We start from the raw sequence: 576,716 nt of genomic DNA on the forward strand, positions 1-576,716 counted from the left end.
GCTCTTCAGTCCGGAACCGCGCTGCTGCTACGGTCGCAGGTTCGAATCCTGCCTCGGCCATGGTTGTGTGTGATGTCCTTAGGTTAGTAGGTGTAAGTAGTTCTAAGTTCTAGGGGACTGATGACCTCAGATGTTAAGTGTCATAGTGCTCAGAGCCATTGGAACCATTTTGTTAAGACCCATAGTGCTCAGAGCCATTTGAAGCATTTGAAACAAACAGTTACTGCCTTTGATAACTTAGCCTACGCACCTGGGTTTGGTTGTGTTTATGTGTAACAGTATGACCCAAAGGCTACCGTATCAATGAGAGTACTTGTTGCCCATAGTGACTTTCTGTATAGAAGCTATTCGAGCCTTCTGGCAGCATATTGCGTGACTAGTTACGATTAACAACAATGTCTGTTGTTTGAGAATGGGTGTGAGAGATCGAAACGGCTAACCACTGCAACAAAAACTGCACATTCATGCAAGTGAGACGGACAAAATAAAGAAAAGGTATCAAATTTCCTTAATACTCTCGTTGTCGCAAAGACCGTGATTAACTGCCGGTCTCCTACACCGTGTGACCGGGATCTCTGCACAGCCTTGACTACAACACGTTCACCTATTGGTGAGGAACTGAGCACAACAACTACCAGTTCGACAGCTGTAACTACGACAATACTGAGAAAGGACTACCGTCAGACAGAAGCTTAAGGGAAGACCGCTGTAAGCCACAGGAGAGGGAATAACTTACACCAGGGGACACGTGCGAATCTTTCGCACTTTTGTAGTTGTAAACAATGACAGTATTTGCAATAAGTGTAGTCATTGGCATAAGGATAGTTGTGGGAATGGAAACATCTTGAAAATCGAACCGAACGACGTAAAATAATAGTCATAAATTTATGATACATATTTCTATACACGTTTCCATGTACATAACCCAGAACAAAGTTCAGTTGCAGCGGAGTCACAGTAGCAATAACTAAAAAGTAATTCAAGGCGACCATGACATATGTTTGTTGTTTCGGGAAGTATATTCATTCTGAAACGTCAGGATGTACGACGTGCAGAGGTAATGAACTACCGCAGTGGTCACGGTTAGTATCTTTGATAGTACTGCATAGAAATACCGAGTTAACAAGTACTTAAAAAAGAATAAAATCTGTATTAGTAGTAAAGATAGTCTTATTCGTAATTAATAAGTTAGCTTTGTAAAATATAGGCATAAAGCTGGGCATACATGATGTCCACATGAGTATGAAACTCAAATGTCTCTTTTATATTAAAATTTTCCACAAATAATAAATCTTAGCGTGAAATGGGTATGCAATGTCAGAATCCGGTTGAAAAACCTTTTTAGGGATACCTCAATCATCACTGTGTGATTATTGTGTGTTGAGAAAAAAAAATTAAGTAATATATATGATGATCACTGTTGTGTTTTAACTGAATTCACCCTATGAGAGGATCCACAGCCCCAAGAGCTGGTGGTGTGAGACTTGCACGAGGTGTTCTACGCACATGTGGAAACGAGACGGTATTAAGCCGCTGCTGTAAGGGCGAAATGCAAAAATACGAATCGTGGCGTTGTCCACCACTAAAGCCAATACAAGTAGACGCCCCCCTTAAATGGACGCTGTCTTGAAGAGCGAACAGGATGGAGGTGGTGTGTTGCTGTGAGTGATGACATACATGATTAGTGCGTAGTTCTTCGGTTTTGTATTAATCTTTTGTACGTACATTCTTTGCAAATACGTAAACGAAGCACTCACCAGAATATCAGCTATTCATAATAGCAGCTATACCACTATGTATAAGCGAATCCGTCACATACGGTATGGCGTTAACCAAATTTCCTATAGGTGAAGAAGTACAACAGGAAACAATTCATAGTAAGTAATGTGAGCAGCGTAGGGTACCTTCAATCGAGCAGATATTTTCGTAACAGCCACAGGCCGGAAATACGCCATCGTAGAATTACAACTATAGAACGTCAACCAGTCAACGATTCGGAAACAGAAGTTAGTCTTTAAAGAAAGGATCTGTCCGTGTCCAGCATGCGGCCTTATACGAGTTAGCTGCTCATGTGCTACCCTGTGGTGGTTGTACAACACAGCAATCGTTACCGTGTGCTACACAGCCTTACTAAAAGTAGGAAATTCGAGCATTTGCCATAAAAATGCTTTTCTATGTTACCATTGTCTAAGTTCATCTTACGTACAGTACTTATTAAAATAAAAGTTTGTAGATATTCTCTGTACATTAGCAAATTTCAAAAAATACGTCACCGTTAGGTCTCATTAATAACACCAACAAATTTTACAGAGCCACAGCTCTCATTTTTAATGAAATGTTGGCATTATGGTAATTTTTTCGTTGTTGGTTCAACAGTTTTACTACAGGCACGTGACATCACAAAAATTGGACTCAAACGTCACCACTAATGGACAAAAATTTCAAGTCGATCTACTCGGGTGGTTCAGCTGAAATCCATTTCTTCACACAATTTAGTTAGTAACTTTGCTGATGAGCGAAAGCATTGTTACCATTCTCTTAACAGGGTGTTGCTCCAAATTTAGAACGAACTCCACGTGATACAGATTAGACAAGTCCTTGGTAGATTTCCAGAACTATGTCTATGCAAAGGTCTTGCTACACCTGTAATTCACGAGAATTAGGTCAATGGACCACATGCGTTTCATCGGGTTCCAAATCAAGTGAATTTTACTGCCCAGACATGATTTATATATTTATGCTTCTTGAAGAGACCATTATTTTTGCCGAAGACATCGGTGGCATATAGACTGTCCGCAATAATGTTCACGTAGCCGACAGATTACTACCATCTTTACTACCGCAGATCTCACAGAACCCAGGCTGACAGTACCCCATAACGTAACACTGCCGCCGCCAGGAAGCGTCCAGCATGGTGTCCATGATCTGAGCAACTGATCGCCATGATGACGGCTTATCCAGATGCAACTATCCACCTGAAACTACGAGAAACGTCATTAACTAGTCCAGACGATATGTTGTTATTGATCTACAGTATGATCCAACTCCGATGATCCCGTGGATCCAGTACGGCTTTTCCTTTTCAGGCCCAGGATCCAAGTGCCTGTTTTTCCTTGTAGTTTATGTGACCTGATTTTTTTGCTGGTTTCACAGTTTACAGACCCCTAGTTTCTTGGTGGGGCTACCACCCCATAGCCTGGTCACTTGCCAGGTTTTCTCTTAGGGACTTACCCATTAGATACACTACTGGCCATTAAAATTGCTATACCACGAAGATGACGTGCTACAGACGCGACATTTAACCGACAGGAATAAGATGCTGTGATATTCAAACGATTAAGTTTTCAAAACATTCACACAAGGTTGGCGCCGGTGGCGACACCTACAACGTGCTGATATGAGGAAAGTTTCCAACCGAATTCTCATACACAAACAGCAGTTGACCGGCGTTGCCTGGTGAAACGTTGTTGTGATGCCTCGTGTAAGGAGTAGAAATGCGTATCATCCCGTTTCCGACTTTGATAAAGGTCTGATTGTTGCTTATCGCGATTGCGGTTTAAGTATCGCGACATTGCTGCTCACGTTGATCGAGATCCAATGACTGTTAGCAGAATATGGAATCGGTGGGTTCAGGGGGGTAATACGGAACGCCGTGCTGGATACCAACGGGCTGTATCACTAGTAGTCGAGATGACAGGCATCTTATCCGCATGACTGTAACGGATCGTGCAGCCACGTCTCGATCCCTGAGTCGACAGATGGGGAGGTTTGCAAGACAACAACCATCTGCACGAACAGTTCAACGACGTTTGCAGCAGCCTGTACTATCAGCTCGGAGACCATGGCTGCGGTTACCCTTGGCGTTGCATCACAGATAGGAGCGCCTGCGCTGTTGTACTCAACGACGAACCTGGGTCCACGAATGGCAGAACGTCATTTTTCGGATGAATCCAGGTTCTGTTTACAACATCATGATGGTCGCATCCGTGTTTAGCGACATCGCGGTGAACGCACATTGGAAGCGTGTATTCGTCATCGCCATACTGCCCCGGCGTGATGGTATGGGGTGCCACTGGTTACACGTCACGGTCACCTCTTGTTCGCATTGACGGCACTTTCAACAGTGAACGTTACATTTCAGACGTGTTACGACCAGTGGCTCTACCCTTCATTTGATCCCTGCGGAACCCTACATTTCTGCAGGATAATGCACGACCGCATGTTGCAGGTCCAGTACGGGCCTTTCTGGATACAGAAAATGTTCGACTGCTACCCTGGCCAGTACATTCCCCAGATCTCTCACCAATTGAAAACGTCTGGTCAATGGTGGTCGAACAACTGGCTCGTCGCAATACGCCAGTCACTACACTTGATGAACTGTGGTATCGTGTTGAAGCTGCATGGGCATCTGTACCTGTACACATCATCCAAGCTCTGTTTGACTCAATGCCTAGGCGTATCAAGACCGTTATTACGGCGAGAGGTGGTTGTTCTGGGTACTGATTTCTCATGATCTATGCAACCAAATTGAGTGAAAATGTAAACACATGTCAGTTCTAGTATAATATATTTGTCCAATGAGTACCCGTTTATCATCTGCATTTCTTTGTGGTGTATCAATTTAAATGGTCAGTAGTGTAGAATGTCTTCACCTCGACTACAGAACGCTATCTATCGCTCCTGAGTGAAACCTATGTGCGTCATCGTTATCATACTTACAAAGGCTCTTCCGCTGGCGACAATATGGGACTATGCCTGCTACTATACAGAGAGGACAAAGGAAGGATGGTGTTGCATACAGGACGTGTGAGGTACACTTTATCTGGATCCTCTGTGGAGACCTGACTGGCTTGGGAGACCCTGCGAGCAGTTACACCACAGCCGATTTACACGTCCATTTCATTGAAACACACAAACCAATTCGTCAACACGAACAGTTTTTCGTTAATGCGCTGCCTCCTGAAGCGGTTCCCTTGCACATTAACATAGTAACAGACGACCTTGTCGTTTCAGATGGGCCCACGAAGGGTTCGTCAGCTGTGGAGGCCCCTGTTGAACAATGTGCGCTAGACGGTGTGCCTGCTCCAGCATTATACAATGTCCTCAGATCTGCGAGGGACCGACGCCTACCCTGCTTTCCAGAGGGTAATGAGCCGTGGACGTCTTGCCAACTACTCGTCGTTTCACCTTTCTTCAGTCACTTTCCACAGGAGACACGACAGTAGGAATCGAAGAGCCGACTGCCTTCGGCTTTTTCGAGATACTCGTTCCGTCACACCGGACCTTTAGAATCTGATGCTTCACACTTATACCACGGGATTTAGCAACTTTCGACTTGTATAGTAGGTAGAATGATTGTCTATTCGTACCTGCTCCGCTTGTGTGTCAAAGCCTACCGCATGCTTTAACCACTATTGAGTCTATTTGATTATTCCATTTACTATCGGTACGATGTGTTAAACCTAGGTAAATAGGTGAATGAACTGACTCGAATTCTTGATTTCAAATATTGTATTCACTAAATATTTTCTGTTTGTGTTAGCACAGTATCCGCTGATGTTGGTAACATCACAGAGAGATGTTACCCTACTGTCTTCACAGTTGGCAATGTAATTCCAGGTTTCGGTTAGACGCCGGTGGTGGTCGGACAGGATCTGGCAGACCAAGTGGTACATGCCTGCTGAGCTATGCCTCCAGCAGCTGTGTTCCACTAGCTCACGGTGCCACAGCAATATAGGACGGCCGGTAGTAACCAGACACCCAACTCGCATTTCGAGCCTCTTCGCTACATGAACGTATACACACCCCGCCTAGTCGCGGCTTTAACTCGATCATTAATGTTTTAGTACAGAGGGCCTCTTCCTTATGAGACGCCCTGCTAAACTCGCAGGACAGGACAGGTAGTTGGAATTGTGGAAAGAGGCCAAAATAAGCGGCTGTCGGTTACACTCGGACATACAACGTTTTATTTGATCAGACATTACAAGAGCCAAGAGAAATTAAAAAAAAAACACACAGCTTTAGTTGTGGAACTTAATTAGCGGCTGAATGCACCGTACAATCTGGTGTCTTAAGGGCAAACCAATTAAATTTAAAAACGGCTGAAAGCCAATAACTTAAAGCTCAACCAAAATCAGAAATTTAAAGGAAAGCCCTTACCTTAAAACAGTTCCTTAATTGGGCTGAACGCCCAAACCATCTGACACCTTAAGGGTAAAACATCCTTAATCTAAAATTAGCTAGAAGCCATAGAAGTACTAACAATAAGAACAAACAAGAGAAGGCAGTACACCCAAGGGCGCTCAGAAGTAGTTCCAAGGGTCGGCCTGGAATTCAAACACTGAAGCTTGCTTAGGTGACACAGGCAGTCGGCCCAACCATTGTCGATCCGACGACAACCCAACCGCCAGACAATCAGTGGACCCACTGACAATATAACCTCCGCTTCAATCGACCAGCACATAACAGGGAGTTCAATGGAACAACGTCGAACCCATTGGCGTCCACAACCAATTATACATTGAGCTGTCAAACAACGCTCCGTGCTGGACAGCAACAACACGATGAGGAAAATACACTGCCTGAATTTACGTCAACGGCCAGGGCAGGTAACTGGAACGTTAACGGCCACAAGGCAGAAGATTCCGCTGATGCACTTCAATTCAAATAAGCAAGTGCAGTTAAATTTCACCGGAGGGTGGCTAAAATTTGCCAACTTGAAAACACACGTTGTTGCTCGCGGGAGTATACCAACAGCCAACAACGAACTCCAAACGACACAGTGTGAACAGTCGTGACTTGCCGGTAGATTAAGTCAAAACTCAACTTTCATGTCCAGGATCTGTGAGCCACCAACCTCGCAGCAATGGGAAAAGCACCACACACTCCGACGCCGCATAGAGGCTGCCAGTGGGCCCGGCCAATCTACGCACTGCGGAGATTTCCTCGCTGCTCCACGCCAACCGACCAACTACCGCACGCAGCCCAGCTGGAAACTATAATCGCCAGGCCGAAGATAGTCCAAGGTGCGAATAACGACACACACCGCTGCTGCCACCCATGGAAAGAGAGGAAAACAGCATAATCGCGATAATCGCGGGAGGCTAAAAACAGAATAGCAACCAACGTTTAATCCAGCGCGTAGCATGAGCCAGCCACGGCTAACCTTCTTGACAGTCAGAGCTGGGCTCTATATTGTCAAATCGTTGGTATATTTTAAATACCGTGAGACCATCTCAACTTTAGAGAGAGACTTTTCGTTATGAAAACTACACTAACGCAAAAAAAGATCGCAACTCACAAAAGTAATTGATGTCGAATAGTGAAATTTGGTGAATATATTTGTCTAGGTAACATATTTAAGTGACTAATGTTAAAAAATCACAAGTAAACGTTAGCATCAGACAAGCCATTACAAATGTTGGATGGTAATACACTAATAACAGGTGTAACTGCAAATTTTTTAATGCAAACGTAAACGTGCATGCATTGTGTTGTTCAGATGACAAATGTCAGTTTGTGGAATCGAGTACTACACCTGTTGCCCTTGGTCGGTAAACGGAGGGACGGTTGATGCTGTCTGTGGATGAGGCTGGAGTTTTCCATTGATGTTCCATATGTTCTAGATTGGTGACGGATCTGATGACCGAACAGGCCAAGGAAAGATGTCGACACTCTGTAGCGTATGTTGGGTTACAACAGCGGCATGTGCGCGACCGTTATCCTGTTGAAAACACCCCCTGGAATGCTCTTCATTTATGGCAGCAAAATAGGTCGATTCACCAGATTGACGTACAGTCTTACAGTCAGGCTGCGTGGGACAACCATCAGTCTCCTAATGTCTTACGAAAACTCCCCCTAGAACGTAACTACAGGTTTAGTCCCAGTGTGTCTAGAACGCAGACAGCTTGTCTGCAGGTCTTTAACTGGCCTCTTTCTAACGAACACACGGTGATCACTGGCACCGAGGCAGGTCCAACTTTCATCAGAAAACAGATCAGACCTCCACCTCTTCCCTTAAATGAGCCCTCGCTAGACACCACCGAAGTCGGAAACGGCGGTGGTTTAAGGTAAATGGAATTCACGCTACAGGGCGTTTTGGGTCGGAGCTGTCCTTTAAGTAAAAGATTTGTAGCACTTCGATTTGTTACTGTGGTGCCAACTGTTGCTCAAATTGCTGTTGCAGATGCAGCACGATGCGCCAGAGCCAATACCCTGAACAGGATAGTTGTTCAAATGGTTCAAATGGCTCTGAGCACTATGGGACTTAACATCTGAGGTCATCAGTCCCCTAGAACTTAGATCTACTTAAACCTAACTAACCTAAGGACATCACACACATCCATGCCCGAGGCAGCATTCGAACCAGCGAACGTAGCGGTCGCGCGGTTCTAGACTGACGCGCCTAGAACCGCTCGGCCACACCGGCCGGCCCGATGGTTGTCCCTCTCGGTAGTTCCACGTGGCTGTCCGGAGCCCAGCCTTCGTTCGACCGTACATTGTCGTGACCACCGCTGCTATCACTCATGTACATTGGCTATATTCCTCTGAGCTGAGTGAGCTGTTGATAATGGCGTCTATCTCACCTTAAAGGCCTTCTTGATAACTCACCACATACTGTCTCAAATGTAACTAACGTTCACGACGGTTACAACATGTATTTAAAGCAAATCTCATTTGCATCCTGCTCGGGATGTTCTTTTACCCGGTGAACGCGTAGTTATCGATAAAGTATTGAATGTCAAATACCGCTACCAGCGCCACTCTAACGCGACTAGCGGGACAGTTATATATTGATCGTCTTTCAGAAGTGGAAACATGCATTCCTACTTTCGTTTATGTCGCACAACTCATTCTTGGTGTTGCGATTTTAGTTTCTTTTCGGCAGTGCGTTAAAAGCATCTCGCATTGAAGTCCGCGCTAAGTTTGGAGCTTATGAAAACCGTCTTCAGTCTTGCAAATTTTGCGCTCTTTCAAAACGGACAGTCATGTTTCTTAGCATGTGGAATAGCTTCCTCATCTGTTTCGGATATGTATGCCAACTACGCTAACCACTGGACAAGTAGGTGTAAATGAAACGCATCTACCTCAGGAACAGCACAGTGCTAGTAAGGGCTGAGTAATGCCTCTGGATTCGGAGAGCAGGCCAGCAGCTGACCTTAATTTCCGGTCCGGTGCCGAAACCACAGCGGCAGTCTAAGCGGTCGCGTGTCGGCTGCCGGGTGTAGCTGCAGCCATGAAGTTTCGTCGTTGTCGCTTGCAGGTAGGAAACGCAGGAGCCTCAGAAGAACGTCTGCAGTAGTAATTGGGGGCCATGGCTTTACTTAATTTCAGTAGCAGGTATTTCAAGTAATCCGATTTAACTCCGCAAGGTTGACAGTGAGCTGTGTGGACAAAATATGGTGACTGCAATATAAAATACTTAATTTCATTATTTCTTTTCAACTCATGTCATTCCAGCTCTTTAAAAAGGAAGCACAAATACATTGGCGTAGAAAATATGTGGACAAAAGTAAATTTCGCATGATGTGTCACTCCGAAGTAACGTAATTCGATGAGGCCCACAGAAATGTCACTTTCATTGAAACTGACATTAGAAACACAGTCCAAGGGTGCACATTCCTCTTTATAGGTCCAAGAACGATGTGTTTCACCCGGATTGGGCATCATCAGGTTATCTGGAAATACAATGAAAAATGGACGTAATAAATCTACTGGTGTGGTCCTATCCTGAGCTATTACACTCAAAAGTGCAAATTAAATACATAAACACACTGAAGACCCAAAACTGGTACACCTGCCAAATACCGTTTAGGGCCCCCGCAAGCACGCAGAAGCGCGGCAACACGACACCGTGAATCCTGCATGGCTCTCCATAAATCCGGAAGAGTACGAGGGGGTGGAGATCTCATCTGATCATCACGTTGCAAGGCATCCCAGATATGTTTCATTTGTGGGGCGTTTGGTGGCCATCGGAGGTGTTTAAACTCCGAACAGTATTCTTGGAACTACTGAACCAGTCTGTAGCAATTCTGGGCTTGGGTCACGCCGCATTGTCCTGCTACAATTGCCCACGTCCGTTGGAGCGCACAATGGACATGAGCGGATGCAGGGGATGAGATAGGATGCTTACGTACGTGTCACCTGTCCGAGTCATATGTAGACGTAGCATGGATCCCATATCACTGCAAGTGCACACGCCCCACAACATTACAGAGCCTCCACCAGCTTGAACAGCCCCTGCTGACATTCAGCGGCAGTGGTTTCATGAGGTTGTCTCCATACCCGTACACAATTGCTACAATTTGAAACGAGGCCTGTCGACCAGGCAACTTGTTTCCAACCATCAACATTCCAATGTCGGTGTTGACAGGCGAGGCGTAAAGCTTTGTGTCGTGCAGCCATCAAGGGTACACGAGTGGGCCTTCGGCTCCGAAAGCCATTATCTATTATGTTTCGTTGAATGGTTCGCACGCCGACACTTGTTGGTTGCCTAGCACTGAAATCTGCAGCAATTTGGGAAGCGTAGCACTTCTGTTACGTTGAACGATTCTCTTCGCTCGTCGTTGGTCCCACTCTTGCAGGATCTTTTTCCGGCCGCAGCGATGTCGGAAGTTTGATGTTTTACCGGATTTCTGATCATCATGGTACTCTCGTGAAATGGTCGCACGGGGTCCCCACTTCATCACTACCTTGGAGATGCTGTGTCCCGTCGCTCTTGTATCAACTAGAACACCACGTTCAAACTCACATCAATCTTGATAATCTGCCGTTGTAGCAGCTGTTTCCGATCTAAAATCTGCGCCGGAGACTATGTAAGTAGGCTGTTTAGGTTTTTATATTGGTAACGCCACGTAGCGCTCTGTATGAAAATCACTGGCTGTGCTGTACGCAGTCTGTGGCTAGTTTGCATTGTTGTCTGCCGTTGTAGTGTTGGGCAGCTGGATGTGGAACAGCGCGTAGCGTTGCGCAGTTGGAAGTGGGCCGCCAGCAGTAGTGGATGTGGGGAGAGAAAAGGCGGATTTTTGAGAGCGGATGATCTGGGCTTGTGTCCATCACAAACAGTACATTTGTAAGAATGGATGTCATGAACTGGTATATATATTACGACTTTTGGACACTATTAAGGTAAATACATTGTTTCTTCATTATCAAAATCTTTCATTTGCTAACTATGCCTATCAGTAGTTAGTGCTTTCAGTAGTTAGAATCTTTTATTTAGCTGGCAGTATTGGCGCTCGCTGTATTGCAGTAGTTCGAGTAACGAAGATTTTTGTGAGGTAAGTCATTCATGAAAGGTATAGGTTAATGTTAGTCAGGGCCATTCTTTTGTAGGGATTATTGAAAGTCAGATTGCGTTGCGCTAAAAAATATTCTGTGTCAGTTTAGTGACGATCAGAATAAGTAAAGAGAGAAATGTCTGAGTACGTTCAGTTTTGATCAGCTGTTTGAAAATCAAATAATGTAAGAGGTTTATCAGCACAGTAATTCATTAATTTTTCTAAGAACTTGTCCTCTCGTATAGGCGTTACCAACCGGAGCGCAGTATTCGGCCTGTTTAGTATGTCTGTATTTGAATGTGCATTTCTATGCCAGTTTTTCTGGCGCTGGTATGTAGACATAAAATACAGGACATGAAAGATAGGAAAGCATGTAAAAACTATTATAAGTACTGATGATGATGAAGTTTGGTTTGTGGGACGCTCAAATGCGCGGTTATCACCGCCCGTACAAATTCTCAACATTTGCTCAGTCCAATCTCGCCACTTTCATGAATGATAATGAAAGGATAAGGACAACACAAACACCAAGTCATCTCGAAGCATGTGAAAATCGATGACCCCGTCGGGAATCGAACACGAGACCCGTGCTCGGGAAGCGAGAACGCGACCGCGAGACCACGAGCTGCAGACTATTGTAAGTATTGCCAGAAACATTTCGTGAAATACGCCTTAAATACCCAGTGGAAGATACCGTTAGGAATGATTAAAACCACCAAGAATAAACCTACAGCGGAACATTTAAAAAAACGTAACCATTGGTTTACCCCATGCGACGTGGATGATCAATAACAGCAGCGTAGATTACTACGCTCATGAACTATAAGCTTGGCTCCGGAACAAAGTGTCAGTGGTCGATCCCTGCTCACAAATTGCGCGAGGTATGTGAAAAAAGTAATGAGACCGAAAACTTAGCAGTAAGTCTGGAAAAGCTGTGTTGTTCTGATTGTGTGTGCCGGTGTGTTCATCTCTTCCAAATGATCAGCCCATGACGTGAGCTTCGGAAGCGCCTTCACTGAAGCTGTGTTTTCGTTGTTTGTTACGAAAATGTAACAGCTTAATTCCCTGCATTGTTATGCAGTCAAGTTTTCTGTTAAACTTGGGATATCCTTTAGTGTGACCTTTGAAAGTAGAAACAGTCCTACGGGAAACATTCTTTATCAAGAGCTCATGTTTCTCGCTGGCACAAGAAATGTTGAAGATGAACCTCACTCGTGGAGGTCTTGATTTTCAGAAATCGACGAAAACGTTGATCGTGTGCATGCTCTCGTGATATGAGACCGAAGATTAATAATAAGGTTAATGGGTGGCCTGCTAGACACTTTTACCGCGCGTGTGCGAAAATGGTACTGAAAATCTGAACACCTCACAACTGAGCAGGACAATCGAAGAAGTTGACGCTCTTGAGACGACTCTCAATGGCCACGAAAAATTCAGTCATGTAATAACAGGTGATGAATCCAGGATATTTTTAGGACGATCCGGACAGAACATGGTCAAGTGAAGAGTGACAGAGTGACACATTCAGACACCACCTCGACCGAAGGAGCTCGCATAAGCAAATCGAAGACTAAAACAACGCTGTCTTTTTTGACAATACAGGTGTCGTGCATAAGAAATTTGTTCCTGCAGGACAAACTGTCAACCAAGTATTTCACAAATATATACTTGAAAGGCTCAGCAGCGAGACTGGACATTGCAGGAAAATGGATGATGCTGCATCATGACAACGCCAAATGTCTCACGGCTACTTCCATCACGGAATTTTTGACCTCGAATGTTGTTCGACAGCCCTCTAGAGAAAATCCAAAATAATGTGACGAACATGGTAAAGTACTACCAGTTTAAACGTTTCAGCGCTGCTACGAAGAGTTGAGAAAACAACTTCATCGTTGCATAGCTGCCGAAGGGTTATTACTTTGAAAGGGACTGTATTGTTTGAAATGAATAAAATCTCTGATAGATAAAAAAACAGTGTCACTACTTTTCACCTACACCATGTGTAGAGAGTACCGATAGGATCACAAGCGACTGATAAAGCTAGTAACGATAACCGGCAGTAGGTGGCACGAGATGGATGTACGAAGCCATTGACGAAAAATCATTACCGCAGGGAGTTAGAAATTCTCATGGACGAGCTAAGAAAACCTTAAATAGGAAATAAGTTGTAAAAGTATTATTACAAAATCCTCTAGAATACCAGAGGCGTGGATTTCATGTATGCCAACATAGTACACATAAACAGAAAATATTTAGAAATAGCAAGAAGAAAGACTGTAAGTATACTGAAGTCACGACGATTTGTGGTAGTCCCCTGGACATTTCAAAACACGGGAAATGGTTCTTAAAAGGGTGTGTGGTCACCAGGGCCCGCAGTGTATGCTCTCCAACGTGCTCCCATGCTCGCCACAACATTGATAAGAAGCTCTTGCAGCAGGACACGCCATTCCTCCACCAGCGCGGTCGACACATCTTGTCTGGTCGTTGGTGCATGTGCACGTGCAGCAGTAATTCTTCTAAACGCTTCCGAAACGTGCTCGATGGAATTTAAATCGGTGGAACGGACGGGCCCTTCCATTAGCCGAATATTCTCTCGTTTCGAGATTATCCATCTGCGCCGTTCGAAGCGGTCGCTTATTGTCGTCCATAAAAATGAAGTCAGAGCTGAATGCATCCATGAAAAGATACACACGTGGAAGGAATACAGCGTCACAACATCGTTGACCGGTGATTTACCGTGTTCAAAGACTGAGTACAGAACGCATATGAAACATTATGCCTCCCAGCTAAATAACACCTACAGATACACCAATCAAACGGTCATGTTCGACGATGATCCAGGGTGCACTGTGTACCTTAATAGGTATAGTTCACTGTGCAACATGGCTGTTTTCGTTTCCAAGTGTTTTGCACAATTGACTATTTTAACACTTACGTCACAAAAATGTGAGTTTAGGCTTTAGCTAGGAGCCAGCATATACCGCAATTGTAACATTCCATAGTTGTCGACTATTTACGATCGTTTCTTCAGTTCTTTGTGTATGAAAGTTGTCCACCGACCACCTTTCGGTATAGATTTTTCTGATACATTTTAACGCCCATATTTCAGAATATTGTGAGATCCGACGGTAAAAATCACAGGAACAGTGACGTGAAAATGATTTATGCCCTCTACCAATTATTTCTACTCAGAAATAAACCGCTAGATTCTATTTACTTTGTGGCTATTCATGCTTCATTACATTGCCAAAGTCTCACTACCCATGTGTTGCTTACCTCAATGCAGTGATTCCCTCAAGCAGATACAAAATTGGCAATAACGCAGACGAGACCTGAAGCGGATGAAGAGCGAGTCGAGGGGGTAACCTTGTTACGTATATTTGGTCCCACGCCACGGGGCACGAGTGCCGATCTTGCAGGCTCTGTCACAAGCTTTCGTCTGCAACGGAGGAACGCCAAAAGATATCATACGGTCCAGCAACTTGCAACTGTATTAGTGACATAGGCACGAATGGCCACACTATACCATACCCTATCATATCAACGTCCGTTGTGTACTAGTAAGGGCCAACATCATAGGCCGATGCCAGTGAGTTATGTTATACTAAGGAGAAACTCAGGAGCGCTGAAGTTAATGTAAAAGAGGGTTCGTTAATATTTACACTTGTCAACATTCTGTCACTCGTATCATCTGATGTAGATGAACAATGATTCAGCTAAAGAATAATGCAATCACCCCATCCCCAGGAACAGGCTGGATCTATACACGTCAGTACCAGCTAATAATAACACCTCCATGTGGGAGGTACGTGGGTAAGACTTACGTTGTGGCCACAGGGGCGCATATGGGGCATTCATCCTAATAGGCTTCAGATTTTCCCCTCTGAAAACATGTTACTGCAGTGTACTCGTAATTATTAGGCAAGTCATGGCGAAGATTGGGGAATCTCTGCCTACAACATAACGGAAGAAGAGTGTCCAAGGCAGTAGAAGATATTTTCGCAAATGTCAGTGTTCTAATATTGTACGAGATGAACATTTGAATGAGATTGTCTTTAAAGAACTAACCATTTGAAGTTTAAGGTAATTTGCTTAGTGACTGTGACAAATATACCTCCACTTTGGTAATGGAAGTGTAACACTTTTTACCAAACATTTAGACTGGAAGAACAGGAATAATGTCGTGAATCAGAATGTAACAGATAGTAGGTGATAATCAGTGGACTTTAGGCACATCCTTGGCGCATGTTGGATGGTCTTTGGGGTAAATAGTTAGGGAGGTGTAAAGTTAAAATTTTTCCTGCAAAAGTTCTTTCATTCATAATTATTTGTGCTCTTTGTGTGTCGTCATTTTCTAGTTTTAACTACTTAGTAATTTTGAAATGCATTTACAAAAGAACAATAGAAATAAAATTAGGAAACGGGTTCTTATAACACGGAAGCCAGATAGTTTAAGAACAGTAATCATTACACCATAAATATTAATGTGCGTTTACAGTTAACACCATTGTTTTTACTATCGATAGTGCTTGTCAAACAACCAAATGTGCGGGTTTTTAAATTTTTCGTAAGTATTGGTAGTACAACATCGGTGGAAACAAGACAGCAGAGAACTTCAAAAGAGGTTAACCAGATAACTGAACTTTTAAAAAACGGGCTATATCACGTTCTCTATGATGCGTAACCGTCCGTGGAGTCCACTGGTAGCTGATCTACGACGTTAATTCTTATGTGGATCCTCCTTCCATTGTTGAGTTAGCACAGGGTAGAAAGTTTAAAAACATTGGCATTTTACATTGTGGAACTCGAGCTTTAAATCTTCCTCTTGCAAAGACCTGGAACACAAAAAGCGTATTACATCGAATCGTAAAGAATAGCTTTCCATCAGAAAATGTAATTTTTCACACTGTAGATATTCAGATGTCTGTAACTTTCGAGTAAATGGTCCACAAATAACAGCTGTGTCTTATGGCTATTATAGAACATGTGATTTGTATTTCTAATCTGCATTGCCTGTGTATTCTGAAGAATTTATGTCCTTATCGCCACCAAAGACATCAGAGATGAAGCACAGACTCCTGTTCACCTATTGGATTTGATAGAAAAGGAACAAAAACTGTGGAACATGATCGGACTCTTATGTTTGTAGTAGTAGTAGTAGTAGTAGTAGTAGTAAGTAGTAGTAGTAAAGAAGGGGACGGTGATCAAACAAATGCATACGTGAAACCGAACATTGGAAACAATAAAAGCGAGATGTTATAGGTCGGAATAACACCTACTGAGAGTGTCTCTCGTAAGTGTACTCTTATTCCTTATCCACGACGATTTCCGGATTCGCTTAGCTACTTAACGCCTTCGGATCTATCACATACAGATAAAAGGCATGATAAGTATGATATTGCCTAATCAGTTCAGTATATAGGTATGGTGAAATAATAAGGTCGATACGATACCAAAAGCATCCAGACAGCAGCCACTTAGCTTTAGGGGTTTTACAATACGAAAAACTGAAAATAAAAAGTAAAAATCAATGATGTACATTAACTGCATGAAAAAAAGTTTCTGAAAGTAGTGAATTATCGAATACATGTCGAAAATTCATATGTAATAGACATGTCCTGATAAAATTTTTAGGATGACTTCCTGATGTCTAGTAAAAGGAAAGTTAACTTTAAAAGAACGAGCAACAGATTTCCGAAATGGTTCTTGATTGAACTCCAAAAAACCATGGATTCGATGTGCTTAACTAACTAGCAACAGAGGATGTCTATGAAGTGAGAAACGAACTCAAAATACGTAAAATAATTCACGCCAAACTGCAACTGCTTACCCATATCGGTGTCATAAGCAATAAAAAATGAGGTATTTCTGTTCATAGCACTTACGTGTAGGGGAAATGTATCACCAAAATCAGCGAGAAGCTTTCTTCAAATAATCAAGGCAGAGTTTTGTACACGAAATTTCACCAACATTAAAGTTCGATATAAAACCAATGAAGCCATAGAAAAATTCGCAAACATGTGTCAAAGTATGCTGAATTATGCCCGTCCGGTTAGCCGTGCGGTCTAACGCACTGCTTTGCGGGCGAGAAGGCGCGCCGGTCCCCGGCACGAATCCGCCCGGCGGGCTAGTGTCGATGTCCGGTGTGCTCTCCAGTCAGTGGGTGGTTTTTAGGCGGTTTTCCATCTGCCTCGGCGAATCCGGGCTTGTGGGGTTGTGTACCACTGAGGCTACGGCGGCGACGGCGCCTCTCCGTCGTTTATAGCTCCTCAGTTCAAATACAATACAATACAATGATGTATTATATTACTTGCGCATAGCACAGACGGTGTACAGTTTTCATAATCTCTTTGAGGAAAGCGTCGACAGTGACAATAAAACTGAGTTTGATAAACTGCCCAACGGAAAACAGAATATCGACCAGTTCATGAATGTTATTCAGTCTCAAAGTGCTGTTCCCTCGTCATACTATAGCTGTCCTGAAATTTTCTTCCTTCACTTTAAGTAACCAGACAAACTGCTGAACAGAAAAATCGGGTTGCCGATGACTAGCTTTACTAACCACTACATACACTGAAAGCCGCAGTTACAAACATGTTTCACTTTACGTACCACTGTGTGAATTGCAGGTCACTCACACGAGTCAAAGATTCTACAATCAACTGAAGATGTATCATCCGTGATTCAGCAATGAAAAATCATGTCTTGAAGCTGTACTTCGAGCACAGAGCCCTCTCGGCCAAACACGTTTGCTTGACGCTCAGCTTCGACAGGACCACGTGGACAAAGAGATACTTCCCTTGATCGCCCCCTTACAGTTGTTAACATGGTACTGCCTTAGCCGTTTTTTAAAGTTCATACGTTTGTCTTTTATATTTTTGACTTACACATTACTAAACTACGGCCTTCAGGACTGCTGATGACAACGTTGCATGCATGCGTCGCATTGGTGTACTTCGGTATTAAGTGATTTTTCAGGAGCCGGTACGTCGGCTGAACAAGCTTCTGATATTGTGTATCTTTGTCGGCTAAGTTATTTTTTTATTTAACTCATCTTACCTGATTAGGAACCTTTTTACAGCAAATGGTTACCTAATAGTTAACAATTGTAACATAACAAACTGCAGTAAAATGTCTATAGCGAGAATGTGAGTAGATAATACTATGAACTCATGAACTGAATAATTGCAGTATTTCGGCTACTGCTGCTGCTGCCATTTGTAGTGATGACGATGATAAATAATGATGATGATGATGATACAAATAATAATGAAAATAATGGCAGTAGTAGCAATAATGACATCGGCAGGCATAAAAAGAATTAATAGGTGTACGAAATGTGTGTTTTCCGACATGAAGATTTCTAAGGAAAGAAAATTTGAGAAGACTGCACCAGCTAGGACTACTTGGAAATAGATATAGTTGGAAAGGGGATTTACAGACGAGTGCTTACAGAGAGAGTGGTAATCATTGATGTTGCCGGCCGGAGTGGCCGTGCGGTTCTAGGCGCTACAGTCTGGAACCGAGCGACCGCTACGGTCGCAGGTTCGAATCCTGCCTCGGGCATGGATGTGTGTGATGTCCTTAGGTTAGTTAGTTTTATTTAGTTCTAAGTTCTAGGTGACTGATGACCTCAGAAGTTAAGTCGCATAGTGCTGAGAGCCATTTGAACCATTGATGTTGATTCAGTATATGCATCATTAACAGTCTTCTGAAGCTGGAGGTGATTTTCAGTTCTCTAATATAATAGGGCAGACCACTGCAGGATTGGGTTCCTTCTACTGAGAACACTGAGGTAGCGGCTGAACCATGCTCCTATGGGAATGGGTTTCTCCGCCATATTGTAAACACAAGTCCGTTAAGGTAATGGACAGACCTGAGGAACAGTGAAGTTCGTAAGCCAGTGGGGAAGACAGACGGTACGGAAATCTCTGCGCTTGTCTGCATGCAGCCAGTATAGCTCTGCGTATGATGGTGAAATATGAACAGAAAGCCAAACCTCATAGATTTAACGAACACAGGTAATCGCAACCTTTTGCAGACGCCGTAAGCTATCCTCGGAAATACCATGCATAATAGCATCGCTGTAATAAAATAACTAAAAGTATTAGTATTTGAACAAGTTTCTTTTTCAGGTAGAGTTTCCTTACAGTTTCGCAGGGCATGGTGAGACGCTGTGCTCTAACTCAGTGGAAGTAAGTTCTCAGTCCAATTGAGATTTTAGTCTCTTATTACAGGTACACCTAGACTCTTCGCACTGGGATACTGCCTGATGTTTGTCCAATTTAGGGTTAAAGGTGATTGGGTGTCCCGATATTTCGCGGTAATTGGCTTAGAATGAACAACCAGTAACGTTTGGTATTGTGAGATAGCAAAACACCTACACCCGCTCTTATGACTTATTTCATTTTCTTGCAACCAGTTTTGGCGCTTCAATGCGCCATTTTCAAGCCTGTATGCGCCGAAACTGGTAGCAACAAAATGAACGAAATCGAAGGACGGCTGTAAATGTCATTTCCTCACAATAGTAAACGGCCGTCATCCCAAAGACCTCCTGCCAAAAGGATGGCCGCACAAAAACAGTAACGTATGCGTTTCGATGGGTTGTGTTTTAACCCTACATCCTTCGCCTATTTTTATAGGGCACAGTTCAATACTGAGGCCCGCAACACCTGTCGTCACGTTTATTGGTTGTACCCTTCGGTACAACTGGAGTCATCAGCGTTCACCTGGTCTTTGTGGTGTTTGTTGTAGGACAAAACTGATGACATATCATTGACATAAGTGAAAAGAATATAGAGGCTGATACGGAACACTTGGGGACGCCTCCTACAATTTACATCTATGATGACTTTATGGCAGGGTTTCGCAAAATGTGTCGCGCGGAACGCTGATGTTCCGAGGGAAGTGAATAAGTGCTATAGAAACACTATAAACAACATGGCGTTTTTTCGTTCGACGTATTGATGACACTAATTACTTTTTAAAAACATTGTTTCGATTTGTGTTATGATATAAAATTGAAGTATTGAATGAATCAAGCGAGCTTTGCTTGTTCCTTAAAATTTTAGTAATCATCAAAGTAAACAAGGAGTCTTGTCAAAATAGCACAAATTTCAAACTGTTCCATCCGATAAATACTTTGGGAATACCTGTCTTACGGTATGGGGTATGACCTGTTTCTGATGAGACTTCGGTTATGACCGAAACTATTGCAAAATTCAAATGGCTCTGAGCACTATGGGACTTAACATCTATGGTCATCAGTCCCCTAGAACTTAGAACTACTTAAACCTAACTAACCTAAGGACAGCACACGACACCCAGTCATCCCGAGGCAGAGAAAATCCCTGACCCCGCCGGGAATCCAACCCGGGAACCCGGGCGTGGGAAGCGAGAACGCTACCGCACGACCACGAGCTGCGGACGAAACTATTGCACTGCGCGTTGCAAGAAATTCAGGTTTCTAAGTTTATCAAGTGAAATGCCGAAGCGGACAGTGTCAAAAGCGTTTCTGAAATCTAAGACATACATGTTAGTCGCCTGTTTTACATTCATGGGTAGCTTCAGGTAACTGTTGCCATTATGAAGGCAGTTCATATGTTGCTAGGTTTACGAATCTCTCCCATTGGGATTCGTCTAGTAAGCAGTTTTCAGTTACTTGGTTTGTTACTGGCCGTGGACTTGTTATTGCAAGAGCTTGGATAGTGTTGGAAGAAAGCAAATAGGTCTCTAATCAGAGGGTGCTGCATCAACGTCCTTTCTAGATTGTGGCTTATGTAGTCCCTGTTACCAGGCCTCAGAGAAAACACTTGTGGTTAAGGAGTGTTTTGATAGAATTGTTCGTGGTTATAGTGGCTATGTTCAGTATATTATCGGCTACTTTAAAATCTCTCGACAATTATTTTCCACCCCAAAGTCCCTTTTCAATCCTATGAACTTTCATGCTTACTTCCACATGTGCTCACTTATCTTTTGTCCATAGGAGAACCCTGTGAGAGCACAATACGTATATTTCAAGTTGACTGACTTCAACAGAATTAATACTCCCATAAATTGTCTTTAACAGATACGATATTTTCCTATTTCATGTACATTTTTCAGGAAATTAAGGCGAGTACAACATGCAGAGTACTTTAGCACACATCCTGCAGCGACGAACGTCATAGTGCATGACAGAAAATGGTCAAATTGCTCTGAGCACTATGGGACTTAACATCTGAGGTCATCAGTCCACTAGAACGTAGAACTACTTAAACCTAACCAACCTAAGGACACGACACACATCCATGCCCGAGGCAGGATTCGAACCTGCGACTGTTGCGGTCGTGCGGTTCCAGACTGAAGAGCCTAGAACCGCTCGACCACAGTGGCCGGCCTGCATGGCACAGGTACAACTGCGTAGCATGTATCTCTCCTAGAAAAAAAGGCACCAACTCACACAGATACGTTATATTAGGACAGCTGAAGATCGAGTTAGCGTTTCGTCCTCATTTATGTCAAATGCCCTTCTATATGTCCGTTCCGCTATGAACGTCTGCTTACTACCCTATGTTTCGTTAGCAGCAGATGATCGCGTCGTTTAGAAATAAAAACAATTTCGGGGCATTAATACAGTAGTCGTACCACACTTCTGTCTCGATGCTAACAACAAATACGGTATTGTGCAGTTTTAATGGCATTTAACAGACAATATCGTCGCATACGTAATGAGATGGGTTGCGCCGTGACGTCGTTCACTCTTGGTAGGATCAGCTGCACAGTTGAGTTTTTGCCTTTGATAGAATACTAGTATAAAAATATATTCTACATTACCGAAATACAAACTATGTTTGCCTTTCTTTCTACGCAAAATTGAACTTTTTTTGTCGCTCATGATTTTTCCTTAGTAAATGTTTCGTTCTTAAAACTGTAGTTTTGTTATCTATATATATCACACATAGAGAACTACGCTTTCAAATATCTACGCAGTGTGTATTTCTCAGATCTATCGCGCATTACTTGAAAAGCTTGAGCTTTCATACTGATCTATTAAAATTGTATTTTGTGGAACATAGCTATGCGAAATGTAAAGCATCTTCATTGCAAAGAATGTGTGTGGAAATTAATAGCCACTTTTCAAATTTTAATAATAATAGCGCAGCAGTCACTGTGTTTTAATGCAAATGAACGAGAAATTTTGTGGTGTTTTACTAGATTACGTTGTGATCTCTTAATATTAAACGAAGTGTCCCTAAAAGTATGAGAAAAAAATTTCCGCACAGCTAAGCTCCTTCATTGAGAATTCCGGATGTTGTTCGAGCCATTTTATCTGAATATGGATCGTTACTGCAGAAATTAATTCTCAAAGAGACGACGTCTGATAGACTAGCCTCGACCGTGAATCTGTCCAAAATTCTGGCACATAGCGCATGTGCTATTCACAAGGTTATAACATGAACCATCACGCACACCTGCTATACTGTACTTTTAGAGTGTGCTTACATCAGGTACTCCGTAGGTATTCCCTGAAATCTATGTTAGGATTCAGCATTAGAGAGTATAATCGTTTATAACGCCAGTAATCGAAATTTGCGTTTTCAATTAGGAGCGTTCAGAACAAAAGAACGTGGCACATGGAGCAGAGCGTTCGATACAGCTGTCAGATCAGTGAAGCGGCATTCCACGCCCTTTGTGGCTTCACATAGCTTTTCCACTGTGCAGGTTCTGGGCGGAGCGGTGATGTATCTGGTTTGTTTCACCACGGGGTCGGGATGGGGTTGTGCGCAACTAAATTTTTGGTGCTTTCTTTGAAATTTTCGGATCGTTCACTGTGTTCAGTACAGCGCTAACACGTTTTTCCGGAAGGTATCGACGTATATCAGTTCCTTTTCATCTATAAACGTTGTCCTCTACCCAATTACTTCACATTAAGATCGCAAGATAGCCAAAACAGTTCCAAATTGAATCTCACTTACACATGATTAAGTCAAACAAAATGTCCCCTGCTCAACAAGCATTCCGTATGGTTACATTAGCTTTTTGATAAGCAATCGTCTGTAGCATATTACTACTAGTCAGAAGATTGTTTTCTTTCTTTACTATTATTCATGATAAAAATATTCACAGGGACGGTATTGACTCTGAAGTATAATTAAAACTGTAATTTTTTTGTTATGATTGTAGATAAACTAGTACAGCGAGATAATGCATATTTCAATTGATGGTACTTAGGAAAACTTAAGTGGGGTAGTTTACAGAATGTTTTACCGCTGAAGCCACTTGACGACGTAGGGCGCACAGGAAGAACAGAGAGTAGGTACATGGCTCTATGAAACAACGCGAATATCATTGTTATCTGTGATTTTTTGCCGTATACCAAATCACATCACTCCGTTCTAGTTTGCTATCATTTATTTTTTTGTCATTTGGTTACAGAATCTTAACGGCAATCATGCAACATTTTTATCGGTTTGCAGCTTAGTTTACTTTAGTTTCGTTGTTTCCATGTCCCGTGGATCCTAATAGCAGTAATATAGATTGCTTCAATTAGTTTGCGATTATAACGCATTTATGAAATACAAAAAATGGCAACATAATGACCATCCGCAGCTTTTGTAATCGTGGTAATAATGACAAGGAAGTTCAAACTTTGGCGTCTCTAATTAGGACTACGTTTTTTTTTATATAATTTCTTCTGCGTGAAGTTGTTCTTGCCACATAAAGAGATGTAGCGAAAATGAGTACATTCCGCCATCTGATGGTACTTGTCTCAGAAGCGGAAAACGTTGCAGGAACCAAAAATTTCCCGGGAGATCTCTCTTCTTCATAGTGCCAACGGTCTACTGGGAGGGTGGATGAGTAGGTAAAAAGAAGTGTACTCTCTTACCGTTCTTGTGTGAAACCCCTCCTAAAGGCGGATGATCCTGCAAAAGTCCCTTCATAGGGTACGAAAAGAAAGGGTAAACCACCGTATTAAAGGTCCATGTGGTATCTCTAGACCTCCTGGGCTGTGCTCTCAGGTGAAGTTGTTCCTGAGGAAAGGAATTCCTGAACAGGCCCACAGTTGGACGTCTTGGTGATAACATACCCAGGAGAAGTATGCACTGAACTAAATGAAGGTAAGACCAGGAACAATGAAACATCTTTATTGAGGTCTAAGAAAGTTTCGGTTGAAAGAAGGAGAATTTGAATCTGTAAAATACAAGAAAATTTACAAAGGATCGGGAGCTTAATAAAATGGAGTTGGAGTTATATACAATATACGTCTAGACAAGAACATAGTGAGAGTTATTTCAGTGTTAGTGACAGTGTTATCAGAGGAACTAAACATTAACCCTTAGCGCACATTGATTATTCAGCTTTATATACCAACATCAGATGCAAACGAAGATCAAGAGGGAAAAAATATATGAGCGGATTGAGGAAGTCACCGAAGATAATGGTGTAGGTCAAATATTAACTATAACGGTGGGAGACTGGAATAGTATAGTGGGAAATACAGAAGAAACAATGTAGATGAAAGCTATGGACTGAGAAAGACCAATCATAGAGGAGGAAGACTGATGGCCTTCTGTAAATTTTATCTCTGGATGAAAGCGGTTTAAGCACCATCAACGAATATTAAACACACAGAAACCTGAAGGTGATGGTGCTAGACCTCTAACAGATTTCGTTATAGTCAGAGATTCAAAACCAGCATTAAAATAGCAAAATGCTATTCCTGGTGCTAACACTGATACAGATCATAATTTATTGGTGGCAGATATTACAAGATAGAATTATTTTTAGGGAAAGACAACAGATATGGAAATTAAACATTCAAAAATTGAAGAATGAGAACGTTAAGAAAAAGTTGAGTCGCTAAGTCGAAAATAAATTGGAACATGAAAGCAGAAGTTCAAAAGTGACTGTAAAGTAGAATACCATTGGAAATTCAGTGTTGAAGGTTCAGAAATAGAAATTGGAGAGGTGAACAAAACAAGAATTTAGTAAGGGTGGATAACGGGAAGTGAGTCGATTGAAATGGATGAGCGCTGGAAATGGAAAAACGACAGTTCAGAAAAAAGCGAAAGATAATATAGAAAACTGGACAATGAACTGGGAAAGGTAACTGAACAGATTACAGAGGACTAAGTGAAGTCATAGAAGAATTGGGAACGAAAAAACATCGGAAGAAAAGCACGAAACAGAAAAAGCTTAACAAGAAGAGAAGTAAAGAAAATATGAAATAAGCAAGTAAGGAATGTTAAATAAGCATGGGAAAAAGACAGTGTGTATAGAAGTGGAGAAGGAAGTTTGTGGAGTTATACAGTGGACAGACTGGTAGCACTATACTGAGTTTGGAAGATGAAGGGCAAAGAAAGGAAGGACGACATGTTGTTAAGATACTGAAACAATAGTTGGAAGAAACCATTCTGGACTTCTAGGTAAAGAAAGCACTGGGTTGTGACACAATACCACCTGAGGCACTGAATTTCGTAGGCCCAAATTCAATAGCCAGATTGACTGAAGTAGTAAACAGACGTTGTGACAGAGTTAATGGCTCAAGATCTACTCAAAACTGTTATGGTACATTTACTTAAAAAGTGCAACGCAAAAGAGACCAAAGACTATAGGAAAATAATTTCGTCAGTATTGTTAGAAATGCAATAACAAGAAACATACTAAGGACAACTGTAAAGAAAATCGGGGAAGATACCGAGGAAGGGCAGTTCAGGTTCAGAAAGGGTGAAGGAATTAGAGACGCTACAGGTTGAATAAGGGTGATTGGTGAACGCAAGATTGAAATGAAGAAGGATGTGTGTATTTATTTTATCCACTGGAAGAAAGCTTATGGCAGAGTCATCTGGAGTTCACCGCTGAGAATTTTGAAATATGTGGGTACAGAACAGCAAGACTGAAGGTTAATAAAGAAGATGTATACAATGTGAAAAGTGAGACAGTGGGGAATGAGGAGACGGAAGAGGTGCGCACTGGAAGGGGTGTAAGGCAAGGGTGCTTACTGTCACCGAAGCTATTCTACATATATAGCAAATAATTGATAGGTGATCCCATTGGGGAAGCAAGAGGCATTGTAATTGGACGGGAAAGGATAAATAGTAAAAATATGCGGATTATCAAGAAGAGCTGGCTCATTCAGTAGAGGAGCACCGAAGAAGCTGAAGAGTACTTCAGAGTAGAGGATCAAATGGTATGGATGAAGAAAGTGATGAAAATAAGCAAGAAGGGAACTCCAGTTATATATGCCTAGACTGGAGAGAGATAGAACACGCAAACTCCTTTCTGTGCCTCGGAAGTTTAATAACATGAAAAGGAAAATGTGCAGGAGAGATAAGGAGGAGGATATCTACGAGAGAGAGAGAGAGAGAGAGAGAGAGAGAGAGAGAGAGAGAGAGAGAGAGAGCGTATGAAAGTTGAAGCAGTCACTAATATATGGAAGAATTCCGATGAGGGGGAGAAAAGGATTTGCTGAATGTTATGCCTGGACTGTAGTGTTATATAGCAGTGAATGATGGACAATTAAAAAGGAAGAAGCAAGAGATTTAGAAAGTTCTGAAATATCTCTATGGAGAAAAATGGTTAAGTCGCAGTGGACTGACAGACTTAAAAATGATGAACTAACGAAGAAAATAAGGAAAGAAAGAAAGTTGCTTAAGTGATAAGAGGAAGTTTGCCTGGGACGTATACTAGGCAGGAATTGTCTACAAAGAATTATAGACGAAAATATGGAAGGAATGGGAGGAAGAAGTAGGAAGAGAATTGTAATGATGGATGACATTACAGGAGGATGAACACACAAACAGAGGAAGTAGGATGCTCAAAACACGACACGATCGAGAGCCTCCAATGGCCACATGCACTAAAGAAGTAGTAGTAGTAGTAGAAAAAAAAGAAGAATACTTATCACATAAGTATTTTGCCATTGATGGTGTGATCCAATACTAACAAATTTAACACTTGGCAGAACAACAATATTTTATCTTTTCATGGCCCAGTTACTGAGCGCACAGCACTGTAATAAAGTTTCATCTGTCGTAGGACCTGATGAAAGGATCTACTTTTTCTTGCATGCATTCATTCGAAATATAAACTGAAATGAGCGACGAAATGAATGCGTCCAATTTAACATTTAACTGTCTACACTTACGAAAAAGTAAAATAATTGTACAAGACGCTCCTAAAGGAATTTCACATAATATGTGATCATACAGACTTAAAAAGAAGAGAAAAAGTAGGTAAAAACTACAAACAAGAAGATTGTTCACGAACGACGTCAGAAAAGTGTATTACTTAACTATACCTGAGAAAACGAGCCACAGATTCAGCTTCTGCAAATATACAGGAGAATGAAAAAGAAAAATGAGAAGACAAACTTGAGGACGTTTCAGACAACGGTCTGTTTCGCTTTAGGAAAGGCAGTTCTGACGTTGTGCTTTATCATGAAACAGAGAGTTAAAAAAATAAAGACACGTTCATTGGATCTGTTGACTTAGACAGTTCAACACTTTAATTTGGTGCTAGATGACGTAAACTCTTAGAAAAATGGGATAAACCACGGGTGAATGAGGGTTAACATAAAATCTGTGCAACTGCCAAGATGGAAAAATACTTCTTGAGAACCAAAAAGAGGTGTTGTGGTTAAAAACGCTGCAAGACAGGATCGCAGTATTTCTGTCCCACTGTCTAACCTGTAAATAAAAAACGTAATGATGGAAATAACAAATAGGTTCAGAAACAAAATTCAGATTCAGGGACGAAGAATATCAATGATGAGATTAGCTGATAACATTTCTATCTTCAATGAATACTAGGCAGTGTTGTTGGAGATGTTGAGTGCAAGGAACGATCTACTGAGCACCGTAGCTTGCGTGGACTGTTGGAAAATGAAGAAAGAAGAAAGTGGTGAGAATCAGAAGAAAAGCTGTTTGCGACAAACGATAGAGTGGCGTTCAGTAAGCAATGCAACACTTTTTTGTCTGCAGAAAGGTTGGTTTTATCCAGGATTTCAACACCGCAGCTATTGGTCACCATTCTTTTGGCTACAAAACCCCATTTTTCAACAATCTCCGTTCAATGCGATGCTCTTAAGCCACCTGACTAGCAGGGCCTGCAACCCTGCATGGTACCACTCTACTGCTCAACGTCGGACCCAACGTCTTGCTGCATCGATAATTTCCCCAGCACTGTCACGATCAGTCTCGCAACGAAGAAGCAATTCCGCGCAGGCGGTTCGTCGTTGCTCTTTATGGTCTTCTGTCAGGCGGTGAGGAATACAAAATGGCACATAACTTTGACGACTCCAACTGGTGGAAGAGCGTGTCCACACTGCCACCAAAGACGTCCAGTTTTGCGCCGAGGTTTTTCACTGTGATCTGTCGATCAAATCGAATGAGTGTGTTCGCTCATTCTACCATTGCAGGAATAACAGCTGTGTGCGGTCAGCCGGCCTGCACGCGTGGGGTCGAACAGTTCTGCGCCACCTTGTTGAAATGGGGACAGACTCACCATGCGGCCAGGTCTCCGTAGGCATTCTGAAAGCGACTATGAATATCTGTGACACACTTGTTTTCGCCAAAAGAAACTCAATGCCAGCTCTCTGCTTGGAACGTATCTCCATTACAGAGACCATTTTGAAGGTTACGTATAGCGCCGACACATACTGGGACTTCATAAGACTACAAGGGCTGAAGCAGGAATATTCCACGATGACCCAAAACAAATTCCGCATTTCTTAAAGAAAATAGCCCAAAAATAAATAGTGGCATTACTTACTGAACGCGCCATGTAATATCAAAATTGGGGATCTCGAAGTGAAGAAATATTGCTTTCTTGGAGGTAGAACAACACACGACCGACGTAGAAAGTAGGGCATGAAAATAGACCAGAAGAAGCAAAAAAGACGTTCTTGATCAAGAACTATACTAGTACTCAATCTCTATCTGTATCTATCTCTCTCTCTCTCTCTGACACACACACACACACACACACACACACACACACACATATATATATATATATATATATATATATATATATTCACACGTGCTTACAAGCTAACACTACGAAAATTTGGCCAGTTACAATTCGTAACTAGTACTATTGACGGTGACAGGAATACGTTTATTGTCACAAAGAGAGTTCAACATCAAGTACTTCCCGTATGACGCGTTTCTACTTAAGAATAGCACAGATGCCATCGTTCAGGAGCACGAAGAATTTTTACTAATATTCAATTTGCCTGAAAGCCAGACAAACAAAAGCAGGAGTATGGCAGTCTTTAAGTATATCTCTCGCTGATGTCATATCTCACAGAGTATGAGAGTAATTTCTTACGACTATGGCTGTCTACTCCTACATTCATATTTCTTAATATGTATCTGGCCAACTCGTTTATGTGCTGCTTAGGCGGTTTTTCCCTGTGCTTTGTAGCCCTTCCGGTAGAGAATACGCATGGTCTGACCATATTTATTCCCTGCATTAACGAGCTTACTGGCCCCCTGCCCCTCTATCACCCACGGCCCGCATCCACTCCTTTTCACATATTTGCCAGTGTAGATAAATTCAGACTTTCTTGTGGTTTCTCGTAGTGTTCTTACAACCTTACTGAATCTTCCCAGTGAGGATAAGCAAAGTGAGATCCACTCCTGCAACAGCAGAGTGATCTTCACGGCTGCTGTTGGCTGGCCTGTTCGACTTGTTTCGAAGGTTGCTTTCGCCCAATGAGAACTTTCCCGTCCTACAGCTCCTCGACCCATTGGCTATAAGACGCTACCCTGTTAAAATAAAGGGATCCTCAGGGCTAGGGCCATGGCCACTGGCTGGCGTCTTGGTAAGCATTATTGTGATCGTGACGTCGATGTGGTAGGCATGTATGTTCTTGAGAACATGCTTTGCCACATTATGTGTGTCGGTTAGTAAGGACAGACGCTTTCCTTTAGTTAGGAACCTGCTTCCTTTATTTCGTTAAGCGTTCACGAGTGTTTTTCATTTCAAGTTGTTGAGCTTTTTTGGAGTAATTCTTAGGAATAAAGTCTGTATTTGATTTCTCCCTTTGTTCATATCAATATAGATCACGTGTCATCAACGCTGTTGCTTGTTTATTTGAGAATTACCTAGTGTTTATTCAAAAGAGAGCAGCATGTTATGTCCGCCACCAAAAGTCACAATGTCGACAGGAAGCATCAGGCGTCCTCCAGCGTTCCTTATTAGGTCCTATACTCTTTTCATTGTATGTCAAGGATGTTTCACCAGTGTCATCCTACTGCAAATACCGTATGTACACTGATGACCTCCATTTGTATTTAAGAGCAAAACCAATAAATTTGAAGACAGCTATCAAGATTCTCAACTTCAACACGCAAGCACTATCGGCTCAAGACCTTGGGTTAAAAATGAACCCATTCGATACCCAAGCAGTGTTGGTTGGTAATTCTATGCTCATCATCCCGAAATGGGACAAATATCAACTTAAAGTGCTGTATCAAAACGCCTTCAACCGTATAAATTTCCAGTTCCCATTTTATTGAAGCAACCAGGTCCAGTCCAATATTACCCTATCTTCAGGCCTCCTGACCGAGAAGAAGGAAGAATCACAACTTTGGCCCAGTCAAAACAGGGGCCAACATTCAGTGACTGGTATCCGTAGATTTCTTCCTAATACAGCGATTACCTGTCCACTGTCAAACAAAAATTCCATCATTAGACATTTCTCTAACAGACGTCAAGTTATCGCTGTGTTAAGAAGAAATTCTAAGGATACCAGTCACTGAATGCAGGCGCCGGTTTTGACTGGACCAACGTTAGGGTCTTCCTGCAAGGGTCAGGGGGCCTAGAGATGGCGTAATCTAGTTCTGAGACTGGTTGCTCCTCGGATAAAATGACAAGTGGAAATTTAGGGGGTTGAAGGTGTTTTGATCGATATTTTCTGTTTAACTGACGAGGTTCCGCAACCATCTGTGTAAAGATGGACTTACAGAGACGTCAGCTTCTCTCCCTCAGCTAGTGCAGTATTAATAATAGATGAATACCTAAACTGGTCTGAGCATGTAACAGGAATGTGCAAGAAGGTATCAGGATCTCTCCATGCCCTACAGAAATATAAAAATGTAACCCCTCTTGACCATAAAAAGAAACTTGTACAAGCAATTATACTTCCAACTGCTGAGTACAATGATGTTATCCTGCAAAGTTTTTCCCAGAAAGGTCATGGCGCCTGGAACTAGTCATGAATACCTGTGTTCCCTCTATCTGTAACGTTCGACTCTTTGACCATATTACATCATCATAAGCACAGTTCTCCTGCCTGCATGCAAACAAGCGGAGAGATTTCCATACCCTAGGTCTCCTCAACTGTTTCATCAACGTTCACTATGCCTCATACCTATCCTCGACCTTAATGCTCTGTCTGAACATGGCAGAAACATCCTTTCCTGTAAGAGAAAAATCCTTTCTGTCCCACTCCATCGTTCAGCTATTTTCTCTAAGTCATTCTCAGTAGCAGGATCCAGATTCTGGAATAATCTCCAACATCGTATTACAGAACTGAAAACGTCTGCAGCTTCAGAAGACATATACACTCAATCAACAGTAATGATGACCACTGTCCCTTCATCCACTCGTTACCGTTGTATATTATTCTTTCTTACCAGACGTTCCTCAAGTACTGTCATTATTAACTTTATTAGCACAAAGTACTGCTTACCAATATTGTCACTATAGACACTCAAATTATCTTACTTCTATCCGTCGCAATAATATAGTTATTTGTTAGGTAACGACGACGTAAGGAAGGTACTACGTGGGTGTGAAATCCTGATCGGATGTAAGAGAGCGTCTGATCGTCCTAATCCCATCAGGTTAATTAAATAAATTTATAAATAAACACTTTGCTTTGCTCGTTTAAAGAGCGTGACGATGCTGGTATTAATTAATGCCTCACCAAATTAAGTAGAAATGCTTTGACTTGACGAAAGCCCGTTTGTAGCATTACCTTTTGCTCTGGTGTGATTAAGCGGTGTTGAAAGACGTTTTAATCCTTTCTGTTACGATGTATCTGTTTCAATAAATATGCAGTCCTTTATTCCTCAGAATAAAACACCAGATTTCAAATCAGTTCCTAATCAGACTTTTGTCATGGGGCAGTTGCACCTTATTAAGGGGGTTTAAGGATTGCCAATGTTAATATTACAGCCTTGACAGAGCTTGTAATTTATTCCACGCTGACGACATTGTCCGCATGACGGCTAAGAATAAAGCGAGAGATACATTAATTATTTGCTTCTCCATTTCTACAGCCCACAGCGAACATCAGATTCCATGCTATATGGCAGCTTGTGTTACTACTCCTTCATCGCAATAAGCAGTCCTCCTCGGCTATTTGCTTCAAGCAGAGCGAGTTCATTTGGACAGGAGTAGTTGTATATTATTCCCGTTGCTGCCAAGATTTTAATAAAATACTCTAGTAGGTCTAGTAACCTTTACAGGGTGTGGTAGATAAGTAATGAGACTGGCCGCCGCGCGGCGCCCCAGTCGCTCGCAGGGCGGTCTCCACCTGTACGTCACGTGGTGGGGGATCTGAGCTAACAATAGAACCGGTTCGCAGTCGCGTCGGAGCTCTGGTGCAGTGAGGGTCGAGCTTCGCGTATTACGTTGTTCGTGTGCCCGTGACACTTGTGAAAACGCTGAAGATGGATCGCTCGATAGAACAGCAGTATGCAATCAAATTTTGCTTTCGCTTGGGCAAAACTGCTTCGGAAACTTTTGCTATGATTACGGAGGCCTACAAAGAAGACTCCCTATCAAGAGCTGAAGTGTTCCGGTGGTTTAATGAATTTAAAAACGGGAGGGAATCCGTTGAAGACATGGAACGATCTGGACGCCCTTCAACGAGTCGTGTGGATGAAACGGTGGCCAAAGTGAAAGAACTCCTGGACTCCGACCGTCGTTTAAGTCTCAAAATGATCGCCGATGAGGTCTCCGTGAATAAATTTATGGTTCACCAAATTGTTACGCAAGATTTGATGATGAGGAAAGTTTGCCCAAAATTGGTTCCCCGAGTGCTCACCGCCGAACAAAAGCAACAACGAGTGGACGTTTGCCGTGAGATGTTGAATGATTTGGAAAATAATCCACACTTTTTAGACAACGTAGTAACAGGCGACAAATCGTGGACATTCCAGTACGACCCGGAGACAAAAGCCCAGAGCTCGGAGTGGCACACACCGGCATCCCCGCGGCCGAAGAAAGCAAGAATGTCAAAGTCCCGCATCAAGACAATGCTGATTGTGTTTTTCGACAAGCGGGGGTTAATTCACAAAGAGTTTGTCCCTCAGGGGAAGACTGTCAATGCCGAATTCTACAAAGAAGTCCTTCAGCGATTGCACAGAGCCGTCAAACGGAAGCGACAGGACCTTGCTGAACCCTGGCGTCTCCACCACGACAACGCTCCGGCGCACACAGCGTTCCTCGTGACCTCCTACTTGACCCGAATTGGAGTTGAAGTTTTGCCACAGCCACCATACAGCCCTGACTTGAGTCCTCCTGATTTCTTCCTATTTCCGAAGGTCAAAAGATGCCTGAAGGGTCATCGTTTCGACGATATTCCGAACATCCAACGTGCTGTCACGAAGGCACTAACTGGGATAACTCAAACGGACTACAGTAGGGCCTATGAAGCTTGGAAAACGCGCTGGCAACGTTGTGTCGACGCCCAAGGCGAGTACTTTGAAGAATATTAACGTTTTGTACAAATTGGATCAATAAATTTGTTTTTCTAGACTGAGTCTCATTACTTATCTACCACACCCTGTACAACTTGCTACAACTTAACTTGAGAAAAGAAGACGGTATGAATGATATTTGCAGATAAAAATAATTTTCTCGTACATTTTAAAATTGTCGATATAACTCATCGAGGGCTCTCATTCACTAATATTTTTGAGGACATATTTTCTCTAGTAATAAGATATTTTCGTGATGAATGTTCGTGAAGTAATAACACGTTAACGGAGTTATTTTAAACAGTTAATTCACTATTAATGGAATCAAACCCTTTCACTTACATTCGATTACTTGTAATGTGACAAACACTGCTTCATCTGCAATAGAACAATCACGCTGAAGTGTGATGTAATCCATATGAGACAACATGACCCACGGAAATAAGCACATACCAGGTTTTATCAACCTGTTCAATAACGCAGTACCCAGCAAGGAGTATTATGTGAAGTGATCCACCAGCACTGATGTATTCGAATACCTTCATGTGTAAGAGTAGATAAATAGGGGTTATGTACGATGCTTCACCTCAGACTTGCGTCCCAAGTGTTTGGGTAACGTAAGATGCTGTTGATGTGCTGGTGTCATAGAACTGGAGTACAGAGAAGAGTACATAATTTTAACAATTACTAGAATGTATATTTAGTTTCACCATATATTTAAAAGAAATCCACGTATGCTGATAGGCTTTAACAAAATTAAGCAGAATATATTACAGTATCTTGGGTGTTTCCTCTGGAATCTAGTACAAGCAGACGAAGATAAATCGCTGTTTGGAAATTGTAAATATCGGTCCTTGTCTGCTAGAAGCGTTTACACGACCCGAAGAAAATGTACAAACCATTTTTTTTTCTCAGAAGACCGAAAATTGGTATTCAAAGGAGATGTTCAAAATGTCGACCGTCAGCTTCAATACGAGCCTCGTCTTTGCCTTATGAAGACCGTTGCACTTGCTCTAGCATTTCGTTGGGTATTTCATCGCAGGATGCAGACCTTAGTCGTTTTATATCGTCTGAGGTGGTCTCCTATGTCGTTTCGAACAGTGTCTTTGGCTTTGTCCGCAGATATAAAATCTGATGGTGTCAAATCTGGTGAAGACTCAAGCTCAGGTATCGCTCCCCTTTGTCCTCTCCACCCAAAATGAATCAGGCGGTGAAGACAAGCTACTGTATGCAGGTCACTATGCGTTGGGCAGCCACCACGACTAACAAAAGCTTCTCCGACTCTGCTCTGTAAGATCTAGTTATCATGTAGTATCGAAATTAACTGATATTTTATAAATTTAGCTTACGAGCCAACGTTATTGCTATCCGTAATTTAGGCAATTAGTGATAATCTCCGTGCCATCGGTCTAGTACACGCGAAAGTCAGCAGGTAAATAGAATTGTATCTTAGACTTTTATAGCTGCTGTGTACCTATGAAACAGCCGCCTCACTTTTTTGGAAGAAAAAATATCGGCGGTTCAAAAATAGCAGGTTGAGCAGTGTGTTCCTCGCCGATCTAATTGACCACGCCCACAAATGGTAGTAGCCCCCAACACCTGTAACCGTTAACGGCTTTCTCTCTCTCTCTCTCTCTCTCTCTCTCTCTCTCTCTCTCTCTCCCACCCCGTGTGCCTGTGTTGTGGGGGGGGGGGGCGGACAGGCGCCTGCTTGATAAGTAATATCTTATTACGTCATAAAATTTAAATCTCCAAGATTAATCGATGTAGGAACTCTTGCTTGGAACCGAAATAACAATATAATTGAAATGTTTTGAGCCAAATGCATCATTTACATTGCCTTCAAGTTATGTACTTCTTGTAAGTAGATACTTCATGTTCTGTGCATAGTTAATGGGAAAATATTGTCTTGGGTGTTCATTTGTTGTTCACATTAACTGTCTGTCCCTTTATTCCTACTGCATTTAACGTTCGTTCCCAACAGTACGACAAAAATTTTTCGCCCTTCGGAAATAACAATCTACATCGATACTCTGCAAATCACATTTAAGTGCCTGGCAGGGGGTTCATCGGACCATTTTCACAATTCTCTATTATTCCTATCTCTTACAGCGTGCGGAAAGAATGAACATCTATATCTTTCCGTAGGAGCTCTGATTTCCCTTATTTTATCGTGGTGATCGTTTCTCCCTATGTAGGTCGGTGCCAAAAAAATATTTTCTCGTTCGGAGAAGAAAGTTGGTGATTGGAATTTCGTGAGAAGATTACGTCGCAACGAAAAACGCTTTTCTTTTAATGATATCCAGCCCAAATACTGTATCATTTGTGTGGCACTCTCTCCCATTTCGCAATAATTCAAAACGTGCTGCCCTTCTCTGAACATTTTCATCCGACAATGCTATCTGGTAAGGACCCCACACCACGCTGCAGTATTCTAAAAAAGGACGCATGAGCGTAGTGTAGGCAGTCTCCTAGTAGGTCTTTTACATTTTCAAAGTGTCCTGCCAATAAAACGCAGTCTTTGGTTAGCCTTCCCCCACAACATTTTCTATGTGATCCTTCAATTTAAATTGTTCGTCATTGCAATACCTAGGTATTTAGTTGAATTTACGGCTTTTAGATTAGACTGATTTATCGTGTAACCGAAGTATAACGAGTTCCTTTTAGCACTCACGTGGATGACCTCACACACTCCGTTATTTAGGGTCAACCATACGCATTTCCACCAGTTTTATGCATTTTCAGTCTGTGGGGAATTAAGTTTACAATCGTTTCTGATTACTACGTCTGATGATACATCTTATGGCAACACAATGTGTACCGTGTCGTAAATGCAATTTAGTATTTCGTAGTGAATGTCTCGCAAAATATTCTTGGTTGCTGGTTCAGAGGTTAAATAGAAAAAGTCCAAACGAAATTCTCTGTCTGACGATAGCAGTTGTTGTTGTTGTTGTGGTCTTCAGTCCTGAGACTGGTTTGATGCAGCTCTCCATGTTACTCTATCCTGTGCAAGCTTCTTCATCTCCCAGTACCTACTGCAACCTACATCCTTCTGAATCTGCTTAGTGTATTGATCTCTTGGTTTCCCTCTACGATTTTTACCCTCCACGCTGCCCTCCAATGCTAAATTTGTGACCCCTTGATGCCTTAAAACATGTCCTACCAACCGATCCCTTCTTCTAGTCAAGTTGTGCCACAAACTTCTCTTCTCCCCAATCCTATTCAATACCTCCTCATTAGTTACGTGATCTACCCACCTTATCTTCAGCATTCTTCTGTAGCACCACATTTCGAAAGCTTCTATTCTCTTCTTGTCCAAACTGGTTATCGTCCATGTTTCACTTCCATACATGGCTACACTCCATACAAATATTTTCAGAAACGACTTCCTGACAAATCAATACTCGATGTTAACAAATTTCTCTTCTTCAGAAACGATTTCCTTGCCATTGCCAGTCTACATTTTATATCCTCTCTACTTCGACCATCATCAGTTATTTTACTCCCTAAATAGCAAAACTCCTTTACTACTTTAAGTGTCTCATTTCCTAATCTAATCCCCTCAGCATCACCTGATTTAATTTGACTACATTCCATTATCCTCGTTTTGCTTTTGTTGATATTCATCTTATATCCTCCTTTCAAGACACTGTCCATTCCGTTCAACTGCTCTTCCAAGTCCTTTGCTGTCTCTGACAGAATTACAATGTCATCGGCGAACCTCAAAGTATTTACTTCTTCTCCATGAATTTTAATACCTACTCCGAATTTTTCTTTTGTTTCCTTTACTGCTTGCTCAATATACAGATTGAATAACATCGGGGAGAGGCTACAACCCTGTCTCACTCCTTTCCCAACCACTGCTTCCCTTTCATGCCCCTCGACTCTTATAACTGCCATCTGGTTTCTGTACAAATTGTAAATAGCCTTTCGCTCCCTGTATTTTACCCCTGCCACCTCCAGAATTTGAAAGAGAGTATTCCAGTTAACGTTGTCAAAAGCTTTCTCTAAGTCTACAAATGCTAGAAATGTAGGTTTGCCTTTTCTTAATCCTTCTTCTAAGATAAGTCGTAAGGTTAGTATTACCTCTCGTGTTCCAACATTTCTACGGAATCCAAACTGATCTTCCCCGAGGTCCGCTTCTACCAGTTTTTCCATTCGTCTGTAAAGAATTTGCGTTAGTATTTTGCAGCTGTGACTTATTAAACTGATAGTCGGTAATTTTCACATCTGTCAACACCTGCCTTCTTTGGGATTGGAATTATTATATTCTTCTTGAAGTCTGTGGGTATTTCGCCTGTCTCATACATCTTGCTCACCAGATGGTAGAGTTTTGTCATGACTGGCTCTCCCAAGGCCATCAGTAGTTCTAATGGAATGTTGTCTACTCCTGGGGCCTTGTTTCGACTCAGGTCTTTCAGTGCTCTGTCAAACTCTTCACGCAGTATCTTATCTCCCATTTCATCTTCATCTACATCCTCTTCCATTTCCATAATATTGTCCTCAAGTACATCACCCTTGTATAAACCCTCTATATACTCCTTCCACCTTTCTGCCTTCCCTTCTTTGCTTAGAACTGGGTTGCCATCTGAGCTCTTGATATTCATACAAGTGGTTCTCTTCTCTCCAAAGGTCTCTTTAATTTTCCTGTAGGCAGTATCTATCTTACCCCTAGTGAGACAAGCCTCTACATCCTTACATTTGTCCTCTAGCCATCCCTGCTTAGCCATTTTGCACTTTCTGTCGATCTCATTTTTGAGACGTTTGTATTCCCTTTTGCCTGCTTCATTTACTGCATTTTTGTATTTTCTCCTTTCATCAATTAAATTCAATATTTCTTCTGTTACCCAAGGATTTCTATTAGCCCTCGTCTTTTTACCTACTTGATCCTCTGCTGCCTTCACTATTTCATTCCTGAAAGCTACCCATTCTTCTTCTACTGTATTTCTATCCGCCATTCCTGTCAATTGTTCCCTTACGCTCTCGCTGAAACTTTGTACAACCTCTGGTTTAGTCAGTTTATCCAGGTCCCATCTCCTTAAATTCCCACCTTTTTGCAGTTTCTTCAGTTTCAATCTGCAGTTCATAACCAATAGATTGTGGTCAGAATCCACATCTGCCCCTGGAAATGTCTTACAATTTAAAACCTGGTTCCTAAATCTCTGTCTTACCATTATATAATCTATCTGATACCTATTAGTATCTCCAGGATTCTTCCAGGTATACAACCTTCTTTTATGATTCTTGAACCAAGTGTTAGCTATGATTAAGTTATGCTCTGTGCAAAATTCTACAAGGCGGCTTCCTCTTTCATTTCTTCCCCCCAATCCATATTCACCTACTACGTTTCCTTCTCTCCCTTTTCCTACTGACGAATTCCAGTCACCCATGACTATTAAATTTTCGTCTCCCTTCACTACCTGAATAATTTCTTTTATCTCGTCATGCATTTCATCAATTTCTTCATCATCTGCAGAGCTAGTTGGCATATAAACTTGTACTACTGTAGTAGGCATGGGCTTTGTGTCTATCTTGGCCACAATAATGCGTTCACTATGCTGTTTGTAGTAGATAACCCGCACTCCTATTTTTTTATTCATTATTAAACCTACTCCTGCATTACCCCTATTTGATTTTGTATTTATAACCCTGTAATCACCTGACCAAAAGTCTTGTTCCTCCTGCCACCGAACTTCACTAATTCCCACTATATCTAACTTTAACCTATCCATTTCCCTTTTTAAATTTTCTAACCTACCTGCCCGATTAAGGGATCTGACATTCCACGCTCCGATCCGTAGATTGCCAGTTTTCTTTCTCCTGATAACGACGTCCTCTTGAGTAGTCCCCGCCCGGAGATCCGAATGGGGGACTATTTTACCTCCGGAATATTTTACCCAAGAGGACGCCATCATCATTTAATCATACAGTAAAGCTGCATGTAAAGCTGCATGTCCTCGGGAAAAATTACGGCTGTAGTTTCCCCTTGCTTTCAGCCGTTCGCAGTACCTGCACAGCAAGGCCGTTTTGGTTAATGTTACAAGGCCAGATCAGTCAATCATCCAGACTGTTGCCCCTGCAACTACTGAAAAGGCTGCTGCCCCTCTTCAGGAACCACATGTTTGTCTGGCCTCTCAACAGATACCCCTCCGTTGTGGTTGCACCTACGGTACGGCCATCTGTATCGCTGAGGCACGCAAGCCTCCCCACCAACGGCAAGGTCCATGGTTCATGGAGGAGTCAATATAATTTCGTACTTATTTACACAAGCGGTGAGTATGTAAAAGGTCAGAGTTGTATTCTCTGTAGTAGGTAGAACAGCCACCAGAACACATTAACGTTGTTCCTGTTTAGTGTGGTTACGTTGCGTGATACGGTACCTAAGGGGCGTGAACATTGTCAGATGCTGAATGACAATTGTGAAGGACACGGAAATGCCGCATACCAATGTGAGTCAGCGTTGTCAGCAGATGTGTTTGAAAAGGAACTAATTTTTTGGGTGGTGGGGCGGAGGGGAGGGGGGGGGGGGGGAGCGGTTCCGTTCGGCCGTCTGGTCTAATCATACAGTATCACGATTGTGGGGCATTCGGATGTCACAGTGTGTGTATGTTAGGCTACATGGGCACTTGAGGCATTCGTCGTCAAATTTCCCGTCGCAAACGTCCCACAACCAGAAGGAAGGCCCGCCGGTTTCTCTACGAAACACATAGTAACCGCTTCACATCTGCGCCGGTCATCCGAGAGGAAGAGCTCTCATACCTCCAATGTTTTGGAAGGGCACAGCGGCGTTAGACCTGGTGTCATCGGGTTTAACTTCAGGTCACAGCTGGTAGTGACTGAGGGCGCTATGAGACCACAGCAGTACCTCACGGACATCCTGAGTTGCTACGTGTGACCATTCATGCGGCAGTATCGTGACGCCATTTCTCATCAAATGATGTTCGTCCCCACATGGAACGAGCCTCTGTTAACTGTCAGCGTGATGTTGAGTTACTCACGTGGCCAACAAGATGCCCAGACCTTTCCCTGATACAACACGTTTCACAACAGCTTCTACATAAACGCCATCCCAGTGTCAGTATTCAATATGTCAAGGACCACTTACGATAGATTTAGACCACCTTCCTTCTGGGGAGCATATAACGGCTTGATTACACCCATTCCAACCGAATCATTGCCTACATCCAAGCCAGAGGGGGTACTATGTCAGAATGATAAGTGATTTGTTACTACGAAGTTCTTTTAAATGTGAGTCGCGTTTGTAATCACTGAAATAACATCACAGCCCCTCTCAACCCGTGAAGTTTCATTTAGTTTCCTCGTTCCGTTCTGGACGCTTCTATTTTTTGTTGGCAGTGAGGTAACAACTCAGTCATAAGTGTAGCGGGAAAATTTCTATCGTACGTTGGAAGCAAAGCGTGTGCGAACGATCAACAAGATTTTATAACCAATATGATAAACAAGTAAACAAAAAGTGAGAGATATTCCAAGTAGAATGAGACATATAGAGATATTATACAAATAGATATACATGGGATAAAGCACTAGTGTGTGGAATAAAGAAACAGAAAGCCACACTTGGATCCATCATGAATAAATCACGCGTACCAAAAACTCGAGTTCCAAGGAAACAGATTTTTGAAAGTTTATTAAGCTGATTAATTTATTCAAATGGTTCAAATGGGTGTTAAATCGTAAGTGACCAAACTGCTGAGGTCATCGGTTCCTATACTTGCAGACTACTTTAACTTAAACTAAGCTATGCTATGAACAACATACACACCCATGCCCGAGGGAGGACTAGAAGCTTCGGCGGGGAGGGCTGCGCATTCCGTGACATGGTGCCTCAAACCACGCGGCAATTAATTTATTCACTTTATTCAGTTTAGTGTAAGATCGGGAAAGTATCGCGAAGCCACCACGGCCAATAACGGAGAGTAAACACCAGACGTAAGGAAAGATGGTAGGTCGTGAAATATTAAATAAAGTATGTGTCAGACTGCATATAAAAAAGTTTCGGTATTCTATGCCCAGTTGTTCCATTGTAACGGTTTATTTGTTTTGTTTTGTTTTGTTTTGTAAGCTTATCTCCTATACTAAACTTACGTGTGTGTATGTACTGAAATGTGGACGTCCTTTTAACCGAACAATGCAAGTCGTGTGTAACGTGAACGCTTTCTGATGCAAAGGGCCGCCAAATCTCTCTAAAATTGTGTAAATGTATTCCAGTTAACCTTCACAAAAAATAATGAGATAGCCTTAATTTAATACTAAAGAAGATGTCCGGTGAAATATTGTATAATGCAGTCGATTAAACAGTTCTATAATGTGTGGCGTGTCAAGAAGTGTCTTGCAGTTGCAACGAACAGAACTAGTAGAATAAAATCCTGCATACAATTACAAATTGAACTTTGCAAAAATAAATATCCTGAAAGCTTCTGTTAATAAGCCCTGCAAATTTACATATTCAAACTGACTGAGTATAAATACGAACATGGAATGACAGACGCAAACGTGTAACACTGCATTGCAGTAGTAAGGATGTGTGACGAAATAAATGCGATCTAAACTAAACGTTAACTAAACTGACCTTGATGATAATTTTAAAAAGAAATGCTTGACTGTAAATTGTTTTATTGTGTCCTGCCAGCGATGTTCAATTGGTCCTAACAAAACTTCAGTAACTTACCTTGTGGCAAAGGAAAACTCTGTACTGCTCGAAATTAAAGAATGGTAAACCAGCTAAAGAAAACTTTGCCGCACTGCACTGGAAGCAAAACAAAGTATGCTAAACACATCGTACTTTAAGCTTGAGGAACTGTGTTCCGGGAAGTGAAATTCGGTGAGACAAGACCACAAAACTTTAGGAAGGAGACGTTGAAAGAAACTGAGCGTAATGAATGATACAGAAACGTCTGGCATTTAAAAACTGCATTGTGGAACTCACTTTTACCTGTTACAACAGTTTTTACAGAATTCTCTCCTTATTAAAAATGTAACTCTGCCATGTAATTCGTTAATAAGTAATAAAGGAGCAGTGGCTCTACTGGGTGTAGCAAATAAAAATGACCCAGAGAACGGAGTTTCATGGTGCAAAGAAACACAGCAGAGGAAAGGAAATGGAGTATCAATGTGGCTATATGAGGTGTCGAAAGTATCCACAATTCATCGCTTCGCACTTTTTGGCTCAGGTCAGCAAGTTACTGATGACGGATCGGCGTTGGACTGCTGGTGTTGCTGCAGTTTCATCCTCGATGTTCTGGTGAAGTTCTTGTAGATATGAGGGTCGTTGCGATGCACCTTAGATTTGAGGGCTCGCCACGCAAAGTAATCGCACACTGACAGAACAGGCGATGTGGGTGGCCAGCTGGGGCCTCTCTCAGACTGAACTCTGCTAACAACTACATCAGGCGTGAAGACTGTTTACATGTGCTCCACGGTTCAACCGGTTGTATGGGCAGATGCTCCATCCTGCTGGAAGTAACTACAGTTGTTTTCCTCCTCCGTTATTGCTGCCACAAATGGTCCGGGCCACTTTTATTTGCCCCACCCTGTGTAACTTCGCATCCAAATCCTGTGAGTGGAGAAGTTGGCTTAATCTCGTCTCGACAATCGAACTAATCGACGTGGGTCAGCAAAGAAATATCGCACGGAAAATTTATTCTTCTTAAACTTATGAATTACGTACGCGTGATAAAGGCACCGACATCATTACCTTAATCTCCTTTTGGAGGTAAAATCAAACCTTATAAACCGTATTTTTAAAAAAAGCAACATCCTCTTCATTTTCATTTTTGTTTTCTGATAGTTATTCCCAGATCCTCAGCAGCGTGACCAGCATCAGACTGACTCAGTATCATAGAATGCTACACAGGCAACGGCAATGCTACTGAGTGTAACATATCACATTACTTGTACTCAGACCACTTGGCCTAACATATCGATTGTTATGGACTTCTCTCTACAAAAGATATTCAGCGTACAAGTATGAAGTATGGCTCATGGAATAGAGAGAGATCTCGAATCACTCATTGATCATCAAAAGTAAGCTAGAAACCTTACACCTAGAAGTTTCCTTTCTTTTATAGATTCATTACACTCTGGCAAAAATTTGTTGATATTAAATATGTCAATTACTTGGTTGAGAGTGGACTTTATAACGACACCCCCCCATACAGCTGATTGTTAGAGATGGCTATGAGACAAGGACATATGATTTGCAATATGATTATCTGAAGTAAATCTGCGGGTGTAGATGTAAAACTATGCACCATACCGGACTCCGACTTTGGAAAATGGATTTTTCTGGCAATGCAGTTCCTGTGTCTCCAGGCATGACTGACGATTTGCCCTCACAGATTCACATCCGCCAGTATATCTGTCATTCTGGGGCCAATCTCCTAGGCCGCAGCTAAGCCACTTTTTCTGCATTATCCTTCCTTTCAATTGTGTTTATTCCTTAAGGATTTTTCATTAAAAATGTAATCTTCGTCCAGACTAAGCTTGAGACTGAGTTATATACAGAATTCAATTTAAAGAAATTAAATGCAGTCCAAGATCAATCATGAACAGTAGAGAAAGGATTAAATTACGTTCAAACTCGGCAGTATATAGGAATATGCAGCTAAGTCTACAATTATAAATTGACAACACTTTGTTATAATTTTTCACATACAATACACTACTGGCCATTAAAATTGCTACACCACGAAGATGACGTGCTACAGACGCGAAATTAAACTGACAGGAAGATGATGATGTTATATGCAAATGATAAGCTTTTCAGAATATTCTACACAATGTTGGCGCCGGTGGCGACAACTAAAACGTGCTGACATGAGGAAAGTTTATAACCGATTTCTCCTACACAAACAACAGTTGACCGGCGTTGCCTGGTGAAACGTTGTTGTGAGGCGTCGTGTAAGGAAGAGAAATGCGTACCATCACGTTTCCGACTTTGGTAAAGGTCGGATTGTAGCCTATCGCGATTGGGATTTATCGTATCGCGACATTGCTGTTCTCATTGGTCGAGATACAATGACTGTTAGCAGAATATGGAATCGGTGGGTTCAGGAGGGTAATACGGAACGCCATGCTGGATCCATACGGCCTCGTATCACTAGCAGTCGAGATGACAGGCATCTTATCGGGACGGCTGTAATGGATCGTGCAGCCACGTCTCGATCCCTGAGTCAACAGATCGGGACGTTTGCAAGACAACCACCATCAGCACGAACATTTGGACGACGTTTGCAGCAGCATGTACTGTGAGCTCAGAGACCATGGCTGCGGTTACCCAGGACGCGTCATGAGACAGGAACGCCTGCTATGGTGTGCTCAACGACGAACCTGGGTGCACGAATGGCAAAACGTCATTTTTTGTGATGAATACAGGTTCTGTTTACAGCATCATGAAGGTAGCATCCGTGTTTGGCGACATTGCGGTGAACGCACATCGGAAGCGTGCATTCGTCATCGCCATACTGGGGTATCACCGTTCGTGATGGTATGGGGTGCCACTGGTTACACGTCTCGGTCACCTATTGTTCGTTTTGACGGCACTTTGAACAGTGGACGTTACATTTCAGATGTGTTACGTTCCGTGGCTCTGCCCTTCACTCGATCCCTGCGAAACCCTTCTTTCAGCAGGATAATGCACCACCGTGTGTTGCAGGTCCTGCACGGGCCTTTCTGGATAGAGAAATTGTTTGCCTGCTACCCTGGCCAACACCTTCTCCAGATCTCTCACCAATTGAATACGTCTGGTCAATGGTGGCCGAGCAACTGGCTCGTCACAATACGCCCGTCACTACTCTTGATGAACTGTGGTATCGTGTTGAAGCTGCATTGGCAGCTGTACCTGTACAGCGCCATCCAAGATCTGTTTGACTCAATGGCCAGGCGTATCAAGGCCGTTATTACGGTCAGAGGTGGTTGTTATGGGTACCGATTTCTCAGGAGCTATGCACCCAAATTGTGTGAAAATGTAATCACATGGCAGTTCTAGTATGATATATTTGTCCAATGAATACCCGTTTATCATATGCATTTCTTCTTGCTGTAGCAATTTTGATGGCCTGTAGTGTAACCAAAGTAGTAGCAGTAGCCAAAAACATTGTTAATTACAAACGATGAAACAAACAGGCACAACACGCCTCCAGGCCAGACATTACGCCAACAGTGGCCGCCTACCATCTCATGATCACTGTGATTACAGATTTCTATAGAAACCTTATAAAACAAGGAGGGAACATGCATGTCACAATAAACATCAGGATCTTACAAGCCCACAACCTGTCACCACCTTGGGACTGTACAGCACAATGGCAATAACGACAATTAATATAATGGCTCTGAGCACTATGCGACTTAACTTCTGAGGTCATCAGTCGCCTAGAACTTAGAACTAATTAAACCTAACTAACCTAAGGACATCACACACATCCATGCCCGAGGCAGGATTCGAACCTGCGACCGTAGCGGTCACGCGGTTCCAGACTGAAGCGCCTTTAACCGCACGGCCACACCGGCCGGCTGACAATTAATAAAATATTTCAATAAATAAGAAGATTTTGAAGCCCAACTTTACATAAATCTTACATGACGTCAGTAAATGGCATCGTAAAACTATTCAACAGTTACTTTACGTGAAAGAAGGCAATACACTCTAGAAATAGTCATCGAATAATCTAATGGGCTACTCAATGCAAATTTAAGGGTGTTAGACAAGAACGTGTTTCAACAAATTCAGCCCGCTTCAGGTGGCTCAATAAAATGGAAATCACACAAAAGATTTCGAAGGAACTTAAATACACACTTGAGAATAAGAAACCTATTTTTTTAAAGCGACCAGCACCCGACATACCAAATTCACGTAAGGCTATTAAGCCTAGTACTGTTAGGAGCAGGGAAAAATAAATTCAACAATTACAGCACAGGAAATCAACAAATCTTCTGCAGACCCTCAGATGCCCATCCACGTCATGCCTAAGCAAAACGCTGTTCTGTTCAACCGCATAGAAAAACATTACATCAGTGAACAACTCCTTTCCAATGTGACAGCAACTCAGAAGCGTTAGCAGTAATCGTATTCTACTTCGGCGAGCCTCCAAAATGTTGCTTCCCAGTACGATCACAACAGCCAACTCAGTCCACTGCAAGGAGGAACTTCATTTAGGCAGGGCAGCGTCTCTGCCATTTAAGTCTTTTCACGTAGGTCTGTCCATGTAAGCCCGTACAGGACGGCTTAATAACACGTCAAACATTGCTAGGTTTCCGCTAGTGTCTACCGTTCAGTAGGTAGCAGCACTTCACGCTAAATGTAATGTTCCTGGTTTGAGTCAGCTTCGGCACACCGTTTTAAGAGGACAGCAATTTTCAAAAGAACGGACGCTCCACTACAAAGCGAAAAGTTCGTCCGAGAACGTTAGAGTTGTGCATGACTATCTATATGGTTTCTTACGCCATAGCGCGTCTATAAATATTCAGCCGCTTTTCAGATCAGACACAGTGCTATAGTAGCGGAAATCAGTATACAGGCATGGATATTTATAGGACAGTTAACATCATGGGTCGGAATAGTTGTGTACAGCGTACATGCTATAGTATGGGACCCAGTATGCCAACAAATGAAGTCAAACTGTACCTTTTTTGACGAACGTAGTACAAGACGTGAACGACTTATGTGGTAGAAGGTGGATGGTGATGACGATGTTTGGTTTGTGGAGCGCTCAATTGCGGGGTCACCAGTGCTCGCACGAAGTCCCAATTATTACTCAGTCCAATTTCTCTACACAGTCCAATCGAGCAATTGCCACGGATGATGATGATGATGATGATGATGATGATATAATGATGGCAGCTCAAACACCCTGTACTCGGGAGGAGAAAATTCCCAATACGACCTGGAACCGAACCCAGTGGAAGGTGGAAGTCGCTATAAAGGCCGTTGGCTTTGTGAGATGTTAGTGTGTGCGTAAGTGTTTTTACTGTAGATAGGAAACAGACACCATTAGTGACAGTGCATGTCTTGTACGTAAACCATGATTATGACAAAGCCACACAGAAAAGAGTAATGACGTCATGAAAAATAAAAACCGGTACGTACAAGGAAATGGGACTATTAATCGTCAAATCGACTGGGGTTGAACCGCTCATGTACAAAGATCGATAATTTCGTTTGATTAAGTCCACAATATGGATAGAATGGGAAATATTGGCGTAGCAAAAAATTATGTGAGGGATCGAAACAGCTACTTTTGCTCTAAGCAAAGGCAATAAACATTTATTGTTTTTAACTTCCTGCTGATTTACAGTTGCCAGTAAATACCAGATGTATACGACCAATTTTCTCATGTCCAAAAAAATGTTCAGATGTGTGTGAAATCTTATGGGACTTAACTGCTAAGGTCATCAGTCTCTAAGTTTACACACTACTTAACCTAAATTATCCTAAGGACAAACACACACATCAATGCCCGAGAGATGACTCGAACCTCCGCCGGGACCAGCCACACAGTCCATAACTGCAACCCCCCAGACTGCTCGGAATTTTCTCATATGGAAGACATCTTGCGTTCAGGAAACGACTACGGAAACCTGCTCGAACACCCAAATATAAACGGGTTGAATTGGAAGACATATGTCATAGAGGTAAGAATGTGATAACGTGGTCTTTGGCAAACAGAAGTTTAATTTAGGTGGGTTGGATAGATTTCAATATCACTTGCATGATCTGAAAACAGACCAACAGATAAGAATGAGCAGAAATTCTGTGGGGAAGTACTATGACTTGGGCAGGCTTCTGCACTAAAGGTAAATAACACATTGCTTGGCTGAACACTAGAATGAACTCTTATGTGTATAGTGCGATGGTAGAGACAGAACCGATTTGAGTGTGTGAGGACGTAGAACTAGTGTCGCAGAATAATAAAGAGTTGGAAACGTAGAAAATTGTCAAAGTTTCGTTGCCTATGCCGAGAGCCAGAGGCAGTAGGTTAGCCAAGAGCTAAGAGGATGGCACATATATCGGAATGTGTCGTCACGCAGGGGCAATGGCCTGGTTACACACAACACACGAGAGAGAATTGCTTAGCACGCGGGTTTGTGTTAGACGGAGACTTTCGTACAGTGCAAGACAGAGGTATAGCGCCAGCTGTACTGCATTTCACAACTTCGCGTAAGTCTGCCTAACAACACGTAACTCTGTCGCAAGAACACCTAAGGGGCGAGTATGACAGATTACTCAGCAGTATAAGTGGAACGAAGGCGTTCATTACAAACGAGCATGACGTGAGGACGTCGCTCGTGCTTCCTTTAAATACGCCAGCCTTGATAGCAACAAGACAGTCGCACTTAGACTTGCAGTTAGATGTGTACTGGGTCACTGCTTATCGCTTAGCTCGGCGATCGAGATGTTAATCTTTATTAAGGAGATGTTGCAGTAATGGCAGCCCATCCAGCAGCAGACGTGAGGGGACAGTACCAGCTCTGGTCCTCTCTGCTGCCGCTGTCAATTATCAACCCAGGATTAGCAGACATCGCGGCAGACTCGCTCGCCGCCAATACTGACCACATCAGTGAGCCGTCGTCGAGATCGAGCGGGGCCTAGGCCCTGTGTCACAACCGGGTGAGCCGACGACGCTGGGGGACTGCAACCCGTTCCGCCCGTCCACCGCGGACGAGCCACCAGGAGGAGCAGGGAATAAGACCGGGAGGGATAGAGTACACTCCGCACTACGAGAACGCTTCTGGTGCCGAGAGCGTCAGGGACTCCAACCCGGAGCCTCCACGCGCAGCAGCCTGCTGTCCGCCGGGAGCCGGCCGGCTATCCGGGCGCCGCCAGCCACACACGGCCTCAGTAAGGGCATTCCTCCGCTACGTCACAGCACGCGGCGCTGCGCTACAAGACTGGTGCGGCCCAGAGCTGGTGTCATCGCTAAGAGTCAGCGATGACTAGGGGAAGGTCGTTGATTTAACCAAGCCACACTGTACTCGGCAGGAATGAAGGTGCTATGAATTAATAATATTTCTTTGGCGTTTCTGACGCTTCTACAGCCATTTCCTAGAATACCGCTCGGCCATCCAGTCCACCGTAGGCGACCGGGACCACTGGGGCGCCTACAGAACACTTAAGTCTAATGTTTCAACAGGGTAATGCATATATGCATGTTTCTGTTACATCCAAAACAGGTTTCAACTTACCGATTTATTGCCTTGGCTTGCTTGTAGCCCAAATTTGAACCCTGTTGAAAACTTTTGGTAAATACTTGCTAGGCATATTTATCGGAATGCAACATAGTTTGAGGACACTTCTGAGCTGGAAAGAGCGATACCGCAGGAGTGGGCGACGATTTCACTGTAAAAACTACGAATACTAATAAAATCAACGTCGAAGAGGATTTTTATGGTAATCAGGGAGGATCGAGGTTGCGCAAAGTACTAACAGTATAGCAACATAACAGGACAGTGAGCGCTTTTATACCAGTTTCCGTCCTCTAAGTGCAAAAACCTGATTTTGTTACACGTGTTATGAAAGAGACAATGTAATTCTGTCAGGATTGCTTATATCTTGTACGTATCTACTATTTTCATAATAAATTCGATACATATAGGCTTCAGACATCGCAGTATTACTTTCGGAGGACCCCTGCATTTATACTGAGATACTCAAGCGTAGTAGTAGTAGTTCTAGGCGGGACATGTAAGACCTGAGGAACTGTTTGGTTGCCACGTAATGTGAGAGTCACGTAGCGTGCCGCCTGGAGAGTCCCATTACTGGTCCACGTGCATGGAGGCCGGCAGCACGTGATATCGGATGGTGCCGCCCCCACCTCCGCCTCCGTCACCGGCGCCTCCGTCAAAGCCGCCTCCCTAGGGAGCAGACCGCGGCTCACAGAGCGGGTCTCTGCGGAGTGGTGGGTACCCAGCATGCTGATGAGGCCTACCTGTCAACAATGATACGCACTGTCCCACTATGTGAAGAGCGCAATGTGACAGGCGCATCTATTCTTCTCCGTCATCCCCTGCAGCTCTTCCAATACGTACAGTACGTGTGTGTTTCTGATGAGCCGTAGTTCTGTGCTAGTTTCGGTCATTCCGCTGTTTCTTCCTTCGTCAGTTCATTCTGCTTACAATTTTTCTTATTGACGGGAAGAGACTCCTATCTGACACAGTGCGAGTAATACATCCGCCTCAGAAGGTAAAGCTATCTATCGAAGACAAAAGTTTTTAATTCTACGTGAAATACCCGTGGTTTCCTTCAGTGATGCCGATACAGGGGTGGCTCAGTCAGCGAGGTGAAAGCAGTTGTCTTCACCTATTAGAGCTAGTGCTTCGTTTCTCACGACGCCGACCTCAGTTCAACGATAACAGGCAGGACAGCCTAAATACCAGTTCCCAGCGAAACAAAACCATTTCTGAACCACTGCTTAACAGAGCCAGCTTCTTAGAAATATTTTGTCAGGAACTCGGCTTTGAAACGTCCTTGCTCATCATATCAAATTCAATACCTTTCAATATTTAGTGGTTTAGCTATCTCTTTCATATACTAGTCTACAGACGGTATATAATTGAAACAAAAATACGCAATGAGAATAATAATATTCTGTATTGTTTTTCGGTATGTGTTGCTACATGTCCGATTTAAGAGAGGGCTGTAGGTCCTAATATCTTAATGCTAAATAAACAATGAATAAAATAGGAAAATTATCTGATGCTCTAATAACGATATTTGTCACTGGAACAGCGCCCTTAAAATTTAGAAACTACTCCTTGCAATAAGAGATACCCTTGTACAAATAAGACACAAGTCGCAGAATGAGCCAAAGGTCAAAATATGTACATTCCGACACAGATTAACAGTATGTCAGTGTAGACTCACTCTGCGTGCACAATGAAAAGGTTTCAGATTTTCATTCGGGTGACAGTGTTAAAATTTCAAAATAGCGAAGTTATTTCAACACAGGTACCAACTGGAAATTCGTCTCCCCTTTCTCAAAACTGGTTTTTAACTGCTACATAATTTTGGATGGCCATAGGAAGTGTGATTATGATGCTTACACGCTGTGTGAATGAAAAGATATGAAACCTGAATATCAAATGTTAGCTCCTATAATTCCCTCACCTAGATTGTGGACAGTTCACGATGTGCAGTAATACTAACAATCATCCCGATAAATACAGTATTTCTTGCTAACACTCCATCTGGAAATGCTTTGAGCTGTAGCAATGTCTAAAGCTAGGTACAAATGTTCGAGTTTCTCTCTCCCAGAGAGCTTTCCCGTATAATATGTACTCTATAAACAGTGCCGAGAGTCAGCTCACCGGTAGTGTCTGAGAGTGGGACAAGACCTGAGATAGCCACGCTCTACGAGATTAGACATCTCGTGTAGACGGTGACTTCCATCTCTCCAGAGCCGCTGGCCATAGCTATAATTTAGCACCATAGTCGGGAGAGCTGAGTTAACTCTGCTGAGAGACCATATTGAGTCCGGGATCTGCGCCGTATTTCGCAGTCTTGGTAACACATTTTGAGGTACTCATGTATACATTAAACGAAAGTACTCACGAAACTGCGTGCTGCGTGGCCATTGCACGGTTCTAAGGGAAAATATCGTCTGCTTTACCTGCTGCACGAACGGGGCCAACAGCCATTTTTCGAAAGTTCTAGACTTTTAACAATGCAATGCAGCAAGTAACTCATAAAAACGTTGTAGATGTATTATATGGAACTGATAAATGAAAGAAAATTTCCCCCGAGGAGACTCGATCCTACGTTAATAATAACGAAGGGTAGCCATGTTATCCACTGCGTCACAAAAACGCTGGTTTATACGAGGGAAGATCAGCGGTATGGGATGTACGCTTATTGTTCTACGGGATCTGAGATTGGAAGCAAAGTTTATTGCATGTAATGGCAACAGGCATTACCACCTCCACAGTTTAAGGAGTGAGGCAAAGTAGTTTTATTAGATTAATTAACATAGTGAAGCACGTTTGAAATAAAACGCTATGAGTCATGGAAAACTGCTATTTAACTTCTAGTACTACAGCAGTATCTAAAGTTTGTGACGTGGTATTTATGGACTATATTATTTTTTGCTGGAGAGGAGTCCTTCGGGTATTTATGAGAGGTTTCTTCAGTCAATATGTAACGTCCTTCGGAAATTTAGGAGTGGTTTCTTCACTCAATATACACTACTGGCCATTAAAATTTCTACACCGAGAAGAAATGCAGATGATAAACGGGTATTCATTGGACAAATATATTATACTAGAACTGGCATGTGATTACATTTTCACACAATTTGGGTGCATAGATCCTGAGAAATCAGTACCCATAACAACCACCTCTGACCGTAATAACGGCCTTGATACGCCTGCGAATTGAGTCAATCGGAGCTTCGATGGCTTGTGCAGCTTCAACACTATACCACAGTTCAACAAGTGTAGTGACTGGCGTATTGTGACGAGCCAGTTGCTCGGCCACCATTGACCAGACGTTTTCAACTGGTGAGGGATCTGGAGAACGTGCTGCCCTGGCCAGCAGTCGAACATTTTCTGCATCCAGAAAGGCCCGTACAGGACCTGCTACACACGGTCATACATTATCCTGCTGAAATGTAGGGTTTCACAGGGATCGAACTAAGGGTAGAGACACTGGTCGTAACACAACTGAAATGTAACGTCCACAGTTCAAAGTGCCGTCAATGAGGACAGGAGGTGACCGAGACGTGTAACCAATGGCACCCCATACCATCACGCCGGGTGATACGCCAGTAAACGAGTACCAAATTGTGTAGGAGGAAAGAACTCTCAGATGTATACCAGCAATAAGAGCTCTTCCACAAGCTCCTAGTTATTTAAGGTATGTAACACGGCCAATTCCGGTTGAGTCTTGATATTTATAGATTTGGCCGGAGTCAGGAACACTTCTGAATGTTCACTAAAACTTTTTTTTGAAAATTCTTCTACAGTCATCATTGATAACAAAGTCGCCTTTGTAGTGCACATAAAGCAGCAGGTACTGCGTCTGCTATTTTTCCAGTTTTTTATTTTCGGGGACTGAAATCTTAACAACTGGAAGTGGTTCTACTAGAAATTAATTTCCCTTTAATTAGATGTTTTTTTGAATTTGTCTTATGTCTGTAAAACATTCAGTGAATTTCAATCAGTTCGATGAGATAATACTGTTTATTTAGATAATCATTTATAACCCATTAGCTTTATATCCACGACTTCGTCCATGTACCTGGGAGTAAGGTGGCTCCCAGCATTCTGAGACAATTATCCCTGAACGAGATCATCTAGAAAGAAATACCCCCAACAGAGTTTAATGTCTAACTAAATTTGACAGTGGAAAAAATAATAAGATGCAGTTATCCACAAACGAGCAGGAAGAATCGTCATTCCAAATGGACAGTAACAAAAACACTTTTGGTATAAAATACAATCCAGCCACAGCCCAGGACAATCCAAATTCAGCAATGATGTCACGGTTTACTAATGTAATTCCCATGGGCAGCCACAGGACTTACACGGTGTAAATTTCAAGAAAAAAAAACCACTGAGGATGCCGCAATTGTGGTGAAACACGTCTGATTAGGAGGAGGAGGAGACTAGTGTTTAACGTCCCGTCGACAACGAGGTCATTAGAGACGGAGTGCAAGCTCGGGTGAGGGAAGGATGGGGAAGGAAATCGGCCGTGCCCTGTCAAAGAACCATCCCGGCATTTGCCTGAAGCGATTTAGGGAAATCACGGAAAACCTAAATCAGGATGGCCGGAGACGGGATTGAACCGTCGTCCTCCCGAATGCAGGTCCAGTGTGCTAACCACTGCGTCTGATTAGTAGAACAAAACAATTGTATGCTTGCAGAAAGGCGGACTCATCCTTAATTCGTTATTACTGATTAAAAAAGATTTGAACGCTCCAATTTTCTAAAACTACCGAAAACACGCAACATTTTCTTAACGTTCAACAAATGAAACTCTCTTATTTTGTAAGTGTGGCCTTAAATCAAGAAATAATGGAAGTTAATGAGATGGTTGGTATTGCTCAGTTTCAACAATCTTTTTTTATATTCGGTTTGGTCTCGGCTAGCGCACTTCGTAAATCGTGTTCGAAGTGCGAACGGTTCTTGATTTTCATTGCCACCATAGTCGAAAACGCACTTTCGCGCCTAAAAAATGTGACGAATGTCTCAAAATTGTTAATGCTTTATTCTGATAATAATGGATACTCGTCATTCAGCTTTCTCCAAGATGTTGGCTGTTCTCTTTTAGAGAAATCTGATTTTAGTGTGTTATTTTTATGTAATCCAAGAAATTGTGCTTTGGTTGAATTTCACTGTATGAAATTATTCCTTCATTCCAAATCAGAAGCATTTATTCGTCGATTCTCCAGTTCAGGAAAAAGGTTACTGATAGGATTTATTACTGATTCTAAGTGCTGACTTATTTCACTTCTGAATGAGCATTTTTCACTCTTGGTATGTTCAAATCCACATCCAGCCATCTCGATTTAGATTTTCCATGATTTCCCTAAGTCGCTTCAGGCAAATGCTTGGCACAGTCGACTTCCTTCCCCATTCTTCCCTACTCCAATGGGACTGATGTCTTAGCAGTTTGGCCCCCAACCCAACCCAGCCATCCACCCAACCAACCAACCAACCAGCCAACTACGTTTGACTTCGAGCGTTAGTGTAAATTCTGGGAACACCGAAATGCCGAACTTCAGCCCAGTGTTGATAAAGTTCCAGCCTCCAAAGAAGAGTGACAACTTTATCTTCAGCCGTTAAAATATTCACAGTATTTGCTTACAAGCTGAGGTTAAGCATATTGATTTCTACAAAGAAACACACAGTGTATGTCACTTTGGAAATAAATGTATTATCTGTTAGAGGCTGAATGTTGCATTTGAAGCCATTTCTTTCATCAATCTGTGGAAACCTGAGCGAACACCCAACATGGAAGGTGCTCCGTCAGAACGTAACACCCACCAACTTCGACCATTGCAAATTATTCTCTTCAGCTAAATTCATTACTGATCGGAAAACATCATCGTTGCGTACAGTAGTGTCCAGCTTTCTTCTTTTAAGCCATTATCGTTTTTCCAGTGAACATAGACGAGCAGCTGGGATAGAGATGCAACGTCGGTCGATTAATGTAACTGCAGTGAAAAAAAAAATCACTTGATCTTATTTCGTTGAGTGGTGTGTCCTAGATATTCAAACTCGTATCCTCGGTACGACTTCTGAGAGTGTTGTTAGAAAGGTATCTCTTTCTTACCTTTTGTACTTGTTACTCTCTCAGGACTAACTTCACTGCTTCTAGTAAGCAATGCTGGATGAGATCCTCTCCTTTTATATGAGGTTTCTTGGTTTCAGTGAATCAAAGGGTGATTCGGTATGAAGCTTTAAGACCAGCTTCTATCGACTGAAAAGAAAAGCGTGATGGTGTGTAAGCTTTTCAGTGCAGCTTCTTTGCGTTTGAAGAATTCAATTTCTTTTCCAGCAACATCTTTCACAGTGGTCCTTTAATTTTCTGGGTTTCATACTCTCTGCTGCTAGCACTTTACTGCACGGAACAAACTGGGACGTTTCGTTACCTTAATCAGCTATCATGGTAAAACCTAAATGCAGAAAAGCTTCTTGTAAGGTCCTTCCTTTCAGATGGCATTAATCCTGGAAGAAGGAAAAATTGTCTAAAGTGCAGGCACTTAAGAGAGAGAGAGAGAAGCTCACTACAATTCAGTTTTTGAAGAAAGGGTCACGAGATTGTAGCATTAATAGTAGAAAACATAGCGCTATGATATTGATGACTTCCGGTTTACGAATATTTGCAACTGAGTTAGCTTAATTTATACTTTGTGATTAACGTTTAGCCTTAATTTATTATGAAGCACATTTAGCTGCCTGAAGTATACGCATTTACGTACCGGTCATGCCATTTATTCAGCTGCACTAGGACTTGAATGGGTGTCAGCATTACTTTTGCTGTACTTTGTTCACTGTAACTTCAATACGAATTTTAACATTGCTGTAAGTAAGTCACGTAAAGCTTCATCAATCGGAAGACTGTTTTCAACACCAGTGTTTTACTACGCGTGGTCCTACTGGAGGTGGTATGTCTTCCTCCGACTTTTGGACTGACTTACGCGGCCTGTTAAAATGGAAACTGTCTGAAGCGGATTCTGATCCACGGTGTAACTCGGCATTTTTCACATCAACAAACATTCTTAGAGGGAAAGAAGTAGTAAGTGAGAGAAAAATCCAACGGTTGACCAGGGATCGAATTCGAGACTTTTAGACTCATAGTTTACCACTAAATAAGCTCTCTAGATTAGCTGTTAAAGGTAAGACAAGTTCTAGTCAAAATAGCAGCAACATGTTGACTTCTGAGTAAGAGAGAATAAAAACGTGCTCTGCGATAGTCGTAAGCCTAGTACGCTATGAGACGCAAAGCTGCGACTCATTGTCTCATGGCTGCTTCTTGACGGCAATTCATATGAGTTCATGGCATTGCATCTCCAATCCGGTACTAACAAGACAATACTTCCAGGCACTTTGAATTCTAACCGAAATGCGAGTCTCACACTCAACACTCCAGAAGATTGCCAAAGGGGACGTGAGTCAGAGACAAGCAACATGTGAATATCGCACTGTGCCGCCATGCAGTGTACGGTCTGAGAAGTTACAGTATACCACACATTGCATAAATGGCTTAATGTTCGCAGGTGTAGGTGACTGTTTATATTCGCATTGCAGCAATGTGTTCTCATAGACTATGGAGTGTACCTTACCGCTCTTTGTAGAGAAAGCAGCCATGTTGGGATCCTGTTGTTGTCTTCAGTCTTGAGACTGGTTTGATGCAGCTCTCCATGCTACTCTATCTTGTGCAAGCTTCTTTATCTCCCATACTTACTGCAACCTACATCCTTCTGAATCTGCTTAATGTATTCATCTCTTGGTCTCCCTCTACCATTTTTGCCCTCCACGCTGCCCTCCAATGCTACATTTGTGATCCCTTGATACATCAGAACATGTCCTACCAACCGGTCCCTTCTTCTTGTCAAGTTGTGCCACAAACTCCTCTTCTCCCAAATTCTAATCAATACCTCCTCATTAGTTACGTGATCTACCCATCTAATCTTCAGCATTCTTCTGTAGCACCACATTTCAAAAGCTTCTATTCTCTTCTTGTCCAAACTATTTATCGTCCACGTTTCACTTCCATACATGGCTACACTCCACACAAATACTTTCAGAAACGACTTCCTGACACTTAAATCTATACTCGATGTTAACAAATTTCTCTTCTTCAAAAACGCTTTCCTTGTCACTGCCAGTCTGCATTATATATCCTCTCTACTTCGACCATCATCAGTTATTTTGCTCCCCAAATAGCAAAACTCATTTTCTACTGTAAACGTCCCATTACCTAATCTAATTCCTTCAGCATCACCCGATTTAATTCGACTACATTCCATTATCCTCGTTTTGTTTTTGTTGATGTTCATCTTACATCCTTCCAAGACACTATCCATTCCGCTGAACTTCTCTTCCAGGTCCTTTGCTTTCTCTGACAACAACAATGTCATCGGTGAACCTCAAAGTTTTTATTTCTTCTCCATGGATTTTAAATCCTACTCAGAACTTTTTTTTGTTTCCTTTACTGCTTGCTCAATATACAGACTGCATAACATCGGGGATAGGCTACAACCCTGTCTCACTCCCTTTCCAACCACTGCTTCCCTGTCATACCCTTTGCCTCTTATAACTGCCATCTGGTTTGTGTACAAATTGTAAATAGCCTTTCGCTCCCTGTATTTTACCCATGCCACCTTTAGAATTTGAAAGAGTATTTCAGTCAACATTGCCAAAAGCTTTCTCTAAGTCTACAAATGCTAGAAACGTAGGTTTGCATTTCCTTAATGTATTTTCTATGATAAGTCGTAGGGTCAGTATTGCCTGACGTGTTCCAACATTTCTACGGAATCCAAACTGATCTTCCCCGAGGTCGGCTTCTACCAGTTTTTCCATTCGTCTGTAAAGAATTCCTGTAAGTATTTTACAGTTGTGACTTATTAAACTGATAGTTCGGTAATTTTCACCTCTGTCAACACCTGCTTTCTTTGGGATTGGAATTATTATATTTTTCTTGAAGTCTGAGGATATTTCGCCTGTCTCGTACATCTTGCTCACCAGATGGTAGAGTTTTGTCAGGACTGGCTCTCCCAATTCCGTCAGTAGTTCCCATGGAATGTTGTCTACTCCCAGGGCCTTGTTTCGACTCAGGTCTTTCAGTGCTCTGTCAAACTCTTCACGCAGTATCGTATCTCCCATTTCATTTTCATCTACATCCTCTTCAATTTCCATAATATTGTCCTCAGTTACATCGCCCTTGTATAGACCCTCTATATACTCCTTCCACCTTTCTGCTTTCCCTTCTTTGCTTAGAACTGGGTTTCTATCAGAGCTCTTGATATTCATACAAGTGGTTCCTGTTTCCCCAAAGGTCTCTTCAGTTTTCCTGTAGGCAGAATCTATCTTACCCCTAGTGAGATAAGCCTCTACATCCTTACATTTCTCCTCTAGCCATTTTGCACTTCCTGTCAATCTCATTTTTGAGACGTCTGTATTCCGTTTTGCTTTCTTCATTTATTGCATTTTTATATTTTCTCCTTTCATCAATTAAATTCAATATCTCTTCTGTTACCCAAGGATTTCTACTAGCCCTCGTCTTTTTACCTACTTGATCCTCTGCTGCCTTCACTATTTCATTCCTGAAAGCTACCCATTCTTCTTCTACTGTATTTCTATCCCCCATTCCTGTCAATTGTTCCCTTACGCTCCCGCTGAAACTTTGTACAACCTCTGGTTTAGTCAGTTTGTCCAGGTCCCATCTCCTTAAATTCCACCTTTTTGCAGTTTCTTCAGTTTTAATCTACAGTTCATAAACGATAGATTGTGGTCAGAGTCCACATCTGCCCCTGGAAATGTCTTACAATTTAAAACCTGGTTCCTAAATCTCTGTCTTACCATTATATAATCTATCTGATACCTTTTAGTATCTCCAGCGTTCTTCCCTGTATACAACCTTCTTTTATGATTCTTGAACCAAGTGTTAGCTATGATTAAGTTATGCTCTGTTCAAAATTCTACCAGACGGCTTCCTCTTTCATTTCTTAGCCCCAATCCATATTCACCTACTACGTTTCCTTCTCTCCCATTTCCTACTACCGAATTCCAGTCACCCATGACTATTAAATTTTCGTCTACCTTCACTACCTGAATAATTTCATTTATCTCATCATACATTTCATCAATTTCTTCATCATCTGCTGACCAAGTTGGCATATGAACTTATACTACTGTAGCAGGTATGGGCTTCGTGTCTACCTTGGCCACAATTATGCGTTCACTATGCTGTTTGTAGTAGCTTATCCGCACTCCTATTTTTTTATTCATTATTAAACATACTCCTGCATTTCCCCTATTTGATTTTGTATTTATAACCCTGTATTCACCTGACCAAAAGTCTTGTTCCTCCTGCCACCGAACTTCACTAATTCCCACTATATCTAACTTCAACCTATCCATTTCCCTTTCTAAATTTTCTAACCTACCTGCCCGATTAAGGGATCTGACATTCCACGCTCCGATCCGTAGAACGCCAGATTTCCTTCTCCTGATAACGACGTCCTCTTGAGTAGTCCCCGCCCGGAGATCCGAATGGGGGACTATTTTACCTCCGGAATATTTTACCCAAGAGGACGCCATCATCATTTAACAATACAGTAAAGCTGCATGCCCTCGGGAAAAATTACGGCTGTACTTTCCCCTTGCTTTCAGCCGTTCGCAGTACCAGCATAGCAATGCCGTTTTGGTTAGTGTTACAAGGCCAGATCAGTCAATCATCCTAACTGTTGCCCCTACAACTACTGAAAATGCTGCTGCCCCTCTTCAGGAACCACACGTTTGTCTGGCCTCTCAACAGATACCCCTCCGTTGTGGTTGCACCTACGTTACGGCCATCTGTATCGCTGAGGCACGCAAGGCTCCCCACCAACGGCAAGGTCCATGGTTCATGGGGGTAGGGTTCCTAAGGACATAAATATCACACAGAAACAAAACTAAATGAGGCTGGCAGAGGGTCAGCAATGATGTCGCATGTGAACCGATGAAGCAGAACAATGTGCATACCTCGATGACAATATTTTGGATATCTTGAGTAGGTAGATGAAACTGATAAACGAATCTGCCGTTGCCAAAAAGTTTGCTTGATATTGCAGTTGGGTAATCTGTGTCCATTTTTCGTGATTTATCTACAACAGATATTAAATCTTTAAACGACATTCGATACAGAAATTCTAACTTTCAGCCTTACTAACAAGTAGTTAAATTACAATATTATTTCCACCGTACAGTCCTACCCTTTTACACTGGTGTTAACCAGTAACAACAGCTCTTTTTCAGATGACGGTACATCACAATAAAATCGGCACTTGCAATCGTAGCTTGCTCCAGCTGCGAGACTGCTGCGCCCAACTTGAACCACTTTGCACTGCGCGTGCAGCTCCGCCGAAACTGACTAAGCATGAACCCTCACGTATTTTTTTTGACGTACTGACGACATGCGGAAAGTGTTGAATGTGGATGGCTCAGTGTTCGCGTGCCACAACGTATTCAGATTACTTTACTAGGACGCTTAGAAATTATATTATAAATAAGCATTTAGATACGTTAGCTACTTTCGTGTAGCATGAATACATGACGAAGTGCAACAACAGAAAAGTAGCAACTTTTCTTATAAATGTTGGTGGATCCTTGAGGTTCTTGAAGCAATACACACACGTGGGTAGAACGTCCTGGATGCCTAAAAAATAGAGGATGGAATGGGATTCTTAAATTACTTGCGGATGACTACAAGGCTTTCGAAAGGCTTCTAGAGAGGTTGGGGGACGCATTTCGAAACGGAGACATTTTCAAACGTCCAATCTTTGCCTTCCTCGGATCAGCTGTCGCATTTTGCACTCACAGTTCACTGCATATTCTTCAGACAAAAGGAAGTGAGTTAATTTCGAAGAATCGTAATAAATATGACCAACAATGAAAACGTTGCCGTTTCATCATCAGACTGCATTACGAGACAGATACGAAAGAATCAAATATTTTCACGTAATAGTTTCCCTGCAGTTGTCTGACCAACGACTGCATAGCGAAAAAACATGCGAATCCTGAATCTGTCATTTTTAATTTTTTATGCAATAAGTAAATCGTTTTCCGAAAGAAACCTACTTCACCGAGTAATGCAGCTTTTGTTCTTTTACACAAAGAATGTTTTAAGCGGCGCCGTATATGAGTTAACTTTCGGCTTTCTGCTTTTCTTGAATCAAATCTACATATGTACACGATTCTTTACGTGGAAGGGCGAAAAGGTCTCCACAAAAAATTGCGACAATGAAAATAAACCGTGAATCATTGTGTACTGTGATTTACAGGAGCAGTGCTTTCACCTTTGTTATATATGTGTGTCTAGGTGAGGCGTGTTCAGGAGGTAGCAATGCGTGTACAAGCGTTGTGATAAAATGCGGAGTGTAGACAGAGGTATGTAGCGCAAAGTGTGCTCTTTCTTTTGAAGCAAGACCGGATATTAACTTTGCTGTAGCTTTAATCACAAGCGAAGCCATTCTCCACACTCTGATGATAGTGAATACTTCCTCCTTTTATGTTAATGGAAATATTAAGACAAAATACGTCTCATGGACTTCAATAAGCATTTTTTTGCCCTGTATTTCTGCCACTCACAATCTTCTACTCGCGATTATTTAGTTACGTGACTGAATCATAATCTAACCCTTCTTGCTCTTACCCTTCAGTGGTAATCCAAGTTGGTGACCACTGGGCTTTTTTTTTTTTTTTTTTATCTACTGACTGGTTTGATGCGGCTCGCCACGAATTCCTTTCCTGTGCTAACCTCTTCATCTCAGAATAGCACTTGCAACCTACGTCCTCAATTATTTGCTTGACGTATTCCTATCTCTGTCTTCCTCTACAGTTTTTGCCCTCTACAGCTCCCTCTAGTACCATGGAAATCATTCCCTCATGTCTTAGCAGATGTTCAATCATCCTGTCCCTTCTCCTTATCAGTGTTTTCCACATATTCCTTTCCTCTCCGATTCTGCGTTGAACCTCCTCATTCCTTACTTTATCAGTGCACCTAATTTTCAACATTCGTCTGTAGCACCACATCTCAAATGCTTCGATTCTCTTCTGTTCCGGTATCCCACAGCCCATGTTTCACTACCATACAATGCTGTACTCCAGACGTACATCCTCAGAAATTTCTTCCTCAAATTAAGGCCGGTATTTGATATTAGTAGACTTCTCTTGGCCAGATATGCCTTTTTTGCCATAGCGAGTCTGCTTTTGATGTCCTCCTTGCTCCGTCCGTCATTGGTTATTTTACTGCCTAGGTAGCAGAATTCCTTAACTTCATTGACTTCGTGACCATCAATCCTGATGTTAAGTTTCTCGCTGTTCTCATTTCTACTACTTCTAATTACCTTCGTCTTTCTCCGATTTACTCTCAAACCATACTGTGTACTCATTAGACTGTTCATTCCGTTCAGCAGATCATTTAATTCTTCTTCACTTTCACTCAGGATAACAGTGTCATCAGTGAATCGTATCATTGATATCCTTTCACCTTGTATTTTAATTCCACTCCTGAACCTTTCTTTTATTTCCATCATTGCTTCCTCGATGTACAGATTGAAGAGTAGGAGCGAAAGGCTACAGCCTTGTCTTACAACCTTCTTAATACGAGCACTTCGTTCTTGATCGTCCACTCTTATTATTCCCTCTTTGTTGTTGTACATATTGTATATGACCCGTCTCTCCCTATAGCTAACCCCTACTTTTTTCAGAATCTCGAACAGCTTGCAACATTTTAAATTGTCGAACGCTTTTTCCAGGTCGACAAATCCTATGAAAGTGTCTTGACCGTAAGTCCTCCAAAGCTCCTTTAAATTCCGATTCTAATACTGGATCCCCTATCTCTTCTAAATCGACTCCTGTTTCTTCTTGTATCACATCAGACAAATCTTCACCCTCATAGAGGCTTTCAATGGATTCTTTCCACCTATCTGCTCTCTCCTCTGCATTTAACAGTGGAATTCCCGTTGCACTCTTAATGTTACCACCGTTGCTTTTAATGTCACCAAAGGTTGTTTTGACTTTCTTGTATGCTGAGTCTGTCCTTCCGACAATCATATCTTTTTCGATGTCTTCACATTTCTCCTGCAGTCATTTCGTCTTAGCTTCCCTGCACTTCCTATTTATTTCATTCCTCAGCGACTTGTATTTCTTTATTCCTGATTTTCCCGGAACATGTTTGTACTTCCTCCTTTCATCAATCAACTGAAGTATTTCTTCTGTTATCCATGGTTTCTTCGCAGCTACCTTCTTTGTACCTATGTTTTCCTTCCCAGCTTCTGTGATGGCCCTTTTTAGAGATGTCCATTCCTCTTCAACTGTACCGCCTACTGCGCTATTCCTTATTGCTGTATCTATAGCGTTAGAGAACTTCAAACGTATCTCGTCATTCCTTAGTACTTCCGTATCCCACTTCTTTGCGTATTGATTCTTCCTGACTAATGTCTTGAACTTCAGCCTACTCTTCATCACTACTATATTGTGATCTGAGTCTATATCTGCTTCTGGGTACGCCTTACAGTCCAGTATCTGATTTCGGAATCTCTGTCTGACGATGATGTAATCTAATTGAAATCTTCCCGTATATCCCGGCCTTTTCCAAGTATACCTCCTCCTCTTGTGATTCTTGAACAGGGCATTCGCTATTATTAGCTGAAACTTGTTACAGAACTCAATTAGTCTTTCCCCTCTTTCATTCCTTGTCCCAAGCCCATATTCTCCTGTAACCTTTTCTTCTACTCCTTCCCCTAGAACTGCATTCCAGTCGCCCTTGACTATTAGATTTTCGTCCCCCTTTACATATTGCATTACCCTTTCAATATCCTCATACACTTTCTCTATCTGTTCATCATCAGCTTGCGACGTCGGCATGTATACCTGAACTATCGTTGTCGGTGTTGTTCTGGGCTAAAGAAATCATTTCGATATTTTGTGCCCGAGAGGGGGTAGCAAGTGTTTTATTAGGCATGCTAGATTTTGATGGTGAATAGTTCATATTATAAGTTTTGTATGATAAACGTACCATGTCTCGAGATCTATTATTCTTCGCATTAAGTGCAAAGATTTAAAATAATGAAACCGTGAATATTAACGTTTTTGGGATTATTTTAATCGTAATTCGGGCGTAAGTGAATAATTGTAAACAATATGGAAGATTACACTTTTCATCTATAGTTGTTACATTAATTTCTCCCAGCGAAGTTGGTTACGAAATTTCGGGTAACCATACCTTGCACTCATCATATGGGATCCATTCCTCTTTCTTCAAAGATCTAAAATGGTAATGTTTGATGTTGCAGAAACCACAAGAAACGAACTCCGTCCGAGCAGGCCTTGAAGCCCCAAGGCAATCGACCGGCCACTGTGTCATCCTCGGCCCTTGTAAGTCGCCGGATGCGGATATGGAGGGTCAGGTGGTCAGCACACCGCTCTTCTGGCCGTTGTCGGTTTTCGTGACCGGTACCGCTACTCCTCAGTCAAGAAGCTCCTCAACTGGCCTCTCAAGGGTTGAGTGCAACCCGCTAGCCAAGAGCACTGAACAGACCTGGTGGGTCACCCATCCAGGTGCTAGCCAAGCCCGACAGCGCTTAGCTTTGGTTATCTGCCGGGTACCAGTAGTCCTACTGCGGCAATGGCGTTGGCGTGCATAAACCGTAAGGTACGTTTTATTCCTCAGACTCATTTTAAGGTGATGATGAAGATCAATGTTCTTACCGATTTAAAGATTTCTCTTGAACACGAAACGCATTTCTGTAATCCTTGTGGACCATCTCCAATGGAGTTTTCAAGATGAAATTATCTCTTTTCTCTTGTAAGATGGAGGTGAGTTAGAGAAGCCAAATGCAAGGTTAATGTTTCTCACTCCTCGAACGTGTGGTACTGGTAGTTTTCGTTAGGATTGAAAAATTAGAAAAAACTATGGCCATGACGTTACTGAGCTCGGACTTTTTAAATTTGTTGGAGGATTAAAATGAGCTGCAGTGACTGGGTTTTTCCTGTTTCTGGGGTAACAGAGCAGGCTACCTCATTCAGGATTATCGACGAAGAAAGGAATGTGTGTGACGGTATTTTGTTGGGACTGGAAAAGCCCATTCCCATGCACTCAAATTCTCGTGCAGTATATGCTACGCTAGCTACACGCCTCCAGGCGGCTGAGTGATTACGGTCTGGATTAAAAGTATTTGGAAAAAGCTTCTTTGCGCGACTTGTCTAGCAATGGTCTTGTAATACGACCTGAGTAGTATAATATTTTCTCATTTCTGCTGCCATAGGACCTTGATTCAGAAATCCCCGCCCTTTTCTGCGTCACACATGCTGCATACATCTCATCCTCCCTTCCCTCTGCACATCTCCTCTTCCACCCTCTAACAGCCATCCCCTCCTCTTCCACACCACCTGAATTTCTGGTTCAACCTGCCCAACATATCGGTCCTGCAGGTGCCATCAGCGTTTTTCATCACTATCCTCATTCCTACCGAACACTGAAAAAAATTAGTTGACGCATTGTCATCCAGTTCTGAGCTGCGTTTGAAATTCCTAATCTTCGCTCACTGCGAAGTCAGTTCAGAATCAATTCTAAAACTTGCACCGAACAGATCGACGGACGAGAAAAAATCTACTGAAAACGTTCACACCATACTACGTCTGTAGTAGTCAGCTCTCACAGCCAGAGGAGGAGGAGGAGGAGGCGGCGGCGGCGTTGTCAGTGCAACAGCCGGGCAGCGCTGGCCCAGGTAAGTAGAGTGAAAGGTGGTCTGGGTGCGACGGTTGAAAAAGAAACAATTGCTGCTACACTGAACGAAATAAAAAAAGGGCTATTCTAAATTTAGGGAAACTACGTTACGGACATGACACAATAACACCCAATACACTACAAAAATAGTGGGAATGAGACGAACTCATCGAAATTTCAAAGGCAGTTCTACAGTAAGTATTAAGGAACATACAACTGTTTTTTCATTAAGAATAATACGCTGGAAAATACAAATTAATAATGATCAAGCCTTTTGAGAAATACGAAATAAATATCATACGAGGCATCAAATGAACGCTGAACACATCAGCGAACACCACAATAGCCTGCACATAAAATCCAATATGTATATCAAAATTACAGAGATTTGATAAAATATAGACGACTCGTTTTATAAAGGCAGCATGGATCACCTACTTTCTCACCCATCATCCCTGATATTATGTACCTAACCATTAGATATGCATCATACGCTTTATATGTGTGTACCGAAATACAAACTACTCTCACATGTGGTCATAAGATAGGCCGAAGTGCTTTAATGATATGCAGAATATGAATACGTAATACAGAAGACAATGAAGTTAGTAACGCGAACTGACCCGAAAATATAAGGTCACACACGACACATGTGCATAAATGCAGGGCAACAGAAGGAAGAATGGGTCTGCATATCGAAATATAGTGTGTAGCATTAAAAGTTTCATGAAAGCAACATATTACTTTGAATGTGCGTTAGCTTTCTGCGCCTAGTGCTCAGCTATGCTATGGGACAGTCTTCCTTGTCGTTATAGAATAAATTGAGAACTCTAAAAATAGCTAACTAGCTGAAACACCATTTTATGAAAAGCTAAGCTGTCGGATTAGTTACGATAGCAATTATCTGAAGTAGAGGAACCGTATATCGGCGACCAGCATCACATGTGGCCTTACCGTACTCAGTCCCTTATAGTTAAGTAGCATGTATACAGATTCTACTGCTTGATATTTAATACTCAGGGCCTACTCTGTAGCTGAAAGTCGTTTGCTGAGGTGACTGAGTTAGCAGATTTGACTTCTATAACAAGAGTAGACAGCAACTCAGGAACATAGGACATTTAAGTAATTCAAGTACAAAAGATAATGCGTTTCTGGGAAATCAATTCACAAGACATCATTTCAGCAAGGGTTGTATTATTACACTATAACAACTGAAACACTTAAAACATCGCAGGGACAATATAACTTACACTTTTCCTTCCAAAGCAAGACAATCTCATCGTTAGAGGCCGGATTACACGCATCATAAAAACAGTTAAATCTGCAAGCAAATATGCATGAAAACGCTTAAAAATGCATAAAAGTGTCGAAATATGCAATATCAAATAATAAAAGAACATCTTTATTACTGTGTGTATTATATCTCGAAGTCGAACATATGCATATCAATTACGAAGAAGAGCGCCGGTCTCGCGAAAAATCGGACATTTAGAACGCTGATATTTTCTAAATACTTTCTGGTAAAGGTTAGGGAGAGGGTCTTGCTGGGATTACTGCCTAAAAATTTGCACAATGGGGACGCTTACCGTGTTTGGAGAATTGTTCCTTCTTTGCTATTGTTGTCGGTAACAAGCGGATGCGATAAGAGTGAGTCGCAGCAAAACAATCGGCATGTACAGGACCATCTTCGATACGTACAGTACGCAGAGGGCACGCTCAAAAACTCCGTAATATTTTATTTCAAAACCAACATAAAATCATAAATTTTTGTGAATAGCATTAACTTTTAATTAATACTGTTGGACCAAAGCATCATTTACAATTTGTTTTACTTTTCTCTACTGTTGTAAACGTAAACCACGAAGTGCTGTTCCTAATGTTCGGTAGTAAGATTGTGGCTTTGATCACGCAAAACATTTTTATAAGCAGAAAAGGACAGTTCTACATCAACTAAGAAAACTAGGCAGTATTTGAATTTGATTGCTATGTTGGCACGTGTTGTTTCTCGTCAAGTTCACCCGTCCCATTAATAAAACTAACAATTTGGCACAACGGTTCAAACAACGCCTGGCTTATTGTTTAAAATGTTTTCAAAATCTTCAGTTTTTTTAATACCTCCGGCAATGAGGAGTTCACTAGAATAATTTTATTCAGTAACTGAATAGATTCATTCAACGCCAAACCTTGAGGTTCAAGCTTTTTAATACTTTCAGTTATATGGGAAAAACAAGTGCCAATCATACCAATGTCTTTTTTAATACCGCAATCATTAAAAGCTTCCTTACAGTGGCCAGCTGCAAAATCCTCTGCACTATAGAAGTCGTTTACTACCCGTCTGCCGGCCGAAGTGGCCGCGCGGTTCTGGCGCTGCAGTCTGGAACCGCGAGACCGCTACGGTCGCAGGTTCGAATCCTGCCTCGGGCATGGATGTGTGTGATGTCCTTAGGTTAGTTAGGTTTAACTAGTTCTAAGTTCTAGGGGACTAATGACCTCAGCAGTTGAGTCCCATAGTGCTCAGAGCCATTTGAACCATTTTTTTACTACCCGTCTAATTGCCTCGACATGCTAACTGTAAAACAACACTGCTTCGACCCACGTACCCCAACGAGTTACCACTGGTTCGGGAGGTAAAGGCACATTTGGAAGTTTTTCTTTGTGAGTCTTGATGCGAGCAGGAGCCTTTAGAAACACTTTATTTGAGGATGAAATTAGTTTATTTACATTCACAAACGTGGAACGTACTTCTTCAGCAAGGCGATGTACTCCATGAGCAAAGCACGTCACATGAATCAAATTGGGATGAAATATTCGGAGGGCTTTTCCTGCTTTGATCATATAGGAAGCAACATCTGAAATAAAAACAAACAACCTTTCATCTGCAGAAGGTTCTGGATATAATTTTCTAATACCCTCAATCACAAATATGTTGATCAAGTTCTTTGCAGGCCGGTAAATAGGAAGAAGGAGGTTCTTCTTTGAAAGCACCAACAATTAAATTTGCAATGTAAAGGCCACAAGTGTCTGCAGTTTCGTCAACTAAAATCCAGATAACGCTGTCGAGTTCATTGCGTATTTCTTCCAGAATATTTACTTAAATTGTTGGTATGTAATTTTTACGCAATGTTGATTCATCCGGTATATTTTGATTTAAGCAATATTTGCGCAGGAAACCTTTGAGGATAGGGTTTGTACATTTGCGAAAAGGAATATTTCTTGCAATGAATGCTTCACGTAGATCCATGTTAAACTGACGTTTTTGGTTACCTTTGGACAAATCCCTCCTACTTCAACTTGATGTTGTCAGAAGTTGTTGTCGTTGTCCTTCCTTCTGCGTTCCTGCGATATGAAGGCTTTTCTTGACATGGTCGTCTAATTGAAACTTGTTTTGCACAAAACGTTTTCCTCGCTAACTCGACAATATAAAACAATGCCGTCATATGTAAATTTCCAGGATGGTCAGCTATCCACGAAGCGACGTTTCTTTTTTCGGGCGGTAAGGCGGACAGCACGTTACGCACTACACGTCGTAAACACGTTCAACTGTGTACAAGTAAATAGAAAGCTAAACAAACTATGGACGTGCGACTAATAGCTTCCTGACTTTAATTGTTGTCGACGTCTTCGATATGACAGCGGAGGAGATTAACGGGGGGTGTGGCGCAGGGGCATTGACTGTCTGCCTGTGCCTGTTCTTCATCTGTAATGATTTCGCTAGGCAGTGGCCTCTCGTTTAGCGATTGCATGTAGTTATAGATCGCGGATAATGTGTGGGACATCAAAACTAGATCGAGCAAGAGACCGCCCGTCAAAATTTTTAAAAGATTGTAAACATAGAGCGAAAATATGCATCGTCACGATTTTTTAGTTATAATATGCAATAACCGGTGTAAAGGAGCCAAATATGCAAATGCATATAATCCGGTCGCTATACAGCGTAATACGTAATGCAGAATCACCAACACAGAAAGTAATCGTACACTTTAATGTTGTCTGTTATACTTTCATATTTGCCAGATTCCACAGATTCAGATCATTATGCGTAGTTTCCTTCCATGCACCTTTTGCTGTTTTCTCTGAACCAGCTAACTGCCTTTCGCTGCGGTGTCTCCTATGGAAGTTTATCTTCTAATGATCTTTGGAAGGAGTACGGCCTGAGCAAATGAGAGGCCATGGCACGCAGAGGCTAAGCCTGCTTCTGCAAATATTCAGGGAGAACAAGGTCTGTTTTTCCTTTTATTCTGTATGAGGCCTTGGTAGTGTGAAGTAGTCTTATTCTTACTCTGTGAAACGGTCTGCTATTCAAAGTGGCAGCATTTAAAAACAGTGAGGAAGACAGAGGACCAGAAAGTAAAAACGTTTTCCATAAATAGAAGTGCGACGAGCCGTGTTCTGGGGTTTCTCAGGCTCAGAGAGTCATTCCAACAGCATACTGGCATTCACGGCTACTATTCAATGGAGCAGTTTCCGTTCTATTTATGAGCTGCGTTTAGTTTTGAAGCAAGTTTAGCTAGTCAGTATTTCATTCTCCACATAGGTTTTGTATCTTCCGAGCTTTTCAGCCCAACATACTATAAAAACTGGCCTTTTTCTATGCTGAGTACAACATTGAGGTCGCTTTAATTCGTTTGACAAATGTAAAACTTACGTATTCTAGAAGCGCAATAATAATTATGAAATCAACGGAAAATTCACATCTGTATTTCAAACTGATCCCTTGTTTAATTTTAACTAAATGAATTATTGATTTCGCTAGATAGTACAAGTGATTGACCATGAAGACTGTGACAGGGGTAGCTAAAAAACTTGTGTATATTTTCGTGCCTAATTCAACTGCTATTTCAATCAGCACCCCTTCTATACTAGCAAATATTCAGAAACAAGCCGCTCTCTATACTGGTAAATAGCCTAGAAATCTTCGAGAGAACAGCTGAATCGATATTTCGATCACGTTTTGCATTTCTGTGGTATTACCAGGTCACGGCAATGAAGCATCACAACTTTGTACATGAATGCACGACGAATTTGTGTTCATACGTTGCTAATCAGATGAAAACTAAATGTTTTTAAGGGTATTCAACTTGGGTCCAATAAAGGGAGAGTTAACCAGTAGGCAATTTTTGGTTACTGGTGTTTAAAAAAAATGTTACGTTGCACTATTCCAGTACATGTGTCTGCAGAACCATAACTGATGATGTTTAGACGACGTAAAGTAATTCACTTGAGCCTTATTCGCCTTAAAAGGAGGGGCAACTTTTATGATCAGATATATTTTATACCTTTAATCCGAGAACTGGAAGCAAGGAAGGATAGGAATTTTGCTTACACTTAATGTAGTAACCTCTTGTTTTTGAATTGAGATGTCGCATAGTGATAGTAAAAATTTTTAATTTGTTCTAACATCATGGGCGTACCTGCAAATAGCCTATGTTTTGAATGATGGTCATTGTTGAAATATGTAACACGGATTCAGTAGTGTGTGACGCCACGCAGAGTAATTTAGGCGAGCAGGAACGATGACTCGGTCTTTAGTTTATTGTCCGTAGGCTGTCGTAGTTAGTTTCCGTCTTTTGCGAGTGGTATTGAATAGGCGGATGTGCTTAGACAATTTAGGTGCGATGCAATCGCTTTAATGGGATGCTTCAAGTAGTCGTTGGGCTTAGAATATTTGATGGTGGTTTTCGTTCACCGAGTTTTAGAGCTCACACGAAATTTACCTGTGTACCAGAGGCAGCTGACAACTTTGTTTTTCCGTAGTTAATATTGAAACTTGTATGTGATTGACTTGTACTTGTTTTCGCAATGGTTATTTAGGACAATGCACTTGCGTTTTATGTCACGAGCAACTGTGTGAAACTGTGCTGTCCGGCTTTGTGTGTTTACTTACCAATTTCGTGATTAATTGCCTTTTAAACAAACTTCGGACGTACGTGTTCCGTTGAAACTGCCCTGCTGCACTACATTATCATCGTTATTTTCATTGAATCCGTAGCTATGTAAGGATATACATTCGAAAATGAATGAATTATTTACAACTAACATTTATTGGACTTAAACGACAGTTATCGAGTCTCGACAACATTATTAATCTCACGAGATTCATACATGCAGTTTACAAATTTATAAATTATGCCGATAAACTGCCAACCACACTATAATTATTTAAAGATCAGATCTTTAATAAGCGACTAGGCTTTAAAACGCTGGTGTACACTCGATCCCTGCAGAATTGAAGGGAGCCAAATTAACAATCTAAATCATACATTTTCCACACTAAAAGTAGATTTTAAAACTGGTAGTAGAGTCTAACCACGACAGTGACCTATTTTCTTGCTGGGAAAAAGTGTCGTGTTAGGGACAACAGAAACACTTGGCCTCATTTTGACTAGTCGCCAGATGATGGTTGAAGTGATCGCTGTATCAAGCAGATATCTACAGATACCAGTATTTGAAAGCTGGCTATTTTGACGGGAACTGAGTTTGGAGTCTCCGTACACGTCGGCCAGGCGGCCTGAAGATGGCGTAGTACAACTGGTAGCCAAACAAATTATGTTTGGAAATTGAACGGCAGAAAGGTGTTTGATTTGACATCCTGTTACTCTACAAATTATGCACAGTGAAGACTAATCGAGTTTTCACATGATCTTTATTTCATTCCGTGAAATTTCATGTGGCAAAATTCAACAAGCACTTACTAGTCTAACGTAAAAATCCGCGTGTTATTAACCATTATTCTCACTTCTTTTAACCAACACTTAACTGCTCAGCATGTTTTACATCTCACAAAGACACACAGTATTTATTGAATACCATCAACAGCTTCTCTGCTTCTATGGTCCCTCGACAACTGGCCTGCGCTGATCCTCTCATTGATGATTTGATACCATAGACCGAGGAGCTAGGGGATTGTGGAGCTGCTGATCACTAAGGTTCCCCTGGGGTTCCGTTTATGATTTTCCCAAGAACGTAAAATAGGATGAATTAGCGAGCAAGTGAAGGTGTAAGAGGGGCCTGACTGTACATTTAACCGGGAAGTTTGCAGACGTTCATGTGAACAAGACTGTTGTCACTTCCGAAGACCGGAGGGTCCAAACTATTCGCATAATGAAGTTCTAGAATAAGGGGCAACTCTTACATACGGAAGGATGTTAACTGACTGGGACTTCTTTTCTCTTTATGAATACTGTTCTTACGTCGTCTTAGATGAGTGCAACTTACACACTCGGCGCCTTGCATCATTTGAAAACGGGCAAAATCGGAAGCATCGGATCACACTACGCGCATCCAGTCAAGTAATGTCCAGTTACTGCGTTGGTTGGCACTTCGAGCAGACATTTTACGAGGTATCCAACTGTAAACAATTGCTTGAAGGTCCCCCCCCCCCCCCTTATTATGTTATTTCGGGAAATTATTGAGATGTAGCTGCATTCACTGAGAGCTGCAAACCTAAGAGGTTTGAAGCTTATTTTCATCGATAATGGATAATATCTGTTTTTGATCCCTGTCGGCTGGCATTCTTTTATGAAAACCGTTATCGTTGCGATATGTTCACTTATCCTTGTAGGTATGATGGACAGTCCACGTTGTAGCAACAACAAACATGGGAACTTCATTGACGGTTTGTTCACGGGAACTTTAGCTCTGTTTACCAATCTGCCATATCTCCACGATGACCTGTGATGCAGCGTTGGTTCCATAAAACCGACTGGCACATTCATACCACTTACACTGCTTACTTCAGAGGAGTAAGGTCGTATGTCTGCCTGGTGTCAGATGGACATCATCCACATCACACCAAACGAACAAGAAATATCTGCATCAACCTAAAAAAATCCCAACACCAAGCAATGATTGTGCGAGATAATCGGAAGTTGGTAGGGATACTTTTACATCTGGAAGATTACATCTATTCAGATTTTGCACCAGTCGCATAAGAGTGGGGCTAATAGCGCCACTATGAGAAGGCAAATACGGTATGCTTTGAATAAGCGCTGTAACGATCGTGACCGTTAGTTACCTCTGAGACTGAACAATAAGTTGGTGTTACTCAAGAATTCCTTTAAGGCTACAAAGATGCCAGCTTACTGTTTGAAGGAGGTCGTGTAATAGGGCTACGACAACCTCCATGTTCCTTACGCGATACTGCAGAACGACTTGGCAGACTGTAGCAACAATATGAGAATGCGGGCAGTGGTGGTCACTGGAAGGTACTTTCGCAAGAAAACCGGGTTCCGGAAGGCCTCGTGGCAATATCGATAGCCAACACCATCGTGTTCGGTATTGCTCTGACCCATTGTACTGCGTCTGCAGCGGAAATTTGAGCAGCAATTGGCACCAGTGACACAACAAACTGTCACAGATCAGTTACTTCAAGGACAGCTCCGAGCCTGACGCCCTGCAGTGTGAATTCCACTGACCCCAAACCATCGCAGTTTGCGGTTTCACGGGTGTCGATTGAGAATTCATTGGAAGGCAGGTTGTAGTTCTGTCATTTTCTATTGGTGGTTGGTTATGCTGTAGCGCCAGTGATTGCCGTGTGTTTGCTAGGGGACCTATTGAGAGCCTGCGATCAACCTGTCTGCGTGTCACACACACAGGATCTAGACCTTGCCTTATGGGCTGGTAAACGATTTCATATCACAGCAGGAGCTGTCTCGTAGCTATCCACCTGCCTCATCACAAATATTTACGTCAGCCTGGTGGCTCGACCTGTTGCGCTGCCATTCATTAACACATTGCACTGGATGGCTGGTGGGAAGAGTCTTCCAACTGGATAACGCTCGCCCACGCACCGCTGGTGTAACCCAACGCGCTGTACACACTGTCGACATACTGCCTTGCCCGCTCGGTCACCAGATCTGTCTCCAGTCGAGAACGTATGGAACATCATCCGGACGACAACTCTGGCCTCGTCAACGACAAGCATTAACCGTCCCTTCATTGACAGACCTAGAGCAACAGGAGTGGAGCCCCACCCCACAAACTGACATCCAGCACCTGTACGACACGATGCATGCACGTTTGCAAGCTTTCATTCTACTCTCCAGCACTTGTAGCTGTTATTAATGCAAAACAATTTCACATTGCAATTGTTTTCCTCACGCTTACATTAACCTGTGACCCTGTAACGTTCAAAAATGGTTCAAATGGCTCTGAGAACTATGGGACTCAACATCTGAGGTCATCAGTCCCCTAGAACAGAAAACAAACGTCCGGAAGTTTCAGAGTAGATTATGTTCTACAAGAATATCCTACAATGGGTCCTTACACCCCACCGCCACCATCGATTATTTGTCACATATCGTCCAGCACAAGTACATTTCATCCTTTATTCTAGGCATGCGTATTACTTTTTCACTTCTTATATTTTAATATTTCATCTACAATTAATAAACGAACAGCGAAAAAAGAATGGCTCTGAGCACTATAGGCTTAACTGCTGAGGTCATCAGTCCCCTAGAACTTAGAACCACTTAAACCTAACTAACCTAAGGACATCACACACATCCGTGCCCGAGGCAGGATTCGAACCTGCGACCGTAGCAGTCACGCGGTTCCGGACTGAAGTGCCTAGAACCGCACGGCCACCTGTAACGTTAATCGCTTAAATATGTCACCTACACGAACGTATTTCCAAAATTTCTTACTCTGCATTAATTATTTCTTGGTATTGAGATTTTTTTTTTTTTCGTCATTGTATGTTGTCCAGTGGGAATAGCTGTCTGCTGGCGGGCAAGGTCCAATCTGTTATACTGCTCAAGGATGTGAGGGCTGGAAGCAGGGCCTCTTTAACAGGTGCGGAAATTTTCCGAACAAGCGGAGTAGAAATAATTATTAACGCAGCCATGCTGGGAGGGAGTCTGCGAGGAAATGCAGGAAACTCGTGAATTAATTAGCGCTCTATGGCCCCGGCGTCGCACGACGCAGTCCTCTGCACTGCGGAGCAACATCACACGACCGCAGGGCAGCACGCGTTTCGCGCGCCACACGACTGCTCCACAACGAAAGTTTCGTTACTCAGCAACAAGAAAAGTGGGGAGCGGCTTGCTGTCACTCCGAAGGCCCACATACATGTTTCTGGTCCGCTCGGCACTATATCCCACGTATCCACCAACTAAAACACACATGCAACGTTCTGGTTCTGAATACTTTGTTATCGTCTGTCCACCTAATCTTTAATAACTTAAGGTATAATCCGGGTCTCTCTTCCATGAGTCGCCACGCAAATTTTGTAGGGTTTCGACACACATCTGCTCTTTCTTTTCTATACTGAGTAGCTGGGATCAAACCCACTAAATTGCTGCTCGTCACATCTTTCATGCGATTTAGTGTCCGTTCGACACAGCGCTCCCAAATTAATCTAGTTCGATATTCGTTTCACCGATACCTATCAACAGAGCCAGTAAATAGAAGAACAAACACAAATCCAGGAGCAACTCCGTGGCGCCCCATGCTCGTCGGTAGCTGGCAATGCAGGCCAGGCAGTGTTATTGCAGTTCATAGAGCATTACTGTTCCTGTTAATACTTAGCGGTACAACAAATATCGCACTGGACTGATGTGGGGCCGCTGTATCCAAAGGAAACCTAGAATTCCGTTTTAAAAATCATTTTCATTGTAATGGAAAACAAAGCGACGTTTCCCGTCAACACTGTGCGTTGCATGAAAGGCGCGACGAGCACTACCTGTTGGGGCAGGCTCCATGTCCACATGCGAAAATGAAATTGCAAACGTCTGCTGCAGAAGCAGAGAAGATGAGCCTGACTACTCTTGGGAGAGAGACCCTGTACATTGTACTAATTACACAAGTAGATGCACATGTACCTGCGACCCTAAGTCGAGAGCCAGCATTCATTTCCCCGAGATCACTGAGAGAAGGACTCATTTAACTTTGAGTAAATTAGTCAAAATATAGGCAGTAATCTGGGATGAGAAAGTAACGAATAATTTACTGGAACCCTTAGTGCCAATACACAACTTCCGTCGGAACGAACACATGAGTGCACCCTGACTGCCATAAATAGATATATTTTCTATTGTAAACGTGGCTATCAGTAACGCAGCAGTGCAGCTTAGTTGACTGATGTATCTTTAAGGTACTTGTATCCACTGACATAAGGTAAGACATTCCTTGTCTGGTAGGGAGACACCTACCGTTCCAATGAAATTATACTTGTGTAACTTAACGTAAGACTACTATTTTATCTGGCGACTAATCGTCTTTATATGTCTTGCGTGGTACGTGTGGTAAAATCAAATTTCTTGCCACCATTCGCCAATGTTATATAAGGGCTCGTTTCATCTTTCTCAGCAGTTTATAAATGGATGGCGCAATTCAAAAGTTTCTGAATAGCAGCGCGAAAGACTCCCCAAAACTGTAACTGCGTATGAAAAGATAAAGTGCTCGATATTTAAGTTCCTCCTAGAAATCATCACAACGTTAGAATGGTTCAAATGGCTCTGAGCACTATGGGACTTAACTTCTGACGTCATCAGTCCACTAGAACTTAGAACCACTTAAACCTAACTAACCTAAGGACGTGACACACATCCATGCCTGAGGCAGGATTCGAACCTGTTACCGTAGCGGTCGCGCGATTCCAGACTGTAGCGCCGAGAACCGCTCGGCCACCTCGGCCGGCACGTCAGAATGGAAGATAACGAATAAGTATCCGCGTTACTCATTTGACTAAGGTTGGAAGCTCCTCTCGATTTTCTTCCGTGTTTGCCGTTTAAAACTGGGTTGTTTTGAAAATCAGCCTTATACAAAGACAATTTATTTTTTTTTATTTACCCAGTCGTGTTTCGACACCTGTGTGTCATCACCTGTGGGTCAAATTTTTTCCTTAAAATTACAACGCTAAATAAAGTGCATTATTATACACCGGTTTTTATGCTCTTTTTCGCTTTTTGAACAGTATGTCATCTGCAAACCCTTTGTTGTCCTGTTGAGTATCTGGTTGGTGTCTCGATCAGTGGCTGTTCAGTGTACTTTTTTCACACAATTTGTGCTCACTGGTTCACTTCACATGCACTTATACAATATGTGGCGAAACGTGACCTGAGCAGACACCTCTGCTTACTGTATGACTAAATCGCAGGTGCCGTGTGTGTGCTCCGATACCTCTGACGTTAGGTGGAGATAAACAGCAAGACCTGTTCGACACGTGTGCGTACCCCTTTGGGGTAGTGTGTGTGTGTGTGTGTGTGTGTGTGTGTGTGTGTGTGTGTGTGTGTGTGCGTGTGTGAGAGAGAGAGAGAGAGAGAGAGAGAGAGAGAGAGAGAGAGAGAGATAATTAACCTGTCAACGCATTCTAACAAATGTATTCTCGGCGCAAACTCCACAGTGGTTTGCAGAGTGTAGATAAAGCACTCAGTCACGAACTTCAACAAAATTTAGACATCTCACATGGAGGTCATAGGGGACGCTTTCTTAACATTTTGGAAGAAGTTGAAATATACACCCACAAAAAGAAAGATCCTGATTTAATCCTCAACGAGCAAAGAGAGTTCAATCATAACGCCTATTTTAGTATTTATGACCACTTACTGAGATGATGACTGTTGCGTACAGAAGTCCAAGCCGAAGGATGAGAGATGGTGCACGGTGAATAAGCTGGAAGATGCGTGCAGCGCCTAACGTCGTTGTCGGGGCCCTCCTGCCCTCATACCCACGGCGATGGACATCAGACGACTGAACGGCTCGCGGCACAACACCGAAATAAAGGGAACCACGGAAGCAGACCATGGAGGTAAACAAGTCTACGCCAGCGCCATGGATATAGAAATCGCCCTTTCTTTCCGATCATATAAAAACGATAATTTTATTGTGTATTTTAATTTTGGCGAGTACAGATTTTAACCTTGACAACTAGAGATTTTAATTAAGTATTTTTACAAATAAAAGTAAATTAGAAAAATCTACTCAATGCAGTATGTGCATATGTAACAAATGTACCAGATGCCACCTGTCGGTAATAGTTTTATAATTAATATAAATGACGTGCATTCTGCTAACCAATTTAATGTGACGCAGCATGCGAAGGTTGCTGTGTGTGGAAGGGTTACTCCTATAACAGAAATGGCAGGTACGTTCTGGTACATTTGATATTGATCGGATAGGATGAAAAAGGTTTGCATTTCTGAAATAGTGAATTAGTATTATTGTCGTTTCAGATCTGAAGATGATTCTAGAGGAACTCAAACCGGTAATGTGAATGAACATTTCTGCAATCAAGATGGATTATAAGTAACATTCTGTAACGAGTTATTGCGGTATCCCATCAGACATTCTGCATCTACATATACGTGATTATTTTGCTATTCACAATAAAATGCCTGGCAGAGGGTTCAATGAACCACGTTCATGATTTTTCTCTACCGTTCCACTCTCGAACGGCACGCGGGAGAAACGAGCACTTAAATTTTTCCGTGTGATCCCTGATTTACTTTATCGTGATGATCGTTTATCTATATGTAGGTGGGTGCCAACAGGATTTTTTCGCAATCGGAGGAGAAAATTGGTGATTGAAGTTTCATGAGAAGATCCCGTCGCACCGGAAATCGCCTTTGTTTTAATGATTGCCACTCCAGTTCACGCATCATGTCTGTGACACTATCTCCCCTACTTGGCGATAATGCAAAACGAGCTGCTAATCTTTATACTTTTTCGATGTCATCCGTCAGTCCCACCTAATGCGGATCCACACCGCACAGCAGTACTCCAGAATAGGGCGGACAAGCGTAGTGTAAGCAGTCTCTTTGGTAGATCTGTTGTACCTTCTAAGTGTTCTGCCAATGAATCACAGTCTTTGGTTTGCTCTACCCACAATATTATCTATGTGATCGTTCCAATTTAGGTTATTTGTAATTGTTATCTCGAAGTACTTAGCTGAATTTACAGCCCTTAGTTTTGTGTGGCTTACCGCGTAATCTAAATTTAGCTGATTTCTTTTAGTACTCATGTGAATAACTTCACACTTTTCTTTATTCATGACCAATTGCCACTTTTCGCAACATACAAATATCTTATCTGAATCATTTTGCAAGTTGTTTTGATCTTCTAATGACTATAGAAGACGGTAAATGACAGCATCATCTGCAAACAATCTAAGACGGCTGCTCAGATTGTCTCCTATGTCGTTATGTCTCTTTCTGCAAACTGTTTCGTATGTTTGTACCTTTCCTGGTGTTTGCGGGAACAGCTGCAGTATCGTCAAGCAGTTTTCCATTTAAGCCCTCTCCGCTGCTGCTTACTTGTTAAAGCCGTTACCATTAAGTGAAGGAGGCAAATGTCACGTCCTCGCTGCTAATACTAAATGGGCCGAAGGTGCCTGAAGTATCAGTCGCCGTAGGAATCTGGACAGTTAGGCGTAAGATTAGTTGACACAAATGCACTCAAAATATCTATAATTTACTCAACTTGTGCAAAAGAACTGGTACACTGTTGACAACTTGTCGCAGCCGTAGATACATATATTACAAAAAGTTTTGCATCACTTCGGTGCCGAGAGTTCCGGAACCTGTGCAGAAAATTAGAATAGAGACCATCGTAAATATCATTTCCACCCTTCTTTATTGCTCGTGAAAACCACACATTGCATGTTGTACCACCATACAGCAAGAGCTTCAGGGATAGAGGTCCTAATTGCAGTACACAACGGTACATTCAATACCCAGTAGCACTTCCTGTTGCACTGATGCATCCTGTATTCGTCATGGCATACTATCCACAAGTTCATCAAGGCACTGTAGGTCCGGATTGTCCCACTCCTCAACGGCGATTCGGCGTAGATCCCTCAGACTGGTTCGTGGGTCACGTCGTCCATAAACAGCCCTTTTCGATCCATCCCAGGCATGTTCGATAGGGTTCATGACTGGAGAACATGCTGGCCACTCTAGTCGAGCGATATCTTTGTCCTCAAAGAAGTCATTCATAAGATGTGTCCGATGGGATTTCGAATTGTGTCCATGAAGACGAATGTCGCCAATGTGCTGCCGATAGGGTTGCACTATTGATCAGAGAACGGCATTCACGTATCGTACAGCCGTTACGGCGCCTTCCATGGGCACCAGTTGCGTACTTGGGCCCTACATAATGTGACCCCACCCCAAAATAGCAGGGAACCTCCACCTTGCTGCACTCCCTAGACAGTGTGTCTAAGGCGTTCAGCAGGACCAGGTTGCATCCAAACATCTCTGACGATTGTCTGGTTGAAGGCACATGTGGCCCTCATCGGTGAAGAGAATGTGATGCCAATCCTGACTGGTCCATTCGGCATGTTGTTGGGCCTATCTGCACTGCGCTGCATGGTGTCGTGGTTGCAAAGGTGGACCTCGCCGTTGACGTCGGGAGAGAAGTCGCGCTTCATGCAACCTGTTGCGCACAGTTTGAATCGTAACACGACGTTCTGTGGCTGCACGAAAAGTATTATTCAACATTTTGGCGTTGCTGTCAGGGTTCTTCCGATCCGTATGTAGCGGTCATTCACTACAGTAGTAGCCCTTGGGCAACCTGAGTGAGACATGTCATCGACAGTTCCTGTCTCCCTGTATCTCCTCAATGTCCGAACAACATCGCTAGATACGTCGCTTGTTGAGAGCCCTTCCTGGCACAAAGTAACAATGCGGACGCGATCAAACTGCGGTATTGACCGTATAGGCATGGTTGAACTAGAGAAAAGACGAGCCGTGTACCTCCTTCCTAGTGGAATGACTGGAACTGATCTACTGTCGGACCCCCTCCGTCTAATAGACGCTGCTCATGCATGGTTGTTTACATCTTTGGGCGTGTTTAGTGACATTTCTAAATAGTCAAAGGGACTGTATCTGTGATACATTATCCATAGCCAACGTCAATCTTCCCGAGTTCTGGGAACCGGGGTGATGCAAAACCTTTTTCATTTGTGTAATTGTAAGCAACGGAACGGCACGGCCGTGCATCTGTGTGCACTGAATGTTTTCCGGTAGACCTGGTTAGGTATCAACAACTCGGTATAAAGTTGTCAAGTTGGGAACTACAGCAGAGGTGATCTTGTGCCAGAAGACTGTTTAAGTTCCCGCTGCTTTTAACACCACCATGGCGGTATTTATTGGTGGACGGCGTGGAGGTTCTTCATTGGTGGCGATGTTCAAAGCGCCACTCGCGTGGCCGACAGAAATATTCGAAGCACCGGCTCCGGCAGTATCGATAAGCTACGACACTACAGAAACGGAAATGTCGCTCGTTAATAAATCATAGTGATGAACAGGCTTATTTACGAAATACAGAAATTATTGTACTAACATTCTTAGATTTGCTTACAGACCCCTAAATGCCTCTTAATGCTAGAACACCTGCTATCAACACAGGTGTCTATGGAAACTTCTCGAAACTGTGATTAGATGGAATAGAGTTAAAATTAAAATAAAAAATGGTTCAAATGGCTCTGAGCACTATGGGACTTAACATCTGAGGTCTTCAGTCGCCTAGACCATAGAACTACTTAAACCTAACTAACTTAAGGACATCACAAACATCCATGCCCGAGGCAGGATTCGAACCTGCGAGCATAGCGGTGGCGCCGTTCAGGACTGAAGCGCCTAGAGCCGCTCGGCCACACCGGCCGGCCAATGTAAAACTGACGACATGACACCCACAACAACCAATATTTTACTTAAGACAATGTAGTTCTACATTTTACTTGATCATGTCTTCAAATTACTTATCATCGACTGAAAGACATATTTTCAGTAATGGCGTAGTTAGGGCGTCATGACAGACGGCGGTGGCTATTGTTATGCCAGTGAGGATTTCAGCTGTTCAGTATTGTATGTTATGTAAACTTAAACTACTGGTGTTGTTAAATGTTGCTTTGTCGGTGAAGAGCACACTTTGGAAAGACGTCGTGTCGTATGACAGGCACTACAGGGCAAACCGATAAAATTCTGCATCACGTTCGAAATCATGACCTCCGAGTGCCTGATGATGAGGACGGGTCCACATCCTGCCAAAGTTGTTAGGTTGTTTGGAGTTCGCTACGGAAGTTTCGGTGGGAAGACCTTACACATTCTCCACACAGTGCCTCTCTCTCCACAGCGGATTTCCGTATCATTCGAGAGCTGAAGACACACACTCGTCGCCATCGGTCTGCTTCTGACAAGGAGTTACACGTCTGGGTACAATCATGGTTCTGTAGGAATCTGCAAACGTTTATCCATGAAGCCACTGACCGCCTTGTTTCAGAGTAGGGTAAATGTTTTAACAGTTATGGGGATTAGTTTTAAAGTAATAAACACATAACTTACTTTTCGAACACCTTCCTCGTTACCATTTGATTGCCCCTTATACCACAGACGAAGGACCGTTAAACGTCATAAAGCTCTTCGGACAGTAACTGTGTACTTACGGAAAGATAGGAAGCAAGTGCTGAAGTAATGTTAGGCTTTTTCTCTTCTTCATGCTAGTGTAGCGGGCGAACCATGACTCTTATGTTTGAAGTTTTCAGAGATTAACATTATGAATTACGCGAAATCTTACGTTGCTCGCCCCTGTATCCCATTTCCTACTTCTCAATTTTACAAGGGGTGATCAAAAAGTTTCAGTTCGGAGGCAGTACGGTCCAGAATCGCTATGCTAATCAGGCAAAATCGCCCTGACCTTTGAGCAATCACCTCACCGAAGCACCAGGCTGTGGATACGTGTTTGGTGAAACACCATGTCCAACAGGCTAAGGAATTTATTAACTGCTTGCTTCACTTTCTCGTCCGGCAGGAATAGTCCATCATTCAGGACATTTTGTGTGGGACCCATGGTCTGATAATCGCATGGGAGAGAGATCAGGGCTATAGGATTGGTGCTTCGGTGTCTCCCACTAGTGGTACTTCTGCGTTACGACAGCTGCGAAGCGGGAACGGGCATTATCAAAAAGAAGTGGCACCCCGTGTCGCATGCCCCACATACATTCTTCTTCCGATATTATGTCTACCGTTGTTTGCCCTTCGACACCCAATATAAGAATAATAGCACTTGATACTCTTTGGACGCATTTGGTAATAATGTCGCCATAGTTAATGTTTCTGCATTTACCGTACGCACGTAGGTAAGACACGAATGACATACTGAATCCTTGCCTACATGTTGGTGCTTATACAGCCCCATCGGATTCGTGTTACGCTGCACCAACAGCCTCAAACTGAACCTTTTTGATCGCCCAATTTTGTTGATAGAGAAAGCTGTATTTTCTTACAACACAAACCGAATTACTGATCAGGTGTGATAACTAAAAAAAGGGGGCAAAGTTATTGTTACAGTATTAGGAGAGAAAAATAGGGGAAGACGGGGGAGTTGGCACGCCTAAAGCAGTTGATTTGTTAATCACAAGGTCCTGTTTTTTACAACCATGGAGTTGAATGGGTCGGCGGGAGGAATTGACAACCCATAAAAGCGTCACTGGTGTAATTACGTGCTAATTGTTTGGTTAGAATCAATTATAAGAACATGCCCTTAATTTCGTTTATTCATTTTCGTCCATGTGTCCATAATTCAGCATTAGGTAAATATAAATTTGGATGATTAATTTTTATGTAATAGTTTACCAGTCCTAATTTTAGGAACACTACATTTTACACGAACATGACGGGAAAAAAATCTCAACTAGGGTGAAGCAACGCACAGTCAGATCTTTTATTGTCTGCTCTATGTAGTTTATTTAATAATATAACTTTGATTAGCGTGCTATGTGGTTCATATCAGACAATTTAAAAGTAAAACATATCACTATAAATTATGAAAATAAAGCGTTGAGTCCAGTGCAGAAATGGTTCTATCAAAAGCTAAGATTTCACAGTTTGCGTAAATATATATCATGAAAATAACTATGAGAATAGTCATATCCCTAGACTATGACTGGTTCTAATTCTAGCAGGACACGCCTGTGCACCAAATTTCTCCGTATTTTTAAATTCAACACGCACTGTAAAAACTTATTTCCAATCAGCGTACACACCACCGAGTTGCTGTCATCACACAAGTTGATCAAACCCGCATCTGATTCGAATTCCGATTCAGATGCGGAATTTAGAAGCTTTGCCTTTCAATTTTGTTTTCTCTTAGGAGGAAATGCTTTCTTTGTAATTTTTGTTGGATCCGAGCTTTGCATTTTCTTTGACCTTCGGTTGCTTTTCTGTTATTTTTAACACTTTTTGCATTGGGTGACTGAAAATTGTGGAATGACGATCTTATCTGTTTGTTCTGTTGTTTTTGTTGTTACCATGTTTGCAATTAAATTAATGAGTAAGGAAAATAATATTGCCTATCACAATTGTAATAAAAAAAATTTTTATTATTGTGGTGCCACATGACATGCCCAGCCACGGTATAACATTTTGCCCCAGAATGTGTTAATTGTCTACATAAGTTTCTAAAAGCAAGTATCGGATTCCGTTTATTAGATACTCTTCCTCAGGATGTGCAAACAAATGGAAATGACTCCTATTGTACATGCATTAAATTAAAAATTACACATTATATCTTACTTCTTAAAACATGTGTCATTTCGTTGTACTAACTCACTGGCAACTGATGGCTTCTTCACTTGCCAAGTGAATTGTATTAACAACTGCTACGGTGCAGCACCATTCAGGCGCTAACTGATTTATAAAATAACAAAATAATAGGTGTCACTTATTCCCTGTCTTGTGAAATTCCTCAACCGTCCCCTGTTCTTGGTCACCCAATTCGGCAAAATAGCTAGCGTCTGATGTGTCAGTCCTCATCTGCATCATGTTTCGCATTCGCTATTAAATACAGTCAAAATAATAACATTTACATTCGAACTATATGAATACTTTGAGGAGATTTACGAAATAACTACAATGCGAAGAATTTCCAGCGTTAAAACTCAACCACATACTTTTGCTACTCATAATTTTGTGGACAGATTCCATGCCGCAATTTAAGCCTGAGAACGTTTAACAAGAAGGCACAAAATCACAGTCATTTCCGTTTCTCGATCCATCAACGCAGTGTAGCAGCACTATTTGGAAGTAGTCTCTTGCATATACTGTGTAGTGACTTTGCAATCGTTCACCACGCATCGCGTGCGGGGCTGTGACGACGAGACGGAGTAGCAGAAACAGCAGACTGCTGTCAGGCGCACAATAGGTCGCCCTGTGAAAGGAGTGGAGGGAGATTTCACCGATACTGCTCTGCAGGCTTATCGTTCCATTTATACATCTCTTTCTACAAGGAATTGCGGCCAAAACAGGACAATGACGGGCTAGGGCCGTGGTGTGTGTTTTGGCCATGCAGAGAAATCGATTCGCTGCGAGGGAGCTATTGGTGAAAAATATTAAACAGACGCTGGAGGAATGTGCTAGATAACAGATTCGGCTGCCTAAGTGCTAAGCGAGTAGCAGTTCGCTTTATGAAAACATTGTGATATCTGTGTAATGGGTGACGACCAGACATTACTAAGATGGTGATCTTTTTCATTCTGTTTTTGCATATTGCTTCCTAACATGCCGCTTAAACTCGTTTGGGGCGAGGTGTTGAAAAGATAAAAAAAAATTTATACTACTGTAAGTAGGCTGTTTAGGTTTTTATGTTGGTAACGCTATGTAGCGCTCTCTATGAGAATCACTGACTGTGCTGTATGCTGTCTGTGCCTGGTTTGCATTGTTGGAATTGGCTATTGTAGTGTTGGGCTGTTAAAAGCGCGTAGCGTTGCGCAGTTGGAGGTGAGCCGCCAGCAGTGGTGGATGTGGGGAGTGAGATGGCGGAGTTTTGAGCGCGGATGATCTGGACGTGTGTCCATCAGAGAGAGTAAATTTGTAAGACTGGATGTCATGAACTGATATATATATATATATATATATATATATATATATATATATATATATATATATATATATATATATATATAATGGTTTTTGAACACTATTGAGGTAAATACATTGTTTGTTCTCTATCAAAATCTTTCATTTGCTAAGTATGTCTATCAGTCGTTAGTGCCTTCAGTAATTAGAATCTTTTATTTAGCTGGCAGTAGTGGCGTTCGCAGTATTGCAGTAGTTCCAGTAACGAAGATTTTTGTGAGGCAAGTGATTCATGAAAGGTATAGGTTATTGTTAGTCAGGGCCATTCTTTTGTGGGTATGTTTGAAAGTCAAATTGCGTTGCGCTAAAAATATGGTGTTAGTTGAGTGTTGATCAGAATAGTTAAAGAGAGAAATGTCTGAGTACGTTCAGTTCTGCTCAGCTGTTTGAAAATTAAATAACGTAGAGGTTTATCAGCAAAGTAATTCATTAATTTTCCTAAGGGGATGTTTCACTACAAACACCTGTTTTTTGTTTTGTTCCAGCCTCTTTTAGGTGTATCATTAAATAACATAATACAAGTCATTGTAAGGCATGTACTTCCTCCAAAAGTAGATTAAGATCCTATATTTTGTAGACTTTCACGTATTTATTTGTTCACACTAACCTGTTCCTCTCTGATTTATGCCGTATGCGCGAAATGTATTTTATGGCGTACGTAATTAATTAATATTTGATCAGCAATATCAGAGAAGATGAATTCGCGTAATTTCTAGCGACAAAGATGGCCACTGCTATCATTGCGGATACTCTGACAAATTGTCTTCATATGGTCAGCCACAGGACGCACATTGCTGTTTTGTTACTTTCTTCTATGTAAGTATATAGGAGAGAATAGTCAGCAGTTTTTATAAGAATGCCCCATTAATGAAAACGCAATTACTTGTGCACTCTGTGATACGAAACAAACTTAACACTAGCTGCTTGGCTGTTGAAAACTGGGACAATTGCACTTTCTCTCCAAGTGCAACCTCTCAGATATAGTTCTGCACGAAAGAATCTGGGTAGAAACAATGAAGTTCTACTCTTGTCCTTGATTTTAATTTCGGTTAAGGTAAGAAATGGTGTAAGCAAATGGAATGTATTTTATCTCATTTTTATCATTTTAGAGAAATTGAGCAGCTATTAATGGTATGGTGTTACGAAATTTCCTTGTCATTCTCGGTACATAAATAATTTCAAGTCAATTGCACTTCAAGCTTTAGATGATACAATGCATGCTCGTCATTGACGAAAGTCCTAAGTCAGTTTATAAGTGATTTACAAGGCTATTTACGATTCGTTATCAGCAGCCTTCAAAAGCTAAGGTAATTTCTGCTCGGTCAGCGGTGACATAGGTACCTCAATCCAACGGTTCACAATGTTTAGTGCAAATGCTACTAATTTAATGATTCGAGATTATAATTAGAGATCGTTGGAACTAAATCGCAACAAAGCGTAAGAATTTTCTCGTCGGACCTATTTCTCGCAGTGCCTTCAAAGCGGTCCACTAGACCTCCGTTAGAGAAACAGAGGCGGAAGAAGCCATCTGCTTGGTAAAAGGAATGGAACGAAACACGTCATGTAGCAGCCAAGAGAGCTTGATAGACTATTGGAGATACACTTAAGAAAAGTAGGCTCACACCAGTGTCAGCCCTATAAATCAGAAGAATATGAGCCAATCTGAGGAAGACTGGTTGCGTTTGGCTGATAATAACCTGCTGTCTGGGGATTCCTACTTCGAACCACCAATACACGAGTACGCGCACAGTCCCGTCATCGGATATGCCTACACAGCGTTAACCCTATGATCCGTGGAACGCATTTTTAAAACCACAGGTTTGCGACTTCTGCGGCTTACACGTTTCCGAACGTCACATTTTAGCGAAGTTGTTTTTGTATTTCGAACATCAATTAGTGCATTTATTAGTGATCTATCCTTTGTATCAGCTGATACTGGTACGATGTTCGGGCGTGTAGTAAAATTTTCTAAGCTGTCATCGAACTAGTATAAACTGTTACGGTTTAGAATTTTTTAATTCTTTGCACGCTCTTCTAGTCGACGATCCAGGTGTGTGTGTGTGTGTGTGTGTGTGTGTGTGTGTGTGTGTGTGTGTGAAAATACGATCAAATGGAAACTAATGCTCTTCAAAGAGAACTCTAGGTATAAACAGTGACAACTTGTGAAGTGAACTGTTGTGAAAGCCTTTCTTACCAAGTAACGCAAAAAAATGTTTGGGTAACAAGGTCCTAGCACGAGCATCGCACCTCTCAGACAGTAATTACGGAGGCACCATGCAGAGCAACACAATCACCCCAGTGAAACTGATGGTGTACGCGTTCACTATTATCGTTTTGACTTCTGACTCAGAAACGATACGAGTTGCAGTTGATCATAGCCGATCAGTCATTGCTGACCCTTCTTACTTATGCTATGATAATACGACTTTTGAAGAACACTCACAAGCACTAGATAGAGCTTATTTCAGCGTAAGCACGTGTACGGCATAGAAATCAGCAATGTTTTTAATCTGACATTGATTAAGTATCTGGTTGCAGAAGTGAAAGACTTAATAGCTATATGCGTCCTGTCTAATATTTCAGTGTGATAGCTCCTTACATTAGGGGCACAACTGACAGATATTTTAGATCAAGTAACTTAGAACCATTAAGTTTTACAAAATAACGGCAATTAAAGCATGTGATACTTCATATATGATGGAAGTAAACCAAAATATTGAACCCAAAAGACATAAAACATAAATGTGACATAATACGAGAGCATCCGCAGAACAAAAGTTAATTCTCTCTAAGAGACCATGTTTAAAGTGTGTTACCAGCTTTTTCTACCTGGTGAGGTACGTATTACAACGCTATGAATTGTGAATGTCCCAACAAAAACACATTTAATGCAGCGAGGAGTGGTGCATTTAATGGCTATGTCCTTTACCTATTATATAATGTTTGAAATGAATGTAATTCTTCTGAGAATATTATTCTCACCACACTAGAATCTTAGGAGAAGACTCATGGTCAGTTTTTGGTGTGAAGGTCATTCACACCTTGTGACATTATGATCAGGAATTTTAACTGGGCCTCCATGTTCTGAAATAATGGGTGATGAATATATTCGTCTACAACAAGCGTTGTTTACCTATTGCACCAGCATGAGAGATGAGCATAAACAGTGTTGTCTGGATATACCCTGGAAATACGTACATGAGATATGATTCCCACAAACGACACTTTATGGCCAATAAACAAAATTAAGCTGTCTATAAAATATTTAAACCTGAACAGTCTTCCTTATCATGGCGTATATAAAAGTTACCATACATCCGAAATGTTCATGAGATTTCCGTGCGCCATTCTTTAGGTACACCAATATCCCTCAACGTAGTTACATACTGTCTTTTGCGAAAGGAAATATTTAAATTCTCCGAGCTGTGCTGATCCGCAGATACGATTTTTGTACTACAGTGTGTCGTTCCCTCTGTTTATTGTAGATTTTCAAACCGCCAAATTTACCATGAGCTACTGAGGACAGCAAGCGGCAGAACTAAAACCTAAAATATGGCGAATCACCACGTGTGACTAACATTTTAGTTTTATTAAGGAACAACGAATAATAAAAAAATTTGCTAATATAAGTTATAAACCGAATAAATTCTTAAATGACTTTGAACCTATTTACAGAAAACCTTTTACGGGGAGAAGTTATAAGCGTAGTGGCTGAACGATGGTCCCTCCATAGAAGAACAAAACACATACCATGTAATCCTAATTATGGATGCTTTCGTTACTTCGTGGTAGAACAGTTCCATATTTAAGATGGAATAATAAATACACTCTTTCTGTTCTACTTAGTTTCGTTTATTTGAAACTAGTTCGAAAAAACAAAAGTCAGTAGAACAAAAACAGCGTACTTCTTATTCAGCATTAAACGTAGTGTGTAATCATTTCTAAATTTTATTGGATTTTTCCCGTAAGCGATTGTCATTACTGTTCAATGAACGGACATAGAATACCTGTGCATACGATACCATCTTAACACTTGTGATGGATACTCTGTTCACCCTCGTTTGCTGCTGTCACACTGACTTTTTCTTTAAAGGATTATTTTGCTGAAATAGGATAAATTCGTAATACACAACTTATTTTAAGCAACTGGTGCAAATTTTTTCTGTACGTAAGTGTTAGTTATGTCTGAGTAAAATGATTGTTCTCGAATGTTGGTTGGCTGTGTTTTACATTTACTGCAAAGCCCATCCTTTACCTGATACTTACTATGTACTTGTAAATGTTCAAAAATGGATCAATAATTGCATTAAATATAAAATATTATCATGTACACGATTATAAGAAAGAGAAAATTGAAGAATTAAAATCCAAGCGAGACATTATAGATAAACGTATGATAAGGTAAATCTGACATCAAGCCAAAGGTTGGTATAAACACCATACTGCTTTGACTTGCGATTGGATAGGTCTGTGGTGTGTGTCCTTCCCTCCCACGGATTTCTGAGTTGAATTAAGTGGCCCGCTGTAGACTGACCTACACATTAACGTAGACTTATCAGATGGATGGTGTGGTAGTAGCACACTCAATGACAGATGACTCAAGCGACTGGTGAGGGGAAAAACATCGACGAACGAAAACTAGACCATTGAATTTGTAGGCTCTTACCCACAGAGCCATAAAGCCACAGAAGTATGTGTTGTTAATCCCTGCAAATTATATAGTATTGGGGCGCCATCAACGATATTTGTGTAGGATAGAGCCATTTCACAAAGCTATCGTATTATATATTAGAACAAACACCTGTTAATACAGTCAAGCGTAGTGCAAATTGTGAGAGAGGCAGTGAATCAGATGTGGTTAGAGGTAGAGGGAGGGAAGAGAGAGGGGGGACTAGATAGAGGACTGTGAGGAGAGTGACATGGATTTTGGGAGGAGAGTGGCGAGCGTCAGGGAGAGGGTAGAGTGGTGTGGGTTGGGGGCAGGGCCAGAGGCTCTTGTCGGGGAGGGGGGAGGTGTTTGACGCGACGGATCATGGAGAGGAGGGGAAGTTGGGTGCATGGGGAGGGGAGGGAAACTTTGGTGAGGGGAGAGGGGGCCAGGAGGCAGGGGAAAGAAGGAAGAGCGGCCTAGAGGTGAGGTGGGGGAGAGGGAGGGAGGGAGGGTGGCAGGAGGGAGGGGGATGGAGGGAGGGAGGGGGATGGAGGGAGGGAGGGGGATGGAGGGAGGGAGGGGGAGGGAGGGAGGGAGGGAGGGAGGGGGAGGGAGGGAGGGGGAGGGAGGGAGGGAGGGGGAGGGAGGGAGGGAGGGGGAGGGAGGGAGGGGGAGACAGGGGAGGGGTGGGAGAGTGAGGTAGAGAGAGGGGAGGGGTAGGGTAGAGGGAGGGAGAAAGAGGGGCTGGGGTAGGGAAGAGGGAGGGTGAAAGAGTAGTAGCGGACAGGGAGGGGTAAGGAGATGCAGATGATACAGTAAGCTTCAACTTTCGTTAGAAATAAAAATTAGTGAGACTAGTTGATTATTGTCTTATGTATTGAGGAGAATACCATCCCTTTATTTCCTACGTTCTTTAATGCATTGAACATGATTGGTAAAAATGATCTTAAGCATGGGTGCATATACTTTTTGTGCTCGGTTAACACTGTCTTATCAACCAAAATATTAAACGCTATATTTTGTTTCAAAAATTGTAAATGGCATTCCATTGACCCTGAACCACCGCCAGTTACAGCTTCAGTGGTGTTAAGAGAGAGGTCAGTGGAGGACCAGATTGCGTTTTATTATATTTTCTGACGAAAGCCGGTTCTGTCTCAGTTCTAGTTGTGGCCTTATGTTGGTTAGGAGGAGACCAACTGGGGACCTAAACATGGAGTTATGGTCTGCAGTGCCATTTTGTATGACAACATCAACGCTCTCGTGGTTATCCTACAAACTGTGACTCCAAATTTGTACGTTAATCTCATGACTCCACCATTTGTGCTGCCATTCATGAACAGCATACTGTTTTGGGGGGGGGGGGGTTCCAACAGTATAAGGCTCGTCCGTATACACCTAATTTAACTCAACATGCAGTATAGAGTGTTGACATGTTGCCTTGGCCTGCTCGCTTACCAGGTCTGTCTCCAATTGAGCACAGATTGGACATCGTCGGACATAAGTTCCTGGATCATAACCAACCAGCAACCTGTATTGACCAACCCGACACAATACCAGCACATGTGCATGGTTGCATTCAACATTATGATGGTTAAACCGCGTTCTGACATTCCAGAATTTCACACGCATTTTGTATTTGCAACGGCTTATCTCGCGCGTACATTAACCTGTGATCTTGCCATGTTAATCACTTAAATACGTTTCTAAAACAACTGTATTTCCGAAATTTTATTATTAGAAGTTAATTTTTGGTGTTGCTATTTACTGCATCAGTGTACTCGTATATTAGATTATATTTACCGTGATCAGTATTTCGTAAGACTGTTAGCAGTAATTACATTTGTTTATAAATACAAGCATTAACACTCGACAGAATGCGGTGGAAGTTGCACCTTGTGAAATTAATATATGATAATTGTCGTCCTCACGTAGCCAACAATTAATATCTCTCTCTCTCTCTCTCTCTCTCCCCCCCCCCCCCCCCCCCGTACCACGCGTGAACAGTAAAGTTGAGACATATGTGCTTAACTATCTCACGAAAATACCTTCTCTGAGTTTTAGGTAGTTTCCGCAATAGATCACAAATTGCCTTTTTATTTACTTCACATCAATATACGAACTGATTGAGAGAACAACGTAACAGTAACAGTGTGACAGCTACTAAAGCAATATAGAGCCTACACATTATTATTATTATTATTATTATTATTATTATTATTATTATTACAAGTCGGTGATCAGACACAAATAACTGCCAGCCTCAAGTATATCAATCTCTGCCAGTTCGGAAGTGCGGAGTCCAGAAACCAAGCGATGTACAAACATTAGGCTTCATTGTAGTGCACAAACTTTCATATGGTTGATCTAAAACGGGGTTGCATGTAAGACTGAACCAGGTGTCCCTATGGAGAGGAGTGGCGCTGGGAAAGTATGTTGTTAGCTTTCTTGTCTGAGATGGAATGGCAGGTAGCGCACGCGACGAACTGCAAATTGATTCATGGTTCTATAACAAAAGGTTCTTAGAAGTAAGCAATACCAGTTGCTAAATTGACTCATTCGTTCATGGTTTAATGAAACATTCACAGAAACTAAACATTTTTCTATCGTAATTTTAAGGATAAAGCATTTGAAAAAAAAAAAAAGATTTTTCATTCTTAAGTTTAGTTATGCGCTAATGTTGACCATGGCGGTGGAAGTTGGGGAGGGAGGGAGGAGGGGGGAAGCGGGGTAGTAGCTAATACCTGATGGTGGACGAGGGTTAGGGTCTCAGACACGTTGAGGATTACTAATCTGTGACGCTGAGTGATACGTTATGCATTGTCTTGCCAAGAAGATCAGCTAACTTGTCGGTGCACCGCTATTTAATTTTTGGTTATGCAATGATGAAACACGTTTACTTCACTCTCCATCCAATACTGATCAGAGTCATCACAATAGGCTTGTCTCAACCTTCCTCTTCTTGTCTTGGCATCGAACTATTGAGACTGGGTCGCCCCTGTACTGCGGCGACCCCCTCCGTGAATGTGCAAAGGGGAGGCGGTTGACCGGCTTCGTGGTGCAGGTCGTGACCGCGGCGAACACCACTCCGCATTCACGTCTCGCACGCGTCCAGAGGGAAAGTTCACAGGTCATCGCCACGGTGACGCGCGGCGCTCTGGAATGGGCGTGCCGTGACGTAGCTGTCATCAGGCAATGAGCGCGCGCACTCAGCACTCGCCACGCCGCCTTCTTTCCTATGTCTCCTACGACCTCTTAGGGCCATTAAGAGAACACTACGATGTTCAACTCAAGTAGCGTGGAGGACGCATTCACTGACTACAAGGCACTGGTACTTGCGGGCCCATTAGGGTTCTAACGATTTACGTACATGAAGGGAGGGAGGCAGTTTCCTGCTCAAACTGCAATATCTCATCATCCTATCAAGATATTGAATCCTTCCATTTCTATTTCCTGTAGCTCAGATCAATTAATTGCTTGCATGGATAATTAGTGAAAACTGGTTGAAATTGCGTTTAATGTTTGCAATGAGGTTTTGCAATTCATTCATGCCTAACAACAACATGGAAACTACAGCAAAAGACCAATACGAAATGTTTCAAAATATGTCTACAAATGGTGAAAGAGTTGTTTCTTCATTTCAAATGTCAAGTGCGATCATAACACTGACAACCCTATTAGAAGATTAATTCTGGCTTGTTTACACTATTACCACTCTTATTTCACTCATTCATTCAATTAGCATCCAAAACACCACCATGAAATACAACACAAATCGGTAATGATACAATTTTAGTCAAACCTTTAAGTGGATGTAATCCCTAAAATCAATAGGTTAAAAAATACAAATGCTTTATAACAAATTTGATACAGTTCCCTCAGTAAGGTGTGCAAAATCCAATAAGGAACTATAGGAGTGACGACTATATAGGGACTACTATAAAATGTGCGAGAGCATCTACTTCTAAATCGAAAGTGAAATTCATCTGTACCTACCTGGTATCTTAAGTGATGAAACAGCTACGAACATCCATATTAACACCTAGTGTTCTTGAGCCATACCACATTTTTGCTACAAATCCAAAAAGAGGCTGGCTTTGAGCTCGGGACCTAGGACTTTTAGATTAGTAGCTAAAGGGTTAGTCCTGGATCGCGGGGACTCTCTCATAGAATTATTGTGACGCAAGCCAGGGGAAATAGATGGTTTGGTCCGATGTCTTGCTTATAGGTGCACCGTGGAATGGTGTGGAAAAACAGTCAAAAGCAAATAATCCCTTAATTGCTTTTGAGGAACAATGACAGACGGAGGAGGAGTTCATTTGTCTGTGCGAGAATATCCACATAAACCTGATATTTGTCGTGCTGGGTAACAGTCTATGACGTCAAATTCCTTCCAATTAAATTCGTTATGCCATCGGCACGTGATATAAAAACGTGTACCAAGCCTCATCGGCCCAAGACGCCCACTAAAATACTTGTAGCCTAAGTTATCCTGTTCCTGTGTTGTTTCAAGCCAAGTGTCTAATAACATGGAACTCCAAGGGGTACTCATCTTATACAGCTGTTCATGACTTTAATACTCACCAAAAAGAGTTCTTATAAATATTCTTTTGTCAACGATTACAACGCACACTATTGTACAGCCAACACACACCATATCACTACTATCCCTTGAAAGATTCATTTAATCTCTCTCTCATGATTTATCTTTCTCCATATTCTGAACCAGCGGTTTTACGTTCTCCGAGAGGTAGGTGAAGTATCAGAGCATTAAGGCTTCCTTTTTCTTTTACTTAACGAAACAGTAAAAAGTTTAGAAAGTAAGTATTCTCAAACCTTAGTTTTTATCAACCAACATTTCTCCTTTATGGAGTAACTGGTGAATTTACTACTTTATAATGCTGTCGTCTTGCATTGCATCCCTCCCCTGGACAACATATTTCTGAAGGAAAATCAGTATAGTATATCTATCCTACCTTTCTTAATCATTTACTCTCTCCACAGACCACATTATTTGCTGCTGTAGAATTGTTGGTTTCAACTCACCAAATGAAATTAAACTCTTCCACCCTGCCTCATTCGCAACACCGTTTACTGTCTGAAATTATGGAACTCATTTCACAAAACTTAGATAGTGAAAACTGTTCTATTAGTCAGATACGGATGATGTTAAGTACCCGTCACTATATCCCAAGCTTCACTAAAATACAAACAACCCTCCGTACAAGGCTTTTTTCTGTAAGATCTTCCCCTGGGTTAGCAATTACCATAATCGAGAACACCTAAAGAACAACAAATTATGATATATGCTTCCAACGCGAGATTCATAATTGCTGACACACTCACCCATGATGGAAGACCATTACAATTATTCGCTTAACTATAGATAATGGAAAGAGTTGTATCACTGCACAACTTATGTTACGATTCGACGCTTCCCGCACACGGAACCCACGTTAGAAAAATGTGATGAATTATTGATCTCACGTGGAGTGCCTTACCTCGCACCACACTAGCATTTTCTATGAAGACACAGTTACACTGTTAACCAATCTATTCTTATCTGTTCGTAAACCTTACCTCTCCACTACTAGAACTTAAGTAAGTCATGTTCCTTAGAGTCACAGGCTGCAGATATTTGCTGAGAGGCTGTCAGAAGTTTCTCTTTTGTGCTTTCTTTGTGCTGCAGAAGTTGCTCTAACTTCTAAACTACTTCCGTACCCTGCAGCTTAGTGGCCTCGTCAGTTATAGCCGACTTCTGCCCGCGTTTCTCCTGTGTCCAGCACTCTTCGTCAGTTCCTCAGATGACGTTTGGCGTCATTAAGAGTTGTTCTGCGTATTGAAGTTTATCTGCCACTGCATCATAGCTTCTTCTTACAGCGGACCATACTATACTGATTATAATTTCTTACGAGAGCTACGTACTGCTTGGATCATATACTGTTGGTATAGCCGCTCTGTCTAGGGCGCCTTGTGAAGGTTCTTGCGGCTTCCCCCCGTCGGAGGTTGGAGTCCTCCCTCGGGAATGGAAGTGTGTGTTGTTCTTAGCCTAAATTAAATTTAGATTAAGTATTGAGTAAGCTTAGGGACCGATAAACTCAGCAGTTTGGTCCCGTAGGACTTATCACAAGTTTCAAGTTTATAACGTTATTGTAATAGCATACAGTATTTCTATTTCTGACTTCTGCCACTCAGTTTCCTTTTTAATTCTGTCCAACTTTTCTTCTATCCAGCTCATGCAGTTTTGTTTTGGGCCTTGGTAACATATCACACGTATTAATACTGTTGCTAATTTCGTTTTACATTTGAGTTAGACTGAATACATTGCAGTCTAATTTTAGTAGGCGAGTACAGAGGGATATACTAACTATCGGAGGAATCAAATGCAAGGAAGGTGCCATTTTTCAACGCAGAAAACACAGGAGTTGTGTAGAAAGAAATACCCTGGGCGTGGTGTGCGGGTAGAGCGAGGTCGTCTTCCAAGAGACGCGAACTGACTTGTAACATTTTAGGAAGAGGAAATGGTGTTCAGTATGGAAGACGTAGGGGATCCAGCATTGAAGTTTGACAAAACTGAACAGGACTTGGGACTAAGTAAAGCTAAAGTGATGGATATAATTCTTTCGCCATTTCTAAAAACATAGGAGTGTAAATAGAACGATTATCCGAGTTACCATGTAAAATGTGTGCAATTGGAGATATACCAATGATGCAGTCTCGAAGATAGTGAGTAGAGATAAGTGTAAGAACTAATACAGAATCTCACTTTTTTTTTATATGTAGGGCAACCACAGCCGAAATAAACAAGGACGCTGCGACTGTCAGAATCCTTATTGGAGAACACGACCGGTTTCACAAATTAAATTTGCATCTTCAGCTGCTTCAAGCCAGTAGAACAGCGGTTAGTTGGCTCTGGCAACAGCAGCGCTTCCTCCCAGGCGGTCTACAATGGAGGTTCGGGATGGCCTTAGCCCCCAATACATTCTGTCATAAAGGCTCACACATTCGTGAATCAGAAATTTTAAATACCTAGATATACATGTTGGGAATGGCTGTATCCGGTTCAAATAGAACCTTTAACCTGAAGATACAAGTTTAATTTTCGAAACCTTCCGTGTTCTCCAGTAAAGAATTCTGAAGAATTCTAACAGTCGCACCGGCCTTGTTCATTCAAATCATACCACACAGTCAGCTTGGCAGCTTATGCATTCGAATGCAGACCATAATAATTTATAGAAACATAGGTACAAATGGCTGCTATGTAAAAGGACTTCAGTTGTTCTTTAGGAAAGGTCATGTCACCAGATAAGCACTTCTGACGCATTTCACAAACTACGCAATCCTTACGGTAATGCAAGGAACTTTTATTGATGTAAAATGTTTAAGATATTCGGATAACACATATATGCTATACGGAAATATGGGTAATAATCGACACGAACAATAACCAATAGTGACTAACAAGAATACAGGGCCTAGGGACAACAGCTCTAAAGAAGAGGGGAATACGACAGCGGGGCGATCTTTCTCCTCTATTAATCAATGAATGAATAAAAGAAAGATTCAAAAATGATGTCAAAATTTTTTAAGAAAGTATGTAAATGATAAGATTGCTATCCTTTGCCAACGTGAGGAAGCATTAAACGACTTGTTGAATCGTCTACTGAACATAGAATATACGTTTAGAGTAAAGCAAAGAAATGACAAGCTATTTCAAAAGCAGAAATGGGATTGTGGAGGAACTTCGCATCAAAACTGGGAAACATATACGTAGAGGAGTGACTGAATACTATGGGAGTAAAGTATCGGATGAAACGAGGATAGTACGCATACCAAGAGAGTGCTCCTCGAGAAACATTGTTGCTATTATGAAACAGAGGTTCTCTGACATTTCTTTTAGTAATTGTTCAAATGGTTCAAATGGCTCTGAGCACTATGGGCCTCAACGTCTGAGGTCATCAGTCCTCTAGAACTTAGAACTATTTAACCTAACTAACCTAAGGACATCACACACATCCATGCCCGAGGCAGGATTCGAACCTGCTACCATAGTGGTCACGCGGTTCAAGACTGTAGCGCCTAGAACCGCTTGCCCACACCGGCCGGCTTAGTAAGTGTGATCTGTATCTGAAACACAGGACTGTGAAAGAAATCGCCTGTGGGAAAACGAGAAAAATAACGAAGGAATTGATATATGACACTAGAAGAGGATCCTGAAAACAAGGCGGAGCGCTAAGGTAAGAAGTGAAGAGGCTCTTCAGAGTATGAACGAGGAAAGGAATGCGTATAGAACAGTATCAACTAAAAGTGATGTAACTCTCACGATAGTACATCTACATCTACATCTATACTCCGCGAGCCACCTTACGGTGTGTGGCGGAGGGTACTTATTGTACCACTATCTGATCCCCCTTCCCTGTTCCATTCACGAATTGTGCGTGGGAAGAACGACTGCTTGTAAGTCTCCGTATTTGCTCTAATTTCTCGGATCTTTTCGTTGTGATCATTACGCGAGATATATGTGGGCGGTAGTAATATGTTGCCCATCTCTTCCCGGAATGTGCTCTCTCGTAATTTCGATAATAAACCTCTCCGTATTGCGTAACGCCTTTCTTGAAGTGTCCGCCACTGGAGCTTGTTCAGCATCTCCGTAACGCTCTCGCGCTGACTAAATGTCCCCATGACGAATCGCGCTGCTTTTCGCTGGATCATGTCTATCTCTTCTATTAATCCAACCTGGTAAGGGTCCCATACTGATGAGCAATACTCAAGAATCGGACGAACAAGCGTTTTGTAAGCTACTTCTTTCGTCGATGAGTCACATTTTCTTAGAATTCTTCCTATGAATCTCAACCTGGCGCCTGCTTTTCCCACTATTTGTTTTATGTGATCATTCCACTTCAGATCGCTCCGGATAGTAACTCCTAAGTATTTTACGGTCGTTACCGCTTCCAATGATTTACCACCTATGGCATAATCGTACTGGAATGGATTTCTGCCCCTATGTATGCGCATTATATTACATTTATCTACGTTTAGGGAAAGCTGCCAGCTGTCGCACCATTCATTAATCCTCTGCAGGTCTTCCTGGAGTACGTACGAGTCTTCTGATGTTGCTACTTTCTTGTAGACAACCGTGTCATCTGCAAATAGCCTCACGGAGCTACCGATGTTGTCAACTAAGTCATTTATGTATATTGTAAACAATAAAGGTCCTATCACGCTTCCTTGCGGTACTCCCGAAATTACCTCTACATCTGCAGATTTTGAACCGTTAAGAATGACATGTTGTGTTCTTTCTTCTAGGAAATCCTGAATCCAATCACAAACCTGGTCCGATATTCCGTAAGCACGTATTTTTTTCACTAAACGTAAGTGCGGAACCGTATCAAATGCCTTCCTGAAGTCCAGGAATACGGCATCAATCTGCTCGCCAGTGTCTACGGCACTGTGAATTTCTTGGGCAAATAGGGCGAGCTGGGTTTCACATGATCTCTGTTTGCGGAATCCATGTTGGTTATGATGAAGGAGCGAAAAAGTGAAGCGGAGTACAGTCGTTGGAATGTAGCCGCAGAGTAATTGAGAGCGTACGGTATACTCGTATATGCATAAGTGAGATGAAGAGAGAAGAGAAAGCCAGAGATATAGTGATAACAGAAGCAAATTGCATTAAACCAGCCCGGAAGGTGATGAGACAATAAAAAGGGTGTTCTGCTTATTTCTTGAAATTACCTATTTCGAGGAATAAGTATTTTCAGTTTCGTACTTGCCAACAATTTTTGTTGTCTTATTTCTCTGGTGCAGAAGCGAACGCCGGAGAACGTGAATATTTTACTCCGTAACTGACTATGACCTCTTATGTAACGTCATAGTATATGTGATGTCCAAATGTGAATAAATTTTGTCTTCTTTTTTAGGTTTTTAGTTCATGGATGGTGGGTCTCAAGAGTTACGCCTTGGAGTATTTCGTTAATATTCAACGCGTTTCAGAATCTATAAACAGGAACGTGAACTATGAAAACATAATATGAAAACAATGATGATGTAGCATGAAGTAAATACGTCTCAGGAACATCAACTGTGTATGATTAATATGGAAACAGTAATAATTTCAACAACAACAATAATAATATTTTACTACAAGAATAACTTAACTTTAGAAACTGTAATTGTCACCTTTCAGTGGTGGTGTTCCATGCATTCGTCTTGAGTAATTTCGAACATGCACGAAATCTGAAATTAGAGTAGCTCCATTGGGCAGAGATTCCCTCAACATCAACATCGTTCCTCAGTCCTGTTTTCATTTAATAATCGTAAATGCTGCTGCTGATCAGTTTTAGTACAGTAACTATTTTCCAGGCACTTCACTACTGCCTTATGTACTCCAGTTTCTGTAGGAGAGTCTTCAGGGCCACCTATTTACTAGTATATGCTAAATGTACGTTCAATTTTCAAATAAAAAATGGCTCTGAGCACTATGGGACTTGACATCTGAGGTCATCAGTCCCCTAGAACTTAGAAATACTTAGAACTACTTAAACCTAACTAACCTAAGGACATCGTACACAACCATGCCTGAGGCAGGGTTCGAACCTGCGATTGAAGCGGTCGCGCAGTTCCAGACTGAAGCGCCTAGAACCGCTCGGCGACACCGGCCGGCTTAAAATAAAATCCATGGAATATAAGAAATACAGGTTAATATAGTTCATAGTAAGTCTTTTCTCACATAGAAAAAGCACACATTTTGTGTAGAAGAACGTAGAACCTGTATTTATCTCTGACGAGTGTAGTCTTCGTTGTTCATCACTGTCGGAAATTACGAACGCATATTTAGTGCCGTATGTATATCATGGACTGTGAAATTAGCAAACCCGAAGGTCACAACCGCACCAACCACGCCCGATGCGCGTGTGTTTGCCGCTGAAGTTGCCAGTTTGTTGATTCTGCGCCATCGGCGGGATTAGAACGGCAGGATTCTATTGACAGACTCATGCCCTCCGGCCTGAACTTACCAGAGCAAGCAACCAGCCACACACTATGTTTACTCTCTAACTGAATCAATTATTTGGACCGTGCGTTGGGCGGTCCATCTGAATGATGTGGGGCAGCGGTCAAGTTGTGCAAGCCTAGTCCTAATGGCGACCGCTCCTGATAGGGACTGTGTGGTTTTATTTGGCTTCACTACCTCTTTTCAAAAACTCTAATGTCTCTGTGCCAAGAAAATATCCTTACCCTTAAATATAAGGTCGCTGATTTCTGCGAATCTCTTGTGACAAGGTTGATGAATGTATACCTCACAAAATATAGATAACTGTATCACTTCTCCCACTTTTTATTCAACCAGGCATATTACTGTATTTGCTCTCTTGAGTGTAGGGATTTAAATTCCACTCCGTCCGCTCGTATTCTTAATTTTCATGATTTCCTAAATCCTGTAGATTCACTTCCCAGCACAAAATCTAACTGGAGGTAAAATTTAATTTAGCGCAATAAGCAGGAGATGATAACGTCCTAAGCACTATGACACGAGGTACGTATTGCGACACTCAGCAGTAACTAAATTTCACAAAAGTTTCAGCATTCGACGTATTACAGACCTCGAAAACATATTTGTTGTTTTGACGTCCAAAAATGTGGGAACTGCAGCAACCACCATACTGTCTTAACGAATGGAAGGAAGAATGGGTGACTAATGACTGACAGAAATGTTACGAAGGTAGTTTTCAAACTACAAGTCAGATTTTTCTATAAATTTGACCTCTGCAATGATTTTCTTTGACCGAGTAACACTTTCCATCATAAATTAACGGATATAAAATACTGCAAAGGGCATAGCATATGATTTGTTCACCATTTCATACCCCGTCTAACATTTTTCAAATTTCGCCACAGTCCACATCCGTCGACAAAAGTAGTGTTTGAGGTGCGAAAGGATTTGCTTATTATTTCTATGACTTTGTCCGATGTTAAACTACAGCTTCTACTGTAGCTAACTCGAAAACTTAATTCAAACGTTATAAAATCATTTCCAATTTACTGGGAATGAACTGTGATAAAGAAACCACTGTTCCTCCTGGAGACAGTTTTAGTTAGTCTTAAAGTACTCTTGTGTGTAACCTCGATGTGGGTATAGAACATTGGCATTTGATGTGCCTGGCTGCGGACGTGTTTTTAAGGTAGCAGGAGTTGAAGATTGCAACACTGCTGCGTCCGGCTTATTGTTCCAATGATTTTGTAAGAAGACAATAGAGACACTTGCTCCTAGAGAAGATACAAGGAAAAATACAGAATCAAAACCATAAAAAGTCAAAATTACGCACGACATTTTTGAAACAAACTAGTAGCTGGTGAGGGCAATTAAACTAAAAAGTAATTAAATATTACAAAAAGAAAGAATTTTTCCTTGAATGCGTTTATACTTTAGATGACATAATTTTCTTTAACTCTGACTTCAATAGAGAAATATCTCTGCAACGTAACAATACATTGAGTATTACGCAAGTGCTCAAAAACAGCTCTTCAAGGTATTCCACGAGGTACTTCCATTTTGTGTATCCTCTTCTGCACCAATTTGTGTTAACTTTTTATTTTGGATCCAGGTAAAAATCGATCTTCTTCTTCTGCTTCTTCTTCTTCTTCTTCTTCTTCCCTGATTTTCCACCGCAGCATAAATTTTGATATTCTTGTTCCTTCAGTCTTCTTATCTCTCCATACCATTGTAATCTCCTTCGGTCTGTCATATCATACATTCCTTCTTCCACTCGCATTTCCTCCATCAGTGCGGTGTTCCTTACACGGTCTTCCCATGAGATTCTGGTAGATCTTTTCCGGAACTTCTCTGGTTAGTCGCCCAGGTCTCGGCTCCATACAGGACTATGCTCTCAAATATCATTTGAATATGAGTCTATTTGTTCTATTCATCATATTCATGTTACGTAAGACTGAATCTGGCATGCCAATGACCTAGATTCTATCACTCAAACCTTTTATTGATTTGTAAATATTAGTTTCCTCATTTTTCTAAAATGAAATTCAGATAGCAAAACTAAAGACCTTTTTGTATTTTCCCTTTATTTACAGTTAAATGAGATTCTATGTTTTTCACTATCTGTAAATCACAGTTTTCATATTCCATTACTGGCTGATTACATATGATCATATTTTGGAATCATTCCCATCTTGTGCTATTATAACTTGGTCATCAGAATATAGTGAATGATGCTGATACACTTTGCAATCTATAGCCCCATTCTCTCACTTTGCTCTTTCTGCTGCATATACACTGGTGTCCAGAATTAAAGCTACAAACGGAAATTTTTCGAGGTTCACTTATTTTGCCACAGGAGAGTATAAACTGACAATAGTAATGTACAAAAACCTTAAAGAATACATAACGTAAACAACTGCAACATGCATAACGGTAGACAAAAATGTTGTTCGTTTTTTTTTTTTTAGAATTTGACGCATTTGTACACACATTCCGACAACTGGTTAGTTTGTTCAGTATGAGGTGTTACCGCCCATGGCTGCAATACGCCTGGCAATGACGGGGCATTTTATGAATGATGTCATAGTGGTTGATGGATGCTGAGGTGTTTCAACTCGTCTCCCTAGTGCATTCCAGACTTGTTCTATGGGATTCAGTTCAGAAGAGCGAGCAGACCACGCCATCCATGCAATATCTTCCGTCTGCAAGAAAACGTCAGCCACTTGTGCTCTTTGAGATCGAGCATTATCGTCCATCAATACGACGTTGAACCCCCAGCACCTAGCAACAATCGCACATGAGGTTGCAAGACCTCGTAACGATACCTGACGGAAGTGCAACCTGGCCAGTTCACCCGTACAGTTTCAAGAAGAAGTGTTCGAGAGTTCCTCCTCTGAAGACGCGTCAGAGGTACAAGTGAGGCAGGTCTCCGACAGTAAAGGCAGCTCTACCACGATACAAAGCGTCCAGTGAATGCTGCGATGTCAGATGCCAGTAGCCGTGCAGTACTAAAGCGAGTACCGCCGTGCCCTAACAGTCAAGTAACGGTCCTCTCTTTCTGATGTCACCCGTGGTCGTCCCTGCTCTGGTCTTCGGGATACAGTCTCGGTCTCTAGAAGCTGTCGCCACACCCTAGGAACAACAGAACGATTCACATTAAGCCATCGGGCCGCATCAGTTAGTGACTGTCCTGCTTCCATTCTTCCTACGCCGTCCACCGCAGAGAACGTTTAAGGTGTCTTCTCCGTGCCATGCTGCACCGTCTGTGCCTATGTACAAAGCGATTGTGGGTATAGGACTAACCAGTAACCACTACCCCGTTTGACAGGTGACATGTAATCTTTGGCGTCGTAGTCCGTTGCCCGGTATGTCATGTTCCGTACAGAACATTATCCTACGGACATCTGGTTACAAAATAAAATGGTTCAAATGGCTCTGAGCACTATGGGACTTAACTTCTGATGTCATCAGTCCCCTAGAACTTAGAACTACTTAAACCTAACTGACCTAAGGACATCACAAACATCCATACCCGAGGCAGGATTCGAACCCATGACCGTAGCGGTCACGCAGTTTGAGACTTAACCGCCTAGAACCGCTCGGCCACATCGGCCGGCCATAGAGCAACGATTGGAACCTTTATTCCGGCACTGTAACGTGAAAGTCTGCATCACCGACGCCGAGAGAAGGAAATAATTTCTTGTGAAGAGAGTAACAAAGATATCACAGTTAAATAGTGGTTGCGAAAAATACGCATGCTGTGGTCTGAGAAAGATCTGCCACTAATGGCCGGCCGGAGTGGCCGTGCGGTTCTAGGCGCTACAGTCTGGAACCGAGCGACCGCTCCGGTCGCAGGTTCGAATCCTGCCTCGGGCATGGATGTGTGTGATGTCCTTAGGTTAGTTAGGTTTAATTAGTTCTAAGTTCTAGGGGACTGATGACCTCAGAAGTTAAGTCACATAGTGCTCAGAGCCATTTTGCCACTAATGTCGCGGTCTGTGATATCTTCCAATTGTGTTTATCTACCATCCCACTCCCCCCCTTCCATCAAGCTGCGTGCCAGGCATACAAACACGCAACAGAACCAACACAGCATAGGCTTCTCAGGTTGACTGTTGCACATTACTTAGTAGTTTCGCATTTATCTGCTATTTGTGCATGTGTTTCTGTGTTGAATAGCCGAAGTTTATTCTGTACAGCACCGCTGTCACCAAAAGTTTAAGTGATTCTGGACGATACCTTGATATCAGACATACACTATGTGATCAAAAGTATCCGGACACCTCGCTGAAAATGACATACAAGTTCGTTGCGCCCTCCATCGGTAATGTTGGAATTCAATATCGCGTTGGTCCACTCTCACAGGTATACATTCAATCAGGTGCTGGAGAGTTTCTTGGTTAATGGCAGCCCATTCTTCACAGAATACTGCACTGAGGAGAGGTATCGATGTCCGTCGGTGAGGTCTGGCACATAGTCGGCGTTCCAAAATATGCCAAAGGTGTTTCGTAGGACTCAGGTTAGAAGTACGTGCAGGCCAGTCCATTACAGGGATGTTATTGTCGTGTAACCACTCCACCACAGCTAGTGCATTATGAACAGGTGCTCGAGCATGTTGAACAATGCGATCACCATCCCCGAATTGCTCTTCAACAGTGGGAAGCAATAAGGTGCATAAAACATCAATGTAGACCTGTGCTGTGATTATGCCACGCGAAACAAGGTGTGCAAGACCCCTCCATGAAAAACACGACCACACCGTAACACTACCGCCTCCGAATTTTACTGTTGACACTATACACGCTGGCAGATGTTCGCCGGGCATTCGCCATACCTACACCCTGCCATCGGATCGCGACATTGTGTACCGTGATTCGTCACTCCACGCAACGGTTTTCCACTGTTCAATCGTCCAATGTTTATGCTGCTTACACGAAGCGAGGTGTCGTTTTGCATTTACAGGCGTGATGTGTGGCTTATGAGCAGGCGCTCGACCATGAAATCCCAGTTCTCTCACCTCCCACCTAACTGTCATAGCACTTGCAGTGTGTTACGCTCCGTTTTGAAATTCTTGTGTGATGGTCTGGATACATGTCTGCCTATTAGATTTACGACCGTCTTCAACTGTCTGCTGTCTCTGTCAGTCAACAGACGAGGTAGGCCTGTACGCTTTTGTGCTGTACGTGTCCCTTCACGTTTCCACCTCACTATCACATCGGAAATAATGGACCTAAGGAGGTTTAGGAGCGTGGAAATCTCGCGTAAAGACGTATGACACAAATGACACCCGATCACTTGACCACGTCCGAAGTCGGTGACTTCCGCGGAGCGCCCCATTCTGATCTCTCGTGATGTCTAATGACGACTGAAGTCGCTGATATCGAGTAAATGGCAGTAGGTTTCAGCACAATGCACCTAATACGACAAACTTACGTTTAGGTCTTGTCCTGATACTTTTGATCACATAGTGTATGTTTGCATCACCACCACTCCTAAGATAAATTAATTTTGCTCATTTTTCATACAATACATAGTTAGAAAGAGTGGAGGGCGCGCTTCGTTAAGGATGGATTGGAACCTTTCCATTCAGATTTCATGTCACGCCGCTTCGTGAACTGTCTGATAAAATTCTGTAACAGTTACTATGTTTAGCAGTATTCCTTTGTTGATGCTGGATGATCATACAAAAGCCTGCGTTCCTATTATTTAGTTTTCGTTACTGTATTTCATTCCTCATTTTAACTTTAACCCTTTTTATTGCTGACTCGTTTATTTTTACACTCATGTGGAGCTGATCAAGTTACGAAGCCGTTGGAGTACATATATTACGATTTCTATTTCAGCACTAGATTCATTACAAAATGGTATGTAGTAGTCCCACTCCAAATCCTTCCTGAATTTTGTTACATCCCGCCTTGTAGCTTTACTGCTGTCCTACACGCAAGTGTATGTAGTTTCAGAAGCATTTATTACCATCTAAGTTTGTCATTTTCATTCAGCTTCTTCTAGTTGACTGTCAATCGAACGGTTTGCTAGCTCGTAAGCTCAGAAAGCAGTACATGATAGATAATGTCTTTTAGGCTACGAAGGGCTACAGATTATAACACTGCAGGAAAAATGGGGAAAAAGCTTGAAGTAAAGACCCCTGAGGCATTATATGGCAGCATGAAGTCAGGGAAATAGGAGAGGTTGTCGAATCTTGGACAGTTTTTTAGACTTTCCTCTCTAGCCTCTACAATTTTAAAACATTTTATTCTTTTTTTAAGGGATAGCATTCGATTTCTGTGTACTTCAGTTTTTTCTTAAATTACTAAAATTACCACGGAAAATTAAGTTTCTACGAATTGTGACAAAAATATTCCATGGTGCAATACGCTAACCTAAGAATAAATATTTTACGGAAATTTCGAACCGTTTCAATCAATAAAATTCCGTGAACACTGTTTACTAGTGTATGTATTTCATTATTAATCTACAACACATCAATGATCAGTAACTGAAAGACATATAATCAAAAAGAAATACCAAGTTAAATATATTTTTGAAGAGACGCCAAAGGTAACTAAAGCTATTATCAATTTTCATTACAGGTAAAATTGTTAAGATGTTAAAGAGACTCACATCATTTGCAATTTTACATGTTCCACATCACAAGACTTCCTTCCGTTTCAAGGTACAGAATCGTGAACGACCGACACATTATAGCTCAAGGGTCCGCATTTTATGTAACTAGTTTTAAATGTATATGGGATATTACTTAGCATAAAGTTGTGCAACTGAAGAGTTAACAGTATCTTACAAATAGCTTTAATGTACTACACAACACCTATATATAGAACTCAAAATATTTACAAATACAGTGCAACAACTTGAAGGCCCACAACAACAAATACAGTACGAAATGTTGGAGACTTCTAGTGGCGATGTCTCGTGCTCTTTGCTTCGTATGAGCGTAGGATCGGTCACTAGACTAAAGCGCCGACCATGAAGTAACATATATTCCTAGGTACATTCCTCCGTATACAATACTCTCTCATACTTATCGCCATTTCCTACAGGAAACTGTATCTGTACGTAGCTTTGCAGGAAACTCGAAAAAGTCACAATTTTACATGAAATTCAGTTAAGAGTATTGTAATTGAAGTATTAAAAATGATATTTTATTTCTACTTCATTACAAAGCCTGTTAATTTTTGCCATTAACTCTGGTAGATGAAGTACTTTTCAGATGCCCTCTCACCAACTGTATAAAGCTTCAGTAAGGCTGGAGCGCTCTTTTACTGAATAATTATTTTCTCTTAATAGCGAAATTCCGCATGCAATCTGCGGCATTTATAAATGGGCTTTCACTGTAGCGAGCAAATGAGCCAAGCCCTCATGAGAGCTGTTTCATCGATACTCTCTCGAAAAGCCGTAATATGTCTCCCAGGCCCGCCCATCAAAGTTAACTAGCCTCGGACGACCGCTGCTTCCCACACCCCTTTTCAGTTGTAAATGTATCCCCAGATCAATTCGTATTCCGATGCTGAATGCTGCTGAACTGAAGCGTGATACCGTTTCGCTTCAGCGACATTGAACTGACACTGCAACATGCATTTTACACGTTAGCTTCAGCTACGAAGAAAAATCTATTAAGTTCCGGGATTCGTATTTCATCCAAGCAGCTTATTTCTTCGCTAGCATTTTTTATAGTGGTTTACGTGCTGCAAACTACTGATGATTGGCGTAAATAAGTTTTCAGATATCAATGAAATGCTGCGAAGGGCAGTCACTCAGGTGTTTTGATTGTAAAGAAAGGTGTTTTGATTTTTCTATAGCAGAGCAGTGCAGTACGAAGCTCCGTTTCAAATTGCATTTCAGCATTTAACGTAAGCCATTGTGTCATTTATTTTAAATTGAATACGGCGTGTAGTTTCTATGTGGAGGTTACAAAGTGTGACTGTTGTCTTGTAATTATAAGAATCAGAAGCCATGTTTCAAGACTGAGATGTGGGCAGTGTCACCCGCTATAAGCAACCACATTCATTCCCACGTTTTCCTACTACATTCCTATAAAGTTTCGGCTATTTTGAGCGTGCTTCACATGGAAGAACGTCAAAAATAGAATTACTAAGCAATGATTCTCATTGTGAATGCTATATAATAAAAGGAAAGTTACAAAGAATTGTCAAAAGCATTTAATGAGGCAAAAACCACCCGGCACATTGTATTAAATCTTGTTGTTTCCCTGAACACAGTTTCAAAAGAACTTAAGAACTGTCACCACTTTTGGCATATGAACGTGAATACGTCGCTGGTCAACAAATGTTTCAATACGGAGGAAGGATTTAACGGTTCGAAAGTTTTAGTTTCAACTTGGTGGCTTTCCAGTAGCAGCTGAAGAGTAATTTGCCTAATCCAAATTATAAAATGATAAAGTCTTGACGAAAGTGGGGGAGGCTCTGTCTGAAGAGACATTTTAGTATTTGAGAGCCAGAAAACATCTAATGACTCGAATCCAAGGGTTCATAAAGAACATTGTGAATGCATATAATTGCATCCTATAAACTGAAATGGAGAAAGTTAATTATAGAGGGGTCAGAATTTATAACGTGGACAAGACAACTGTCAATAGTACAGCTTAAAACTGCAAGTGTTAGCCTTCGGTTAAAAAGCTAATACACACTCCTGGAAATTGAAATAAGAACACCGTGAATTCATTGTCTCAGGAAGGGGAAACTTTATTGACACATTCCTGGGGTCAGATACATCACATGATCACACTGACAGAACCACAGGCACATAGACACAGGCAACAGAGCATGCACAATGTCGGCACTAGTACAGTGTATAACCACCTTTCGCAGCAATGCAGGCTGCTATTCTCCCATGGAGACGATCGTAGAGATGCTGGATGTAGTCCTGTGGAACGGCTTCCCATGCCATTTCCACCTGGCGCCTCAGTTGTACCAGCGTTCGTGCTGGACGTGCAGACCGCGTGAGACGACGCTTCATCCAGTCCCAAACATGCTCAATGGGGGCAGATGCGGAGATCTTGCTGGCCAGGGTAGTTGACTTACACCTTCTAGAGCACGTTGGGTGGCACGGGATACATGCGGACGTGCATTGTCCTGTTGGAACAGCAAGTTCCCTTGCCGGTCTAGGAATGGTAGAACGATGGGTTCGATGACGGTTTGGATGTACCGTGCACTATTCAGTGTCCCCTCGACGATCACCAGTGGTGTACGGCCAGTGTAGGAGATCGCTCCCCACACCATGATGCCGGCTGTTGGCCCTGTGTGCCTCGGTCGTATGCAGTCCTGATTGTGGCGCTCACCTGCACGGCGCCAAATACGCATACGACCATCATTGGCACCAAGGCAGAAGCGACTCTCATCGCTGAAGACGACACGTCTCCATTCGTCCCTCCATTCACGCCTGTCGCGACACCACTGGAGGCGGGCTGCACGATGTTGGGGCGTGAGCGGAAGACGGCCTAACGGTGTGCGGGACCGTAGCCCAGCTTCATGGAGACGGTTGCGAATGGTCCTCGCCGATACCCCAGGAGCAACAGTGTCCCTAATTTGCTGGGAAGTGGCGGTGCGGTCCCCTACGGCACTGCGTAGGATCCTACGGTCTTGGCGTGCATCCGTGCGTCGCTGCGGTCCGGTCCCAGGTCGACGGGCACGTGCACCTTCCGCCGGCCACTGGCGACAACATCGATGTACTGTGGAGACCTCACGCCCCACGTGTTGAGCAATTCGGCGGTACGTCCACCCGGCCTCCCGCATGCCCACTATACGCCCTCGCTCAAAGTCCGTCAACTGCACATACGGTTCACGTCCACGCTGTCGCGGCATGCTACCAGTGTTAAAGACTGCGATGGAGCTCCGTATGCCACGGCAAACTGGCTGACACTGACGGCGGCGGTGCACAAATGCTGCGCAGCTAGCGCCATTCGACGGCCAACACCGCGGTTCCTGGTGTGTCCGCTGTGCCGTGCGTGTGATCATTGCTTGTACAGCCCTCTCGCAGTGTCCGGAGCAAGTATGGTGGGTCTGACACACCGGTGTCAATGTGTTCTTTTTTCCATTTCCAGGAGTGTAGAACCTTTTTTGCTGAACATGGAGTTACCGTCATTGTCACTTCATGCGTATCAGCAGCTGGACAACATATCCTGCCACTGATCGTATTTTCACAAGGTAGATGATAGGAATAACTATTCTATGGTGCTTATGGACCTGGTTCCAACTGGAAACACCGCTCGTTTAATGGCCCACGTTTAACCAGTTGATTTGTGCTCTTCATTTATAACGCAACACTTCGTAGTATCTCAGTACACACTATTTTCAGTGACTAAATGTTTGTCAGTACTGGAAAATTGGCTTCCAAATCATCCAAAGTAGCAAGGAAGCTTGAGATTGTTTCCATTTCAACAAGGGCATGTATCAGGACAAGAACGGAACATTGTATTGAAATTTGACCTCTTAACCAACACTGACTTTCTGAGCAGTGAACAGGATCACAGGAGAATCACCATCCTATCTGTCATGACAAGACGAAATTACAATCATCTGTCCATAACTGTGGGTCCTGTGATTGCTATGCGAGATGGCTGATCGCAACTACCAATTCACTTTATTACAAGAATGATGATAAAATTAATTTTATTCAATGCATTGTCGTTGGCATGTGCTGAATATTTAAATGTCTTTGAACAATAAAGCGTCACCTCATGCAAACAAGTGCAAACTCTTCTTCTCGTGAGATACAAATTCAACATTTACAAAATTACAGCTCCATATGAGACTTGAATAGCGCTGGTGTCCTAACTAAATACCAGTTGCTACAGACACATAAGCTAAGTTCAATGAGGATACTTGTTTCCCGCTGTATACTTTACTGTATACAAGCCGTTCGTACCTTTTAGCGCCATGTATGAATAATTACGGTTAATAGCGAGGCATATCTATAAGCATATGAGGTTCTGTAATATGGAAATACATACTGTTTGTACACGTTAGTGTGAGACATGTAGTTCGTAATTTTAAGTGTTTTGAGAAATGGCGTGTCGGGTCGAAACCAGTGATCACTACAGCTGAATTTTACATCACTGCAACTGAGACGGACGAAATAAATTATCCAATTTCCTCAGTACTCAACACTTGTGGACCTACCATCCCATAGCAACATGCCTCGAAAAAGCAACTAACCTTATGATGTTGACAGCTTCATCGGAGGTCACTAACTTGGGCACAGGGAGTCCGTGCTCGGCTCTATACCAACATATGTGCCATGGTACTACGGTGATGAGACAGAGGGCCTCCCAACCGTCGTTGCGGATTGCAGCGAGACACGTTAATATCTGTGGAACCGATGATAGTTGGCAATTGTAGTGTGGCACTGCAGTCTCTGGACGATACCACACTACGAAGAACGAATCCCTGATCGAACAACAGTGGATAATACTGATTTAATACACCTCTCCTACAGCGTATGCCTATTAGTACTACTTTCCCACAGCCAGCACTAGAGGCAATGAATCTCATCTAATGACTGGCTCACCACAAAATAACATGGATTCGGAAGCAGAAGCAGAGAAATCGTTCTAAGATGGAGTTTCCTGAGGGGGCGAAGGACAGAACCAAACGAAAACTGCTGCTGGGATAGACACAGATGGAAATATCATAGTGCTAAACAACTTCAAGTATTGCGGTCATGTAACTCCTGTAGAAGTAGTAGTTCTTAGAAAAAACGAGTCTTGTAACAGAATATCAGAGTTATCTAGGAGACTGTATTCTCGCCGTGGCAACAGAATCAGATTCCGACAAGCAGTTGTCGACAGTCATCCATGAGGTGAACTGTTACCAAACATTGCCACAAGCGAGATACGTATTAAATATAATGACAGTTATTTTATGTCATTAAGTCTGTGCATCCACGCCTGAGAGAAGGCAGATACTCCGAAATTCTTATGCGGATCAGTTATTTCGGATTTTTCTGGTCGTCAAAGTCAGTCTTACAGTAGCTGTGTAAATAAAGTGCTTTTTGAACAACTCGAATTTAACAATTTGCTTCAAATTTTCCTTCAGTAGAAGGAGTACTCTTTGTAAGATATAAATGTAACTCAATTCATTTCATTATTTTTATCTTGTTTTCATTAATCGCTATGATACTGTGATTACAGAATATTTACTGGTCAATGGGACACCAAATTCTGCACAGTGTGAGAACTGCGCGGAATTTTTGAAAGTCCATCAGATTTCTCAATGCGTTTCGCGTGCAGGTTTAGAGCATTAAGTAAGATTACATTTTAATTCTGTGCCACACAGATAAGAAATGAAGGAAAATTAGTGTGTCTAGCTCACATTATTTCTACATACATCTAAAAAAAAGGTTTCCATCACCACAGTTCCCAGAACTACTGAAGATAGACGTTGACTGTGGATATTATATCAGAGACACAGTCATTTTGATTGGTCAGAGATGTCATTAAACACGCCCAAAGGCGTAAACAACCATGCATGAGCAGCGCCTTTTAGACGGAGGAGGTCCAACAGCCGATCAGTTACGGTCATTCCACCAGGAAGGAGGTACGCGGGTCCTATTGTCTGTAGTTCAACTATGACTACACGGTCAATACCGCGGTTCAATCGCGTCCGCATTGTTACTTCCCGCCAGGAAGGGCTCTCAACAAGGGAAGTGTCAACGCGTCTCGGAGTGAACTAAAACAATGTTGTTCGAACATGAAAAAGATACAGAGTGTCAGGAACTGTAGTTGGCATGCCTCGCTCAGGCCTCCCAAGGGTCACTACTTCAGTGGATGACCGCTACCTACGGATTATGGCTCGGAGGAACCCTGACAGCAACGCCACTCTGTTGAATAGTGCTTTTCGTGTTGCCACAGAACATCGTGTTACGACTCAAACTGTGCGCAGTAAGCTGCATAATGGCGCAACTTCACTCTCGACGTCCATGGCGAGGTCCATCTTTGCAATCACGACACCATGCAGCGTGGTACAAATGGGCCCCACAACATGCCGAATGGACCGTTCAGGATTGCCATCAGGTTCTCTTCACCCATGTGTGTCGCATATGCCTTCAACCAGACAATCGTGGGAGACGTGTTTGGAGGTAACCCGGTCAGGCTAAACGCCTTAGACACACCGCCCACGAGTGCTGTTTTGTGGTGGCGTTATGTGGGGACGACGTACGCCATCGGTGGTCATGGAAGGCGCCATAACGGCTGTACGATACGTGAATACCATTCTCCGACCGTTAGTGCAACCATATCGGCAGCATATTGGCGAGGCATTCGTCTTCAAGGACGAAGATTCGCGTCCCCATCGTGCACATCTTGTGAATGACATCCTTCAGGAAAACGACATCGCTCGACTAGAGTGGCCAGCATGGTTCAAATGGCTCTGAGCACTATGGGACTTAACAGCTGTGGTCATCAGTCCCCTAGAACTTAGAACTACTTAAACCTAACTAACCTAATGACATCACACACATCCATGCCCGAGGCACGATTCGAACCTGCGACCGTAGCAGCCGCGCGGCTCCGGACTGAGCGCCTAGAACCGCTAGACCACCGAGGCCGGCTGGCCAGCATGTTCTCCAGACATGAACCTTACCGAACATCCCTTGGATAGATCGAAACGGGCTTTTTACGGACGACTGGAGTATGTGGCTCTCTGTTCCAGTTATCTGTACAGGTTCTGGAACTCTCGGAACCGAGGTGATGCAAATCCTTCCCCTAAACATTCGTTGAAAGACGCAGAGTTATTGACCAGAACGTCTCTTAAATTTTATTGTTTGGGTAACCCGAAAGACAGCCATGAAATGAAAAATTTCTTCCAATGCATTGCACATTAGCTCAATTATCATCCACGTTATAGTCCAGCAAGTACGAAGCCGATGGGTCACATATCTAAAATCGTACCTATTATTTCGTTTGAGTAGCCTCATACCTCTAAATTCTTTTGACTGGCATCTCACCTTATCTGGTGGGAACACAAACTCGCGGAAAGTAGTCAAATTATTGAACACAACACTTTTATACAGTCTTGAACATTTTAAAATTAATTGATCCACCTACCACACCTAAGTTTCTCTGGAATTACTTCAAGTGTGCATCCTCATGCAAATCTATTGTAGAGAGTGTTCAAAAACGTGCGTTTTTCGCACTCCTTACATATTTTTTAGAATATTTACTCCTGCAGAGATGTCTTTACCACTGTGAAACTGGCAGATTCTTGCCCTCTTGGTCCTTAATCTTCTGCACATAAAAAGACAATGACACTTGAAAAAGTCAGGAGCGATGTTACTTGTTTTTCTCTCTTTCTTTCTTTCTTTCTTTCCTTTTCTCTCTCAAGTAGCCATAATGAAGTCCATTCTCCGTCCAGACCGCTTAACTTGAAATCATTGTTCGTTTAAAGTCTTTGTATGGGCGAAAGTAGCCTTTTTGATCATTTTCGCAAGTACCAGTATTAACCGTTGAAATCTTAGCTCTCTTGCATGTTTGGTGACGCAAAGAGATCTCTCTGTCTAAATTTCGGCAAGTTACTAGCCATTGTCCTGGATTTGGACTATTTGTTAAGACAGCATGTAGTTCACACGGCAATTTTGCGTGGCCTCATTGGCCAGAATTGTGAGTGCCGCTTTCCGCTTCCATAAAGGCGCGGGAGGAAGACGTTTCAAACCCGCGTCCGGCTATCCTGATTTAGGTTTTCCGTGAATTCCCCAAATCGTCTCAGGCTGATGTTGATGTATTTCCTTTGAAAGGGCACGGCTTGTTTCCTTCCCCGTCCTTATCTAAACCGATGACACCGATGACCTCGCTGTTTGGTTCCCTCCACCAAATCGACCAACGAACAAATGCGCATCACCACGTTGAACGAGGGAGGTAGACAGACCTCGGTAAAGGTAATGGGTTCTTGCCGTCGATGGGTAATATGGGTTCCCCTTGGATACAGATTGTGACCAAGTCACAATTCGTGTATTAAGTCAGGAATACCGTAAACTGAAAAACTTCGGCGCTTTCTAGTTCTCGTATCATTTACTACCTATTTTTTTCATCCTTTTGTGTGTGTAATTCTTTGATTGTTCAGTTGTGTTCGACTCAGCACCCGGGCTTTGTTCGTTAGTTAGGCACTTCTTAAGCACTTTAAGTAAATTCAACCGCTTTTCATGAATTCGTTTCGTATCATTCAGTATTTCACTAGTGAAGTGAATACCTTTGGAACAGTTAATTTTTCGCGGGGTGTGATCTTTTTGCTTTGTTACGATTTTAAGATCACGTGTCGAGTGCTTGGTTTCAGTATTGTTTGATAGAACAATAATTAATTATATGTGGTTGAGAAACCCATCAGCTCCAATATAGTAAGCTACAGATTGTGTGATGGGTGCTACAGCAATTAACGTACGGAAAATTTGATTTGATTTATTACTCATTTACAGACCTGTTGCGTTACATTTTATAACAGGTCATTCATTTTAATGCTTCTCATTTAGATTACGAAACATATTCTATGTCACACACAGGAATTATATTTTTATTGGAAAAGAATGGTTCAAATGGCTCTGAGCACTATGGGACTTATCATCCATGGTTATCAGTCCCCTAAAACTACTTAAACCTAACTAACCTAAGGACAGAATACAACATCCAGTCATCACGAGGCAGATAAAATTCCTGACCCCGCCGGGAATTGAACCCGGGAACCCGGGCGTGGGAAGCGAGTGCGCTACCGCACGACCACGAGCTGCGGACTCCTCTTATTGCAGGTATCATGTCACTGTTGTACTGCGTTGGCAACAGTGAAAAAGGATTCTGGAGATCCACGTTCCCCACGTGTACAAGTAGCACTCTGGCTGCGGCATATAAGATCGGTGGTGACAATCACTTGCGAGTTACAAAGTGGTGCCCGAAGTGTTGGTAGTACAATGACTGAGCGTACGGAGTTAATATGATTTGGGTACAATGGCCGTAGAACTTGTCGTAAGTCACACTTTTCCGCAACCAGTGGTAAGCAACGCTTGATATGGTGTATAGTGTGTCAAAAAATATGGTTCAAATGGCTCTGAGCAGTATCGGATCTAACAGCTGAGGTCATCAGTCCTCTAGAACTTAGAACTACTTAAGCCTGACTAACCTAATTAACCTCAGGACATCACACATATCCATGCCCGAGGTAGGATTCGAATCTGCGACCGTAGCAGTCACGCGGATTCGGACTGAAGCGCCTAGAACCGCTCAGCCACATCGGCCGGCGCCATTCAACTAGTTTGCGCTTCTCGGTGATGTCCTGTCCGGTAATCTCGATTGCCTTTTCCAATCTCCCCCTCCTCAGCCAGTACATTGCAGCTCAAAACCGATGGTTATGTCGATAGGGAAGGTTCCAAGCAACACGCAGAGTGGTTCCACTGACGTGGAGTTTCTCTGTCCTTGCCGAACGATGTTCCGATTCGTCACCAGACATACTCGGTGGGCCCCTGCACTGGCTGCAAAACATACCACAGACTCAAGGAGTGCACAATGGTAAGTTCTCAGTGTGTTGAATGGTACCCTGAAGTGTGATGAGTCTGGAGAACTTGTGTTTCATCTTGGCAGCCGTGTCAGTCATTGTTCTGGTGTGTTCGTCAAAGGGCAGTCGTTTGTTGTTGAGTTTCACACCAAGATACCGTGTTTTCCGTTGTCTGCGTATGTTAATGTTGCGTTGTTTTATGGTTGGATTACTTTGTAGTGTTCCTTTGAGTACAAAAATTGTTTTGTAGAGCCATCTGGTATTTATTATGTTTCCACCTCTGGATGTTGCTTGTGAGTATCTGTGTAGACCGGTGAAGGAGTTGCGGCGTTGAGTCCGCGGAGACCATCACCAAAAGCTCATCCGCGCATGCTATCGCCCCGTTCGCACTGTTATCCCCACCCAGTTGTAGTAGTAGTAGTAGTAGTTGAAATGCGATATCCCAAAAGACGGGACCACAGATTGATCCTCACGCGCAATTTTGGAGATTCTTTTAATCATTATATGCTTTCCCGCGCGCCATTCAACGAGCCCATTTCTACTGCAGTCCGAGAGGCTATCGTAGAGGGACTTACGTACCTGCATTGCTCTGAGTCTTGCAAACACTGCGGGCCAACGGAGATTATTCAAAAATGGTTCAAATGGCTCTGAGCACTATGGGACTCAACTGCTGAGGCCATTAGTCCCCTAGAACTTAGAACTAGTTAAACCTAACTAACCTAAGGACATCACAAACATCCATGCCCGAGGCAGGATTCGAACCTGCGACCGTAGCGGTCGTGCGGTTCCAGACTGCAGCGCCTTTAACCGCACGGCCACTTCGGCCGGCCAACGGAGATTATTAAAGGCGCCCGAAATGTCTATAAGAATAGCAACTGTGTATTTGTTTTCTTTGTTATTAACTGTGGTTAGTACCTTATATACTGCGACATGTATAGAGTTTCCCGCTATGAAACGGAACTTATGTGGACTAGGGCGAAGGAGCTCCCTGCCGGTTCACGGTCTAGCATATACTGATCTAGCATATAGGTCTATATATTTTTGTATATGAAGGTTCCTTGACCTCTGAGTTTTTAATTAAGACGGCATTTGCTGTTTTCCGGACTACAGGTACCCGCCCCAACCGCTCCGTTGAGCAGAAACGTCAGGTAAGGAACAATCTGTGGATCGATAATTTTCGGTGTGTCTAAATCGATACCATCAGGCCCAAGGGCGCTTTTGTTCTTTAATTTGGCGATAGCAAGCGACATCTCCTCACAAGGAAAGGGATTAATGGCGGTACCATTTTCATAGTAAGAGTATAGATCTGTTCATCCGACTGTTGCTCGTCATCGGGGAAGAGTTTGTTTAGCAGGAATTTCGCAGAAATTCTCTATCGCTCTGTTATGGTACAGTCATCTCAGTGTTTCTAGGACTAGAGGAGTCTTCAAAAGCTCCGTCTGTATTTTGCAGGGTTCCCCCAAAACGTTGGTTTGGAGCTGTTTCTGCACGCTTGTGTTCCAATGTTGTTCTCGTGTTTTGTGTAACTCTTTGTAGCGTTGTTTTGCTTCCCTGAACTGTTTTGAGTCTTGTAGCTCTTTGTACCATTTCAGTTCGTTTCTTGCTTCTTTGCGCAGTCTTGTAAGTCATATTGCCCATGATATGTTTATCTTTCGTCCTGTGTCAGTGGTCGGAATTGCAGCGCTGTGTGCTTTTTGTAGTACGTCAGTCAAAATATGTACTTCATAATCCACGGACCGCTCAACTGCGCGTAGAGGAAAAGCCTCATCCATCTGCCTTAGTTTCGCCCAAACGGAAGGGTTCCACTTGTTTTTCTTCTTTCGCTATAGTGAATTATTTCCTGGTACATCTAACTTCAGTGGCGTCTGCATGTTAATCCTCCGCATTTGCTTACAACCACTTACGTGACTTTGTCGTTGTGACGGTCAGGCTCTGTCATTCACCCATTTTTCCCACTCAGTCCTTATACAGAGTCTCGACTGCTTAAGTAAGTGTCAATGCAGATATAAGGTTAAATTGTGGTTAACTGAACATGTCCCGTTTGGAATAAATACTGAGGTTGGCTGTAATAAACTTATGGTGAAAATTCCTTCTTTCAACGTCATACAATCCCAATAAAGCCATAGACGAAACGCGTGAAATTGCGAAGAACCTGTCATAGCCACCATCAAATTAACAAATAATTTCATAAAAATAGCATTTTGTTTCCGTACCTTCGTCACGGATCTGGCATTTCGTTGTGCCACTGTTTTGCTAAATTAAACCTAGAGGTTGGGTCGTTACCACGTAAGAACAGACTCACAGAATCTGTCGTAGTTAAATTCCAAAATGATTATGGCATGGTCATCAGGCAAATGTTAGTAGCGTAGAAGAAACCAGGAAATATTCATGGGCAATTTTGTTTTACCTCTCTTCAACCGGCGATAAATCCATTGATGGCCTGTGTCGTCAAGGAAATGATCCATGGTGCAGATACAACAAAGCACAGCAAAATGTGTGAAATTTATTGTCAAACAAACTATAACTTTTGTCATAGTGGCCTTGAAATAAACTTTCAAAGATTTTTCTGACGTATGACTAACGAAGAAATATCTTCATGGCAGCACCCGGAATCTTAACGTAATATGGGCCAGAATTACCAAGACAGTGTGTGTCAATTAGTACACTTCATTTTAGTGTCTTTGATGGAGTGGAAACGTTGAGTGAAGGAAATATTGCAACGTGTGTAGTTCAGAAAAGACTGCTACAAACTGTTGGCCGTTGCACAGTGAAACAAATGTCAAATTTAAATAAAGGTTAGGGTATCACAGCACGCTATAAGAGAAATTGAAACTAGGGCAAGACAACGCAACTTGCAGGAAAGAGGACACTGCAAAATGACATGGAAGAGGATGCAGACAACTTTCCTTGAAGCTGGAATAGACTGAGTACTTTAATAGTTTTTTCTTAGAAGTTTTATTTTTGAAGAATAAAGTGTACTTTTTCCTAGCTTCAACTTGTCGGAATTCCAGGATACACTAATCTGAGAACTGTGCATACTTCAACACGGGGATTTACCCATTTTGTATCAAAGAAGCTGGAGCCTCACGTACATAGGCAAATGTAGACAGTTTCTTATTTTGGGTATCACTTTCTACCACAATAATTGCTATCTTTAAAGTAATTAATATTTTTTGAAACCCTTCAGTTGAAGTGGTGAGAAATGTGTAGCCTATAAGCTATATTTTGTATGAATTCTTATTGTCAATAGTTTCTGATAAATGGTACCTCTCATATACGAATAAACTTTACATTATTTAAGATAGGTATTATCATCCTGCGCAAATCCCTTTTAAAGTTATTAATGAAATAGGATGTTTACAGTAAGTTTGAAAACGTATAACAAGGAATTGACATTAGTCCACATCCATAAATGTGTAACAAGTAAGCGGATACGTTCCGGGAGGGAGGGGGAGGGGAGAGAGTAAGGGAGGGAGGGAGAGAGTGAGTGAGTGAGTGAGTGAGTGAGGGAGAGAGGGAGTGGGAGGGAGAGAGGGAGTGGGAGGGAGAGAGGGAGTGGGAGGGAGATGGGAGGAAAAAAAGGAAAAAATCAGTTCAAGGTTAAAGCTGGGAAACGTGAACAGAAGTTCGTTCATCAGCAAAGCGTTTGGCGTAGCACTGGTCAATAAACAATTTCGTTCTGTGTTACAAATTACGGCCTACGCAGCATTTCCACAAATTTCCGTTACCAGTTATTGCTTTGAAATTCGTGTACAGTCCATCACAAAAGCCCATATAACGTCGCAAAAACGGGTCTCTGGTTCTAAAAGTTCACACAAATCAAATTGCCTCTTTCTCCAACACGCCACAAACTGCATGTAATCTTATGCTAGTTTACAACTGTACTTGACATGGTAACCAGTGCACTTGTTTTTAGTAATGATCTTAAATTATTCTGTATACATAATGTTTGAGGCATACGTGGGACGTGATTTTCCGAATTTATCACATTATGTCTCTAATTTAATTTACTTTCACTTCTTTTTCACTACCGGAGCATCGAAAACAAGCGACGATTTTCTGGATGGTTTTTGTTTGGATAATGAAGCACCAGACCAGTTGAATATAAACATGCGCGGGCAAAGGTGGTACTTGCCTTCTCTTCGGCACTTTCATATGGAATTCAGTGCTCGTAGTGTATCCAACTGTAACGTGTTTAACAGGTACAGGAAACAAAAGCTACGTCTCCAACAATTACTTTATCCTACAGTTCCAATACATCCTATGTCAAGGAAGGTATTTTTTTATTATTTGTTTTGTTTATTTATCCCATTGTAACCAGTTACCTATAAGTAATTCTTACATAGATCCTTAGACAAATTATGCAACATAAGTGAGCATTATTAACTCCTACACAATGCTACCTGCTAACACCAGAACAATTTTTGGTATTAATAACGGTAATAATTAGAAAAAAAGGGGAAACTATTTCCATTATAAATTACTTCTAATACCAAATCTGACAATGTCTACTCTTCGACGGTATTGCCGAGGTTTCCATTACTGGTATTTAACTCGCGACGGGAAGACCTAGCGGTAGAGAGGCGTTGCCAGCGCTGATGTTCTCATACCGACAAGGCTTTCAGGTAACTGTCCATCTCTCTTACAATGGGCGACACTCCAGTTATTATTAGTGTTATTAGTGTTCAGTTTCATTTTTTGTTCTCTGAAATATTCGGCTAATATTGACGAAGGAGCGAAACCTACGTATCTGGCGCACAGTTTTGGCGTAAACATTTTTCTGGGTGTGTAACGGTGGTGGACGCTGCATAAATGTAGAGGAAAACAAACAGGGGGAAAAATTTTAAAAAATATTTTCACACAACTAATTTGTAGACAATAATAGCGTTACAGAGGGCTCAAACTAATGACTGTGTACTAAAGATGTCTCTGAAAATATATGTAAAATACCAAATTTTAGAGCTTGCTGATTTCACAGTGCTCCAGGTTAAACTATGTTCTTTAGTTACTTTTAGTGTTGTATACAACATAACTTATAAATCAATCATCTATAAAAATGAAAGTCATCGCTTAAGAGCTACATTGTGGCTCAAATATGATGACGGACGATGAGGCTAAACTCATAATGAGCTGTATTGTGAGGAAAGCTGGTATCCCAGAGAGAAGTGTTTCAAACCCCCTTCTCAAAAATGCCGCGCGGGGTTAGCCGAGCGGTCAAAGGCGCTGCAGTCATGGACTGTGCTGCTGGTCCCGGCAGAAGTACGAGTCCTCCCTCGGGCATGGGTGTGTGTGTTTGTCCTTAGGATAATTTAGGTTAAGTAGTGTGTAAGATTAGGGACTGATGACCTTAGCAGTTAAGTCCCATAAGATTTCACACACATTTTCTTCTTAACAATTTAGATTAAATATCGTACTGAATTTGCTTCAGTAAGTCAATGCCAAGTAGCGCTAAGATCCCTCACGTCCTGTTTGAAAACATATTTGAGATGGAAATTTTTATTAGCACGTAATTACCTATTCTGAAGGAAAGTTACACCTTGTTTCATTATTTGTCCTTTGTTTCAGTGGTATGTTCTTTTCAAAGTAGTTGTCGTATATCTCTCAACACAACTGTCAATTATTTATGAAACTACACTCCTGGAAATGAAAAAAAGAACACATTGACACCAGTGTGTCAGACCCACCATACTTGCTCCGGACACTGCGAGAGGGCTGTACAAGCAATGATCACACGCACGGCACAGCGGACACACCAGGAACCGCGGTGTTGGCCGTCGAATGGCGCTAGCTGCGCAGCATTTGTGCACCGCCGCCGTCAGTGTCAGCCAGTTTGCCGTGGCATACGGAGCTCCATCGCAGTCTTTAACACTGGTAGCATGCCGCGACGGCGTGGACGTGTACCGTATGTGCAGTTGACGAACTTTGAGCGAGGGCGTATAGTGGGCATGCGGGAGGCCGGGTGGACGTACCGCCGAATTGCTCAACACGTGGGGCGTGAGGTCTCCACAGTACATCGATGTTGTCGCCAGTGGTCGGCGGAAGGTGCACGTGCCCGTCGACCTGGGACCGGACCGCAGCGACGCACGGATGCACGCCAAGACCGTAGGATCCTACGCAGTGCCGTAGGGGACCGCACCGCCACTTCCCAGCAAATTAGGGATACTGTTGCTCCTGGGGTATCGGCGAGGACCATTCGCAACCGTCTCCATGAAGCTGGGCTACGGTCCCGCACACCGTTAGGCCGTCTTCCGCTCACGCCCCAACATCGTGCAGCCCGCCTCCAGTGGTGTCGCGACAGGCGTGAATGGAGGGACGAATGGAGACGTGTCGTCTTCAGCGATGAGAGTCGCTTCTGCCTTGGTGCCAATGATGGTCGTATGCGTGTTTGGCGCCGTGCAGGTGAGCGCCACAATCAGGACTGCATACGACCGAGGCACACAGGGCCAACACCCGGCATAATGGTGTGGGGAGCGATCTCCTACACTGGCCGTACACCACTGGTGATCGTCGAGGGGACACTGAATAGTGCACGGTACATCCAAACCGTCATCGAACCCATCGTTCTACCATTCCTAGACCGGCAAGGGAACTTGCTGTTCCAACAGGACAATGCACTTCCGCATGTATCCCGTGCCATCCAACGTGCTCTAGAAGGTGTAAGTCAACTACCCTGGCCAGCAAGATCTCCGGATCTGTCCCCCATTGAGCATGTTTGGGACTGGATGAAGCGTCGTCTCACGCGGTCTGCACGTCCAGCACGAACGCTGGTCCAACTGAGGCGCCAGGTGGAAATGGCATGGCAAGCCGTTCCACAGGGCTACATCCAGCATCTCTACGATCGTCTCCATGGGAGAATAGCTGCCTGCATTGCTGCGAAAGGTGGATATACACTGTACTAGTGCCGACATTGTGCATGCTCTGTTGCCTGTGTCTATGTGCCTGTGGTTCTGTCAGTGTGATCATGTGCTGTATCTGACCCCAGGAATGTGTCAATAAAGTTTCCCCTTCCTGGGACAATGAATTCACGGTGTTCTTATTTCAATTTCCAGGAGTTTATGAGGAACATGATTTAACTAAGTCTCAGCAAGGAAAAAAGAGCAGCAGATGCTCTGTAAATTATTAATGACGGTTAGCATTAGCTTCAAGATCCAGAAGTTTAGTAACTGACAGATACAGAATCAAGAATTACGAATGGTAGAAGAGTGAAGAATAGATTACTATCTAACTTTTCTAATATTGTTAGAATACAGGAGACCAATATGTGGACCTTGACAATAGTAGTAGTAGTAGTAGTAGTAGTAGTAGTAGCTTTATTCATCTGTAGATCTACTTTTACAAAGATACAGGACATGTCAAAATATTTAATTGGACCAATTTAAAATAAGCTAATTCGTATACACATACATTCACAGACTTCTAGTTAGTTACAATCATTAGCTTTACTCCTGGTATACAATAATGTTTTTACAAACAACTTATTTAATAATGTAATGTCCCACTGTTCGTTTCGTAACACTTCACTCTACACACACACACACACACACACACACACACACACACACACACACACACACACACACGTGACCTCTGGGCCATTTTCTGTACCGCAATTTCCCATTTGTTATCCTGAAAAACTGAGTCAGCATCCCACCATAATGAGTGAGATGTTAGGCTCAGATAGAGGGAAAGATGTTAGTATAGCTCTATGCATAGCTGGGGGGGGGGAGGGATATTTCAAGAAAGGGAAAATGAAGGGAAAAGAACGTAAGTGAAGGTGTTATGTGGAATGCTGGCTGTTTTGTAACCATTACTAATGTTATTTATTTGAGTAAAATTTTTTTATCAAACCCCTCCTCTGTTTTATCGAACTAATCCTTCAATGTATAAAATGCATTGCATAAGAGGTACTTTTTATCCGCCTTTTTAAATAAGTGTATTTTTGCTATTTCCTTAATCTCTTTCGGTAATTTATTGTACGGTTTTATTCCTTGGTAGAGTTTCTTGGTAAATGTAAGCTGAGTCTAGCTCTTGTTGCATGGTTATGGACAGAGCTGTTTGAGCAGTAATTACTTATGTTATTTTTGATGTGTACAACTGACTGGTAAATGTATTCACATGGAGCAGTTAAAATCCCCAGTGTTTAGAACAGACCTTTACAATGAGCTCGACTAGTATTTTTGTTTATTACTCTTATGGCTCTTTTCTGGAGTATGAAATGAGGTGTGTTGGGTAGAAGTGTGAAGTATACCCCGTACATTTAAAATTTGTTAACCACATTAGAAGTAGTTACAGTTGTAAGGGCATAGTATGAAGCCTACCGTAAAGTTACTTTGCTTGCAGATAAGCACGTCCTCAAACAAATAAATCCTATGAGGTATGTGTTATTTCCTACCGTAACACCATGTCCTCTCAAAAGCCGCAAACCAAGTTCGATCCAGTAGTTCCCTCAATTTTTTTTATATTTCGCACAGAATTTGTAACTGACAACATTTGGGAGTAAGATATTTGTTCACATAATATTTTCGAGAATTTGTTCAAAATTGTTGCCGAAAATAGTTTCTTGTAACAGACTTCGGCTTCCAACGAAGTCGGAAGAAGATCAGAGGTCACGCAGTCTCCAGCAGCGCAGGTGGGTGATGACAGCAAAGTAGGAAGCTACTAAAAGAAATCCTTGGCCGAGGAAACAATATTAACAGCTGTATGCTATTTACAAAACACGAACGTATTTCAAACAATTACAGAAGGTGCAGAACGAAGTGAATGCTGCTATTGAATTACTAAACGTCATTAAGACAATTACGGAAGTTGCAGAAGGAAGTGACGAGAAAATATTTACCACTAAGTCCTTTTATGAAAGGAAGCAGCTGCTTAACAAGAACTTCTCCAGAGGAAGTAATCACTGTAGAAAATTTAATATTTTGTTGAGGTACAGTGTAAAAGCTGAACTCCCTTAGAGGCAGAAATTTACCCATCAGTAAAATAACTATAATTAAAATTCATTTTGAGCAGAACAATTAATTTTGTAATAGCGACAATTTTATGGAAAGGATAGCTTTCTGATCGCCGCAAACAGGAGTTGCAGACGGACACGAGGAAAATACTGTTACGTATAAACTTTCTGCCAGGCCCTTCTTCAGAAAGGAGAAACCCACACACATTCACGAAAGGAAGGTACACCTCCCCCTCTCCTACACACACACACACACACACACACACACACACACACACACACACACACAGTGAATGCCACAGATGGCGTGTGTGCGTGTGTGCATGTGTGTGTGTGTTGTGGTTAACTGCAACTCACTGTTTTAGCTCTACGGTGAGTAGCAGTCTATCCTTTTCATCATAGTGTTGATATTCCAACCTGGACTTCGAATTTTGAAACAGCCTTTAATTTTTTTTTTTTGTGTTTGATTTTACTTCACAGAGTGCTTCCCAACAAAACAGAATTGTGTGTTTTGTAGATCCGAATAATAAGCAAATAATTCGAAAGTTATCTGTATTCTGCCCAACCATATACTTACGACACTAGAAATTAATTTTGCTTTTTAATCATGACTACTGCTTGTAATATCACTCAGTGAGATTCCACCACTGATTGGTTATGATCTCAGCATCTGAGTTGACTCATGTATTTGTGATTGGTTTGAATGAACGACAGTCTGTGTGTGCATAAAGTTCACGCAGTGTAAACACAGACAATGCTTTAATACAGAATTGGCTATCGTACACTTATTGGATTTACTCTTCTTTCTGTGCTTAGAAGGGTTGTTGACTTTTGTCAAAATTAAGTCTATCTCTCAGCAGAAGCATATGATTCAGTTTACCTGTACAAAGACGAGAGTTTGTTGGAGGAGCAGCTTGTCTGACTACCGTACAGGGAATATTGAAGTCGTTTAGCAAGGAATAATCGACGTTGTAGATTGTACGAGACAGTTAACTCTAAATCTCTTTCAGACCTTGTAGTTGTGTAGTTTCCTTATCGTTTTTTCTATTCCTGTTTTGTTCTTTCTGAAGGCAGTTGTGGCGTTGCATTCTGCCGCAACAATGTTAGGATTTTACTACAGATTTCTCAAAGGAGCGACATTACTTTAATATTCTCTAAATGATGCAGTGCAATATAAGTACGAGTAGGAAAGTCATGATATGGAGGCAGCCTTCAGTAGATAATTTTATTCTGGCCCATCGTAATTTTTGTTGTACCAGGCCGTTGCGTATGTTACCGATAGTCATCAAACAAACATTAACCAGTGCGTCCAGCGCTATTTTCGCTGTGGAATATGGCGTACAGCTGGAGAATGATCGGCTTAATTATCTCAGTGGGCTCTGGACTTTAATAGTAAAACAATGAAAGGAAGAACATCTACAGTAACCGATCTATCGTGTCCCACAAAGTGCTGGCAGCGTCGCCGCCTTTTTCCCTGATAAGCGTGAATGGAATAAATGACTATGAGAAAAGGTGATGGCTTAAATCAGTGATGGAGCTGATACAATAGGCAGATTAAAACAGCTTATATCCACTAAATATTTAAGAACTAGTGAATTTACATCTGCTCAGCTGGAGGTCGCAAGAACAATAGATTATTTCACAGGCAGATTACAAATGAATAGAACACGTTGGCTTTTTCGGAGGCCTTACATTCACCGTCTACACAATTTATGGATGTATCGACGTATCAGATTATCTGTCGATTGAACCAATATTGTCTGTAGCTAAATAGCTTCATTTTCTTATAAATTAAATATTTTCAGTTCTTAAATATTATCATATAATTAATTAACTGATTAGAAACTAAAGAAGAGAAAGAAATAATAAGTAATGCTACACTGGGAATGAATGAAATATATAGTAATTTGACAGAAATCGGAGCATCATGTGAACTAGTAAAGAATTTTATTGGTAGCTAGGCCTTGTTAAATCAAAAGATGAAGTTTTCAATGACAACCATGGTCGTCATCGTCGTCATATCATTTTGTTACCGTTTCCTCCCAGTTACGTGCAGGACCCGGGGGGGGGGGGGGGGGCATCGCAAACACTTATTATAATCAATTTGCACTACTGAATTTAGGCAGGTATTTATCCTCTCTTCAACTTTTGTTGCAATACCACACTACTGACCATTAAAATTGCTACACCAAGAAGAAATGCAGATGATCAACGGGTATTCATTGGACATAAATATTATACTAGGGCTGATATGTGATGACATTTTCACGCAATTTGGGTGCATAGATCCTGAGAAATCAGTACCCAGAAAAGCCACCTCTGGCCGTAATAATGGCTTTGATACGCTTGGGCATTGAGTGAAACAGAGGTTGGATGGCGTGTACAGGTACAGCTGCCCATGCAGCTTCAACACGATACCACAGTTCATCAAGAGTAATTACTGGCGTATTGTGACAAGCCAGTTGCTCGGCCACCAATGACCAGGCATTTTCAATTAGTGAGAGATCTGCAGAATGTGCTGGCCACGGCAGCAGTCGAACATTTTCTGTATCCAGAAAGGCCCGTACAGGACCTGCAACAAGCGGTCGTGCATTATCCACCTGAAATGTAGGGTTTCGCAGGGACCGAATGAAGCGTAGAGCCACGGGTCGTAACACATCTGAAATGTAACGTCCACTGTTCAAAGTGCCGTCAAAGCGAACAATAGGTGACCGAGACGTGTAACCAGTGGCACCCCATACCATCACGAAGGGTGATACCACAGTACGGCGATGACGAATGCACGCTTCAGATCTGCGTTCAACGCAATGTCGCCAAACACGGATGCTACCATCATGATGCTGCAAACAGAACCTGGATTCATCCCAAAAAATGACGTTTTGCCATTCGTGCACCCAGATTCGTCGTTCAACACACCATAGCAGGCGCTCCTGTCTCATGACGCGTCAAGGGTAACCGTAGCCATGGTCTCCGAGCTCACAGTACATGCTGCTGCAAACGTCGTCCAACTGTTCGTGCAAATGGTGGTTGTCTTGCAAACGTCCCTATCTGTTGACTCAGGGATCGAGACGTGGCTGCACGATCCGTTACAGCCGTCCCGATAAGATGCCTGTCATCTCCACTGCTAGTGATACGAGGCCGTTGAGATCCAGCACGGCGTTCCGTATTACCCTCCTGAACCCACCGATTCCATATTCTGCTAACAGTCATTGGATCTCGACCAACGCGAGCAGCAATGTCGCGATACGATAAACCGCAATCGCGATAGGCTACAATCCGACCTTTATCGAAGTCGGAAACGTGATGGTTCGCCTTTTTCTTCCCGACACGAGGCATCACAACAACGTTTCACCAGGCAACGCCGGTCAACTGCTGTTTGTGAATGAGAAGTCGGTTGGAAACTCTCCTCACGTCAGCACGTTGTAGGTGTCGCCACCGGCGCCAACCTTGCGTGAATGCTCTGAAAAGCTAATCATTTGCATATCAGAGCATCTTCTTCCTGTCAGTTAAATTTCGCGTCTGTAGCACGTCATCTTCATGGTGTAGCAATTTTAATGGCCAGTAGTTTATACCTCTGTGTTCATCTTCTATCGCATATCTTCCTTAATCTCACATCCTATATCACGCAGGATCTCTCAGTTCGTGAAACAACATTTGCTGTAGCTAATGAAAACGGGCACACAGTTGGATGAATCCATTGTCGACCATGCGTAATGCCAGAGCTCCTCTCGGATTCTAACAGCAAGCACATGTACACAGTACATCACAACGCTTTATACGGTTTGGAGTACAGGAACCACACACAACGTTATTAGATCTGCTAATAGCAATAAATAGATCACAGAGGCTAATAAATGGTGGGAGAAATGGTATTTAATACTCAAACGTTAGAGAACGATCTTGTTATACGAACCACATTTCATGTCAATATATGTGGTTAGCAAAACACAGGGTTGTAAAAAGCACGTGGTGTGATGTCCCTACGTTGTAAGAGCCCGTCGACTTACTAAACCTCCTGAAGTGTGTGTGTGTGTCTAGATAGCGCGCCTGTAGAAGAGACAGATAAGAGACTATAGAATGACTGGCCTGCTTTTCCATCCGAGATTTACAGAAATTAAGAAAATCTGTCCCTGAACTGTCTTACTAAATCGTCGCGTATGATTTCCTCCAACCAACTTTGCGGTGAAGCTCTCTTGGTGATGCCCCTTGCGCAAACTGAGTTCAGTTCTGCACCTAATAAATCTAAGTGACGACGCGGGCAGCTGTATTATTTGAATACGTTTTTGGGGGCCATTACCATTATAAGAGGTGTGCGCTGTCTGCGATATGAGAATCGCTGACCAGAGAGCAGTGTTGACTGCAGTACGAACTGTGTAACTGTAGCAGTTAGTTGTTGCTAGTCGCTAGTCTGAGGTTGTCTGCTCTGGAGTCTGCTCCTGTCTGGAGTCCGGAGCCTGAGTATTATTGTATAAGGTAAAAAGCAGCCTCGCGCATATCTAGTAATGTATCTGAACTGTCATCCAAATGTTTTAAAAAATGTCCTAATAATAATTTTTGTAACATAAAGTAATTTTTTTTGAAAAGCATTCATTTAAAAAAAATCAGTTGCTTCCTTTTACAAATCACAAATATATAGGCCAGCATTGCACGGAACTGTGCCGAAAAAAATGTTAAGTAAGAGCAGATATATTCGGCATTTTTATTGAGATAAGAAATTTGTTTTTTTTTTTTTTATTCAGAATGATCTTACAGGGCCATGACGCAGCACTGCTGTCGTCCAAAATTTACCAGGTTACTGAATTTATTTTCTTTATTATTACGAGGTTTAGGAATTTTTCTGTTTCGAGCTTACATTACATGAGAAAAGAATTTTGTCGGTACATTAAATGGTAAATGCATTTCTGCACGGAGACTATGAATGGGAACCAATTTTGTTTTGAGGTCGCACAAAAATTAGAATCATTAACAAAATATTTATTTAAATAAACAAATTTTGTGTGGAGGTTAAATGTGAATGAATTTCTGTAGAGAGGTTGCACTAAATAAGAATCGCATTCATATTAATATTTATTATTATTATTTATACTATTTTGTGGGGAGGTTACACTTGGCGACAACCGGTCAGGATCGTATTTCTTTGTGAATCTCTGAGAAGTAGTCATATATCTGCTCTTATTTACTTAAATGTAGTTTGCATCTGCCGCAACGCATTTACTAATTTGTCACTCTTTCTTTCACAGATCATCGGCAATTTATTGCTCTTTGTTGTAATTGTGTTTGTTCCATTTTTGCTTTGTCTTTGTTTCATTTTTGCGCTTAATTTTGATTTGTGAAAAATGCCGCGAAATACAGTTAACAGTACATCGCGATGTGCAATGAGTGAGATAGCCAACTCGATTAATTTGACCGATATTACTTGCGACACTCAATGTAATGATGACAATCCTCCATTTACAGACAATCTGTGCGTACCGACCACTAGTAATGATTTTGATCCTAATGATGAACAAATAAATTCAATTGTGTCCTCTGTTAATTTAACGACAATTGATGACGTGGCACGTTGCATTACAATGAACACTGCCCAGTTTGACACACCCGGTTTGCAAAATTTACGTAACGAACAGATAAATTTTTCTAACGAAAATGAACAGTGTAATCAGAATACGTCAGATTTATTTGATTCCGGTGTAGTGACCAACAGTGCACATCCGATTAGCAAACATTTTCAATAATCACAGAATAACCAAATGGTTACAAAAAGCGTGACACATGCAGATACACCATCACACAGCACAGAGAATAGAGTCGGTAACTTTGACTTGGATCAAGTTGTAGCATTATTGCAACAATTCAATGAAAAACAAGACAACAATTATAAACAAATTAATGAAAGTCTTAAACAGTCGAAAAAAGAACAAAACAATCACAAACCACTTAGTGAAAATCTCAAACAACAAATTAATGAAATTAATGAAAAACTAGACAACAATTCCAAACAATTGAATGAAAAACAAGACAGGTCGATCGAACAAATTAATGATAACGTTAAACAAATTAATGAACAGATTGCAGCCGTTGCCGTGCAATGTCATGATACTAAAGAACAATTACGTGAGGAGATTAATGTTTGTGCTAGGAATAGTAGCGAAGAAATTAGATCTTTGGCTCAAGAATTAAATAATACGCAAGCAGCTACAACCAAATTACTTAGAGACGAAATTAATGCAGTCGCTAAACAATGTTCTGAAAACGCAACACAGTTACGCGACGAGTTTAAATTAATGTCAGCAGAACTTCCACGTACACTGGATGCAAAAGCAGACGTGAAATTTGACAAACAGAACAGCCAAATTGACGAACGTTTTAATCACCACCTAGAAAACAGTGAACAGAATGAAGTAAAGCGACAAGTCATGGAAACAATTACTGCACAGAGACAGGAAGATAAGCGAAAATTGTTTACGAAAGCAAAAACATACGTAGACAACAGTATTGCTACAGTATCAGACGAAATTAATACTATCAAACAGTTGAACACCAAATTGCATGATGAAAACAGACACACACACAGTGGACTTTCAGACAGTGACGGACAGACTTGAACAATTAGAACTAATACAGGATCCCGATGCCATCAAAGCAGACGTTAAAAAATTGAACGAAACCACACGTAAAATACAAAAACAAATTAATGCTTGCGATAATAAAAACGATGATAAGGTAAAAATACTGACTGAAAAATATGATGAATTGGCCAGTCGTATTGATGTTATCGAAACTAATAATGACACCAAATCAGACGATACGTCACCTGTTTCGTTTAATCAAACACCCGAATTCCAAAATTTACAGCAGACAATGTGTGAGATAGGTTCATCCAATAATACATTACGTAGAAAACTGTCAATTTTACAGCAAGAAGTGACAGAGATGAAAAATGTTTCAGCCTCTAACACATCACAGCATACGCCACTTTGCGAACGTTTGTCAGACTCACACAGCCAGTATAATTTAGGTAATTTACAGAGAGTACGTGAGTTAGATTCCGAACAGTCACAGACAAATAGATTCTCATACAATCCTGAACCTGTTCAGACTTACAGAGACGATAATTTTGATTACAAGCATTTTCTATCCGTGAGAAAATTTACAGTATTTAAAAATAACAGAACACAGATTCACCCGTTGGACTGGATACAACAATTTAGCTTTGCTTTTCCATCGGCTTGGCCCGTAACACATAAACTTGAATTTATTTGCAGTTTTTTGGAAGGCGAACCGGCAACTCGTATCAGACCGATCGCGAGACAATGCTATTCGGTAGAAGAATTTCAGAATGCTTTACTGTCAGCGTATTGGTCGAAGACGACACAACGCGGAATCAAGGATCAATTAATCAGTTTACTGAATTGTGAGAACTCAAATTTTTCCACTGTCGCGCAATTTTTTGAACACATGGTCCAACAAAACCAGTACTTAAGTAAACCATACAGTGAATCTGCACTTATTCAATTATGTATTTCTAAATTACCACGATCATTAAGAGTATCACTTTTAACAGGTCAGCAGAAAGAAAATATTTCGGCGTTCAGAGATCTGTTACAGCTTTTGGAAGTTCAGCAATCAGATTATTCCTTCATAAACAAAAATTTTTCATATAATAACCAAGGTCAACAAGCATACAGCAATTACGATCAGCCACGCTATTTCAATAGCAAAGGTAATAGACGCTTCAGGAACGACAACCACCAGAACTTTAATAAGACAAAATTTTAATTATCAGTATCGTCAAAGTTATCAGGAACAGGAACCACGTTTTGGTAACAATAGACGCTTTTCACCGCAACAGCGTCAAAACCAGCCGGTTAGCATACCTAACCAACAATGTAATGTACGAGGTCAACCAAGCTTTAATGTTTCACCGCCTACACATATAGCGTCAGCTCCAACAAATAGTAACGCACAGCAACAAGGAAATAACTATGTACAGAAAACACACCATTTCAACTCATATCGCAATGCACCGTATAGAAATGACTATCATGACAGATGTAAAAGTAATGAGCACAATTTTCAGCGTACATTTAATAACAATCGGTCTTATCAGCAACAAAATCATCCGAAAAACATATTATCATGAATGAACCAGACAGCAGATATCATCCCGAACGTAATACGTCAGGAAGAAATAACAGAACAGTACAAATAGTTGAAATGCCACAGCATCCTCCCGAAATTAATAGCACGTCAGATAGAATTTGACTAGATACAGTACAGGTTGCATCTTCCAGCAACGCAAGCAATGCTTTTGACATGCAGAATCTTGTTCACGAAAATGTTATTACTTTTGACGACATCCGAGACACTCTTTTGCAGGAAAGACCAGTTATTCAAAAAACCTTTTCACACCCTGTCATTGAAGTAAAGATTGGATCATCAAAATTTTCAGCAGTAATCGATTCTGGATCACCTATGTCAGTTATAAATGAGGAAACTTTCAACGAATGTAATAAAGAGAATACCTATCCTACGTTACCACTAGGGAAAACTAAAGTAAAAGGAGCAGTATCTGGTAAAGGAGTAGATGTAAAATTACAGACACATTTATCATTTTGTATTGCAGGTCATACATTTCACTCAAATTTTTGGATTGATCCCTTACTGACGACAGACGTTATTTTAGGTACGAATTTTCTGATACAACACGACGCAACTATTCACTTTCAAAACTCCTATTTAATGTTAAAGGATGAAAATGTACAACTGGCTTTAGAATTTCAGCACTCTTTATCTGCAGAAGAACAAACAATTAATCGTACAGAGGTCATTTCCGCATCTTGTGACAGACTGTCATTCCACATTGTTCACAAATACGTACGTACATAACTATAATACTCCACGCGAAGCCGACTATGACGTTATGCAAATGATTTCTGATAAAGTTAAACAGAGCAGTGCAAATACAGACGACGAACGCACGCAACTACGCAAAATTCTTTTACTGCAAGCTCCCGTTTTTGACAGCGTTCCTGGTACTATGTCCAGTTTTATGTATGAATTTCAAGTTAAACAGCACGACACATTTAAAGCCAAACATTATCCCATTCCGTATATTCACAGAAAACAAGTTAAGAAATAATTGCAAGCTATGCTTCACCAAGGAATTATTGAACCGGCAGTTAGTCCGTACATAAACCCGCTCCATATTGTTAAGAAAAAGGATGGTTCACTTCGCCTCGTACTTGATTCGCGTCACATCAATGACATTATTATTAATGAAACAGATCGCCGTCAAACACTAGAAGAACTTCTACAGAAATTTCATAGTACTGCTATTTATTCCACATTAGATTTGAAATCGGGATTTTGGCAAATTCAACTCCATCCGAACTGCAGAAAATACACGGCTTTTCTCTGTTTTGGTGACTTATCAATTTTGTAAATTACCGTTCGGTTTAACTATTTCTTCAGCAGCATTTATTCGCGGTTTGAATACTATACTCCCGACAGAACTTAAAGACAGAAACACAACGTACGTAGACGACATTCTTATTGCGGAAGCTAACTGGTCTGAACACAATCTGATTCTTGAACAACTGTTACGAACTCTTCGTGCACAAGGACTCACAGTTAATCTCAGTAAATCGCACTTTGGCAAAACTTCTATAAAATTTCTTGGACATTTAATTTCATCAGAAGGCATTGCCCCTGACCCGGAAAAACTTCAAGCTTTACGTGACATTACTATTCCTACGACGAAGAAACAACTACGCAGCTTTTTGGGTTTAATTAACTTTTTCGTAAATTTATTCATTACTCTGCTTTAGACACCCCTAGATTATGTCAATTGACGGGTAAAAACACTATTTGGTCCTGGGATAGCCAAGCACATTCTGAATTTATGAACCTGAAAGAAGCTTTGTTGATTGCACCGCTTTTATCACATCCAGATCTTACTAGAAATTTTTCCATTGCCACCGACAGTTCTAACACCGCTTTAGGCGTACACATTTTTCAGGAAATTGAAGAAGATGGCACTATAGTAATTAAAAACATCGCCTTTGCGAGTCGCATTCTGTCACCTGCTGAACGCAATTATTCTGTTACGGAACTTGAAACATTATGTGTTTTATGGGCATTTACGAGATTTTGGCATTTTCTTTATGGAAGACACACTACCGTTTACACAGATCATAGAGCTATACAGCATTTTTCTTTCCGCTAAATTCACACACGACAGATTAAGCAGATGGAAACTTTATTTACAGGAATTTAATTTTACAATTGTTCACATTCCCGGCACACACAATATTGTAGCAGACGCATTATCCCGTTCTCTTAGCATCAATCAGCAAGACATCGCAACCAACTTCTGCCAAGCAAATTTTAGCATCATGTATATTCAACAAGTCGCATTTGAAAATTTCATTTCGTCGTCATTACGAGACATAGCACAGGAGCAGAGCAAAGACAACGTGTGGAAAGAAATTAAACACCTTTGGCAAGGTAGGAATAATGTTACCGTCAGAAACCATTACACTGTACGCAATAATATTCTTTTTCGACGCTCTCACCCTGACAGCAACAATTGGTTACTATGTATTCCTGACGAGCTTGTTAACAAATTAATTTGGTATACTCATTTAAGTTACGCACATTATGGAGCCAGAAAATGTTTTCTTATACTGAGACAGAACTGTTATTTTACCAACATGGAGAAACGTATTCGACAAGTTTTAGCGTCATGTAAAATCTGCCAGAAAGCTAAGTCAGACACGACTTCACATATTCCTCCGTTACATCCCATTGTACCTGTTCAATTGAGACACATGGCCGCTGTAGACATTATTGGTCCGATTCCCAGAACTAATAGAGGTTTTTGCTACATCTTTGTCGCTGTTGAACTCACTTAAAAATTAGTTACCCTCACTCCGTTACGCAAAGCTACTGCTGAAACTGTTTCGAAAGCATTTGTAAAACATTTTCTATTCCATGTAGGGAATGTATTGTAAGTAATTTCCGACAATGGATCACAGTTTCGATCTGCTATATGGACACGTATGTTACGAGCTAGAAACATTTCTCCGATCTATATATCCAGGTACCATGCTTCTTCGAACCCTTGTGAACATTTAATGAAAGAAATTAGTAAACTGTGTAGAATACACTGCCATAAAAAACATATTGATTGCGACACACACACACACACACACACACACACACACACACACACACACACACTCATTCCAGGATGTAATTAATTCCATACCAAATGAATCTACTATGCTATCTCCGACTGTTATACTGAAAAATGTCGAACCACCTAACAAAATTAAAGAATTAGTGACCTTTCCTATATCTCGTCGACTACGACACCCTGAAATAATTGACATTGCGGTGAACAACATCAAACGTGCCGCAGAGCGCCGGAGAAGACAGCAAAAACAAGTTTGTACACGCCGTGACTTTCACATTGGACAGAAGATATTAGTACGTACACACTATTTATCCAACAGAGGAAAGAATAGGTGTAGTAAATTTGAGCTTCTATACGCAGGTCCATATCGAATTCGCAGCTTTCCTCACCCCAATGTAGTACACGTCGAAACTTTGAGAACCAGAAAAAGTAAAGGCAATCACCATGTCTCCAATATTAAACCCTTTATTAAATGAATATACTGTATGATTTATCACACTGTAATGCCATTTCCTACTTACTGATGATTAACGTATTTTACATTTTTTTGCTGCTACATTGTGATATTCTGTGTACATTTTTGCACCTGCACTCTATGTTTTTGACATATTACGTTTTCTGTCATGCTATGCTGTATGCTCAATTATATCACTGGAAACCAGTTTTTATTTAATGGGTATATGATTTAAATGCAAGACAATCATTTTTCATCATTTTCAGAAAGCAATAACGTGTGAAAGAAATAAATTAAACAAACCACAGTGGATTACTATGAAATGGGAATTTCACCTTCAGAATGAACGAAAGAAGATGCAATACCTCGTCACGAAGAATAAATGGATCAGAATTAAGAAGCATTGACAAGAATATACTATACACATCGTATGATAGCGGTCTTAACTAATTTTTTTCTTTCAGAATACGAGGCGATTGATGCAGGCTGTCAGACAGAACTACACATCTTAGTTTTAGTGATGAAATATGCTAGAAATAAGAAACTCTATACTATGAATAGTTGTATGAGGTAAATGGTAACATGAATAATGAATAATGAAGTGTCTTTTTGCAGATGATAATGAATGGTGATGAATAGTGATGAAGAATATGGTAATATGAATAATGAAGTTTTTCTTTGCAGGTAATGATAATGATGAAGAATATGGTGATATGAATAATTAAGTTTTTATTTACAGGTGATGATAGTGATAAATTTTATATGGCCACTAAACGCACCACTTTGTAGATGAGGATAATGATGTCGTTTATATATTTACTGTTAGTTAATAAATGCTATGTAGTTATTTAAGTATTTGTTGCAGTTCGTTTTGACAGTATGTCTTATGTCGCATGGTATAATGACTGAAGGTTTTGGAAAGGACACCTAGAGAACATATATATTGAATACACATTTCATTACCTGTTAATTCGAAGATCACTACTTTTCAGCATAATATGCGTTTCTTCTTTCAGCTTAATTATCCATTTTGTATTTTTTCCAGGAGAAGCTATTCATGAAATTAATGTGCTATAAGCAGTTAATTATTAAACTTTTTCTAGTACTTGCATTTTTTTACCCACTTGTGTGTGTCATTCATGAATGTGATCATATATACTCTTCTTGTTTCATAACCTTGCTACAGCTGACTCATGACGAATGACGTTACCTATCCTCATTTGCAGCAATAAGTCAAAAGCAAATATTGTTATCCCCCAGCAATTAATTATCGATCCCAACGCAATGCATTGATAACACAAAAAAAAAAATGTATTACCAGTCCCAAATAATGCTACCAGTTTAAGAGAGTTCTGAGTAATACTATATGCTGTTTTCTAATCACAGACCTTGAGTAATAGTTACAGCGTGTTACATTTTAAATATGTCATATGTCACTTGAATGATGAGTTCTGAGTAATAGTGAATGATATTTGTAATAATGCATACATGCTCTACACTCATTAGCTTCCGTTGGAATGATGACTTCTGATGATTTGTAAGTGGCCCATGAGTGCCAATAATTATTTTAAATATGTCGTATGTCACTTGAATGATGAAAAATGTTTTGTAATTTCAATACTTGCTGTACGTTTAGTAACTGGCCAATGAATGCCACTGTTTCTTATATTTGTATTATGTCACTTACATGCTATATAAATGAATACCAGAAGCTTGATGCTACACTCTTTAGCTCCTGTTTTGAAGGATGACTTCTGATGGTTTGTAACTGGCCAATGATTGCCAATGATTACTATAACTAGCTGAATTATGTTAATAGTATGCCATTAATTAACTCTTGTTTTGAATGATCACTTTTGAATAATGCATAAAATGGTTTGTAACTGGCCAATGAGTGCCAATGCTCACTATAATCAAATGACTTATGAACATTATTCTGTAATACTTCATACATAGGCCTAGTACAGAAATGTTCCGTAACTAGGCAATGAGTGCCACCAATTACTCAAATCAGTTGTTAGACTAGTGTAATTCTCAATGATGACTGGCATAAGACTTAATGTCCTTCACCTTCTGACCTAATTACCAGAAATTACTGCAATATCCGTTTGTCCTGTCTATCCTCATGATCATGGAGCACTATATTTGGTTTTTGAACTAATTCTACGTTGGTGTACCTTACAAGAACGTGGTGTTGACACGACATGCTGTCCATCACCTTGAGCGATGGAGATGTTATTGTGGTCCCACTGTTTGGTGTACCTAATGTACTACTAAAATGATAACATTGAATATTAATACAACATTTCAGTGTCTTGGCTACACTGATCAATACTTCAGGGAAGAGAACTTCAGATTGTCTCACTTGGTGTTGTGCGTCTGTAGAAGGATATGGACTTTCGGTGCCGCTGCGTGCAACCTACTGTGCTACAACCATGATGCAATCCTTCCTTTTCCTATCCTAGTTCTTGTAAAATGGTAAAAAAATACTACAGTGCGTATGCACTTTATGTCATTTGCTAATATGATTTGTACTCATTGCGTATACATTTTGTCATTGCCTGATATGTTCTGTACTACAGTGCGTGTACACTTTATGTCATTTGTTAATTTGTACTCATTGCGTATACATTTTGTGATTTCTTGATATGTTCTGTACTCAGTGCATGTGCACTATACTTTATTTCATGTTCTGCACTTATATATATATGTATATATTCTGCGACTGTAAACTTAGTTAATTAAGAAAAATTTGTTGCTCATGGCAAGTCCAATTGACTCACCATCGCTGCCAAATTTTTGCCCCCCCCCCCCCCCCCCCCAGTGGAGGGTTATTTAAGAGGTATGTGCTGCCTGCGATATGAGAATCGCTGACCAGAGAGCAGTGTTGACTTCAGTACGAACTGTGTAACTGTAGCAGTTACTTGTTGCTAGTCGCTAGTCTGAGGTTGTCTGGTCTGGAGTCTGCTCCGGTCTGGAGTCCGGAGCCTGAGTATTATTGTATAAGGTAAAAAGCAGCCTCGCGCATATCTAGTAATGTATCTGAACTGTCATCCAAATGTTTTAAAAAAATGTCCTAATAATAATTTTTTGTAATATAAAGTGATTTTTTTAAAAAGCATTCATTTAAAAAAAATCAGTTGCTTCCTTTTACAAATCACAAATGTATAGGCCAGCATTGCACGGAGCTGTGCCGAAAAGAATGTTAAGTAAGAGCAGATATATTCGCCGTTTTTATTGAGGTAAGAATTTTTTTGTTTTTTTATTCAGAATGATCTTACAGGGCCAAGACGCAGCACTGCTGTCGTCCAAAATTTACCAGGTTACTGAATTTATTTTCTTTATTATTACGAGGTTTAGGAATTTTTCTGTTTCGAGCTTACATTACATGAGAAAAAAATTTTGGCGGTACATTAAATGGTAAATGCATTTCTGCACGGAGACTGTAAACGGGAACCAATTTTGTTTTGAGGTCGCACAAAAATTAGAATCATTAACCAAATATTTATTTAAATAAACACATTTTGTGTGGAGGTTAAATGTTAATGAATTTCTGTAGAGAGGTTACACTAAATAAGAATCACATTCATATTAATATTTATGATTATTATTATTTATACTATTTTGTGGGGATGTTATACCATTTATTTATTTTCGAAAACGGTTCAAGTTGATAGTAATGATACATTTCATTAATTAGGCTAAAAATTGGCACTTTTCGAGAGCATTCTCTTATGGCAGAAACTAGTTCGGAAAGCACCCTATCGGCGACTGGCGAACGTGGGATGCAGTGGAGATCTCGTACTTAGAACTGTGAAACATCGAAGCTCTTCGTGCAGCTTCGTTAGCTTAAACATTATTCATTTGCTTACTGAAACGAGTGATTTCTTGAGTAGTAATAATGGTGTAGAAAGTGCTTAGGGCCGGTATACTTCTAATGCTTGTAGTGGAAAACGTGGCTTTCATCATTAAAAATTTATTAAATAAACCAAAACCACTCCTTTCGGGCCGGAATGGCTGCGATTTACAATGCAGCGCCTATCTTACAACTAGCTACTGCGCCTCACCCACAGACCACTGGGACCACCAGATAGCTCTGCGGTTTCTTCATCTGACCTCAGAACTGAAATCTTGCGTCCTGGTACAGATATCTGAAGATATGACACAAGATGTAAAGCTGTAAAACAAGGCAAAGTAAGTATTTCGTACAGTATAACCTTTACACTATTGTAATGTTCAGGGTAGTAGTGACTTCTATCAGTGACGCTGATTCATATAGGCCTACATGAAGTCGTTCTTGGCGTAGCCGGTAATCGCTACTAAGACCTAAATTTTCTAATTGTGTAATAGTACAACATGTTGTACATGACCACATGTGAAGCAGTATACTGGAAGTGTGGTCTACGCTGTTGAAGGAATGTGTTTTAGTCAATTTTTCCTAGTGTTTCTGTGAACACTTACCATTTTTCTTTATTCATTTGTGTTTACTGGGGATGGATTGTTTGGAGAGGAGACCACACACCGAGGTCATCGGTCTCATCGGATTAGGGAAGGACGGGGAAGCAAGTCGGCCGTGCCCTTTCAAAGGAACCATCCCGGTATTTGCCTGGAGCGATTTAGGAAAATCACGGAAAACCTAAATCGGGATGGCCGGACGAGGGATTGAACCGCCGTCCTCAGAATGCTAGCCGCTGCGCCACCTCGCTCAGTCTCTGTTTACTGGTAGTAAACGTACTACAGTGGTCTAAGGGAAGTCAGGACGAAACATTTACTCAAGATACGTATGGTCTAACAAGCCGGGAAACAACCTAAAATCGGTCAAAAAAGGCACTTTAGCCGGCTTTGGTGAACAATAGTTAGTTAACCTCTGCTATGAATGTAACGAAAGGGAAAGACCTTTGAACAAGTTATGCGAAACCTAATTAAGTTTCCAATTCGATCTAACTTAGCTGTTACAAGCACAGTTGTCTCGTAGTCGTAGTAAAAAGCCTGAGAAATAATAGAATATAACTGTTCACTATACATAGTTACAATTGCCAAGTTTGAGGGGTATAGTTTACACACACACCAATGTTACATTTTTTTTAAGTGCAAGAAAAAGGTTTTTTTAATATTGAATCACGATTGTAACCAATATCTCGTCCGGCGCGCGTGAACTATAGCTTAGACAGCTTTTGCAGGCCCGCGAAGCTACAGATCAATATCCCTGATATCTGTTTCTTGCAGAGCCCTCGAAAATATTCTCAATTCGGATATATTAAATTTTCTTGAGAACAAGTAGCTTGTGTTCACGAATCGGCATAGTTTTAGAAAACTATTCGTTCAAAACTCAGCTTGGAAAGCATTTGACATGGTGCCTGACTGCAGACTGGTCACAGGTACGAGCACATGGGTTCCTAGACATGTGATTGGCTCGACGTCTTCTTAAGTAATGGAACCCAGTATGTTGCTCTCGACGGCGAATGTTCATCAGAGACAGGGGTATCGTTAGAATTGCCCCAGTGAAGTGTGAAAGGATCACTATGATTTTGTATGCATATAAATGATATGACGGAGTGATGGAAAGCAATCAGTGCTTGTTTGCTGATCATGTTGTGGTATGCAAGTTGTGTGGCTGTAGGAGGATACAAGATGTCTTAGAAATATTTCTCTTGGTGTGATGAATGGCGGCTAGTACTAAACGTAGAAAAATGTAAGTTAATGCTGATGGGTACGAAAAACAAACGCTTCATGTTCGGATACACCATTAGTTGTGTCCTGCGTGATAATCACGTAGTTTAAATATCTGAGCGCAACGTTGCAAAACTATATTAAGAGGAACCACCGTATCAGGAATGTGGTAGGGAAGGCGATTGGTCGAAGTTTCTTTATTAGGAGTATTTCAGGGAAATGTGGTTCATGCGTAAAGGAGGCTGCATATAAGACGCAAACGCGACCTATTCTTGACTATTACTCGAGTGTTTGGAATTCCTACGAGGTCGAATTAAAGAAAGACATCGGACTAATTCAGAGGGAGGCTACTGGAGCTGTCACCGGTAAGTTCGAACAACACGTAAGTGTTACGGAGACGATTTGGAAATTCAAGTGAAAAATGCCTGGAGGGACGGTGACGTCCTTTTCGAGGAGCAATACTGAAAAAATTTAGAAAATCGGCATTTGAAACTCACTACAGAACGATCCTACTGCCACCAACATACATTTCGCTGAAGGACCACAAAGATACGAGACACTAGGGCTCATACGGAAGCATACAGGTAGTCCTTTTCCCTCGCGCTATTGGCGAGTGGAACAGAAAAGGAAATTTCAATGAAATGTAAACCCTTAGCAGCTTACAGGCGTTGACATACGTCAAGGGGGAAAGATGAAAATGTGTGCCGCTCCCGGGACTCGAACCCGGGATGTCCTGCTTACAAGACAGACGCTCTATCCATTTTTTTTTTTAATTGATCTCATTTTGTCCACTAACGATCGTTGTATTTGTTCGGGGCGGACGTCTCATGACGCTCGTTCCAGTTCAACGTTGATCTTTTCACTCAGTTTTTTATTACAGAGGGCACCTAACCCTCTGACCGAACACGCTGAGCTACCATGCCGGCGATCCATCTGAGCCACCGAGGACACAGAGGATAGTGCGACTGCAGGGACTTACCTCTGACACGCTTCCTGCGAAACCCACATTCTCAACGTATTGTCCTGCACTACATTCGTAGTGCCCCTGCCCATTATACTCATTACTCGCGGCACGTTGCCGATTCCCGTAAGAGTTCGGGCACTGTTTGTGCATCTGCACAGAAGAAAAAGGTGATCAAGTGGCCGGTGGGCCGTAACTATTTATATACTAAGATGGTATTTATTCTTTCGGACATGTTCGAAAGAACAGATACCATCTTATAAATAGAAAAGGAAATGCCTACAAGTGGTACGGGGTACCCTCCGACACGCATCGTATGGTATGTTGCGAAGTTTGCATGTAGATAAGAATTTGAGGTGGTTTCCCGGAGTGAAAGAATATTACTGACAAACAAGCACTCCTTTCGATTCCTATTTTTAGTGACATATATGAATTACATTCATGTGCCGAAAAGCAGTACGAAAAAGCCTGTCGTCTGCAGATTTGGCAATTTCCTCTTCTTACACCTGCCTTGCGGACCTGTTTTAACAAGTAACTTGCACAGATTTTAATTTGGGACACGGTCGAAACCGCAGTAATATAGTCGATATTGTGCAGTTATTATTCATCTTTCTTGAATTTACAGTCAGCCAATGTTTCAGTACCCTTTTATATAGCTTTCGCTTGCTGTCGACTTCTGGTTAGTTTTAATATCAGTCCCTGTCACATAACCCTTTATTGATATTACGCACAAAACTGCATGTAATAGCCATCTTGAGAGCTGTGTGGTATTGCAGAAATGAAAGACGCCTGACTGCGCGTTGAGGTCGAGTGTTATGAACTTAGCAAGTGAAATTATTGCCAGTTGCAGACTCAGCCACTTAGGAGCGGTACTGCTTCCTCAGAAGCTGCACGACATAACTGCTGCAATTTATCACTGCCTGAGGTCAATCCCGCCTTGACTTCCCAGTTCCTTCCGACTGCTGCGCATTAACTTCTCGGAGCACGCGGGGAACATGTCTGCTCTACAGCCTGCGAGTTCAATGCTGCTTAAACTGATGACCGGACTTCTGAGGTTGTGCCGCCTCCACTGTTGTGGAAAAGCTGCGTACAGTATATTCGCACTGTAGGGCCAGAGAGCGTTAGCACTTTCACTCAGTATAGTGGTTATCGTTCCGACAGCCGTTTTTCTGTTACACCGGTAGTTTTCGTTTCCGGTTTACGCTCACACAAAACCGCTAAAAAGAACCGTTTTTGGAATTTACTGGTTTTCTGTTTTTTTAATGCTACAAGTTGCAGTTATAAAAATAGACTTCGAACAAAGACAGGAAAGTTCTAACAAAAGAGAAGAAGTTTGAGGTTGAGGCAGCGGCAGAAAGCTCATTGTCGCCAGCGAAGACTGCAAATGTGAACGGGATAGGCGTGACGACACAGAGAGCGAAAAGTCACAAGTTGTGACTTCCCTACGTTACCACTTTTGAATGCTATCAGTGTTTCACCCCGAAGCAACCGAAAAATTAAGTATTTAACTAATATCCCACGTTTATAGCCCACCAGTAAAATCATAGGTATATCAGTCAGTCACCAGGAACATACTGCATGTTTTCTCTTTGTATGACGTCGGACGTTTGTTGGGCCTTCTAACGTCTTTTATCTTTTAAGGCAAATGAAACATTTTACTTCACTGCTACCGCACGTCGTAAAGTACTTCCACAAACAAAGCTCGGAACCATTTTGTAACATCACTAATGCCCGAAGCGGACAACGAGATACTGCCGTATAGATCGATGGGAAGCGGCGACGGAGGGGGGAGGGGGGGGGGGCAAGTCGCGCACACTGCATCAGCACGTGTACCTTCAAATAGGAAACAGGCCGCGCCACACAGCAACAGGTAATTACTGACTCTGCAATGCTGTACCTACTCTTACGTGTCATTTCCTAGCGTCTAGCTGCGGGCGTTGATATTAAAATAAGGCTGGCCACTTTCCTGGTTTCTATATCAATTTTACGAATAAACATTACTCGTTTATTAAAAAAGCTTTATCTAAAAATTTTAGCTTTTGTAGTAAGAAAATCTGATAAGCCGGTTTTCTACCTGCCTATTTCTAAAACGTGAGACAAAACTGAATGTAGCGTAGAACAAAGCAATACCGGAAAATATCGGTTATTCAGAACTAGAATACCTGTTTCTGATTTAACCGATTGGTTTTTCCCATGTGTAGGTCATGGTAGTGTGGACAAGAGGCCACGAATAAATTACGTTGTGTCTTATAGCTTATAACCTCCCCCTTCCTAATTGGGCTACTGGATTGCGGTATAACTGGCCGTGATCGCATTTGCCTTATTAAATTTTATAGTGAGTAAGGCTATCGTTAGCGAAAGAAAATAACACCGGTTAGTTGGAGGAATGTGTACAACAGACTGTTTTGACGGAAGAAAGTATTCTAAACTTAAGTTAAATACTGATGATAATTTTGAAATGGGTGGAATATAGTACAATTGCTCAAGATCCGGCCGTGATCGCATATGCCTTATTAAATTTTATAGTGAGTAAGGCTATCGTTAGCGAAAGAAAGTAACACCGGTTAGTTGGAGGAATGTATACAACAGACTGTTTTGACGGAAGAAAGTATTCTAAACTTAAGCTAAATACTGATGATAATTTTGAAATGGGTGGAATATAGTACAATCGCTCAAGATCCGCACAGAGGGGAAAAGGGTACACAACGTAATGTTTACTACAAAAATTACTGATAATACAACGAAACCACTGATTGGCTAAAACAGCCCGCCAAGGCAATGAATCTCCAGAATCTTAAGGAAGGTAATGGCAAAGAAATTTAAGCAATAATCACTGGCGTGGTAACAGAAGGTTGTCACGCTTTTCCACAGCACGACAGTTCACGAGAAAATAAATGAATCATACAGCATTGAGTTTGAAGTTACTGATTCTGAAATACTACATTTTGAAAGCCAACTTAAATGGAAACTACTGATTTTTGTGTGTGTGTGTGTGTGTGTGTGTGTGTGTGTGTGTGTGTGTGTGTGTGTGTGTGTGTGGAGGGGGGGGGGGGGTAGGGCGCTCAACTGCGGAATCATCAGAGCCCTTACACTTACTGAAACGAATGTGGAGATGAACTAAAATTATTGTACACGCATGCACTCGAAATAACCACACAGCCACTATCTCACATGCACTAAAACCAGTTACGAGGTAAGATATCTAATCAAGAAAATAAAACACAGAAAAAATACACAAACGAGCTAAAAGCACAGGTAAACGTGACTTGATGACCTCTCACAAAAAAGTGAGTGTGCCAGCCACCATGTTGCCCCATTAAAAACATCTCCCTCAAATCTTGTTAAAAATGTTGGCCAATTCACAAAATAAACTCGAACCACATTAGTTTGATCACTACACAAAATAGACTGCACATCCGCCGGAAAATCCGCCACACACATCTGGTTGGCAAATAAACTGCAGTCCAATAAAATGTGGCGCACCGTGGTCTATACGCCACAACCTCAACGCACTGTAGGGTCCTCTCGTCTAAGTAAGAATCCATGCGTCGTAGGGCTGTGGTCTCTGCGAAAGCGAGTACGGAGGACCTCGTCCCGTCGACGTGGCTGCAGAGAAGTACTCCACGTCCGAGTTGTGGGCTGTTATATCTCAACAGCGAGCTGAAACCGAGGAGAAGGACAGACACCGAAATACCTGAAGTGGGGACACGCCTCCGTGGCTGCTCGATTCCCCCGTTCGTTCCCAGCAATTCTCATGGGCCGTGGTAGCAGCAGAAAGTCACCTCCTTCCCCAGTCGTTGCAGTTGAAAGAGGGTAGGATCCTGGATTTTCTGGGTTACTTTATCTGCTATGTCGAAACGTGCGAGAGCGTGAAGGGCGCTCGGAAAATCTGAAGAGACGAGAAATCTAACGTTGGGAGAACGTCCTATCTGCTCCAGTGCCCGTAAGATCGCACATAATTCTGCGTCGAAGATAGTAAATTCTGCCAGCAATCTAACCTTAAGGGTACGGTCCGGGAGGAGGACAAAGCAACTAGCGAAGTCCCCTGCTTAGACCCATGCGTCAAAACAGCTACATGACTGTGATACTCAGATAAAATGTCAGAAAATATCACTTTAAAAACGAATGCAGGAGTGCTATCTCTCCTGTACTGCACCAAATCTAAAATCACTCTGTGCCTCGCCAGTAACCTGGGTGGCAGACGGTTAAAACCCTGGATTTGGGGTCGTACTTGCTCTACAACGAGTGACTCCTGCACACGGGTCCCAAATGGCATCGTGGCTCGTGGACGCTTGGCAAAAAGGCAATCAAGAGGAGGACGAGTAACACTATGGTGTGCGAGTCAATTTGGAGCTGCGAGGAACTTACACGCCTAACTCACCATGAGGAGCTGGCGCGGAGTGGTAAGTGGCTGTTCCCCCCACCTCAGCACAGAGGCTGGGTACGGGATCTGTGCGATAAGCACCTGTGGGCAGCTGAATTCCCTCATGGTGGTCAGCACCAATGATCTTCAAGTAAGAGGGCCTCGATGACCCATACACCGTGCACTCATAGTCCAGCCGCAAATGCATGAAAGCTCAATAAAACTGGAGGAGATGCGCCCTGTCCGCTTCCAAAGACCTGTGGCTAAGGCATTCGATGTTCAGTGCCTTCAGGGTTCTGGTATTCAGGTCTCGCAGGTGTGGCAACCACGACAATCTGCAGTATAAAATGAGGCCTAGAAACTGAACTGTGTGTCTAAAATGTATAATGGTGTCCCCCATATTCAAGGAAGGCAACTTAAAGTGAATACGAGAACGATTAAAATGAAAAAAACTAAAAACCCGTCTTTGCAGCGCGCTTCTATAACCTCTGCACTGTAAGTTGCAACTGACGACTCGCCGTTGCAGCACTGGGGGAGGGAAACAGGAAACAGCAAAATCGTCCATAAATAAGGAACACTGTACATGCCTCCTTACTGCGGAAGTGATAGTGTTGATGGCTATGGAAAAGAGGGTAACACTGAAAACACTGAGCTGAGAGACACCATTCTCTGGCTTAAATCTATCAGATAGCTTTTCACCAACTCTGGCAAAAAAACAACGAAACAGGAAAGACCGTATGGAGATGGGGATGTGGCCACGATAGCCCCATTGATGCAGTTGTGTGAGAATATGGTGTCTCCAAGTTGTATCTTATGCCTTACTTATATTGAAGGAAATGCCGATCCACTGACGCTTGAGGATGTACGCCTGCTGTATACCCACCTGTAGGAGAGTCAGGTTGTCCACAGTTAAAGAGTTACCTGGTCTCTAACAACCAGACCAGACGACAGTTAACCATTCCCTCCGTGGTCTTTGCTACACAGCTCGTTAAGGTTATGCTCCAATACTAGTAGGGCGTGGGTGGTCCTTTACTGGTTGGTGGAGTTCAGGAACTCTTTCCATGACCGTTTCTTTTGCTGTTTGTAATGACACAGCGAGCCTTGGCTATCGCGATTCAAAAGGCAGTGAGATTGTCCTCTGTTGGACAGTATTAAAATCGTTGAAGAGCTGCACGCCTGTCCCAGATGGCTGAATGACACTCGTCTGTTCACCAAGGAACTGGTCGCCTCTTACGAGGTCTGAAGTCTTCGGTATGGGTAGGTCAGCATGATGTTATCCACCCATTCCTGGATGCTGTCATGGTGTTCAAACACAGCTAACTCGTTGAACAGTTACAGTTAGCCCTGCAAATCATCCGTGTTTGTGGCTTCTGTGCCAGCAACACACCATCCAATAGGCGAACGCGGATGAGGAAGTGGTCACTGGAATGAAGGTCATCAATGATCTCCCAGTAAACAGAGACGTCGAGGGCTGGAGACAAGAGAGAGAATGACCCAGTAGCAGCACAGAAATGAGTAGGAGTATCAGTGTTTAGGATCTAAAGCACTCAAGATAACAGGAGGCTCTCCAAAACTCGACTCCAAGGGCACATAGAGGTTATGCCTCACAGAACATGATGGGCATTGAAGTCTCCCAGGACGAGAAATGGTCAATGGAGTTGTTCCATAAGAACTGTGAGAGCCTCAGAGTCTACTGTATCCAGTGTAGGTAAATAAAGAGAGCAAACTGTAAGCCTTCGACATTCATGAATTCATCTGCAACTGTTTGCAGTTTGGTATCCAGGGGAGAGCTGAGGGGCGGTGCCTATTATTGACAAACACGAAGATACCTCCTTTGGCCCTTTCACCAATCAGGTCATCCTTGCCATATAGCATATAGCCCTGTAGTACAGGAGCATCAAATCCATTTAAACATGTTTCCTGTGAACACAAGCAAGGGTGCATTGGTCTGCTAGGAGTTTCAGTTCCTCCGCATGTCTCCTCAATCCATTCATGCACCACTGTCTAATGGGAGCCATCTGTCAGGCTGGTAGGACCTTCATCCCGACTTTCTGCTGAGGATGGGAGCTCATAATGGTGCAGGCTCAGTTTTGGGCGATATGATTACCCGCGTCCGACATCAACTTCTATCGCCTCTGAAGAAGATTCGAGAGAGGACAGATAGAATGAGATCGACATCATGAGACTGTACCGCCTGTCTCCTTCAGCGGACGATTCTTTGACTTTTATTTCCATTTTTTTGGCTGAGGCAGCTTTGGTACCACTACTTGGGAAGTGGTAGTGGGTGTAATAGCGCTAGGTGGTGCACAGGACTTGACCGGTAGAGGAGCAGGAATGTCCACGATTTCAGCGACCACGCCTCTTTCTGAAGTTCGAGGGGGTGAGGGGGTGGGAGGGGCAGGCCTCAAAGGAACTGCTGCAGCACATGTGCATTGACAAACACAGGTTCTTGTGCTGAATGTAGCAACCTCCGTTTGTGTAGTGGCACCAGTTTTCTGGACTGGATTTTTCAGAATGGAAGAAAGGGAGGCAGCGAACGTGGGTGACTGCATGGAATTACGAGTATATAGATTTTTGGCTTGACCATACAGGATGCGCTTTATCGTTTTGAACATCTGGATCATCCGCTCCTCTTCAGTCCCTGCCACACACATGGTGATCCCCAGAGCAGTTGACACACTTTGGAGAAGAGGAGCAACCAACTTCCTGATGGGCGGATTTACCACATTTCCCGCAAGTGCTTCACCTTTACAGCAGTGAGCAGTGTGCCCAAAGTGCTGGCATTTAAAACACCACATTGGATTTGGGTAATAAGATCGTACACTGAGGCGTAGGAAACCGACTTTCACATGCTCTGGTAGTTTGGTGCTGTTAACGGTAAGGATAAATGAGTCTGATTTTACGAGATCGTCATCCACCCGTTTCATAAAGTGTTGCACGACGACAATGCCTTCGTTGGACCATTCGGCTATCAGTTCTTGGGGAACGTCGACTGGATCCCTTCAAGTCTCAACACCTCTGCTATAGTTCAAGGTGTTGTGCAATTCAGTTTCTATCACATACTCCCCGAAGCAATGCGATTAATAAAGGTTCTTGACTTGTTGGGAGCTGTATGTTTCATCCAACAGGGTCCCATTGCGCAAGTGCTTAAAATTTGTTAAGGTGACAGCAATGCCTTGTAAGCCTTTCATTATGTTGAGCTGGTGCGCTGCAGGCGCCAGTCTCCATCGATGGTCATCCCGGTCGTTGAGAGTCGATTTTCGATGCCTGCTCGTCTTCTTTGCATCTGCGGGGTCTTGAGCTCGGATATCAGCTGTGTGAGCGACAGTGACGTGTGGCGCTATGGACGTATGCAGCGTGGCAAGGGGCCGAGTCGGTACGACGGAGAAGCGTGGGCAGCTGCTGCGGCGTGTTTAGCCGTTGGAATGCAGATCCGCTGCCGACGGTGATTGGGATTTCCTTGAGATTTGAAGGACACATTTCCTTCGCGTCTGTTACATTTTGCCTAAAGTGAATGAAGTGGAGTCGTCGAATTGTTCCTTGGTGGGTTCTGTTCACGTTATTTGAATACCAGAGTGCACTGAAAACTATCTTGATTGTTTCATTTACTTGTCACTGTATTTGGTCTGACAGCCTAATGTGTTGACGGCATTTAAGGGAGTTCTAGGTACGCACAACAAATCGGCATGACGCCTTGCTTAATGCGTAGCCAGAGGTAGTACCAAGTAGTGTGTAAGTCTGTGCCTGGCGTTCGAGAGCGGGCCGAAATTGTTTTCCCTATTTCTTTTTTCGATATTATTTTGTTTGCTCTAGAGAATTGGATAGTCAAATTTTAAGAGCCGTTACTGGGCAAGTGCTCACGTAGGTTAGTTCTGCTTGAGTTCATTTTGTGACGTCTATAATTAAAGGTTTATTTATAAGCAGTACGGCACATATGTTTTGTGTATCTGATGCGCCAGAATGTTGTCTGCCGCTGATGTGTTTATGTGTCAGATAATTGGCATTGGACGACGCGAGCGATCTCCCATCGGGGTATCACGGTGGAAAAGGGATCGGTGTCTATGGTTACGTTGTTAGTGTCCTGCAATTCCATCTTTCCAGTGGAGTGTTGTGGTTTTCCGAAAGCTTAATTGTAGCTCAAAGTTGAGTATACTTCTACTTTACCTTTTGTTATGTGAATCTCCTGTATCTGGTTGAACCCTTCGATCTGCTCACGTCCATCACTAATTTTCAACGAAAAATTGAAACGGCTCCATATTAATACTGTTTAATATGCTATTCTTATAGTCAGGGGATTAAATTTATGTGGACCTCATACCTGTAAGTAATACTAAAGAGAAACTTAGTTGAGTGAATTAATCCGATAATACTTATGTTTGTTACAATTGCTTAAGATCAGTCCATGGAAAATGTCATAGTTGATGAAAGACGTTTTAAAATTTGATATAAGTTTTGTGAAAGACAGTTTCTATGTAAGTCATGAAGCACGTGTAAAACGTTTGTGCGATTCAGTTATGTCAGTTAAATTTGATTAATGGTGGTTTTATGAACATTGTTTTAATTAGTGAAAATTGGTTAAATAAATTTTGAAACGTGTGTTGGACTTAAATGCATTGATGTTTTAATCTGAGTCCAGCTCGTGGTGCGGTAGGCTTGTGACTTTCATTATAATAGTTGTTACTGTTAATTTAATTAAGAGCTTGTGTTTGTAATAAAGAAGTGTATGGCAACTAAAAACTGGTTATGCGTTTAATTTCGATGTGTCGAAAGGAATAACACATTATACGTAAAATTGAGAAACTTTTTCAGAACTCCCCTCTTTCCTTTTAATTATAAGAAACACAATCTGCGAAACAGCATGCATTCTGTTACTACTGACTGAATGAGGAGAACGGGTTACTCGACCCCTCTTGTTAGACCGGGTGTTGGTACCTTCCAGCGGCCCATTCTTTCCGCCGGGAGGGGGATTCATTTTGGTCCCATGAGCATGTCCACCTAGACAGAGCCCCGCGTGCCTGAGTAAGCCTTATACAACTGAGGTGCGGCAGGTTCCCCAGAGGTCGCCCGATAACAACTGTTCCACCTGAACAGCCATACTTTGGCGCGCACACCTTGAGATCGAGGTTTTTTTATGGAGGTTTATTCCGTCCTCGCGATCCGCGTGCGCGCTTAAGTATGCCCAGACCTCACGATGACAGAGGACTGGAGGCGCTCACCAGTCGCCAGCTTAGGAATCCCGGTTTTGCCAAGCCCGTACACAGCATACAAATGCTGAACTCCTGAGGGCGAGGTTACTGGTTAAATAAATGACTGGTTTAACTTAAACTTTCAGTAACCTCAGTGTAACGTAATGCAAAATTTAGAAAAAAGCAAGAATTTGCATTTGATTACCGGAAGACTGAAGTGAATATACTTTAAGTAAATGAGCAATTGATTTCACCTTTAAAATGACAACAAAAGACACCCTAAGCCAGCAGAAATCACTTGCCAAACTAAATAGAGAATAAATGAAATTGCGCACTCTTGATTTGTGCTTTTACTTTAATTATTAGTTTTGCCAGTGAAATTTTACGCACTTTAAGTGAATGAAGTTTTACTTAAGCTTCTGTTATGCAATACAAGGATGAGCATTTACTGACGCACAAAATTTGAACAAACTGGTAATTAACAAACAAACAAAATTGGCAGTAAATACTTAAGTTTCATATTCTTACGACACTCGGTGATTTCATGAAAAGGAAAGGTACCCTGCTTGGTAATAATGTCTGAGGACAATGGCAACATAGCTTCCCTACAAGTTTTAATTATTGCAGGTTATTATACAGCTTAGACATACTTTGTCAGCGGATATTAAACGGAAAAATGTCTGGATGGTGCAGAAAGTATCTTATCTCCATTTTCGGTGTTACAAGCTAACTACGTCATAAAACTTTGAAAAAATGCTAAAATGCAATGCGCTAATGTATACGTTTTTCGTCTTCATTGTTTCAGCTCTTGTCCATACAAGCCCAAGCTGACACTCTTTGTTACGAGATGTGCATCCTGGAGCAATGGATTTTTGCGTATTAAGAGCGTTTCAATTGCCAGTTTACGGTTATAGCCCAACAGCGAGGAAATACTGCGTGTGATATATCGAAGAATTTAAATTGTCCCAGTAGCGTGCGTGGACTGTAAACTTGGAGGTTTATTTGTCTCCGGACAATGCGGCAACAATTTGTGGCTCCCATCTGTCCTATGAAACAGTTGAACAAATGATCTCAAATGGTCATACATTCATGTACCAACAATATTCTAAATATCGCAGATTTTTCGCACGGAGAGGGAGTGGCGATAGATAAGGCGTACACGATAAGGGGAGGGGGCAAAACTCGATTAGTGATTTGTAATGTCGTTTCCCTAGTGATTTTTCAGTAGTAAATACTGTCTCTCCATTTCTTTCATTGTACTTGTAGCAGGAATATAATTTTTTCCTAAAAAAAAGAAATTTACGGTTTTAAGCTTCAAGGAAGTGATGAAAATGGTTTCAGTCTTTTTCAGAGGCGCCTGCAAATTTCTTTTCATCAGCAAAGGAACATTATACACATGTAGAGGTACTTGCAAGGAACGGCGTTGTCAGCTGGAAAGTTAACACAAGAATCTTCTTTTTTCACGAGTGCAGACTACATCTACACGATTACTCTGCAATTCACATTTAAGTGCTTGGCAGAGGGTTCATCGAACCACAATCATACTATCTCTCTACCATTCCACTTCCGAACAGGGCGCTGGAAAAACGAACACCTAAACCTTTCTGTTTGAGCTCTGATTTCTCTTATTTTATTTTGATGATCATTCCTACCTATGTAGGTTGGGCTCAAAATATTTCCGCATTCGGAAGAGAAAGTTGGTGACTGAAATTTCGTAAATAGATCTCGCCGCGACGAAAAACGTCTTTGCTTTAATGACTTCCATTCCAACTCGCGTATCATATCTGCCACACTCTCTCCCCTATTACGTGATAATACAAAACGAGCTGCCCTTTTTTGCACCCTTTCAATGTCCTCCGTCAATCCCACCTGGTAAGGATACCAAACCGCGCAGCAATATTCTAACAGAGGACGAACGAGTGGAGTGTAGTGTAGTGTCCTGCAAATGAAACGCAACCTTTGGCTCGCCTTCCTCACAATATTATCTATGTGGTATTTCGAACTGAATTTGTTCGTAATTTCAACACCCAGGTACTTAGTTGAATTGACAGCCTTGAGAATTGTACTATTTATCGAGTAATCGAATTCCAACGGATTTCTTTTGGAACTCATGTGTATCACCTCACACTGTTCGTGAGGGTGTCAATAGTAAATAATCAAGCATCATCATGACCATAACTTAATTTTCTGAAGTCTATCTTGATACTTTAACTGAAATAAACTTAGCCATTCCCAATCACACTAAATCACTACTTCTTAGTGGAAACAGTACGTATTTCTTATATTCTGCATTACGACAACCACAGCCCTTAACGTGCACGGCAAAATATTTTCAGGAACATTAATAGTTGAGATGGGCAGATCTTATCCATTCCTTGTATGAAATAGTTTACAGATTGAAGTCGTATAATGTTTGTTTGCCTAGTGTGGTCTATTTATGACGTCCTTCTTAATAAACCTGAGAACTATCTTTCACTACTATCAGTTAATATTCATTAATTTGATTTTGTTGTCTTATATATTAAATATCCATACATCAGTGTTCCATTACGATAGCGTTTTTGTTTCTGCACTTTTAAACTTGTTAAATATACCACTCTATACAGAACACTGCCTTACATGTAATAGGTATGCTGTACATGACAGCGACAGTAAGCACCAGCCATCGTCATTGAACGAAAAAAATCAGACGCTGCTCCAGACGGAATTAACACGCATATTAAAATGTTATTTCATTTTCCTTGTTTTCCTTAATTTTGCACGCTTTTACATACTGAACCTAAACATTAATTGTAACTTTAATACCCTTGAAATATACTGAACTGATTTCCTTCGTGAAATACAACGTATAGTGCCCTGAAAGGGTGGCCTTCGCTACACTATTGTAAGAGAAGCCTTGTTTTGTACCTAACACAGTAGGTTTCTTACAGTCCAAGTTTTTTGGATAGCCGATGAAAGGAAAGGACCCATTCCGAAGCCTCACCATCTAACCGTACCAGGGGCTATGAATATATATAAATACGTATTTCTACGAATTCCTCCATAAATGCTAGCATATAAAGCCTAACATGTATCAGTGGACACTGATAATATTTTGAATACAATGTAAGATATTGAAATGAGATATCCACGAAATATTACGAGAAGGAGTTATTTAGGGTATTCCTAATACTTTTTATCTGACAAAGTGTTCCAGCCATAAAGGTACTTTTTATTACTAAGGGAACGTGGTACATGTGAGGACAGCTTCTGCCTACGCTGCGTAGTTGCTTGTAAACGAAGCGTGAATACACTCAGCAATTAAACTTTTCCCTCACATTTTTTGAGCTATTTACGAAAAAATATCACGGTGGCTGATAACATGCACTGTATGATTTTCCTTCCCTTTCCGTGACAAAGTACTTAAGTTTCGAACTTTTTGGAATTATTGTTTCAAAATTGAGTCATTTATGACTGTAAGTAAACTGTCCCCGTACATAATCAAGTCCATAAATTGTATCGCACATTTTCGGAAAATGTATTTTCGGTTTTTCGTACTTTTCCCTCTTTGTCGTATGACGCTCAACAGAACATCAATGTAGATAGATACGGTGTCCAGTAGCGTTAACACTTGGTGCAGTTGCCGATACAGGTTTGCATGTAGGACCTACTTCTACATTTAATGTGCATTTTGCGTTTCATACCCCGCAAACCAAAGTACAAACACACACACACACACACACACACACACACACACACACACACACACAGAGGAGTAGGAGTGTATTTCGAAGCAATAACTGCATTAGCGGTTTTTTGCTCTATTTCATTCGTGTACTGACCGGAGCAAAAGTAAAAGCGTGCTATCGAAAGAGTGATGTAAATCGCAGCGTCGCGTACGTGACAAAGAAAGCAATTTTGAGGTTATATGACCGATCTCACTCTTCAGTAATACCAGAGAAAAGTTGTGTACATTTCCAAATCGTTCATCCAGATTGAGATTACAGCATTTTACTCTCGTAACAGTCCGTACGTCTCCCAGCTGATCGGGTCCAGCCCGACGACCGTTATATGGGTTATAGCTCGTAGGCTTTTATAGAAATCGTGCACTATTTTTGGTAAGAAATTACGTGATATATTCGTTAACATTTATTTCTTTTTACAATTAGACAGCATGGGCGCCAGTGAGATGTCGTTAAAGCGACTCATAATGTAAGATACACACACACAGACGTGTATCTCGAATCAATGTTAAAATGTATCAGTGTTAAAATGTCGGGTCAACAATGTAACTAACGATAGAATTTCCAGGTTTCAAAGGCCACGCCTTCGCCTTCAAATTTATTCTAAAACTGACGAATAGAAAACAAATACAAGCAAGAAAAATGTTAAAATATCGTGGGCATATATTTTAACGTACATAAATACATGTTTTATCTCTAACGAGTAATTGTTTCAAATACGTTCCAAAGCAATGGAAGTGGGAATAACAATGACATATAAGACATGTTAGATGTACGTACCGAACTAAATTTGAAATGTATGTACTGCTTGGTCAAATTTAAGGTACGTATTTCCAACCCGAATGTTTGACTCGGTAGCGGAGTGTGGACTGTGTTGAAGCTTCCTCCTGACTCATTCTGCCGGATGGGACTACAGCCCAAAATATTGACTGAAGGTGCGCAGATCACGTCTAAACGTCCCTTCGACAACGATGTCATTAGAGATGGACGATAACTCAATAAGGGCTGAGAAGGAAACTGGATGCAACGGGAAACCTGTCTTATTGCTTGGAGGATGATTTGAACCTCTCTCCAACAAAAACCTAGTCCAGTGCCTTGACCAGGACCCACCTCGCCCAATCTACTTCGCAACTGATGTAAGCAATCGGTCACCTGTAGACCAGCTGGGAAAGGTCGAAGAATGGTGTGTCCTCAGGAACCATCTTAATATTCGCGTGAATCCCTGTTGGGAAAGAGCGTAAAGTGAATCAGGGCGATGACTGAATGTGACAGTATCGTTGGTTCCTCATGGGCTTGTGTCTGTCACGTATCTTAATTTGAATGGGGTTCATTATCCATCACCTGCACAGTTTTGTGAGATAGCTGTAGCTTTTCTTTTTGTTTCTTACTTCTTGTCAGTCCATGTAAGTAGGCGAATCTTCTGTACACAATAAGGATTTAATGAAGACCGTACTTGTGTTAGTGGGAGTATATTGCTCATTAAGGCATGTCTATAAGTGTGAATAGCAGTTTCATTAGCCCAGCTGTTGTTACACTGTTGTGACGTTTAATAACTTGTACGCTGTTCGATAACACCAAGCACTTACCGAGTGGAATTCGCCAAGCAGATAACGGATATAATTCTGAGCGGATGATGTTGGTATACGTTACTGCTAATCACAGCAGAAAGTCAGTTCTGAGGAGGATAACATAATGTAACAATGCTTTATATTCCACTTTCACTCTGTTCCCGGCAAACAGGTAGTCCTTTTACACCGATAACGCTTGTGTACAGAATAGAGGATGATTGTAATAAAACTTTCAATACTTGAGAGGACCGCCATGATGAACGAGTGACCGTTGGCTAATAAAACTTTGAGGAAACATTTGGAAGACGTGCGGAAGAGAAATCGCAAATAAACCCATGAAAAGAAACATTTCAAGTTCAACATGAGAGGGTATCATTTGTTAATGTTGTACTATTTTTACGCTCCAGGTTACAAACAGTGCTCATTGCAACGACCATCTGCATCCCAGACATCTTGGAAGTTTGAAGGATACCAAATCACAACTGTTCGCAGCACTTTTCGAACCGTGGAGCAGGAGTGTTCAGCTTTCGTGAAGTCACTAGTACACTGCCTGAAGATCGCACATTGCGTCCAAAATTCTCAGCACTTCCAACAATAACATTCAACGATTTGTGGCGCAACTGACCGTCGGTCTTTCCCAGGAGCAGTTCCCAAATCACCAGTTAATTCGAAGTAGCGAATCATGTTCTTCAATGGCGGTACGGATGGAGGACCCCTCTGTATTCATTTAATGCGTCGATACTCATAAAGAGCACCAACTTGATTACTGTTGTGATAAAACATCTTAGGAGTAAAGACTTCGCATCTTCTCTTGAGCCAAGTTTACTGACTGCAACTACGTCGTCGTGCCGGTACTGGCGCCTCACGGCAAGACGTGACACTAACAGTACTAAAAGCGTAAATTCAGCAGAACACAGTATCATTATTGCCATAAAGTTGGTTACCAAAGGGGTACTCAGATTTCCGTCTACATTGCCTCAAATAGCGAACGTTTAATTTTAATCACTTTATATGTTTAAGAGGTATATTTTTCCTATACTTATTTTCACTACAACCAGTACATTAATTTGTATTATGTGATGCTCATTGTAATGATGAATCTTCATCTTACCTTAACTAATTTTCCCGAGGAGATCGTACTGTTGCACATAGATTACAAGACAAATACACATGAATCGACTAATAACCGTTGTAAGGCTCAGACAGTTGACCGAGCATTAAAGGTTACAAACGTTGCTACAGTTCTGACATTGGACAGCAGCCGTCTGAAAACCGTACTCCACCTAAGATACACACTTGAAGTGGCATTTGATCTCGAAAAAACAGATTGTTCACTATTTTAAGGTTAGGTTTATATACATGCTCAAGGAAACAGCGTTAGTGATCCTGTCCATATTAATAGTTAGTGGCTTCATTCTGATAGCACTTGTTATTTCAGCTGGAATGTGACATTTCGTGTGAAGAAGACAGTGAAGGAGTTTTGAGAAATGTGGTAGGCTGCAGATTCCTTGACTTGCGCCATAGGGTGGTGGGGTTTCGGGTTCCGCTGAATAGGTCAGGAGTTCACTACACTCAGCTGGCGGCTACACGGATAGCGGAGGCTGTGTGGCGTGGACTGGGCGATTTTTTGGGTTAGAAGGCCTCGGGAATGTACGGGGTGGGCTGCAATCTCAAACGGTGCATGGCAAATACAGAACGTGCTTGGATCAAGGAACAGTCGGAATTGTAGTTGCAAATTGTTGTAGTTGTGCTGGGAAAGTCCCTGAGCTTCATGCGCTAATAGAAAGCACAATAGCTGAAATCGTTATAGGTACAGAAAGCTGGCTAAAGCCTGAAATAAGTACTGCAAAAATTTTGACGAAGTCTCAGACGGTGTTCAGGAAAGATAGATTAGGTAGAATTGGTGGTGGAGTGTTTGTGTCTGTCAGTAGTGGTTTATATTGTAGTGAAGTCGAAGTAGATACTCCGTGCGAATTGGTATGGGTGGAGGTTATACTTAACAGCCGAACTAAGTTAATAATTGGCTCCTTCTACTGACCCTCAGACTCCGATGATAGTTGCGGAACAGTTCAGAGAAAATTTGAGTCTCGTAACTAATAAATACCCCACTCATACGGTTATAGTTGATGGGGGACCTTCCCTCGATATGTTGGCAAAAATACTTGTTCAAAACCAGTGGTAGGCAGAAAACATCAACCGAGATTGTCCTAAATGCTTTTTCCGAAAATAATTTCGAGCAGTTAGTCCACGAACCGACGCGAAATATAAATGGTTAAGAAAACACACTTGACCTCTTAGCCACAAACAATCCAGAGCTAATAGCTAGCATAATGACTGATTACAGGGATTAGTGATCACAAGGTCATTGTAGCTAGGCTCAATACCGTTTCTTCCAAATCCACCAGAAACAAACGCAAAATAATTTTATTTAAAACAGTGGATAAAGTGACACTAGAAGCCTTCCTAAGCGACAATCTCCATTCCTTCCGAACTGACTAGGCAAATGTAGACTAGATGTGGCTCAAATTCAAAGATATAGTAGCAACAACAATTGAGAGATTCATACCTGATAAACTGGTAAGAGATGGAACTGATCCCCCAAGGTACACAAAACAGGTCCGAACGCTGTTACAGAGGTAACGGAAAAAGCATGCGAAGTTCAGAAGAACGCGAAATACCGAAGATTGGCTAAAATTTACAGACGCGTGAAATTTGGCGCGGACTTCAATGCGAGATGCATTCCACAACGAAACATGGTCTCGAAATCTGCTACAAAATTCGAAGAAATTCTGGTCGTATTAAAGTACACAAGCGGCAAGACGCAGTAAATACCTTCGCTGCGCAGTGCCGATGGTACTGTTACCGATGACTGTGCCGCTAAAGCGGAGTTATTGAACGCAGTTTTATGAAATTCCTTCACCAGGGAAGACGAATGAAATATTCCAGAATTTGAAACACGAACAGCTGCTAGCACGAGTTTCTTAGAAGTAGATACCTTAGGGGTTGCGAAGCAACTCAAATCGCTTGATCGCTTGATACGGGCAAGTCTTCAGGTCCAGATTGTATACCGATTAGGTTCCTTTCAGATTACGCTGATACAATGGCTCCCTACTTAACAATCATACACAACCGCTCGCTCACCGACAGATCTGTACCTACAGATTGGAAAATAGCGCAGGTCGCACCACTGTTTAAGAAGGGTAGTAGGAGTAATCCATCGAACTACAGACCTATATCATTGACGTCGGTCTGCAGTAGAGTTTTTGAGCATATACTGTATTCAAACATTATGTATCACCTCGAAGGGAACGACCTATTGATACGTAATCAGCATGATTTCAGAAAACATTGTTCTTGTGCAACGCAGCTAGCTCTTTATTCGCACGAAGTAATGGCCGCTATCGACAGGGGATCTCAAGTTGATTCCGTATTTCTAGATTTCCGGAAAGCTTTTGACACCGTTCCTCACAAGCGACTTCTAATCAAGCTGCGGGCCTATGCGGTATCGTCTCAGTTGTGCGACTGGATTCGTGATTTCCTGTCAGGAAGGTCGCAGTTCGTAGTAATAGACGGCAAATCATCGAGTAAAATTGAAGTGATATCAGGTGTTTCCCAGGGAAGCGTCCTAGGACCTCTGCTGTTCCTGATCTATATAAATGACCTGGGTGACAATCTGAGCAGCTCTCTTAGGTTGTTCGCAGATGATGCTGTAATTTACTGTCTAGTAAGGTCATCCGAAGACCAGTATCAGTTGCAAAGCGATTTAGAAAAGATTGCTTTTTGGTTCGGCAGGTGGCAGTTGACGCTAAATAACGAAATGTGTGAAGTGATCCACATGAGTTCCAAAAGAAATCTGTTGAAATTCGATTACTCGATAAATAGTACAATTCTCAAGGCTGCCAATTCAACGAAGTACCTAGGTGTAAAAATTACGAACAACTTCAGTTGGAAAGACCACATAGATAATATTGTGGGGAAGGCGAGCCAAAGGTTGCGTCTCATTGGCAGGACACTTAGAAGATGCAACAACTCCACTAAAGAGACAGCTTACACTACACTCGTTCGACCTCTGTTAGAATATTGCTGCGTGGTGTGGGATCATTACCAAGTTGGATTGACGGAGGACATCGAGAGGGTGCAAAACAGGGCAGCTCGTTTTGTATTATCACGTAATAGGGGAGAGAGTGTGGCAGATATGATACGCGAGTTGGGATTGAAGTCATTAAAGCAAAGACGTTTTTCGTCGCGGTGAGATCTATTTACGAAATTTCAGTCACCAACTTTCTCTTCCGAATGCGAAAATATTTTATTGAGCCCAACCTACATAGGTAGGAATGATCATTAAAATAAAATAAGAGAAATCAGAGCTCGAACAGAAAGGTTTAGGTGTTCGTTTTTCCCGCGCGCTATTTGGGAGTGGAATGGTAGAGCGATAGTATGATTGCGGTTCGATGAACCCTCTGCCAAGCACTTAAATGTAAATTGCAGAGTAATCATGTAGATGTAGATCATTGGCGACTGTGAGTCTGTCAACTTCGCAGCCACCTGTACTGCGATTAAAAAACTGTAGTCTAGCCTTATAGCTGTATCACCTGAGGTAAAGGTTGGGATGGCTTCCTTCTTCTTGATGTCCTGTTTCCTCACTCTGCTCTATTTCAAACACGTTATCGCCGAGAATACGCTAAATCGTAATTATCGTTCCTTCCACCAATTCATCAAACTCAGTACCCGATAAATCTTAGCAAAAATTGACAAACTGACGCTCACTGAACAGTATGGCCATATGCAGATGGCCAGCATGTAATTAATCCACCCACATGTTAGATGTGCGGGATTCCCGAATATTTCCGTATGTCCAATTACTCAAGTTTCACTCTCTCAGTGAAGAAATACGTCATTTAGGAACGGCACAGGATATGATTTCTTTTCATTTGTCCCCTAGCATCTTAATCATAACTTTGCGTTTACTGGTTGTCCGTAACTGGACACAGCGCCTATTAGGTTTATCAGATTCGCTGGAGCATCATGCTTTCCAGCAATCCGTCATCCTCATGTACACCATCCATACAGTGTAGTTCTGACTAAACGCCTGCTTCTAAATGTTATCGTTACTCTACAAAGTGTGAAACGAATTCAAGGTACGGATGTCATCGAGTGTCTAGTCCCTCCTAATACCAGCTCTGTGTTTTATGCTACCATGTTATTAAGAGTACAAATTTTCGTTTATACCGTTTTAATGGGGAATTTTGTTGACTGTAGACGTAACTAATGCATTTCGGATTTATTTTGAAAGATGAAAATAAAATTTAAAGTACTTTCCAAATTCTTGTGAAACGACGAAGCACTATCTAATAACACACTATTAAAACACCTACTGGCTGAGGTCCCTCCGTATTGTTGAAACGTGGCAAGCAATTCTGCATGCCATTTTCATCAAAATTAGAGTGCGATTTTGTGACAGAGAGAGACTGACAACAGCGCAAATCGAAATGAGAATGTATACTGATGAAAAAATGGAGAATAAAACCTAACTCAACTAGAATATAAACCGTACAATTCAGACTTAGAAACATGTCACAAGAAAAAAGATAACATACGACGACAGGCTCACTTTATGGGACACCCTTCTGATATTAGCAGCCTCGACACTACGAGACGACGGGATTAAGCCCATACAATAACGACCCACCACGCCCATGGCAAGATATTATGTAGATGTACTAAACAACATAAATGACATGAAGGACATTCCCATCACAATCTCAGGAACCAATGAAAAACCCATATTCACATTTATATAAACCCCCAGAACAAACACTTGACCTGCTCGCAGATCTAGCCACAGAAGAAACGACAAGGATAACACAACTTACACCCATCCCGCCCCACCTACTCTAACGACCTGTACCAGATAATAGGAACAGTGAACCTGACTCAGAAGCTAACTAAACTGCATAAACGAACACGAGACAGACTTCAACCACTTAACAACAACCATCAACTAGGAAAAAAAAATCAACCGAAATCGATAATTAGGAAAATCAAGGAAAAAAGGTACATCATTACTGCTTCATATCAAAGGTAAAGCGTTTGCATAATATAAAAATTTGTAACAAAAAGATAAGGAATTCGCACAACATAAAAATTGTATCAAAAATATAGAAAGTGAAATCTCACTTCTGTGTATTCTGCACAACAAAAAAAGTATGACCAATAATTGTAACTGTAATAAGCAATTTGCGACTGGGACTATTTGCCAAGAAGGAATCAATAGGGCGTAAGCGAACATCACAAGAGAAGCACTGGGGCTTAGGATGCAGAAGTGTCCGTTGTGACTTCAGCTAGGACGTAGAGGTGTCCACATGGAACCCGGGTAAGATAGGGGATGGAACGACTTGGGGCTGCATTACGGTTCAGGTCAAATCATTAAAGGGCCAGCAGATCTGCAGTATACAGCTCGACACACCATTGTCGAATTTACGGTGAGCATAATTCGCAGAACCGACAGAGTACCTCAATACTTGTAAATTCCAGGACGATCGCCTGTCTCAGGTTCATCGCACTTTTACTGAATGTGTGAATATCTGGGCATAGTAACCAACTTCAAGTCACTTCTTAGGTAAGTAATTTGCAAGATTGTATAGATTTCAACTACCGTTGTTATTTAGTTAATGGTAGATTCTCAAGTGGGCAAGTGGTAAATACATAGCTCTGGGAGGAACACTGCCGCCCACTTAATATTTCACCTGAAACTCGGCACACTAAATTATCAGTTTTCGCAGTTGCATGTCATGTTTTAATCGATTTGTTTGTGAATATATCTGAGTATTTAATTAATCTGTGTTTCTGTTTGGTATCTTTACACACATTGTTATATTCAGTCAACCACTGCTCAGGTAGATACATTCAGTCACATTGAATCACACGAAAATATTTATTGTTATAGTCTTATAGTGTCACTCAGTTTAAGTTTCATGCTAATTCCCAACTTAAGGATCTGTGTCGAGCCTCAGAATTATGAATGAGTGGCCACCCCACGGCCATTATTCAGGGACAGGGAATTTAACCATGAAGGAATTTCGTAACGTCACAATGTTGTCCAGTAAGAAGTACGTACACCCCGAATAGCAGAAGGTCCTCCTTTGAAATGGTGTTCAGCTGATATATTTACGTTTCGGCGTGAGCAAAAATATTTACGTTTCGGTGTGAGTGAAAGTGCAAGTGACACGGATGATAGAACCGGTCAATCAAGGAAGCACCTTGATCAGAGCGGCTTGGCCGACATCTACCTCCGGAAATTACGACCGAACGCATTAACACCCACGCACACCCAGACCAGACTTCATCAAACTGGCCCGGGGTTACCGGAGGACGGTTCTTGGTGCGGCCTGCTCGCCGCGAGGCGGATATTACTTGCGCGAGATTGCGTGTGCCCTGCACTTCCGGTCTGCCGCGGCCCCCCATATCCCTCGCTCGCCGGGCGCTGTGGCACTTAAGAGGGCAGATGACTGCTGTTACAGTGTCGGTCACGTCATTGCTCAGTCTTCTGAAATTATTTTTTCCCTTGCTTAAAGAGTACATTGGGCACTTCTAATTGTAATACTTATATCAATTACTTTATCTTAAATGCGTTACATGTATTTTTAGGGTCAGAAGACACCATCAGTGGCAGCTTCATTTCCATTTTTGATTAGCTGAGTGCCTGGCGTTGCCGTAGTATGTATCTATTTCAACTGTAATCGTCCATCTCCTTCTTCCTCCCATCTCTCTGCTCATTCTCCTCCCCCTACCTGTCCATCTACTCCATTCCCCAGTCTGTTCATCTCCTCCTGCCCCTCTCACATGTGATCTGGTACTCATCCTCCTCCCAGCCTACATACTCCTCCTGTTCATTCTATCTCCTCCTCTTTCCTTTGTATATATCTTCTTTTTCACCTCTCCCTGCCCTTTTCCTCCGCCTCCACCCTTTCTCGGTCTATTCCCTTCTCCCCTCCACCTCTCTCTCCAACTACTCCTTTCCTCATATCTCCTGAACTGTATCGTACGCTGGTCTACACTGACGGAAAAAAAATTACAACCGCAAGAATGAGCTGCGGGAAACAAACGAAAGTTGGTATGAGTGTTCCTACATCAGGGAGATGATATCTAGTCAAATTTCGTGCCAGTCGCACGAAAGCGGCGCCAGTAGCACCACCTCGAAGATCCAAATTGCATTTGCTTTAAATACACGCTATCAGAGTCGTGAGAGTTAGCTACTTTTCAGGTTGAACGTGGTGAACTGATGTTGGTCAAGAATGCCTTTAAGGCGACAAAGACACCATTATCAACACCCACCAAGTTTGAAGGAGGAGACGTAACAGGGCTAAGGGAAGCTGGATGTTCCTTCTGCGATATTGCAGAAAGACTTGGCAGGAATGTAGCCACTCTACATGATTGCTGGAAGCTGTGATCAGGGAGTGTAAGGTCACAAATAACCGGCTTCAGACGACCACTTGGTACTACCGAGAAGGGAGACCACGTGTTTGGCATATAGCTCTGGCGCATCAAACAGCATCCGCAGCGACAATTTGATGAGCTCTTGGCACCACAGTGACTCAACGAAGTGTTACAGACCGGTTACTTTAAGGACAACTCGGAACCTCACTTCCTGTAGCTCGCATTCCACTGACCCCAAACCACCACCATTTGCTACTTCTGTGGTGAAAAATCAGAGTTCATTGGAGGGCAGGGTGGAGATGCGTTGTTTTCTGCTGGGGTGCGATTTCATATGACATCAGGACCACTCTCACGGTTTTTCCACTTACCCTGACTGCAGATTTTTACGCAGATCAGTTGATTCAACCTCATATGCTGCGATTCATCAACATCATTCCAGGGGGAGCTTTCCAACAGCACACCGCTAGCCCACATATCGCTGTTGTAACCCAACATGCTCTACAGAGTGTCAACATGTTGCCTTGGCCTCATCCATCACCACATCTGTCTCGAATCTAGCGCATATGGGACATCGTCGAACGACAATTCCAACGTTGTCCACAAACAGCATCAGCCGTCCGTATACTGACCGAGCAAGTGCAACAGACATGAAGCTACATCCCACAAACAAACATCCAGCACGTATACCACACAATGCACACGCGTTTGCATGCCTGCATTCAATAGTCGGGGTAGTTAAATCAATTATAGAACTACGAGCGTTTTACATTTCCAATGGCTTATTTCTCACATTAACTTGTGACCTTGTGACGTTAATCATTTCCATATATTACCTAGACAAATGCGCTCCCAAAATTTTATTAAATAATATTCTCGTTAATAATATGGTTCATTTCCTTATGATCATCGTATGGCCTAAGAAAATCACAAATTTTGAGACAATTTTGCCAGCGTCAGAAAATGCAGTACATTTTGGCTTAAGTATAATGATGGTTTCTTACACCTCTCTTTACCACAGAGCGATCTGAGGTTGATTAGAGGTGCTCTATTCGGGTTATCAAACATAAAATAAGTATCTTATTTGATCGAAGCCTGACGTAACCACTACAACTGAAGTATGTGGGTCGTTGGACCGTATTTGAATCATCAGCCTTAAATTCATTACGCTTTTCAGGAAGATCTTCGAAACAACTCTTTCCACTTATACCACCACCGCATGTCTTCTAGCTCTTTGCACATGGCACCTTTTACCTGAATTTTTAGTTCCTCGCTGTTCTCTGTTTTCTTTCTACGTTTTGTGTTTAAGTAATCATAATATAGAAAATGATACCATACTCATTAATTTATCGATGATGAACGTATCTGGTCTGTTGTAGTCCTATGTCTTACCAAACAATACTTGTTGACAGCAATAGGGCTGTGCTTGCGGCTATTTGCGTTCACAAATGACAATTTAAGTACCGACTTACGTCGATAATGAGTACTATTACTATTATCATCATCGTTATTACATCCTTAACTCTCACTGTTACATACTTCTAACTCAGCTACAACGCCAGTAAAACAAGAGGCTTGTAAACTTTCATGTGTAGTTCCTGGTACAATATTATCTCGTCAAACTAAATAAAATGATATTGGGAGCTGGCATTAATTATTCTCGCTGTCGACAGAGAGAAGCAGTAATTCTGTTACAGAAATATAGCGAAGAGCGAAACGAGTCCTATGAGAGATTACAGGGCACTCTCAATTCTCATAGGGTGTTATGCTGCGTAATGTTCTTAAGGTAGTTGATCTTTATTACTTTGTTGCTATATCTGGATACGATCTGACTTCATTCATATGATGAAATGGCCGGCTGTATTTAAAGCTCTAGTGAAGGAATAGTGGTAAGCTTTATCTGCATTCAAAAGAAGAGGGCGCCGATTTAAATAATTGCAATAAAAGGGTACGGCGGCTGAGGGCAGAGGGGAGTGTTTTCTTCTGAGCAACCTAGGTGAAAACATTGCGGACTACCGAGTTCCTCGGGCTCGTTTTCCAGACATGATCGATGGCACCGGTCGGTCGGTGGCCGCCTCCAGCTAGGCTGAGGAGCGTCGAGGAGTCGCCGCTGCTATGGGGACAGAATTGATGATTGGCAATAAAGCAGAGGATGGTCCCTTGTTAGGCAGGAAGCCGATGAGACGACTGTGTGTTTCTGCGAATTTCCGCGGGACGGGTAAGTGGAGCCAAGACGTCCAGACTCTACTATAAAACATATTATTAAAGGCACGAGGCTTTTAGGGACTTTACGTAAAGTTAGAAATGGACGCAACAGGGGAGGTAACGATCTTTTTATGGAGGGCTGTGGTTCCATCCAGGTCATGCTTTTAGCCGTAAAGTCACTTACTGGTCAAATCTGTGTATGCAGAGCAAGGAGGCGGTCTCCCACCTTCGAGTGCCGCGCCCCAGTCGTGATTGGCTTGGGATAAAGTGGGAATAGTCTAAGATGTAAATGTGCTATGCTACCGAGCTGACAAGGAAAGCTGAGAGAAAGAGAAGTGGTCTCCCTTGTACTGGCGCTTCACTAGTAAAGAACTGCAGGTCTTTACCTAAATGATGAGACTTGGGTCCTTTGCTAGTGTGCCACTTGGAGCCTGTGCCATTCACCATCTGAACCGTGATATGTAGGTTTACTTACTTGTCTTGAGTCGGCCGTCTGAACATTTGACATATTCTGTCATGCATAGTTGTGGCACGAAGTGAAACTGGTTTGGCAGACCAGAAAACGGGTTCACCTGCACACTGGAATGCACTGGGGTTTCAGAGGCTCATAGGGAAGTACCTGCGTTCCGAATTAGCCGAACGCGTGACCGCGTACTTGCATTTTTTGGGCGTGCCCCATCAATAACAGATTACAGCCGTTCGTGACTCCAGTCGCCGAGTGCTTCGTGTTGTGCTGCCCTGAACTGCATAAAGGTAAAGTATTCGCTGCTGCGGCATAGGGCTCCAAAATATGCTTCTCAGCACCCTGTAATTTGGAACGATATTTTTCCTTATGGAATAGTAAGTTGTAATGCCTGAGAGTAATGTACTTTTTGGGCCATACTAGGCATTCACATGCATTAAGTCAGGTAAAGTGAGTAGTTCTGGTTAGTGTCGTCTATTGATACCCAGCTTATCACTTTGTTCACCATAGAACCCATATCATTGAAAGTATTGGTCCAAAAAAATTCTGTTTGTGTGGCGTTTCTTTAGCCATTTTTTGGTCTTTTGATGTTAAGAATGAATAAATCTGTTATTTAGATCAAAACTCCTCCCAGTGTTCTGATTAACATTACCTTTCCCATTTTTGTTAGTCATGATTACAATTGAATGTAGGAAGCTTGCACCTATTCAGCATGAAGAACCCTATGCTTTCAGATCAGTGTGTGACCTTAGAGTGGAGTACAAAGAGTTATTTAGTGCGTTTAACACATCGGGGTTTGAGCTTCAAGGATATTGTTTGTGGGAATTCTTGTCATGTGATATCATCTCAGGAAATCTGCTGCGGAAAGTTGTAGATTGTTGGTGGAAGGGTATGGAGAGGATGCTCCATCGGGAACAATGTGCAGAGATTGGATTGACAACTGGAAGACGAAGATATTGAGGTAAGGTGATCTGCCACGCGCTGATGCAACCAGGTCAAACGCTAAACGCTACAAATCACAATTACTCTATTTGTATCGCAGACTGAAAGACAAGCGCACACAATATTCTGAGAGACTAGGCGAAGTCATTCTGCTTTGCGAAAGTGCCAAACCATATGCCGCGAACCGAGTGAAAGAAATCTTTTATTGGAGAAGCCATTTGTTGCCCGAAAAGTGGGAAGAGGTTGTAGGTGACGAAGAGCACTACTATTTGTACATTATGTTATACAGTTCTATTAAAATAAACATATATCATGATCCTGACATGAAGTATTACTTGAAATATCAACCAGTAAATAAGTTGTTGCATGATAACACCCTTTAGACAAGAGAGGGGTCGTATCTAGCAGCAAACAGAAGACTGAGTAATCGAGAAGTTAATCAGATATCTGAGTAGGCATTTTAGGCCAAATAACGATGGTGAAATATCGTTAGACGCAATGTGTTCTCAACTATTCAGTCCTGCAGCAAACACATATTTTATTAAAGGTCTCAGAAGAATACTACCACTGAAAAATGCTCTCTCAGCACACAAAGAAAGTCAATATGCTCTTCTATAAAGCGCTCCGATATAGGAATAGGGAACCAGATCTCTCAATCCTCATTCCACCTTAGCCACCAAAAATTTTGGTATGCAAATATATTCACGCTCTTTTAACATAGGATGTTCTAAATCATTTTACTCCGTCTCTGTCTGTTGTGAAGCCTTCATACTCATCATGTCTCCCACTTTATCACTGTCTGTGTGTGTCTCTGTCCCATTCTTTCGTGTCTGTTTCTCCAACTTACTCTATCTTAATCCCTTTCTCTCGCTATACCTTACCACGTCTCTTCTCTGGCAGTTTCGCTGCCCATGCCTTCCTGCCATTGTCTTTGTCCCTCCCTCTCCCCCCCCTCTCTCTCTCCCCCTCTTTCTCTGCCACTGTCACATTCTTTCTCGCTTACAGTCTCGTGCCTTTGTCTTCAAACTCGAGTGTCTCTTCCCCACACATGCCACTGGGAATGGTTCGTTCCAGGTTTTGACCGCTAGATCAGGAAACATCAACATGTAGGTATAGGGGATGTGATGTGTTGGTGAATGTGCCAACACCTTGTAGATACAGGAGGCCGAAATGCACGCTATCTAACGCAGACGGGCGTGAATTCTGGAACAGGATAAGTAGTGAATTCTAATAAGAAAAGTATGCAGCTCCTCGAATACTTAACTTTTATTTATCCTTGTTGTGAATACAGCATTCTTGATGAGACATTTCATACGATAACTATCAAACTATGTAAGGCTAATGGGGCCTTGCTAAGTCGTAGCCATTAACTTAGCTGAAGGCTATTCTGTATCTCGGCAAATTAGAGCAAAGGCTTCGTCCGTATAGGCGCTAGCAACGTCGTCGTACAACTGGGCTGAGTTCTACTACGTCTCTCGAGACCTGCCGTGTGGTGGCGCTCGGTCTGGGATCACCCAGTGGCGACACGCGGGTCCGACATGTACTAATGGACCGTGGCCGATTTAAGCTACCACCTAGCAAGTGTGGTGTCTGGCTGCGACACCACAGGATGGAACAAATTGGGCAAATTTTGGCATATCACAGTTCTCCGGCCTGGAGAAGGGGGCAGTACAAACCACTGCAAGCCTATATTTAGTCGCGGCTCATCTCTCTTTTTCATTTCCGGTATCTTCTCTCTCTCTCTCTCTCTCTCTCTCTCTCTCTCTTTGGCTCCCACCGACATCTACAGCATACTCTGCAAGCCGCCTAATGGCGTGTGGCGGAGGGTACTTTCGGTACCATTATCTGATCCCTCCAACCCTGTTCCACTCGTGAATAGTGTGTGGGGAGAATGATTGTCGTAAGCCTCTGTATAGGCTCTAATTTCTCGAATTTTCTCCTTGTGGTCAATATTCGAGATGTATGTGGGGGGGAAGTTATACACTGTACGACGACTCCTGAAAATTGCTGTACCAAAATTTCAATAGTACATCTCTCCGTGATGCACAAGGTCTCTCTTGTAACGTCTGCCAGTGCAGTCTGTTTAGCGTCTCTGTAACGCTCTCTTCCCAGCGAAGCGATCCCGTGTCTTAACGCAACGTTCTTCGTTGGATCTTCTGCATCTCTACTATGTCCTACCTGACAGGGATCCCAGACAGACGAACAATACTCAAGAATCGGGCGAATTAGTGCCTTATAAACCACTTTCTTCGTGGATGAGTTACACTTCCTTAGGATTCTTCCGATGAATCTGAGTCCGGTGTCTCCTTTTCCCACTATCTGTTTTATCTGGTCATTCCACTTAAGGTCGCTCTGGATAGTGACGCCTAGATATTTTACGGTAGACGTTGTCTCCAGCTGTTTGTCATCAATAGCAAAGCTGTATAATTGTGGATTTCTTTTCCTATGTATGCGCAGTATGTTACATGTATTTACGTTCAGGTTCAACGGCCAGAGCTTGCACTATTCATCAGTTCTCTGCAGGTCGTTCTGCAAATTCTTACTATCTCCTGTCGTTGCTACTTTGGTACAGACCACCGCATCATCTGCAAATAGCCTTAAGGGGAGGTGGAACGTCGTATCCCGATAATGTTAAATTTATTGACTTGGCTTCCCAGTATTTCAGGAACCACTGTATACACTGACAAGAAACTTTTACAGGACATTAAACTGTATGTTCTGAGTCTACTAAACTACACTAATTGCATTTCAGCAACTACTTTCGGAAATAAAATTTTTTAATTACACATTTAAAATTTTGTGTACTTTTTGTACGTTATCCGAAATAATTTTAATTATACATAACATTAAGACTTCTTTTAGTTCAATAGACGCAGGATATGTATGTTATTACTCCCTGTAAATCTGAATACTCGAAGTGGTTTCTGAGATTTAGGGAAAAATGCTGCAGAAAACGTAAATTCCCGGGAACGGCTTTAAAGCTTCAAAAGACGAACTGAAAATAAGCATAATTTTATTTTTATTTTTAGTCATTCAGAAGCACCCTGCATCATCCTCAGTACCCTCCCACACTAAACTGACCATTCCTTGATGCCTCAGGATGCGCCCTGTCAACCTATAGTTTCTGTTTGTAAGGCTCTACACAAATTCCTTTTCTCTCCAGTTCTGTTCAGTAGTAGTTCTTTGGTTACCCCATCTTCCCATTTAATTCTCAGAATTCTTCTGTAGCACCATGTTTGAAAAGCCTCTGTTCTCTTTTTGTCTAAACTCATTATCGTCCACGTTTCACTTGAATTCAGCGCTACACTTCAGGTACATGCCTTCTGGAAAGACTTCTTGCTACTTAAATCTCTATTCGAACTTAGCAAAATTCTTTACTTCAAAACTGCTCTTGTTGTCTTAGCCAGTCTACATTTTATCTGCTTTATACTTCGGCCTTCATTAGTTATTTTGCTGCCCCAACAGTAAAACTCATCTGCTACTCTTAGTGTCTCATTTCATAACCTGGTTTCTTCAGCATTACATGATTTAATTCGAATACAATCAGCTACCCTTATTTTGATTTTGCTGATGTTAATCTTATATTTTCCTTTCAAGACAGTGTCTATTCCGTGCAACTGCTCTTCTAATCCCTATGTTATATCCGACAGAATACAATGTCAGCGGCAAACGTTAGAACTTTTACTTCTTCTCCAAGAACTTTAACCACTTCTCCAAGTTTTTGTTTCCCTTTACTACTCACCTACTGTATAAATTGAACAACATCGGGGATACGCTGCAATCCTGGCTCTCTCCCTCCGAAATTTCTGAGTAATCAGTCTTCTGACTGATCGAATCCTCCTCTCCTCTCCTCGCCCCTCCCCTCCCCCGACGAATTCCTCTCTTGTGCTAACTTTTTCATCTCAGAGTAGCACCCGCAGCGTACGTCCTCAGTTATTTGCTGGCTGTATTGTAGTCTGGCTTCCTCTACAGTTTTAACCCTCTACAGTTCCCATTAGTACTATGGAAGTTATTCACTGATGTCTTGGCACATGTCCTACGATTATGTCTCATCTTCTTGCCTGTGTTTTCCATACATTCGTTTACTCGTCGATTCTTCGAAGAACCTCTTCATTGCATACGAGTACACTATCAGACCTCCTGATATTCAATGTTGTTCTGTAGCATCACATCTCAAATGCTTCTATGCTCTTCTGTTCCGGTTTCCCCACACTCTACGTTTCACTACTATACAATGATGTGCTGGAAACGTACATTCTCAGAAATTTCTTCCTCGAATTAAGGCCTATGTTGTCCACGAAAGTCCTTTCGCCAATGCCAGTCTCCTTTTTATGGTCTCCTTGCTCCGTCAGTCGTGGGTTATTGTCCTGCCTAGGTAGAGGTACTCCGTAAATTAACTGCTTTCATTTCGTTACTTCTCATTGTCAACTTTCTGCGATTTACTCTCAATGCATACTCTGTACTCATTAAACTGTTCATGCCGTTCTGCAGATCATATAATTCTTCTTCACTTTCTCTCAGGATAGTACTGTCATCGGCCAATAGTATCATTGATATCCTTTCACCTTTAATTTTGTTTCAACTCCTGAATCTTTCTTTTATTTCTATTATTGCTTGTTGAATGTACGTATTGAACAGCAGGAGGCTAGGTTACATCCCTAAATGACACCCTTTTTAATCCGGGCCCTACGTTCTTGGTCGTCCACTCTTCTTATTCCCTCTTAGCTCTTGTACATATTTTATATTACCCGTCGCTACCTATAGCTTACTACTATGTTGCATCATTTTAGAATGTCTATCGTCTTTTTCAGATCGAGCAATGCTATGCAAGTGTCTTAATTTTTCTGCAGTCTCGCCTCCATTCACCGCACGTGAGAACTGCCTCGCTGGTGCCTTCACATTTCCTAAAGCCAAACTGGTCGTCATCTAAGAGAGCCTAAATTTCTTCCATTCCTCTGTACATGCTGCTCTTGTCAGCAACTTGGATGCCTGAGGTACTAAGTTGATTGTACGACAATTCTTGCACTTGTCAGCTCTTACAGTCTTCGGAATTGTGTGGATGATGTCTTTCCAAAAGTCTGGAGGTATATCGCCAAACTCATACATTCCACACAATCACATGTATAGTCGTGTTGTCGCCAGGTCCCAAATAATTGTAGAACTTCTGACGGAACGTTATCCATCCCTTCTGCCTTATTCGATCCGAAGACTACGAAATCCTTTTAAATTATGATTCTAATACTAGATACTCTCTCTTCTCCACTACTGCTTCCCATTCAAACCCGAACTGCTGTAACAGCAGTCTAGCTTCTGTGTGTACAGTATATAACCTATGGTTCTCTATATTTTACTCCTGCTACCTGCAGAGGGCATTCCATTTTCGAAAGCTTTCTCTTTACGTCGTATGATTGCACCTTTCATATCCCTTAATATTGATCAGTTCTTCTGGGGCGCCAAGTATATGCTTTTACAGCCCTGCAATGGCCCTCTAGCCATTCCTACCTCCCCATTTTTCCCTTACTTTCAATCTCATTTTTACGACAGCTATGTCCCTTTCCGTCTTTTTAATTTACCACATCTATATACTCCTCCTTTCATCAATTAAATTCATTATGTACTATGATATTCAAGTCTTTCTACTAGGCTTTATCTTTTTTACTTACTTCATCCTCTGCTGCGTTCACTGTTTTCTCTCTCAAGATTACACATTAGTCTTTCACTGTATTCCTTTACTCTGCTTCAGTCAATCATTGCCTGACGTTCCTTTAAAATCTCTCACTATCCACTGGTTCATGCAACTTACCCACGTCTTATATCATCAGTTTCCTGTATGTTCGTCATCTTTTTACGTTTTAATCTGCAGTTCACGACTAAGAAATTGTGAACTGACCACATATGAGTCCCTGAAATTATTTTATAGCGTTAAATATGGTTTCGAAATCTCTGTCTTAACATTTTATAATCAATCAGAAACCGTCCTGTGTGTCCCGGTGTCTTCTGCGTACACTGTCTCCTTTCATGATTCTTGAACAAAGTGATAGCGATGCTTATTTCTACCAGGTGGCTTCGTCTTTCATTCTTTTCCCCCAGATCGTATCCTCTTACTTTCCCATCCCTTCCTTTCGCTACAATCGAATTCCAGTCTCCTATGACTAATTTTCTTCTCCATGAAGTATCTTAACAACTTCGTTTATCGTACAAAACACTCTTTTAAGTCAAGCATTTGCGGACGTACTTGGCGTACAAGCTTCTACTTCTGTGATGGGCGCCAACATTATCTCTTTCTTGGCAACGATTATGCATTCACTAAGGTGATAATAGTAGCTTATCTGCGTTCCTGTTCGTTTTTCGTTGTGGACCTCTACGTGTATTACCCGTATTTGATTTCGTATTTGTAACCCTGTACTCACCTGAGCAGAAGTTCTGTTTCTCCTGCCGTCGAACTTCACTAATCCTCACTAGAACTTCAGCACCTCCATTTTCCTTCTCTCAGTTTTCTACCATACCTGCCCTATTAAGAGATATAATATTTCAGTCTTCGACTCGTTGAAGGCCAGTTATGGTTTCCCTGATAACATCCTAATGAATAGTCTCCGCCAAGAGATCCGAATATGGGACTTTTGTACCTCCGGAATGCTTTATACGAAATGATTTTATCATTTACGGTACAGTAGAGCCCTCATGATAAATAACTGCTGTAATTTAGTTTTGCATATATTTGTTATGAGTAATCATATTGTTTTAATCTGCCATCGGTTGTTTTATCACTACCAGTCTTATACTCAGTGTCAAGTTTGACACCCTCACACTCCCTAAGCGAAAGAGGGTCCAGCGATGATCATCGTCCACAGGCGGGCTAAGGTTCCTGAAGTACATACAATCCTGAAGTTATGAAATCATAGCCTCAACAGTATCTCTCTACTTTCGGTCGACGTACTTCCCCTTTTTAATGCAGAATGCCGGTCACACTGGCCCACGCCGCATCAGCGCTGTCAAATACTGAACTTTGTACTCTTAAATGTAGTTACATCCATGAGGACTTTCCTTGCAATAGGGCTCCCACTACGCGTGGTAATTGTCACCTCTTAACAAGAAAACCTTCCCGGAACGCTGTCGAACCACGTCATCAGAGGTTAGGTTGGCCGCAGTGTGGCGCACAGTTCCTGAATCGTACATCACATGGAAATGAACGCCACCTCGTACATTGGCGTTATCGGTGAACAGCCGGCTCGTCACGAACTCCATGCCATAACCCTGGCAGACATTCCCTCTGCCTGAAGTGAAATGCGGAAGTCACGGGTGAACACAATCATATCTGTGGCGGGACGGCGGTTTATGATTCCTTCCTTAAAAGATACTGGGCCTCAATCCCCGGGTGCGAACGCAAAAGATTCGCCCTAAAATCCTCGTCTATCGGGGAGCGACACAATTTCCATTGTCAAAGATGCATACGGTCACCTGGATAAAGAGTTTGGCCGTTCTTTATCTTTTCAGGTGTGGAACCAAAAACTGATCGAGTTTTGGGCGTTTTTTGTAACAGGATACAATATAAGACGACACGTCAAATACCAGTTTACTTTTGATAACTACCTTGAGGGCATTTCTTCCAACCCGCCCGTCAGTTGAAATCTACCAGAGAGGGACTGATAGGTGCGTCTCTATCCTCATGGCCATCGAAGGTTAGGCGTTGAATTCGGATGGCATGTCGCAGCTGGCTTCTTGTGTCATACTAACGAGAAGTGGTCGATTTTTCTGTTTCGTGTGTTAAAGGAATTTTCTGTTATTCTTTTGTACTACGTACTTTCTTAAAAAAATATTTCCTTAGCTACCCGTAATCTACAATTTCTAGTCAATAGTTGAATGTTGATTGTAGAGAAAGTTACGATTCATTGAAGGATGAATTGGAACAATCCTTGCAATTAATGCAACTCACAAGCAGATTATATAGGGTGAGTTTGTCCACCATGTACAAACTCTAGCGAGTGATCGATGAGGTGATACAGAACAGAAAAGGTCGAATGAACTTCGGTCCTGAAATGTATGGTTTCCATGCTAGAGACCATTTATTCAGACATGCGGTCTATTACGGGCTGTACCATGCAGCCACACTAAGAGTAAGTGTTGCAAATGGTTTTTATGTGCCTCAATGCACGCGTTTACGCACCGTAACATGTTCTGATGTTCTGTGTCTCTTGTTCACATTGGCCAGGCTGCATCCGAACCGTGTCAAAGGCAACATGAATACACTGCTCCAGTGTCACCATATCTGGAATGGGCTCTGCATACCTGATGCTTTTTGACACGGCCCCATAATCAGAAAACGCACGGGCTGAGATCCGGTGAACGAGCAGGCCATGCAGCCGGACCCCGTCGTCAGATCCATCGAGAGAACACAATCTTATTGCGGACGAGTCATTGCTGTGGCACGTTAACACAAGTGAACGTAGCAAGACAACGCCCAGCGAAACCCAGAGCTAAGCTATGCGTCCGCAATATGGCGCAAAGAACAGCGATAATAATGTAAATAGAAACACAAATTAATAATTAAAAAAGTAATATAAAGATACAAAACGAATTTAAAGATAACGAAATTTAAAGGACAACTACAATGTACAAACATTGTATTGGATGCCTCCGTACGTTAATGGCGAAGTGGGCTGGATCACCATCATGTAGCAGCTATATAATCCTTCCAATCATCAGTGGAACTTATTCCAGCAAGGAGGAAAGTCACCGTCAAGAAACACCGATAGTTCCGGCCTTTTAAGCGACATGGAAGGAAGACTGTCGCCAGTGTTATCTCGTACCACACATTCCGGCTGCACCGATGCTGATGATTCCCTGTCACCATACCATGGAGGTTCTGCATACTATCCCACACATGCTTATGAACTTTGAAGATACCCTTCAGCATGCATCTGACTTCATCTGTGAATAGGATGGATGGCACAAATTCAAGCATCGCAGTTGCCTGGTGAAGAAAGGAGTAACAAAACTGCTCCCAATGTGTGAAGTCTGTCGCTGATAAGTTAGTGCGTGCAGGTCGTCTGATTTACCCTATACTGGTGAGGCAGCTGCCTGGTGCTGACACGGAGGTCGCCTTCCAGAGTCTTCCCATTTTCCTCCATGTCTGAAGTCCGAACATTTGGGGGACGTCCTTCATTACTTCCTGCTTCGTGAAACGACCCTGTGTAAGACAAACGGCTGAACACTGTCGCAAGCATTGAATGCTGTGGTGGTTGACGGGGACAGGTCTCCTTACACAACCTTGCTGCCCGCCGCCGGTTTCCGTTGCCTTTCCGTGAGTAAATTCCATGTCGGCAAATTCTAGATTCGAATACGGAACCATTGAGTACAACGCTGTATCACATCCACTGCAAGGTGAGTCAGCATGAGAAGTGAATCGGACACAACATTACCTATTACTGTGGCGGGAGAGTGTGCTAGAGCATGACTCGTGAGGAACAATACGACCCTCTAGGAGGAAACCTAGCATACTGTAACTTAGGCTGCATGGTACAGCGTGTATTAGACCGCAGTCTCTGTAACAAAATATGATTGAACAAATGGCCTCTAGCATGGAAACAATGCATCACCGGACGTAAGTTCATTAGATCTTTTTTATTCCGTACTCTTTCATCGCTCAATCCCTAGAGTTTGTACACGATGGAAAAAAGTTACCCTGCATGTTCAATTTATGCTGTGTATGTAACACACCAATGATCTAAGGCCTTTTTCGTCAAATAGAATGTTGCTTCTGCGCCTGTTCTACAGAACTGACTGTTGCATTATTAACTAAATAAGGAGACGGAAATAAAAAAAATAGAATGATTAAGGTGACCGCTCACGATGGGCGGGAAATTCGGGTTCAAGCCTCGGTCCTACACAGAGTTCCGTTTGTTCTGTAATATACTAAAACTGATATATCTATCGAGTTCATTCTTAATTTAAATATTTTAGGGTCATACTTACTAATGTCTAACTTGACTTCTACAATAACGTTGGCTTGGAAACGAGTTTTTCCACCTCTCCGTTGATAAAATTTTAGTTCACTGCGGTTCTGAGTTCAGTATTTAGGCACATTCACGCAAAATTCGAGTTTTGTTTCGTGTGAGCGTTTCATTAAAAATTTCCTGTTTCACGTAGCTAGCACGTGAAAAATGGAATTCAGACGTCTGGTTTTCCGAAGAGCTGTGTAGCTTGCTGAAGGTATTTCCTCGGTGCACCTTTTAACGCAGTGAATTCCTTCTACATCTCGTCTCTCTGCAAGCCACCATCTTTATGTCGCGTTTTTACTTCCTACGTTTTCTATCCTAGTAGCAAATGACATGCAGAAGAAAGAGTGTGAGCTTCAGAATATATTTTCACCGTAAGTACTCTGGTACAGCAGTGTGTAATTCGTTAAATTGATACCACTGAGGTAAAACATTGGGCCGTAGCTGAGGTGACTCAAGCGATTCGAAAGCGATTTAGTAAGGTATAAAACAATGGGAACGTTAATCCCTTTTTGTACCCTCGGAAGATGTTTTACGTGGTCCGTGAGTGGTACACGACGGAGAAATCGTATTTTCTGTGTTACTGATATACTATAGTCTGTAAATTGCATCCTCCAAGCAAGCAGGAATAAGAGTGAAACAGATTTTTTATACGCGGAGCGCTTCGTTAAGAGCAGATACAGTGCAAGTGGCAATCTTTGGGTCGCCTTACGTGAAAGTTACTACTTCTGCAGAAACAGACACTTCATGCTCATGCGAAGGCTCCGGACCCCACGCATCTCCACCAACTCCTTAACAGACAGATTCGACCTGTAGCCGGGCAGGGGTTTAGTAGAACATAGCTTATCAGGTTCACGGACCATTACGTCAGAGCATCGTGGGATGTGCGTAGCTCCTCCCTTACAGATGGCCGCGTGCAGCGACGGAGCCCCGGTAGAGGTCCTTCGGGAGCAGGTGGTGTTGCTAGGCAACCTTCGACTAAGTCGCCCCTGTGGTACACAGGAGGGCCAAGCGGAGGAACTGCCCTCTACCTCCGCCCTGTGGGGTCGCGTGATGCATGGCTCCTAATCGGTCTTCTCGACTGGGAGATTTACAGACGTACCACGGCGGTCTACCTCCACGTAACTGGTTAATGAAGAACCATCATGATTACTATGTACCAGTTCTCTCCTGGATGCTACCTTAGAAACAATTCCAGACATTGATTGCAAATAATCGCTTGTCAATTCTTCCCACGTAATTTGTACACCCGGAGGCAATGTGTCAAGCTTAATTTATGACTTCCAAATGGAGCTGAATTGTGTGCGATTCAGGTTAGGTTCAGTTAACATTGAACTAAGTATACGTACAAAAAATATGGTCTACTAAATGGTCATGTAAGTTTCATTCGTGCTGAAAGCGTGTGGCTCATTTTGCAAAATTTTAATTGGGGGAATATTCAAAGAAAACAAATCATACGTTTTCCATATTTGTTCTTTAGAAAACATACCACCAATCTGTTCACCATATTCGAATGAAAGAATATATATGAAATTACGTCACCTACTGACGATGGAAAATGTGTACCTAAGGTCTCAGAAATACGAATGAAAACACATATTTCCCACATCTACTAACAAGTAGAACCATATAAAGGAAGTTTAATAAATTCAGTAGTGTAAAAATACATTAATATCTCACCGTTATTCACACTAAACAAATAACAATACTGAACACAACATTCGTGAAGGCCGGAATGGCCGTGCGGTTCTAGGCGTTCCAGTCTGGACCCGAGCGACCGCTACGGTCGCAGGTTCGAATCCTGCCTCGGGCATGGACGTGTGTGATGTCCTTAGGTTAGTTAGGTTTAATTATTTCTAAGTTCTAGGCGACTGATGACCTCAGAAGTTAAGTCACATAGAGCTCACAGCCATTTGAACTAATTTGAATCACAACATTCGTCCTTCAGGATGTCGATTTGCATACAGAGTTATTTGTTGTGCACTTTTCTTTCCAGCGATCTGAGTACGAGCCTTGGAGGCCCTGTGAACTGATGCGGGACTGGACATACAATGTAACAAATTTTTGGTTTTTCAATCACCAGTCCTGTTACTTTTTATAGTGCATGATTATTCAGATTGTGACAATATACCGATATTACGGCATTTATAACATCATTCCAACTATCACCATCAGATCGAGTACTTAGAATTTTTAAAACAATGATCAGTGATAATCTGAGCTTAGCCTATCTGGGGAGTTAAATGCCAACAAATTTTATTCACAAAATATCCACGATCGCAAGTTGTTTGAGATAACTTTTTTGTTTTGTTTTAATGTTGAGTGAAAGTCTCTCTTAGTTTTGACTGAGTGAGGGATGCGAAGTCCGAGTTAACGATGAAGGAAGGCAGAAAGTGAAACTCGATGCAGTCACAAAGCTTACTCATGCCGAATAGTATGGTAGGAATTTAAATGCAAAGCACTAATACAATGTCTGATGACAAGAAAATTTAGGCCGTCACCCCCATATCATTTCTGGCAATGAAAACTTGACCCGGCCCAAGGACACACCACCTACCTCCGAATAAAGCACCAATGGATACGCATGCGTTACAGGGATCGGCTATGAAGCACAGCTCTACACATTAGGTTTACTTATGACAGAGTAAGGCCAGATTGGTATCCCGTATCAGAAGGTTTGCGTACTGCATCAGTTTTCCTCAGCTGCAAAGGCAACACCAGCATTATGTTTACACCATTATTTGTGTATAATTATGTTGTGCTCAACATATTGTGCTCTGAAGCGATTAGCTACTCTTTTTAGTGTGACTCTGCTTTGTTCCTCTGTGTGTTGCCACATAAGGAATTCGCCACAATTCCTAAGATTGTAAGTCACAAACATTGCAAGTTTGTTTTTTCATGAGCAACCTCGATTAATTATAGCGAATGGCACCTCCAAGTGCATAGTTGAGTGATCGTTGTGAAACTGAAGCTGCAGTTTGGCAGTGTTGTGTAGAATGTTGTGGAAGTCTTCTATAATTCAAGTAAATAAACGCAGGGTGTTGGGCCGTGGAGACACGTTTCGAGTCAGTCCTGATTGCTTATCTTTGGGTCGCTGCAGCACGCTGAGGTGGCTCGGCTTGGCTGCGAGGAAAGCGAAGCGAGGGAAGGTTGGCGTAGCGGCAGTGAGGCGAATGCACCGAGCTCGGCAGACGTTTACGACGAAGAGTGCGCTACTAGGCCTGCTGCACGCAGGTGGTGGCTTCAGGAGATGATAGCAATTTTGCAGTGGTCACTATCCCAGTGGTCGAGCAGTATTTTGGTTGCTCGTAATTTATTTCCTCGTGTGTGTTCTAGTATTGCCCACGCGGACTGCTAAGTTTTAACTACGTTGACGTCACTGGACAGTTTTTCCACCGGCTATTTATGACCTGTTATTTACTCGTGGGCTGACTGGTGAATTACGAAGTGTGGCTAGAAAAAAACCGGACTAGTACTGGTGAAACAATAAAACGAATGCAATAAGGCTGAAAGTCGCGTGGCCTGTCACGTGACTCTCGCTCCGCCTACTGCTCGAGTTTCATCTGCCTCCTGTATTCAGTCTGCCCGTGGCGTCTGTTTTAAGTAGTTGACGTTTTGTCTGTGCGTCGGAAAATGTTGAGTGTACAGAAAGAACAGCGTGTTAACATCAAATTTTGTTTCAAACTAGGAAAATCTGCAAGTGAAACGTTTGAAATGTTACAACAAGTGTACGGCGATGATTGTTTATCGCGAACACAAGTGTTTGAGTGGTTTAAACGATTTAAAGATGGCCGCGAAGACACCAGTGATGACACTCGCAATGGCAGAATATTGTCAGCAAAAACTGATGCAAACATTGAAAAAATCGGTAAACTTGTTCGACAAGATCGCCGTTTAATAATCAGAGCAGTGTCTGAGTTAACAGGAGTTGACAAGGAAAGTGTTAGGCAGATTCTTCATGAAAGTTTCAACATGAACAAAGTCATGGATCCTTCACCAAGACAATGCCCCAGCTCACAGTGCGTTGTCAGTGAAGACGTTTTTGGCAAAACACAAAATTCCCATCTTAGATCATCCACCCTACTCACCTGATTTGGCCCCCTGTGACTTTTTTCTTTTCCCTAAAGTCAAGTCAGCTTTGAAAGGAACTAGATTTGAGACTGTTGAAGCAGTAAAAGAAAAAGCGACGGAAGTAATGTATGGACTTACCGAAAATGATCTGCAGCATTGCTATGAACAGTGGAAAATTCGTATGGAGCGGTGTAGAGACCGAGGAGGAGAGTACATTGAAGGAGATAACATGAAATTGTAAATAATTGTAAATAAATGTTTTTTCCAGCATCAGTCCGGTTTTTTCCTAGTCGCACCTCGTATAAGCTATTGAAGCTCAAGTTGCCTTCATTTAAGATGTAGAATTTTACGCTCAGTACGCTGCGCAGCACTTCAGGTCCTTGTGATGTAAATTTGTGACCCATCAATAATAATAATAATGATAATAATAATAATAATAATAATAATAATAATAATCCCCGTGGAGGCCCGGGAAAAGAATAGGCCTCCGGTATGTTCTGCCAGTCGTAAAAGGCGACGAAAAGAACAAACCACTAATAGGGCTAACCCCCCTTTTAGTGTGATTAGTTGGTTCAGGACAGAACTAAAGAAGCCTCGGACAAGCGCCGTCATGGTCGGGGACGACGCTTGAACCCTATGACCGCCCACAATGGTAACGACACTGCTAGCCAACTGGAAAATGATTTAAAACCAAATAGAGGTGTTTTGCAGGATATGCTTCCTACAACCACCCTAGAAGGAAAACAAAGGCAGAGGATGAGATGGTCAGATGAAGTTAATCGACACCTCATGTTCTGTTATTACCAAGCAACAAACCTAGGAACCAACACAACTGGATACAGATCACAAGTATACACAACTTTTATTACCAGATACCCAGAATTAAAATTTTTAACAGAACAACGACTAGCTGATCAGATCCGTGTAATAATAAAAAATAACAGGATACCCCAGTAAGAATTAGAAAACACCAAACAACAAGTACAACATATACTGGAACAAAATAATGTGCAATCAGAAGAAGAAGAAAATACAGTAATGGACTCAAACATCCCAGAGCAAACAAACAAAGAACAACACGCATCAATTAAAAAATCAGAGGAAAACGAAATCTTGCGACAGCCACCAGAACAAGCACAAATAGAACACGAAGTGACACACATGTTAGATATAGAGGAAAAATTTCAGCTCACATATATAGAATACAAAGACACAAATACAGACATTAGACAATTCTTGCATGGACTGCCAAGTAACCCACAAGTCGAAACAACAATAAAAACTATCAACACAATCATACACAACAAGATAAGAGAATATACAGCTATGGAAGAGTTACAACTACTGGTTTATATAGGAGCACTCACTACACTAAATATACACAATAGGCAGAGATCAGAACCAACCAACACACAGAAGAAACCCACAAAACCAGCATGGCAACACAGGCTACAGATCAGAATAGAAAAACTGAGATAGGACATCGGACAGCTAACACAATTTATAAGAAATGATATGTCAGAAAAAAACGAAAAACGTTAGGTAAAATCTCACAACAAGAAGCGATAGAGCAATTAGATGAGAAGAAGCGGAAATTACAAGCATTGGCCAAACGACTTAGGAGATACAAAGAAAGTGAAAATAGAAGGAAACAAAACTAAACATTCAACGCAAACCAAAAGAAATTTAACCAAAAGAAATTTTACCAGACAATACATAACACACACATTAAAATAGACAATACACCAAACATAACAGACATGGAACACTTCTGGAGCAACATATGGTCAAATCCGGTACAACATAACAGGCATGCACGGTGGATACAAGCAGAAACAGACATACAAGATGATACCACAAATGCCTGAAGTGATAATTTTGCAAAATGAAGTCACCCAAGCGATTAATTCTACTCACAATTCGAAAGACCCTGCAAAAGATGAAATAGCAAATTTCTGGCTCAAGTAGTTCACCTCAACACATTAACATCGAACTAAATTATATAACAGTTACATTGCAGTCCCATACACATTCCCTGATACACTTACACATGGAATAGCTTATCTGAAACCTGAAGATCACGCAGACACAGCAAACCCAGCTAAATATCGCCCCATAACATGCCTACCAACAATATACAAAATATTAACTTCAGTCATTACACAGAAATTAATAACACATACAACACAGAACAAAATTATAAATGAAGAACAAAAAGGCTGTTGCAAAGGAGCACGAGGATGTAAAGAGCAACTGATAATAGATGCAGAGGTGACATATCAAGCTAAAACTAAACAAAGGTCGCTACACTACACATACATTGATTACCAAAAAGCTTTTGATAGTGTACCCCACTCATGGTTACTACAAATATTGGAAATATACAAAGTAGATCCTAAATTGATACAGTTCCTAAACATAGTAATGAAAAATTGGAAAACCACACTTAATATCCAAACAAATTCAAATAATATCACATCACAGCCAATACAGATGAAGCGTGGAATATACCAAGGAGATTCATTAAGTCCTTTCTGGTTCTGCCTTGCTCTGAACCCACTGTCCAACATGCTAAATAATACAAATTATGGATACAATATCACTGGAACATACCCACACAAAATCACACGTTTGCTATACATGGATAATCTAAAACTACTGGCAGCAACAAATCAACAACTCAACCAATTACTAAAGATAACAGAAGTATTCAGCAATGATATAAATACAGCTTTTGGAACAGACAAATGTAAGAAAAATAGCATAGTCAAGGGAAAACACACTAAACAAGAAGATTACATATTGGATAACCACAGTGACTGCATAGAAGCGATGGAAAAAACAGATGCCTATAAATATCTACGATACAGACAAAAAAAAAGGAATAGATAATACAATTATTAAAGAAGAACTAAAAGAAAAATATAGACAGAGAATAACAAAAATACTGAAAACAGAATTAACAGCAAGAAACAAGACAAAAGCTATAAATACCTATGCTATACCAATATTTGCCTACTCATTTGGAGTAGTGAAATGGAGTAACACAGACCTAGAAGCACTCGATACACTTACACGATCACAACGCCACAAATATAGAATACAACACATACATTCAGCAACAGAAAGATTCACATTAAGCAGAAAGGAAGGAGGAAGGGGATTTATCGACATAAAAATCCTACAGTAATGACAGGTAGACAATTTAAGAAAATTCTTTATAGAACGAGCAGAAATCAGCAAAATACACAAAGCAATCACTCATATAAATACATCTGCTACACCACTGCAATTTCATAACCACTTCTACAACCCTTTAGATCACATAACATCAACAGATACGAAGAAAGTAAATTGGAAAAAGAAAACACTACATGGCAAGCACCCATATCATCTAACACAGCCACACATCGATCAAGACGCATCCAACACATGGCTAAGAAAAAGCAATATATACAGTGAGACAGAAGGATTCATGATTGCAATACATGATCAAACAATAAACACCAGGTATTGCAGCAAGCATATTATTAAAGATCCCAATACCACAACAGATAAATGCAGACTTTGCAAACAACAAATAGACACAGTAGATCACATCACAAGCGGATGTACAATACTAGCAAATACAGAATACCCCAGAAGACATGACAATGTTGCAAAAATAATTCATCAACAGCTTGCCTTACAACATAAACTTATAAAACAACACGTTCCTACATACAAGTATCTACTTTGTATATTTCCAATATTTGTAGTAACCATTAGTGGGGTACACTATCAAAAGCTTTTTGGTAATCAATGTATGCGTAGTGTAGCGACCTTTGTTTAGTTTTAGCTTGATATGTCACCTCTGCATCTATTATCAGTTGCTCTTTACATCCTCGTGCTCCTTTGGAACGGCCTTTTTGTTCTTCATTTATAATTTTGTTCTGTGTTGTATGTGTCAATTTCTGTGTAAAGACTGAAGTTAATATTTTGTATATTGTTGGTAGGCATGTTATGGCGCGATATTTAGCTGGGTTTGCTGTGTCTGCTTGATCTTTAGGTTTCAGATAAGTTATTCCATGTGTAAGTGTATCAGGGAATGTGTATGGGTCTGCAATGTAACTGTTAAATAATTTAGTTCGATGTTAATGTGTTGAGGTGAACTACTTTAGCCAGAAATTTGCTATTTTATCTTTTTCAGGGTCTTTCCAATTGTGAGTAGAATTAATCGCTTGGGTGACTTCATGTTGCAAAATTTTTACTTCAGGCATTTGTGGTATCAACTTGTATGTGCCTGTTTCTGCTTGTATCCACCGTGCATGCCTGTTATGTTGTACCGGATTTGACCATATGTTGCTCCAGAAGTGTTCCATGTCTGTTATGTTTGGTGGATTGTCTATTTTAATGTGTGTGTTATCTATTGTCTGGTAAAATTTCTTTTGGTTTCTGTTGAATGTTTAGTTTTGTTTCCTTTTATTTTCACTTTTTTTTCTATCTTCTAAGTCGTTTGGCCAATGTTTGTAATTTCTGCTTCTTTTCATCTAATTGCCCTATCACTTCTTGTTGTGAGATTTTACCTAACGTTTTTCGTTTTTTTTTCTGACATTTGATTTCTTATAAATTGTGTTAGATGTCCAATGTCTTTTTTCAGTTTTTCTATTCTGATCTGTAGCTTGTGTTGCCATGCTGGTTTTGTGGGTTTCTTCTGTGTGTTGGTTGGTTCTGATCTCTGCCTAGTGTGTGTATTTAGTGTAGTGAGTGCTCCTATATATACCAGTAGTTGTAACTCTTCCATAGTTGTATATTCATTTATTTTGTTGTGTATGATTGTGTTGATAGTTTTTATTGTTGTTTCGACTTGTGGGTTATTTGGCGGTCTATGCAAGAATGATCTAATGTCTGTATTTGTGTCTTTGTATTCTATATATGTCACCTGAAATTTTTCTTCTATATCTAACATGTGTGTCACTTCGTGTTCTATTTGTGCTTGTTCTGGTGGCTGTCTTAAGATTTCGTTTTCCTCTGATTCTTTAATTGATGCGTGTTGTTCTTTGTTTGTTTGCTCTGGGATGTTTGAGTCCATTACTGTGTTTTCTTCTTCTTCTGATTGCACATTATTTTGTTCCAGTATTACTATAATTATTACTATTATTATAATTACTATTGTTATTATTATTATTATTATTATTATTATTTCTTTACTTTCTCAGACGTTAAGTCTGGTTAAGAATGGAAAGTGACGCGGACCTTGATCAAGCGTCACTTCCTATTAACTGTACGGTATGTGTTATATTGCATTTAGGAACTTTCGGGTAATTGAACATGTATCAATAATTACGGATTTCTGTAATTGTATATATATGGTTGGATGTAGCTGTATTGCATTGATGTACTGGTGGATATTGTGTGGTATGACTCCTGTAGTTGATAGTATAATTGGTATGATGTCAACTTTATCCTGATGCCTCATGTCTGACTTCCTCAGCCAATTGGATGTATTTTTCAATTTTTTCTCCTGTTTTCTTTTGTATATTTGTTGTATTGGGTATGGATATTTCGATTAGTTGTGTTAATTTCTTCTTTTCATTGGTGAGTATGATGTCAGGTTTGTTATGTGGCTTTGTTTTATCTGTTATAATGGTTCTGTTCCAGTATAATTTGTATTCGACATTCTCCAGTACATTTTGTGGTGCATACTTGTATGTAGGAACTTGTTGTTTTAAAAGTTTATGTTGTAAGGCAAGCTGTTGATGTATTATTTTTGCGACATTGTCATGTCTTCTGGGGTATTCTGTATTTGCTAGTATTGTACACCCACTTGTGATGTGATCTACTGTTTCTATTTGTTGTTTACAAAGTCTGCATTTATCTGTTGTGGTATTGGGATCTTTAATAATATGCTTGCTGTAATACCTGGTGTTTATTGTTTGATCCAGTATTGCAATCATGAATCCTTCTGTCTCACTGTATATATTGCCTTTTCTTAGCCATGTGTTGGATGCGTCTTGATCGATGTGTGGCTGTGTTAGATGATACGGGTGCTTGCCATGAAGTGTTTTCTTTTTCCAATTTACTTTCTTCGTATCTGTTGATGTTGTGTGATCTAAAGGGTTGTAGAAGTGGTTATGAAATTGCAGTGGTGTAGCCGATGTATTTATATGAGTGATTGCCTTTTGTATTTTGCTAGTTTCTGCTCGTTCTAGAAAGAATTTCCTTAAATTGTCTACCTGTCCATAATGTAGGTTTTTTATGTCGATAAATCCCCTTCCTCCTTCCTTTCTGCTTAATGTGAATCTTTCTGTTGCTGAATGTATGTGATGTATTCTATATTTGTGGCATTGTGATCGTGTAAGTGTATTGAGTGCTTCTAGGTCTGTGTTACTCCATTTCACTACTCCAAATGAGTAGGTCAATATTGGTATGGCATAAGTATTTATAGCTTTTGTCTTGTTTCTTGCTGTCAATTCTGTTTTCAGTATTTTTGTTAGTCTTTGTCTATATTTTTCTTTTAGTTCTTCTTTAATATTTGTATTATCTATTCCTATTTTTTGTCTGTATCCTAGATATTTATAGGCATCCGTTTTTACCATCGCTTCCATGCAGTCGCTATGGTTATCCAATATGTAATCTTCTTGTTTAGTGTGTTTTCCCTTGACTATGCTATTTTTCTTACATTTGTCTGTTCCGAAAGCCATACTTATATCATTGCTGAATACTTCTGTTATCTTTAGTAATTCACTGAGTTGTTGATTTGTTGCTGCCAGTAGTTTTAGATCATCCATGTATAGCAAATGTGTGATTTTGTGTGGGTATGTTCCAGTGATATTGTATCCATAATTTGTATTATTTAGCATGTTGGACAGTGGGTTCAGAGCAAGGCAGAACCAGAAAGGACTTAATGAATCTCCTTGGTATATTCCACGCTTCATCTGTATTGGCTGTGATGTGATATTATTTGAATTTGTTTGGATATTAAGTGTGGTTTTCCAATTTTTCATTACTATGTTTAGGAACTGTATCAATTTAGGATCTACTTTGTATATTTCCAATATTTGTAGTAACCATGAGTGGGGTACACTATCAAAAGCTTTTTGGTAATCAATGTATGCGTAGTGTATCGACCTTTGTTTAGTTTTAGCTTGATATGTCACCTCTGCATCTATTATCAGTTGCTCTTTACATCCTCGTGCTCCTTTGCAACAGCCTTTTTGTTCTTCATTTATAATTTTGTTCTGTGTTGTATGTGTTATTAATTTCTGTGTAATGACTGAAGTTAATATTTTGTATATTGTTGGTAGGCATGTTATGGGGCGATATTTAGCTGGGTTTGCTGTGTCTGCTTGATCTTCAGGTTTCAGATACGCTATTCCATGTGTAAGTGTATCAGGGAATGTGTATGGGTCTGCAATGTAACTGTTATATAATTTAGTTCGATGTTAATGTGTTGAGGTGAACTACTTGAGCCAGAAATTTGCTATTTCATCTTTTGCAGGGTCTTTCCAATTGTGAGTAGAATTAATCGCTTGGGTGACTTCATGTTGCAAAATTATCACTTCAGGCATTTGTGGTATCATCTTGTATGTGTCTGTTTCTGCCTGTATCCACCGTGCATGCCTGTTATGTTGTACCGGGTTTGACCATATGTTGCTTCAGAAGTGTTCCATGTCTGTTATGTTTGGTGGATTGTTTATTTTAATGTGTGTGTTATCTATTGTCTGGTAAAATTTCTTTTGGTTTCTGTTGAATGTTTGGTTTTGTTTCCCTCTATTTTCACTTTTTTTGTATCTTCTGAGTCGTTTGGCTAATGCTTGTAATTTCTGCTTCTTTTCGTCTAATTGCTCTGTCGCTTCTTGTTGTGAGAATTTACCTAACCTTTCACGTTTTTTTCTGAGACTTCATTTCTTATAAATTGTGTTAGCTGTCTGATGTCTTTTCTCAGTTTTTCTATTTTGATCTGTAGCCTGTGTTGCCATGCTGGTTTTGTGGGTTTCTTCTGTGTGTTGGTTGGTTCTGATCTCTGCCTAGTGTGTATATTAAGTGTAGTTAGTGCTCCTATATAAACCAGTAGTTGTAACTCTTCCATAATTGTGTTTTCATTTATTTTGTTGTGTATGATTGTGTTGATAGTTTGTATTGTTGTTTCGACTTGTGGGTTATTTGGTGGTCTATGCAAGAATGGTCTAATGTCTGTATTTGTGTCTTTGTATTCTATATATGTTAGCTGAAATTTTTCTTCTATATCTAACATCTGTGTCACTTCGTGTTCTATTTGTGCTTGTTCTGGTGGCTGTCTTACGATCTCGTTTTCCTCTGATTGTTTAATTGGTGCGTGTTGTTCTTTGTTTGTTTGCTCTGGGATGTTTGAGTCCATTACTGTATTTTCTTCTTCTTCTGATTGCACATTATTTTGTTCCAGTATTTGTTGTACTTGTTGTTTGATGTTTTCTAATTCTGACTGGGGTATCCTGTTATTTTTGATTATTACACGGATCTGATCAGCTAGTCGTCGTTCTGTTAAAAATTTTAATTCTGGGTATCTGGTAATAAATGTTGTGTATACTTGTGATCTGTATCCAGTTGTGTTGGTTCCTAAGTTTGTTGCTTGGTAATAAGAGAACATGAGGTGTCGATTAAATTCATCTGACCATCTCATCCTCTGTCTTTGTTTTCCTTCTAGGGTGGTTGCTGGAAGCATATCCTGCAAAACACCTCTATTTGGATTTAAATCATTTTCCAGTTGGCTAGCAGTGTCGTTACCATTGTGGGCGGGCATAGGGTTCAAGCGTCGTCCCCGACCATGACGGCGCTTGTCCGAGGCTTCTTTAGTTCTGTCCTGAACCAACTAATCACACTAAAAGGGGGGTTAGCCCTATTAGTGGTTTGTTCTTTTCGTCGCCTTTTACGACTGGCAGAACATACCGGACGCCTATTCTTTTCCCGGGCCTCCACGGGGATTTATTATTATTATTATTATTATTATTATTATTATTATTTTGCAAAGTGTGTTTTTAAGCTTTGTGTGTATTTTTTGTGCTGTCTAATCAGCAGATTAACAGCATTTTATCGTGATTGTAAGCTTTTTCATGTTATTAAGGTTTCATGGACCTAAGGCCCAGGCACTCCAGCGAGTGAGGCGGCTCGATGGTTAGCACACTAGACTCCGATTCGGGACGGACGACGGTTAAAACCCGCGTCCGGCCACTCTGATTTATGTGTTCCGTGATAGGTTGGTTGGATTAAAAGAAGGAGAAAGGGACAAAACTATGAGGTCATCAGTCCTTTCTTCCGAATAAAACAATGCCACAAGTGTGAGAATAAAAGGAACGAGACTGACAACGGAACACGAAATGAAAAGATAAATCACAAGAACGATGAAGGGCAACAATCATGTAAATCGATGAAAGGGGACAAGAAAACCACAGAAACGTAACAAACGGGATAAAGAGATTAAAACAACAAAGCAGATTACCATGGCTGCCTGACCATGAGAATAAAACGGAGAAGCCAGGCACTCTGCAACACATTAAAACCTCTACTCTAAAAGCACTAGGGTGGAGGACACAGAGGGACAAAGGGCATGCACTAAAACTTAGATGAAATGATAAAACTCATTCTCACGAATGAAACGTAAAACTAAATCAACCGATGGGGCGTTGTCAGATAACATTAGCGTCGGTAAACCAAGAATTCGTCGCTGGGCGGTCAAAGTGGGACAGTGCACCAGAATATGGGCCACTTTCAACCACGTGCCGCACCGACACTCAGGCGGATTTTCACGGCGTAGTAGGTAACCGTGGGTCGCCCAAGCGTGGCCACTGCGGAGCCGGCAGACCATTTATTGCATTAATGTGGTATTTACAGGTAATCACGCTGTAACAGCATGTATTCTGAGAAATTATAAGCTCACGAAGGAACATATATCACATTGGAACAACCGAAATAGAATGTTCAAACGTACCTACACGTTCTGTATTTTAATTCAAAAAACCTACCTGTTACCAACTGTTCGTCTAAAATTGTGAGCCATATGTTTGTGACTATTACAGCACCATCTATCACAAAGCGAAAAAAGGGGTCCTACTACAACATTCATATTTCTTTACGTACTACACGAATATGTAATGAAAAATGAGGGGTTCCTATTTAAAAAAAAAAACGTAGTTGATATCCGTTTGACCTATGGCAGCGCCATCTAGCGGGCCAACCATAGCGCCATCTGGTTTTCCCCTTCCTAGCTAGACAAGTTTCATTCTTAGCAGTTTTTTCGTTTGACGCTTATTTCGAGAGATATTTGGTCCGGTCACGATCAATGGACCACCTTGTATATTACTGAAGTAGCCTTATTGCTCTTTCTTTCATAGTGGATAACGGCATTCTTGTTTGCTTATCTCTCTCTCACACACACAAGTTTCATGCGATATCCACAACTGCATCCACACCTACATAGTGAACGCACAGTGAGCGGCGGAGAGTACACTATACCACTAGTCATTTTTTCCTGGCCCACTCGCAAATAGAGCGAGGTAAAAATGATTGACTGCGTGCCTCAGTATAAGCCCTAATTTCTCGTATCTTATCTTTGTGGTCCTTAGGCGCAATGTGTGTTGGCGGAAGCAGAATCGTTCGGCAGCCATCTTAAAATGCCTGTTCTTTAAATTTTCTCACTAACGTTTCTCGAGAAGAAAGACGCCTTCCCTTCAGGGATTCTCATTTGCGTTCCCGAAGCATCTCCATAATACATGTTGTTCGGACTTACCGGTAACAAATTTAGTAGCCCGCCTCTGAATTGCTGGCCGGCCGGTGTGGCCGTGCGGTTAAAGGCGCTTCAGTCTGGAACCGCGTGACCGCTACGGTCGCAGGTTCGAATCCTGCCTCGGGCATGGGTGTGTGTGATGTCCTTAGGTTAGTTAGGTTTAATTAGTTCTAAGTTCTAGGCGACTGATGACCACAGAAGTTAAGTCGCATAGTGCTCAGAGCCATTTGAACCATTTTGAACCTCTGAATTGCTTCGATGTCTTCCTTTAATCCGACCTGGTACGGATCCCGAACACCAGAGCAGTACCAGCGTCCTATATGCGGTCTCCATTGTAAATGAACCACACTTTCCTAAATTTCTCCCAAGTCGACGATTTTCCTTCCGTGCCACTGTTCCCAAATGCTCGTTCCACCTCGTACTGATTTGTATCGTTATGCCCGGATATTTAAACGACTAGTTGGTGTCAAGCCGGACAGTAGTAATACTATATCGGAACATTACAGGTTTGTTCTTCTTACTTACCCGCATTAACTTACATTCTTTTACGTTTACTGCAAGCTGTCATTCATCAAAACAAGTAGAAATTTTGTCTTATTCGTCTCGTATCGTTCTACAGTCCCTCTACTTCGACAGCTTACCGTACACCACATCACTGTCCACGAACAATCGCAATGCAGGGCGCTAAATCTTGTATGTGTGTAGAGAGCAACAGCGGTCGTATCACACTTCCCTGGAAGACTCCTGACGAGACCCTTGTCTTTGATGAACACTCGCCGTCGAGGACAACATACTGTGTTCTATTACTTAAATCTTTTTAATGATGATGATGATGATGATGATGATGATGATTATGATGATGATTGGTTTGTAGGGCCCACAACTGCGCGGTTATCAGCGCCTGTACAGATCCCCAACATTTGGTCTGTCCAAACTCGCCACTTTCATGAATGATGATGAAATGAAGAGGACAACACCAATACCCAGTCATCTCGAGGCCGGTGAAAATCCCTGTCTCCGCCGGGAATCTAATCCGGAACCCGGTGTTCGGGAAGCGAGAACGCGACCGCGGGACCAAGCGCTGCGGACAGAAGTTTTCGAGCCAGTCACGGACCTGCTAAGTTATTCCATATGCTCGTGCCTTGGTTAACAGCCTGCAAGGCGGCACCGTGTTAAATTCTTTCCGGAAATCCAGAAATATGGAATCTGTCTCTTGCCCTTCATCCATAGTTCTCAGTGTATCAAGTAAGAAAAGGGCAAGCTGAGTTTCCCACGCACGATGCTTTCTAAAACCATGTTGATTCGTGCACACAAGCTTCTTAGTCTCAAGAAAGTTTATTATATTCTAACTGAGAATATGTTCAAGGATTCTGCGGCAAACGGAAGCTAGAGATGTTGGTCTGTATTTTTTGTCCTGACCATTAACATTTATCTTTGGCGAACAATTTACGGTTAGATGACCTAGCTTCAGATGTCATTCTTGATTCTCTTCAATCAGTAGCTATTACATTTCGTAAGTTTCCTTTAATTTACGTCTATGGTCACAAACTGTTTGTTAACAGATTGCCGGTTGCGGTCTTTAATGACCATCATCAGATCTGTTTCATAAAAACAAAATCCAAATGTACTGCAGCCTTAGTGGCATCGTCAAATGTTAATGTTTTTGTTTTTAGGAAACAGATCTGATGATGGTCATTAAAGACCAAAACCGGTAGTCTTAACAAACAGTTTATGACCATAGACGTAAATTAAAGGAAACTTAGTTCATATACGAGTGACTTTTTTCGTGACGATGTCGCAGCTTGTATTCCATTTCAGGTTTACAGCTCACTTCATACCAGTGGCGGCTCGTTTCTCTTAATATTGTGTTCTATACGGCCGCTGTATTACCAGTGAAGTCTGTTTCTGACAGAACAGACATCACATCTCAATATATTGTATATATGAACAAGGACAACATTAGGTACATTGAGTGCGGATGCACAATATCTTCCAAACCCCTGTGGGACTATGCGAATGCTACAAACCTTAGGGCTAACGCATGGGGGCGTTAATTGTACGTAACAGGTTGGCAATTTGGGCTGGTTGGGAAGCTTGTCAACATGGTCGAAGCAGATAGGCAGTCTAGCTTCACCACCAAAGCGGCGAGGACGTCTTGTTTGCCTCTGGCCCACAGAATCACGACTGCATGTGATTTTTTTACTTCCTCGTTGAGTCGCTATGGCTCATTCTTGCAGGAAAGTCACTATCGACATCAACATCCAACCCAACCGGGCACGACCACTAGCCCTAGAAATCTAATGCTTTCTCTGTGATGAAGATCTAGTAGACCATATAACAATATCGGTATCCACTAATCATCTGTAGCGTCGTCTACATGAAAATGGTCAATGACCCAACATGCAACACTGTTGCACCGTTGACCGCACAGGACTGGGATCATGTACTTTGAGTCTTCGAACTCCCATCCTGTTCCAAATTCCGCCAGACGTGGTCATCGCAGCTTTCAGACCGTATGGGATGGTCATTAGCCATCTTACGGGAAAATTTAACACATTCCAGACGTACGCGGTCCTCAACGGCGCACACATAGTTGGATGTCGGGCGATCATGACGTAATAGACGCCCACGTACTTGTTCTAGTTGCGCCCATAAAGATCGTATACGTTTCGATTTATTCAGTGTTGGCCTATACCAATTGCATTAGGTGAATCGACGCCACCCCCATCTACTACGACCCTCCGTATCAGTTACGCAAGGGCTACACCGTCGACTATCATGGCAAATGAAATAACGCATGAAATACAGGGAACATCAGGCAGCACAATAGCAGCAAGGTTAGAAATGACTGATACCAAGTCAAAGATGTCAATGACTGGGGGAGGTCGCACATCGACTTTGCAGTGGGACTCGGACGAGAGAATAGAACTCGACACTAGGCTGTACTCACCTTACCCATTCTGTCAGAGGGAGATGTAGTGAAAGAACTACACACGCGTTCGGACACGGAAAGCCACGTCTGCAAACAGAGGTCACTGAGGAAACATTAAAAGTGATGCTGTACAATCTCAGATCATTGCTTCCTGTGAATGTCTACCACGGTTGGCGACCGAACGGCTACCGACACAGGAAACATGGATGACACACGGTGGACCTCTTCTGTTGGTCTCCCTGATTTAGACAAAGCTCTTTCTATTCCCTCAGGGCAAGAGATCATGAGGATCGCACCTGTCACTGATACGTGACATGACACGATTGTGGATTCATCTAAGGCCCCCCACCTCGCAGGTACTGTACCGCAACCACGCTTAATTTACTGATCTTGGGGAGCCGACGTTTTTTGTTTTGTTTTGGTTTTATGGCGCAAAACTGCTATGGTCATTAGCGCCCGGTCCGTGACTTAGGAAACAGTAAAAAACCGAAAATGGAAACCAGCAGCAATGGGAACGAAGTAATAAAATCGGAGAAACTAAAAGCAGAAGGAAGGTTTAAAAATCCACTACAGAAAGGGGTTGGTTGACCCCAAAAAAACTTCAAATGACTGAGTCATTTCACTCGCACTAATAAACTCGAGAACGCGATCGGTTGGCGCGTGTCATCTGCTAAAATGGACGATATATCAGGCGACAGATGCAGACGGGCGCGTAACGGAGTAAAATAGGGGCACTCAATTAAAAGGTGTCTTACCGTCCACAGCTGAGAGCAGTGGGGACAGAGTGGGGGAGGATCGCCGCTTAAAAGATGTCGATGGCTAAAAAGACAGTGCCCTATCCGGAGTCTAGTTAAAATTACCTCCTCCCGACGACGCGTTCGGGAGGAAGAGGTCCAAGCACAAGGAAGAGCTTTCACGTCCCGCAATTTATTATGGGTAAGTGTCGAGCAATGCGTGTGCCATAAATGAACAACACGCCGACATAAAACGCTCCGTAGATCGGCCTAAGAGAAACGATTGAATAGCTGCCCGAAGAAGAGAGACTGCAGCCTTGGCTGCAATATCGGCCGCCTCATTTCCACAGATACCAACGTGTCCCGGGAGCCAGAGGAACGCCACCGAGACGCCCCCCAGGTGGAGCAAGCGCAGAAAGTCCTGAATCCGGTGGACCAGAGGGTGCACAGGGTAAAGAGCTTGGAGACTGAGGAGAGAGCTGAGAGAATCCGAGCAGATAACATACTGATGGCGGATGTAGTGGACAGCCTGGAGAACAGCGTAAAGCTCCGCAGTATAAACCAAACACTGGTCGGGAAGCCAAAATTGATTTGGGGTGTCGCCAACAATATAGGCACTCCCTACACCTATCGATGTTTTCGAGCCATCGGTGTAAATAAATGTGGCTTCCTTCATTTGTGCACATAGAGCAGCAAATGCCCGACGATAAACAAGTGAAGGGGTACCATCCTTGGGAAATTACAAAGATCACGGAGCAGGCAGATCCGGGGACGGAGCCAAGGCGGTGCTGTACCCCAAGTTGGCAAGAAGGTTTTAGGAAAGCGGAAGGAAAGAGAATGGAGCAGTTGACGGAAGCGGACTCCCGGTGGTAGTAGGGAGGAGGGGCGGCCTGCATACCCTACATCAAAGGAGGCGTCGAAATAAACGACATGGGTTGGGTTAGCAGGCATGCAAGACAGATGGCTAGCATAACGACTCAGAACGACAGCTCGCCGATTGGACAGCGGAGGTTCAGCAGTCTCAGCATAAAGGCTTTCCACAGGGCTGGTGTAAAAAGCTCCAGACACTAAACGTAATCCACGGTGGTGGATAGAGTCGAGACGACGAAGAATAGACGGCCGAGCAGAGAAGTAAACTATGCTTCCATAGTCCAATTTCGAGCGCACTAAGGCGCGATAGAGGCGGAGAAGGACCACTTGGTCCGCTCCCCAGGAGGTACCATTCAGGACATGGAGGGTGTTGAAGGATCGCAGACAGCGAGCCGAAAGATAGGAAACGTGGGAGGACCAGCACAGTTTTCTGTCAAACATAAGACCCAAGAATTTAGCGACGTCTGAAAACGGAAGGTTGACAGATCCTAGATGTAAGGAAGGTGGAAGAAACTCCTTACGTCGCCAAAAATTAAAACAAACGGTCGTACTGGGAGAAAAGCGGAAGCCTGTTTCGATGCTCCAAGAGTGGAGGCGATCGAGACATCCTTGAAGACGTCGTGACGTCGTTCAAGAAGACTGGTCCGTTGAGAGCAGTAGTAGATCGCAAAATAGTCCACAAAGAGGAAGCCTGAGACATCAGGAAGGAGACAATCCATAATTGGATTTATGGCAATTGCAAACAGTACAATACTTAGCACGGAACCCTGGGGAACCCCGTTTTCTTGGGAGAAAGTACGGGAGAGGGTAGTGTTCACCCGCACTCTAAATGTGCGCTCTGCCATAAATTCGCAAAGAAAAAGGGGCAGCCGACCTCGAAAGCACCAAGAGAACAGTTTGCGGAGGATGTCTGTCCTCCAACAGGTATCGTGTGCTCTCACCAGATCAAAAAATATTGCTACCGTTTGGCGTTTCCGGAGAAAATTGTTCATGATATAAGTGGAGAGAGCAACAAGATGGTCAACTGCAGAACGATGCTTTCGGAATCCGCATTGGGCAGGTGTTAAAAGTCTGCGGGACTCCAGCCACCAAGCTAAACGGCAATTCACCATACGCTCCAAAACCTTACATACACTACTCGTGAGAGAAATGGGGCGATAGCTAGAGGGGAGATGTTTGTCCTTTCCAGGTTTCAGAACAGGAACGACGATAGCTTTCCGCCATCGTCTGGGAGAAGTACTGTCGGTCCAAATTCGATTATAAAGGCGAAGGAGGTAACGCAGACTATGGTATGATAAATGCAGCAACATTTGGATGTGGATACCATCCGGTCCTGGGGCGGAGGAGCGAGAAGAAGAGAGTGCATGTTGGAGTTCCCGCATGGAGAAAACAGTGTTGTAGCTTTCGCGATTTTGAGAGAAGAAAGCAAGAGGTTGGACTTCCGCTGCACGATTCTTCGGGAGAAACGCTGGCGGGTAATTTGAAGAGCTCGAAATCCCAGCAAAGTGTTGACCCAATGAGTTAGAAATTGCGACGGGGTCCACTAATGAATCATGCGCGACAGTGAGCCCAGAGACTGGGGAGAATCTAGGTGCGCCTGATAACCGTCGAATCCGACTCCAAACTTCCGAGGAGGGAGAGAAGGTGTTAAATGAGCTAATAAAGAAGTTCCAGCTTGCCTTGTTGCTATCGCGGATGAGCGACGGCATCGCGCACGGAACTGCTTATAGCGGATACAGTTGGCCAAAGTATGATGGAGGCGGGAAATACGATGAGCACGTGGCCACTCACGTATTGCGTCATGGCATGCCTCGTTCCACCAAGGAACTGGGGGGCGCCGGGGCAATTCGGACGTGCGTGGTATTGAACGTTGGGCAAACTTCCAGCGGTGCTGGCGCATATATGGCAGTTGAGGCTGCAGTCTAAGGACACATGGAAAGTGGTCACTCGAGTGTGTATCATCAAGGGCGAACCATTCGAAGCGCCGAGCTAGCGGAACAGTACCGTCCGAAACGTCCAAATGAGAGAAATTTGTCGTGGAGGCAGACAAAAATGTAGGGACCCCAGTGTTGAGGCAAACTAGATCCGCTTGGTGGAAGACGTCTAGCAATAGTGAGCCACGTGGACAGGGATGTGGAGATCCCCAAAGCGGGTGGTGGGCATTGAAGTCCCCAACCAGCAAATAGGGGGGCGGAAGTTGACCAACAAGATGAAGGAGATCAGCTCGTGCCGTTGGTGTAGACGATGGAATGTATACAGTACAAAGAGAAAAGGTATATCCAGAAAGGGAAATACGGACAGAGACAGCTTGGAAGAAGTGTTTAAGGGGATTTAGTGATAATGGAGAGTATCATGGAGAAGAATCATGAGTCCTCCATGGGCTGGAGTGCCTTCAACAGAGGGGAGATCAAATCGGACGGACTGAAAATGGGGGAGAACAAAGCGGTCATGGGGACACAGCTTTGTTTCCTGAAGACAGAAGATGACCGGCGAGTAGGATCGTAAAAGGATCGACAATTCATCCTCATTGGCACGAATGCCGCGGATATTCCAGTGGATATGGACATAGGGTGAAAAGAAAATGGAGGAATGTGACCAAGGTTGCCGTCAACTCAACGACTGCTCAGAGCTTGCGACCAACAGCATGGAATGGCATTCAGCCAAAGGCAGAAGATCCTGATCCACAGGTTGTTCAGGAGCAGCTCCTGCCACCAGCGATCGGCCGGTTGATCGGCCGCCACCAGTGTGCCTCGACGACACAGAAGATGGCCGAGGGCGATTTCCGCCAGGTGGTCCTGTAGATGAGACACGCCTTGGTGGAGAAGGAGATGAACTGGGTTTCTAATTAGATTTCTTGGAAACATTATGTTTAGATGATGGAGGAACCGATGGTTGTGAAGTTGGGGTACGTAAAGAATCTTCACGAGTATGCTCTTTTTTCGAAGTCTTGGTGTCTGACTTTTGGGCTCGAGATTTAGCAGAACCCGATGAAGGGTGAGCCATAGAGTGAGCAGGCGAAAGTGGGGAGGTTGAACGGGCGATCTTTGCGCTGGCCGATCTGACTACCATGTCACTAAAGGTGAGATCACAAGTCTGCGTGGCCGCCTCCTTTGTTGGCCGAGGAGAGGCAAGGACAGTGCTTTATTTTCCTGTCTGAGGCACAGTGGGCTTTCGAATTGCGAATAATTTTCGAGCAGCAAAGGTCGACACCTTTTCCTTCACTCTGATTTCCTGAATGAGCTTTTCGTCTTTAAAAATGGGACAATCTCGAGAGGAAGCAGCGTGGTCACCCATACAGTTGATGCAACGAGGGGATGGAGGTGGACAAGCACCCTCATGGGAATCCTTGCCACATGTAACACATTTGACTGGATTGGAACAGGTCTGGCTGGTGTGATTGAACCGCTGACACCGATAGCAACACGTAGGGTTTGGGACGTAAGGGTGAACGGAAATTATCTCATAGCCTGCTTTGATTTTTGATGGGAGTTGAACTTTGTCAAATGTCAAGAAGACAGTGCGGGCTGGAATGACGTTCGTGTCAACCCTTTTCATAACTCTATGAACAGCCGTTACGCCCTGGTCAGACAGGTAGTGCTGAATTTCCTCGTCAGACAATCCGTCGATGGAGCGTGTATAAACGACTCCACGTGAGGAATTTAAAGTGCGGTGCGCTTCAACCCGGACAGGGAAGGTGTTGAGCAGTGAAGTACGCAGCAATTTTTGTGCCTGGAGGGCACTGACTGTTTCTAACAACAAGGTGCCATTCCGTAATCTGGAACAAGACTTTACAGAACCTGCAATTGCGTCGACACCTTTCTGAATAATGAATGGGTTGACCGTGGAGAAGTCGTGACCTTCGTCAGACCGAGAAACAACAAGGAACTGTTGCAATGATGGAAGAACTGTCTGTGGCTGAGACTTAGTGAACTTACGCTTGTGAGCAGACATAGTGGAAGATGAGGAAACCATTGCGGAAGAATCCCCCATGATTACCGGCCTCTCCGATGGCGCGCTCCTCCCTTGTGGGGGCCCTCTCTGAGGGCACTCCCGCCTTAGGTGATTGTTCACACCTCAGGTCACACCTCCCGACAAACGGACGGAGGGACCAATCGGCACTTTCGGAAGGTATCAGCTCGGGTAAGAAGCCCTCCCTGGGCCTGGCCGTTACCAGGGTGTACGTACGAGTCCTACCTGTCTATCCGGGGCGGGGAATTAAGCGTTACCCCGTCACCGGCTACGCACGAAAATGCGTGGGTCGGCCTTCAGACACGCACAGGGAGGAAGAAAGAGAAAGGGAAAAACAAAGAAAGGGAAAGGAAAGAAGAGAGGTCTCAAACGCCGCAGCGGAGAAAAGGGTAAAGAGAAGAGGTAAGGAAAAGAGAAGGACAAAGGAAGGATGAAGAGATACAAGCAGAGAAGGCGAAGAATACGTTACATTTACGAGCTTCCGTCTCCGGATGTAGGAACAAACCATACTCCCAGAGGGGGAGAAAGGGAAGGAAACAGCCAGAGGTGAGGAGAGGGGGACGAATATGGGGGATAGGGAAGGATGCGGAAAAGGAAGGTATGCAGCCCAGAAAGGAATGAGGGCCACATTAGCTCGGGGTCCCGTGGTCGCTACGCACGTATCCACAACAGAGTTGTGGACCCCCTGGGGGTGCAGCCGACGTTGAAGAGGATGAGGCGTCAGGTGCCTCCACACATCTTGGCCCCTCCCAAACAGCAGCAAACGGTGAGAATGTAGTCTGCAGGTGATGCCCCATAGCCTTTGAGGCGACGCTGATGGCAGACGATCTACAGACTCCTCACTTAGCGACTATTAATGTTGAAACCATTCGGACAAGTAAGAAGCTGTCGCTTGTGAAAGACCTGCTCAGTGCAGCAGAAATCTACATCTAAGATTTCCCGGATATGTGCGGCTCATGTGTCACACGCCTCCCCAACGAATAGGGGAGTCGCAGTTATCTTCGGCGAGGACCTCGAGGTCTATGAAGGCGGTATTTCTCCGACTAGAGGAATGGGCGTAACAATGCTAGACGTGCAGTTTATCAATGTGTATTCCCCTTCTGGAGCGAATCTACGTTACTAACGGTGGTTTATTCGCCGAAGTGGTGGTACCACTCTTTAAAGGCATGCACGACGGCTTGGTGTTAGAGGGCGATTTCAATAGCGTTCAGGCACCCAAAGCATCAGCTGCCACGCCGTTGACAGTGCCCTGAACTTGAGTCGCTCGTAAGTGATATCCAGGTGGTAGTTACATGGGAAAATGTCCATGGAAACTGGCCATGATTCTCTCATTTTACGGGTCAATCGTCAACTCGCATTGATAGGGTTTACGTCTCGCATTCTGCTGCGGGAACAGCGAGCGACACGGAGGTGTGGTCTCAAAAATGGCTCTGAGCACTATGGGACTTAACATCTGTAGTCATCAGTCCCCTAGAACTTAGAACTACTTAAACCTAACCAACCTAAAGACGTCACACACATCCATGCCCGAGGCAGAATTCGAACCTGCGACCATAGCGGTCACACGGTTCCAGACTGAAGCGCCTAGAACCGCATGGCCACAACGGCCGGCCAGGTGTGGTCTGTAGCCTTTTCTGATCACCAGGCCTACATATGTGCCATCGCCCTTCTTCGTCAATCTACGTGACGTAGCCAACATACCTGGAACTCAAACGTCGCTTATCTCGCTTCTCTGGATTGTCGACGCCTGGTCGAGGGCACATGGAGTTGAGGCGTCAAACTCTTCTACATTAATCCTTCATCGATCGCTTTGTGGTTAATCCACGCCAAACAGGCCCTACGAAAGTTTTAGATTACGTACGGTCGCGAGACTAAGGTTTGGAGGCGGTGCACTCTGTATTTTTATTTCACCATTCTTCGAGAACGTGCCTCTCTGCGCCCCTGCCGGAACAACACATGGAAGTCTACTGTGGAAAGGTACAGACTGTAGTCCATATGCGCCGCCACATAAAAGGGACGATCGTCGGAAAGTGTGAAAAGAATGACAGTGGAACTATTCATCATGCACCAAGAACGACAACGGATGCTGACACTGGCCGTCACTACCGCGGAACGGCGGCCGCCTCATCATGCAGAGTAGTACTGGTGCATCATTCTTCGACCATCACGTACGACTGTATCCCTCTCAACGTTCTGACAACATGATGGCGACAAGTGTCTCATGAGTGGTTTATGGCCCTATTCCAAAGGATTTACAAACTGAATCGTTGGACGAAACTACGGAAGATCAAGTTATCGACGCCATAGGTAAAGGAGTGTCGAGTAAGTCTTCTGTCCCCTTTTGACTCCCCATCGAGTTTTATAGAATTTACTAGCTTCCGGGTAGAGAGACATCTGCCAGAAGACCATGTACCCCTTAGTGGCGCTCCTCGCACCGTTCGTCGAAGGAATGGTTATACTCGTCCACGAAGCAGCAGGTGGTGCTCGACTACATGATTACCATCCGCTGACACTCCTCAACTGAGACATGAAAACATTCACCAGACTGTAAGCGACCCTGCATCAATTTGTCAAGCCACATTAGGCTTGTCTAGGGGACATCAATAACATCCCCACAGCACAGTGTCGATACCGTGACTTAATAGTCCTAGCGAGAGTACGCCGCATCCCTAGAGCGCTAGCATCACGAGTTTTTATCCAAGCTTTTGATCAGGTGGATCACAAGTCAGCTCACGCTAGTCCTCGAACACATCCAGTTCATAGACATCGTGAAGCGCCTCTGCCTTAGCACGACCTTCAAGGTGCTATTCAACAGATTTCTCATGCAGTCCCTCTCGATTTACAGATAGCTGCATCAAGGCTGCCCACTGTCTACCATACTCTACGCCCTGATACTGCAATGACTCCCTTGAGGCTTACGTCAACGCCTCACTGGTCTAAAGTTATGTGCCGTACATTTAACTGTACAGCAGCGGTGACGATGCTAGAATGGATTGACAGAGTGTGACTTCCAGCAGTTGGTCCAGTGTCACCAAATCGATCACAATGGACACTGAGTCGTGCTAGATCCAGCCTGTGCCAAACACCTACGGTTTAGTGGTACTATTATATTCCTTGGAGGAAACCAAATGGCGTACTGCGGCGCAGTAAAGTTTCACGACGCAGTACGGCGCACTGCAGCCCTTAACTACCGCCTCATGTTACACCAAATTCGGGGCAAGATCCCTAACATTCGTCTATGGACGCCCGAGATTCTTCAAAGTACCCATTTCGTCCATAATTACTTAGCAACATGTATTCCACACATAGTGCATATGCTTCCAATAGCATAATTGATGGCCCGACATATATTACCGACCTTTGGAGCCTGCGTCAGAACCATCTTTCTTTTCAAAATCGGTTATGAATCGCTGAACCTTCCCTCAAAAGAATTCTTGGGCAAGTCTACGTTCAAGATTGAGAGATGGCCCCCTCTTTCAGCCTGCATATCAACCTATGGTGCCAATGTCCGGGAAATGTGACGTGTCTGCTGCTGCAGTCGTTGGCTTCGCTCTCCCTTGCGACCCCCACCGAAGACGCAAGACATCCCCCGTTGTTCTGCAATTACTTCTCTCACTTTTTTAATGGACACTATTACGTCCGCAGTCTAGTACCAACGACGAAAGAGGCGATGGAACGGGAGACACGTCGAAACCAACAACAGAGTCTTCCACCATACGCCGTGGAGCAAAGAACCTCGTTGGTTGGAAGGTAGCGTGGCGAACGACACACGTGGTTACCCTGGATACAGACGTCTGATTAACATGGTACGTCACTGTGACCCAATCGCGCCTCCACAAGTTACATCTGGTGGACTCGCCCCAATGCGCGGAATGCGGGATGCAGACACGGACGCGCACCGTCTCAGGTGATGTGCGTCAGAAGACGTATGGCGCTCGGTGCGACAGATTTTGATGAACTTCATACGAGTGACCCCGGAATATAGCGCACATAGACTCTAATTTTTCCAAATGAACTGTATTTCCGCCGCACTAAAATCAACGGAATCGCGTTGGTATGTGATCACGCGTTGAAGTACTTATTTCACGATGGACCTAAAGATATGTTGGACTTTTGGAACCATCCAGAAGCACGTCACAGTAATATCAAATTGTTGTCGGGTTTCCAGCCGGATCAAACTGTCATCTGAGCACAATTTTTCAGCCGTCCACCTGGCCGCCACCTTGAGGTTAGAAAAGCTACGCTGCTCTCGCCGATAACTGATTCCACTCGCAAATGACCGCACCATTATATGCATCGGAAGTACAACAGCGCATGCGCTAGATACAGTGGGCACGCGCTCAATCATTCCTGCTGCCCCCTGGCGAAAAAAGAGTTGCAGCACCTCCGGTGGTGAATGATGTTGAAAACGATATATCGTTATAAATGATTATTCATAGCCGGCCGATTCAAATGTCTTTGTTTCTTCATGTCTGATAAAACAGGATCCCACATTTTACTTAGCGGGTATCCATTATCATTTGCAAGTGGAATCAGTTATCGACGAGATCAGCGTAGCTTTTCTCACCTGATGATGACGGCCACGTGGACAGCTGAAATATTGTGCTCAGATGACAGTTTGATCCGGCTGGATACCCGAGAACAATTTGCTATACTAATACGCCGGGAAAATCTACATAGTCACGCGTCACACTAATGTTGTACAGAATTCAAAGTACAGGCAACATTTCTCCAATTATTAGTCAGTGCCCTACGTGACTCTCCAAGCATCTGTGTCATTAACAGGCAAGAGAATATACCCATTAACTGAGCTGATGAGAACACGACCGGCTCTCAGTGCCCGCGCCCTCCTCCCCATAACTGAATCTGTGTTTATTTGGTAAATACTGGTATTAACTCCATGTCGAGAGAAATGATCTAAGCGTCTGGGTTCGAACCAAGTCATTGTTTAAAACAACCGCGCTTCAGTTACCTTACATCTAATTCGTTCAAAGCATTTAACGAGCTAGATAATGTCGTTTAGTCTTGAACATAGTCTGACCTTTGTGAAAACTTCTGGATATCTCCATATTATCATACAGTGTTGACGATGTCCATCGCTGAAAGAAATTAACTCGAATTTCAAAAATTGTCATCGAAGACTGTATACGAAATAGCTTGTTTAGTCTATTGTTTTCAGTTTAATGCAGGTGCAAATTTGTAGAAACTTTTTTTAACAATATCTGAAGGAAATCTGTACACATTAGGTGTTATCAATTTAAAAAAAAGACGTTGAAGACAACCGTTCTAGTGAAGCAGAGCTTCAGGGTTCGAGTACCCGTCCAGCACAAACATACAGCCTTCACCACTGATTTACGTAAAATAACATTTCCCTTCTTAGTAAGACCTCAGTTTCAATTCTTTAGTTTAAATTTCGTTTTTAAATTAGTATTACTTTTATCTGTGATTTTTTTACATACATAATAATGTTTGTTCAGCAGAGGCTTCTTGTACTCTCTTGCAAAAAGTCCACGGTCATCACAATCGTTACATATTAGACCTAGTTGTTTTTGGTCAAATGAAAATCAAAGGCAGTACTCTCCCGTTGGGTATCAGCTTTGAATCATTTCTCTTCTGTTGTGTGTCTTGCAGTTAGATTTTCTGCAGTATTCTCACTACTCGGTGATCAGTCTCATGCTGCAGAAAATAACTGAATTAATCTGGTAAAACAGACAGTATTTTGGGCGTGAGCGTACTTCTTAACATCCTCCTAGACCGTACACGATTCAGTTCAAATACTGTGTTCGGCAGTGCTCTTACCTTACTCGCCGTTTCTCTAGTTTTACAGCATACGATACTACAAAATTCTTGAAGCAACTGCTGAGGGCTTTGAGAAGCGTCTCTCTTGCATATTTCGTTACGATTATCGCACAAAGGGTTGGCAGGTTCACAACACATCTGGTTTTATGTTTTAGTCAACTGTCCTCATTACACGAAGTGTTTCGGAAGTGACGGCCAATAATTAGCACATGGAAAGTGCAGGTTAAAAGTAGCTAAAAAGCTCCAATAACCACGGGTCCGGAAATCAACCGTTGCCGAAGTATCGCATGATTTAGATGTAGGAACCAACTTTAAACGCCCATGGATACTGCGGTATTTACGCAGGTATTTCAAGTTCTAGGATGGACTATCTGATTGTTTACTCATGCTTAACAACTTCTCTTTACCCGTCCGCGCACTGTGGCGTAATGGCCTCACTATCAGTTACGAACATGAAGACACCTTTGACGGGTTACGCCAATAGAGAGTACACTGTCATGCACTTTATCTATGGCAAAGCGAGTGGCAGTGCCGGTGAGGCTGCGCGATTGTAAGAAGAAGCTTTTCGTATCCGCAGGCAGCCCGACAGGCGTACATTTAGACTGTTAGACCAGCGCCTTAGAGAAACCGGCAGTTTCACACACCGTGTACGAGAAGGCTGACTCAGATCCATAACACCCGATGTTGAGGAAAGTGTGTTACGCATTGTACACGAACGTCTGAGTACTCAAAAAGGGGCATTGTTACCGAAGGGCGTGTTCTGAGTGATAGTGGGTGGAGAAATTTACATAGGCAAGTACTCTATCCCTATCATCTCGATAGAGTGCAAATATTCCCATAGAGAATTTCTGCCAACTAATGCAACAACAGTGTACCCTGAATCGCCTGTTTGTAAGCATTGTTCTGTTCACGGATGAGGATTGATTTACCCGTGACGGAATTTTTAACTACTACAAGTGTCACATTTGGGACGATGTCAGTTCGAATGCAACGCACGTATCACATCAGCAGCGTTATTCATTGAACGTCTGGGCACGACTCGGATACCTCATAACTGGACTACACTTCCTACCACAGAGACTAACTGGACAGCAGTACATGCGGTGTCTGCTCTTTTTACTTCCAAATGTGCAGGACGATATCCCACTCAACCAACTCCTAAACACGTGGTTCACGCATCACTCTGCTCCAGCTCCAGCACATTTTCAATTACGAGTGCGCTGGCTTCTAACTCGGACGTATGGTCAATATTGGATAGGTAGAGGGCGACTGTACCTTGGCGCCCAAGGTCTCCGAATTTAAATTCTGTGTGTGAGGTCATGTCAAAATTCTGGTCCACGCTACCGAGGTCAACTGTATTTAGGAACTACGCTTGCAGATTGAAGCAGCCTTTCAGCATTTACAGAATTCCCCAGGACTGCCTGAGAGGATTCGGGTCTCATTTCAAAGACGAGTTCAGTATTGCATTCAGACGCGTGGAAAACATTTCGAAGACCTAATTAACATTTAGAATTGCTTTGTGTTGCTGGAGACTGACGAAGCTCAACAGAAATTGTGTTGTATCTCGACAACGGTTGATTAGTGGATCCATGTTTATTGAAGCTATTCATGCGTGAATATTGAACATCACTTCTGAAACAACCTTTATAATGTTTCGCCTTCCCGTCGCCTTGCTGCCATTTTTGTTTTTCTTCCTCCCGTGCTGCAATTTTCTAGTGATGAAGTTCCGTCCACAATATGACACGTATCTTGCGTAGCAAACAATCTGATTTCGATATTAGTACGTAAGCACTTGTACATCACGAAATATTTCGTTTTCATGGGACGTTTTTACTTCTCTTTCCTCTTTCTCGACGTTTTTGATTCGTCTTAACTTTATTCGTTGATTCGTGAGCTTACTACGAATACAGTTTTACTGTTTCGTTAAAAAGGCTAAGAGTGAGAGGCGACAAGTTTTTCTCGCTAAATCTCCTTAAAAATATCTTAAATATTGTGTACCAACGGAGAACAAGCTTTGTAATTCTAATTATCTTAACGATCTACTGCCTTCATGTCTCCATTGCTTTAATGTCGGTGGATTTGTCAGTTTCTGGGCGCAGTGTATATAGGAAAGTTTTCATCACCGAGACTCGTCTAAAGTTATGTAAAAAGATTGCATGCAAAGCCCCTTCAGATATTCAGGAGTTCAGTCTGTACTAACATCACAATCTTCAGCATTTCCACAACTCGTTCCCTGTATAGCTTATGGATATGGTACGCGAGCATTAGCACGCTCGGTAGCTGTTGGTCAGTTTGTTACGTCCGGCTAAAACATTTAGCTTCCGCAAACTACGCGCGATGTTTACCAACTCCAACAACTTTCCCGAGCCAAGCATTCGGACCACCAGGAAACTAGTATTTACCCAGTCCCTCGACAAATATTCATTACAGTTTGCCCCTTCTGCAATCCTAACGGCAAAAGTATGTTTCTTTAACTTTCCACTGTCCTGCGTATGTACGTAAATTAACATACACCTCACATAAAACATAAAACTCAACTGACGAATTTCTTCACACCGAATGATGAAAGTGAAAATAGAGACTACTTCTATAGCGATCACATGGACCACGTCTCCTTTCCTCTGACATTTTGCACATTTCTACTACTAGATGTACCTACGAATGATGTGTCTTTCCTGACACTTTTCACCCAGAATTGATACAATTACTTGCTTCACTAACACACAAAATCATATGACATACATGAAGAATGGAGCATCGGTTAGGTGATATTTCTCATTGCCTGACGTATAGTTGGCACCATGAACAGTCGCCGCCGGGTCTGTTGATTAATTCTGACGCACTGCTTCAATGTGTAGCTGTGACTTTTAATTATGGACACAGAAAAGGTGACCACTTGCATTTTTTTTAATTCATTAACAGCGAAGTTCTCATCAGAAGTCACCAGTGATCCTGAGAAAATTCATACTATTTCAGGCACAAACTTCGATCAAAGCATTTAACGAGCTAGATAATGTCGTTTAGTCTTGAACATAATCTGACCTTTGTGAAAACTTCTGGTTATCTCCATATAATCATACAGTGCCAACGATGTCCATCACTGAAAGAAATTAACTCGAATTTCAAAAATTGTCATCGAAGACTGTATACGAAAGAGCTTGTTTAGTCTATTGTTTTCAGTTTACAGTTTGGAGACCATCTTCTTTCAGTGTAAATCCATCAATAACTCGCTCAATTTAAAGTTAGAGTGAATCACTATCCAATCTCTATTGTACTTACAAAAAAGATCTATCTTTAAACTGGCATGAGACTGCCGTAAAAGCTACATTCAACTGATGGCAACGAGAAACATCATAGTCGATGAACTGCAGAAAAATACGGCTCGATAGTGATGATTATAATGATAAGTTGATGGTCACAACGACGGATGACAGTGAAAACAATTTATATAATTATTATTTAGTGGTGCCTCGTGCAAGGCACTTTAGATATCACTTACAAAGCTGCAGGCTCAGTACATATATCAAAATGGAATTCTTCCATCTTCTATTTTCTACCAGCGAATAAATTTGTGTAATAACCAGGAAAATAAGATTGAAGATAACTAGGAGCAATGTACCTAAGTAATTAGTTATAGTATAGCCCGTAGCAATACAATTTAGGCAACAAATTAGGGATCTGTAAAAATGTAATGACTGGAAAATATTGTGCAGTGTACCAATTTTTCACCAAATATAACGAGAAAATGGCATGCCGAAATTCTGTTAAGGACAGCTTCAACTTCTTTTTATGTTCCTGAACTTTATAGCTCCATTACGGAGTAATTTTTAAGACAATGGTAAGGCATGAAGGACATATTGGAAAGGGTGGGAAATATTCATGGTCTTGATTACAGTTATAATATGTGGACGAGGAAAAATTAGACTAGATAGTAAAAGTCCTGCAAGGATTAGTAATAGCTGTGAAAAATTTAGCAAAAGTTACTCACATTCGCAGTTTTCGTGCTACCAAAGCGTGTTTATTAACATAAATAGAAAATATACTCCATCACTGGAAAACACGGGCCATTGTAACGCACCAGAGGCACAATAACTACGTTTAACAGTAGCAACAGGAAATTGAAACAAGTACGAGACTGGAACTTGTTGACCACTGTTTATCTTTTCTGTGATATTGCAGAAATTCATACATATTCAGTAAACAAGACAGTTACATTTTGAAAATACCTTAAACAGTTTTAACAGGCTCTGGAGAACACATGAAATGTGTTGCACAAATATCGATGCGAAGTGGTGGGTAAGATGGGTAAAGATTTACGAATGACTGACCATGCTCAAACTCAAATTCCAATTTGCTAAGTCATGTCGCGAACGACCACAGTTCATTTTGATAGCTGGAGAGGTGATTTGTACCGCTAATCACTTAAAGATATATTTTCGTTTCCTTCGTGAGAGAAAAATGATGTAATGACGAAACAACCTTCTTAGATTGCAATGAAACTGCGTTTCCAGGCGCAAATGCACAAAAAGGTAATAAATGATTTAACAGTAAGTTTCCATAGTAAACTTTCCCGGCGTAATAATTGGTTGTACTCATGTCCGATCGCCAGGCGGAACATTTCGTCATGTGGACACAGTATTTCAGCGGTCCACCTGGCCGCCATCTTCAGGTGAGTAGGCCTTCGCACTGTCTCGCCGGAACTGATATCGAAGACGCCGCGACAGCTACGAGTTTGTACACCCTCCATGGGTCCACCGCGCTTGCGGCAACGTAACTGTCCTCTAGCGACAGCACAACACCGCACGGTTGGTGAAAGCTCGCGTCAACGATAAATCGATATCTAACAGAATTGCCAGTTCTTGATGACCGAAACGAGAACCGTTGTTTCGTGATGTCAAACAGAATATGGTCTTTCTCAAAGGATACCCCATATCTCTATTATATTGCCTGATAGCCGGATTTCAACGTCTTCTTTCACTACACTGTCCCAATACAGCGACGCAGGGGCAACCACTTATGTCTCATCGTACACCATTTTATGTCTTTCAGTAGCGCAATGTTCCGCCACTGCAGTTTCCTCTGGCTGAAATAAAAGCGTGTGGCGATGATGCTCCAATCAACGATCCTGGACCGTTCGAATACTTTGTCCAATATGGACTTTCATACAATGCCAGGGAATCTTTTAGAACCCGTGCTTTCTTAAACCCAAATCATCCATCACTGAGCCCAACGGAGCTCTGGTCTTAGCTGGCGGACGGAACACACTTTTAATACCTAATTCATTTAAAATTCTTCCTTTTCGTGGATATTCTCCCCGCAAAAGGTAAGAATGCCCCCGATTTGTTGTATCTTCTATCATTCCAGCGAAAGCCCAATCTGCACAGCACGACGGATCTGACTCTCAGTATAAAGATTCTGCTTGAACACAGCTTTCAGATGATCCAGTTCTTGTGTCAAAAACTGGCTCTGAGCACTATAGGACTTAACATCTGAGGTCATCTGCCAACTATAACTTAGAACTTCTTAAACCTAACTAACCTAAGGACATCACAACCATCCATGCCCGAGGCAGGATTCGAACCTGCGACCGTAGCAGTCGCGCGGTTCCGGACTATAGCGCCTAGAACCGCTCGGCCACCGCGGACGGCTTCTTGTTATAGACTTTCGTCAGCATTTGATTTCATGCACACGTGCTGGAGATTTACAAAAACACATAATTCATGGAACGATATATAGTAATTTTTAGTATAATGAAATGTCATGGAATGATTTATCGACGGTTAATGCCTTAATCTAAGAATACTCTCTTTGGAGTGAGTTACTATCATCTATCACTTACAAATTTAGACTGTAACACTTGTTTCATAATTTGCGGTATGACGTTTCAATGAAACGGAACATTGAAAATTTATCAGAAACACATTACGATTATCATTAAACGACACTAAAAAACGCATCAATGATAAAAGCCTGCAAGATGGATTGTAATAACCAAGACCGGGGTTAAACATCACATGCTTAAGTGTTATCGTACTGGCAATGAATATCGCTGTCGTTTCTGGACTCTGAAGTAGTTGGTTTGCATTCCGTTACATGCAGTATTTTTGATTTAAGCGTTGGTAACATGCTCTGATACACTCTTATGAATGCAGTACAAGTACGTTCTACAACAATGGATGTTATTTTCATTCAGTATGATTTGAGAACGAAGGATGAAATAAATACTTCGCGATTTTCGAGTACGTGGTCAGGCAGGAGCCTACGAGGACAGCTTAAATTTCTGCGACTGAAAGGGACAATAATAAAATTCATATTCCTCCTCCTCGCAAATATGTGTTTCTTTATTTTCGAATAGGTAGCGACCCGCCCCCCCCCCCCCCCCCACCTCCCTCGAACTATCGACATTGATGTTTGTGGGGAGGCTTGCGTGCCTCAGAGATACAGATAGTCGTAGCGTGGTTGCAACCACAACGGAGTGGTATCTAAAGAGAACAAAAAAGTGTGGTTCCTTAAGAGGGGCAGCAACCTTTTCAATAGTTGCAGGGCCACAGTCTGGATCATTGACTGATCCGGCTTTGTAACATTGACCAAAACGGCCTTGCTGTGCTGGTACTGCGAACGGCTGAAAGCAAGCGGAAACTACGGCCGTAATTTTTTCCCGAGGGCATGCAGCTTCACTCTAGGGTTAAATGATGATGGCTTCCTCTTGGGTAAAATATTAAGGAGGTAAAATAGTCCCCCATTCGGATCTCCGGGCGGGGTCTACTCAGGAGAACGTCTTTATCAGGAGAAAGGAAAATGGCGTTCTACGGATCGTAGCGTGGAATGTCAGATCCCTTAATCTGGCAGGTAGGTTAGAAAATTTAAAAAGGGAAATGGGTAGGTTAAAGCTAGATGTAGGGGGATTTAGTGAAGTTCGGTGGCAGGAGGAACACGACTTCTAGTCAGGTGTATACAGTGTTATACGAGGGCAGTTCAATGAGTAATGCAACACATTTTTTTTCTGAAACAGGGGTTGTTTTATTCAGCATTGAAATACACCAGGTTATTCCCCAATCTTTTGGCTACACAACACTATTTTTCAACGTAATCTCCATTCAATGCTACGGCCTTACGCCACCTTGAAATGAGGGCCTGTATGCCTGCACGGTACCATTCCACTGGTCGATGTCGGAGCCAACGTCGTACTGCATCAATAACTTCTTCAGTATCCGCGTATTGCGTCCCACGGATTGCGTCCTTCATTGGGCCAAACATATGGAAATCCGACGGTGCGAGATCGGGGCTGTAGGGTGCATGAGGAAGAACAGTCCACTGAAGTTTTGTGAGCTCCTCTCGGGTGCGAAGACTTGTGTGAGGTCTTGCGTTGTCATGAAGAAGGAGAAGTTCGTTCTGATTTTTGAGCCTACGAACACGCTGAAGTCGTTTCTTCAATTTCTGAAGAGTAGCACAATACACTTCAGAGTTGATCGTTTGACCATGGGGAAGGACATCGAACAGAATAACCCCTTCAGCGTCCCAGAAGACTGTAACCATGACTTTACCGGCTGAGGGTATGGCTTTAAACTTTTTCTTGGTAGGGGAGTGGGTGTGGCGCCACTCCACTGATTGCCGTTTTGTTTCAGGTTCGAAGTGATGAACCCACGTTTCATCGCCTGTAACAAATCTTTGACAAGAAATTGTCACCCTCAGCCACATGACGAGCAAGCAATTCCGCACAGATGGTTCTCCTTTGCTCTTTATGGTGTTCGGTTAGACAACGAGGGACCCAGCGGGAACAAACCTTTGAATATCCCAACTGGTGAACAATTGTGACAGCACTACCAACAGAGATGTCAAGTTGAGCACTGAGTTGTTTGATGGTGATCCGTCGATCATCTCGAACGAGTGTGTTCGCACGCTCCGCCATTGCAGGAGTCACAGCTGTGCACGGCCGGCCCGCACGCGGGAGATCAGACAGTCTTGCTTGACCTTGCGGCGATGATGACACACGCTTTGCCCAACGACTCACCGTGCTTTTGTCCACTGCCAGATCACCGTAGACATTCTGCAAGCGCCTATGAATATCAGAGATGCCCTGGTTTTCCGCCAAAAGAAACTCGATCGCTGCCCGTTGTTTGCAACGCACATCCGTTACAGACGCCATTTTAACAGCTACGTACAGCGCTGCCACCTGTCAGAAGTCAATGAAACTATACGAGACGAAGCGGGAATGTTTGAAAATATTCCACAAGAAATTTCCGGTTTTTTTCAACCAAAATTGGCCGAGGAAAAAAATGTGTTGCATTACTTATTGAACTGCCCTCGTAAATACAAAATCAAATAGGGGTAATACAGGAGTAGGTTCAATAATGAATAAAAAAATAGGAGTGTGGCTAAGCTACTACAAACAGCATAGTGAACGCATTATTGTGGCCAAGATAGATACGAAGCCCAGGCCTAATACAGTAGTACAAGTTTATATGCCAACTAGCCCCGCAGATGACGAAGAGATTGATCAAATGCATGATGAGATAAAGAAAATTATAAAGATACTGAAGGGAGACGAAAATTTAATAGTAATGGATGACTGGAATTCGGTAGTAGGAAAAGGAAGAAAAGGAAAAGAAGAAGGTGAATATGGAATGGGGGTAAGGAATGAAAGAGGAAGCCGCCTGGTAGAATTTTGCACAGAGCGTAGCTTAATCTTAGCTAATACTTGGTTCAAGAATCATGAAAGAAGGTTGTATACATGGAAGAGGCCTGGAGACACTGGAAGGTTGCAGATAGATTACATAACGGCATGACAGAGATTTAGGTCAAATGACTCTGAGCTCTATAGGACTCAACATCTGAGGTCATCAGTCCTCTAGAACTTAGAACTACTTATACCTAACTAACCTCAGGACATCACACAAACCCATGCCTGAGGCAGGATTCGAACCTGCGACAGTAGCGGTCGCGCGTTTCCAGACTGTAGCGCCTAGAACCGCTCGGCCACAGCGGAAAGCAGAGATTTAGGAACCAGGTTTTAAATTATAAGACATTTCTAGGGGCAGATGTGGCCTCTGACCACAATCTATTGGTTATGAACCGTAGATTAAAATAGAAAAAAGTTCAAAAAGGTGGAAATTTAAGGAGATGGAAAAAATGAAAGAACCAGAGATTGTAGAGAGTCAGAGAGCATTAGGGAGCAACTGACAAGAATGGGGAAATAAACACAGTAGAAGAAGAGTGGGTAGCTTTGAGAGTAGAAATAGTGAAAGCAGCAAATGATCAGGTAGGTAAAAAAACAAGGACTAGTAGATATATTTGGGTAGCAGAAGAATATTGAATATAATTGATGAAAGGAGAAAATGTAAAAGTGCAGTAAATGAAGCGGGCAAAAAGGAATACAATCGTCACAAAAATGACATCGACGGAAAGTGCAAAATGGCTAAGCAGGGATGGCTAGAGGACAAATGCAAGGATGTAGAAGCTTATCTCACTAGGGGTAAGATACATACTGCCTACAGGAAAATTAAAGGGACCTTTGGAAAAAAGAGAACCACTTGTATGAAAAGCAGAAAGGCGGATGGAGTATATAGAGGGTCTATACAAGGGCGATGTAATTGAGGACAATATTATGGAAATAGAAGAAGACGTTGATGGACATGAAATGAGCGATATGATAGTGCGTGAAGAGTTTGACACACCACCGAAAGACCTAAGTCAAAACAAGACCCCTGGAGTAGACAACATTCAATAAGAACTACTGATAGTACTGGGAGAGCCAGCCCTGACAAAACTCTACCATCTGGTGAGCAAGATGTATGAGACAGGCGAAATACCCTCAGACTTCAAGAAGAATATAATAATTGCAATCCCAAAGAAAGCAGGTGTTGGGAGATGTGAAAATTACCGAACTATCAGTTTAATAAGCCACGGCTACAAACCACTAACACGAATTCTTTACAGACTAATGGAAAAACTGGTAGATCAGTTTGGATTCCGTAGAAATGTTGGAACAGGTGAGGCAATACCGATCCTAAGACTCATCTTAGCCGATTAAGGAAAGGGAAACGTACGTGTCTAGCACTTGTAGACGCAAAGAAAGCTTTCGACAATGTTGACTGCAATACACTCTTTCAAATTGTGAAGGTGGCAAGGGGAAAATACAGGGAGCGAAAGGCTATTTACAATTTGTACAGAAACCAGATATCAGTTATAAGAGCCGAGGGGTATGACAGTGAAGCAGTGTTTGGGAAGGGAGTGAGACAGGGTTGTAGCCTATCCCCGATGTTATTCAATCTATATATTGAGCAAGCAGTAAACGAAACAAAAGAAAAATTCGGAGTAGCAATTAAAATCCATGGAGATGTAATAAAAACTTTGAGGTTCGACGATTACATTGTAATTCTGTCAGAGACAGCAAAGGACCAGGAAGAGCAGTTACGCGGAATGGACAGTGTCTTGAAAGGATGTAAGATGAACATAACAAAAAAACGAGGATACTGGAATGTAGTCGAATTAAGTCGGGTGATGCTAAGGTACTTAGATTAGGAAATGAGACACTTAAAGTAGTAAAGGAGTTTTCCTGTTTCCGTAGCAAAATAACTGATGATGGTCGAAGTAGAGAGGATATAAAATGCAGACTGGCAATGGCAAGGAAAGCGTTTCTTAAGAAGAAAAATTTATTAACATCGAATGTACATTTAAGTGTCAAGAAATCGTTCTGAAAGCATTTGTATGGAGCGTAGCCATGTGTGGAAGTGAAACGTGGACGATAAATAGTTTACACATGATGAGAATAGATCCTTTCGAAATGTGGTGCTACAGAAGAATCCTGAAGATTAGATGGGTAGATCACGTAACTAATGTGGAGGTATTGAATAGAATTGGAGAGAAGAGAAGTTTGTGGCACAACTTGACTAGAAGAAGGGATCGGTTGGTAGGACATGTTCTGAGGCATCAAGCGATAACAAATTTAGCATTGGAGGGCAGCGTGGAGAGTAAAAATCGTAGAGGGAGACCAAGAGATGAATACACTAAGTAGATTCAGAAGGATGTAGGTTGCGGTAAGTACTGGGAGATGATAAAGCTTGCACAGTATAATTTATCACGGAGAGCTGCATCAAACCAGTCTCAGGACTGAAGACCACTACAGCATCGTCTTTCCTGTAGTGTATTTTCCTGACGTATAAAAATTCCGGAAAGTAACAACACTAACGAAGCAGTCAAACCAATCCAGCGGCAGCGTAAATACGCCCAAAATTTTTTTAAAAAAATTTCTGTAATGCTGTTTGTAATTATCTGCCAATTGCAATTTAATTGCAAAATCGATGATACTGTCTTAAGTATGTATACAATGTGCGCTTAATTATCAGTGCTTTTATTAACTGGGACGTAATTCTGGTATTTGCTTTCTGAAGCACGGCGATTTTAATCTTCTGCTGTCCGACGTCCCGCTGGCAAGTTTTTCGTATGTTGTAACGCCAAAAGAAATTAGATTCCTTCTAATAGAACGTTCAGAAGTCGTCCATGCAATGATTCTGGAGTACGTGGTCAGCTTACATTGCTGCGACTGAAAATGACAATTCTTCCTTCTCTCAAATATTTGGTTCTTAATTTTCGAGTATATAGCGACTTCATAGCGTGTGGTTTGCCAGTGCTGTGAGTTAATCGAGGAGCAATAACGTTCATGTTCTTCCTCGTCATAATGTCTATAGCCGATCATGCGGTCGTCGATACTACGCGTGACGCAAAGCGACCTCTTGTTTTTGGAAACTGTTACGGAAAGAGCATTACCCACTTACGAAGTGCAGAGAGAAGCACTCGCAATCGTACTTCCAAAAATATGTATTTGATGTATGGGGGGGGGGGGGGGGATGTACCGACAGACTAGGCTACTTTGTCAAAAAGGCCTGAGATGCTGAAGTTGTGCATTTTAAGAGAAACAGTACCAACTGTGTCTGTAGACAGTCATATGAAAACGGGACACATGTAACAAAAGTAAGTACACTGTATATTATTTGAAAAATAATCGTCGTAACTGTAAATACAGTTATCTCACTGAGAGAGAAGGTGTTCAAAGCCTTCACGGAAAAATGTTCGCTTTTGCCTGCAGAACCATCATTGTATTCAGTTGTGCACCTCTTTGTCCGAAGCAAATGGACGGCCAACGATGTCCTTCATGGCTCCAAAAACATGTATATCGCGTGGGCAAAGATCGTGACTGTAGGGAAGTTGTGTAAGGGCTTCCCAGCGAAACTTCCCTAGCGTACTTGAAACAACATTGACTTATGTGGGCTCAACATGATGCCGAGATTCCTGGTGGCCGAAAATATTTTCACCACCAGTATTTGGCTGACAAGAGAGGAGAGGTGGTGGCATACTCATCACCGGCCTTTCCATCAACGTCCTCGTGAAATACCAAACGTCTCCGCAGAGTCTCACGAAGTGAGGGCATGTGACACTTCAGGACCACCCGTCCGTCCGATGGACGTTTAGCTTGGCGGCCCCCTTGTGCTGTTCGCGAGGAGTAGACTGGCACCGTGGTTATTTAATATCATTCATATAGTCCTGATCTCTTCCCTTCCGATTTCCATATTTTTGGAACCTTCAAGAAAGACATTTCTTGACACTTACTTGTTTCCGACGAAGACGTACATGCTTGGATACAATCATTGCTGTATAGGCAACGGCAAACAGTTTTCAATGCAAACATTGACTATCTTGTCACACAGGGGTATAAATTTATTAACAGTTACGGCGATTACGTTTGAAATAATAAACATTTCATTTGCATTGCTTCCGTTTGTCTTGTTTTCATTTGATTGCCGCTGGATTAGGTATTCAGCGTGTGATAGATTTATTAGAAGTGCGTAACTATGTTTTATTTTGAGAGTGTATTACTTCTGTAAATATTAGCAGTCCCAGTTTACTGTAATGTATTAGCGTAATTTGAAAATCTCCTGACAAATGGTCAGGACAGTTGATATTATGTTCAGATATTTTACATTTTTTATGTCATACTTTCTGACATGTTCCACATAAACGAGAATCATCTCATTGAATCCAATCTGATCTAAAGAGTCTTCGGTAAGAGTCGTTGGCTTTGGCGAGTAACGTAAAAGAAAGGCGACAAACGTCGTAAATACTATGTCCACTGTGACGACATATCAATGCGGATTTCTTCGAGGTAGTAGACAGAAACAGTGAGTAAAAAAATAAAACTTCGCAAAGCAAGCATTTCGGAAATTACGAATTATGTAACGAAAGAGCTTTTAGAAAGGAGATGTACTTGAGCAGGCGCTGTCGTTAAAACAAACACTACCGCTATATTTGACGTCAGAACATGAAGTATGAAATGGAAAGAAAAGGTTCTGGTGAAGATGGAAAGCAATCGAAAGTACACAAGTGAGGTTTATTTTCGAATACTTTCCATTTTTACCAGAATCATTTCTTCTCACTGTTACTTCATTACGAATTTACAAATGCTGTTGAACTGTAGGATAGTCCTAATAGAAGTGAAGCTACTGGTATGTTAAAAACGCCGTAAACTACCAAAATAAAAATACACATTAACCATCTCATTTAACTGAAAAAACCATGCTACTAAACGAAAGAGTCATAACTATCACGAAAAAGTAAACAAGAAATACACTTCCTGACTCGTCCACTTTCCTGAAGTCTGTTACTGTTCATAATGGCTCCCATGATTCTCGTAATTAATACTCGCTTCCCAAATAACGGTAGCTCATATTGTTCTCGGAAACAGGGAAATATTTGTAATAAATAATTTTTTGTAAAGCGAATCAGATTCGGAACTAAGCCAAACAAGCATCAAAACGAACGAAGTGATAACGTTTAATCCTTATGACGGTGTCAGACAATGACGGTAGTACTCATTCGTAGGTATGAACAGCAGTTTTCTACTAATGACTCGTAACTGAACCACATACTGCAAATATTTAGGGATGCCGTAAGTACAAATAGAATATTGCGAAGAGTATCATATCACCATACACGACACGGATCAACCAGGCGCCGTTGTTTCGTGTTGACAATCGTTTCCTTCGACACCTCAACGAAATTAGCTCACTGCACCTAACACAGATCTCTTGCTACACTACAGGTGAGTCTCTTACGTCATTTAATTATCTTGGATTTAACGAGAAGACTGTTGAAGTATAACCTACCATAGACCTCTGGCTACGCAACAGATCAATGTGTCGCCACATTACCTTTTCCGTTGTCTGATCCGTTGGCTTCGGCTCACAACCAGACCGTTGCATTTCAACGTAACCTAAACCTCGGGCCACGCTACGGATCAGTCTGTCACCACAGGAAAGCTTTCTGTTCGAAGATTAGTTGACTTTCCCAACTTAGTCAAAATCGTCATTGTCCGTCCTGGCCTAGACCTCCGGCTAAACCGGTCCATTATCGTGACATCAACCTGCACTAATTACTCTAGAGGTAAAAACACACTAGAAAATTCTGAACTTCCAGAATGAGATTTTCACTCTGCAGCGGAGGTGCGCTGATATGAAACTTCCTGGCAGATTAAAACTGTGTGCCCGACCGAGACTCGAACTCGGGACCTTTGCCTTTCGCGGGCAAGTGCTCTACCATCTGATCTATCGAAGCACGACTCAAGCCCGGTACTCACAGCTTTACTTCTGCCAGTACCTCGTCTCCTACCTTCCACACTTTACAGAAGCTCTCCTGCGAACCTTGCAGAACTAGCACTCCTGAAAGAAAGGATATTGCGGAGACATGGGTTAGCCACAGCCTGGGGTATGTTTCCAGAATGAGTTTTTCACTCTGCAGCGGAGGCAAAGGTCCCGAGTTCGAGTCTCGGTCGGGCACACAATTTTAATCTGCCAGGAAGTTTCATATCAGCGCACACTCCACTGCAGAGTGAAAATCACATTCTAGAAACATCCCCCAGGCTGTGGCTAAGCCATGTCTCCGCAATATCCTTTCTTTCAGGAGTGCTAGTTCTGCAAGGTTCGCAGGAGAGCTTCTGTAAAGTTTGGAAGGTAGGAGACGAGGTACTGGCAGAAGTAAAGCTGTGAGTACCGGGCCTGAATCGTGCTTCGGTAGCTCACACGGTAGAGCACTTGCCCGCGAAAGGCAAAGGTCCCGAGTTCGAGTCTCGGTCGGGCACACAGTTTTAATCTGCCAGGAAGTTTCAATTCTGAACTTATTCAATAATTCCGAAAAATGCTCCTCGACGTGTACTCAGTTCTTATGTACAAATTCGCTAACACAAACGTCGGAAAATAGACAGCATCAGCACAATACAAGAACCATGACACAATAAGGCACTTGTAGACAAAACTAGTGTGGAAATTAAAATTACGGCTATAGAGTCGCTCCAGTACTTACTAATAGTGGATTAGTATCCCCAATAGTTTGACGCCCAAGAACTGAAGGCTATTTATGAATTAAAAAAAAAAAAAAAACACCATTTAGATACTTCAAAACCAAACATTAAACAAAATTAACGAATCAAAAGGAATTGCAATCGGAAAATGCTCCACCATTGCAAAACAAATTCTTTGCCAATACATCCTTCACACACATTCCAAGGAACCCTTAAGCATGCATTGAATTGCGTGACATTCTTCCTCAAAATATAGTCATATAAATGACTATGTAGTACTCAAATAATCCTTTTCCGTGGTCCAGTAATACTTTTTATTGCCCCCCCCCCCAATACCCATCACTTACGTTTGTACATGCCAATAAGCTTTGTCCCTAAATTTAAAGGAATGATTCATAGACAAATGCATGTACCCAATGTCATCTAATCCCTTATAACTAGCCTATTCATTTGACATTATGATTGACCCATCTGCTATACATGTTTTTACTAATTGAAATATAGTACAAGCTGTCGTATCTGTAATTGCCTTCAGAATCATCTCTGGAGTCGCTTGATCTCCCTGAAACAACTGCCACCCCCCTCCCCCAAATATAGCCAAACAACATCATGTCCTCTGTTACTCTTCTTTCTAAATTGTAATTCGTCAATGTCTGTAATATCTCATGGCTCATCAACTTCGCCCCCTTATAACAAAATCCAAAAACACTTCCCATCAAAACGAATACCAGTCTGTAACAGTATACGGCCGCTATCTGTCTCGCGAACAGCAAGCCAAATACATCTTAAACAATACAAAAATTGGTTCAAATGGCTCTGAGCACTATGGAACTTAACATCTGAGGTCATCAGTACCCTAGACTTAGAACTACATAAACCTGACTAACCTAAGGACATCACACACATCCATGCCAAAGGCAAGAATCAAACCTGCTACAGCAGCAGCGGTTCCGGACTGAAGCGCCTAGAACCGCTCGGATACAACGGCCGGTCAAAACAAAAATTAAGAAAATAGTAAAATACTTTTCATACGAAGCCTTGGTTCCTCAAACCACGTCGCTATAACGAGCAGACCGCCACACACTATCTTTTGCACAACGCCACGTAAACAAATCGCCCATGTTTCTTCGAAACCTTAGAAAACGTCGTCTCGTTCCCACAAACACTACTTACAATAGGAAGCAAATTGTACTGTTTGATGTATCTGATGAGATTTATTGGTTTCCTCAATTCGTCAACCGATTTCGCAATAGTGAAGCGAACGAGGTGAATATATTGTTCCCCGTTACCACTATTTTCCACATCCTCAAAATCAGGATCAGAACTTGGCCACACACAATCCTCAGATACCGTGATTCTACTGATACCTGAAATGCAATTTCAAATTCCGAGCAAAGATTAACAAATCGCTTTCGGTAAAAACAAAGCAGATTATGATCAATAGAATGCAAGGCTACACAAAAACTCAGTTCGAAATAGGCAAAAAACGTGACGTCACAGCAGCCATTACGTCACGGGTCAATGCCGACTGTCAGTATCTAACATTACTCTACAGCCATAATTCTTACTACTCTACCACACAAGGGAGGAGGTATATGACAAAGAATGGTATAGACATGGTCTCTGTTTCGTCAACATTATCTTGCTTTCTGAATGTTTGGCAGCTTCAACCATTAAGTTCAATAACGACAACCATATAACATACACGACGATTTTCTCTGGATCATTACCGCAAGACTACATACAAATCTTACAAGATCCATACAAAATTGCTCAAAAGGACTTAAAATTAATGATATCAGTCGTGCCACACCACAAAATATCACAAATTGTTATACTCACTTGGTACCAGCAACCGGATACCATCGGTTTTGCGGCGAATTGTATGCGGTTGGCGAAGGTCGAAATCAGTCGGTCGGATATAGCTACAAACACTACCTTCCTCGTCCACTCCCGAGTTGCTAACTAATGTATACACTGCTTTCATTGTAAAACGAAAACTTTGCAAAGATATACATTGACGTGGACCAAAGGCTCTCATTAATAGGAGCGTATTTTCGATACCTACGTCGTGTTACTGCCGGAGCTATGCTCGCTGCCACCAGAGAATAACAGCATGAGGAATATACCGTTACTACACACAGCAAATGACGCACTTATTTATTATTTTCGCCCGTTTGACAAGATTTACCCTACACTGTGTATATTTCAACATGTGGATTTCAGCGTTAACCATAAAATAGCCTAAGAATCTATCTGTGTCACTCATTACGCAGATTCGGCGTCATTGCTTTTTCGAGTTCAGTACATCTAAGTAAATATGATCAGCTACAGTTGATTTTTCATGATTTTTCGAGACTTAAAGCATCTTTACGTTCATTGCACCTAGTTGTAAATGCTATTCCCGTTTATCGTACGTATTTAATTGCATAAAAACCTCTGAACTCCGTACAAACAACATTTCTTAAATTTAGTATTGTTTTGTTTTATGTCCCAATATCATTTCTGCCACAGCAAATAATTAACGAGGAAAGATATTCTATTAACTTACGGTTAAAAATAACTGATACCTATTTCATATTCTACCGCAAAATAATATAGTTACTTTGATTGAGACATCCCTTCCATCCGAATTCCATTTCACCCGTTTCTCTAGATGCGCTAGAGCATAAGAATTTCCTAATAAACAGTTATTTTCGCTATCTTTTTGGCTACACTTAGATCTCCCAGCGTCTTGGTTTATTTCATGGGAACACTGTTCGCCCATCTCCGAAAATCATGAAAAGTTACTTCTTTCTTTACTCTTGGTTGCCACGTCTAATATTACACGGTGTGATTCTTATTAACGTTGAACACTACTGCCACACCCACCCCTCCGAAGCGACGTAGATGACACTGAGACAAGTAATTTTATAAATGTCATATGGGACCGCAAATGGCGGGATCTACCCCAAAAGTGGATGACAAAGTTGAACAAGTGACGTCACCAGATTATGTACCTCGCCGCATGTGCAGCAGATGGTCTTGTCGATCCTACTCTTGCTCCTGAGTGACAGGTTCCACATCGTTCCGTAAGGCTACTCTGTTTTCAATAAACGTAAACATAGTCCGTAGACCGCATGCATAACTACTATTTACACATCTCACATGTGAGGTGTATAAAGTGCTTGACAATGGCAAGTAGTCGAAATTAGTTAATCGCATGATTAAATAAAAAAATCACGTTACGGCCTGTTACGGAACATGTTTACGTTTATGGAAAATAGCATTGCAAGTGCTTGACAATAACAAGAAGTCGAAATTAACTAATTGCACGATTTAATAAATTTCACGTTACCGCTTACTACAGACCATGTTCATTTCTATCCATGTGGATCCCCACAACTACAAAATATAAAAAAAAAAATATTCTGTTTTTATTCTTGCATTACCCGATAGAATACGGTAGTGCTCGCGACAATGGTAATACAAGGCTTGATTGAATCGGTTCACATTTAATGAGCTTGCAGACATGCGCCTCTGTTATGGTGCTGTTAATTCCAATGTGATTTCAGCAAGACGTATTTATGAAGACTGCACATAACAGCTTGATTTGCCTTCTCGTTACCGTTTGCTACTGTGGATCAGCAAAGCGTGAAACAGGGACCCTGTGCGTAAGTATACAGTGAAGGCATAAAATGGTAAGATATGCTTTGTTCTGAAATCAACGTTAACTATCACAAGAGATATAAGATATATAATGATTTTCACTTTGTCGCTATTTGTTATATGAGTTTCTAGTTTATACGTCAAAACAGTGTTTTGCAACACTGTAGATTAGCTTAAAACCCCTGCGGGAGCTCAAACTCTCGGTTTTATTTCTAGTGATTAAACATAAAATTCACTTCAACTTTTCAATTACAATTGCATTCAAGGCTGTTCCGTTGCTTTTGGATGTTTAACGTCGATTGCAACCCTCGAGGGTTTCGGACTTGCCGGTAATGTTGGACATTGCTCGTGTGTAAGACACCAAATGGAGGAAGACCTTGCGGTCCAGTTGGGCGTTTCGCAGTCAGTGTGTGTGGCAGAAGGAATCTTCAACACTAAAAATAAATTTTGTTGGTCCGATGTTTACCCACATCAAACAGGACCATTGTCATGAGTACAGATTTAATGTTAATGGATGGGCGGGAATTTCAGGCAAACAAATAATAGGACCGTCCATATTACCTTGTAATGTAATTGGCCAAAACTACTTTATCTATATAAAGCAAGTTCTGCCAAAGCTATTTGAAGATGTTCTTCTGGAAGTAAGCGTAGACAGGAGGCTACAGCAGGATGGAGCTCCGCCGCACTACGCCATCGCCATATTATGTTACTTAAATCAGGTGTTTGCAGATAGGTGGATTGGACGACGAAGACTAATATGGATGGCCAGCAATATCCTCTCATTTAAACTCACCAAGTTTTGTTTTGGGGTCGTGTGAAGGAGCTAGTTCACAGCACCACATTAGAGTCCCGAATGGACCTCATCCTCGCATAGGCATTGCCGCTGCTTAGCTCGGAAATATAAGTGTAATTTCGAGCGCCTGAGTGAAGGGATACCTGAGCTATCAATACCTGAATTCAAGCGAACGGTGCCAATTTCGAACACCTTTTTGTAAATGTGATCTGTTCTGAAGTTACAAGTTACAAAAATATTACCCTTGCTGTAACCAAGTAAAAGCTGTTCTTATGTTGTGTTTCTTTCCTTTTGCCTTCATATTTTTGTTTACAGAATTTATTTAGTAGAGAAAACGTAGGTCATTCCGGTTAGCTACGCATTTTGCAAGCTTCTATTCATTACTTGTGAAGCAATCAGGAAAATTTTTGTTGTACTGGAGACCGCGAAACTGGTAAAATAAATAATAGATCTTACCCCAGTATAGCCTGACAATTCTCTAACACTATGGAAAGAAAAATGCCTGCCAAACGAAAGACTCAAATCCTGATCCCCACGCACTGAAGTCCCTCAAACAGGCCCAGAGCCACACCAAAGCGAATACTTAGGTTGGTATTATCAGGAGTGAGGGACCGACAGGCGCAATCGCTGCACTCGCGGCGAGGTACCTCGTCTGGTGACGTAATATGTTCAATATGTGTGATCTACTTTTGAGGGTATTTCCCAACATTTGCGGCCCCATGTCTCTATATTAAACTACTAGTCTCAGCGTCAACTATGTCGTTGCGAGCGTTTTTAACGTTCTTGAGAATCACCCTGTATATCTATATTTTCATGACTGATTTTTCGAATAGTTTAAAAACATTGAGTTTAACACTCTTCTAGATGAACAATAAAAATTACTGCCAGATGAAGTAGCCCATGGGTAGTGCGTTTGTGTTCTGACCGTCCCCATACTCTTGTTTCCCAACGTTGATTTATTAATGGTTGGAGTTCGTCGGTAATGTGGGACCTGGTCACATTTTCACAGCATTTGGCTCACTGAGATAGTGACACAATGCAGCAAGTGCACTTTCTGCAGAATTACACATATATTTTCAATCATTTCACTTCACATCAATAAAACACACATAACTCGTTCTCCATCCTCGAACTTCAAACACGTACAGCCAACTGCACTAAAGAACAAAGATTTATCTCTAACAATATGTAGCAAACAGATTTATGCAAAACAATCTTTGGAACTTACATTTCATAAACAAAATATAATTAATTGTCTACCTTTTTTGAGAAGTCCATAATCATTGTTATAGTAAAATTAAGCGTTTTTAAACATTGACATTTAAACACGTAGCTCTCCGTCTTCAGGCCACGACCGGCGGGTCATCCTCAGTGGAGGATGCGGATAGGAAGGGCGTGGGATCAGCACACCGCTCTCCCAGTCGATATGATGGTATTATTGACCGAAGCCGCTACTATTCGGTCGAGTAGCTCCTCAATTGGCATCACGAGGCTGAGTGCACCCCGAAAAATGGCAACAGCGCATGGCGGCCTGGATGGTCACCCATCCAAGTGCCGACCACTCCCGACAGCGCTTAACTTCGGTGATCTGACTGGAACCGGTGTATCCACTGCGGTAAGGTCGTTGCCTGACATTTAAACATGTAGTAGTTCATTTTTGGTTTTTACGTCTTCGGTGCGGTATCGTTCAATTCATATGATCCAAGATCGATTAGTACATTTACCTCATCATAACCAGTTTTATTACAGTGTGAAGTGGAAATTTGTTATTGAATGCAAAACACGTATACTTGATAAATTGCACCATTTTAATCTCTAATATGGTACGTATAAAGTGGAAAGAATTATGCAATTATCAAGATTTAGGTTCCCATTGACATATAGATTTTACCAGCCCGAATGATGATGACGACGATTTTGATGTTGTTGCTGCCGTCCCCAGTCAGAGCAGCGGTCCGGTGCATCTCTACATACTAGCCTATGCTGCGCTAGCCTCTTCATGTCTGCGTAACACACCCGTATGTACCAGCTCACTGTAGTCAAGCTTTGGTCTTTCTCTCTCGCTCTCTGTCTACAATTTTTAGTCCTTGCACTGTTTTCCATTACTAAATTGATGATTCTTACATGCCACAGGATGAGTCCCACGAACCAATTTCTTCAGATAGTCAAGTTGTGCCGCAAATTTGTCTCTGTTTGATTCATACCTCCTCATTACTTATTCTATCTACCCATTTAACTTTACAACTTTCTTCTGCAGTAAAGCTGCTATTATCTTCTTCTCTAAACTCTTTATCGTTAGTGTTTCACTTCCATGCAGTGCTACCATTCCAAAGAAATTCCACCACAATAGCACTTTGTTAAATTAATGTTCGATGTTAACAAATTTCTCTTTTTTAGGAAAGCTTTTATTACCATTTACAGCCTGAATTTTCTTCTCAAACTATCGTCAGTCATTTTTCTGCACAGAGCAAAACACGTAAGCTACTTTTACGTCTCTTTATGTAATTGAATTCTATCTGCATCATAAGATTTTACTCGACAGTATTTCATTACTTTGAGGTTAATTTTGTTGATGTTCAACTTACCTTCTTCTTCAAGATACTGTCCATTCCGTTCAATTCCTCTCGCACGTCGTCTGTCACGACTGACAGAATTAAAATGTCATCATCCAAATGCATAATTTTAACTTCTTCTGTGTGAATTTTAATTACTTTTCCCAATTTACTGCTTACTTAGTGTACAGACTTATATTATCGGTAATATGCTACACCCCCGTCTCACTCCCTTCTGAGCCACAGATTCCCATTCGTGCCCGATCTCTTACAGCTGTAGTCTCTTTTCTGCACGAATTTTGAAAACCTTTCTGTATTTTATCCCCGCTTCATAAGTTCGAAGAATGTAAACAAGTTAACTTTGCCAAAATTTATTGTAAATCTCTAGATGCCTTCCTTTAACCCGCCTTCTAAAATAATTCGTAGTGTCATCTACCCGGTGAATATTCCATGCTGTAACTCATAGAATCCCCTTTTGTTTGTCCTTATGACAACACACTCCTCAGCAGTCTTTACTCGAATATCAGAATGTGGGAATATTTTACCCCCCCCCCCCCCCAAATTTTCCCCATTGGATGCCTTCATCATTTAACCATACAGCAGAGCTGCAAGTGTTCGGGAAAACTAACGGCTGTAGCTTCCGCTTGCTTTCTGTCGTTAGCAGTATCTACGTAGCAAGGTCATTATGGTGAGATTAGGCATTTATCGAGACTATTGCTCCTGCAGCTGCTGAAACGGCTGCTTCACTTCTTCAGGGACCACAGAGTATTCTGGCGTCTCCATAAACACTCCTCCGTTGTAGTTGTACCTGTGGCACTGGTACCTGTATCGTAGACACGTAGAAACCACTCAACCTCGGCAAGATCCTTGGTTCGTGATAGGAGAGAAGCAGAGGATACCTCATCAAATAGTACACTCTCTGCAGAATTAAAGATCCATTTGCAAATAACTACTTCACATTTATTTGTAGTTAGTTGCATGGGTCATTGTTAGCAAAACTCGAACGAAAGAAGCAAAGTAAAAGAAACTTTCAAGGGATTTTAAACAGTTAATGAGTAACTTGAATACTCCAAATAAAAATAATACATAAGACGAAATGGAAAACAAATGGTTTTGGTGAAATAAAGCGTGTAATGAAACGCACTGAATAACACAAGTTTCATTATCGGTTATAAAGCTGTGGCTCTGACAGCCAGTGGTAAACGTTACACAGGAAACAAGTACCTACCTGACCACTGAGGCCACATGATTAACAAAGTAAAAGATTAGTTTCAGATAATGTGCTTGAAAACAGTGTGTAAGTGGCGGCCGTCCTCTTTCAGAAACTCACAGTGCTAAAACAACAGGTCGACTTTTAAACATGTGAATCAATAAAATCACCTCGTTTTCCAAGCCGCGTCGCTTCCAATAAAATCCTCGAGCTTCCGACAGCTTTCCCTACATCGTTGTCAGGAGTAGAACTATTGACTGCCAAAGGGTGGCACTGTAGTCCTCTTACATGGACCCTCAAGAAGAGGGTCGAAATGGCCCAAGTGCAGGAAGGAATGTAGGCAGTTCTTGGCAGTTCCAGTCCGTCGCAGGACCGAGAGACATGTGGTGGTGCGAGAGGCCGGCGCCACATTTCAAACTGCTGCTTTTACCTTCTTATATCAAGCGTTGGTCTTTGTCTCCTTTCAGTGTCCAAATACTAGTTCCATTCCTTAATACATACGCACCTCTAATCTCAATTAAAATTGTTACTCTAGTCTTGGTCGCCCCCTTTACAAAGGAACTGAGGACTCATGGACTTGACCGGCCAATTTAATTTTTTGTTCGTCCTCCAGGTAATATTCAGCTACAGCCAACTACTCCAGCGCCTGAGCCGGTACGGCTCGCTATTAATTTATTTATTTTTTGTTTTTTGAAGCAACCAGCATTCTCAGTATTCGCCGCGATGTCAATATCGTGACCGGATTGGAGTCTCTGGTCGCCGCATATTTTAGGCGAGTTGGCTTCCCGCGCGCCACGAGGCGGACAGCAAGAGGAAGAAGGGGGGTTGCTGCAAGTTAGCTCTGGACGGTGCGTGAGTAGCGACATCGGTGTCGGAGGGCAAGGCCGCTTGGTCGGTGAGCCCCGCAAGGGGCAGTCGGTTGCGGACGGAAAGCCGTGGGCTCGAAGATCCCAGTGTGGAGGGCCGGAGAATCTGCAGCGAATTGACGCATGGTGCAGGGAATGGCAATTGAATCTCAGTGTAGACAAGTGTAATATGATGCGAATACACAGAAAGATAGATCCCTTATCATTTAGCTACAACATAGCAGGTCAGCAACTGGAAGCAGTTAATTCCATAAATTATCTGGGAGTACGCATTAGGAGTGATTTAAAATGGAATGATCATATAAAGTTAATCGTTGGTAAAGCAGATGCCAGACAAATTCATTGGAAGAATCCTAAGGAAATGCAATCCGAAAACAAAGGAAGTAGGTTACAGTACGCTTGAATACTGCTCCGCAGTGTGGGATCCGTACCAGATAGGGTTGTTAGAAGAGATAGAGAAGATCATTTATTAATCGCGAAAGCGTTACGGAGATGATAGATAAACTCCAGTGGAAGACTCTGCAGGAGAGACGCTCAGTAGCTCGGTACGGGCTTTTGTTGAAGTTTCGAGAACATACCTTCACCGAAGAGTTAAGCAGTATATTGCTCCCTCCTCCTAACATGAGGATAAAATCAGAGAGATTAGAGCCCATACAGAAGCATACCGACAATCCTTCTTTCCACGAACAATACGAGACTGGAATTGAAGGGAGAACCAATAGAGGTACTCAAAGCACCCTCCGCCACACACCGGCAGGTGGCTTGCGGAGTATGGATGTAGATGTAGATGTTGTCCTAATGGCAATCATCGTGTGGTCATTCAAGGGCTGAAAAGTAATTTTTTGGCTCTGCCTTTGGATTCCGACGAAAAATTATGGCAAGTTTGGTGTACGAGGTGAACATAAGAATCCTAAATAGGTGCACGATGGTGGCACGTATATCGGATTTTTTAGTGGTGTAAGCTTTGCTTCGGTACTGCAGTCTCCAGTTAGAGCACTGCTTGGGAGGAGAGCGTTGATATCGGTATTGTCATCTATTTAGCTGCTTTAAGGTAAATGACTGTTTTGAATCGAAGGTGGAACCAAGTGAAGGACCGTATCATTGCTTGTCTTATTAAGAAACGTATGGCGGCGCCAGAGTGTTATACTCTGTTATCTACATTTATAGCGTGTAACGGACACTCTGGTTGTTTCCACGACTGAACTTTGGAGGTACTGTAAAGTGTTTGTAGTAAGGGAAAGATTTACTGAGGAGCTTTTGAGTCAGACGCTTATGAATCGTGTTAGTTGCTGTTCACTTCTTATGGTATTTTACGGTTCTATTTGTCGTAGCGAAATAACCGATAGTATTTTCATCACTCAGCTTTGGACGTCATTCTGTGGTCTGGTGTGGCCCTCCCAAGAGTTTAAAGTCCCAGATATTTTCTTACTGCGTTGCAGAGGCAGCCTTGCAACAGTTGCTGATTTGTCTCTTTCCTACTCCACCATTTTGCTGTTTGGTGCGGTGCGGTATAGCCGAAGTGTTCAGTAGTACCGTTTCTACTCCCTCGACAGTTTTAAGATTTGCGAGCCGCATCCACATCGACGTATAATCCCAGTATGCAATTTATGTAAGTTGGTGGCGCCCTGTTAAAGGTTTTGTGCGTCGTAGAAAATCTTTCCCGTGTCGCATGTGATCCTGAAGGAGAGCACGGTGCACAACAGCGCCTGACCACGACGAAATGAAAAGATATGTATTGTATTTTTTAACGGATGTAACCACTGATATTAACAGTTGATTTTTGTGTTTTCTTATTTATTTTGAAAGGAAATCATTATATACCTGGTTAATTATAACATCTATCCTTGTCATAATTCGTTGGGTGTAGTGTGCATAACATGGTGTAAAGTGTTTAAAAGGAAGGAATATATTTTGTGATACGGTGTGCATCGCAGACGCCATGGGGTTTGAGTGTACGTTGACAGTAACCAGATTTATGACATTTAAACTGTTTTAATTAAAAATTTTGTGATCAATATTTTCTTGTCGTTAGGGATCACAGGTGATATCTACGAAAATTTTGGTATTTCCATTTGCCGTTAGAATCTTTTTCTTTAACATTGCATTATGCAATTTGCATTTTTTTTTTTTGCTTAAAAAGGGATTTTGAGTTTTAAGCATTGTAAATTGATTCTGAGAGTTGTTCTTTGATGTGTTAAAATAATACGTCAGGAAATTTCATTAACAAGCTATGTTGAGGGTCTTGTTGTTTATGATAACGAATGTTCACATATTGACTTAAAATCAAGCTGCTAAAGTTGTAAAAGTTCACCCCTGACCACTTCCACGTATTCAAAGCATTGGCCTTCGAGCGCTGTCCGATGTCTTCCCGGTATCTATCCCTGCCAACGCCTGTGGGGCCATGTCAGCTCCCTTTTCTTGATACGGCGCGAGAGCTCAGCACAACGCTTAGTGCTACACTATGTGATCAAAAGTATCCGTACAACTGGCTGAAAATGACTTACAAGTTCGTGGCGACCTCCATGCGTAGTGCTGGAATTCAATATGGTGTTGGCCTACCCTTAGCCTTAGCTTCCACTCTCGCAGGCATACGTTCAATCAGGTGCTGGAAGGTTTCTTGGGGAACGGCAGCCCATTCTTCACGGAGTGCTGCACTGAGGAGACGTGTCGATGTCAATCGCCGAGGCCTGGCATGAAGTCGGCGTTCGAAAACATCTCAAAGGATTCAGGTCAGGACTCTGTGCAGTGCAGTCCATTACAGGGATGTTATTGTCGTGTAACCACTCCGCCACAGGCCGTGCATTCTTAACAAGTGCTCGATCGTGTTGAAAGATGCCATCCTTGAATTGCTCTTCGACAGTGGGTAGCAAGAAGGTGCTTGAAACATCAATGTAGGCCTGTGCTGTGGCAGTGCTACGCGAAACAATAAGGGCCGCAATCCCCCTCTATGAAAAACACGACCACACCACCGCCTCCGAATTTTACTGTTGACACTACACACGCTGGCAGATGACGTTCACCGGGCATTCTCCATATCCACACCCTGCCATCGGATCGCCACATTGTGTACCGTGATTCGTTACTCCTAACAACTTTTTTCCATTGTTCAATCGTCCAATGTTTAAGCTCCTTACACCAAGCGAGGCGTCGTTTAGCATTCAGCGGCGTGATGAGTGGCTTATGAGCAGCCGCTCGACTATGAAATCCAAATTTTTTCACCTTGCGCCTAACTGTCATAGTACTTGCAGTGGATGCTGATGCAGTTTGGAATTCCTGTGTGATAGTTTGGATAGATGTCTGCCTATAACACATTACAACCCTCTTCAACTGTGGGCGGGCTCCGTCAGTCAACAGACGAGGTCGGCCTGTACGCGTTTGTGCTGTACATATCGCTTCAAGTTTCCACTTCACTGTCACATCGGAAACAGTGGACCTAGGGGTGTTTAGGAGTGTGGAAATCTCGCGTACCGACATATGACACAAGTGTCACCCAATCATCTGACCAGTTTCGAAGTCCGTGAGTTCCTCGGAGCCTCCCTTTTGCTCTCTCACGATGTCTAATGACTACTGAGGTCGCTGATATGGTGTACCTTGCAGCAGGTGGCAGCACAATGCACCTAATATGAAAAAGGTATGGTTTTTGGAGGTTTCCGGATACTTTTGGTCACATAGTGTACATTCTTTATTTGTATTGTTTTACTACAAGGTACATTTATTTTTTGTGTGTTTAATTTAATATATTGCAAAGTGGATGGCTATAAATCGATGTCCAGTGTTGCCTTACGCTGGCATAAAGCTATGGCTTGTGTTTGTTGTCGTAGACACAACAGACTGTGAGGTATGCAGATAGTTATGCATCAGTTGCTATGGCGCAATAATCTCGTGAGAGACTTTTTATATGTCAGTTATTTACTTAACATTTTGAAGTCCCATAGCTGGTAAGCTGGAAGAGCTTTGTGTAACATAACATTACTGCACTGTTTAGTCTGACACTGACTTGGATGTTATTCACTACACTAACGTTTCTGCATACATGTAGACAGTATTCACTTAATACAATATGGTGGCCTTGCAGTGTGTGGATAGTATCTACTATTGCCTCTTTACAGCACCATTTGCAATACTGAAGGTGAAAGTTATTTGTGTCAGATAGGCAGACATCTATGTTATTAAAACTGGCTTAAGGCTACTGAAGGATTTTGAGTTTTTGTATTCATGTATCTCATTGAGAATATAACGTCCGAAGTCTGTATTATGAATGACAATTTCCAATTCTTCCTGGTTATCCATTCTTTTACTTTTTCCGATCTCAAGAAATACTAATCACTTAATCCAGTATGACAATAAAGTTACATGTTCGTCTGAACGATATTTATATTTTATGCATTGATCCCTAAAGGCCACCCGGGATTAGCCGAGCTGTCTGAGGCGCTGCAGTCCTGGATTGTGCGGCTGGTCCCGGCGGAGGTTGGAGTCCTCCCTCGGGCATGGGTGTGTTTGTTTCTCCTGAGGATAATTTAGGTTAAGTAGTATGTAAACTTAGGAACTGATGACTTTAGCAGTTAAGTCCCATAAGATTTCACACACATCTGAACACATCTGATCCCTAAAGTGTGTGATGAAATGTCATGTATGTAATCAGACAAAAACCGTAGTTGAAAAACTTCCTGTTTCTGATGATGGCATTTATAATAAAAAGGGATAGCAGTAAAAAAAATGAAAATGTGAACTGAACGTGGCACAACATAATTTCCGACAAGTATCTGCAAACTGTGAGACACCAACCACTGGAAATATTTCAAGATAAGTAATGGTGCGAAAATAATAGCTGCCCAGACACGCGTTATTGGATTTTTATTAATACAGAATAAACATTCTGTCATGTCTTTCAGTATCTAAGACCTTTACTCAACATTTAATCACCGTGCTTCCACACAAAGAATGAGATGTGAAACCTGTTTTAAATGTTACCGGCTGTCGATTGGTTTGACGACCGCAACCAGTACTCAACGCTTTCGAATTATAGACCCAGATGATATCAGTCTTCAGACATACATCCAAATATTGTTCGATTCAAAGATTCGACGTCTGGAAACTCTCCACTAAAACCTTAAATTTAGTCATGCTATATTCTGTGTTTTCGTTTCGCTAAAAAGTGTAGTTATTAGCTACTTCATATACATTCAAGTTATAATCTGTATTTTGTTGTACAATCAGTGAATCTGTCTGTCTGGATAGCTCATATTATCAAGGTATCGAATATCGGGAGCGTCTAATGAGAATTATATCATATTTGTTACTACAGCAAACGCTCCTAATTAGGTTGAAATATTTCAGCCTAAAGCAATTATTATAATTGTTACTTTAACAATATGAATCTTCATTATATCAACATTATTTTATTTTAGACATAAAAATATCTACAGACTTCTTCAAAAATACCGAAACTGTAAATATTAATAATTCGATCAGTTATCCAGAAATAACAATATCTTCCGAATATATATATATATATATATATATATATATATATATATATATATGTGTGTGTGTGTGTGTGTGTGTGTGTGTGTGTGTGTGTGTGTGTGTGCTGAAAATATACGCTAACGTCTTTTCGGGTATTAATTGCGTCACAGAGTGAGCTTGTGTGCCGAATCTGATTCGTACCAGATCTTTTCAGCTATGAGTAAATCAACCTACGGTGTTCTGGGCAGAATATATGTAACCGTTCACAGTACATCTTAAACACACAGATGTCATTTGGCTGACCCTGATCTAACTAATTAAGAGAGCGATTACAAGGACTTTGTGAAAGCATGGAACGTATGTGAGACCAAGAATCTAACCCACATCTGATGCATTTGAATTGGTATGTCAGCTGATTTCCACATAGAGACAAGTCCATTATTCTATAAAAGTTTTGGTAAACACGTTTCGTTCTTTCGTTATGGCCTTGCTATAATGACTTTAAAGGTAATGGAATCTTTCACGTACATGGTGGAAATAGCAACAGAAATTTTGTGATTTCAATAAATTTGTGTTTATTTCAAATTACTAACAAGAAGAACGCCATGAAAGATATAGGGAGGAAAATAACTACGTAGAAGAGCAAAGAGAAACTTTCCCTATGGTGAACCCTCCGCACGTTCAGTCACGCGGTATGGAAAGCACTGGTTCCCAACCAGTCTCTAGACGGTAAGACATAGCCTGCAGCGGCGAGTGTTCTGGGATGAACCCCGTAAAATATCGCTGTAGTTTGAAGTCGGCTCTCGAGAATTCCGCGATGCAGACAGTTAAGGTTTGCTGCGTGGCACTTCGGAGACAAAATCCCAAATCACATTAGACTTCTGGCGGAATAATTGAATTAGCCACAGCGCTGCTCCCTGCTCCCTTGGCGCCAGCACAAACACAGAATTATTCCACCCCGAGGATTCTCATAACTGTATTAATTTTCACGCTGCTCGCAAATACTGAAGCAATAATGTTACGCATCTTTTTGCTGGAATCAAGTGAGCATATTCTGTCAGTATTTCGTGTAATACGAGTAACTTCGCTATACATGCAAAACAAGATATTTCTCATATTGGTGCGGAGGAGGCATGATTTGATTAGCCACAAGAATTTTGTTCCATGCACAGAGCTGTTTCTTCTTGTTCATTCAGGGATACTGGTTTAAATTAATTTCACCAACTTATCACCGTAATTCTAATTACTTTTCTTGCAAGGATTACGAGGTGGTATCGTGAAGTTCTAATCGTAACCCGTAATACAATGTGATGAGTTTGCACTAATTTTTTGTTGTTAAATATTCTGTACTTTGTCACTGTTCCTACTTATACATTTTTCCCAGTGGTTCTTGACCCTACGAATGCCTTGATTGTAAATGTCTGGAGATATTCCCTGAACCACTCTATAATGAGTCGAATCGGCGTCCATGAAACGGATTGTTCATTTCTGGGAACAAGAAAAATCACTTGACACAAGATTGGGAGAATAAGGCAGACACTGCAAGACCTGAAAACCACATAGCCGGCCGCGGTGGTCTCGCGGTTCTAGGCGCGCAGTCCGGAACCGCGCGACTGCTACGGTCGCAGGTTCGAATCCTGCCTCGGGCATGGATGTGCGTGATGTCTTTAGGTTAGTCAGGTTTAAGTAGTTCTACGTTCTAGGGGACTTATGACCACAGCTGTTGAGTCCCATAGTGCTCAGAGCCATTTGAACCATTTTTTGAAAACCACATACCCCCGTTTTATCAACTGCGACTTGAGATGAATGAGCCGGTGCATTGTCATATAGAAGAGAAAAGCGTCTAGAGCATTCCGCGGCGTTTCTTAATCGCAGCTTCTCCTACCTGGTCCAGAAGATTGTTGTAGCGTTTGCCATTGGGGGTTTGACTATTGGGAAGTTAATCTTTGAGAGTGACAGTTCATAAAACCTGAGAGTATTGCCATGCCAGCTGATTTTTATACTTGGCTGATTTGTCGGAGACGTGTGGGCAGATTGGAAATTATTTTTCACTTCGATATAGTGGGCAATCAATGCCATAAACAGCCGACATCTCACCCTGGTAGCGTCTACGTTAAACTTATTTACGACTTTCGATCGCAGAGGCGGGCAGGAAATGTTACTACACCTCTTACGAGCATTTACGTACTATTTTTCTGCATTTATTATAAAGTATTTGTTGTTGTTAATTAACTGAGTGAATCTAGTTTTCTCGGTTTTGAAAGTGCATTTAATGCCACTCACGTTAGGTTGTTTTGTTCGAAAAGTGTTTTAAACATGTTCACATGCATGATTGCTTAAGTTTTACCTGTGAGCTGGAAGGGATTGTTTAAAATATTGTGTATATTAAAACCTGAGAAAATGCTAGGGATTGGGATTGTAAGCTTATCCTCGCCCCAATTCTAATGCTATCTCTTGTAATATTTTAGTGGCTGATCAAGACGGACGGTATGTATTTCGCTGCCTACAAACTGAGGAGGAGATAATGTGGCTGCTGTTGTATTTTATGTAAACTTCCGAGTAATGTAGTTGGCGAAGGAGCCTGTTTAGTGGCATGAAGTTATGTAATTTTGATTCTCAGAATGTTGTAATACTTTGTTAATAAAAGTTGAGCAGTCATTCGGCACTTTATTTACCCAGCAAACCTGTGTAACAGGAACATATACTTACATCTCTCAGCGAAAGAACTGCAGCAACATCAAGTTGAAGCCGGCTTTGTGCACTCTCGGGCAGATCACTAAGCATGAGACACAAGATAACCAGGCAGATCGTAAGAGAACGACCAAAATTCTCCCGCTGACCTAAATCTTGTCCCCAGTCGAGTTTACAATTTCAAGATGGAATTGTACGAGTAAGTCGACTTACATCCAAACTTGCGGGCTCTACAGTACGCTGGTGTGCTATATACTGTACGACGTAAATTTAACGGGTGGCACATTAGGGTTAGCCACTGTGGCCGAGTGGTTCTAGGCGCTTCAGTCCGGAACCCCGCTGCTGCTACAGTCGCAGGTTCGAATCCTACCTCGGACATGGATATGTGTGATGTCCTTAAGTTAGTTAGGTTTAAGTAGTTCTAGGTCTATGGGACTGGTGACCTCAAATGTTAAGTCCCATAGTGCTTAGAGCCATTTGAACCATTTTTGAGCCACATCAGGTATGGCAGCCATTCGTAAAGTAGCAACTAATTTTCTTCATTAATTAATTTCTGATGATGTCGTTTTGAATATTAACAAACTACTGTGGATCAGTGGACCTGAACACATTCAAGTGCAACTCTGCCAACTCCATTGTGAGATGTAAAGAAAAAGATTATTTCTGGGAAATCACTCAACCAGCACTGCTTAACAACTCCTCAAAGTTTCTGTTGTTCACTATTGCTCTTTTCGCCATCTCAGTTTCGTTTTACAACACATTATCTATGCTGATCGTTGCAACAAGTTCAGATTACGTGTAAGCTAGTAGCTTTTACAATTACTTGCCTACTGGTACATGCCCTTGGGATTTGTGTGAATGAATTCTTTTCAAGACATAAATTCAACATCCTATAGTCGTACGAGTGTTTCTTGCTTACGGTCCGCTTGGAAGCCTCTATGGCCAATGAAAGTGTAGCAGAGGCGTACTGGAATGTTAAATTGTTGCATAAGTTCGTTCGTTTTTCTTGGTTAATTCAACGTAGGTTTCTTTTTTTATATTTACACTCCTGGAAATGGAAAAAAGAACACATTGACACCGGTGTGTCAGACCCACCATACTTGCTCCGGACACTGCGAGAGGGCTGTACAAGCAATGATCACACGCACGGCACAGCGGACACACCAGGAACCGCGGTGTTGGCCGTCGAATGGCGCTAGCTGCGCAGCATTTGTGCACCGCCGCCGTCAGTGTCAGCCAGTTTGCCGTGGCATACGGAGCTCCATCGCAGTCTTTAACACTGGTAGCATGCCGCGACAGCGTGGACGTGAACCGTATGTGCAGTTGACGGACTTTGAGCGAGGGCGTATAGTGGGCATGCGGGAGGCCGGGTGGACGTACCACCGAATTGCTCAACACGTGGGGCGTGAGGTCTCCACAGTACATCGATGTTGTCGCCAGTGGTCGGCGGAAGGTGCACGTGCCCGTCGACCTGGGACCGGACCGCAGCGACGCACGGATGCACGCCAAGACCGTAGGATCCTACGCAGTGCCGTAGGGGACCGCACCGCCACTTCCCAGCAAATTAGGGACACTGTTGCTCCTGGGGTATCGGCGAGGACCATTCGCAACCGTCTCCATGAAGCTGGGCTACGGTCCCGCACACCGTTAGGCCGTCTTCCGCTCATGCCCCAACATCGTGCAGCCCTCCTCCAGTGGTGTCGCGACAGGCGTGAATGGAGGGACGAATGGAGACGTGTCGTCTTCAGCGATGAGAGTCGCTTCTGCCTTGGTGCCAATGATGGTCGTATGCGTGTTTGGCGCCGTGCAGGTGAGCGCCACGATCAGGACTGCATACGACCGAGGCACACAGGGCCAACACCCGGCATCATGGTGTGGGGAGCGATCTCCTACACTGGCCGTACACCACTCGTGATCGTCAAGGGGTCACTGAACAGTGCACGGTACATCCAAACCGTCATCGAACCCATCGTTCTACCATTCCTAGACCGGCAAGGGAACTTGCTGTTCCAACAGGACAATGCACGTCCGCATGTATCCCGTGCCACCCAACGTGCTCTAGAAGGTGTAAGTCAACTACCCTGGCCAGCAAGATCTCCGGATCTGTCCCCCATTGAGCATGTTTGGGACTGGATGAAGCGTCGTCTCACGCGGTCTGAACGTCCAGCACGAACGCTGGTCCAACTGAGGCGCCAGGTGGAAATGGCATGGCAAGCCGTTCCACACGACTACATCCAGCATCTCTACGATCGTCTCAATGGGAGAATAGCATCCTGCATTGCTGCGAAAGGTGGATATACACTGTACTAGTGCCGACATTGTGCATGCTCTGTAGCCTGTGTCTATGTGCCCGTGGTTCTGTCAGTGTGATCATGTGATGTATCTGACCCCAGGAATGTGTCAATAAAGTTTCCCCTTCCTGGGACAATGAATTCACGGTGTTCTTATTTCAATTTCCAGGAGTGTATAAAGGTTTTTCGGTTGAAGCAACTTCGTCACTATGCCGACACTTGTAGCCTTTTAAATCGTACAGTGTAATGTGCGATAAAGCTGCACTAAATGTTTAGTAATTACATACGTGTTCCATAGACAACAAATGATGACGTGTAGTTTCAAGAATATTGATGGAGCTATATGACGACCATTGAGAATTTTATAATTAACAGATTATTTCTCCCCAATAACTGCTTTACGAAATAGAACTAGTTTTTAAGGTCAAAAAATAGTCTTAACTATAAAATCCATTTCCTCTTTACTACAGATTTTATTTCTGTTTGTGAAAAAATTTCGCATTGTATATTTGGTTGGTTGTTTCGGGGAAGGAGACCAGACAGCGAGGTCATCGGTCTCATCGGATTAGGGAAGGACGGGGAAGGAAGTCGGCCGTGCCCTTTCAAAGGAACCATCCCGGCATTTGCCTGGAGCGATTTAGGGAAATCACGGAAAACCTAAATCAGGATGGCCGGACGCGTGATTGAACCGTCGTCCTCCCGAATGCGAGTCCAGTGTCTAACCACTGCGCCACCTCGCTCGGTCGCATTGTATATTTAATTGCTTTCTCTGCCAAGTTAGGTTCACTGGACAGTGGTGCCGATTTTTGCCTAAGTGAGGGCTTGCTTTGACATACTATCGTATAATGATATCACTAACGGAATATATGCAAAATATTTTAACATAGAGAATTCGACATTCCTCATGTTGTAATTTCATGTTACGGCAAATTAGCTGACTGGACACGGTATACAAGGTCTGTTACGTGATTTTTCTAATTCATCTTGTTATCACCATGTATTCCACATAACCTAGAACGTCTTCAATCGTTTGTAATTCAATGCAGGTACAATAAATTAATTGGAGCAGTGAAGTTACTGACGGTTGATTCATCACCAGCTGTCAGTGGTAGCCTTGTCAGAGGAAGGACAGGGCAATGGGAAACTGGGTCCCATTTGTGGCAATAATATAGTTTATTACGTCTGTCAGTGCTGCGTTAAATTCACAAACAAAGTAATAGGTTTGCAGTGCAATTGAAAAGGCCAGCTGGTTCAGTAACAGGCCCGCTCCCAAGTAACACGTCAAGAGACAGGATTGAAACCACGGCGTCAGCCACCAATGTGGACGCGCCACAGCGCAAACTGGTCGGGGAACACAAGCGCCAGACCGTTAACAGAATACATACACAAGGTATCTTAAAACCCATATAACATATGCAATTACACGGGTCAACTCACTGTTAATGAACGAAACAATTTTTAAAGGTAACTGAGTTTTCTGCAGATGGAATGATAGCGCCTTTAAATACTTAGCACTAAAGTGGTGTTACAGAATAAAAACGACACCCTTTCGTTGACATAAAACTGTACAATGGGATCCACATTACAAGCGGGTGCTCATTTTCACGGAAAAGCCCCACCCCCTGAGTTCACTGAATGAACAGTGACATTTCGGTAATATCCTAGAATCTTTGATCATTTCAAATTTACATTCGTTTAACCAAAATGCACTTAGAGCCGCAGCTGAAACATTGTTGACACAACAACACGTAATTCTAAATGTTAATAGGCGTCAAGTCACTCAACATGCTACATGTCGAGGTGTGATTATTTCACTCCAGTTCGCACAATGCAGCCAAGCAACCACTGCTTTAAATCCGTTAAACAAACGTGCTCATCCGGTGTAGGCTGTGGTGTCACCGCCAGACACCACACTTGCTAGATGGTAGCCTTTAAATCGGCCGCGGTCCGTTAGTATACGTCGGACCCGCGTGTCGCCACTATCAGTGATTGCAGACCGAGCGCCGCCACACGGCAGGTCTAGAGAGACTTCCTAGCGCTCGCCGCAGTTGTACAACCGACTTTGCTAGCGATGGTTCACTGACAAAATACGCCCTCATTTGCCGAGACGATGGTTTAGCATACTGATTCATGTACCGTCAAGACCGGCATTCTTCATTAACGGATTAAAGTTAAGTATTCCACCAGCTACGTCCGTTTATCTAAATTCTAATTTCCTTGTCCTGTTCCAGACCTCACGCCAGCCTGCGTGAGCTAAAACGCGTGCCTTTCGGCCTCCTCTAGTAACATGGTGTTGGCTCTCCTGCCAACCAAAACATAGGCTTCTACCAGGGACCTTGCCGGTTGTTGCAGACTCATATAGGTGTTGCGGCCGCACTTCCACAGCTGATGGTTCACGCCTCAGTGAGCTGCTGCCCACATGAACACCCCCCCCCCTCTCCACCGCAACTCACATGCGCCCACTCCTTGGCTGGCGAGGCGCTGTCGATCTGATGTACTGAGGGTGTCATGGGTGATCGGCCGCGCTTCAACACCAACTGGGCTGCGTCCTTTTTCCCTCCGACGGTAAACCACCTGTCTCGGCTGCTAAAGGCGGACTTAGTTGTTCAAGAGAACATCTTCTACTCCTGCCTGACAGCCTCTCTCGCTCCTGCGACGCTAAGTAGCGGACGCTCTCGGGAGTGAAATCTGTGGAACCCAGGAGCGTAGCGCAAGCTATAGATCCTCACAGCACGGCTCAGCGGTAAGCAAGACTATTTCAAAGCTGTAGCTGTCAATCCACGTGTAAGTGGTAAGACATTAAAAATTATACGTGTCCACTTTGGAAGTCAGATCTGGAAGCAGGAAAGATCTGTAGCGATTGAATAAGAGTCCCTAGCCGTTCTTTTCACCAACACGTCGTCTTCTACAGTTATGTCGCCAGCGCAGAAGACAGCTCGTCAGTCATGGGATCTTCTTCGGCGGAGGCCGCTATGCTGTCATCTCGAACTTGAGCCTGTGATTGTGAGAGGCCACTTGTCCAGTTTAGTCTCTGTATCTGCAGAGGGTAAGATCTGTAGTACTGACAATGATGGTAGGCGACACTTCTCATTATTGTATCCTGTTTGTTTATGTTTTAAAATGTCACTTTTTACACTATCTTCTACAACACTCGACATAGCTTTCTTAATAGTACGGGCACATCGATCATTGTGTAGGCCTTGCTTCCTGACTTAATTGGCAGTGTTGAGTCTTTCTGAAGGCGACATTTAGTTAGTGACAGAATCTGTGATGGGCTTGTGAACTGCAAAATCCGTGCCTCCCCATCGCACCCCCCCCTCAGATTTAGTTATAAGTTTGCACAGTGGATAGGCCTTGAAAACCTGAACACAGATCAGTCGAGAAAACAGGAAGAAGTTGTGTGGAACTATGAAAAAAATAAGCAAAATATACAAACTGAGTAGTCCATGTTCAAGATAGGCAACATTAAGGACAAAGTGAGCTCAGAAGCGCCGTGGTCCCGGGGTTAGCGTGAGCAGCTGTGGAACTAGAAGTCCTTGGTTCAAGTCTTCCCTTGAGTGAAAAGTTTACTTTCTTTATTTTCGCAAAGTCATGATCTGTCCGTTCGTTCATTGACGTCTCTGTTCACTGTAATTAGTTTAGTGTCTGTGTTTTGCGACCGCACCGCAAAACCGTGCGATTAGTACACGAAAGGACGTGCCTCTCCAATGGGAACCGAAAATATTTGATTGCAAGGTCATAGGTCAACCAATTCCTCCAAAGGAAAACACGTCTGATATATTCTATACGACACTGGTGACGGCATGTGCGTCACATGACAGGAATATGTTGTAGACCCACCTAACTTGTACACTTGGCGAATGGATAAAAAGATTCTTCTACCTTGCCCGATTTAGGTTTTCTTGTGGATGTGATAATCACTCCAAAAAAAGTGATGAAAACACAAGAGTTTGTCACATAAACTGCAACAAACGAATGCAACGGCTTCACAGTCGCACAGTTTTCCCTTTGCTCTGTCAAAACATATGTTTTTGACGTTTTCAAATTTTTCCGTGTGTAGACCGTCAAATCCTGCATATTTCAAGAAAATCTAAACATGTCCTGGAATTTTGGAGAGCGAAGTTGATTATGTGTGAGTGCCTGAACTTAGATAATTGTCTGAAAATAAAAAAAAATAAACTTTTCACTAGAGGGAAGACTTGAACCAACGACCTCTCCTTCCGCAGGTGCTAACGCTAACCACGGGACCACGGCACTCCTGAGCTCAATCTCTCCTTAATGTTGCCTATCTTCTGCATGGACTACTCAGTTTGTATATTTTGCTAATTTTTTTCACAGTTCCACACAATTTCTTCCTGTTTTCTCGATTGATCTGTGTTCAGTTTTTCAAGGCCTATCCACTGTGCCAACTTATAACTAAATCTGAGGGGGTTGCGATGGGGAGGTACCCTTGTCAGAGTCAGCATGACGTTCAATTGAACTGTGTTTTAGGTTTCTTCAAATGGAATAGTTTTGATGTTGAATCTTTCAAACATGTTTGTTAAATGTTTCAGTTACCTTGCTTCCGACAGAATGTTTAATTTTAATTCATTGCTTCGGTCTGTATCATCACTACAGCAGATAAGACCCACGTATGACAGAACATTCGGAAGATATCATGAACAAAATTCCTAAATAATTAATACAGGCCGAAGCAATGAATTAAAATTTGTATCTAGTCTAGGATTCGAACCCGTGTCTTCCGCTCACTATGCAGTATCACCTGTAAGAATATAATGAGTTTGGATGGATAACCAGTCCCAAGTAAAGAAGGGAAAGCGTAAAGGTGGAAGTAGTGTATGGAGGGCCTATACGATGAAGATGAGGGGAACAATATAGAAATGGAAGAGGACGTAGATGAAGTTGAGATTGGACATAATATACTGTGTGAAGAATTTGAATGAGCACTGAAAGACCTAAGCCGAAACAAGGCTCCGGGAGGAGACAACATTCCGTTAGAGTTACTGATAGACTTGGAGGAGCCAGCCATGATAAAACTCTTCCACGTGGTGAGCAAGATGTATGAGAGAGGCCTAATAATCTCAGACTTCAAGAAGAACATATTCATTCCAATTCCAAAGAAAGCAGGTGCTGACTGGTGTGAAAATTACCGCGCTATCAGTTTAATAAATCATGGTAGCAAAACACTAACACGAATTCTCTAAAGAAGAATGGGAAAACTTATGGAAGGCGACCTCATGGAAGATCAGATTGGATTCCGGAGATATGTAGGAACACGCGAGGCAGTACTAATCCTACGACATCTCATAGGAAGGCAAACCTACATTTATAGCATTTGTAGACCTAGTGAAGGCTTTTGTCAATGTTGACTGCAATACCATCTTTTAAAAAGTAACGGTTGCAGTAATTATTCTGGGAGCGATAGGCAATTTACATTTTGTACAGAAACCAGATGGGAGCTACAGGAGTCGAGAAGTGCGAAACGGAAGCAGTGGTGGAGAAGGGAGTGAGAGAGGGTTGTAGCCTGTCGCCGATGTTATTCAATCTGTACATTGAGTAAGCAGTGAAGGAAACAACATTATGATTTGGAATAGGAATTAAAGTCCAAGGAAATTAAATAAAAACTTTGAGGTTTGCCGACGACGTTTTAATTCTGACAGAGACAGCAAATAACTTGGAACAGAAGTATGGACAGTGTCTTGAAAGGAGGATATAAGATAAACACCAACAAAAGCAAAATGGGGATAATGGAATGTAGTCTAATTAAATCAGATGATGCTGAGGAAATTGGATTAGTTGGCTATTTGGTCAAAAAAAATAACTGATGATGACCGAAGTAGGGAGGATATAATAAGAAGATTGGCAACGGCTAGTACAGCGTTTCTGAAGAAGAAAAATTTGCTAGCGTCGAGTATAGATTCTAGGAGTAGGAAATCTTTTCTGAAAGTGCTTGTGTGGAGTGTAGCCACATAAGGAAGTGAAACATGGACGATAAACATTTTAGACAAGAAAAGAATAGAAGTTTTTAAATGTAGTGCGCCGGCCGAGGTGGCCGAGCAGTTCTAGGCGCTACAGTCTGGAACCGAGCGACCGCTGCGGTCGCAGGTTCGAATCCCGCCTCGGGCATGGATGTGTGTGATGTCCTTAGGTTACTTAGGTTTAAGTAGATCTAAGTTCTAGGGACTGATGACCTTAGCAGTTAAGTCCCATAGTGCTCAGAGCCATTTGAAATGTAGTGCTACGGATAAACGCTGAAGATTAGGTGGGTAGGCGATGTAACTAATAAGGAGGTACACAATGTAATTGGGGAGAAAAGAAATTTGTGGTACGATCTAAGTACAAGAAGGGATCGGTTGGTAATACTCATTCTGAGCATTAATGGGTTACGAATTTAGTACTGGAGGGAAGGAAGCGTGGTGAGAAAATATCGTAGAGAGAGACCAAGAGATGAATACAGTGAGTAGATTCAGAAGGATGTAGGTTGCTGCAGTTATTTGGAGACGAACAGGTTTGCACAGGAAGTATAGAGAGCTGCACCAAACCAGTCTTCGCACTGAAGACCACAACAAAAACTACAGTTTGAAGAAATTTAGTTTATGTATTTGCAATAATAAACAAATAAGGCACTGGCTGCAAGAATAGTTTTTAATTCCTTTAATGCGTAATTCATTTCGGGATTTCCATTTCTTTCTTCAGATGCTCTTTGAAATATAAATGTAATCGATGTTAGACAGCTGTTTGCTACCTCCTATCAGCAAACTTGCGAGACCCGTGGCAACAACACCACTCAAAATGACACATCAGGGGTGGAGACTACGTACACCGCAATCACATGCATTAAAGAAACTGAAAACCATCATTGCAACCATAAGCTGATTTATTTAAAATTGCAAATCATTACATGAGTGCTTTCTCACCACCCACAACGATGGAGAGCTTAAGTTCGTCGTTCCTTTCGTAGTAATATGTGATGTCTGAAGTAAGATCAGAGAGTATGGACTTAGGCACGATTTGTACAGAGATTCTCATGAGCTCACTAGTCTGACAGGGAGACCAAACGGTAATCGGATTTTTGTAATTGCTTGTATTCATGTTATGTGAAGTTCAGAACTAAAATATCAGTTGGTCAAAGCAATTCATTGCGACATGAAAAATTCTCGAGAAAATAGACTCTGAAGTTAAAAATCGGTCAATTGTTCTCGAAAATCAATGTGGCTTCGTGGGAGATTGTTCGACAGTCGGAGCAGTATGCTCGATTCTCATTCGATACAGAGTTTTAAACGAAGGAGCTTTTTCTGCTTGAATTCTCTGGAGCATAAAGTATATGAACATGAAAAAAAATCAGTAATTCCCAAGAGTTGTAATCGCTGTTTCGAGCCCTGTTTCATTCATTATTCTTCCGCTTTTGTAAAGTTCCGATCAAATATCTACATTATTTGAATATAAAATTCATCGAATATGTGTTAATTAGTAGAACCTGATCGTTACTTTTATGACAAAAGCAGGTCTTCTAATTTATAAGTGCATATCACACACAAAATTCCAGTTTCAATTGCAAATATAAAATGCTAATTACAATTTTTCACAAAAATTTAAGGGGGCGATCAAAAAATTTCGTTTCGAAGGCCGTAGATTGGTATGCCAGTTGGATAAAATCTCCGGGATCATTGACACAATCATTCCACGGACGCAACAGGTTGAAGACAACCTTTTGGTGACTTACCCAGCCCAGCAGCATGAAGAATTCCGTACTGCCCGCTACACACCGTTGTGCGACAACAATCGTCGGAATCGTCGATCCTTCCTGGTATTTTTTAAGGGACCAAAGGCGTGATAGCCTAATGAGAAAAGATCAGGACTGCACGGCGATATCAGAGTGTCTCCCACTTTAATGTGCCTTAAGACATTTGCCGTATGGGAACATACGATATCATGAACCAGCAGTTCTTTTGCCGTGCACCATTCCGCTACGGTGGTTTTTCGGCAGACATGCTGTCCCACATGCATTCTACATTCCCCGATGGATGTCAGCTAGTGTTTGTCCTTCGGCAACCAAGAAAAGGATAACAACACAATGGTCCCGCTTGAACGCATTTGGTACTAACGTCGCCATAGTTCACGTTTCCGCACTTGCTATACTCACGTCGGGAAGACACGGTGGCGACACTACACTCAGGTGACGTAAGTCCGGGGATAGCGATGTGCTCGTACACTGGTGGTGGTAGTATCGCGTGCACTAGGTGTAAAATGGCAGTGTATTGGCGGTGCTGTCATTTTTACTCAGAGGATTTATGCGAAAAAGTGTACAGCGTGATTGTGGCTGCATGACGGGAATCAACAGACTTCGAACGCGGGATGGTCGTCAATGGAAGATACGTGGAACATTTCATTTCGGAAATCGTTATGGAATTCAATATTCCGTGATACACAGTGCCAAGAGTGTGCCGAGAACACCGAATTTCAGGCATTTCCTCTCACAATGGGCAGTGCAGAGGCCAATGGCCTTCACTTAACGACCGGGGCAGCAGCGTTTGCTTAGAGTTGTCAGTGCTAACAGACAAGCAACATTGCGGGAAATAACCACAGAAATCGATGTAGGACGCACCGAGAACTTATCTGTTAGGACAGTACGGCGAAATTTGTCGTTAATGGGCTACGGCATCAGACAACGGACGCGAGTGCTTTTGGTAACAGAACGACACCGCCTGCAGCTCCTTTCCTGGGCTGGTGACCATACCCGTTGGACCCTAGCCGACTGAAAACCGTGCCCTGGTCAGATGAATTCCGATTTCAGTTAAAAAAAGCTGATGGTAGGGTTAGAGTGTGGCACAAACTTCACGAAGCCATAGCCCCCGGTTATCAACAAAGCACTGTGCAAGCTGGCTGTGGCTCTATAATATTGTGGATCGTGTTTACATGGAATCAGCTGAGTTATCTGGTCCAGTTGAATGGATTGTTGACTGAAAAACATTTTCTACCGTTCAAGTTCCCAAAGAACGATGAAATTTTTATCGATGACAATGCGCCATGAGATTAATTTGAAGAACGTTCTGGACAATTGACTCGAATGATTTGGTCACTCAGAACACCCGACATAGGACATGAGTGAAAGGTCAATTCGTGCACAAAACCCTGCAGCGGCAAATTTTCGCAATTTAAGACGGCTGTAGCGGCACCATGACTCAGTATTACTGCAGGGGACTCCCAAATACAAGGGGCATTCAAACGAAACTCGGTCACTGGTGTAAAGCAAAGGTAACCAGTTTATTAACTCAAAAATGAAGTTATACACATTACACGTACTCAAAAATTGTCGCTAAAACTTTTGGCAGATTTATCTCATTGAGACACTAGTCGTTCGATTCCACCCTTGAAGAAGCTAGTAGGCTGCTGTCGGATCCAGACCTGGACCGAGTCCCACACTTCAGGTTCAAAATGGTGACACCATGTTTTGTCGCCTGTGAGAATACGAGACAGAAAGCCGTATTCCTCTTCATGCAGATGACCCAAAGACAGTGCCGTTACCGAGTTGGGTGGCGCAGTGGCTAGCACACTGGACTCGCATTCCAGGGGACGACAGTTCAATTCCGCGTCCGGCCATCCTGATTTAGGTTTTCCGTTATTTCCCTACATCGCTCCAGGCAAATTCCGGGGTGGTTCCTTTGAAGGGGTGCGGCCGACTTCATTCCCTGTCCTTCCTTAATCCGATGAGGCCGATGACCTCACTGCCAGGTCTCCTTCCCAAAACAACCCAACCAACAGTGCCATTCGAGTATTGCGCTGTTCGGCGGTCAGTTGGTGGGGAACCCAATCCGCACAGATTTTTCGAAAGTCCAAGTGTTAATGCATTATGGCGTGGGCGGTGCCCAAGCTAACAACCAGTAACCGATGGATCTCGTCCACGGTGATCCTGCGGTTGTCCAGGACTAAAACACTCACTTCCTCAACCATTTCCGGTGTGATGACACGATGAGCCTGTCCAGGACGAAAATCGTCTTCCAACGGCTCGCTCCCCTCAAGGAATCGTTTCCGCCATTCCACAACACTTGAACGATTCAGACTATACTCACTGTGCACAGCCTTCATCTGTCGATACATTTCACAGCCTCCACCTCCCTCTGCCGCCAAAATTCGAATCACCCCTTCTAGTTACTACTTACTCGCCTGCATGTTCGGTAGTGGACGAAAACTTGTGTGACCATCTCTTCAGTGTGAAACCACACTGGCGCTATGCAGCATCAAATGGTGCACACGCGTCAGTCTCTCTACCAGTAGATGGCGCTACCATACCCACAGTTACGTGGTGTCACCTCAAGTGTGAGGCAAAGGTAATGCACTGACCATGTTTCATTTTAATGAACCTCATATTTGTGGAGTCCTTGCCATGTCGAGTTGCCGCACTACGCCAGCCAGAAAGAGGGCCAACACGATTTTAGCAGATATCCCATGACTCTTATCACCTCTGTGTAATCCATTGCCATGTCTGCACTTAAATATCCTTATCGAAATCGTCCTATGTTGTATCTAAGCTGTAGCTACACTCTAAAACAGAAACGTTTTTATCGTTCCTTATAAAAAAAATATTATAAATAAGATTTTTCTCCTCATTGTACTTTGTTTCACATAAATGTTCATGGAATATGCAACTTTATCTGAAATTGTACCGTGGGTAGTAAGTGAACACTAGCCTTCCTCGTGGTATTGTACTGTACTGAACTGGGGACCTAAAAACGACAGAGAGGCTTCGTGCCGGCCGTAGTCTCAGTGGTAAACAACTCCACAACAGGCTACAGCAGTCCACTCACCCCACAGAACCCAGGATTACTGTGCTGTTCGTCCCCGAGAGGACTCCCTCGGGAACTTCTCACACCAGACGAGCGTAACCCCAATGTTTTGTGGTAGAGTAATTATGGTGAACGCGTACATGGAGAAAGTGCGCTGCAATCACCGACATAGTGTAGCTGAGGCGGAATAATGGGAACCAGTCCGCATCCCCCGAGGTAGATGGAAAACCGCCTTCAAAACCATCCACAGACTGACCGGCACACCGGACCTCGATACTAATCCACCGGGTGGATTCGTGCCGGGGACCGGCACGCCTTCCCGCCTGGAAAGCAGTGCGTTAGATCGCACGGCTAACCGGGCGGCCCTTTCCTCGTTCCATATACCTATCAGATACACGATCTTGCAACAGGGTATTAAGGAAGCTCGGATAACTTCATTGTCGATTATCTCGTGAATGTTTTAGAGTAGTATGTATCTGCTTTGGAAAATTGATATTTTCGTTGTGCACATCACGGAAGATAAGTACAAACTACACAATTCAAAAATCCGTTCGCCTAGTGGTTTCCTCGTGAGAAGCCGGCAGCTCCCTTAAGCAGTCAAGAGGCTGTGTTGCAACTGCGAGGAACAGGTGGTATTGCAAGTCAAACACCTGCACTGCGTTTATGGTGATGAACAGGTGTTCGGAGGATGGGAGTTTAGTATACTGGAGAGCGATATGCGTTGTTCTAGAATACCGTGGACGGAATCAGGCACGACGGGCTTGTCCTTTCACCGAAGCCCCTAACAATCCGTTTTCACACGTGTCATTACTTGATTGAGGAATCTGATAATGGCTTAATACCGGTATCTATGTTACTAAACGAGTACACCGGATCTTGGAATCCGGAATCCGTAATATGGAATCTGGAACACGTATCCAGTTGCAGGTTGTTTATCCAAATGCTCCCCGGGATAAGAGACGTTTCATTTTCAGCATATCGCAGAATCATTGACCGAAATTAAAAATTTAAACTGTTGTCCCATGCAATCATTATGAGGTATAATCTTACGTAAAATCTGAAGACAATAAGACAAGCATTACGGTTAGAAAGGTTTGTTTGTCTCGAGGCAGTGTCACTGAAGTCTGGCAAAAACCAGAACATTATTTATCGTGTATTTGAGAACAAGAGCATTTAGTGACTTCCAGCAAAATTTACACTTAATTTCAAACCTTTTCGAAACTTTTTGTCGCTAACACTTCCCCTCAAACTGAGAAAGTCCTCTCTTACAAAACTTTCGCCAATCATGCAGTAAAGTGGCAGCATACAACACTACTTTTCAATTTATTATTTCTTATTGCTCATTTTTAGCGCAACAGTTTGCAGGCAGTACCCATACATGCCACACAATGTACTCGCAGAATTATATCATTGTACGACACATAAAAGGAGACAGCACCTCTCGTGGTCACAGATTTCCTCGAAATTTATACTACACCGCAGCCAACGAACATTGCGCGGAAGGAACTCAAAGATAAGATGTGAGAAATTAGGGATCATACGGAGGCCTGTAGACAGTCATTTTTTCCTCGCTCTATTTGCGAGTGGAAAACGGAAAGAAACGACTACTAGTGTAGACAGTCATTTTTTCCTCGCTCTATTTGCGAGTGGAAAAGGGAAAGAAACGACTACTAGTGGTACATTGTATCCACCGCCACGCACCATCTTTGGAGATGTAGTCATATGCAGGAGGTGGATACATACGTATAAAAGTGACAGAAGTGGGAGTTACAGTTGGCAACGCAATTAGAGAGAAATAGCACTTTTTACTCGGATCAGTTGAAGCATGAGCTATTTACGTTGGCGTCGTTTCCAGGCAATGGTTGGCACAAACGAAAAAGTACAGGACGGTAATCCAAGGATCGTGCAGTAGCTTACTTAAGAGGAAACATTTTTTTTATTTTCAATTTTTACTTTGCTTACAATCGTAATAAATCTAAATAATGCTCAATGTATTGTACTTATCACTATTCTCATAAAAGACATGAAAAGGAAAGGTAAAGGAAAAGTTTGGAGCAAATATTCAGTAAGTGATCGATAAGTACGCGACAGAATATAGAAAAGTTGTCATTACTTCATCTAAATCTGGGAAACTTAAAATAACCTTATAAAAACTGTTTTTGATTAATGTAATGAAGCCTTACCAACAGGGGAACCAATTCAGTATGTGACTCGTGGCGAGAACAAAGTTGGCTTGTCATCACGCAGTATTAAGGTGATTCCCCTCCAAATGCACTTCCCTAGTGAAACCCCTTGATATTTATGTTTATCGCCTGGTAATGAATCTGATTTTTTTTTTTGTTTTGTTTTAGCGAAACTGCGTTACACGTGGTTTTCTGTCAACCTGTACAGTGAGAGGTAACCTTCTAGAATATCAACCACGTTTATATGTCTATGGAATTCTTAAAACAACAATGTCAATGTAGTGTTTATAACATGTAAACGGTGCCGGGATATTTATTGCTTGCCCCGTTAATACGATCAATATCAGTTTAGCAGGCGTAAATTACGAGCTGTAAAAAGAACGTAATTTCATATACGAACATTTTGTGTATGGCTATAATCTCTCCTTGGAAGTTTATTTACATTCCCTCATCTTCCCTTACATTTCCTTTTCGTGCTTTTTGTTGTTGTTGTGGTCTTCAGTTCAGAGACTGGTTTGATGCAACTCCCCATGCTACTCTATCCTGTGCAAGCTTCTTCATCTCCCAATACCTACTGCAACCTACATCCTTCTGAAGCTGTTTAGTGTATTCATCTCTTGGACTCCCTCTACGATTTTTACTCTCCGCGCTGCCCTTCAATACTAAATTGGTGATCCCTTGATGCCTCAGAATATGCCCCACCAACCAATCCCTTCTCCTAGTCAAGTTGTGCCACAAATTTCTCTTCTCTCCTGTTCTATTCAATACCTCCTCATAAGGTATGTGATCTACCCATCTAAGCTTCAGCATTCTTCTGTAGCACCACATTTCGAAAGCTTCTATTCTCTTCTGGTCCAAACTATTTATTGTCCATTTCCATACAAGTACTTTCAGAAACGACTTCCTGACACTTAAATCTATACTCGATGTTAACAAATTTCTCTTCATCAAAAACGCTTTCTTTGTCATTGACAGTCTACATTTTATATCCTCTCTACTTCGACCATCATCAGTTATTCTGCTCCCCAAATAGCAAAACTCATTTACTACTTTAAGCGTCCCATTTCGTGATCTAACTCCCTCAGCATCACCCGATTTAATTCTACTACATTCGATTATCCTCGTTTTTCTTTAGCTGATGTCCATCTTATATCATCTTTTCAAGAGACTGTCTTCCAGGTCCTTTGCTGTCTCTAACAGAATTACAATGTCATCTGCGAACCTCAAAGTTTTTATTTCTTCTCCATAGATTTTAATTCCTACTCCGAATTTTTCTTTTGTTGTGCTTTTTATGAATGTATTCATATATGTAATATATTGAGCATTATTGCGGTTTATTTGCACTGTAACTTAAAAACTAAAAATAAAAAGAAGTTTCCTCTTCGGTTTAGCGTTCGGTTTAGCACTGCTACGCCAGCCGTTGCTAACGTATCCGTAGTTAAAAATAGATGGCTGACACCTCGCCCAATCCGTTAACTCTTGGCCGCCTGGCGCTCCCTCTTCCATTGATTTCCTATCTTGGTAAGCCCTGCATATTTCGTAGAATTGGGCGAAATCAACGATGACGATTAGGCGCAATCTTCTACATATTCCATTGAGATATGTGAAAAACTAGTTTTGTTTAAAATGGAACTCAAAGCCTCCAGGCCATTTTTGATAATGAGAGCACCTCGCGACTTCAAATAAATGTTAGGCATCATTTTAAATTTTTGCTGAACTTTTCCTCGCAATACATGCTTAAATACTGAGGATACTACTGCAGCTGTAAAGTAACCAGATGTTTGAAGCTGATGTACAAATGGGAGTTCTGTTCTTTAGTGGATCGTGGGTTTACTGATCCACTATAATCGGAAATATTCGTTTCTAAGATAATGCACCGAGTCTTCCCTTTCCGAAAGCAAATGTCTTGAACGTGCCGCCATATCAGCCGATACCTACAAAGGGAGTTGATTTCACATAAACTACTTTCCGGTCGGCTGAAAGGACGAGTCTCGCAGAAGATGATATTTGCGAGGCGTCCATAGGTAGGTGATATACAAGGTCCATCCGAAGTCACAGACAAAATTTTGCAGATGGTCAAGGAATGTTTTATGGTGCAAGGGACCCGTGATCTCCGGTAGCTATTTGCAGAATCACAAAGTAATTATGTTTTTTGGGTTCGTTACAGTTCCTGGGTTTTAGGAAACAGTGATGAGATCTGTAATGTGCAATGACGATAACGTGAAACACAAAACACAGAGCAACGCAACAGCCCGCATACGCAAAAGTATTGTAACGTGGTTTCTGTCACCGCGGGAACAGCCTGGTAAATAGTGGTTGTGCCGTTCCTCCACTGCATGCAGTTAATCCGTACACCGGTTGTACGTAGGCAAGCTGATCATCGATAAACCTACCTCTGTATCACTGTTAATTGTACGCCTATCTCCGCCAGAAAAACAAACTCAATTAGTATTTACTGCTAGCTCGAGAACTTTGCGGAAATAAGGCATGGGCGACTGCAGAGATTTCCACGGAGTGAGGAGGCGAGGACTAAAGTAGCTTATTTTATGTAAATGAGCGTTGTCTCACTGCGATAAGCCCCGTGGGCCCCGTGGGCCGAAGTGGCTAGAGGAGGAATTCATTAGAATCACAGTAAATCACATCACGAGGTGTACGAGGATTATGTAAATTATATTAACTTTGTACTCCAGAGTGTAGTGTCTTTTTTGGGGGGTGAGGGGGCGCGGCTAGGCATGTGCTCCCTCTTGATCCCTCCCACTGCCTTTGTGGACCCTATGAAGACTGTCGTCAACAGCCAGTATCATGGGGGAGTGGAACAAGTTTGTTTCCAAACATGACACTCAGCCGAAACAGGCCACGTTTTGTAGCGTTGTGGTTCAAATGGCTCTGAGCACTATGGGACATAACATGTGAGGTCATCAGTACCCTAGAACTTAGAACTACTTAAACCTAACTAACCTAAGGACATCACACACGTCCATCCCCGAGGCAGGATTCAAACCTGCGACCGTAGCGGTCGCGTGGTTCCAAACTGAAGCGCCTAGAACCACTCGGCCACACCGGCCGGCGTAGCGTTGTGCATGTATATTCAACGCACTACTTATTAAAAGATAAATGCAATTACTGTGTAGCGAGGCAACGAAGCCCACGGTTATGTATTATCAAAAGATTCAAATAATATAGCTCAACAACTCTGAAATATTGTTGACGGTGTTCTGGGGTTCACTTTGATAAAGCAAACAACGAACTCTTGAAGTTCTGGCGACTCTACATTGCGAAAACGCATTGTATTAGTGTCTTGACACAGTGGAAAGGCACGATCAAGTTCTTGGGATATCGTTTGGAGGAATCTTCCTCTTCGCTCTTAGAAGTTGGTTGTGCTTTACCGAAAATGTGTCAGGTTTACAGTAATCTCTTCCGGTCTCAGAATGGCCATGGTAGTTCTCTTCCTAAGAAACAGCGTTGCTTGATTTATTGCTTGGTTGCTAATGTTGCAAATTTGATTCACCACGTGGGATGTTATCTCTTGAGCTCAACAAATTTTGTTTTATATATTTCTGTTATTTTAGTCTAGACGAGAAGCATTTGTTGGGGATCACTCTCGTTTAATGTCTAAGCTAGTAAATGCTTCTTGCAAGCTCTAACAGATCTTTGCTATATGGTGATCTGTTGCTACAGTGCCTATTAATGCAAAAGATTTGGGGAGGGCGGGGCGGAGGGCAAAGAAAGAGCGTATGTAAAAGAGGTTTTGCTATAAGCCCTGACATGACGAGGCCATTTAATTCACCAGACCTACTATACTTACGTAGAGTATTTATTACCTTCATTTTGAAATTAATTTTAAAGAGTCGTATTTGATTATGTTCATTTTTTTCGAGCGAATATGAAACTCTGATGACTTTGTCATCAGACAACATGCCGTGACAATCAGATAGTTGTTTTGGAATGCTATCACTTAGTGCTTCACTTTAACTGGCAAAATCAACCAAAATACCAAATTCAGTGCCGTTAATCATGGACAGCAATAAGCAAAATATAAACTATACTTTCGTAGCTTCAAATTGACTGGCACTATGAACCAAAATGGCACGTTCATCAAATAACTTCAGAATTAAGAGAGTTAGTAATTATTCTACGCAGCGATAGTATATCAGCTGATGTCTTCATATCTTCAGGAAAATGGAAGATCAATGACTGTATCCACTCGTTAGTTGTAACGTTACAATGAATTTTAAAATATAAAAGAAAATAAATTCAGTTTGCACATTTGCGTTGGTTTCAAAAATTTTACTTGATTTTCTGTCTCCTACCAAGATAATAGAAAAAAGTATTTGAAATGACATATACTGAAATGAGTAATGAAAAGATGGGTGTCGTTAGTACAAGTTATTCCTTCAGTAATGAAACAGAGAAGTAATGTGTAGTTAACATAAGATCACACAAGCGTATCTGTGGTTTGTGTTATAATAACCTGTTGTCACAGGTAGGATAAGTCCAGAAAACAGGTAGCCCTGCCTAAAGAGTATCTCCAGCAGTTTTAAAAAATCTGTAACTTTTACTTACAAGACAGTTTCTAACACAACGAATGATATACATACCACACATCATAAAGAAAAAATTGGAAAAAGCAGCATGGGACATTTTATAGACATAAAAATCCTTCACCAAAACATGCAATCAACAAAAAAGTAAAATACAGCAATTTAAAGTTAAGCTCCGATACTTGAACTGCACAGGAGTTTGTGTCACTGAGCACTTGTGTAGAGACACAGAAATCCAACCTAATTGTATGAATGGACATACTCTTATTGTAGGACTGCTTGAAAGGGCAGAGGGTCAGAGAAAGAATACTGCACACATCAAGACATGACAAGTACAGTAAGTGAAGAAAAACAATTTGAAATACCATCTACTGAATCTACATAGCTTGATAACAGCAGGAAATTAATCATATTGTGTGTGTGTGTGTGTGTGTGTGTGTGTGTGCTGATCTTCCGGTGGTAGTGTGGGCACTTTATTCAGTAAATTAACATAAGTTCTCGATAAAATCTCAAGTAAAGAAGTCTACAAACTTTTTTTTGTAAACACAGAGTCTTGTCATGAGTGTGTAGAAGCCAGTGTCTTTTAATTAAGTGCTGCTAATATGTACACTCAATTATTAGCTATGGAACTGTTTTCTGAGGGTCAAATGCACAAAATATAATCACAGCTTTCAACCTGCAATAAAGGGCCCCAAGAATGATAACCAAAAATGCTATTCGAGCTCACTGTAAATATATGTTCAAAACAGTATGTATGATAACTGCACCTTTCAAATACATTTAAGAAACTCTTGTATAAATCACAAATTAACTTTTGTAATTTCAGCTCAAACAGCTCTGTCCATTACAGTGAAACAAGATCGAGATTCAAATAATATCTGCGAAGAAAGAGGCAACGTAAAACTCAGAACATCACGTTCTACGAAGGAATAAAACTGTACATAAATTACCAAAGGAAATTACGAAATGGCTAAAACAAACTTATTTAAAAAGCTGTGAAAAAGCATCAGGTTACCTAAATATGCTATATATATTGAAGGATTACTTAGATAACACAGATTAGGCGTCTGGTAAAAATGCAACACAAATAATAACAACGATAATAAAGCTCTATCGTTCCACAAAACATTATCACACTATTCTTTCTCCAACTTCTTTTTCCTTTTCTGTGAAAAACTTACTACAAAAGGAAAGCAGTGTTAATACTAACACCTTATCATGTTGCTGAGCTCATCATATCTCTCGTTGTAGAGGTATGCTGAGTTAGTTTTTCAGGCTAGCATATGGGAAGTTCTACGCACAAAATTGTCCTAACATTAGCTGACAGTGTGTGTAGTGTTACGAAACAATGGGTGTATGGGGTATGCAGTGACTGAGATTGTCGAATGGATGAGCAATGTAGTATTAGCCTTTTATCATAATCCATTAACTAATTTACAAAACGGTATTTTACACTACAAATAAACCAAGAGAGGTAATACTGTTTTAAATAGAGTGGCCTTGGTTTCGGAAGGGTGCAGCCTCCAGTTCTCATCCAGCCACCAAGAGTTAGGTACCTGTGGTTTTCCCGAATTATTGCAACAAATGCAGGGATGATACGTACTACAAGGGCACGGCAGTCTACCTGTCCCATTCTTGTCTTTCTAAAGCTGTAAGTATTTAAAATTACGTGAATTACTTTGTGTTTTTGTTCTTAAATGGTAATACCAGCACTTGTCCAATAACATTGTAAAAGAGATCTGTGGATAAATAGAACTGCTAATACTGCTATGACTCAACTGTTACACTTGTTCCGAACAACCCACTTTTTTTACTGCGATGCCGTTGTGTTCATAGCCTTTTCGCAGAAGGTAACAATTACTTTATTCCAACATTCCGGCTTCAAAAGTCTCGCAGTTCTGTTCCCCTTCGTTATTTTCCTTTCGGCGCTGATCAGCTGCGTCGTTCTCTGCTTTTGTAGCGCTCTTAATGAAAAAGTAAGTAAAACTCTTCGTATTAACGTGAGGTAACATTGTTAGAAAAAGAGAAATATTACTGAAGAAGTACGTAGGCTAAGAGGTACTGCAGCTTTGGAGAACAAAAGCAAGTTAAAAAGAGTTTACCGTAGCTAACTGGATAATAAAGTTAATTGCACAACCGAAAGTACTTTCTGTCAGACGTTATTTAATTACGCGCCACTGCTTTACGCGGTGTGTAAAAAGAGAATTCCTGCCACACCGGTGAACCCAAATGTTACAGAATACGAGGAGAACGAGTGCAAATATTAGGGTGCACAGCTTTGAGATTAACTTTGTTCCAGATGCATCCAAAGGATTACAAACCTTTTCAAAAAAAACTTGCAGCAGTCTTCAATTGAAATTCCTGTACACATATGCCCACGCAGTGGTTAGGTATCTATATTACGGTTGTTATGGTGAAGTTTCTCGCAGCATTTTGGCGCAGCTACATATCTCAATAAACCTTGGAGAATAGGAGAGGGGTGCACTGCCCGAAATGCTTCGAGTGGACATGGTTAATACCACTAGAAATTACTGCAATACCCATCTTCAGCAGTCTAAAGTGACTGAATTCTTACTGGATATGCGATCGGAACCTGCATATCACGCTGACAAGGACTGGGTAATGGATTTGTCCGCCCATTCTAAGGGTGAACCATACTTGTCCAAAGCTCTCATATGATAGCATAACATGGCTGTACATCTTTCAGTCGCAGAACACTCATTACAAGGATTTGAAATTTTATGCGAATCAGCGAGGGAAAGATACCGATTGGGTTCATTGTTGCGACGTTGCAAGTGTGCTATTTCACTTCTTTGAGTGCCTTTGAACTGCTTCGACGTCTTCCTGCAATACGACCTGTTGCGGTTCCAAATACTCTAGCAGTACTTAAGTATTGATGGCACTAATGTCCTATAAGCAGCATCCTTTAAAGGTGAGTCACACTTTCGTAAAATGCTTCCAATAAACAGAAGTCAATCATTCGCATTCCCTACTACAGTCCTTAAATGCTCGTAGCATTTCATACCGCTTTGTAAACGTTACGCCTGGATATGTAACTGACGTGACTGTGTGAAGCAGTGCGCCATTAGCACTTTCAGGCGTGAGCACATCGTTAGATGGTATCGTTAACTTCTCTGCAAAATTTACATTTGTGTCCTAAAACGTAACAATGTTTTTGTGATTACATAGTTCACCTTATCTACATGTTTACCCTGCATATCACATTTAAGTGGCATATATACACTGAAGAATCAAAGAAATTGGTACACATGCCTTTACTATCGTGTAGGGCCCCCACGATCACACAGAATTGCCGCAACACGACGTGGCATGGACTAAACTACTGTCTGGAGCAGCGCTGGAGGGAACTGACACCATGAATCCAGCACGGCTGTCGGTAAATTCGTAAGAGGGGGTGTAGATCTCTTCTGAACAGCACGTTGCAAGGCATCCCAGATATTCTCAATAATGTTCATGTCTGGGAAGTTTAGTGGGCAGCGGAAGTGTTTAAACACAAAAGAGTGATCCTGGAGCCGCTCTTTAGCAATTCTGGACATGTAGGGTGTCGCTTTGTCTTGCTGCAATTGCCCAAGATTGTCGGAATGCACACTGGACATGAATGGATGCAGGTGATCAGACAGGATGCTTACATGCGTGGCACCTGTCAGAGTCGTAACTAGGTGTCAGTCCTCCCGTATCACTCCAACTGCACAAGCCCGACACCATTACAGAGTCTCCACCAGCTTGAACAGTCCCCTGCTTGCTTGCAGCGTCCATGGATTCATGAGGTTGTCCCCATAGTCGTATACGTCCATCCAACTCGTCCGACCAGGCAACATGTTTCCAGGAATCAACAGTCCAATGTTAGTGTTGATGGGCTCAGGCAAGGCCTATAGCTTTGTTACAAGGGTATACGAATGGGCCTTCGTCTCCGAAAGTCCATATCGGTTATGTTTCGTTCAGTGGTTCGCACGCTGACACTTATTGATGGCCCAGCATTGAAATATGCTGCAATTTTCGGAAGTGTTCCTCTTCTGTCACGTTGAACGTTTCTCTTCAGTCGTCGCTGGTCCCGTTCTTGCAGGATCTTTTGGCAGCCGCAGCGATGTCCGAGTTTTGATGTTTTCGCGGGTTGCTGATATTCACGGTACACTCGTGAAATTATCGTACGGGAAAATCCCCACTTCATCGCCACCTCGCGCTGTGTCCCATCGCCCGTTCGCCGACTATAACACCAAGTTGAAACTCGCATCGTGACGATCTGTCACTGTAGCAGCAGTAACCGATCTAACACTGCTCCAGACAGTTTTTGCCTTATACACGCGTTGCCGGAGCAGCGCCGTATTCTGCATGTTTACATGCCTGTTTATTTGAATATTCTTGCTATACCAGTTTCTTTGGCGATTCAGTGTATATTGTAAGTAGGCTGTTTAGGTTTTTATGTTGGTAACGTTACGTAGCGCTCAGTATGAAAATCACTGGCTGTGCTGTGTGCCGTCTGTGGCTGGTTAGCATTGTTGGAATATTCGCTATTGTAGCGTTGGGCTGTTGGATGTAAACAGCGCGTAGCGTTGCGCAGTTGGAGGTGAGCTGCCAGCAGTGGTGGATGTGGGGTGAGATGGCGAAGTTTTGAGAGCGGATGATCCCGACGTGTGTTCATCAGAAAGAGTAAATTTTTAAGACTGGATGTCATGAACTGATATATATATATATATATATATATATATATATATATATATATATATATATATATATATATAATGACTTTTGAACACTATTAAGGTAAATACATTGTTTGTTCTCTATCAAAATCTTTCATTTTCTAACTATGCGTATCAGTAGTTACTGCCTTCAGTAGTTAGAATCTTTTATTTAGCTGGCAGTATTGGCGCTCGCTGTATTGCAGTAGTTCGAGTAACTAAGATTTTTGTGAGGTAAGTGATTCGTGAAAGGTATAGGTTATTGTTAGTCAGGGCCATTCTTTTGTAGGGACTTTTGAAAGTCAGATTGCGTTGAGCTAAAAATATTGTTTTTCAGTTTAGTGTTGATCAGAATAAGTAAAGAGAGAAATGTCTGAGTACGTTCAGTTCTGCTCAACTGTTTGAAAATCAAATAACGTAAGTGGTTTATCAGCACAGTAATTCTTTAATTTTTCTAAGGGGAGGTTTCAATATTTTCTACATATTGTACCTCCTTCCTGAAAAGCCTCGTTACTCATTACAAGAAAATTATATGATTTTCTTTTGCATTCCATCCTGATGAATGAATTGAACTAAATACAAGATGATGGGTACATTTGATAACCACGGCTTCTGATTTAACATGTGAATGAATGTGATATGTATACAGCTTTTCCACGTTTCTGGAGTTATTTCAAATATACTTCTACATAGTACAGACAGTTTTATACAGTTAGACGTGCAATTATTTACGTCTGAAAGGTGCTGGTAATGGTCAATGATGAATTTTATTACTGTCAGTCACACTACTAGCCCTTAACAATGGTTACAGCCCTGACAGAATCACTAAACTTCCCAAGAAAATTAAAAACAATAACAGTAATAAATATAGCTCCAAGCCCAAAACACACGGAACGTTAGCAGAAACAGCTCTCCAAAACTCTGTGAGACATGTCTGTATACCATTCATGGTATTGCAGTCAGAGTGCAATGTTATTCCGTGCCAGAAATATAAAAGCTAGTTTCCCCACAAATAAATAGTAAATTGAAACACAAAATTGCTCACAGCTTACATTTAAAATCTGAACTACACAACGGGTCTGACATTTGTGAACTAAAGTGTTGCGAGTGCCCCAAATTTTACATTGGCCAAATTGGTGGGAATTTTAGTCTACGACTACGTGAACACATGGATGCTGTCAGGCTCAACAACCTAAATAAATAAATTTTCCAACACGGAAACACAGCGACAACCACCGAAGAATACTTAAGAGATATTCCGTTTCGCCGAGAAATGAGTACAGATGAATTTGTAACAGAAATTAGAATGGTACAGTCAGATCGATAACAAACCGGACTCCATATTGAATGATCAGCTCGAGTTAAGAAACCATATGCACCTTCAAAATTTTCTACAACTCCTATGATTTGAAATGATAAAAATAATAATTAATTGACAGAGAGAAGGTAATTCATTGGCTATTTCGAGTCTCTGTGAAACCAAAATAATTAAATGACTAACTGTATAAAATTATTTATACTATTGGGACGTCTCGTTTGGTCTCGGGTTGATGGTGATGTCGGTCCCAGTCGAGATGACGTGGAACGGCGTCCGTCGATCACGACAACGCCAACCGTTTACGCCAACTTGCAGACTGAAGTTGTTCTGCCCGGTTTGCGAATGGATATTCAAACGTTGAAAATGTAACGTCTTGATTCATCAATCCATCTCCCAAGCCGATATCACACGATGATTTTTGCAAGTATACTGAGTTGTTAATTATTATTCCCTCGTCAAGGCGTCTCTACGTCACGTATTCAACAACTACACGACGTAATTCCAGAGATAACATACCCTTGAGCAATGTTCAGAATGCGTCGTATTTCGGTGTAAACTTATTGCTGTTCACAGTTAAATTGTCACTAAATCACTTTTCAGTTTTATGTTATCAGAAGAATCAGTTAATTCCACAAATACACTTTAAATGTCGATTAAGTGATGTATGCAACACGAAGAATTAAAGTTGAATTAAAGTTTATTGTTCTTCGTAAGTATTTGTCCCTACACTGAGCACACACACCGATTTTTCATTCAGGGAATCGCGTCTGTTATCATCAGCAATTCTGACTTTGACGATAGCTTCTGACAACAAGGCACAATTGTAAGTTCTTTGTGATTGCGTTTCTCTGTTGCCTACTCAAGTCTAATAATTGAGTTTATGTCGCCGATAAGTCTTTCTCTGTGTCCTTTGATGTTCGTGACTATTAACTATCACGAAGGCTAAGTCCCGTTACAAATCAGCAATCACACGACTTATTTTTGTATCACATATATCAATTATCCCGTTATCTGTCCAAACGGTAAAGATGATTTTACTTCAGTCTGAATTGTGACTAATACTTCAAACCGTAAAACTTTTTTACTTCAGATCGGTTTTAATACAATCTAGTAGCGCTTAACATGCGTACTGCTATTGAAAGAGTACAAGAGAGAAGTGAAGCTAACTTCTCCATTGCCGAGTTACATTGTAAGTCACAGCGAACTCACAGTTCGATGCGGCTACAACTCTCTTCTTGGATAAATGTTATCTTTGGTCAATTTGTGGTCTAGGCTTTAACCTTCGTAAATAATAATTTTTTGAATTCTTTCTTTGAAGTTTCTGTTTCGTATCATATGGTATTTTATTAATCAGTCCTTTCTTTATGCTGAGCATTAGTATTTACGTAACATTCTTGTTAATCAAACTGCCAGGAATGTAAATTTTGTTGTCAGTAGCTGTCATCACTGACAGGATGACTGATTTTTCTATTTATTTTTTGCAACAAAAAGATGTTAATTATGGGTTCTATAATTTTTGTGTTACGCTATGTATATTTGAAGTAACTCCAGAAGTGTACCATATCAGTACACATACCATGTTCTTTGCTACATCAAATCAGCAACTACTGTAAACAAATATATCAGTCTTGTAGTTTTTGTTCAGTGATCACTGTGAATAGTAAAAGAAAATCAAACCTGTGTCTTACCATATGTCAAGGAGGGCGAATCAGGAATTAAGTAAGCAGATGTAAATCCTTTTTTAAAAAAAAGTGGTTTTTTTTACGTTTCAGGAGACAAATGTAAAACTTGCAAAGAAGCCTACGCTACCATCGCACAATGGGCTCAGGCCCGAAAGTAGTAATGATACAATAAAATCATTTCAGAAAATGTTGTGGCTTAGACTCTCCTATATATATACGGATATACGAAACCAGGTGCAGTGTTCTGCAATCAAAATAGATGAAATAACTTAAACTGTTCTGTAATGTCAGGCAATCGTAAAATTAAAGCAAAGTAGAAGTCTATGCATAGCACTCGTTTGTGTCAAGGAAAGATAAACAAAAGAGTAGAGGTGTTCGTAAGGCGTAGACGGTGTGAGGCTGAGGGTAAGTAGGGACACAGCGGAACAAAGGGCGCGGTCTGTTTGATGTCGGCGTTAGGGCGGCCGTGAAGTTGCCAGCAGCCGCATTGTCCTGGACAGCCAACTACAGTTGTCGCGGCCTCCGGAGGCTGCCTAACTGTGTGGCTTCGTACGAACTCTCGCAGACGTAGTTGTTTCCGGAAACTGACCAGGAAATACTGTGTAGAAACAAGGGAGAGAGGTAGGACGATGTGGGAGGCGAGGGATTACAAACCTGCACCACTATCAAGGATAGCTAAGCCACAAATATTGCTATGAAAACGGGAAGCAGGTTTAAAAATCTCTCGTATTATTTCCACGTTTTTCACATCTCTGGATGACATTTTCTTGAATGTAAGGACTTCTACGTAGGTAAAGAAGGTGCACAGAAGTATGGAAACATGAAACATTTAACACACTACGATGCCTATTAGGGTGCAGGAAACCCCTTTGCAGTCACAGCAGCTTCCAGCCCTGTCGGATTTTCAAGGGGATCGTATACCATTATACCAGGACGGTATCTGTAAGTTTAGGTGATGGAGGTGGATAACGGTCACAGACCAATCTCTCCAAGGCGGACCACAATGGCTCATTAATATTAAGATGTGGTGCCTGAAGTGGACAGGGGAGATGCGAAAACTTATCCTCGTGCTCACAAACCCAGTCCAGTATGACGCAATCTGTCGTTTTGAAACGCAGCGTCAGCATTGGGGAACAGACATTGTTCCGTGGGATGGACATGATCAGACCCACTGGTCACATAATCAATCCTTGGAGTTATGAAGCGACCTTGCAGCTTAACCGTGGTGCACATGTAATACGATGATGTGGCTGCCCAAATAATCAACTACCCCACTATAAAATCCCCCCCCCCCCTCTCGTTTGCCCACTGCCTACCATGTTTCACTCTTGGAAAGTAGATTCAGCCAGAACTAGGAAATGGTGTGGATAAAGACTCACCCAACCAAGTGACATACTTCCGCTGTTCGTTACTACAGGTTTTGTAGATTCGGCAGCATATTTTCTTCTTCACAGCATTCACATCACTGATGAATGGTCCTAGAATTCCCTGCTTTTGGAGCTCCCTTCGTTGTCTTTGAGCGAGTGCGATATTCAGTTCTGCTGTGAATTTTGGTGCTGTCGTCCTCTTATTTCTCGTCTGACTCTTTTACAATGACCGCCAGTCACGAGCATGCAATGCACACTTCCATCCGCGTTGTACGTTACGAGATGATGCTTTCCGCTTTTCTTGTATTCGGTATAAATCTTCGATAAGGTACCCTTGGTCACGGAAGTACGCACCGCAAGAGAACCAGCAATTTACCCCATTCCAATTCACTTAGGTTCTTGTAATAGACACACAAGTTCACATAACACTGACACGCAATGTCTTGGGGACATAGCACAGGTGCCGTTTGTGGTCGAACACAGCGCATCCGGCAGGTTTCGTTAGCATTTGCACTGATGTTCAATCGTGCATTTCTCTGTGTGTTTCCATATTTTTATACAACTCCTGTACCTAATGCCGCTAACGAGCGGGACGACGCTTACAGAAAAACAAGATTTTTCACGTTTAGCTCCTTGGGAAACATCAAGCCTCATGTGAAATGTAAAACTTTGCCAGTGAACATGTTGTTCTATAAAACTTCACCGAGCGAGGTGGCGCAGTGGTTAGCACACTGGACTCGCATTCGGGAGGACGACGGTTCAATCCCGTCTCCGGCAATCCTGATTTAGGTTTTCCGTGATTTCCGTAAATCGCTTCAGGCAAATGCCGGGATGGTTCCTTTGAAAGGGCACGGCCGATTTCCTTCCCCGTCCTTCCCTCACCCGAGCTTGCGCTCCGTCTCTAATGACCTCGTTGTCGACGGGACGTTAAACACTAATCTCCTCCTCCTCTATAAAACTTCGGGAGAACTGCTGGATGCCTATAACTTCCTGGTGCGATATGTCGGAGCAGAATCTTCTGGCCATTTTCAGGTGATTACTAACTATCAGTACACTGAGCTCCCTTATTTAACATATCGCTGACACATGCGCGATGACATACTTGGCATTTTGCGGTGGACTCGATACATCTCATTGGTAGTAGGTTTGAGGCTGATAATACAGAGCTTCTGTTAGCCTGTGTGTTGCTTCGTGCGTTCTCCGTACGGGGAAATCTATAGATGGCGCGAATGTGTAGGTGTTGCAATATGTCCTAATTTTGCTCCTGCACTGGTTTCACCTCCACTAGCCGATTCTATCAGTTCCATCGAAGAGGTTGTGCGAAGTCTTACTGCAGATGCAGCAGACGAAATTCATAGGTAGTCCTGCTGCGTACCGCTCCACCGAAGAGCAACATCTCGCCTGTGAAGAGAGAAGCTCTCCGTAAGCTACGAGCAGTCGTGTATACGGAAGCACTAAAGTCGGATGAAGGTAATACTACCGTCCTCATGTCACGGAAGAACTATATTAATGAGATAAATGTTTTATTGTGTGACTCAATGTATCGCAAGATCGATAAGGATCCTACTTACCGAGTGATGCGAAAGAAAGCTGAACATCTGTGTAACAGTTCTCTTCCAAAGGACGTAATTAAGCGTCAGTTCTACATAGGATCTATGGACTGCACAAGATTCATAAAAAAAGGTGTACCTTTACGTGCCATAGTGGTAATACTGGAGCAGCAACCTATGATTTATCCGTTGTATTTTATCAAACCTATTGTAGGCAAGTGTCCACATCACATAAGGATTTCGAGTGATTTTACCAGCGGAGCCCAGTGATTCAAGCTGTGAGGCAGCAGTTTGTTGGTCAGTTTTGACGTCGTTTCGCTTTTTACAAAAGTGCCTTTGGTGGACTCAATACATCTCATTGGTAATAGGTTTTGAGGCTGACAATACAGAGCTGTTTGAGCATGTTCTCTGCTCGACGTAATTTTTATTCAACAACGAGTTTTTGAGCATTCTGACGGCATCGCCATGGGTCGTTCTTTGTATTTCCTGGTGGACAACCTTTTTGTGGAAGAATCTGAAGAGCGACCTCTCACTGCAGCTATTTTAAAGCCAACAGAAATTCGGGAATACGTTGATGACGCTTTTATGATTTGGTCTCATGGTTTGGACAGACTCCGAGAGTTACTTCAACATCTGACCTTCACAAACGAAACAATAAAATTTACAGTAGAGGTGAAGAAAGATTTTTGCTTGACGTTTTTAGACGTCTCGGTGCATCGTAAGAACGATGTAACACTTAGGTAGTCATTGTTTCGAAAGCTCTTTCACACTGACATTTATTTACAATCAACAAGTTGCCATCATCCTGCAAAAATGAAGGCCTTCTAAATACCTTGATCCACCCAGCCCAAACCATCTCTGGTATCGGTAGCCCGGAAACGGAAGTGGAACACCTGAAAACTGTGTTCCTAAAGAACAGATATTCGTCTCAACAAGTACGGAGCGCGCTGCAGACCTACAAACGGCAGAATAAGGAAGAGGATGAGGCCTTCAAAACGACTTCCCTTCTACTCTACATTGGAAATGTTTCGGACGTAAAGTAAAGACAGTCTTTCAACCTCCTTCCAGAATATAAACGCTTTTGGGATCTGTTAAAAACGAGTGAGAGTTGCGCGAAGTAGGTGTTTACAGGATTCCGTGTGAATGCGGGAAATCTGACATAGGGCAAACGATGTGCACTGTGCAGGACCGCATTATATTGTAGAACATCAGCGCCATACTCGCCTTCTCCAAGCAAATAAATGTGCTATCACTAAACACAGTATTTCCACAGACCATGCGATGAAATATAATGAAACAAAAGTTGTGGCCCATAAGTCAAACTTTTGGAGCTCAGCTATCAGTCAATCAGTGGAAATACAACTGTCTGAATCCTTTATGAATCGAGACTGCGGTTTCCCATTAAATCGAGCACGGCATCCTATTGCAGAAAATTTCTTGCTCTGCGTAATCGGTGTCGTCCTGTGATCTTACAATGCGAACACAATCGTTATGGTATCGAAGAGGAGAGATTTCGGCACGGAGAGCGCGCTTAGCAGCGTACAGGTATACAGCAGAAGCGCATGCGCTGAAGCAACGCATGCGCCATACCAGGTAGGACACCATGCATGTGCCGGTGAGGTCTTAGACAGAGGACCTCTGTGTATTGCGCGTCAGTATTCAAATGAAGATGGTCAGAAGACTCTACGCCGAAGTATCGTACCAACATGTCACAGACATCCGGCAGTGTTCCCGAAATTTTCTGGAACAAACAGCCTTCACAATTAGTGCTGTATTCAGTTGTCCTCTCCGTAAAATTACCTTTTCGACCATCACGTGGAAATTGTAATACGGAGACAACTAATAATCATAAATGAAGGATGCACAAACAAACGTCAAAGTTTTCGTCATACTGGGATATAACATGCAGAAGATGAATGTATTTACTGCACAATACATCGAGCTCCAGCCAGTCAGTGATACCGATATGTAATGGTGGGGCCCATGCCAATTGTCTGCTTTTGAATGCATACCAGTTGAATTTTAATGTGTGTGTTTCGGAAAAACGATGATCTTTAAAACGATATGCCAGATGTTAGCTAATGGCAGCCTCATCTATTTCTCGTTGATTTCTATTTGCTTTCACCGAAAGAATGTTGCAATTCACGTAACTGGTCATTTATTTCAAATATAGCTAGTGATATTATATTATTATTCCGAGCAGTTTTCTATTCTTTACCGAAGAACGTTTCGTCAGGCTCTACGTAACGTCATTTTCAGTGGATAATTAATCCACTGATCAGACAGAATATTGTGAACACAGACCTAATATCGATATAAACCCGTTAAGGCGACAGCACCGTCACATGACGAGGACTGACTGCCAGTAAGACGCATGCAAGGTGCATGTGGTATCAGTAAGCGTGTTGTTCGTGTGCTGAAGGAGGAAGGCGCGCGATCTATGTGACCGAGTGCACATTGCGATGGCCCAGAGACACTGCAGGAGGATTTTGAAAAGAGCTCGTCTTGTTGGGTGTTCGAGAAGTGCTGTGACGAGTGCCTTCAACACGAGGCGAAGCCGAGGTGAAACCACGCCCAGACGTCGTGGGGTTGGGCGGGCACCCTTCATTTTAGAGGTCAGACGTCGTAGGCTGAGCAGACTAATAAAACAGAACAGGCGGCGAACTGTGGCAGAAGTAAGATTAGAATTTAATGCTGGTAAGAGTACAAGCGTTTCTGAGCCACAGTGTACCGAACACTCGTAACGATGGGCCTTCGCAGCCGACGACTCATTCTAGTGCCAGTGTTAACAGCCCGACATAGGCAGATATGGCTGAAATGGGCACGTGACCATCTTCACTGTACGTTGGCGCAGTGGCAGAGCATTGCATGGTCTGATGAATTCCGATGCTTCTTCATCATTCCGACGGCTGGGCGCGAATATGTCGTCTTCCAAGAGAACAACTCCTTGACACCTGTGCTACAGGACAGAGACAAGTTGGCAGCGGCTCCATTGTGCAATGAGCAACATTCAGATGGGCATACATGGATCCAGTGGAGTTCATGCAAAGCACTATACCGGCTAAGGTAGTATTGCCACTGGTGGCGGATCACATACACGTCTTCTTGATCACTTTCCCCGACAGTGATGGTATTTTTCAACAACATACTGCGTCATGTGGCAGGGCCAGGAGTGTAACTGAGTGATTCAGAGAACGCTGCGCCAAGTTCCAATTGATGTGCTGGTTCTCCAACTGACCAGATCTGAACGCGATCGAACACATCACGTGCTGTCAGAGCTCATCACCCCCCTCCCCGGAATTTAAAGGATTTATGTGACTTGTGCGTGCACAGATGTGGTTCGAACGCCCTCCAACGTCTTACGGAGGCCCCATGGCTTCCATGTCAAAACGCGTCGCCGCTGTTATTCGTGCCAAAGGCTTTTAGGTATGTGGTCAAAACGTTCGGGCTGTTCAATGTATGTCTCATATTTTGCTCTAAGCATTGTCATGGTTACCTTGTTCGGGGCCGGCCGTTGTGAACGAACGGTTCTAGGCGCCTCACTCAGGAACCGCACCGTTGCTAGGGTCGCAGGTTTGAATCCTGCCGCGGGCATGGCTGTGTGTGATGTCCTTAGGCTAGTTAGGTTTAAGTAGTTCTAAGTTCTAGCAGACTGATGACCTCAGATGTTAAGTCCCATAGTGCTCAGAGCCATTTGAACCTAGTTCGGGAGCCTCCTTTCAGTAAGGCAATGATAAATGCGTAGAAATAAATTTTTAGACAGGGCAACTATAAAAGTCATTATGGGCGGCATTAAGATCGCTCAGCTTTACAACTGCTGAATCCCATGACCTTATGCTAGCCAGGAAAATCACAACATACTCTGAACTCCTTCAGTCCCTTACAATTATTTTAAGTGTGAGCAGATATCAGGAAAAATGAAACTTTGATGTGTAATTAAAGCCTGTCTTTGTATCATCGGCTATGTATACCTGCCTGAAGCGATACAGGGGCCAGGTCTGCTGAGTGCTGTTCGCGAAAATGTGTGGCACCTAGAAACCGACAGACATCGTTTACAGTGGTATTTAAACGGCCTTGCATATGGCCAAGTGTATTGCGCAAAATAATATATACAGGGTGTTTCAAAAATGACCGGCATATTTGAAACGGCAGTAAAAACTAAACGAGCAGCGATAGAAATACACCGTTTGTTGCAATACGCTTGGGACTACAGTACATTTTCAGGCAGACAAACTTTCGAAATTACAGTATTTACAATTTTCAACAACAGATGGCGCTGCGGTCTGGCAAACTCTATAGTACGATATTTTCCACATATCCACCATGCGTAGCAATAATATGGCGTAGTCTCTGAATGAAATTACCCGAAACCTTTGACAACGTGTCTGGCGGAATGGCTTCACATGCAGATGAGATGTACTGCTTCAGCTGTTCAATTGTTTCTGGATTCTGGCGGTACACCTGGTCTTTCAAGTGTCCCCACAGAAAGAAGTCACAGGGGTTCATGTCTGGCGAATAGGGAGGCCAATCCACGCCGCCTCCTGTATGTTTCGGATAGCCCAAAGCAATCACACGATCATCGAAATATTCATTCAGGAAATTAAAGACGTCGGCCGTGCGATGTGGCCGGGCACCATCTTGCATAAACCACGAGGTGTTCGCAGTGTCGGCTAAGGCGGTTTGTACCGCCACAAATTCACGAAGAATGTCCAGATAGCGTGATGCAGTAATCGTTTCGGATCTGAAAAATGGGCCAATGATTCCTTTGGAAGACATGGCGGCCCAGACCAGTACTTTTTGAGGATGCAGGGACGATGGGACTGCAATGTGGGGCTTTTCGGTTCCCCATATGCGCCAGTTCTGTTTTTGAACGAAGCCGTCCAGGTAAAAATAAGCTTCGTCAGTAAACCAAATGCTGCCCACATGCATATCGCCGTCATCAATCCCGTGCACTATATCGTTAGCGAATGTCTCTCGTGCAGCAATGGTAGCGGCGCTGAGGGTTTGCCGCGTTTGAATTTTGTATGGATAGAGGTGTAAACTCTGGCGCATGAGACGATACGTGGACGTTGGCGTCATTTGGACCGCAGCTGCAACACGGCGAGCGGAAACCCGAGGCCGCTGTTGGATCACCTGCTGCACTAGCTGCGCGTTGCCCTCTGTGGTTGCCGTACGCGGTCGCCCTACCTTTCCAGCACGTTCATCCGTCACGTTCCCAGTCCGTTGAAATTTTTCAAACAGATCCTTTATTGTATCGCTTTTCGGTCCTTTGGTTACATTAAACCTCCGTTGAAAACTTCGTCTTGTGGCAACAACACTGTGTTCTAGGCTGTGGAATTCCAACACCAGAAAAATCCTCTGTTCTAAGGAATAAACCATGTTGTCTACAGCACACTTGCACGTTGTGAACAGCACACGCTTACAGCAGAAAGACGACGTACAGAATGGCGCACCCACAGACTGCGTTGTCTTCTATATCTTTCACATCACTTGCAGCGCCATCTGTTGTTGAAAATTGTAACTACTGTAATTTCGAAAGTTTGTCCGCCTGAAAATGTACTGTCGTCCCAAGCATATTGCAACAAACGGTGTATTTCTATCGCTGCTCGTTTAGTTTTTATTGCCGTTTCAAATATACCGGTCATTTTTGAAACACCCTGTATAACTGCAACAAGCCTAATCTGTGTGGTCTCAGTGGCAGTGATACGTGCTTCTGCACTTGAAAACAGAGTTCCGTCTAATACATTCAATTCGTCTAATTTCTAGAGTCAGTTTAAATGCAATTAAGGGGGCTAAGTTATCCTTTGAACGATTTTATTGAGCGAAAAAGTGGAGGGCTAAACCTAATAATAGTTCAGTAAGGGCTAAGAAATTACCAGCGGGTGGTTCTAAAGGACACTGTCTCAACCAGTAGGTGCCAACATGAGTCCAAAAGGCAGCTCGCAAAAACGCGATTTTTCAGAGGTCAAATCTCGGATTCCATTGGTCTCAGGGAAAAAGGGGCAAGTGTTTAGGCCAGGTCTTGGCCTAGCGACAGTTTGTATATTTACCGGAAGGAGACCAAAATTTAAACATAATGTATTTCCTTCAGCCCAGGCAATTTGAGGAATTTATTTGGTTCTTTATACAGTGCGTGGTCTACGATAGAACTTAGGTAGCTTCAAAACGCAACATTCGTTCATCGTCCTTCCTGAGAGAGCACAGAAAAACCGTCATTATTGCGTACAAAAAGCACCAGTTGCGGGGATGGCCACTTCTCTAATTTTCATTTACGACAAAACCTTGGAAATTTTATCGTATGTTCTAAACATTATGTTATCGGGGAACCTTCACACTTTTTTCGATGTCATTAGTCATTACTGAGATCCAGAGGTTCAGAGTTATCGTACTCACGCACGTATAATTTGCACGTAATATCAGATCTGAACTAACGCAATGAACACAAGGCAAAGTTTCTAGGGTATTCTCAAGAGTTCTGAGGTAAGCCTTAAGAGGCGCTGTCTATGCATATTGGCCACTTCATAGCTACGGTAAATACCGTAAGTGGTACGGCAGTGACAGAAAATGGGCCAAATAAGATCTCAACATGCCTGAAAACAACTCAAAGTGACTGAAAAACATTCTGTAAAAGTGTAAAAACTGAAAATGCGAAAAAAAATTATTTCTGATGACATTTTTACTCTTTTAAGGAACAAATTATGAGACGCGCGTTTTTGGTAAACAGGTCTCGATGAACAAAGTATCCCCTGTACGGGGAATTTGTAAGTAGAAACCATGTGTATTCCGGGAAAAATAGTTCTTAAAATATTTGTGAGTGACCTATGGCTCGGAACCGTAAACAAGGAGTGCTTGCAACAGTTACCAATCATTTTACTCAATGTATAGGTTGGATTTCGCTGTTAAATATCGTCTCAGTGTAAAGAATTACAAGAGAAGGCTTGGTTGTGCATATGTGGTGATATATCTTTATTTCGTTACTGTAAATTAAAAAGGCAACTTCAATGTGACAAAGAAAAGCTGCAAGCGGTAATGAGAGAAATTGATAAGTTTTTAGAGGAATAAAAATTCTACAAAGAACGATTTCATTAACTAATTCAAATATAAAGACAGAAATTGCTTTTTAAAAATATTCCACATAGCATATGAATGTTTTGTTTGACATCTTCATTGAAAAATGACATGTGTCCTCTTAAAAGTAAGAGACAGCAATTTTTAAAAAGCTCGTATTGTCAACTTCATACAACGGCGCCCTGTGAGTTTGTAACTATGGGACATGCACTTTAAATTTAACATTGGAGAAGGCTACCTTTGTTACTGGGTCATGAAAGGAATTGTGAACCATTGGGAGACAAGCAGTTAATTTCAACACTTTTAAATTCTTACTTGTTAAATGTGTCCAACGTACCAGTTTTCGTCATATCTGACAGCCACAGACTGCCTGACTTCCAACTTCAGCCACTACATTTTCATGAGCAATTGTAGTATATGTTGAAAGTCTCCTCATTAGAAATGTATTAGTAGCAATGAATAAAAATGCATGGTGCTATGTTGTTCCTGGAATTGTCCTCATTGTACTGTACCTGTGTTCCAAGAAACCGTCTTATAATTTGATCTTCCGTGAAGAAACAAATTAACTGTATTCCACGCTCTGAATCACAGTTCCATTTACGGTCCAGTAGAAAAGAAACTGTTTGCGTCCTCTTCTTCGACGTTATAGGCGTCCAGCATTACAACCTCTCACTGTACGTTTCTATAAACTTAAAAATAAGTGCTACGAATAAACTGCATCTCTCACCTTTAAGTAAAATCATTTCGTTTTTGGAGCAAGATGTCAAGGCAAAAGTTATATGCAACGTGTACGATTTTTAAAATACAGTTTACTTATTTATATTTGAATCTGTTTATGAAACTGTTCTTTGCAGAATTTTTATATCTTTAATATACCGATAGTAAGTGAAAAGTATATTAATGTCTCTGATTACTGCCTGAATCTTTTCTTGTGTGTTACTAAAGTGCCTTTTTAATTTACAGTAACAAAAAGAGAATATAGCATCACATTTGTGGATGCAAGCTATCAGTTGTAATTCTTTACACTGAAAAGACATTTAACACCGAAACACAACATATACGGTAAAGAAATGATAATAACTGTTTTCAGCTCTCAGCTTTTCACAGTTCTAATCTACTATCCAACCATAAATATTTTAGGCACAAAAAAATGGTTCAAATGGCTCTGAGCACTATGGGACTCAACTGCTGTGGTCATCAGTCCCCTAGAACTTAGAACTACTTAAACCTAACTAACCTAAGGACATCACACACATCCATGCCCGAGGCAGGATTCGAACCTGCGACCGTAGCAGTCGCACGGTTCCGGACTGCGCGCCTAGAACCACGAGACCACCACGTTTTAGGCACAATTTTTCAGGAAATATAAGTAGTACTTATTTATCAATTACCTCTAGTGGTGAATGTGGATTAAATGTCTAAGTGGCATTTCTGGTTTTTGCTTGCCAATGAATGAACTAAGTTATTATTAGTTGCACCTAAGACTGCTATCAGGTACGTTAACATTTCAGCAAAAACTCAAACTAAAAGTGAACTGTCTACATACCCCACCCCCCCTCCAAGGATTTTGAAATTCGTCATATTCGACGTTTATTTGTGACTAAATCTTCTTTAAGTGAAGGTAATAATGATATTCATTATTATTTATAGTTAATAGTAGCACTAAAGAATTACAGTGCACAAGATGAGACTGTACTTTAACCCTGTGGCAAGTATAAGGTTTTACCATTAAGAAATGTAGATATTCAGGTACCATATACACTCCTGGAAATGGAAAAAAGAACACATTGACACCGGTGTGTCAGACCCACCATACTTGCTCCGGACACTGCGAGAGGGCTGTACAAGCAATGATCACACGCACGGCACAGCGGACACACCAGGAACCGCGGTGTTGGCCGTCGAATGGCGCTAGCTGCGCAGCATTTGTGCACCGCCGCCGTCAGTGTCAGCCAGTTTGCCGTGGCATACGGAGCTCCATCGCAGTCTTTAACACTGGTAGCATGCCGCGACAGCGTGGACGTGAACCGTATGTGCAGTTGACGGACTTTGAGCGAGGGCGTATAGTGGGCATGCGGGAGGCCGGGTGGACGTACCGCCGAATTGCTCAACACGTGGGGCGTGAGGTCTCCACAGTACATCGATGTTGTCGCCAGTGGTCGGCGGAAGGTGCACGTGCCCGTCGACCTGGGACCGGACCGCAGCGACGCACGGATGCACGCCAAGACCATAGGATCCTACGCAGTGCCGTAGGGGACCGCACCGCCACTTCCCAGCAAATTAGGGACACTGTTGCTCCTGGGGTATCGGCGAGGACCATTCGCAACCGTCTCCATGAAGCTGGGCTACGGTCCCGCACACCGTTAGGCCGTCTTCCGCTCACGCCCCAACATCGTGCAGCCCGCCTCCAGTGGTGTCGCGACAGGCGTGAATGGAGGGACGAATGGAGACGTGTCGTCTTCAGCGATGAGAGTCGCTTCTGCCTTGGTGCCAATGATGGTCGTATGCGTGTTTGGCGCCGTGCAGGTGAGCGCCACAATCAGGACTGCATACGACCGAGGCACACAGGGCCAACACCCGGCATCATGGTGTGGGGAGCGATCTCCTACACTGGCCGTACACCACTGGTGATCGTCGAGGGGACACTGAGTAGTGCACGGTACATCCAAACCGTCATCGAACCCATCGTTCTACCATTCCTAGACCGGCAAGGGAACTTGCTGTTCCAACAGGACAATGCACGTCCGCATGTATCCCGTGCCACCCAACGTGCTCTAGAAGGTGTAAGTCAACTACCCTGGCCAGCAAGATCTCCGGATCTGTCCCCCATTGAGCATGTTTGGGACTGGATGAAGCGTCGTCTCACGCGGTCTGCACGTCCAGCACGAACGCTGGTCCAACTGTGGAGCCAGGTGGAAATGGCATGGCAAGCCGTTCCACAGGACTACATCCAGCATCTCTACGATCGTCTCCATGGGAGAATAGCAGCCTGCATTGCTGCGAAACGTGGATATACACTGTACTAGTGCCGACATTGTGCATGCTCTGTTGCCTGTGTCTATGTGCCTGTGGTTCTGTCAGTGTGATCATGTGATGTATCTGACCCCAGGAATGTGTCCCCTTCCTGGGACAATGAATTCACGGTTTTCTTATTTCAATTTCCAGGAGTGTATGATTAAATTCTGAAATGGTCACCTTGCCATTCCTTGTGACATAACAAGAATAAATGATACATCCTTCTTTAAAAGGCCGACAGGAAAGTGGGGATCCGGCTCCCAATCATTCAGCCTTCCTCGCCAAAAATTATTGTTTACGAACAAAAACTCAGTTCTTTGTGCTGAAAGAGGCTAATAAAGAGACAGTCCAAGTGAAAGAGAGGGGTCACAGTGCTAGTGGCAGAGCGAGAGAGAGAGAGAGAGAGAGAGAGTGAGAGAGAGAGTTATAGGAGACAGTGATGGTGGGACAGAAGAAGTAACAACGAAAGAGAATTGGATGAAGACAATTACAGTGGGAGCCAGAGACAGAGCGGATGTTGATGGTCAATGAGAGACAGCTGCAGTAAAAGGGAAAGAGAGGAGACAATGTAAATGAGAAAGAGTGATGAGTGGTCACCATACGTAGTCTTGAGCGTCTGGGTCGCCCCCCTCCCCCCACCGTCCCCCTTGAACAGCAAACGTTAACATCAAGTTTTAGGGGAGGAATCGTTGTGGACCGAAATTTTGAACACTTGGTATAGTGGAAAAAATAAGTTGAACTCTCAGACTTTTGAGCTGCTGAAGAATAGTTGAGATGGTGGCAGAGGGAAGAAAGAGAAGGAGTCGACATAAGCGAGAGAGGAGACTGTGGCAGTGTGATATATTGCGAATGAATGGGAGAAAAAGGAGATGGTTGGAGAGAGACATACTGGTATACAGATATTGGCAATGAGAGGCAGGTGCTCAGCATGAAAGTTTAACTAAAAAGGCACCATATGGTGCAATCCTAACTCAAATTGCACGCTTCAAGTGTCATGATGTTCTATCTCGTCACCGACAAATAACGACTACTGTGATATCAATGGTTCATATGAGTACACTGTAAGAAAGAAAGGATAACTATATACCTCGAAGGAACTATCCGAATAAGATAGAAATCTATACATGCGATGTACATGCACAGACAAACAAATGATTATAATTTCATAAAACTGGATAATTTATTCAGGAGGATGAGCTTCCAAATTCAGCAAGCAAATAACGCGTTGATCCAACTATCCTTTTTATAGAACCGGTTATTCGGCTTCGCATTCACTAACAGAGGTGTTGCATGCAATTGTGAGGGATATCATGTCACATTCTGACCGACTGTGGAGTGGGATTGTCAGAATTATGAGCTGCTTGGACGGCCCTGGCCATAATGCTACAAATGTTCTCATGTTGGGGGAGATACAGCGGCCTGGCATGCCAAGGTGAGATTTGGCAAGCACAAAGACAAGCAGTAGAAACCCTTACCTTGCCATGTGCAGGTGGGCTTTACCTTGGTGAAGTGTAAGCCCAGGATGACTTGTTACGAAGGACAATGAAACGTTTCATAGAATATCGTGGATATACCGTTGTGGTGTAACGGTGTCAAGGATGCCATTCACAGGAGTACCCCACGCTACCACTCTATGTACTCAGGCCACATGTCGGGCGACAATCAGGTTGAAACTCTGCAGTAGTAGGGAGATGGGGTTACAATGACACTTTTGATATCAAATTGATATGCAAATTAATTAAATTGATGAATTAATCGCCTCTGCCCCTACCCACATGCACTCACATCCGCCAATCACCCCACCCTCCACCACGCCCACCCCCAACCCTCAGATGAGGTCACATGATTTCTCAGCTGCACGTGTGCCCAAGAGCCTTCTCCACCTGCCCCACTACCCCTCACCTCAACCTACTCTATTAATGGGAATTTCGAATTTTGGTGGTAATTTCGAGTTTTGGCAGGAATTTCTTTGTCCCAGGGCTGTCCTGACATCCGATACAACCCCCAACTGCGAATTGGCAGGAAAGTAAAATTGGCAGTATCTTTCCTAGGGCTCGAACCCAGGTCCTCCTGGGTGGAAAGCCCAAGTGTACCCCCATAACACAATAAAACCACCATAGGCACTGGAACTGACGGGAAATTAAAATTTGTAGTACCCTTACTGGTACTCGAATCCTGGTGCTCCTGAATGGAAAGCCCAATTGAACCCCCCTAACACTATTAAACCGCCAGAGGCACTTGGAATTGATGGAAAATTCAAAATGGCTTTCCCCTTCTGGACTCAAAGCCTGATTCTACTGGATGGAAAGCACAAGTGCATCCCCAACACATGGAAACTGTCCAGATGCGGGAGAGGAAGGTTAGGTAAATGTATTTAGTTTATTTTAGTCAGGAAACTGACACAAATATGATTACATCATTAATCACAAAGATTGAGCCTAATTCCACAACTATACGCAAGGATGGTATAAAGGCGCAATACATCTCAAAAACTGAAAATACCACACAACTGGTGTTATTCTGCTGGGGAAAAAATTTGGCAATACCACTCGAAAGTAGCAACAGACATGCTCCAACTTTACCCCACACTTACAAGCTGGTGGGGAGAAAGGCAGGGACTTAAGGTGAAACCTTTCTTCTTTTTGGTGGGACATACATTCAAGTAAAGAGATGTGTTGGACACAGAGGTGTTTAAAAGGTGTATTACCTGTAAGAATTCAATATCCATCACTGTTTGACATCATAGGGATGTCTGCTCAAAAACCATCCAGCAGCCCAGGCAATCGAAGGCAATAAATGCTACCACAACCAATGGAAAAGAAATGCGTAACATTTCTAATCACACTACGAAATTGTCGTGAAAAAACCAGCACTCGCAATGAACTGGTCATAATGTAGCACATGTACTGGAGAAAATCGTCGTCCTAAAAGCCTCCAGAGGAGGTGGTATTTGAATGTGCGTTCTCCTCAACAGGCGTCCACAAACTGCCGTAAATCGAGGCCCCTTTCTCCCTCCTTCCACCCCCTCCTCCCCCAACAAGCTTTGTGGGTGGGACACATATTCCTTCAAACGATCATCTGCTCCACTGACCGTGCTAAGCAATTTTGGACCAAGGAATGAGCGTGAACTGAGGATACAATCTTTTATTCTTCATCGAGGCAACGTTATACTGTAGGTCTATTGAGGTAATAGTGACACGCGCAAGTTGATTGCTGTCTTTGATGCTTTCCTGGAAAAAACAACATCTGCCTTTGAACTTACTTATATATTCGTTAGAGGATGACAGAGAGTGGATGGAGTCATAGGGTGAGATGGACTTGTAATGAGGTGAGATTTAATGGTAGACTGATGATGCATTCTAGAGAGAGAGGGACATGTGGCTGTGGGTCATTTGACCATTATTGCTGTTGTTTTGTCGATATGCATCGGTTGTATGAAATAATCTGTGTTCAAATCGCATACAACTGCATGATCGATGTAGAACTTAGAGCACTGTCTACTTGCGATCGTTAATGGTAAACCTTTCAGGCATCAGAGGATTTCCATCCTGGTTCGACACATTCCTCTAGATTAATGAAGATTCATGCGAGGCATTCCATCCCCTGCAGCATTTCTTTCTTTCTTTCTTTCTTTGAGCCTTGTCTGGCCCCAATGCAGGGTCGGCCTTGTTATGACGAATTTGGCAGTGTTAGTTGTCGAGAGTGGCCGAATGCCCTTCCTGCCACCACCCCGAACCCCCTGGCATGTAAGTAGTGTATCCCAGCTGTCTGCATCTAGTGTAAGCCATGAAATAGTGTAGACATGTTCATATGTCTGTGAGTCGTGTAACTGAGGCGGAACATGGGACCAGCCTGATACTCACCTAGTGGGATGTAGAAAACCACCTAAAAACGACATCTAGGTTGGCCAGCATACCGGCTTTCATCGTTAATCCACTGGGTGAAGTCGATACGGGGACAGCGCGCCTACCCTAGTCCAGGAAGCGGCACATTAGTGCTCTCGGCTATCCTGGTGGGTCTACCCCTCTGACGCATCTTGGGCATAAAATCGAGTCTTCAGTTTCATAACTGTGGAGATTCTAAGTTAGAGACAGGTGTTTGTGATGTACTGCAATCCCCGCATATACATCTGCTTGACAGATGTATTCACGGAGTTAGTGGTTGCATGATGTGCAATTTCACATGTAAAACACCGCTGCTATGCGTTTGTCTCTTGCCTTGTAAAAGACATTCTCCGTTACTAAAGATCATTTTATATAAGTCTGATGCAAGCATAGTATAATTCCTGAACCATCATTGGATGTGAATAGTGGGGAGCTATTCACCTCTGGAAAGCTATATTGTACGTGTATCACAAGGAATCGATGTTTTAAGGAAGTAATTTTTCATATTGCAGTTTATCATTATAGTTTATTGTAGAGACATGGTTCAAAAGGCTCTGAGCACTATGCAACTCAACTTCTGAGGTCATTAGTCGCCTAGAACTTAGAACGAATTAAACGTAACTAACCTAAGGACATCACATACATCCATGCCCGAGGCAGGATTCGAACTTGCGACCGGAGTGGTCGCTCGGTTCCAGACTGGAGCGCCTAGAACCGCACGGCCACTCCGGCCGGCTATTGTAAAGAAACCTACAAGTAGAATGTATGTCATTCGCTGTAAATAAGTTTCTTACATTGGGATAATAACAGTGTTACATTCCATATGACAAATAGGTCGGAAACCGCAATGATCTAACATTATAAGGTGCCTTAAGTGCAGAACATAGTAGCCATAGGAGTGCATGTTCTCTCTTACCAATACCTTCTTGGTAAAGACCCCTGTCATTAGAACAATAGTTTAGAGGTGATAGTGCAGTTGATTTATGTAAAACGCAACAAACTGTGGCCGCCTGGAACTCCATCATACATAAAAACCACCCGTTTCTTGTTCTTAACCGTCTGTTACATCATCACAACAGTTTCATATCTACTGCACACCGAAAACTGGGTCTAACCTCCTCGAAATTCGCATATCTGGAGATATTTTGTGCTCTCGGATGAGTGCGGGACAGCAGTTACATCCTCGGTTCACACTGTTCCCACTCGAAATGTGGAATGTAGCGGTCTACTTGTCGTCAGCTGCATGGAACGTTGGTCAAAGACAATGCGAAGAGATCTTTCAGACTCTAACATTATCCTAAGAATGCGAGAATGTCGTGTCCATCCACATAGAGGAGGATCATAAGTTAAGAACTATGATCAAAGTGCTAGAGATATGTAGGTCGCTGTCTGGTACACTTTGGTGTATATGTTCGAGAATTAACAATGAATGAACATACTGCACAATCATCTACTTACATTCGCGATGGTACTCGCAAAGTAGTGGTTGTTTAGTGATGATACAGAAATTGGTAAGCATGCTACCGCATCATTGGTCAGTGCTGAAATTACAATAAAATTGCTAAAGTTGATCGCATTATCAACTATTATGCTTTTTATTACAGTACATCGACGGTGTCTTTTCCATCCCAACGGTCCAGGTATGCTGTTGATTACCATATAATGTGATTTACATTGTGCGATGTCTAGTTTCCTGGGGGATTCGATGGACCAAACGTATTAATACCAGTTTCGCATCTGACACTACCTTGAAGTCGTGGCGGAAAAAGAATGTATGGCAGTGTACAAAGTGCGTTACAGCAGAAAAAGTGTTGTATCAAACAACGTAACAGGGTCCCTCTCCTGCGACTGATAACATGTGGGAGAAGGTTCTCGTACAGTACATGCACTTTACTTTACTGTGCAAGCGACGTCGATCACTGGACACCTACTCCAATGAATAAGTACCTGTACATTTAATAGGATCACCACATATGGTCGATTCTGTCACGTAGACGGTATGCGGTTTCGCGAGGGAGAGACGTGGTAAAAAATCTATCGGATGAAATTAATGGAGATTTTAAAGTTTGTAAGTTTTCTCTGCTGGATGGTACAGAACAACGATGATAGAATGTTTGGGTGATAAACGTGAATGGATCCTGTGGGATGCGGATCTGTTTTGATGCTGAGTCTAACTAATTTTGCCAGCAAGAAACACCACCGTCACTGTTCGTACTGTCATTGTGTTGGAGGAGCAGGCATCATTTGACACTGACCTGACACAATGTACACAGCTGGTGGTGCTATGACAACATGTTACCACTTCCACCGAGTGGTCAAACCATGCTCCTATACCATTAATTCATCTTACTCAGTTTCTAAACAGGTAGCAGAATGTGGTGGATATTGCTCTCTCCCACTTCTGAGTAAAATTGCTAAAATTTATCTCGCTATCAACTATGGTGTGTATTTCAGTACATCACTCCATATCAATGGCATCTTTCAAATCCTGACCATCTACTCAGTATACTGTTGATTACCACATAATGACTGACTGACGCCACTCCGCTGAGATCGAGAGAACTTTGACAGAACAATGGATATCTGCTACTTGTCGCTTGGTGACATGGGATTAAATGTGGAGGTCATCATCTTAATACAGTTGTTTGGAACTGTTCCTCATTGCTATAGACTCAACCAATTTCCACATGCTACGATACCCAACACATCTTTCTTTCATTTTTATTATTTTCACCAATAAGACAACAGCACCTCTTTTGCTTTGTGCTACCTCACACGTGTTGTGAACAGCAACTTCAGGCGATGGTCAACACCAAAACGGTGCACACTGATTGGGTGTGTTAAAAAAAAAGAAAAAAAGTAGTAAACTGCTTAGGAAGGAGCGACACAGGAACCCTTTCGTGTGATTGATAGTCTGTTAGATATTGTCATCCTACAGTTCACGTGATGAAACCTTACATTGGTCTGTGGAAGCGACTTTGATCACGAACCACCTGCTGCAATGCATAAATACCGGTATATTTAATAGGATCGCCACATATGGTTGGGTGATAGACATGAATGCACCGTGAGAGACTACTTGTATGTAGTTTGGAGATGTGTCGCCAAACCTTCATCCTTGCTCCTTGTCATGTATAACGTGTAATCTTTCTAATTTTCCTAACAAGAAACAACATCGAAATTGCTCGCAGTATCTCTTCTGCTACGTCGTGTTGCAGGGGAAAGTTTCCTTTGGAGCTGGTCTTACACACTGTGCATAGTTGGCGTAGCTATGATACCATTTTCCATTTCCACTGAGTGGTCAAAACAAGCTCCTGTCGCAATAGCTCTGCTCGCCCTGTTTCCCCACAGGATGCAGAAGGTGTTAGATATAGTGATCTTCGACTTCCCAACAGGTCAGACTTAAACTGGGACGATCACATGGACTAAGCTGGAGGGAGGGAGGGGCAGAGACTCAGGAGAAGTTACAGTATGCAGAGGAACCGTCTAAAAACAGCGCTGGAGCTCTTGATGTATGGGATCCTTAGGTTCGAAAAAAAGGGTGACTTGCTTCAAGATACGACAGTGGCACAAATATGATTCACTAATGGCTGTAATCATTAAAAGACGTCTCTACAAGATACAACTTGTGTACTTGGTAGAATGGGTAGACTTGATTCCAAATAGCAGACTTCGTTTCTACCTGAAAGCGTAACACTATCAGCGACTCGTGTGTGTGTGTGTGTAGACTCAAGACCGCTTTTTATGCAGGGTGACGGTGACATAAGCGTAATTATCGTGTTTTAATAGCGCAGTTCTTATGCAAAATGTATGTTTTGGGCTGTAGAATCCCTCTGTGACCCGGTTCAAATGTCATTTCTCAATAGTGTTCCTCGAAAGGAGCATCGTGTTCCCTCTATGGATTTCCAGTTGTCCTAGCTGGTGAGTGTAATTCTACTGCTGAAAAAAAAAATTATTCGCCTTGCAGAACGACTCTCATGATCAATTTTAATAATTAGTCTATCAAGCTGATATCAATTACGTGCCGCCTGGTGGGTGGAAGAGAAAGCTAGGGGACCGTGGAATGATTCTTGACAAGTTTTTCTTTTTTTTTCGTGTTGGCCGTATTTTTTAACGAAATTTCAATCTCTCACCTATACAGGGTGAGACAGGCTCTCACGATTTGTTTTGTAAATGCTAGTATGATATAGCATCACACTGGTAAAAGGAACCCTGTCATAGTATAGAAAACAGCTACGTCCTCTTGAATTATAGCTTCTTACTGTAAAACCTAAAATGAATGTCAAAAGATTAAAAAACAGCCGACCAGTTGCAAAGGATAAAGTAATCTTTACCTAGGTTTCAATAGATATAAATCTATCTTCTTCAGAAGACGGCAATTTTACAGTAACATGGAGTGAAGTATCTTAGTCATTTTTGCAAACATTTACATAACTCAGTTGATCCAAATAAAACATAGCCCTGAGTACAGGGTTTGTCGCCCATGCGCTCTTCAACTACAATGTTCTTAATTTCTATATGTTTGACAAACCCTGTACTCAGGGCTATGTTTTATTTGGATCAACTGAGTTATGTAAATGTTTGCAAAAATGACTAAGATACTTCACTCCATGTTACTGTAAAATTGCCGTCTTCTGAAGAAGATAGATTTATATCTATTGAAACCTAGGTAAAGATTACTTTATCCTTTGCAACTGGTCGGCTGTTTTTTAATCTTTTGACGTGGAACCGTTGCTGTATCGCAGCTATGTTTAAAATACTAAAATGAATGTGTTTTTTTTTCTACATGTATGCCGATGGCGTGAAGGATTGTCTGAAATGTTGGTAATACACACGTGCGTGACAATTTATTTACATACGCTGAATGTGAGAAATGCTCTCAGGTCGTGTAATTTGTTCAACAAGCAGGAAGACATTACTGAATATAGATTTTCTTCCTTTGGAGTTTAAATTCTCACTTTACCTTTACTCTGATGATGGATACGAAATAATGAGGACATTCTGCAGCGATCAGTAGTTCTCGCATGAAAATAGTCGAAGATTTTTTTTCTGATTTTAAGCAGAGTGGGCATGTCTCTTCTGATAATTTGGGATCGGTGGTGGTACACTTCGCTGGACGCCACAAAATAATGAGATGCGACCGCGATCGAATATAATAACTATACTTATTTTGCTCATAAAACTAAAAGAAAACGGACTTTACCTATTTTTGTGGAAAGAGGACATGTATTGTGGTCGCAAATATTTTGCTTTCTTTAATAGATTCTTGATTATAGATGCGTTGACATCAAGTACAATTGTTCTCCATCACCGAAGAACAGGCTGCTGTGGGCCAGGTGTGGAAGGCGATGTCTGCTGTGGTGGTCGCCGGCCACAGCCGCTCTCCATCTGGAAAGGGGGCGGGGGGGGGGGGAGGAAGGGTGGCGTGTGGAGGCTCTGCCACTTATTTTAGACGAATAAATTGCACTTGAGGAGGCCGTCCTTTTATCTCCTATTGTTTAGTTGACTATACACGCTACTGTGTTGGCATAGGAGCTTCCCCTTAGGTGGCGGCCAGATGGTGGATAGCCGAGTGCTGATCTGGACCATTCTCCGGATGGGCAGCGTTATGCTACTTAATTTCCCTTTTGAGTTGTCTAGGACCACCGCCCTAAGGCGGCAGCCAGATGGTGGAAAGTGGAGTGTGGCGAGTGACCACAGACGGCGGCAGCAAAGGGTGGATAGCGGCGTGCCCATGCCACAAGGTGGTCAGCGGAGCAGCTGGCCATTTGAAGGAGCGTGTATATCCCCCCCCCCCCCTCCGTAGGTGGATGGAGGGAGGGAGGGGTGGAGCGAGGGAGGAATGGGGCCTCGATTTCCGGCAGTTTGTTGACGCCAAGCGAGGACAACGCACGTCCTGTGCAGTCTTTCAGGACAACGATTTTCCCCAGTACATGACCTGTTCGTTGCAATTGCTGTTTTTTTCACGACAATTTCGTAGTGTAATTAGAAATGTTGCGCATTTCTTTTCCTTCAGTTATGGTAGCGTGTATTGGGCTGCAGGATGGTTTTTGAGCAGACATCTGTATGAACTCTGAAGTCAAACAGCGATAGATACTCTATGCTTACAGGTAATACACATTGTAGGCTCCTCTCTGTCCAAAACCATCATGTCTTCAGTTGAACGCATTTCCAACCAAAAAGAATAAAGGTAGTACCTTACACCCCTGCCTTTTCCTCTGATACCTTGTAGGTGTAGGGTAAAGTTTGAACATGTCTGTCGCTACTTTCGAATGGTATTGCGAAATTTTTTCCTAGCAGGATAACACCAGTTACATGGTATCATAATTTTTGAGCTGTATTGCGCTTTTATGTGGTCCTTGTGTTTCGCTATGCATATAGCTCTGTAATTAGGCCCGACCTTCCCGAGTAATTACGTAATTAGGATCGATATTTGCGTCAGTTTCCTGACCAAAATAAATTAAGTACCCTAACCTAACCTTCCTCTCACGCATCTGGACAGTTTTCATGTGTTGTGGGTGTACTTGCACTTCCCATTCAGTAGAATCAGGGTTCAAGTCCAGGAAACGGTAATACCAAATTTAATTTTCTCTCAATTCCAAGCACCTCTGGTGGTTTAATTGTGTTAGGGGGGTGCACTTGGGCTTTCTGCCCAGTAGGACCAGAGTTCGAGTTCCAGAAAGGATACTGCCAATTTTAATTTCCTGTCGATTCCAGTGTGGCGGGGTGGGGTGAGATGTCAGTGCAACCTTGGGACAAACAATTCCAGCCAAAATTCTAAATTCCCGCCAAAACTGGAAATTCCCTCCAATAGGGTAGGTTGAGATGAGGGGTTTGGGGAGGGAGGGGGAGGAGGGGGCTTATGCACACATGCAGCTGAGAAGACAGGTGATGTCACCTGGGGGCAGGGGAGGGCATAGTTGGGGGCGGGGGTGGTCGGATGTGGGTGGGTGTGGGCTTGGGCAGCTGTAATTAAATGATAAATTTAATTAATTTGCATATGAATTTGATATCAAAAGTGTCTTCATAACCCCAATCCCTAATGTCTGGGGCGTCTCCACACGTCTTAGGGTCTCAATTCGAATAACTGAAGACAACTGTACGTCAGTCAACGAAATTCGAGGGTGAATGTGCCAGACACCACTGCAAACAAGCTGGTTGGTGTACAGAAATCAATGTAAGTGTTCGCATCAGGGTCTGTGAGCTCAGCCCCCTTTCTCTGAGATGTTTATTAATGGTGCTTGTGTTCATTGAAGCGCCAATTGCAAGTAGGATAGGTGATGATGGTGAATCCAGGGCTCTGGGTGCCTCTCTGACGATTGTTTGGTTCTCGTCTTCTGTTGTCTCTCTATGTCGACAGTTTCCTGTGTTTGGCCATGGTACCCATTCCTGCTAACATCGTCAAATAGTGGCGTCGCCCCTATTCAAATGGCGAGCGATTCGCCGATACTGCAAATGGCTTCTTTGAGTTCAACTACACGTTCTCTCTGAAAGGTTGACATCTGCGTGTATTACTCACACGTCTGTCTACGAGGCATACCTACTGTGCAACTGAGTACAAGGAATGAAATTCACAAAAATATAAGTCCCGGCATCTACATGTTCCCAGTTTAGTGTCCTTGCCAGCTGCGCTGTGAAACGGCGCTGCAGATTCACACATTCATCCATCGGCCACTGAAGTTTGCAACTGGCATATTCCGTCGATACTGTGTATCAATATCAATAAGTAACCAATATAGCTCCTTCGTAGTGCATTTTTTCTTTTTATTTTGTTTTGGATATATGTACACAGATCCGCAAGACAGACAGCAGACATCATATATATGTATCTTATTTTCAGAAATTACTGCTCGCCATTACCCTTATCTCTTACTTAATAAGAGTCATTGTGTGGAACAATTGGATTTTGAATCGTTTCATATGTGAAATTTTATGAGCAAAAGGAGGTTTTAGTATCAAACTGACACCTAACGCAGATATATGTTGTATCTTACACGTATTTTTTTGTATTGTACTAATTTATTGTCTTGTATCTCTGTTGAAAATATCCGTGAGAAAACTTTATGTAAAACAGTCAATTAATGCAGAGTTGTAAAGAGGGTTTGATGATATTGAACGCATTATTGTTGAGTACCTTAACGGACAAGAAATTTGGAAAATTAACGTTTTATGTCGCGTTTTCATTTGGATCATCAGGGATAGAGCACTATTTCCAACTGAAAAATCGGGGAGGAGGGGGAGGTGGAGGCCAGCCATGTCCTTTTCTAAGTAAAAGGCAAAGCATGGAAAACCTTTATGATAAGAGCCATAGTCCTGTCTACTGACAGTGTATTGTCTTAACCACAGTGACACTTTGCATCGTGGAAGAGCACGAGTTGGATGATGAATTCATGGTTTATTCAACTCCGCTGATACAGCTTGGATGGATAAATTGATCTTGATTGAGAGTCAGTCACTCTCACTCTGAATAATGAGCTGAGGAGTGCTAGGAAAGCTCTTGTGACAATGCTAAATGCAAAATTGACTTCGTCAGACGATCAGATTTTGTGAAAAAGAGAGATTTCATAGGGAGATAACTTTATTGTTCACTATCAAGGCAGCTTTGCGAAGCAAATTCATTTAACGTAACGTCATTGTCGAAAAAAGTCGGTAGCATATAAAGCTTTGGTAAGAAGACACTGCAGATTAGACGTTAGTTTTGCGTCGGTAATTTATCTGAAAGTGATCTATAGACTTAATTCATCCGTCATAAATTATTCACACAGAAAAATTGGAAAAAAAATACTGGAACTGCGAGACGATTCCACGAGCAGATTTTTTTCCCCCCTGGAAGGTGAATTGTTATTGCGACAGTCAAGACGACGCATTATTTCCTTCGTTACTGTACAACACGACAACAGAAATGCGGCGGTTCATGAATTCCATGTAAGGAAATTTTCTCGTGCATTTTAACAAAGTACTTTGTTGCGCAGAAAGTTTTCACATTAATTACAGAGCCGTCGAGAACATGCAGCGGAGTGCCCGGACGGTGGTGCCTTGAAAGAGAAGCTGTTTTTTATTAGGCTGCCTGGAAGCTCTGTGACAGGCCCATTCGTGACCTGTAGTGGATGTCCCACCTCTGCCTCACGTCACAGAAGCTGCAGCTAATTAATTACGCGACGGACTCGGCAGCGCTGCCAAATAAACGTAATTAGTTCACCTGTCTTATCTACAGGCTTCTCGCGAACATTAACCGGGTAAAATACGGAATCATCAACCCCGTTGGGCAACTGAAATGGTAGTCATCTACTTCGGCATAAATGGTTCCCATTTCATGCCTCTCATCCGGTGTCAGCTTACATCAAATGACTCCAAACGTCATTGACTCTCACACAAGCGTAAGTCCGTGCGATCTTTGTGAAGGTACATGAGGGATAGGACCAAATACATCTGATCTCATTTTCCAAAACGCTTATCTTGTATTGTAACATATTCTCTGTCTTGTATTAAGACACGATACGTCTTGTCAGAACTCCTTAGGGTAATAACATACAAGAATGCCTTGTTGCTCTCGTAACCTCTTAATGGCTACTCTAACATTTCCTTGTCCTCTTTATTCTACTAAAAATATGCACAGAATTCCCAAACCTAAGTTCTTGTCTAACTGCCAGTGTTCTTAACTCCCATAGATTGCAGATTTTGGTTCAAATGGTTCAAATGGCTCTGAGCACTATGCGACTTAACTTCTGAGGTCATCAGTCGCCTAGAACTTAGAACTAATGAAACCTAACTAACCAAAGGACTTCACACACATCCATGCCCAAGGCAGGATTCGAACCTGCGACCGTAGCTGTCGCTCGGTTCCAGACTGTAGCGCCTAGAACCGCATGGCCACTCCGGCCGGCTTGCAGATTTTCTGAGACATATTTTTCTTTACCTTAGTTTACGCCAGTTCTTTAATTTGTAACATTAAAGTACAGTCATCAGAAAATTAGCTTCGAACGCATTCAGCTAGGAATCATCTGGTAGCTCACCTTCCATGATTTACAACCATCTTTGGAAAAATGGTAGCAAATCAGATGCTAACACAATGAAGCTAGATGCACTGGAATCAGACAGTAATACTTGTTTCTTAAGGTACTAAATCCATCATTGCATCATAAATTTCACGGTCCACCAAAGGGCGGTTACGTTATCATCTTCCATGAGGAAGAAAAATATGAGCACCAAACACAATACTTCGTGTGCCACTCGTGTCATATTCGGCAAATTGGTACCTCTACCTTCTTTCCAAATTATTCACAAAATAATTTATTCAGTAAGGGGGTAATGGAAATTAAGGAAGGATGAAAATGAATTACATTAGTTCTTATAATGATAGTTGGTGTAACTGGCAACACCTTCGCTTACGTTTTGTTATCTTATTACTTTAAATTGTCAGACTCTTCCAAGTATATAAACTGTGTCCTTAAGTGACTTATGTTGAAAGACAAGACTTACGACTTGAGTATGGGAATGAGTTTTGTACTGCAGCGCCTACTAACATACTGTGTTTCATGATAATGCAGCGAACTTTAAGGACCTAATTCCTTTCACTTTAATCGCTGTTTTTAGATAATTGTAGCTGTGTTATTAAAAATGTAATATTAAAACATAGCCACATTTAATCTTTTTTATGGTTTACAGCACAGCACGTTTCAGGAATTTAATTCCATTATCACATGTAACTACTCACTTTCGTATTTTTTGTTATGCCTGCGTGTGTGCTTTTGTATTTCTGTTGCACGGCAGAGCACGTCTTGGGGTTTTACTTAAATCAGAAATAAGGAAAATCAGATCTTGTGATTTTTTACAAGTTAATGCTAGAGTATTGTAATTTTGAGTATTTTCGTACAGATATTTTCATCCATTGTGCAGAAAGTATAAGTTTTTGTTATGTTAAATTTACATCCTCCTCATTAGCATAAAATGTATATGACGTCTCGGAGTGATGGTTTATCTTAAGCGCTTCTATGTTTTTGAATGAGTGTACAGTGTCTTTGACGCATTTTGCTACGGCTGCTTCGTGAACTGATAATGTATGTAGCAGATGATGTGTTCATTTTGTCTAGATTGAAAGCCGCTATCCTATGTAGGTGCTTGAGCAATTTAACGTGTTATGTTGCATATTCCTGAATCAGACAAGTAATCTTTATTAAGTAAAGTGTGGACTAATTCCTATTGCAGCTGGTTAACTGTACCGAAAGCTACTTTCATTTTACGTGTCGAACCCAGGTTTGGTATTTTTTAGGAGATGTTTTCTACGAAGTGTATGGCGGCCACACATTTGATTACATTATTAGTATCTTCGATAGCGCCTGAAATTTCTGTCAGATACGGATAATTTCAAGGAGCTTCATGTATTGGTCTGTAGTGTTCCTTATGTGACATCATAAACAAAACTTATTAATTGAAAATAGATGAAAATATGAGGGAAAGATCACGGAAAAGTAAGGAAAAGCTGACGAGAAGGCCTTCCTCCAAGAACAATTAACTAGGAATACGTCGAGTCATCGTAATCCATATTATATTGAGGAAAATATCGGGGAAATTCACTAGAATTATATTACAGTGGACACTGCTGGGATAAATAAAAGACTGTAATTGCAGCCAAAGATCAACTGAAAATATCGTACTAATACCTACCCACACTGTGCCACCATTCCCTTTGCGCCAGCCGATGTGGTCGAGCGGTTCTAGGCGTTTCAGTCTGGAACCGCGCGACCGCTACGGTCGCAGGTACGAATCCTGCCTCGGGCATGGCTGTGTGTGATGTCCTTAGGTTAGTTAGGTTTAAGTAGTTCTAAGTTCTATGGGACTGATGACCTCTGATGTTAAGTCCCATAGTGCTCAGAGCCATTTGAACCATTCCCTTTGCAAACTGGATGATCATTACAGGATAATAATTAATAATGCTGTAGTTCTGGATAGCACGTATCTGTTTCGTAGCTATATCAGATGTTTGTAGTGGTGCCTGCCTATCGTGTATTAATGGTGTTTGAAAACAATACAATTGCCCTTGAGAAATGTACGGAAACCACGCGTCACTCAAATAAAGGTGTTGATATACCGAGTGATCAAAAAGTCAGTATAAATTTGAAAACTGAATAAATCACGGAATAATGTAGCTAGAGAGGTACAAATTGACACACATGCTTGGAATGACATGGGGTTTTATTAAAACCAAAAAAATACAAAAATTCAAAAATGTCCGACAGATGGCGCTTCATCTGATCAGAATAGCAATAATTAGCGTAACAAAGTAAGACAAGCAAAGATGGTGTTCTTTACAGGAAATGCTCAATATGTCCACCATCATACCCTAACAATAACTGTAGTCGAGGAATAATGTTGTGAACAGCACTGTAAAGCATGTCCGGAGTCATGGTGAGGCAATGGCGTCGGATGTTGTCTTTCAGCATCCCTAGAGATGTCGGTTGATCACAATACACTTGCGACTTCATATAACCCGAAAGCCAATAATCACACGGACTAAGGTCTGGGGACCTGGGAGGCCAAGCATGACGAAAGTGGCGGCTGAGTACACGATCATCACCAAACGACGCGCGCAAGAGATCTTTCACGCGTCTAGCAATATTTTTTTGTTCTAATAAAACCCTATGTCATTCCAAGCATGTGTGTCAATTTTTACCTCTCTATTTACATTATTCCGTGGTTTATTAAGTTTTCAAATATATACTGACTTTTTGATCATCCAGTATATAGTATTGGACACATTTTAGGTATTTAATAAATTTCGTCGTAAGATTACAGTTTGTATTTAGTCTGTATTTGAAGAATCGATTTCCTTCAGTTTTATGGGTTTCTTTGGATTAACTGAACCCAAGGAAAATAAAATTACAAAAAGTCCATACGCACGAAATGGCATACAATTCCTCCCTAAACACGTACTATATGTACTGTTCTGTGTCAACTATAATATCCATTTTATTTAAACGAAATTTTCAGTCATTTAATATAACCTCAAGATGTTCTTAAAACTGGCCGAAACCTATTTATACAATAATAAATTATTGAGGCTGTGTAAACATAAGATGAAGTTCCTTACACGAATATGATTGGGCAGAATTCCGAGTAATAAATAAATGTTTCGAAACAGCATGCAAAGGCACTGTGTCATTACGAAGCACACTGACTTTCTTGATGCTTTGCTCTTTTTCTTACTGTTCTGCTTTCGAGTTATCTCAAAAACGAACCTTTGTCTGATGTGTAACATCTCCATAACATCGCCAGTCTTCCGAGAAAAACATTGTATATATATATATATATATATATATATATATATATATATATATATATATTAAAGGGGTTTTAATCACTGATACTGGGCTGGGTCGTTACATAAAACGGAGATGTTAAATTAATCTTTTAATTTTGTGGACATTTATCGTGAGCAGGAACCCAAAATAAAAGATGGTGTATCTTGATGCATGAACCAGTGAATACTATGAACTTCCATGTGCGTTACGTTCATTGCCTATAATGCTTGCATTGTCGAATGATCTATAGATCTACGTACGGCCTAATAAGCAAATAATGATCTTTAGAAATGGATAATTCGAATCTAAGCTAGCACGAAAAGCAGGTGTGACTAAGAATTCTGCTCGTGACCAGTGCCCTGGCACGTGAGCCATAACGCTCAACCTCGCTGCGCACTTCACCACCGCCACGCTACACATTCTGAGTGCTAGGAAATGGAACAAGGAGATCTTGTCAACGCATCGCATTTAAATGGCAGTGCAGTCGCGCCGAATACGACTTTATTTTGTACTTCACATTTCTCAAAAACATACATCACAAACAATACAAATTTTCTGTACTGTTTAATTATTTTTGTTGCACTAAAGACATAATACCACTTTCCCCTGCTGCACACTGTCAGCATATAAATAAACGCAGACAATTACACATATAATTGCACTCACATTGCTATGTAATGGTTCGAATGGCTCTGAGCACTTTGGGACTTAACATCTGAGGTCATCAGTCCCATAGAACTTAGAACTACTTAAACCCAACTAACCTAAGGACATCACACACATCCATGCCCGTGGCAGAATTCGAACCTGCGACTGTAGCGGTCGTGCGGTTCCAGACTGAATTTCCTTGAACCGCTCGGCCACATAGGCCGGCTGCTATGTAATCGTGTCTTATTTCGTTTCATAATCGAATAACCCATGAACCATGGACCTTGCCGTTGGTGGGGAGGCTTGCGTGCCTCAACGATACACATAGCCGTAACCGTAGGTGCAACCACAACGGAAGGGTATCTGTTGAGAGGCCAGACGAACGTGTGGTTCCTGAAGAGGGGCAGCAGCCTTTTCAGTAGTTGCAGGGGCAACAGTCTGGATCATTGACTGATCTGGCCTTGTAACACTAACCAAAACGGCATTGCTGTTCTGGTACTGCGAACGGCTAAAGCAAGGGGAAACTACAACCGTAATTTTTCCCGAGGGCATGCAGCTTTACTGTATGATTAAATGATGACGGCGTCCTCTTGGGTAAAATATTCCGGAGGTCAAATAGTCCCCCATTCGGATCTCCGGGCGGGGACTACTCAGGAGGAGGTCTTTATCAGGAGAAAGAAAACTGGCATTCTACGGATCGGAGCGTGGAATGTCAGATCCCTTAATCGGGCAGGTAGGTTAGAAAATTTAAAAAGGGAAATGGATAGGTTAAAGTTAGATATAGCGGAAAATAGTGAAGTTCGGTGGTAGGAGGAACAAGACTTCTGGTCAGGTGAATACAGGGTTATAAATACAAAATCAAATAGGGGTAATGCAGGAGTATGTTTAATAATAAATAAAAAAATAAGAGTTCGGCTAAGCTACTACAAACAGCATAGTGAACGCATTATTGTGGCCAAGATAGACACGAAGCCCACGCCTACTCCAGTAGTACAAGTTTATATGCCAACTAGCTTTGCAGATGATGAAGAAATTGATGAAATGTATGATGAGATAAATGAAATTATTCAGGCAGCGAAGGAAACGAAAATTTAATAGTCATGGGTGACTGTAATTCGACAGTAGGAAAAGGAAGAGAAGGAAACGTAGTAGGTGAATATGGATTGCGGCTAAGAAATGAAAGAGGAAGCCGTCTGGTAGAATTTTGCACATGGTTCAAGAATCATGAGAGAAGGTTGTATACATGGAAGAATTCTGGAGATACTAGAAGGTATCAGATAGATTATATAATGGTAAGAAAGAGATTTAGGAACCATGTTTTAAATTGTAAGGCATTTCCAGGGGCAAAAGTGACCACAATCTACTGGTTATGAACTGTAGATAAAACTGAAGAAACTGCAAAAAGTTGGGAATTTTAGCAGATGGGACCTGGATAAACTGAAAGAACCAGAAATTGTACAGAGTTTCAGGGAGAGCATAAGGGAGCAATTTATAGGAAGGGGTTATGAAATACAGTAGCTTTGAGGGATGAAATAGTGAAGACAGCAGAGCATCAAGTAGGTAAAAAGACGAGGGCTAGTAGAAATCCATGGGTAACGGAAGAGATATTGAAATTCATTGATGAAAGGAGAAAATACAAAAATGCAGTAAATGAAGCAGGCAAAAAGGAATACTAACGTCTCAAAAATGAGATAGACAGGAAGTGCAAAATGGCTAAGCAGGGATGGGTTGAGTACAAATGTAAGGATGTAGAGATTTAAATCACGAGTGTAAGATAGATCCTGCCCACAGGAAAATTAAAGAGACCTTTGGAGAAAAGAGAACCACTTGCATGAATATCAAGAGCTCAGATGGGAACCCAGTTCTAAGCAAAGAAGGGAAAGCAGAAAGGTGGAAGGAGTATATAGAGCGTCTATACAGGGGCGGTGTTCTTGAGGACAATATTATGGAAATGGGAGAGCATGTATATGAAGATGAAATGGGAGATACGATACTGCGTGAAGAGTTTGACAGAGCACTGAAAGACCTGAGTCGAAACAAGGCCCCGGGAGAAGATCAAAAATGGTTCAAATGGCCTTGAGCACTATGGGACTCAATTGCTGTGGTTATCAGTCCACTAGAACTTAGAACTACTTAAACCTAACTAACCTAAGGACATCACACACATCCATGCCCGAGGCAGGATGCGAACCTGCGACCGTAGCAGTCGCACGGTTCCGGACTGCGCGTCTAGAACCGCGAGACCACCGCGGCCGTCCCCGGGAGAAGACAACACTCCATTAGAGCTACTGATAGCTTTGGGAGAACCAGTCCTAACAAATCTCTATCATCTGGTGAGCAAGATGTATGAGACAGGTGAAATTCCCTCAGACTTCTAGAAGAATATAATAATTCCAATCCCAAAGAAAGCAGGTGTTGACAGATGTGAAAATTACCGAACTATCAGTTTAATAAGTCACAGCTGCAAAATACCAACGCGAATTCTTTACAGACGAATGGAAAAACTGGTAGAAGCCGACCTCGGGGAAGATCAGTTTGGATTCCGTAGAAATGTTGGAACACGTGAGGCAATAGTGACCCTACGACTTATCTTAGAAGAAAATTTGAGGAAAGGCAAACCTACGTTTCTAGCAGTTGTAGACTTAGAGAAAGCTTTTGACAATGTTGACTGGAATACTCTCTTTCAGATTCTGAAGGTGGCAGGGGTAAAATACAGGGAGCGAAAGGCTATTTACAATTTGTACGGGAACCAGATGGCAGTTATAAGAGTCGAGGGACATGAAAGGGATGCTGTGGCTGGGAAGGGAGTGAGACAGGGTAGTAGCCTCTCCCCGATGCTATTCAATCTGTATATTGAGCAAGCAGTAAAGGAAACAAAAGAAAAGTTCAGAGTTCGTATTAAAATCTATGGAGAAGAAATGAAAGCTTTGAGGTTCGTCGATGACATTGTAAATCTGTCAGAGACAGCAAAGGACTTGGAAGAGCATTTGAACGGAATGGACAGTGTCTTGAAAGGAGGGTATGAGATGAACATCAACAAAAGCAAAACGAGGATCATGGAATGTAGTCGAATTAAGTAGGGTGACGCTGGGGGAATTAGATTAGGAAATGAGACAAAGTAGTAAAGGAGTTTTGCTATTTGGGATCAAAATAACTGATGATGGTCGAAGTAGTGAGGATATAAAATGTAGACTGGCAATGGCAACGAAAGCGTTTCTGAAGAAGAGTAATTTCATAACGTCGAGTATAGATTTAAGTGTCAGGAAGTCGTTTCTGAAGGTATTTATATGGAGTGTAGCCATGTATGGAAGTGAAACATGGACGATAAATAATTTAGACAGTAAGAGAATAGAAGCTTTCGAAATGTGGTGCTACAGAAGAATGCTGAAGATTAGATTGGTAGATCACATAACTAATGAAGAGGTATTGAGTAGAATTGGCGAGAAGAGGAGTTTGTGGCACAAGTTGACTAGAAGAAGGGATCGGTTGGTAGGACATGTTCTGAGGCATCAAGGGATCACCAATTTAATACTGGAGGGCAGTGTGGAGGGTAAAAATCGTAGAGGGAGACCAAGAGATGAATACACTAAGCAGATTCAGAGCGATGTAGGCTACAGTAGGTACTGGGAGATGAAGAAACTTGCACAGGACAGAGTAGCATGGAGAGCTGCATCAAACCAGTCTCAGGACTGAAGACCACAACAACAACAATCGAATAAAGGTTATTCACACACATACATTGATAGAAATATTGCAGTACTTATGCAATCTCATTTTGGAGACGTGGAAACTACATGACGAAACAATGTATATATTCTGGATATTTTGAACGTAAAAGGATTTCTCTTTAAAGGGGGAATTACCTTTCAGATCAGTTAGTTACATCTGCCCATGGACTCAGCCGTTTTCTACTGAAACGCTAACCGACCTCGAAAACAGCTCGAAAACAGATGTAAGCTCAATAGTGTACTCAAAACGTTTAGGAAACTATCGTTGTAATTTTTTCAGTGCAACAATGAATTCTTCATACCTTGCGTTTGCTTTGCTGGCAGTGAGTTTCGGGAACTGTACTATGTTTGTCAGAATGTGTTCCCTCTACAACAGAATTTCTTTCTTAAATGCACCCCCAACAAATTGGAAACAAGTAGCTTTTCCCCTAGAAATGTGTTACTGTGGGCAGTGCGCCGTCAAGTCTGTTTCACCCTTTCGGTCACTAATTATTTTTTACCTGAAAACAAAATCATGGCTTTGCTATCCAGTTCTTCGAATTAAAATATAATTTTTCAGACGTATAAAGTATTCCGAGTTCCCCCCAAGAGGAGATAGAACGTGTCCCCAAATGAAGACATTGTGTTAAACTGGGTGCAGTATAAGTAGAAAAGTCAAAGTATTTTATTTTGTTACTATAACTCTACATTTTCACTTATCAGTTCCTCACCAGAGCCTGTATCACGTTTTCTTCATGTCTTTGTCACTCGAAAATGGTGGGTTATTGAAGTGATTTTGGCGCACCGTACATATTTTGTGCATATTGTTTCTCAAGTACTGCAGGAGAATATAATTTGAGAAATTTGAGAAAAAAAAATGAGAAGCACTTTGGTTTCAGTGATTCTTTCTGCTGATTTCACCACTACTGATGCACCAAGACCAAACATTTTTAACAAGTCCTGTTGTCGAGCCTTGATATATTATAAAATCACACATTAGACCGCTTGTTCCACAGAGTGCAAATATTTTTATTCCCCATGGTTTCGGTTCACCCTTCACATACTGTTTTACATTCAATGATCCCTTGAAAGGCAGCATTTGATCATCGACACTAGGATGTTGTTCTACTGGTAAACACAGCAACAGTTCTCTTATCGAATTGTATATTGATCTGACTTTCCAAAGTCGATCATTTTTATCAGGATCACTTGTTATGTCAACACAGTGGAAGTTCTGTCTCAGTTTTAGGAAACGGTCAAGTGGCATAGCGTCTGCTGTTTGGGAAATACCTAGATGCGGTTCCCAGTAACATCCATCCGTGGGGTAGTTCAGATTTTCCATCAGAATGTGAATTCCTACAAGTGAAAGTATTTCTTTTTCTGTGGTAGTAGCAAAATTACCCACACTTCTGTAAACTGCACAATTATTTGTGCATTCCACACAAGAACATCATTTATTTATTAAAAAATTGGTAGGGTCTCAAGGTTATCTACTGGCTCAGAGTAACATTTGTACCATTCGACAAAAGGTTATATATAAAGTGAGTTCTCTTTCTCTCCACAGTATATCGTTTTTAGGTGTTAACTGTCCAAAGTTATGATGCCACTCTAGATCATCAGTTTCACGCACAATATCTATTTCAGGATGATCTTGTTCTTGTCGTCACTGTTTTGCGATCGGATGTTAAGGGAATCTCCAGAACCTATAAAAAAAATGCTAATACAAAAACAGAAACTCATAAAAAACATACATCTAAGTAGCCCAGAAGGAAAAGCTACTAAATTCATTTTATGTCGATATTGAGGTAGGCACACGGCCGTATAGGTATTTTCAGCGCCTACATGATGAATGAATGTGTGTGTGTGTGTGTGTGTGTGTGTGTGTGTGTGTGTGTGTGTTTGACACTGGATACTTCTCAGTTACGTTCCAAAGGGTTAGCCCACGTCGATTTGTTACCGTCTGTCTGTCTGTAGATAAAAATGCAGCCGGGAACAGACGCTCAGTCGCAGACTGATCGAACCTACTGCCATGTTAAAATCTCTCGTGAGCCCTGAGGTGGAACAACAAACTACAAGAAGTTGACGGAAGACAAGACACAGCGGGAATGATGCTCCACCAAAAGGAAATAAGGACTGACTTTTCTGGGCATGGAAAAGACAGAAAGGTAAAAAAAAAAAAAAAAAAAAAAAAATCACTCTCCCCGCCCCCAATGTGTGTTCTGACGTAGTCCTAGCGTGTGAACATCAGTCACAAACTCAAAGTTAGTGAAATTTTATAATGCTGTGCACACATCGATTTTATTCCATATAAATTATGAAATTGTCAAAGTGTTGAAACATTTTTGTTGTTAACGTTCTTGAAACTATTGCAAAACTAAATACTTCTCAAATTTTTTGGGAAATCGTTTTGAGAGGATGTATTTATGTGAACTGCAATTTCTTGGAATTTATGCTGAAGTGATGCACTAAGCAAAATCATATGTTAGCACTTTCATTGACTTTCAAAAAGCATACGACTCAATATACCGGGAATCACTTATATGCAAACCAAAATAACAAAATCTACACAAAAAAGACCCAAACCTAATTAGAGAATCCCTTGCAACATTTACCCCAAACTTAAATTCATGCCAGAGCCCTCCTCACCCTATTTAAATGCATGTTAGAAAAAGTAGTCAGAGAGGACGAGGACAACACAACGGCCCATTGTGAGAACCGACTAGGAACAAAAACAAAAGGCATGAAGGGCAATTGCATAGACAATGCAGATGATACGCCTCTACAAGCCAACACTTGGAAAGAAGCCAATGAACAGAACCTCGACCTTCAAAAACAAGCAAGATATGAGGTCTCAAAATCTGCAAATCGCCAAAAAAATGAAAAAAAGGTGATGGAATCTAGACAGAATAAAGTAGACCTGGCACTTCAGTTCTCCAAAAAACGTTTAATTTATAGGTCCTCTCAAGGAACGCAAAAATAATACTCAATAATATGGTAATCAACATGGAAAGTCATTTACGCACTCGAAACACCCTCCATCACTAACAATGGCCCTGTTGAATGGCTAAAGATCCTGCAAAGTCAGAAAATATTGTAAAACCTTAGTCCCAAATACAAAACATAATAACAGACTAATCCGTATCAGAAATAAAATCCTTAACAGAGAACCGAAAAACTCTGAGACACTATGAGGAAAAGAACTTATTTTCATAGCTACATACTCGGAATGCCCAAAGACTAACCAAAATAAATTTTTACTACTACTGCAACAATGAAACCAAATTGGCTTAAGGAAACATAGAGAGACATGAAATAACTCCAACTCAAAAAAATATGCTCATAGAAAGAGAGGATCCGAGTCAGAATCAAAAGCAATCGAACGATCCATATCTATGAAGAAGAAAGGAAAGGAAGACTAGAATGAATGAAGCAATACTGGGCTGAAAGACAGACATAGTACGTGAAATTTTGGTTAACCTACAGCAGCGGTTCCAAAACTTTTCCCCTGACAGAAGGCTTTCAGAATTCTTGAGCTATGATGCATCAACTTGGTTATTTTGAAGGATAACAAAAATATTAAAAATGACAAAAACATATTTGGTTGAATGATTACTTCAATTTTTAACCATAGCTAACAGCACAGAAATCATAATATATTTTAATGAATAACTATTATATTCAAATGCCAAAAAATAATAATTTTATTAATAGTTATTATCTCCCGTGGAACACAAGAGTTCCCTGGAACACAGTCCAGTAATCCCTGGTGTAGCTTACTCGAAAGTTACTTGAAACAAAAGAACAAGAATAAGATGAACATAATATAACTTTTATATTTAGGTATGTGTGGTTTGTTAAAAATGAGGGTGACAGCAGCCTGGATTGGAGTGGGGATGGAGGGGGGAGGGGAACCGTAATAGAGCAAGACGCGCCCCTCCCACTTCCCCACCTCCATCCACCACATCCAAAACCTAGATGGGCGCCTGAGGGAGACAACCTGCCTTACATTGTTGGTCCTATCGCGTAATCAGAGGAAGGTAAAGCATGACCTCTGAACTTCCAAGCGCTCCGTAGCTAAAATATTAAAGGTATAACTTCTACACAGACAAATATAATGTTCGATACATATGTTTGCCAGTTATCTCATGGAAATTGAACTTGCACCGAATATGTCGGTGGAAAGAGACAGAGAGGTGTGGAGGTCAGCCCTGAAGCGGCAGCAGCTCAACCCCTGCTCGACGTTAAATGAAATTTTGATCGCTGCAGCAGGGAAGGAAAACCTCTCAGTTTTATGGCGAGCGCCAGCCAAAGTGGTGCTGAAGGACGGCCGGAAATGAGCGGAACAGCGTCGCGAGCACGATCAGGCCCCGGGCAGTCACAGGGCTCTCGCTCTCCTACCTGCACAAGTCACTAGAGGTGCCAGCATCGTCACAGCAGCTGTAAAAGTTTCCATTTTAACATTCGAACTTCGCCGGAGTTATCGCTTCCTTGCCTTGGGTACAGTGTTCTTTACGCGCATTGGAATTTCGATGTAGTAATTTATAGCCAAGCATAAACGACAAATGTAAGCCAAGGGACGCTTTCAGCTAAAACTGGCATCTGCTAAGCGCACTGCCTCTTGTTACTAGTCAAGACATTCTTTATAAATAAAGCAGCTGTGGAGCTGAGGTGCTGTATGTGATTGTGTACGTCCTCAAGGTGATCTCCAGCAGCCGCCACAAGTATCACACAAGAAGTGTGGTGTTATATGGGTCACTAAGCAATTCATAGTTAATTCCAAACAGCAACTACCTGTATACAGGCCACTCTTCGACATGTTTCAGATAATTATCTTAACTGTAAGTGATGAAAACGAAATGCCGGCCGAAGTGGCCGTGCGGTTAAAGGCGCTGCAGTCTGGAACCGCAAGACCGCTACGGTCGCAGGTTCGAATCCTGCCTCGGGCATGGATGTTTGTAATGTCCTTAGGTTAGTTAGGTTTAACTAGTTCTAAGTTCTAGGGGACTAATGACCTCAGCAGTTGAGTCCCATAGTGCTCAGAGCCATTTGAACCATTTTTGAAAACGAAATGATCATACTGTAGCGTATCGACCATGTTAGGTAATAAAGTACACAATAGTGGAGTGAGTTACAACAAAGTCGGCGGGTTGGCCGTGCGGTTCTAGGCGCTACAGCCTGGAACCGCGCGACCGCTATGGTCGCAGGTTCGAATAGTGCCTCGGGCATGGATGTGTGTGATGTCCTTAGGTTAGTTAGGTTTAAGTAGTTCTAAGTTCTAGGCGACTGATGACCTCAGAAATTAAGTCCCATAGTGCTCAGAGCCATTTGAACCATTTTTTTAAAACAAAGTCAGCTGCAGGCAGGCAGGAGTACTATGCATGGCCAAGCAGAACAAAGCTGACAGGCGTTGCGAAGCAGAGCCAGCTGAGTGTAATTTAACAACAGCCTCCTCTACAGTACTCTAGCAGAAGGACGGAAGCCTTTCCTCACTTGCCGCCATGGAAGTGTTCATATAACGAACATAGTCTGAAGCATATAACAACTCACCCATTTGTATACTGAAATATCCTCATCTCTATATCACAGCCTACACCATGAACCTGTGACACCCAGAGCAACATTCTGGAATGCAGTACACGGCCCGCTATTCGATCATGGGATGGGGCAGACTGCCCCGAATCATGAGACTGGGCACCGTCAGAGCAGAGAGCCACCTGATGTGTTGGTGAATGTGCCAATACCTTGTAGATAGAGGAGGCCGAAATGCACGCTATCTAACGCAGACGGGCGTGAATTCTGGAACAGGATAAGTAGTGAATTCTAATAAGTATGCAGCTCCTCTAATACTTAACTTTTATTTATCCTTGTTGTGAATACAGCATTCTTGATTAGACATTTCATACGATAACTATCAAACTATGTAAGGCTAATGGCGCCTTGCTAAGTCGTAGCCATTAACTTAGCTGAAGGCTATTCTGTCTATCGGCATATGAGAGCAAAGGCTTCGTCCGTACAGTCGCTAGCAACGTCGTCGTACAACTGGGGCGAGTTCTCGTACGTCTCTCGAGACCTGCCGTGTGGTGGCGCTCGGTCTACGATCACACAGTGGCGACATGCGGGTCCGACATGTACTAATGGACCGCGGCCGATTTAAGCTACCACCTAGCAAGTGTGGTGTCTGGCAGTGACACCACACCACCCACTTGCAGGAAGGATGTCGCTGTCACCTCTCCAATATGGCCAGCAGAGCCACCATGCTGCTATCATGCTCGCAGCCCAAATAGTCGCTGACAGGGGCATTAGAGTGACACCATGCTTGGCGTCGATCTTTGTGCTGTCAGCAAAGCTGGACGTCTATTGTTTCACGTGAGAAGCAACTGGATGTCTCCATCAAGTTGTTGGAAATAGATAAGTTAAATAAAATATGGCACTTCAGTCTTTTGATCGCTATTTTTTATTTTCAATGACCAGTTTCAGGCTAGCTGCCCATCTTCAGATCATATATTACAGTTACAGAGTAACTTGTCACTACAGAACTATCGGTTCTCTGTCATTGAGTTATGACAGAGAACAGTTAGTTCTATAGTGACAAGTTACTATTTAACTGAAGCCGGTTATTAAAAATAAAAAATAGCGATCAAAAAACTGAAGTGCCATATTTTATTTAATGAACGATCGCGGAAATCCCATTAAGACAACCATGTCTAGTTTTGAATAAATAGTTAATCAAATCTATTGTCACCCTGATGGCTTACTGCACTCTCCATGAGTAACAATACATGGTCATCTAATCGTATGATACTTATGACTTGGAGTCCCCACCTGGAGCTGTCCGGTCTACGAGTTGCAAGTCTCTTCAGTTGATGCCACATTTTGTGACTTGTATGTCGAAGCTGATGAAATGATAATGAGGACAACACAGCACCCAGTTCCCAAGCAGAGAAAATGTTAAACCTGACGAAGAATTGAACCCAGACCACTCAGAAGCGCTGATCACACACCTAAGAAGGTGGATCTCCGTTTAGGGTACCATAACAGTCATGAGAGCTTGTGTAGTGTGGTGCCGTGACTGTGATGTTAGTGTTTTTTTATTATCAGAATGACTTGGTCCCATCATGACACTTCAGTAGACCATTGTCAAATAATCATGTAAGATAAGTTGCAAATGGGAGTAAAAATTAACTATGATAACAGAATAATAAAAAAAGAAAAAAAGAAGAAAAACAGAGAACATAGCCGACAAACCACCACCAAGCTCACATGGTATGTACCAACAATTACTTTTATATGGTTTTTCTTACTAATTATTTAATTTTTGTGTTTTCACCTATTTCTAAAGTTTGTAATAGAATATACAAGTAGAAGGAAAAAGAAACCAGATTACATTCGAAATAGCAGCCTAAGAAAAATCCCAATTTGATTGCTAGGACTGTCTACGCTCATATGTATCTATATGCTTCATCTATACACATTTTTCGGTAGAACTGGAGCGATGAGTCAATACACAAAACAAATTTAACAGGGAAACCAGGAGATGATAAGCCGAGGCAAATCAGATGGGAACATACATAACAAGAACGACACGTATCATAAAAACTAAATTAACTAACATTTTGCCGACGGAAAACAAGATTCAGTATGTTGGTGAAGAGGTCTCGATATCAAGGCATTCGCAGGATTCTCCAATAGGCAATTATCATGAACTGCATGAAGTTCGTGTGATCTTTCCCCTTCTACAACATAATGCACGAAGTGTCCCGGCAACCACATAACCGTATGGGTTTTCGAACGTTGATAGAAAGAAGAATCTGGGCGCAGTTTGATGTCTGTAGTGTATGTATCTCGTACGAAAGGCCAATTGTATCCTGATTCAAGACCAGTTTGCCATATGACCTCCACAAGTAAAGCGATGTCGTATCGTATGTGGAAACGTACAACGACTACATATAACCAATACGGAAAAGTCTCTCATTCCTTGGAATCAAGTTATTTACTACCTTGTACCACAAGGACACAACGCGCATCGGCAAAATCAGAAGACCGATATTAAACTAAACTGTCGTCCAGGTTGTATGCGGCGATTCTCTTTCAACGAGGTTCAGGCAAGGGACTGCTTCCCATTGGGTCTTTAGGAATTTCATGGACAGGTCTCCATAAGATGTAAGCCCCTACATAGCTCACCGCAAGATAGAATTCAAGAATGTGTTTTAACTTATAACTTATGTCACCGATATCAATAGGGGGTTCAAGACTAGCAGGACGGACACAGAGTAATAAATGAGACGTGAATGTGTGATTTTCTGAAGTCATCGTGAAAACAGTACGCCGCACATATAGTAGCATCTGCGTCTTCCTCCGTATATCAGCAGTCAGGCCCAACGACCTCCCCCCCCCCCCCCCCCTTGCCCACCCAGAGGAACGTGGCTTCGTGATCACCTCATACCGTAAGCGAAATATATGTCTCTTCCATAAGAAACGACCAGACAATTGTTGGAGTTTCTTTACCATCATAGAGGGAAGCGGATAAACTTGTCCCACGTAATAAGCTTTGCGTAATACATATGTATCCAGTATTCGGAGTTTCTGGAGCATAGTAAGAGAACGCCTTTCATGCTATAGTATCGCTCCCTGAATTTTGTCCGTAACGGACTTCCAGTTGAGTGTCGCCATTTTAAGTGGACAACGATCAATGACTATACCGAGAGACCTACGCCGATGCACCGCAGTAGCCCATGGAACAACTGCGTCATCAAAACCTCGTAGGGAAGAAACTTGCATTTACCTTCATCAAGTTTTACACCCGAACTCCGACAAAAATCATTGGTTACAGCTTTCAGTCGAGGCATCTCAGCAGGATTGCGAAGTAGATCCATCACGTCATCTGCGTATGCACGAACAGCTATAGTCTCTCCGGAAAGCGTCCAACCTGTCAGCTGGGACGCTAGCATCCGAAATAGGGGCTCCAGAGACAACACAAACAAAGTCATTGACAGCGGGCTTCCTTTGAGCACTCCCCTATTGATATTTATTGGGGCCTCAGTTGGCAGTTAACAACCACCAAAGCCGAAGTACCCGTAAACCGGTTTGAGAGCACACACTATGTGGTAACAGTGAAACCAACTGCCTCCAAAATCCGAAGCAGAAAGTCGTGATTAACACGATCAAATGCCTTATCGAAGTCTAGAAAAGCGAGGGCACAAGGAACGAACGTTACAGCAGCAACCGAAACCACGTCACGGCACTCAAGTATAGGGGTAAGAATGGTACGACTAGGTACACAGCTTTGATGTTTTGCAACAATCGTCTCCATCAGAGCCGACGTCCTAATGTTAACTGCCCTCATCACAGTCTCCAAATCGAAGTTTAACAAAGTAAGTGGGCGAAAGCTATCAGGGGCAACCGATCCAGTGCGTTTCGGGATTAAAAAAACTTTTCCCACATTGAACGAAGTATGGAGGTAAAGGTACACCCAACAACGGCCAAAAGCGCATGTAAAATTCCTTGGGAAGTCCATCTAGACCCGTAGACTTTCGAGAAGGCGATCCCACAATAATTTTGCAAACTTTCTCAGGCTGAAAGGCAGCTAAGAGCGTTGCATTACGTTCAGGTGTAATTGTCTTACCCAAGATGCTGACAAGTGGGTCGAAAAAGGTTTCATTGGCCTCATCGATGTCATAGATGTCTACATAGTACTGGTTTAAGATACGCACTGTATCAGCTTATGCCATTACGGAACGTCCATCATTTGTCGTGAGACAATACAAGCGCGGCGGCGACGGGTCTGATGCCGAAGCAAATGATATAATGAAATCAGTTCTTCCGTCACCAACGAACGCGGCTTCGATCGGATTTTCAAACCTTCCATCTGTATTCTCTTCAAGGTCAACGGTTTTCCTTTTACACGCCTAACATCTGCCATTCTCAGAGGGGCGTGAAACGAAGCTGCATAAAGTTCACGCTGGATGAAATAGTAATATTCATACGTTCTCCCAAAGTCTCGCGCTTTGGCAGAACAGAAAAGTATCAAAGTTAGCCCCAGCCTCGGTTTAGCTAGCTGTGTCCACCAGTCAAGGATGGAAGAGTATTTCCCAGTGGACCGTAGAGTACGCTCCCACAAGACTCGCATCACGTCATCGAGAGAGTGGTCAGATAGGTGAGCGGCGTTTAACATCCTCGAAGGGCGAAACAATTTGACTGGTTGCCGTTCAAAATTGAGAGTTGTGGCCAGAAAACAGTGGTGCGTAAAGGAAGCTGGGATGACTTCAACATTAAGAATACTATCGCTCAGGCAGTCTGATAAGTAGAACCTATCTAACCTGCTACTAGAAGTCGCAGGAAAGTGGGTAAATTTAACTAACGTGGGGTATTTACATATACAGACGTGTTTCATGCGTAAGGAGTGGACCAATTCTCGTTATTCACGAGGGAAATTAAAATTAGGAGCTTGATCTGCAGGATGCAATACACAGTTAAAATCACCACCCAACGGCTGGTCCCAGCGGAGGTTCGAGTCCTCCCTCGGGAATGTGTGTTGGTTTCTCCTTAGTATAATTTAGGTTAAGTAGTGTGTAAGTTTAGGGTCTGATGATATTAGCAGTTAAGTCCCATAAGATTTCACACTCCCCCGCCCCCTCACCAGCCAACAGAATACCCGGAGGACTCTTACGCAACAGATAAACAATATCCTCTTTATAGAAACGCGAACGATCCACTGCGCGACCAGTGCCAGAAGGGGGATATAAAAAAACCAAAGTAAGATTAAAAAGTTGACAACGTATGCCTCTGCCAGAATCCAACATTTCCACCTCAGCTATAGGAATGCCTTCCCGAAAGAATAAGGCGGTCCCCGTAGAATATTCGGGTGCTACAGTAAAGATCATACGAAACCAGGTAAGGATAAATTACTAAATACCACCTTCTGTAAGAAGACTATGTCCGCACATGAATCATAAATGAACTGACGCAAAGAAGCCAATCGAATTTCTGATTCCACACTATTAAAGTATAAGGGAAGGGACGTGTAGGCTTGGGTCACTGGTCACAGCTGGACAGCGATGTACGGAACCTCCGTGTGGAATCAGGTAGACAGCTGAGAGTCAAGGACCATTGCGGAATCCACAAAGGAGGTTGACGCAGAAGGCACAGCCAAATTCTCCCCATCACTATCCTGAGTGCGACCTCGCTTGTTTGTCGTCGTTATTGGTTCTATTCTGGGGACAATAGGATTCTGAACCTGTCGCGGAGGTACAGGCGGAAATTCATTGACACGATTATCAGAACTGACTGGTTGTTCATTGTAATCCGAAGCTGAAGTAGGCCCGACGGCGGGAGCGGAAGGTACAAGATCAGCAACCGTCAATTTACGACACTGCAACAATGACGACTTTAATACAAAAAGCCTCCGCGGACAATTAGACCGAACGTGTCCACTTTCATTACATAGGAAGCAAGTTCCCTCGTGACCAGTATACATGACACGAACGCGGTAACCACACACTTGTAAATGTGATGGAACATTGCGTCTGATATGCATTTCCACGGAACGAATTCCACTATAACACTGTAATCTATGTTGAGTAGACCAGCGTTCACGACGGACGTTTTTGGCGTTACCAAATAGAGTTAATATGTCCTTCAGAAAGTTGTCATCAATTTCCGGCAGGAGGTTGAACACTCGGACATTGGTATATTCGATATCAGCATCTGCGAGGGACACCATACTAACGGAATTGTCGCGATGCTTGAAGGGAACTTGAGAGCCATGTCGCGACAGTAATCTTTCAACGTGGAGGGGATCCATAGATTTCACGTAAAACACGTACTGGTCTGCATCAAAATAAGCGGTGTGGACCTGATCAGAGTTCACATGAATTGTATCGACCAGCCAATCGTGGATTTCTAGAGACCCGGGGTGCACGTGTCGCGTTGTTTTATCGAAAGTAAAGCTGACAGTACCTTTTCGTGGAATACACGTGGAAACCATGGTAGCCATAGCGGATTGGCCGACGCCGCTGCAAGTAGACGGACACAGACAGACAGTATAGGCGGAGCGGAGGCGCTATCACTCACTCGGCAGACAGAACAACACTAACGAGGAAAACTCGCCAGTAGCGACGCCGCGGGAAGTGAAATAAACAAGAACCTTACCGCTCGGCGCTGGAAGCCGAACTGCGTGTTGATGCTTATAGTGGTGATGAAGTGATGATGTACTTCTATTTATGATGTTGATGATGATGGAACGGAGAGGTTTATACTTGATGCCGCCACGTAGCCTTCTCCTCCTGGAAACCACCATAGGGGTTGGCTGCAGAATATAATTTCCTCCTCTGTTGGATAGTCATCGTCACGTGTCTTCACTCACAGAGGCTCTGATGGGAGGTCAGAGAGGTGTTTAACACCAAATCAAGGCCAAACACCTTACTGTTTTCACCGTTAATCTAATGCGTATACAGGGTGTACATCCTGGGAGTCATGAGGAGAATTTCTCTGCCTCTTCGGCAAAAGATATTTTCAGTATCGTTTCGGCAACATATTGCTACAGTCAGCACTAACAAATACTGGTTATCATCTCTTTCATATGATGCCCAGTGTAGGAAAACAAGTTTGTTTCCCGTTAGAAAACAAAACAATAAAAAAAGTAAAGAAAGATTTTTGAAGCGGAATTTTTCGTGGTCATTCTCTATAGTGGTCCCAAACTAGTCTAGTGCGATGTATGTTTCATCGACTGGTATTAACAGGAACGGTAATACAAGATGAAAAACCCCAACTCCAGCGGCGACTGCTAACGCATTGCAGTAGCGCTTCGTGTTTTACTTCCCTGTTAATACGTATGCACAAAAGCGAATATAGCGATAAATCATTTCGTGTGCCGAGTTGGGGACGAACTACGAGCGTGCTCTCGTCTTTTGTCGCATGATATTACGGAGGCTCAGAGATCGATTACTTTGAGGAAGATGAAGGCCAATTGCAGCAACAAGTTGTAAGGATTCGAGCCAATAAGTTTTGCAGTCTTTTTCGTCATTCTCTTCTGCACTTCAGAATATCTAACTGACTGCTGCATGACTAGTATGAAAAACGTGTTTCTGAGATTGCCCGAATTACGATTCATGTTTCACGTACTGCTTAGTTTGAGATTAATACAAAGTATTCTGTTTAGTGGTTACTCATATATGCTCTCCTCAGCAACTTGTTTTATTTTCGTATGTAAAGTTGACAGATTGGTTATGCTGCACTACTCACGGCTGGCCATTAAAATTGCTACACCAAGAAGAAATGCAGAGCCGGCCGCGGTGGTCTAGCGGTTCTGGCGCTGCAGTCCGGAACCGCGGGACTGCTACGGTCGCAGGTTCGAATCCTGCCTCGGGCATGGATGTGTGTGATGTCCTTAGGTTAGTTAGGTTTAAGTAGTGCCAAGTTCTAGGGGACTTATTACCTAAGATGTTGAGTTCCATAGTGCTCAGAGCCATTTGAACCATTTGCCAAGAAATGCAGATAATAAACGGGTATTCATTGGACAAATATGTTATACTAGAACTGAAGTGATTACATTTTCACGCAATTTCGGGTGCATAGATCATGAGAAATCTGTACCCAGAACAACCACCTCAGGTCGTAATAACGGCCTTGATACGCCTGCGAATTGAGTCAAACAGAGCTTGTATGGCGTGTACAGGTACAGCTGCCCATACAGCTTAAAGACGGTGCCACAGATCATCAAGAGTAGTGACTGGCGTTTTGTGACGAGCCAGTTGCTCGGCCACCATTGACCAGATGTTTTCAATTGGTGAGAGATCTAGAGAATGTGCTGGCCAGGGCAGCAGTCGAACATTTTCTGTATCCAGAAAGGGCCGTACAGAACCTGGAACATGGGGTCGTGCATTACCTTGCTGAAATGTAGGGTTTCGCAGGGATCGAATGTAGGGCAGAGCCACGGGTCGTAACACATGTGAAATGTAACGTCCACTGTTCAAAGTGCCGTCAGTGAGAACAAGAGTAGACCGACACGTGTAACCAATGGCACCCCATATCATCACGCCGGGTGATACGCCAGTATGGCGATGACGAAAACACTCTTTCAATGAGCGTCTACCGCGATGTCGCCAAACACGGATGCGACCATGATGATGCTGTAAACAGAACCTGGATTCATCCGCAAAATGACGTTTTGCCATTTCTGCACCCAGGTTCGTCGTTGAGTACACCACTGCAGGCGCTGCTGTCTGTGATGCAGCGTTAAGGGTAACCGCAGCCATGGTCTCCGAGCTGATAGTCCATGCTGCTGCAAACGTCATCGAACTGTTCGTGTAGATGGTTGTTGTCTTGCAAACGTCCCCATCTGTTGACTCAGGGATCGAGACGTGGCTGCACGATCCGTTACAGTCATGCGGATAAGATGCCTGTCATCACGACTGCTAGTGATAGAAGGCCGTTGGGATCCAGCACGGCGTTCCGTATTACCCTCCTGAACCCACCGTTTCCACATTCTGCTAACAGTCATTTTATCTCGACCAATGCGAGCGGCATTGTCGCTATACGTTAAACCGCAATCGCGATAGGCTACAATCCGACCTTTATCAAAGTCGGAAACGTGATGGTACGCATTTCTTCTCCTTACAGGAGGCATCACAACAACGTTTCACCAGGCAACACCGGTCAACTGCTGTTTGTGTATGAGAAATCGTTTGGAAACTTTCCTCATGTCAGCACGTTGTAGGTGTCGCCACCGGCGCCAGCCTTGTGTGAATGCTCTGAAAAGGTAATCATTTGCATATCACAGCATCCTATTCCTGTCGGTTAAATTTCGCGTCTGTAGCACGTCATCTTTGTGGTGTAGCAATTTTAATTTCCAGTAGTGTACTTCATCATAGGAACAGCTGTTGTTGATGTTCCTCTTTGTCAGTTCAGTGACCCTACTTTCTGTCACAGTTTAATAATAAATGTCATGCTCCTTCAGAATGTGAAAGCTGTTTCGTCGATAACGTCGGGGCGGAGGTTTGCTGTGTCAGGTTCATATAGCCTGTATATTGACGTTTCGATCCAATAATTTATGCAGAATGCGGTAGTGAGGCCTACAGCTTTTGCGACAGTACGTGCAAATTTATTTTTATAGTGCATCATTATTAAATTACCATACTAGACGGCTTTCAGGTCATAGGGTTGTCATTACATTCGAAGGAAACCAGCCCATGGCACTATCCTTTGCAACAAGCAGACCACATCTACGTTTGCTAGTTTTGAGAGGCTTATAAATAGTGATTACACACTTTTTGGTGTTCATATATAGAAGCTATCCTTATCAATTTCATGTTGCACGGCTATTCTATTGGTATGTGCAGCGAGGATTACTCTTTTGCTTACTTCGTATTTACATAGCGTTTCGAGAATTATTGGATCACGAACATTCATGTGACAAGGCATAGCTACAGTGCATAAGGGCTTAATCTAATTGCTAATGTCAGCAGGTCAATTCTCAAACCAGTAGATACCTTACAAACATTAAACAAAGAAGTTCAAAGATTTCTTCGTTGTACTTCCGTTGGCAATCCTATAGTATCATGTAATAACAGAACGCCGGCCGGAGTGGCCGGGCGGTTCTAGGCGCTTCAGTCTGGAACCGCGAGACCGCTACGGTCGCAGGTTCGAATCCTGCCTCGCGCATGGATGTGTGTGATGTCCTTAGGTTAGGTTAGGTTTAAGTAGTTCTAGGGGACTGATGACCTCAGAAGTTAAGTCCCGTCGTGCTCAGAGGCATTTGAACCATTTTGATATAGAACGTTGCACTAACATATTTTCACTATATAACAGCTCAAATATTTCCTGTTATACATACGAAAAGTATACAACGCAGCGTTCCTAATGGAGAGCACCTCCGTCAGAGGTGGCTCACGTTATTAAAAATTTGTTAACGGAGGCCAACCCCTGAGCACAGGTAGGAGAATCAGAAGACGACTCGGAGCCTTCTCGGAACGTTTTGTATAACAATGGAATCATCCACTTGTGTCTTTTTCTTTAATCACTGTTCTGACATTTGATGCTGACCATTACGAATTCCCCACCTGTGCAGATCTTTTCATCATTGAGTACCACTTGCAAAATACGTCCTCAGTCATTTGCTGGATGTACTGTAATCTCTGTTCTCTCTACTGTTTTTACCCTCAACTGCTCCTTATAGTGCCGTACACGTTATTCCGTGTTATCCTACCATCATGTTGTCCGCGTTCTTCATGTATTCGGTTCCTCGCCGATTCTATGGAGACCATACTCATTCCTTACCTTATCATTCCACCTAATTTTCAACATTATTCTGTAGCACCACATCGCAAATGGTTCGATTCTCATCCATCCCGGTTTTACTACAGTCCATGTTTCACAACCAGACAATGCTGTGCTCGAAAGTAAGTTTTCAGAATTCCTTACCCAAATTAAGGTATATTTTAGATACTAGTAGACTTCTCTCAGCCAGGAATGTCCTTTTTTTGCCAGTGGTAGTGTGCTTTTCATGTGCTAATAGCTCACTCCGTCGTGGGCTATTTTGCTGCCTTGGTAGCAGGATTCCTTAACATCGTCTACCTCATTAACACTAATCCTAACGTTCACTTTCTCGCTATAGCCATGTCTGCTACTTATCATTACTTTCGTCTTTCTTCGATTTACTCTCTGTCGATATTCTGCACTAATTAGATTCTTCATTCCATTCAGTAAATCGTGTAATTCTTCTTTGCTTTCACTGGGGATAGCAATGTCATCAGCGAACCTTATCGTTCATATACTTTTCCTTTGAGTTTTATGGATTTTAATTCCACTCTTGACTCTTTCTTTTATTTCCGTCATTGCTTATTCGATGTATAGATTGAAGAGTAAGGGCGAGAGGCTGCATCCCTGTCTTACACCCTTTCCAATCCGATCACTTCGTTCTTGGTCTTCTATTCTTGCTGTTCAAAAAAAAAAAAAAATGGTTCAAATGGCTCTGAGCACTACGGGACTCAACTGCTGAGGTCTTAAGTCCCCTAGAACTTAGAACTACTTAAACCTAACTAACCTAAGGACAACACACACATCCATGCCCGAGGCAGGATTCGAACCTGCGACCGTAGGGCCGCGCAGTTCCAGACTGTAGCGCCAGAACCGCTCGGCCACCAGCGGCCGGCCTCTTGCTGTTCCTTCTCGGCTCTTACACATGTATATTCCTCTTTACCCTCCCCCCACTTTTATCGTAATTTCGAACGTCTTGCACCATTTGACATTCTCGGAACCTTCTCCAGATCGAAAAATGCTGTCAACTAGTTGTGATTTTTCTTTAGTCTTGCTTCCATGATCAACCGCAACGTCAGAACCGCGTTTGTGATGCCTATAACTTTCCTAAAGCCAAAATGATCGTCTTTTAACAGATCCACTATTTTTTTCCATCCATCTGTACATATTGATCTTGACTGCTACTTAGATACATTGGCTATTTAGCTGTTCGTGAGGTAATTCTCGCGCTTGTCTGCTCTTGAAATCACCGGAATTGTGTGGATGATATTTTTCGAATGTCAAATGGAATATTGTGAGACTCATACATTCTTCACAACAACAGGAATAGTAAATTTTTTAACTTTTCCTCTAATGATGTTAGAAATTGTCAAGGAATTTTATCGATCCCTTTTGTCTTATTGGACCATAAGTCTTCAAAAGCTCTTCATGAATCTAATTCTAGTACAGGATCTCCAGTCTCTTTTATGCCGACTCCTGATTCTTCTTCTATAACGTCACCAGAGAAGTAATCCCCATTATAGAGCCCTTCAAACTACTCTATTCACCTATTCGCTCTGCATCTGACACTGGAAATCCCATTGCGGTGTCAACGTTACCAACCTTGCTTTCAGTTTCACCTTAGGTGGTTCTGACTGTTCTATATGCTGAGTCAGTGCTTCCGACAATCATTTCTTTTTAAATTTCTTCAGATTTTTCATGACGCCATTTGGTCTTAGCTTCCCTGTACTTCTTATTTATTTAATTCCTATGTGACTTGTATTTCTGTTTTTCTCAATATCCCTGAACATTTTTGTGCTTTCTTCTTTCATCGAGCAACTGATGTACTTCTTCTCTTACCCGTGGTTTCTTAGGAGTTACTTTCTTTGTACCTACATTTTTCTTTCGATTTTTCGTGATCGCCTTTTTCAGAGATGTCCATTCCTCTTCACCTGAACTGCCTACTGAACTATTCCTTGTCTGAGTATCTATAGCCTCAAAGAACTTCAGGCGTGTCTCTTCATTCCTCAGTACCTCCAGTCGAACAGAAACCAGGAAAAAACATCCATCAATCATTCCTGGTTAACTTCATGCTCTTCTACAATTAAAAACTATACAATGATGCCTTTTTTTTTAAATTAACGTTGGCTGATGTCGTTACAAAACACAAGATAGAATGGTTAAGTGCTGAACTGAAATTTGTTGCAAAATCGTAGAATAATTTCAGTAAGGAAGTAAAACCTATATTGCTGTAATGAAGAGCAGTAAATGCAAAAGGAGGGAAATCTAATATTTACTCTGATAGGCGATGTTCATTTCCGATGTTGCATTAAGAACGTAAAACACCGAAGTTCATTTACTTAGAGGTTTCTTCACGGACGGCACATCCAGAATACAAGGAATTATATCAAAAACGAAATAAATAAGACAGTGGTTTCAGCTATCTTTGCCCGTTTGTTTTAAACCTCCCACGGTTGACAGTAAAAGTTCCATTTATTTTATCGCGTAATTAAAAAAAGGACGCTGCATTAATAATCAAAGCCTGCTTATTTTTCCCAAGACTAATTAGAAGTGTCAGCGGTGAAATATTACGAGAACAGGACACCGTCAAGAGAAAAACATGAAGTTTTTTAACGAGACAAATAATGGGTTAAAAAACTCGCAGCAAAATATAAGCTTTCCTACACAAAATGGGAAAGGAACTCCCCACACGAAACAAAACCTGATTTAGTGCTACGTCTCAGCCTTACAAGGTACTGCTATCATTTTTGTGTTGTTTGTATTTCTACGAGTGACCTTAACTTTTTCCTACGCATTGGCAGGTAATAAAATAAAATATAGTATTAAAACTGACACCACACTATTTTCATCACAACATCTACATTACGCAACACAGTAAATAACCACTTTTGCGAAACCCCGTACTTGTGTCCCATTGAGGCGCAGATTGAAATTTGGCTTAAAGTTGCCCACATCTTTCCTCTGTAACGGTGCGAATGCGAGGTGCCCTGAGACGTCATCCTCGGACTCGACGATGTTTCAATCTGCAAGATGTCGACATTTTCTGAAAAGAAGGCCAGAGCTCATCAGTCGTGTGTCGTATAACATCTGTTAATCATGTCACATTGGCGCCAAAATTCCCCTGAATTTTTCCCAACGGCACCGTGGAAGTGTCACGTGATAACACGGTCGTCACACAATCTTTTACGAACATTCCACTCTTCCTTTTGACGCCTCTACGGTGTAGGTCACAACTCCAATGCCCAGCATTGAAATCAATTTGTTTTCGTATGTGTATCCGAGGAAATGTGTATCCGAGGAAATGTGTATCCGACAATCCTTCGCCCAGAATCTTCACGATAAAAGGAAAGCTCGCCGACGGCATAATGTGCTTCAAGAAAAGCATCCCATGCCTTAGGCTTTCAATTCCCACAGATTTCGCTATCGAAAACAACAGTTCGCAGTGCGATGTGCACCAGTATCTTTTGATAATGCTGACACCATCGAACGTTTCAACCAATGTCTAAGGACATTGTTGGCCTATGTCTGTACTGGGATGACCTGTGAAGTACTCTTAGGTGCTTGCTAACAGGTATCTGGGATTTGAGATGTCTGGGGGTATCCTGCCAGAGGGCAGCTGGGATTACTTCACATGATGTCTTAATACGAGAACATTTTTAAAATTCCCAATAAAGATCGTTGGATGCCATCGAGGTTGTTGCCGACACGCGAGTCTTAGAGGAAGGCTTTATCGTCAATGTGACATCACCTCCCACGTGATCACGCTACAGGAGGACACATTCACATTACGTCGAATGGTTTTGAACGGTCCCTAGTGGTTTCAATCTGTACACCAGAGCAAATATTGCGCCCTGTAGGGGTGCAGTCATGTTCAATGGGGATGGAGCCCCACAATGTCATTACCGAAGGGTTGAGACATCCGATGGTGTCAGCAGTGTCAAAGGATGTCAGGAACGTCGTCCTGCAGCTCAGCGCACTGCGAACTGTTGTTTTTGATTGTGAAATATTTGGGAATCGAAGCCCCAGGGAAATAGGTACTCTCCTTGACGCCATTTATGCCGTCAATGAAGATTTTCTCTTTTCATTCTGAGCAGTGGTGGGCCTGAAATGTTTCCCTCGGCCTCACATAGGAAAACACCATGATTTCCACGCTGGGCGTGGTGGTTATGATTTCCATAGCAGAGACATCACAGGAAGAGGTAGGATATGGATAAGGCGGGGTGTAATGACCTTCCCATCGATAACATGTCTTCGGCGTCGTTGAACTGAATTGGGATGATTTTGGTGCCAAGGTAACATCAATCACCTACCTCGCACGTCACATGTGTTTCTGATCTCCGGACATCATTTCGTATGTGTCGACACCTCGCTCTTACAGGGAACGTCGAGCCTGATGGTGACATCGCGGGGCATCACACTTTGGCACCATTACAGATGAAAGGCACAGGCACGACTGAGCCAAATATTAAGGTTCTGAGTTGTAATAGGTCACAAATATTGGGCTTCGTAAAAATGATTATTTAATTTTGGTTGTTTGGTTGATTTGGGGAAAGGGACCAAACAGGGACGTCATCGGTCCCATCGTATTAGGGAAGGATGGGGAAGGAAGTCGACCGTGGCATGTTAAAGGTACATACCGACATTTACCTGATTTAGGAAAATCACGGAAAACTTAAATCAGGATGTACGGACGCGATTTTGAACACGTCGTCCTCCCAAATGCTTGTCCACTGTGCTAACCACAGTGCCACCTCGTTCGGTATTGAATTGTGTTGGGCAGTGTTATTCTACCGTTAATGAAAATTACACCAAGATGTATCTACAACTACTATTTCCTTTCCATTTGTTTCCCTCCTTTATAATGTAGCTAACAGAATTATATTATAGAGAGTTATGACAACACTTCTTTTTGTTCTTCGACATTCCACAACGTAATCATCGCTCCATGGTCCTTCCGGTTCCTTGGACGCTGCGGAGGATATCAAGGTGTAGTCTGCCACTGCGGTTGTCTGCTGGTTCCATGGATACAGAAGCGGTCCCCCCGTGTGTGGCTACTGCTGGATAGGCGCGCAGCCGTATAACGGCCAATGTTACCACGGTTTTAACACCTTGTGTGACGCGACGTGTTCCACCTCTGCACTTCCACTCTGGTGTTACTGTTATGACCACCTTGCACGTGCTATTCGCTCTTTGGCAGACTCACAAGTCCACCTCAGCTGTCTTTGCTGTATTGCTTCTCGATTTTCCATCGCAACCATCAGTAGGACAGCGGAACACCGTCGATTGATAAGGTGACACTCCACCTAAGCACATCTTGATATATTGTCGACGATACCATGCAGAATCTGGCTTCTTGTCTCGCCGCGCGGTATCCACCTGACATTGAGATTTATTACCGACTGGTATCAACAACCTCCTCATACAGCGGAAAACCCCATATGGTATTGTACTGCGTGCCTTTTACACCACAGGCACTACGGAAGGTGTGTCATCACTCAATTCAGAGGCAGCAGGTGTCCATCAAGAGATGTGTGAGGCATCTTGAGGTATTCAGGTCCCACGTGTCACAGAACTTCCTATTCCACTACCCATGGACCGTCGCATGCTAGTGGCATAGGGTTTATATGTTTGCCACAGCTTTCTGTTCAGGAACGGTTTAGGTCTGTATCATATTCCCTTCAGAATGGTAGCTCTTTTCGTCATCTCTCAAATGGTGCTGTAGCGCCGTTGTCCTACGTTGCTGTCCCGGCAGACGCACTATCCCCTGTGCCCTCGTTCGCTCAGATGGATAGAGCGTCTGCCATGTAAGCAGGAGATCCCGGGTTCGAGTCCCGGTCTGCGCATGCCGGCCACTGTGGCCGAATGATTCTAGCCACTTCAGTCCGGAACCGCGCTGCTGCTCTGGTCGCGGGTTCGAGTCCTGCCTCGGGAATTGATGTGTGTAATGTCCTTAGTTTAGTTAGGTTTCAGTAGTTCTAAGTCTAGGGGCTGATGACCTCAGATGTTAAGTCCCATGGTTCTTAGAGCTATTTGAACATTATATCCGCCGGCACGGTAGCTCAGCGTGTACGGTCAGAGAGCTGGCTGGTCTCTGCAATAAAAAACTGAGTTAAGGGATCGACAACTAACGTCAATGGAAGTCATTTGACGTTACGACGCTACGACCAAATACAACGAACACTAACGAACAAAACGTAAGAAAAAAAAAACTATGGATACATCGTCTGCCATATAAGCAGGAGATCCCTGGTTCGAGTCCCGGTCGGGCGCACATATTCAGCTGTCCCCATTTACGTATATTAACAACACCTGTCGGCAGCTAAGTGTTTCGATTTAATTATCATTTCTTTCGTTTTAGGTTGTGAGCAAAAGACATACCAAACATGGGCCAAATCGGTAGGCAACGTCAGAGACCTTCACCTTGTCGCCGGCCTGTGTGGCCTTGCTGTTCTAGGCGCTTCAGTCTGGAACCGCGTGACCGCTACGGTCGCAGGTTCGAATCCTGCCTCGGGCATGGATGTGTGTGATGTCCTTAGGTTGGATAGGTTTAAGTAGTTCTAAGTTCTAGGGGACTGATGACCACAGATGTTGGGTCCCATAGTGCTCAGAGCCATCTGAACCATCAGCCTTCACCTTGTCAGTGAACAACGCCAAATGCAATTTCAGTTCAACTTGGAGACTGCCGAAAAGGCTATGTAACGTTTTTAAGACAGATTCTGTTCACATAAACTTGCCTCTCGACGTAATAGCTCATCAACTTTTTCTTAAAATCTTGAGGGTCACATAAATAGGGAAAAACCAGAAGGACAAATAGATATTGAGACTAGACACCGCTCTCTTTGCATAACGATGGAGTAATTTGAAAAACAAATAATATTAAAATGAAAAACTAAAATAGCCTTGTCAGTTACTGAAGAAGAGAATCACCCGCATAATTTTCTACACCCTTTATTTACGATTTTCAGGTCGCAGTCGGTGCCTCTGAATATTATTCGTAACTACTCGTTAGATCTAAATCATAATTAGAATGTTCAAATGTGTGTGAAATCTTATGGGACTTAACTGATAAGGTCATCAGTCCGTAAGCTGTTACACTACTTAACCTAAATTATTCTAAGGACAAACACACACACCCATGCCCGAAGGAGGACTCGAACGTCCGCCGGGAACTGCCGCACAGTCCATAACTGGAGCACCCAAGACCGCTCGGCTAATCCCGCGCGGCGATCATAATTAGAGATATGTTGAAAAACCTACTGGCCAGTACTAGGTAGTTTTGCTTCCAATCAGGGTGTAGGAAGCTGGCGCCGCCGCTTCTTTGAAGCATATGCTTTCCCAGTACTACGGATCTCAAGAGACACGTGGGCTGAGCAAACGTATTCTGCAATCGCTAGTCTAATGGACATTAGGCAATATTTCAGAATACGTTTGGCAACCGACGATTTACTTCCTGGAGTGGTTCATAATTATCACGGTAAAGTCACTCGATTTTTTTCTTGTCATTTAGATTAAATATTCTGAATGATTCTCAATGAAGGGATGACGTAGAAGTAGCAAATTCATATTTTTTGAGTCCAGGAAGCTCGTTGCAACAGAAACTACAGCTTACTTCGCCTTATACGTTAGAATTATTTGCTTTAGCCGTTAGTGGAACCACAAGGGAGCACTGTCTGCTGTTGTTCCATGCTATTTTACCAGTATAGCTTTCGCCTTTCAGGGGGAGAATGCGTTCGTTTTCAGTTCTAATCTCACTGAAAACAAGATTCTTACCTCTTCTGTGAAAGAGCCATTAGCAAGAAGATCGACAACCAGTAAAGAAATCTTAAGTTTGCATCTCCCCCAAAATTTTTGTCGTAACCTCGACTTTGCACGTACTAAACATAAAGGTGAAAAATTTTACAGAAATGCACACTTGTTAAAGCTCGCTTTTTCTACTTCGGTCAAATGTTCTGATTTAATTGTGGTACTGAATGGTTTGTTAACTGGATTTCGTTCTTATCTGCTATAACGGAAAGAGAAGGGATCTGTGAGTTCTGTCAGTGACTGTACCTACAAACTTATATCGCTTTTCAGGAGATATGAGTTGAGTTGAAAACTGGGTTCTGCTGGAATTGGAGAGCAGAATGGTCAGCCGATTGTCATCCCTTTGTTCGTAACTGAAGCGCTATCGACTACCAACAAAGTTTAAACGTAATTTCGAACCTCTTGAAAACATCCTCTCACTCATATACGTAACGTCAAACAACACTTTAACTCATTTGTAAAGTAATCTGAAGTTCGATGCTCCTTTATACTTGGTAGTTCGATTCTGTAAGGAATCAGGAATTTACTGATTTTAAGTGGCATGTGTATCATGGTCATTCCGTATCAGGTATTACTTCGATCCCTAATTTTTATGAAAATAGGGAAATGTTTCCAGTGGCCATTGCTTTCAGCTTATATCTTAAATGATCACGAGTACGGCACTCAGAACTGCGGTGACTGGACGTGTAAATAACTGTGCAGAATACGGCCCGTTGTGGGACAACAGTACGTCGCAGTAACTTGACTTGGGCCTGTACAAGACGTGAGAGCCTTAGAGGCATATTTGTAGTCTATTAATTACGTGAAGTTCAGTTAAAGATTAAATAAATGACGTCCACAACTTAAATATATATTTGGAAACGTGTACTATGGATTTTTGCTTCTACACTCCTGGAAATGGAAAAAAGAACACATTGACACCGGTGTGTCAGACCCACTATACTTGCTCCGGACACTGCGAGAGGGCTGTACAAGCAATGATGACACGCACGGCACAGCGGACACACCAGGACCCGCGGTGTTGGCCGTCGAATGGCGCTAGCTGCTCAGCATTTGTGCACCGCCGCCGTCAGTGTCAGCCAGTTTGCCGTGGCATACGGAGCTCCATCGCAGTCTTTAACACTGGTAGTATGCCGCGACAGCGTGGACGTGAACCGTATGTGCAGTTGACGGACTTTGAGCGAGGGCGTATAGTGGGCATGCGGGAGGCCGGGTGGACGTACCGCCGAATTGCTCAACACGTGGGGCGTGAGGTCTCCACAGTACATCGATGTTGTCGCCAGTGGTCGGCGGAAGGTGCACGTGCCCGTCGACCTGGGACCGGACCGCAGCGACGCACGGATGCACGCCAAGACCGTAGGATCCTACGCAGTGCCGTAGGGGACCGCACCGCCACTTCCCAGCAAATTAGGGACACTGTTGCTCCTGGGGTATCGGCGAGGACCATTCGCAACCGTCTCTATGAAGCTGGGCTACGGTCCCGCACACCGTTAGGCCGTCTTCCGCTCACGCCCCAACATCGTGCAGCCCGCCTCCAGTGGTGTCGCGACAGGCGTGAATGGAGGGACGAATGGAGACGTGTCGTCTTCAGCGATGAGAGTCGCTTCTGCCTTGGTGCCAATGATGGTCGTATGCGTGTTTGGCGCCGTGCAGGTGAGCGCCACAATCAGGACTGCATACGACCGAGGCACACAGGGCCAACACCCGGCATCATGGTGTGGGGAGCGATCTCCTACACTAGCCGTACACCACTGGTGATCGTCGAGGGGACACTGAATAGTGCACGGTACATCCAAACCGTCATCGAACCCATCGTTCTACCATTCCTAGACCGGCAAGGGAACGTGCTGTTCCAACAGGACAATGCACGTCCGCATGTATCCCGTGCCACCCAACGTGCTCTAGAAGGTGTAAGTCAACTACCCTGGCCAGCAGGATCTCCGGATCTGTCCCCCATTGAGCATGTTTGGGACTGGATGAAGCGTCGTCTCACGCGGTCTGCACGTCCAGCACGAACGCTGGTCCAACTGAGGCGCCAGGTGGAAATGGCATGGCAAGCCGTTCCACAGGAGTACATCCAGCATCTCTACGATCGTCTCCATGGGAGAATAGCAGCTTGCATTGCTGCGAAAGGTGGATATACACTACTAGTGCCGACATTGTGCATGCTCTGTTGCCTGTGTCTATGTGCCTGTGGTTCTGTCAGTGTGATCATGTGATGTATCTGACCCCAGGAATGTGTCCCCTTCCTGGGACAATGAATTCACGGTGTTCTTATTTCAATTTCCAGGAGTGTATTTTGTAAGGAATAAATTCACCTGGTCTCCGTAACGATCGTTCCCAATGTCACTCCACACTCTATATAAGTTATTTTATTTCAGGAACGTCCCGCTATACTTCACTGGAGCATGCATCTAACACCTTACTACTACATGGTACCTCCGATCATTAAAAACATTACTGAATGACATGTAGAGCCCACAAGAGCTGATAAAAGAATTGTGTACCACGTGTAAGGTATAATGCTTCTAGTTAATTGAAGAAGAAGTTTGAAATGTTATACAAATACATTAATTTGTTCTGAAATGATATTGGTACCTATTCTTATACTTATATCATGGAATCCGTAAGGCAGACACTAACTGAGACACAGCACTTCCACCTGACAGATTGTCCAATGAATGGGGAGAGTACAGAATCATATGTGCAGTGTACAGTAATTTGAGAGTACAGTTTATTTCGAAAACTTGTGGCATTTTACGATGAAACAGTTGCAATGAGACAAGCAAGAAACTGTTCTCTCAATTTTCTTAGGTTTTTACATAAAAGTAACTTTCTGTTTACGGTTTCCCACGAACAGAATTGAGCACAGCAGTCCCTTCTGCCGTGGCATCGCTCGAATAACTTGCTTAGTTATCAGCAATTTAACTACAGAAATAGGGATTCTCTCATAGCTTCTTTTGTAATCAGTATTATTTTGTTTTACTGTACAAACCGTATCTTTCATGTGGACGACATCATCGTCAACTACCCAAAACCCGATTTTGTTATTTTCATATCAATCTAATTACGATTTTGCCCGTTACATTATGAATCATATATTTTCTCTTGCGCCTTTGTCCCGCATCGCCACAGCGTCTGCATGATTATTAACGGATTAGGCATCGTCAGTCTTCGTGTCGCCACCTTGTTACACCACAGGACAGAGTATGTGTGCACCAACTGTCTGTATGTAGCCTTATTCATATGAAAGTGAGTGAAGTTTTCGAAATGTTTGCGAATCGTGTAATTGAGGCGGGATTCTGGTGCCAGCTCTACATTCACCTAATGGGATGTGAGAAACCGCCTAAAATCCCCATCCAGGCTGGCCGTCGCACCGATCCTCGTCATTTATCCGACAGGTGGATTGATCCAGTGCCGGCGGACATCCCCACCATGGAAGCGGCGCTTTAATACGCACAACTGTTGGGCAGGGTATTCGTTAAATAGAAGAATATCATAATAATTTCCTGGTTCCTCCATTTCCTGAGATGGTACGCTGTCTTCTGACACTACACTGCCGATAACGACGTGTTGAGGATATCTATAGCATTTCTAGAGGTATTATTCGCACGAGACCTCGGTTTCCTCTTTATCGGAATCTCGTACTACGTCTTCACGAAGATCCACTGCAGTCGAAACTGCTCATACACATTTTCTAACCGGTAAATTACTAACTAAAATAAGTAGTATTCGAAACGGTGATATGCGCTATGTGTACACATTTCTAGGTAGCTGTTACATTCATTTTCATAAAAGCCTAGGAATGCAGCGTCCATGTGCTTCATTCAACCATTGTGACAGCAAAGCACAATATATATATATACATAATTAGAGTTCTACAAGACACTACAGATTCGAAAACTCTAATGCGTGGCATCATTACATCTCATGAACATGGATTATATGGGTAATTGTTTCTGCTCCATTTGTCGTTGTAGGATGTATCGATATTTCACATTAGTGGTGTTTTTGACGGTCACACTTACCTATAAAATCACTTCGTTTTAGGGAGTGATGCTTTCAGATCCTTGGGCCTTCCTTAAATCTCCTGTGGCGAGCATCAAAACGATTGCTACGGTAAGGCCACAGACGATTACCTCCACCATCCTTGTGCAATTGAATTACTGCTCTGTCGTTAATGGAATCGAGATCGATGAGAGGTTAAACTCAGTCGCCTCGTTTCTGCGCAACCTCTCCGAACGTTCTGTTCTAAGGCAGCTAAACCTGGCACCACACTCTTACTTTCTAGTAGTAACAAAGACTTGTTCTAAACACATATTTTGTAGTTATTTGTGTAAGACTATCCTATTCCTTTTAACGTAAAATAGCCTAAACACCGCGTAAAAAACATGAAGTTGTGTGTAACAGTTGTTATTACGAGGACATAGTGTAATAAATAAAGGTAAAAGGAAAGGCGTAAGGATAACTTTTTTCATAAACGAATAGATAACGTAGATAATCCTCTCCACAGTGCATTTTAGTATGCCTCGTCACAAGTATGAAGAAAATCTCTGTATTTTCCAGTGAAATAAGAAGTGCGGAGCGTTTTGTCTTTACGTGATCACTTGGCTATCTGTACCTAATGTATAACTATTATTTGTTTCCTGCTATGTTCCATTTACCATGGCAGCATGATACGAACGAATGAATAATTCTATAAAGGTCACAGTTCCTCGTGGATCTCAGGGATCCCTTGTACGGTAGATACTTAGTTAACAAAGTGGTATTCGTCTAGTTTTCTCTGGTGCAGGTTCTAAGAAACCACCACAACGTACAAAACGCTTCCGTTAGGAGGTTTCACATTGGAGTTTGTGGTGGATATGAAAAACTAGCTCTTGCTTAAACAAAATCATGGCTGTTGGTTTACTTTTTCTTTCACCGATTTCTGTCGTTTCGAAATGTATTTTTGATAATTACCACAGAGACAGATACGTCCGTTAAAAATGCAGTACGTGGGAGCACCGTCGTCACTTGGCGCAAACTCTGAAGTCCAAGAATCTTAAATGAGTGCTTGAGAATGCTGATAGATGGCATCGATAGATGGCGTGGATAGCTATATCACGACAACATAAGTGAATGATTTCATTTTCACGTGTTATTACACGGGACATGTCTTCTGGACCAAATATGAATTAGATCTTAGCAGTAGTTGGGTCAAACGTTATTGCAAAATATTCTTACGGCATATGTTCTTTTGAAATGGTTAGCAAGCAATGCCGTACCATTATAAGTGCTTAGGTTTGGAAAGCTTGTCTGCAACGTAAATTCTCTAAGTTGATTACCTGTTAATCAGTTTGGGAACTGTCAGCTGAATTCAACAGTGACAGAGCTTTTCTTGAAGGTGAGATTACGAAACAGCAACTATATACGGCAATGCCCACAATGGTCACGAGATTTAGAACAATCCGACTTCAACATATTCGTAAAAGTAATGTAAACTGTGACTATGAAATGTGATCAGTATTGAAAGCTTGTAGTACCTGTAGATGATATTTTTCAGAACATGGAGGTATGCTGTTTTAGGAAAAGTGCATTTCCCTAAAATAGACTTACATCGGAAAAGATAAATTCGTTCGCGGCAGGTCGAGGAAATTGGTCTTTACCTCTGCCAATACTGACTCAGAGGAGACATATTATGTGACCACGGCGTACGATGGATATACCAAACTCAGGCGTTAAAGAGACGTCAGAAGTAGTGAAAACATAAAACAAAATTCCAAAGACTCTCATATAACTCAGACTGCAATATATCAGCTTGTTAGCGCCTTTGAATAAGAAAAATTTATTGGGCTTTGTGAAACTGATTCGACGTCACCGTTTTATTTCGTTTAATTCAATATACATGGTTGGGAAGTAATGCACTTGGAACAATTGGGTATAAGTGGATCGTGTGCAATATGACCGCCCATACGTAGTCAGGACCTCTAATATGTGGGCTCGAAGTGAATGACGACTTTGGATCAGAGTGGGAGAGCAACAGCGCAGAGTCCAACAGTCAAACTCCAAAGGAATAACCAAAACATTTATTGACAGACGTACAGAATCAGGCCCTTGTAGGTAGCTCTAGGTGAAAGACGAGGCGCTGGCACGCTACAGTCGCCGTAGTAGCTCTGTCATACGAGCTGCAACAACCGGAGCAGGCGAGCTCCTTAGTCAATGAAAATCCGTTTATATATGGGCCCCTTGTGCTGCCCCCACTCCTGCAATACAGTCGAGTGGGTATGGAACGAGACAAACTTACCACAGGACGAGAGTTTATGGCCCGAGGTAATGCACTTTTACAGCAAGCCAACCCTTGGAAACTCGCGACATTGTACGTAGGACTTACAACGACTAATGCAACACATATTTGTTTTCAGCCAATTTTGTTTCAGAAAATACAGATTTTGACTACGTAGGCTTTCCCGGCGTAATAAGTCTTGAAAGTCTCTTCGGGTTTGCTGCCGAATCCTAAAATCAACTTGACTCGATATTTCGGCGATCCAACTGTTCGCCATCTTCAGGAAATGCTGCTTCTGCTGATGAGTCCCGCTGAGAACTGACGCAAGATTGCAATTCGACGTCCTATATAGGCCACCGTTCAGTACACGGCGCATGCGCCGCCCATCACGGTTTCTGGCTTCCAAAACAGGGAGGTGGCGCCGCCCTTAGTGAAACACTGCTGGCAACGATACATCGCAATCAAGGCCGCACCGAAGAACGTTCAGTAAATTATCTGCCAACCTAATTTCAATCGCCTCTTTATACACACTATTCCAAAAACCGGAAATGTTGGCAATTACAACAGTTTCCTCAAATTTCATTTTTTTCTTGCGTCAGTTCTCAGCGGGTCTCATCAGCAGAAGCAGCATTTCCTGAAGATGGCGAACAGTTGGATCGCCGAAATATCGAGTCTAGTTGATTTTAGGATTCGGCAGCAAACCCGAAGAGATTTTCAATACAGATTTTGTTGTAGAACATCGTGGAATATTCCCACTCTACCTTCTGTAGTTTCACGAAGTTCCGATAGGTGGCGATGCTATACGTAGCCCTCAAAATGGCGTTTGTAACGGATGTACGTTCCAGACAGGGACACATTATTGACTATATATGAAGGTAATATCTGTTCCCGAGAAACAGGTACCATTGATGACCGTGGAGATTCTTTAGAATGAAATAATAACTAAATCGGCACCTTAGTTGCAAACAGGCGTTGATATACGTCATTGGGGACATGTTGAAAATGTGTGCCTCTATTAGGCGCACTACCAACGTAGTGGTGTGGACATGTTGGGAACGTGGGTCTCACGTTGAGCGTGCAAGGGATAAGTCCCTGCAGGCATACTATCCGCTGTGCCCTCGATGGCTCAGATGGATAGAGCGTCTTCCATGTAAGCAGGAGATCCAGGATTCGAGTACCGGACGGGGCACACATGATCAGCATGTCCCAAATGATGTATATCAACGCCTGTTTGCAGCTATTGTGTCGATTTAATAATCATTTCACCTATATAACCAAAGCACCGCAGATATTCATAGGTGCTTGCAAATCGGAATGTCTTCAGAGACCTGGCAGCTACCAAAAGCACATTGAGTAGTTGGGCCAGGCCTCTGTCGCCATCGGAACAAGGTCGAGCAAACCTGTGCGATCCCCCGCATGCCTGCTGGCCGCATTCAGCTGTGACTCATGCACTGCTGAAAAGTGCAGACTGTCATTTGAGGTGATAAACAGATAGCAATCGAGCAGCGCACTGCACAATTGGACGTCTCCGTTGGTAATGCTGATACACTAATCCACCAATTGGGGTACTCAAAGGTGTCTGCCCACTAGTTTCCACGTCTGCTAACAGGACACCCTAAAGAGCAACGAAGGACCATCTGCGCGGAATTGCTTGCGCGTTACGAGGCTGATCGTGACTATCGTCATATGGGTTCAGCGCTTCGAACCGGGGACAAAACGGCAATCTATGGAGTGGCGCCATACCTCTTCTCCCTAGAAAGAGTTCGAGGCCACATCCTCAGCCGGTAAAGTAATGGTGACGGCCTTGTGGGACTCAGAAGGGGTGACTTGTTTGATGTCCTCCCTCAAGGTGCAACGGTAATCTCTAAAGTGTATTTTGCTGCACTCAGGAAATCGAAGAGACTACTTAAACGTGTTCATTGCCACAAAAATACAAACGGACTTCTCCTTCTCGACGACAATGCAAGCTCTCACAATAGCCTTTGCACACGAGAGAAGTTCCAAAATCTTTATTTGACTGCTCTTCCTCATTCGCCTCGCATCCCAGATCTCACACCTTCCACCTGATTGGCCTGATTAAGGATGCACTCTCCGGAAGCAATACTTGGATTTTGGGGAGGTCATTGATGCAGAAAGACGGTGGCTCAGACGTCGACCAGTAACAGTGGTACCATGAGGGCATGCAGGCCCTCCCAGTAAGGAGGCGGAGATTATATTGCTAGATAGGGCTTTGGAGCCAAAAGAGTGGGGAGCAATATGGTGTGTTTTGACCATTTAGACTTTCCCGGCGTATTACTATATCAAATTCTTCTCCGGTTTCCAGCCGGATCAAACCGTCATCTGAGTACAATTTTTCACCGGTCCACCTGGCTTCCAACATCAGGTGAGAAACGCTGCGCTGCTCTCGCCGATAACTGATTGCACCTTTATATGCATCGGAAGTACAACAGCGCATGCGCTAGATATGTATGATTTACTTGTGGATCCGTCATATCGTATAGTACAGAAAGATCCCACGGATGGCATGAAACGGACTACGATTTCACTTCTGAAGGAAAGTTCCTTGCCTGAGGACACTATAAAAAAAGTACGTCCTGGTGCGGCCGTTCCATTTAGATTACACGGTTTGCCAAAGATCCATAAGGATGGGGTCCCATTGCGCCCTACTGTTTCTAATTTCGGTGCACCAACTTACAAATTAACTAAATATTTAGCGTCGGCTCTCAGCCCTCATGTGGGTAAATGTGATCACCATATTTCCCACTCCATGGATTTTATTAAGCGTTTAAAGTTGCTTCGTCTTGATCCCTCTGATTTACTCGTTAGTTTTGGTGTAGTGTCACTCTTTACTCGGGTCCCTCTTGAAGAGTCATTGATTTTAATTAATGAAAAACTTGATATGGAAATGAAGAAGCTCTGCCGTCATGTTCTGACGTCCACCTACTTTTTATCTGATGACAAATGTTTTGAACAAACCGACGGTGTGGATATGGTGTGGATATGGGGAGTCCTTTATCCCTCGCAGTCGCTAATCTGTTTATGAAGCACTTTGAGGATATGGCCCTGAAAACTTCTTTTTTTAAGCCTTTGTGTTTTCTAAGATATGTTGACTTTTATGGATGTACTAGTTTACAGAAAAGAAGACAGAACTCTTGGACACAGTGTTTACAGGAAACCGACTCATACCGACAAGTATTTACATGCTGCCAGTTGCCATCCACTTTTTCAGCGTACAGGAGTCCTTCAGACCTTGGTTAAACGAAACGAACATACGCTCTCTCGGATGCTGAGAATTTACCACAGGAGCTGCAACATCGTAAGGACGTGTTCAATAATAACGGCTATATGGACCGACAAATTCGACGTGCTTTTGAGTTTGGAACTCTACGTGAGCCTTCTGAAGACACCCTTAGGTCTGTGGCTTTTCTTCCGTATCCGCCAAGATAGGTACACTTTTGAAGAAACGTGAGATCAGATGTGTTTTTCGTCCGCCACCTAAGATTCGAGCACTCCTTGGCTCTGTCAAAGATGATTTAGGTTTGAGGAAGTCTGGCGTTTACAAAATACCGTATGAGTGCGGGAAAATTTACATTGGCCAAACTATTCGTACCGTCGACGATAGGTGTATTGAACATCATCGCCATACGCGATTATTAAAACTAGGTAAATCTGCGGTGGCTGAGCATTGCCTGACAGAGGGATAGGGGATGCTATACAATGAAACGCAAGTAGTAGCTAATGTTTCGCGGTACTGGGACTGTGTTTTAAGAAAATATGTCGAAATCAGACTAGCAGATAATATCAGTAATCGTGATTATGGATACCCGCAAAGTAAAACGTGGAATCCTGTTTTATCAGATATTAAGAAACAACGGCATCTGATTCGTCCGGCTATGGATAATCATTTGTAACGATATATCGTTTTCAACAGTACTCACCCTCGGAGGCGCTGCAACTCTTATTGCGCCAGGGGTCAGCAGGAATGATTAGGCGCGTGCACACTGTATCTAGCGCATTCGCTGTTGTACTTCCGATGCATATAAAGGTGCAGTCATTTGCGAGTGTAATCAGTTATCGGTGAGAGCAGCGTAGATATTCTCAGCTGATGATAGCGGCCAGGTGGACCGCTGAAATATTGTGCTCAGATGACAGTTTGATCCGGCTGGAAAACAGACAAGAATTTGATATAATATGGTGTGTTGCAATCCTGAACGAAATTAAATTAATTTTTGAAAAGAAGTGTTGCATTACTTACTAAACGCTTCTCTTATTTATAGTAGGAAGGATGATTTTGGTTTAACGCCCTATTGACGCCGAGCTTGGAGACTATCCAGCACAAGTTGGAATTGGGGAAGAATAGGATACCAAATCTACAGTGACCTTCCAAAGCATCCGTTGTAGCAATCGTTTTAACAGATTTAGGCAAATCACAGAAAACTTAAATCTGAATGAATATACGGGCGTTTGGACCACTATCCTTGGGAATAAGAGTAAATGGTTTAACCTCTGGGCCAGCTCGCTGTGCTGTAAATCTGAAACTGCTCTCGAAGGAACGAAGGACACAAAGGAATTGCACATAAGCGAGAGCGAAACGACTGCAGGAAAAACACTAAGAATTCGAAAAACATGTGGTCGTCTGAAGTACACATTCAGCAGACACAAAACTCAAAGCAGTTTTCGGTGTAATTAAAAGCAAAGTATTCAACATTAAGGGTGGAAGAGAATTTCAGTTTCATACGAGAGGAGAGAAAAATAGTAGGTCCAAGGAGTATGCTGAAGGCCTCTATGATGGAGGGCAACTGTCAGATGATGTGTTAGCAGAATAAATGGGAGTCGATTTAGAAGACGTATGGGATATAGTTTAAGAGTGAGAATTAAATGGAGCTTTGCAACGGTAGGAAACTAAGAAGGCATACATAAAATTCCTTCGTAACTGCTTCAGTTACTGGGACAATAACGAACCGAATTATTATTCAGGTAGGTGTACTTAATCTGTGATTCTGGAGACGTACCATCAGACTTCAGTGAAGTATTAGTCTCACAACCCTGAAGATAACAAGGGCAGATAATTATTGAACAATCAGCTTAACCCAAGCTCATGCAGCTAAACTGTTGACAAGATTAATGTACAGGAAAACTGATAAAAAAAGTGAGGGTATGTTATATTTACACTCAGTTTAACATCGTATCCAGCATACTAAACATAGTTGTTCAAGTTCCGGAAGTGTAGTGTTACTTGGACTCAAATGACAGTAACAGTTGTTCTTTTATTTATATTTTTGAGTACGAAGCACGGCTTTGGATCACAAGCTCCATTTACCCGAGATTATGAGTCTATCATCTTGTACTCCCATGACGATACATATACAGATACTTCAAAGAAGTCTTGGTGGCCTAATACCCGGCGTGGTGCTAAAAATATAAATAAAAGTGCAGCTCTTGCTATCATTTCATTCAAAGACATTCAGATAGTCTTTACAATAGGCAAAGGCGCCAGAATGGCACTTCTGATGTTGCAGTTAATAACAGAAGCAAGTCTCAAGAAATATCAAGACTTTTTATAGGTTTCGTCGACCTAGAAGAAACTTTCGACTGTGTACGGTAAAGTGGTGCAAGCAGTTCAAAATTCTCAGGAAAGTAGAAGTACGCTGTGAGGTAATACGGGTAGTAACACAATATATACAAGAACCGAGAAGGAAAGCTAAGAATGGAATACCAAAAACGAAGTACTCCTATCAGAAACTGTGTGGGACAGGGATGCATTATTTCACTTATCCTTTTCAATCTACATGTCGATGGAGCAATGGCAAGCATGAAAGCGAACTTGAGAAATGGTACTAAACTTCAGAGTGAAACATTACCAATGTTACAACTAGCTGACGACTTTGCTATTGTCGATAAAAAGTTGCAGGCTCGTAGTATGGTTAGAGAGTCAGTCAAAGAAAGACAGAAGTAATAGGGAGTAGCATAAATTAGGTTAATGATAAAATTAAAATGAAATTTGGGACCAAGTTGGAGACGAACTGAAAGGATACTGCTACCTTGCACTCAAATAAAACATGACGGACGATGAAAGTAAGACACAAAAACCAAACTAGCGTAAGCAAGAAGAACATATCTGGCCAAAAGAAATCTACTACAATCCATCATCAGCCACAATATGAGGAAGTATTGTCTGTGAAGGTACGTTTGGAATAACACATTGTGTGAATGTGAATCACGGACTGTGGAAAAACAGCAAAAGAAAACAGTCGAATCTTTCGAGATTTGATGCTACATAACAAAAATAAGTGGGCTGATAACTACGAAGTTTCCCCGAAGAATCGTCTATAAGGAGACTTCGTAGAAAAAATGATAAAAAGAAGGAACTTGTGTGAAGACATGAGAGAATAGTTTTCATAGTAGTAGAGGGAATTGGAAATTAAAAATATTTGTAGAGAAAGATAGAGAGAGACTGGAATGTAACCAATAATTAATGATGGAAGATACGTGTATTCGTTCCTCTGAAACGATGAGGTTGCCACAGGACAGGATGTTTTGGCAGACAGAAAACCAGTCCGAAGAACGATAACGTCCCTCCCCGAATTTCCCGTCAAAAGAAAACACTACACAAGCAATAAATCTCTGCTGCACGCATCTGAACCGTGTACAAGTGTCTTTCACTAGGCGCCGCGTTTTAGTTGTTCGTTGCGAGAGTTTATGAGCAGTTCGTGATGTAAATCTATAAAAAAGCAGTCAGCTGGTCTGGACACTTTGAGTTTTCCTAAATAGCTTGCAACAGACGAAAGATGGCCTCCTTTATTTACGTATCCAAATATGTTTACCAACTTACGAACACTGAATATAAACTTAAGTGTTAGGAAGTATGTTCTGAAAGTCTTTGGAGCATGGCATTGTGCGATAGTTAAACAAGGATTATATACAGTTCATACAAGAAGAAATGTGATGCGTCAGAGGAAAGTCGAAAATTAGGTGTGTAGATCGAGTAATCAATTAATGTAACCTGATGGAATTGAGGAGACTGAAAATGTATGGCATGACGTGACTAAAAGTGGGGACTGGTTGACTGGACACATCATGAGGAGACATTGAGTAATATATTCTGTATTGAAGAGGCTTGCAAAGGAGAGACCAGTATGGAGAACTGCATGAAATCGGTCTTCTGACAGAGGATCACAACAACACATGTTTCAACTATCAGGTTGGTGCATAAATGCGTAGCGTTTTTGTCTTGCATGCCAGTATTCCGGTTACTATGGGCTCATTTATCGATTATCTTTTTTTATTTGTAGTTCACTGTTGCTATTCTAGTTTGCATCTGTAATTTGTCATTTGGACATAGCGAGTGGAGCTGTGGACGCTAGAAAATGGAGTGCCAAATGGATAGATTGGAACATTTCCGACGTTCTCTTCTGTTTGAGTTCAATGGAGGGATGACAGCAGCGCTTGCAGCCAGAAACATGCTGTGTGTGGGGGTAATCCATTACACAGAGCAAGATATGAAAACGGTTTTCTCGTTTTAAGGATGATCGTTTTGACATTAATGAGTTTCCACGTTCGGGAAGACCTTCAGTGTTTTATGAAGATCGCTTAAACGCATAAATCCACAATCACCCACGTCATTGCACTCAAGAACTGGAAAATGTTACAAAATGTGATCATGCCACCATCGTGCGACATTTGCATACAATGGGGAAGGCACAAAAATCGGGTGTACGTGTACGCCATGCTCTAGGCCAAAATCATAAAAACCAGCTGGTGGCCGTATGTGCATCTGTGCTTCCTCGTCATCAGTTGGATAGTCAACATCACAACATTCCTACCCTGTATCGTTACTGGCGACGAGATATGGTGTCTTTATGCTAACGTAGTGAAAAAAGAGTAATGCTAAACCCCAAACAAAGCAACTCCCCGTACAATGACCAGCGCGCATACACAAAAGGTAACTTTATGCATCCGGTGGAACAGTGGCAGTATTGCGTACAACGAACTGCTTGGCCGACGTGTAGTATCGCTGCTGACATTTATTGTCAACAACTGAGATGCCTCGCAGATGCAGTCCAAGAACAACGGGCAGGAAAACCACATGTGATGTGGCTACTCCACGTTAAAGCCCTCCCACATTCTGTTAAACTGACGCAACACATTATCTAGAAGTTCGGTTGGGAAGTCATTCCGCACCCACCTTCCTTAACTGATGTTGTGTCCTCATATTTTCACCTTTTCCGTTTTCTGTCCAACTCCCTTCTAGGGACTTCCTTTCCGAATGAAAATGAGCTTAAAATAAGACTCGACGAGTTCTTCGCCTTCAATCCACGTGATTTCTACAGTAGCGGAATCGAAAAGTTGCCCCAGCGTTGGCCGAATTTGGCTAATAGTGAAGGAGAATATAATTTAGGTGACTAAAGTTTCTGTTATGGGTCTGTTTGTAAGAAGGCTAGGAACTTATGCACCAACCCAATACTTTGCATATTTCAGACAAGGTGCGATAATCTATTGTGTCACAAGATCACTTGCCCCATACAAGGAGATCATTAGATTCAGGGCTCAGAATGTCCTCGCGTGCTGTAAGTTTTAAAGTGGTCAGTAAAAATCATTTGTCTCATAGGATAAGTAAATACATGTCATTCGTTCCAAATATCCTTCAAAATTGTTCAAATGTGTGTGCATTCCTAAGGAAGAAAACTGCTAAGGGTAATCGGTAGCCGGCCGCGGTTGTCTAGCGGTTGTAGGCGCGCAGTCCGGATCCGCGCGACTGCTACGGTCGCAGGTTCGAATCCTGCCTCGGGCACGGATGTGTGTGATGTCCTTAGGTTAGTTAGGTTTAAGTAGTTCTAAGTTCTAGGGGACTGATGACCACAGATGTTAAGTCCCATAGTGCTCAGAACCATTTGAACCATTTTGGTAATCGGTCCCTAAAGCTACACACTACTAAAATTAACTTATGCTAAGAACACACACATACCCACGCCCGAGTCAGGACGCTAACCTCCGGCGGGACGAGCCGCGCTGTCCGTGACATGGCGCCTCGGCCGATGGCCATAGCAGTCTGGTCCCTTCATTCCCACAAACCACATGGCGCTTCAAACCGCGCGGCCACCCCGCGCGGCCCAAATATCATTAAAAGTTTGTGAAGGTCATTCTAACAGTTTCAATCAAACATTTGTCAACTGGAATAATCGTGAAACATTAGATAGTGCATCTAGAGGGTGTTTCCATAAGAGCGTGCAAAAAATTAACACGACATAGAGGACGCTCAACTGAACAATTTGAGTTAAGGGTCGAAGAAGCTATCTTAAGGAGATAATAGGAATAGAATCGCGTTACTGTGTACTTTTTCCTATATTAGTTAGCTGCAAATACCATCAAATTGTTCAAATGGCTCTGAGCACTATGGGACTCAACTGCTGAGGTCATTAGTCCCCTAGAACTTAGAACTAGTTAAACCTAACTAACCTAAGGACATCACAAACATCCATGCCCGAGGCAGGATTCGAACCTGCGACCGTAGCGGTCTTGCGGTTCCAGACGGCAGCGCCTTTAACCGCACGGCCACTTCGGCCGGCGCAAATACCATCATTGGCACAATGAACTTACCATTTGTACTGTATCTTACAAAGGTGCTGAAACTGACGTCCTTCATCCTCAATGCAAGCATGACATCAGCGAACATGATTCTGACGTTCCCTGACAAATACCCCTGCCGTGTTTCGAATCACTAATTCCATATCCACTGGAGTCTCATTGAAGAGTGACTTTAGATATCCCCATACGAAATAAAGAAGGGGATTCATATCACGTGACGTCGTAGGACATTGAATAGGATCTCCCCTTAAAAACCAGCGACCCGGAAATACTGTGCCGGTACTCTTCTATTGTACTGTATTGTAGGTCTCTGAATAGCACGGCGTAGTGACTGGGTCTGTCATTGATTCATAGCACGTTATGTGATGGGACAACGTAAATACCGCGCAATAGAGCCACCTTACAGACAAGTACAGTAAGCCAAACCTGCATCGTGGCTTCCTGGTAATCACACTCGTCCTGCTTCTTTCCTTGAAGAATATTAGGAATGTACACTATGTGATCAAAAGTATCGGGACACGTGTCTGAAAATGACTTATAGGTTCGTGGCACTCGCCATCAGTAATGCTGGAATTCAATATGGTGTTGGCCCTTTCTTAGCCTCGATGACAGCTGACACTCTCGCAAGTATACGTTCAATCAGGTGCTGGAAGGTTTCTTGTAGAATGGCAGCCCATACTTCACGGAGTGCTGCACTGAGGAGAGGTATCGATGCCGGTCTGTGAAGCTTGTACGAAGTAGGCGTTCCAAAACACCCCAATGGTGTTCAATAGGATTCAGGTCAGGACTCTGTGTAGGCCAGTCTATTATTGTCGTGTTACGACTCCGATACAGACATTGCACTATGAACAGGGGCTCGTGTTGAAAGATGCAATCGCCATCCCTGAATTGCTCTTGAACAGTGGGAAGCAAGAAGGTGCTTAAAACATCAATGAAGGCCTCTGCTGTGATAGTGCTACGAGAAACAACAAGGGGTGCAAGCCCCCTCCATGAAAAACACGACCACACCATAACACCACCGTCTCCGAATTTCACTGTTGGCACTACACATGTCGGTAGATGACGTTCACCGGTCATTAGCCATGCCCACAGCCTGCCATCGGATAGCCACATTGTGTGCCGTGATTCGTCGCTCCCACAACGTTTTGCCACTGTTCAATCGTCCAATGTTTATGCTCCTTACCCCAAGCGACACGTCGTTTGGCATTTTCCGGCGTGGTGATTGGCTTATGAGGAGCCGCTCGGCCATAAAATCCAAGTTTTGTCACGTCTCGCCTAACTGTCATAGTACTTGCAATGGATCCTGTGTGATGGTCTGGATAGATGTCTACCTATTACACATTATGACCCTCTTTAACTGTCTGCGGTCTCTATCAGTCAACAGACGAGGTCGGCCTGTACGCTTTTGTGCTGTACGTGTCCCTTCACGTTTCCACTTCACTATCACATCGGAAACAATGAACGTAGGGATGTTTAGGAGTGTGGAAATGTCGCGTACATACGTATGACACAAGTGACACCAAATCACCTGACCACGTTCGAAGTCCATGAGTTCCGCGGAGCAGCCCATTCCTCTCTCTTACAATGTCCAATGACTACTGAGGTCGCTGATAAGAAGTGCCTGGCAGTAGGTGGCAGCATAATGTACCTAATATGAAAAATATACTTGTTTTGGGGGTGTCCGGATACTTTTTATCTCATTGTGTACGTGTAAATAAACAGCATAATACATGTAAACTTTTACGCATGTTATTTGTATGCTGAAAAACAGTAATTCTAGACAAAGCGGTAGACAAGTTTATATCCACATCTCGTTAAGCTGGCTTCTCCGACCGCAGGTTCGCTACCTAAGATTGTTGTTTGCATGCTCTTACGATGAACCGCATCACAGGCTTATGGGTCGATAGATATCGTATTGATTTACTACATCCTCTGACCGAGATGGAGGATTGGTAAGTCAGTAGAATCGGCGGTTCAGAAGCATGTAAATCTTAAAGTAGACGCTAATGACATTCCCTACCCTAATCTGTGGTTGTGCCCCGACTCGGACCTCGTCGTCGATAGGACGCGAAGAGTCAATCTTCTTTCCTTCCGTGTAGTACCGCCGTCTGTCCTCTCTCCTATTCCGTTTACGTATGGTGCACAAGCAAAACAATCTTTAAACACTTCTCCACATGATATTACTTTTACTATTTCATGCTCTTCTAAAATCATACCAAACAAGGCCATAGTATAAATACTTTTGAGTCTCTTTGACCCCTTATGGATACACTATGACTGTACCGAATGTCATGGAGGAAGTATAATATGTCCAAGAATTTTTTTGATTCATGTCTAATCACGCAGATATTAATTGTCCTTACGTTTCTCTTCACTAACCCAGCTTGGAAAACACCTCAGAAGGAATAACTGTGATAAATATTTAGCGACTGACGTCTTTCGTCGAACCGCCAGGATAGCTATAACGTAGCTTTCGGGGCGGGGAGGTGCGCCAACCACTCTTCGAATCTGCCCTGCAGATTAACGACGAGGGTCGGTATGGCGGTCGCTCTGGAAGTGATTTTCAGGCGATTTGTCCCTTCCCACTACGTGGATACCGGGCTACTACCCAGGTCCGGCATTAGATACACAAGTCGTAAGCATTTAGAAAACTTTCGCTCACTTTCATCTCAACACCTCTACATGCAAACTGTTATGGTACAGATCTTCCAACGTTCCGTCCTGGCGGGAAACGAGGTGGCGCCAGGGAGAGCACCGGGTCAGCACTTAAACTAACCATGCCAGATCCGTCGATAAACATGCCAACAGTGCGCCGAAGCAAGACTAATGCACAAGATAAATTAACGCCACGAAGAATTTATAAAATTGTAGCTAGCAAGTGACAATTTCTAAATCAAATGTTTGACTGACTTTCTTTCATGCAGCTAGTTTCAGCAAGAGTACACCTTCTGATAAATATCTCTCTTTACTCCAGAAAATATTTCACACTGCAAAATTACTGCAATATTATGCTCTTATTCCGTCTTATTAGTGCACATACCGAGAATCTGACGAACAACGCAAGCTGAAAGATTCTAAAACTCAATGACAATGAACGGGAGTTTTGGAAATCCTTTGTCAAGTTCATCTTGTCTGCTTTGAGACCACATAATATATAAAATGACAAGCTGCTCCTATTTGAAAGCGAAGTTAATGGTTTGAAATGCGATGCCTGACCCAGTTAGTGGAGCACAGCGCTCGCTGGTAGATTTAACAACGTCACTGACATAGGATCTGACTGTTGTCACTGGTTTCACGTGATTTAAAAGGCAGAAATTACGCTCCACATATTCCATCACAAGCCCCATGTGTGACATTCGTTATCGAAAGCATTCTGCTTTGCCGGCAGCACAGCTTTTATCCCTCAGCTATTACGTTATCCTCATACAAAACCGCCAGTAAAAACTTCATGTTCTGCTTACTACTACTCTGTAATGGTGGGAAATGAAATCTTGTAGCTATTAATATTTGTTGGTTCTTCATATTTTTTCCCCTGTTGCTTCAGTTAAGACACTGAGAATAACATACGTAACACCTGAACGAAATGCTAACCAAAAACAGTGATTCTATTAGTTTTCGAGAGCATCCGTCATTACGTCTACTTCCAGTACTACGGGTCACAACCTTCCAACCATTTTCAAGGAATATCGACAGCTGGATTCCAAGTCCGACAGCGGTCCTGCTTATTCGCCGGAAAATCAAAACGCTTACTAAGGAGTTCGTTGCGCACACATCATGGACTGCGTATGTGGGACAAATCCAAAAATAATTACCGAGCGGGGTAGCACAGTGGTTAACACAGTGGACTCCCATTCGGGAGGACGACGGTTGAAACTGGCGTCCGGCCATACTGACTCAGTTTTTCCGTGATTTTTCTAAATCACTTAAGATAAATGCCGGGATTGTTCTCCATCCATCCCTAATCCGAGATGGTACTCCGTCTCTAACGATCTAGTTGTCGGCGGGACATTAAACTCTTCTTTCCTCTATTCGACAACTGCAAGGGCCCCACACGTGAGCGATATATCACTTGACATGTGGGTAACGATACTGCCCGCAGACAATCGCTCGCTCGCACACTATCATATACGAGAGATTTCCCAAACAGTTTTTAACAGTATTTCGAGAGCTACCGTGTGGAGGCGTTCTGAACAGACAAATAAGCTAAAAGTTCAGCAGTCCTGGCAAATGACTGACGAATATTGACTAAAATGCGGATACAGAAACGCAATCCACCAAGAAAGTACTCAGACCTAAATTGCCTAGTTCTTACCTTCAAAACATCAATTAAATGTGTCTGCAATTTTTTTGCTACCTTTGATCAGTTCATTATTTAGTTTTAAACAAAATTCGTCTTTTTTCCCTTTCTTTTTGCTTTTGTGGTGTCCATATTTTATAGCTAGAGCAACGTTTTTTTCTTGAAAATAGATGCCTATTGATGCAGTGGTGATTGTACTTGTAATCTTGCAATAAAATTCGTTATGTGATTTAACTACGTCGATAACTCTATATCTTGATCTTTAATTTCCATGAAAGTCTGACGCATTTTGTGACACAGTCTTCAGGAAAATTTATGTAGAGAATAGCGGGGAAACACTGGATATTTATTTAACACTGCGCCCAACACTTCGGTCGCTTTGAACTTACCTTTGACTTATGCACCTTTCTGGTATACAACGTTTGAAGTAGTATAATTCGAAGCATGAACGAATTTCTTGTTTGTTTCCTAACATGGGAGGGACCGTAAAACAGTAGTGCAAACGCGCTGATAACTTCCGTGGTTTTCTTGTGAGTGAAAGGTCCTAACAAGGGAACCTCCCCACCGCACCCCCCACAGATTTAGTTATAAGTTGGCAAAGTGGATAGGCCTTGAAAAACTGAACTCCCATCAATCGAGAAAACAGGAAGAAGTTGTGTGGAACTATGAAAAAATAAGCAAAATATACAAACAGAGTAGTCCATGTGCAACATAGGCAAGATCAAGGAGTGCGTAGGCACAGTAGCGCCGTGGTCTCGTGGTTAGCGTGAGCAGGTTCGGAGTGAGAAGTCCTTGGTTCAAGTCTTCCCTCGAATGAAAAATTTTTTTTCTTTATTTTCGCAAAGTTATGATCTGTCCGTTCGTTCATTGACGTCACTGTTCACTGTAATAAGTTTAGTGTCTGTGTTTTGCGACTGCACCGCAAAACCGTGCGATTAGTAGACGAAAGGACGTGCCTCTCCAATGGGAACCGAAAACATTTGAACGCAAGGTCATAGGTCAACCCATTATTCCACATAGAAACACGTCTGATATATTCTATGCGACACTGGTGACGGCATGTGTGTCACATGACAGGAATTTGTTGTCGACCCACCCAAATTGTACACTTGGCGAATGGGTAAAAAGATTCTTCTACCTTGCCCGATTTAGGTTTTCTTGTGGATGTGATAATCACTCCCAAAACACTGATGAAAACATAATAGTTTCTCACATAAACTGAAAATAAAAAATTAAACTTTCCACTCGAGGGAAGACTTGAACCAAGGACCTCTCGTTCCGCAGCTACTCACACTAACCACGTGACCACGACGCTCCTGTGTTTGTGTTATCCTTGATGTTGCTTATCTTTCACATGGACTACTCAGTTTATATATTTTGCTCAATTTTTCATAGTTCCACACAACTTCTTCCTGTTTTCTCGATTGATGTGTGTTCAGTTTTTCAAGGCCTATCCACTGTGCCAACTTATAACTAAATCTGAGGGGGGTGCGATGGGGAGGTTCCCTTGTAAGGAGCGAAATAATGTGTAGGGCTCTTGCTCAGAGTTACGACACGTTTCGCTTTCAGAAGGAGTTTCCAAAGCGCGAGTTCACGCCTGATTTTCCTGAGCCGCATTAAGTCTCACTACACGATCTTCACTGCCTTCTTGAGATTGTATACTACCCCGACTTTTAGCCATTCTGATGTTTTCAGAAGTACTCGACCATATTCTCGTCTTTTTTATTCATAAACAAAACTAAATCTGCAGTAATGACTGAGCAGTCTCACTAAGTGTTCAGTAGAGAAAGCAAAATCTGAAGCCTTATATCCTAGCCAAAGAAATTATATGTTTATATTCGTAAGGAAAAGATAGCAGTGTTTAATTCTGTGACAGAGGTAAATTTCAGGAAATACACCTATCACTGATTTAAGAAAAACTAACAATGTTTGATGTACAACGATACCAGCGGCCCCATCTTTTGGTTCTGTGGTGCACTACGCCGTGATCACTGCCACTGATGTAAACATCCGAAGTACTAAGCTGACCAGACTATTTTAGCTAAAACTTCAGATTGGGTATATTTTTGTTCCGCGTTTAGATTTTGATGAGATAAAGCATATATGCTGCCCCAATCGATGCTGAAGCTAGCTGTGCAAGTCCTATAAAAATTAGTCTCGTAGTTTTGGAGATTAAAGTTCAAACAAGCGAACACACAGACACGACACTTTTAGATAACACCGGAGTTAACGATCATTTTCCGGTATCCGATTGCGATGAAATCAGACTACACGTTGCCCCAAGATACCTGTGAAAACAGCCTGAAAACTCGTACAGTGGTTTTGGAGGATAGCGTGTTCAAACAGACAAACAGGGAGACATGACACGTTACAGTCTTATTTTCAGTATAAATTAATGTTTTAGGTAAACAGTTCGTAAGGTAGCTCAGGACTGCCCTGCCCACTACACTATACTTCTCAATAATTAATTCTCGTTAATTTGTTCTGTTGTTTAACTACAAGTACAAAATATTTACACATTGACTTATCAATCTGTAGGTGGTTATAAAAACATTAACAAAAGCACTACTTTACTTCCAATATATCTTATTGTCATTCATGAGAGAAACTTTATACGAAAAGGAAAAGGACTTAGATACAGCTCTTGAATTGGTACGTTCTAAAAATTTTAGTTAATCTCTCGGTGCAATTCATAACGACCGGGAGAGCGGTGTGCTGACCACACGCCCCTCCTATCCGCATCCTCAACTGAAGATGACACGGCGGTCGGATGATCCCGATGGGCCACTTGTGGCCTGAAGACGGAGTGCTTCTCGGCGCAATCCTACATAATTCCGTTTAGAACAACCAGTAGGACCACAGTGTATCGTTTTTATTACTGCGAACTCCACATGAATATCTACTTCACACAACGTTGTGTATTGTAACAGAATAAAACTTTACAACCAAGCTCAATACGTAATTAAAAGGATTGCAATGGCCGTGCTGCATTTCCGCGGATGGGCTGTTAGTCGAATGTGATTCACCAGATTGCTCGGAAATTTTGAGAGGTCCTCACTCGATGGCTGCGAGTAACAATTTCCATAACCACCTAGTCAACCGGAGAACGAAATGCTGAGACCGACCGTTCGTCTGTGAGGCGCTCCGATTAAACTTGATTGTGAAAGATTATATGTGGCAATTGTCGAGTACAATTAATCAGATTCAGTCAAGCTTTTCAGGGTATGTGACGGCAACGTCGCGTTGTTTTACAAACGAACGTTTCATCCAGGGCTAAAACAATAACATCTACTGAAGCCTATGGTTTCACGTAAACAAATATCCTTTCAAATTCGGAACTCAGTTACCAAGAAAAGAAACGAAGGCTGGGATGCACAGTCTAAAACCATATTCTATCCGCTTTAAGAATGACAAGCCGAGGATTTCCCAGTCGCTTCCTATGCTCCATTGCCTCTCTGCGGGCACAATACAGTGAATCGAAGTAGTTTGTTTACATGACTTACACTGTTTAGCATAAGTGACTTTAGAATCCGAGAAAAGTAATATATACGTTCCGTCATACCGAAAATATATCATTGTAACCCAACAACAAGGTCGTTGCCAAGCCACAAGACGGATCTCGGAATAGCCGTGCATGGTAAACGGATATGTGTTCACGAATGAAAGACACGGCTAGTCGTTTTAACACACTGGGTGACATTCCTCTGATGGGGAGGATTGTAGGAATCAAAATGAACATTTACGATTGGTTTCTTTGAAGTATCTAGGTGTACTTTGTGCTATATTGTCGTCGCATCAATTTCAATGATGAAATCTAAGTTTCACATTTTGAAAATGAGTGCGTAAGACAGTCAGGGGAAGGACATAGATTAGGGTTTGTTATCCGAACGCTACGTCAACATATACATTATGCAACAAAGTATGACAACATTCCCTTGGTAATACACTGATCGTGATTTTCATAGACCTTTTCAGGCTTGTAATGATTATTAGCATGAAACAATATGCCAATACTTTAGAAAGTTTAGCGACCTATCTTACAATTAAAGAGGCTACAGTAACTCACAATTTCCATTACATTATATCACAGTAAGGGACGTCCTGATTACTGCGCATATCGTAGTTCACAAGGACGGTTAAATGACAGCCCCATCGAACAACACAGCATGTTGCACTTTTTGTGAATATCCAAATTTTGGAACGTGTGAGATGACAACGAATCTATTTCCTTTGTGGAAAACTGGCCTAATGGCTAACCTGATGTGGTGTTCAAAAGTACCTTACGTTACATGAAGACAAAGAGTAGTGCACTACGGTGACTCAAATGAACAGTACAGTGAATGACACCTCCAAACGATCAAAGTCATATACCTATACCCATAAAACTGAATATATTACGGAAAGCGAAGTTTGGGAAACGAATTAAAGTTCAAGGAGAAGAAAAAAGAAAAACTTTCACGTTTGCCGATGATATTTTATTTCGGTGAAGATGGCAAACGATTTACAAGATCAGTTCCAAACAATTGATAGCGCCTTGAAAAGAAGTTAGAAGATAATTATCAAAAAGCTTACAACATGTGTAATGGAATGCAGTCGAATTAAGTAGAGCGACAGTGAAGCAATAAGTTTGGAAACTGAGATGTTAAAACTAGCAGACTCTCTTCGCTGATTGGACAACAAAATAAGTGATGAACGAAGTAGATGGAATATTAAATTGATATTTGCAGTAGCAAGGAAAAAGCGTCCCTGAGAAATAAGAAATTCATACACACTGACTGTAGATCTATGTGTCAGGAACCATTTTTCTACAAGTATACTTCTGTAGTGTAGTCTTACACGGAAGTGAGACGAGGACGATAGAGAAGAAGAGAAAACAAACTTTTGAAACGTAGTGTTACGAGACGAAGCTGGAATTGTGTGCGAGACGGATCGGTAAACTAACGAGGAACTACATCCAACTGTGGAGTAACTTTTTGGCTCAGATTTTCTAAAACAAGGGAACGGTTGGTACGACAGACGCCGAGGCATCACTGAAACATCACTTTGGAATGGAAGGAACTGCAAATCGATAAAAGTTGTAGAACACTAAGGGCTGACTACAGCAAGCTGGTTCAAAGTTGTTAAAAACTTGAAGCGATGATGGAGAGGGCTAAATTTATCAATTTGAAGTAAGGGATCGAGTCCAGAAACGAACAAGTCGAAAGTTACAAGCGAAAATCGCTATGATACGTCTGAGAGTGGAATACATGTAATGGTACTGTTGTCGTCAAAATTGTAGGGCAGGTAACTTTCAGAGGTGGTAACATGGACAAAAATTAGAAAAAAAGTCTTGTAAACATGGGCTATAAAATGGATACTACTTCAAGAGCTATGAGCACTTTTTCATATCCGATACTGTGAAACACATCTCTTTTAATGCAAGGTCTTTGATTTCAGTATTTTTAGAGGAGGTACTATGAACCAAAACAAGAAAAAATGAGCAGTAAATGTAGACTCTATAAATTAATATCTTAAGCGCTACGGACACTTGTTCAGCAGAAGAGATGCATTTCGTAGTAGTGAAGATGAACAGCTGCTCATAACTTTTAAGTTATGCGTGTTAGACCCCATGATTTCTCGAGGTTTTTATCTTGTTTTGGTCCATTCTACCACCTCTGAATGTTCCCTTATTTGCCATCTTAGCAACAACTGCACTGGTACATGAATTCCACCGGCAGGGGTATCAAAACGATTTTCTCTTATAACTTTCGACTCCGACGTTTCCGGACCAGTGCCCCTCTATATCATACTGATACATTTGCCTCTTTTCACCATCCATGAAAGTTAGTAACATGATCATGGAACCTCTCTGTATAGGCCAAAAGTTTCACGAGGTAATCGACATGGGGAGCTCCATCAATTCAGTCATTGGGAAAAGCCCACACGAATATGTTTCTGACTGTTTTTATAACGAGAGAATAGGCCACTGTATGTAGTGGAAAAGAAAGACACAGGAATAATAGGATAACAATTGGTTCAACGGAAAGCTGATCAAATGGGGAATGGAACTTGCCAAAATGTTCAAAAATTTCTGTGTTAGGTAATGCGATGTTGCATTTGAAACGGTAACAGAGGGACAAAAGAGTGGAAGGGCTCGTTCATTAATTGAATATTTCCCTTATTAAAAGAAACATTAGAACACCACTTTATCAACCACAGTTGGCACAATTGAAAGTAGCACATCTGATTCAGTTAGGCCCAGCGGTCAATTAACCAAAGAAAAGTTAATTTACGGCAACTCCCCTTCGCACCCCTTTCTAGTTTAGTGGTAAGAGGGTTCAGTGCATTGCCCGTCATAAACTGAACACATCTCAAGCATGAGAACGAGAAGAAGGTGTACTGAACTGTGAGAAAAAGGAAACAAAAACAGTGAATAGTCCAAGGACAAAACTGCGATAGAGAGTAGACAGAACCAGCAACAGGACGGTGGGTAAGTGGTGACTGTGTTGGGCAGCGAGGTAGGCGAGCCGTGTTAAAACCTCCCGTGCAAACATTTTTCTTCCGCTGTCCGCTGTATTCAATTTGTGTCTTTGACGTGGTTGAGTTAGGTTGGGTTGTTTTGGGAAGGAGACCAGACAGCGAGGTCATCGGTCGCATCGGATTAGGGAAGAACAGGGAAGGAAGTCGGCCGTGCCCTTTCAAAGGACCATCCCGGCATTTGCCTGAGGCGATTTAGGGAAATCACGGGAAACCTAAATTAGGATGGCCGGACGTGGGATTGAACCGTCGTCCTCCCGAAAGCGAGTCAAGTGTGCTAGCCACTGCTCCACCTCAATCAGTTTTGTCGTGGTGTAACGCCCGTTTGCAATAGTGAGGTATAAGGAAGGGACCTTTTTTATGACTACTCTATTAGCAGCCGAAAGGAAGTTGCTTTCAATCGAACAGCAAACTGTTGATGACAAGGCGACAAGTCAACCGAATCCTTCACCAGAAAACACGTTTGGTGTGTCATACACGGCAATATTGACTGTACGTATGTGATGTGATAGAAATCTCTTATAGACGCACTTAATTTCTACGCCTGGTAATTGAGTGAGATATGCCTCCTCGCCTGATTTAGGTATTATTGTTTGTTACATTACCTGCAACAAATGAACGCCAGCGTTTCATAATCGCACAGTTTCTCTGTGCTTTGTCGAAACGTATGTTTTTAATGTTTTTGAAACTGCGCCCCGTTTTGAAAGTTTTTACTCTTGAATTTCTTTGGTGTAACATAGGTCACACCAGTTTAATTGTTGTTTTCATTTCTGTGAGACATCTACGTGGTATGCTCTCACTGTCTATCGCTTGTGCCTTGTCCCGCCGTTACGCAGGGTCGGCCATGGTTAACCGGATTTGGCATGTTAATTGTAAGGGGTGCCCTTCCTGCCACCACGCTCTGCCCCTGCGTCTAGTGTAAATCGTGAAATAGTGTGAATGTGTTTCAAATGTCTATGAGTCGTGTAACTGAGGCGGGACGTGGGGACCAGGCCGGTATTCACCTAGTAGGATGTTGAAAACCGCCTAAAAACCACATCCAGGCTGGCCTGCACACCGGCCGTCGTCATTAATCCGCTGGGCGGATTCGATCCCGGGCCGGCGCGCCTACCCGAGTCCAGGAAGCAGCGCGTTAGCGCTCTCGGCTATCCTGGCGAGTGTCTGCCCGCTGTCACTATTCATCACATTTACTTGCGAGGGTAACTCATTCTTACCACATGACTCATGTTATATAACATTGTGGAATGAAAAGAGCCAAGAAAGAGAATAAACATGTGATGACCGGACAGACAATTCATAACGCTGAAAAAAAAATAAAAATAAAAAAAAGACCTTCCATCTGTTTTCGTGCTTGATCTGTGTTCAGTTTTTGACTGGCTATCCACTGGGCCATTTTTACCACTAAATGTTTGGGGGGGGGGGGGCGATGAGGTGTTCGAAGAGGTTCCCCTTTTGAGGACACTAAAGACAAGAGGTACAACGTCTAGCTTCTGTACTCTGAATCTTCAGAGGCTTAACTTTACTTTATACAGCTACAAACACGGAGATCTCTTTCAGAAACGGTTTGAAAGGAAGATTGTAGTCTTTTTTAGGTTCATTCTTGGCTGCTGAGTTTTCTCAGGATACGCAGTGGAACCGGGAAGGCTACCAAGTATTATAAGAGTACAAGAAGTTGCTCTCTGCCTGCAGTGGTCACAGTGGACCGTCTACGCGATGTTCACCACATCACTCGACGCCAACAGACGTTGTGTCTCCCAATACCTCGCTGCCCCATAGTGCATGGTGGTCGCGCGCCCTCTGGTGTCGAGGCGGTGCACGGCGCGACAGCCGCGAAACTCAAGTTTGCACAACTGGCAGCAGCCAAACGTCTGAGGGACGGTTTTGTTGCGAGAGCTCAGTTCACCGCAGTTACTCTTCGGCGTTTTGTGGTATTCTAATAGCGTTATTTTCGTCTTGGTTCTGGTTGACCAAGCTGTCGTCGGTTACCACTCTCCGCACTGTATTAATTTTATGTTGCGTCAACCGTTGGCGACGTTGTTATTTGACTTTTGATTCAGCAAGCACAGTCGGCTGCTTTCATTTAGGACGATATTATTTTCTGATGCACCAGTTAGGTACAGTACTCCTGTTCTTTGGCATTCCAAGTTAAAATGGAGCTTAATTTTTGCTTGTACACTTGATTCAGGTGTCGATATGGGCAGTCTGTCGCCACCAATTCGCATACTACATACCAAACCCTTTCAAATGGTAACGAGTCGACTGGACTCTTTGACACCATTATTTTACGTTTCTCGGAATCTGATCTATTTTTTTTAAACTTAGTCTGCATTGCAATGTTGACCAGCGGCCTGCAACGTACATCTGAATTCCCAGTAAAACGGTCAGTTTTCCTAATACAACAAGACATTAGTATATCTACCGTCCAAAACAATTGTTTTTCATGAACTTTTTCCCTTAACCAGGTAGCTCACGTAGAATCACATTGTGCACTGGTCCATGCTATGATCGCACACCATGTTTAAGTTTAGCACTAGTTACAAGTAATCGGCAAGTTCCACCACGTTTCCAGAATTCGCACATCCATACATATTACAAAAAAGTGTGTGCGTGTGTCCCACATTTCCTCTTAAACCTCTGGACCGATTTCAACCAAGCTGGGTTAACATATACCTTAGTGTCATGCAACAATCGCTGTATGTTATGAAATACATACCTACCTACTATAGGGGTTGGTGTGGGGATGAAAAAGAAGTGTAGCCAGTGACGCATTAATTCTCAGACTTTATTCACCCAGTGTTTGAGAATAAGACCATTTAGTGACCTGCAACAAACTTTACACGTAATTTCAACCCTTTAAGCATTTTTTTCTCGCTGGCAACCCCTACAAAATGATATTTAGGGAAAAGGTTATCGGTTACTACTTTTTCGCTGTTCATGCAGTATAAGTGCCACATGAGGGATGACGTTATACTTTATTACTTATTTTCCAGACATGCATATATAGCACTGAATGTAACTGCAAAACTACATCATTGTATGACAGACAGTTTAGGAGATATGACTCCATCAACAACTAGATGCATGACAAACTGCCCCACCACCGGTAACGTTGAAATTTGTCACTTCTTTGCTACTAACTCTATTTGCAACAAATTTTGCAGACAGTACCCATATATGTCTCTGAATGTACGTACAACATTGTATCACTGTACGATACATCGTTCAGGAGACACGACGTTCTAAACAGTGAGATGCGGGAAAAGCTGCCACGTCATGCATGACGTTTAAATTTATTACTTCCCTGCTACTAACTCCATCCGCAACATATTTTGCCGACATAATCTACATGTGCTGCTGAATGTACATACTAAATTATGTCATTGTGCGACAGACGTCAGGAGGTATGATGTCACAAACACGAAGCACAAGAACAGACGCTACGTGGTACGGTAGTGGAAGTTCAGCCAGGGCAACGCCGAGTCTTTCCGATAACATTATAAAAATGTACGTATTTTTGAGACTGTGTAAGCATGTGCCACATCTGCTCCTAAACTACAGGTTCGATTTCAACCAAACTCGGCTCACATACCCCTTATTGTCACGCAACAATCCTTGGGGCGGTAAGAACCATTTACCTATCACAGTTCAAGAGAAAAAAATATATATGCGCTCATAAAAAATAAAATGCATGAAAAACTGACGCGTCATAAATGACGTTTGAATCTATTGTGAGTTTCGCAGACAGTACGTATAGTTGTCGCTGAATTTACCTACACAAATGCCTACAAGAAAATATCCTAATACGACGCATAGTTCAAGTTGCCTGAAAAAATGCGACGTCATGCATGAAGATTTAATGGTGTTATTCTTTTCTACTAAGACATTTCTACATCCGAATCAGCTTAAGGAAATCCATGACACCTTGCACCGTTTCTGACAGCTTTCAATTTCTAAGCGCAAATGAAGATGGAAACAATACTCGGCTACAGATGTATTAAAAAGCGTTGCCACAGGAACGTTAAAAATACAGCGTTGCAGGTTCGAGAAGCAGCTTCGCCCAGGTACAGAAACTGAACATTTTTAACAGAAAATGGACGGAATGAATACTCCGGCAATAGCTAGTTTGGTCAGCTAGTTTTTATACACTCCTGGAAATGGAAGAAAGAACACATTGACACCGGTGTGTCAGACCCACTATACTTGCTCCGGACACTGCGAGAGGGCTGTACAAGCAATGATCACACGCACGGCACAGCGGACACACCAGGAACCGCGGTGTTGGCCGTCGAATGGCGCTAGCTGCGCAGCATTTGTGCACCGCCGCCGTCAGTGTCAGCCAGTTTGCCGTGGCATACGGAGCTCCATCGCAGTCTTTAACACTGGTAGCATGCCGCGACAGCGTGGACGTGAACCGTATGTGCAGCTGACGGACTTTGAGCGAGGGCGTATAGTGGGCATGCGGGAGGCCGGGTGGACGTACCACCGAATTGCTCAACACGTGGGGCGTGAGGTCTCCACAGTACATCGATGTTGTCGCCAGTGGTCGGCGGAAGGTGCACGTGCCCGTCGACCTGGGACCGGACCGCAGCGACGCACGGATGCACGCCAAGACCGTAGGATCCTACGCAGTGCCGTAGGGGACCGCACCGCCACTTCCCAGCAAATTAGGGACACTGTTGCTCCTGAGGTATTGGCGAGGACCATTCGCAACCGTCTCCATGAAGCTGGGCTACGGTCCCGCACACCGTTAGGCCGTCTTCCACTCACGCCCCAACATCGTGCAGCCCGCCTCCAGTGGTGTCGCGACAGGCGTGAATGGAGGGACGAATGGAGACGTGTCGTCTTCAGCGATGAGAGTCGCTTCTGCCTTGGTGCCAATGATGGTCGTATGCGTGTTTGGCGCCGTGCAGGTGAGCGCAACAATCAGGACTGCATACGACCGAGGCACACAGGGCCAACACCCGGCATCATGGTGTGGGGAGCGATCTCCTACACTGGCCGTACACCACTGGTGATCGTCGAGGGGACACTGAATAGTGCACGGTACATCCAAACCGTCATCGAACCCATCGTTCTACCATTCCTAGACCGGCAAGGGAACTTGCTGTTCCAACAGGACAATGCACGTCCGCATGTATCCCGTGCCACCCAACGTGCTCTAGAAGGTGTAAGTCAACTACCCTGGCCAGCAAGATCTCCGGATCTGTCCCCCATTGAGCATGTTTGGGACTGGATGAAGCGTCGTCTCACGCGGTCTGCACGTCCAGCACGAACGCTGGTCCAACTGAGGCGCCAGGTGGAAATGGCATGGCAAGCCGTTCCACAGGACTACATCCAGCATCTCTACGATCGTCTCCATGGGAGAATAGCAGCCTGCATTGCTGCGAAAGTTGGATATACACTGTACTAGTGCCGACATTGTGCATGCTCTGTTGCCTGTGTCTATGTGCCTGTGGTTCTGTCAGTGTGATCATGTGATGTATCTGATCCCAGGAATGTGTCAATAAAGTTTCCCCTTCCTGGGACAATGAATTCACGGTGTTCTTATTTCAATTTCCAGGAGTGTATGTTACGTTATTCACATTTTTTAGCCGTCGTACGGGAGACTGATTTCAAATGCAAGCAGCGCAGCCAGTACTCGCTACAGATCGGCTCTTACAAATCTTCAATTATCAGTTTATTTTGTATTTAGAGATCAATGTTTGTGTGCTTAAGTAAAACTTTGAGTTATTACGGATTATAAAAACTACACAGACATGTGCGTGGGACATACGATTTCCTGTAAGGACATCCGTGTTACAGTAATATGTGCACTCCACAGTCCACTTATCTTTTTTATAGGACTTTACAATCCTGATCAGTCATTTCGTATTCATAGTCAGGAGTTTCTTTTCCTTTGCGTTTGCGAAGGTCAACTGTTATCGGGAGATATATGTTAGTCAGACCCGTGTTTATATGGATTTGCCGGAAAAGCAGCTGCGAACAACTTACAAACAATGCTAACCCGGTATGAGCTATAAAAAACTCAACGCTTTGCGCTTTTAAGCGAAATTGTCTGAGTCAGCAGAAAAATGAAAGTAATGAATATGGAGAGCTAAATGCTCTTTTGTCTGACTTTTTTCTGTGAATTTCAAGTTTAATATAATTTCTTATCAAAAACATACAAAATTATGAAATTCAAAGAAGATAGAGGAGATCTAGTCTTGATACGGAAATGCAAAAATCACATTAAATCATCTTCGAATTGTACAAGATGTTACACAAAACTATTAGACAATGAGTCATTATTTTTTCGGAATTTGCAGAGTTTTTGATGACTCCTGTGCTGGCGATTCTTGCGAAATAAATAATAGGATTCACGTACATAGATTTATTAATATTCATCAGCAAGAAGATAGCATCTTCAAGTACATTGTATCAATAATGTATTCATCAATATATGATAAATGCGATTCGTAATGCGAGACTGTTCCTCTAGACTTTTACATATATCCGAGTAAATGGTATGTGTTTCATTGCTCTTACATGATGAAGCACGACGCTGAACGGACTTCTCTCTCTTGCATATCGGATTATAAAATGACATAGGTTTACTTTCTTCGTCTCCAAAACCTCTACTACCTACAGGAACAGCTGTTTAGAGAAATTTTAGGTCTAAAGTGGGAAACAATACAAAAGTTAATTTTATTCTTTGTTGAGTATAGCAATGGTAACGTCAGAATAGTGATTAGATAACATATCGTTATAAAGGAAGGAAAACGGTTATTCCAACGTCGTTCTTTAACCACCTGAGGGTTTAATTTGCTTAGCACTGGTGATAATGTCCACAAGACTGAAACTTACAGAACGTAGGTATAATAAACCGTACATAGACGTCACTTGGACATTTATGTCCTGAAGTATCTGAAACATGAAGTCTCTGATCACTTTAGCTATAGCTTACCATGTGAGATGTGAATCTTTATTGCACCCACTATTCGAGAACCAAGATTATCAAAGAAATACCACATGAAAATAATTAACTATAGCATCTAACGATTCGTACGTAACTGAAATCCGCAAGTTTATAGGTACTTGACAAGCAGTGCTACTGATGTTAACCCATTCTTTGGGCGTTATTCTCAAACTTATCTAATGGAGTCAACTGTTGTCTAAGTACTTGAAGTAGTAATCACGAATGGAATAGATAGTGATCAGGGAGTGTCTTTCATTTCTCTTATATGTAGGTGATTCTCCGCGGCTTACTTCCTTCCACTGTTTCTGAAAGACGGGTTTGTTTTTCATTATCAGTCAGAGATTTTCTTATTTTCTAATTTTGCAATTCAGTTCCATAGAACGCTCTCATACGTACAGATAGACATTCTCAGATATTTCTTCCTCAAACTAAGGTCAATTATTGATACTAGACGACCATTCTCAGCAAATGCCCCCTTTGGCAATGATATTCTACTCCGTCTACCTCCATTGCATTGTGCGCCATGCGTTATTTTGATTACAAGGCAGCGGAATACCATCACTTCGCTTGTTAAATTAGTCTTTGTGTGTGTATGTCTATATTTAGTTATAATACACTCATGCTTATAAATTAAGGATAATTGAAGAATGTGGTGCCACACAACGTGGCACTGGTTCAAATGGCTCTGAGCACTATGGAACTTAACATCTGAGGTCATCAGTCCCCTAGAACTTAGAACTACTTAAACCTAACTAACCTAAGGACATCACACACATCCATGCCCGAGGCAGGATTCGAACCTGCGACCGTAGCGGTCGCGCGGATCCAGACTGAAGCGCTTAGAACCGCTCGGCCACATCGGCTGACAACGTGGCACTACACAAAACTAGTGCTAATAGTATGGGCACATAGGGAAGACACACGACACAGATCTGTAAGTTTACTGTATTGGTGATAAGTTGAGAAAACTGTCCTGAAACACATGTGCTACAAAACGGCACTGTTTCCTGTGCATGTACCCCGACATAAATATGGGATATGATCACCATGCACACGTACACGGGCCGTACAACGGTTGGCATACTCTGGATCAAATGGTATAGCCTCCCATTCTTGAAGCAGTGCCTGTCGGAGCTCCTGAAGTGTCGTAGAGGTTTGAAGAGGTGCAGCGATAGATCGACCGAGAGCATCCCAGACGTGCTCGATGGGGTTTAGGTCTGGAGAACAGGCAGGCCACTGCATTCACCTGACATCTTCTGTTTCAAGGTACTCCTCCACGATATCAGCACGGTGGTTCCGTGCGTTATCATCCATCAGGAGGAAGGTGGGACCCAATGCACCCCTGAAAAGGGTACGTGCACCAGTCATAATCTCACCCAACACCATCAGACCACGACCTCCTTACAGGTCCCTTTCAAGGACATTAAGCGGTTGGTATCTAGTTGCTGGTTCACGCCGGATGAAAACCCGGCGAGAATCACTGTTCAGATTATACCTGGGCTCGTCCGTGAACATAACCTGGGACCACTGTTCCAATGACCATGTACTGTGTTCTTGACATCAAGCTTTACGGGCTCTCCTGTGACCAGGGATCAGTGGAATGCACATTGCAGGCCTTCGGACGAATAAACCATGTCTGTTCAGTCGTCTGTAGACTGTGTGTCTGGAGACAACTGTTCCAGTGGCTGCGATAAGGTCCCGAGCAAGGATACCTGCAGTACTCCGTGGCCGCTGCGGGCACTGATGGTGAGATATCGGTCTTCTTGTGGTTCCGTACACTTGACGTCTCGCACTGTAGCGACTGGACACGTTTCCTGTCTGCTGGAATCGTTGCCATAATCTTTAGATAACACTTTGTGACACACGGAGGGCCCGTGCTACGACCAGATGTGTTTGTCCAGCCTCCAGTCGCCCTAATATTCTACCCCTCATAACGCCATCAATATGTGTTCATTGAGCCATTTTCAACACAAAGTCATCATCAGCACGTCTGAAAACGTCTGCACACTTACTCGCTGCACCGTACTCTGACATGCACCAACACACCTCTGTGTATGTGGACTGCTGCCAGCACCACCGTGCGACTACCGCAGGTCAAATGCACCGCATGGTCATAACCCGAGGTGATTTAAACCCTCAAACCGCCCACCAGAGCGTTGTTTCACCATGTATCAGCATTATCCTCAATTTATGAGCATGATTGTAGATAAACACTCGAGTATTGTGTGATGCTATAATTTTTGCTTGCGACGGTTTATCATTAAGGGGCGTTCAATCTGGTGGAGGTTAACAGAGGGTCCGCTCCTTGAATTTCAGCATTTAAAATTTCGTTGGCTGAATTCAATCGTGGCGTACATGTTTTTAAGGACAACCAACGGAAATGACGTTTCTAAATGTCTACCGCAGACGAAAACATCCAAAAAATTCCATTTTCAAGTTTTTACTTTGCCGTTAAATTGGTCATGTACTATGTGGTATTTAACGATCGTCCATGAAAAGAGAAATTGTCACAGAATGCAAGAATCAATATTTCATATTAAGAATAACCATGAGTACTTTTTTGAGCGATGGGTGGTGCATATTTTGAATACGGAACCAATTCAGAAGCAGCAAGGAATTTTCCAGCAATGTTTGTTATAAAAACGGTGCGCTTTGGATTATGTTTCGTTTCCTTATCATGAATGAGTGATGGTTCCACCATGTCATTCCGGAATGGAATAAGCAACGATGGTATTGGATCGTACCTGATGGGCGTTACCTACACAAAGCAGATCAGTTCCAATGCCTGAGGTGTCCTGGTCAGTGTTTCACGCAATGCGATGGATAGTCTTCGTGTTGATTTTAACAATGATAGATCTAATTTTTAAGCGTGATGTTTCACATAGCAATAGCTGATCTAGTTTCTTCATCCGTTACGTTATTATGGACTTTCAGCACGAGTATTTGGCGTACTGTGATGCTTTGTACGGTGCTTCCTTTTCTCGACTCGGAACGCATAAAATCTGACCGGTTCGTACATGGATGATACGTTTGCTCCTTGGGTTACATTGTTAGGTTCCAAATATTGTCAGTTGACACCTACGTCGATCATGTATTAATTGCAAATGCTAATTGTTACTTTATCTGATGATGTAAGGTGAACACGTACTGTTTTGAGTAAGTTAACACGTAGTGCCAGATATTAAATATTATTTTAATCACTGATTACCGTAACGCTTCAATGTGGTTATCGTTCCACCTTTTAAAGATGGGTATATTTATAAACTTATTGATTTTCTTGTAGACGGGATAAGTATACCTTGAAACCTTCTACGGTTGTTATCTGGGGTAATGGAATGAAAAAGCAAGGCTTATGTAACCAAGCAAGGACCCATCACGGCAGCCACCACAACATTAGATCTATACTTCGTCGTTCACAGAACAGCTTTAAAAAGAGAGTAGTCCTATTTTTGGCAATATTAGCAACTGAGTGGATTACTTTGTTCGGAAATAGACTGAGTGGATAGCGACTATACAAGGAAGTATAGACTCTAATAAAGCATAATTATTTTTAATACCCATTCCTGATAAGTGCGAGGGAGGCTATTTATTTTTTCCTTTTTCTGCCTCAGATATCTAATTAATTCTACGTCGCTTCTAATTTCGGTTTGATGAACGCCATTCTTACACATTCCTGTGTGCCACGGTAAGATGTTACTCTCACGGCAGCGTGAGTTTGTAATCCTATGGAGTCTGCAGTCCCTAAAAGACGCTCCGTACTCCTCTGGATCATTCTTGCAAGTTCTTCTACTCTTCTTTGGTATGGCATTTATTGGCCGGGATATCACCTTCTGGGTTCGGCCGCCGTATTGAAAATATTTTTGGTTGACGCCACATCGGCGACTTGCGTGTCAATGATGATAAAAGTGACACACAACACCCAGTCCCCTGACGGGAATCTAACCCGGGCCCTTTTGCGTGGTAGGCGGTAATGCTACCGTAGCCCTACGCAGACAGACTCTTCGTTGGTGGTGCTCCATTACTCCATGTAAAGTCATTTTTATGCATGCCACCAACGTCCGCTAAGGTTTCTATTATGCTGCACCGTAATCACCCGGCAGACTCTAGTGATTTCGTATCACATCTCCATTATTTTAAACTGTGTTACATGCCTAGGTATTGCTTTTGAACCAAACGTGCCTGGAGTCTGCCACATCATCCAGCCAACAAACACAACTGTGAGAACGAAAAGCAACCGTTCAGCTGCGCCTGTAAAGCGCAACAACAGTCGATCTGTGTATGATACAAGTTTCTGCCTGATTGGGATATGCAATGACAGACTGGAATCCTGAGGCCAGCGATGAGCAGTACGTGGATGATTCAGCTGTTTCAGCGATTGTCATGAATGCAACAATCTGTGGTCCAGTTTCGGTCGAGCGCCTAATTGTAATCAACTAAGTCGGTGTGTGTAATAGCGTAGCCGCGAAAATTTGTGCACTGTGATGATATATTTTATTGGAATAGAAATTCGATAATCAAGATCTGCTCTCACGTTAACTTCATCTGAGACCCATTCGTTGGCTCCCTCGGTAGTAGGTGAGCACTTTCGAACACTGTTCTGATTTTTTCCTCTATCCAGTCCTGTAATAGAAATTTAATATGTTTTATTATTTCAATTTTTAAATGATAGCACAGACTCTTCCATTACAACAGCCATTTTCTGAAATTACGAATGTATTTCCATAAAAGGAAGATTTTTGGAAATGTAAAAAAAAATGATGCAGGGAACAGATATTCTGCTGAAATTCAAAAATGTTGCAATCGAGAAAATCTTTTCAATATTGTATTTGTAGTTACCCGCCACTGTCGCTGGAGAGACATGATCTGTTATTTCAACGAATACCGATTTCTCGTAAAATCTTTATTAGCCAATATCGTATATAGATAAGCTGATAACTAGTTTCCATGGTTACTGGTTATCTTCAGGCTTGAAAGAGATTGAAAAAAAAAACACTGGTTACAAGAAATGAATGGCATCCAACATTTGCAGTATTTTCAAAAACAAAAAATTAACAGAATTATTGAACAGTACATACCAACAATACACAGCAGTGTCTAAGACAAGAGCATACGTTCAGATATTTTATTGTAAATACAGCTAATGTCGAATGCAATTCCTGTCTTGTAACCATCTCGAGATAGCCGGTAAAAGTCGAAAGTAGTTACCAAATTTCTACATGCGACCTGCGATAATAAAGATTGTACGAAAAATCAGTACTCGTTTAATTGCTGTACTTAATAATCTTCTTTACGTTAGTGCTCTACTATAAACCTACAATAAGTGAGTGAAATCTGTTGCAGTAGAAGTAGTATGAGAAATCGGTTAGAAGTACGTTTTGAAATATAATCTATTGAAAACTGACACAAATTTCCAATTTCGAGACTTGCATGGCAGATGATCTTCCTTCGCAGGATACGAGTCGGTGCACGAGCGACGAATTATAACATAAACTTCCACACGTTGCATAAATTGATTTAAAAAACACATAGAATTTTACGCAACATAAAATTCTATAGCTGAAGAATTAATAATATTTTCGGAACAGCTTAAGTATATTATACAGCACCAAAAGATGTAGAGCTCAAATTATTTGCAAAGCAGTACAAAATACCGGAAACTTTTTATTGTCTCTAGCGCACGTTCCTTCATGAGATTTAAAATTGGTTAAAGGCTGCAACAGTGGGCAGGAAATATCATGTGTTCCTAGGTACACTATCCTCAAGGTACAACGATATCTTCTACCTTACTTCACATCAAAACATTTACCTCTCCAAATTCCATACCTTGTTGCTGTATTGCGTACCCTGTTTTAAAACTTTTCCTCAGAGTAAGAAGAGAAGCCGTTAAGGGGCTCCGGAACGCCCTATACTTGCAATGTTAAAATAACGCTTATAAATTACATTTTTCCTCACAAAGTATTTGAGGTAGGAAGTTGAACTTTTTACAGATTATTTATTGGAATATGGGCTACAACTTAACACAGGGATTTTACAAAATTTTAGTTCAGTTATTAAAGATGATTTTTTCAATTGTAATGAAAATTCACAACATTTTTTTGCAATTTTTTATTTATATGTTCAAAAATATACAGTTTTTTGGAAAAAGGCTGTGTTAAATTATGCAGAAGGTACTGTGTAACATTTACTGAAAGTTTGAAACAAATATGTTTGGAAGATCCTTAGAAAACATGTAATTAGTATGAGAAAATAAAAGTTTTGGGAATCGAGCGACAAAGATTGGATTAACTTTTTAGTGCATTCCAGGTCCATAGGATGGATTATCTTCATCCTCTGCAAACTCCTCCTCCAGCTTCCTCTTGTTCCTCCTCCTGTTTACTCTTGCTTGTATTTCTAGACTCTTTATAGCCCTGTCTGCAGCCCGAAGGCGTTCTTTGTCTAAAGCAAGCATCGCTCGTACCATGTTAGAACCTATCTTCATTCCCATATTTCTAATTAATACCTTGCACCTTACAATGTTGCCATCATTGAAAGTCGCAACAGCATCATACACACCAAAGTGAAGTGTTTCTATTCCAACAAATACAGTCTTGGGGATTCTCGACCATATAACACTATTTACACTTTCATAGGGGTTTTGAGTTTTTCCGTGAATACACTTTTTCAACAGTTCAGGTGCTGCTAAGTCTCTGAAAATAGGTTTTATCACCTCCATTATTGCATGAGGCAGACTATGCTTATGAGTGTACACTTCACCAGTTATCAATCCTTTGTTATATTTACACCAACTGTCTTCTTCTTTGGGACACAAGCTATGTTGGGGATTTTCATCGTCTTTATTGTTTACAGTAATAACATATACCTTTGGCTTTCCAACATTTCTCCTTTTCTTAAAAGCCTTCAGAGGATTTCTAATAACTTTACTTTTACTCATTATTATACTTCAACAAAACAGAGACTCAAGAAACAGAATTAATTACGAATATTTTCGAGATAACGACAGAGTAAATAAACATGAAACAATCGACAATCACACCAGCGATATATATTGAACCATCACAGGTTAGCCACAACACATACTTTATCTCACATCACTAAAATGTACCTGATGAACACGGACGTTAATAATAACACCATTTGACAGCAGTTTAACAGCGCCACAGTGGGTCACGCCCATGTAGAACACATTTCAAAAAAATTTAAAAATAGTTGTAGTCTTCGGAATTGAATAAATTATATATCTATTAAAAGGTAATAGTCTGCAGATTCAGAAAACGCAAAAAAGTAAAAATTGAACTTTTCATGATTTTGAGCCTTTCCGGAGCCCCTTAAGCACTCGCAATTGTTGTTAAAACACTGAATTTAACATTTTTGCATACAATGAAGAAACATGTAACGCCTTATTGATTGATGTTAGAGCAATAACTCTCTTCACGATATTATTCTGTGCCTTATGTTACTGAAAATTAGGTCAGATGCGAATCCGCCTTCTACACTGCTTGTTTCAAGCAAACACAGGCGGCAGAGAGTTTCAGGGACCAGATATTGCATTCAGGGAATGCGGTCGGCAGAGCTGTGCCATTGCGGTACACTTATGACTATAAGACTTTGCCATTGTAACTACTAGTCTCAAATATTTTGAGAAATAAGCTCAAGACAAAACTTTTACCTCTAGAAATCCGTCTATCTTTCTTTTCCCCGTTTACTGTCTACCTTTCTATGTATCATAAACATAAACAGAAGTTCCATAAGACAGCGTCGAGCAATATTTATAGTTCGCATCGAATAACAGAAAGTTGTAATAGTTAAAATTGTGCACCTCTTCCTGAGAGTTTCGTGGCAGTGAACACAGCTACTGTTGAAATGCATCTGTCTTAGCCACCTTTCTTGACAATAGTATATTTAATGATTAACTTGGCTCCACCTGCTCCAGCAGAATGCTTTTGTGCTATTTACTTATCATATTACCATGCCTGGGATGAGGATTTAGTGAGGAATCACCTTTACTGATTTTTATTTCATTTTATCACTTATAGGCCTCCTATGTTACCATTTACCCATAAACCAATCTCTGTTAACTCCGTGATCTGTGAATGTGCGGTTAATTAGGAGTAAGCGTGCATGCAATCAACACCAAATTGATATTGTGCTCTGTGTCACGTAGGTATGACAGATCAGATGTAAACGAAAGGACGTGATAAATGATCGCAATCTGATGCATGTTCCATCTTTCTAAAAACGTGTCAAAATTATCGACAAAATGTGTTGCTGAAACGAAGGGGCTTTACCTCATATGAGTGGCCTATGACGTGGAAAAGAACGATGAGGCTTGTAATAACACGTTGTGAGTACTAAAATTGACTAAATAGCCTCTCTCAGATGTAATACCTGCCATGTTAACTACGCCCGCTGCTGAAGTGTCTCATAATGCTACTGAACATCACGAGAATATTCAAATAATTACTATAGGATTATATCCCATTTCACCTGTTGACGCAGTAAACTCCGATAGATGGAAGAATAGGGAAATTCTCGTTTAAAAAATGGTGTTGCAGATGGGCCACGTTTAGAATTTTAGGTGACTGCTGGATACTGAACCACAATAATGTTCTACAATGTTTAACAAAATAGATGATTTCAGTTCGTTAGTACAAAGTGAACTTGCCACTGTATTAGTTGTTGCTCGTCTACTCACTGCTTCAACGCCATTGTCGATGTCACTACCAACATGGGGGTTTAGCCACTAAGTTTTGATCAGATGTTGACTTCAATGCTGTAGCAAATATCCGTGAAACAAAATATTGAGAAAGACTTTAAGATACCTGTCACAACACTATTAAAATTTCAATTATTAATTACAAATGTTACCCGCTATCCATGTGGCAGTTGGTAAGCTAGGCTGATTGTTGAATATACAGTAGCTGTGACTTACGATACAGCACCAGCTGAAACTACTATGTCGTATGAGGAAGTTCCTAAAGCTACACGTCAGCCTCAAGAAGAAAGTTCTGAAGTGTTAACATCAACGTTGAGCTGTGCATTAAGATACCTAAAGAAAAAAAGTGAGACTGCTATAAAGAGTACATACCTTATTTTCTGAGACATCTGCTATGTGCACTCATCCTCTGGAAAACTCATTCGCAACGTTAAATACTTTCTGTCAGAATAATAACTGGCGAAACGTTTGCAGTTTTTAGGCGCCTATTTAAAAAATTAGAAATACTACGATTATCCTTCTCCTATACTGCTGACTTCTTATAATTTCTTAAATGTAGTGCAGTAGGCAGTGATGTCGGCATTCAGAAACAGAACAGTATCCATGACTAGCATGCAACACAGCTTGCGCTTAGTACATGGAAAGGCAAATTTATACGAGGAAGGAACTTTCACTTTGGAATAAATTACCTGATGAAACAAAATTATTTCAGAAATTAGTTAGGCACCTGTGCTACACCACTTTTCCTGCCTCATTAAAGAATATATAGATTGTGAACTATAATTTGAAAAATACTTCTATTTATTAGGAGGTAAGCATTCTTTCCATTGTATAGTACCCTAAGTTGCAACCCAAAGTGAATACCTTTGAAAGCAGTTGTTTTATTTTAAATGAAATATTCTTTCGTTGTTGAACTGACCTATAATTTGAAACCCACATACGAGTTTCAGGTGTTGAGTAGATAAATATATATTCAACTTTCAGTTGTAGTCATGGGATAGTCCTTTTTTAACAGAACGCCGCAGTTAAAGCAGTCGGCTCACGTTCTGCGTTATGAAAGAGCACTGTTCAAATCCTGGTCTGCAGTCCATATTTGTGTTTTTCGTAGGTTAAAAAAATGAGTTAAGGAGTTAGAGGACTGTCCAAATAAAAATAACACGATCGACGATCCTGCCCATTTTCAAAATTTCCTTCGTGTTTACTACGTCGCTGAAAGATTCTAACGCTGGTATTTCTTGCCCCTTTGTCGACTGAAGGACTAGCATTGCTGATTCTACCAGAATTGTTAATTTTGTTAAAGAACGGCCAAAGGTGGTTTTAGAGCTATTCATTTTCGGGAATGCTGCCGTCCAAATAAAGTTTTGCACATAATTTTAGAGCTGTTTCGTGTGAATAAATTGTGAAGTAATCACTGTCGCTCATACAGTTGAAAGGTACTGAGCTAATGTGAGCAAGTGAACGAATGACTGAAGCATATGAATTAAGAGGAAAAGGAAACAACCTGATTTTGTTACATGTGCATGAGAGTAAATTATTTATGACGTGATTGCTTCGGGCGTGAATCCTTCGTTAATTTAATCTGATTCAAAAATAACGATTTACAAAAGCTCTATGTAAGATTATTTTCTTGTTTTCCAGTCATGTCTTATTGCACGTAGTTCAACGAATTTACGTTACATATAGATCCCAATAGAGTGGTAATGTTTTAGCTTAGTGCTACAAAACCAAGTATTTGTAACATATCGCGGTGAATTAAATTTTTAAGGTCAAAGTTATAGGCTACACAGTATCATCCGAATCATTCTCTCTTTAGACTGTGGTCTGAGCGAAGAAAAGAGTTTGTAAAGGCAACATTGAAACATTCAGTCGGGATGTAACTGATAGCTGACAGTAAATCCATTAAAAAAATCTCGGTACAAAACTTCAATTTTACGTTGTTTTGCTGACCAAACTTTCAGCCAGTGCTGCGAGGAGTCTCAATCAGGGCGCCGTATGATGTGTATATCAAGACACGGCCATCCATCCAAAAACGTATAACTGAAGATGATGGCGATCGCGAAGGCATACGCTCGCACATCTGCCTTTCTGTTTGCACCTTCACTGCTTGCTTGCGCCCAGGTTGTCGCACTCAGCTGAAGAGTTTCCTCTTCTAGCAGTTTACTTATTCATTGTTGCACCAGAGACATGAAATTGACCCGTCACGTCACTCATGGTGTGTCACGTGTTAAGGAGCGCACACAGCTTTGGAGATCTAACAACTACATTTCCATTGTTTCAAACGTCAAGACCGATAGGTTGGTGCATAAGTTCATAGCGTTTATGTTTTGCATTTGATATTCCTGTTTCTACGGGTTCATTTTTCGACTGCCGTTTATTATTTGAAGTTCGCGGTTGCTGTTTAAGTTTGCATATTGTCATTTAGAAATAGTGATTGGAGCTGTGGACGCTAAAAAGTTGGAGTGCCAAGTGGAGAAATAGGAACATTTCATACTTATCCTGCTGTTTGAGTGCAGTAGAGGGGTGTCAGCAGTGGAGGTGGCCAGAAACATTTGCGCCGTGTATGGAGATAAAGCCATTGGACACAGCAAGACAAGAAAATGGTTTTCTCGTTTTAAGAAGGGTCAATTTGACATTGGTGAGTCTCCATGTTCAGGAAGAGCTTCGAATTTTGATGAAGATCGTTTAATCCACAATGATCCGCACCAGTGTACTCTAAAACTGACAAATGTGATGAACTGTGATGGTTCCACTATCGTGCGACATTTGCATGCAATGGAGAAGTTTCAAAAATCGCGTGTGTGGGTCCTGAATGCTGTAAACCAAAGTCACAAAAATCAGCGGTTGGTCTTATATGCATATCCGTTTGGTCGTCATTAATTTCCTTTCGAACAAGATCGACCACTGCTGTCGGATATCGTTACTGATGACGATATCTTTATGAGAATATAAGGAAAAGGAAGAAGTAGTTGAGCCGAAACAAAGCATCAACCCATGTAAGAAGATGTGCACGCATCCACAAAAGGTAATGTTAAGCATTTGGAAGGAAGGGAAGGAAGATTGGGTTTAACGTCCCGTCGACATCAAGGTCATTAGAGATGGAGCACAACCTATGGTCGTGTCAAGGATAAGGCAGGAAATCGGCTGTGCCCTTTCAATGGAACCATCCCGACATTTGCCTGGAGCGATTTACGGAAATCACGGAAAACCTAAATCTGGATGGCCGGGTTTGAACCGTCATCCTCCCTAATGGGAGTCCAGTGAAGTATTTGCTGGAACAGAGACGGTGTAGTGTACTACGAATTACTACCTCGAGTCGTAGCCAACACTGATGACATATATTCTCAACAGCTGAGACGTCTTGAGACGCAATCCAAGAACAAGGACAATGAAGAGTCTCTATCGAACAACCTTCGAGGAATTTCCTTTCCGGGTCAAAATTTGCTCTGAACTTGGCTTGACGAGTTCTTCGCCTCAAAACCACGTTGTTTTAAGTCAGGGAATCAAAAAGGTACCCCGTGTTGCTAGACTGTCGTAAATAGTCGAGGAGAACCTATTGTCTCTGTGCATCCGTTGTGCTTATTCGACTTTTCGGGAAAAGGCTATGAATTTTTGGACGTTACTTCCTTTGTAGTAATCTTTAAAGGACTGTGTTTTCCGACTGTCAACCGTCATGTTCATAATGTAATGGAAGTAGGTACGTGGACTACTAACACTTGTAGTAGTTTTGTCAGCGATTGTAGCGCGCCTCACACAGCTCCGAGCCTGGATGGGGCAGTGCGACGTAGTGCATGACCAGCGCTCAAGCTGGAGTCTTGGACTCCCCAGCGGCCGATCCGGACTAAGCAGACGTGCCTTTGACAAAGAGCGGCGGATATTGGTGGACTTTGGCGGCTAGGGACAGATGCCCGGTGATAACCTATGGCAACCAGGGGCTGCTCCTGATGCTCTATGTGTCGTTAACAGGTTTGGTGGATGCCACAGAGCTGTTGGACCCAGTATGTTGGTAGAGAATCAAGAACGAGTCTACTTGTCCAAGCTGGTACACCAAGAATTTGTGTACGTGACTTCACCAATGGAGAGCGAGAGGCGTGGCCGTTGTGTGGATACAAACAAACCATTGATGCAGTTTTTGTGTTTTCCCCTGGTGATAGGACGGCGACTCCGGTGGAGGAGCAGACAGGCGTTCCAAATGACCGGAGGAGCACTAACTTGGTGGTTTAGTGACCGACAGCAGTATTTTCATTGGTCCAGCGATTCGTCATAGTGTGCAGGAAAGAGTACAGGTTTTGCATTAAGAATATCGGATGATCGGCAATATTACACATGGAAGGGCCGTAGTTAAATTGGGGATGTTTTCTCTAAGTGAGAGCAATACTGATGTTTTTAATTGTTTGTTTTTAGCGTTACTGATTTCGTTTCTTTCACCGTATGGAAAATTACCTTGTTTTTTTACTCTGTAAGAGTAGAGTGCTTTGTATGTCACATTGACAGAAAACTGTATTGAGAAATTTTCGTAGGTAGTCCCATAAATGGTTGACTGTAGCTTTGCCTTTGCGACTACTCGGTGATGGGAGTGGTCGTAGAGTTAGTTGAATACCAGTATAATTAGCCTGAAGTAAATCAGAGAGTTTCCTTCTAGTTAATTTGATTGTCATTGTCTACCTGTGACCAGCAGCCGGATTTTGTAAGCTGTGTCTGTAAACTGCTGTTGCCCAGTTTCTATCTTCATGGATGAAGTGTATTTCAGTTCAGTTTTCATTGTAGCAAAGGCATGTTATATTATTATTCTCAACCTGTGCCCTGCCTCCAAGAATTGCATTGCCGTGTAAATTTTGGTATAATTTCGCAGTTGTCAAGAAAAATAATTAGTATTTAATAATAATATCATATTTATAATATTATATAATATATAATATTTAAAAATTATATGTATTTAATAAATTCTTCGTAAAATTGAGGCCACGCCTGCACAATCCCACTCTACTCTAATCCAGTGGTTCCTTGTGACCTGAACAAAAATTTTATTGTAACGTTTAATGGCGCCACTAACACAACGTTTGCTGTTGGCATAAAGTTTCTTCCTGTTTCAATCCTCGTTTATTGCCTCACAGCTTCTTTGAGACACTTGTGATATAATTCTTCCTCAGTTGTTGATTGTTAATTGTATCGTAACTACTTTCGTGACGTAGAGACTTCTCTTCAGACACACTTGTGAGAAAGATCAATTCATTACTTCATTCTTAGACAGTTTCTGTTGCTATGTAATTTTCCTATGCCCATTTCAAAACCACCTATTACAATTCCAGATTCATATGCGCTTTCGAAATATGTCCACCAAATTACGTTTTCCTCCGTGTTACTATAGTAGTATAACATTTGTGTGGGTATTGAAAATCAATTCTACATATCAGTGGCACAGTGCAAAACTCTACCACGTAGTGTGTGATCCACCTTAAAGACGGTAAGGCACCATATAGGTGTATTCCAGAGATTTTGGTGTTGTATCACGTCTATTAGGTTTGCTTGTAAGTAGAAAATCAATACTAAAAATTCTATACATGTTTCTAATACGCTAACTTGTACGTTGTGGAGATACTACCTCTTTGTGGCGCTCCATCATAGTTTTATGACTGCTGCGTTTTATAGTTTATTGTATTGGGAAAAGTGCGGTGTTAAAAATTTTAATCGCTGACTATTTTTGTCTCTGGAGTTTTATTCTCTACTATCTTAAAAAAAGAACTTAATGTTGAAACTTTTTGCATAGCATTGTGGCATTTCAAAATGGGTCAACTCGTCTCGATACTTGTTACAACACAATAAGGAATTGCCTACCCATTGGTAGGGAGAGAATTATTTAGCATCCACATTGTCGAGAGCTACGAGGAAACGTTCAATAGCGTTATGTATAACGAGATACTGACACGTCGGCCCCACATAATGCCACCCTACAACAACAGTAAACTTCCACCTTGTTGCACTCGCTGGACAGTGTGTCTAAGGCGTTCAGCCTGGCCGGGTTGCCTCCAAACACGTCACCGACGATTGTCTGGTTGAATGGACCTCGCTGTGGACGTCGGCAGTGAAGTTGCGCATCATGCAGCCTATTGCGCACAATTTGAGTCGTAACACGACGTCCTGTGGCTGCACGAAAAACATTGTTCAACATGATGGCGTTGCTGTCATGGTTCCTCCGAGCAATAATCCAAAGGTAGTTCTCATCCACTGCAGTAGTGGCCCTTGGGCGGCCTGAACAAGGCATGTCATCGACACTTCCTGTCTCTCTGTATCTCCTACAAGTCAGAACAACATCGCTTTGGTTCACTGCGAGACGCCTGGACACTTCCCTTGTTGAGAGCCCTTCCTGGCACAGAGTGACAATGCGAGTGCGATTAAATCGCGGTACTGATCGTCTAGTTATGGCTGAACTACAGACCACACGAGTCGTGTTCCTCCTTCCTGGTGGAATGACTGGAACTGATCGGCTGTCGGACCTCCTCCTTCTAATGGGAGCAGCTCATGCTTGGTTGTTTACATCTTTAGGCGGGTTTAGTGACAAGTCTGAACGGTCAAAGGGACTGTCTTTGTGATACATTATCCACTCAACGTCTATCTTCAGGAGTTGTGGGACCCAGGTGATGTACAACTTTTTTTATGTGGGTTTATTATGAAAAACACTTTGATCGAATAAAAACAATCACCTTATTCGAAATTATGAGAACATTTATAGCTTCTGTTATAACCATGAATATCCACTATATTAGAGTGGAGTGGGATTGTGCAGGCGTGGGCTCAATTTTACAAATAATTTATTAAATACAAATTATTTTTCTTGACAAATGAGGAATTATACCAAAATTTACGATCGAGCGAGGTGGCGCAATGTTTAGCACACTGGACTCGCATTCGGAAGGACGACGGTTCAGTCCCACGTCCGGCCATCCTGATTTAGGTTTACCGTGATTCCCCTAAATCGCTTCAGGCAAATGCCGGGATGGTTCCTTTCAAGGGCACAGCCGACTTCCCTCCCTAATCCGATGAGACCGATGACCTCGCAGTTTGGGCTCGTCCCAAAATCAACCGAAACCCCCCTCCCCCCAATTTATAATGCATTACAATTCTTGGAGGCAGGGCACAGCATCAGAATAACAACATAAAATGTCTTTAATACAATATGTATTACCTACATTGCAAGTTGATAATTTGACACCACCTCTTCAACATATAAAAACTGAACATAATCGGTAAGTTGTTTTATCTGCTTCCTATTCTGCATTAATAACATTTATGAGTTAATTGCCAATCATTTATATTCCTTTGCAAATATTAATTACGGATAATGATAATTTATTGTGGTTCAATTGCCAGGTGTTATCTTCACTTGCTCGCCTCTTCGCCAGCTCGCATGTCCCTGATCTTCTTCAATCATGCAACCGGAAGAGGGGACCCACAGTTCAACGTGGAATCCGAACCTCATGTCGCTCCTGGTGACTCCTTGCATCGTTCAGGTGTGAAGGCTAGACCAAAGAAAGACTGAATATTTCCGTGGTCCAGTAGTGGTTAGATCCTAGGATTTTTCGGTTTCGACATACGCACTTTAACTCTAGACTCCTGGACCGACATTAATTACTCATAAACTTCTACAAATAAACATCTAGTTCCGAGAACTCAGAGATGATTATGACTCGACAAATTATTGAAGAAGTGTAACATTTCACATTTTTAAGCTGCAAAATTAGTATCCAGTGTGAAAACAATAAACATAGCAAACTGCATACTAATAAACATTGAGAAACAAAAATAGCATGAGAAATTGAAACAGATATAACAGCTAATCATGTGAGAAGGAAATCGTGGATTCAGTATGAACTAAAGTAAAAAACTAATTAATTAACATAAATAAAGTTCTGTGCGAAAATACCTTCTATGACCTAGAGGATTCAAGGAAATTTAGCATATAAGAAAAGAAAACTTTGTGAATGAGCGAGTGAAGATCAATAGACGAAGCAATAAATCCATCAGAAACAACGTTGAAGTGTTAGTCAGATGACATGAGGCAGATGGAGGGAACTGGATAGAGATAGGCAGTTAGCCTATTATCTGATATGCAGAAGAAGGTTATTAAATTTCTAAGGAAGTTAATGGTATTTGCGACTAGGATATGACGATTAATTTTATAAGACTGAACACTGAAATGACACCAAAGCTATTGGTGAAGGCACAGAATCACATCTCGCGTAAGGACGGAAGTGAATCTGGAAAGGGATTACCAGGTGTAACGTTCTGGTATCGCCTGGTGGCAGAAATTCCGAAACAGCAGGTTTGATCGTCATTAGCCAGCGTGATTTACAATAGTGCAAGAGCGCCCAGTAGTGCCACGATGCGTCTAAAGAGTTCAGTACGGACCACCAAACAAAATCTGTCGATCCCTGCAGATCTGATCAAGTAGAAAATGATTTTGATTGCCAGTTACAAGTGTTTACTTATTACTTTCAGTTATTACTTCCGATTTAGTGTGATATGTTGAAGCTCCTGTGGCATGTTGCACAAACATATGCATCATATCATATATTGCATGGAATAATAAATTCCGCTTCAGAAAAGCGAACGAGTCTTACGTTCAATAAGAATGAATTTCTTGGGACATTCTGCAATAGGTTAGCAACGTTTGAAGAAAACAGTCCCAGCATTAGCATAACGATATCGGGAAACCACGTGAAAATCTAATTCTAATGGTCTGGCTGGGATTTATATGCAGTTTCGTCGAGCACAAATCTAGCTAATCCACCTCCACGCTATCTGTGTGGGTATATGATTAAATTTGACTTCAGAAGCCAGTTGTCATTTGCAATAATTAACGTGGAGTTCAGTTTAAACTGAATTTAACCAAACATTTTTCCAGTAAAAATTGAGCCCATGGCAAAATCCGCATCTCATTCGTTGCTTCGACCTACGTTAGAGTACGAGCAAACGGCTTCTCGTATGACTGGACTGATAACGCTAAAAAGAAGCCCTGCACATTACACACCAATCCATATGTCGCAGCATTTGAAAAAAACACTGAAGAATTTCTTCTTGATCTTTCCCTCGAAACTGACATTTTGCACAGACTAACAGTTTGAAATACTCACTTTTCCAGTTATTCTTCTTTATTTTTCCATTTTTTTTTCAGTTACCCACTTCACATTACCTTATTTCTTCTTTTTCCCAGAGCAATACGCTGTATCATTTACTCACATTCCTCCTTTTCTTGGATTCCCATCGCTTCTCTTACATAGTGCCCTTATTCCTGTTATGACACACAAACTAATTCTACCTTTCTGTAAATTATGTCTCAGTCCCTACACTCTACAACCAAAAATAAGCTGTTCCGTTTCGCTATGGCTGTTCCAGCTTTTATGATTTCCGCCACTACCATTTCTATGGATGAAATTCTGCACTGTATGCATGATGAGCTAGAACTACATCCACAAAAGTTCGTAGGATGTTCAGAGATATATTATGAGTATTCTGTTATACTGGTCACCGGTAGGTTGTGGCAGAATAACAATGTAATTATTACTTATTCGGTTTCATATCACAATTACCTTTATTTCTGTGAAAAAACATTCACAGCAGTAACAAGCCAGTAATGTGGATTTACCAAAATTTGCGACACAAAACCGGAGACGGAATCGAGCAATCTTGAATGAAAACTTAAGGCGAAGGAAAGAGGGGACTTCACCGTTGTGAACAGAAAATTGATGAATGGAACAAATTTATTTCCAAGCTGTGCTGTGCTGATATTTTTACTGCAATGGAAATACAAAGATATATAGGGATAATAAATCATACTAAGTGCAATTAGTCCGCAGCTACATACCTGAGCCCAACATGTGCGAAAATACTCAGAAAATTAGCCTTAAAAGTCTCATATATTTTGACATGTGTGTTACAACGAAGGTTCTGGTAAAACACTGAGAATTCCTGGACGAATTTAAGAGGGCCAAGTTAGCCTAATATTTACATTTGGAAAGAGAAATAAAGATGAAGATAAAAAAATCTATCAAATTTGACGCTGATATTGTTAATCCGGTACAGAAAGAAGAAAGAGCAGTTTCATGGTAAGAATACTGTGTTAAACAGATATAGAATTATATTAGGAAATGAGACAATGAAAGTACATGGGAAGGCAGACTGGCTATAGCACGAAATGCATTTCACAGAAACGGGAATTTCTTAACATCTGGCACAAGTTTAAATCTCAGGAAGTCTTTTCTGAAGGTACTGTTCGAACTATGGTCTCGAATGGAAATTAAATGTGCACAATTAGCATTTCAAAGAAGATGAGAAAAGTAACCTCTGAAATCAGGAACTACTGAAGATTACTGGGTAGATCGAGTAAGTAAGCAGGAGGTTCTCAACAGAACCAGAAAAAAAGAATTTGTGGCATAAATTGACTAAAGAAGAGACCAATTGATAGAACATAACCTGAGGCAAGAAGGTATAATCGGTTTGGTGATGCACTGAAGGTTTGGGTGCAAGAACTGCAGAAAGAGACTAGGCTTAAACTCAACAAGCAAGCTCGGATGTATGTAGTTTGCAGTAGTTATTCGGAGAGGAAGAGGCTTGCACAGAACATACTAGCGTGAAGAGCTCATCAAACCAGTGGTAGGACCGACAACAACAAATGAAATAAATAAATATGTAAAGTCTATGCCAGTACAGTACATACTACTTGCTTCCACATTTGTTCATTCTAGTTGCGAACTACACTATTTAAAATACTACACACGGTTCCACAAAACTTTTCTATAGCGTTTACACTACGTTACCTCCACAGGTATTACGAACCGTGCCCGGAGAACAGTGGACGCGTACGTGACCTGGAGACGTTTCGGCCCCGTCCTCAGAGGTTGTCGTCAGGAGCTGGCCGCGAGGCGAGGTGTCCCCCGGGGCACAGAGCGCGCAGTTCGAGTCGGAAGGGCAGCCACACCACGGCGCCAGCCGGCCGTTCTCCAATTAGACGGCCGCCTCTCCGACCTGTAGATCCTCATTACGGCGGGCGCAGCGCCACGAGGTGCGGTAAAAGGCGGCTGTGTGCAGCCCTGCTGGTGTCGCGCCAAACCCACACACACAAAATGACACACACACGCATATTTGCGCACTCACGCAAACCCTTAAACACTTCCACGGTGCCTCGCAGTCTCTTCACGTACAGCACAAACAGCCCATGCATAGAAATCTTCCACACAGATAGTGAAATTTACCGCAGAATGGTGTAAATGGAAATGGCGTGTTGTGAAACGGCAGAAAGACTCGCCCTTTGAGATGTTCTGCGTGCAGTTCTGGCTGCTCAGAAAACATCGCAGCACTGATATAACTTGTGTAACTGTGGTGGTTGCTGACAGAACTGGTTAACTGTTAGCCAGCTACAACAATTTGTCGTGCAGATGATAAGATACTGATAGAGAAATGTCTGATTGGAATTTCAAAAGCAATATACGGAACACATCATGGTAAAGGGTCTCCCAGTATTCAGGGATGTGACAAATAACGATCATTCGATGCAACAATATCTAGTAAACACAAAGTCTAAAATGCATACCTCAACACCTATGAGTATTTCTCTGTCTTCGAAATTGTGAAACACGGCTCTCATGCATTTTAGAGCGTATGTTAATTAGACAGTGTATACGCACAGATTGGTACATAAGCTCCCTTAGTCCCATCAAAAGTCGTACAGCAGGTGAAGATTGACTTTATGGATCACAAAGCATGTGTGACGCCTTTTGAAATTATTTCCATCTTCAGAAAGCCCAGAGACAAGAGCGTTAACAGACAACTAGTCTCTCATCTCATGCTATGTACATTGCTGCTAATGCTCTTGTCCTTATGCTAGTTTTGCTCTTGGGTTTCTCATATTTGGAAATTTTTGGTAAGTTCTATGGGACCAAACTGCTGAGGTCATCGGTCCCTAGGCTTATACACTACTTAATCTAACTTAACTAGCTTATGCAAAGGATAGAACACACATCCATGCCCAACGGAGGACTCGAACGTCCTACGGGGATAGCCAAGCGAACCGTGGCAAGGCTCCTTAGACTGCATGGCTACCACACGCGGCTGGATTTCTGAAGATGTAAATAATTATGAAACGCATCATCCATGCTTTGTGACCAATAAAGTCGTCCTTCAGTGGCCGTATGACTTTTTAAGCGACCTAGCCAGCATAACTACAGATTTACACATTGAGTCGTGTGTACTTCCATCTTTCCACGGCTCGCTTCCTGATCGTTGTGTGGAGCCAAAATTTTTGGTAATCGACAGTGTTTGGGCGCGATCGGGCTCTAGCATCTCGTTGCTGTCTTTTATGGCTTCGCTTCTATTTCGTTTTTCCGCGATTGTTCAGGGTTGGTCTTTTATGAAGCTCTTTCGTTTGAACTCCCGCTCGTAGTGTACCCACTATCGATTGCGAGTTCTGTATTTGGTGTACTTAGAAACCGTAGGTTGGTAACAAGACCGACTCACGTGTTTACTGCAGCAGACTCTTTGGCCTTTACTTTTTATAGGCGGGCGCGGTCACGTTGGAGGGGTTGTCGCGCAGTGGCCTTCGTGTCTGCTCCGGTGCCGTCGACATCCTGCCCTACGCGTACGGGTGTTGTTACCGAACCCGCACTTCTACCCGTGGAGGAACGCCGGCCTGGTTGGGCCCCTCTGTCCGCTCTTCACTGGTTGTCCGCTGGAGGCGGATGGCAGTCTAATCATCGCCTGCGTCGACGAAGGCAAACAGTAACCATCATGGGGCGGTGGAGCCGCCGTTCGGCGAGGGTTTGAGGCCGGGAGCAGTTCGGCTGGGTCGGTGTCTGCCGGGACGACTAGGGACGGCTCAGAATTGTGTACAGCAGTCCCGGATAAACGACGAAGTGTGTCGAGGGAAATGAGAATAGAAGTTAAGTGTGAATGTTTCAAGTTGATCGTCCTTTGGGATTGAGTTCACCCAGTCGTCTTTCCCGCCTTGTGGCCACCGCTGGGGCATCCTCTGTTCTCTTCACTGGTGCAATTTTGACAGTGCAGATTCCTCCACGCATCGTTGTTAACCGGTGTAGTGGTGCATTTTGGTAGTTATTTGTGTACGTTTGCACTTCTATGTTTTAGTAGTTCAACCTCACGCCCTGCGGTTGCAGAATTTCGGGTGGGGGGGTTAGTTCCTTGTCTCCCAAGATCTAGTGCTGTATTATTAAGGTTAATTCTAGTTCAGTCTAGTGTTCTGTTAATCCCTGAATATATGTGTCCGCCATACTATTTGCGCTGTATTTATTCTAAGTGAGTTGCACTGACAGTAGTTGGGGTTTCGAGTCCTGTCACGGAGCTGATATGGGGTCACATTGATTTCGGCTTGTCAGTTGGAGGGTGTTGTCTTAAAGGTTTGTTAACATTGGCATATCAGCGTTGTCTAGCGCTACAGGGACCTAAAGAAGAACATTGTGCTGATTAGGGAATGTTGTTACACGTTCTTGTTTTCATATCGATACCTGTATTTTTGAAGGCAACCGCATGAAGTAAGATCTGTTCTGAAGCTATGCTGGATCTTGCGCTCTTGGGATTTTTGGTTTTGTTTTAATCCCGACTATTTGGGTGTCAGGAATATGGAACTGTGTTGTTAATGTTTGGCTTGAACAGCGGATACGCGGCTAGTTTAGTACGTGTGTTGTGGCATGACTTTTAAATTCCACACACCTGTCATGAACCGTGCGAATCTAACGGCCAATGTAAGCCTTCCCACATTGACACGGAGTTTTGTATACACCGGGTCTTCCAAGCCCAGAATAGTCTTTCACAAAGCCGAGTAGTGCCCTAATCCTAGAAGGGGGACGGAACACACTCTTAACCCTGCTGTTCTGTTCACTTTTACTTGACATATATACTGTTCGGGTCAATATGACCCGACATATCAAAATGCTTTAGAAACATAAATTTTGGTACAGTTTTAGCTATCGACATTGTTGTTCTATTCCAGTACCTTGTTAGTAATAATAATAATAATAATAATAATAATAATAATGGTAATAATAATAATAATAACAATGCATACAACTTTATTGAGGGATATTTTTCATTTAAATATGCACATAAATTTGAAACAACAGACAGTTTCCATTACAGGCATTCAACTTAGAAAGCACTACAGTTTTTCCATACTTCTATTCTTATTGTTGACAGTTTAGACGTAAGTATTGACATTTTCTAACAACAGACAGTTGTCATTACAGATATTCATCTTAGAGCACACTACAGTACAGAACACACTACAGTTTTTTTATTACATTCCAACATAGAAAGCACTACAACTTTAGAATCCTCTCTTCTTACTGATTGTAGTTTAGGCACAAGTATTCACATAAATTTGAAACAACAGAATTTTCAATACAATCATCTTATAAAATACTACAGTTCTTTTCTTACTGCTTGCACTGTGGACACAAGTAGGTTACATGTTTCTTGCAAATATGTTTACTACATTTTCCACACACCATGTTTGTTTTATTGTCATTACTTGATGGACAGAACTTACAGCGTGCACGTTTTGTAGATTTTCTTGTTGTTACCGATTCTGACACACCACCCACATCATTCGGGTTTTGGATGCTTGTGACCATTCTCAAAGAATCTTCTGTTCTTGGGAAATGCGTTCTTGATGCAATATGTTCTTTTATCAGTGACTTTCCAAGTTCCTCCAAGAATATTCTCCTTCTAGTCAATTTGCTTGCATTCCAATTAGGGTCAACCGAAATCCACAAAACGTATGCATTATAAGCAGAAACATCAAGAATATTGTAGAAAACTATCATTGGCCACCTATTACTTTTTCGTTTGCATGTATATGTACCTAATAACTGATCAAGCGTGTCTACAGCACCTTTGGTTGAATTATAGTCCAAAATCATTTTTGGCTTCTTATCAGCCCTGTCACTGATTTCCGCATCATGGTGGAGAGTGCTCATAAGTACAACATTCTTGTGTCTCTTAGGAATATAATTAACCACAGTAGTGTCATTTGTGAAGTAAAATGAAGAGCTGTGTACCTCCTTGTTGGTCATTTTGTGTGGAAGCTCCGGCTTATTTTTCCGTATAGTTCCCAACATAGTCAATTTCCTTTTCAGAAGCAGCTGCCCCAAATTGTACGACGTAAAAAAGTTGTCACACGTGATATTCTGACCACGTAACTCAGAAGTGAGATCAGATACCACCCTCATTCCCTGATTTCTTTCTGGTGCCGCTCCACTCACCTTTCCTGTATAAATTTGGGCTTTCAGTACGTATGAAGTTTTGCTGTCACACATGGTCCATATTTTGATCCCATATTTTGCCGGTTTACTTGGGATATACTGCTTGAATGGACAGCGACCTCTAAATGCTACTAACTGCTCGTCAACAGTAACATTTTCTCCTGGATTATACAGTTTAGGAAGGACCTCTACCCACTTCTCCCAAATACTACGAATTGCGGCAAGTTTGTCAGTACGTCGTCTTTCCTCTCTAGTAGATTTCTTGTCAAATCGCAGGACACGTGATATCTTACAGAATGTTTCATGAGACATGGTTGCTCGAAATATGTTTCGCCCAGTATCTTTATCCCACAAACTTTTTGTAGACTCCCCATGAGATCGATATACACCCGCTAGGAGTAAGAGTCCTAAGTATGCATGGAAAACAGAACCATCAATATCTGTCCACTGTTCACCATAAACTCGCTGCCCTTCAATATTTGTCATCTCTATTATTTCATTTTGAAGCGCTGTGTGAAATACTGCTTCAAATGAACATTTTACATCAGATATTCTGCTGACTGCATACCTGGTAACTCCTGGGGTACTCTTGATGATGTTCGAAGCTGGTAGGCGACCATGTTGTGCTGGTGGATGCAACTGCCATTCTATATTCCCATTTTTAGAAAGAAAAGTCTCTACACTATTTTGTATGGGCTGTGGACTGTCGTAACTGTCATCGGAACACTCGCTTTCAGATGCATTGCTGATGTGATCTTCAAACTCAGAAAGTGATCCTTCATCTGGTGAGGCATTTACTATTTCTTCCAACTCACGATCATTCAATGGTCTCATCGCCATGGTGTCACAAGTCAAACTGGGCAGAAACAAAGCATTCCAATTATTGAGAACTGCCAATTATTATTTCCTGGGGAAAGCAACAAACAAGCCCATTGTTGTGAACGCATGGAGCTTTAGGTGATTGTTGAGAGTAAGTTGGAATGATGCAGTCACTATTCCCACACAACACAACAAAAATAATTTTCGCCATTTCCAGATTTTAGAAATAAATACGAGTTACACTAAACATATTTGTGTCGGGTCATTATGACCCGAACATTACATATGCAACTATTACAGTTGAAGCCCAAACTTCTTAAACTTTTTTAAAACCTTTTAAAACACATGCTGCTCATCCATTTTCAGACAAAGTCACAAAGTTTCATAAATATATATTGGTATTTACATAATGTAAAATAACGTTCATATTCGTTTCGGGTCATATAGACCCGAACAGAACAGCAGGGTTAATGTTAAAATTCCTTAAAATTCGTCCAATATTAAACGATATGCCTGCAGCGTAAGGAAGAAAGGCCACCGATCTATGTTCCTCTTCATGCACCTCCAGAGATGGTTCAAACTCCACAGCCTGACGAACCTGCTTCTCGGAGTATCCATTTTCTTTAAAAACAGCTATTAAATGCGCAATTTCTTGGGTTAAGCTGTCCGCGTCGTAAATGGCATATGCTCTGCGTACCAAAGTTCTAAGGACGCCGCTGCTGTGGTGTGGTGGATGACAACTCTTAGAATGCAGATACCGATCTGTGTGCGTCGGATTTCGGTGAACATTGTGCCCCAAAGTACCATCTGGTTTTTTATAAACCACAACGTCTAATAATGGAAAAAACATGAGTTCTAACATTAAAGTATAAATACGGTTTTTTTTGTGTGTGAGAAAGGCGTACTCTAATGGGAAGAAAATAGATGAACAAATGGTGACGATTGTATGATGCACCAATAAACCAACAGCTTACGGCTATTATGGATGGTTCCGGTTGTGTACCCATTCTCAAGTGCCAACAAAGTGTCCACTTGTGTCTGTATTACTATGCATCAGGATAGAAAGAAGAATGAAGAAAGAGTGACATCATCATTTACTTCACTGCTACAACAGAACTGAAGTACTACACAAATAATTACCCTGTTTTAAAGATTAGGCAGCAACGATATTTGTAAAGAGACGTTTACAAATTTACTGAAAGGAGAATTGTGCCTTGCCAAATGCAGAACCCTATAAATCATAATCGAACAAATCATAAGCCAACAAACCGATTCGTTCTAAATGCCGGCAGAATATAACTTACATGATTTAATTATCTCGAATTCTGCAGTCTACATCAACAACGTAGCGGAGAAAATTTTTTAAATATTTTGATCAGAAAAGAGGTCCTTTGTGATGAACGCATACTGGCGTGGATAATACTCATGGAGACGTGTACGTAACTGTTTCACCGCAAGAGAGCAGCAAATATGCTATCTGAAAAAAAAAGTAGCGGTCTAATGCTGACATCTTCGGAAGACGAATCCTCCATCTTGAGCCGTTTATCTGTCTGCAGCTAACATGATGAGTTATTGTCTACAGCGATGTGCCCACTGGCACCAAGAAGACCATTCGAGGCCAATCCCATGCCGTGCGATTACATAAGACCGCAGTCAAAAGCGTGCAAACGGAGCATCTTTCGGAAGAGCTGAACTTTAACGAAGGACGTTGTGGAAAGAGTGGATTTTTTTTGTGCCAAATGAACATCGTAAGCCCACGGTCATACATAGTTTGATGAGGCCTCACACCCTGAAAATGATCACTCATACTCATCACTGTCTTCGCTTTCTTATGCAAACGCTGCTCGTCCAGTGTTGGTCACAGTTTAGAGTGAAGAAGCATATACTTTCATTGATAACTCCGGTAGAACTCAAATTCTCAGTTGTTTACTACTTTTAAATTAATTCTTATTCTGTACATATTCTCTTGCAATTTCATTCTGCTTTGAAATATCTCATGATTAGATGGCTTCTAGACGTCGAGATCAGTCACAGATAAACTGCTGTTTTACTCATACGTGAGGCCCAAACCCTTGTAAAAATAATTTTTTGCATATAATTGCATTTATTCAAGTGTGATCTTATTTGCCATTATGTTTGTATAATATCACAATTGCTGGCATTGGTATTATTATTATTGTATCATTAATAATAATTACTGCTTATACTTTCTATGTCTGTACATCGACATCAAATGTATCCATCGTAACTTGTTGGATGAGATCTGATTTACCCATGAAATCACAGTTTGTTCGCTCATGTTGTCATATCGGGTGTGATCTAAGATACTACAACTTTTGATAGCCATTAGGAACTTCATTTCTGCTACCTAAATATCTTGGTTCTCAGCTTTTCAAATGGTTCATGATTCCTAGCATTAGAGCAAAGTGAGAAGTGCATGGTTATGTAAAATTAAAATTATTTATCATACCCATGATGTGTCTTTTAAAGTGTGTTATACTGTTCAGGAGTTGTTTCGGAATATGATTTGAACTGTGTAAAATCGTGCCATCTGCTATATAACACATACTATCCGATTTGCGTTAAGTCGCTAAAATATATAAACCTCAGACTGAAAAGCAATGAACCGCTGATGTTTGATAATCATAGTTACAGTTCAGTGGGTCAGCATTTTGCCGTAACTAAAACGGGCAGTATTTTAACAAGTAGATAGCGTTAGTCTGTTAAATTAATATTGTAGATTAATGGCCGGCCAAAGTGGCCGAGCGGTTCAAGGGCTTCAGTCTGGAAACGCGCGACCGCTACGGTCGCAGGTTCGAATCCTGCCTCGGGCATGGATGTGTGTGATGACCTTTGGTTAGTTAGGTTTAAGTAGTTCTAAGTTCTAGGGGTCCTCAGATGTTAAGTCCCATAGTGCTCAGAGCCATATTTGTAGATTAATGAAAAATAAACATTAGTGAAGAATGGGTATATTTATGATTTACTTTATCACACCCAATTTGTAAATTAGTCTCCTTAAAGTTTTTCTGTCTTCGGAATTACTGTAGGGTTTTGATACGGTTTTCACTAACAGAATGATTCACGAGGAAGTATTGTGTATATAAGTGATTACCACTACACCAGACAAGTCTCACTGAAGGCCGTTATGAGAATGGTTTTACATCAGAGGTCCATGCGCAAAGTTTCTGCTACATTTCATCATCGCAATCTCGAAAGCGAGTAACACTTATATGGAGCCCGTTATCGAAATTACTAATGGACACGCGTACTACGAATTTAATTCATTCCCATATAGCGTTCGTCACATACATTTGTTGCTTCTAAAATATGACCACTCAAATTATGCGAGACTCAGGTTAACACGCGGAAAATGCTGCATCGACTTTCAGGCGCGAGCACCGTGCTTTTGCCGTCGCAGGTTAGCGCGGTTCTATGTCACACTTCAAACGGGGACAGGAGAAGCAATTTTAATCGCATGAGCAGTCGGACTGCACATGCTGGAGGGCCGCGATTAATTTTACACGTACTTAGCTTCTGTCCGTGTGTTTGCCCACCTGCACTGTTTGATCTCTCACGTGCAGCGGGCTGCCTAGCCCCTCTAACGCCTACCGGCGAGGTGATGTGTGCTCCCCGACTTAACACGTTCGCCTCCGTTTCGCCCCTGTGCCCGGGCTTCTCCCGTGTATACATTTTCACCAGGAGCTCCTACTTTTGAGACTCATTCTCTCCTGTTTGACGAGGGAGCTTGTAGAGCTTCCTCTGGTATCTCTACAAAAGTTACTGCAAATTGGGGCTTTCCAGAGTTACTCAGGTGCTTTCCAGAGTTACTCAGGTGCTCCTGAAATATGAACGTTTCTAGGTCACAGAAATTGCTTCTGTTCTTAGCAACGTCCACCGTCTCTTTGTATGAGGACTAACGAGACTTGTAATTTTATAAAGCGCAATTAGACATTGCGACTAGTTTGGGGAGACGGTACCCAATACTTACAATTAGAACAAGAGGTAAGGATTGTAGGGTAACGAACAGTTTTGCAGCAAACATAAAGAATCTGAAACTGAAGGTGAACACCACCTCTCAGTTATGTAACTTAACCTAAAAGACAATAAAGATAGTAACTGCAGATGTAGAGTTATTAACACGCAACATTCACAACAAGGGTCATTCACTGGTGCACACCAGAAATTTCTTCTATACCTGCCGATCACCTGCGAAAACGTCATGTTGGATAAAACACATAGGAGCCACAATTCAAGAGATCCGGGTGTTTCTTTTATGCAGGTGTCATTTGTCAATAAGTGATCATCTCTCGAAACTTTTTATGACACAATTAAGTGGTTTAAAGTATATGTTTCGAATAAATTAATACAAAGTTCACACTAAAAATTTTCTCAAATCTACAGGAAAATACATATGAAAAACACATAATTAATGTTACGCACATCAATCAATGGAAAAAGAACAGCAGAAAATATTACAAAATGTAAGAAAGTGGGTTTAGTTCTTGTCACTGTCTAAGTGCAATTGGAACCGGACGCATTAACGACATATTGACTTGTTTTACTCCTTTTGCTTTGAAAAAGCATTGCCAGTGACTTGAAATATGAGGAATTTTTGCTGTTGAAGAAGTTTTGTTTCTGTCTGCCTAAGACACTCCAACGTATTTAATATTTAATGACAAACATTATTAGCCACCATAAACAGTTTCATTATTATTAAGTGCCAAATAACATTCTGGCTTCTCTTCAGTGTAAAGCCGCTAGTACGGATGGAACTCAATATGTCTGAGAATACAAGCGCAGGTGTCTGAGGACGTTAATCTAAATTAGAAACATACATTAAATAATTTCATTAAATATAACGGCCGATTTAGTCATACACTGATGAATAGTGCACATCATTGCTGTGTGTGACATTACAGCGCATTTCTTCTTGGTGTGTGGTGCTTGTTTATTGCTAATTATTCGAATACGTCGAAGGTAGAAAAGAAAGGAAAGAGTTCGTACTATCGAACAATTACAGTCCAGCCTAACCTCAGTGAGCATTTTTAAAATTTTCCAGAGGAAACTCTCCATTGCTAGTTCTAAGGGTTAGTGTCAGTAGTAAGCAATGGATGAGCCACATATCTTACTGGTGCAGCGTAAAACATTCTGACTCAATGGAATAACGAGATCGCAGACTCTGAGAGAGATACTAGAAAAACAAGTATTACATTTTGTATTGTTACTAGGAATACTTTTTAGGAATTTTATTTATTCTTTTTATTCATGGAAACAAGCCTTATACCCAAAAGCACCAAGCACCAGACACATATATACGTAGTAAAACAGTTCATGATTTGAGGTGCCCTCGGTGAACACAATCACTGTAAAGAAACAGCAGCTACAACAGGATGTAATGCAAAATTTAGGAATGTAGATAAAAAACTGTAAATGAAACGTGTTGGCTGATAAAAACCAACGTGTAAACACTTCATCGCCTAATATAGCAGAATCTATCGAATGACCTCCTACATTTTTCACAGAAACTGATACCCAAAGTCCGTGGAAGAAAAACCAGAAATGCAAAAATCCAGTTAAAAATGTTCCTGCATAAAGGATATTCCACAACTGTGGCCCAGGTTTAATTCTTGCAACACTGAAAATGTGTTAAATATAGATATTAGTATTAGAGGCCTTGAGAAACACTTGATATCGCTAAAACTGACCAGAGCTCCAGATCCCGATGAAATCATTGTGAGATTCTATACAGAATTTACAGCAAAATTTGTCCTTTCTCTTTTGTTAAAGCCATAATTCTCTGACACCCTCAAATTCGTTTTTCTGCACCCACCACTGTAAGATGGTGTGTGATAATGGGTGTCCGTAAGCACCTATTCCCTTAGCTTCACTGGTGTTACCATTAGCGGTCCCACAAGATTACTGCTTATGTGTACAGTATTTATTATATTCTTAAACAGCACTGCGCACTACTTGCCACCTCTTAATGTGTTGATCTAGTAATTGTATCAATACTACCTTTCTGCTTAATCCTAGCACCACTAAGCTCGGATCTGTCACATGGATATCTAGGGGGGGGGGGCGGGGGGCTGCCCTCACATTCTTTTCACTTTTTAACATTTTCTTTTGTTTACTTGTTTGTTTACTTTTCATTGTTTAATGAACTAGGAATTTCTTTATTAGGTTCCAACACACTTCCCTTACCTATCAGGGACATTATAACATATACTAATACAATAAATAAAGTAATCAATATCGGAAGTATTATTATATTTTTATCATGAACCTAACACTCTCATATACACCAGACTTATATTAAGAAATCATAAAAGAACGTACAATAGCAAACCACAAACAAGAAAACAGATAATCAAAGTCAGAAATTACAATTGAGTTTTTCGTTCCTACTCTCTTTCACTGCATATGATTGTTTTTGCAGAATGAATGGAACACACATACTTCGAACACCGGCAACAAACTATACACACTTTTGTCATATTATCTGTTTCCTTTTCGGAGTTTTTACTCTTCAAATGGATGTGACATCTTCCTCTCGAATGAAATTGAAACGATTGAACAGTAGCAGTAATGCTAGGCAGCGTTTTCCCTAGAACACTTCCACTGCACAGATGATTGGCTTTTGTAAACCCATGATATTCTTTGCTCTCTCTTCCACAGCTGGCCTAACGAGCTGTTGACCTATTTCTAGCAGATACAGCCTTCTTACATTAAGCTTCTTCTTATTCCTGTTTGCGTTGTTTATCACGAAAGTTGTTCCAGCATTGAGAAAGGCAATATCTATCAAGGTGAAAAAGAGAGATAATGGCCACCTTCTCGTCCCTTGTTTTACTGTACGATGTTACGTCATTTGATCAATGCTGTCTATGCCCCCTTTGGTTTCATTGTAGTAGAGATTCATGTTTATATTTTTGTCTCTGTCGACTCATCTACCTTGTTATCAGTGTGTTGTGTGGAAAGAAGTAGGAGATTCGTAGTAGGCTTCAGTTTGGAGATGTACGAAACCAAAGTAACTGGTGTGTTGCCTGTTTTCGGATCTGTGAATAAGAACTTAGAGGAAAATAGCTCTCGACCCTGCGTCTTCTTTAGCCGTTCTGGTCTGTGTTTTCTCTTACTGTTCAGTGTTCCCAGGAAAGTTAACTTGTGATCATTGCAAAGCTCCTCGGCTAGGTCTATGGATGTATAACAACGATATGTTACATTTCTTTCACTTCCTGCCAGCGGATTCTCTATCCGTCTAACAGCTGCCTTTACACACCGTTCCTCGGCAGGTCGTTCATCCTTCCCTCCATAGACTTCCATTTTTTCGAACATACCGGGTGTGTGAATCTGATAATATCCTAATCAATATGCCACACTTCCCATGCTTGTCTGTCATAAAGACCTGAAAGGGACATCTTCCTGGAGGTAGGGAGAGCATTTCATCGATCGTTAGATCTGCGCTTGGTATGTAGTATTTCACAAACATTTCGTCAATTTTGTCGAAAACTTCACGAAGGGGGTAAAACCTATCCGGCTTTCGGCTTTCGGTTCTTGTTTCTAACATCAAATCTAATCCAATACAGAAGTTGTCCACATCGAATACGACTTACTGTAGCTGTGTAGATATTCTATCTACGTACTTTCCCCGTAAGTCCCCATGAGGCAGCCTAGTGTCATTATTGGTGCCCAACTGTGTCAAAATGCCAATGAAGGTGTACACTTCTTCTATGGTTGTAAGTTTTAAGTTCTTATTACGAGCTTCTTAGTTTGTCTAGTCCACGATAATCTTCATGGGTTTGGGAGTTATAAACTTTTTTAAAGATTCTGACAGACTAGAGGTGAAGCCTTCATGAGTCAAAACTTCTCAAAAATTCACTGTATTTTTTACTGACCTGCGTACTTACCTTGCAGGCGCAGTAATATATTCCCTACCGCTTTTTGCTGTAACAATGGTTCCGATGCTGGAAGCAGCTGCATGCTGTTCATCCTGGGATGAACTCGTGAACTTGATTTATTTTCAGTTGCTGTGTCACTATCGTATGTCACAACTGTATCATCTTCTAGATCACTTTCAGCACCTTCAAGTGCTTCATTTATTATAGTTGACACCTCTTCGTCTGTGAGATACCTCTGATACGAGACATTTTATTAGAACTGCGAGTAATGTACAACTTCGAACAATAAAGAAGATTTATTTCAAAACAACAATGGGAACACAGTACAGCGGTACCAACAGTTAGAAGCTTCATTTCTTTCTGCCATAATGAGAAATATTTTAATGAGAAAATGTGTCTCACCGATTTCTAAGGGGAAGCAATAACTGCCTACACTTAAAGTAAATGTAATAGGCAGATTTAAATAATTCACAAAAATTACAAAACCATGACAGCACATACTCTAGATATTTTTCTACAACTACCTAAATTATTGCTTCTGCACTCCAACAAATAAATATATTACACAAATAAAACAAATACTGCGGGAAATTTTTGCCCCCCATTACTGGCGCTAGGATTAATGTGTCCCCATTTCCGTGCCTCTTCCCTGGTTTGTAGATTACTTTATACTCTAATTCACTGAGTTTTAATGTCGGTGTCATCCATCTACTGGGTGAGTCCTTCAAACCTAGTAACCACATCAAAGCAGCGTGATCAGTCACTACTTTAAAGTATCTAATTAAAGATACATTACTCTAGACAGCAGGCTAAGTAACTCCCTCTCTGTAGTAGAATAAGTTCTTTAAACTCTGTCTTCATTGACATCCTGGCTCGAAACGCACCTGAGGGCATGGTTCTCTGCATTGCATGACGGAATAAATCCCTTCTGAAAGTCTGGGGTTACCAACACTGGACTCGACATCAAAACTTTTCCAGTTCAACAAATGTTTTCTGACACTCTTCAGAACAAACCAATTTGATACCGCTTCTAAGCAATTGCATAAGAGATCTTGCTATATCTTGCTACATCTGTGAACCTTACCTCAAATTTCCAAAAATAATCGATAAGACCCAAGAGAGAGACTATTTCTTTGCTCGTCCCTGGTGATGGAGAATCCCACACAACCTGTATCAGTCTCTGACTGCTCCTCACACCATCCGTACTAATTACATGTCCCAAATAATTCACTTCTTACTCATTGTTAAATGTATACCCTGCAGTCTCCTCAATACCTCTCTATCCCAGACTATGTTCCCACATGCCTCTTAAAGAAACAACTACGTCATCAAAATACACTAAACATTGACAAGCATTTAATCCCTTCAACACTGTCGCTGTAACAATAGGTGAAATGTTGCTGGTGCACGCTTCTATACTTATAATGTCCCGAAGATAACGATAAACGTCTCCTGGAATCAACTTCCAACTCATAGTACCCACCACTCAAAACCATCATCAAAAATCTGCCACTGCGCAACATAATCAACTGCTTCCATGATGTGTGGAATCAGGTAAGCATCTGAGATCATCTTAATGTGCTAATGACGTCAGTCGCAGCAAACTCGATGCCTACTTAAAATGTCAGTAAATTTCTTGGCTACGATTACAATTATTGTCCTATAGACCACTACTTTCTTCTATTATCTCGTTGGCTAAATCCTAATTGATAAATTCTTCCAATGTTCACTGCAGGTATTGTGATATTCTGTACAGTCTAGGAATCCTGTATGCTGCTAGCCACGAATTCCGCTTCTGTGCCAACCTCTTCATCTCAGAGTAGCACTTTAGACCTATCTCCACCGTTACTTTCTGGATATATTCCAATCTCTGTCTTCCTTTACAGTTTTTGCCCTCTACTATAGCTCCTTCTACAATCATGGAAGTCATTCCCTGATTTCTTAACAGTTGTCCTATGTTCCGTTCCCTTCTCCTAATCAGCGTTTTCCACCTATTCCTTTCCACGCTGATTCTGCACAGCACCTCCTCGTTCCCTAACATATCAGTCCACCTAATTTTCGAAATTCGTCTATAACACCACATCTCAAACTCTTCAGTTCTGTTCTGTTTTGCTTTTGGCCTTAGTTCATGTTTTACTACCACACAATTCAGTGCTCCAAACATAGATTCTCAGAAATTTCCTACTCAATTTAGGTCCTATAGACAATACTAGCATACTTCTCTCGGACCGGAATGCCCTATGTGGCAGTCCTAGTCTGCTTTTGATGTATTATGTATTCCTCGCTCCGTCTTTCATGAGTTAGTTTGCTGCCTGGGTAGCAGAATTCCTTAACTTCTTCTACTTCGTGACCATCAATGCTGATATTAAGTTCCTCGCAGTTCTCATTTCTGCTACTTTTCATTAATTTGGTATTTCTTCGATCCATATTCTGTGCTCGTTAGAGGGTTCAATCCATTTAGAAGACCATGTTATTCTTCTTCACTGTCACTCAGGATAGCAATGCCATCACCGAATATTATCACTGATATCAATTTATCTTGAATTTTAATCCCGCTCCTAAGTCTTTGTTTTACATCCATTATTGCTTCTTCGATGTACAGATTGAACAACAGGGATGGAAGACTACATCACTGTCTTACAGTCTTTTTAATATTTGTCATGCATTGCCACTATTTCCTCTTGGCTTTTGTACATATTGTATATTACCCGTCTCTCCTTATAGCTTACCCATATTTTTCATAGAATTTCAAACATCTTTTACATTGTCGAACGCTTTTTTCAGGTCAACAAATCGTACGAACTGTTATGATTTCTTTTTCAGTATATGTTCTATGATCAACAGCAACGTCCGAATTACCTCTGTAGGGTCTTTACCTTTCCTAAAGCCAAAGTGACCATTGTCTTACACATCGTCAATTTTCTTCTCTATTCTCGTCAGCAACTCCAATGTATGAACTGTTAAGCTGATTGTGCGATAATTCTCGCACTTGGCAGATTTTTTAGTCTTCGGAATTTGGTGGATGATATTTTTCCGAAAGTCAATTGGTATCTCGCTAGACTTATACATTCTACACACCAACGTGAATAGTATTTTCTTTGCTACTTTCCGAAATGATTTTGGAAATTGTGATGGAATGTTTTCTATCCCTAGTGCTGTATTTGATCATAAGTCCTCCAAAGCTCTCTTAAATTCTGATTCTAATACTGGATCTACCTTTACTAAATCGAATCCTATTTCTTCTTCTATCACTTCAGAAAAATCTTTTCCCTCATAGAGGTCTTCAATGTAATCTTTCTATCTATCCGCTTTCTCCTCTGCGTTTAACAGTGGAATTCCCGTTGCACTCATAATGTTACCACCATTGCTTTTAATTTCACCAAAGGTTATTTTGACTTTCCTATATGCTAAGTCAGTCCTTCCAACAACCATTTCTCTTTCAGCTTCTTCACATTCTTCATGCAGCCATTTCCTCTTATCATCCCCGCACTTCCTATTTATTTCATTAGTGAGCGTCTTGTACTTCTGTAGTCCTGAATACCTTGGACTATGGAAAAAGAAATACTGAAACCCAAACAGCAGTTCTTAAACATATACTCTCTCTCTCTGTTTCTCTCAAATGTTTAATCTTCTCATGCACTGCAGTCTTTGTTGCTCTATTGCTGAAAATGTCTGTGCTTGTTCATAGCCCACATCTTCACTGCAGCATTCTTCTATACCACATACCATTGTCACCAATATTTCCTGCAATAACTTAACCTCAAAATTATTTGAGCTGACAGATATTTTGATTCTGACCTTTTCCTGTACATATACAACATTTCGTCTCACGAAACAACACGCCACATCTAATAAGCGGTTCCACTATTCACAACATACTAACTAGTAAGTCAAACTCCACAATCCCCTTCAGCGACTTTCTGTTGCCAATTGACACACAGTCATGCGAATTAAGCCTTCAAGTTATTGCTTACAGTTTAACTGAATTGCCTGCTACGGTAGACACTGCTGGCAACTGATCCACATTGACATCTCCCCCTAATCAGAATGTCTTCCCATCATATATCTTGACGCTGATCCAGAAAGTCTAAAGCTAGGATCATGCTGTAGCCCTTAGTTACATGAGACGCTATTTATAAAAACTGCTTAAACTTGGTTTCCTCCTACTGAAGATTCAGCATTAGCGCCCCCAGTGGCCATATTTCACTATTTCGGTATCCCCCACTCCACACACATCATAACTTGGCTTGTTACATTGTCTATTACCTACTAAATCTTTTAAGGCCACTGACACATGAACTCCTGTGTACAACAGAAACTTGTACCTTAGTGCATGTGCTATATCCACTATAGCACGTTCTTCCTCTGCATTCCTATTTCATGCATTCAGTTTTACTATGAATGCCTATCGGCAAGTCTGGGGTTTTCTTTTCAGTTAAACAGTTTCTTACTGGCACCCTGACCACCACTATTACTATTCCCATAATACTGCTGCTGGCTCATATAAACTATAATCCTTCGAGGCTGGCAGAACTGACTACGCACATGACCCCTACGGCCATAGTTGAAACATTTTACATTAGTCATAAGTACATCTCATCTATATCTCATCCCTGCTGCAACATCAGATTGGGAACCTCACTGCTGCATGGTGACCCTTGCGTGCATCAGTGTGCACCTTCCTAGATGTTTTCGGTGTCAGACTATTTAGCAGTGCATCTAGCACCCTCGGCTTGGCTCCTTTGCCAACACCTTGATCTCTTTATCACTCTCCATTAATATGTGCATACGTACATAAATTTTCCTAATTCTGAGTTAAAAATCCGCTATGACTTCAGTAGATCTGTTAGTAACAACACTTAGCTGCCCATGGAAAAGATGCACTCTTTCCTGCTTCTTGCACCTTGACAATAATCTTTGTTTTAGCTGTTCAAAAGTTTCTGCCTTGTTTAGGGCTTCCTTGCACTGTACTTTGGACTTCGCTTCTCCGGAGAGGTGTAGTCTCGCTATTTGCAGCAACTGCTTGTCCAGCCAAACGTCTGCCTCAGCAGATGACAAGAGATCCTTCACAAACGATATCACATCCTTAGCTACCATACCATGTAACTGAGTAATACGGTTCGCAATATCTGTATCTAATTCTAGACACAATGTTCTCATTAAACCCAACTCCTCATTCCTTGCTATCAGCTCATCATACACAGATGTAGTTTTTGCTCCAAATCGAGCTGCATCAGTAAATAATGATTGCACAGCAGCCAGTCTAGAGACACCTTACGTGGCTGACGCCGCAGTTTCGCTACCATTGTTCATACAGGGTGTTTCAAAAATGACCGGTATATTTGAAACGGCAATAAAAACTAAACGAGCAGCGATAGAAATACACCGTTTGTTGCAATATGCTTGGGACAACAGTACATTTTCAGGCAGACAAACTTTCGAAATTACAGTAGTTACAATTTTCAACAACAGATGGTGCTGCGGTCTGGGAAACTCTATAGTACGATATTTTCCACATATCCACCATGCGTAGCAATAATATGGCGTAGTCTCGGAATGAAATTACCCGAAACCTTTGACAACGTGTCTGGCGGAATGGCTTCACATGCAGATGAGATGTACTGCTTCAGCTGTTCAATTGTTTCTGGATTCTGGCGGTACACCTGGTCTTTCAAGTGTCCCCACAGAAAGAAGTCACAGGGGTCCATGTCTGGCGAATAGGGAGGCCAATCCACGCCGCCTCCTGTATGTTTCGGATAGCCCAAAGCAATCACATGATCATCGAAATATTCATTCAGGAAATTAAAGACGTCGGCCGTGCGATGTGGCCGGGCACCATCTTGCATAAACCACGAGGTGTTCGCAGTGTCGTCTAAGGCAGTTTGTACCGCCACAAATTCACGAAGAATGTCCAGATAGCGTGATGCAGTAATCGTTTCGGATCTGAAAAATGGGCCAATGATTCCTTTGGAAGACATGGCGGCCCAGACCAGTACTTTTTGAGGATACAGGGACGATGGGACTGCAACATGGGGCTTTTCGGTTCCCCATATGCGCCAGTTCTGTTTATTGACGAAGCCGTCCAGGTAAAAATAAGCTTCGTCAGTAAACCAAATGCTACCCACATGCATATCGCCGTCATCAATCCTGTGCACTATATCGTTAGCGAATGTCTCTCGTGCAGCAATGGTAGCGGCGCTGAGGGGTTGCCGCCCGCATCTCGTGGTCGTGCGGTAGCGTTCTCGCTTCCCACGCCCAGGTTCCCGGGTTCGATTCCCGGCGGGGTCAGGTATTTTCTCTGCCTCGTGATGGCTGGGTGTTGTGTGCTGTCCTTCGGTTAGTTAGGTTTAAGTAGTTCTAAGTTCTAGGGGACTTATGACCACAGCAGTTGAGTCCCATAGTGCTCAGAGCCATTTGAACCATTTTTTTAAGGGGTTGCTGCGTTTGAATTTTGTATGGATAGAGGTGTAAACTCTGGCGCATGAGACGATACGTGGACGTTGGCGTCATTCGGACCGCAGCTGCAACACGGCGAACGGAAACCGAGGCCGCTGTTGGATCACCTGCTGCACTAGCTGCGCGTTGCCCTCTGTTGTTGCCGTACGCGGTCGCCCTACCTTTCCAGCACGTTCATCCGTCACGTTCCCAGTCCGCTGAAATTTTTCAAACAGATCCTTTATTGTATCGCTTTTCGGTCCTTTGGTTACATTAAACCTCCGTTGAAAACTTCGTCTTGTTGCAACAACACTGTGTTCTAGGCGGTGGAATTCCAACACCAGAAAAATCCTCTGTTCTAAGGAATAAACCATGTTGTCTACAGCACACTTGCACGTTGTGAACAGCACACGCTTACAGCAGAAAGACGACGTACAGAATGGCGCACCCACAGACTGCGTTGTCTTCTATATCTTTCACATCACTTGCAGCGCCATCTGTTGTTGAAAATTGTAACTACTGTAATTTCGAAAGTTTGTCCGCCTGAAAATGTACTGTTGTCCCAAGCATATTGCAACAAACGGTGTATTTCTATCGCTGCTCGTTTAGTTTTTATTGCCGTTTCAAATATACCGGTCATTTTTGAAACACCCTGTATTTCATAAAAGGTGTAATAACAATAACAGAAAAATCGTTGTTCCATATAAACACGGGAGAACTGCCGGATATCAGTAACGTCCTGCCACTATATTTCGGCGCAGAGTCTTCTGGCCATCTTCAGCTGAGTGCCACTGTAGTAGTCTTGGTGCGACGGAAGAGTGATGGCACACTTGGTCACTCGGTGTACAGAAAGCCCACTCATACAGACCTGTGTCTACAAGCTACTAGTTACCACCATCCAGCACAAACAATGGGCGTTCTCAAAACCTTGATCCACCATGCCCATACTATCTCTGACGCCGACAGTCTTCAAGCGGAACTGGAGCACCTGCAAAAAGTATTTTTCAAGAATGGCTTTTCACCTAGACAAGTGAACAGAGTGATGAAGACCTACAAACGACGGAACAAGGAAGAGGAAGAGGCCTTCAGGTCGACTGCTTAACTACCGTTTATTGGGAATATTTCTTCACAGAAAGGCAGAATATTGAGCAAGTATCAAGTGAGAGTCATCTTTTGCCATCCTTCCAAAGTTTCATCACTGGTGGGATCAGCTAAAGACGACCTGGGCCTGCGTAAACCAGGTGTTTACAAAATTCCGTGTGAATGCGGCAAATCATATATATGGCAAACAACACGAACTGTGCAGGAGCGTATTGTGAAACACCAACGGCATACTCGCCTTCTCCAGCCCACCAAGTCCGCAATCGCCGAACATTGTATTTCCACAGACCATTCCATGAATTACAACGACACAAAAATTTTGGCCATACATCAAACTTTTGGAGTTCGATTATCAATGAATCTGTGGAAATAAGATTGTCTGACAACGAGACTCTCATCAATCGAGATAGCGGTTATCAGCTAAACTCTGCTTTGAATCCTGTTACAGAGAAACTTCGTAGTCGACGTAGTTATCTGCATAAAGATGCAAATCGACCTGATAGAGATACGCCAGGCTTTCATAGTGGAGGGGGCGAGGCGCAGCGCACGGAGCCGTTATGAACGCGCACGCTGAGCAGCGCATGCGCGATGTCACCTAAGTAAGGCTTTAAATAGCGGAGCTCAGAGCGTACTCGCCAGTACTACTACAGTGGCACTCACCTGAAGATGGCCAGAAGACTCTGCGCCGAAATATCTTGGCAGGACGTTACTGATATCCGGCAGTTCTCCCGTGATTTTATGGATCAATCAGTACGCCGGGAAAGCATTAAACATCACAGAAAAATCGTTAATCGAGAACCCGACAGTACCTATGATTTTTAACTAATTATGAACTACACAGACTGTCTGGATTGTAAAGCACTCTTACTGAGTCAATGCACATAATACAGACGACTGCCACAGACTCAACACACTGTGAAGAATGCCCAAAAAATTACACTGTGAATATCCCTGAAGTGGGGAATATCCAACAGCTGTTTCAGTTTCACATAAGTAACTTTGAGGTTGAGATGGCCCTCAATCCTTGACACGAAGTCAGCCATAAAACACAAACAACAACTTCACTGACCCCACAAGGAAGTTACTGTAGGCTGGCGCTCGGACTTTGTAATGCAAGGGGTGGTTGGCCTCCGCTGTCCTCTGGTGATGACGTAAGTTCTACTGACACCACTCTGTAGGGTCCTGCTAGCGGAGGGTGGCGCTGAGTGGCTGGCCACTGGGGCTAGTGACAGACTGGTGGCTGGGAAGACACTTTTTTTTTCTTTTAATTAAAACACTTCCACTCGTCAGTGAGAGGCGGACACGCCCCACTCTGGCGTAGGTGGCTAGTGACAGCCAGCGGGTAGCTATCCACAACCCAGATGGATAGTTTTTGCGTCGGCGGGTAGCGTGGCTGACCTCAGACTGGGGAAGCGAGCCAGCGGTCATAGGTAGGTCAAGCCTCTGACGTCAAAGCAAGCTCCATCTTCTTGTTGCGTCGGCCCTCTAATGTCGAACGTCCATACCCAGCCGATACAGGCGTGACTAGTGTCTCCCACATTGAACATGGAACACTGTCGTTTACTGGGAACGACCTGACAGGAGTCTGCCGGCTGCTGCGTAGAAAGTAGGTCTGCTGTGCTGTGGCACCAAGTCTGCCAGGGTGGATCTATAAGTTTACTGTCAAGCCTGACGAGTCTAAATCTGCCCTGAAATTTTTATAGTGGAAGAGTACACCGAAACAAATACTGTGTCATAATCTTTGATGCGAAGAAATATTACAAATACTTTTAAAAAGGTTGAAATTTGCCAAATTCGAAGCTCGCCAGGTGATTGGAGGAATGTATTCCCCAGCTGTATCTGTAGCAGACAGTAAATGCAATGCAGGCACGTATACTTGGTTGGGGGACACAATGGTTCACAGTTACTATTCCCTGGAATTTGCAATCCACTCAATATTCATAATAATTAGCAGTTGTCTTTGCGGTATCACTAAGTGTTAACAATGGAGCTAAAACTGAATTATTTTTCTTTGTGACTTTTTGGTTAGTACTTGCTAATAGCGTCTCTCTAAGGGCAAATTCTAGAGTATCACAGTGATGTGGAATCCAGTTAATGCTTTAAACCTTGCAAAGATAATACATGAAGAAAGTGGTATGCAATGGAAATAACTTCTTCGTTTTGAAGACTAATATGTGTTATTTATCAGTGAATTTGTTGGACAATCATTCGTATGATGTCGACATTTCGTTAGCAATAGTAGACACGTTAGTGGAGACAGAAATAACTCGGTCGATTACGTAAATTGTGGTTCCAACCATGACTGTTGAGCTAATTGAAGTACAGAACAAAACCAGAGTACCTTCCAAGCCCAAAGAAAAATTGTACAATAACAGCTTTCATTGAGAAAGAATAGGCTATAAATTTTTAGCTAAACGATGGAGAGAGATAACGCTTATACATAAGCTATGTGCAAAGCTATTTTCGTTCTGTATTTCTCGTGTTACCTAAGGTTTCTTCCTAGTTACCTTCCTTGTACCGACGTTTTCTCACCAAATTCTGTGATTGCCCCTTTTACAGATGTCAATTCCTCTTCAACTGAGCGACCTGCTCAGCTATTCCTTATCGCAGTGTCTATAGTCTCAGAGAACTTAAACCGTATCTTTTCATTCCTTAATACTTCGGTATCACAATTCTTTCCTCATTGGGTCCTCCCGACTACTCTCTATAGCTTTAGCCTATTCTTTATCAACACCAGATTGTGGTCTGAGTCTGTATTCCCCCTGGATACGCTTTACAGTCCAATATATAATTTCAGAATCTCCGTGTGATCGTGATGTAACCCAGCTGAAATCTTCCTGTATCTACCTACCTTTCCCAAGTATATCCCCTCCTCTTGTGATTCTTGAAGAGAGTATTCGCTATTACCATCTAAATTTTATTTCAGAACTCAATTAGTCTTTCTCTTATGTCATTTGCAATACCAAGCACTGCAACAGCATCCCATTCCAGCGTGACTGGTAGATCTGTATATCCGTTTACGTAATACTGTGTCTTCCTACAGCCACTCAACGACGACACCTTCTCATACGTCACAGCATCATCAACTAACAGCCACTGACTGCTGCTTACCCCGTACGCCAGACCATTAATGGAAAAGAAACAACGATCCTATCACAGTTCCCTGGCACACTACTGACGATACCCTTGTCTTTCATGAACACTCGCGATCGTGGACGACATACTGGGTTCTGTTACTTAAGAAGTCTTCGAGCCACTTGCAAGCCTATAAAAATACTCCACACTTCATTAACAGTCGTCAGTGTTGAACCGTGGCAACTGCTTCAAGGAAATCTAGGAATTTGGACCTGTCTGTTGGCCCTGCCCACGGTTCGCAGGGCCTCATGTGAAAAAAGGAGAAGCCGAGTTTCGCAAGGACGATACTTCTTAAAATCGTGGACAGAGGATTTTCGCTCTCTAGGAGTCACCTGCGCTTTTTCTAGTCACTTGTGACTTTGCGCTGGGTGGGAGATTTGCGACAAATGTAAGCGATGTAAGGGGCCAATGTTGTAGAGTACTCTTTGAAAACCGATTTGGGATTCCAGCAGGACCTAGCGACTTATTTACTTTCAACTCTTTAAGCTGTTTCGCTACACCAGCAATTCTTATTTTTACATGGGCGTCCTCCATACTGGAGTCTGTGCGACGAGGATGCGATCTATTGCTAAGTTATGACGATGGTGATTGTAAGCTTCGCTCTTTTATCTTCTCTCTTAACTTTTGGCGGTAGTCATTTGCGTGTTCTCTTTTGAACTGAGAGATGAACCATATTCTTACTCGCCACATAGTTCTCCAGAGTATGATTTACAGTGTGTTTCAAGTTTACCCATACTTCGTCTATGTCCATCGTAGTGGAACTAACTGACGTCAGTCCATTGTCCAAGTGGGCTGGCAACAACTGTCTATTAGCTCATTTTCCCCTACATTTCTTGATTGGTTTATTAACTTTAGTAACCAAAATTTCTATGTTGGCATGATGGTCACTAAACAGACACAGTTGACTAGATCAGGCCTGTCAGTGGCTTTGTGGCTATTTCTTTGTTTGTCATCCGTCTTCTGACTGGTTTGATGCGGCCCGTCAATAGTTCGTCTCCTTTGCCAACCCCTTATTCTCAGAGTAGCAGTTTTAACCTGCGTCCTCAATTATCTGGTGCGTGTTTTCCAATATCTGTTTTCCTCTATATTTTTTAAGTTCTACAGCAATTGTCACAGCCGAATGTCCTACAAATCGAGATATTGCACCCCTCCAGATGTAGACCCAGAACGAGGTCCGTAACAAAATCTGTCGGCTGCTGCTAACGCTGTCTCGCATGATTAAGTGACATGTCCGTGTACATCTCACTGATCAACATCTGACACTGCCCAAGCTCTTTAAATACCTCACTATGTCTCACAACAATTCTAAACACGAATAGCACTACCATTCTGGTGGCTGTTGCATTTATCATAGAGTATTTCAGCTCTGATCATTCACAAAACCGCCGAAAGTGTACCGATATGAAAATACATTGATGTCCGAGCATGTAATCTAGATGCAACACTTATTTTTGGAAGGCAGTTTATAACTGGCAATCAGCTTGCAGATCACTGCCTCAAGAGAAGGGGCTAATGTCAGGGAAGTATTTCATACGTAGCATGCTTATTATAGCTTTATGTAGACGTCCGGTAAACTGATCTCCTATCGAAGACAAATTTTCAGTTCTATGGTTGACACACAGCCCTATAACATACAGTGGACGCTTGAGCGCCTGAAGGAACGGGAATTGCTATTATTTTAACTTTTCATCTGAGGTAGCAAATAGCTTTTTCTGGCCCCGTTTTCGAAGTTGCAACTCAAGAAGACCATTTTTGGTTCTAAAGAACCAGAGAATTTAGCATGTGACTGAATTTTCATAAATTGTTTAATGTTTCAAATTATTTGCCAGAAATAACTCTGGAAGGGGAAGTGCATTTAGCGTGCTTCAAAGAAAATGTGTTCGGTCTTCATTGGCAAACAACTCAGTTGAAAATGGATCAGCGTGACTTTCGAATCTCAGAGCGCTATACTCACTGCCCTATGATAGCAGATTAGCTAGTTGGACTATCGTCAATCAAGGACTTCTACGGAATAAGAACGGCCGCTTTCAGTATCTGGCTTCATCCAGCCAAAAGCTAAGTATTCCCAAGTTCTGATTATGCACGTATGCTTTTAACGCTATTTCTTGACAAACATGTAGCGTGTGTATGTCAGGACACGATGAAAATACTTCGGTTTAGCAATAAATGCATATTTTAATGTTTTTTCGCACTAACATCATGTTTCACCCTACATATCTTGGTTTGTTAAGCCCGGTAAAAAAAAAAGAGAAAAGAATACAAAAGAATGTTCAGCGACCAGTTTTTCCATCCCATCGGAAAAACAACTGTGTCATAATCTCAAAATACCAGTTACCTGCAAATAACATTTCGTCATTCGATGAAAATTTCGTCCCAGCAATACAACGATTCAAGTCAGGGAAAAGGAAGAACTTACTTCGGGCTAAGTCTGGCGAATGGTGTATGTGGGGAAGTAATTCAGTCCCCGATTCATGCACATTTGAAATTGTTACCGCTGATATGTGAGTGGTGCATTGTCCTGGGTTAAGAGCAGCTTTTTGCTCCGCAACGCTTTTTCTTTTTTTCTTTTTTCTTTTCAGCCACCGCATGTTTCAAACGATCCATCAATGAAGCAAAGTAGGGTGCAGCTATGGTTCTGCCTTTATATAAGTTATATAAGTTTATATAAGTTCCAAGAAACAGTGGCCACCACCTTACCAACTGACTAAGTGATCTTTGCCATCTTCAATGCACATTCACCAGACTTTGTCCTTTGTTTTTACTGCCGTTTTGCTCTGGTGTTTAATGATGGATACAGGTTTCATCAATAGTCGTAAATCGACGCAAAATGTCTTGCGGATTGTGATTAATCATCGTCAGATTTTGTTATGGAATGTTGTGCTGTATGTGTCGTTAGTCAGTTGTGAGTAGTCGTAGCATCCACCTCGAGCACACCTTCTTCATAGTCAGTTCTCCGTTCAGGATATTATGCATTCGCTCAGCTGATATATCATTAGTCTCAGCAATCTCACGAATTTTTATTCGCCCTTGTTGCATTACCATGTAATGGACTTCGTCAATGGTTACCTCTGTTGTGAACTCAACTGAACGGCCGGAGTGAGCTTCGTATTCGGTGCTTGTCACACCACTTTTAAATTCAGTAATACAAAAGTACATGGTCTTCAGTGATTATGCAGAGCCCACGTGAACTTCAGCCAATTCTATTTTGATCTGCGCGGCTCTAAAACCCTTCAAATGAAAATTTTTGGTATCAGACGAAACTCGGTTTTCTCCCATTTCAGTCGCAGTCGTTCCACGAGTGACATTGCAGGCGCTGACTCAGCTAACCGACCGACGGTAGAGATGGAGAATACTGTTCTGGGGTACGTTATGTTACGCTTGCACGACCCGTTCACGTAGTACTGTAAGAACTGTTGGCTGACGAATCGCACGAGGCACTTCCTTTCATTCGTATCCCATACGGGATGGATTGGAAGCAGGTCCGGAGGTCTTACTGGCCATTTTCCTGTTGAAATAACACACCTTCTTCTTGTTGCAAGAACGGCAAAAGACTAACAACATTCTGCACGTAACGAGCGCTGGTTAGCGTCCCTTCCAGAAACACGGATGGTCAGCGAAGTCGTAGCCTGTCGCAACACACACCTTAAGGTCCAGGGCGAGGTCAGTGTATCTTCGATGAATGCACTCTACGGGACAGCTCTCAGCAGGTCTACGTCATAAGTGCAGACAACCATCACTTACGTGCTCGCTGAATCTGCTCTCATCGTCGAAGACGAGGGTGTGCTATTTCATCTCCTAAGTGTTCCTTTGACGGCACTGTCAAGCCGTGCACTTGGAAGATGCTTGCCTGTAGTCCCACTGCCAATATTTGGTTTGCAACACTTCGTGTTGACTCGTCTGGGTCTTGTCTTTTTTGTGATGGCTGTACGATCAGCCACTACTGGCCTTTAAATATGAAGATCCTAGCCGGCGTCTGTGCTGCGTGGACGTCTGCCACCCCGTCGACGGGTGTGAAAGTGTTGACGTGACCACTGACGCCAGCATCGTTGCACAACCGATGCATCACGTCCAGCTCCTATGACAGCTCTCGTGCAATTGTCCGAAAGGGCCATCCCCCCACTGGGACGGCCACAATGTGATCCCTTTGAAACTCACTGTTTTGTATGTAAGAAGCACGAGCGCGTCTCCGTGACGTGGTGGCCTGTTTGCTTCACACGTCAGCACTACATTGAAATTTGTGGATGTGAACATTCCCTATTAATAATGGCAACCGTGGCATTGCGTTGTCTGTTGGCGTACGACGCTGAAACCAGCCCCCTGGTGGCATACGTGTCTGCTCCTTCATTTTCTAAACTCAAGAAAGTGTTAGTCAGTGTAAACGTCACCATTCTTCTGTGGAATGCGATCCACAAGGAACACACTCCAAGTCTGTAACTAAGAATGAAAATTTTGACAACTGCATACTGATATATAAATGAAGACTAACTACATATTTCATCATTTGACACAAAATTTAACACGAAACTCGCGCTAATGAAACCACGCATTCACCACGGCTTGCGTTGAAACTTACAAAGGAGCATAAGCACTGAGGTAAAATCAGCCCAGAAATCTCGAGACCCTGTCACATGTTCTCTCAACCTGAAAAAATCAAAGCGTTAATCGAACAAAACAATGAACAACGTCTACAAAAGTGGCTTGAAGGCCTATATTGCTTCGATATGATTCACGCGACTTGAGTGGGACTTCAATACTGGTAGCATTGGTGCACACGGAGTTTGGTCATCCTGTCTTGCATGAAGTGTACCTGACACTCTCAAGTTCGTACATATGTAATGCCTCGTTATTAGATATGATTAATTTATAAAAATACGACTCAGTGAATATTAGCAGACCACATGGTCGATTGGAAACAACAAAGTGGACATCTCGAATACGTTTTGGGCGCGATACGAGTCACTCGGCAAGCTGGGTGGACGTATTCACCTAGACATCTGCTTTGACTACATTAACCCACCAAACTTTCTGTTGGGAGTTTACGGCAGAAACTACTGCCAGACGTAACTCAATCATACTGTGAGTCTCACTCACAGGGGTTTTTCCACTAAAATCTATTGAAAACCGGTTCATTGTCACTGTATAACTAAAGACAGAAAGAACAAGAAAGTAGTTGTTATACTATTTTTGGATGCTATTAAATGAAATGTTTTAAATTAAGTGATAAACTTCCCGATATTAAAGAAATAACTTTCACTTTTGCTGTTCTTGCAACTGAAATTTCGCTCTTTGGAAATTTGGGAATCTGTGGTAAGGTTTTATGGGACCAAACTGCTGAGGTCATCGGTCCCTAACCTTACGCACTACTTAATCTACCTTAAACTAACTTACGCTGAGGACAATACACACACACCCATGCCAGAGGGAGGACTCGAACCTCCGACGGGCGGAGCCGCACGGCCCGTGACAAGGCGCCTCAAACCGCTCGGTTACCCTGCGCGGCGAAATTTCGCTCTTATAAAGACACACTCTTTACAAATACTTACACTACTCTCTTGGGAATTAATTTTTGGCTGCTGCACCCTGTTTGGCCTCTTCCTCTGTCAAACTATTCCTATTTCCAACAGGAAATTAAGTGGACTAGTCGTTCATCTGTAACTAACACCGCATAGGGAGATAACCCCGTTCAACAATTTTCTGTCAAAAGTTTCCAAACTTTGTGAAATGGTGCCACATTGCCACTCTTGTTCCTGAAGTCTGTGGCCCATGTCGAATGACAGGGCTCTTAATAATGTTCAAGTCTTTTGACTGAAAATATGGCCAAGTAAGATAGACTGGTAAGGCTACAGTTGAGCAACTCTAACTGGCACATTCCAGCTTCAGTCAACATCTGCAATAATAAGGATTCCTAACATGCATTTAGAGCCTAAGAAGTAACATTCTATCAGTTTCCTTAAACTGGTAACGTGCCTACATTCTACGATATCTTCTGACATTCTGTACCAGATAATATCTCTCTTCATCGGGAGAAGGGTGAAACTACAGTTGCCAAAATGTTGCAGGAGAGCAAAACCTAAGTGTAAATGACAAAAAATGGTTCAAATGGCTCTAAGCACTATGGGACTTAATATCTGAGGTCATCAGTCACCTAGACTTAGAAGTACTAAACCTAACTAACATAAGGACATCACATACATCCATGACCGAGGCAGGACTCGAACCTGCGACCGTAACAGCCGCGTGGTTCCGGGCTGAAGTGCCTAGAACCTCTCGGCCACAACGGCTGGCTGGAAATGACACCTGACTAAATATGAGTAACAGGTTTTTCAGTTTGTCGGTTCTGTTGTTTAGTTTTATTAATCCGCTTCACAGTGTTAGCATGCCATATGCTTTCTTGAAAGTATAATAACAGAAATTTGTTACCGAATATGATTGAGTTCCTTTGCATGTGTGTTGTACCTTCTGGAGCGAATTTGTGACGATTTATATCCTTTTGTCCATGATCGGACATCTGTAATATTTTACGCTTTGAGAGGCTTTGTGGGAAGGAATGGACCATCTTTGCGCTGCTGCTAATCTTTAAGAATGACAACAGACAGCTCTTACTCAAGTTTTATTGGAATACTAAAAAGAAAGGCATTTTTACATTGGCTTTTAGTCCTTAGTCCCTAGGAGTCAAGTTACAATAGGAACAGCAATTCAAAAACCACAAATTAAAGATGCTTTAAAATCAGCTGATATGCACGTTTTCACACAGATTAAGTACGTAACAGTGCTGTCAGGAAGTTTATCAACATTCATTCTGGAACACACTTGCCCCGGTGATCTTCTTTAGAGTCGTCTGCAGGGTAGTCAGGGAGACCAAACCTGAGACTATCTATTGACTCCAGCTTACGGTAATATTAGTGAAAGACATCAGGAAGCACAGGTAGGAAATCGACAAGAACTTTTCTTCTCTCCTCTAAGGGGGACAGGACCCTGATAACTCAGTAAGGGCTTCACTACATCGTGACCATCTCATCTTCTTAAAATGCCCATCATTTTAAAGTCCGCTGTCAATATACTGCTTGGCTTGCACTTCTTTTCACTAACAGTAGTGCAGCCTCCACCCCCCCCCACCCCCTTCTATTTTTACCTAGTATTTTTGTTAATTTTTGTCTCACGCATGATGCTTAAATTCTTATTTCTTTCTGTCACAACTGTAATTACTTCTTCATTTTCAACATCATGTACTGCAGATGTAAATGTTCTCTGTGCATCAGCTCCGCTGTTTCTGCGGTTCCTCTTTCTTGGAGCAGTGTTGAGCTACCGAAATAGCACTGTTGCTCGTATGATGGATCTGCTTCAGAGTCGTCCGAAGTGAATAAAATATTCAAAATGTCATCAGGCAATGATGGAGCTCGAGTCGAATCTAATAAAGTAAACGAAGTATATCCAAGCATATTAAGAGTGTCAAAACTTACGTGGAGTTACTTTAGAGTATTGTTTCAGAGGGAATAACATTTATGAATACTGATCCTCCCACGAATAACAGAAAGAGGTTCCATTAAGCCTTTCCTCTGGAACTGTCTTTGTCTGCTTCTGCTTCTTCCAAGTTGTCATCATCCTTCCTGCACAAGGAAACTCTTCTGCGTGCCGCTAATCATAATCACTCTTTACGCGCTTACTATACTGAAGAATAAGGTACCGTATTTACTCAAGTAAATCCTTTGTGAAGAACACATTCACTGCAAAATTCACTGAAGAATTAGATACTGTATTTACTCAAGTAAATCGACTGTGAAGAACACGTTCAAGACGAATTCACTAACAACAGGTCCTGATTTCCACTGAACACATCCGTCACCGAAATTATAATGCAGTGTTAACGATGCCAATGCAACCCTATGGTCCCTGGATCGTCGTGGTTACCAAATACAACAAAGAAGCCAGCAATGACATCAAGAAACTGTGAAGTGCTGAATGTTGTGAGTAGCCACAACAAGACGTCTGTCAACCCCAAATCCACATAAACGTGCTGGCTGCAGTGTTCGAAGTAACGTTGTACCGTTCCTTTCGAATAAACTTGTCACTATCCCCTGCAGGAGAGTGGTATTATCTCATTTTCACACATTCGTTGATAATCTTTTGCCAGAAGAAGAGTGGTATACTCCAGTGCCACCTTAAAAAAACAATAACAGTACATCTCTGCGGATCAGACGGAATTTACATCACGTTGTGTACTCGAAGTTTGCTCAGTGGAGGAGATGTCATACTCACTGAGCTCCTTTATGACCGATATTGCAATTAGCGCAACCCCATTGGTGTCTCATCTGATTCTCCATACGGTTGAATTATGCTAGAGACCATCAGTTTCTGAATCACTGTCATCTTCCTCATCAAAGAGAGTTCTTTTTTAACCCAATGAGAAACAAGTGATTCAAACTTTACAATGTTTTTTGTCTCTTGTAGTGATATAACATTAATGCTGTAGGTAAAAGACAAAAGTATCTTGTGTAATTATTCCGTTTATGGAAATAAGAATTTGCGCAACTGAAAGTGTTTGGCGTAAAGAAATGCCTTAAAAACCACACTCGCTTGTACCTTTCTAGATACTTCTGACTTTATAAAAATGAGTTAAATTTTACCCAACAGTTAATTGTCGTCAGAAGCCTTGCGAACGTGGTGTACCATATATATTAATGGTAAATCACCTATTCGACAGACCGCGTGTCTGTTAAGGCGTGTAAGAGACATGTATATGCCTTAGACGTGTATTATTACAAAATTAATAAATAAAAATAATACATTTGATTTATATCAAATAATGTCTTTACTGCAGAACATCAACGGTATTTTGAAGGTTTATGTAGAACACTGACATTGTAATTCTGTTAGAGACTGCAAAGAACTTGGAAGAACAGTTGAACGGAATGGACAGTGTCTTGAAAGGAAGATGTAACATGAACATCAGCAAAAGCAAAACGAGGATAATTGAATGTAGTCAAATTAAATCAGGATATGTTGAGCGAATTAGATTAGGAAATGAGAGACTTAATATAGTAAAAAAGTTTTGCTATTTGGACACCAAAATAACTGAGGATGGTCGAAGTAGCGAGGATATAATATGTAGACTGGCTGTGGTAAGGAAAGCGTTTCTGAAGAAGAAAATTTTATTAACATCGAATATAAATTTAAGTGTCAGGAAATCCTTTCTGAAATTATTAGTATGGAGAGTTGCCATTTATGGATGTGAAACACTGACGATAAACAGTGTAGACAAGAAGAGATAGAAGATCTTGAAATGTGGTGCTACAGAAGAATTCTGAAGATTAGATGTACAGATAACGTAACTAATGAGGAGGTACTGAGCAGAATTGGGGAGAAGAGGAATTTATGGCACAACTTGACTAGAAGAAAGTATCTGTCGGTATGACACCTTCTGAAGCACCAAGGGATCACCAATGTAGTACTGGAGGGATGTGTGGAAGGTAAAGGATGTATGTTGGAGTAGTTACTCGGAGACGAAGAGGCTTGCACAGGATAAAGTAGGATGGAGAGGTGAATCAAACCAGTTTTTTGACTGAAGAACACAGAAACTACAACAAAGAATATGAACTAAAATAAACAAATTTTAACACAGTTTATAGCGAAAATGATAGGTGCTGGTTCAAAAGGAAGGGTTGATATTGATGTGTAGAGAAGATTATCTGGCATCTACCCGCCAGGGTAGCCGAGAGCGCTAACGCGCTGCTTCCTGGACTCGGGTAGTCGCGCCAGCTCCGAATCGATTCCGCCCGGCGGATTAACGACGAGGGCCGGTGTGCCGGCCAGACTGGATGTTGATTCTAGGCGGTTTTCCACATCCCGCTAGGTGAATACCGGGCTGGTCCCCACGTTCCGCCTCAGTTACACGCGTCGCAGACATTTGAAATAAGTCTGCACTCTTTCACGATTTACACTAGACGCAAGCAGCTGGGGTACACTGTTTCCGTCCTGGGGGGTACGAGGTGGCGGCAGGAAGGGCATCCGGCCATCCCTAAAACTAACATTTCCACATCCGTTGTAACCACGCCGACCCTGCGATCGCTGCGGGACTATGGTGTAAGCGAAAGAAAGAAAGGGAGAAGATTATCTGGCATCTCTCTACACATACGGATTAGACCGACAGCTTGCACTCCATTAATTATTCTGTGTGCCCAGCTAATGAAACATGCTTTGAGACGTTCACTGTCGTGCACCGCGGGTAGTATCGGCCGCTGTCGCTGATCAGTTGCGAGCTGCGTCGGTGACGTTCGACAGGCTGCTCTCTGGCGCTGCGGGTTGCGTCGCCAGCGGGGCGCCGGAGATGCCGACCGTGACACCACACGTGCCGCCGGCCTCGGCTGGGAGCTCCGCCACGTGACACGCCGCCGTCGCCCCAGGGTTAGTAGCGAACCGAGCGCTGGCTGCGTGCCTCTGCGCTGAGTGGCGATGTGCTTACTAGTCACCCGGTTATAGGTGAGCTTCCAGTACACGTTCTCTGCCATTATTTGATTGCTTTTTATTCGTGTGTTTGATGTGGTAAATGAATTAGTTTACTAAATCTTAGTGTTAAATAATTCATTTACCACTGAGTATATGAAAGTTCGCAACGGCTAACGAATACCGTATTTTATTGACTATAAGCACGTCTTATTTTTCAAGCATTTTTTGAATAACGTTTTTGCCACTTTTATTATTAGACTGAAAGCCAGACCAAAAAAATCTTCGTTTGTAAAACCGAACTGACCTTTAAAATCTCTGAAGTCATTTGAACTTTCTTCTTCGTCTTCGTCGTAATCGTTGTCCTCTTCATGTATAAGATGGTCTTCACTTCCATTGAGAGCATTACCTATGCCACACGTCTTGCAAGATTTAATAATACTGTCTTTTCTCACTCTACACCACGACTGCTTTATCATCTGACACACTTGTTTAACTGTAGGTCGTTTGAAAGCTCTGTTCGGCATGAATTCATGCTCGGGTTTATCCATGATCCATTTCTTCCATTCCTCTCTCAAACACACTGTAAAAGGTCCAATTATCGATTTATCAATAGGAATCAGTTGTGAAGTTAGCCCTCCCAAAATAACAGCAAGCTCTGTATTTCCCTGTCTCAATTTCTCTTTAACAGAACTTTGCAAATGACTACTAAGCTGATCTAGCACAAGAAGAGAATTCTTCTCCAATGAAGCAGCTTTCCTTCTCTCTCGCAATCTTTTAATCCATACTTTGATACCAGCCTCGTCCATCCAAACCTTGTAATGTACGTGAAAAACAACACCTGGAGGTATTCCAGAAGTGTTTGGCATTGTTGCACTTGAAAATGATCGTTGGATAAAGTTTAGTACCGTCAGCATAACATGAAAGGACAACAGCACTTTTTTCGGGCCCACTTGTTTTTTAGCTACAGTTTTAGCGCCTTTCATAGCAGAAGTTCTGTGTCAGAGGCGTTTCGTCGTATTTAGCTATTTGGCTAATTTCCACACTGGTTTTCTTTCGCTGTTGAATAAAGTAGCGACGGAAAGATAATTTCTCTTCATTTTCTTGTGGCGTTTTCTGAGATATTTTCGTTTTGGTTCGCATGCTAAGTTCATGACGCCTCATAAACCTATTGCATCAACCAACACCACGCATAAACTCTGTTGAGTTCCACTGTAGCACCACATGACGAGTGTGTATTTAAGTCATCTTCGTATTAAGCCTAATACCATTTTCACGGTGCCTTTGAATCCATTTCAATACGTCATCTTCTAGTTTTGGCCATTTTGCATTCAGTCCTCTATTTGCACATTTAGCCTTCCTCTTCCTTTTTAGTTCGTCTTTACTAACCACCAATGGCGAATGTGTGTTTTTTCTTTATTTCTTTATTTATTTATTTTTAATTTTTGTTCGTGGAGGGTCGGAATGCCGGTCATCCGTTCTGTTTCCACGTTCTTTTGCATATGCTATTACTTTCAAATTATAGCCCGCGTCATATGAATGCTTTTCACTTTCTTCCATTACGAAACTAGCTACTAACAACAATATTATACTGTTACCGGTAACACAAATCACTTTCGATTCAAGTTCACTGGCACTGTAGACTGCAATGGCGCACTGTAGGCTAGACAGAGTTCCGAGTTTGTGATAGCGGTGTGGGTGAGAGATAGCGCTAGCAAGCTTGTGAATCCCCGCAACTCATGGTCGTCTCATCGCTGCACTGCTGCACTGTTGCCAGGTACAGGTATGTTTTCCGCGGTATAGAATTTATGGCCATTTGTAAGACCGGCGGGAAATATTTTAAATGAAACATTGGACATTTTTGTATTACTTTGTATCAATGTAGAGGTAAATGCAATTTCGTGTATAAGAATCATCTGAATTTTGAAGGCAATTTATCGTACAAAATAGGAAGTCTCATAGTCCGCAAAATACGGGACCAACACATCATGGTATGGACACCACTAGCACAAGTGTTGGGAATCGACCTTTGAAAAAAGCGAAGTGGGAAAGGGAATTTGGGAAACAGGGGATGGGCGGAGGGACGGGGCGGTTCACTAGTATCGGTATACCTTCCTCACACTTTTCTCACATGTCCTGGAAGCGACAGTGTGGTACATAAACACTACATATGAAATGAAAGTCCCCGGCCGCTTTTTTCTGTCAGTGTGTGAAGGCAGTTAGAAGGCTAATCTCAGGAACTACTTTAGCGGTTGTGATATTGTTTTCCCTAAGGGACAGAAATTTATGAGGAGGATTCATGTATATAAAATATAATCCGCCGTAAGAACCTGGTGCTACGACTGCGAAGACTGAGAGGGTCGCTATGGATATAGTTCTCTAGAATTGTGTACAATTTTTGTAAATCAAATGTCCATTTCCGGCATTCCATCGATTCGTAATTGGTTCTGTCGGAAGAAAGGCCCTCTGTTCATCAGAATCTAAATTTCTGAGCAATGAAAGTTGGTATCTGATGTAACATGATATACACTTTGTGCTGCTATATTAAACTGCTTAAAATTATACGTTTCGTTCCATACCAGTGTTTTTACTTATATTTATTGGCTTTCTTTTTGAGCTTCAAGATTTCGGATTTAATTTTTTATAAATCATGCCCAGCATTTAGTAAGTCAAATCCACCTCTTATTCACAATGATATAACATGTTCCTTTTTTGGTGGGAGGGGGACTGGGAGGTTGAAGACTAGTGCGGTATCATTCTCTCGAACGCATCACTGTCTATGTCAAGGTATAACTATATTGATACAGATACCTCTACCAAACGACAATGTTGCAATTAATGAAAACATTGGTACAAATTCATCGAGAGTTAACGAGATAAGGCACGCAGAAGACATGATTGGACATCAATGTAACCTTATACGTGTACACACCACCGGCAGGTAGATAAAGTTCCATTTCTGTGTGACAGATAGAATGGCCACAGGAGAGCGTTAATAATTCTTGTGATTAGTATTGTTACCTTACCATGCTCGTTAGGGTATGTAAGGGACGTGAAGAGCATCAGATGTTATCACTGTGAAGAACAGAGAAATTTCGCGTACTCGTATCGTACCCCGTTGGTAGCACCTGATAGTTAGATAGAAAGGGGTCTCATTCAGGATATTCATTTGGCTGGATGATCGAAGAGCGCAATATCTAATCCATTGGGACATTCCGATGAGACAGCCGCCTGAACGTGAAGGCAGGCAGGCATACACGTTGTCAGTGTTCCTGCTGATCACGTCGGGCCACCAAAAGGGAGGTTCACTATTGTGCACCAAGCACACACCGATCTTTAACACCTGTGATTATCGTCCTAGAACCACCGCAGTATCTTTGTCATCCCGTACCGCTGGTCGCAGACTACAAGCATATCTTTGTCATCCCGTACCGCTGATCGGAGACTACAAGCATTTGGGCTAGAGAGTTACCGTCTCATGAGTAGGCTGCTGTTAACACAATAACACAAGCTGCTTCGTCTGGAATTGGTGCTGCGAATGGTAAGCATGCAGTGCTATTGAATGGTGTCATACTACAGGGTGTTTCAAAAATGACCGGTATATTTGAAACGGCAATAAAAACTAAACGGGCAGCGATAGAAATACACCGTTTGTTGCAATATGCTTAGGACAACAGTACATTTTCAGGCAGACAAACTTTCGAAATTACAGTAGTTACAATTTTCAACAACAGATGGCGCTGCGGTCTGGGAAACTCTATAGTACGATATTTTCCACATATCCACCATGCGTAGCAATAATATGGCGTAGTCTCTGAATGAAATTACCCGAAACCTTTGACAACGTGTCTGGCGGAATGGCTTCACATGCAGATGAGATGTACTGCTTCAGCTGTTCAATTGTTTCTGGATTCTGGCGGTACACCTGGTCTTTCAAGTGTCCCCACAGAAAGAAGTCACAGGGGTTCATGTCTGGCGAATAGGGAGGCCAATCCACGCCGCCTCCTGTAAGTTTCGGATAGCCCAAAGCAATCACACGATCATCGAAATATTCATTCAGGAAATTAAAGACGTCGGCAGTGCTATGTGGCCGGGCACCATCTTGCATAAACCACGAGGTGTTCGCAGTGTCGTCTAAGGCAGTTTGTACCGCCACAAATTCACGAAGAATGTCCAGATAGCGTGATGCAGTAATCGTTTCGGATCTGAAAAATGGGCCAATGATTCCTTTGGAAGAAATGGCGGCCCAGACCAGTACTTTTTGAGGATGCAGGGACGATGGGACTGCAACATGGGGCTTTTCGGTTCCCCATATGCGCCAGTTCTGTTTATTGACGAAGCCGTCCAGGTAAAAATAAGCTTCGTCAGTAAACCAAATGCTGCCCACATGCATATCGCCGTCATCAATCCTGTGCACTATATCGTTAGCGAATGTCTCTCGTGCAGCAATGGTAGCGGCGCTGAGGGGTTGCCGCGTTTGAATTTTGTATGGATAGAGGTGTAAACTCTGGCGCATGAGACGATACGTGGACGTTGGTGTCATTTGGACCGCAGCTGCAACACGGCGAACGGAAACCTGAGGCCGCTGTTGGATCACCTGCTGCACTAGCTGCGCGTTGCCCTCTGTGGTTGCCGTACGCGGTCGCCCTACCTTTCCAGCACGTTCATCCGTCACGTTCCCAGTCCGTTGAAATTTTTCAAACAGATCCTTTATTGTATCGCTTTTCGGTCCTTTGGTTACATTAAACCTCCGTTGAAAACTTCGTCTTGTTGCAACAACACTGTGTTCTAGGCGGTGGAATTCCAACACCAGAAAAATCCTCTGTTCTAAGGAATAAACCATGTTGTCTACAGCAGACTTGCACGTTGTGAACAGCACACGCTTACAGCAGAAAGACGACGTACAGAATGGCGCACCCACAGACTGCGTTGTCTTCTATATCTTTCACATCACTTGCAGCGCCATCTGTTGTTGAAAATTGTAGCTACTGTAATTTCGAAAGTTTGTCCGCCTGAAAATGTACTGTTGTCCCAAGCATATAGCAACAAACGGTGTATTTCTATCGCTGCTCGTTTAGTTTTTATTGTCGTTTCAAATATACCGGTAATTTTTGAAACACCCTGTACGTTCCGCGATGTATCACAGCTCTGCACTAACCCGGACGCCGGTCACCGGCGATTATGGCAGCCGCCTGGTAAGAGGTCCCATTCTTCCAATGTTTTGGAGAGGAACAGCGCTGTTACTATTGACGTCATTGTTAGGGGAGTTATCGGCTATGGCTTCAGGTCACGACTGTCAGTGACAGGGTATTCTGACCACGCAGTTGTACCTCATGGACATTCTGCGTTCTCATGTGTTAACTCTCACACGATAGCGTGGTGCCATTTTCTCAGCTGGGCAATGTCCTCCATATATGGTATGTGTCTCTATGAAGTGTCTGCATGATGCTGAAATAACAGAGTGCCCAGCAAGATGCTCAGATCTGTTCCAGACAGAACGCGCCTTGGACCAGCTAGGCGAGCTTCCCGCAGGAGAGGACACGACAGCTTTATGAAACTCATCCCATCCGAATTAGTACTTCCATCCAGATCAGAAGGGATGGAATATCACACTGACAAATAGACTTATACTGTCATGTTCTTTATAAATTTGGCTCAATTTCCCGTTCACTGAAATAACATCATATAACCTCTCAATTCGTTAAGTTTCATGTTCTTGTCTCCTCCCCTTCTAGGTCTTTCACTTTTTGTCATGCAGTACATTATGCTGTTTGAACAACATGGTTGTGGAGTAACAGCGATTACTATAAATTAACTTAGTAATAAGAAAACAGTCTTAAACGCGTTTTTTATTTATTTAGTGCCGACCGGTTTCAGTCCATCGTAGGGGCCATCTTCAGAGTGAACATACTGTGAAATTACAATATATATCTTAGACAAAAGTAATGATAACCATCATAAATCAGTGGACTACGTAGATATAATGTTTTACGCACTGGCCGACTGCTGCTGGCGTCACGTCTTCCTAGGTGTGGCAGGAGACTGTAAGCAATTTGCCTTATGTCTGGGTTTATATAGCAAACTATGAGCACGTGAGCGTAAGCAACTACTCCATCGGTGGCTAATGGTGGATGTCTAGGCTTAAAAATTGAAGTATAAATACAATTTGTGTTAAGATTGCAATGTAAAGAAACCACGTTCAATAAAAAAAACACTGTTAAATAAATAAACATTGAAAAGTATGAGAAAAAGCTTTTCAAAGTCAGACTTATAAAAGAACGTTAATAAGTAACTTTATCTTCATTCGTAATATAGTATGGGATAAAGATAACAATTTCCTGTCTATATTCTATTTACTTTGTGCTTATATTTATCATATACCTATTATATAATAACTCTTTTAAGATGGTTATCATTAGTTTTGTCTAATGTATATATTCTAATTTCTCAGTATGTTCGCCCTGAAGATTGCCCCTACGATGGGCTGAAACCGGTCGGCAGTAAATAAATAAAAAACGCGATTAAGACTGTTTTCTTAATACTAAGTGCACTTTGCGTTAGAAAAATACAAGTTTATATTAGTAAGCAAATATTAAAATAGAATCTTTTGATATACATAACAACATAGGTAGATCTCAGTAGTTTTGCAGGTAGTATAGCTCACATATTGGAAGCTACACGCGAGTAAATTGCTGCGTAGTTGCTTTATAGTTCGCAGATGTGAGACAGTAATAAGAATATAGTGGATCCATCATCTTTCTCTATCGACACACCCCACATGAAGCTATCTCCACCATTCGCTTGGACGGTATTCTGATGGCAAGCAGCTTTTTCGATATCCTCCATCGGCGAGTAAAAACGAGTATCTCGAAACACTCGTCCTGTCCTCCTTTTTGCACGTTTCGAGTGCCAATGGTGGTGTTATTGCGTACATACAGATTAATACTTTTCACTCCATAGAGCAGACACAGGGCACCTCCACGAGCTCTTATTTAAATCGTTTCCGCCCACGTGGCGAGAGTGCCACAACGAACTGAGCGAGTCTTTTTGTGGAAATAATGAGGCCAATGATCAACAATTAGGATATACACTAAAACAAAAAGTGTGCTTTATTTCAAATACATTTACATAATCATTGCAACACAAAACATTTCATTACATGATATTTTTTAAGCTCTTCATCTGTTTCCATCTTCATTTCACTAGAACTGTTTACACGAGAATCACGGTCATAATCATTGTCACTATCATTTTTACTTAAACATTCTTTTAAACGTTCTATAATCCCTTCCTCAGAAAGGACGTTGTGTGAAGAACAGCCATTTCGTGCCTACTTGAACGTATTAATTACAACATTTCTCTGAAAGCGAGTGCTACAGTACGACACCGAGTCAACACAGGCTTCCCTAGATGCTAGTACTACCGAGAATTGATGCATCGTACACTCAGACTCAAGAATGGAGCATGTGAGAGGTACAAAATGTCGAGCTGAATCAGTCTGGACAGTGGAGTAGAACACATAATTTGCAATGTCGAGCCCACTTCGCCGTTAGAGTGGAAAGGGTTAATCTTTATGTCTTTTTACACGCATTTCTAAAAGAAAAGACATTGTTGATGATCCACACAAAATAGTTCGAAACTAGTTCGATGAACGCGAATTCCTTGATATCAGCTGTAGTAGGTATAGATCTACTACCCAACAGTAAGTATAGATCCACTACCCAAGAGTTACACATGAAAATTTGTGCCGTACCAGGATTGGGCTCCGGATTTACCACTTATTGCGAGCAGTCGAGTTAATCACATCGGCTGTCATGCCGTTCCACAGACCGTCCCAATCTTCCATATGCCGCACTGTCTGCATTCTTATATCGTAGTCCACTGAATTTGTCACCTAATGCTCGCAACGTTACTTGGATTCCGGAACTGGAAGAATGAGATAATAGGGAATCGAAGCCTATATTGTTATCGTCGCGTGCCAGCCTAAGCATGTAATAGTTCCAAGCAACTAAATTAAGCGCATACTGTTTCCTCGACGGAATTTCCGGAAAATATACATTTCATAATCGCTGTTGGAACGACTCTATGTACTGATACTGTACAATTCCTGTGCTCCTAAGAGCATCATGAGCATGTGTTACTTAGTACACATACCAACGCATTACCAAATAAAGTTCTCTGATTTATCTTCTGGTGGTGGAAAGTACCACATCACGACAAGCAATATCTGTCACACGTTTATCAGGGAAGATGTTCCCACTGTGATAAGTCACGAACACATAAATTTTTGATGAGTTTCCCTCACATTGCAATGTCATGTAGACATTTGGATCCCCGTTTGCCATATTACTGGCGTTGAAGTTTTCATCGAACATTTCAACTCTGCAAAATGATATGGACACAGCTAAAAGGGTTTACAGGAAACATACTTTAGCGGAATTGCTTATTCATTGTTGGACTTCTTGAAAAACATTTTATAACCTGAGTAAGAGACTGTCTACGTTCAGTACTCGATTCTGATTGTTTTGGAACCAGGATGCTGTTCTTCTGAATATACTCCCTACAGATGTTGCCACTTGAGGGATCCCAATCGATCATAAAACAGAACACATGTTGAGCTGAAAGCCAAGAGGTTTTTCAGCTTGCAGTTCGCCAGTTTTGATGCTATTGCTTTACGTCAGCAAGAGAGAAGAGTTCACGTGAACGTGGACAATTAAACTGATATATTTATTCTTTAACTCTACCGTTGCATAATTACCCTAAATTTCACACAAAAGGATCTATAACACGAAAACAAGATATGCTTTTTCTAATATTTACACTAGACTCGTTATGGCGGACGGCGTTCGAAATCCGCATCCGGTCGTCGAGGTTAAGGTTTTTTGTGACTTCCATAACTCGCTTCAGGCAAATGCCGCAATGGTTCCTCTGAAAGTGCACGGCCGAATTCCTTCCCCGTCCTATAATCATTCCAAGCGTTCCTTCTCTAATGACCTCGATGTCGACGGGACGTTAGACCCTAATCCTCATGCCTTACTTTTCCTAACGAAAGGCATGCGTAATTTATGTGTAGGATTTCTGTTATTTCACTCGCACCTTGGTTCGAGTGTTATTCGAGAATTTGAAGGTACGTGGAGCGTTCAATAGGTATTGCGACACACTTTTTTCTAGGCGAATTTCGTTTGGAAAAATGAGCACTTTCTGGGGTATCGCTTCGACACATATAGTTTTATGAAGTTCCGATTGGTGGCGGCAGTACAGGTAGCCTTCAATAGTGTGTGTAATTGAGATGTGATCCAAGCAGAGGGCTGTCATTGAATCTTTTTTGCGCAAAACTAGAGCATCGCAGATATTTATAGGCTTTTGCAGAATGTCTTCAGAAATCTGACAGAGAAGAAAAGCACGGTGAGTCGTAGGGCACGACGTCTCTAATCATCGCAGCAAGGCCACTCAAACCTGTTCGATCTCCCATGTGCCGGGCGGTCGCACACAAAGGTAACTTCTGCAGTGTTGTAATGTGCGGGCACTCGCATTCGAGATGATGGACAGATCACAATTAAACACCTCACCATTCCACTGGACGTCTCTGTTGATAGGATCGACACACCCGACCACCATTTGGGGTACTCGAAGGTGTGTGTCCATTGGGTTCTTCACCGCCTTAATAGAAGGCCATACAGGATAACGAAGGACCATGTGCGAGGAATTGCTTGTGCTTTACGACAGTGATACTGACAGTGTTTTTCTCGAACCTTGTCACAGGCGGCGAAACATGATTTCACCGCTTCGAACCGGACACAAAACGGCAATCCATGATGTGGCGCCACACCACCTTTCCTCTGAAGAAAAAGTTCAGAGCCGTACCCTCGATCGGTAAAATAATGACGACGTTCTTCTAGGTAATGTGAAGCGTTTATTCTGTTTGATATCCTAACTCGTGACATAATGATCAACTCGGAAATGTATTGTGCTACACTCAGCAAATTGAAGAAACAGCTTTAGCGTGTTCGTCGCGACAAAAATAAGAACGAACTTCTCTTTGTTCGTGACAACGCAAGGCTCCGCCCAAGTCTACGCACTCAAGAGGAGCTCAAAAACTTAACTGGACTGTTCTTTCTTATCCACCCTACAGCCCAGATCTCACTCCTTCCGACATCCATCATTCTACTCGGCCCAATGAAGGATGCACTCCGCGGGAAACAGTACGTGGATGATATCAATGAACACAAGGGTAGTCAATGCAATATAGGCCCTATGTAACGGCTAATCGCTACACTAGGCAGACTATGGAAGTGCGTCATTGTCGAATCAGGACGTGTAGTCGAATTCACTATGTTTTTAAACCCGTAAACAATGTCAATGGACACGAGTCTGGCTAATACAATATGTGTAACGGCTAATAGCTTCACGGGGCAAAACATGGAAGTGTCTGCCTCGCTGCGCCATTCACAACTTGTTTAGACAAGATCAACGAACACAAATGGGCTTACAAATACGTTGCGTATCATACAACTACCTAGACTGACCATAATAATATACAGAACAATGGAAAAATTATTGGTCTGTTAATCGAGTATCAATTTGGCTTCAAGAAAGTGAACGGACGAGATATCCAGCACCGACGTTACACTTGACAATATCAAAATTTGTATTATAGATTTAGACACTCTCGTATGATACATTCGAACAGTAAGTACGTTCCACAAGATAAAGATTGATAATATATTTGAAGTCACCAGGACACGGGAAGACGGGTGCAATACATAATGTATGTACAATAAATGTTAAATTATTCTGGACTACTGCAATGTCCTTCCTATTACTATTCCTTTTTTTCGCATTCCTTCCATTACTCAACCACCTTATACCTTCGTAAACACCGTGATCTGTCATAACTTTATCACAATCATCATCTGCACCTTTCGCACGGATAACAGCGGCAACACGTCGTGGCACGCAAGCAATGAGTCCTTGGCAGGTCGCTGGAGAGAGTTGGCATCACATCTGCAGACTCAAGGTACACAATTCCCGTAAATTCTGGCGAAGGGGACGACGCCAAGATTCAAACATACCCAAGATTTGTTCGATCAGGTACAGATATGGCAAGCTGTGGGGGGGGCAGCATATCAATTGTAACTCGCCATTGTCTTCCTCGAACAACTCCACCACACGCCTGGCCATCTGACGTGCTGAAAAATGCCACTGACGTCGGGAAACATGATCGTCATGAATGGATGTATTTGATCTACAACCTTTGTAACATACTCTTTAACCGTCGTGGTGCCTTCCAGGGGCCCCACTGGACCCATGATTGCCCACGTGAATGTTCCCAAGAGCATTGTGCCGCAGCTTCCAGCTTGTCTCCTCCCGACAGTACAAGTGTGAAAGAGCCGTTCCCCTGGAAGACTACGGATTCGTACCCCCCCCCATCGACATGCTGAAGAAGATATCGGAATTCATCAATCCATGCATCGCTCAACCATTGTGGCAACGTCCAGTGAAGATGGTCACAGACCCGTTTCAGTAGTATATGCCGATGTCGGGGAGTTAGCATTAGCACATGCATGCTTCGTCGGCTGTGGGGGCCAATCGGTAGGAGCGTGCGCAGCACTGTGTGTTCAGACAAACCTGTACTCTGCCCAAAATTGAAGTCTGACGTAGTTCGAGCAACAGTTCGCTGCCTGTCCTGTTTTACCAATCTGCACAGTCCACGACGTCCGACATCTGGGACGTCTAGACGTCGTTTCACTTCGTTTTGCCACGTGTTGAAAATATTAACCACAGCAGTTCTCCAACAGCCAACAGGTCGTGCAGTTCCCGCTTGTTGATGCTACATGCACTTTGCGTGTATCTGACCAGCATCCATTCCTCGCCAAGTGACGCTGCTATCGCCTGAACTTGTTTATGTACATTTATGTCCACAGTATGTCGGTGGTCATAATGTTCTGGATGATCAGTTTATTGCGTTCTTTGTAATGTGCCCCTACAATGTTCATCAATTGGTGGGCAGCACCTCTGTTAGCCTATTTAAATTTTTTTGTGTATCTCGGCATCTTTCATCCATTCATTCTTCCATACCTTTTCTAAATTTGCAGTTTATTTATCTTATGAAGACCAATATTGTGTTGATTTATTTCCACCCTACTAGCATTTTCATTGTTTCCTTATTGAGCTCAGTGTCTCATTGTCGTCCGCGATAACCTCTAATTTCTCTTACATTTATTACATCCCATGAGGCCATTACATGAGATTCCTACATTACTTCTTTCGTCGATAGCTCTACTAACGTAGACTGAATATTTAGCTCGGAAAACGTCTCGAGTTTCCATCATTGGAGCTCATTTTTATTAAACGTCTGAAATTTTGTGTGACTTAAGAGTCTGGTGCATCTTTCAATAGGACACCGCTTCAACGACTTGCGTGCCCCCAAAGCAAACGCAGTAGTATTACCGGAGAAAGGGGTGCAACGTCAATCACGTGTCGTTTCTTACGAATCTTTCCAACTGGTATTTTTTAAATACTAAGTTATGGTTACCACTAATTTTAGGGAATGTAAATGGTGCCTTGGGGTAGAATGAATTTTTTTACTTCTTCCCTTAGTGTCTCAGAATGCGGCATTAACTTAAAGCTCAATTTAATTTTGGGGCATAATTGTGTGAAATGTAATTACACTTGTATATAGGTATCTGACATCAGAGTATCAAACACATAACAATACACACTATACAGTTGCTGACAAGCACAGCAAGAGAAGCACCGGTCAACGTATTGTACGGCTCATTTTAACCCGTTTCCCGACGTGTGTGTCTTCCAGTAAATTGCGATAAATTATTGGTGTCATCATCCTCTACATGCTATGGAGCTTTAAACGTAAACATACGGCCCTTAAATGGCCTCTTAACGACAAAATATTTGAACAACATGTTATTTTACATTCTTCTTACTGCAACAGCATTAAAAGATCGTTCGGACAAGACATTTCGTCGTGCAGCACGTACACACGAGAGTTGAATTCTTAATCCTGAATCTATATAGAAGACTGTATGATACTAAGTCAACAAGGAATGTTGTATTCTTGTTCTTGTTTTTCTTCCTCTTCTTCTCCTTCTTCTTCTCAACAAGAATTAGATGTTCGTGATCTGTTCAGGTTTCGTAGGATTTATTCCTATGTTTTGTTTGGTCTTCCCACCTACCTTTTAGGACCGGCTTGTATCTATCTGCTGCTTTTGGTAGTCTTATTTCCCTCATTATGCCCTAAATGTAACTGTACTTCCTCGTTTAGGTTGCACGTTTGCAAACTCTGATTTTCTTATTTCTCTATCTCTGTCATATTATCTCGGCTCACTTCTGTAACGCAGCATATCAAAAAACATTACGATATACAAATTAAACTGACCGTCGTTCCGGATTTTGTTTTTTAATGCTCTACTTAAGGTACCGCACGTCGTTTGGAGCTTATTTAATTTTTATCTATGTCTCAGTTATTGTCAAAAGGCATTTTATTTCCTTGGTTTCTAAAGTTACAGGTTTGCCCAATTACTTGGTTAGTTAGCATTATTTTGACTCCTAGGGTTTCTTCCTAAGAAAGCCATCGCCTTTGTTTAGTTTCTTAAAGTATTTAGATTACTGTATATTTAGCTGAACACAGCTGTCATTTATGTAACGCTCTTGGTAATCCGTTTTCTGTTTTGTAAATAAGCAGAAGGTCGAAACTTCCTGGCAGATTAAAACTGTGTGCCGGACCGAGACTCGAACTCGGGACCTTTACCTTTCGCGGGCAAGTGGTCTACCAACTGAGCTACCCAAGCACGACTCACGCCCCGTCCTCACAGCTTTACTTCTGCCAGTACCTCGTCTCCTACCTTACAAACTTTACAGAAGAGCACTTTCCCGCGAAAGGCAAAAGTCCCGAGTTCGAGTCTCGGTCCGGCACACAGTTTTAATCTGCCAGGAAGTTTCATATCAGCGCACACTCCGCTGAAGAGTGAAAATCTCATTCTGGAAGCAGAAGGTCGTCACGAAATAGCAGCGTATTAATGAATTCGCTTTGTCCTTGGTTAATCTGTTGTGTTGGAAGTGTACTTTATCAAATACCAACTAAATATATATTAAACAGTGTCGGAGAAAGGTTAGCAACTTGTTTTACTTCTTGATTTATAGTTAATACTTCTAGCTCTCCTTTTTTTTTCAGAACTATTGCTGATGTAAGATGTTCAAAGTATCCAAGTCTTCGTAAAATTAGACATAGGATTTTTCTACATATTTTGTCGAACGCGTTTTCAAAGTTGACGACTGGAACGTATGTGTGTAACTTATAATCTCTCTGCTTCTACACCACTGTATCTATTGTGCGTATATTACTTTAGCCAAACTTCCTTCCCTAATCCCCTTTTGAAGTTCAGATAACTTGGTCCTTGCAATGAGTTGCCATTACGTGCTAAATATCTTAGCATATATCTTGAATCCTATGTGAAAGATACTTACTCCTCTGTAATTTTTTGTGCTGTATCTCTCTGATTATGTGCTACACTCCAAAGCAACGGTATCCCGTTTCCAACTGCAGCAAGTGATATTTCAGTAGCATTCCTCCGCATTTCAGTAGTTCCATAGCAATTTAACTTTTTCTATTTTTTCTCTTTTTTTCCACCTCACCTGTAGATAGGGGGCCCAAGCTTTTTTCTCCTTCATCTCTTCTCCTTTTCTCGCCTGGTTAACATTGCATCAAAAAGTTCTGTAGCGTTTCACCCAATGTGAATTTCTACTGTATCCATCTTTACATTATCTCCAACAGACAAGTTCAGTTTCTCAACAATTGAAACGAGAACTCCATATAGCCGTGCACATAATTTTCTATTTGATTAACAAACCTTTTCCAGCTTCCCCTGTGTGTACTTCTTGTTAGTGCTTTTGGCTTTTTTCTCTTTGTTCTCCTGAGCTACTCTGTATTAAATTCGGATGGACATTTTGTATTTTTTCTAAAGCCTCTGGAATGTCTGTACCTGCTGACAAACTAGGCATTAGCGGTGATTCATTTGGCAATTTTCTATTAGACTACTATTTTAGTGACCGAGCGAGTTGGCGCAGTGGTTAGCACACTGGACTCGCATTCGGGAGGACGACGGTTCAATCCCGTCTCCGGCCATCCTGATTTAGGTTTTCCGTGATTTCCCTAAATCGCTTCAGGCAAATGCCGGGATGGTTCCTTTGAAAGGGCACGGCCGATTTCCTTCCCCATCCTTCCCTCACCCGAGCTTGCGCTCCGTCTCTAATGACCTCGTTGTCGACGGGACGTTAAACACTAACCACCACCACCACCTACTATTTTAGTGTAATACGCTGTACAATTTCTGTATGCTGGGTGCAGCTGCTTCGCATGTCTACTACACGATTTTGTAAACGTCTCTAGGCAACCCCACTTCATAGACCTCTAGATAGCGATTGTTTCCCTCTACAGCAGTTTGTGCTTCACTGTTGAAAGCTGTCAGAAGCACTAACAGGTGTCAGAGATTTTTCTTAAGTGGGGCTGACTTTAGAAGTGTCTCTGTAGCAAAGAAGAAATTTATAAAAACTTCACGTATTATACAGGATTTTTCACGTATCACAGTGTTTAAGACGTTTTGTCTCTAGAACTATGTGTTGTAAAATGAGATATTTCAGTAGGTACTTTTACCAGCCTATGTGGATACTGTCTGCAAAATGGGTTGCGAAAAGAGTTAGTAGCAACGAAGTAGCAAATTTAAATGTTGTACAGAATGCGCCAGTTTTTCAAACATTCCCAGTGTTTATGATGTCGTATCTCCTGAAGTATGTGCCGTGTCATGATATAATTTTGTATGTGCATTTAGTGGCATATGTGGATACTGTCTGTGAAATGTGTTGCGAATAGAGTTGAAGCACAGAGTAGCAAATTTAAATGGCGCGCAGGAATCGGCAGTTTTTCACGCATCTCATTCTTTATAACGTCATATCTCCTAAATTATGGTAGGTATATGATTCCTACCTCCACAGCGCGTGTTGCCTGACAACGAGGGATATGTGTAACAAGTTTGGCTGAAATCGATCCGGTGGTTTAGGGGGTGATGTGGAACATGGACCTACACATACCAGGTGATCAAAAGGTCAGTATAAATTTGAAAACTGAATAAATCACGGAATAATGTAGTTAGAGAGGTACAAATTGACACACATGCTTGGAATTACATGGGGTTTTATTAGAACCAAAAAAAGTTCAAAAAATATCCTACAGATGGCGCTTCATCTGATCGGAATAGCAATAATTAGCATAAAAATGTAAGACAAAGCAACGATGATGTTCTTTACAGGAAATGCTTAACATGTCCACCATCATTATTCAACAACAGCTGTAGTCGAGGAATAATGTTGTAAGGTGTCACGCAAATCCAACACCTTGCATGAAAATCCTGACATGATAAGCAAATCCAGTAGTATGTTACATAGCTCCGAATAAATCGTGACATTAAATTAACCAAAGTAATACTAGTAATGAGTGAGCAAATGGAATACCACAGACTAACACAAGAATGCTTAAATGCATGTCATACCTACCCACCGTGGGACAGACGCAGTTCCGAGGGGAGAAACGAGAACAGAAGCCGAGAGCAGAACCGTGTTAAGCTGGAAGGCCCTACGATAAGGGACGGCGGACACCCACGTCGCCAGCTAACCGCTAGGACCGCACCACCCGCAAGTTTGTAGCGTGAGACTTTTTCGCGTCTCTGTTACATCAGGACGACCCCCCAGCCAATGTTAAAAGCTAGAGCCCTCCAGAAGAACAGTATAGATCTTACGATAACACAAAATGGGCTACACCACCCGCAAGTTTTAGCGTGAGACTTTTTCGTGTCTCTGTTACGTTAGGACCACCCCCCAGCCCATGTTAAAACATAGAGCCCTCCACAAAAACAGTATAGATCTTACGATAACGCTAAAAGGACCACACCAGCTGCAAGATTTAGCGTGAGACTATTTCGCGTCTCTGTTATGTTGCAAACTTTATAAACATTGCCTGCCATGAAAAGTATAACGTTTCTCATTGGATAGACAGAATTTTTGTAGGCGGAGCTTAAGGTTAACATTGAGACCCTGATTGGTCAGATGAAAACAGCCAGGTAGTTTTTTTTTAAACCAACTTCGGTAAATTGTAGTAAGGAGAAGTTAGGAGAGAGTTCCTTCCGAGACAGCGAGGTGAGCGGAGCTTTGCTGCCCGCCGCCCCCTGACGAACACCGACAAGGTAATGAACAGACGCGATGCCACATTTTTGAGCGCATAAGGCTTCACTCAGAACTGCAGAAGTCTCATCTGTTACATCCCCTTTACGTAATACTAGTGTCGATCGTCAATTAAAGCTCTTGGTGTTCACATTTGCCACTTGAAGTATAAATCTGAAACTCGATTTTTCTGTTATATAGTTATTGAGAAGCCACATCAGCCACTGTAATTTACGACAAGTTAGATAAGTAATTAAAGATAATTGAGGGTCACTGTAGACCATTATTTGCTTTTTTGTGAAACTTAATTTAAACCCAGATTATAGATGTGATTTGGCATAGGTCATCCTTCGATCCACTGTAGAACTTGGAAACCCATTCAGGGAATATTCGTTCACATTTTTGTTGAATGCAGTTGGTTTTTACCATCCTGTATTAAAACATTTCCTTTTATCAATAGTGCAATTTATAAACGATGTTTAGCGAGTAGAATAAAATTTCCAATGGTAAACTTAACTGCTTTTTCGACGTTATTTTACCAGCTAACTAAAAGTAGGAAAGCCTTGAACCCCTTCCACTAAATTTAGTTAGTATTAAGATTCTTTTACAGGGAGTGCAGTGGAGCTGACGTTCTAAGTATTTTGTTATATCATCGCTAGTCTCACTGAACTCTTCTGAATTCTACATGTCATGTGTGGTCTGGCGTCTCCTTACCAGCAACAGGTCCCAGGTTCAAACTAGTCAATTCCCTAAAAAACACGCTCAGAGCGTCGTTGCGCAAAAGTGGTAGGGAGACACGATATAGAACAAAAAGACACCATGCAGAATGTTTAGAATGTTGTGAAGAGCACTGTAAAGCATGTCCGGAGTTATGGTGAGGCATTGGCGTCGGATATTGTCTTTCAGCATCCCTAGGGATGTCAGTCGATCACGATACACTTGCGACTTCAGGTAACCCCAAAGACAATAATCGCACGGACTGAGGTCTTGGGACTTGGGAGGTCAAGCATGACGAAAGTGGCGGCTGAGCACACGATCATCACCAAACGACGCGCGCAAGAGATCTTTCACGCGCCTAGCAATATGGTGTGCTTTTTTTTATTTTTTTGTTCTAATAAAACCCCATGTCATTCGAAGCATGTGTGTCAATTTTTATCTCTCTATCTACATTAATCCGTGGTTTATTATATTTTCAAATTTATACTGACTTTTTGATCACCCGGTATGTATATCCATTTTAGTTATGTGTATGGACTTCATGCCCATACGCTTTTATTTATTTATTTTGTATTGGGAAGTAATAGAACTATCTTAGTATCTCGACCACCTTAAACTGCGACACATTTGACTCAGCCCCGCGCCGCCTTTTTCCAGCGTGCGCTTCTTCCTTCCGCTCGCTCCCCGGCTCTTCCCCCGTCCCTCTGTGACACATTCACCCGCTCACTCGTACAAAGAGCGGCGGCCGGGCGCCGCGCGCCCATGCGCGCGCTGGCGGAACGCCTTTGAATGCGGCCAGTGACTGGCTGCGCGCGGCCGCCTGAGTGCCGACACAAAGGATCGCGGATTTGGTCCGATCCGACTCGCCGCCAGGCTCTGCCCTCTTGTCGCGAGGATTTCGACGGACGGCAACGAGATCCGCCGGTGCTCTGCGCTTCCGACAAGGAGCGCCGGCTTTAAAGAAGAGGCTGCGGCGCCGAGAAATGAACAGTGCACGTGCACGGCAGCCGTCGCGGACCTGCAGGTCCATGCATTGCCAGACCTTTAACAGGATCAAACAATCAGTCTAAAATATTATACCATTATCGCAGTATTATATGATCAGAGGACACGCTTTATAAGACAAGAGAAATAACGCCAGGGATAGCAGTGGGAGACATAAGCGGCAAAACCTCCAGGGGATGACACTGACTGGAATATATGCAGTATACAGGGTGGTACATTGATAGTTACCGGGCCAAATATCTGACGAAATAAGCGTCAAACGAAAAAACTGCAAAGAATGAAACTCGACTAGCTTGAAGGGGGAAACCAGATGATTCTGTGGTTGGCCCGCTAGATGGCGCGGCTATAGGTCAAACGGATATCAACTTCCTTTTTTTAAAAAAAATAGGAACCCACATTTTTTATTACATATGCGTGCAGTACGTAAAGAAATATTAATGTTTCTGTAGGATCACTTTTTTCACTTTGTGATAGATGGCGCTGTAATAGTCACAAACGTATAAGTACGTGGTATCACGTAAAACTCCGCCAGTGCGGACGGTATTTACTTCGTGATACATTACCCGTGTTAAAATGGACCGTTTACCAATTGCGGAAAAGGTCGATATCGTGTTGATGTATGGCTATTCTAATCAAAATGTCCAACGGGCATGTGCTATATATGCTGCTCGGTATCCTGCACGACGTCATACAAGTGTCCGGAGCGTTCGCCGGATAGTTACGTTATTTAAGGAAATTGGAAGTGTTCAGCCACATGTGAGACGTCAGCCACGACTTGCAACAAATGATGATGCCCAAGTAGGTGTTTTAGCTGCTGTCGCGGCTAATCCACACATCAGTAGCAGACAAACTTCGTGATAATCGGGAATCTCAAAAACGTCGGTGTTGAGAATGATACATCAACATCGATTGCACCCGTATCATATTTCTATGCACAAGGAATTGCATGGCGACGACTTTGAACGTCTTCTACAGTTCTAACAGTGGGCACAAGAGAAATTACGGGGCGATGACAGATTTTTTGCATGCGTTCTATTTAGGGACGAAGCGTCATTCACCAACAGCGGTAAAGTAAACCGGCATAATATGCACTATTGGGCAACGGAAAATCTACGATGGCTGCGACAAGTGGAACATCAGCGACCTTGGCCGGTTAATGTATGGTGCGGCATTCTGGGAGGAAGGATAATTGGCCCCCATTTTATCGAAGGCAATCTAAATGGTGCAATGTATACTGATTTCCTACGTAATGTTCTACCGATGTTACTACAATATGTTTCACTGCATGACACAATGGCCATGTACTTCCAGCATGATGGATGTCCGGCACATAACTCGCGTGCCATTGAAGCGGTACTGAATAGCATATATTTCATGACAGGTGGATTGGTCGTCGAAGCACCATAGCATGGCCCGCACGTTCAAGGATCTGATGTCCCCGGATTTCTTTCTGTGGGGAAAGTTGAAGGATATTTGCTATCGTGATCCACTGATAACGCCTGACAACATGCGTCAGCGCATTGTCAATGTATGTGCGAACATTACGGAAGGCGAACTACTCGCTGTTGAGAGGAATCTCGTTACACGTATTGCCAAATGCATTGCGGTTGACGGACATCATTTTGAGCATTTATTCCATGAATGTGGTATTTACAGGTAATCACGCTGTAAAATTATCATGCGTTCTCAGAAATGATAAGTTCACATAGGTACATGTATCCCATTGGAACAATCGAAATAAAATGTTCATACGTACCTACGTTCTGTATTTTAATTTAAAAAACTTAAATGTTACCAACTCTTCGTCTAAAATCGTGAGCCATATCTTTGTGACTATTACAGCGCCATCTATCACAAAGCGAAAAAAGTGGTCCAACTAAAACACTCATATTTCTTTACGTATTACACGAATATGTAATAAAAATGGGAGTTCCTATTTAAAGAAACGCAGTTGATATCCGTTTGACCTATGGCAGCGCCATCTACCGGGCCAACCGTAGCGCCATCTGGTTTCCCCCTTTCGTTCTTTGTAGTTTTTTCGTTTGACGCTTATGTCGTGAGATATTTGGGCCAGTCACGATCAATGGACCACCCTGTATAGTATTTGGAGGCTTTCGGTGTTGACGTGTTTGTGTTTCAGTACTTCAACGCCGTCAAATAATCACTTGAAATTATTGTATCAGTATACATGCAGTCGAATTTAAAAAATCGGTTTCTGTTATCTGAGAACAAAATTGGTAGACGCACTGTAAACACTCTTAAGTGTTTCACTCCTTGTTTCATGTGAATTCAGCGTAGAAAAGTAACAGTTTCAATGTGAACATCTTTCTTTCGAATTTGGTGCACCCATTTACTCAGACGAGACATGAAAAACTATCAATATGCTGAGATGTTTGACAGCTCTGAAGAATGACTGTGTGAAATCTGCATGTGTATGTTCCCACATAAAAGACGGTTTTTATTTTTTATTTTATCGTATGGCTAGAAAGGGCCCCCGTCGGGCAGACCGTTCGCCAGGTGCCGGTCTTTGAATCTGACGCCACTTCGGGGACCTGCAGTCGATGAGGATGATAGGATGATGATGAGAACAGCACAACATCCAGTCCCTGGGCGGAGAAAATTCCCCGTCCCGGGAATCGAACCCGGGCCCAGAGGATTGACAGTCCGGCACTTTGACCATTCAGCTACCGGGGGCGGACATAAATGACGGTATGTATTGTTTATGTAAGAAAGAGTGGTACAAGGAAGAAAATTACTGATATGAGGAATGGCATTATTGCAAGAGGAGGTGTTCGATCTCTCCTAAACTACTTACTAGAGTTTCAAGTTGGTAATATGATGACATATCTTCTCTATGATAGTCAGATCATTAAAGACGACAACAGTAGAAATGGTTTAAGTAATTACAAAACTATGTGAATGAAAATTTGTCAGAAAAAACGGTAATAAACATAGCGCCCACTTCATTAGATTTCAGTATCGCGTTTTAACATGAGCTCCAGTTACGTGTGTGAGACTGCGTAAATAGAAATTTACAGTAATTAACTCGTAATCTGTACTTTCATAAACATTAGCATGTGAACATGGTATCGCCTTTTAACATAAACGCTATCCACAAACCAGACATCACCTGTTCGCATAAAGAACAGTATCGGCTACTTAATTATTTGCCTCCCACTCCCCCCCCCCACCCCACCCCCCTCCGGTACGTTTCAAGAGAAGAATGAAAAAGCTGAGAGAGAGAAGGACGAAATGAGAAGACGAAGAGGAAAGGAGCAAAGAAGAAAGAAAGGGTTTACTTCGCTAGTGATGACGAGATCCCACATTCGTGAAATCATTAATTACAATTTTTATAGAATACCAGTCAGTTAGTCACACTCATATCGACAAATAAGACATCTTCAAACGAGGAAAAAACATTGCACGAGTCCGACGTTCCACGATAGAAATAAGTTACAGCAGGGAAAGACATGATATACATATTATGAAACAATGTGCCTCAAAAAGTACGTGTTTTCGGAGGAATAGGGCATTATGATTTTAACTGTTCTCTGTATATTTGGCTCACGTTGTAAAGAGACTAAACGACACAGTGTCATCAGATTGCTCTTGGATGGATGACTGGCAGGTAACGTGAGAGAGAAAGTAATTGTCAGGAGGACCAGGAGCTGAAAGTTACACGTGAAATCCTTTCACTATTACCCAAAGATTCGAAAAACGAGGAAATAATCTATAAAGCACATCATCCGCTACAACCCAGCTCCTGACACATTATCATGCAGAAAGGGTCCACAGATGTAATGGTACACCGTACACTATCTGGTCGAAAATATCGGGACACTTATTAGTGGACATGAACATGGATTGTGTTAAATTTTCGCCTTACGACGGCTTGAAATCTGCTGGAGATATTTTCAATTAGGTGTGTGAATGACTATGGAGAAATGGCAGCAGTGTCTTCCTGAAGAGCCGAAACCAGGGAAGATAGTGATGTTTGACTCTGGGGGTCTTGAGCGTAGTCGACGTTCTCACTCACCCCAAAGGTGTTGAGTTCAGATCGGAACTCTGAACAGGACAGTCCATTTCGGTAATGAAGTTGCGTCAGAGATTTTTCCTTGTGACAGGGTGCATTTTCATGTATGTCATTTCTTCCGAAATGTTCCCCTAGAGTAGGCACTACACAATTCTGCAAAACGTATTCATATCCTTATACACTTAGCGTTTTGTTAAGTGAAATGAGGGGATGACGCCTCAACCACGAAAAACTTCCGCGTACCGTAACACCTCCTCCTCATGAGTGATTACTTCACGCGATTGTTTTACGACAATCTTCCACAATGGTCGACGATCCCCGTCCATCAGTACGTTAGGTTTGCCTCGTCTTTATTTAGTTGTGGTTGTTCCATCGCGTTCCATTCTACAATCACATCATCAACAATCGACCTGAGCGTCTTTCGAAGGGTTAAAATGCCCCTAATGTGTTTGTCTCTCAGGTGACAACAGATGACTTGTCCACGTTCGAAGTCAGATCTAGTGGTCAATTTCGCATTACATAGGGGTGTCCGGGTACTTCTGAACCCATTGTGTACCCCCCAGTGGATCTCACTGCAGATTCTGTGTCACATATCTCCATTCATCCTGCATAATAGCCATCCAGTGTTTAACAGTGTAATCGGCTACTCTAACATGCACTTCCTTCGTTCATAGGAAATACCATGGATATGCAAGTCGTCTGTGATTTTGTTCAAGAACAGTGTTCGTCTCGGTCATTGATGTATCGTGGTTTATCCTGGAAAATAACTGTCGTCGTTTATTTTCTGATGCATCTCAGCATACCTTAGTCGTACTACTGATATGGTTTCGCTTATTTTCATCGTCTACTCTGACGTCTCTGTAGGAGTACGTATGATTATGGATATTTAGTCTAATGGGATCTTTATGTCGGCAGTCTGAATCCTACAGTAGTGTACGTGTCTTCTTGTGGTCCAACTACAGCTGATTATCGATTATATCAGGCTACATAGGCTCAGCTTTGTGACTCCACTGAAGAGTTCCTAGAATGTCATTCTGTACAGAGAAGAATATTCATGCATCATAGTAAAACTATGACTATCTGGTGAAAGTTATATGACCATTACTTTTTACAGTCCGTGCAAATGACGTACAAGATAGAGTCGGAAGCTACAGGGGGCTACTTGCGGGTGATGCTGATGGAAACTGAGAAGTCGCAACGCTAGAGAGCTGTATCAGAATGCAATAAGACCTCCAGAGCATCGAGAATGGTGCAGGTAACGGCAGTCGATCCCTAACATAAACAAATTTAATCTACTGCATACTCACATAAACGTTAAACAATCATTACGAGCAGTCACATCAATTTCTGCGCGTAAGCGTAGGGGTCGACTTAAAGTGGAAAGATCACATACAACTAATCGTAGAAAATTTACATACTAGGCAGATGGCCTGGAGGAATTCTCAGGAAATATAATACTTATACATCTACCACAAAGGTAGCTTATGAAACTCTTGTTTGACCGATACTTGATACTTGAGACCTTTACCGTACAGAACATAGCGAGAATAGAGAAGACGCCAAGAAAAGTAGTATGTTTCGTCACAGGTTTGTTAGTCAACAGGAAAGCATTACGGGGATGCTCATACAACTCCAGTGGCAGAGGGAACACGAGAGACGTTGTGCATCACGCCGTGGCTTAATGTTAAAATCTCTACAGCATGTACGTTCCTAGAAGTGCCAAGAGATATGGTGCGTCACATAACGTACATCTCACTAAAAGACGGTGAAGGTGAAATTAGAGTTTCGAGAGCACCTAAGGCTTAGTAATAATCGGCTTTTCCCACGCACCGTACGCAGCTAGAGCAGCAAAGTCACAGTTATATATAAAATACCACCCGTTAAAGAGCACAAGCCGGTGTACGAAGTATAGAACACACAAAGATGTACATGATACGAATTTAAGCGGCAACATTTAGGGGGCGGTTACCGAAATAAGACGAGGGGAAGTACCCCTGACACCTAGGTTGCCACTCGAAAGTCTAAAAAAAATTTAAATTTCAACAATTAACTTACGTTTTGGCTTCCATCAATGTGTCTCTAATACTGTGTTTCCTGATAATCGCAGTATAGCTTACGGAGAACCCCCCCCCCCCTTTTCCTCCCACCGCCCCCCCAGCCGCCCTTCCACTGACATAATGAGCGATCAAAAAGAGATTCCGTTCGAAGGCCACACTGACCCCTTGCCTACTTGTCGGTGCTTATAAGACTTGCACCGCAAATATTGTGCGAAAGTGGAAAGTGCTGCTGATGTGCGGTTTTCACAGAATTGGTTGGTACTCAGGGGCTGGTATTTTTAGCCATATAATAACAAAAATGGCTCTGGGCACTATGCGACTCAACTTCTGAGGTCATCAGTCGCCTAGAACTTAGAACTACTTAAACCTAACTAACCTAAGGACATCACACACATCCATGCCCGAGGCAGGATTCGAACCTGTGACCGTAGCGGTCACGCGGTTCCAGACTGAAGCGCCTTTAACCGCACGGCCACACCGGCCGGCCATATAATAACACACAGAAAGTATGTTTCTGTGCAGACATACACTTTTTAAATGTACTGTTGATATTAACAAACTAAAAATAGTGTAAATTAGAATGTCAGTGGTGTTTGCTGCAGGATTCCAGTGCGAATCGTTACGAGATATCGTATTTTGAAAAGTTTACACGCCGACCCTTGTACAACACGTGTGGTAAAATACACTAAGGGAGAAGGCGAAGAAGGCACACACCAGTTATGTGGATTCTGACCAGTTACAAGATAACTGACCACAACAAATTGTGTTCAAACTGACCACCGGCAGTGACAGTACACGCTCCCAGCCTACCATATATGGGACGACTGGTGCACAGGTGCCAGCATTTGGGAGGTGATGCCCGAGCAGGCTGCAGTAATACGTCGTTGCGTATCATGGGATGTGGTTATTATGTTTCCCCACAGAATAAATTTTACAGGCGTCAAATTCGGAGAATAGGTCGGACAAAGTACACGTCCTCTGCGTCCAATCCCACGATGTGGAAACAAATCGTAAAGACATGCTGTACTACTTAGTGCACTATAGACTGAACAGCCATCTTGCTGGTACCACAGGTTCGTCCTAGTCTGTAGAGGAACATCTTCTACCAACCGTGGAAGCTGGTCTGTTAGGAGGCTGCGATACTAGTGCGCGTTCAGTGTTCCGTCTACGAAAAACAGGATTATGAACAGATGGTTCACTATGCCACACTATACGTTTACACTCCATGAACGCTGACGTTTCTCCTGACGAAGCCAACGGCGGTTGGCAACAGACCAATAGTCCATGTCTCGGCAGGTTACTTGGCCATGATTGGTAAATGCGGTTTCATTACAAAATAAGATACATGATACATTTGGAGCATCCCGTCTTAACGTCCAAGTACAGAAGATAGCACTACTCTCCTAATCGTTTCCATGAAATTCTTGATGGAGAGAGACGGGATACGTTTGGAACCATGGAACCTTTGTCGATTGGGAATACGTAGGACAATTTTGTTATTCGCGCTACTTCCTCGATCGATTGCGCGGGAGCTAATGCGCGGATTAACTACAACAGCAGCAAGAACATTAATTTCCCCATCTTCTTTTCTCGTTTGTTTCCTTGTGCTACGTTGTATGGGTGTTACATTACCGCTTCCACGTAACTTTGGAAGAGGCTGATAAATAGCGGCTGAAATGGTTGACGTCTAATGGGATATCTTGCCACACACACAGTACAAGAACGAAGTGTATTTTTCGCACACTCTCGGAGCACCATGAACATGTCGACTTGCTCTCCATGGGTATATCCCACAGTCCACTCACGAACCACTTATTGGACCTCCACACACTAACTGACCAGCAAATATCAACGCACAGTCCGGAACCGCGTGACTGCTACGGTCGCAGGTTCGAATCCTGCCTCGGGCATGGATGTTTGTGATGTCCTTAGGTTAGTTAGGTTTAAGTAGTTCTAAGTTCTAGGGGACTGATGACCACAGATGTTAAGTCCCATAGTGCTCAGAGCCATTTGAACCATTCTGAACCAACGCACTCAAGAAACACACAAACACTCTGTAAGCAAACGTAATAGCATCTTACCTGGCAACTACGCTGGTTGAATGGCACAGATAAATGTCGGTGTGGAAACTTTTCAAAATACGATATCTCGTAAATGACTCGCAAGAAACACAACTGCCATTCTAATTGACCCTACTGTTAGCCTGTTAATGCCAACTAGCATTATTCTATTTTAAAAAGTGTACTTTCACACAAAAAATACTTTTTCTAAGTATTATTACTAACCCTTTATTGGCTAACAATATGAGCCCCTGACTACCCATCTATTCCGTGAAAACCGCACATAAATAGCATTTTCCAAGTTTTAGGTGATTCACTCCATACAGAAACATCGTATTCGCAGTGTGTTGCATAAACGCTGCAGTAACACCCTCAAATGGGAACTTTTTGATCGCCCGTTATGAATACTGACTCTGGAGGGAAAACCATTGGCATTCGAAACAGCTTCCAGTCGTATTGGAATGGAGAAATTCATGTACTGTATGGTTTTGGAAGGCTTCTTATACTTCTCTTCCGGCAAAACAGTGATAAGGTAAAGATGATGAAGTGGATAGCGATCATGCACTCTTCTGTTCAACGTAGATTTCAAAGGCTCGACCGGTGACTGTGGTGGTCATGTGACGTGCGACAACTCATTCTCAAACAAAAGCAGTCCCGGGAGTTAGGGGCTGTGGGAACAGCACTCTGTTTTCTCGGAACACAGCCTCATCGTTGAGGAACAAATTTTGTATCATAGGATGGACCTGATCAGCCCAAATTGTTACATAGTTCTTGACAGTAATGCGCCTTGCCAAGTAACAGTTGGGAGCATTAAATAGCACAACGTGGATGCTCATATTATCACCGAATCCCCGCTATGTTCACCATACGGACGCAAAATCGGCCATACGTTGGAAACAGTGTGACAACTAAGACTCATCGAAATAAATTACTTCCTTTCATCGCTCCATTGTCTAGGTTTATGGGCTTCGGCACCAAATTTTCCTGTTACGGACCCATAGATAACTGACGAGTGGTTGCCGAATTCTACGTGACACTGCAGTACCCTGGACATGGAACTTCTTTGAGTTATTTCTGGTGTTGACAGGATTCGGTGTTCTGCAGTGACTTTCGCAGCTGTCGTATCAATCCTCTTCAATTACCACCTGTCACGATTAATCAACACATACTTTCTTCCTCATTGTGACCTAACTGATGGTGTTTATGCAGCATATATCTTTGATATGCGTCCTCTTGTGATATCAAGCACGTGCACTACCATAGTGACCGAAACACCCACCACACGAGCACCGACAATTTCTCTACGTTCGTATTCACTTACCTTTGACATAATGCGTTCAGAGCTAGATAGAACACAGTTGGGAACACGACTGATAGTTGCAGCGTGTTGAAGGCCTTATAAATGTTCTGTTCATCGTCAGTACTACAGCGCACCGTGCAGGACTGGCTAGCATCTGTATTAATGTACAGATAAGTATTCCTTGCAGTTTTTTCATATTTTTTATCACCCTCCGTATTTCACGAGGGGTCTCGTCCATTAGTTAGTTCCAGCCAGGATCAGATGTCCCACTGTTGTCACAGGGCGTTGGTACCGGCGGATTGACAAAGGCAGCGACATGTGCGGAGGACGGTCGGTGGTAGAAGGAAGCAGATACAAAGTGCAGCCAGCTGTGGCACCTGGTCTTATTTCCCTTCCAGAATCGTTGCATGTGGCAGTTCACTGCCGAGGAAAGGTGCGTAGATACGTAGCTGGCATTGAGCTGCTGGGAGTCAGTAATAGCTGCAATTGGTTTATGGAGTACAGGGATGCCGTGGTCCTCGTAGAGTGATGTGGAGCGCTAGTGTAGATGGACTGTACGCAGAGGACAGCAACAGATGGGTGTCCGGAATTCGAATGAAAGCTTTAACTAGAAACTATAGGCGGGTCGCTGCAAGCACTGTCTGACGAGTCTTAAAGCAGTGGCTGACGGGTCACGGGGAGGGAATTGGCGAATCTTGGGGTGTCAGCTGACGAGTCTTGCGGTGGCAGCTGGCTGGTGTTGGGGTGGCGGTTGACAAGTCTTGGCTGACGAGTCTTGGGGAAGCAGCTGACAAGTCTTGGGGCACTGACCAGAATTATTTTGATTCAGCTTGCCTTGCCCGAGGAACTGCTGTTGTGCCCATACTCTGGAGTGTAAAGAGTGGGAACCTACCAGCTAAAGCAGACACATCCCAGGGAAAGCTGGACAGTGGTGCCTGGAGTCAGAGCGGATACTGTGAAGGCAGCAAGGCAGTTGGATGCACGTGGTGATCATTATGTGTGGCCTGTGGTTAGGCATCATTTGACTTTTGGTGCTTTCGTCTGTAAGTCACACTATATGGCAGCTCGAAGCCGGCAACTTTTTTGCAGAAAAAAGATTTCCTTTACGACGAATGTAGGGCTGGGCATAAGAGCGACTTGAGGCATTCCGACCTTTGAGTTTTTTGTGGCAGTAGTTTATTGATAAGATTTTGAATTGATGAAACGTAGGATCTCTTTTGGGCCTGAAAACAGATGTGCAGTCCTGTGTATAATTATACTGTATTTTAATGAAACACGGTGACGCCATGTGAATAACATTAAGTAGTGAATTATATAATGATGTGAGTTTTAGCGATAGGCGTTAAGTGAGTTGTCTTACTACGTACATTCATAATTGATGTACACATGGTTATTGTTTCACTGATAAGGTGCATGATGTCCAGCTGTTTGTCCGTGAGTACTTAAGGGGGGTGGGACGTCAAACGGGCCTACTTGGAGCAGGAGAGGCATCACAGAACCTTTTAATTTCCGCTCTCTATACTTTTAGAAATAAATTCATAAAACTTTGTCAGCATGACCAGGAAGGATTCAGAATTTACACTCACAACAGTGGAAGTTCGAAAACATAACAAAATAAAATTTTTTTACATGTGAAATTTCATCTTTTTTTCACTCACTAATGGCAGCATATGCTGCTATAGGTACACTTTTCTTCATAAGTAAGAGAGATTCTTCGATGCATTTTGCACAGCATACAAACCATACTTAAAGGTGTATCAAACTGTATAATTTTACGAATTTATTAAAAACTGTGGTAAAAATTGAGGTAATTACATAGAAAATTTGTGTTTTTTTGTAAGCATGAAATTTAAAATATAACAGCTCATTCGTTTTTTCATAAATTAAATAAATTCTAGAGTTTCATACACCTGTAGGTATGGTTTGTATGCTGTGCAAAATTCATCGAAGAATCTCTCTAACTTATGAAGAAAAGTGTATCTACGGCAACAAATGCACCTATTAGTAAGTGAAAAAATGATGAAATTTCTCACGTAAAAAAATTTATTTTGTTATGTTTTCGAACTTCCACTGCAATGGGTGTGAATCCTGAATCCTTCCTGGTGATGCTGACAAAGTTTTATGAATTTATTTGTAAAAGTGTAGTCATTGGAAATCAAAATGTCCTGAGATGCCTCTCCTGCTGCAAGTCGGCCCGTTTGACGTCCTACCCCCCTTAAGTGCTCGTCCTAGTAGCGTGTCCTTGTGCTACGTTGTTGATTAGCGTTTGTTTTTGTAGGTTACTGCATATTTTTAGAGTTAATGTCAATGGGGTGAAATATTTATATTCGAATATGTATGTATATCCAAATAATTGTATGGTTCATACTGTCAAGAAAATTAGTTTACCGTTGGTTAATAGTACACAGTCCCACAGCCCATAGTCGTACTCGACTGTCACAGAAATCCTGCGTCACAATTTGTTGTCAGTGTCTCCTCCCACTGTAGCCGACTCCGAGCGTCTATCTCGTCTCCAACTCATAACCGTTGACCCCACCGTTGCCGGCTCCTCCAGAAGTGTCGCCGCCGACGGCGCTGCGAGCCTTGAGCGGAAAACATTAGGAGGATGAGGAAGCAGACCAGATTTCGTTACACCAGCCGCCAAACTGCGCATCACACGACACTACACAGTCGCGCTCGGTGGTGAACTCCTCGTGTTCATTAATCTGGAGCGCGCGGAACAAATCGGCCAACAAAAGCGCCTCTCCCGTAACAGAGCTGCCGACCGTAAAAGGGTAAGGGGCCTGCGCTAAGAACAAAATGAAATTGCCGGACCGGAGGGGATATTGGATGAGCCGGCGGCAGTCGCAGGGGTGCGAGCGCCCGGTCCGGTGCTGGTGGGAAGTGACTCACCCCTCCCTCCACCCCCACCCCACAACGCCGTCAACCCCGGCCACACCAGCCAGCGCCACCACCCAGCCCACCGAACCGGGAGACAATGGGATCTCCGGCGCAAATACCTGAATCAGTTAATCACCCATCGCCCAAATTCCTGATAGTTCAATAAGGGAGCGGTGGTATTCGCAACGCGATGAGTACGACAAGCAGTGAATACAGACAAGCAAGCGAGCGGTCCAAACGCTCACACAGACAACCCACTTCACCAGCACATTAACTAATGAAATTGTTTGATCCGGGAGGATCAACTATGCGAAATTCGCTTGGATGAAGAAATGAAGGTAATTTGACAGTCATAGCGCTATATTGTCTTTTGAAGATGAATGGAGTGAACAAGTCACATAATAAGATGAACAGTGCAGGGCCACCACTAGAAGACAACTACTTTTTATGGATAACTGCCTATTTTTGACGACATAGAGTGAGGTTTGATGACATTTACAGCAAGGAAAACACTACCCTACTCCTTGGAAAGGAGTAATGCGCTACGAGAGACAAGATTTTTCATCATCATATTCATAGGTCTCTCACACGATACATGACCTTGCTACGACAGGGTGATTTGCGGGCCTGACCAATACTGCTTCCGAACTATAGATGCAAGCACATCAGAGAGGCATCTGTGGACAGACCACACTAACGGAAGGTAGCATCTATTTATATGGGAACAGGTGGAAGAAGAGATGTGTTACTTCAGCTCCCATCCTCGACAATTTCCTTATATGGAAGCCCAGACGAAATATTACAAGAAGATAACCGCCACCCGCTTTTCAAAGGAAACTTTCCAGTATTCGCCTCAATTGATTTGGGGGAACTACAATGAAGAGAAACAAGGCTGGCATAATTTGAACTCCACTCGGGAAAGTAGGTCCATTGTCTTAACTACTTTGCCACCACGCTGTGTATGACGAAATGAAATGACTGTATGGCATTACTGGCCGTGGGGCTCTGTCCGGTGTTGTTTGGACGCCTGGTGCAAAGTCTTTCCATTTGACGTCACTTCGCCGACTTCAACGTCTATGAGATAAAAATGGGATGAAATGATTAGGACAATATAAGCTACCTGCTCCCAGCGAAGAAAATCTCTTATCTGCGCTGGAATCGAACTCTGGGCTCTGTAGCCTAGCAGGAGCAGTATTAACTACTGAAAGACTACCTACAAACGCTGGGTATGGTAATCGCCAGCGAGAGCTGGACCTGCATCTTCTACCAAGGAATGGCAAGTGTGAGGTAATCTCAGTGCCACTGTCAATTCTCGACAACATTTCAACTTTTCACACAAAATTTGTAGGTCACTGCTGGTATGAATTCTAGCATTGCGACTGTTGCTGCCTGCAACGTCGTCCATGGAACTCACCACCGTCATCACTGCGTATCATCTATATATTTGTCCTTTTATGATGCCATAGAAACCACTGCTCATTAGCTGTGAACTTCAGCGAGGACTTTTACTGTACACTTAGCTTCTGGGCAAAGAATCGCATACGTAAACAGCTGAAATCAACGCAGTACCTCCTTCACTTCCCGAACGCATTTCCCAACCTTGCTCCGAGGGTTCGATATCTTCATTAATTGCAAATAACTGTGAAGTGCATGGAAGATCGTACTTTTGATGGTACCACATTTTAGGGTGTCGTCCGTTTTCAATCGCTCATGGAGCTTGGGAACAATTATTGTATAAATAATTACACTGATAAGCCAAAACATTATCATCACAGCAGTTCCGCGACGTTAGATGCCCGTTGGTGGCGTTATGGGCACGTGACGCGGTAACAAAAGAATGTGGACGTCGACGGGGGATCGCCGTAGCGAATACGTGTGTTGCAAGTGGGGAAAGTCACTAAACTAAGCGACTTTGGCAAGAGGAAGATTATTATCAAGCAGAACCTGTGAACGAGTTGCTCGAAAAAGACGAAGCCAGTCAATTTGTTCACTTTCAACTGTAGTGAGAATCAACAGAAAGAGGTAGAAGGGCAGTCAAACTACCAGTAGGCGATAAATGGTTGGACGTCCACCATTCTTCACAGAACATAAGTACGGAGGCTTGTCTGCTCTGCAGGAAGAGCACAGTTCTGGAGAACGCACAAGTTTTTCGGAGCGTGCCGTTGATCGTAGATTATTGAACGCAGAGCTCCTCAGCAGACCACCCCTACGTGTTCAGAAGTGGTCCTAACGACATTACGATTGCGGTGGGGACGGAAATATCGGGATGTGATCGTCAACCAATGGGAACGTGTCCGCTCTTCAGGCAAATCGCATTTTTGCTACACTAGGTCGACCGTCGTCTCTACAAACGCCTTCATCGATGTGAACGGCGGCTCGAAACGTGCAGCGCCACACGAACCAAGGCTGGTGGGAGCAGTATTATGCTGTGGGAGATATTCTGCTGCTCTCTCATGGGACCTGTGGTAGTAATCAAAGACACGCTGAGAGAGAGAACCACCTGTTTCCCTTCATGCTTTATCTCTTTCTTGCTGGTGATGTCATCTTTCAGCAGTATAATTTTTCGTATCTCGGAGCCAAGACGATGTTACAGTGGTTTGCACTCACGTTGATGTTTCGCCGACTTAATTATCCTGATGTAAATCCTATGGAACCCATACGGGTCGCTATTGGGCGACTCGTTACTTACACCAATTGCATGACCTGTGTGAAGACATCTAATGCCACTTACCTCCACAAACCTACCAAAAGTGCTCGTATCCCTGATATGCAGAATCAGTTACGTATTTCGTTTCAAAGACGGACAAGAAAGCTATTAAGCAGGTGGTCATAATGTTTTGGCTCATCGGTGTATGTGTGCTCTGCAGTTAGTATAATTATATCCACACGTTCCTTACAGGAACGATACGAAGGGGCTGAGTACTACCTATGGATTCTTTGCTTAATGTTGAAATGTTCCGTTCCGTGTTTCTCTCTTCCCTTAACGTCACATCCTCTAAATTCTTCTACAGTCACAATTCTATCAGTCGAAGCTGAAAACGGATCTTCATAAAGTAACTTACTATCAGTCCACTAAATACAGCGTTAAATCATTCGGAGGAGTAGTAATGTTATAGGAATGTGGTAACAAAAGTGGTGCCGATCAGAATCTTTTTTACGAGGAAGAAAGCAGAAATTAGTCAAACATATCAGAGGATGTCCCGTATCCTGTTTGTAAGGTTTTATGAATAATGAATTTTAACTTTAATGGCTTTGGGTCTAGTGGAACGTACACAGGAAGATTCAAGAAGAATAAAGAGCTGCAGTCTAATAGCTGTTCCCAAGCAGAAGAAACAGAAATGGTTGAGTGCTTGTTTAACTGTGCACCAATCGCAGTTCACCGAAGAAATAATAGAATTACATACATTTATATACCGAACAGAAACATTAACATAAGAGCAAAGAAACTTGATAAAATTATTTTGTTTCCCAGAAGAACAATGGATGTAATATACCCATTAGAATATAAGAACATGGTTCCGGTATAACTCTCGGAAATCGTTGAAAACGTATCTAATGTCTCCTTACCGAAGATTTATAAGTAATCCCACACTACTGCATTACTAACATTCATATTATAAATTAAACCTATCTTAACAAGGTACGTCAATAGGTCTCAAGCAAGATATTGAAACGTAGAGTGCCTAAATAAATATTTACAAAGGGGAAATATAAGTTTTTAATGGGGCTCTACTTTGGTTCAGTATATTCTTTCACTTTATTTTTTCATTTCCTTTCTTTCAAATAATTCTCACAGCACTTCCATTTTCCAACCTTACCTGTGTGTCGATACTGTCTAGGAAATTCAACCTTTTACGTTCATGGTGAACTCAACTTAGGATCATAATACCGTTTATAAGTTCCAGAGCATTTTCGATCAATGTTGGTACGAAGGTTCGTTCAAAGACAGCATAAAACGTCGAGAAACCTACATCTTCGGATACTTATTGTGAAATGTACGGACATGCGTAGTGCGCCAATTGCCGGACTGCCTGCCGCAATACGTGTCATTCATATTTTTTTCATCAATAGAACAATCGCTAAAATTTTCAGTGTGTATTACTGTTTGCACGCTTATCGGGCTCATAAGAAAAGTCTATGTCGAAATATCTAAGCGTCTGAATACAATTTACACTTAATGCCAGTATAGATTATCAACGCTCAAGGTAGAACTCGTCCTTTCTTCATTGAGGATAATTACTGCCACACCTAGACTAGACACTGTTGTCACTGTTTGTGACCAAAGGAGGGGAGAACATTGAATCATCTAGAACCTTCTGTCGGGGGCTGATCTGTGTACAATCTAGTTGTGGGTTTTCTTTTGCAGTCCAATACTTGCTATCATGTATTCCTCATGTCCTCTTCACACCACCACTTTTCATCCCATTTTCAGACATACAGGTATGTTTTGTGTAATATGAAAGCAGGTAGCTAAGACGTTGTTTTGGGTAGGTCAGTCTTATACAGCATTACGATGCTAATAACTTTAATGTCAGTAGGCTGACGTTACACCTGTCATGTGACCTCACCACAATTTATGGAAGTGCTGCTGTAGTATTTCATCATAGCAATAAGAAAGTAAATCTCGTTTACGTGTCCTTAGTTATGATTACTGTAGAGGCTTTGAGCGGACATAATAGTAGCATATTTATGCGGAATTCGTTGTATTTTTCAGGAAACGTAAAACCTAGTAAGCAGGCGAATAATGGATGAATGAAAATGGGATATGAATTTTCATTTGTCTGTGTGGTTTTAGCTCCCTAGTGAGAAACGTGAGCGGCCATAAATGAATGTCGCTTGCTCCGTTGTATCTTTGGCTTTATTACAGAACAGAACATACAACACGTCGAAATATATGATATGGCACGTTAACTATTACGGTACGAGAAACTGAAATGAGCAACTGCCCTCTTTCCGAGTTTCATATTTCAGTCTATATATGTATTTAAAGTATAAGAGCACATCATGATACTAGATTTTTCATCTATATCATCTCTTTCAGTATATACAACTGAAAGAGGTGATATATCACGTATCATAAAATAATATCTGCTTATGAAAGAATACACATTACAATTTCTAAAGTACACTACTTCATCTAAATCACATCTTCTAGGAAATGAGTCTGAAAGATGTGACATACCAAGTATCATAATGTAATCTCTTTCTCTGAAAACAAAGCGCACATTATAATTTTGAAGGAACATAATATATCCGTGTCTCCACAACAATACCGCATGACTATTGATAATTCTAGTTGCAGGGTTTTTGAGAAGGGGCCGAGTGGTTCTAGGCGCTTCAGTCTAAAACCTCGCGACCACTACGGTCGCAGGTTCGAATCCTGCCTCGGGCATTGATGTGTGTGATGTCCTTAGGTTAGTTAGGTTTAAGTAGTTCTAAGTCCGAGGGGACTGATGACCTCTGATGATAAGTCCCATAGTGCTCAGAGCCGTTTGAACCATTTGTCCATCTGCTCGTTTCTTTGAAGTGGATTACGAACGAAAGGCTACAGGATTCAGTGGTCGGAGTAACACAAGGCGCGTTCGAGAGTTCAACACAAGCATTAGACAATGTTCCCATACTTTAGATTCTGGATTTCTGTCTACCATATTGATACAGCTATGTCAAGCGTTGGTGCCATATTATTGCAAATGGATGAACATGAGAGGAAACCAATAGCGTATGCTTCCCGTATCTTACCAACAAATTAAAAGTATATGACTGACAAGCCGTAAGTTGGGTTCTAGGTAGGCCGTGCAAAACCTGTAGGATAGCAAGGTGGACCTTACTGACCTTTGTCTTCCACTTTGACGTAAAACTCAACACTGGAACTGTGAATGTGGTTGCAAAAGGTCCAATTTACCTGTTCTCTGAACAAGTGGACGTTGACGACGATAAGACCGAGTCTTGTCCTCCAGGCCTTAATAAAGCCAAAAAGACAGGGATTGATACTCCTTGTATTATTAATATTATCATGAATGGGTTGCCAGTGTTGTTTGGTGACTTGATTAGGTACCAAAATGATGACCCCCATCATCCTTAACCTTAAGCAAAAGTTAGAGAACTCTCATTAGATAAAATCATACTTCACTAGAAAAGGAACTATTTGCAGTACGTATAGGAAGGAAGGAAAAGATAATTCGGAAGGAACTAGTGCCAGTTGTTTTTAAATGTTACCATTCACAGTAGCGAATGTGGACTACCTTCAGCTGCATAATGAAGTGACGGGACCGGGACACGAACCCGGATTTCCTGATCTGGTAAGAATTTTCACTACCGTCATTCCATTATATAGCTGCTGATAGCCCGCTTCTGCAAATGCATCTCATGTATTTCATGACGACTGTATTCGCCATAGTACCTGTTCCTTCTTACATGCATGCATGTCCGAACCAACATTACATTATAATACGGAATAACACAGGCACTGCAATATCGTAAATATATATCTCGTCTAGTGGATGCCCACTATATTATTCCGAGCCATCCTTTGCTGAAAGGGTAAGTAGGAATTTAAAGACCGCATTAGTCGCCTGCCATAAGGATCAGACTGGATGGGACCACACTCCACGTTGTATCTCCTCCATTGCCATCCACAAATGCCACAAAACGGCTGCGAATAATTTGATGATGGCTTATATTCCTAACTCTCCCATTTCCATTTTGTGGTCTATCAGTGATATTTAGCCGAAAAGCAGGGATTCTCGTGTCATTAGGGAAAACTGGAAAAACGTAGGGGTCAACATGTAGATTGCTAATCGGAGTAAGATAGGCAAATGTAATAAAGGTAGGAGTTTCTGGTAAAACATTCATATGCCCAGTAGGGCCGTAGATATGCTTTCGCAGGAAACGTCCCCCCGAAAGTTTTTACCCAGGTAACCCTCCTGTTTCAGAGTCTGCAGACAGGTTAAAGAGTACGTTTCTCACAAGTATAAACTAATTAAGTTCTTAGCTCCTTTGGTGGCGTTGTGGCGGTAGGGCGCGACTTTTCTAGTGGTCGCTGGATTTGCTAAACTGGACCATTCTAGTGACGCAATGCCAGACGATTAGTTACCACGTTTAGCATCCGTTGAATCTCTTGGTGAAACCTTCTAAATACTTTTTAACAATGAAATACGCCAAACAGCCGTGCAATTGAGATGTTACTTTATTTTATTTTCGCTACCAGTTTCGGCAAGTCATTATGCCATCTTCAAGACCCATATGCATCTCTTGTACGTACGTTCAGTCAGTTGAATTGCTTATACACGCCTTGCTTTATCTGGACAAACTGAAAGACCCGACTGCCTTCGTGCTGAAAAATTTGTTTTGGTAATATGCTGTTACGTTACAGTTATCCGGCCACCATTGCTTCTGATGAAATGGGGGGTAGAATGAGCCGCTCTGGCAGCAACTATGGTTATTGACGCCAAAGATTTTCGGCGGAAGTGGTAGGTGACTGTTGTCTTTGGTTGATGAGGAGGTCAATGCAGTGTCGATAGTGTGTTCTGTGCGAGTGGGCGTCAGCCGGTGTACAACAGTGACGGAGGTGTGACCATTGAGCGCCGTGGGCCAACAAAAATGGTTCAAATGGCTCTGAGCACTATGGGACTCAACTGCTGAGGTCATTAGTCCCCTAGAACTTAGAACTAGTTAAACCTAACTAACCTAAGGACATCACAAACATCCATGCCCGAGGCAGGATGCGAACCTGCGACCGTAGCGGTCTTGCTGTTCCAGACTGCAGCGCCTTTAACCGCACGGCCACTTCGGCCGGCGTGGGCCAACAGCTTTGCTCATTTGTGTTTAGTATAAGTTGGGGGAGGGGGGGGGGGCTTGCAAATGTGAGAATGATTCTTCGAGCATCCTCGGTTGGTCCATTGATAGTGACCGGGCCCAGTATCTCACGAAATAAAAATCAAACGAAAAAACTAGAAAGAACGAAACTCGTCTAGCTTGAAGGGGGAAACCAGCTGGCGCTATGGTTGGCCCGCTAGATGGCGCTGCCATAGGTCAAACGGATACCAACTACATTTTTTAAAATAAGAACCCCCATTTTTATTACATATTCGTGAGGTACGTAAAGAAATATGAATGTTTTAATTGGACCACTCTTTCGCTTTATGATAGATGGCGCTGTAACAGTCACAAACGTATAAGTACGTGGTATCACGTAACATTCCACCAGCGCGGACTGTATTTGCTTCGTGATACATTACCCGTGTTAAAAATGGCCTCGGGAGGACGACGGTTCAATCCCGCGTCCGGCCATCCTGATTTAGGTTTTCCGTGATTTCCCTAAATCACTCCAGGCAAATGCCGGGATGGTTCCTCTGAAAGGGCACGGCCGACTTCCTTCCCCATCCTTCCCTAATCCGATGAGACCGATGACCACGCTGTCTGGTCTCCTTCCCCAAAACCAACCAACCAACCTTAAAATGGCCCGTTTACCAATTGCGGAAAAGGTCGATATCGTTTTGATGTATGGTTATTGTGATCAAAATGCCCAACGCGGGTGTGCTATGTATGCTGCTCCGTATCCTGGACGACATAATCATCATACAAGTGTCCGGACCGTGCCGGCCATTGCGGCCGAGCGGTTCTAGGCGCTTCAGTCTGGAACCACGCGACCGCTACGGTCAGAGGTTCTAATCTTGCCTCGGGCGTGGATGTGTGTGATGTCCTTAGGTTAGTTAGGCTTAAGTAGCTCTAAGTTCTAGGGGGCTGATGACCTCAGATGTTAAGTCCCATAGTGCTCAGAGCCATTTGAACCAATTGTCCGGACCGTTCGCCGGATAGTTACGTTATTTAAGGAAGCAGGATTACCAACTGTTCGTCTGAAATTGTGAGCCATATGTTCGTGACTATTAGAGCGTCATCTATCACAAAGCGAAAAATGTGGTCCAACTAAAACATTCATATTTCTTTACGTACTACACGAATACATAATAAAAATGGGGGTTCCTATTTTTAAAAAAACGCAGTTGATACCTGTTTGACTTATGGCAGCGCCATCTAGCTGGCCAAACATAGCGCCATCTGGTTTCCCCCTTCAAGCTAGACAAGTCTCGTTCTTTGTAGTTTTTTTCGTTTGATGCTTATTTCGTGAGATATTGGGCCCGGTCACTATCAATGGACCACCCTGTATAATAGAACTAGTACTGAGCTTCGTGTCTTTCCTGTTGATTATATATGATGCAACTCTTGGTAATGATAGAAGATTTGATGCTTTACTAAACGTTTGTTTTTGTTAATAGTCTTTAAATTTAAATAATTTTCCAAGACTTTTGACTGAGGTCTGGAGCGGAGAATATATTTTTACAAATTCTGGGGAGCTGGCCCAACGATTCAACCCACACCCTGGAGGACTTGGCAATATTTCGGATGTCCGTTCCCTAGGTACACAGCCTTCCCTGGGATTCGACCTCTGCTCGTCCGACAAAAGGATTGAATGTAGAAAAGATGGGACCGTCCGATCCTTTGTGTGTTTTCCTCTGTGTGCTACACTATACTAAGTAATAAATTTTTAACAGTTTTCAGTTTAATATTCTTACGTTGTTATCTACTTATTCCAATATTCGGGTGTTCCCAAACTAAATCGAATCAAACTTTTCAGAAAATAATTTCACATACAACATGTGGCGGCTTTGTAGGGATTTTGTTTACATGTTCACTGTTGTCATCATTAAAAACATTTGGTTTTTGTGTAACAGAGGACGTATTTTGTACATTACTTTATGAACTGTTCATCATCAAAGTTATTTCGCTGTGTCCAATAAGCTAACACACTCAAATTATATTGGGGAATAATGAGAACAACTAAAAAATCTAAAATGCAAATGGCATAGTGCAAACTGTATTAACCTACATAAAGGAAATAAAATAATATTAGGAGAATAGTTTAGTGGGTCCGATCAAAAGCTGAATAGGGTGTAAATACGAGGGGCGATCCATGTTGATCTACATTTATGATTTCCTATCATTCATGGTGGGCCATCTGACTTAGCTGATCTGGCTCACGATTTCGTTGTAATCCGGCAGCGGGAAAAGTTCGTGGGAGAGACAGGTAGCCACTCACATTGTACTCCGCTAGTAAAGTGTTTTTGGATATTCGTCATTTTCCTGAGGATGGGAAGTAAGAAACTTGCTGAAACGTTGCTGGAGAACAACACATTGACTCGGCAGTCAGCCCGAGAAGATTTTATCAACTTTTAGCAGTGTCATACTGCATCGAAACAGAACGACAATTTTAGGGCCTGTCCATATCTTTTTCTGTTCAGGTGTCTACACCAGATTTTCAGCTGAATGAGAGAGAATATTTCCTGAGATAGATTAAATTTCGTTTTATTGAGAAGACGGTCGCATTTGCTTTAGCTATAGCGCTGGAAATTCTGCATTAATAATATCGTGCACAAAAGTACTCATGTAACTTCCTACTTACATCGACTGATAATTAAAAATATTCACAACGACTAGGAAGTTGTAAATAATGGGCGTCGAAGGTGGATTAATTCACAAAGACTTTACATACTAACCGTGCTATGAAAATTAAAAAATTGTGCTTCACTCCTATGATTTCCTGTGGCTAAGAGCGACGTTCATAGAAGGGGTGATAACAAGCGAGTACGGAAGCGGAGGCACCTGTGGAATGCGCTTCGCAGCAGAGACATCTGTCCGGTTAGCAGACTCATTGGAAAACTGTTTTCGGTTAATATTTTCATATCCGTATGTAGTTACTGTTACGTACGCAGTTAGTTAGCTGTTCTCATAAAAGCCATACAGACAATTTTGAAATACACTGAAGCGCCAAAAAACTGATATAGGCATGAGTATTGAAATACAGAATATGTAAACAGGCAGAATACGGAGCTGCCATCTGCAGCACCTATATAAAACAACAAATGTGTGGCGCAGTTGTTAGATCAGTTACTGTTGATACAATGGCATGTTATCAAGATTTAAGTGCGCCCGACCGATGAGACACAGTATCTGACGTAGCAATGAAGAGAGAATCTTCCCGTACAACCATTTCATGAGTGTACCTTTAACGTCAGGAACCAGGTAAAACATCAAAACTCCGACATCGCTGCGGCCGGAAAAAGATCCGGCAAGAACGGGACCAACGACGACTGAAGGAAATCGTTCAATGTGAGAGAAGTACAAGCCTTTCGCAAACTGTTGCAGATTTCAATGCTGGGCCATCAGCAAGTGTCAGCGTGCAAAACATTCAACGAAACGTCATCGATATAGCCTTTCGGAGCTGAAGGCCCACTCGCCTATCCTTGACGACTGGACGACACAAAGCTTTATGCGTCGTCTGCGCCTGTCAACACCGGCATTGGACTGTTGATGGCTGCAAACATGTCACCTGGTCGGACGAATCTCGTTTCGAATTGTATCGAGTGGATGTACGTGTACGGGTATGGAGGCAACACCAAGAATCTATGGAACCAGCACGTTAGCAGTGGACAGTTCAAGCTGGTGTAGGCCCTGTAATGGTGTGGGGCGTGTGCATTTGGAGTGATAAGGGACCCCTGATAGGTCCAGGAACAACTCTGACAGGTGACACGTACGTAAGCATCCTTGTCTGATCACCTGCATCCAGTCATGTCCATTGTGCTTTCCGAAGGACTTTGCCAATTCCAGCATGACAATGCGACACCACACACGTCCAGAATTTCTACAGATTGCTCCAGGAACACTCTTCTGAGTTTAAACACTGGTGACCGCTGGTCACCAAACTCCCTAGACATGAATATTACACTCTGCAACAATGAAAATGTATATCGAATAAAAAAAGCCGATTCCTATCAGTTTCTAATGAGCTGCAAATATAATAAACACAATTCAAAATTAGCTCTAGTTTTCATTTTGCACTGTTTTATTACCGTGAGATAATTACATACGGATTTTTATGTTAAGTTTAAAATCAAATATTATAATGGTTTGTCAAAATCATAATAACTAGTAACAATGGATTATATTATGGTCCCTGATCTTACTTGTGTGCAATATTTTGCATATAAACGTTTTGGCACCAGTGTTGTTGATCTCTTTGTCTCCCTCCTCTTCAACTTCAGTGACTTTATTATTGCGTGTAACAATTTTTACACATTTGTTTCCAGATTAAATACCAGTTGAACAAGTTGACTGCTTTTGAAGTGAACAAAAATGCCACGAGTTTGTGTTAACAGTGCTAGCATATTTTTCTATTTCTGTGCAGAAGCAACATTTGCTTCACAAAAACAGTGATTAAAAAAGCTTACAGTTGTTATTTTGGGTGGAAAATAGGTGATCGGGATAAACCCTGGGCTCCACATGTGATCTGAAACACTTATGCCAGAAACCTCGGGAATTGGATGCATGGGAAACGACGTTCAGTGCCCTTTGCAGTGCCCATGATCTGTCGTGAGCCAACTAACCATTCAGTGACTGCAACTTTTCTATGGTTCTTCCTATCAAGAAAGGAATATCTAAGAAGAAGAAGCGGACAGTGATCCATCCTAATATTCCATCTCCCATATGTCCAGTACTACATGGGGAAGGATTGCCAATACCTGACTCACCGACAGAGTACGAGATTACTTCTGATGGGTATTCTGAATTTCCTCAGTCATTTACATCACAAGATCAAGAGTTTCTTCCAAATATATCATGAACTGATGATAAACAACAATTGTCTCAAACTGAGTTAAGTGATCTCATTAGAGATTTGGAGCTCTCTTAACCTAAGGCTGAGATTTTAGTATCAAGATTGCAGCAGTGCAATTTTCTGGAAATCAATGCAAATGTTTCATTCTACCGCAGAAGCGAGCAGCAATTCACTCCTTTTCTTAACATGTAAGATAGGCTAATGGCACGTGTGGACATAAATGGTCTAACGAACGCTCTTAGAATTAATTACAACCCTGATGAGTGGAGACTATTTATTGATTGTCAAAGTTGAGATTAAAAGCAGTGCTTTTACATATTGGTAGTGAGCTTCCTTCCATTCCAGTTGAGCATAGTGTCCATATGAAAGGGTCATACCAAAAAATGAAAATTTTACCAGAAGCCATCAAGTATAATGACTCTCAATGGAAGATATGTGGTAACTTTGGTAACTTGTAAGTGGTTGCACTGCTATTAGGTATGCAGTTCGGGTTTACTAAATATTGCTGCTTTCTCTGTGAATGGGACAGCCGAACTCGTGCATCTCCTTACAGTAAACATGAATACCTCACCAGAAAATCTCTTCAACCATGTATAAAAAACTTTAAGAGTGAACCTCTAGTAGACTCTAGAATGATTCTGCTCCCGCCTTTGCACGTCAAATTGGGTCTCATGAAAAACTTTGTTAAAGGAATGAACAAAGATGGTGACGCGTTTAAGTACTTAAGGAAAAAATTCCCTTACTTAAATGATGCCAAAGTAAAGGAGGGCATCTTCGTAGGCCCACAGATTCGAGAGCTTTTTAGAGACCATACTTTTGATGGAATCATACAAGGTGATGAGATGCATGCATGGGAATGTTTTAAGACAGTCTGTTTACAGTTCTTAAGGAACAAACGAGCAATAAATTACAAGGAGGTTGTAGATAACATGTTGCCATCTCATGAAAAACTTGGTTGCAACATTTCACTGAAAACCACAGACCCATTTACGCACGCCCTCACCCACACACACAAACACACACATTTTACATGATGTAGACTGCAGTGCATAATAAAAGCCGAGTTACTGTACCTCGTATTCAATTCTGCTGCACTGTTTGCAGTCAAATTTTATACTCATAAGTTTCAATAAACGTGGAAGCTAGATATCGGAAACGATATTAGGATTGAGTTTTACCGCACGTGCTGACAGTTTTAATAGCGTTTTCATTCTGTATCTGCGGACTGTGCAGGCATGAGGACGGTGGCTGAGTGGAAATGAGTGATTTGGAGTGATGGGTCACGCTGTTTCCTGTGGCACTTGGACAGTTTGGATTTGGTGAATACCTGGAGATCGTTACCTGTTAACAAGTGCAGTGTAAACAGTGATATGTGCAGGGGGTCATCTTAGGGTAGGGGATATTTTTTGGGCTTAGGCTCTGGTCTCCTTATTTCGCTTAAGAAAACGCTACATAAATGGATATTGACACATTTTACAGTTTTTTGTATTGTGTGCAGTAGAGGAACCGATCGGAGACGACTGATTTTTGCGTCGCTATGGGAATGCATCTCCTCATAAAGCAGCATATGTGAGGTAAGGGTCTGAGGATAATAACATTCCTGAAATGGACTGGCGTGCCCAGAGTCCTGATTGAGCAAAAAGGGACACCTTTAGGATGATTTACAACGTCGAGAGTCTTCGCCGTCCAACATCAATCCTTTCTTTGATTTCGGGTCTTTGGGGAAAGCTGGAAGGCGCTGTCTACAAGGACATACCAACTACACCCGATCACGTCTGTTCGAAGTCCCTTTTGTTTATCGTTCCAGAACTGCAGGAGGGACTGCCACTCTCGAATGGGACTTCTCAGCGACAGCAGACGATGCAGACTTTGAACCAAGTGTGCTGCACCATCATCCTTCAAAGGTGGATGAATGCCACAAATCTTTGTCAGAGGTAACCAACAACTGTTGCTTTCGCTTCTTTTCCTACACTGATACTTTCACATTTAGCAGAAAGTCTTTTATATCTCTTGCGTAATTGGATAATTTTAAAATATTACTTTGCAATGAGAAAAGGACTTAGCTTGAGCACTGAGAACGCCATCCCATGTTTGAGTATGTCCAAATTTGGCACCCTTCCTCCTACGCTGTACATTGTTTGTGTCGTTTCAGACATGGCTGCGCTAGGTGGCGGCTACTCACGGCCCAGTGGCTGCGCTGAAGAGGCACGTTTATGACTTACTTGGCCCTTAAGGTGACATTAAGTGTTGTTACGCGCAGCGAGCAGCGGGCCCCGTTTCAATCAGGCGACCACCGCAGCCACAGATCCTGCTGCAGCGCCGCACCAAGACGCTGCTCTGCCGGCGGAACGACTGCTCAGGGCAGTAAATCTCCCCGAATATGCCCCCTGCACCTTAATAAGGCGGCGAGCCAGCAGCTCTGACAGTGTTGCAGAACTCTGTCTCTAGGTGTAGGAAACTGTTTCGAGAGTCGTGCAAGTCACTTGCACCTCCGTAGTTCATTGCTCTGATAATCCGCATTTAAATCTCTCTTTGCACAACGTAGTAATATGAAGATCTTTTGAGTTTGTTATTAACCACACTTCAGAAAGCTGGATAGGAACGAAGCCATCGTGCGAAGCCCTAACACTACATGTGCAGGACAAGTAAACTTGTTTAAGGAACTATGATGATATCAGAATTTTTAGAAAAAAAGAAAAATGAAACAAAAATCCGGACAAGTGCGAGTAAGACTCGGGCACCGAGAGTTCCGTACAAACTTAGTTATCTATATAGAAAGTTCAGTCACCCTATGAATCGAGAATCTTGACGATTTCTGCCTCTTAGTGGTATCGATGCAGACATACGTCTGCCCATTCCTGAGAAAAAGGAATCTTAACAGAAGGATCGACAGACAGTCGGATAGCAAATGACCAAAATCATTTTTTTTTGTCTCGTGTGTTCTATTTACAAATTAACAATTTTCGTTTAGCTGTGCCTTGAAACTTTGCATCTCGCCAAATTTCATGATTATATGCCAACGGGAAATACCATACAGGTTTTGGTGAGTGAGTTAACGGGTATCAAAATACGTGACATAATTAGCTGTGTCTTTTGATGTGATTGACGTGAAAGCTTCAATTTAGTACACTGCCACGGGATCGTTGAACTTAATACGTGACATAAATATCAACTCGATACGTCCACCCGTTCCTAAGTAAAAGCGTTTTTAACAGTTGGACCTGCGGAGAGGCAAGCTGGCAAACAGGCAACAGAGTGATTTTATAAGGGTTCCTTTTTCGCCGCCAAATGTAGGGACCCTTCTTCCTTGTGTTAAGTTATCTGGGGCAGCTGCAGAAATCAAAATAATAGCGCGTGGCAGACCTCAGTATCACAGAGTGAGGACATTTCGAGGAGATGGTAAGCTGAAATAAAATTAAAAACATTAAAAATTGGGCACGTGTGAGTGTGACTCGCGGTCTGAGGATTCCGTGCTAAGTTAATTATGTGTACAGACCGTTCATCGATCACAGAAATCGAGAATATATACGATATTTGGCTGTTATCGGAATTGATACTGGGAAGATATGGATTCCGGGAATCCAAGACTTCCAATAATATTTTAATTTCAGCTTTGAATCTGGATAACTAATTATTAATGATATAATTGTAAATTACTAATGATATAATTACGAATTATTAATGATATAATTACAAATTACTAATGATATAATTACAAATTATTTACGATATAATTACAGATTAACACTTTTCGTAATCTTTGTCTCTGATTGTACTGTTAAACGTTGTTTCTTACCGAATTTCTTGATCCTTCGTCAATGGAAAGTACGCTATAGGTTTCAATGGGTGAGTTTGGGAGTATCAAAATATGTGACATACATGGCCGTGACTTGTGTTCACTTTAACATACAAGCTACAATTTTCTTACACCACCAAGGGACCATAGATCGTAGCATGTGACATAAATTTCATCTTGGTACATCTAGCTGTACCTGAGGAGAAGGATTTTTAACCGACGGACAGACACACAAAAAGACGGACAATAAAGTGATCTTTTCAGATTACAAATGAAGAACGCCTTCGTACGCCGCGATCGCAGTATAGAAACTTTTATTTATTCAAGATGACGCGTTTCAGCAGTCTTCTGCTGCTATCATTTAATGTTATGGAACTTGTAGAGTACCATTTCACATTCCATTAAATAAAAGCACAAGACACTCCACATAAATACAGATCTTGATATACATGTGGAGTGCTTTTTGTGCCTTGACTTCATATAAAGTAACAAGGCATATTTATAACCATTCTATAAGCTGAGATAATGGCAGCATAAGACTGTTGAAACGCGTCGTCTAGGAATAATAAAAGTTTCTGTACCAATATCGCGGCGTACGAAGTGTGTTCTTTATTTACAGCCATAGAGATCACCCCACAGCAGAACATATGTAGAAGATCCTTAACCACTCCGGTTTTGCCGACTGAAGCACGGAAGTCTAAAAACTGAAGATGCTATTAAATTACTTAGATGATTCATTGCAGTTAAACGTATAAGGGCGAACACAGTAAGATGAAATGCTACACAAGTAGATTTCAATTTAAAGGGGAGGAGAGGAGGATCTAAAGTAGAAAATTGTTGAAAAATCAGAGACTGAACGATTGGCTCTTACAGATTAATGGGCATAATCTAGCTTGCGAAGCTGAAACATGGGCCACTGCCGTATGGAATCAACGCGCTACATTGACCAACTACCTAGACTGACCAGCAGAAGTGTGGATTAAGCCAGTTTTAAACATGCTTCTCAATAAATATCTGGTTCATTTCTCACGTATACCTAAGAAACGCACGATATGTAAAGATGCAAAGGTAGATAGCTAATAAAGCTTTTTCCCTTTGCGTAACATACGATTAGGTTAGCGGGAGAGGCAGCCAGATGAACAGTTAAAATAAAATAGTTCTCAAATCACGAATGATTGTTCGCCCTTCATTAGCAGTTCCTGACATGACTAATTGAACGCTGAGGAATAAGAATACAAAGCAGGCTTATAAATGCAGTATCTATCGAGTTGTTATTAAGGAAAAATAATCGAGAGTCCGACCGTTGCAAGTGTAAGAAAAGATAGTATACTGAATAGATGAAATTACCTAGCAAGATCGATATTTTAATGGCATTCAATATAAACGACGTTTTTCGAAAGCCTGCGCCTGTGTTAATGATGATTTAAATCATAAAACAGTGCATCAGTTATGTTTTTTCTTGTATATCATGATGCATATCAGAAAATTTTTTCCCTTTTTAGTTGCAGTCGTGATGCGAAATTCGCATACATCCAAACAGTCACTCAGAGTAAAACCGTGTTATGGTTTCGCTTTTAGCAAACAGTGTGAGCAACGGTTTTCGTGTGTGTGTGTGTGTGAATTTCTGCGAAATGAGGACACAGTGTCTTACAACCACAAAAAGACGGTTGCAGGGCAAGACAAGCTGGACAACACATACACAGACATTACACTCAATGCTTACATGAACTTCCACATCAATTCTAAATGGGAGTAAATTCCTGGTTATTCGTATAAAAATGTAACAATCAGGAAGGGCACGTTTACAAACTGCGTAATTCCAGTCACTTCAGATTATGCATTATTCCATAAACAAGCTGGATTCAAGTTTATAGTGCACCGTTCGGCACCATTTCGCACGTCCACAATGGCGTTTGACGAGGAATTATCAAAGAAGCAGCTCCCAGATACAAATCATCTATTTAACCTTGTAGCACTAAAATATAGGCTTATAACCCATAATATAGGTCGCATAAAACCAAACAACTATAATTCATTGCAAAAATGTTCATTTTTAGAGTAACAATTACAATATTTCTCCTAGGAAGTTAAAATAATGAATAAATTTTATATAGATGTGAAAAATAGCAACGCATATTGGGAATTTATAAACAATTCAAATCTGCTTGCGTGTAATCTATACATCACACTTTACGTACAATTAGACTTCTTTGATTACGTAGAACTGTACGAAACCACCCGCATAATACCTCCTTAGAGATTATTATCCACAGCTCATGTACTATGGCAAGGGCAAAACCGAAACCCACAAACAGAGATAGACCGATGCAGCCTGACCGACAAAAGTGTACATATTGAGGTTATCCGAAAGCCGACAGTTATTAAAGGCAAGGAAACGTTTTAATCTGTGTAAGGAATTATCTGGTGCAGAAGTATAAAAAGAAGTTACTCGTCAGTTCAGCATATTAGTCTTTTGAGTTGGCGGTAGCATTTCGCTGCCTCTTTGCAATCTGAGAGGAAAATTTCTTTCATCACTGCTTGCAGAAGTTCTTTTTATTGCTTTATCTTCTGTTACGATGGAGCCGTAACATCGACGACAGGTAACAACTTTCGCACCAAATCTCACATGTTCAAAGAGAATCACGAGAACGCGGTTTAATTTCTCGTAATTTGTTTAGTTTTTAATAGGGTTAGTACCAAAACAGACTTTGATGTGATTAAACTATGAACTTTTAATTATGAATGTTCAAAAAATGGTTCAAATGGCTCTGAGCACTATGGGACTCAACTTCTGAGGTCATTAGTCCCCTAGAACTTAGAACTATTTAAACCTAACTAACCTAAGGACATCACAAACATCCATGCCCGAGGCAGGATGCGAACCTGCGACCGTAGCGGTCTTGCGGTTCCAGACTGCAGCACCTTTAACCGCACGGCCACTTCGGCCGGCTGAATGTTCCTAAATATTTAACTCAGAACCGTAATGAAGCAACATTTAGTGCCTTGAGAGTTGAAATAAATCGTTACAATATCAGAGTTACTGTAAAACTCTTGTCAGTAAAGTAAACCAGAAAAGGAAATAAGCTAGAAAAAATATAAACTACGAAAACCTCATTAATATTTTTGTAAATTAAGTCAAAGAAATCGTAATATTATCTAATAACTAATTTCAAAATAAGAAATCTCACTCATGATTCTGGGGATCCTGCAGTACGACAAGGTTCTGTACATAAAGGTATGTTCTTGTCATCTTACAACAGTCAGATTTGAGATCCCACGGTATTTAGGCCTTGTACCAATGAGAAACTAATTTCTTTGCTGTGATTAGTCTGATCATGTAACACAATATCGGGCGCCACAGCCAGCGCATGTTAGAAATAAATAAATAAGTAAAATTGCCTATAAACGTCACATAAGGCAGATAACAGCCATCAAAAGACACATAGAGACGCGTATAATAGAAAAAAAATCAAAAAGAGGTAGATCTGACGAACAATAGTGGTAGGAAAATAATATGGTTGACAATGAGAACGTGAATATTTGAATCTACTTATTGTAGAGCTACATTTACTGAAATGAAGTTGCTTGTCTGTGCGTGATGGATTTTGCAGTCCATTGTTTCAGCAGAGAGATGGTGTTGGCGGTGGCGAAATTGTAGCAGGTCCGTCAAATGCACCAACTCGACCCCTTGAAAGGAGCATAGTCTATTTGATGGCGATAATAATTCTCCGTCGACTCCTCCTGAATATAGGCTAGTCGCAAGCGCTTCATTGCGGTTCGTATATGTTCGGCGGATGAACTCCACTCTCCACAATCCGCAACTATCCGAATTCCCGAACGTTCAGATAGACTTTCGTCCCTCGTATACGAGATGTAACAAGATATTCTCACAAACAAGTACAGTCGGGAAGCGATTTTTGAATAAGGATCCTGCTCTATAACTCCTCTTTGTTTACAGTACGTAGATGGCGTTACTGTGACATACGGTACTGGTATTGGACGTAGCGGAGGTTGAGTGTCAGCTAGAGGAGATGGGATAACAAAGGGAGGCCACGACGTTGGGATGACAGATTGCCTCCAAACTTCGTGCACCTTTAGTAGGCCATGGAAACATCATAATGTGCAAATAGTAAGGTGCAATATAACGGATACATTTGTGCGTAGGCTCTAGATGTTACAGTTCACGATGGTGACTCGGCGCTACCCAAGTACGGTCGTTATTTGCACTACATGGTGGTAAACGGCAACTTCGCCACACGCCAGGGCCTCCATTCCATCCGTCTTACTACGGACGACCGTTTGTGCCCGCACTGCGCAGTCGTCGATTCGGACGCGAACCGCTTAACGTGGGCTGCGACTGGCAGCTGCCTGGGATCTTATACAACGCACGCTGGCGCTCCTGTTGCGACGACAGCCAGAGTCTACCAAGCAGGACGAACTCCTACTGGCGGATACTCTTCACTTTCTCACCGCCAGAACGAATGCCATCAAATGGCTGAAGGGCATGGTGCTGTACTACATTCTGCAATCTGTGCCCGAAAGCGCTCTCCACTTGTGTGTCCACCTGACGACGAGTGATGAGGCGTTCTACTGCCATGTATTGTATAGGACATGACTACTGAGTTATTTAGGTGCAAAGAAAATGATTGCTGCCCTTAGGAAACAGTTTACAGGGAGTCCCTCTCCATTAATTAACTCGAAGTCAACTCGGAAGTTTCTGGTAGAGGTAGAAGATCCGGTTATATTCTTTACCTGTAAGACGCCTTCCTCACTAGGCTCGGAGAGGGCAGGAATGGGGCACTGTGGCCAGACATCGGAAGGCGACCCCTGCCCTATTTGCCCCTGACCCTCCTCTCGGGCACTAAATTACACTACTGGCCATTAAAATTGCTACACCAAGAAGAAATGCAGATGATAAACGGGTATTCATTGGAAAAATATATTATACTAGAACTGACATGTGATTACATTTTCACGCAATTTGGGTGCATAGATCCTGACTAAATCAGTACCCAGAACAACCCACCTCTGCCCGTAATAGCGGCCTTAATGCGCCTGGGCATTGAGTCAAATAGAGCTTGGATCGCGTGTAAAGGTACAACTGAACATGCAACTTCAACACGATACCACAGTTCATCAAGAGTAGTGACTGCTGTATTGTGACGAACCAGTTGCTCGGCCACCATTGACCAGACATTTTCAGTTGGTGAGAGATCTGAAGAGTGTGCTGGCCAGGACAGCAGTCGAACATTTTCTGTATCCAGAATGGCCCGTACAGGACCTGCAACATGCAGTTGTGCATTATCCTGCTGAAATGTACGGTTTCGCAGGGATCTAATAAAGGTTAGAGGCACGGGTCGCAACACATCTGAAATGTAACGTCCACTGTTCAAAGTGCCGTCAATGCGAGTAAGAGGTGACCGAGACGTGTAACCAATGGCACCCCATACCATCATGCCGGGTGATCGGCCAGTATGGCCATAACGAATACACACTTCCTATGTGCGTTCACCGCGATGTCGCCAAACACGGATGCGACTATCATGATGCTATAAACAGAACCTGGATTCACTCCAAAAAATGACGTTTTGCCATTCGTGCACCCAGGTTCGCCGTTGGGTACACCATCACAGGCGCTCCTGTCTGTGATGCAGCGTCAACGGTAACCGCAGCCGTGGTCTCCGAGCCGATAGTCCATGCTGCTACAAACGTCGTCGAACTTTTCATGCAGATGGTTGTTGTCTTGCAAACGTCCCCATCTGTTGACTCAGGGATCGAGACGTGGCTGCACGATCCGTAACAGCCATGCGGATAAGAGGCCGTTGGGATCCAGCACGGCGTTCCGTATTACCCTCCTGAACCCACGGAATTCATATTCTGCTAACAGTCATTAGATCACGACCAACGCGGGTAGCAATGTCGCGACACGATAAACCGCAATCCCGATAGGCTACAATCCGACCTTTATCAAAGTTGGAAACGTGATGGTATGCATTTCTCCTCCTTACAGGAGGCATCACAACAACGTTTCAACAGGCAACACCGGTCAACTGCTGTTTGTGTATAGGAAATCGGTTGGAAACTTCCCTCATCTCAGCATGTTGTAGGTGTCGCCACAAGCGCCAACCTTGTGTGAATGCTCTGAAGAGCTAATCATTTGCTTATCACAGCACCTTCTTCCTGTCTGTGAAATTTCGCATCTATAGCACTATCTCTACGTGGTGCATCAATTTTAATGGCCAGTAGTGTAATTTACAAAATAAAAATTAATAAAAGCGGTTAGCGTTCCAGCTACGTAAGACAAACGTGTATGAAGTGACGGTTCGACCCCAATTCAAGAGTCATTTTTAATCTGTACTTTTTTCATCACTTCCCATATTACATATTTCTATGACAGTTGAGAGATAATATAATTTAAAAACCCACGTTTACTTGCATGGAGTTTTATTGAATTTCTTGTTATTCTACTACTTATTATTTTTAATTAAATTTAATTACTAGAACAAACGTATTTATCACTATCGAAAAGAAAACGAAGAAACTCATATAGTTTTCCTACAAATGTATGCCTGTGATTTGCAAAATCCCTTATACATGCGATCTCGTGAGGTATCCGGTACAGCTTTGCACCTCGACCTCTTGGAGCTGAAGACACAGACGCAGGCCTCATTTGGCACTTAACATGCTTAGCGGTGAGACGTTGCTAATGTAGCAAGAATGAATATAGGACGTGCAAATTTTTTTTTAATTTCACAGAATTTACGGTTGTACTACAAAAAAAGGAACCTTCGCGGCATAAATGTTCGTTTTACGCTAACCACTTATTACGATGAACTACAGCGTCCGGAATCTAAGCAAAGATACATTAGTTATACAACAGAAGCGTAAAAATTCTCTTGCAATTACCTCAGAATTGCCAGACAGTGCATCTTACTACACTGAAGAGCCAAAGAAACTGGTACACCTGCCTAATATCGTGTACGGCCCCCTAGAGCACGCAGAAGAGCCATAACACTACGTGGCATGGACTTTACTAATGTCTGTAGTAGTACTGGAGGGAGCTGACGCCATGTATCCTGTTCATAAGTCCATAGGAGTACGAGGGGAGGAAGATCTCTACAGAAAAGCATGTTGCAAGGGATCCCAGATATGCTCGATAATATTCATGTCCGGGGAGTTTGGTGGCCAGCGAAAGTGTTTAAACTAAGACGAGCATTTCTGGAGCCACTCTGTGGAAATTGTGGACGTGTAGGGTATCGCACTTTCCGGCTGGAACTGCCCAAGTCGGTCGGAATTCACAGTGGACATGAGTGGATGCAGGGGAGAGAGGTCGTCAGATATTTTTATGTGGACGCGCCAGGTGATTTATGACAGCAGAAACTTTTCGCATAGGCTGTTTCCCATTAATGAGAAATTAGTATCGCAATTATTATTCTATTGTTATATACACTCCTGGAAATTGAAATAAGAACACCGTGAATTCATTGTCCCAGGAAGGGGAAACTTTATTGACACATTCCTGGGGTCAGATACATCACATGATCACACTGACAGAACCACAGGCACATAGACACAGGCTACAGAGCACGCACAATGTCGGCACTAGTACAGTGTATATCCACCTTTCGCAGCAATGCAGGCTGCTATTCTCCCATGGAGACGATCGTAGAGATGCTGGATGTAGTCCTGTGGAACGGCTTGCCATGCCATTTCCACCTGGCGCCTCAGTTGGACCAGCGTTCGTGCTGGACGTGCAGACCGCGTGAGACGACGCTTCATCCAGTCCCAAACATGCTCAATGGGGGACAGATCCGGAGATCTTGCTGGCCAGGGTAGTTGACTTACACCTTCTAGAGCACGTTGGGTGGCACGGGATACATGCGGACGTGCATTGTCCTGTTGGAACACCAAGTTCCCTTGCCAGTCTAGGAATGGTAGAACGATGGGTTCGATGACGGTTTGGATGTACCGTGCACTATTCAGTGTCCCCTCGACGATCACCAGTGGAGTACGGCCAGTGTAGGAGATCGCTCCCCACACCATGATGCCGGGTGTTGGCCCTGTGTGCCTCGGTCGTATGCAGTCCTGATTGTGGCGCTCACCTGCACGGCGCCAAACACGCATACGACCATCATTGGCACCAAGGCAGAAGCGACTCTCATCGCTGAAGACGACACGTCTCCATTCGTCCCTCCATTCACGCTTGTCGCGACACCACTGGAGGCGGGCTGCACGATGTTGGGGCGTGAGCGGAAGACGGCCTAACGGTGTGCGGGACCGTAGCCCAGCTTCATGGAGACGGTTGCGAATGGTCCTCGCCGATACCCCAGGAGCAACAGTGTCCCTAATTTGCTGGGAAGTGGCGGTGCGGTCCCCTACGGCACTGCGTAGGATCCTACGGTCTTGGCGTGCATCCGTGCGTCGCTGCGGTCCGGTCCCAGGTCGACGGGCACGTGCACCTTCCGCCAACCACTGGCGACAACATCGATGTACTGTGGAGACCTCACGCCCCACGTGTTGAGCAATTCGGCGGTACGTCCACCCGGCCTCCCGCATGCCCACTATACGCCCTCGCTCAAAGTCTGTCAACTGCACATACGGTTCACGTCCACGCTGTCGCGGCATGCTACCAGTGTTAAAGACTGCGATGGAGCTCCGTATGCCACGGCAAACTGGCTGACACTGACGGCGGCGGTGCACAAATGCTGCGCAGCTAGCGCCATTCGACGGCCAACACCGCGGTTCCTGGTGTGTCCGCTGTGCCGTGCGTGTGATCATTGCTTGTACAGCCCTCTCGCAGTGTCCGGAGCAAGTATGGTGGGTCTGACACACCGGTGTCAATGTGTTCTTTTTTCCATTTCCAGGAGTGTATAATGAGCTTTAATGAGAACGTAGGATACGTTCAGCTAACTTTCTATGTAATTTAATTATGTATCTGCTCATAATTTACCTTATTCAGATAGCCCTGATCAGTATTCGAATAGTCCCAAAGAAATTTGTTTTTGTTCGATCGGGGAGTGGGGAGGGGGTGAAGAGGGGAAATCGAAGAACAGTACAACTTAAATGTTTCACAATCGTGTACAATCACCTTTCATCAGTATGGTAGGTATATCCAAGAAGTAATATTACATGCGTAAAATGAAAATTTAGTTAATAATTTTACGGAAAGAAATTTATGTAAGTGGCGTGCTAATGGACGCGGTGCCCCTAACGGCCAACGTACAAGGGGAGGTCACGACGTTAGCATCACGGATTTACTTCAAACTCTGTACACCTGTACCAGGCCACTAAAACAACATAGTGTACAAGTACACAGAAGAGGCAAAGAAACTGGTATGGGTATGCGTATTCAAATACGCAGTTATGTAAACAGGCAGAATACGGCGCTGCGTTCGGCAATGCCTACATAAGACGACAAGTGTCTGGCGCATTTGTTAGATCGGTTACTGCTGCTACAATGGTAGGTTATCAAGATTTAAGTGATTTTCTACGTGGTGTTATAGTCGGTGCATGAGCGATGGGACACAGCATTTCCGAGGTAGCGATAAAGTGGGGATTTTCCCGTACGACAATCTTACGAATGTACCTTGAATCTCAGGAATCCGATAAAACATCAAATTTTCGATATCTCTACGGCCGGAAAAAATATCCTGCAAGAACGGGATCAGCGACGACTGAAAATCGTTCATCGTGACAGGAGTGCAACGCTTCCGCAAATTGCTGCAGAGTTCACTGCTGATCCAACAACAAGTGTGAGAATGTGAACCATTCAGCGACACATCATCGATATGGCATTTCTGGGCCGAAGGCTGACTCGCGTACACTTGATGCCTGCACGACAAAATCTTTACGCCTCGCCTGTGCCCGTCAACACCGATATTGACTGAACACGTGTTGCCCGGTGTGGCGAGCCTCGATTCAATCGAAAGAAAGGACGTGTACGGGTACGGACACAACCGTATGAATCCATAGACGCTGAATGTCACAGGGGGAATTTTTTAGTTGGTGGAGGCTCTGCAATGGTGTGGGGTGTGTGTAGGTGGAGTGATACGGGACCGCTGATACGTATAGATACGTCTCTGACAGGTGACACTTACGTAAGCATCCTCTGTGCGTATATCTGTGACGAATTACCGATTGTTGCACAATTTCCTGTGGTTGTTTCCGTGTTTGTACTTAGGGCTTCAGAAGGAGCGAACCCTCAATCCTCAATCGCATCTTGGTTATAGGGGTAGATCCCTTTACAGGAATATTCACTTACAGCTAACCGGACTGACGCAATTGGCATCCATGATATGTTGAATATCCCTTTGAAATGAACTTTGACCAGTTTGGTGTGGGGATTTCTGTGCTGTCATTTTGTTACCATCTCAAAGTAATGTGTTTTACGCGTCCTGGAAACATATCTGTACAAGAGCTGTAGCACATGGATAGTCTGTGGCGGTAAACGGAACACTTCGATTTCACTCTGCCGGCAAATTGTGGTGCTGATAGTGAATCACGTGACAGATGCTCATACTAAATAAGAAGTACTTTTACTGGCACCTTGTTTTCTTGAAAACGTTTGAGCCATTTCCGAAATATCTGCTCATTTATCCATCAACTTTCACTCATGTGTGAAATGGACCCACTGGGCAAGTTAACTATCGTCTCCGACCTGTGTCTTCGAGTGGTGGTAAATACGATGGGCGTTCAGAAAGTAAGCTCCGATCGGTCGCGAAATGGAAACGACTATGAAAATCCGATAAAGCTTTGCACAGATGTGTTGGGTAGTGTCTCTAGTATAACCCCAGTTAGCATCACGTCGCTCTTCTCATTTCTGAGCTCGCAGTGAGTGCGTAAAGATGTCTAGAAAATAGTGTCTGCCGCCAAGTACGAGGGCCTGGTGAGAAATTTCGCCTGAAGCTATGCAGCTAACATTACATAACTGTCGTGCTGTTTCTTCTTCAAGACAATTCTCAGCCGCATTTGCAGGGGCAATGAAGATGCTCCTGCATCTTTTTCAAATGGAAATGTGAGATTACCCACAATACAGTCCGCAATTGTCTCCCCCTGAGTTTCATCTCTGGTCACATGAACCGCTGTCTTTGAAGACAACATTTTGACACAGACAACGAGGTGTAGGCCAGCGTGGAGAATTGGCGGAAAGCACTGGCGGCTGCCTTCTATGATGAGGCTATTGAAAAGTTGGTACAACGCTATGACAAAAGTCTAAGTCAGAACTGCGACTACGTAGAGAAGTAGCTGAAAGGTGTAGCTAATTGTTACAAGTAAATCATTTCTGATGTTCACTGTGCTTTCAATTTGGCAATCAATCGGAGCTTACTTTCTGAACAGGCCTCGTATAAATCTGCTGCTTTGCAATAAGCAATAACTGTAACTTTCTCGCCTCTTTCATTACTGGTTAGAGAAAGCAGCTCATTTGCTCCCGGCGGGGTCAGGGATTTTCTCTGCCTCGTGATGGCTGGGTGTTGTGTGCTGTCCTTAGGTTAGTTAGGTTTAAGTAGTTCTAAGTTCTAGGGGACTTATGACCACAGCAGTTGAGTCCCATAGTGCTCAGAGCCATTTTTTCATTTGCTCCTTTCTCTGCAGTTACCTTCGGTGTTCTATTGTTGAATAGCAACCCTGTTTCATCCATGTTACACTTAGGTGTTGGTGTGCCATGCAGGAAGAGATTTGTGACACGCTCAGTTAAAAGTTCGAAGCGCTGTTTCACATTCTCTCCGCTTAGTGTGGGCTGCTCTTGCTTTCTTTTCGCAATGAAAGATTCTTTCTTTTACAGAACGTAACACTCCAGTCCTTGTCAGCTAGGTTTCTCCAGGGGTGTTTGACGTTGTTCTTGACACCTAGTTTGAAGGCTGCAATACTCACATCTTCCTATATCGGTCTAAATCCTCTTTTTCCCAAATATATTATTCTGTTGGTAAGAGAGGTTCCAGATCTTTAGAAAGAATATTTCGATGTCCCACAGGCTTACCACATACACATGTTTAGGTAAATGGTTACTGATGCCTATAATGTTATATTTTTCCTTTCGATAACGTCGGAACCATCACGTAAACGGCACTACATAAGTTTTACTGACTTCTGATGGTGATGTCCCTTTCATCACTGCTTCAGTTGCCTCGTTCATCGACCCCTCCTCCCATTCCATTGTGCCTCGTTTCCTTTCATAGGTCGTCAACAACTGGAGAAGACGAAGGAATAATCACAGAAGTATTACAAAATAGAAAATATTTCTTAAATACACTGTACCTAATACTCAATCAGTTTTCCACTTTCTATTCTTAAAGCCTCATTCTTGGGTATACATTTATCCCCAAAATACATTTAAAGTCTGTTGTGAAGTAGTTACCCAATACACTAACAGACGGCAGCCCCAGTTACCAACGTGACGTAGAAAGTACCCGGTATCATGCCTCAAACCGTGCAACAACCAGTTGTGAGTCATGTACCTTCTACACTTTAAACAAATCTTGAGTAAATTTCTGAAGTCAGAAACCTAGATACAGGTGTTGACTGAAAGGTCAAGATTTCCGACAGCAGCAGTCACTCACATAATGGCGTTTCCTCTTTGCTGTTGTCACGGTGCATGCGCAAAAGCTTACCTTTATTCATACAGCCCCTCTCTTCAATTGTTCCCGCTCTACCCCGTTCAACGGCGCCGAAAGGCTAATTATTTGCATGTCCAAGCCTGTAGGGCAATTCAGGACAGATCATTGTTGCATGCCTAATTTATGGTGTAGTTTTAATCGCCAGCGGTATACGACAGCTGAGTCTGTGGGTTTCAGTAGCACAATGGTTTCCTGCCCGAAGGTAGAGAACGGAGGGCGACTGCAAGCCCCAGCTTTCAAGAATCAGCAGAGCACATTAAGGGGGGCTAAGCGTTCGACGATTCTGAAGGTAAAATTCGATCCACCGATTTGACAGAAAATCCAGTTAAGCTTTGCTTTTATGTTAAATCAGTATACGGGTCTAAGTCATCTGTGCAGACACTTAGTACCAATATGGCATTGATAAGAGAATGACACACACAAACGGTCGAAATACTAAACGTCTCTCTTAACAGCGGTTTCTCAGAGGAAGATAGCACTGTAATTCGTCCTTTAAATCGTAAGAGCGCCAAAATTAAAGATATCGAAATAAGTGACCAGTGGACAGAAAAGCAACTGAATTCGCTCGACAGAAGAAAGGCGAGACTGGACCTGACGGGATACCAGTTCGATTCTGCATAGAGTAATAACTTGTCTCTCTTTTAGGACAGGGTCCTGTGGGTCTCTATAGGGAGGAAGTTTTCGTAATGATTGGTAAAAGTCACGGCTCATTTCCGTTTCCAGAAAGTTCGGCGAACAGAAACACAAAACTATAGGTCTATATCTCTGACGCCGGTCTGCTGCAGAATTGTGAAACGTGTTTTATGCTCGTGTATTATGACATTTCTGGAGACGGAAACTCTTCTGTTTAGTAACCAATATGAGCTCCGAAAACATCGATCGTGGTAGGAACCGACATGGGTTCCGAGAACAGCGATCGTGTGAAATCCAACTTGCTCTGTTGGTCTACGAGAGCCACAGAGCAGTACATACATGTCCCCAGATAGACGCTGTGTTTTCCTGACTAACTTAAGGCATTAGATACAGTTCCGCACTGTTACTTAGTGAACAAAATATGAGCATACAAACAATCAAACAACCTGTGTGCTTGAATTGAAGAGTTCGTAACAAACAGAACACAGAATGTCATCCTGATCGAAGAGAAATATTCAGACACAAAAGTAGCTTCGGGCATGCGTAAGTGGAATGTTATAGGACCATTTCCTTTCACAGTATCTATAAATGAACTAGTACATAACGTCGGAAGCTTCATGAGGATTTTACAGGTGATGCTGTTGAATAAAGAGAAGTCGCGACGCAAGTAAATTATGACAAAATGTAGGAAGTCCAGTAGAGACTTGAGACTTGATGCGGGAGTGGCAATTGACCCTCAAAATAAACGAATGTAATGTATTCCGAATATATGGACCGGAAGACCCGTCATTGTATAATTACAGGATTGCAGAGCTGGAAGAAATTATTTCCGTAAAATATCTAGGAATTCGCATGTGGATTGGTTCTAAGTGGAACTACCACATAAAATTAACTGCGAGTGAGGCAGGTGCGAGACAGGCATTCATTGGAAGAATCCTTAGGAAATGAAGTCCTACAACAAGGGAAGTAGTTTACAAATCACTCGTTCGACCAATACTTGAATACTGATCAGCAGTCTGGGATCAGTAGCAGATGAGATCTATGGAGGAAATACAGAAGAACCAAAGAAGAGTAGCACGTTTCGTTACAGGTTCATTTATACTAAGAGTGAAAGCGTTACGAAAATGCTCAGTCAGCTCCAGTGGCAGAGCTGCAAGAGAAGAGTTCTGAGACACGGTATGATCTACTGTTAGAATTCTGGTAGCTTACGTTCCTAGAACAAATATAATGCTTCCTCCTACGTGCATCGCGCAAAAATGCCATGAAGATAAAATTAGAGAGGACTTATCAGCAATCGTTCGTCCCGCAAACTGTACGCAGCTGGAATAGCGAAAGCTAGAAGCGACAGTCATATACAGAAATATCTTAATCCACGCACTGTAAGCTGGCTTGAGGAGTGTTGAAGCAGATGCAGCTGGAACCAAGCATCGAGTTGTCTCAGGACTGCTGTGCAGTTGCGCGAGAGGCGACCTCCCGGAAATTAATTTTTCGTCCCGGGCGACTGGGCGGCTTCGTGGCTGGGCGGAGCACAGCTGGGCTGAGCACAGCAGCGCCCCTGGCGGCTCCCGCGGCCATTATCCCAGTAACGAGTCCCTGACAAGGCCAAAGCTCCGGACCGAAACGCTCCACTAAACTGTATCGAACGACTGTCTCAAAGGCAGCCCAAAATCAAAACAGCTGCCGGGGGCGCAAATTACGTTTCTGACAGGTACGAAATTAGTGGCGTTTCTGTCGTCCTGCAGCCTCTATTGTGACTGCCTCAGAGCAGTGTAGTTTCGACTGATACGCACTGCAGTGCGAGTGCTGGAGTTGGCTAACGTGTAAATCTGAGTCTCCTTGTTCTGCCACACAATGCCGGTCTCGGCCGCTTCGATCAGCGTCACAGGCAATCGCGTGCCGTGACCGGAAGACATGGCCTACCAGTAAAGCACTCGCGTTATAAGTGGGAGGGGAGCGCTTCACACCTCAGCGCAGTGTGCATAATTTACGTTTTTCTGTGGGCAGCAGTGCTAGCATCTAAACGGCTCCTACATCTCACCAACCGACCGACCGACCAACAAACTGGCAGTATATAAGCGTTTTGGTTAGCTAACCGAGCGACGTTTTTTCGAGCTGTCGGTCGGGTATAACCTGACGGCCGACCACCTCACCCAATAAATTGCACTGATTATAGCGCTTTCGTGCCAGTCACCCGGCAGAAGTTCGTCTCCTGCAATGCGCACGAGATTAAATGCTGTTCTACACTGCAGCGCCAAAGAAACTAGTATAGGCATGCGTATTCAAATACAGTGATACGTAAGCAGCCGGTATACTGCGCTGCGGTCGGCAACGCTTATGTACGGCAATAAGTGTCGGGCGCAGTTGTTAGTCGGTTACTGCTGCTATATCGGCAGGTTATCAACATTTAAATGAGTTTGAACTGGTCTTACAGTGTGCGCACGAGCTATGGGACACAGCTTCTCCAAGGTAGCTCTGAAGTTGGGATTTTCCCGTACGACCATTTCACGAGTGTACCATAAATATCAGGAATCTGGTAAAACATCAGATCTCCGACATCGCTGCGGTCGGAAAAAGATCCTCCAATAACGGGACCAACGACTACTGAAGAGAATCGTTCAACGTGACAGAAGTGCAACCCTTCCGCAAATTACTGCAGATTTCAGTGCTAGGCCATCAAAAAGCGTCAGCGTGCGAACCATTCAACGAAATATCATCGAGATGGGCTTTCGCAGCCGAAGGCCCACTCGTGTACCCTTGATGACTGCACGACACAAGGCTTTACGCCTCAACTGTTCCCGTCAACGCCGACATTGGTGTGTTGATGACTGGAAACATGTTGCTTGGTCCGATGAGTTTCATTTCAAATTCTGTCGAGTGAATGGACGTGTACGGGTATGGAGACAACCTCATGACTCCATAGACCCTGCATATCAGCAGGGGACTGTTCAAGCTGGTGGAGCCTCTTTAATGGTGTGGGGTGTGTACAGTTGGACTGACATGGGACCCCTGATAAGACTAGGTACGACTCTGACAGGTGATACGTACGTAAGCATCTCGTTTTCCACTCCATAATGATTTTACGTGGCCCATAGAGAGTGTAAAAGGGATAAATTTTACAAATAAAAGCCCTGATCTCGGTTTTTAGGTTTCATTTCCGCTACGTAACGGAAATGAAGTCTAAAACCCAAAACATTTGTAGATTAAATTTAGATTTAATTTCCGATACGTATCGGAAATGAAACATAAAAACCGAAATATAGTCAGTCGGTGGAATTTTATTCATGAAATATAGCTTCATTTTTAGAATACTGTAAAAAAAAGTCCAGTCAATATCTAAGCCTTCTGCTACGAAGAGCAAAGTATTGGAGCTTTTTAAGTTCTAACATTTGCTAAATGGTTCATGTCTTATGTAACACCGAGCAAGGTGGTGCAATGGTTAGCACACTGGACTCGCATTCGGGAGGACGGCGGTTAAACCCGCGTTCGGCCATCCTGATGACTTTCTCCATGATTTCCCTAAATCACTTCAGGCGAATGCAGCGTTGGGGCGACCTCCTTCCAAATCATTCAGTAATCCGATGGGACCGATGAACTTGCTGTTTGGTCCCCTCCTACAAATCAAACAACGTACCTTATGTATGTGTTGTATTTATTAGATAACGTGTGCCACCTCCATTTGTGGTCTTTCTTCTACTAATATTAAATGATTTGTTAAACTTACACGGATATATTTAATTGCGCATTTATAAATAAATAACGTTTGCACGAACATCTTTCAATTCATTTATTTTGCTTTACCAAGATGTAATCACGTCGCAGGTTTCAGATACCAGTAGTGGGGATGCAACTCCACTGAATTTAAGGTCCTCTTAACTTCTGCCAGTGGCTACAAACTGTAATGTACCTAACAGCATCTCCTCACCTGTCATTACGTATTATTTTTCGTTAGGAATGAATTGATGTAAAAACATCGGCTCCCACCACATTATGTAAAAGAACGTGTGTGAATTTCTTTATTAGTCACTTCTTTGTTCAAATGGTTCAAATGGCTCTGAGCACTATGGGACTTAACTTCTGAGGTCATCAGTCCCCTAGAACTCAGAACTACTTAAACCTAACTAACCTAAGGACATCACACACATACATGCCCGTGGCAGGATTCGAACCTGCGATCGTAGCGGTCGCGCGGTTCCAGACTGTAGTGCCTAGAACCGCTCGGCCACCTCGGCCGGCCGCTTCTTTTTCCAAAGCTTTGTTTTGGCGTTTTTGGCCTTATTACCTCTAATACAGCCAACGTAAATCCCAGTTTTTGTTTCTATATTAAATCAAGTATCATCTCTTCGAACTTACCTTCATCAGCGTATTATAAACAGTTCGCTACCACCGATAGGAACACGGTGGCGTTGTAATCGCTGAACGGGGTCTGTCGGTACTTGTGTAAGCTGCCAGGAAATTGGTCGGTCGATTGGTTGGCCGATAAATTGGTCGTCAGTAAAGTTAGGTATACGAAACTCTATTTCCGTTTGGATTGGAAAGTTTTTTACTATCATGTGATCGGCCTGAACTAATTTGTAACACCCTGAGACCAAATTACACACACAAAATGCTTAGTAATGAGAAGCGCGCGACTGTCAAATGCTAAAATCTGCCTCCGCGACATATGGGTGGCTCAAACAGACGCCGCTAGATACCTCTCATGGTCTTGTACAAACATACACAGTCACACTGCATGACACATTCATAGCCCGTTTTGGTCTGCTATGTTCACTTTCAGATGCTGTTGTCAATGGGTGGCATTTGGTGAACAAAATGGTCTAACAGGAGTAACCGACCATAGGTCACTCTCTGACACAGTCGAAACTTGTCAGGGTAATTGCATTAGGTGCCAGCCCGCAATAGCATGCGAGAAAATGAGATCAAAGTTCCGAAATGACTTTCTCAAGCTAAAAGCGCGTTGAGAAACCAACTGCATTGGCAACACAATGGCGCAGAGCACAGTTACTAATCTTTGCGCTTCGTATTCAATTCCGATTTTACGTGTTTTTTCTTCCTTTTTTGTCGCGCATTTAAGTGACTCCAATATTTTTTATGACACTGTGAAATACAATAGAGTTAACAGCACAAGAAATAAAACTTTCAAATCTTACTGTAAACAGATTTTGTCATCAAAATTGACACGGATTAACATCTTTCAGAAAACCACTACCAACAGTTTTCGTTTGCCTGCTGGAAGTTTGTGGCAACTTTGGTTCTCGAGTCCTTTAATATCTAAAACAATGGACGGAATGACATCAAAAAACACACCCAACAGCCACAAAATTTAGGAATTTCAAAAGAAAACGAACATATTTCTGCGACCTTATGGAAAAATGGAGTCACCTCTATGCATTACTGATCATTCCCTTATCCGATGGACCGTTTATCGATGAAATCGGAATACCGATATGTTCATTAAAAGACGGTTTCAATTGGTGAGAGATCTGGAGAATGTGCTGGCCAGGGCAGCAGTCGAACATTTACGCTATCCAGGAAGGCCCGTACAGAACCTGCAACATGTGGTCGTGCATTATCCTGCTGAAATGTAGTGTTTCGCAGGGATCGAATGAAGGATAGAGCCAAGGGTCGTAACACATCTGAAATGTAACGTCCACTGTTCAAAGTGGCGTCATTGCGAACAAGAGGTGACCGAGACGTGTAACCAATTGCACCCCATACCATCACGCCGGGTGATACGTCAATATGGCGATGACGAATACACGCTTCCAATGTGCGTTCACCGCGATGTCGCCAAACACGGATGCGGCCATCATGATGCTGTACACAGAACATCGATATATCCGAAAAAATGAAGTTTTGCCATTCGTGCACCCAGGTTCGTCGTTGAGTACACCATCGCAGGCGCTCCTGTCTGTGATGCAGCGTCAAGAGTAACCGCAGCCACGGTCTCCGAGCTGATAGTCCATGCTGCTGCAAACGTCGTCGAACTGTTCGCGCAGATGGTTGTTTTCTTGCAAACGTCCCCATCTGTTGACTCAGGGATCGAGACGTGGCTGCACGATCCGTTACAGCCATGCGTATAAAATGTCTGTCATCTCGACTGCTAGTGATACGAGGCCGCTGGGATACAGCACGGCGTTCCGTATTACCCTCCTGAACCCACTGATTCCATATTCTGCTAACAGTCATTGGATCTCGACCAACGCGGACAGCGATGTCGCGATACGATAAACCGCAATCGCTATAGGCTACAATCCGACCTTTATCAAAGTCGGAAACGCTATTGTACGCATTTCTCCTCTTACTCGACGCATAACAACAACTTTTCACCAGGCAACGCCGGTCAACTGCTGTTTGTGTATGAGAAATCGGTTGGAAACTTTCGTCATGTCAGCAGTTGTAGGTGTCGCCACCGGCGTCAACCTTGTGTGAATGCTCTGAAAAGTTAATCATTAGCATATCACAGCATCTTCTTCCTGTAGGTTACATTTCACGTCTGTAGCACATCATATCCATGGTGTAGTGTAGGAATCTTAATGGCCAGTAGTGTAAGATTTGAAATGATAATTGTGTCAATACTTCCATTGTATTTTACGATTTCACAAACAATTTTGATATGACATACTTCCACATCGACAAAAGAAAAAGAAAACATAAGATTGTAATTGAACAGGGGTTTGAAATTTCGAAACTGTTAGTCACTGCGCTACCAACTCACTTCATATTAGTATGCGTGAGTGGATTGGTGAAGTCGCGTCGGAAGGCTGATCGTCATTTTCTGGAAAACTGTTGGGTTTTGGCACCTAAGCCGAAATAGTGTCGCTTTATATTCATCCCTCTTTTACCATGCCAAGTTTAGATTATATCAGAGATCGACCTATGGCAATTTACCCTTACAAGCGGAACGGATTGTTGTTTTCGATAGCTGTGAAAATGCGAAAGTCAATATTCGTTGTAGCTTGGCAGCTATAGAACCGCTAGCGACAGCAGCGGGCGGTAACTGGTGCACTGAGAACCAAATGAGAAACAAAGCTGGAGCTAAAGTTGTCGCGAGCTTAAATCCGTATTGCCAATTTGCAAGTCTATGAATGTTAACAAGCAGGGAGCGTCGGGACGCAATACAAGTGGCAGAATGTCGCGTTATTGGAGACTTCCTCCACAACATAGCAGTTACGTGCCGGTGAGCAGCATCAGAGTGCTTGCTGGCTGTCCATCAGATGGCGTGATCATATATTAACTAACCTAGCGTTCGTCGAAAGGTGTCTACCCTTCTGCCGCCAATGTCACTGTCTTGTACCAGAAGCACCGTCGGCTTAGTACGGTAGTATACACGACACACTATTAAGAAAGCCATAGAGCCATGAAGTACCGTGCTGACTATTAAAACCGCAACATCTTGAAGACAGCATTCAACCAACGTCAAGCTGGCATGGCTGTAGCCTACTACAGCGGCTGGACAAAAAAATGAAAAGATCACGAGAAAAGCATGTTTGAACATAGTCGCAGGCGCCAAGAAAGCCCGAAGGTTTTGTTGTATTTGGCCACGAACGGCATTTGTGCATCATCCTCAATGCGATGCAGGTGTCAGTCTTTGTCAGAACAGTGTTCCGTGTAGCTGTGAGTTAACTACGTCGAAAGTAAATGGATTCTAACGTGGTAAAGTTGTTGGTACTCCTGTTGTGGGTGCTCCCCTAACAAAGGGAGTCGAAGGATTTCAGTATGTACAATGTACAGGATTTATACCGCGCCCATGAAAAGCGGAAAAACGTCAGCCACTAAATCGCAACAAGCACGAAAGTGTATGTTGGTTTATCGAAACGGACAGCCATTGAGGAAGATGGTTACGAAAAATAAAAGGGCGACAGCTGAAAAAGCCACTGGTGTTGTGGTTGCCGCTCTTGAGAACCCTGTTAGCACCAAAACAACACGAAGCAGGAAACTGCTGGGAGAGCTGAAATACGAAAATTACACGTCAGTAATGCAAATGTCCATAAAATCAAACCGTAGTGCTTAAACCATAAAAACTGGACTATAGAGAGATGGAAGAATGTCATTTGATCAGATGAGTCTTGTTTTTCACTGTTTCCAACTTCTGGTCGAGTTCACCATGGACCATGGCTGGGATTCAGTATGATCTGGGCAGACGTATCACGTTATTCTACGGACACATAGAAGGGCGCATCATTGGCAAGGATTATGAGACCATTTCGGCTGATCAAGTCAATTCCAGTCTTTGTTCCCCAAGGATGATGTTGTGTTCCAAGATGACAGTGCCCCTATACATAAAGCTCTCATCGTCCGGATCTGGTTTTGTGAGCACGAGGATGAATTGTCGTATCATCCCTGAGCACCACAGTCACCAGATCTCAATATTATTGAGCCTTATGTGTCTACTTCAGAGAGAAATATGCGTCATCCATCTGCATGTTACTGTTTTGAGAACCAGACTAAACCTATATTTCTCCGTTCCAGCTGTTTTGAACGCCACTAGTTTCCCTCCAACGTATTAGGTGCGGAAATATGTAGTGCCTGACTTGTTCACCTTCTACCACATTTTTGGATACCAAATGACTAGCACTTCAGCACAACCGTTGAAGGGAGGTAGGAATAACGTCATCTGCATTCTGTTCGTCAGGAAATATTATACACTCTGTTTCTCATTCATAAACCGCAATGTGAATTTCTGCTCGCCCACGAGTTGAACATGGAAACTCAGTGCCACGCCAACGAAACGTGCATCAACACGGACACATGTCGACGCGTGGACCTCTGGGGTCTGCCAGTACAGCGTCCTCTGTAGATGCATATTTCCTTGACGAGGTAACACAGAGCGAGGTAACACCGGACGCTGAAGTGGCGAGTCCCCAGTATTCAAAAAGCAAGTTCCCTTGGTCGATTGAAGATGACATTTCCTACAGACAAAAGGGGCATTGTAGAGTAATGACGTGATGCTGTCAATTTCAAAAAATTATTTCGATCAGAGATAATCGCAAAAAAAAGTAATAGAGGCACACCAAACCTAATTTCAGAATGAGGCCTTTGTAGGTCGCTGGAGGGAGATAGCGCCACGTCTGCGCACACATGTCACCCAATTCATCCAAATTCCTGCGTACACAAGTCACCTAATTCAACCAAATTTCTGCGGACGTATGTTACCTAATTCACAGAATTCCATGGAGGAGGTGATGAGCTCTGACGCCACGTTCAATCACATCTCAGATGTGTTCGATTGGGTTCAGATCTGACGCGTTGGGGTACCAGAACATCAAATGGAACATCCCATTGTATTCTTCGAGCCCCTCCTTCGCACTCTTGGCCTTGTGACATGACCCATTATCTTTGTTGAAAAATGCCCCAGCTGTCGGGAAGCATGATCGTAATAAAGAGATGTAGGTGGTCTGCAACCAGTGTACGATACTCATTGGACCTTGCACGAGCTCCAGTGGACCCCTGCGTGCCCACGTGAATGTTCCCCAGAGTATAAATGGATCCGCCAGTAGCCTGTCTCCTTCCCGCAGTGCTGGTGTGAAGAAGCTGTTCCCCTGGAAGAAGACGGATTCGCTCCCTCCCATGAAGAAAGTATCTGCTTTCATCAAACCATGTAACGCTCTGACACAGTGCCAACGTCCAGTGCCGATGTTCAGGTGCCCATTTCAGTTGTAGCTTCCGATGCCGTGGTGTTAACATTGGTACATGCATGGTTCGTCAGCTGTGGAGGCCCACATTAGCAGTGTTCGGTGCACTGTGTGTTCACAGCAATAACGTCTGATGTTAGTTTCATCAGAGTTCGTCACCTGTCCTGTTTTACCGGTCTGCCCAGCCTACGACGTCCGACATCTGGAATGAGGGGTGGCTGCACAACCTCTCGACGTCAAGACGTGGTTTCAACTTGGTTTCGTCACGGGTTGATGATACCTACTGCAGCAGTCCTGGAATACCCGATAAGTCGTGGATTTTCCGAAACGCTCATGCCCAGCCTACAGGTTAGCTCAATGTGCCCTCGGTGAAACTCAGAAACCTTGCGCGCCTTCCCCATTCTACACACGGACAGCACGTTCAGTGATACCACTTGCACAGTGCGTGCGTCCGACTAGCAGACATTCCTCGCCAGGTGATGCTGCTATCGCCTAGACGGGTCGAAAGTAAGTCAGTGGTCATGATGTCCTGGCTGATCAGTGTACACTCTAAGACGCAAGAAAAAGAAAAAAACCAAATTCTACTCACCACGAAGGAACTGTCCGAATGGGACGGAAGTTGGTATTTGTGGTGTATATTTATGTGTACAGACAACCAAATAATTAGTTTCAGAAAAATTGGATGATTTATTCACGGAAACGAGCTTCACAAACTGAACAAGTGAGTAATGTATTGGTCCACCTCTAGCCCTTATGCAGACACTTATTTGACGTTTCAGTAATTGACAAAGTTGTTGGATGTCATCCTGAGGCATTCCATGCCAAATTATGCCCAGCTGGCGTGTTAGATCGTCAAAATCCAAAGTTGGTTGGAAGTCGCTGCCCATAAATCTCCAATTGTTGTCGACTGGAGAGAGATCGGGCAACCTTGCTGCTGAAGGTACGGTTTGGCAAACACAAAGACAAGTAGTAGAAACCCTCACCGTGAGCTAGCGCTGGCACGGGTGGCCGAGCGGTTCTAGGCACTACAGTCTGGAACCGCGCGACCGCTACGGTCGTAGATTCGAATCCTGCCTTGGGCATCGATGTGTGTGTTGTCCTTAGGTTGGTTAGGTTTAAGTAATTCTACGTTCTAGGGGACTGATGACATCGGAAGTTAAGTCCCATAGTGCTCAGAGCAATTTGAACCTTTTTTTTTTTTTTTTTTTTTTTTTTTTTTTTTTTTTTTTTTTTTTTTTTGAGCTAGCGGGCACTCTCTTGCTGAACTGTACCTCAAGATAGTGTATCATGAAGGGCAACAAAATGGAGAGTAGAATATTGTCAACGTACCACTGTGCTGCGAACGGTTCGCGGATAACCACCAAAGGAGTACTGCTGCGAAAAGAAATGATACCTCAGACCACCACTCCTTGTTGGCTGGACGTATGGCGGGTGACAGTCAGGTTTGTATCCCACCGCTGTCTAGGTTCCTGGTAATGGTATCAGTCAGAAGTCTGTAACAGTGACAGAAGAAAAAAACACGAGCCCAAAAAGTAAAAAATAACTCTTCTCTGAAACATCGTGGATCCTATGAAACCAGCCCTTACAAAGACCCCTTCATTTTTTATTTGACTCTAAAATTTAATATTATACGAACAAGGCAGCGTGCCTCAATGATCAACGAATTTAGTTCTCAGTGAGTAAAGAGCTCTCACATTAACCTTTAACTACTGCCGACGTAGTTGAGATACGGTTTGCATTAAGAGTAAATTGGTCTTCAATAGAATTTGACCTACAAATTTTGATACGAATAATGCTTAAACTATCACTTCTTACTTCAGAGGGGCCGCCCGAGTTACTTGCTTCCAGGGAAATTACCACACAAAAAGTAATTCAAAACTTTTCACTACTCCTGGTTCCACAGGCACAGTCACTTATTTAAAACAAGCTATTTTACACCTCTGGCTGTAAAATCTCTGCGGTTGGCAAATTTAGACGATCGTATTATAAAAACTTACCACATTGTAGATGTTCATGCAACTGACAGCACATGTATCACCAGCAGAGCCAGCAACCAACCGTTTCATTATCACAGAAAACGTAATATGTCAACCTAAAGAGACATTGTTGCCATAAAACTATTTACATTACTCGTATCTTGAATATTTTGTGCACAGGTATTGCGTTTCTGGCCGCAAAGTGCCCTACCAGAATTTGTAAGAAGATGTTCTGAACTGATATTTATACTTCGGCTGTGGCAGGAATTACTGATCTCTACTACTTGGGTCTGTTCAGCGATAGGGGACATGGCAGCCTTGCTTAATATTTTCAAATTTCCTAATTTTTTAAAATGTTTTAGCATCTTATATGGTTAACAGTGGACGCTGCCTTAAGTAATCGTAGCATACCATGCCATCTTTCCGTATGCTTGTTATCTTGTGATGTCATTGGTGTGAATGCATTCCCAGTTTAATTGTAAGCATGGTCGGGATTTGAAGTTCCTGCTCTCTAGTATTTCTTTTGCTGAACGGATTATTGTAATCTATTTACCTTAGTACTAGCAGCTTCCTGAAATTTCTCTCAAACCGTAAGTATGATCTTGAAGCTATTTGTGAAACGTTTAAAGTGGCTGTTTAAGCTCATGATGGACTGATATGTTATAAGATACTCTATATTATAATCTAGGAATTTGATCTGCGACTTGACATGAATATACAGACGGTCACCAGCAGACTTGACATTCTCTAGATGTCGGTCTGGTGTTGGCTCGGACTCCAATGCTGTGGACTTACCGCCTTCCAGCCATTTGGCCATCTCTGAGCCTACTTGCAGTCGCTGCCAGCCCCTTACACTGAATGGCTGAATGGTGGCCTCTTAGTCACCTTGGATTGTGCAAGCAAATTGTGGCTGTCAGTCACCGCTTGCAAAGGAAGGCACTAATGCTAAGAGCTGTCAGCCTCAACAGCGACCACGACTACCTCTGTGCGCTGTATGCTTTGTTTACAAGACATGACCCAGGGAAGGGTGGGGGGGAGGGCGTTGCAACCACTCACCGTCGACTAGACTATCGTAGTTGCATCACTAATGCACTGCACGTTTAATGAACGACGTTTCTATGAGACGGCGGACTGCAGCAACACAACTACCTACCGCTCCACTGCTAACCCGCCCATCGTGTTGAACTATCAGCTTCCTGAAACTAACAATTCAATTCTACCACACACCGTAGTGGCAATCCATTTCCGGCTGTTACGATTACAATAGAAAAAATTTCAATGGATGCCTGTGGTTTGTTTGTGATTCACATCTCTCAAACATTCTTCAAAGAAATGTGAGGATTTTTCTAAAAAAGGAAAAAAAACGTAACGAGTTCTTTGAGAGCAACAAGTCAGCTGATTTCGTAAGTAAAACATTATTAGAAAGTTTGTCATACAAAAATCGGAAATAAGAAGCGTATACACATTGGTAAATTTATTAATTTTTTAATGTTTTTCACAGTGAATGCATAGAATACACCACGATCTCAGGACCAGTATGAAATGGGGAGGCAAAAGGTGTTCCTTTTCAGGACTTAAGTACAGCTACAGTTCTCAAACATTTTAGCATTAAACCTCATTATCGTGTAGTTTGAGTATTTTTCAACGGTAATCTCTACGCGAATACTCTTTTGATGACAGAAAATGACTACCTGTAACCATCTGTGCGACAGAGGTATAAGCAAAACTGAATTATCAGTCCATGTCAGTAAAGTGCGCTGTGTCTCCGATTGCGTGCACTATTAAGTCTGTCAGTATGACCCGACTGAAACCGGGCGCACAATATGGTGCCCTCTAATTATCCGCCGTAATAGCTTACAGCTGTCTCGAGGCACGAAACACAGAAGGTCGCATCGTAGTAGTCCCCGGCGCCCAACAAAACCAGCTACAACCACACGGAGTGTCGTATGGAACCCAAGGAAAATGCAACAGAAGTACGGGCACTGTAGGTGAATAGGAAGGCTAGGTAAGTCCAGACGGTATGAAACTATCTCAGCATCAACAACTTGGCCTTCACACGCTCATACAAAACCACCGGCTCCGTGGTATGCAAAGAAGTTGGACTGCAAATATTATCAATTGTGTAAGTATCTTTTGAAAATTTCACGACTTATCCGTACATTTATCCACTAGAGGATATTGGTAAGGATGACACCATCAGCTGTATTTGATGGTTTTATTCAGATGCAACCGGTTTCAGTGTGACAACACATCTGCACGCCCATCTTTGAGTCGGAGCGATCACGATGATACCGGGAATCATTATTATACTTCGCATAAAAGGTCAAAAAACGGCGTCCGCTACAGTGAAGTTTCCCTGTAAACTTGCTAAAGACTTGTCGATTAGGTAAAGCCTGGAAGTAAGCAGGAGTCATTGAAATGGGAGACTCTTACTTCACCTTAAACAAAGGAAGAACCACAAGACAATGGTATCATAGCTGATTTCGTTCAGGTCGAACACCTTTTGACCGAGATGAAGTGGAAATCTTCAATCCCGACGATTGCTCTTTAGAAACTTGTAAGGTGTCAGGCAAATCCAACACCTTCTATGAAAACCCTGACATGGTAAGCAAATCTAGTAGTATGTCACATAGCTCCGAATAAATCGTGACATTAAATTAACCAAAGTAATACGAGTAACAAGTGAGCAAATGGAATACCACGGACTAACACAACAATGCCTAAATGGATGTCATACCTTCCCACCGTGAGACAGACGCAGTTCCGAGGGGAGAAACGAGAACAGAAGCCGACAGCAGAACCGTGTTAAGCGAGAAGGCCCTACGATAAGGGACGGACATCAACGTCGCCAGCTAACCGCTACGACCACACCACCCGCAAGTTTTTAGCGTGAGACTTTTTCGCGTCTCTGTTACGTTAGGACCACCCCCCAGCCCATGTTAAAAGCTAGAGCCCTCCAGAAGAACGGTATAGATCTTACGATAACACAAAAAGGGCTACACCACCCGCAAGTTTTTAGCGTGAGACTTTTTCGCGTCTCTGTTACGTTAGGACCACACCCCAAGCCCATGTTAAAAGATAGAGCCCTCCACAAGAACAGTATAGATCTTACGATAACGCTAAAAGGACCACACCAGCTGCAAGTTTTAGCGTGAGACTTTTTCGCGTCTCTGTTACGTTGCAAACTTTAAAAACATTGCCCCACCACGAAAAGTATAATGTTTCTCATTGGATAGACAGATTTTTTGTAGGTGGAGCTTAAAGTTAACATTGAGACCCTGATTGGTCAGATGAAAACACAGCCAGATAGTTTTTTTTAAACCAACTTCGGTAAATTGTAGTAAGGAGAAGTTAGGAGAGAGTTCTTTCCGAGACGGCGAGGTGAGCGGAGCTGTGCTGCCCGTCGCCCCCTGACGAACACCGACAAGGTAATGAACGCACGCGATGCCGCATTTTTGAGCACATAAGGCTTCACTCAGAACTGCAGAAGTCTCATCTGTTACATACCCTTCACGTAATACTAGTGTCGATCGTCAATTAAAGCTCATGGTGTTCACATTTGCCACTTGAAGTATAAATCTGAAACTCGATGATTTTTCTGTTATATAGTTATTGAGAAGCCACATCAGCCACTCTAATTTACGACAAGTTAGATAAGTAATTAAAGATAATTGAGGGTCACTGTAGACCATGTTGATAGTTTTCTCTCTTGTAAAACTTAATTTAAACCTAGATTATAGATGTGATATGGCATAGGTCATCCTTCGATCCATTGTAGAACTTGGAAACACATTCAGGGAATATTCGTTCACATTTTTGTTGAACGCAGTTGGTTTTTACCATCCTGTATTGAAACATTTCCTTTTATCAATAGTGCAATTTATAAACGATGTTTTGTGAGTAGAATAAAATTTCCAATGGTAAACTTAACTGCTTTTTCTATGTTATTTTACCAGCTAACTAAAAATAGGAAAGACTTGAACCCCTTCCAATAAATTTAGATAGTATAAAAATCCTTTACAGGGAGTGCAGTGGAGCTGACGCTGAAATCAATAAGTATTTGGTTATATCATCGCTAGTCTCACTGAACTCTTCTGAATTCTACATATCATGTGTGATCTGACGTCTCCTTACCAGCAACAGGTCCCAGGTTCAAACTAGTCAATTCCCCAAAAAACACGCTCAGAGCGTCGTTGCGCGAAAGTGGTAGGGAGACACGATATAGAACAAACAGACACCATGCAGAATGATTAGAAACTGGGTCGTAGATATAAAACCTGTGTCATCTGTGACCATATTTGAAAGTTTGGGTCACTCTGATGTTCAAGTTCCTTGCAGACTTCTATAAGTTTGGAGAGCCTTGATGTGCAAGTTCCCTGCAGACTTCCGTGCAATGTTAGTTCTAAATGGTTCAAAGGGCTCTGAGCACTATGGGGCTTGACATCGATGGTCATCAGTCCCCAAGAACTTAGAACTACTTATACCAAACTAACCTAAGGACATCACACAACACCCAGTCATCACGAGGCAGAGAAAATCCCTGACCCTGCCGGGAATCGAACCCGGGAGAATGTTAGTTCTGATTATCTTGAACCAGTCATAGAACTTTGCCGCCATTTTGCTGATGTTCAGTTCTTCTGACAAAAGGTGTTCCAATGATCTTGCATTGTTTGCTTACGGCACTCCATAATTAGATCAAAAATGGTTCAAATGGCTCTGAGCACTATGGGACTTAACATCTTAGGTCATCAGTCCCCTAGAACGTAGAACTACTCAAACCTAACTAACCTAAGGACATCACACACATCCATGCCCGAGGCAGGATTCGAACCTGCGACCGTAGCACTCCCGCGATTCCGGACTGAAGCGCCTAGAACCGCATGATAATTAGATTCCCCATTTTATTGTTTTCTGATGTGATAGTAGTCGACGTCCGACCGGAACAACTGGCACAGTAAGTTGATGTTCCAGTGTTTTCCTAACGCCTACACTAGTCTGAAGCCTGTTTAACCTAAGGCGCTCTCTCCAAACCTTGCTTCAGCATTTGGTCCGTTTCTCTATCGATTTACACAAGTACAAAATTGAACATAGCACAGAAGTACTGCTCTTTCAGGACAGACATCACAAAACCACAAACTCATCGAAATAAATATGTTCAGCAACAAATAACTAAAACCACTCATTCCGCTGCCACTTGTCACAGGAATAAAACGACGACGTGGAGGTAGACACGTAGTGGTATTCAGCGTACGCGTAGCCATGTGTACGCAACTTTCAAAGCTCTAGAAGTTTTGGCTACTGCCTCGTATTTATAGGTGTATATACAATGTATGATGTACTGGCAGTTATTCACTAGTGATGTACGGCGCTTTTGCGTGATCAGTCACGCTTTAGTTGCGTGCCAATGTTGAATTACACAAAGCGGTTCTGTTTGTCCTTCGAGTATCAAAATAGCACCAGCAATGCGCTCGCAGCCCCGTGTTCTAGCTGTATGGTCGGCTCTTACCATGACTTCACAACGTAAAAACTTGCAGTAAGGCTTCTGTAGAGATATACCAAAAAAAATTGAACTTCATATTCACGAAAGCTATTCAGGCCAACTGTCTCCCGCACATACCTTGTAACTGTGGCACTGGTACATTTCATTTTCATTATTATATCTAAGCACAATACGCTCTATGATGTCTATTTTACCACGTTATTACCAACAAATCGATTCTGTCGATTAGAAGTAATTCAACCATAAGTCAGCCGATACTGGCGAAAAAAGGAGAATGAAACCAGAACTATATCCAACGTCAAGTATGTAGATTTGAAATCCTATTTATCCGCATTTACACACATATTCCACATGGCGGAGGGTACATCGTACAAGTATTGTCGATTTACTTTCTCATTTTATTCGTTTATTACTGTTTATATGCTCATAATGAAATTTTCGCTCTGCAGAGAAGTATGCACTGACGTGAAACATCCTGGAAGATTAAAATTGTGTGCTAGGCCGAGAAACAAATGCAAGAACTGACTTTTAGGGACCAAATGGTTCAAATGGCTCTGAGCACTATGGGACTCAACTGCTGTGGTTATCAGTCCCCTAGAACTTAGAACTACTTAAACCTAACTAACCTAAGGACATCACACACATCCATGCCCGAGGCAGGATTCGAACCTGCGACCGTAGCAGTCCCACGGTTCCGGACTGCGCGCCTAGAACAGCGAGACCACCGCGGCCGGCCAAGGGACCAGTGCTATAACGCCTGAGTTACCCAAGCCCAACACGGAACTTGTCCCCACAACATTACTTGCGCCAATCTCTCATGTGCTACGTTCTCAAACTTCACACACGTTTTCTTGCGAAACATGAGCTACTATCAGGAAGAAAGGATATTGCGGAGTCATGGCTTAGCCCACCCTGAGGGATGTTTCCAGAATAAAATTTTCACTCTGCAGCGGATTGTCCGCTGATAAGAATCTTTCTAGCAGATTCAAACTATGTGGCCGGACTGAGAATCGAACGCGGGATATTTGCCTTCCGCGGATAAGCTCTCTACCGTCTAAGCTAACCAAGTACGATTTGTGATCCGTCCTCAGACTCCGGTAGAGCACTTCCTCGGAAAACACAGCACACACCTTTCATCTGCCTCTATATCCGTCCAGAATTGCGAAAGTGTGACCGGTCCTATTGCAGAAACGCGACGCGGCATGGGCTCAACAAGTCGTTGGAAGTCTGAGAAATACTGAGCCATGGTGCCTCTATATCCGTCCAGAATTGCGAAAGTGTGAGCGGCGCAGGATTTTGTGCACGAACTGACCTCTCGACTATGTTCCATGAATGTTCATTGGGAATGATGTCCGGCGATCTGGCAGGCCAAATAGTTCTCTCGAACTATCCAGAACGTTCTTCAAGCCAATCGCGAACAATTGTGGACCGCTGATATGATGCATTGTCACCCATTTTCATCGTTGTTTGGGAACATTAAGTCCAATATTGGCTACAAATGGTCTCCAAGTAGCCGAACATAACAATTTCCAACCAATGATTGGTTCGGCTTGACCAGAGAACCCAGTCCATTCCATGTAAACACAGCCCACACTACTATGGAACTACCACCAGCTCCCACAGTGGCCTGCTGACAACTTTGGTCCATGGCTTCGTGGGGACTGCACCACGAACAGCCCCTACCCACTGAAATGGGTACTCATACCAGGGTCCAACCGACGTCGTCACGAGCCCAGGAGAGGCGCTTCAGGCGATGTCGTGCTGTTAGCAAAGGCGATCGCGCCAGCCATCTGCTGCTATAGCCCAACAACGCCAAATCTCGCCGCTCTGTCCCAACGAATACGTTCGCTGTAGGTGCCGCATTGATTTCTGGGGTTATTTCACGCAGTGTTGTTTGTCTGTTAGCACTTACAACTCAACGCAAAAGCCGCTGTTTTCACTGTTTAAGAGCCCGGAATGAGAGATAAGGCATGACATTTGCTACTCGCAGCATAATATAGACACTGTGAATTACGGAATACTGAATTCTCTAACTATTCCGAAATGGAATATCCCTTGCTTTTTGCTCCAACTACAATTCAGTGGTCAAAGTCTGACAATTCCCATCGTGTGGCCACAATCATGTTGAAAACCTTTCCCCACTTATCATCTGAGCTCCACCAATCGACTGCCTTTTCTATTCCTTGTGTACGCGGTACCACCGTCATCTGCATATGTACATACCACTATCCCATGCCTTTCGTCATCTGAGTGTTCTATCGTGGCAGAATAATGGTCGTACGTTCGTCTTAGAAAACAACTTCTCAAATCTTTCTGAAGAGCATTTCATGAGAACTCCATCGTCTTTATTATTAGGATTCCATTTCCGTATGTCGAGCACTTCTGTCACACTGTCCTAAGAGCTATATCTAACATTACTCTTGCCGTGCCTCTGAATCAATTCGGGCTTACTTGATGAGGACTATACAGCCTGGAACAACAGAGTTCCTTGCTCCATTGCCTTGTGTGTGACTTTCATGCCATTACAGAATCCCTCCAAAAAATATAATGACAATTGTCCATCACCACTCCATTTCGTATACCTTCCAGGTAGTGAATCTATTGAATTCCTACTAACATGTTAAGACCAAAATACGTGGCATAGTATTTATTCCTTTTATCAGGGTCTATAGATCCGGAACAAAATAAAAACAAAAATTAATATCGTGATGCTACTTGCAGAGCTGAATGGAGATGTGATCTTTAGTTACACAGTCATATCATTGATTTTTGGGAATATCCCTCTAAATTTCTCAAAGCAAGATTCTATAAGCCCTTTAGCCATTTTTTACGACACAGAACGACGTATCGAAAACGTATACCGATTTATATTAATGTAAGTCGGAAATGTACCGAATATCACTACCATTTTCAGCTGTTATTAATTCATTCCTACGAAACTTAATTTTTTTACAGTGATGATTCTACTTTATTTTAACGTTTTTCTAATCTGTGTTCACTCACTTTCAAGCCAATATTGTCACATTTTCACTTACCTGTCAATTTATGGTACTTCTGGGAGTCGATTCATATACCACGCCTCACAGGTACCTGAAGATGGGAATATATTGTCTTGGAACCGACTGTACAGACATAATATATATATATCAAAGTAAAATAAATAATACTACTGTAGAGAAACTGAGTTTAAATTGAAAAACTTTTTCGATTTTTCTGCCCAACGTAAAACAAAAAGTATAAAGACCGCCTTCAATTTCTTAATAAGTCGTGAAAAAATGGTAATGAAAAAAGGATATATGACGCCCACCTATTGGCGCAATGCACGATTTGCAGGCAGGTAGCTGCGATCACTTCGTTAACGAATGAGGCATGGTACTATTTTCCATGGGTTTTCTGGCATACGGCCAGATGACATCTACACCTTGCCGCGATATTTCAGCTGACATCAATTTAGCCATCTTAAGGTCAGTTTACACTAACCCGAAGAGAAATCCAATGAAACATTTTCGTTACACGACGGCCAGTGTGTGCCTTGTCGGCGTATGATTATATATATTTCAGAAGTTTTTCCCATTAAGAGCAATATATCTCTTTTAATCTGAAATTTTAATTCTCTTTCTGGCTGAGGTGCATAATAATGCCTACTTCTCAATTGAAATTTTTAAAGCGTCTGCATTCGACCAACGTAGATGTAGTACGTAATTCCGTAGTGCTGAGTATTTCCATATATAGGTGGCCTGCTTGGTGCTTCGACATTCGGAGCCTGAGTGGTGGCATCGGGTTTCACCCTACGCTGCCTTTCAGTTTCACAGCTGTCCATAATACACGGAACGCATCTGGCACCACAGAATCAGAGACCATCATCTTCGTGGAAGATGGACACACTGTTCTGACGAAAGATAACGTACTTTATTTCTTAGATGCATTATCTGTTTAATCGAGTCGGGACGGCTTGTTGGTGTTTATTAGCATGGGGTATGTACAGGCTTAGACATAAAAGCTGACCGCCACAGAGTTTAAGTTCGAGTCTTTCATTTAAGGTGGCCAACAAAACCGCCCGCCCCTGATAACACTAATTCCAGCAATCTGCTCAATCTGGCAACACTGCAAGAGGCGGAAGCGTCAGGATGAAATGTTGTCTACTTCCGAGAAGTTGTTATGGCTGGTGAACCCGTGGTGTGGTGGTAATCGACTTATAGTCACGTGTTCGCGTCCAACTGTATTTCTTTTTTTCCCCACATTTCGGCCCTCGTCTAAAGTTATGAGTCTGATTGAACATCGAAGATAATTCGTTTCACATTCTACCCACCAGTAATAACAATACTTCGAGTAACAATTCCGCAGGACAGCTCGTGGCTGCGTCGCGATCAGAACGGCCTACGCTCGAGCGTTTCCTCGCGCTGCAGCGGCTACCGGCCACCGGCCAGACGCCGCACGCCGCCTGAAATTGGCCGCCGCCCAGATGAACGCGGCGCGACGCTGTCAGTGTATGTATCAACTGTCATTTTCGAATTGAAAGTTCTAGTTATCAGCTTGCAGTTTAGCATTGGATTTTGCGTACTTGAAAATCATGAACTTCGGCTAAGCATTGCAAAATTGGGTCACAAGTGGAAAAAGATGTAACAGCTGCAACACAATATTTATTTTTGGTTATAAGAGATGGATGAATGCAGAGGAGGCAGCTCGAAAGATTTGAACTGTGTGTGGAGTGAGTGTTTTTGGGAAAATATGCCATACAAGCGATGGATTACCATTTAACCATTATTCGACATTTGCATTCAACAGGCAAGGCTCAGACATCTGGTGTAGGAGTACTGTATGATCTAACTGGAAACAACAAAAATCAACTCAGTGACTATTATTGCAGTTTTGCTTGAACTTCGTCAGGTCACTCATTCAGCATTCTTATGTAATGCTGTTACTGGTGACAAGTTTATGATGCCTTTATCATTAACTTCCTAAGAGGAAATGAAAGGCTGAGCCCTACCAAAAGACGTAAACTCGAGTAAAGATTAGTGTGAACATAATATTTTGCATCTGAGAGCTCCAACTACGAGTTCCTCCCCTAGGGTGTGTCCATCAAAGCTGGAATTAGTTGCCGACAATTGAGATACCACTCGTTCGCAGTGTAAGGAAATCGACAAAACTGCATTACGTGTGCAACTGGTTGATAACGCACTCTGTTGATTTGAGAAACAAAGCTGTCCAGGAGATTGAAAAGGAAGTCATCTCTCTGATCGTATACCTGTAAACGTTTACCTTTCCCGCTCTTGACTGGTCAACCGCCAAGGCATTTCATTTCTATACGAAAATGCTCTTCAAATTACACTGGTTTAATGACATCGTTAGAACCAGCAGGTTTCTACAGGCGTAGAATTCGTAAACTATTTTAGCGCTGTCAGATTGTTTTAGATTTTGTGAAAGAATATACTGTTTCTGATTAATTTCTGTTTGATGATTACACTTTCGTTCAATGAACTAATTGAAAACGCAATTAAAATATTAACTGCACTAATACAAGTTAAATTCAACTTACCATAGAAACATCACTACGGCAGTCTAATTTAATAGAGCATTAAGTGTCTGTAAGGCGATTGTGCCTATTTTAAAACTAATTAGTAGGATATTACCAACTTTTGACCTCGAAAACGTCTGTATTTACTTCATGTCCTGTATCATACTCAAATGTTATGAAAATGTGCCAGTTCATACCTGGAGATAAAATTATCTATTCACAACAACAAAAAATATGTCGGCAGAAAACAAAAATGGCATTATGAATTTTGCTCTGAGACTAAGGGATACTGAAAGTGGTAAGACGAATTTTGCTAGAGTGTTGTCTTACGATTCCCTTATTGAGTTTCTATTTGCCTGCTTGTAGCTCCGCTACTAAAGCACTAAAAATATGGCTTTCAGCAAGTCTCGAAAGCAACTTCAACCTGGTAAGTTAGCATGTTCCCTCGGAGCTGTTGAAGAAGTGCGCCGTGTATATCTTACTTATTTCCCCAGTAGTCGCTATAACAGGTAAATCGCAACATAAGAGAGGAGAGTAGTTGTATTTCCCGAGTGGAAAAATTTTCATTGACTCAAAAGTAATAACTGATATCCTTATATCATATCTCAAGAGAAAATCACTCACATTATTCAACTGAAATGACACAATAATATGAAGTGAATTGCTTTCAAGGAAGTAAGTCTTCGGTCACAGAGTTGCCAGCACATTCTGCCTTGTTGCCAAGTTTTAGGGGTGGATACCAGCTGATGTGGTCTATGAGTGACCTCGGAAGTGACTATAGCTTCGTCTCAAAAGTGCTGGTGGCAAGGGCCGCAATATCCTCATTACATGTCAATGCGCCTTATTCGCATTACTATAAGTAGGTTTAGGGGCTAGAGTGTAATAACTTGTAATACATCGATGCACTGAGTGCAAACGAAACGTCATAAATTAATAATTGCGACAGATAATTTGTGTTTTACTGTCTTAATCGGATCGAAACATTGAAAGCGTATTAACCAGACGAGATTGACAATTTTGGAGCTTCTCCAGTGGTTGAGTTGGCAACGTATCTTTGTTATACAATATTGTTATTGAGATCACTGTCATTGGCACACCCGCTAGAAGACAGGCATGACCTGTCTTCTTGTTGTCAGCTTTTCTGGCGGATATTCTGTCGTTGCTCGAAACGTAATAACTTAAATGTGAATTCGAATATTCCATACGGCGAAAATCTGATTTTTCTATTCTTCCAGCTCTAACATTAGAAACACAGTTACATTAAGCGGCTGAAAAGCGCCTGTGAACCAACAATTAATAATGCAGTCATAATTAGTGGAACCTGATTAACTCCATCTGTCGTCTGATAATTGTGAAAAACTAGTTTTTTCATCTGCACAGTACCGCAGTATGAACTCAAGGGTTTCGTAGGATTCCTATACTTAATTCCGTTGTGATCGTTTTGAATGACAGTAGAGGAGAAACTCTCTGACTTGAAATATAATTTTCCAGCGAGATTTGAGTCTTTGGCTACAGTTTGCAGTAGCACATCCAGTGAGGTATCAAGAATGAGAGCATTCACTCGTTCCTGTAGTATAGGCTAGGGTAGAAAGAAGCAGGTTTCTCACGAAGTAAACGATGAGAGACACTGTAAATGATGTATAAAGTAACCACCTCGCAAACGTAAATTCTCCAAATCGCTGTCACTTATTTAACATGAACTGCTCAGAAAATTACAACTATATCTAGTGAAATGAGTAGGTTAATTCAGTTCCAGTCTGTCACTATCACTAAGTTGCCAAACATATTCCGAATCGCTGTTAAGATATAAATGTGTGTGTGTGTGTGTGTGAACACGTTGTGGATTGTGGTTGTTTTGTGTGTGTGTGTGTGTGTGTGTGTGTGTGTGTGTGTGTGTGTGGTGTCTGTTCTTCAGGACATGTCCGAAAGAACGAACACTACGAATCGAAACAGACAGCCTTGTCAATCTAGTAAATAACGAAGGACAGAAGTCCAGGTTGTCACAGGGTGTTAAAATACTGCTACGCCGGTAGATGAAAATTTTTGCCTGACCAGGTTCGAACCCGGATTTCTGGTGTCTTTTCTTTGTGACACGTCCGAAAGAAAAGACACCACACATATATGCATATATAGGGTGTTTCAGGAGGAACAGTAGACATTTTAGCAGGTGGCAGTATAGACGAATTGCATAAAAAATTCCACTGTGTCCACTTTTTATTGAGTACAGAGATACAGTTGTTTGTACGTAACCCTAACAAACTCAAAGCAGAGGCAAATGACTTTCAAAGTTGATTTTCAAAAATCCCCCAACCAACTTCAATGCACTTTTGAATTCTCTTGTTTCTTCTAAGTTCGTCTTTGCGTTCTTTTATGAGGGCTGAGTTTCCTAATCCAAACAATCATATCGGCTCGCGGGTTTACTTATTCTTTGTAGACTTCGCTCTTCAACCATCCCCACAGGCGAAAATCGGGGATAAGGTCTGGCGACCTTGGTGGCCAAGAAAAGTGCCCACATCTACTGATCCATCTTCCGGGAAATGTTAGATTTGGACGATGTGTCACCTGACGACTAGAAAGTGCAGGAGCGCTGTCATGCTGGAGGAACATTCTTATAGCCAAAGGAACCTCTTCCAGTAATGCTGGAAGCTCATATTCAAGGAGGTTTAGCAAACAGTGTCCTGTAAAGACCAACAAACGAAACATAAAATGCATTGAACCCAGCTGTATGTACTCAATAAAAATTGGACACATGTTATATGTCATTTTTTCTGTAATTTGTCTATACTACCACCTCCTACAATATTTACTGTTCCTCCTGAAACATCCTGTGTAATTATTCAGGTCCACAGCTCGTGGTCGTGCGGTAGCGTTCTCGCTTCCCGCGCCCGGTTTCACGGGTTCGATTCCCGGCGGGGTCAGGGATTTTCTTTGCCTCGTGATGACTGGGTGTTGTGTGATGTCCTTAGGTTAGGTAGGTTTAAGTAGTTCTATGTTGTAGGGGACTGATGACCATGGATGTTAAGTCCCATAGTGCTCAGAGCCAATTATTCAGGTCTCGACGGGCCATCGAAAGTGTTCACTGCTAGACTCACGTCACCGGCCGAACACTCGCGGGAATACAGTGTATCTGCGAGCGAGTGAAATAAAAATGGGTGGTGTGGAGGGGGAGCGGTACGGCGTATGTGGTAAGCAGCAATGATGGGAATTTTCGTCTGAAGAGAAGAGACTGGAAATAGCTTCTGCAGAAAGAGCAAATAATCACCGTTTTCTAACGGTGAGCTAAATTGAAGCATAAGGCATCATACAACAAACGTAGTGAAAGCGATGTCTCTGAAATTGTCAGTAATGCTAAAGGCTTTGGGCTTTCTGTGATAACATCTTTAGCTTGCCAGACGGCCTTATGGATTTAGGAAAATATTAGATGTTGCATGCCGCATTGCGTGACGCATTACGGAAAGGTGAAGGATACAGGCTGTTTGGTAACCCAGGCTGATATCAATGAAGTTACGAAACGGAGCGATACTTTCACTGATTATCAATTTTGTTGTGCTCTCGTTTCCCATCCTTATCCACTTTATAATTCATTGAACCTTCCCGCCCTGTCGAAGGGAGCTTCTTCTTTCTATAAATATTCGTCCTCTAATTTCGATTAAGACACAGGGTGCTATTATGTCGCAAGACGCCGAATACATTATTTACGAGAGGCATTTTGACATGTAGCATCTACTGTGTATAAAGTAATCGAAACTCTAGGACATATTAAATCTAAAAGGTTACGGTATTTAACAGGCAGAGATGAATTTAAGAACAGGCGCCAATTTATGAAGTTATAAAAAAGAAAGGTGACCCTAATTCGTTATTACGGCTGGCAGATACGTATAAAAGACAGTGACTCTGCATTATTGCCGGTTTACCTAACAAATTAGTCATCGTGATAGCGTAGAATTGCTGTACAATCATTGAAGAGTCATTCAGTAGAATTTAGAGAATAAAAACGTATGTGTTGGTGTGAAATAGGTTTTTGATTTTATACTTTAAGGTTATGTACTATATACACGGAATGACAAAAAAGTGAAGCACCCTAAAGACATGGTCGGATGTCAACGTAGCTTTGTGCAAATACACACCATCGGCAGGTATGTAAATGATTAAGCGTTACAATTCTCTTTGACAGGTGGAACGGCCACCAAGCTCCATAGTATGGTTAGTGTGTACTGTTATTAGTTGGCATGGCAGGGAGTATAAACGGCGAGAACAGCGTCAGATGTTGAGTGATCACTAGCTAAAACACGGGGATGTAGGTCTGTGCCTGTAAGACCGTGTTATCAGCACCTGTAACAGTTTGAAAGGGACGGCATTTTGGGTGTCCTAATGGCCATCTGGTCGAATAGTGCAGTAACCAGATTTATGAGGCATTAGAGTCTGACAGTGAGCCGATAGTGGACTGCGTGGGGGCGTCAGGATGGCCTACTCGTCGTCACGCTTGGGAACGACCACTCCTAATCACCAAATGGAGGATCACCTTATTGCCCTCCAAGGACTTCGTAACCTCACACTGCGTCTGCCACCCGACAACAAGTAATAAATTCCCTGCGACATTCTGTGTCATCATACACTACTGATTGGAAATGATGATCAGCCGGACAAAAGAATTACTAAACGTAGCAGTCATTAACATCGTAACAGAAACGTCTCCTTTTGAAGCGGTGCTGTGACAGGAAAGCATGGGCTGCTCGTGAATGGAGTCGCATTGTGTTCAACGAAGAAACGTTGTTCTGCACTAACCCGAATGACCATCATTGGCGAATATGGCGGTCACACGTGTAGAGGTCCGATTCATTGCTTTGGGGAGGCACAGCAATGACTCCTTGTGTCACGGTGTGGGGAGCCACGAGGTATGGCTTCAGGGTAGGGCTGGTAGTGACTGAGGATAATCTGACAGCACAACGAAATGTCACGGACATCGTGGGTCCTCATGTGTTACCTCTTATCGTACTGTGTCGTGGTGCTTTTTTTCAACAGGTCAGCGCTCGTCCAAAATGACACTTGTCGCTATGAAATGCATGCGTGATGCTAAACTGCTACCGTGGCCCGTAAGGTGCCCAGGTCTGGACTTTACAGAAAATGTGTGAGACCTTCTCGGCCGTCAACTCTATCCCAGTCCCAGTATCAACGATATCAGGGACCAGTTACAACAGCTGTAGGCCAGCTTGCCTCAGGAAATGATAGAATGGCCTTATAGACACTCTTCCCAACGGAGCATGCATGCGAGTTAGGGCTGAGATTCATACTGATAAGTGGACTGATTCTGTTGAATTCTTCGTAAATTTGACTCTATTTTGTAATCATGGAAATAACACCATATAACCTCTCAACCCGGGAAGTTTCATTTCGTTTCCTCCTGTTCCTCTGAGAGTCTTTCTTTTTTCTTTTGTTTCAGTATTTCTATATAGTTTGATGATGTTTGGTTTGTGGGGCGCTAAACTGTGTGGTTATCAACGCCCGTACAAATTCCTAATGTTTACTCAGTCCAATCTCATCACTTTCATGAATGACGATGAAATGATGAAGACAACGCAAACAAACCAGTCCCCGGGAGGAGAAAATCTCCAACCCAGCCGGGAATCGAACCCAGGACCCCATGATCCAGAAGAAACAACGCTAATGGTTAGACCACGAGCTGCGGACTGTGTATGAAGTGTAACACAGGACGGCATTTAATACGGAACCAATAAACCACCTTCGATTACGTGAAGGCAGGATAAGAATCTGTAGATAACACGAACATCCTCAATGGTGACCAAGATTACTGCATGTAACAGTGGCTACCAGTGACCGATATACACGAGCGAAAAATTGAAAACAACTCCACATTGTACACGGTATGATGATGTAGCTAATGTTGCCCAACTTATATTTGGAACTGGCGCCTATATGAAGATGGCATTTGTATTAGGAGCTTTGTGGCATTTGGATTATTTTAACATAATCAAAGAATATAACGATTAATATTGTGCTTTGATATTAAAGCCATGGAAATAACGAAAGCCTGTATTCATATTTGGTTAAAATGGCTCTGAGCACTATGGGACTTAACTTCTGAGGTCGTCAGTCCCCTAGAACTTAGAACTACTTAAACCTAACGAATCTAAGGACATCTCACTCATCCATGCCCGAGGCAGGATTCGAACCTGCGACCGTAGCGGTCGCGCGGTTCCAGACTGTAGCGCCTAGAACCGCTCGGCCCCTCTGGCCGACAGTCTAATATGAATCCAAATCAAATTCTTTCTTCACGGTGGTGACTGACACGTGCTGAACTGCTGAGACAAGTTACAACGTCTTATTTCATCCAGTCCTACTCAATACATGTATGTCGATCTCGATAGACTACTAGCCAAGATAAAGAAAAATCAACAGAGTCCCTGTAACGGCCAGTAACTAATATCTGTCTTATTTTACAAGGGTGCTGAATATTCTTAATGAGAGAAACATAAAAAACAAGACACACAACATCAGGTATGCTTCAGAGGGCTACTGTTATTTCTATTCTAGGTGAACGAGCTAACTTTTATACCTTCACAGTGTTACCGTCATCTATATGGGGATAATGGCAGTTGTATCAGAGAGCTAGCTGTAAATTCCATAAACCAGGGTGTGTAAACTATTTTGACTTTGCGAGTAAAATGAAAGCAATCCACATTGTATAACAATGACTCATCTGTTCACCTTTCGAGAATCTCTTCCTCACATCATTCAAAACAATGCGGAAATATCTTACATTTCTCTAATATACCATTGGACAAACACATAAACTGCGTTCAGCATACTGTGTCAGACTGTACTTTATCTGTTTGCCGAGATGTATAATAGTCACTTCGTACTTTGGGAGAAAGATACAGAAACATAATATTTCCAGAGAAATTGACCAAAATGCTTCAAGGACTACCGTCTTAGAACAAAGTGAGGTGCTTCAACTAGCTCCATCTAGTTCCAAACGTTGGATAATTTCTTAGCCGAGTGGTCTAAGGCGCTGCAATCATAAACTGTGCGGCTGGTCCCGGCGGAGGTTCGAGTCCTCTCTCGGACATGGGTGTGTGTGTTTGTCCTTAATATAATTTAGGTTAAGTAGTGTGTAAGCTTAGGGACTGATGAGCTTAGCAGTTAAGTCCCATAAGATTTCACACACATTTGAACATTTCTTTTTGGAGAATTTCTGTGCTTTGGCCTCGCTATAAATTTCTGTACGTGCTACAGTACCGAGATTCCCCCACATGCGTGCGTTATACCTTTCGGAAACTCAGGTCGCTTTGTTCGTTCACTAGTTCCAAGAGCCGTAGACAATGGTGCCCTATTTGACGCTGATTTCCTCTACTTCCGGTGCGCATCCGGAGTCCCGCACTTTAGTTTAATGAACACAGTACTTTGAAGAATATCGAACCAGATTTGTGGTTGGATTCAGAGCATTCTTGCAGCCAGGACTCATTCAACACGTCATCTTTAACATGGTAGACGCGAAGTATTTGGCACCAATGTCGTGAGCACCTCAGGGTCCGTTGCTGTTTACAGTATATGTAAATCAATTTCTGGGTAATGTCTGTAGTTCCCTAAGGTCTGTCGCGGCTCATACTGTTGTTTATAATATGGTTTAAAAGCGTAAAGGCTCTAGCGGAATTTCAGAAGACGTACAAAGGATCGACGAATGGTACCTGCAGATCCGGAATATGAATAATCTCTTCGGGATGCGCATAAATAGGCGAAGAGGTCCAATACTGTTCGATTACAGTACTGGAAAAAGATCATTCGGAAAGTAATTACCGTGAAGTACCTTAGAGTAATCATTCATGTACAGCCACAGTGTGATGACCACATAAAATTACTTGTAAAACAGCAGACGTATGGGTGAGATTAACCGTGAGAAAAGGAAATATACTAGTATTTCATGCACTAAATGGGTGTTTTACAAACCACTTGTTTCACTGACTCTTGAGAAATGCTCATCAGTCTGGGAGCCTTCCCAGGTTTCATTAAGAGAAGAGGTAGAGAAAATACAACGAAGAAGGCCACATTTCTTCAGCGGGTCATTTAGTAAGCACAAGGGCGTTAGGAGATCCTCAATGAAATCCAGTAGCAGGCGTTAAAAGAGAGACGTTGTGCATCACGAGGGATTTTCATTGCTGAAGGTCTGGCAGCATATTACTTCCTCCAGGCCTACGTCCCGCAGAATGACAACAATGAGAAAATTAGGGATATTCGGCCACATAAAGAGGCTGAACGACACTCTTCCTTACTACGCATCATGCGCGAATGAAACTGAGGAAAATTACACACCATAAAGTGACTTGTGGAGTACAAATGTAGACGCAGATTACGTCAGTTTAGCTATTCTGACAGAGAACAGTACTGTATACTAACAGTTTTGATATTCAGTCATCCCATACTCCGTTTGCTTTATCGATTCGTAGTACTGTTTCAAACACCTCCCGTCAAATATTACATTCGTGCATCAACCACTTTCACGAAACGTCAGATCCTTATAATCAAAATTTCTTCCAATGCCTTCAACACGATAAGCGCTTATGCCAAATTCTACTTTTAACCACTCTAATATGGAGTCCACTGGCCTGTAGTATAAGAGAAACCACAAACGTTGATAATTCCAAATTTGAAATAACTTAATGGCTTATGTTTTTATCTTATTTCTCACTGAAATGACACATACCTCAGTCAGCTGCCGCACTATTGTTACATCAAGTTTAAAAAGCTTTTTGCTTCAGTGTATCCTAGTTCTCCTTTTATTTTCCCTTATGCCTTTGTTCCTCCTTTGCTTCTCTACATTTCTTATTATGCTATAATTTAAATTTTCAATAAGGATATATCATTTCCAGATCTGATATCAATATTAGGGTGTTTGGACTGTAAAATTATAGCATCTCACATTGAATTTTCCACAGCATATTCTTACATTGAAAAAGGATTAAATCTCCGAAAGGGTATTTGTCTATCCAGGTAGATAAAGTACACTATCCTTCATAAGTTTGGAAACACCAGGTGTTTCAGGACATTGGAAAGGAAATACATTATAAAATGGCATTTTATTGTTGTCTAAATGTTTATTACATTCAAACAATACATAATAAATGGTACTATTAAATTTTAGATTTCTCAAAATAGCCACCCTTTGCTTTAATCATTGCCTTGTTTACTCTCCGCATGCGATGGGTCAGCTTTGCCGGGGTTACGTTGGAATTAGTCTCTATTCTTACTGCGTGACCTCCCAGGAGCGTGTCCCGCTCGTGACTACGTGTTTCCGGATCCTCCTGTCCAACCCATTTCGCAGTAGCTCCATGGGGTTACAGTTACGGGACTGGGGAGGCCATTCCATACCTTTTTCAAAGGTTTCTTAACCTCTAGACACTCCACATAGTTCTGACACAAGCGGGATGTATGTTTCCGATCGTTGTCTTGTTGTAAGACAAATCCTTTCCCAATAACACGCAAACCAGATGTATAGACATGTCATTGGAGAATACCAGGATACTTATTTTGGTACATTTTTCATCTGCTTCCACCAAATCTCCGACATTACTCGCTCCAAAGATCCCCATACCTTCACAGAACCTCGTTCGTGCTTCACAGTTGGAATCATGGCCTAAAGAGCGCACGAATTGACGGCGTTCTCCGAATACCTCGAACTTGGATTCATCAGTGAATAAGAGTCTTTCCCAGTTCCCTGCAGTCCAATGTTGGAGTATCGTGGCCCACGGAAACCTTTCCTTGTTGCCAACAGGGCGCAAAATGGTTACCTTGCTGCTACATAAGCCTGGAGATTGCTTTCTGCCAAGCACCGTCTCACTAGTGTATCGCTAGTTGTCAGTTCACGGACAGCTGTGAATATATTATGTTTACAGGTCGCTAGAAAATACTTCACCTGGCATTCCGAAATGCTCTTGTGTGCTCCTGAGCGAGGATGATCGTCATAGAAGCTCGTATCTCGATATCAGAGTACGTTCGTGACACATCCAGTGATAGAAATCATCATTTTTTTCGACATTTCTCTGACACTATTGCCTTGTTGGCGCAAAGTAATTGTCTTTAGCGGTGAATCTACATCTACATCTACATCCATACTCCGCAAGCCACCTGACGGTGTGTGGCGGAGGGTACCCTGAGTACCTCTATCGGTTCTCCCTTCTATTCCAGTCTCGTACTGTTCGTGGAAAGAAGGATTGTCGGTATGCTTCTGTGTGGGCTCTAATCTCTCTGATTTTATCCTCATGGTCTCTTCGCGAGATATACGTAGGAGGGAGCAATATACTGCTTGACTCTTCGGTGAAGGTATGTTCTCGAAACTTTAACAAAAGCCCGTACCGAGCTACTGAGCGTCTCTCCTGCAGAGTCTTCCACTGGAGTTTATCTATCATCTCCGTAACGCTTTCGCGATTACTAAATGATCCTGTAACGAAGCGCGCTGCTCTCCGTTGGATCTTCTCTATCTCTTCTATCAACCCTATCTGGTACGGATCCCACACTGCTGGGCAGTATTCAAGCAGTGGGCGAACAAACGTACTGTAACCTACTTCCTTTGTTTTCGGATTGCATTTCTTTAGGATTTTTCCAATGAATCTCAGTCTGGCATCTGCTTTACGGACGATCAACTTTATATGGTCATTCCATTTTAAATCACTCCTAATGCGTACTCCCAGATAATTTATGGAGTTAACGGCTTCCAGTTGCTGACCTACTATTTTGTAGCTAAATGATAAGGGATCTATCTTTCTATGTATTCGCAACATATTACACTTGTCTACATTGAGATTCAATTGCCATTCCCTGCACCATGCGTCAATTCGCTGCAGATCCTCCTCAGTACCTCTCGATACACCACAGCATCATCTGCAAAAAGCCTCAGTGAACTTCCGATGTCATCCACAAGGTCATTTATGTATATTGTGAATAGCAATGGTCCTATGACACTCCCCTGCGGCACACCTGAAATCACTCTTACTTCGGAAGACTTCTCTCCATTGAGAATGACATGTTGCGTCCTGTTATCTAGGAACTCCTCAATCCAATCACACAATTGGTCTGATAGTCCATATGCTCTTACTTTGTTCATTAAACGACTGTGGGGAACTGTATCGAACGCCTTGCGGAAGTCAAGAAACACGGCATCTACCTGTGAACCCGTGTCTATGGCCCTCTGAGTCTCGTGGACGAATAGCGCGAGCTGGGTTTCACACGACCGTCTTTTTCGAAACACATGCTGATTCCTACAGAGTAGATTTCTAGTCTCCAGAAAAGTCATTATACTCGAACATAATACGTGTTCCAAAATTCTACAACTGATCGACGTTAGAGATATAGGTCTATAGTTCTGCACATCTGTTCGACGTCCCTTCTTGAAAACGGGGATGACCTGTGCCCTTTTCCAATCCTTTGGAACGCTACGCTTTTCTAGAGACCTACGGTACACCGCTGCAAGAAGGGGTGCAAGTTCCTTCGCGTACTCTGTGTAAAATCGAACTGGTATCCCATCAGGTCCAGCGGCCTTTCCTCTTTTAAGCGATTTTAATTGTTTCTCTATCCCTCTGTCGTCTATTTCGATATCTACAACTTTGTCATCTGTACGACAATCTAGAGAAGGAACTACAGTGCAGTATTCCTCTGTGAAACAGCTTCGGAAAAAGAGATTTAGTATATCGGCCTTTAGTCTGTCATCCTCCGTTTCAGTACCATTTTGGTCACAGAGTGTCTGGACATTTTGTTTTGATCCACCTACTGCTTTGACATAAGACCAAAATTTCTTAGGATTTTCTGCCAAATCAGTACATAGAACTTTACTTTCGAATTCATTGAACGCCTCTCGCATAGTCCTCCTCACACTACATTTCGCTTCGCGTAATTTTTGTTTGTCTGCAAGGCTTTGGCTATGTTTATATTTGCTGTGAAGTTCCCTTTGCTTCCGCAGCAGTTTTCTAACTCGGTTGTTGTACCACGGTGGCTCTTTTCCATCTCTCACGATCTTGCTTGGCACATACTCATCTAACGCATATTGTACGATGGTTTTGAACTTTGTCCACTGATCCTCAACACTATCTGTACTTGAGACAAAACTTTTGTGTTGAGCCGTCAGGTACTCTGTAATCTGCTTTTTGTCACTTTTGCTAAACAGAAAAATCTTCCTACCTTTTTTAATATTTCTATTTACGGCTGAAATCATCTATGCAGTAACCGCTTTATGATCGCTGATTCCTTGTTCTGCGTTAACTGTTTCAAATAGTTCGGGTCTGTTTGTCACCAGAAGGTCTAATATGTTATCGCCACGAGTCGGTTCTCTGTTTAACTGCTCAAGGTAGTTTTCAGATAAAGCACTTTAAAAAATTTCACTGGATTCTTTGTCCCTGCCACCCGTTATGAACGTTGAATCAAAAGAAATCTGGCACTTTGGGACCATTTTAAGCTGCTTTCGCTGCGTGTACTAGCTTCTACCGCGGAATGTCTTACCTTCATAAAAACGGAACTATAACTGAACAAAAAAATGGTTAAAATGGATCTGAGCACTATGGGACTTAACATCTGAGGTCATCAGTCCCCTAGAACTTAGAACTACTTAAACCTAACTAAGGACATCACACAAATCCATGCCCCAGGCAGGATTCGAATCTGCGACCGTAGCGGTCACGCGGTTCCAGACTGAAGCGCCTAGAACCGCACGGCCACACAGGCCGGCTATAACTGAACAGAACTGTAAACAACGCACCTCTACACAGTCGTGCCCTCTTTAGTAGAACTGCTTGGCAGGTCAAGTTAGTTCATATAAAATTCAGCAATACCATTATGAGTGTATGTGTAGAATAATTATATGTTGAATAGTGTAAGTGTCGTTATTAATCGTTATTGAAGAATACTATTTTGAATTTTAACACGTAATTCACGTTATCACTACCAACTTGTTCCGTGGTAATAAGCAGTATGATATTTCCAATCTTATGGAATAATAATTGAAAGTTCATTAAGGGAGATATGATATCAGCGAGATACACACTGGACTGATATTGTCCCACCGCTACAAACTCAAATTGACGATATGTTCATTGAATACAGTTAACGTATTTACAGACCGTGACATTTATACCTTCTTGGTTGTGGGGAGACATTGTAAAGAGCGTATCTTACCAGCGGTGTTAATCATATTTCGTATTCGTTCTTGATTCCAACCTCAGTATTGTTAGTACCATATACACCAACCTCGTTAAATTCACTTTTATTCGCAAGACATTTTGCTTTTGTTGCTTTCACGAATCGTGTAATAAGTAAAATTTCATACTTCTTGATAGATAACGTACGCGTGGCGTATTAAAATGTTTCAAATCAATTACCTGATGTTCAGCAGATCATTTTCGCGACATAACAACGTTAAACCTATCAGTTAGGACAAATACTCTGTGAAAAGGCTATGTGTCACAGTATATAACACACACATTTTTCGTTTGTATGATCTCAGAAGAGATTCTCTTACAGAGATTTGTACCTTTCTTTCTACAAACCAGATGACGTATCTACATCTACATACATATTACACAAACCAACATACGGTGCATCATAGAGTATAAATTGTACCAGTGCTAGTCATTCCATTTCACCTTCCACTTGCCAACGTAGCGAGGGACAAGCGACCGTCTGTATGCTTCCATAGGAGCCCGCATTGCTCTTGTCCTCTCGCTCCTTATGACGTATGTATGCTGGTGGCACTATAATCGTTTTGCAATTTGAGGCTGGTTCTCTAAAATGTTTTCAACAGTGTTCCACGAAAAGAACGTTTTCTTTCCTCCAGGGACTCGCATTTCAGTTCATGAATCACAACACTTGCCTGTTGGTCGAATGTACAGGTACAAAATCTATCAGTAAGCCTCTAAAACGACTTCGATGTCTTCCGTTAATCTGACGTGCTCGGGATCCCAACCGACCAGAATGGGTCGCACAGCGTCCTGTACCCGGACTCCTTTGTAGATGATCTAATTTTTCCTAGAATTCGCACGAGAAAAAGACTACAATTCGCTGCCCTACAACCGACTTCATATGCTCGTTCCATTTCATGTACCTTTGCAATGTTACTCCTACATGCTTAATAAATGTGACTGTTTCAAGCAGCACACCTCTAATAATTTATTCGAACACTACAGAACTGGCTCTCTTACTTACTTACATTAACTTCAAACATGTACAGCAACCTGACATTGGCAGGAAATAGAAATTCTGTTGAAGTCGTCCCGTATCCTCCACCAGTCTCTCAACGACAACGGCTTCCCGTTCACTGCGGTGTCATCAGCAAACAATCGCTGGTTGCTACTTGCCCTATCCACGAGATCGTTAATGTATATGGAGAACAGCAGTTGTTCTAGCACATATCCCTGACGACACCTTTGCCTGACTAACGCTCGCTGTTCAGGAGAGCTTACTGGGTTCTACTACGTAAAAAGGGCTTTCAGACACTCACATATCGGAGATCTTACCCAAATGCTCGGACCTTCGTTAACAGTTTGCACTGCAGCACTGCATGAAACGCTTTCTGCAAATCTAGCATTATGAAATCTGCCCTTTTCTCTACGTACATGTTTCTCACTATACAATACGTGAATAGGGCAGGCTGAGGTTTGAGGATGCTTGGTAAATTCGTGATGTTTTTCGGACAGAAGGTTTCCTCTCTCAATGAAATGTGTTTTTTTTTAGAACCTATAAAATGCTAAAGAATTCTCCAGAAAATCGTATCTTGGTCTCAAAATTTTTGGGCCCTTTCTTTTACGCTTCTAATACGCGGGAGTCAACTGTGTTTTCTTGCAATCGCGAGGGATTTTGCGCTGGGCATAAAATTGGCAACAAATGCCAGCTAAGTAAGGGGCCAATGCCGAAGAGTATCAGTAAAAGGTAATCTGGATTACAGCTGGACCTTGAGAATTATTTGTTTGCAACACATAAGCCCAGAAAACAGCAATAAAAGCACCTTCTGCTAGAACGTTGATAAATAAGAGATACGGCATTGAAGAAGCTACTACCACTGAGCAGAACCGCAACAGTGAGTAGAAGTAAACTATGGTCTTAGTTTCAGAGCCGTGCGCAGCTCGTGGTCGTGCGGTAGCGTTCTCGCTTCCCACGCCCGGGGTCCCGGGTTCGATTCCCGGCGGGGTCAGGGATTTTCTCTGCCTCGTGATGACTGGGTGTTGTGTGATGTCCTTAGGTTAGTTAGGTTTAAGTAGTTCTAAGTTCAAGGGGACTGATGACCATAGATGTTAAGTCCCTAGTGCTCAGAGCCATTTGAACCATTTTTGAGTTTCAGAGCTATTTCCGACCTCGTTATTTCGCAGGAATAAAGTAATTGACTCCCTTCCAAGTCACTTTCTGTAAACTAAACGGATGATGATACAAGTTGAAAGTAATCAGAATAGGTAATTTCATCAGCTCACTGCAGTGGTTTCCTATGTAATGACTTGAACATCACTGGAAAACGAAATAATGAAATATGACCACTTAGGTAGTTAGTGCTTGAAATGTTTAGAGTCATTTGGCGGTGCTCTAAAACTGTGTTTCAGTAGTTAGCATAGTGTTATAAGACTCATTATAGTAGAAATATAACTAGAAAGCATTCCTCAAAGATCGCTGTTAAAGCTACTTTCGATCTCAGGTGAGCCAAGTCTCTACTACCTTCATAATCTTAAACTAATATCTTTTTACAGTGTTTCACATACAAGGTACGATTGTACTTCATTCGTGTGAGAACTGGTCCTGTAATGAATACAGCTGCAAGTCATTTGTTTCGTTCTGCTTTATCATGAACTGGGGGTGGGGTGGGGGTGGAGGTACGGGGGTATTCCCTCCTATGCCAGTACTCACTAGTACCAAGGGCAATAAAGTCTGAGCTTACTATTTTACGTGAAAATCATGGCTACTGAATACTAATTAAACGTTGGTGGCGCCTGTGCCGGTTACAAAGGTAGCGAGGAACACAGTAACTCTATAGTTAGAGAGCCGCACTGAAACAGGCGTCGCAAAGGAAATAAAACGACAATAAACCACCGTCCTTGCGTCTCCGGCTAAAAGAGGGATTTAGTTTGTAATCCCTTAATGGCTCCGAAAACGTCAGCCTTTGGTGAACAAATGCAACCGAAACAACAACGTTTTCAGATGCCTCCGGCGAACTGTATGATTCTATGGGAATGAGGATCAACAGCAAAAAAGTTACTATATCTAATCAGGCAGTCATGAAATCGTTATAAATAAGCGAATCCATTTCATTAATTTCGGTAATGATAGACAGTTATTGGTGAAAAATGGTTCAAATGGCTCTGAGCACTATGGGACTCACCTGCTGTGGTCATAAGTCCCCTAGAACTTAGAACGACTTAAACCTAACTAACCTAAGGACAGCACACAACACCCAGCCATCACGAGGCAGAGAAAATCCCTGACCCCGCCGGGAATCGAACCCGGGAACCCGGGCGTGGGAAGCGAGAACGCTACCGCACGACCACGAGATGCGGGAGTTATTGGTGAAAATAGAAACATGAGTAACATATTTAACACTTTGAGATGTCTCATTAAGCCTGTAGTGGTGTTTCACTTACATGCCGCAAACATTTTCTGAATCATATTAAGATCTAGTGAAAATTTATGTAATAGGATATAAATGCTTTTCTTCAGCTACTTGTTTTAGTAGTTTCGCCGCTGCCCTAGAAAACATTTTCTGACACTTTTCTGTATTGCATTTCCATTACGGATTCTTTAACGTACCGTCTTCAGAGATTCTGCTGTTGTCGTGAGTAAGGACCAACATGCATTTTATGAAGTTGCAATTCGTTATTGGCGTTATATAAAATATCTTGTGAGGTTCAGTTTCTTGAATGAGGTAAACTACTTTGCTACACACATTAGACTACAAATGCTTGTTTTGTGTACCACAGATACAAAATACTTCTTGCCACGCATAATGCTTGTTGCATAATTGCATCTAACAAATGAGTCTATGTAAGTGAGGGGTTCATGGTCTGTATATAAGTGGTTCATAAAAGTGGTAAATAAAATGAATGTTTATGATAGGCAATGTATTATTTCCAGATACATAAAATTTTGAGGTGACTGAGGACAGCTGCAAAGTTTTTGAACTATTGCTTCTGTGACACACCATGTTGTCGATGTGAATGCCGGCCTCGCATAATAGAAACGATACATTAAATGAGTTTGAAACGTAGTTTTACAAAAGATATAAAAAGTGCGAAAAGTAAGTACGTAGAAAAAAAGTGATATTAAGAGGTGCTAAGAAGAACACCGGAGGTGATACGTCTACGGAAAATCCCACAAATAAAAGGAGCACATTACCAAATCATAGGCCGAAATGTACAGGGTAATCTCCTGGTACAGGAAACCTCTTTTGTTTCGTACCGTGATCAATATACTGAACAGAGTTTTTGATAAACGATCAGAGCCCGAGCGGCGCACTATTGTGTTACATGGGCAATAAACCTATCTCGTGTATCGGTCGAGATACGGGATTATGTACGGTTAACCTTTTTAACAGAACTATATACTTTTCTTAGAGGCTGTTCGAAGGCATTTAAAAACAAGAAACAAGAATATGGTGATATAACGGTTGTCAATAAGCAAAAATTCCTATAAATGTGCTAAAATAGCAAGACAATCTGCTATTGCAGTATAAACACTTCCTAGTGTCACTTTCGTGCCAAACTCCGCCATTCTGTCCACGATTTCGACTGCTTCATTCTTTCAACGACAGTTGTTCGCGTTACCATGGACGTGTGCACCCACTGGAAGCAGCTTTCGTAGGCCTGTGCCCTAGAATTTAGCGTGTAATTTCACTTTTAACAGATTTAGTTTACCCTGTATCTATGTAGTCTAAAGTACAGCCTACATTCTTGTTACTCATAACGACCGTAATAGCATATATCTCCGATACTTCTGTGGAAAGAATCAGCAGGAACTCTATAGAATGTTATACCACTGTACTCACTTCTTGAGGAGGTTTCAGAAGCAAATGAAAAAAGTCTATCGTTAAATTAAGTAACACATGTATTTTGAAGTAATTTCCTCCATTTGGCTGTAAATTACTGTTCATTTGTTTCATAGAATCATGATCAATGATGATTTCGGCTTTATAGCCATTTTCAAGAGCACTTGGAAATGTTTCAGTACATCTCACCTAAGTAGCATGTCACCCACTAAAAAGCATTTTTCTGGTCAGATACAGCAAGTATCGCATTACAGGATGTGAGTGAGTAACAAAAATACGTAATATGGGTGTGCACAGTATCAACCATATTATTTATCTTCGATATTCTCACACATGCTATAATACAACTACACCTTTATGAGACCATGACATGTCACTTCCATAGGTCCGATGTGTTATAACACTTCAACATGCACATGAAAATGGCTGTAAAACCGAAATCTTCATGGCGTGAAATAAATGAATAGTAATTTACAGTCAAATGGCGGAAATTTCAAAGACTCTGCATACCTGTGGTTTCCCACGTAAGAAAAACCATTAAATAAAACATATTTCATTCAATATCTGGGTTGGTAGTAAACTTACGTACCGTTCTACCTAGTATCAATTGCCTGAAACCTCGTTTTGATAACTCGAACACAGCACAAACGAAAGGGTAATAGTCACAGGTGATTCACAAGTATATGAATGCTTAAATAGGCCCTGGAAGCAAGTGTGAAACATGACACAATGTACCAACAAAGAGTAGATTATAGGGTTGTGCTGTGACGAAACTACTGTTTGGTAGTTTTGGTAGAGTACATAAGTGTCGTGGTAAATGGTAGGACTACCAGTAGTATCGATAGGGTTGGCAGCAAAGAAATGTGTGAGAGAGAAACTGGGAGCAGAATATTGATCTTTTCTTTGTTTGTTTGGTCGTTTGTTTTCCAAATAACCAGAACTGTGCGTTATTGATTGTTAGTCCATTGTGTATTTTATACCTTTAAAGAAAAGAAACTATTTTATAAGTAATAAAATTATTTGATCGCATAACGTATGCACTTTCATGTAAACAAAACAGCTACTTTTCATGTACACACAATTCATATATAATTGCTGTTATTGTATACTCAGTAGAATATTTTGTCGTCATCAGAGATTACAGGTCCTAGTTATTACTGACAAATGCAAAAGCTTTTTGTGGGTAACAGAAACATGTTTTATATGACTTTTGACCAAGTATGGAAGCAATGTTTGCTATATTCTAGTTTCGTAATTTTTTGTTTTACTTTGTTGTTGAGTAAATTGCGTTTGCTAGCGCTATATGATAAATCTGTATTCTTTACTCTATTTTTTACTGCAACATCCCTCTGTTTCACGTTAAAAATCAGCAATTTTCGAATAAAACCTGAATTAAACATTCACAATTACAATTTTGTATAAATATAATTTACTCTTAAGTAATAGACAGTTGTTTAGGGGAATCTAGAAAGACACTGGTCGCATACGTAAAGAAAGCGATCGTTATGAGGTAACGCCCGATAGGTATGCAACACACCTAACGTACAGGTAACGCAGGCACATTCAAAAGTACTAGGAAAACTACCGTGGTCTACCTTACTTACGATACTCTACGCTAGCCTACGGTAGTTTTACAACTGTAGTAGCGTATCTAATACAAATTATCAGCGATCTGAGGTTAGTAGGGAAACAATTAATGTCAACTGGAAGACCGTCAAGATGGTAGTGATCGTCAAGGAAAAATGTGGCAATTTATGTTGAAGTTGGATACAAACTTTTAGAGGATCGTATTGCAATAGTTTGCAAACTCGGAACGCGACAGAGCAGGCGGCGAGAGTAGGCTGGCGACGTACCGCTCGGTCCAGACGGAGCCGCAAGTGTCAGCGCGAGCACGTGGGCAGGCGCGGCCGCGGCGGCTGACCTCGCACAGCAAGCGTGGTCGCCGAGAGGAGCGGAGGGCTAGCTAGGCCCACTCAACAACAAGTGCGTGCCGCGGCGCGGGCTGTGGGGCGCGGGAGCATCGCGCGGCTGGCGCGGCTGCAGACACGTGACTGCCGGCGCGCTGAGGCCCGGGCTGCCGGCGGCGGCGTCCGCGTCGGCGTCGGCCCGCCCGCCGTCGGCGTCGCGGCGCTGCCCGTGCCCGGGCGTCCCAGCCGGGACCTGTCGCGCACCGCAGTTCACGCTCCGGCCGCGGCGAGGCGCGCTCGTCGTCCGCCACCTGTGCTCGGCCGGCGAGCCATCCAGCCACAAAGCGGGATCGAAGCGGTGCTCGCGCGTCACTCTCGCGCGGCGGCGTCTTTGGTATGCTGATTGACTGATCAGTTCACACAGCGCATCACATATTTAAACACAGGCATTGAATCTATCAAAATAATGAACTCAGTGAAAAGTCCTACAGTCCACTGTATCCGAGGGATCAGTATTCGGACGACAGCCAGCTCACACTCTCCGACAACACACTGGACGCCTCGTAACTGGTGTTGGCCATCTGCTACGATTACTGTTACGCTGGTGACCAACAATAAGTGTGTCGGCTTCGGGACCCATTATTTTCCTGGATAACATATATGAGGAGCATCTCCTGCTGCTTGACGTAGGCCCACAGGGACATTTATCATTGATGATGGTTTTTATCAATTGAAGAAACCCGATAACTTTACCTAGCCATGCCAACTATTACTCTGCGACATTATGAGAAATACCCTGTATAGGACACAGCAATTATATACATCAGAAGATGCAAAGTAAGAGTTGGGAAACCAGTTGTGTGGGTGTCTAAGCAACTTAAACAATCACAGCTACAGCGGAATGTTGGGCTTTTCGTTCAGTCTTATATTTCAATAGTTCTAACACGTGTATTTAAGCAGCTGTTGTACTGTATGAATCGGTCAGTCAATCACGTATAACTGTTTAGCTTTGGCTGCCCTAGGTTTAAGATTATCTGTCTTTGGAATGATTATGCCGTTTGTTTATTTTCCATGCTGAATGCTAACAACCCGACATAAACACAATATATGGTCTTATGCTTTGTACGGTATGAAGCCTACATCTATAATTACTGTATGCTGCGGTTACTTTTGCCCTTTGGTGGTAACTTGAATTTTTTATCCTGCAATTTTTCCCACTACAGCTACATTATTTGCATGGACTAAACACGGTAAAGAAATGTCGTGTGAGTAGGTCCTCCCGTCAGGTAGACCGTTCACCGGGTGCAAGTCTTTCGAATTGACGCCACTTCGGCGACTTGCGTCGATTGGGATGAAATGATGATCATTAAGACAACACAACATACAGCCCCTGAGCGGAGAAAATCTCCAACCCAGCCTGGAATCGAACTCGGGCCCTTAGGACTCACATTCTGTCACGCTGATCACTTTTTTTTTCGTTTTTGATCGTTGCGTTTGGCCGTTGCGGACGACGCAATGACATCCGTTCAAGTTCGTTTGTACATCCTTCCACTCAGTTTTTTGTTACAGATGCCAACCGGCTCTCTAACCGAACACGCTAAGCTACCGTGCAGGCATGACTCAGCTACCGGGGACGGACACTAAACATGGTAGTATACATTCACAATGTCTGAAGACAATCTAAAGGGTCGTGACTTCCAAGAAGTAATTTTGTATTGGCAGCACTGGACCCACGAGGAGAACACGGAAAGTGCCAGTACCCGATTTCCCAGAAAGTTCGCCCAATGGAGTCCAATAAGCGAACATGTGTATCGGTTTATGCGTAGGTATTCGACTGTTTCTGAAAAAACGACGGTCAAGGTTTTCGAGGTTCTGTATGTGCTTCATACCACACGTAGTCTTCACACGAAATGGTGGCTTAATGGTTCTCTGGATGAAGGGCTGGACCTTGCCATATCTACAAGGAGATGATCATCAATCGTACCTCGATTTTTGGCGGTACTTACAGACGGCAAGTGTGGTGGTTGAGCGCTGTTCCCGTTATCGCGCGTATTTTGCGAACTATCTCAACAGTGAAACTTCCTGGCAGATTAAAACTGTGTGCCGGAGCGAAACTCGAACTCGGGACCTTTGCCTTTCGCGGGAAGGTGCTCTATCATCTGAGGTACCCAAGGACGACTCACGCCCCGTCCTCACAGCTTTACTTCTGCCAGTACCTCGTCTCCTACCTACCAACTTTACAGAATCTCTCCTGCGAACCTTGCACTCATGAAAGGAAGGATTCTAGAAACATCCCCCAGGCTGTGGCTAAGCTGTGTCTTCGCAGTATCCTTCCTTTCAGGAGTGCTAGTTCTGTAAGGTTCGCAGGATAGCTTCTGTAAAGTTTGGAAGGTAGGAGACGAGGTACTGGCAGAAGTAAAGCTGTGAGGACGGGGCGTGAGTCGTGCTTGGGTAGCTCAGATGGTAGAGCACTTGCCCGAGAAAGGCAAAGGTCCCGAGTACGAGTCTCGGTCCGGCACACAGTTTTAATCTGCCAGTAAGTTTCATATCAGCGCACACTCCGCTGCAGAGTGAAAATCTCATTCTATCTCAGCAGTGTTTTTAGCACACCCTCATGAAGTTGGCGTGGTTCTGGTGAGGCAGGTTCCCGCCCCATTCAGAACGGAACTTGACGCTCCTACTCCTTGGGCTCGGTCCGCCTACCATCCTTTATCTCCTTGCGCGGTTTTCAGGGTTCCAGAAGGATGGACAAGTTTTTTCATTGTACGTACGTGCTAAAAAAAAAGGTGTCGTGTGAGGGTGCAGCTGACTAATGAGAGGGGGAGTATCGTGGCCTGGTCTCGGGTTTCAACCCCTACCCACCTCCTTGTCTCCACCAGCCTGTAGCTGACTGTGACGCTATAAAAAAGAAAAAAAAGTCTCAAACTATTGGGAAATGTAATTAGCTTCGCATTAGAAGAAACCTCCCATAATAAGAAAGAACGTAGAGTCCACCTTCTTAATTTAGCGCCAGAAGTTAGAAACGCGACTGTGGTTTTTATTAATTTTATTCTTTTATTTTCACTTATCTATCCATGTGCGTAGAAGGTTACCAAAAAAACTTTTCTTATCAAATTAAGGGATACAAGAGCTGTGTATTATTTTTAAATTTACCACCGGATTTCACAATAAGTGTTACAAGTTTGTTATACAACATATATGTGCATGGTATTCCGAGGAGATACAGTCATTTTAAATCCTCATATATTGACATTTCATTCTCATATCAATTCTTGTATTAATTCTTATACTTTATTTATATGTTTAGTCTTCAGGAAGATTTGGTGCATTCTGTAGGATCATTGAAACATTCTAAACATGGATATTACGAACACTGCGAGCACCACACGAAGGCGGGTTTTCCACGGTGACATTTCGTCATACGAACCTTACTCAGAAAAGAAACGTCGTTAACACTGTGAAGATTTAGTGAGTTAGCAATAATTTCGTGGCAAACCATCACTACAGGAATTTCACCGGAAACAATTTCAAATAATTTTCTCACTTTTTTTAAATTCATTCATATTACAACAATCAGTAGACGAATACGAACGACGTCATATCAATATACACAAGAAAACATTAGTGTATTAATCCTCTACACACACTGATATATAAATGAAAAACAAAAATAAAAGTAATTCAAAAAATTGTTCAAATGACTCTGAGCACTATGGGACTTAACATCTGAGGCCATCAGTCCCCTAGAACTTACACTACTTAAACCTGACTAACCTAAGGACAGCACACACATCCATGCCCGAGACAGGATTCGAACCTGCGACCGTAGCGGTCGTGCCGTTCCAGACTGAAGCGCCTAGAACCGCTCGGCCACTCCGACCGGCAATAAAAGTAATAATCGGGTTTAGAATACGGGGTGCCTTATTGAAAAAGCGGCAATTCTTACCACTGTGATAACATTTAGGCTGAGAATATCGTGTGGTGAAAGGCACATAAAGAACCAGGAAACTACCTCGAAGACTTTGACCGTCGGTTTTCCTGACGTGGTCGAGTACTTGTGGAAACCTGAGACACGTGTTCGCTTATTTTGACCCATCTCCCACTAGTCAAAGTTTCTGGGAAATAGGGTTATGGGCCATGCCGTGCTCCCATAATCAATGTTAATTTTAACGACTGTTATGCCCCAATAACTCCTGCCTGGGGGGTACAGATCACTTAAGCTAAAAACAGGGTGACTAGGACCTATAATTTTGAATTCTATAAGTATTAGGTAATAAGATGAGGAACTTTTATTTGTATGAAATTCAAGTTTATTAACAGTTTAAAGACTTCTAAAAAACAGTGCTAGGGCCAAGGTAACCAAAGAATTAAATGAAGTCGTGCTACTGTCTGATGGCTAGTCTGGTTTCTCTTACGTGCACAATGTTGTCCAGCAATACAAAACAATGAAAGGTAAAATAGCAGTTGGGCAGTTTGCTACAGTTTTGTATGACAATGAAGAATATTTCGAAACTGAGAATGATGTGACTGATGATGTGCTAACGTGAACTGTATGGGAAACAGAAAGTCCTCCTGCAAATAACCAGCACAGAAAGATAAACTATTAGTGAGAATTTGATAAGAATTATCGGTCTAACACGATTACTAAAATGAGGCTGTTTTCGTCTACTAGAGACTCAGTAATTTGTGTAATAATGCTTATATCGATATTGAGCAGGATCCTTTACATATGAGATAGTCTATCTGCAAATAGTGTAACATTTAACTTGAAAATTAATCACTCGGTTGATGAAATATACTACACATATATATTTACTGTATCACTTTCTGAAGAAACTTCAATATCCCCTGACCTTGCCTCAAAAACATAGTGTTTTATTAGTTCCTCGTGCTCCTGAATGTCTACTCTAGAGATATTCATTGATTTTAATTTGTCCCATTATTATATTACCTCTTTTTCATGAAGAAATGAGTGAGTGCATAAATGTAGACCAAAGTGGGGGTTACATTCACCCATTTTTATGGTACCACAGCAAGAGATGCGATGCTTTTTGTTTAGTAACTTACTGAATTGATGGTAGAAATCCTTGAAATATGAGAGAATTATATTCGAAATTTTCTCCCCATTACTCTCCCTTATAACTGATGCGAAGCCATCATACAACTGTTATACAAGCAATATTCAGGATATTCAGCCCAGATATCAATCGTGTAATTAATGCCACAACATGTTTCAGGACAACATTATCCCACTTTCAAGTTCTAAAAACAAGGAGATGAAGTAAAATAATTCACCGTTCCAGGAGTACAGTTGGAAACTGAAAGCCACTGCCATCACCTACCGGCGCCGATATTTACTTAAAGCCTAACGCTCAGCACCAACAATACTACTGTCTGACATAAGATCTTGCATCGTAGTTTTAAGTTTTAATTGGCTAGGACCAGACAGACATTTCTCAACGATTTTGTAACAGACGGCAGTGTGGTTGGTGCTCAGCATTAGGCTTCAAGTAAATTCCATCGTTGGTAGGTGGTGGCAGCGGCTTTAGTTTGCAACTGTACCTCGGGAACGGTGGATGCACCGGCTTCTGATCTTTTATGTTTTATGCTCTGATTTGACGCTGCATAGGTGCAACTTGTTTTTAAGTTGTAACGAGGCCTAATGACATAAAAAGTTTTTAAGGTAGGTTGTACCTCTGGAAGTCTGTAATCCATACATGCCTGTCGGCATAAGGAGGATTGTTTTATCTGGTTTCCTTGTTTTTAGCACTTGAAAATGGGATGGTGTTGTCCCGAAACATTTTGTGGCAATAATCACACGACTGACAATTGGAGTATCCTCAATATTGCTTGGATAACAATTGTATGATGGCTACACATAATCTATCCTGGAACGTGCCGCGCCGGGTACACGCCATATTTACGAACAAACAAGGAAACAAGGAGATGGAGCGACTGCAAGGTTTGAAGATTACAACCCCCAACAAGGAAACATGCGAAGACACACACAGGTACCGCACGCTCCATTTGAAAATTATGAATGTGATTCAGCACATCACTTTCAATAATTGGTATATAGAAAGCGATGTAATCCCCAACTAGGTGACGAAGAGTTTGAAGTTTAACGTAAAGAACAATTTAAAGAATAAGTTCAGCAAAAGATTTTGTAAAATGTATGTAGGAAGAGAGATTAGATAATTGTACAAGAAGAAATTCATATTAAGCGATTAGTTGTACGAGGAACATTTACGACTAACCAAGCCACCGACGGGTTTAAGAGTTTGACGAATTATTCAACGATATTAGCGGGTTAGTTCTCAAAACGAAAGAGGAGATAGTTAAGACACATGGAAAGAAATTACTAGATTTGTTTAAATGGAAAGGTGACGTTGTAAATGGAACAGAACTGTGTGATATGAACAATAAAACATATAATCCAAGGGTTAAAAACTATGCTGACATAGAGTTCCCCAACGAGGAGATGTCTCTTCTACATAAAGGCTTAAAACACAATGTCCCGCCAACGGCAGCGATTAAAACCATCCTTAAACTAGTGGCGGAAACCAAACGTATTGCCGATAGTTTAAAAATATCGAAGGAGGAAAGGAGGAACAGTGAAATTTAGTATATAAGGCAATTAGTAAAATAATTCGAAAGGAATTATCAGTTGCGGGGGGGGGGGGGGGGGGGGAGCAAAGAATGGAAGGCATTGAAACAGGTAAATCGGAAGTTAGAAGAAAATGATTCGTTGATGCTGAAAGGGGACAAGGGGAACACAGCCATTATTATAAAAAAAGATCTTTACGTGGATAAAGTAAAAAGTTTCTTCCTATAAAGTGGAATAGTAGAAGCTAAATATGACTTAATTAGTAGATTTAAATCAAGGCTCGAGAGACGTTTAAGGAAACTTAATTTTAAGAAAGGAAATAGCTTTATAGTAATGAATCCTGAGGCTCCATATTTGGACGGTAGGCAAAGACCCATAAAGACGGGGAACCGGTACGCCCCGTGGTGAATGGGAGATGACGACCTGGAGCCTGATTAATGAAACGATTAAGTGAGATGCGTCGGAAATGGCATACTTATAATGACACTTTTATCGGTTAAAAATAGTATGGAGGTAGCACAATCTATACAAGAATGCAACTTATATGACGCTGCAGGGGTGGCCTCATTAGTTGTAACTAATTTATAAATATTTGGGGCAGTGGAGGAAGCGATAGACATTAGAGAAAGAACTTACTTGAGCATGGTAAAATATCTGCTGCGCAAATTTATATATTTTTCAGGTAATTAAAGTTTGTTTTGTCTTTCAACTATTTTAAGTTTAATGGTAATTTTAATTTACTGGATAAAGATTTGGCAACTAGATGTGCATTAGCAGGGAAGGTCACAGATATCTTCATGAATAAGTACGAAACAGCTTTTATAAAGGCCAATGTTAGGTATAGTGACAAAATACACCTGCACAGAGGTTATGTTGATGATATGTTCATAATATATCTGGAGTCCGGGGAAGAAATAAAGTAGTTGGTGAACGACTTCAGTGAGATGCATAAGGACGTAGTTTTGACAGTAGAGCATGAGCTACATGGAATTTTAACTTACCTGGAACTGAGGATCGATAATAAGAATAACAAGCTCGAGATAGGAATTTTTAGGAAACTCACGTTCACAGGGGCGATTACCGATAAGTCCTCATGTCACCACCACAAACACAAATCAGCGTTTTTCAAAAATGTGATGCACAGAGCTGATTACATAGCTCCAAGTCCGGAAAATAAGAATGAGGAAATGAAGACCCTTAGACAAATAACGGTAGAAAATAGTTTTGACGCGGGTTTGATAGATAGGCTGGAAGTAGCAGTTAGGCATGGCAACCAGTAAAATGATAACAATCCAGAAAAATATAGTCATGCCATGTTAAGGGAGCATATCACATAAATTAGAGAGATTGTTTAGCAAGAAAGGGGTCAAAATTGCTTTCAAGATGGAGAACAAAGTATGACAGAGGCTGAGGCATAAGATCGACACAGATGAGAATTGGATGAGGATATCGGGAATGTATGAAGTAAAATGTCCGGATTGTGAAGCGGGATATACAGGGTGTCCCAGCTATCTTGTCCACCCATAATATCTCTCGAACAATAACAGCTATTGGAAAACGACTTTCACCGGTATCAATGTAGGGCTGGGGCCCATGAATGTACATATTTGGAAACATTCTAAAACGAAAGCATATGTGTTTTTTAACACAAACTTATGTTTTTTTTTTTTAAATGGACCTCCTATATTTTTTCTTCAGCAATCCATAGCATGACAAAGCACATACACAATGGCGTTGATTGCATCGCAATATTCCCATTACATCCCGAGATATTAAGACGCGAAGTTGACGCTTGAAACACCCGACATGCGCTGCTAGCGCACGTCCTTAGGCTCAGGCGTGAACCCCATGCTGCCCGTAATGGCGATGTGATTGACATGCGTAATCACACTTCCATACTTATCAAGAGCTCCGAAACGAATAATACGGTCTGCTGCCATCCTGCGTTAACGTCGTACATTCCAGCAGGTACTTATCCCATAGGCTAGGGGTGATGCGGTTCTGTATCTTATCTGTGTACCGCAACGTTAGTCACAAAGTTAACTTCGATTATCGTTAATCCGTTACTAAAAAGGTAATGCCATTCAACGATAAAACTTTACTTTACTGTACATCTAGCGCAAGTGACAGTTAATCATTCACTCGTAATAGTAAAATTCATATTGATGGTTTTAGTGAAACGAGCAAGTGGACTAAAAGTTTTACCGTTGTTTAGGTAAAAATGTTTTGATTTGGGAAGCTCAGGTAGGACATAGAAGATGATTGTAAACATGTTTAACCAATTAGTTTTATTATCACATAATTATCAATGTTATGTTTACCTAATGCGTCAAATGACAAATCGTTGCAAATATGTTTCTTAACATCAGTGGGTAAAATGGCCCTTTGTAGAAACTTCCACCGTGATACCAGCACTACATACTAAACATAGCGTTCACATCTCATGCTCAAAGTGATGCCCACTGGCTTGCATACATAGGGTCACTCTGCGGATGAAGGATGCCCTACTTCGTGCTACTGTTTCCTCTTTGATGGCTGTACAAGCATCAATAATGCGTTGCTTCATGTCCTCTGGTGTTGTTGGTTCATGTTTGTAAACAGCATCCTTCACTGCTCCCCAAAGAAAATAATCCAGCTGTGTAAGGTCCGGAGATCAGGCAGGCCACCTAACTGGGCCACCTCGTCCAATCCACCTACCAGGGAACTTACGTTTCAGACGTCGTCGTGCTCGAAAGGCGTTATGTGCAGGGCATCCGTCATGCTGATACCACATGATAATTCTCCGGTTCAGAGGTACGGTGTCCAAGAGAACAGGAAGATTGTGTCGTATAAATCTGGAGTATTGTCTGCCATTTTGGATGCCATTTATAAAGAAAGGTCCGATAATGGTATCTACAATAATCCCACACCAAACATTAACTTTCTACGGACGTTGATGCTCTACCTGACGGAGCCAGTTTGGATTGTCTGCGGACCAATCATGCATATTCCTCATATTGACAATTCCTTTGTTGGAGAATGATGCCTCGTCGGTAAAGAGAACATCTGCAAAAAAATTTGGATTAGTCAGAAGTTTTTGCTGAGCCGACCGACAAAATGTTACCCTATTGCGGAAGTCATTTCCATGAAGATCCTGGTGTAAATGAACAAGATAAGGATGAAATTTATGACGTTTAAGAATACGCTGTGCACTTGATTTCGACACACCAACTTCACGTTCAATTTGACATGTGCTGATTTGAGGATTCACAGCTATGGTAGCGAGCACAGCAACTTCAGCACGTTCATCAGTGCGTGTTCTAGGACGATGTCGAGGTCTTGGATTTCAGCTTCCCGTTTCACGTAGACGAGATGCGAGACGACCAAACATCCGGCGCGAAGGCGATGGCTTGTCAGGGAATCGTCTTCTGTACAGTCGTTCTGCCTGAACAGCATTTCGTCCACCTGCAACAGGGTACAGTACAGGTATGTAGAGTAGGGTAGAAAACAGACATATTAACTTAATAATCATAATGTTCGCTAACAGTACTACCAACAAACAAGCAATCTCATAACGTATTTCCCGTCAACGTACATTCTCCATAGATCAGCAGCATTTCTACCATATCTTCATGTGTGTACATTATACTGTACGGTATAAGTTCCACAACACAACGTTTATTCACAATGTGTACTATCTCCGTGCCGTCACTTGATTACTCTGATGCACGACTACACTGGCAAGCGGTGTACTGCACGCCAAAGCAACAACCAATGGGATGCTCTGAGGGTGGTGGAGTACAGGAGTTTGCATGGATCGCAAATCATGAACAAGGCGAAGTGGTAACTGTGGCAGTAGTGGGAACTACGTTGGACACTTGACTAGGTAGAGCCAGGCCCTGCACGACATTCACAATGGGTCATATAACGCATTAGATAAACCTTATTTAGGGTGTGCAGGATAAATAAGACAACCTGACGGGTGTACACCGATCGGTACTGGTTCATATTGTGTACGTAAATACGTAAAACGTGCAAGAGGGAAACCATTATGTGCTTATGAGAGTTGATGGCAGCAGACCGTATTATTCGTTTCGGACCTCTTGATAAGTATGGAGGTGTGATTATGCATGTCAATCACATCGCCATTACGGGCAGCATGGGGTTCACGCCTGAGCCTCAGGACGTGCGCTAGCAGCGCATGTCGGGTATTTCAAGCGTCAACTTCGCGTCTCAATATCTCGGGATGTAATGAGAATATTGCGATGCAATCAACGCCATTGTGTATGTGCTTTGTCATGCTATGTATTGCTGAAGAAAAAATATAGGAGGTCCATTAAAAAAAAATAAGTTTGTGTTAAAAAACACATATGCTTTCGTTTTAGAATGTTTCCAAATATGTACATTCATGGGCCCCAGCCCTACATTGATACCGGTGAAAATCGTTTTCCAATAGCTGTTATTGTTCGAGAGATATTTTGGGTGGACAAGATAGCTGGGACACCCTGTATAGGGCTGACGGCACGGAATGTAAAGTTAGATTTCAAGAGCATAATAAAAGGGAAAACGGCTCGTCAGCTGTAGCAAAGCATTTGAAAAATGTTCAGCATTCGTTGGGGGATATAACGGAGAGCATATGGGTGTTGCACGTTGAAGATACGTGGTGATTCCTATGAAATTTAGAGGAGGTGGAGATTTATAATGACTTGAAAGACGAGCGCGTCGGCGTTTTAAATGAAAGGACGTAAGTGTCTAGTGAGCATTTCTGGGTTCACTTTAGCGATGTCCTCCTTAAGAGGTAGCCACCTACATACACTCATATTGAGAAAAAACCGAACACCTTGAACGACTACACATACGGCGTTCATATTCACATTACATGTCTGTTAGCGTCTTCTGCAGAAATGATTAGCATTTCAGTCACATGGGTTCAGCATGTGTCCTGTTGCCCTGTAGGCACAGGGTCAGCCATGGGTCCTGTTATCTTGCTCCATGCGTGGTGGCATCGACGCATATGAGGCGCGAGTGGGGTCCTCTGTTGTAGCTATCCGTGCTGCACTCACCTGTGTCCGCAGTTCGTCTGTGGTGGTTCGCATTGCGTCACACCGCTGCGCCCGTCGTTTCACTGTCTCCCACACATTTTCGTTTGGCGTCAAGTCTAATGATCTGGGGGGCCAGGGCAAAAGTCTGACATCCTTTGACACCATGAAGGCACGTGTTCGGGCAGAAACAAGTGGTCCTACATTGTTTTGCTCAAATTGGTGCCTGGGGTGCTGAAAGGGTATGGCTGCGCATCGCAGGAGTCATTGAAGTAGGTCACAGAGGACACAATGCCGTAGACACGCACCAAGTGTGATCTGTAGTTGTACCCAACAGCACCCCACAACACAGGCCTTGAGTATTCTTGTACGACTGCAGTCACTGTGATACCGCTCCCCCTGTCTGCGGCGAACCAAAATACGTCATACATTTTCAAACAAACAGAACTGCGGCTAGTCCGAAAACACTATCTGAAGCCATTCCTGTCCCCAGTGAAGTCGTTGTACACACCGTTGCCGTCTAGCATGTTTCTGCACATTCGTCAAAGGCAGGCGGTGAAGTGGACGACGCGCCCTATAATAAACGTCGACTGGCTGCCACCCATCGTGGTGTACAATGTGTTACACTATTCCAATGTTGCGCCAGAGCCGAGGAGGAAGTAGATCTGTTCTGTAATGCCACTGAGATGAGGTGTCTGTCTTTTCAAGGGTGGTCTGGGTGGTGCGACCTGACCCACCTCTTTCTGTTCCACGGCCTTCCATGAACCGATGTGTACATACCCGCTGCACTGCCAAAGCAATCCGTCTCACACGAACGGCCGTTTCCCGGATGGATGCACCACATTATCTCATTTCAATAATACGCCCTCTTTGAAACTCACTGATTCGACGGTACGGTTGGCGAATTCGTCTGTGAGGTATCCTGCACGTCTGCTCAAGTCACACTGATCGAGTAAATTCGGTTTATAGCGGCGACGAGAGCCGCAGGCACATTTTACCGGCAGGTGGTTTCACGCAGAAATGTCGATATTGACCCTGAACCTGCAGACCGATGATTCAAATGTTAATCATTTCTGCAGAACATACTAATGGACAGTCTTACACATAAAAACTGACGGGCGGCCGGCCGCCACAGAGACTAAGTCAGAGGCGTTCACTTAAGGTGGCCAATAAAACTGACCGCCCCTGACAACTCTATGTCCGGCCATCTGCACAATCTGGAACTCGTCCAACTGTTTTTTTTTTTTTTTAACCATATTTCGGTCTACAGTTATGGGTCTGATTGAACATCTATGACAATTCGCTTATCATTCTACCCACCCGTAATAACAAGTATTCCAGAAACAATTCCGCAGGACAGCTCGTGGCTGCGTCGCGATCATAACAGCTTACGCTCGAGCGTTTCCTCGCGCTGCGGCGGCTACCGGCCACCGGCCAGACGCCACCCGCCGCCTGAAATCCGGCGTCGCCCATGTGAAGGCGGCGCCACGCTGTCAGTGTATGTATAAATGTCATTTTCGAATTTGAAGTTCTAGTTATCATCTTGCAGTTAAGTATTGGATTTTGTAAACTTGAAAATCATGGATTACAGTTAAGGATTGTAAAAATGAGTCGCAAGTGTAAAAGGTGTAACATCTGCAACACAACAGAGGGGTGAATGTAGAGCAGGCAGCAAGAAAGATTTGAACTGTGTTTGGAGCGAGTGCTTTTTGCAAAAATACGCCATAAAAAGATATTCTTGTTTGAATTAAGGTCGTTCTGGCATGAATGATTTTCCACAGTAAGGAAGTCTCGACTACTGATATATGTGACAGATTACCATTTTCCCATCATGCGCCATTTGCATTCAACAGGCAAAGTTCAGAAGTCTGGTGTAGGAGTACTGCATGCTCTAATTCGAAACAACAAAAATCAACGGAGTGACTATTATTGAACGTCATCAGGTCGCTCATTGAGCATTCCTATGCAGTACCGTACTGGTGACGAGTTAGGGTGCCTTTGTCGTTAACTTCCTAGGAAGAAATGAAAGGCTGAGCCCCACCAAAAGACGTAGACTAGAGTAAAGTGTAATGTGAACATAATGTTTTACATTTGATAGCTCCATAAGTGTGTTTTGGACTACCTATTCTGCCCCAAGGTGTGTGTGCAACACAGCTGGAATTTGTAGTCAACAACTGAGACACCATTCGGTCGCAGTGTAAGAAAGTCGAGCAACAAAACTACATCACCTTTGCTACTGCATGATAACTCACTCTGTTGATTTGAGAAACAAAACTATCCAGGTGATTCATAGGAAAGTCGTCTCTCAGGCACTTGTATTGACAGGGAATTCCTCTCTCAAGCACTTGTCCTGCTCGTCATAAATTCGTAAAATTTTACCTTTCCGACTCTTGATCGATGAACCGTCAAGGCAATTCATTTCTAGACGAAAATACCCTTTAAAACTACTATGGTTTAATGACATCGTTAAAACAAGTAGGTTTCTACGGGCGTAGAATTTGTAAACAACTGTTGCATTGCCAGATTGTTGTAGATATCGTGAAAGAAAATTCAGCTGCTGAGTAATTTCTCTTTGATAATTAATGTTGCGTTTAGTAAACTAATGGAAAATGCAAATAAAATATTCACTTTACTAATACAAATTAAATTCAGCTTACTACAGAAACATCACAACGGCAGTCTATCTTAATAAAGCATTAAGTTCAAAAATGGATCAAAGCTCTCTGACCACAATGGGACTTAACTTCTGAGGTCATCAGTCCCCTAGAACTTAGAACTAGTTAAACCTAACTAACCTAAAGACATCACACACATCCATGCCTGAGAAAGGATTCGAACCTGCAACCGTTGTGGTCACGCGGTTCCAGACTGTAGCGAAGCATTAAGTGTATGTAGACGATTGATCCTATTTTAATACGAATTAGTAGGATATTACCGACTTTTGACATCGAAAACATCTGTATTTACTTCATTTCCTGTATCATTCGCAAGTATTATGAAAATGTGGTGTAGTGGCGTAGCAAGACAGCGAAGCCACTCGGAGGTAGCCGAAAGGCACGCGTTAAGCTCACGCAGATTGGCGTGAGATACTGAATATAAACTGGTAATGGCGCCTTGCTAGGTCGTAGCAAATGACGTAGCTGAAGGCTTAGCTAACTATCGTCTCGGCAAATGAGAGCGTATTGGTCAGTGTAGCTTCGCTATCAAAGTCGGCTGTACAACTGGGGCGAGTGCTAGTAAGTCTCTCTAGACCTGCCGTGTGGCGGCGCTCGGTCTGCGATCATTGACAGTGGCGACACGCGGGTCCGACGTATACTACCGGACCGCGGCCGATTTAAAGGCTACCACCTAGCAAGTGTGGTGTCTGGCGGTGACACCACATTCCTCCCCCGCAAATCGGCGTACGGTTGTGTTATAAGGCTTCCGCCCGCCGTGGGGAGACCCCATGTTGACGCATTTGACGAGGTGGGGAGCCTAACAACAGGCGAGGCTGTGCCACCCGCACCCGACCATTCGGTCCGAGGGGAGCTAGGAAACGCCTGAAAACCTAGTCCAGGGTGCACGCCAACATGCGGTGTATGCGCCCGTAAAGACAGGAGGGGACGAAAATTCGACCTCCATCGCGTCGGGGCAGCCGACGGGCGAGGACGACATCTGGTCCGGAGCGGGCAAGAGTTCCATGGCGGAGGACAGCTGGTCACGGGAAGCGATCGCCGGCGCGTGACCCAGGGAGGCGCTTGACGGTTGGAGCGAAGCGTCCACTGAGGGCGTCGCCGGTGGGAGAACAGGCGGCGGCGGCGGCGCTTCGCCATGGGGCAAAATGGAAGGCAGCGTCGGTAACACCTGGGGATGAGGCAAGCCAGTAGATGGGTCCCCAAGGCGCTGACCTGACGGCACCGTCGCTGAAAGCAGACGGGGAGCGGCAGAACCCGTGTGACGACAGAGGCGCAGCTGATTGAGATGCCGACGCACCTCACCTGAGGCCCCCAAAACCAGATACATAGCGCGGCCGAGGCAGCGAAGAATGCGCCCTGCGAGCCAACGCCGTGAATCTCGATAGTTGCGATAATAGACAACGTCGCCTGGAGCAAAAGCCGGTGGCTGCCGCTGCACAGGAACCTGATGCGGCGGATGTAGCAAAGACATCATGGTTCGATGAGGACGACCGTGGAGCAACTCAGCCGGCGAACGACCATCTCGGGGCTGAGAGCGATACGAGGACAAAAAGAGCAATAACGCGTCCTCCCGAGAATGCGACTCTTTCAACTTCAACATCTGTGACTTGAAAGTCCCGACCAATCGTTCAGCGGCACCGTTCGACTGAGGCGAAAACGGCGCGGATGTCAGATGTTGAATACCATTGGCCTGGCAGAATGACTGAAATTCTGCGGGCATGAATTGTGGGCCATTGTCGGAAACAATAGTCTGTGGAAGACCTTCAATACAAAAGATAGCAGATAACGCTTGGATGGTGGCAGATGACGTCGTGGAAGGCATCTTGAACACAAAAGGAAAATTACTGAATGAATCTACCACAACCAACCATCGAGCATTGCAGAATGGACCAGCAAAATCAATGTGTAATCGTTGCCAAGGGGAATTGGCTTGTGGCCATGCAAAGAATTTCCGCAGTGGGGCGGATTGTTGCTCGGCACACGCCATGCAAGAAGAGCACATATTCGTAATCGTAGCATCGATTCCGAGCCAAGTACAGTGCTGACGAGCAAGTTGTTTCGTTCGCACTATACCCCAATGTCCTTGGTGGAGAAGCCGTAAGACAGAGGACTGTAACGAACGTGGGACCACGACCCTGGACTGATCATTATCAGAACGCAACAGCAAAACACCACGTCGTATAAAAAGTCTCTCCTTGTGTGCAAAAAATCGGAGAACCAACGGATCCTCGATCCGTGACTTTGACAAGGGCCATTGCGTAGCAACAAAACGCAAAACGTTAGCAAGGACAGGATCAGCAGCTGTGGCTGTAGCTACACGACGAAAATCAATCGGAAACGATTCGACCACGTCATCGGTTTCCGCATCAATGAACATGCACGCAAGTTCGGAGGAATCGAATGCTCTATCCTCAACAACAGGCAAACGGGACAACGCATCGCCGTTTCCGTGCTTAGCAGTGGACCGATACAAGATATCGTAGCGGTACAGCGAGAGGAAAATAGACCAGCGAATGAATTTCTGCGCTGTACGTGGAGGTACAGGCTTGTTCGGATGAAAAAGCAACATCAAAGGTTTATGGTTTGTGATGATGGTAAAGTGACGACCATACAAGAAATCATGAAACTTAGTAACACCAAATACGAGAGCCAAAGCTTCTTCCTCAATCTGTGAATAATTTCTTTGCGCAGACGAGAGCAATTTGGACGCAAAGGCAATAGGGCGATCATGCGATCCATCTTTGTGCGCAAGCACAGCACCGATCCCGAAATCCGATGCATCTACCATCAACAAAAGGGGTTTCTGGGGATCGAATGGCGTAAGGCAAGTATTTGAAAGCAACGCCGATTTCAACTGGCGAAAGGCGCGTTCGCATTCCGTCGTCCAGACGAACGGAATACCTTTACGGCGTAAGCGATGAAGCGGAGCTGAAATGGAAGACGCGTTGCGCACATCTTTCTTATAGTAATTCATTTTTCCCAGCACACTCTGTAGCTGCTTCAAATTCTGCGGCGAAGGAAAGTCTTGTATGGCACGGAGGTGTTCTGGACTGGGATGTATGCCGTGGGCATTGATTACACGTCCCAGATAGGGTAAGTCACGAGCAAAAAACACACATTTGTCCTTCCGCAAGCGAAGACCATTTTGTCGCAAGACCTGAAATAATGTTCTGAGATTGGCTAAATGTTCTTCTTCATTCTTTCCGGAGATCACAATATCGTCCAGATAGTTTGCTGCAGTAGGGACCGATGCACAAACAGTTTGTAAATATTGCTGAAACAATGCAGGGGCGGATGCACACCCGAATGACAGTCTTTTAATTCGATACAAACTAAGATGCGTGTTAACCACCAAGACGCGCTGGGATTCGTCGTCCACTGGTATTTGCAAGTACGCATCGGCGAGGTCCAACTTCGAAAAATATTTACCCGGGCACAGTTTGTCAAAAAGATCTTCCGGGCGGGGTAAAGGAAAGGTTGCAATCACTAGTTGTGGATTCGCCGTTGCCTTGAAGTCCACACAAAGTCTCAATTTTCCGGAAGGTTTTGGCAAAATTACTAATTACTGATGCCCAGAGAGAAGCCTGCACATTTTCATCACACCTTGTGATTCCAAACCGTGTAAAGTTCGTGCGACCTCATCACGCAATGCGTGGGGAACATTGCGCGCTCGGAAAAATTTCGGTTGCGCGTTTAGTTTCAGTTCCAAATGTGCTTTATAGTTCTTAGCGCAACCTAGGCCCGGTGCAAAAATGTCTGCAAATTCTTCACATAGACGAGAAACACTGGCTGAAGGCACAGTCTGGTTCACTGAGAGGACCTGATTGACTATAGACAAGTTAAACAACTGAAATAAATCTAAACCAAACTAGTTCACTGCAGAAGAAGAACGAAGTACGTAAAATGACACAAGTTTTGTTTGTCCCTTGTATGTTGCAAGAAGGCTGCAATGTCCTAACACAGGGATACTCTGACCGGAATAGCTAGTTAACTTAACACTTGCGGCACGCAACGGAGGTGTGCCCAGTTGTTTGGACGTGTCTTTATTGATCAATGAAACTGCAGCTCCGGTATCGAGCTGGAATGGTATGACCTTGCCATGAAAGTCCAAATCTACAAAAAGTTTACTGTCCTGCTGACGACAAGAGCGACTGTCTCGTGCAACGTGAACTGACACTGGGACAGAATCACTTGCGACTTGACGGGATTTCCTGCGACGTCGACGCACACTTTTTGTGGGACGAACACAGTCACTGTTAGAGAGAGCGGCACTGGGCGGAGTGGAATGAACTGCATGAATGTCCATGGGCGAAGGTTCACGAGCCTGAGTATTATTGGTTCGATTCTGGCACGAAGCAAAGGCCTGGAATGGTTGTTAGTGTCCTATCTAAGCTTTTTCTGGCAAACACTCTGAACATGTCCTTTTTTATTACAGAAAAAGCAAATAGCTTGGCATGACGGGCAATTGTCATCCGAATGTCTAGTTGCACACCGCGGGCATGACTTTAGCACTGCATTTGCTTGCTGGCGTGGCAGTCGTTTTGGAGAGCTTGGCGGCAGCTGCGCGGACGGGCGCGAGGGCTGTTGACTGTTCCGTGCAGCGCGCCCGGTGGGCCGGTTAACGTGACACACGGCTCGCGAAGTTGCAAATGATTCCTGAGCAAAGTCAAGTGTGTCTTGCCGATCCAATACGTTCTTCACTTGTTGAAGGGAGGGATTGACTAGTTTCAAAATCTGTTCCCTCATACGAACATCAGAAACGTTCTGTGCAATTGCATCACAGACCATTGTATCTGAATAAGGGAGTCCACAGTCACACTCAAAAGCACAATCCCTAGTATGGCCTTGCAAAGTTGCAACCCACTCCCTATTAGTCTGACCGGCCGTACGTTTTGTACGAAAGAACGTATACCTTTTGGCAACTACATTGACTGATTCTTTGAAATATGCATCTAATGCAGACAAAATTTCGTCGTAGGACAGAGTTGCTACGTCGCGTCGGGGAAATAATTTCACTATCACTTGGTACGTGTGCACCCCGACGGATGCTAACAGAAAAGGCTGCCGCTCGTTACCTTGAATTCTGTAGGCGGCGAGATGGAATCCAAATTGGCGTGACCACTCCGTCCAGCTTTCCAGTGCCGCATCAAAAGGACGAAAAGGTGGTGCAACTGCATGTTGTGGCTGCAGTAGCGGTGGAGCGGCGGCGGCCGCATCGTTTTGCATTGCACGTTGACCCTGGACGAGCTGTCCAAGGGCATCCAATAACGCCTGCGTCTGCTGATTCTGCAAGCGATACAATTCGGACAGTACATCTGGAGATTGTGGCGAAGCCATGACACAAGTAAATTAAGGCAAGATCAATTGGTACAAACGCGATTTAGCTCGTCGCCAACTGTAGTGGCATAGCAAGACAGCCAAGCCACTCGGAGGTAGCCGAAAGGCACGCCTTAAGCTCATGCAGATTGGCGTGAGGTACTGAATATAAACTGGTAATGGCGCCTTGCTAGGTCGTAGCAAATGACGTAGCTGAAGGCTAAGCTAACTATCGTCTCGGCAAATGAGAGCGTATTGGTCAGTGTAGCTTCGCTAGCAACGTCGGCTGTACAACTGGGGCGAGTGCTAGTAAGTCTCTCTAGACCTGCCGTGTGGCGGCGCTCGGTCTGCGATCACTGACAGTGGCGACACGCGGGTCCGACGTATACTACCGGACCGCGGCCGTTTTAAAGGCTACCCCCTAGCAAGTGTGGTGTCTGGCGGTGACACCACATGTGGCATTTCACAGATAAAATTATGTATACACAACAACAAAAAATATGTCGGCAGGAAACAAAAGTGGCATTATGAAATTGGCAGTACCGTAAGGTTTTCGCTCTGACAGTAAGGGTTACTGAAAGTACCAAGACGAATTTTGCTCGAGCGCTGTCTTACGATTCCCTTATTGAGTTTGTATCTGCCTGCTTGTAGCTCTACTACAAAAGAATAAAAAATCTGGCTTTCAGCGAGTCTAGAAAGGCGAACGAAAGCAGCTTGCACCTGGTAGCCAAGCGTGTTACCTGGGAACTGGTTTTTTCTAATGTGGGAAGACATCCTTTTGTAGTTAAATTGTTGGCAAATGTCATTGAGACGTGTGCCGTTGGTCTAAGCGTTTGAATTTGTACCAAAGAATTTCCTACAGGTTTTTTCTGTTCCAGATAGAGAGTTGAAGTCTCCCATTGGTATTTTCACGTCATCTTGGTGAATTTTGCTCATAGTATTCCTACAGGTTTTTTCTGTTCCAGATAGAGAGTTGAAGTCTCCCATTGGTATTTTCACGTCATCTTGGTGAATTTTGCTCATAGTATTTTCGAGTGTGTTCCAGAATTTTTCGACTTTTTTGGTGTTCTTCTTATTTTAGATGCTGGTGGGGCCATGTGCACTGGTGAGTGTTTATTTTTTACTGGGGCTCTGAATGAGCATAGTCATAAGTCGATTGTTGATGGGTGTGATTTCTTTGACAGAACTGATGATAGAGCTGTGTTCGAGAAATGCCATGGCCGAGATTGGTACGCCTTTCGCTACCTTTTGTTGCATTTTGCTCTTGAAGATGCAATGGTTTCCGTAATGCAAGGTTTCACTGTCAGTTAGTTGTGGTTCGTGAAGAGCAAGGATGAGAAATTTTTTTTGGTCGACTTCTTTTGTGAGATTATTTAGTTTTCGTGCTTGGATCAATGTACCGATGTTTAGTTTTCAAATGCATATTTTCTGCTTGTAGGGAAATTTACCAGGGATCTTCAATATTCTCTGCCGTGCGAGCATGGACTCCCCAGAATCCGACATTCCAACTGCCGCCTGTCGACAGTTTGCACAGTTCATGTTTGCTTGTGTTTCATTGGTTTGGCCTAGGTGATTCCAGGACCGGACAGGACCAGAGGGTGTCGAAGCCTTTGGAAGCAAATATTTTCAGCCGAGCTCATTGAGCTAACAGACGGTGACCAGATTAGCGGTGGTTTTCACTCAGACGTGCGTGTATTTTGAGTTCAACGGATTGAGTAGTCGTTGAGGATTGTGTTAGTATTTGGTTCACTCCAAGAATTTGATTTCCTCGGTACCACCCATATGGGGGAGGATTTCCCCTATCGGCTCCACGGGATTATAATTATTATTATTGTTATTAATGTCATTATGTCATCAGCAAATCCGATATGGTGCATTTTCCCACCACTGAAATAGATGTGCATTGTTCGACTCAGTATTTCCATCACATAAATATGGGTTATAATTACGTTACATTGCTGCTAATGTAACTTTTTCTTGGACAGTTGCTACCAGTTACTCCATCATAGGAATGTATGTGCGCAACACTGTTGCAATACAGACGTTCAAATTATCCGATATCTGTAATTTCATTTCGATACTAGATTGTTCTAATCTGATTCAGCCAGTCAGGCTTAATGTGGATATCCGAGTACGAATCTCATCATTTGATAGACTGGGTAAACCACATTCTTAATCGGACGGTTGAATCTAGATCACTTATTTATGACAGGGCCTGAATTCATAAACACTGTGAAAAATAATAATACAATGTGCATTTTACTAATATTTTAATTAAATGTAAATATATGAAGGAACGAGGTAACAGTTTATGTACAGGAGTAGAGCCTCATCCATCATAGCAGAGCAGTGCGAGATTGGTTTCAGGGCCAAGAGAGGATAAAGCTGTTGCTGTTTGTTCCACGATCACCGAACATCAACCAGATAGAGAATATGAGGGCAGAGGTAACAAGTTCATTGCCATGTTGACCTACAAATGCAAGCGACCTTAGGACGAATATAGAAAACGTATGGTGGCAAGTAAACCATCACGCTACACTGTCGACGACTTAATGAAAACAATGCCCCTACGCCTTCGAGATATCCTACGTAATGATCGTGGGTTGATTGGTTACTAAAAGTATACTCGTCCACAAAACCTTTGTGGACAATTTCTGATAGTCGGTCAAGCTTTGGTTTGTCGCAGCTCTTTAGATACAAGTCCATTTACTTTCAGTCTCCTCCTTACAATTCTTACAACGCAAGATAAATGAAAAATCTCATCCACTCGACGCCAACTGAGGAATTGACTGGTGCATGTGTTGTTCAACACTCAGTTGTTATCAACCTCTCTGGAATCAATGACTGTTTGTGTGTGTGTGTGTGTGTGTGTGTGTGTTTGTTTTCGTGTTCACGCACAATCTGAATCAATACTATTAACATTAGAGAGTCACCAACAAAAATATTGCGTCAAATATGACTGAAAAGTATTTTAATGCGATGGGAAGTTATAAAATTAATTTTTACCCAACCCACGACCTGCGTATTACGTTACGTTAAGTAAGATGTATTAACTGTACAGTATCGTTAGCAGAGGCAATGCGCTCTTGTTGTCGAGGCTCGCGACAAGTGCAGCGATTTGCAGTGCCCAATGCCTCTGCGATTTGTTTATGTTGGCTGAGCGTGGACACTGCAACAGACGCTTCGCCATAAACAGAAAGAAATCACCTTGGCTCTGACTGCAGTGAGCGGATGTCACTGCCTGCGTGTTCTTATAGTAACCAACGTGGGACTCTACTCACAGGTGCCATGGGGCAATTGCAAAGGGTATCATGTTATTAGTCATCAGAATATTAACCAGTGATGAAATGTCCACTCTATTTCAATCCCAAGAAAATAGGAACCTTCTCACAAAGGAATGTGAGGTGATATCAAAATTTATCCAACATACTAAAATTAACTGCAGGGCTTTCATGTATACGATAGTAGCACACAAGTAAATATCATGTCTCGGAAGCGTATATTTCATTTCCTCTTCTCATATTAACGCCCTTGTTTTAGTATGAAGTGAGAAAAAAACATGAAAAACTAAACTTCAATAGAAACCTATCAGTCATTTCCTCTTCTCAAATCATAACTTTTATTTTAGTATGATGTAAAAAAACTAGTTTGTGAAGCATAATATGACACAAGATTCTTATCGTAGGCGCTATCGGAAACGCAAAACGCAGTGAGCTGTCCATTCTTTTGTCCAACAGTCTGTCTATTTTTATGCATTACTCCCGCTGGGAGAATCTTATTTAAGGACTTTTGGGCATCAAGTTCTTCATCAGAACAAGCCTTATGTTATTGTGCTAATTACGGTATGGAAAAAATGCAACAAAGACGATTTCCCCTAAAGCAGGGGGGATATTAGCAAATGTCTGTATTCAGCAATGACTGCCAGCTGCCATAACACTTCACAGAATCCATGCGGCAGGCAACACACCTGTGCGTGCACTTCTGACTTCATTCAGTAAGACGTCAGGAGATGGATGGAAACGTCAAATTTACGTCGCTTTCCGAGTCGTATTCAATCCAGAATGAGGTCTTATTAAGGTAGTTGAGCGGTCTAGCAATTATACTTTTATAATTCCCATATGAGTATTCCGATAGCCAAAAGTTAATCAAATGGCTCTGAGCACTATGGGACTCAACTGCTGAGGTCATTAGTCCCCTAGAACTTAGAACTAGTTAAACCTAACTAACCTAAGGATATCAGAAACATCCATGCCCGAGGCAGGATTCGAACCTGCGACCGTAGCGGTCTTGCGGTTCCAGACTGCAGCGCCTTTAACCGCACGGAAAAGTTAATCCTTTTGAGTCCACGAAAGTTGTTCCTCATGTGAAATACAACTACTGTCGCCTCTTATGTTGCGGTTTATCTGCCATAGCGCTTACTGGATCAATAAGTAAGTGGACACTGCGCCTATTCGCTAGCTGGTAGGTAACGTGCTTGCCTGTCAGGTGCATGCTACCTGTGTTCGCCTTTCGAGCATCGCCGAAAGCTAGATTTTTAATTGTTTTGTAGCAGAGCTACAAGCAGGCAGATAAAAATTCAGTGAGGGAATCGTAAGACCACGCTCTAGCAAAATTCGTCTTGCTTCTTTTAGTAACCCTAAGTGTCAAAGCGAAAATGTTGAGGTACTGCTAAATTCATAATGCCACGTTTTTGTTTTCTGCCGACATAGTTTTTGTTATTGTGAATACATAATTTTATCTATGAACTGCCACATTTTCATAATACTTGCGAAACAAATCATGTGAAGTAACACTTCACCAACTTGTTGGGAAGGTGGAAAAAGCACTACCCTTTCTGGATGCTCTCTGTCTCTTCCTGGATGTCGAGTAATACGACCTTCGAGTAAATGGTTAGAGATGAAGAAGCCAGTGGTGAATGAACTCATAGATGAGCGGAATGCGGGAGACTACTCTTGAAAAGAATAAGTAGACGATCTATTCACAGTCAGACTTAGAACATTTGCTAGTACTGTTAAACCTATGTGCACTGATCATTGTGAAAAGTATTTAAAGACGAGCCCCGCGAAAATTGGTGTAGTATTATTTATGGGGAAGCATGTCCAGCACACATACTGAAAAATTATGTTTCTCGATGAAACTTTAGAGAGGGCTGTAGTGTATCCAGAGGTAGCCCTGGATGGGAAACTATTATGAACACCTCACATAAAGAATATTTTCCACTGCGAAAGATTATCTTATAAGCACTACAAGCTGCTGTAGGGTAAACTGGGGTCTAAACCGAGTACATACTGGATATACATCCCTGAAAAAAGACCAATGATAATTTATTGGCCTATAATATGAACAAAGTCGAACAGAAGGTGGCTGTTAGGGAGTCCGGCAAAGTGCAGAGACTGGCCTGATTTCACAAACACATGGAATTAGCAGGATATCCACTCTTGGAATGGATATTATGCTAGATATGCCCGACTTACACCTGTGGCTTAAAATGGAGGCATCGGCAGGGAGATAAAGGCTAAAAATTGGAAATAACTGGATATAGTTAGAATATACGGAATCCCAAATCAGTAAGGCGATGGCTGGGGAAATGCCGACTAACTACACAATAACTTCTAGCTGTTTCAATAAACTTTGCCATGTAACAGTTGGAAGCAGGGAGCAGTGGAAAAACGAACCACAACGCGGTGCAGGATACGTAATATAGTGGTTTACTGACAGGTCGAAAACAGATGAAAGTACCAGGTCTGGTGTACTGCCTAGAACATGGCCACAGTATTACACGTTTTTTTTGTGTCAGCATGTGCACGAAGGAAAATTAGAGTAGACCTTACAAAAATCGTAGCATCTACTTTTATTCAGACAGCCAAGCAGATCTGAAATCTGTATCAGCACCTGCAACTAGATCGAAGGTCGTTGCAGAATGCCATGAAGCATTTTCTTTCGGACATGTCCGAAAGAACAGACACCACACATATATACATATACAGGGTGTTCCAGGAGGAATAGTACATATTTTAGCAGGTGGTAGTACAGACGAAAAAAATTCCATATAACTGCGTCCACTTTTTATTGAGTAGAGAGATGCAGCTGTTAGTACGTAACGCTAACAAACTCAAACCAAAGGCATGTGAGGACATTCAAAGTTGATTTTCAAAAATTCACCAACCAACTTCAATGCACATTTGACTTCTCTTGATAACACCCCGTGGAGCCTTACTGAGGTCGTCTTTGCGTTCTTTTATGAGGGCTGCACTATTCATAACCCAAACGATCAAATCGGCTCTTGGGTTTACCTTTTGTTTGTAGACCTCGCCTTTAACCATCCCCGCAGGCAAAAAAAGAGATAAGGTCCGAGGACCTTGAAGGCCAAGAAAAGTGCCCATATCTATAGATCCACCTTCCGGGAAATGTTAGGTTTGGATAATGTGTGACCTGGCGACTAGAATGTGCAGGAGCCCCGTCATGCTGGAGGAACATACGCATTCTTGTAGCCAAATGAACCTGCATCTCGGTTCTTACAATAGTGCAACAGGTGCGCACTGGTTAGATGTAACTGAAGAGAGACTCCAACTCGGCTTGAGGTTAAGGGCGAATCCCAAGCGCAAGGCCACGAACAATTGGGAGCGAAAACTTAATGTCATCGGAACCTTGTTGAAGGACCATGACATGCTATTGTTAGACCGACTGCAGAAAGTTCACTTTAAAAATACATACATACTTAGCAAAATATACCATGTCGCAGCAGTCTTACCGATACTGCAGGTCACTGCACATAAAATATTAGCTGTATCCTCTTAGTATGTGTGGAAACAAAATATCTTCAAAGTATTCCTCCACACGGCGACTTTGCAGAGGCAAAATGGAGGACTTGGAATTAGAGACGTTCTTTTAAACTAATACATGCCACTAAGACAGGCATCACGAAACTTCTGTTCCTCTCGTTAGCTCCTGGGGATAAGAACGCTCCTGTTAATGTAGCATGCCAGCCTAGATTACGTCCGAAAGCACTACAGCGATTGGAGCTGTATAAGACTTCCACCAGCACAAACCAACACTAGAACCGTCTACGATTATATTACCACACAATTCCGGTAAATTAACCTACAAAAAACTGGAGGAACGTCTGGAAAAATATCAACAATAAAATTTTACCAACTAGAGTCAGTGCCGTATGGTGCGACGTTGTAAACGAAACCATAACCTCAGCGGAACGATTATGGACAATCAAATTGAGACCATCTCCATATTGAGACAAATGTCGGCTTGTAGAAACTGTATCGCACAACTTCTTATGTGAAAATAGAATCAGAATTTGGAACTGGACTAGGAAGAAATTAGCACTATCAACAGAAGCGCAGAAAGTCTTATACCGATAACTGAAGCTTTACAAAATGGCTCTGAGCACTATGGGACCCAACTGCTGAGGTCATTAGTCCCCTAGAACTTAGAACTAGTTAAACCTAACTAACCTAAGGACAACACAAACATCCATGCCCGAGGCAGGATTCGAACCTGAGACCGTAGCGGTCCTGCGATTCCAGACTGCAGCGCCTTTAACCGCACGGCCACTTCGGCCGGCAAAGCTTTACAACCCGACTGGAAATGTTATCCGTCCGCAAAGAATAACAGGTATTCGTGGCTTCTGGGACAGTTTGTGTTATACGTCGTAACAAACAGAACTTAGAAGAGTACATGTTTTATATTGCAGAAGAACATTTACCGCTGAAGAAGAATAACAAATGTAAGGAATGGTTTCAAATTTCTTTATCTATAGGTTTTGTGGACGAGTATACTGTTAGTAACCAATCAACCCACGATCATTACGTAAGATATCTCGAAGGCGTAGGGGCACTGTTTTCATTATGTCGTCGACAGTGTAGCGTGATGGTTTACTTGTCACCATACTTTTCTATTTCCGTCCTAAGGTCGCTTGCATTTGTAGGTCAACATGGCAATGAACTTGTTACCTCTGCCCTCATATTCTCTATCTGGTTGATGTTCGGTGATCGTGGAACAAACAGAAACAGCTTTATCCTCTCTTGGCCCTGAAACCAATCTCGCACTGCTCTGCAATGATGGAGAGGCTCTGCTCCTGTAAATAATCTGTTACCTCGTTCCTTCATATATTTAAATTTAATTAAAATATTAGTAATATGCACATTGTATTATTATTTTTCGCAGTGTTTAAGAATTCAGGCCCTGTCATAAATAAGTGATCTAGGTTAAACCGTCCGATAAAGAATGCGGTTTACCCAGTCTATCAAATGAGAGCCGTATTCGGATATCCACGTTAAGCCTGACTGGCTGAATCCGATTAGAACGACCTGGTTACGAAATGAAATTTCTGAAATCGGATAATTTGAACGTCTGTATTGCAACAATGTTGCGCACATAAATTCCTGTGATGGAGTAACAGGTAACAACTGCCCAAGAAAAAGTGTGAAATATGTCTACTAGCAACAATGCCCAAGAAAAAGTTACATTAGCAGCAATGTAACGTAATTATAACCCATATTTATGTGATGGAAATACTGAGTCGAACAATGCACATCTATTTCCGTGGTGGGAAGATGCACCATATCGGATTTGCTGATGACATAATGACAATAATAACAAAAATAATAATAATAATCCCGTGGGGCCGATAGGGGAAATCCTCCCCCATATGGGTGGTACCGAGGAAATCAAATACTTGGAGTGAACCAAATACTAACACAATCCTCAACGACTACTCAATCCGTTGAACTCAAAATCCACACACGTCTGAGTGAAAATCACCGCTACTCTGGTCACCGTCTGTTAGCTCAATGAGCTCGGCTGAAAATATTTGCTTCCAAAGGCTTCGACACCCTCTGGTCCTGTCCGGTCGTGGAGTCACCCAGGCCAAACCAATGAAACACAAGCAAGCATGAACTGTGCAAACTGGCGACCGGCGGCTGTTGGAATTTCGGATTCTGGGAAGGCCAGGTTAGCATGGCAGAGAATACTGAAGATCTCTTGTAAATTTTCCTACAAGCAGAAAACATGCATTTGAACGGTGCGCGGGATTACCCGAGCGGTCTTAGTCGCAGCAGTCATGGACTGTTCGGCTGGTCCTGGCGGAGGTTCGAGTCCTCCCTCGGGCATGTGTGTGTGTGTGTGTGTGTGTGTTTGTCCTTAGGATAATTTAGGTTAAGTAGTGTATAAGCTTAGGGACTGATGACCTTAGCAGTTAAGTCCCGTAAGATTTACACACACAAGAACTTTTTTTATGTAACAAAACAACGATACATTGATCCAAATAACGAAAACAAAATTATCTCACATATTAACTCGATCGACAAAAAGTTTTCATCATTGCTCTCCAAGAACCACGACTAACTGATAATGATACCTTGCATTACGGAAACCATTACATCTTCAAGAGTAAAATGCAACAAAAAGTAGCGAAAGGCGTACCAATCTTGGCCATGGCATTTCTCGAACACAGATCTATCATCAGTTCTGTCAAAGAAATCACACCCATCAACAATCGACTTATGACTATGCTCATTCAGAACCCCAGTAAAAAATAAACTCATCAATGCACATGGCCCCACCAACATCGAAAATAAGAAAAACACCAAAAATGTCGAAAAATTCTTGAACACACACGAAAATACTATGAGCAAAATTCACCAAGATGACGTGAAAATACTAAAGAGAGACTTCAACTGTATATTTGGGACAGAAAAAACCTGTAGAAAAATCATTGGTACAAATTCAACACATCGAAACGCTTAGACCAGCGGCACACGTCTGACTGATATTTGCCAACAATTCAACCACAAAAGGATGTCTTCCCACTTTAGGAATATACCATTTCTCAGGTAACATGCTAGGCTACCAGGTGCAAGCTGCTTTCGTTCGCCTTTCGAGACTCGCTGAAAGCCAGATTTTTTATTCCTTTGTAGTACAGCTACAAGCAGGCAGATACAAACTCAATAAGGGAATCGTAAGACAGCGCTCGAGCAAAATTCGTCTTGGTACTTTCAGTAACCCTTACTGTCAGAGCGAATACCTTACGGTACTGCCAATTTCATAATGCTACTTTTGTTTCCTGCCGACATATTTTTTGTTGTTGTGTATACATAATTTTATCTATGAAATGCCACATTTTCATAATACTTGCGAATGATTCAGGAAATGAAGTAAATACTGATCTTTTCGATGTCAAAAGTCGGTAATATCCAACTAATTCGTATTACAATAGGTGTCTTTAGGTTAGTTAGGTTTAACTAGTTCTAAGTTCTAGGGGACTGATGACCTCAGAAGTTAAGTCCCGTAGTGGTCAGAGACCTTTGAACCATTTTTGAATTTAATGCTTTTTTACGATAGACTGCCGTTGTGATGTTTCTGTAGTAAGCTGAATTTAATTTGTATTAGTAAAGTGAATATTTTATTTGCATTTTCCATTAGTTTACTAAACGCAACATTAATCATCAAAGAGAAATTAATCAGCAGCTGAATTTTCTTTCACGATATCTACGCCCATAGAAACCTACTTGTTTTAACGATGTCATTAAACCATAGTAGTTTTAAAGGGTATTTTCGTCTAGAAATGAATTGCCTTGACGGTTCATCGATCAAGAGTCGGAAAGGTAAAATTTTACGAATATATGACGAGAGGGACAAGTGCTTGAGAGAGGACTTCCCAATCAATACAAGTGTCTGAGAGACGACTTTCCTATGAATCTCCTGGATAGTTTTGTTTGTCAAATCAACAGGGTGAGTTATCATGCAGTAGCACAGGTGATGTGGTTTTGTTGCTCGACTTTCTTACACTGCGACCGAATGGTGTCTCCGTTGTTGACTACAAATTCCAGCTGTGTTGCACACACACCTTGGGGCAGAATTCGTAGTCCAAAACACACTTATGGAGCTAACAAAAGTAAAATACTATGTTCACTCTACACTTTACTCTAGTCTACGTCTTTTGGTGGGGCTCAGCCTTTCATTTCTTCCTAGGAAGTTAACGATAAAGGCATCATAACACGTCACCAGTACAGTACTGCATAGGAATGCTCAATGAGCGACCTGATGACGTTCAATAATAGTCACTCCGTTGATTTTTGTTGTTTCGAATTAGAGCATGCAGTACTCCTACACCAGACTTCTGAACTTTGCCTGTTGAATGCAAATGGCGCATGGTGGTAAAATGGTAATCTGTCACATATATCAGTAGTCGAGACTTCCTTACTGTGGAAAATCATTCATGCCAGAACGATCTTTGTTGAAACAAGAATATCTTTTTCTGACGTATTTTTCCCCAAAGCACTCGCTCCACACACAGTTCAAATCTTTCTAGCTGCCTCCTCTACATTCACCCCTCTGTTATACCAAAAGTAAACGTTGTGTTGCAGATGTTACCCCTTTTTCCAGTTGCGACTCAATTTTACAATGCTTAGCTGTAGTTCATGATTTTCAAGTATGCAAAATCCAATGCTTAACTGCAAGATGATACCTAGAATTTCAAATTCGAAAATGGCTTTGATACATACACTGACAGCGTGGCGCCGCCTTCACATGGGCGGCGCCGGATTTCAGGCGGCGGGTGGCGTCTGGCCGGTGGCCGGTAGCCGCTGCAGCGCGAGGAAACGCTCGAACGTAAGCTGTTATGATCGCGACGCAGCCACGAGCTGTCCTGCGGAATTGTTTCTGGAATACTTGTTATTGCGGGTGGGTAGAATGTTAAGCGAATTGTCTTCGATGTTCAATCAGTCTCATAACTTTAGACCGAAATGTGTTTTAAAAAATAAAAAAAATAAAAAAGTTGGACGCGAACATGCGACTGTAAGTTCAGAATGCACGAGGATTACCGCAAGACCGCGGGCTCACTCCGTCCATCCTGACTCGGAAATAGACAACACTTCCTCCTAACACTTCCACATCTTATAGTGTAGCCAGATTGTGCAGATGGCCGGACATAGGGTTGTCAGGGGCGGTCAGTTTTATTGGCCACCTTAAGTGAACGACTCGGACTTAGTCTCTGTGACGGCCGGCCGGCGGTTAGTTTTTATGTATAAGACTGTACATGTCCTCTGAATATGAACGTCCTATCTCTGGTCGTTCAAGGTGTTTCGATTTTTGCTTGACGTTAATGTGTTTTAGCTGAGGGCATAGGATTTTAGCATTCTATTTCCGTTCAGATTTCGGCGTAGAGTTAGCTTTAATTTAGTGTTGGTTAAGAGCAAAGAAGCATTTCTCAAAGTATGGTAGTATCGTTGGTGCTGAGCATTAGGCTTTAAGTATATTTCATCGTTAGCAGGTAATGGCAGCGGCTTTCAGGTAGCAACTCTACCTCGGGAGTGGTGACAGATAACACGTACGAAAGCATCCTGTCTGATCACCTGCATCCATTCGTGTCTATTGTGCATTCCGACGGACTTCGACAATTCCAGCAGGACAATGAGACACGCTACACGTCCAAAAATGACACAGAGTGGCCCCAGGAACACTCTTATGAGTTTAAACACTTCCACTAGCTATCACCCTTCCCCCCCCCCCCCCCCCACTCCCTCCCGACAGGAACATTATTGCATATATCTGCAATGGCTTGTAACGTGGTGTTCAGAAGAGATCTCTACCCTCTCGTAATCTTACGGATTTATGGACAGCCCTGCAGGATTCGAGGTGTCAATTCTCTCCCGCACTACTTCAGTCATTAATGGAGCCCATACCACGTCCTGTTGCGGCACCTCTGCATGCTCGCGAGAGCCCTACACGAAATTTGGCAAGTGTACCAGTTTCTTCGGCTAGTCAGTATACACTCCTGGAAATGGAAAAAAGAACACATTGACACCGGTGTGTCAGACCCACCATACTTGCTCCGGACACTGCGACAGGGCTGTACAAGCAATGATCACACACACGGCACAGCAGACACACCAGGAACCGCGGTGTTGGCCGTCGAATGGCGCTATCTGCGCAGCATTTGTGCACCGCCGCCGTCAGTGTCAGCCAGTTTGCCGTGGCATACGGAGCTCCATCGCAGTCTTTAACACTGGTAGCATGCCGCGACAGCGTGGACGTGAACCGTATGTGCAGTTGACGGACTTTGAGCGAGGGCGTATAGTGGGCATGCGGGAGGCCGGGTGGACGTACCGCCGAATTGCTCAACACGTGGGGCGTGAGGTCTCCACAGTACATCGATGTTGTCGCCAGTGGTCGGCGGAAGGTGCACGTGCCTGTCGACCTGGGACCGGACCGCAGCGACGCACGGATGCACGCCAAGACCGTAGGATCCTACGCAGTGCCGTAGGGGACCGCACCGCCACTTCCCAGCAAATTAGGGACACTGTTGCTCCTGGGGTATCGGCGAGGACCATTCGCAACCGTCTCCATGAAGCTGGGCTACGGTCCCGCACACCGTTAGGCCGTCTTCCGCTCACGCCCCAATATCGTGCAGCCCGCCTCCAGTGGTGTCGCGACAGGCGTGAATGGAGGGACGAATGGAGACGTGTCGTCTTCAGCGATGAGAGTCGCTTCTGCCTTGGTGCCAATGATGGTCGTATGCGTGTTTGGCGCCGTGCAGGTGAGCGCCACAATCAGGACTGCATACGACCGAGGCACACAGGGCCAACACCCGGCATCATGGTGTGGGGAGCGATCTCCTACACTGGCCGTACACCACTGGTGATCGTCGAGGGGACACTGAATAGTGCACGGTACATCCAAACCGTCATCGAACCCATCGTTCTACCATTCCTAGACCGGCAAGGGAACTTGCTGTTCCCACAGGACAATGTACGTCCGCATGTATCCCGTGCCACCCAACGTGCTCTAGAAGGTGTAAGTCAACTACCCTGGCCAGCAAGATCTCCGGATCTGTCCCCCATTGAGCATGTTTGGGACTGGATGAAGCGTCGTCTCACGCGGTCTGCACGTCCAGCACGAACGCTGGTCCAACTGACGCGCCAGGTGGAAATGGCATGGCAAGCCGTTCCACAGGACTACATCCAGCATCTCTACGTTCGTCTCCATGGGAGAATAGCAGCCTGCATTGCTGCGAAAGGTGGATATACACTGTACTAGTGCCGACATTGTGCATGCTCTGTTGCCTGTGTCTATGTGCCTGTGGTTCTGTCAGTGTGATCATGTGATGTATCTGACCCCAGGAATGTGTCAATAAAGTTTCCCCTTCCTGGGACAATGAATTCACGGTGTTCTTATTTCAATTTCCAGGAGTGTATATACTGACAAATATTTGAACAATACAGTGATATTTAAACACAATTTTAATCCTAAGGAATTACCATAAATTGCCTCCATAAATCCAGTACTCGGACAACATTAAGATTGAAAGCTCATTAAAAAATTTGACTAGATACAAATACTTCATCTTGCCAGTAGTATCCGCTACATGACAGCTGTCGTTCTGTGCAGCTAGGGCTATAGGACAACCCATTGGGTGACCAATTAAACTCTGAAACACATTTTAAAGAAGAGTTTAATAAATCGGTGCAATAATTGCCCTGTCTATCCCAGTAGGACTCCTATTAGTAGGACCCCTTCACAGAGCCACCAAAATACAACACCACAAATAACTCAAACAATACTAAAAGCAGTCATTGTGTAGCAAAGGGACGAATTGCAGGTAATCAGGAGCACACAGAACCCGGAAGCGGTCAAAGGACCCAGTATGCGTCGTCCGCTGAGACGACTAACTGACCAACCAAGGTCGTTCCCGATGAAATGACAGGCAAGCGAAAAGGTCACAAGAGAATCGCCAACTGACAGCTTGTTCCCAAGAGATGGCTTCGAAGGGTGGCAACACAATGGACGGTGGCGCAGCACCCTTTCGGTGGAAAACCAACAGCGATCTGCCTCTCGCCAAACGGAACCATTGGTGACTTGCCGCACAATCGGCCACCATCGTCCCGACCGCTTCAGCTCGGAGCACCAACTTCCTCGCAGCGCTGTCCAGACGAGACTGGCCCCCCGTGAAAAATTCGGCCCACTGGCAGCGCCTCCGGATAACCGGAGGGGAAAAAAAAGCATAGGAAGACACCCAGAAAAGATGGCTATGCGAGCCGACACGGCTCACATACTAGTAGATGTTATTTGTTAACTAAATTGAATTGTCATCCCATTTTCGGTTTTAAATTGAAATATAATTAAGGCATAACGTCTAACATCAGTCTGCACGTGCATAATATCCATATTCTAGATGCAGGTATTACTATCAAAACTGAAATAACGTCCTCACCACATAGATTTGAAGATCGAGTAGCGTTCCGTAATTTCATTCGAATAGAAGAGGAGATGTTTTAGAATCTGCTATCCGTCACTGAGAAAGATATTTACCGACAAGATGAAAACATGAGAAAGCCCATTAACTCAGAGTCACGTATACGGTGGTACTTATTAACATTTCCAAACACCAAGTGCGACATAGGTGACGATCAGACAAGTAAGTTGGTGTAAGACACATGGGGCCGCAGATGTCAGAAAATATCCCAAAAGTAGATGAGAAGTGTTTAACATGTGACGTCACAAGATGACGTACCTCCAGCGGTTAAGCCTGTCGGTTTGTCACAACTGATCATGCATCCCACCAGTATCAAGTATTCCCGTCAGTGCGACTCTGGTCCCACGTGCGCAAATTCAACGTGCGTTTTCAGGGTTCGGGACTTGGATATGGAAGGCAGTATAGCTTTCACTGAGCTGGAGAATTATGGATTTACACTGAGGTAAGATATTTTATTTACCGATCTCACGGTCTCCGCTGGTTCACTGAAAAGTAACGTACAACAAAAACCTATGGCCATACGTCACAAGTAAATGAGTATAGCCTTCCGAGCTGCTTCGTTACCAGAATTTACCCTACGTTATCCTTAATAAATAATGTTTGTAAACACAGAAAGAAGGGACAAAAGGAAATTAACAAAAAATAACAGCAGCTCCTTCTTGGTAGCCGCGGGGAAACTAATTTTGTAACTTCTCCGTTCTGAACAGATCACATTTACAAAATTTGGAAATTTGCACCGCTAGCTTGAATACAAGTATTGCATCGATCAGTCATCCCCTCACGCCCAAGCGCAAACGCTGTATAAGTGGCAGGTATCTCGTGACGTAAAATGTTCAACATTTCTCAATCACTTTTTGGGTATTTCCTCATGTGTCTCACATTGAATTACTTATCTCAGCGTTATTTGCGTTGCTTTCCGGATTCTTAAACGTTAATAAGGCTCACCCTTATATATTTCACAGATAGTTTCATAATAACAAACATTTCCAGTGAGTAACTTGTGTTTACTTTCAGACATAGACTGGGTGTCACGATATGATTTCCGGCCACTGAGGAAATATCTCACTCATTGGACTTTGCAGCAAATACGTAATAAGATGGTACTCCCTCTGAATGAATAACAAAGACTCAGAAGCTCTTTGAAATGATTGACGTTTTTCTTTATAACGCGGTGTGAACTTGGTACCTTGCTCTCATCAACCCAGAGCCTTCGACGCTATCCGCTGCACTATAACTTCGACAGAGCAATCGCATCTTCGTATACAGTTTAGAGTTCGTAAATACTGCATCTACAAATCTCATTACTTGACATGAAGTATGCAAATTCTACCAAAAATATGCGCTTTTGACAGATAATCATTGTGTCGTGGGACTGAAAAGGTAAGCTTTCGTTGCACTAAATACATCAATTACAGGAACTCTTTACCTACCGGTGTGTTGTTTCCTGTCATATTATTATGACAAATCGTAGTTAAAATGACACGTTTTCAAGAGATCCTGAATTTGTTGGTGCTCTGAAACTGCTTATATTCCAACCATGAAAGATATGAGAAAGGAACTCAACTGGTCTATGTTTAACACCATACAATGGGGTGCCTCCTGTCTTCTGTTTGTAAAGTTAAGCGAAATCGCATTTCATAAGCCACGTTCCTTTCAAAGAGGAAAATATCTGACTTGCCAGATTATTTATTTCACACTCTTAAGTTTAACGGAAAGTAGTGTTCCACTCTGTGACGTCACCAGCTCCTCGTCCAAGTGCGTTTTCACGTACCATGACAGGACGGCCTATTCACTATACTTTGAGCTTCGACAATCCGTTTATGTAGGCGGTCTGCTATTGAGGGTAAAAAATAGATTAAGGAAGCTAGACCTTTAGGATTCGGTGCGTTGTGGTTTCTTTACCCGCAGGGTAGATGTCAGGAGCGGCTAGCGATGTTTCTTGGAGGCCAAGGACACCACAACGTCTCGGAACTGACTACCCAGATGGTGCAAGTGGTCATCTGAGCAGCAAGAACATACAAAAGTGACGCCAGATATTCGGGTTTTCAAGGGCACGGAGTGAATGCTCTTCGAATGCAGCATGTTTGGCGCCACCTAAATGGTCCTACTGTGCACCAAATACGGTTTCAGAAAATCAGAAAACTTAGTCAATCAGAGGAAACACGATCAATTCAAATTAATCTTTATAAGACAGGAGAAGTAGTTCCAGTTCGAGGTACAACTGGCTGACCAACGAAAACCAGAAATTTAAATACAACGCAATAACAAAAGCAGAAACGTTTGGTGTCTGATTGCTGGAGCTATGTAAGAAGTGAACGTGCATCTGATGGTGAAACTTTCTCACTTCTCAGAACATTGTAGAATCAATTCTGACGAACGTTTCGTCGATCAAAGGTGGCGTACTGGTGTAGTGCTACGTCATCTTCGTAGTTGGCAGCATTGTTGGAACTCGTTTCTGCTCATAAAACGTAAGACTCATTTGTATTTAAGTTAGTATTGTTAGATGTTCGTACGTAGACATACCATGAGACTTTCGCCTTGTGATCAGTAACGTTTTAGACGTGCTGACGCTTATTAAAAAGTGTTAATTCTTTCCTGAAATCGTTAGGAACATTGCCGTAATAAACTTTAATGTCGGTAACCACATGTTATACTGGAATGCTCACACTCCTGCTGACCTAGTAATACCATGAATTTTAATGTAGTTGCCATATGTTCTGTCAATTTCCTCTCGATGCAACTCGACTGTTGGGCACATTGATCAACTCAGATATAGGAAAAAGTGCAAAGGCAAAAGATAGACTATTTTCATCGAAACCAAATTCGCTTACGTAGTGTTATTGGTGTCTGTAAACTGTCCATTCCTGAAGCGTACAACATTTTAGTAAGAGCAACTACAGCCGTTGAAATTCGCGGTATATTGAACTTAGAATAAAACCGCAAACAGCCATCAAGTAATGATTTAATCACGACAAATTTCGTTGCATTAAAGCAGCATTTTCATATGTTAGTAGTGTCACGTAGATTAGTTGGAGGTGTCGTCGTGTGCAGATCTATGTGACACTACTAACCACCTGAAGATGCTGCTTTAACGCAACTGAACCGCTTGTGATTCAATCATCACTTGACAATTTTATGCGGTTTTATATAAGTTTAATCAACTTTTCCTGAAAGTTACATCGGGAGAAACGCATACCTCTGTTAGATACAACATTTATTCACTTTTAACAATGAGGTCATTACCAAGTCTAAATCTACGTACACTTTCTATAAAAATATTATAAATACAGTGTCTGGGAGATATTTTTAATTGTAAAATATATAAGTATTTTATCCTGATCTATTTGCAAGTAGGTTCTACGGGAAATACGCGTGTGCCAGCTACCCTGAATCTCAGCGTCACGGCTCAAATTGAAGCGCAACGTTAAGCTTTGAAATTTCTTTAATACGGCACCTCCAATTTCCAGGGTCTCCATGATATCTGTCCTGCCACTTGTAATTTTCCAGTATGTCGTTCTCAGTCTTAGGTAATATAAATAACTCTGCGACCAGTCACCCTTTAAAAGAGTATTACGTTCTGTTTAATAAAATTGGGTTTGTTATATACAGAATCTTCCAAAATTAGTAATGCAATCATCTGCAGACTGTAGAGGAAATAAGGTAGAACTATTATCACGTAGTAACGTATGTCCTAAAATGACATTTTTTTCGAATACACTTCTAGGGTTTACCGACAGATAACACTGTGTAAGTCCTACATAATTTATTCGAAGCAAGAGCTGTGTCGATGAAATACTGAGTCATACCATGTTATCCGATGACACATCCAGATCTGTATTTGCAACATATTATCAAGGAGGCCTGTAGGGTCACGGGTCACAACGACAAACAAGGTAGGTCCTAGTGTACCTTTATAAATCTTTTCCAAGGTTTTAAGACTAATTACTTGGAACATCCTTATCGTTTAAAAATGAAAGTGAAATAAACAGTTTTTTCTCCCATAATATTTACTGTATTTATTAACGTTGGACAGTTGTTGCATTAAGATGGCCTGATAGGTTGATATGAGTTGTTTAACAAACAAATATTCGTGAAAGGAAATATAATTTGCTTAGTTCTCTCGTTCTCTCGTTTAAACATGAAATTGTTCTACCAAGAAGCGAAGCAAGAATCTACGACGTATGAATCTATCACTATTTTTCATGTTGTTTGCGTTACAATGGGGAAAATTAATTGATGATTTGGAGATTCCAAACGTGAAAAAGTGAATGTACTCATTTGCAACTAATTCACACATGTACATGCATAACATTATATAATTTAATCATAAACATAATATAAAAGCATTCGACAGCTGGCAGCTATAGAAAGTAAAAGCATGCATTAGTCTTCTGTCTTGATAATACAAACGGAACAGGAGCGGATGCCTCGCAGGAATACTATACTGTAAATGGTTTCAATATGCATGGCTACATTTCCCTTCATATATTCGCCCGCGCGAACTATGAAGTTCGTAGGCTAAGCTAGGAACTATTTAAAGTGCGAAAACAGAAGAAAATCAACTTCACCAGAAGTAAAATTTGCTAACATCCAGTGCATGTGCAACGCACATTTTAAGTAATAAAAGAGATGTTACTCCACAAAACAGCTGAAGCCTTTAAAACCCGAACCGACAAAGGCAGAATCAATAAATGGAAGGCACGAATATGGACACTGAAAGTCCATAGAAATAAACTGAGGGAAATATCACATGTATCCAGCTGATCACAGGCGGAACTCCACAATTGTCATATTACTCTGGGCCTTTAGAATAACTTACAAAGACATCTTTTACAAAACACGGTTTGTGGATTAACATCATTCCAGTAGTTACTGTTTCCAAGATTCTATTTTTAAAAAGCGGGGGTTATATTATATCTGTCACATAGTGGTCGTGTGATGTCATATTTTCTTAATAGATTTATACCTCAACCGAAAAAGTATCGTGATATTTTCTGTATTTATAAGAACTGAAATACAAATCCAAGTCAGAGCCTTACAGCTTTTTCCTTATTTGTACTTTTACTTTCTGTTCCAGAAATACGGTATTAAAATTTTTGTCCTATCAGAAAAAGTGAGACACAGGTGCGTTACATTTAACTATTAAAGACTAGCTAAATATATCTCCTGTAACAATTTTGTTACAGATGCGCATTTACTTGACGTATTCAGATACCTGAAATGACCTTTAAAATGGACAATAAAAATGGCTGGGTAGTATAATGGATTAAAGATTCCATAAGAAATTTGTTGCAATTATTAAATGTGAACATAACTTAACTGCTATATATGACTGGAACAGAAGGTATTTGATACAGTTTTCTATCAGTACGTTTCACTATATAAGTTGAAAACTGGCACAATACACTTGGAGCCTTCACTGTAGTCATTACCTACAGGCAGTCCATCGTTAGTGAAGAAGAGCTGTTGTAAAATAAATGCCAGAACCAATTAAACAATGCTACCATATCGCCATAGCGGTCGGACCTGCCCCGCAAAGGGCCCCCAGGCCAATGACGCCAAACGCTCACTTCCATTTCCCATAGAGAACGTAAATGTAATACTTCAAAGTCAAAGGCTAAGTCCAGTTTATGTTGCACAACATAAACTAAAATTAGGATAAAAACACTCGTGTTTCTTGCATACAATGTTTTCGAATTATGATAACACTATCGGGATCGCAAAGAAGACGATAAAACTGAATACAATTCATTACATTGCACGCTAAAAAGTCTTTTTCGCTGCTCTAACTGTGTTATTTAATGGATTCTCCAATTGCAACAATTTTAGAACTTCATCACTCTTGTGAGCTTTAAATTTATGGCAGTGTTACGGCATATGTAAGACAGAATATAAGTGCAATGAGTGATCAAGAAGTCTAATCACCTATAAAAAATCAAACACTGACCATGGATATTTTTGAAGGTGTTAATTCTTATCAACACACTCATCCTTCATCTTGACATTCTTCTTACAATGGTGGAGACTTGGCAGAGTGATTGGTTTTAGAAATTTCGGTTTAGGTTTTCCAGGAAAGCACGAAAATCGTGTCATCGTCATTCTGGAAAGCACAGCTGCCAGTAATCTCGTCAGGATATTTTGCGAGTAAGCTCTTGTGACGGTACGACTTCTACGAGCGTAATCTGTTAGTACCACAATACGACAGTGCCAAAAAACTATATCGTAACCTCCTTTTGATGGTTTGGTGTTCGCCTTTCTCCTTGGAGGTGAACCACATGTTTCTATCCTTGCTTTCGTTCTTTATTTCGAAGTCCTATTGGTGGGTATTAAGTTCCGTCTTAACATAGATCGACGAATACCAACAGTCCAAATTCGATCCAGACTTAGTGAGGAGCACTTTAACCCACTATTTATTGAAAGCTTTAAGGGGGGGCCTTGAGATTAATCTAGTTATCTTGCGGTTGGTATCAGCGGTCTAGATATTGTCGTAACCTTAAAGCAGTTGATTTTGGTCCTGGTTCCTGCTACAGAAATGACTGAAGTATTAGTTATTAATATTAAGATGTCACTGTCTATTTCCACTTCTTCCAACGCAGTCGACATATCAAACTCTTTTTCCAAAACAAATAAATTCACAGTTTGTGCAACAATACTTAGTGCGTAGTTGCCCTTAGTTCATACTATACGTACCAAAGGGTCCCGTGAACCGTACTCAAGCATAGTCGAAATACTAGTGCCAAGCGGTTGGTACGAATTTACAGTATATATTAGTCACATAATGTTTTCAGGCGAAGACTTCTTTGCTCCATAGACGACCCATTAATACTTTTCTCAGGTAGTTGTCGTACTAGATTTTCTGACAAAAGAAAAGTGAAAAACGAGGAGGAAAGGAGAATACGAAATGAACCTTCATAGCTCGAGATCTTTCAGTCACTCTAACAACAATGCGCATTGTTGTTGTTAGAGCGATTGAAGAGTCGGGTACAATTTGCAAAGAATTCCGCATTGTGAACCAACCGATCCGTATAACATTACACCCCCTTTGGTCTCGCTGCATGCAGTGATTGGATTGGGAAGGACGTCCACGTCGTTATATCCTCTCCTGATGCAAGCCGGTAAATTATCCTCGATATTGTGGATACTGGCACTGGGATGAAGCTGATGTCCGAGCTGATCGCACTCATGTTCCGTCAGGGGCAGATCTGGAATTTCTATCACGGGAGGACCTCGACATCAGGCAGGCACTTTGTATGGACAGGATCCAGGTCTGAACAAGATTTGTCCTGCTGAAAATTGTACCACAGTACTGTCGTATAAGGTGGAACACATGAAGAAGCACGATGTTAATGACGTATTGCTCTGGCGTTCCCTCAATATCTAGCAGCCATGACCTTGTCGTACCTGAAGATTCCCCATATCAATACAGAGAAACCTCATATAAAACCTCGCATAGCGATTATAATTCATGCCAGAGTATTACTCGTAGGGCGAAACACTCGTTAAGCGAAACAATATATCCTATATACACTCCTGGAAATGGAAAAAAGAACACATGGACACCGGTGTGTCAGACCCACCATACTTGCTCCGGACACTGCGAGAGGGCTGTACAAGCAATGATCACACGCACGGCACAGCGGACACACCAGGAACCGCGGTGTTGGCCGTCGAATGGCGCTAGCTGCGCAGCATTTGTGCACCGCCGCCGTCAGTGTCAGCCAGTTTGCCGTGGCATACGGAGCTCCATCGCAGTCTTTAACGCTGGTAGCATGCCGCGACAGCGTGGACGTGAACCGTATGTGCAGTTGACGGACTTTGAGCGAGGGCGTATAGTGGGCATGCGGGAGGCCGGGTGGACGTACCGCCGAATTGCTCAACACGTGGGGCGTGAGGTCTCCACAGTACATCGATGTTGTCGCCAGTGGTGGCCGGAAGGTGCACGTGCCCGTCGACCTGGGACCGGACCGCAGCGACGCACGGATGTACGCCAAGACCGTAGGATCCTACGCAGTGCCGTAGGAGACCGCACCGCCACTTCCCAGCAAATTAGAGACACTGTTGCTCCTGGGGTATCGGCGAGGACCATTCGCAACCGTCTCCATGAAGCTGGGCTACGGTCCCGCACACCGTTAGGCCGTCTTCCGCTCACGCCCCAACATCGTGCAGCCCGCCTCCAGTGGTGTCGCGACAGGCGTGAATGGAAGGACGAATGGAGACGTGTCGTCTTCAGCGATGAGAGTCGCTTCTGCCTTGGTGCCAATGATGGTCGTATGCGTGTTTGGCGCCGTGCAGGTGAGCGCCACAATCAGGACTGCATACGACCGAGGCACACAGGGCCAACACCCGGCATCATGGTGTGGGGAGCGATCTCCTACACTGGCCGTACACCACTGGTGATCGTCGAGGGGACACTGAATAGTGCACGGTACATCCAAACCGTCATCAAACCCATCGTTCTACCATTCCTAGACCGGCAAGGGAACTTGCTGTTCCAACAGGACAATGCACGTCCGCATGTATCCCGTGCCACCCAACGTGCTCTAGAAGGTGTAAGTCAACTACCCTGGCCAGCAAGATCTCCGGATCTGTCCCCCATTGAGCATGTTTGGGACTGGATGAAGCGTCGTCTCACGCGGTCTGCACGTCCAGCACGAACGCTGGTCCAACTGAGGCGCCAGGTGGAAATGGCATGGGAAGCCGTTCCACAGGACTACATCCAGCATCTCTACGATCGTCTCCATGGGAGAATAGCAGCCTGCATTGCTGCGAAAGGTGGATATACACTGTACTAGTGCCGACATTGTGCATGCTCTGTTGCCTGTGTCTATGTGCCTGTGGTTCTGTCAGTGTGATCATGTGATGTATCTGACCCCAGGAATGTGTCAATAAAGTTTCCCCTTCCTGGGACAATGAATTCACGGTGTTCTTATTTCAATTTCCAGGAGTGTAAATTAATGTAAAATACGATGAGGATTTCCATGCAGAAAGAGTACATAAAATTTTATCGTATTTATGTCATTTATTCCAAGAAAATTATACACACAGTATTATGCATTTTATTATTCACGATACATGACTAATTCTTTTTTTGATGGGAAGCTGTTTATAGTCATTTGTTTCTGCCGAAGCTGCAACACCTGGCGAAAATGCGACACAGTATTATCGTCAGATAAATTTGTACCACACATAGCCACTGCTTTATTGGGGTGATGATTTTCAATGTACGATGCAATTGATTCCCATGCTTTCAGCACTTCTCGTATTACTCCGAAGAATGTTGATATAGTGTTATCGCCTCCTCCTCCTCCGCTGAAAAACTCCTCTCAACAACTTCCTGCTGAGAAAAACACTGTAACTCCTAAGCTCTTCGGCGGTCATTTCTCGGCTGTGATCTTCCACAAGCTCGTCGATATCATTGTTATCCACTTTTAGTCCAATATCCTTGGCCAAAGACACAATCTCGTTGACTACAGGCTCCACAGGTACTGACTCAAATGCCTTAGTCACATTCAACAATGCAGTCTGGCCAAATCTTCTTCCAAGCAGAAGTGAGAGTTTACTTCGTAACACCTTAACACCTTCCGACACCTTTTCGATCAACTTGACACAGACCACGATGTTGAAGTGATATTTTCAAAATTCTCTGCGAGTTAGATCGGTAGCTTCATTCAAATCAATGCAATACTCGCAGCGTGCTTTAGTACAGCATCTGGCCGGAGGCTGAAGTAACAGAGCGATTTTGGCAGGCAGAAACTGAAACTTGAAAAATTGAAATTTTTCAAGGAGGTGTTCTTGTAGGCCTGGAGAATGAGCAGGAGCGATGTCCATAAGAAGCAAGACGTGGAGCGGCAGATTCATATCAAGCACATATTTTTTAAATGGCTCTGAGCACTATGGGACTTAACTGCAGAGGTCATCAGTCCCCTAGATCTTAGAAGTTCTTAAACCTAACTAACCTAAGGACATCACACACATCCATGCCCGAGGCAGGATTCGAACCTGCGACCGTAGCGGTCGCGCGGTTCCAGACTGAAGCGACTACAACCGCTCGGCCACAGCGGCCGGCATATATATATATATATATATATATTACTGAATGACCAAAAACTTCATTGATCCAATCACAAACAAGATCATGTGTCACCCAAGCCTTGTCGTTGGACCTCAACAACATATTTAATCTGCTGTTCTGGACTTTACAGTTCTTGAAGTTCTCTGCTGCCTTTGTGTCGGATCTGGCTGCTTCGCCGCGCCTAGCGACGCTGCAGATACTTGTTCTTCTCTTAAGCTTCTCGAACCACCCAACCACCCACGGCTTCCATTAAGCACTTCTTCGGCCGCTGATGATCGTGGCGTTTTCTTAACGGGATCACAGTAAATCGTCGTCACTCGTTATTCAGAACATCGTCCGGTAAGCGAGTAATTTTTTTTACAATTTGTTTGCTCGTTACACGAACTGAGCGTTATGGGAAGTGCTCTTTCAGTGAGGCGCATCTGTGGTGCTGTGCCTCTTCAAGACACTAGAAGAAAGTGACCACTCTCGGAGTCACCACCACACTCGCCTACGACTGTCATCATAGGCAGCGCAGAACCGCGATTCATCACTCAACAGACGCCATTTATCAGCAGTGCATGGCTCCCAGTCACCCCACCACACCGAACAGAACCATCTGGCTGCGGTGTCAACAGCAGCCAACGCAGGGGACGGTACTTCCGGCTACAAGGCTGATAGTCCGGTTGCACGGTGTCAGTTACTTGTTGTCAGATGGCAGAATTAAGTCGAACGGGTTACTGAGTGATTGGCGCACAATACCTTAATCTTCCCTTGTCTTTGTACATCCATCGTATGGTGGATCTTGGAACAACAGCAGTTATTATATTTGAATAATGACAACACCATAAGATGTACATACTGGTTTTATTTACATATAATTCTTCAGTGTACTATGTGTGACATTTGTTTGCATAGTGTAGCAGACAGCAGGTATACAACTTACTCTATGTTGCCTTGTTACTAAGTTTCCTCCTATTTTGATAGTGTAAGGTGATGATGGTTTGTGGGACGCTTAACCTCGAGGTCATCAGCGCCCGTACAAGATCCCAATCTTTCCAGCTCCAATCTCGACACTTCCGAATAATGACGAGATGATGAGGACAACTCAAAAACCCAGTCCCCGGGCGGAGAAAATCCCCAACCCGGCCGGGAATCGAACCCGGCACCCCGTGATTCACAGTTAGCAACGCTAGCCACTGGACCGCGAGCTGCGGACGAAAGAATGAAGTGAGATAAGCTCCTGAAAGCATGGGGAAAGTACAGCCGTAATTTTTCCCGAGGGCATGCAGCTTCACTGTATGGTTAAACGATGATGGCATCCTTCTGGATAAAATATTTCGGAGGTAAAATAGTCCCCCATTCGGACCTCAGGGCGAGGACTACTAAGGGGGAAATCGTCATGAGGAGAGACAAAACTGGCGTCCTACGGATCGGAGCGTGGACTGTCAAAGCCCTTAATCGGGTGGGTAGGTTCGAAAATTTAAAAAGGAAAATGGATAAGCTAAAATTAGATATAGTGGGAATTAGTGAAGTTTGGTGGCAGAAGGAACACGACTTCTGGTTATATAAATACAGGGTTATAAATACAAAATCAGATAGGGATAATGCAGGAGTAGTTTTAATAATGAGCAAAAAATAAGTATGCGGAGAAGCTACTATTAACAGCGTAGTGAGTGCATTATTGTAGCCAAGATAGACACGAATCCCACACCCACCTCAATAGTACAGGTTTATATGCCAACTAGCTCCGCAGATGAGGAGGAGATTGAGGTTCAAAATTGTTCAAATAGCTCTGAGCACTATGGGACTTAACATCTGAGTTAATCAGTCCCATAGCTTAGAACTACAGTACTTAACCTAACTTACCTAAGGACATCAGACACATCCATGCCCGAGGCTGGATTCGAACCTGCGACCGTAGCGGTCGCGCGGTTGCAGACTGAAGCGCCTAGAACCACTCGGCCACAACGGCCGGCGGAGATTGAGGAAATGTGTGATGAGATAAAAGAAATTATTCAGATAGTTAAGGGAGCCGAAAATTTAATAGCCATGTGGGAATGGAATTGGACAGTAGGGAAAGGAAGAGAAGGAAATGCAGTTGGTGAATATGAACTGGAGAAAAGGAATGAAAGAGGAAACCGCATGGTAGAATTTTGCATAGATCATAATTTAATCATAGCTAACACGTGGCTTAAGAATCATGAGAGAAGGTTGTATACGTGGCAGAGACCTGGAGGCAACGGAAGGTTTCAGATCGATTATAAAATGGTAACACAGAGGTTTGATAATCAGGTTTTAAACTGTAAGACGTTTCCAGGGGCAGATGTGCACTGTGACCATAAATTATTGGTTATGAACTGCAGATTAAAACTGAAGAAATTGCAAAGAGGAAGGAATTTAAAGAGAACGGACGTAGATAAACTGAAAGAATCAAAGGTACTAGAGGGTTTCAGAGGGAGCATTAGGGAACGACTGACAAGAACAAGGGAGAGGAATACAATAGAATGAGAGTGGGTAGTTGTGAGAGATGAAGTAGTGAAGCCAGCAGAGTATCAAGTAGGCAGAAGAAATGAAGGCTAGTACAAATTCTTGAGTAACCCAAGAGATATTGATATCAATCGATGAAAGGAGAAAATAAGAAAGAATCGTAATAGATGAAGCTGACGAAAAGGAATACAAATGTCTAAAAAATGAAATCGACAAGAAGTGCTAAACAGCTAAGCAGGAATGGCTAGAGGACAAATGTAAGGATGTAGAAGCTTCATTACTACGGGTAGGATAGATACTACCCAAGGGACAATTAAAGAGACCTTTAGAGAAAATAAAATGAATATCAAGAGCTCAGATGGAAAACCAGTTCTAAGCAAAGAAGAGAAAACGGAAAGGTGGAAGGAACATACAGAGAGTCTATACAAGGGAGATTCACTTGACGGCAGTATTGTGGCAATGGAAGAGGACACAGAGGAAGATGAGATGGGAGATACGATACTGCGTTAAGAATTTGACAAAGCACTGAAAGACTGAAGTCTAAACAAGGAAGCGGGAGTAGACAACATTTCCTTTGAGCTACAGATAGCTATGAGAGAGCCAGCCATGACAAAACTTTGTCACCTGGTGAGCAAGATATATGAAATACCCTTAGACTTCAAGAATAATAGAACAATCCCAATTCCAAAAGAAGCAGGAGCTGAAAGGTGTGAAAGTTACCGAACTACCAGTTTAATAATTTACGGCTACAACATTCAAACATGAATCCTTTATAGAAGCGTGTAAAAACTGGCAGATGCAGAGCTCGGGGAAGATCAGTTTGGATTCCGAAGAAACGTAGGAACACACGAGGCAATACTGACCCTACGACTTCTCATAGAAGATAAGTTGCTACGTTTATAGAAATTGTACACTTAGAGAAAGCTTTTGACAATGTTGACTGGAATACTCTCTTTCAAACTGTTAAGGTGGCAGGGGTAAAATAAAGCGTGCGAAAGGCTATTTGCAATTTGTACAGAAACCAGAAGGCAATAATAAGAGTCGAGGAGCATGAAAGGGAAGCAGTGGTTGAGAAGAGAGCTAGACATAATTGTAGCCTATCCCCGATGTCATTCAATTTGTATTTCGAGCAAGCATTAAGGGAAACATAAGAAAAATTTGGAGTAGGAATTAAAGTCCAGAGAGAAGAAATAAAAACTTCGAAGTTTGCCATTGACATTGCGATTTCGTCAGAGATGGCAAAGGACTCGGAAGAGCAGTTGAACGGAATGGACAGTATCTTGAAAGGAGGATATAAGATGAATATCAAATAAAGCAAAACGAGATTAATGGAATGTAGTTGAATTAAATCAGTTGATGCCGAGGAAATTAGATTAGAGAATTAGACACTTGAAGTCGTAGATGATTTCTGCTATTTGGGAAGCAAAACAACTTTTGATGGTCGAAGTAGGAAAGATATAAAACGTAAACTGGCAATGGCAAGAGAGTGTTTCTGAAGAACAGAAATTTGTTAACGTCGAATATAGATTAAAATGTCAGGAAGTCCTTTCTCTAAGTACTTGTCTAGAGTAGAGCCATGTATGGAAGTGAAACATGGACGATAAACGATTTAGACAAGAAGAGAATAGAAGATTTTGAAATGTGGGGCTACAGAAGAATACTTAAGATTAGATGAGTAGATCACGTAACTAATGAGGAGGTACTGAATACAATTTGAGAGAAGAGAAATTTGTGTACAACCCGATCAACAGAAGGGATCGGTCGGTAGGACATATTCTGAGGCATCAAGGGTTCACAAGGCCAAGAGATGCAAAAAACAAGCAGATTCACGGGGGGTGTAGGTCGCAGTAGTTACTTCGAGTTGAAGAGGCTTGCACAGTATAGAGAGGCATGGAGAGTTGCATCAAACCAGCCTTGTGACTGAAGACCACAATAATAACAACAAGATTGCTAATCCAGATCAAAGAAAAGTGTAGCTGGACGAATTGAGTGGATCATTGAGATAGTCACGTGAAAGCTATTGCATTATAAATATTGATTCTACCTATGTGGATAGGTTTCCAGCACGTGGTTAAATACACTAATGGCCATTAAAATTGCTACACCAAGAAGAAATGCAGATGATAAATAGGTATTCATGGACAAATACATTATACTGGAACTGACATGTGATTACATTTTCACGAAATTTAGGTGCATAGATCCTGAGAAATCAGTACCCAGAACAACAACCTCTGGCCGTAATAACGGCCTTGATACGCCTGGGCATTGAGTCAAACATACCTTGGATGGCATGTAAGGTACAGCTGCCCATGCAGCTTCAACACGATACCACAGTTCATCAAGAGTAGTGACTGGCGTATTGTGACGAGCCAGTTGCTCGGCCACCATTGACCAGACGTTTTCAATTAGTGAGAGATCTGGAGAATGTGCTGGCCAGGGCAGCAGTCGAACATTTTCTGTATCCAGCAAGCCCCGTACGGGACCTGCAACATGCGGTCGTGCATTATCCTGCTGAAATGTAGGGTTTCGCATGGATCGAATGAAGGATAGAGCCACGGGTCGTATCACATCTGAAATGTAACGTCCACTGCTCAAATTGCAGTCAATAAGAACAAGAGGTGACCGAGACGTGTAACCAATGACACCCCGTACCATCACGCCGGGTGATAAGCCAGTATGACGATAACGAATAACCGCTTCCAATGTGCGTTCACCGCGATTTCGCCAAACACGGATGCGACCATCATGATGCTGTAAACAGGACCTGGATTCATCCGAAAAAATTACGTTTTGCCATTCGTACATCCAGGTTCGTCGTTGAGTACACCATCGCTGGCGGTCCTGTCTGTGAAGCACCGTCAAGGGTAACCGCAGCCATGGTCTCCGAGCTGATAGTCCATGCTGCTGCAAACGTCGTCGAACTGTTCGTGCAGATGGTTGTTGTCTTGCAAACGTCCCCATCTGTTGACTCAGGGATCGAGACGTGGCTGCACGATCCGTTACAGCCATGCGGATAAGATGCCTATCATCTCGACTGCAACTGAAACGAACCGTTGGGTTCCAGCACGGCGTTCCGTATTACCCTCCTGAACCCACAGATTCCATATTCTGCAGTCATTGGATCTCGACGAACGCGAGCAGCAATGTCGCGATACGATAAACCGCAATCGCGATAGGCTAAAATCCGACCTTTATCAAAGTCGGAAACGTGATGGCACGAATTTCTCCTCCTTACACGAGGCATCACGACAACGTTTCACCAGGCAACGCCGGTCAACTGCTGTTTGTGTATGAGAAATCGGTTGGAAACTTTTCTCATGGGAACACGTTGTAGGTGTCGCCACCGGCGCCAACCCTGTGTGAAAAGCTAATCATTTGCATATCACAGCATCTTCTTCCTGTCGGTTAAGTCTCGCGTCTGTAGCACTTCATCTTAAATTTCGGTTACACAATCATTCACGCAAATTTAATGGTTGTAGATTCAAATCAATGTCTACGGATTCCAATTTCGTGTAGCAATTTTAATGGCCAGTAGTGTGTTTTAACTACTTACGTCCTACACCTTCCAAGTATTGTGGCACAGATCATTAATTGTTATCTTTCCTTAAGTGCACTGAGACTCACAAGCTGTCATTTCTACACTACTGGCCATTATGAGTCAGAGCATTGAAATACACTCCTGGAAATGGAAAAAAGAACACATTGACACCGGTGTGTCAGACCCACCATACTTCCTCCGGACACTGCCAGAGGGCTGTACAAGCAATGATCACACGCACGGCACAGCGGACACACCAGGAACCACGGTGTTGGCCGTCGAATGGCGCTAGCTGCGCAGCATTTGTGCACCGCCGCCGTCAGTGTCAGCCAGTTTGCCGTGGCATACGGAGCTCCATCGCAGTCTTTAACGCTGCTAGCATGCCGCGACAGCGTGGACGTGAACCGTATGTGCAGTTGACGGACTTTGAGCGAGGGCGTATAGTGGGCATGCGGGAGGCCGGGTGGACGTACCGCCGAATTGCTCAACACGTGGGGCGTGAGGTCTCCACAGTACATCGATGTTGTCGCCAGTGGTCGGCGGAAGGAGCACGTGCCCGTCGACCTGGGACCGGACCGCAGCGACGCACGGATGCACGCCAAGACCGTAGGATCCTACGCTGTGCCGTAGGGGACCGCACCGCCACTTCCCAGCAAATTAGGGACACTGTTGCTCCTGGGGTATCGGCGAGGACCATTCGCAACCGTCTCCATGAAGCTGGGCTACGGTCCCGCACACCGTTAGGCCGTCTTCCGCTCACGCCCAACATCGTGCAGCCCGCCTCCAGTGGTGTCGCGACAGGCGTGAATGGAAGGACGAATGGAGACGTGTCGTCTTCAGCGATGAGAGTCGCTTCTGCCTTGGTGCCAATGATGGTCGTATGCGTGTTTGGCGCCGTGCAGGTGAGCGCCACAATCAGGACTGCATACGACCGAGGCACACAGGGCCAACACCCGGCATCATGGTGTGGGGAGCGATCTCCTACACTGGCCGTACACCACTGGTGATCGTCGAGGGGACACTGAATAGTGCACGGTACATCCAAACCGTCATCAAACCCATCGTTCTACCATTCCTAGACCGGCAAGGGAACTTGCTGTTCCAACAGGACAATGCACGTCCGCATGTATCCCGTGCCACCCAACGTGCTCTAGAAGGTGTAAGTCAACTACCCTGGCCAGCAAGATCTCCGGATCTGTCCCCCATTGAGCATGTTTGGGACTGGATGAAGCGTCGTCTCACGCGGTCTGCACGTCCAGCACGAACGCTGGTCCAACTGAGGCGCCAGGTGGAAATGGCATGGGAAGCCGTTCCACAGGACTACATCCAGCATCTCTACGATCGTCTCCATGGGAGAGTAGCAGCCTGCATTGCTGCGAAAGGTGGATATACACTGTACTAGTGCCGACATTGTGCATGCTCTGTTGCCTGTGTCTATGTGCCTGTGGTTCTGTCAGTGTGATCATGTGATGTATCTGACCCCAGGAATGTGTCAATAAAGTTTCCCCTTCCTGGGACAATGAATTCACGGTGTTCTTATTTCAATTTCCAGGAGTGTAAATTAATGTAAAATACGATGAGGATTTCCATGCAGAAAGAGTACATAAAATTTTATCGTATTTATGTCATTTATTCCAAGAAAATTATACACACAGTATTATGCATTTTATTATTCACGATACATGACTAATTCTTTTTTTGATGGGAAGCTGTTTATAGTCATTTGTTTCTGCCGAAGCTGCAACACCTGGCGAAAATGCGACACAGTATTATCGTCAGATAAATTTGTACCACACATAGCCACTGCTTTATTGGGGTGATGATTTTCAATGTACGATGCAATTGATTCCCATGCTTTCAGCACTTCTCGTATTACTCCGAAGAATGTTGATATAGTGTTATCGCCTCCTCCTCCTCCGCTGAAAAACTCCTCTCAACAACTTCCTGCTGAGAAAAACACTGTAACTCCTAAGCTCTTCGGCGGTCATTTCTCGGCTGTGATCTTCCACAAGCTCGTCGATATCATTGTTATCCACTTTTAGTCCAATATCCTTGGCCAAAGACACAATCTCGTTGACTACAGGCTCCACAGGTACTGACTCAAATGCCTTAGTCACATTCAACAATGCAGTCTGGCCAAATCTTCTTCCAAGCAGAAGTGAGAGTTTACTTCGTAACACCTTAACACCTTCCGACACCTTTTCGATCAACTTGACACAGACCACGATGTTGAAGTGATATTTTCAAAATTCTCTGCGAGTTAGATCGGTAGCTTCATTCAAATCAATGCAATACTCGCAGCGTGCTTTAGTACAGCATCTGGCCGGAGGCTGAAGTAACAGAGCGATTTTGGCAGGCAGAAACTGAAACTTGAAAAATTGAAATTTTTCAAGGAGGTGTTCTTGTAGGCCTGGAGAATGAGCAGGAGCGATGTCCATAAGAAGCAAGACGTGGAGCGGCAGATTCATATCAAGCACATATTTTTTAAATGGCTCTGAGCACTATGGGACTTAACTGCAGAGGTCATCAGTCCCCTAGATCTTAGAAGTTCTTAAACCTAACTAACCTAAGGACATCACACACATCCATGCCCGAGGCAGGATTCGAACCTGCGACCGTAGCGGTCGCGCGGTTCCAGACTGAAGCGACTACAACCGCTCGGCCACAGCGGCCGGCATATATATATATATATATATATATATATATATATATATATATATATATATATATATATATATATATATTACTGAATGACCAAAAACTTCATTGATCCAATCACAAACAAGATCATGTGTCACCCAAGCCTTGTCGTTGGACCTCAACAACATATTTAATCTGCTGTTCTGGACTTTACAGTTCTTGAAGTTCTCTGCTGCCTTTGTGTCGGATCTGGCTGCTTCGCCGCGCCTAGCGACGCTGCAGATACTTGTTCTTCTCTTAAGCTTCTCGAACCACCCAACCACCCACGGCTTCC

At 42.5% G+C, this 576,716-nt stretch overlaps 1 non-coding gene across 1 annotated transcript; it reads right to left on the minus strand.

Moving 5' to 3' along the window:
- Positions 1 to 440,804: 440,804 nt before the first annotated feature.
- Positions 440,805 to 440,878, minus strand: Trnad-guc (transfer RNA aspartic acid (anticodon GUC)). The gene has a single exon. It is a non-coding gene; the product is annotated as a tRNA-Asp (tRNA).
- Between the last annotated feature and the right edge of the window lie 135,838 nt (positions 440,879 to 576,716).

Source organism: Schistocerca nitens, chromosome 5 (genome assembly GCF_023898315.1).
Source record: "Schistocerca nitens isolate TAMUIC-IGC-003100 chromosome 5, iqSchNite1.1, whole genome shotgun sequence".
Taxonomy (NCBI): Eukaryota; Metazoa; Arthropoda; class Insecta; order Orthoptera; family Acrididae; genus Schistocerca; species Schistocerca nitens.